This window comes from Colletotrichum gloeosporioides, assembly GCF_011800055.1.
Source record: "Colletotrichum gloeosporioides strain Lc1 chromosome Unknown consensus_50, whole genome shotgun sequence".
Lineage (NCBI taxonomy): Eukaryota > Fungi > Ascomycota > Sordariomycetes > Glomerellales > Glomerellaceae > Colletotrichum > Colletotrichum gloeosporioides.
In genome coordinates, this window is record NW_025544695.1 from 239,778 (window position 1) to 729,695 (window position 489,918).

The following is a 489,918-nucleotide window of genomic DNA, read 5'->3' on the forward strand; positions in this document are numbered from 1 at the left end:
ACTCACATCGCTGTCCGTTGCCGCGGCTGGATCCCAAGTCTTTGGGGTAGACATCAACCCCGAAGCCGTCAACGTCACACAGAGCAACTTTCAAATCAACCATCAAAAGGGCACATTTGTCGTCAGCAATATCTATCAGAACGTCAATGGCAAGTTTGACTTCATCTATTGGAACCATCCATGGCAGCATGATTCGAATATTCCACTGCAACTGAAATCGGAGAAAACTCTGGACTCTGAGTATCAGCTGTTGCGAAGGTTCGTTGGTGAGGCGTACGAGTATCTGACAGACAAGGGCGTGATTCTCCTTGGCACAAGCGCATATGCAAACCACGAAGCAATCGTTCAGATCGCTCGGCAGAATGGTTACTCGTGCCAGGAGTTAGTCAGGGGAAATGAATCCATTGGAAAGGGTGTTTTCGAGGAATATTATATCCTTGAGCTGAAGAGACAATGATTGCTTTGTTTATACGGAAAGCTCTTTGCAGCCAAGAAGGTTCAACACACCAGTAATGTTCTGTACTCACAACTTCAATCAAGCAAGTCCTTGTTTTCTGAAGAATCAAAGGTGGCTTTGGCCAAACAAAGGTGGCTGGGAGGGGAGATGAAGAATCATCAACCTAGGCCACATCAGCCCCGACCACCCCTTTCCGACTAGTACAACGTGATGGTGTCAAGCCACCAAAGCCGCGTGGTCAGCAGTTGGGACTCCTCTAGACTCAGACTATCAAATAATGGCAGATCCCTACCCACCTGGACAATCGTCATATTAAAGACCCTGACCACCTTAGTGCATTTGCACGACTTTGTTTTGCATTTTGCTGCTGCCACATTGGACCAGAAACACCAGCATCGTCTCGCATCCGATGACCCCCATCGTCGCATCAGGCCCGCCTGATAATACACCCAGGATGGCCGACAGCTGGGTTGTCGATCCGTCACGAACAACATCAGCAACTGAAAGTACAACATTTTCAGAGACAACATCGCCGATTTATCCCGTGGCGAATCTTGCCCAAAGCTCTCATCCGAACACCAGCCTCTCCAATGGCGCTCTTGGCGGAATTATCGCAGCTTCGATTATCGGCGCGTTTGTACTTATCGGGCTACTATGGTTTCTTTGGAGAAGGCAACGCCGGAGCAGAGCGGCGAAAGCAATCGATAAAGAAGGATCCGACGGGTCATTGCCAACGGGGGCGGGAGGGATGAGCAGGGAAGACACCTCGCGCAACATACCGATAGATGACGACATGGCAGAATCTGAGCCACGCGGTCGAGATCCTACACCGAAACCATTGACGATGAGCCTCCAGAATCAAGCTGAACAAACAGGAACAGCATGCCAGAAGTCACCCGAACCTGATGCACGGAAAAGTGGCCGGGAGCCCAGGTTTTCTGAAGAGTACGATGCCGCGATCTCACGAGGTGATTAGCATTTAGGTTAATTTTGGACGCAGATTCTAGACACATTCGCTTCGGGATGTTTTTCAAGTTTTTTTGGGTTTATTGTTTTTAGTAGTCTATCCTTGTGTTGTGATTAACCGCAGCATCATATAGCTGGGTGATGAGAAGCAAACCCGGACCAAACGCCTGAAAACAATTTGTACTTTTCTCACCTACTCCGCATCTCTTTTCCTTGTAGCCGTCGTCCCTGACTGCCGTCGTCCTTGACAACTGTCGTCACTGACCGCCGTCATGACTGACCGCTGTCATCCCTGACTGCCGTCATCCCTGACCACTATCTTCTCTGCCGTCTTCATCTCTGCCGTCTTCATCTCTGCCGTCTTCATCTCTACCGTCTTCGTCTCGACCATCTTCTTCTCTGATCATTAGTGTTTTTGGTGTTTTGTTTTCCTTTTCTTTTGGTTTTCAGTTTTCGTCCCCAACCGTCGTCAGTCGTTTCCGCCGTGCGTTTCACTCCCTCCCCCATGACAGATTAACCTTGGCCTCCTTGACCTTGGCCTCCTCGACCTTGGCCTCCTCGACCTTGGCCTCCATGACCTTGGCCTCCTCGACCTTGGCCTCCATGACCTTGGCCTCCCCGACCTTGGCCTCCTCGACCTTGGCCTCCTCGACCTTGGCCTCCATGACCTTGGCCTCCTCGACCTTGGCCTCCATGACCTTGGCCTCCTCGACCTTGGCCTCCTCGGCCTTGGCCTCCTCGACCTCCCCAATTTCCACCTCCTCGGGGCACCTTTGACGGCACGTTGGCTTCTCTCGGCACTTCCGTGGAAGCGTCTCTCTTGTCCTTGCGGACGGAAGAACCTGGAAGACGTGGGCCCCCACGACCGGAAGGATTGCCGCCACGACTGCCACCCCCTCGCCAGGAACCGGCACTGCCTTGTCTGCTGCCTCCGCTGTTGTCACCACGCGGACCTGGGCCGCCGCTGCTTCCACCACCGCCGCCACCGCTGCTGCTGCTGCTCTGTTGTCCTCCACGTGGTTCAGGCACGAACTCGGTTGGTGCTCCGCGGTCAAAGGTCAAGGCGAACGCTTGATCCTTATCTTTGGGAAAGGCCATCCATTGAAGACTTGGAATTGATCCACCGCTGGGACCTGTCTTGAGTAAGCGATCAGGGTACAGGATAGTTTCAAGTCGATCTACCAGGTCTGCGTGGATGCGTTTGTAGAGAATAAGGGCAACCGAGTGAGGGGTCCACGGTGGAATGGTGACTGGCCACCAATCAGAGTGATTGCCCGAATACAACAGCGAAGCAGCTGGTTTGTCCGGAGCGGTTGCTTTGTCCAGGCAGATTTCCAAGAGGTGGTGACAAACGGGACAACAGCGCTTGGAAACAGCGAGGATGACTGGAAGTATCTTGAAAAGGAAACAGAGCTCCTTGTCAGGCAACTCCAATTCTTTCGCATGCGTAGAAGCTCCGTCTGATTTGTCGACCATCGTGTCCCACAAGACCGTGACGCAGTGCATGATAAGAGGGATGAATTCTGCATGAAGATTTCCTTTCCGTGGTCTCTTCAGCTGCGGCTCAACCTCCAGATTTTGGATCTCCTCGAGGATCTTAAATTGCTCGTCCTTGGTGAAAAGAGTGCCATCTTTCTTCTTGAGGTCTTGGAGTAAGGTATCAAATGACAACACCTCATCTGAGTCGTTGAAAGACTTTGTCGTATCCAGGAAGTTCAGGGGAGCATCGCGAAATACACGGCCGTAGAAGCCATCAAGCTCAGTCCCTCTGACAGTCAATGCCCGCATCGCGTCCGCCTGACGACAGATGTTCCCAGCACACACATCTAAGGACTCAGCCCAGCTTCGGTGTCTGGGATTCGCGTCAATGCTTGTTTCCGCGGGGTCCGTAGGGTGCGTAGGGTCTTCGGGAACATCTTCGGGGGCTTCGGGGAACTTCGTGCGACCTTTGAGCGGCTCTTCTGACCTGAAATCACCTCGAGGCAAGGGTGATCCTGTATACTCGGCGGTCCGCATAGGGTTCGGGACCAGCGGGCCCATCGCGGGAGCTGGTGTGCCAGAGGCGCTGGGAGCTTGAGGAGAAGCAGCTCCACCCATTCCTCTCTGGGGCTGTCCTCCGAGCCGCACAAAAGGGTCATGGATTTGGAAGCGAGACCCGGGAGGCGGGGGATTGCTTGGATTTGTCGGACTTGGGAACACAGACCCTGATGCTATCTTGGAACCCACCACATGGGTAGGTGTGTGGGTACCTGGATTGAATGAGTTCGTCGAGCTCGACTTTGACCAGGGCCCTGAAGATCCACCCTTAGATCCTGGCATAGATGACTGTGTGTTCGCTGGACCGGGCAGATGTTGCTGTGATAGGGGAGACCCTTTGGGCGGGGGTCTCAGAGGGGTATGTCCTTGCGAGCCGGGAGGTGGAGCAACATGTCCTTGGCGAGCAGCGGGAGACGGGTCCTGGCTTACCGGGCGGGAGCTGTGATCGCTTCCGCTCAGGCGTTCAGTCAGAGATTGAGGTCTGTTGTCTGGTGTAGTTATCGGGCGACTCAAGTGATAGCCCTTCGGGCCCTTCTCGCCCTTTTTCTTGTAGGTAGCATGCGTCTCTTCATGCATAATTCTCATCAACCAATCAAGATGGGCATGCCAGAGATGACCCATCGTCGACCTGAACCGACTCAGCAGCATGCTCACCCACTGAAATCGACGAACAGCCTCAAACACATTCTGAGCTCGAACGTGGGGTGACTCCTCTAGCCGGCCTTGCTGGATTGCGTGGTTGAGAGCGTTGACACTTCTCTCGATACCCTCGAAAAGGGCCCTGCAGACATCATGAAAGTCTCTACGGCCTTGTTGGTTATACACGACCGACTCTCCACCTAGCTCATACGAACGGCCGACAACATTCGTGGGATTGAGTGACGAGGTTTTCCAAGTCGGTGCCGAGCCAAGGTTGGAAATCTCTTCAAGAAGCTTGAGCTGCTCGGGATCCGCTATGGTTCTATCTTTATCGGAAAGAATGTGAGTGCGCTTTTCCGGAGAGCCACCTCGAAAGTACGGAATATCGTCGATAGATGCGTAGTCGTGAGTGAAGGTCAAGGAGGACGAGGCATACTGAGCTTCGAGTTGGCCGAGGGTCATCTTCAAGATGTCTCCGAAGTTTCGGTCATCAAAGAGGTACTGCTTGCGCTTCCGGATTCTTCTGAATGACATTGCGACGACATAGTCGTGAAACACTTGTATTGCCGCCATTCTGGCTGGAAGATTATTGCCGAATGAGTGAACCCGTTTGAAGAGGCGAAACACATTGTGGCAGTGTTGACCGAGTGACATGGTCCACTCACCAGGGCCGACGTGACCGTACTGCGTGAAAATGAAATGGCCAATGCCATTGGGACTATTCAGGGTTTCCACCAGGTTCTCGGTCAGCTCCAGATCAGTGATGCTTTGGACGTGAACCGGAGACTGGCCAGGCTGCTTGTTGGACGGCCGCTCAGTGGGGTTTGCCGACACGGTCAGAGCCTTGAGAGGTCTCATACTGTTGCCCTCAAAAGTGCCTTCATCGCTCATCACCGGCCAGATGGAGACAACCTCGTGTTCTCGAACCATCAAATACGCAAGGTGATCCGAGCATTGGTAGAGCAGACGTACCTGCCCCCCTTGTGCATTGCTCAGGCCCTCATGCTGGCGAATCTTGCCGCGATTCGTGTTCACGCTCTCGAATAACTCCAACAGAGAAGTCGCCGTGCTTATTGCTTTGACCAAGTCGGGCCTCACGCACTTGAATTGGAAGCCGCGCGCCATTGTGGGGTCGGGCGAGGCCAGGCAAGACCAATACCAAAGGCAGAGGCAAGGACAGAGCTCTGAGGCAAGGACAGGGCCCAGAGGAGACAGGGTCGGGAGTAGACAGGGTCGGGAAGAAGCCAAGCCGCGCGATAGAAAGCCGAGAGAGAGAAATGCTAGAGGAAGGCGAAGCTAGCAGCGGGGAGGGTCGGGAGGGATTAGGGTCGGGAGGAAGCAAAGCCGGGCGAGAGCAGAGCCGGACGAGAGCAGAGCCGGACGAGAGCAGAGCCGGACGAGAGCAGAGCCGGACGAGAGCAGAGCCGGACGAGAGCAGAGCCGGGCGAAGGCAGAGCCAGAAAGGCTACCTCTGATAGGCGGTTGTTTCTTGGTGGTGCAGCCGCGGCCATGGCTGGGTCAAGTTAGCAAGTGGCAAACGCAGCGATGACTGATGTCGAACTCACGATGGCAGACGACCGCAAAGGTTGGCGCAGTTGAGCTTGATGAAGGAGCTCGTAAGGATTGGTGAAGATCGAAGTTGGTGATGAGATTTGGGAGGGCGAAGTTGGAAGATCCTGCAAAACTAGCAGGAGGGGAGGTGTGATGGAAAAGAAAGAAATTGCAAAGGGCACAACTATCGAAATTTTCTGGCAGCCAAAACCACCGCGTACTTTTACCGCCTGTCGGACTGGGTGCTCCAACGGCTGCCTGCATTGGTAGATTTTGCTCGTCTCTGCTTTCAACTGTCCGTGCTTGAGCGGAACAGGTGAATCATCGACCGTAATTGGTGCCTGTATCCGTTTGATGAAGGTGAATGTTCGACCTGTTACTGGACCCCTTTGTTTCCAATTCACCTGTGGCCTGACATCGCAGTCACCACTGTTGCCCGAAGAAACATTCGAAACTACATCAAGTTAGAATCATTGCAAATGTTTCTAATCAAAATCAATGTTTTAACTTCGTCTCAATATTCTTTTCTGTTTGTTAGGCCTAGGCTGGATGATGATGGAAGGCATCAATATAACCTTCCAAGGAACGACTGGAGGGATCCATGGCCACCAGCTACCTTCCCGTATATCCGAAAGTGAGTATGTATTTTTCTGTGGCGTTCCTATCCCACTTAGGCACCTAGCCTGCCTGTGAGCATGTAGGGTCCGAGTCTGTCCCAAATGGGACAATCTGCCCATCCTCGCCCCAAAATGCTGTGTAAATGCGCCGTTGATCCGCGTCGGAGATATGGCCTCCTTCATACAGCCTATTTGCATCCGCGTCAAACTCGGCCCCTCTCTCGATCAGAAGACAAGCCAAGTCAATGCCAGCTCTTCTGTACAGCGAGAGGTGGAGGGGTTTCTCCCCAGCGTGATTCGCCGCATCAATGTCCGCCCCCTTTCCTACCAAATACCAAAACATGGCATGCAGGTGTTCCCGTTCATGTTTGACTTTCTCCAGGTTCCAGTCGTCGAGGTTCATTGCCATGAAGTGCAACGGAGTGTTACCATCACTATCCCTGACGTTTGGGTCGACCCCAAGCTCTCCCACAAGGAATTCTGCCACATCCAAGTCCAGGTACGCACAAGCCTGGTGCAACGCATGAACATCTCCGCGGGTTCGTGTGATGAGCGACGCACCGGACTGAATGAGTTGCTTCGCCATTTGAAAACGGATACCACTCGTGTCGGGCTGTACAACATAGCGCTTCCTTGGCGACAGATATCGGCCTGCTTTCAAAGCAAAGAACAGGGCGTTTGCCCCGAAGGGAGGTGAAGTCTCGCCTTCATTGCAGATGACACCATACTCATCCGATGTATGGGCGAACATGTAAACTTGCTGATGAACAAACATTCGCTCAGGTCGAGCTTTGGGCCCTATGTGGGCTCTCCGTTGCACATCAGCGCCATTATTCAGCAAGAAGTCAACGACAACAGGATGCGCATGGTATGCAGCCAGATGCAGAGCGGTGAGAGTGGAAGTGACACCCTCTCTCCAACGATCCTCGACACCGTAGGAACGGCAGTCAATGTCCTCGTCCTCCACAAAGTCTGTATGGTCTTCCATGTTGAGATCGGCGTGTCCAAGGTCGATTGACTTGAGAATCCCGTCAAGATTTCCCTTCTTGGCCGAGAGCAGGAGTGCCGATGAATGGTTGAATTGGACATCTCGTCGGTATAGAATGGGGGTAATGATGTTGTAGAATGATTTGCAAGATGCTGCCATTCGAGCCAAGTCTTTCCAGTGGTCGAAGGCTCCGTAGGTCTGGTGTCGCCCTGTGTCGATGTATTCTCTCATATCATATCCGCTTTTATTCGTGATGTAGCCTTTGTAATCTTGGTAGAAGCTGTTCTCGAAGAGCTTGTCCACGATCGCATAGATGATGGATACTGGTAAGTCAAGGAGGGTGAGCCTACATGGCTGTAATGCCGCGGATGGGGCGTGGTCGTGCATGCTTCGTAGGAATACTGCTACTTGGAATGAGATGAAAATGAATGTGTGAACCTTCGTCGAGTGGAAGAAGTGCGATGTTTTTCAGCGAAAGAAAAAAAAAAATTGAGGCGGTTGTTATTACCGTTGATGAGCTTGGGCTGATCCGCGTCCCATCGGAGATCCTCACGTGGACCCAGCTGTACGACATGCTTTTGTGTACCGCCCCTAGTCTTAAGTAGGAAAGGTGGCAAGCATGGCAGGTAGCAAGGATGGAGATCTGCCGTCTCTCACCGCCCAGCCCAGATAGGCATCAAGGTCCTTTTCTCTTTTCATTCCCTCCCGCCCCCCCCNCCCCCGGCAGCAGCACAAAGTCGTGCTACATAACTATCTGCCCTGGAATGTGTTGGTGGACCAAATCAAGCGTCTCCGACAGAGCCCGAGCAGACTACCAGGCGCATTTCAAAGGAGAGATTTATGTAGGGCCCGATTCTCAGGGCACCTGGTACCTAGAAGACAATGATCCACAGGGGGTGGGGGCAAATTGCTTATCAGCTTATCAGTCCCTCGCACTTTTTGTCCGTTTCGGGATTAGCCTCAACTGGCGTATCAGGCAGTATCTTGCTCGGAATATGTGACCAGGTTTACGCGTTCCGAATTTCGTCTCGGGGGTCGCCCAGGTTTTGATAGCGAGCACAAGGCTTGACCAACAACATGCTGCCAAGTCAGTAGAGAGAATCATGATGACTGAGAAAATTACAAGCATGAGAAAAAATCAGAAAGGCAGAAGTGAGCGTAACGCAGTTCCGGATTTCAAGGGACAGTGCTAATCCAAAAACAGGTGGATGCTCAACATGCAAACAACGGGTACGTAAATTGAATGCTCTTTAACTACTTTGAAGTAAAAAAGCAACTTCTCACATTTTTGTTGTTCCATTAGCGTGTCAAGTGCGATGAGCAGCAGCCAAGCTGTCATCGCTGCGTAAAAATCGGAGTTTCTTGCCCTGGGTATGGACAACGCATCAAGTGGTCTACGAAGCACGAGAGACGTCCCCCTCAGTCATCAAGTGCCACGAAATCCTATATAGGTGTCTCGAATCCATCGCCATTGCAGCCTGGTGCTGATAACGCAGATTATGTGAGCACCTACACCTCGTCTATGCGGATTGCGAAGAAGGCTTGCGAGCGTTCGAGCCCGGTGGCCCACACGCGAGCAGTATCTCTTGGAGATACTTCTACACCTATGCGAAAATCAGTGGGCAACGAAACGTTCACGAACCTATACACTCCCACTGATAGGCAGTCTCTCATGCTGAATCATTACTTTGTGGTCATCTGTCAAGTCATTTCGAACTTCGACTCGGCTGCTAATCCTTTCCGAAATGAGGTTTCTAGCATGTTGGATACATCGCCTTTGCTTTATCATTGCATTTTGAGTTTATCAGCAGCGCACCTACATCAAAATGACACCGGCCAAGCCAACATCTCACTGCAATATCAAACGGAGGCAATCTCCAATCTGTCCAAACAACTGGCAGAAACGAGCGTTGTCAAATCGAAGGAGCCTGACACTACACGTGTTGAGTCGAGTAGTACCCAAATCTCCAAGAGCCTCACTGTAAAAGACGATGTTCTCTTGGGAGCGATTCTTCTTGGAATAACGTCGGTTAGTCTACAATGCAAGTGTGATGTTTATTCTCAAGCTCATCCTGTGATAGGCTTGGCATGATGCGTCGTCGACTGGACTACCCCATCTATACGGGACGAGACAGCTATTCAAAGGCTGGACATCTTCCAACAACTTGGACCATCCAGACAGGCGGTCTGACATGACGCCTGTTCAAACCTTCTTGTCATCATCCATGATGTATTGGGAAGCAATGAGCTCGTTCATTCACGATCAAAATTTGGACGTACTGGACTACCTGGAAATCTTCGACCAATCCAGTGAAGCGTCATCAGTAACGCCATGCCCATGGACAGGAGTAGGGTCATCAGTATTCCTACACCTCGCAAAAGCAGGAACACTGGTCAGAAACAAAAGAGCTTTGCGGAGTCTTGATTTCGTCAAGAACGGGGAGTTCCACCGACAGGCGTTGCATATCGACTTACTAAACGAGGCTTCATCCCTGGAACAGGCGATTCTGAGCTATGAACTCCCCGTCATGTACCGAGTACAGGATGTCGGCGATCCTCGCACGCCACCGGATCATCTGCTTGTTATTGCCCGGTGCTATCAGCTGTCAACCTTGCTGGAAATCTACCGTGCGTTTCCTGAACTTGCGACGTCAAACATCGTGGAAGATTCCGGACGTCTACGAAAGAGTGGTGTCGAAGGTAGCACACAGCCAGATGTGGTGCTACAACTCGCCCTTGGCATACTGAAAAGGTTGAGAGGGATACCAGCCAGCTCAGGCACCGTCTCAACGCAAACGCTGCCACTGCTCATCGCAGGCAGTGCGTTGAGGCAAAGCTTCGCATCTGGAGCGATTGGATCACAATTTCCCAACACAGATATGTTGCACTTCAGGGAATTTGTGCGCACACGTGTCCTTCATTTGTACCGCACTGTTGGCTTGCGCATTATCAAGCATGTTGCGATCATTTTGAACGAAGTGTGGTCACTTATGGATACCATGGACAGTGAAGGCGCATGTATTCAGAGGGAGATCCACTGGATTGATGTTATGTGTGAGATGAAGCTCGAAACTATGCTTGGCTAGTCGGCACATGTAATTCGATGCAGCTTATGCTATTGAGCACGCTACGATGTTGAAATTCAGGTATCTGTTTGATACATGTTATCGAATAGCTTACAACTTCGCCCTCTGGTCGCAGAAAAAAGCCAAGGCATAGGTGTCTGTTGAAAATGAAATTGTCGATCCCTTGGTGAAAAGCATCACATCGCCTGCTTTGGCGATTACTTTTGCGCCCGTCTCGTCCTCCACTTGGCATTGCCCCTCAGTGAAGTACTTCGCCTCGTCAAACTCATACGTGAAAACACATGGCTCTCCCTTTTCGATCCGGAAAAAGCCGGCGGATATCGGGTTTGATGAACCAACATCGCTGGTAGAAACAACATCTGAGCGGTGATCAGTAATTTAGCCGATGCTTCGGAGATTCAAAGCGACTTACCACCCCCGAAGGCATTCGTTGAGCCATCCATGGCTGGCTGCTTCTTGGAAGCTGCTTGAAGCTTATGAGTGAAAGGCATGTTTGAAAAGTAGTCGATGAGATATGAGATGCAATGTCTGCTGTGATCGGAACCGATCAATTGAGTCCTCCCAAAACGGCTATGTGGCAGCACTTAAATACACCCCACGGGACCTTTCAGCAACCCGACACACCAGAATCAAAACCAAATGGATTAGAAATTGAACTTGTGAGTCGGAGTTCCTTTAGTTCCGAGCCCTGCAGTGGAAGACGTCGGCTCAACGATCATGGCCCAGACAATCAACCTCGCACTTTTTCTCCCAAATAGGCAACCGGCGCCCCGCATACCCATACCCGGCATCGCCTTATATCTTGCTTCAACTTTCGTTCTCAACCATGATACTCACAATCCAAACCAGATATTTTCTGTTCGCCGAAATCATGTCTGCTACTCGTGAAGGCTACCTTTGGACTCCCGCGGGAGAGACAGTTGGCCTCCAGACCGACGCCGTTGTCAGCAGCACGCCCGATTCTTCTCTACTTTCAACCTACGATGTTATCGTCATTGGAGCTGGCTTCGCAGGACTAGTCGCAGCTAGAGATCTAAGCCGAAACTTGCATCTCAGGGTTCTTCTCTTGGAGGGCCGGGACCGTATTGGTGGAAGAACATGGACTGCCAAAGCCCTCGGTGAGGAATTCGAAATGGGAGGGACATGGGTTCATTGGTAACATCCTCACTCACCAATCACCTACCTATACTAACACATTTCAAGGAACCATCCGCATGTCTTCACGGAGATTCGCCGTTACGGCTTGCAGAAGAATTTGAAAACCTCTGCAGGGACCGCTGACGTGGAGACAACTCGCTACACGGCTGCCTTCTCTCCCTCTCAAGAGATCAATGGCGAAGAGATGAACGCAGCCGTTCAAAGAGCCGCCGATGCTTTCTTCTCAATTGACGGTTTATCCAGCCGCAAGCTGATGCCGTATCCTCACGATCCGCTTCGTGAGCCTGCTCTCTGGGCTAGGTACGACCATCTATCTGCCAAGGATCGACTTGACCAACTCGAGATTCCACAGGCCGAGAAGGACCTGTTTGACGCCATGATCAGCTCCTTTGGAGCCGTTCCTGGCGACCAATGTGCCTTTACCGAGGTGCTGCGGTGGTATGCTCTTGGTGGCCATTCCATGGCCGGCGTGTTTGAGCTCGCGGGAACGTACAAGCTCGGCAAAGGTGGCATGACCTCTCTGGCTCGAAGCATTATGGGCGATTATGGTGGACATCTGGTGCTGAATGCCGCCGTCGATCGGGTGGTGCAGAATGGGACGTCTGTTACTGTATCCACGAAGGCCGGGCATCGGATTGAAGCAAAGTACCTAATCTCGACGATCCCCTTGTAAGTTGTTGGCCACCTCTCTACCGGGAGGAAAACACAAGTACTCACCGCAACATAGAAACTGTCTTTCTGGAGTATCGTTCTCGCCCGCCCTATCTCCCCGCCGCCAGGAGGCCATCAAATCTGGCCACATCAACAAAGGAACAAAAATCCACTTTCAGCTGGCTCAGGAGCGGCCGGGATGGTTCTCCGTGGCCAGCGGATACGGGAGCTCTCCGTGGTGCTTCGCGTTCTCTGACCACAATGGCACTACCGCGAAGAAGGGCACGTTTTGCATTGGCTTCGGCTACGGCTCGCATCTCACAAACCGCCATGCCAACGACGAGATTATCTCGACTTTCAAAGAGCACATGAACCCTGGTGCTGAGGTTCTGGCGTACCTTACCCATGATTGGGTGACTGACGAGTTTTCCAAGGGTACTTGGAGTTGTTGGGGTCCGGGTAGTATGACCAAGTCTCTGCAAGAACTGCAGAAGATTGATGGGAGAATTCTTTTTGCAAGTGCTGATTGGGCTGATGGCTGGAGGGGATTCATTGATGGTGCGATTGAGAGGGGCATGCTTGCCTGTAAAGATGTTGAGCGACTTCTATCACAGGAGAAGATAGCCCCGAGGATGTAGGTGGCCAGGATTCTCAAAAGTAGACATCGATAGGTCTTGAAAAGCCCTATGGAGTCAATTCAAGCAAAAAAGAAATCATATTCACGACTTCTCATACGAGTTTTGAACCTAAATTATTAGTCAAATGTAAATCAAACCAATCTCAACTCTGAATATGCTTTCAGTATCTGTAGGTTAATTTGGTGTTTCTTCGTCAATAAAAAAAGACAGAATAGAATAGAACGCCCTAGGATATTGACAACACAGCACAGACCTGCCGCTGGGTGTAAATTGCTACGGTTAATGAATGATTGTCCAGTTGGCTTCGTTCCAATCTTTTGATACAAGGGAAAGATTGATTCGTCCGTCTATACACCGTCGCACGAGGTCCAGACATCTTCCCTGTATCCTCTCAATGACTTCAGGAATGCTAAAGCCAATGGTCTTAGGCAGCGTAAGGGAGCCCTCCCCACTGGGCCTGGGCCGTGGGAGTTGATGATCGCCATGGACACGGACGGGACGGCGCGGAGATCTTCAAAGATGGGGTGCGGTCCATGCGATGTGGCGACTCGGAGGGGCCTTCTCGAACCCCCTTCTATGTTCGATTTCGGGAACATACGAGATTTGGTTTCACTGCGCTTGCCGGACAGCCGGTGGCCAGGGAGACACGACGACGCAGGGTTAGGTGTGCCCGTTGTCATCACGAGGGAGTATCATGGTCAGGATAATTCTCGTTCGAGCGGGCCGGCCTGCGACAACTGTGAAGTATGACTGACGATGCTCAGGCAAGGGATGTTCTTTCGGACAAGCATTTATCATCGATTTAATTATGATCTTTGGTTGAGACTGAGGGAGCTGCGGCATCTAACTTCCGACCTCAGCCTGAGGCCTTTGCCCCGTGGTGGCGCGTGTGCATCGTCTTCCTACTGATGTAAGCTCCAGGAAATTCATCAGCTTCAAACTTCACGATGCCTTCAACCTGCCTGTTCCATCCAGTTTGTCTGACGGCAGGACCAACCAAAAAGACCACAGCCCGGGCTGCACGGTCTCCAACTGCCTATCTCCTCTTTCTGCACGACCGCAAGCGATGGGGACAGTCAGATAAGAATCAGCCATGCCACCCCAGCCGCCAAGATGGGGTGCAATAATGCGCGCTGACCATGCCCGCAGACAGCGTGCCTTGCGTCCGTCTTACAAGCATGACAGCCAATTGGCCTTGGCCCCCCATCCGGGCGCATTCCGCACGGGAGGGGGAGAACAGCGGCGGCAACGTAAGCAGAGAAGACTCAGTGGGAAAGGATGTGAGACAGCACCAGCACCAGCACGAGCGGCAGCCGGCAATAGGGGGAGACAGACAGACAGACAGACAGACAAGACAGCACTGCACGGGTGGTGGCCGCGCGGTCTGCACTGTCTCGGGTCCCCTGATGGGGCTTGCTACGTGCTGAGCTGTCGTGTCCTGTGTCAGTTAGTTGAGTCCTGCCATCTTAAACATGGGCGCCGGTCCCGATATTTTGGGACGACATGAGCATTGTGAGTGTTGGTGTTGGTTTCTTCTTCTTGGCCGTCTGTGCTGGATGCTTCATTTTGTTCGACGACTTTTCGCAGTTCAGTGTCTGTCGCGTGTGGCGTGCGCAGTGCTCGTGCTCGGTCGCCGTACCCGACTGGATGAAATTTACGAGGTTGCTTGCCGGGCTCCGTGCCGTCCGGGCCGCGTCGTCTTTCTGGTTTACCAAGGGAGGGGGGAAGGGGGGAGGAGGGACGCCTCTGCCGTTTTGCTCGTCATGGGCGGCGTTCACTTGGGAAGGAAACGGAAAGATCGTATCGCGCCATTGATGAGGTGCTCTTTTTTTGGGTGCGAGGGCGCCGGGTTAGAAAGATGGGAGACAAGTTCGAAATGGCCCGATTGAAGGGAATGAAACAGCCCGAGGAAGCCCTTTCCAAGATGACGGAACAAATTTGCACGGGAGGCGCAGGAACCGTCCGACGTGCTGAGGACGTAGGTGGTGTAGTGTGGTGTTGTGGTGGTTTAGTGGTTTAGTCTAGTACGGTGCGGCGCGTTGGTGTTGAGAACGGACATTCGGCGACCGGGGTGTTTCCTCTTCTTGCCTCGGGTGCTTGGCAAACTTGTGAATGGGATTCTTTTTTTCAATGGTTTGCTGCAGGTCAGGGATTGTCATGCGGTCTTCATGTCGGGCTGGGCTGGGCCTTTTACTGTGCCTGTTGGCCATGGGCGGAACTTGGCCGCAAGAGGGAAAAGGCGATAGAGATAGAGCCTATGGAGGAGAGCTGATATCCATGGATGGTCATGTTTGGCGCGTGGTCAATATTCAAGTAGTCTACAGTAGTGGCGAGAGAAACCGAAGGGCTGGAACCCAGAGATGGAGAATTAGAGAGCTGACATCGCCGGTCTGCCGCCACAGGGTCGCAAGCTGATGGGGGCCAGAGGGAGATAATGAAAGGGAGAGAGCGGGAGGGCGGGCGGAGATGGAACAAAAGATGGGGCGAATGTTGGGAAAAAAAAAGCATAAGAATTCAATGGTTTATGCATACTACGCAGTATCGACTGCATGGCAGCATGGAAACGGCGACGGAAGAGGAATCGTGATCAAGTCCAGGTCCCGGCGGTTCGATACGAGAGCCGCTAGCGAGCCGTCCTAGGCGGCTTCTGGTGCACCAGAGCTCCAGAGCTGGATGCACAGCGGGCCCAAAGGCAGTTGGATGGATGGTTGTGGCGCTTTTTAGTGAGCAGGAACCGCAAACCGCGTCCGAAGTTCGTGTTGTTCCTGGATGCCCGCTAGACACCATTGCCGTTGGTCTCCTTTTTGTTGTTCCTGCCCTGAAACTCTAGCTTCTAGGGGTCTTCAGCTCTTTGTGTGCCGTCGACAACAATGAGTGGGGAATATATTTCAGCTCCATCGACGGACCATTCTTTCCCTGTCTCTGATGACGAGGCCTGTCATGGTGGTGTTGATTGCAGGAGCTTTACCAAGACATTAGCAGGAGATCACTATCAGAGTGAGGCCGACACCTACAGAGAGAGAGATAGAGAGGAAGGGACCGCAGAAGAAGAGAAGAAAAGTGCGAAATGGTGTTGACACGCTAGAGCTGGACAGGCTAGAGGCGCCTGCAGGATGCTATTTACAGCTCCGCTCCGAACCAGCGGCTGGCTGACTGGCTGGCTGATTGGGCAGTTGCGGCTGCACTGCAAGCTGTGGTGTAGGTGACATGGCATCATGTATTGCTTCTTGGGGGAAACAGCTTGGCAATAGCCGTTGGTGATTCACCTGCTGGATGGATGGGACACTGTTATCAGAGTCAAGACAGCGGGGACCTTCTGTCATCTTCAGTCGAACCCTGCATCGATCGCAGTCATGTCTGGATTTCCGAAGACAATGAACCAGCCAAGGCCTCAACGGTCATGTCGGGTCAGCACATGGGAATAACAGGACGGGAATGTTTACTCCAGAGGGGCGGCCGGCGGGCGGGCCACTCGCGTATTTCGCCCGGACCACGTTTCCCCGATAACATTGTGGACTCTTTCGCAGGATGGGCGCAGGGAACAATAACTCTGTGTGATGGGGGATGGAGAACACGACGGGAACAGTGGACAAAGGGCCACTCGAGGCGAACCACCACATGGCAGGGCCCAGGGCTATCTCTTCCTCAGATGCTCAGTTGATCATCGCAGTCTCTGCTTCTGATTGGACATTTCACTTGATAGAGGCGTCAGGCTTCCTGGGAGCTGAAGCAGCGTGGAGCAGCCGGGTCGTCGGCGAATAAACCGAGCCAGTCTGGCGGCGGGAGGAGGACAAGGGAAGCTGGTGAAGTGTTTTCCTAGGCCAGCAACGCCAGCAAGCCCATCAAGCCCAGTGAAGGTCTTCACTCAGGTAAGGTATTCGCTGAGTGAGGGTGAGGAACGTACCGGGGTGGCGCTGAGTGGGGCATCTCATTTAACCGTATCTGCCCTGAACCCCACTGCGCTTTCTCAATCAGGCAAGTCGACTTTCCCACCATCATCGTTCTTTCTTTCATCCATCCCAATCCACGTCGTCAACTTTCGCCTCTCTCTGCGTCTGCCTCTCTCTGCAACGTGCCACACCAGTCGACCAAAACACCGGACGAGGTGGCGTTGGACACCCGCAGACGTGCGTCGATCCCCAATTACAATATCGCAGGAAAAAATACGTCGCTAATTGTCCATCAGGCAAAGGTGTCAGCCAGCCAACTGCAGCTGCAGCCCAGCACGTTGCGGTTGCATTGCATGCGGCATCTTCTTCGTGTTGCCCTTCTACGATGCAGTAGTGCTGATCTCGCCCGCCTGCCGTGCAGCAAGCAGTACATTGCCTACCTTGCCTGACCTTGCACCACCTAATGGCCGACCTTTGCCTGGTCACCAAATAATGGCATTTCGCAGCAAGGTCTGCCCAGCAGTGCCAATGCGTCCAGTCCAACCTGCGCGATCGTCAGGGGGTATGCCGGTCGAGTCGCCCTCGCCGGAGCACACGCAGGCAGACCATCATGGGAAAAAAAAGATTCATCGAGACTCGAGAGAATGAGCATCCAGCCAAGCCAATGGCAATGCCGCTGCGACGCTAGCCTCGACTCTGTCAAAGCCAAAACGGCCCATGTTGCCGCCCGTCTGCGCTTCTGATGGCAGCCATGTGCCAGAACCCAAAGCTCTTTGAACGTTGCCCGCCATCGTTGTGCCCGCTTGCTGTCTTTGTCGACAAGGACGCCGAGTCACTGGTCTGACGCACGCCGTTCTTCCGTCCCTCTCCACGACCAACTGTCTGGGGGGTCCTGTCACGGCCCTGGCTCGCTAGCTCGAGTAGCTAGGTTGCTCTCTTCCTCCTCTGGACTGGATCATGGACATGGCAAGGATATGGCTGATGCCATGCCATCCCATCCCATGGCAGGCAAGGCAAGCAAGGTCCCGGCCCTCGAGCTACCCTGGCCCTGCATCCACCACGATGGGTCCACGGTTCTTTCGCCCGCGTGGGCTGGCTTGGGCTGTGCCGACCGACGCGGCCGCGCCCACAAGCTGCTGCTTCAGCTACCTGCGCTAACACCGTCAACCGTCAACCCGTCACTCCAGCATGCCATTTGCAAAACTTGATATCTAGGAGCCGCCCTCCCGTCTCTGAGCACATGGATCCTCAGTCTCCTCATCCCCATCCGTCCGGGTTTCCTTCATTTCGAATCCAACGACAGCTCCACGGCCAGCCGCGTCCGTGAGCACCACAGCCCATTTCACCATGGCTCCTCTCACAACATGGCTGTTGACGGCCCTCGTCGGCCTCGCCAACGGCCTGGCCTCAACCGACACCATCACATGGGGAGGCGACAACTCCCGCGCCGGCTACCAAACGTAAGTTGCTCATTCTGGGGGAATCGCCTGCATGAATGGCACCTAACATGAATTGATATCAAGAAACCACAACATGGACCCCTCCGTGGTAGGGAGCTCCCAATTCGGCCAGTTGTTCCGGACACTACTCCCCGGCAACTACGGCGGTTCACCCGAGCAGATCTTCTCTCAGCCTCTCGTTTACACCCCCAGCGGTGGCGACGGCACACAATACGTCTACGTCGCAACGCAACAGAATAATGTCTACAAACTAAATGCAAAGACCGGCGCCATCATCGCCTCTCGCAATCTTCACATCCCCTTCCTGACCGCCGACTTGGAAGGCTGCGTCGACGTCAACCCCCACGTCGGCATCACCGCCACCGGTGTCATTGACCCGACCACCGACACTTTGTACTTGACCTCCAAGACATACTTTGACCAGACCAAGACAGGTGTCGCGCAGGGCCGCCCCAACGGCCGCTACTACATCCACGCACTGGATGTAAACACCCTCGCCGAACGACCCAACTTCCCCGTCAACCTCGAGGGCACTGTCGCCAGGAACAACCCGATCAGGTCCTTCAACGGTGGCATTCATCACCAACGCCCTGCTCTGCTGCACGTCGGCCAGTACGTCTACGCTGGTTTCGCCTCCCACTGCGTGCAGTACAACTTCACCGGCTGGATCATTGGTTGGGACAAGACGACTGGTAATATCGTCGAGCGATGGGCCACCCAGGGTCAAGGTGTTCCTGCCACCACCCCCGGCGCGGGTGTCTGGATGTCTGGCGGCGGTCTCGCATCCGACGATGCGGGCTCCATGTTCTTCGCCACCGGCAACGGTTACGCTTCCCAGCTCAGCACCATCCCTGTCAGCGGTCGCAGCCCTCCCACGGCCATGGAGGAGGCTGCTGTTCACATGAGTATCGGCAGTGACGGAAGCTTGACTGTGAACGACTTCTTCATGCCCTGGGAGAAGCAAGCGTTGGACGGCGCCGATAAGGACCTGGGAACTAGTCCGCTGCAGATCCTTCCCAGCGCTTTCGCCTGCGGTGATGTGAAGCGCATCGGAGTCGTGACCGGCAAGAGCGGCAAGACGTACTGGATCAACCTCGACAATATGGGCGGCTACCGCAACGGTCCAAACTCACTGGACGCCGTCATTCAAGTCTACCAGAACGACAACTCGGTGTATGCCGGAGCTGGTGTCTACCCCTTGGAGGGCGGCTACATGTACATCAACGTCATCGGCTACCCCACGAACGTCTTCAAGTTCTCCTGTACCGCCGGTGTCCCAGCCTTCACCAAGGTCACCACCAGTCCCACTGCCAACGCCGGCATCCTCGGTGTCAGTCACGGCACCGTCACATCCCTCAACGGCCAGGCAGGCACCGGTCTCGTCTGGACGCTCGATGTTCAAGGGTCTCAACTGAGAATCTATGACGCCGTGCCCAAGAATGGCGCGTTGAATCTCATCAAGTCTTTCAGTGTTCCGTACTCGACCAAGTTCGGCAGAGCCGTCTTTGGCAATGGCATCATGTATCAGGGCACCACTCAAGGCTACCTCTACGCCTTCGGCTCGCCCGTCAATGTGCCCGTCAACTGCACTTCCTCCAACGACTTCGGCACCGTCAACGTCGGTAACCAGAGTGTGGCCAAGACCATCACTTGTAAGGCTCTCATCGGCGTCACTGTTACAGACATTGGCCTGGACGAGGCCGACGATTTCGTCGTCACCAATGCTGGAACCTTGCCGCGCACCCTCACGGCTGGCCAGAGTTTCAACGTGTCGGTCGCCTTCAAGCCCACCACCGTCGGCCTGGTATCTTCCGATCTCCTTGTCAACACCACCAATGCTGTCGCTGGTTACAGTCAGAACACTCATGTCAGATTGACCGGTACTGGCGAGAGCTCCAGTCCTCTGCTGGCCGTCACGCCCCCAACTGTCACTTTCCAGGGCATCATCGCTGGATCCAACGGCACTCTCTCGGAGACCGTCATCATCTCTAACCAGGGCAACACTCCTCTGTCCATCACCAACGTCCAGTCTTCTACGACCAGCGCTCAGGGTCCCTTCACCACATGGAACCACGAGACTGCCGCTCTCACCGTCGGGAAGTTCACTCTGACAAACATTCCCACCACGATTGCACCCAACAGCGCCGTCACTGTGAACATCGCCTTCGACTCTTCAGTCGCTGGAAGCTTTGGTGCCTACCTCACGGTGAACTCCAACGGCGGCAGCAAGTCCTTCACCATCGCAGGCTCCGCCGGAGCTGCGCCGGTCGCACTCATCGAGTTCCAGACACCCGACGGCACCGGCTGGGTCCAATACGATGCCAACCAGAACTTTACGTTCGGCAACGTGACCGAGAACACGTCCAGGAACCTCAAGTTCCGCGTCACCAACAACGCCCCCACGGGAGGCGTCAAGCTCATTCTGACTGTCTCAAAGCCGCCTTTCGGTATTCCTGGTATCGTCTCGGCGGCTAACACCGTGGACCTGGCCGAGGGCACCCAGCTTGCGCCCGGTGAGAGCGCCACAGCCACCATGATCTGTTCTGTTCCGAAGTCCGCGTGGAACGTCGACACTTACGTTGGATCGGCGCCTTGGACCATGAACACCAATGACCCGAACTTCGACAAGCACTTCTTCACTTTTGTGTGCAATGCTGTCTCAGAGCAGGCGCCACCGCTTCTGCCCGGCGGCCAGGGCAAATACCGCTACCTCGGATGCTACAAGGAGAACAACCCCGGCCGTCAGCTCGCCCAACAGATCTACGGACAGAAGGCCGATGCCACGACTGCCACCTGCCTTGCGGCTTGCGCAGCCAACAATTACGTCTTCTGCGGCACGCAGTACCGCAACGAGTGCTGGGGTGGCCCCAAGATCCCCACACTGGAGGTTGATGAAAGCAACTGCAACTACGATTGCGCTGGTGACCTCAACCAGATCTGCGGTGGCAACGGAGTTGGCACCTACGCGGGCGGTTCGTTCATCTCTCTCTTCGCCGACTCTCTTCAGTTCGACGGCAACACCACTACGCCCACTGACCCAACCGACCCAACCAACCCGACCAACCCCACGAATCCTTCTAATCCTGTCGTCAACCCCGGTGTGGGCCAATATTCGAGCGTAGGATGCTACAGCGAGGGAACCAACAGCCGCGCCCTGCCTAACTTGGTCAACCTCGCGAACCCTACCATCGCCAACTGCATCACAGCTTGCGCCGCCCGCAAGTACACCTACATCGGAATGGAGTATGGTGGAGAGTGCTGGTGCGGTAACACTCTCGCCGCCGGCGCTGTCCCAGCCCTCGCCGCGGACTGCAGCATGCCGTGCAACGGTAACAGCAGCGAATACTGCGGCGGTTCCAACAGACTGAACATGTACCAGTTCAACAGCTCATTACCTGCACCCAGCGGCGCGAGCACGACCGCCGCCTCGACTGGTACCGGCACCGCTACCGCTACCTCAGCTGCTGCTACCACCACCGCCGCCAACAGCCGCATCGGCGACTGGCTCTTCCAGGGCTGCTGGACAGAGGGCAACGGCGTTCGCGCTCTCCCGGCGCGCACGTATGCCAACGACACCATGACTCTCCAGACCTGCGGTGGTTTCTGCGGGGGCCTCAAGTATTTCGGCGTTGAGTATGGCCGCGAGTGTTGGTGTGGCAATGTTCTGGACGCTACGTCAACCCAGGCGCCTCTGACGGACTGCTCGTTCCCCTGCCCCGGGGACAAAACGCAGAAATGCGGCGCTGGTAACCGACTCCAGCTCTACATGTACTCTCCCGTCGTGTCTTCGTCCACGACCGCGACGACATCTTCGCCCACCGCAGCATCCACCTCAGCCAGTAGTTCTACCGCTGTGACAGTGCAGGACAAGATCGCGTCTAACTCCACATCCGCGGCTCTTTCGGCGTCCAGCTCAACTGTCACCTCTTCCTCCAGCAACGCCACTCTCTCGACGAGCACGTCTTCCACTCCTGGACTCATCCCTGCGGCGGTCACATCGTCTACGTCGTCATCCTCACCTTCGACCCTGACGTCGTCTTCTAGCTCCTCAGCAACTCAGAGCACTACGTCGTCAGCCTCGTCTTCCTCTTCCACGTCGACCTCCGCCTCTATTTCGTCTTCGTCCAGCTCCACGGTAGTGTCTAGCTCTACATTGGCCTCTAGCTCCACGTCGAGTTCTGGCGTTACGGCAGCTTCTGTCTCTGCGACATCTTCCAGCTCTTCTACGGCTTCCAGCTCCTCGACCGCTTCGAGCTCATCTTCCGCCTCCAGCTCTGCAGCAAGCTCCAGCTCTTCGTCTTCTAGCTCCTCTACAGCTCCGAGCTCCTCAAGCTCCAGCTCCTCAAGCTCCAGCTCCTCAAGCTCCGGTTCCTCAAGCTCCAGCTCCTCTACGGTCTCTAGCTCTTCTTCATCCTCTAGCTCGTCCTCATCCTCCATCTTCTCTGCAGCTTCGGTTTCCTCCACAGCCTCTAGCTCCTCTTCGAGCTCAAGCTCTTCCTCTATCTCGAGCTCTTCTTCCGCCCCAAGCACCTTGACAAGCTCCACTTCGTCTACTTTTTCAAGCTCCACGGCGACTTCCACTCCCTTCATCTCTTCCTCGACCTCAACCTTGAAGTCCAGCTCCTCGAGCCCCTCATCAAGCACCTCCTCCGCGAAGCCGACTGCGACGGGCCCCGCCATCGTCCAAGGCGACCAGAACTTCACCTACTACGGCTGCTTCTCCGAGCCACAAGTCGGCCGTCTCCTCCCCACTCAGGTCCTGAACGACGTCAACATGACCATCAATAAGTGCCTCAGCGTCTGCTCCGACAAGCTCTACGCCGGCGTCGAGTACGGGCGCGAGTGCTGGTGCGGGAACGCCCTCAACTACGGCGGCAGCGGCGGCACCACCCAGGCTGCCAACGTGACCGGCACGCAGTGCAACAAACTGTGTCCAGGCGACAACACGCAATACTGCGGAGCGGGCCTGAGGCTCAACCTTTACATCCTGAGAACGGAGTACGCGAGGTTGCAGAACCTGGCCGGCACCTCCTCCTAGGAAAGAGAGAGCTGGTGAAACCGGCCGCCAGGTTTCCTTTAATGTGATAATGTACACACCTTAGATTTATAGACTACTCATACGGGCTTTGCGCGGGAAAACGGGAGCAGCCTGTTTCTACATAATCTTGATACCTTTCTTTTTTCTTCTTCAAAGTTGATCTCTCCTGGAACGTGACTCTCTGTGAATGATTATTTGATGTCCGCGGCACGAGCCTCCGCTGGAGGGTGCAAAAAGCCGAGTCACCACGACTCTTGTCATTGCTGTCTAAGCCTGCATAGCTTTCGCTGTCGCACCTAATGCTTTGGATGAACTGGAGTTCGGGCGTTGGACCACGTGTGCGGTTTCTTCGGCATGATCCGACCGTCGGTAACAAGAGGCTTTTTATGTTGTCGCAGACGGGAAGCTCTGGGCAGCTATAGAGATGAGGGCAAGGGGAAGGTTTGTGGTGAGATGGGAGATAAGTTGAAGATATGTTGACTCCCGAGTCAGCGCCTCTCACTATTCCGGCGAGATACACCCCGTTTTGGAATCTGCGAAACGACGTTGAACACTGCACTGCGACCGGCTCGATGAGTGAGCGAAGTTTACAAAACCCGGACGAATGGATATGTCTGGTAGTGTCGATCGTGAACCTGTCATCCCATCTCCTTCATCCGATCTCCCTCATCGCAGCGCAACGCAACTCAATCTCAACCACCCTCCATCAAGAACCTACATAATCCCAAAATATCAAAGAATGCATCTTACGTCCGTACTAGCGACCAGCTTAACCGCGGCGCTCGTCGCCGCCGACGACGCCAACCGCAACTGCACGCCGGACCAGATGAACGCGTGCTCCTTTGGGCGCACGCCGCGCTGCCTCGGCGTGCTCGACACGGCGAGCCGACAAAAGTACGTTTGCGTCGTCAGCTGTCCGGCGGCGAGCAGCTGTCCGTCGCAGTGTTCGAGGGCGGGCAAGGGAGGCGGGTGGTGCGGTGAGGATAACACGGGGAGTTCAGCGGGTATTGTATTTGTGAGAATGGGTATGATACGGCGCATTTTCAGGCTTGATGAGGGCGAGGGAGGATCGTGGACAAGGTCGCCGGGAAGGGATGTTGATGTTGGACTGCCACAGCTGGAAGGGCATTTCCACGCTAACAAGAATACCCCAATGCCTTTGCGGGGATGCTCGTGTCTCACTCATCTGCCTATGATGGAGAGATGCCATTGGAAGAGACGCATCGGAGGCGATTCCGGGCTGAACTACCGTGATCGAAGACGCCTTTGGGAGAAGCTCCAAGCTGCCGGGATGCCACAATTGCACATACTCAATGAATCGGTGTCAGCACATACGCCAATCATGACCCCATCAAAGCTCCATCCCCAAAGAGACCGGCGTCAAAGTTTCCCCGATGGAGAGTGTCCCGGCTTGGCATCAAGAAGGATGAGCGGCGCCACCTCGTCCTATGCTCTCCTCTAATGCTCCGAAGACCTCGCAAGCATCAGTCCACTTACACACATCCCAGCGCCGTGGTTCGCGCCGTCGCCAATGCCATTGTCCGCCTAGACCGGGTCTAGTCCTGTCCCTACGCCAAGTCCGCTGCGCCTAGCGTCACTCGGCAGGTCGTTGCCCAGTGCGGTCCCCGGTTCCCTCGTGGTCGAGGGTCTTGAAAGAGAAGCCAGAGCCTCTTAGTCGTTTGTTTCGTCAAGCTTTCTTTACGAAGTGAGACAAGCTCCGTTGAAGATTCCGAATCCGGGCTGTTCGTCCTCCCGGAAGCGGCGGTGTCTGGCAGGCGGGCTGCTTCTTGGTGTTGGTCATAGCACCAGCTCGGTGGGATAAGCGCGAATGTCTCGGATGTGTGTCTCTCGTGGCACAAAGAAGGCGATGGTCCGTTGTGGCGGTTGAATTATTGAATACCGGTGGCTCCGTTCCGTGAGAATGGGCGAGAATTACGGGGATTTCATATAAGAAGAGACGAGAGGGCCCTTGAAACACAGCATTCCAACAACCAAGAGCATCGACTCGCTTCATCACATTCCTTCCCCAAAAGGTCTTACCCAACCATATTCTCTCCATCGACCATGGGTTTCAACCAGCTCTCACTCCTTCTCTCATCCACCCTCTTTCTCCAAGCCCTCGCGGCCCCGGCTAACAACGCCCGAGCCGCAACCCCGTCGGTAACAATCGCCTCCGGCATCGTCGTCGGCGCCACCTCAGCTCCCGGCGCAAACACATACCTCGGAATCCCCTTCGCCAAGTCGCCCCCGGAGCGGTTCTCCCCTCCCCAGGCCCCGGCAAAATGGACCACCCCGCTCACCGCGACGGCCTTCAAGCCCGCCTGCATCCAGCAGTTCACCGACAGCGGCAACGCCCAGACCCTCCAAAAGGCCATCTTCGGTAACCCAACCGGGCCCCTGACGGTCGAGAGCGAGGACTGCCTCTACCTCAACGTCTTCACGCCGCCCACCGCCACCCCGACGTCCAAGAAGGCCGTCATGTTCTGGATCTTCCCTGGCAACCTCCAGTTCGGCACCGCAAGCCTGCCCATCTACGACGGCAGCACCCTCGCCGTCGCTCAGGACGTCGTTGTTGTGACCATCAACTACCGCACCAACATCTTCGGCTTCTCCAACTCCCCTGAGGTCGCCACGGGCTCCCAGAACGCCGGCTACCTCGACCAGCGCTTTGCTCTGCAGTGGGTCCAGGACAACATCGCCTCCTTCGGCGGCGATCCGAAGCGCGTCACCATCTTTGGCGAGTCCGCCGGCGGCGAGTCTGTGAAGCAGCTCCTCGCGAACCCGCCCTCCCCGTTGCCCTTCGCCGCGGCCATCATGGAGTCCCAGCAGAGCCTGCTCCTCGGCTCCGGACTGGACAGCTACAACAAGGTCCTCAAGCAGTTCAGCTGCGCTGATATCGCCTGCCTGCGCAAGGTGGATGCCACCGCGATCAAGGCCTACATCGAGTCCGCCGCGCTCGTCTTCCCGCCCGTCGCCGGCGACGGCACCGCGACCAAGGACGTGCGCCCCAGCATCTCCAGCAAGACGTGGCCCAAGATCCCGGTCATGATCGGCACCACCCTCAACGAGGCGCGCGCGTTCCTCGCCGTCGACGGGATGAACGACGGCAGCGGCGCGATGAGCGACGCGCTCTCCATGGTCGGCATCACCGACACCGCGACCAAGAACTCGATCCTCTCCAAATACGCCCTCCAGGGCTTCAACGACCCGTACATCCTCGCCGACCGCATCATCACCGACGCCGTCTTCACCTGCACGACCTCCACGCTCGCGTCGTACCTCGCCTCCAACGGCTACACGGCGTACCGCTACCGCTACGACCCGTCCTTCGCGTCGACGAGCATCTTCGCGAACGCGGGCTCGTACCACACGAGCGAGATCCCGTCGGTCTTCGGCACGTACGGGCAGTATGCCAAGTGGGGCGCCGCGTCGGCGCAGCAGACCAAGCTGAGCTCGTGGATGCAGGGCGTCTGGGGCGGGTTCGCGAAGAACCCGGCCGGCGGCGTGGGGTGGACCAAGGTGGGCGGTTCGCTGCTGGGCATGGATTTGGGGTTGATCGGGTCTGGGTCGTCGACGGGGGTGACGGCGGTGTCGTCGCTTTTGACGGCGGATTACATCTGTCCTTTGTACTATGGTCTAGAGGACGCGTTGGGCTTTTCGTGGTAGTTTTGCGTAGACTTGGGCGGGTGTGTTTCTTGTTCTCAGCGATTAAAAGTAAGGCCTTTCACTAGTATAATGTTTAACATCGAGTCGATATAATCATCCAATCCTTTCAATACTATAAACCGGAATATCCCGTCGATTCACGACACTTCTCCAGCAAGGGCACGATCCCCGAAGTGAGTTTCGGCTCCGGATGCACCGTAGTGGGGCCGGCGCGGCCGGCGCGGTCGTCCGGGTGGGTCCGCATCGATGCATTGGCGCTCGACATTGAAATAGAAGCCGGAGGGGAGGTTTGCTCGTCACGATCTATCTGATGGGAAACACAAAGTGATCGTTAGCTTCCACTTTGAAATTCATCAAAAAGGTTTACCTCTAAATTATGGAGAGAAATGACCACAGATCATCTTGCACGACAAGTTTCGAACGGTCCTTCTCCGTAGTGAATCTTCACGCCAGCATATCTAAAGACTTCACTCAGTCAGTTGCACCTTCTCCTCTCCACATCTTCTCATCACTTCAACATACATACCTGGAACTTCTTTACCTGCAACAGCACAGAATACGCTCAATCTACAATCGCATTCCAGGACATCACAACAGTACATTACCTCAACACCCATCACCATGCAATTCAGCACGACCATTCTCGCAGCGGCTGCAGCCAGCCTCACCAGTCCCCTCACACCTCCCTCGCCGAGCCCTGTTCCTTCCTCTACCGTTTTAACTAATGCGGCAGTCGAGGCAGTCGAGAGCTTCAACGTCTCTGCCAACGGCACCTTCTCCATCAATAACGCCCATGACAATCGTCTCCTCGCCAGCTACCACAACTTCTCCAAGACCTGCACCAACATCCACGGCGACTTGATTGACACCATAGTCTGGGCCTGTTGCAGCAATATGAACGGCGGATGGTCCCAGAACCGCTTCCGCCTCGGCCAGTGTCTCGAGAACCGCCGCGGCAAGCTCGTTGCCCGTCGCGACGGCCGCTTCTGGCGCACCTGCCAGGACTGCGGCTTCAAGGACCCGGACAGGGTCACGATGTACAGCTGCCGCTGCTGGCCGAGGCCGACTGCTGGGGTCGAGCCTAAGTTGGTGGACACTGAACTTGACTTGGTAGGCCCCCTTTCCATCTCCGACTTCTATCTGGCTGACGAATGTTCTAGGATACCTTCATGGGCAATGAGCGGGGTGAGCTGGTATGCTTTGGAGTCAAGGAGAGACACCGCCATGAGGAGTGCCAGCCCTGAAAGCATTCATTCGGTATGGAGTTTCCACGGGAATGGTTGCGAATATCATGCCAGTTGAGGCCAATTTCACGGGCGCATGGAGTATGACATTATTTCGGTAGCAGCAAACACAATCATAAATCAAGATCCATTAGTCCCTAATCAGAACTCTGTTTCCAGCCCAGTTTGCGATGTATCGATCGACTCAGATGCCTTGCGTCGGTTCAGCCTCCTTCACTGTGACAAATGCTTCGTAGAAGTCCGATGGATCCTGAGCGTCATCCAACCGGTGAACTCCTTGAATAAGAAAAAGTTGGAACACCCGAGCCGCCAGCTAGCTCACGGGTCTCTATCTCTTCCTCATTGGCTTCATCAAGTCCCGTTGTGGATTGGAGAAACCTTTTCACATCCACGCCACTCATACCAGCGCCAGTCGCAACATTTGAAGAATTTCGATGTCAGAAATGTCCTGTTCAAGCTCGTGACAGGCCGCAAAAAGGCCATCAATCAGTGAACTCTGCACACTGGCGTCTTTCGACCGGCTCAGACGCACAAGTCGATGCGCATCACGCGTGTCAGGCCCGATCTTGCCTCCCCACTTGAAATTGACGCTGAAAGAGCGGCCAATCTGCTCCATCCACTGCGTCAATGCAGCCTGCCTCTCTGGCGACATGTCGCTCAGCCTAACTTTTGCCACCTCGCTGTTATCGACGCTGTGAGGCTGTGTGTTGTAGTGCAGATAGTACAGCTTCCACGCGATGGAGAACGTGTCGTTTTTGCCGTCTGGGTAGGTCTTTTGGTAGAGAGAGATGGCGTGGTCTAGTTTGCGCTTGCCAATGTAGCACCACTGAGAGTCAGTCAGGAAAATGAGTTGGATGAATGTCTACATGTGGGGGTTGATCAGTTACCGCGCAGACAAAGTCGAAAATCACTTCAATTTCGATGATCGTCATGTTGGCCAAGGCAGTTCATGGCTGCACTCTTTTAGCTTGGGTGTTTATGAACCTGAAATGTTGGGGAATTCGGGTCATTTTATGGCTGCCTGTAAACATCTAAGCATTCCCCTACGCTCTTACTAAGCAGCACTTCAATCTGGATCAGTGAGGAAAAGGTTGTTGGTAAGTAGGTACTAAGGTAGGTAGTCAACATTGCTATTCAATTTGATTACACGAATCGCACATATCGAACGAAGTAACAAAAAAATCGGATTTCCAGAAACCCATCAGAGACACTCAGACGCCGTAATGCACATATGGAACCCACAGCAATCTGCGATCTTCGAACCGAGGGACTTTGATGTCCCGACGAGGAACCGTGGGATCCGTCTCACTAGCCACCCATCGATCACGTAGCGATCGCAGACCCCGGTGAAGGCCTAGGCTCACAGAAGTGTCTCTGAATCCATGCTCCTGGATCGCTTCGTAGGTGGCTCTTGCAACGTCCACACACACCGCGTCGTCGACGCTCCAGAGTGTACCAACAACGTGTCGAAACCCCGCAAGCTGAAAAGCACTGGTCAAGTGAATACTCTCATCAACAGAGTTCTTATCTTTGATCTGACCGGTGCCGCATGCCGAAAGGTAGGCGAGGAAAGGTCTCTTCGATTGAAGGTTCTTGTCAAGCAGACTTCCGACGGTCAGGGGAAGGCTGTCGTAGTCTTTGAGGAGAAGGAGACTTTTCAATGGGTCTGTAGGATGAGTACCTCCGTGCCCAGCGAAATGAAAGACCTTGCAGTTGTCTAGAGCTTCCAAAACATCTCGATTGTTGCTCTCTGGATGTTCAAACGGCAAGCCCATTGATGAGCAGATTTTGCTGACCTCTTCGATTTCCCTCTTTGCATGCTGAAGACTCGAGTGTCTTGGAGTCTCTGACATGGACACGAGGATAGCATTTGAACCTGACCCGGGGTCCCCATCAACAAGGAGCCGCTGTCGTCGAGCGTTTGTGATGGCTTTTACAGAAGAGCTGTACGACGATATCACCCTGTCCATGGCCGTCTCTGACTTGCGACGAAGGTGATAGCCGGCAGCATGAAGGGGAAACCGCACGAGCACGCCTGCTGGGATCCACCAAACCCGTGGCCACGGCATGCCCTCATCTGGCGTGCCAGTAAAACCAAGGAAGTCTAGAACTGGTCCGACAACGACATCCCACAGCCATTCAAGTGTCCTCACCGAGTCTAGAGTATTTGTGCGAGAGTGTATATCCTCAATACTTAGGCCTGAGAGCTCCAACGCACGAATGCCGCTTTGGTCGATGATCAAGGCGTCGCGCCTATGAGCACCCACGTTGATGATGATAATGGGACCTTCAGCAGCTGCCTCTCTCATTTGCGTCTCAGTCCCGGCGAGAAGAAATCTCTCGAATCCAGGAACGTCGCGGATCTCAGTCAATAAATCGCTCAATTGACCACTAGCCTCGTGGCGCTGGTCACCTTCGAAGGGAAAGGCTTCGACAATCCTACCATGACTTTTGATAGGAAGGTCTGCTTCCGTGGACGAGACAGTTATCGGAGCATCCAGCTTATTGCGGACTTCCACGAAACGTCTGGCCAGCTCTGGATCAAATCTTGCCAGGGTCGTGATATCAGCTCTCAGGTCTTGGAGAGTGCTCGCAATCACACCCCGACCAGTCTCCAACAGTTCGACAGCAAATGCTGGACGTTTGCCCACTGCGAGAACAATGGCTGCAGCATCAGAGGTATGTCCAACAACTTGTGAAAGAAAATGTTGCTTATCAGCGGGCGGCAGGCTCAAAGATGCCATCAAAGGAATGAGCGCTACAACGGTCTCAGCAGCAGAGAACGCCTCGTCGTGTTGGGCAGCTATGTCGCAGATAGACATAAACCGATGGCCTGCGTGTATGCGCACATTGACCCCGCTGTTAGTGGCGTACAGAGCTTCAAGGTGGAACCTTTTGGCTGTCTCGAGGTCATCTAGATCTCTGGAGTGTGCATATCGATGCTCAAGATCGAGCCCAAGGAAAAAAATCCTTCTGGCTCGTTCTGGATGGTCAAGCCCAGTGTTTTCAACAGCTTCCTTGCCGAAGCGGATTGCTTCATCCAGATCCTCCGATGCCATCGAAATGCGATGTTTCTCATCGAGAACAACTGCGAGGTTGCAAAGAAGCGCGGCCTGATTGGGGTTTTTGCGGTTCATAGTCAAAGCGGCTTCCCTGGAAAATTCAACCGCTTCAGTGAGGTCTTTTAGTTGCTTGCTGTGTTTGTATCTCCGTTGCAAAAGGCCGGATAGGTTATTCAAGCGAGAAGGCCTGTTTGCATGGTTGTACGGGATGGTTTGTCGTGCCAGTTTGATTGCTTCGTCAATGTCATGAAAGTTCAATGTTCTGACGAACCTTTCGGCCAAAAGACCGGCCAAGTTTGTTCGGAATACGATCTCGTCTTCCACGTCGCCGGGCCAAGTAGAAAGCAGCTCTTTCAGGAGTCTAATAGCCTCGTTGATGTCTATCATTTGTCCTGTTCGTTGGAATCTGGTAAGGAGCGCTGTTGCTACATTGCAAACTCCGAAAGGCTTCTGGCCGTCATCGGCGGGCGAAATATCCATTGACTCCCTGTTGAAACGAATGCTCTGGTTGAGATCGTCCATTGATCCGGTGGTTGAGTACCGAAGTTGGAAGCAAGACCCGAGACTGCTCAGAAAGATGCGCTTGTCGGAATTCTCAATGGCAGAATTTTCCAGTGTCTCTTCGGAGAGCTCAATGCACTCATCTGTGTCTTTCATAGCTCCTGTATGGGACGCCCTTGCGGACAAGCAGTTGGACAAAGTTCGTCGAATATCGATGCAGTCGCTAAGAGACGTCGCCACTGATAGAGCGTTGCGACAAGAATCGACCGCTGCGTCAAGATTGGATGTGTCTCCGGTTATCTTAAAGCTGGTAAAAAGCACCTTTGCCAATCTTTCGAGTCGACTCGCTTTCTCTGATTGACCTTCGGAGGTTGATGCAATTGTTTGTTTCCAGCCCTGGATGGCTTGTTTCAGATCCACCAAGGACTTCGTCTTCATGGCCTTCAGATGCAGATCAACCGCCATACTCTCCAGAAGCTCTTCGCGATCTAAACCGAAGTCGAAGTCCCCTTGAAGAACTTGTCTTCGTAAAGAGATAGCCTCCTCAATGTCCTGCACATCTCTCAACAGCTCAAATTTCGAACGTAGCGAATTGGCCACGTTCTGTAACCGTACCCCTCTTTCAGTGGATCCTTTCGGCTGTGCTGCAAGGGACATTTTCAAAATCTTGACAGATTCTTCGATGTCAGTACGTTGATGGGTCTGTTCAAATCGTTCCCCCAAAGAAACGCCTAAGAGACTTAGTCGTTTTGATCTCTCGATCGTCTGACTTATAATACCGCCAGTGTCCTCTGACACTTGTATCTCCCGAAAGTACCTCACAGCTTCATTCAAGTCTTGTATCGATCCTGTAGAGCGTGACCTGTCCCTGAGCCGTGAGGCTAAGTTAAAGATGATTCCATTGCGTGCCGGATGCTGGGGAGGGATGCTAGTCAAAGCATCTTGTGTCACCCGTATAGCTTCATCGAGATCATTCATATTCTTCGAGACAGAATACTGATGGTTGTGCGCGAGACCGAGGTTATTGAGCCAGAGAGCACGGTTAGGATCACTCGGACTTGCTTGCAAGACAGCGATTGCACACAGATTGATGCCTTCGTCAAGGTCCTCGTTTCGGCCTGTGACTGAAAATCTGTCGCATAATGACAGTACAAGATTGGCAGCAATCGATGTTTGAATGTTGCAGTATTGGGGGATGCGCTGTGTTTTCTCCATAGCCTCGCGGCCAAAGTCAATCGCCTCGTCAAGGTGCGATACTAGGCCACTATGTTTGAATCTCTCGCTCAATCGATTGCAGAGATTTATCAAGGCCGTGGCTTGTTCCAGATAGTTGCCATTGGTAGCAGAAACTGCTTCCTTGGTAACCCGAATGGCTTCTTCCAAATGTGCCGAGTCCTCTGTGCATACGAACAATCTTCCCAGAAGTGTTCCCAGCTGGTTCAGGAGCTTTTCGCGAGAAACGCCACAGAGACCAGATGCTCTCGTTGCTTCCACAGCTATTTTGAGATATTCGACGGATTCAATATGTGCTGATTTTTGGCTGAGAGAAAAGCCAATCTCTCCAAGTGTCGCACGCATGACTTCAACCTCCTTCCCGGCACCTGTAGTGTTGGCGATAGCGTGCTGAATTTCGCGGATGGCATGATTGATATCTTCAATGGTGCCGGTGCGCGAGAAGCTGAGATACAATTGACAACCCAAACGAAACTGCTGCATAGCTTGCTTCAGTCGCTCATCCAAGGAGCTCAGAGCACGTCCCAGCGGGTGTTGTGGTACAGGTTTCAGCCCGTCTGTAATCGTGATTATCTCTTGATCAACCATCCACCATTTTCGATGCTTGCCCACAACAACGCAATCACTGTACTGCGTCGGGCCGCGACTTCGTTCTTGGCCAGAGCTCCAGATGTTGGGCTGCTCCAGGCTTTTCCAGGGTACCCCCCCGCCTTGAACAACGATGATGCGTACAATGTCTCGGATAACTTGTTCCTCGTTGATCATCGCTGGCATCTTGAGTTCATCGGCCATGTTCATGGTGAATGGGAACGCGATGGTCTCATGCGCCCTAACCCTTGCCGAAAGACCGTCTTCAGGAAAGCCCTGTCGAATACCAAACCCGGGGCAAAAATTTATTATGGTGAGGAATAGATCTTGTTCGCATTTGTTGTGAAACCTGAATACGAATTTCTGGTTGTGGGGGAATGAACCCATGGCAGAGATGCCATGAACTGGCTGAATAAGTGCATCGAACGGCTTGGGCCCCTGCGATGTTTTGTCTCGAAGCTGGAGAGCCTGTTCGAAAAGAGAAACGCGCAATATGTGATCCGCGACCTTTTCTGCGGTATGATCGATTGTGTTGGCGCTGATGCTAGAGTCATAAGCTAGTCCCTCGTAGCCCATGAGATGTGTCGGCCTTTGGATGAGAAAGCCGCCACAAGGTTGCTGATTGATGTGCAAAGAGTCTGAATGACGCTTGTCAGAATGGCCAGTTACAGCAAATTCTACCGCACTGGAAATACGACGTTTCACGGCGTTCCGGATGTATTCCTGGAGCGTACTGTTGACAGTGGCGTCATAGGAAACACGTAGTTGTCGGCTTCCTAAGCTCCATCGGAAGGCGACGACTCGAAAATCATCTCTATTCAGAGCTTCGCAGACCTCGGGCTGAAGGCGAACCGCCGAGTAGAAGTCTTCGATATAGTCCATTCTAAAAGCAAATCTGCCAGGTGCCGAAATGGGGACGAATTCGGAAGAGCTGTGGACCCCGTGAGCTTTCCCAATGGGAAGATGAACTTTGCCATCCTGGAACCACGCGATGAGATGTGACAGTGGACGAAACCGTCCATCGCCCAAGAATGGTAGCCGGTCTCGGCCATGAACTACAGAATGCTGCGCTGGGAGCCTTCTCGCCAGACGTTCCTTTAGGTGACGATAGGTCAGGCTTTCCTCGTCAGCCTTGGATGATCGTAAGATGTCGGCAATCGTTTTCGTAAACACGCCAACCCAACTTCCTTCAACTAGCATCTCTGCAGTCTTTTCATCATCCTCACAAGCTGCTATCAACGTGAAAGTCTCTGGGAACATAGACCATGATGTTTGAGGGCTGGGCTGATTTTGACCGGCGCCATGGATGTCATGGACCGCTAGCCCATCTTGCGGGAGTAAATTGATCGCATCCCAATTGAGGGGGGCCCTGTACCGCTCACTAGACTCCTCTGAGCCACCCAGATGACAGCTATCAATGATGGCAAGGACTTGGACTTGTTTATAGCTGAGCTTCTGCAACCACTGGTTGAGGTGCCATCCACGGATAGCTGGCTCTCCTAGACAGAAGTCCATAGGTAGCAGGGAAGGATCGAAAGCTGCTCCAGTAGGCGATCCAGGTATCGGCCTTAGTCGTGCTCCATGTCCAGAGAAATAGAAGAAGAATATATCTCCGGACTCCGTGCAGTCATAAATGTGATCGAATGCTTTCTCAATGCCGGCGAAGGTTGGAAGCTCAGCCCCTTGTATTGAAGGAGGCGACGTCAGAACTGTTGGATTTGGTATCCCGAAATCGTTATTCAGAATTTCTTTCATGATATTGACATCATTTGCGCATCCTTCGAGGTCGTTTATCGAGACGCAGCGGCCACTGCTGAATCTTCTTGCGTCTCCCGCAAGATAGCAGTCGATCCCGACGAGCAGGGCAAACCGCCTCGGTTGCTTTTGGGTTGACATAGCTGCGCCTGCACGAGACTAGCACAAGCTCCGAATGGGCGTTTGCTGTTACCAATTCAGAGCTACATTATCAGACTTCCTGGGATCTGGCCGACATTTTTATTATTGGAAAAGTAGTTTGCCTCTTTGCGACCCATCAGAGCAGCCGCCCGAGTACCTTCGACATCCTGCGGTTGATTGGTTTAGACACTAGGCCCACCCATAACGGCGGGAGCATAAGGCGTCTTATCATGCGCGCTGACATGTTTCTTTTTCATCGTATCGTACACTGGTTGCCTCGCTATTATTTTGCAGGCCCCCTGTCGCTGGTTGCCTAACTTTGGGGCGGGCACCAATGATGTCCTCACTGCTCAATTATACATCTATCGGCGCTCACTGATTCGAGCTGTCGTCATCTGAAGGTGCAGATATCTCACTCTGGGACAATCTCTCGAGTTGAGGCTCTCAGAATAATCAGCAAAGTCTGATGATAGCAGAGAATCGAGCCGCTGTGGCTGGGTCCTTCCACACAAAATAGAGCAACGGATACCTCAGTAGGTGAAGAAACTAGACCTGGGAACTATACCACAGGAATGACTGAGACTTGCTATGTTTGATTGAGAAGAATGAATTGCAGTGCCATGCTACTACTGGAAGAACTCATTGTGTTGGTGAGAGGGAAATTAGACAAGAAAGCCACTCGATTCCCGCCAGCCGGAAGCGGTCACGCAAATCACGCTGCTTCCGGAACAGATGCGAACCTAAGAGGGTAGGCCTGAATGTGAGACCAAATCTAGATCAGCCCGGTGGCGCCGCACCGATTTATCAAGTGCCGCTAACGACATCGAATTTCTTTGATCCATGACGAACGGTCAAGCTGGTCTATGGTAACATATGTTGGCCACTGTCAATTGTGTTTCTTTATTCGGGCCTTCGACCCGAAATCGCGAGTTCCTCGTTCATCCATCGTCACACGAACGTCCAGTCGGTTCCATTCCGTCCCAATATTCTCTTTTTGGCTACGCAAATATTTTGTCGCTCCCAAGGACTGACATTTCGACTTTACCTGCACGAGGACCCATATTGAAATCAATCATCACTCCTTGATCAGTTCCATGTCCACCTTGGCCTGTGTGACTGCCTACTCTGCTGCGACTTCACCTCGCAGCTAATGTCTAGTCGCCATGAATGCAACAAGATCCACTATTGATGGCCAGGAGAGTGATGACAAGTCTGGCGTCATCATCGGGGTAGCTGCAGCAGTCATGACTATTTCGACTGCTGTGGTAGGGATGAGAATCTTGTCGAGAAGCTTGATCAAGCAACTCGGCTGGGATGATTGCGCGGCGGTTGCATCTTTAGTGAGCATGTCCGCCAACTTGAATTTCCTGAACTTGAATCTTACCGTTACTCAGTGCTGCATCATTGGATGTGCGATCACAATGATTTTAAGTAAGTTGGAAGTGATAATCATGTCTTTGCTATCTATGCTCATGGGAAACAGTGACTACATACGGTTTTGGGAGGCATGAGTGGACGCTATCAACCGAGCAACTTGTACTCTACGACAAGGTTTACTCCAATGCCCCACCTCAAATTGGATCAATGACTGATGCTGGGCAAAGGCTTTCTTCGTATCCTTGTCGCTGTATTTCGCCGCCATCATTTTCATCAAGATGACGTTTCTACTGCAATACTATCGTCTCTTGGAGGTATCACGCCTGCGGTATGTTCTAATAGGCTGCATGGTCGTGATTTTCTTGTGGGGCCTCTCTCAAACCTTTGTGGCCTTTTTGCAGTGCATACCCCTTGACGCAGTGTGGGATCATACGATTGAAAGCAAATGCATCAAAAACATCGCGATTATTTGGTACTTCAACGGCACCTTCAACATCTTCACAGATTTCATCATCATAACTCTGCCGATCCCCAAGATATTGCAGCTCCAAATGCCGCGCACACAAAAAGTGGTTGTTGTTGGTGTATTCATGTTGGGGTTCTTGTAGGTGATTTATTTCTATGGCAGAGCATTCGCTGACCTTCAACAGCACAATAGCGATTTCCATTCTGAGAATGCAGTGGCTCAATCTAATGCCGGATCGAACGTGGTGGAATGTAAAACCGGCAATGTGGTCACTTGCTGAAATCACGTGTGCTATTCTCTGCGCTTGTTTGCCTGTATTAAAGCCTTTGATAGTGCGAGCGAAGCCTCTCTTCAAACCACTCCGGAGTCGTTCTTCTCAGGATGGCACTCCATAGACTATGGTTGATGAGCAACAAGAATGTCCATATGATAATTGAATATTAGACTTCTCATCTTCGATCTTGTCTTGTCAACATGAGAATAGCTCTGTTCACAGCTGCTAACAGCGTGGTCGACACTACTGAGGCAGGCTGTGATCAACTTGATGGAGATCATACCAATCGCTGGGGACGACAAGGGTGCAAAGGGTGCAACTCCACTTTCAAAAAGTGGTGGAACGAACAACGCGCATTTTCTAGGTCCAGGTGTGGCCCTTTTCGACCGATGCAATCCCCTGTTGGCTCGCTTTCCCACTTGCAATCTAGATCTTTTGCAGACGGCTGCAGAAACAGTCGCTGAGTCCAGCCAACCAAAATTGCGGTGTATCTCTGCCAAGCGCCAAGATCTATTTGGGGAACCCCTCAGCTGTTGGATGAACACTCCCTAGCGAATGGCCTCCTCTGGCGGCCATGCAGAGTATGCTTCACGAAGTAACAGTCACGGATACAGTACCCCTTTTTGCACTCTTGTTCCTCTTACTCGTTTACCGGCCTGCTAAAAGTCCTGCCTTCAATCAACGAAAAGTTCTATCAATCTCGCCCAGCCTTGCCAAAAGCTGCAAGTGTCCCTTGAATGTGACAGGGATAACATGCAGTAAGACGCCGACTTAGGAAATGCTCTTACATATTGCGCGCAAAGCGAGCCAAACAGAAGCCCGCCAAGTTGTTTTTGATCCAACCGACCACCGTCAATTCACCTTGCCCCGTTTCTGCCGCACATTCAAATGACAGCTCAGAGTCAGTGCCGAGCATTTAATGCGGCTGGGCCCCGCCGAGCTTTTGGCAAGAAATCCAGCACCGCGCGGTTCGTCCGATTCCCGTTGGTTTTTGCCGCATTCCTGTGATCATGGCAATGCACGATGGACAGCCGTCCTCGCCAACCGAGCCTGACGTAACTGCCATTGAGGCAAATGGGTCGTTATTTTGGGACGTCAGTGAAGTGCCAGCAGAGAGTGAAGTCGACTTCCAAAGGTTCACCAATCGTAAGTCAACACCTAGATACGCGACAAGTAATTAGCATCTCACTCATTGACGCTAGGCAAGGTTAGCGATACTTTCAGTCCAAACGAAAGCCAAATCAGCACCTGGGTAGATGCACCGAACCAGGACAGTCATGCTTCCTTTGGAGATAATGGGGTTACTGCTACGGTCAATGCATGTGGAGATCTCATGCAATTCAGCAGTTACCTAGACGCCGGTAATTCAGGAATCTTTTGCGCAGACCACAGGACAACAAATGAGCCCTACTCCGTCCAAGAAAGAGCTGATGATCTCTTGTTCTTATCACGGGACAAATCCAGACAGAGATGCACCTACGGACTGCGGATTTCCGGTGTTAGTATGAAGAACTGTCGCCATTTGGGCTACGTCCATGATAGATGGCCCCGATACGAAGTCAAAGACAAGAACCTCAAGCTTACCATACAATGGATGGTTCACGAGAAGGTCGTTCTGCAGCAGTGTGTTATCACTAATACTGGGGAAACTGATGTGGATGTTTCAATGGAGTTTTGGAAAGAATTGCACATTCGGGATATGGACTACCTGAATCCTATGCACAGATTCAATGACGACTGGAGCGGACATGTCCCAGTTCAAGGCCCACACACCTATGGATGGATTTTAGCCCATCCTCTGAAGCAAAAAGGATCAACAGAAGACAAGCGGCCGGCCAAAGATCAATCTCCAATGCAGCTTCTGCGCCAGACCTCTCGGAAACCTACGAACGCCACCATTGACAGTAGCAAAGGAGGCATGATGGGATACTCGAAGGACTTCAAGGTCTCAAATGCAGAAACCGACGTCAACCAAGACACAGTTGCAGTTGTTATGTCGATGTTCGTGGATGGCAAAGCAATTAGCTTTGAGTCCCTTAATCACAAGCGCCCAGAGAAGGTCACTCAAAATATTAAACACGGGAGCGCGATTGAGGTAGTGAGCGCCTACAAAATGATTCAATGGACTGACTCTGAGGCTGAATGGAGAGAGTTCATGGTCCCGGCAAGTGTGACAGATGTCAGCAAGCATCTTGCACACGCATCGAAATTCTTTACGGCGTTCTCCCCTTGCAATCATGATTTCAAAGGCAATATTCATGGAGATAGCAAGGACAGCGCTGTCGAACAGGAAACTAGAGAATGGGCTCCATCACTGCCTTGGGGCCCGCCCAAAGGCTCATTGGAGAATGAAGACCTGGTGAAGCAGTCGGTCATTTACATCGACTTTGTAGCTCGCCGAAAGCTTGAGCATATCTTGTCAGTTTGCGCCATCCCGTTGCGAGAGCCTGGGGTAGAAGGAGGCATTGTTCCAATTGCGTTGACTTGTGGGGATATGTCAGGCCACCGTGTTTCTTCTCCCGCGAGTTTGTAAGTCATAGTCTGTCATCAAGCCTTTTTTCGTTGCCCGAGAGAACGTTTTACTAAGTAGCTGCAGTTTTGCATTCAGCTTCCTGCTCGAGATTTCGGAGCGATTGATGGCAACGAAGGGCAAAGACCAAATGAGTTCGTATAGTCTGTTGCAGAAGAGGGTCGACTTAGTTTGCCGTGGTCACTTAATGTGGCTTGACTCAGAAGTTGAGAGGACGGATTCAAAGTGCTTCTCAGCGAATTATTGGGTGAAAGGAAGCATTATGCCTCGTATCGAGGAAAGCGAGTCTTTCATGCCAAATGACTCCCTGACGGACACGCCGTTTCAAATAATCAAGGTTTTCGATTTTGCCAATCGATACCAGAGCGAAGAGGATTCTGAACTAGCGCGTAGCATCATCGAGGAAGTGGCGAAGCCCTGGATCGTGGCCCTTGACAGAGCCGACATGCGTGGTTCCCGTGCATGGCCACACTCGCAAGACGAAGGGTGTAATAAATACAGGCTCAGTGAGCACGTATGGGTTTGGAGGGCGTTGAAGCTGATCGAGGACGACCTTCGAGAGACTTCAGCAGAGAAAATATCACACGATGATGAGAAGGAACGTAGGGCTCTAAACACGAGCCTCACGTCTCGCACGGAGATTGAACTTGATCAGCTCTTGGCAGATGAGAAGCTGCTCAGACGATTCAATTCTCGTGATGTTCAACGGGATATTCTTCGGCGATTCACGGCTGAAAACGAAATGTCCAAGAAGCGCATGCTGGCAATGACTCGATCTCCGAGAGAGACGCGATTTCTCTTCCATGCCAGCGATACGGCACTTTTCTACGGCATCAACAGAGACTTTTTCTTAGAAAGGACTTCGTTCAATGAAGTCTGGGAGAACACCATTGAGGCTCAGGTTCATCACAATGAGAACTCAGAAACAGGATGGGACAACTCAATCCGCTATGCCCTGGCGATCATGCTTGGAACTCGTAACATGAGCATAAACAAGCGATCCCCACAAGAACTGATTAAGTCGTCACTGAAAGTCCTCTTTGGGTCTACGAGTCCGAACGGATTATTCTACGGGCTATTGGATAGCACAACAAAAGAATCAACACTATTCGGTAGAGAAAACGACCGGGACTTCTACTTTCACGCCAGCTTCGAAATACCATTCATCCTTCTTACTCATTGCTGGAAGATTTACGCGGAAGTTAAAGGATCTGAGAAACCGCCTGAACCTTCTTCCGTCCTGCAACCAAAGGCGCTTGCCACTCATGATCTCTTGGAAGAAGTCGCAGACTTGAACTTGATGCAGCCAAAGAGGCAGCCTGCACAGACAGATCGAAACACCAGACTGCCTATGCTATCAGCTCCCAGCCCCGATGTAGCAGAGGCCCAGCTCAGCTCGACAGCGCCTCAGAAAGGTGTCAAGGTCAAAGCATCCAAAGCAATTTCTATGAAGAAAAGCATCCCTTTCAACAGTCTCATTGATCAAAGCAGCATTGTTGACCTGGATGAAGAGTGGCTTTACAACTACCCCACATTCTTTGTCACAGAGATGCAGACCCCCGCTCAGTTCAATGCAGAGGCAGAGAAGCTCCTAGAGCATATCGAGATGGATACATCTGGAGCTCTCATAACTAGAGCGGCCGATGAGTACACTATGTTGTTGCGGACGGCGTCACGACGCAATCGGGATGATCCACCAGAGAGAAGTTCAGAGGACCCCTTAGAACTTCTGAGTAGAAGTTGGACAGATATACCACGCCCACATCCGATAAATGCTCTCGAGGATGACTCGAATAACATGGCATTTGTCGCAGATGTCTTGCGGCAAAAGAATCTCCAAAAGCACGAGCGGGAAAACAACATCACCTTCCGCGGGGTCAATAGTAACTACAAGCTCTGGTATCTGTTGTCTCTACCTCGGACAGCTTCCAAGGCCAAGAAACGATTCATTTGGCTTCCAGCAGCGAACGATGAGACGGCCCTTGTTTGTTACATCACGAGCAGTGCACCGGAAGAGAAACAAGCCATCTCTCTTTTCTTCGAACGCCATCATCAGTATGAGAAGCATTTCCTTGATGAAACTTCAATGGTTCTCAACACTTGGGAGAGTGAACTTCACCTCAGTTTCTACAAGCTTGTGGAGGAGAATTACAAGTCTATCGTTGGTATTCCAAAAGAAATCATCGATGAATTTCCCGCGAGCGTCCCAAAGAGACTTGTGAGAGCTTCTGTAGGGTTTCGATTTATCGGTGACTTCTTTGACAGACACTGGACATGTCATCTGATCGAGTATATTCCTGGCGGCAAGCCCATTCCGACTTACTGGGCCAGGGAAAAGAATGAAAGAGAGTTTCCATGGGGTGACCAAGGGCATCTCGTGCAGGATAACAATGCTTGGAGGCAGAGAAAGGTCCTGGAGCTGCATCTTTTTGACCGGATTCTGGAAGAGCTTGTCGACAGCACCAAGATGATCTTCAACACTATAAAGGAGGAGCTTGGAGTCGAGCATGGCGCAATTCCGTTCTCTGTTCTCAACAGCGAAGACTATTTCTCATCCAGCGAGCAATGGCAAAGATTTCAACAAATTCTCCAGGTTTTGGATGAAGATTTATCAGACATGCGGGTCACCATATCCAAATGGGAGACACGCGAAAAAGACCGAGGCCAAGAGAGGCCACGCTGGACACGCACGGATGAGAGAAAATATCGACGGTATATTGGAAAGCTTGAAGGAACCACACGCCGTCGAACCCGGGATCTGCATCGCCTACATGTTCAGATTCAGTCACTGAAGGAGACGTTGAGAAGGGGTCAGCAGCAAATTCGCGACGATTTAAACCTTCGTGGCTCTGAGAACATCCGATTTTTCACCTACGTCACAGTCGTATTTCTGCCGCTTGGCTTCGCATCCAGTATATTTGGGATGAGCGAAGAGCCACCCAGCAGTGTCATACCTCCAATGATTATCTGTTCCGTTGTGGCGCTGCTCGTCACTGTTGTTGCGTTGGCCAACGCTAAGCGACTAAATTCGGTTGTCGAAGTGGTTTCAGAAAGTATAAACCGTTACTCTTTGTCGAAAATGGAGGGGAGCCCTTTACTCAATCGCCATCGACGAAAGTTGGTGAAGACGCAGAACTTGACAAGGCAGGCCGAAGAGGCCGGGTCCGAGACTTCTGAGGGCCATTCTAAGGGCACTAATATGCAAGCAAGCCGTGGAATCCGGTCTCACGAAGACGAGCAATCTTGGCATTTTTGGTTCTGGGTAGGGTATCTTTTCGTTGAACTGCCAGCGCGGAGAGTCTTGACGGCATACTACGACCTGAAGCATCCAAAGTTCATCAATTGGGGCATGTACTTTCGTTTGGTTATGGGCATACTTCTTCTGCCAATCTTCCTCGTCTCTTTCTTTTTTCAATTGGTGTTGGTCAATACTTTCGATGTGGCACGGAGTATCCTGAGTGAGTACAACATCGTCTTTATGTTCCTTCATCCGATGTTACTAACACAGACTAGGGGGGTTGAAGAGGCTTCTTGAGTCTAGTCTAAAGGAAAACGACGAGAACGCAAAGTTCGTAGACAGCCACATGGGCAGGCTTGCCTATCCCATGAAACGTTACCGACCGTACAGAAGAACCAAGGGCGACACAACTGAGGAGCCGACGGACCCAAAGGACACGCAACAAAGTTCGTACGGAGATGTGACATCACACTACAGCGGGAAATAGAGTATCAACGAGCATCTTATGGAGCCATGACATTGTGTCATCTCCTTCGCATAAGTTGAAATAGGACACAAACTTATCACCGCTCCGCTCATTGTGAAGCTTTGGCCTATGCCGGAAGACCAGCTCTTGACATCACTACATCGCTCCCCCTTCCAAATAGCTTGAATGATCCTCTCAATTAGTGACGGCGTATTCACGTAGGTTTTAATTCAAGCATAGGTTAAGGAGACTCCACCGGCATGGCTTGATCAATTAAGGCTAGATCGCTAGCTTTCATGTATCGAGAAACGAAGATTATCGCAAAAGTTCATGAATCATGCCATGATCAAGACGAACACAGCGGGTGTATAAGCCCGCTGGAATGAGATAATGATTTCTAATTTGACGGCTTTCTGCCATATACCACATGACTGGTGATAGCATCACGTTAGACCATGATGTGAGGTTGATTTCAGGGAAGACGTTATACTCACAACTCCATGCGAGCGTGGAAGGTGTTAGACTTCAACTCGTTGCGGACCTTGGCAAGCATGACGATACACTCATCACGAGTCCATCCCAAGACGTCGCAGAAGATCCTGAAAGTGAATGCCTCTGCGCCGTCCATCAATTGGATTAGATTGATAATTCCAAGTTCCTTGTAATGAGGGTCCTTGGGCCATGGTCCAATTGGCAATTTGAACCGCTGATGCACGACGTCGATGAACCCAGCATCCTTGACCCATCCTTCCAGATGAGGCCCGGGGCATGCGTTGCGGCCTATTGTTTCGCAAGCCTTAATGAATCCCTGTACCCATTTCATGGTCTCATGCTCATCTGTGAGGCTGCCGTCGTCGGACACGAAGCTCAGGTCGTAATCCTGGAACTCGACCCATCCACCGTCCTTGGTGTTCCTAGGCGTAATTAGAAACAAACATTCACTATCTCAACCGCTCATACTTACTCGTAGACCCGTTCCATCAGCTTTGGCCAGTCTGCAATGGCCCCAAGCATGTACCTGCAGAAGATGAAGTCAAATCCGTTCAAGCCGAGCCAAGGACTTTCAACGTCATCGACCTCAAAATGGACATTAGGCGGAACCCTGTATCTATGATAAACCAATGATTTTGTTTGGGAAGGTGTGTAGGACAAAACCTACCAAGTGGGTTGAATGGCACTCAGATCGTTCCCAGTGATCTACCAGACTGGGGGGTCAGTTCATGTTGGAAAGAAGATCTTGGAACATAGATCTCGACTGAGAAATATGGAGTGCTTACCTTGGCATTGGGGAATATTTCTGCTGCTTCAATAGCCCCTAGGAAAACGTAAGGCATTCATTGCGCGTAGAAGTGGGTGATAAACTTACAGATGCCGGTGCCTGTCCCAATGTCGAGGACATTATGAACTTTTTCAGCATCGATCGGAGCCAGAAAGAGCTTATTTCCAATCGCTTTTGTCATGAGCATATGATTGAAGTCAAGCCGATCCATTTCTTGCTAGGGGAGGCCCATCAGCAAAATTCGCCACCCGATTCTCGAGCAAGTACCTCATCATTGGGGCCATAGTAAGCTACTGAAGTCAGCCAAGTATTCGTAAATCAAGGTGCTTTCGGTGGTCAAAACGACTTCTTCAAGATCAAGAACATACCTCCAGCTCGAAAAGCATGGTAACGTCTACCGTTCTCCGTAGGGTAGTCGACTACACTGGAAGTCAGGGAGGCGGTGTATGAAGAACTATCGTAAAATTAATTAAACTCCTCAGAAAAGACACTTGCATGTCCTTACATTCTATCTTCAATAGTAGAGTCGTTATCTGGGATCTGAATAAACATCAAGTCAATGGAGTGCGACAAATTGATGTGGATGAACAATTACCGCATCGTCGACTTCAATGGCAGCTGCGAGGACCTCTTCACGAGTAGAACCTGGAGAAAGTCCACCCGCTGGTGATGCAGTCTTAGACCTATTCGGGGAGGCGCTCTTTGATTTGTCTCCTGTAGACGCCGCCTTGGGACTGTTTTTTGCGTCCGCCATGTGCTCAACGAGGGTATTGATGTATTTGGGAAGATGTGGTAGCGAAATGGCCTCGAAGTTGCCATGCGGTCAGAACGAGGGGCAGGAGCCAACTTGTACCTCAGTAAGCGGCCCGGGAGTCTGACATTTTCGCCCGCTGCTTTTTCTTCTGCAGCTTTGTTGGTATGTATGGACAGGGGATACTGAAGACAGTCCACATCTCGTTACATTGAGTTTCGCTCATCCCCCGACGTGCAGACTTCAACCCGAGGTAGCCAATGAACAGTCTCTCCTGGCTCCAATTGCAGTTTCTCCAATTCGAGACCTTGCTTTGCTGCCCTTGTGAGACCAATGACCTCTACCCGCTTCCTGTCCCCGGGCCGTCCCTGGCCTGTCTCCAAGGGTGCAGAAAGACATGGGGTACGAGTCAGCTCGGTGAACATCTGATGCCCCAAGATAGGAACGGACACCGCGTCTGAGCACCAACCAGAGGTAAGGATATGGTGTCCCCTCCTACATTGTGACGTGAGCTGCAGAACCGAGATACCGCGTGTCTCCGTTGAAGAGCGGACAGCTGGTGCAGCGTGGACTTTGAACGATTTAATGCGATCGAGACACCGCACGGCTCTGAGCGCTCTACTGACACATTGAGACACCTTCTGAATTTATCTTTGTACCACTATTTTCTGCATGATTATCCCACGTTCTGAAAGACATGTTCATAATGTATAACTCCCAAGGTGACGTTTTCTCTCGCATACTTCGACTCTCATGCATGGGCATCGAAAACCAGGGCCCAGTCTTGATGATCGTCTCCAACAGGCAACTCGAAGCGACGAACTCCCGTTCCGGTGCACTGCTCGTAGTCAAACTTTGTATACTCACCAGACACAGGGCTGAACCAGCTCGCGGTCACATTACACCCTGTAAGACTGCCGGTGTCGATCGTGATGGTAGAGTTTGGAGAGTATACCATCAGCCACGATCCTTTGCTGTCACGGGTGGCAGCAATCCTGGCGTCAGATATCCCTGCAGAACATTTAGTAACCATCCCAACAGCCTTATCGCGAGGCTTTCTTGCGCTGTTGGGGTACTTCAGACGAACCAGGGTTTCCGACAATGATATCCTGAGCTGGAATCCTGTCGAAATATGTCTCCTCGCCACGGTCAAGAATAGCCTTCTTCACCCACTGAACCTCAGCTGAGCCAGGCTGCGCTATGCCTTCTGTCCAGTAGATCGGAGGTCCCCCGCCGCCGTTCGGGTAGAGTTCCGACGTCATCTGCCAGACCGAGTTCGATCCGTATGTCAGACCAGCCATGCCGGTGAAAGCCTACGCCGACTCATCGTCAGTCCAGATCGCGCAAATCGCGCGTCGTGCCTTCTTTGGAAATCAACCCACAGTCTGCCAATTTCCGATCCGGACGTCGCTGGCGTTCCAGACACTGAGGTGAGCCTTGGCATTGTTCCAGCGGCCCTCATAGTGCGGCTCATTCTCGATTGCGGGACGTTTCTTGCCAGAGGTAGTCTCGCCGACGGCGTACATAACCTCAGCTGGCTCCCATCCCCGGCGACAAGACCACCAAGGAATCGGGGCGTTGGGAGGATAGTCCGAATGGCCAGATTGGGACGTGTCGAAACCAAGCCACGAGCTGTTCCCGAAGAATGAACTTGATAGCGCCAGGGGACCGTCGGCGAACCATTGGTTCGTGGGGTGCATCGATACCATCGGCTGGTAAACAAGGCCTTTGTCAATAGGCTCGCCCCATTCATCCCCCAGAGCAGCCTTCTCACCGTCCACGATGCCCTCCGCAAAGGCCTCATATACATGCGTGAAGTCAATCACTTCATACTCACCAGACAGCTTCGTCCCCCGAACACCGCCGTAGGCGTAATCTCTCGCGATCGCAGTCTTGTTCTTCCACCACGGATTCGTATCCCCAAAGACAATCTTGGGCACGTACGGGTACCGCTCCCCCACAAACTCTCCAAACCCCCTCGCAGTGGCCACGTCAAAGAACCCAGGAACGCCGGCGTCGTTATGCACGTACTTGCCCCATGCTGGGTGAAGCACGATGCGAATGCCGTACTCCTCCCACGCGTGTTCCATCAGCTTGTCGACGAATGCCCAGTGATCAAGGTTTGGCCTCGTTACGTCGCCGTCGATCCAGGACGGGTTGCCGAGGCGGTCTGGCTCGGTGATGCTGTCTGGGTGCGCGCCGACGGCCTGGACGACGTTGAAGCCTTTGCTGTGGCGGTCTTTAAGGTATGTGTCGGCTTCTTCAAACGTAAGACGGTTGAAAAAGAACCATGCGGTGTCTGCCTGCCAGAAGAAGGGGTTCTGGTCGATGGTCTGGAAGTAGTGGCCATTTTCGGAGGCGAAGAGGGCGTACTCGGGTGGAGGGATCCATGCTGCTGCGATACGGAAAAACGTAGCGACACAGGCTGCCGATATGAGCTTTCTACTGAAGGATATCATCTTGACTGAACGTTTGGGAGAAAAATAATAAGTAGTCCAAGTTTCATGCGGTGCCTCGATTATCTCTGGTAAACGCTTGAGATTTTCACATTTATACTTTCTGAACGGATAAGTAGGCGCTACATCAGCTTCGCCGACGACAGCATGAGGTGCATCTGGAGGCGATACATCGTGGGTAAACATACCTTCTGTGGCATCTCGACGCAGGGTAGCCGCACGCGTGCGGCGCGGCTGCGGAGGCGGGATCGGTTCAGATCTGCCCAACCCGGCGACTGGTGGAAGAATGCCCCTCCGTCCCTTCACCGGCCTTCCACGGCATGGTGGGGTTGGCGGGGTCTCGGAAGGTCTTGAACGAACTGGTGGGAGAGTACGTCAACATATGCGGGGTACAGCGATACTCATTGGTGAAGACTAACGGCTTTTCAACGTCAATTAGGAAATTGGAAGCGTACTTGAGCTTCGAGGGGTATCTTCTCCTCATAAGGAATGTGCTCACCTTTCAACCTTCCAAGTACATGCTTTGGAACCAAATGTCAATAAAGCGGGAATCTGAAATTATCCTTCAGTCATACAATACAATGATCGATGTGGCTTCAACTTTCGAGAGACTTGGCGTGGGTGGGTGAGATTTGACGAAGCTGGCTGCTGACCATGTTTGCGTCATCCCGTTCGTAAGACTGGTGCGAGTGTGGCACGTAAGTCTGGCGAAAGTCAGATTGCTTAAGAGCTTTGCAAGGCCATCAGCTTGCTTAGTTGAATGTCACTAATCCGCACTCTCTTCCTCACTATCCCTACAATCGACTTTATCAACGAACCGGTTCTCTTCACTCTCGTCGCGATATCCTCAAGTAAGATGACCTTTTACGACACCATCGCAGACCTGTTTGCAAATCAGACAGTTCCGCCGTCGGTCCCGGAGCAGTTCTTGGCATCCTTGGGCATTCCTTCTGTCTCCATCGCCGTCCTAGACAAAGGCAGTATCGAGGCCAGATGTTTCTCTACTGTTGGTAATGACGAAGAAACCTGTTTTCAGGCGGCGAGCATCTCCAAGCCCACGGCTGCCACTGCAGTCATGAGGCTTGTGAGTCAGGGGAAGCTTTCACTGGACGACAAATTGCTACACCACCTTCCGGAAGAGCTCTTTCTGAACCTCGGGCCGCCCACGATTCTCAAACAAATAACTCTCCGCCATCTTCTCACCCACACGGCCGGGTTCCGCACTTCGGCCTATACGGGTTATGCGAACAACATGCCTTCGGCCCTAGACACGTTGCTCGACAGGAACGGTGGACATAACATTGCCGAAGGACTGACCCTGCTGCCGGGAATGAAGCACGCGTACTGCGGGGGAAACTTCGCCATGCTTCAACTTATACTGGAGAAGATGTTTGACAAGCCCTTCCCGGATCTGGTGAGAGAGCTCGTCTTTGAACCCCTCGAAATGTCTCACTCAAGCTATGACATGCCTGAGCATGACGACAAGGGGAACTATGCGCGTTCTTGGTGGACTGGCAACGAGCCGCATGATACCCCATGGCATCACCATCCTGAGTTCGCGTCAGGTGGAGTCTGGACGACGCCAACGGACCTTTTGAAGCTCATCAGAGGCATCCAGCAATCCTTGAGGGCAGATGTCCCCGAAAAGGACAAATTTCTGTCACAGACAGTTGCCAAGGAGATGTTGACCCAGGTACAACAGGGCATTGCCATCTCATGGTTCGTGTCAAGGAACAAGAGCAACGTCTTTGGCCACTTTGGTGGCAACTCGCCCTGCTTCAGATGCTACGTGGTTGGCTTTGCCAACACAACTGGAGACATCGACGAGAAAGACTTGGAAGAAGGTTGCGGTATCGCTGTTATGACCAACGGATGGGAAGGAACTGATGTATGCTGCCGAGTAGTTCACGCAGTATCCTATGCGAAAGAGTGGCCTTACATGGGCACGTTGGAGCATCTTCAGGAAGTATCCATTCCTTTCAGGGACATCAACAAAAAGATTGATACAAGATGGGAGGATTGGATTGGCGAGTGGTCATCTGGATGGAGGCTGGAGAAGGGAGACGACGAAGATCCGCGAGCGAGTTTCAGGGAGTTTTCTGGTTTGAAGCTGGTTGCCGCCGCAGTGCCTGCTGAGAGTGAGAAGCAGGGAGATTCTATTGACTTGCTTGTCGACGGACTGCGCATCATGCTGAGACTCCATTATGTGGACGCTGAGCCGGTCATCAGCCTCTGGAGCGGCCTCATCTTTCAAACCGAGACTCTTAGAAAGATATCGTCTATGTAGATAGTAATTGTAGTTCTTGTGGCGCTCTTGTGGCGTTGTCGTAACCTTCCTGTACTCGCCTAGGTTCTGGTGGCTGTGCTAACCTTCCCTTTTACTTCAACCTTGGCAGATTTAGGGTTACTAAAAGTGACTTTTACATATCAAGGTTTTGATGACCAAGTTGATTTCTGTCGGCCTGTAGAAAAAACTAAACAGTCTCGTCATTTTAGCAAATCAAACACACATCCGCCTACGGACTTTGATCAACTATCTTTGAGCAAACCTCTGCCTCCGCTATTACATTCAAAATGACGGCTGAGATTACCACGGCGAGCCATGCCAACAATTCCCTTACGCATTCAGTACTATGGTCACCTATTCTGCAGCTTCCACCCTGTCTGCCTGACGAAATCTTCGACCTCCTTCACTCCAAAGAGCCGTACCAGCCGCGAGATCTCTCAGCCTTCTGCAGAATGTGCAAAGTCGTTTACTATCTTGGCACGCCTTGGCTTTATCGCCGTTTCCAATACACTGGCAGCGGGAAGGAGTTCAGTAATTTGAAACGCTTCCGTTCCACCCTCAACCACCGAGCCAGTCTCCGTATACAGCTTAGATCTCGCGATGCTAAGCCCTTACAATTTTGATCAGAACGACTATAGACTACCATCAATTGTTATTCAAGATCTCCACCATCGTGGCTTCCTACAAGATACTAATGGCTGGAAGTTTTGTGAAATCTTAGCTGCGTGGTTCGATTTGGCCTACAGCCTTATACTGATCAAAACTCCCCTTTAAAAAAACTGTCACTACATTTTTCTGATGAGGCAAGCGATCTGGAGGACAAGATGAGAGCTAATGTGAAGAGGAAGACACTGCTACATCCTCACTCTCCTCGACTTCTATCTCACCTAGAGCAGGTCAACTTTACGCAGCCTTCGTCAGCCCGGCATGACAGCTTCAGTACCTCGTATTTGTTTTTCGAATCGATTTCTTTCATGGCACCAAGTCTGAAGCGGCTGTCATTCAACGTCGGTGTTTGGGACCCGAAGGATGAGCTGCCGCAACAAGAGCTTTCCTTCCAATCTCTAACGCATCTGAATCTTGGAAAGTCTCGCATCCCGCCTGAGCCTCTGAAGTTGGTTTTATCCTCATGCAAAGCGCTTGTGAGTTTCCACTTCATGCCGGTAGGATGCCGCTTGACAGACATTGACGACATTTGGTACGGTGACATACGCCCGGCGCAGCCTAATGACGTACTCAAAGCTTTGAGGTCGCAGCAAAAGACCCTTGAGTATCTGAACCTTGTCATGGTGGGTGCAAAGCTCCCACACGGCCCAAAGTCCATTCGAGAGAGAATGATTCCAATGGATGTGTTCGAGCGTCTGAGCCACCTGACTCTGGACACCTGTTACTATCATTCGACAGACTCTTTGTCAGAACTCCTCCCGCCAAATCTCGAATCCTTTCAGTTGATTGGCATGCACCGAACTATGCATGAAGAGCTGCAGGATACAGCCGACTCTCTTTCCGTGCTATGACTACCTCATCTTCAAAGTGTCACTCTTTTTCCGTGGCCTTGCGCTGCTCTGGGTTCTACAGATATCACGAAGCTGGGTCGCATCAAGGACTCTTTCCGTCGAAAAGGAGTAGTTTTCTCCTGCTCGCACATACATACTCAGTTGCAAGTTGGGGAGTTGTACAAATGGATTAGGCATGAGCTGGACCAATACCTTGCGTATCTCTCGAGTGAAGACTCAGATCGGGATTTAAACAATTGGCTACAAGATCACTGGGATGACTTCTGGAATGACAGGGGATGTTAGTTTGATTCTAATGATGGATAGAAGTTTTACAAATATAACTTAATGTTGAATAGGCAAGATGTTTGATTATTCGAATTCGAGCTTGATTGATATTCTGTGCATTAATATTAGGCGTTGACCAATTGCCAAGAAGGAGTCTGATGGTACAGTGCAACCCAATCTGTACTTATCAGCCTCTGAAAGCTGTATTACTTCACGTAACTAACGGGATATTGAACTCGCTAACGCTCTGACCGAAATCTTTCTCTTGTTGAAAGTTTTGAAGGTTTTCTGGCATACCATACCAAACGAACAGGAGCAAAGATGGTTGATCCATAAGCATTTAAGAAAATATTTTCCTCGTGTCTGCATTCAAGATTGGGAAAGATGAGGTCCTCAAAGTAGATGTTTGTCTTGTCTATATTATGACTCAACTGATCAGGCGAACATATGCTCTTTTTCAGGAGCCACCAAGACGTCAAGGTGTCTAAACCTATGAGGTTAGCTCCCCAACCTCTTCCGGTCTTTTCAGTTCTTGAAACTCTCCCATCTTCAACATTCGAATTTTCGCGAATGACTCAACCCTAGGCCCCCGTTACGTACTCCTGGGCGCCGCCAACGGGCCTTTTATCACATCCCATATCTCTCTTACACATATCGTACTTACTCAAGAATCACCGGTCCCTCAACCTTTCACATCGCAAATGGTTCCCGCGGGAGGTCGGCAGGGCCGAGGCAGAGTCCAGAAAGCAACGCAATACAAGGCCAAAAGCTCAGCTCAACGCAGGTCTGACAGAGGATCCCGAGGAAGTGGTCAAGGTAGAGCTGGAGGTCACAACTCCCAGCCTGAAGAAGGCGCAGACCGCCTCTCATGCTTGCCGACCGAACTTTTGTTCATGATCATGGGTGATCCTGGAGATTCGAAAAGGCTTTCAAAGGTCGCGGTCTCCCTCTGCCGTGTCAGCAAAAGATTCAACGACCTGATAACTCCCATCATGTACCGCAGGTTCAGCACGTTCGACATAACTGGACAAGACAATGAGGCAATCGTCAAGCCATTCCTTTTCCTTCGCACGATTATTTCACGACCAGACCTGTCGTACCACGTCAAAAGCATCGCGTTAAAGTGGGAATGGAACAACATAAGACGGCCCATCACGAAACCCGATCCCAACATGCTTTGGGAGGTGTACGTCCTGGCCGGGATGCCCGACTGCCAACTTCGCATCCCTTGGGGTGTGGCATCAACTACTGCATCTATTCTGACAGAATTGTTTCTCTTTGCACTGATGCACATCCTCTTGAGAACGGTAGAGCTAGAGAAACTTGCTATTTGTACGCCAGGTCACGTACACAAAGGCACTTATTCGAGCGACGCAAAGATTTTGGCTCGGACGGATTTGTGTGCTTATTTGCCAAAGTTACGCCAAGTCTCTTGCGCGGATGACAGCATTCTTCTCCCCTTCATATGTTCTTGGGCGCCAAACCTTCAAGAATTAGACTTTACTAGCGTACGGCTGGAACGAAGGACCGAACTAGGCAACTTTAGACTCAGACACCTACGTCTGAGAAACCTTCGACGGCTAGACTTGAACTCCATGAGCATAAACAACTGTTCTTTGAGAGAACTCCTATTGTTGTGTGGGCCTCTTCTGAGCTTCAAATACGAGCCCAAAACGGAAGCTCTGTCAGGTGAGTTCTTCCTCTTCAAAATGCGACATTTCACGTTTCAGTTCGAGGCGGAGCCGAGAACGACAGTGCCAGGAATTCAGGACGCTCTGGCAGCGCACAAGTCAACGTTAGAAGAGCTCACTGTACATATGGGATTTTCTTTGTCCCAGAGTAATAACCTTTCTAGTCTCACTCTCAACCTGACTGGATTCGAAAAGTTGAAGATGTTGAGTCTTGACACATCCTCATTTGAGCCAGTTGGATGGCTGACCGACATGTTGCCAAGAGGCATCGAGAGTTTCTGCCTCCTTAGAAGAATTTCCTGGTTTCTCGATGTCTCCACGCATGCTGTGAAAAGCATGCGAGATCAGCTTCTGAGATTCACGGAACGACATTCGGAAATCCCGTTGCTGAAGAAAGTGTCGTTCGGATCCAGACAAGGAGCAACGCATCACGGTGTGTCTGGGATTGAGGATGACTTTCGTGGGATTGGGGTCGAATACACAAGTTTTGAATTAGCTGAGTGACAGGATGCATGTGGCAAGACGTTGATCCAAATTGGGGGCAGTTATTGTTGTACCCAGGTTCTCCGATAGTCGCGATACAGTACGAATGGAATCTTTGCTGGTGAACGAATGTTCCATTCGCTCTGTACCGCCTGCCACCGATTGACATGCCACATAGGTTGAATACTTCAATTTCACTCTGCCCACCGAGTACTGAACTCCTGTATAAACGAACCGAAATGTCTGGCGTATGCAGCACTACATCACATGACTCTCCAAGATGCAACTGCAGCGTCCGGATTGGCTACTCCCGACGAGAAGGGTCTCAAATTCGATCATAACGCAGTGACATGGCCACGGAAAAGGCCCCTCTGGCTACATTATTGACTCTTACGCTCTTTTAAACAATAAAATACAAGAGTTAACGGTACTGTCTTCGAGCGCACCTAGTCCCACTGCTTGAGAAACTCTTGAGTCTCAACGTACTTCTCCCGTATAACCTCAGCATGCCTCTTACTCCGTGGGATAAAGCGAACTTTAAAATCTTTCGTCGCATGCACGAAGCCTTCTTCGTAGAACTCATAACTCGTATCCAGCACGCCATCCTTCTCAATCTTGAAAGCCCAGAGCATCTGAGCGACACTTCGCCACTGAGTCCGCTCGGCCATGTGGATACCGGGGCACATGCGCCGCCCAGCACCATAGGTGTAGTGGTCGCGCTCATCGTACGCCGGCGATGCGGCGAGCTCGGAAGCTAATTTCGAGGCCGAAGCAAGATAGCGGTCCGGGTTGTAGGCCTCAGGATCGTCAAAGTGTTTGCTGTCGTGATTGAGAGCGCTCGGCGGGATCATCACGACGCTGCCCTTTGGGATCAACATGCCCTTGTACCAGGCGTCTTGCTTGGCGAGATGGGGTACGCCAGTTGGAACACTTGGAGAATTTAGTCTAACGCAATGCTTACTTGGGCTTCAGGCGAACTTACACTGGTCTGATTCGTAGGGCCTCTTTGATGATGCAGTTGATATATGGCAGGTCATTGAAGTCTTCCCATTGAGGAAGACGATCGGTCCCGCACAACGCATCAAGCTCAACGCGGGCCTTTTCTTGAAATTCTGGATTCTTCGCCAGGAAGAGGATGTTCGTAAGAATTTGTGTAGCCGTCGTGTCAGCCGCGCCCATCTGTGTGCCTCCAACGAAGTTGTTGAACTGCGTATGTGAAAGCGGCGCATCGGACTTGATGTCTTCGTTGAGTAGTCTGTCAATCAGTGATTCACGCTTGTCGCCCTTTGCACGTCTGGCTTCCACGCGATCGTACGCTTCGGTCCAAATACCAGTGATTGTCTTGTAATACTCCATTCCCCGAAGCTTAGGCTTATTCCAGCGGTCGGGGACGAGGTTCAGGATGGGGAACTGATCAACTGGGAGGTAAGTTCCAGGCTCAACAGCCTTTGAGATTGCCAACATTGCAATATAGACAGCCTTGAAATATCAGCACCGGTCCAAATGGCTAGTGAACTTGACTTACATGAGCCCAGAAACTTTCAAAATTGTGCGCATGTTGCCCGTACAGAGTGACAGTGCCAATCGAGGCTGTCGTTCGCTGCACATGTGTTTTGAAACTCTCTGGCTTCTCAAGCAAATCATGCAACATTTGACAGACCCTTGGTTCTCCGTCAGTATAAACTTAAGTGTGGTTGAACTTTTTACCTACTCTGCCTCTTGAATGCTTTTTAATTCGCTGTCAAGATTCTTGGGCGAGTAGTACTGAGCGATGAGCTTCCTCTCAGCTCTCCACTCGGGGCCCTCATGCATGAGAGCAGGGTTCTCATCTCTTGTTGAGGCCAAAACCTGTTGGTCTCGAGGTCTATCATTGTAGAGCGCCCCCTGCTGATTCAACAGTTCGTGGATAGCCTGTCTATCATTAAGGACGATCATAGTCGTGCGTCCGACCTTTAGTGAGTAGACTGAGCCATATTCGTCGGCCCATTCTTTGAGTCTAAATCCAATTAGTCACCTAAAAACATGATTCGTTCGATTATTCCAACTTTGCATAGAAATTCTTCCGCGGCATCAAGTGTGCATTTCCGAGAATCGGGACGGTGGGCGGCCCGGGAGGCAAGAATTTATCTCGGCGACCAAAATTGCGGAGTCTGAACAAAATATAGATGGTCGGGATCACCCAAATTAGACGTGATGTCGCCAACCCGACGATCAATTCGATGAAAGCCATGGTTTTGACAGACCTCACACAACAGTTGTATCAATGGAATCGTATGGATGAGGTCTAGAAGAATGAAAATTTGGCTGGCTGTGGACGATCCAGAAAAAATGTACTGGCCAGTGAGGCAGGCCACGCTATTTACACCAGGAAGCTCCATGTGCCGAGGTAGCATCGCCTTGTGTACCCCCACCAACATAGTCATCGTTTGCCTGTTTAGTACAGCCGCCAGAGGCACGGCTTTCTCGTCCTGCATCATTGCCTAGCCACTGAGAATGGTGTCTTGGGTGCCTAATCAGCTTTCCGGGGTTCATCATGGTGCCATACCAGAAGTAGGCAAATGATGCGGTGCAAACGATCCACTTTTCAGCCAGCCACTGAATCACGCATGTTAGCGCAACATGTCAGTCAACATTTCTTCCCGTAGGGCTGATTACAACCTAGAATATCGTCACCTGTAATACGCCCTACACCGAAAGTAGATCTTCGGGGGATTTTCCGATCGATGTCCACCAGGCAGCAAACATGCTCAGCCTTCTTGGCCTCAGGGGCCAATGGAGGAAAGCCCATCTTGCACACAGCCGATTGGTTTGTTGGTTGCTGACATGAAGCCGTCTTATTGGGATCTTTATCGCCTGTGACGTTAAGTGCTTATCTGCACACCGAAGCCCCAAGGCAGTGCAATTGTGCCGCTTCCTCTGGGGGCCAATCCCCGCACAGGGATTACAATCAGCTCCTTCTGCCTAGTCCAAGGTATTTCACACGATGCGACTCAGCGAGCTCGGAGAAGGATGGCGCCGAATCTCGGCTCGATGAGATCTTCTCGCTGATGTCAGCCCGCCATATAAATCGTACCGTATCTCTATGGCTGTTATTACTTGCATGTCGCGGTGTTGAATCGCATACTGGAGATGGGTCCGGGATCAACTAAAGTGAATTTCCTGCGAGAGCAACGAGAGATCAGTAATCAATGCCTCAAATGTCTTGGCGCATGCCTGAGGGTTATTTTGAGACTTTCTGATGCGACTCTTCGCCAGGTCCATGTCAATTCCTATGAGAAGCTGGCGGCGGAGCATCCCGCTGGGCGGAATATCCCCTGAACTTGCCCACCAAGGCATTCAGATCGCGATTACACATGAGGTGTAATCGTGCCAGCTTTCGTCTCTTCAAGCACGGCTTCATCTATGATTAACATATGTGAAGAAGAAAACAATGCACGCGCGCCTGGAAATGCGTCCTCGGAATGAAAGGTTGATAACCAACTCTGAACTTGTGTTAGACTAGATTGATGGTCTAGAAAGTATTCACAGCGCCTTCTGGGTACTGGGTTCGTTAGAAGAACTCTGACTATCTCGTTCAGATGAGGGCTCGGAATTAGGGCCTCGGGGTTTTCAACGATTCATGGTCGCATATAGAACACGCGATGCCTGACATTTGGGACTTATGACATGACGGCACGAGTATTGCTCCATGTAAAAGCTTCTGGCAAGTTGCATTACCCTTGTCGTTCATATTGGCCTCGAAATTTCCGGTGCCGTCGGGGATGACGCGGGAACAAGCTTTTTGCAACTGGATTCTAATCAAAGCGGCAATTTTGTAAGTGCGGACGGAATTGCCCAAAACGCCGGTCTACCCGCGATGGACGGCAACGGCATCGCCAAGTTGCGCCGAAGTTGCCAGAAGTACTGAGCTTCATCACCCTGCATCTCACACTCGAACTGATGACGAGGTTGATAAACCCTTCACAACAACATTGCCAATTATTCGAGCTTTGGTAGCTCTTCGGTGTCAGCAACCTGACTCAGCGTCACGTTGAAGGAAGTAACTACAGTAACAGACAGAAAAGTAAAGGCCATCTGCAGCATCAAGCAGTTGAAATTCGAGCCTGCTCATCAACTTCCTTGGTTGGCTGATTCGCGTGGAGAACCACAGGTAAAATATTTGTTAAAGATCGTTAATGTTTTGAATTGAGAGAGTCGATGTCCAACCCTATTGCTCTCCTCCGGGTTGTAACTAATTGCGCTACTTCCTTCATGGTCATTCCACCGCAACCTTCTCCCACGTTCTGCACGCCAAATTGTCTTCCTCTGAGTGCCTTTGAGACGCGCTCTAGCTATTCGCGCCTTGTCCAAACTCCAACATCTCTCATAACCTCCCACTACAGTCGCCCGTAGTTGTCTTAGCCACCAACGATGACACCGCCACCGACAATGACCGTGCCGCCGCGGCCACCGCCACCGGTGCTACCACCACCACCTCCTGTGGTGCCGCAATCTTGGCGCTTTCCAAATCCACCGCTTTCGATTTCCAGTGGAAGGAGGATATTTTGGCGCTCGACGGGGTCGGAGCTGTCAAAGAGATCTACGTGCATAGGGTCGACGACGGTGCCAAGAGGAATGTTTTGGTCGTCACTGGCGAACATGAAGAATGTGCTTGCGGGTTGTTTGCCGTCGCAGTTCTTGTAGTCTACGACTTTGTTGTCCAGGTCGGCACAGTAGTTCTTGTAAGTCTCGGCGCCCTCGGCCATGCGGGCGAGGAAGAAGGCGGTCGCCATGACTCGCAAGCCAGGCAAAGGAATGTGTTCTCTCGTCATGATTGAGAGAAGGAATTCAAAAGAGTGTGGTTGGTAAAGACCGTGTTTGATACTTTAGAGAATGGGTGTTGGTCGTCCAAACAAAGACACCTGCAAGATATGTCGTGGGCAAAGTCCACATTTATGTTCTTGAAGTCCAATGCACCCTGGGGGCCTTGCGTTCCCGCCGCCTTGCGAGGCCCTCGGGAACGCCTGACTCGATGTGTTATTTCTCTGTCGATCACGCATATCCCTCATGTTAAGCACCAATTAAGCACCTATTAATAAGGTTCTGCAGATACCTCAATTATATTATTCACGCGACTCACGCACGGAACCTTCGGGGGCAGTGTTTAATAGAAGCGCAATTCCACGTTTCTTGGCATTCTAGATCTCAGTCGGAAGAAGCTCACTCGTTATTCTTCCCCATGGGACGAACTTTCGGTCTCTCCTGACATAAATACTTAGACTTAAAGTGACCCGGGCGGAGACCACATTTCTGGGCAACTTCCACGCTCTTTTTCAAACACTTCACCAACTCAACCACACTCGCTCCAACTGTCCTTACTGCGCTACAACCTCTCCAATGTGAGTCATCAGCCACCATTCCCACGTGAGCAAGAACCTTGATTGCTAACATGACGCCAGATGCACTTTTCCTCCTTCGTCTCTGCAGCGGCGCTATTCGTCTCGGCTCACGCCGGTGGCTTATGCGCAGACACGACTGTCACGGGAGACGCCATCACAGGATTCCGATTCTCAACTGGCTACTGCCCAGGCGCCTGGCAGTGGTACTCTCGTGACAAAGGCACCACCATCACACTCAACCCGGATTGCCAGATGCGCCAGGCGTGGCCCAACCCGCAGGCCGTCACGGCCGTGTGCATCCGCAACAAGGCCGGAGAGAACAAGTGCGTCAAGGCCCCGACGGAGGCCGACCAAAACTTCTGTGGAATCCCGACCGATTGGTGCAACAATATTGAGAACATGTGGGGGTGGTAAACTAGAATACATGGGACGATAGATTTTTCTAAATTAAGACCTTCTTTTTCTTCTACTATGCAGTGCCTCGGCTCGCCAAATCTTTCCAAAATCTATGCTTCTGTGACATGTTCCTGGAAGCTTAAAAAAGAAGCTTTAGATATATGAAGTCATCCTTGCTGTAGGGCAGGCCTTCTGCTCTCTGTGCAATGCGCCAAGACCCTAACGGTGTTACCGGCAGGCCTTCAAACTTCTCAGGCTGACCTTTGAACTCAAAATTGAGCGCCCAGAGATCGGCGGGGTCCGAAACCGAACTGCTATTCCCACTCTGCCCGTAAAAAGAGCGGGCGCGGTTCATCGCATGTGTAAGGATGATGCCGGTCGAGCCGGCTGCCATTTTGCGTTTGATCGCCATGTCACTGAGTCGTTGTCTCCTGATAAAGAGCAAAGCCACAAGTCAGGCGACTTCATCCCACTCTGCAACCAACATAAAAAGCTCTTGGCATCATTTAATAGCAGGCGATTCTCATGCTCGGTTACAACGAGTTTGAGAGAGAGTTTGCATTGAATGCAGCGCCACTGGATATCAAAGTCTACTCAATTCATTCTTGGCATGGACGGTAGTTTTCAGTCCAACTCTCCCCGCCGTTTCCTCTTCGAACCGACATCTTCCCAATTAGCTCATAGGTACCGGCAGCGTCAATCAGCTTCCACCAGAATCATCAACATCAACACAACCAACCATGCGTCGTGTACCTGTACAGAAGAGGCCGAACGCCACACGCCTCGTGCAAAGTCAAGGTCTCGTCTTCGCCGACCTTGTTACGCCCGGCGGAACAGAGCCATACTGGCCCGATGATCGCTACTATTCCTTCACCTCTGAGGAGGTGGCCTTGCTGGAGGCCGCATCCAAGGATGTCTTCGCGATGTGCTGCGAGGCGGTAGACTATCTCGTGGAGCACAAGGACATTATCACGGAGAAAATGGCAGTTCCCGCGTACACGCTCAAGCAAATCGTCGACTCGTGGGATCGAGAGCCTGCTTGGGGAAGCATCTACGGTCGCTTCGACGTGTGTTTCGGCGGTCTGGACCATCCTGATCCGCGGCTTCGAGTGCCAAAGTTTTACGAATTCAACGCGGATACGCCGACATCCTTGATCGAGGCAGCGTCAATCCAGTGGCTTTGGTTAGAGCAAACGGGTCACGGTAACGACCAGTTCAACCACATTACCGAGTCACTTATCGAAGGCTGGAAGCGCAATTTGAACCTCGTTGAGGAACAGCTGGGTTTCAAACCCATCGTGCACTTCGCCGTGGGAGAAGGCGAGCCAACCTGCGAAGACGCATCAAACACGATGCTTCTGATGGACACGTGTCAGCAAGCAGGATGGCAGACCAAAGCTATTACGGTAGAGGAAATCAGCCTGTCCAAAGTGGACGGCCGCTTCTATGACAAACAGGGAGAGCACATTGACGTTATTTTCAAGTTGTACCCGTGGGAGTACATGGTGGTGCAGAAGTTTGGAGAGGCGTGTTTCAAGGACATGGAGAACATTGGAAAACGCGACGCGACGGGGCAGTACATCGGCGGAACGATCTGGATCGAGGCGCCTTATAAGCTGGTGTGGAGCAACAAAGCACTCTTTGCTGTTCTTTGGGAGCTCTTCAAGGATGACCCGCGATCCAAGTGGTTGCTTCCTACCTACTTCGACAATGAGGTGCCTGCTACACTAACAAGGTATGCGCGGAAGCCGATTTTCTCCCGCGAAGGAGCGGACGTGGTGCTTAAAACCGACGGGGAGGTGCTTCAGGACGCGTCTATGGGCTACTACGGATACGAGGGTTACGTGGTGCAGGAGCTGGCGCTGCCTCCTGATTTCAAGGATGAGCAGGGCCAGTCCAACTTTCCTGTCTTGGGACTCTGGTTTGTCGATGGAGACTGCGTGGGCATGGGTGTCCGCGAAGACAGAACGCCCATTACGACGAATGCCTCGGTGTTCATCCCCCACTCCATCTCGGATGGGCCAGTCAATTACGAGCGACATCCGGTCCCAGATGCAGACGAGATCGAATCGCAGCTCAGGGTTGGTACATTTGAAGATGAATTCGGTCAGCACAAGGGAGATGAGCTAATAGATTACATAAAGAAGATCATCAACGTGTAGATAGTATATGAAGAAGGAAAGCATTGGGTGAGGATAGCGCATAGAGTTGAATGTCCCAGTCAGTCTGCTCATTTACCAACAGTTTAAATATCTCATGTCCCCAAGATTATAGCCCACTTTGATTGAATACACGTCACAGTAGCAATGGTTGAGCCACAATACAGACCCAGAACTCGAACCGACTGCGGGACACCTCGGGCCGGACCGGCCAGACTCCACAGTCGGCATCCCACACCGTAGTGCCGCCGATCTCCGCACTTTCATCTCAGTTTCTCGACCGCCTTTCTTCCAACACTACTCTCTCAACCCGCAAGTCTCCCGGTGTATGTCTCTGGAGGAGTTTCTCTGTTCCGGATTCTCAAGTGATCCGATCAACTCTGTGTATCTCAAGGGTTGAAGCCAAGCTACTCTCTGCTGGCAATGTCATCGCCAAGCGCCCAGAACAACTCCGACCTCGGAACGGCGCGCGAAGCTGCGTCTACCAGTTTCGAGCTGGAGAGCGGTCAACAAGCACCTCCTTCAGATGCTCCAAGTCTACGAAACACCAGGTCGGCAGACATTGAGAAGAGCATTTCATCTTGGATATGCGTTCTGGGAGCGTTTATATTCCTGCTACCATCATATGGTGAGTCTAATCCCTACCATCTTCGAAGAAACAGCCTCTTAAATACATCACTTTAGGATTTCCCCAGGCTATCGGCACAGTCCAAGCCTATCTCCAAGAACACCAGCTCTCAGAATACTCGGCTCGCGACATCGGCTGGGTGACGGGCCTCTACACCGCCCTGACACTTTTTCTCGGAATCCAAGCAGGGCCCATAGTTGACCGTTATGGGACCGAAGTGCTCGCACCCCTTTCTACAGCTCTTACATTTCCAACCTTCTTCCTCCTGGCCGAATGCAAGTATTACTGGCAGTTCATGCTCTGCCTCGGCATCTACGGCGGCATCGGCGGCGCGTTAGCATCGACGGTCGCCGTGTCGGTCGTAGGCAAGATATTCACGAGACTGCGCGGACTCGCCATAGGTCTAGCGCTCACCGGCTCTGCGCTCGGTGGCGTGGTCTTCCCATTTCTTCTGCGAGAGCTATTTCCCAAATGGGGCTGGGCCTGGTCGATGCGGTTCGTGGGCTTCACCATCGCAGGCGTCATGATTCCAGGGACGCTATGCTTCATCCCCTTTGCAAAGCTCTTACGAACCCACCATCCCACGCAACTCGTTGTCCCCTCACAACCGTCTACGGAGTCTGCTGCCTCCGCACCAAGACACCGCGCCGCAAGCGCGACCATTAACTTCGCCGCCTTTCGCGTCCCCGCTTTTTCACTCATCGCGGCGGCCTTCTTCCTCCTCGAGTTCGTCATCTTCGGCATCTCAGGCATCTTTCCCACACTGGCAAACTGGGCCGGGTATCCCGCGGACACAGGGTACAACATTGTAGCCATTGTCAACGGCTGTGGCTGTATCAGCAGAATCGGGGCCGGATTCCTGGGCGACAAGCTCGGGCACTACAACGTTCTGTTCACCAGCACATGCCTCACCATCGTGTGTGTTGCAGTCACGATACTCCCATTTGGCACCACGCATATCCAGGCCCTCTACGTGTTTGCGGTTCTGTGGGGCTTCAGCTCGGGGGTGTTCTCGTCCCTGATTCCCGCATGCATGGGCAAGACGTGCCAGACCAAGGACTACGGTCGATGTTTTAGGAGTATGAATTTCACTGTCAGCTTTGCTCTCTTGATTACAGTTCCAATCGGAGGTCAGATCTTGGAAAGCATCGGCGGCATGGCACTCGCTGGCTTATACGTCGGAGTTCTCTGCATGGCGGGCGGTTGCATCCTTGCTTCTAGATCTTTATTGGTCCAGTCATGGTTTGACTATAGGGTGAGAATTTGAGTATGCTCACAAGTGGCCACGAAACATGTAATTGGAAGGTTCTAATGTGTATGAATATTCTCTACAATCTTAAACACCCATTGCAAGATACAGACCACATTCTATGATATGAAGGGACGGTTTAGTCTAAGCCCACGCTACAAACAAAAGAGATGAGACCCATGATGAGAGAACATCAACGCTTCTACGTGTCTATGCTTATGCTGAATTACTCAAGGAAATGTGTCGCCTAGGCGAGAAATGACATGCTCGCGCCAGTAAAAGAAGCCAGAGAAGGCAGCTCCGGGGCCGAGCAAGACGTTGCCAGCAAGGTTAGCCAGACCCGCGGCTAGGGTTTGCTTGTTGGTCAGGTATCCCTGTGTCCTCAAGTCCCAGGTCAAGTAAGAGGACAAGGTGACAGAGGCCAGACCAAACAAAGCGCTGCTACCAGTGAGCAGACCTGCAGCTCCAACTGCGGAAGGGGTCTCGAAGTTAGTGTAGATGGCACCAACAACGTGAGCAACGGCACAGACACCCGCAGTGAAGGCATAGGTGGACTTGAGGGGCGCCACGTCCTTCTTCTGGTACATGTCGAGGAACTCCTCTGTCTCTTCCTCCTTGACCTCGACGTCAGACTTAGGCGGGTTGATGAGGTTCTTGACTGTCTTGATCGCGTTGGGGATTAGTTTAAGGAGAGCCGCGCTGAGAAGAGGGGCCGCGGTAGCGACGACGTTGGCAGCTTGACGAAGTTGGGGGTTCTGAATGGGCAGAGATGCCAGGACCATGGGGATACCGTAGCCTGTGACAACGGCGGGTAGGATTGACTTGGCGATGTTGGTGGGAACGTGGCGGCCGGGGATGTTGTTGGCGCCCAAGAGAAGCGTTGCCAAGCTGAACGCAGGCATGACGGCCTTGGGGCCGAGGATGGTGTACGCGGCGACAGCGGTTGCGGGCCTGCAGTCTTTGTTAGTAATATGATGGCTATATGCTGATGAAAAGTACATACCAAGACAGAACGGCAATCTTGTTACCAACGCGGCTACCTTCTACGAACCACATCGTGAGAGCAGAAAGGAGGTTGGCTCGGAGCTGGATAGTCTGCGCCGTGTTCTCAGTCACAGGTGCTGCGAAGGAGGCAACCAGACTAGAGTTGCTTGCTGCACCATTCAGTAGAGCTGGAAGGGCCTGGAATGAGCGAGCGACGTTGGCGAAGTGTGCCGGCGACGCTGTTTGGTACACCAAGGCACCCAGGACTCCCGCAGACAGAATGAAAGGCGCCCAGGTTGCCTTGCTCTCGATAGGTCTGGCAGGGAGCTCGTCGTTGTAAGGTATGAGACGGGGTCGCTTGGGAAGAGGGAGTCTCTCAATGTGGTGGCTGGCTGTGGCGATAGGGGTAATGGTCTTGAGGAAGCTTTCCTCACCGAGGATCGGCATGAGCACATTGACGACGATGGTGGAAAGGGGTGATCTGCCGGTCAGGATCATCTGGAGGTTGTGGGCGCTGGCGACTAAGGCCTTGGCTCTCGCATGGCGCTTCTCGTGGACGTAGGCGAAGGCGTTGCTGATGTCCTCCTCAGTGGGATTCTTGGGGTTCTTCTCGAGCATGTCGGTCAGGGCGTTGATGAGGAGGGCTGCGGCTTCGATGGCGCCGTTGCCGCCTTGACCGGAGATGGGGTCGATCTTGAACTCGTTAGTCTAGGTCTTGCTTGAATGGACAGGATTTCGAATGCCACCCACCTTGTGGCTTGCATCGCCGATGGTGATGATCCTCTTGTAATGCCACTTCTCAAACACGTACTCCTCGAGAGGTACCAGGGTCGACATGATGCGGTTCTTGTAGATGGCACCGAAGGTCAAGTCATCGTAGACCTTGTCGTCCTTGTGCTCACTCGCCAACTTCTCCTTGTCATCCTCAGAGTATCGAGGAATATCCTTGCCGTAAATAGTCTTGCCGGTGCCCTTGAACAAGAACCAATAGGTCCTGTTGCCGGGCGCGTGCACAATTAGGTAGCTTCGGCCTCCTTGGTGTACCATTTGTTGTGTGTACGGCGGCAGATCTGTGGGGCGCTTGGAAATGCCAAAGATGCACTTTGTGTCGACAGGAACTCCTGCAAACGAGTAAATAAGGGGAAATGCAAGCACTGCAACACTCTAGGTGACTTACTGGACTGCTCGTCTTCGGGAAAGTATCCTGGCGTCTCTTCCTTTCCAATGCGCCACATCTCCTCTCTTACGGCGCTGTGGATTCCATCTGCGCCAACAATAATGTCTCCCTCATAGACGGATCCGTCGTCGGTGTGAACTTGGACGCCGCCCTTGACGAGGTCGACCCGAGAGACCCTCTTCTTCGTGAGGACCTTCTCCTTGTGCTGCAGGTTGTCGTAGAGGACCTGGAGAAGGATCTGCCTATCAATGAAGATGGAGGGGTATCCGAGCCTGAAATGTTGTTAGTGCTGATCATGCTTTGTGCCGTGTTGTCGGATCAAACATACCGGTTTTCCAAGTGGTGAGTTGAGGCACGCGAGTTTTCTGATTTTACCCTGCCATCAGATCCGCGAATACTAGCCTTCAGGTAAAAGTCTCCCGCAATGTCGCGGATAGGCTCGTAACAGCCAAACTGGTCGAGGATACGGAAGCCGTTAGACAGCAATCCGATACTTGCACCGACCTGGGGCGCGATCTGGGGGTAAGCTTCGAGGAGGACGTAGTCAATGTTGAGCTTTTCCAGCATGTTCGCCAGAGACAGTCCAGAGACACTGCCTCCAGCGATGATGACCTTGAAGCCCATGTTGAATTTCTCGAATGATAATCGCTATGCAAAATAAGATGAAGATGAAATGGTGTAATGTCAAGTGATTGTTGTTTTCTAGAAAACTAATTCCTACCAACTCGAAAGCAAACAACTTCAGACGGTCACCTCTTTTAATACGATTCCCATCTTAACAGCGGCAGATCCCCTATGTCTGGAATCGGTTGGCGTGGGTTGTCCGTCCGTACGGTGGAATCGGGTCCTAAATGACACCCGAGCCGAAGCCTGGTCCCATGTACCGGCAGACGCCAGCATATGAGACGGTGCGGCATCCACCTCCGTCAAACAAACCAGACAAACAGCTGAATCCTACTGGAGTTGCCGTGTTCGTCGGGATTTACTCCAGCTGGGCCCGGTGACAGGGGCTCGGTAGTATGAGGATTCCCATCCTGGAAATCGGACCCGAGGTCGAGCCCACAGAAAATCCCGAAGCTAGGCCTGCGCCGTGGCCCCTTATTCGACCGTGTTTTTGGTGTGTGGCTTGGGCGTAGCACGGCGGGCTGGACTGCCGACCGCCGACCGTTCCCTTGGATTTTGACACGCCAAAGTCTGCCGATCACGGATTCTGTTGTGGCTTTGTTCGTCCGGTCGGTTGGTGTTCCCCGCGTATTCAGAGGGAACCGCTGCAAACTTTGGCATGATTCATTATCTGATAGCCGTTTCGATATGCCGCTCATGATATCCAAAGGACCGCATTTCCGCTGACTCATCTAATTTGACTGCACGCATGGACTATCGCCGTGTTCTTCCTTTATGATGTTGACTGGTTCGAATTCGGGAATTGTACTCCCGGTAAATGCTGCCCACCGAGCTATTGCCTTATCAGCGCAGTCCATAGCCAGCGAGATCGCAAGACGCGTCAGCGATACAGTTTGAACTCTGATATCTCGGGCATTATTTTGTCCCGAACAGTGGTGCATCTAGGTGTAAGAACACGCCTTGGTGGCTTTGCTGTTGGTGTCGACATGCTGACAAGCTGACGTGGGCAATGGTCAGATGTGTCCTTCTTATCCAATGGTTGATTTAAAGATGAAAAGAAGTAGTCAAGAGCGACAACTTGCTACATCACTTCAGAACGTAAAATAATATGTTGCCAGTTCTGGCTGCTTGTGGCTCGCCAGGTTCGGGCAGCTCAAAGGGTGGCTTCCATTTGACCCCACACCGAAACCCCACCGCCCCCAAGCGCACCCTCCAGATCACACACCTCGGTGAGCCAAGGTGAGGCCAAATCGCCGGCACGGAAAAACCAAGACGCCAGCTATCCCCCAAACCGCGGGCCTCACATTTTATCCTTCCACCACCAAACACCCGCGCGATCGCGACAAGCTGCCTAGCCGACCTCCCAATCCACCAACCCCCACAACAGCTTCACCCCTCTCCCGACCGCAACAATGACTTCCACAATCGGCATCCCCATCAAGCTCCTCAACGAGGCTCAGGTATATTGCTTCCCTTACCCCCACAGAAAGAGGGAACTGCATAGCTAACCCAGCGCGCGGAACAGGGCCACATCGTCACCCTCGAAATCACCTCGGGCCAGACCTACCGCGGCAAGCTCCTGGAAGGTAATTCCTCCCCCATCATACCATCCTCCATGTGCAGGACCCAAATGCTAACATCCCACCGCACTCCAGCCGAGGACAACATGAACGTCCAGCTCAAGGACATCACCGTCACCGCCCGCGACGGCCGCGTCTCCCATCTCGACCAGGTCTACATCCGCGGCTCCCACGTCCGCTTCTTCATCGTCCCCGACATGCTCCGCAACGCACCCATGTTCCGCTCCCGCAACGTCCGCGGCCGCGGTGTCGGCATGGCCCGTGGTCGCGCAACCGTCAGCAGGGCCCGCGCTAGTGGTCGTGGAGGCAGGTAAAAAGGAGAACCTTTTTGGGTTTGACGGACTTCCTGGTGGCTATATTGCAGGATTCTAGCGGTAGACATGTTCGAGGGATCCAGCGACGATCTGGCGCTGCCGATGGCGCTCCTACTCAACGCACATGAAAACACGCGTACCGAACCACGCTTGATTCGACAAGAGGCAAGGCGAGGCAGTCTGAGCTAAGGAAAAGCGGGCGGAACTCCAACACACCAATCTCGAAGAGAAAAAAGTCCACGGCGTTTTACGGTTTCTGGGTTCTGAATAAGGGGCTACGCAAGAGTGATTATATAGGGGATGACGTCAGGAGAAGTAACGATACCATTCAACCATATGCTTTCTAGAAGAGGGATACAGCGGTTTGCTAGGGTAGGCCTCACTCTCTTGAGCCGTTGTCGAAACTCCAAGCTACAAAATCCGCTGACAGACCAGCTAAGATGAGAGAGTCAATGCCGGAATATCAATGCCAAAAAGAGGTAACACTCTTGCCGATCCTCCAAAAGAGGCTCAATCCTAACCGTGTTGGAGCATAGTCGTGTCATGAAATTTGGATGAGCTTTTGTTGTGATTTGTCTATGGTGACTTTTGTGTTTTATACATTATACAGATGATGGTACAACGTGATCGCAAAACCAAGAGCCATTCCTTACTCGAGACGCTTCAGCGCGTCCTCGGCCTTCTCCACCAGCTCCTTGGCCTTGCGCAGCTCCTCCTCGCCCTCGATCGGCGTATCCCTCGGCGTGTCCAGCGACTCGACAACGCTCTGCTCGACCGCCCTAACCGCCTTGCGGCCCTCCTCGCGCACCTCGCCCTCCCAGTAGGTCCGCGCCGTCTCCCACTTCTTCTGGAGGTTGCGCAGGCTCCACATGATGCCGAGCGCCGCCACGGCGCCCGCCTCGTAGATCGACCCTGCATACTGCGACACGTAGAGCAGACCTGCGAGCGCGCCCGTCAGCGCCGAGGTGCTCGACGCCTGCAGCACGAGCTTCTGCGCGAGGGCCTGCAGTGCGGGAACGGTCTCCTCGTGGAGGTAGCGGCGGGTGAAGGAGATATGCGTTGGCCACTTTGGCGTGCGGCTTGTGATTTTCGTGATTGTCTTGGTTTCCGGCTGCGGTTGCAGTTCGGATGTTGGTTGGGTGTATGTGGGCGCCTCGAGGGCGGGCACGACGCCGGACTCGGCGATGCGGCCAGCGAGGAAGACGAGTTCGCGCTCGGCGCCAGGGAGGAAGCGCTGGTTGAGCATGTCGGAAGTGAGGACTCCGACGTCGTCTACCCGCCAGAAGAGCTTCCACCAGCCCAGCTTGCGCCACCTTGCCCCTGCGAACGCGAGGTCGAGCTGCTGCTGCAGCTCCTCGTGCGCGAATTGTGACCACTCTGCCAGACGCTCGTTCATAACCGCCAACTTGGGCGAAGCAACTTCTGCCGATAGCCGTCCAGACGTCAGGCGTGCCTGCTCGGCCTCGATCTCCGCCAGTGCATTGCGCAGTAGAGAGGCGATGTGCGTCTTGACAATGGGCTTCGTAGCCCCTCCCGCGTTGTTCTCTACCCCCGCCTTGAGCCACTCGACAATGGCGGGCACATTACTCTTGTACCACGCCCGCTCATACTCCATCGCGTGCGCAATGTTCTCACGGATACGATCGAGGCCCTTGCTGCCAACAGTCACGTCAATGGGCTGGAACGCAAGTTGTTCGCCCTCCTCGACCGGGTACTTTGGCAGGTTGACCGCCGCGAGGACGGAATCACGGTACTCCGCCAACGGCAACGCCGCCACCGCCGCAGCGCCCATGATCCCCTCCGATACGACAATAGCCTTGTGCACCGGCGTAGTCACAGGGGTATACCGCCCCGAGCTCGACTGGATATCAACAGTCGGCACCAAAACAGCCTGCTCCACATCCATCACCGCCGCCGCCTGCCCAGCCGCCGCCGCCGCCGCAGACAGGGGATTCACCTCCATCAGCAGCAGCTCCACCCCGCACCCATTCAGCGCAGGCGATGACACATCTAGCTCGTGCAGCAGATTCGTCTTGGATATCGTCAGCGTAGTGCCCTTCCCCTCGTCGCCCTTGGCCTCGGCGACCCGCACGACAAGCGGCTGCGTCGTGTCATGGCCCTTCACGGCCCTCTCCCACTCCGCCTCGTCGCCCAGCGGGTCCGCGAGCAGCACCCTCAAGAGCTCCCTTGCCGTCTTCCCCGGCTCAGCGCCGGCGCCGTCTGCCAGAGCGAGGATCGCGACGCGCACGTTCTCGTGCCCGGGTTCCTGGCGCAGGCCCTGCAGCGCGAGTTGCAGACGGGACAGGTTGACGTGGTTGACGGCGTGCTTCTGCAGCTCGAGCAGGACATCGATCAGCTCCGACCGCGCATTCTGTGCGGCGGCGCCGCTGCTGCTTGCCGAGGAGTGGATCGCGTGGGTGGAGGATTGGAAGTACCGGCGCTGCTTCGAGGGTCCTCGCCTAGTGTTACTGGTGGTGCGTCGTGAGGGTGTCGGAGGAGCTGTGGAGAGCGAGCAGAACAGGCATACTGCGGGCGCTGAGGGCTGCTGCTTGCCTGCGGCGAGGGAAGCCGCCCGGCCGGCGATTGGCCTCAGTGACACTCGTGGTGGCATTTCGTGGGAGGCATAGGGTAAAGGTATGTGAATGTGTCTTTACCCTGCCTGTGTGGTGCAACTTTTCCCTCAGAAAAGAGGTTGCGTTGGGAGGTTGCTGCCGGGATAAACGGGTGAGGTCGGCCCAGGGCAGAAAAAGGTGCAGTTGTGGTGGACAAAGCTCCAAAAATGCTTCGCAGCAGCGGCTCCCGACCCAAGCTCCGATTGCACGCGCATCGACGGGGGGCAAAACCTCGGGGAATTACGTGCCAACTGCTGCTGTTAGCACCGAACCTGGAGCCACGGGGGCCCACCCCCGCCAACCTCCCAGCTGCCGACGCACCGACAATCGCTCACTCCATGACAACAGCACCCATCCCGACGATTGTGTAAGTCGAACGGTGTCTTCAAACCCATAAAAGGCCCGGCATAATCTCCACGCAAACACACCTCTCTACACGACCAGACCCCTTCCTCAACGGCTCTTTCTCCCTTCATTCCTCGTTGCGACACCACACCACACCGCCGCCACCCTCCCCCGGCTCATCCGCGGACACAATGGCCCAATCAACCGCCCACCGCCGCCTCCTCCAGGAATACCGCGCCCTGACGAACAACCCGCCGGAGGGCATCACCGCTGGCCCCGTCTCCGAGGACGACCTCCTCCAGTGGGAGGCCCTGATCCAGGGCCCCGAGGGCACCCCCTTCGAGGGCGGCGTCTTCCCCGCCGAGCTCAAGTTCCCCAAGGACTACCCCCTCGCCCCGCCGACGATGAAGTTCCTCGTCGACATGTGGCACCCCAACAGTGAGTCGCATCACATCCTCGTCTACTTCCTCGTCCTTCCTTCTCCGGACCACGACGCAACACAATGATGGACGGCAGCTAACCTCGCAAAGTCTACCCCAGCGGCCTCGTCTGCATCTCCATCCTCCACCCGCCCGGCGACGACCCGAACCACTACGAGCACGCCTCCGAGCGCTGGTCCCCCATCCAGTCCGTCGAGAAGATCCTCATCTCCGTCATGAGCATGCTCGCCGAGCCCAACGACGAGAGCCCCGCCAACGTCGAGGCCGCCAAGATGTGGCGTGAGCGCCGCGGAGAGTACGAGCAAAAGGTCCGCGACGGCGTCAGGCGCTCTCTGGGTTTGTAATATTCAAAACCCGAGGTGCCGCTGTATCTATGGCGGGAGGCTACATAAGACTACGAGTGGATCCGCGGAAGAGGGGAAGGTGCTCAGCCGAGAAGAGGGGGTTTAATCTGGTCACAGAGGGCGTAGACATCTGGTAGAGGAAAGCTAGTACTACTTTGCATAGCACGGCGTTTGGGGAATCGAAATATTCGCTTTGTTCACTTCTATGTTTCATGCTTTAATTACGGCAGGGAGAAGGAGTCCACGCGTTCCTGTTGCCGTGGGCAGATGTCGCGCTAAAGATGACAGCTACGTGATGATGATGAATATGCTCCACGTTACAGCCCGTTCTCGGACTTGAACTTGTCCCAGCTCTCGTTCAGGGTCGCAAACACCGTCGCTGCGATGAGCCTGACCTCTGTGCTGGCGTCTTGGGGAAGCTGCGCACACGCAATTAGTATATCAACTCCTTAGCAAGCTCGAAACAGAATGCGGCATACCTTGTCGGGATGGCACTTGGCAATGGCCTTCATGTAGTTGATCTTGACCTTGTTTGCCATGACGAGCTCGTGCAATCCCACCTTCTTCCATCCACTGCCCTCCCAGAGCACCTGGTCCAAGCTGCCGATAAGCGCGCGCAAGTTATCCCTTTTGCCGTCCCTCCACGCCGCAATCTGAGCATCGACCTTCTCTGACAGCGCAAACTTCTCATCGTCCTCCGCAGCGGCCGCCTGGTTCTGCTTACGCAGCCGGTCAACCGCCTCAGAGCTCTTGGCCGGGGTAGCCGCCGGACGGGGCCGCGCAGGAGCAGCAGCGGGCCTGGGCTTCGGTTTCGGCTTCGGCGCCAGGGCGTTCTGGCAGCGTTGGCGGCCGGAGATGGCTGTGGCGCCGCCGACGCCGTTCTTGACGCAGGTCGACCACACGGCGTGCGCGTCGCCCCAGCGCTCCATCTGCTCGAGGGCCTCGGCCTTGCGGCTGAGCGCCTTGCCGTACAGGTCGCGCATGTCGCGCTTCTCGTCGCCGCCGTTATCGCCCACGACGGACACCTGTTCGCCCTGGCCGCCGCCGGGTCCGATGATCTTGAGCGCGGAGTCAGCGTCTTCGACAGCTTGTTTCGGCTCGCCCGTCTTGAGGGCCGTCAAGGCACGGTTGGTGAGGATGACGATCGCCAAGGGGTGAGATGCTGGTATGGCAGACAAGGACGACGAGTAAGAGGAATGAGCAGCGGCATAGTCACCACGCTTGAAGTGAGCTGTTCCATCGAGGCGGTGTTTCGTGGATTGCTGTATGGCTGCTGGAGTAATGGGAGGGATCTGGCGCGCAGGCCGGGGAGCTGGCTTGGGCGAAGGGGGGCGCCTGGGTGCCGGGGCAGGCTGCGAGGGTTGCGCGGGGCGCTGCTGCTGTGGCTTCGGCTGCGACTGAACGGGTCTTGATGCTGGGGCTTGGGAGTTGAACAGCAGATCCGCCTCCTCCTGCTTTGGCGGTGCTTCTTCAGGCTGGGGAGTAGCCTTCTTCCTCCTGTGAGGACTAACATACGAAGACGCACTGTCATCTGCCATAGCTAGCTTACTTGCGCGCGTTCTCGAATCAGGCACCGCTGGACCAGCCTGCTGCTGCCACTTCGGAACTGGAGTACCTCTGCCGCTCGACGGTGCCGAGGTTGCGGGGGAGAAGTCCCTTGGAGAAGCAGTTCGGTGAGGTGGCTCCGGTCTCGATGACTGCGACGACTGGCCAGCTTTCCTGGGTGGACGGCCACCGGACTCCAACATCATAGCCTCGTCCGTAGCTTCCACGCGTCGCTTCTCGGGAGCCTGAGTACGGTCTTGCTGCGCGGAGCGCATCCACTTGGGCTGGTTCGGGTCGCCTCCCTCCTGGTTGAACTCCGCGACAGCCTGCTGCATCTGTTTCTTGCCGGTTTTCCAGAGGGAGTTGGCAGTCTTGAACAGACTGCTGCCCACAGCAGCGGCAGTCTTGGAGAAGTCTGGTTCACCGCTGGCCGGCGACCGTGTGTCGGCTCTCCGCTGACTATCATGCCTTCCGTCCTCCCGTCCTCTTCTGGACGCTGCCGCGGGGTCTTTTCCCTGGGCTTTGGCCTTGGCCTGGCGATGGGCGTCATCCAGAAGCCAGTTGGCCGCCGCCTGCACATTCAACCCCGCGCCACTCTCCGTCAGACCCCGCCTTGCGTTCTCAGGGGTGAAGCCATAGTCCACAAGCTGGGCAACAGCCTGATCAAACTCGGCCATCTCGCCGCGCGGGGCGGGCTGCTCATCGTCGGAGCTGGAATCAGACTCCTCAATCGGCTTTCCGGGTTCGGGCTGCTTGGATTCGGGAGGCGGTGGCTGCTTGCGACGGACCTCCTCCACAGGCCGGCCCAGGTCACCGAGGAAATCGTCGTCGTCGGCAGGTTGGGGCGGAGCGGGCGAAGCAGCCTTGGGCTTCAGCTGGTTCAATCCGAACGGGTCATCATCGTCTCCGAAGCCACCATTGTTTGCAGGAGCAGCAGGCTTGTCCCACGCGCTCGGGTTGCTTAGATCCAGCGCAGGCGTTTGCGCCAGTGCGGGCGAGGGGCTCTTTTGAGGCGGCGGTGGGTAGTGACTGGCATTGTCAACCTTTGTATCCGCGTTGAACGCCGCAAAAAGGTCGTCGTCGTCGCTGGCCTTCTTGCCGGTAGACGAGCCAGGGGACAGGATGCCCGGTGACGTAGTCCGTGACACGGAGCCCGAGCCGAGAGTGTCTAGGAATCCTCCTCCGAACTGCGCCTGCGCCTGCTTCCTTCGCTCCTCCTCCTTCTTTCTCTTCTCGGCCTCGAGTCGCTGCTGCTGCTCGCGCAAGCTCAGGTTCGCGGTCGATTTTGGCGGGCCGCCGGCGAAGTTCATCAAGTTGCTGAAGCTGTCGCCAGCCAGCTTCGCGGCCGGGGGTTGAGCTGCGGCGGGGACAGCTCCGGAACCTTGGGCGGACAATGGCGTGTTGCGGCCGGAGGGGAACGGAGATGACGTCGAGGCCGTCGTCTGTCGCATGGGCATGGAGCCAAAGTAGTTGGCGCCTGAGGGGTTCATCGGCGGCGCCTTGTTGCCAGGCTTGCTGGCCGACGACGACGACCAGTCCAATCCCGAGAGATCATCCATCTTGACGTGCTGGAAGTGTTCGAGGTACAATCGTTCATGTCATCAATTTCGTGAGGTCGTGAGGGCGTCAAGGAGGGCTCAATGCATCGTTTTCGGATTGTTTCTAGACTTCGATTGTCTCGCCCTTGTCCCCTGGATCGGGCCTGGCTGATTGCGGTGTCGTGTGGACGTAGGTGGCATGTGGCACTGTGGCTGAAGCTTGGGGGTCTGTGGCTTACAGAGGCTTGAGTTTCGGCCTGAGATGTCGCAACATTTCTCAGGCACCAATCTTTCTCTCGGCGTTATCATCATCGGTGTTAAGACTCGATGCTGCCCTTCGCACGGCCCATGAGATTTTACGGCTGGCGCCGAAAGTAAAAAAGGGGTAAACAATTTCATCCGTGTGGGATCATCGCTGCTGTCACATCTCGATTCTCAAATTGCCTCGCTCATCCCGAGCACCTGTCTGGAGAATCTCTCGCGAGTCGCGGGGAAACCCTTCGCACTGAACGAGGTCGTCAGCCCCATCGCATGAAAGCATTATCCGCCCTCCGAACCACAGCCACTCCCAACACGGCGCAACGGGTCGTTTCTGTTTAGAGTCGAGTTCGCCATGGAGATCACACAATGCATGTCTGAGCTACGATGATCCCATGGAGTGGTAGCTCCGGGCACTAGCCACTTCACGTCAGGCTGGTCGCCTGAGACTGGCGGCGGTCAGAAAGGGTGATGATGCAGCTCAATCACTTCGAAACCCCGGGTCCTCAGGCTATTGCTGCCGTAAGACTGAAGTGCGGCGCAATCGGCCGAAAAGTGCCGCGCAAATTTGGGTATCTGTCGAGAAGCAATTCCTCCGCAAATGCCAAAGGCCACTTCCCTCCAGACGTTGAATCCCCTGAATGGACCTCGTTGATGAAGATTACCAAAAGTCATCTCGAATGCCAAGGGCATTGTGCAGGACAACTGGTGGGCACGATGTTGGGCGGATGTTGCTTGCCGGGTGGGAAGCCGGCCGGACTGTCATTCAAATGACGCGGGTCGCACTGGCTGTCAGACGGGGCGCGATGGAAGTGTTACGTGGTATGGCTTGACGAGCGACGTCGCACGCGGAATAAAGTCCGTTTCGTCATTAACAACGGCCAGTCAATATCACAGCACTTATTTGTCTGCGTGATGGCAAGCCGGTCTAAGATGAGCACCAAGCAGAGCAATCACTCCAGCGTTGGGCATTGGGCAAATGCCTCTTGCTTTCGCAATGTACGTGTGATATCAAGAGGGATCCGAGATATGTGTTGAAGGGCTCAAGACTCTTCTTGGCTTTCGTCTGATACATGACAGCAAACAACTGTTTCGATGTAAGAGAAACAAGCACTCTCTCTAAGGTTAATCTTTGACTCTCAGAGGCAAATGGTTTAAACGGAGCTGTTTGGCTGGCAGCGCAAACGGCGGGAATTCCTTGCAATGGGCCCTCTGGGGAATGCCAGATGCATTGAACATCAATGGGACGAAAGGCCTTGGCCGTTGTGATCGTTTTTGGAAGAGTTCGGATGATTGGCGCATTGCCCCCGTTAGCGAAGGGCTGAAACTCGTTTCGAATATCGAGTGCTGGGGTCATCCCTGAAGACGGACGATCAGGGGAAAGGGCTGAGCGCGAAGGTGACAGGCTGAATGCTGAATCGCGGGACGTTGCTAAAATTGCTGTGTCCACGTCAGTCTGGATATCCAAGAATGGCACCCCTGATAGTCCAGATAGTGATAATCCCGAACGCGACTCGCGGTTGATCGACGACGACGACATTACTGACGATGGAGAAGAGCTTCGCGGAGGACAATGTCTGTCGCACCTGTAAGACACGCTCTTCGTATAAGCAACGGCATCAGACCATCGACGATTGGACGGGCTGGCTGGTATGGCGGTATGGTGATCTGCCGAGACTGCCGGCCGTTGAAATGGAAGGCGAAGAAGCAAAGGTGGCGCCGCGGGAATTGTTGGAAGAAGCCGGTGGCATCGTGGCACGGCTGGAATGTTTGCTTCTCCTCGTGCGATTTTCCTCTTGGCTCTCCCAGCCACTGAGGGGCGCAAGGCACAGTCTCACGAAGGTGCCAAGTGACGACGACTGCCTCGAGTAAGATGAGAGGAGAGGTGTTTCCAGAAGGGGCTGCTGTGCGCAGGAGGACATGCTGAGTTTTCACGGTGCGATGCGATGGATCATGGGATTCTTGGTTATCGATTATCCATCCGCGCGCACAGCCAGCGGTTCGAAAGTCGTTCTCAGCTAAGCGCTGTCGTGCGAGGGCCAGCTGTTGCTGCCGTGCTTATGCATGCCGCGTCTCCCAATGACATGCGCAAAACGGGATACGACTTTTCAGCCGTTGGCACCCCGCGCCGTAAAGAATCCAAAAGGATGTTTCCTTCGGAATTGAAATGACGCTTGGCCTCGCTGCGGTCCCTCCTTGGTAGTTCCCTGGCTCGTCGGAATATTCATGGGGTTTGTCTCTCGTTCCTGGCAGACGAGAATGCACGGCGGGATGTTGATCTGATTTACGGCCAAGGCGTGTGTGTGTATCCATCCATTGACCCGTACCCGGCGGAGGAACACGAAGGGTTCTCGGTAGGACGACCGAATAGCAAGGAGAGACATGATCTCCCGCCTTGTCTTGCCCATTGTTTCTGCCCGGTGCAATTTTGTTCTGATTGCTTGTTGGAGGTGAGATGGAGGATTCAGATGAACCCATCTCCATGCACCAATGGCGATTGCCATGCCGTGGCTGCCGTGGATTGATTCGAACTCCATCTTAAAAGAGGGCCAAGAGGGCCGCCGAGGACATGATCCGGGGGTGGCTAATGTCCGTGAGAGGTCGAAGTGAAGCCGGAGTGGTGCCCCTGGTGCGAATGAAGTCACCGCCAGCAGGGGTTTGGCAGACCGCTGCCGCTGCCCAGCGCACCCCCGGCCATGTCCATATCTCTGGAGTTCGGAGCCGGCGCCTGCACCTGTCTGTCTGGCGTTGGTGCCGAAGCAGAGCTGCTGGAGGGACTTTCCGGTGTGCCAGCCAGCGCAAGTGCAAGTGCAGATGCCTGACATTACCTTAGCGCAGATCCCAGCCGCCTGCCCGGCCCCACCTGCTGGCCTGTCGAGTGGTGGCAGTATCCATTGGCTCCAAAGAGCAGGGACAGGGGCGTCCCTGATCATCAGATTTGGCAGCCAATCAGGGCGAAGTGGTAGTGCAAGATCTCCCCTCCCGCCCCTCTTAGGCCCGCGCCTTCGAAAGGGGCACAGGGGCACCCACCAACGTGCCTACATACCGTGGTTCCTGCGTCTTGGAAGGAGGGGACACTGGAGGGGGAAAGTGCGACTGGCCACTCAGAGACGGCCCTCGTGAGTTCTTGCCCCTCAAAGTCCCCTCCTGCCCTCTTTTTTTTCGCGCTCCTTTTCGCTCTTCCCACACCGGATGAATGCTTCCCACCGTGTCATTGGCCGCAGATCTTCGGATTGGAAAGAAAGAAGGGGCTTCCTCTTGGGAATCCCTCTTTCCTTCCTTCCCTCCTCTTGGCTTCGCATTGCTCCCTTCCCTTTTTCGTCCGTGTCCACCGAGTGCCGCCCTCGCCTCTCCCCCATCTTTAGTGGGCGTCGCAATGGAGTCGCAATGTGAAGTTGCATGCAGCCATGGAGGGACCCCCAACCAAATGACATTTCGTCCATTTAGCTGTGGATGCAGCGTCCGGTACCTGCATATCGCGTGTGTCACTCTGAAGCCACTCGCGGCACTTTCTCTGGTCTTCACTTCTCATTCGTGTGCATCGACCGGTACGCCCCGAAAAGACGGCTACGACGCCGGTCCGTCGCAACTCGCGCCAAACCGTTGGTGCTAGCTGCTTGAAGCCACGCACGAGGACGTTGCCGCAACCCAATCTTGGTGGCCAAACTTGCTAAAAGAACGTCTTCTTTGCTAAATCGCATCTTGAAGCAACGTGAGGCAGCTACCTTAGCTACGACAAACTGGCTCCAAACCAACCCTCCCCTGACGCTGTGGCCAGCAAACGGCGTGGGCTGCCGAACATATCGCAATCGTCGCAGCATTCAGCGTGTGTGTCCCCCGGCCAGCACATCATTCAACGGCACAGTCGATAAAAAAAACATACCGTCACTCGCAGCCTCACATCTCATCTCATTTCATCTCGCATTACGAATACCGGTAGCCGGCCTTACGGATACACTAGCACAGTGAGCAATCTGCAATGCCCGTAGCCTTTACGGTGAACCTGACGACGTACGCGTACTTTTGACGAATTTTCCCACTCTCGCTCGGCCGATGGGGACCATATGGGAGGAGCATGGGGATGGGGAACAATTGCGACTCCTGAATCCTCACATCCTCTGCGTCTTTTTCTGCATTAACCTTTTGCCTCTCGCTTCGTTCCTCGCCTGACCCCGCCTGTCACCTCCTCCACATTTCAGTTGGTTCTCGTGAGCGCCGTCGTTTGGAGTACAAGCACAGAAACGATGTTTGGCTCGCCTGGTGACATAAGGGGGCCAGCGGCAAGCCAGCCTGTGGGAAGAAGGACTGGACGGACTGGTCGCAACACTGAGTGAGCAGTAAACTGTAACTGCCACAGTCCTGGAAAGGTAAGGTACTTGAGGCTTGTACCAAGGCGGCCCCTGTGGCACAGCCAGCAGGATCCTGGTCGCGTCGCGCTCGCCCGGCCCCTTGAAGCAGTACCTTAATCTATTCCAGCCCACATGGAGAGCGATCCCTCCCACACGGTTCGCCCGACCGCTGCCCTGGGGCATATCGCCGTAAGATGCCGCGGCCAGATGGCAGGGTAGCGGCATTTTGCAGACTCTAGCGGCTGCATCTTGGGCCTTGGGGAGACAGGAGGCGGTTGTCGCCCGCTGTCAGCCAGAGTTTGGCGGCTGATCCTGCGTCGAGGACCCTCAAACGGAGGCGAGAGAAGCAAGTTGCATCAATGACAGTGGGCTTGTTTTTTTCAACGATCGCCAGGAAACACTCCGACAGATTAATTGAAGGCAGGGAACCGCGAATGGACAGTCGCTCGACACTGGCAGGCAGATCCAATTGTGGTCTCTAGATCCCCGTCACTCGCGAAGAAAAGGACGAGCATTGACAGTGAGATGCGCCATTTGTCTGCCTGTCCTTGTCACTTATTCACTCTCTCCTGGTCTGGTCTGTCCTGATGACCTGACCAGGCCAAACCAAACCAAACCAAATTGAATCAACCCCGTCTGGCCAAACTGGTCAACTCTGGGCTTCCGCCTGCCTCCCGTCGGTCGTTCCTCCTGGTGGCTTAAGGCAGGTGCCTTGTGTGTTAGGTACCTAGGTACCTGCTCCGTAGGTCAAATGGTGATCAATGGAGATGGCTCTTCAACATTTTGACCCAGCCACATCCAATACGATGAAGACTTCTGTTTATGCTTCGATAGATGCCTGCGAATCATCGCGATGCTGGTATGATGCCTTACCAGGAAAGCCTCGATCCAAGTTCGCCGAAATATTGTCAATGATGCAGATGGTCCACGAAGGCACCATGGCTACCTTAGCCACGAAACTCAGACTTCAGTGTCGCTCGTCGTCGAAGGAAGGAAGGGTGTGACTTGACTTGCAAGTGGTGCCTGCCTTCGTTCCCTTCCATCTACCCCCTGTCGCCTTTTTAGGAAGGGGGTAGGTAGGCAGGGAAGGGGCCGGGGGTGAGCACCGTGGTCCGTGGCTAACACACCCCCGGCACTCAAGGGGCGTGGAAGGCGGCACCCGACCGTGGGCCACCTTCCATCTCGTGGAGTCCACCTTGTCCACCTCCTCACACCGTGACCCTCACCACACCCAGCAGACCCAGCAGCAGCGCAGCGGCCCCCATTTACCCATCCCCCCAGCAGAATGCGAATTGCCCATATCCTCTAGCCATGTCTCTCCACCTGGGCCTTCGGCCGTCTGATTCCTACCTAAGACCCTCACTCCCGGTGCTCTTTCTGCATCACTTCCATTCCAGTCTCTCTTCTCCCCTCCTTCCCTCCCCCTCCATCCGTCACCTTCACGGGGTCTCTGACAGTCACTCTCTTACTCGCTCGCCGCCGCTCGCTCGCTCTCACTCTCATTTTTGATCTCGTGGCTTGCTCTCCAGCTCGTCGCCCTCAGCCATTCTTTTTTCCCTCCTCCCAAAAATACCGACTTGCGGATCCCGCTCCTTTCTTGGCTTCAAGTCCCTGCTGCCTTTTGCAGGTCTTGCACGTTCATTTCTCTTGGACCCCGTTTGTGTGTGTGTGTTGATCGCATTCGTTTCTTGACTCGACTTTTTGCAAAAAAAGACAGCCGTTGCTGATCGACTTCGAGACTACCCTCTTGTGGTATTATCGGTTTTTTCCCAGCCTCCGGTTCCTTGCGCGGCTTCGATCCCAGGTTCCATTCCCGCTCGGCCAGTGTCATCGCCAGACATCGTCTTACACGAACCCCCGGCAGCGTCATATCGCAAACCGCCTCACGCCAAGTCGCCCGACGTCAACCCCGAACTGCGTAAAACGGTCACTCGTATCAAGCGTAGATTGTAAAAGAGGAGGACTCGTCGAATTCGTAAACCCGCTCCGCTAGATTCTGCCGCCAAAACGACGCATCGCGCATCCCGTCTTAGACGTACTCCCGCACCGACCCGCCTCACCGAAAAGCGACGCCTTGCTCTCACCACCACTCAATTTAGGACTCTGACTGAGGTGCTGGGCATCAAACGCCGGAATTCCAAATTGGTTCCTGTGCCTGCAAGACAAGAACTCAAAAGTCGCATGTCCAAAGTGTAGGAGCCAATCGCCTCTTATTGGACAATATTGAGGTCCAGCCATCACCACCCTCACCGACGACACACCTTCCACCATCATCATCAACACAACAAACCCGCGTCACGTGCTAGGAAAAATCAGTCACTGGAAAAATCAGAATCACTTTCGCCTAGAAGGTTCTGATTCACTCTTAAAGGCGTGAAAGACGTAACAAAGTGTGTTGTCGACTTGTTGAGGAAGGTCCAAAAAGGAAGGCTCGGTGAACACCCACGACCTACCTCCTTCCATCAACAGCTTCATTCACCACCTCGACCGCCCTTTAGCGCCTCGCTTAGCCCCACACACCCGCCCTTCTTCGATCTCACGCCGACCTGGTGCCTCTCAAATCTCCCACCTCTCTCTCTCGTCAACAACTTTCTCCTCCGCCTTCACAAAAACAACCCACAACACCTCGACCGAAAGATCACCAATTATCGTTTGCGCGCCTCGACCTTTGCGAGGTTCGTTCTTTTCTGCACTCCAACTGGACTTTGGAACCAGGACTCTCATTCAATATTTTATTGTCTAAGAGATCTTTGGTTGCTCAGGTAGCGATTTCAGACTCTTCCCATCCGGCAAGTTTCCACATCGCGTACTCACTCTCCTTTTTCCTTTTGGAACCCAACGACCCTCTGTCGCATCGGCATACCTTACTTTGATACCCCATCTTTCGTATCATCATTTCTTGTTCCCCTTACTCTATCTCTGATACCCTCCATCGACCACTTCAAATCAGTCAAGATGAAGATCAACGCCATCAAGCTTTCCGTCTCCGTCGGCGCCTTCCTCGTCAGCTCCGTTGACGCCTTCTGGCGCATGGAGTGCCAGGGCCGTGTCGGTCTCGCTCGTGTTGACCCTCTCATGAACCCTGGCGAGGCTGCCACTCACGTCCACGCCATTCACGGCTCCAGCGGTATGATTCTCCTTTTGCCTTGCTTGGCGCATCCACTAACACAAAGACAGGCATCTCGCCCTCTGCTGACTTTGCTGCCCTCACCGGCGCTGACTGCACCTCGTGCCGTGTCACCCAGGACAAGTCTGCCTACTGGACTCCTGCTCTCTACTTCCAGGACTCTGCCACTGGCGAGTTCGAGATTGTCGAGCAAGTCGGTGGAATGCTTGCGTAAGTCCTGCAATCCTACAACTGTCAACTGAGCGTCTCATGCTAATATGCACAGGTATTATCTTCTTAATGGAAAGAATATCAAGGCATTCCCGCCTGGCTTCCGCATGGTTGCTGGCGACACTGACCGTCGCAACTACACCGCTGGTGACCCTTCCCAGCCCGACCCCCAGAAGTCTGAGTGGGCCGCGCTTGGCCAGACCAAGCAGTCCGTCCTCGAGCAGCGTGCTGTCGGCTTCAACTGCCTCAACTACGCTCGCGCTCCTGAGGGCACTCTCTACCGCCACTTCCTGCCCGACAAGGCCTACCTCGATGCCAACTGCGCCAACGGTGTGCGTTTCGAGATGATGTTCCCTTCTTGCTGGAACGGCAAGGATCTCGATTCCACTGACCACAAGTCCCACATGGCTTACCCTGACCTTGTCATTGACGGTACCTGCCCCGAGGGCTTCGAGACCTCCACCCCCAACCTGCTGTACGAGACCATCTGGAACACCTACGCCTTCAAGGACCGTGCCGGTCGCTTCGTCATTGCCAACGGTGACACCCAGGGCTACGGATACCACGGTGACTTCATGTCCGGCTGGGATGAGGACTTCCTCCAGGAGGCCGTTGACACCTGCACCAATGGCTCTGGTCGCATTGAGGACTGCGCCATCTTTGACCTTCAGACTGAGGCTCAGGTTAAGCAGTGCCACATGAGCATTCCCTCCATCCTCTCCTCTGAGAACGTCACTGGCCCCGACACTGCCCTTCCCGGCAATGTTCCCATCACCTTCGGTGACGGCTCCTCTGAGGGCGGCTCTGGCGGCTCTGCCAGCTCTTCTATCAAGCCCACGGCCATCATCACTCCCACCGTCCCTGTCCTCACTTACACTCCCGGCAAGACTGCTACCGCCAACCCTCTTCCCGGTCAGGTCTTCCACGAGAGCGGCAAGGCTGGCTACGGCACCGCCTCTGGAGTCGCTGCCGAGGCTGCTTCCTCGGAGGCTCCTGCTACCAGCGCCCCCGAGCAGACGCCCACTCCCATCTTCGAGTCCATCACCTCGGCTCCCACCTCGACCCCCAAGTTCGTGTCTACTCAGACCATCACGAACGGCCACACCGTGTCGATCATCTACTGGGAGGAGGAGATTGTCTACGTCACCGAGTACGACGACATCACGACCACTCAGACGGTCACGGCGACTCCCACGTCCCCTGCCATGCGTGCTCGTCACCTTCACCACCACCGTCGCCACCACTTCTAAGTGGCTTCGTTGCTTTCTCAATTTTCTGGGACTCTCGTCTCCATTTCGGTTATGGTTTGCGAAAAAATTAGGGTTTGGGATCGCGTTTGTGCAGGACAAGCATCAGGATGCAACGTCCGTTTCTCCTCAGCAAAAGGAACCCTTACCACGGAAATGATTTGGCTCCCCATTGGTTTTCCCGTATCTTGCTCATGGAAACCTTTTGTTGTTGTCTGGACATTATGAGCAGACGCATCTTTTTTTCTGGAGGTAGTTAGCAAGGTATGGGCATGGTATGGCCTGCGTCATGAGATATGGTGATCATTAGGCGGCAAATCATCAAGTTCAGGTTCTTGCATTTTCTGTTTTTCTTCTCGGTGGACGTTCGTGAGCTGCGCGTAGTCGGGGACCGTCGTCGTAGCCATTGATTGGCGGTGTTTGTGGTTTGCTTTTCGCTTTTGCTTTCGTAACGACTCAGTGCATCATCATCATCCTGTAGGCGTTTTATGTCTGAGAGATACCTCTTGTTCAATGTCGTTTGAAGATATTCCCATTCACGGCATCTACCTGACTATATACCCGTGTAGAGGCACTTAATCCCCTCGTGCCCGCTCTGTGATGATCCGACTTTTACATTGTCTTCCATGGTTCCCCGCACTCGATTTCCCTCTACCGCCCTTCCGACAAGCGACGTCGTCGAGCCAAGCATCAGGACGTTTACTCCGTCGCTTTTCCGCCATGGCCTAGACCGCTTCCGGATCGCTCAACGGCCATGCAGTTTGGCCTGCAGTAGTTGTTTTCTTTCAACCGAATCACACAACGCCATTCCCGACGCCATGGGAGCGGGCCGTTTTTTATCTTGTACGTCGTCGGCCGCGAACCCCGCTGCAGCCTTCTTGTTGTGAACGTATCCGACGGGCGATACTTTTTGGCTTTTAACTACATTGCGTGACGTGCAGGCTCCAACCCCGCATCCCATCCCCCCCATCTTTCCTCGGACGGCGATCCTCCGCGCATCTGGCTTGGGCCGCTGATGGCGTTGCATTTCTCCTGGCGTGCCCACCAACAATTGACGGTTGTTTCTTTTCCCCTCATCAGATGAACTGGAGCTGCCCGCGAGCTCGGTCGTCGATACAGAGTACCCCTCACCGTAACCCTTCTTGATCCCAGTACCCTGGTTCAGCACGCCGGGCGAGCAGCAATCAGACGAGACAATGGCACGAGAGGTGATGTCAAAGGTCGCGGGGGTGGTGGTGTTCTTGTTCATTGCGCGGATGGTGGCACGACAATGGGATTGGGACGGTTTTGGGGTAGGTTGCATTCTGTTCCCTTGGCATTGAAGCTATTCACGTAGGCCGCTTGATGAGGGGCCTCGCGATGGTGTATATGAAGAACCCATCCTCACCCTCCTCTCTACCTTCATCCCACCGGCGCAGTCCTCTCTCTTCTTCCCGACGAGGCCATTCTGTGTTCACCAGCACTTACAGACCACTACCACAGACCTGCCACGACACCTCCCCCCTAAGGATGCGCGCCCAAAAGGTCATCCTCCCCCTCGCCGCCACAGGCCCCGCCAGCGCGCTCGTCTCGCGCGACGGCGTGACGGGCCGCCTGCCGGCGCTGGGCTGGAGCTCGTGGAACGAGTTCGGGTGCGACATCAATGAGACGGTCTTTGTGGGCGTCGCGCAGCTGATGGTGGACCTCGGGCTGAAGGAGCTGGGGTACGAGTACGTCAACATCGACGACTGCTGGAGCGACAAGGAGCTCCGGCGGGACAACGTCACGAAGGAGATTGTGGTGGACGCGGAGAAGTTCCCGCTGGGGATGAAGCATATGGTTGATCGGATTCATGAGATGGGGCTGAAGGTTGGGATTTACAGCGATGCGGGTGAGTTCTTTTCCCTCTAGTTTACTTTCTTTTGGCCGACGGACGCGGTGAGGGGCAGTCTGGAGGGGTTGTCTCGACGCGCGACGCGGTGTGAGGACGGTGCAAGTGAGGCTCTGGGAACGAGGGAATGTTGCGAGGGCTAGTGTTTGGGGATGCGACGACGAGCTGATGGCTGACGACATACTCCTTGCAGGGACATCCACGTGTGGCGGGTATGAGGGATCGCTAGGCTACGAGGAAATCGACGCCGCGACCTTTGCGAAATGGGGCATCGACTGTAAGTTTCTTCCCCCTTCGTCATGTTCTAAAGACCCCTCTCTTCTCCCTCTCCCCACGATCAAACAAACCCCCCTTGCACCAGATTCTCCCTCCCCAGGACGTCTCACTCTGTCGCACTCTTCAGCCGCACACATCACCTCTAACACACCCCAGACCTCAAGTACGACAACTGCAACGTCCCCGAGTCCTGGTTCGACGACTGGAAATACGTGCCCGAGCTCTGGCTCGGCGGCCCGCCGAACGAGAACCAAGACAACGGCGACCCGGTCAACTCCAAGACGGGCCTGCCCGCGCCGGCCGGCTACGACTGGTCCACCTCCCAGACGGCAGAGCGCTACCGCCATATGCGAGACGCGCTGCTCGCGCAGGACCGCACGATCGAGTACTCCCTCTGCGCGTGGGGCCACGCGCACGTCGAGGCCTGGGGCAACGAGACGGGCCACAGCTGGCGCATGTGGGGGGACATCTACCCGGAGTGGCTGGGCCAGCACCAGTGGTCGTGGGGCTTGATGCCGATTTTGAATCATGCGGCGTTCTGGTCGTCGTCGCAGGTCAACGGGTTCTGGGGACACGGCGACTGGGACATGCTCGAGGTTGGGAACGGCAACCTGACGCTGGCGGAGAGCCGGAGCCACTTTGCGTTCTGGGCGGCGCTGAAGAGCCCGCTGATCATCGGCACGCGGCTGGACGGGATCGCGCCCGAGGTGCTCGAGATTCTGGTCAACAAGGAGCTGGTGGCGTTCAACCAGGACGGCGTGCATGGGCAGGCGGCGCAGCCGTACAAGTGGGGGGTGAACCCGGACGGGGCGTGGAACATCACGCACCCGGCGGAGTTCTGGGCCGGGGAGAGCGTGGAGGGGACGCATGTATTTGTGCTCAACACGCTGGAAGGGAAGGAGAAGAAGACGGTGGTGTTTGGCGAGGTGCCGGGGCTGGAGGCCGGGAAGAAGTACGCGGTGCACGACATGTGGACGGGCAAGGATCTGGGCGTATTCGAGGACGAGGTCACGGTTGAGATTGCGAGTCACGATACGGCGGCGCTGAGGATCAACGAGGTGCAGTGCAAGAAAAGGTCTGGGGGCCGGGCGATGAAGTGGTTGTAGAGCGGGAGGTCACATGCGAAGATGAAGATGGGCGGGAGCTGGATGCAAGGGGGAGCGGCAGGGCCAGATCGTAATAAATCTCCAAGAAACCCAACCATCAAAGCAAAAAGAACATTTGCAGCATCCAAAAAAGATGGCAAAACATAAATATTGAACGACGAATTATTGCCTTTATCCAAGAAAGGTCGTTGTTTACCGCCCCAAGCCAAGAGCAATGTCAGCTCATCTAACACAGATGACATCGAGCCGCGCCCGCATACCAGCACCCGGCGAGGCTATTCCCAAAACCAGTGACCGCCACCCAGCCCGGACCGCGAATTCATATTGCATCACGTTCTTGTCGGCCTTCCGCGGTTCCGAGCGTTCTAAGACTTTTCTAAGTTGTGGTAGCTGGTCTCGCGGGGGGCGGGCAGGCTGTTTTTTTTCTGCCCTCCTCCCCGTCCCCATCCCTCTATTGGAATGCATTCCCCAGGACAACTCACTGGAAACGCATTCCAGACAAGCCTGATTAGACTGAGACCACTACTTTCTCTCTCCTTTTGGGGATCCGATGTCAAAACATGGAAAGAAAGACCTACCATCAAACCAGCCAGAGTGTCACGGGTGCTGGAAGGCGTATTTTCTCTGGGAGAAATGCAAACCCAGCCATCTTTCATTTCATGAGGCGGCCTGGAAGGCGAACAACAACACAGCAGCATCTTGTGATTGCATCTTCTACTCTCTGCTGCCTGACCTTCTTGGAGGGTTAGCCCGTTTTGCCCATTCTTTTCACTCTGTTTACACACCATCAGTTGTCCGAAATTCTCCTTTCTGCATTTTTTCCCATCCTTTTCTAATTTGAACCCTCATCAAACACTGACCGAGAAACAACTTGTACGTGTAGGAAGGAGTAGGGGAACGCCAAACCAGCCCGTGCCAAATCATGAGAATCCTCCTCGCAGTCTCATCACCTCTTCACTAAATCTGACCCTCTCTGGATTCTCTCGCCAAGGGGCGTAAAAACCTCCAACACCACAAACCCTTTACGCCAGATACTCACGACTCACGAAACGGGGCTCACACAATGACATCCCTCCTCCCCCGCGAAGACGCCCCGGGCACGACAACCCAGCCGGCCGCCCCCTCCGCCTCCTCAACCGCAACAAGCGGCATGACCCTGCCCCTCCTCCTGGCGATAGCAATAGGCGGCGGCGTCCTCCTCTTCATCTGCCTCGCCTTCCTCCTCGTCGCCCTCGCAGGCCGCCGCCACCGCGCCGCCGCCGCCGCCCGCTCGAACAACACCAACAGCAACCCCAACTCGGCCTCGTGCTCGCCCCGTACCGACGCACAATGCGGCGCCTCCGAAGCCGGGGACAGGTCCCCGCGCACGCCGAGCCCGCGCCCGCGCCGCCTCACGAAAGCGAAGCCGGGAAGCCGCGACGGCAGAAGCCGGTCGTATATGGACATGGCCGAGATCCAGCACCAGCGGCGACAGCACCAGCACCGGTCCCTGGCGTCCATCATCGGCATCCCGCGGAGCAAGACGTTCAATGTGTTTGGGACGTCGGATGCCGAGGGGGGGCAGCAGCGAGGCGGGTATTTGCGGAGGAATAACAGCTGGATCGACGAGGACGCCATCCACGGGCCGAGGGTACAGAAGGACGACCGCAGGCTGAGTATTCGAGACAGTTTCATCCTGCGGACACCGACGCTGCCGGACTTTTCGACGTTCAAGGAGGAGGAGGCGTTCGCGAGCGAGCTGGGCGGTAGCGGTGGCGGCGGTGGTCCGTATGCTATCACGCAGCCGCGGCCGGTAAGTCTGCCTGCGCCACGGGGCAACCCGCCGCGGATCCCGCTGCCGAGGACTGCTTCGTACGAGCTCGCAGAGAGATTGGCTGCCGCCGCGAGGGGCGGTCCCCCTGTGCCGGCTCCGTCTCCTCAGGGCCCGCGGCCGGCGCCACTTCCAAGGCTGCGCCACAAGACGACTGAGTCTGATCTGGCGGAGATCCTGCGGTCGACGGAAGAGAGGCTGATGAATGGAACGCCGAGTAACAGTCGGCCTGCGACGCGGCAGAGGGCGAACTCAGCGTCGGCAGGGTCGAGCGTCAGGACGCCAAGGGGGTCGCCCACGAAAGGGGGTTCGCCCACAAAGTCGGGGTCGCCAATGAAGATGCTGGGGTCGACGTCAGGATCGCCTGTCAGGATGGTTCCGCGGTCGGCATCGGGATCGCCGGTCAGGATGGCATCGGGGTCTCCCGTCAGGATGGCATCAGGTTCGCCTGTCAGGATGGCGCCGCGCTCGGTATCGGGGTCGCCTGTGAGGATGGTTCCGCGGTCGCCGACGAAGCCCCCTTCGCCGATCAAGTTTGAGTCGTCGCCGGAGAGGAGCGTGGTCATCCATCACGTCGGACAGGCGTTGGATGCGAGTGCGCAGCAGCAACTTCAGTATCAACTGCAACAACAGCAAATCCAGCAGCAGCAATTCCGGCAGAGCTTGCATCAACAGCAAATGCAGCAACAACTACAACTGCAGCAACTGCAACGCCAGCAGCAGAGGACGCGTACCCCAAGCCCGCACAAGAGGATGGTTGCGCCGGTGTTGGTACAGACACCGGTCCATAACCACCGCCGCAACACGTCGCAGTCATCAGCGGTCTCGGACGCGGATAGCTTATTCGGAGAGACGACGCCGGAGGTTGAGCACGTGTTGCCAACGGGGTTGTCAAGTCCTAGTCGACGGTCGGATCACGAGTCTCCCGGGAACAAAGGGGACAAGCCGGAGGATCGGTGCATGTCGATGGCCTCCCTCGGAAGCAACGCGTCCTCGTCGCTGTCGACGCTGTACAGCGTCAACGAGCCGGAGGATGACAGCAAGACGGGCGGCCAAGGCGGCGGCATTATACGTGGCCGGAAGCCAAAGGGGCTGACGATTGACACGGCCATCTGCGATCCGTTCATCTCTCCGCCCATCGTGCCGCCGAGGAGCCCGAAGCGGCAGTCCTCGAGCCTGCCTCCCCTCCGGCGCATCTCGCCTCCAGAAGACAAGACGCTGATCGAGCCCTCTTTCAATTCCAGATCGGCGAGCAACTCGCCTGTGCCCAGGCCATTGGATGTCGTGAAGCGGAATAGCGTGGTGGATAGAGACGGCGGCCGGTTGTCGATGATGCTGCCCTCAGACGACTTCGCCCCGTCACCGGAGACGATCCGCCCCAAGAGCGTCGCGTCGATGAAGCCCGTCTTCCTGGTCTCCAGCACGAGCGTGGCCAGCATGAAGGCCAGCCCCGGAACCTCTCCCGAAGACAACCATCGCCGACCCGAGATGCCGAACAAGAGGGCCACCTTTGGCCAAAAGCCCGTCTTTCCGCCGCCTCTCAACCTGCGACCGGGCCATGGGTCGCCGAATCGCGACGCGCTGGCGATGGGCAGCGCCGGGGGCGGCTTCACAAATACTGGTACATCTCCTACCCTTCGCTCAACAGCGAGGGACTCTCTCGACAGCCGCGGCTCGCACTCGCCCACGCGCCGACCTATTCCCAGCCCAGAACTCCCCAGCGAGTCAAGACATGGCTCACCCACGCCAGGACGGTATAAGCGCCGCGGCATTGCCAGCAGCCCGATCCGCGAGCGCATGCTGTCACGCCAACCAGCAAATCCCAGGGACAACCGTACCGACAAGGTCGTCCCGAGCACCTCGTGCCCATCCATCGTGCTCAACAGCAACACCTCCTCAGCGAACAGCTCGCCGAAGCGTGGCTCCTTCCAACACCGGGACTTCGCCGTGATGGGGCTGCAGTCGACGGTAGCACAACTGCGGCGGATGAACAGCCAGATGAGCACCCTCAGCGCAGGCTCCTCTGTCTCGGACCCCGACAGCCCGACGCTGCCCAACTTCCGCGGGGGCGGCTTCAGCCCGGACCGCAGCAACAGCCGCATCAGCAAGATCGGGCGGCAGAACTACCTGTCTCTGGGCTTGAGCCAGAGCCAGAAGGCCAAGCGGAATCCACGAGGTGCCTCGATCAAGGGCGCGAGGAACTCCATTGCCGTGATCAGGAGCCGCCCTGGCGGCAGTGGGAGGCTGGATGAGCTGAAGGCGGCGGTGGAGGAGAAAGAGAACGAGAACGACGACGAGGAGGAGGAGGCGGCGCGGCCGAATAGTATCATCAGGGGGCCCAGGCCGCTTAACCCGACGCCGAGGAGCGCGGTGAGGGGAGCGGCGCGGGCGAGTACGGGGATGTTGGAGAGTCCCACGAGGAGGGCCTGGATCGACGCGGAGGAAAAGGTTGATAAGGGGAAGCAGAAGAATGAAGAAGACGGTGGAGGGTCGAGGCTGAAGGTGATGGAGGTGTCTCCGAGGAAGGTATCTGACGGATTAGCCGGGCCCAGCAGAGGCGGCTCGAATTTGAGGATTTGATGGCCTCGTTCTTTCTTTTCTATTTTTCTAACTGTAACCATCATTTTCAGGGACAGCGGGCGTGGTTTCTGGTGTTGAGATCGGACACATTATGGAACGAGATATACCTACACAGCTATTAGTATAATTTGAATGGCACAGGCATTCAATTGATTAACGAAACGAATGAGACCAAGCCTCGGTGGTTGAAAGTCTGACGTGGAATCGGCACAAATAGCCGGAACAAGAGAACTTTGAATATGAATTTCCTACCTCAAGCTGAGTCCAGGTCCCGATTATTGGTATCATACCGCCTCTAACCGCCTCCACTGCGCAAACACACTCCCTCTATAGCTCATCCACGCGCGGGCGCTTGTTCTCGGGGTCGTCGTGGCCGTTCACGCCGCTGCCGTTGACCTCATCGTGGCCCCTGACCCTTCCCGCGCCCTCTCCAAGCTCACCACCCTCGTCGCCATTCTGCCCGCCGATCCAGTTCCCGTCCGCGTCAAAATGCAAGTGCACATTCTCCGCCGTGATCCAGCCCCCGCTGCCCGGGAACGAAGGCGGCAGACCGCCGTCTGCCGCCCCGTGCAGCACGCCCGTGTACCCCTCTACGGGCTCGTGGTCACCCTCGAAGATGATGCGCCCGCCGGCGTCGTCGTCCATCTCCTCGTCCTCGTCGGCCGGGTCCGGGTGCAGATCCGAGCACGTCGAGATCGCTTCGTAGAACTTTTGCACGTCCGCTTGCGCGCCGTCCGTCAGGCCCGGGACGATGGTCAGGTCGACCGTGTCGTAGTCGTCGTCGCCGTCGCCGCCGTCCGCGAGCTGCAGCTGCATCCAGATGGCCTGGAGCGGCTTGTCGTCGGCGATGGTGCCGACCGCCTTGACGGCGTGTATCGAGATGGCGGGGTACGAGATGCCGACGCCTGCTCCTGCTGCTGACGAGAAGATGATGAATTGTCTGCCATCCACAAGTCAGCCTCAACTCTACCTCGACCTCAATTGAGCGTCTCAGGAAGTCAAATCGCTTACTCTGAGGTAACAAATACTGAAACAGTCTGCTCAACCAGCTCCTCTCCAGCATCCCTCAACGTTGCGCCTTCGGGGGCGCCCGCAGCAGTCGAGCCATCCGCCGGGAACACAACGGCCAGCCCGCCCTTTTGCGACGCAGGAACCCACGCTCTGGCAGCTTCAAGGTGGAAATGCAACACTGTCTTCTCGGGTGTGAAGGACTGCGGGGTCTGTGACTCCCACTCCTCGATCGGGGTGTAGTCCGCGACCGCGGGCGGTGTGCGGATGGTGACCGGCAGCATGTTGACGGCTTTCCGGATTTGTGCTAAATCGATGTTGGACCCTGTTAACGGCGACATGGTGGGGTTGGCGTTGAAGGGAAACAGCTTTCTGGCAGACGAAAGCTCTTATCGCTATCGGCACGTGATCACGTCGGAATCTTGATGCAGATGATGTACCTAATCTGGAGGGAGGAAAGAGGGAAGGCGGTGAAGTGCTTGTGCGGTCTGCTGAGGAATACGTACCGTTTCTCCATGCTCAGAGGGGCCTGAGCTCTCCACACCACACCGACCTCTCCGCCTTGTCGGTGCCGTCGCGGGGACGACAGTCACCACCAACACCACACAGACACTCCACGAATCTCTTGCAGGTCTCAGGCACAAGACGCCGCGACGCAAGACCACATGCTTCTCTCCCAAAGTTGACCCCGTCCCTCAAAACGGCTTCTTGCTCTCAAAGTTGGACTCTCGCTTCTACAACTGAACCACAAGGAAAGCTGCCTACCCATTGCCCATCATGTATAACAACCGTAAGTCACCCCTCCCCCTCCGTCGCCAACACCATCACCACTAACACAAACCTCCAGGCTCCCACCCGCTCCTCGAGCAGGTCCCCCTGACCGTCTCCCCCTTCATCTCCCTCCCGACCGCGACAACCCTCTCCTACAACTACAAGGCCATGCCCTCCGCCCTCCCCCCCTCCGCAACCGGCATCCCCGCCGCCGGCCCCGACGACTCCGGCAACCCGAACCCGCAACCCGCCGACGCCAGCAACAAGCCAAAATACGTCGTCTCGCAGTCCGGCCACGCCGCGCACCCAGACGACATCATCGCCTCCTGCCGCGCGCTGCAGGCGCACATCGAGAAGATGCAGGCAGACGCCGAGCGCGACCTGCGCGAACTCGAGGAGCGCATCCAGGCGCGCGAGCTCGCCGAGAAGAGGCGCGTGGCGCCGGGCTGGCTTGACAGCGACGCGCGGCTTCTCGAGCCGGAGCGTGCTGGTGGGGAAGAGCTGCAGGATGCGCAGACGATGGCGGCGGGACAAGCGGGCGCGAGCGAGATGCCTGTGAATGATCAGGGTGCGGAGCTGGACCGGGTCTTCGGGGGGCTGAGTATGAAGTGAAGCGGTTGTTTATTGCTTGGCACTGGGCAAGACCAGGTTCTCGCAGATGGTGATGCCATCGTGGCTTTTTGCTAGGCGTTAAAAGGGGTTTTGGGCAACTGAGCGATCGAGCGATCAAGCTCCAGGTCGTGGGCGACCTGTTTACTAATGTAGCATCATTTGACGCGGCGTGGACATCTAGACTTCTTGTTTTCTTGGCTGTGTTCACATGACAAAGTGCTTGGAGGCTTTTGTATTCTTTCCTTTTTGGCGGCGGCTTTTAAAGCTGCTCTGCCGGTTGTGTCAGTCTTTCCCCGTCTAGTGGTATTGACGTGATGCGCTAGTCGGCATGTATGACAGGTGACATTACGCCCCAACCTGGACCAGACTCCTCCACAGTCTTAAGACCACCATCCGGGGAAGCAAGCTTAACGATCCTCGGAGAGACACAGCCCCAAGCTGTCCTCTGTTAGGTGATGGCAAAAGCTGTCTGATGGGGACGGAGGTGTCAAAGCGATGCTGGTGGTCTACACAAGCATCTATTTGGGGGCTCGCAGTGGGATAGGGCCCATCACGACGCCGTCTGTGTACTGTGTATATGAAGGTGCATAGCTCCCAAATCCATACGTACAAAGCTGTGGTCTACTTTGCATTTTCGTTCCTGTCCACCCCACATCTCTCCTTGGTGGCCTATTCTACAGCTTCCTCTGCGTGACCTCACGGTTACAAGGAGCAAACATGGCCATCAAAGACTTCTTCCACTTGGACGAGGACAAATTTGCCGAGCTTGTCTCCAAAATGAGCGCTACCGAGCTCGCCAAAATAGAGGTCAGCAAAACACGTCAGCTCTTCGCCAGTTCCGTCGGCGTGGGCTCCTGCGTGGCCGCCGCGATCCCTAGCCACGGCGCGTCTCTGCTGATGGTGCCGTACCACATCCGCAGGTATGATGTTGCCCACAGGAAGCACAAAATAGTACAAGCCGAGCTCACCAAGCGCGAAATCGGATTTCAGGCGTCTCCGACGTGGTGGCTGAGGGTCTCAAGCTTCACACACCTTGTGCCGCCGCAACAGTCGACCAGATGATGCACCACTCGGCCGAGACCGTCCACGGCGCCTTGCATGGAGCCGCGGCGCAGGCCACAGAGACGGGTCATGCCATTCGCGACGTAGTTCACGATGCAGTCCACCCGGCTTATATCCCGGCTGGCCCACATGCTCCCCAAGTGCCGTGTAGCGACGTTCCCGGGTGGAACCGCGGTATTTGGCTCGCTAACCTGGCCGAGAAAAAGGTATCTAGTTCCCTCGGGGATCAGCTTGTTAACATGGGACTGGCATGGATATTGAGCCACGGCGTCGTGCGGGACTACAAAAAGCATTGCAGCAAATGCCATAACGGCATTGATCTCGGGAAATACTGGCGTTAGTAGACCTCATGACATTGCTGTTTTGTGTCACCTTCGCTAACAATATTGATCCAGACTGCAATGAGTGCAAGGAAGCCGAAGTCGCCTACGAAATTTGCTGCGCTTGCTACGATGAAGATGAGAAGCGTCATGGCCATCCCATGACACGAATGTGACTTTAGTTCGGCTGACAACGGAAGCTGACCCAGGTGTAATTTCTTTTCAGTTTTGGGACTGGCGCCTTTTGCAGTATAATATTTCACACTACGTTCGTTCATGTAGGTTTTAGATTCCGTTCATTAATTGCTGAAATAACAGGGTTCCAACTGGCACATCGGGATCTTGTAGGATTATTCATTAAGTTATGCTAGAAAGTATTTACAAAAGAATTTCATGACTCTTGACCCGCTCTGCAAAAGTCCATCTACTCCCGATCAAAGCCGAAGCTCGTCTCGGACTTCTTGGTCCACTGGTGCACCAACCGGTCGCCGGAGCGCTTCTTCTCACGGAACAACGCCTCCGTCATGTACTTGTACAGCCAGATGTTTGCACCGTTGTACGCAATACTATGGTCGCTGTCGGTGAAGGAGAGCCAGTTCATCTTGTCGTTAGGCACGCCGGCGCCGACCAGCAGGTCGATGAGCGCGGCCGCGTTCTGGTAGTGCACGTTGTCGTCGCCGGTGCCGTGGAGGATGGTGAACTCGCCGGCAATGTTCTTGAAGCCGGCAGGGTTGCGGACAGCCGTCTCATTGTAGCCCTCCTCGTTCTCGCCCAGGCTCTTCATGTAGCGCTCCGTGTAGACCGAGTCATAGAAGCGCCAGTCGCTAACGGGCGCGACGATGAGCGCATGGGAGAAGACACCCGAGTCTTGCTCGACCACCTTGGCCGAGAGGTATCCGCCGTAGGACCAGCCGAAGATGCCAATCTTGCCGGCGTCGACGAAGGAGTTCTTGGATGCCAGCTGCTCGGCGGCCCAGATCTGGTCGACAGGCTCGAGGCGGCCGAGGTGGCCGGCGACAAGGGACCGGTAGGCGCGGCCCTTGTAGCCTGTGCCGCGGTTGTCGACGGTGTAGGTGATGTACTCGAGCTCGGGGTCCGAGGAAATGAAGGCCGACCAGCTGATGGTCTGATACCGCTTCGTAACTTGCTGCGAGCCGGGGCCGCCGTAGGGGGTGAAGAGGACGGGGTACTTCTTGGAGGGGTCAAAGTTGGCGGGGAGACGCTGCATCACGTTCAGGCTGTATCCGTCGGGGTGGGTGAGTTCGAAGTAGGTGATATTGGGCAGCTTGTACTCCTTGAGGCGCGCGACGAGGGCGTCATTGCTGGTGATGGTGCGGATGGGCTCAGTGGAGTTGACAGCGTACAGCTCCTGGTAGGGGACGTTGGGGCCCTGGTAGCTGAGGATGTAGTAGCCGCCCGAGGCAGAGAAGGAAGCGCTCCACATGCCATCGACCTTGTCGTCAACCAGCGCCTTCTTGGTGCCCGCAGGATAGGACACGGAGTAGAGGTGACGCTCGGTGCTGTGGTGCTCGGTGGATTGGTAGTAGACGATTTGTCGCTCGGTATCGATCTTGACCACAGCCACGACCTCCCACTCGCCGCTGGTCAGGGGGATGGCGTCGCCGCCCTTGACGGGGTACAGGTACAAGTGATTCCAGCCAGTATGGTCGGACAGATCGAGGTAGTACGCGTCGGTAGTGTTCTGCAGGGGGCCGATGTATTCAATGGCCAGGTTGTTGTCCAGCCAGCCGTCGGAACCGTCGCGTTCACGGATAGTCTGGGATGCGTAGCCATCGACATCGACACGGACAACCTTCTCTTGCTCCTGAACGCGGTTGAAGGCACGGTAGACGAAGCTGGTGTGGTTCTTCGTAACCCACTTCAACTCACCGACAACAAGGTCGTCAGCGGGGAACGCGTCGATGGTGACGGGAGTAGACTTCTCGCTGCCGACCTCCAGCACAGTAAGCTGGACGGTCGGATTTGTGCTGCCGACCTTGGGGTAGCGCAGGTCCAGCTCCTTGGGGTACGGGGGAGCAATCTTCTGGTTGTCCATGTAGTAGGGGATAGTGAAGGTCTCGACGCCGGTCTCGTTGAAGCTCAGGTAGGCAACGTACTCTCCGTCAGGGGAAAACCACAGAGTGCTGCGACCACCGAAGATTTCCTCCTCGTAGACCCAGTCGGGGACGCCGTGGAACAAATCCGGGCCACCATCGTTGGTAATTTGAGAGACGGTGCCGTTTTTGCTGAGGTAGAGGTTGTTGCCACGAACAAATGCCTGCAATCGTGTAAGCTGGGAGGTTGCAAGACCGTGCTCAGTCGGCCAATACTTACAATGGCGTCGCCGACAGGTGCGAATTCAGCATATTGGACATCTCCGAGCGCCTCGGGCAGCAAGGGCTGGAGGGCGCCGGACTCGACGTCCAAAATGGAGTAGTCCGCAAAGTACGAGTAGCGGTACTGCTTGGTGTAGTTTGTGGCGAAGAGCACCTTCTTCAGGTCCGGGCGGATCCAGTACTCATGTACACCAGCGGGGAACTTGTCGGCAGACACAAAGGTTTTGTTATCGCCTGAGATGATGTCCACGATGACAAGGCCGGCGTCGTCCTGTTCAATGTAGCGGCCGTCGTCTGTGCCGGAGAGCCAGCTGACGGAGCGGGCGCTGGCACCGAAGCGGGGAGAGACGACGGTCTCATTCCAGGTGACAATCTTGTCGCCGCCGCCGGAGGGCTGGTGGGGCTCGCGGTCAATGGCGGTCGCGACGCCCACGAGAAGAGCGGTGGCTGCCGCGACGGCGTTGAAGAGACGCGCCATTGCTGTCTGCGGTGCTTCGTTCTGAGCGGAGGAGAAGCGGCGCGAATCGGGTCGAAGAGGTTGGCGGAGAAGGGGAGCGAGAAGCGGAGAGTTCGAAAGGAAGACGGGTCACGCCGAAAAGCAACCCTGGGGCTTTATAGCTTCCCGGACGATGGTTGACGAGAACCCCGGACGGCAGGTGCAGCGGTCGTGCGATTGAACGGGGGCAGTCGCGATGGTGCGCATCAGGCAGGTCGCATTGCCTGTTGCCGGTGCTGGTGCTGGTGCTCCACGAGGACGAGGATTAATGGAGTTTGGCGGTCCAACTGGCGGTCGCAGCAGCACAGGTTCATGGCGATGCATGTCGTGCTCGGAGTGCCAAGACGACTTAAGATTGGAGCTTCGCAGCTTCAATGACGGTCGTTGGTCTCGGCAGCGACTGTGAGTGGTTGCTTTGGCTCAGAAAAGGTTGGCTGGGGGCATGGAAGCAAGCTGCAAAAGAACCCGGCCCGGCGGACTACTCCCAGCGTCCATAACGACCTGCCAAAGTTGGTCTGATAATCCAGCTCCCAAGACTCTGTTGTAAATTGGATTCTGAAAGTGCCGCAGAGTAAACAGCGAGAGATTCAATCATTCGCTGCTGGGGATGCGGCATCGGGGCAAGAAGACGCAGAAAACACGAGCACGCGAAGAAGAGCCAAGTTGCCAAGACCAAACACCGCGAAGCTGCAGTGGGCAAAATGACCTAGTTTAATGCCGCTTCGGGAAGGTTGCACCTCGAACGGAGCGGACGGGCGGGGACCGCTGCATACCAAGATGGGTACGGACAAGTACTCTGTACTCACTCTGCAGTGGTGAGAGGAACTGACTGTGTGTTGTAGTATTGCTAGCGAAGGTGCACGCGTACATACATACGGGAGGAAAGGAATAAGAAATGCCAAAGGGCGGGCACTGGCATCACATTGGAATGCGGGCAGCCCGGTCTCCCCCACCGAGCGAGCGATCGAGTGTTGCACTGCCGGCGGCACTCTTCATTTAGTGTTCCATCTTGCCTACTTTCAGTACTTTCACTGCCCTAAGCAACCTTGGTGTGAGGGAGAGTTGCGGGTACTCAAAGTAAGGTATGTAGGTTGCTGATGCAAGGCACTGAGTTTATCGCGTGGTCGACGGGCATTTCAGATGGTGCAACCATTGATTGACTGGAGCCTGGACACTGGGGACATGCAAGCACTCACTCTCCAGTCACACCGAGTCTTTTCACTCACACTTTACTTACTACTAACTTACTAGGTGCTCTCATCAGATGAGGGGCATCTCATCTCACTCCATGATATGATGTGAGAGCTGATATGAGAGTGTGTGAGTAGGTAGGTACATGGTATGTACCCCCCAGCTTAGAAATCCAATGAACGAACCCCATGTTATCTCACCTTTCTTTAGAAATAAGTGGCCAGAATCAAGACATCGTTGGCTCGAGGCTTGCTTGCACGTTTGCTGGCACGGTCTGTCTTGGAATTCTCCCCGGCCGCCGAGGCTAAGCGTCTTCAGTCCCCCCTACCTTACTTTTGCCTTACCTTGAGGTACCTTGTGTAGGTAGGTAAGGTAGGTGAGCACGGTGGCCCCCGCCCAGCCGGAAGACCAACGGATGCTCCCCGGCCCGCCGCCAATGGAGCGTTTCCCCCGCTGGTATCGTGCCGTGCCACCTGCCCGCCGGACTTAGTGTCAGATCGGCGCGTCTTCGGCACCTCGGGGCTCTTTAAGCCGCCAGCATTGACTCTTGAAGTTTTGAAGGCAGCCCCCGTCATTGGCCGCCCACCTACCCGAACTCACTCACGCCTGCCCTACCCCGTACTGGCGCTTCTCACCTCTCACCTCTCACCTTCGGTGTGCGCGACATCAGACACACCACGCCATGCATCACTTCGCTTCCTCACAGCTGGCAGCCACGCTTTCCACCGCTCTCAATTGCCGTTCAACTTGATCATGCCACGCGGGTCAGAACGCCTTTGAACCGTCAGAATGCGAGCAATCCTCACTCGACCAACTGAGACACACTCAGCCACCCCTCAACGCTGTCAAATTCAATGCAGAGATGGGTGTTCAGCTAACCAGGGACCACCACCCAGAGACAAGGGACATTCCACAAAAGAAATACCGCCCTAGCGGCAGTAGGAATATCTCCCGCAGCTCACCACCTACCTTCATATCACCACACACACTTCAATAGTTGTCAACCCTGGCCGCGCATCCACAAATCGACAACAACATTCGCCTCTAATCCTCCCCGTACCCCCCGGCCGGCCCTGCGTGTCCCCGAGATGGGTCCCCGCCCAACAATAAATTAAATCAAGAAGAAGAGTAACATCAGAGATCGCCCGCGACTCACCGGAATTCCTCATAGGGCCCTGCCCCCCTCCCAGACACGACCAACACAACCTTACTCCGTACAGAAACCACAGAACGTCCACTGGTGATCCTCCAATCCCTCCCCCCTGGTAGAGCACTCCAGGCCCTGTTGTCTCATTCCCGTGTCTTACGTCACCCACTGAAAGGAAGAAAAGGCCCATCGATGAGATGTGACAACAATCCCACCCACGCTCTAAACCCGTCCGGGGGAATGAACAGCCATCGACAGCAACGACCCGATCTCCCGCCTGCATATTCCCCCAAGCCCATTCTCGATTGGATTCTCGATTGGATTCTCGATTGGGAGTGGAGCCCTTGCCTTGACCACATCTTGAGTGCTCACATATTTCCGGCGGGGATCAGGATCCAAGAGAAGACTACCGTGCCATCAGATGGGGCAAGCTCTGCGGACGGAGGAATTCTGCTGGCATCCCCTGCATATAGGGGTATTTTTGCAAAAGAACTCTGCATCGGGCCAGCCTTGCTAATCCAGGGTTCTGCCGAATGATACCCGATACGGGAAGATCTAGGCATGGCAAGGACAAGAAGGACGACGAGGAAGAAGAAAAGAACAAGTCCAAACAAAATGGCAACATCACACGGTGATCCCGCTAAGGGCCGTATCATCCCGCATCCTGTCAGATATCAGATGTGAGCAAAATCAGAACCAGCTGCGGGACGAGACGACGCGCCCTTGTGCCCATACCACCAATCACCTCCCGCCTAGTGTCATGCATCCTGCCCACCGACCGATTTGGTAGACACCTCGACACTGTCCATGGCGCTTCGTGATATCATCTTACGCCCGCCTCACTTTGCCAGCCAGCCAGCCAATTCCCCAAACGCCCCCCAAGAGCCAAAACCAACAGTCCACGGTCATATGATCGGTGTCAAGGCGACAGGGTGAGACAGTCGACGACATACCATCACAAGCCCAGGACCAAAGGAAAGAATTGCTGGAGGACTTAGCCCCGTGGGGGGTAGGGCAGGAAGGGTAGTAGCGTCGTTGGCGATATGCCATCACTGCGCCTTCTTGGGACTCTGTTGCGAGAGCGAAAAAGTCTCACACCCGGGACTCGGGGGGAGTTGAAAGGAACACGTTAGCCACCCCCTGGGCAGAGTTTCTTTCCATCACCCGAACCTGTTCCTCCTTTTCCATTATCAACCCTCGGGCCTGCATGCCAATGTCGCAGTTTCCGTCTGCCTGGTAAATTAAACCCTTCAAGCACCCGTCAAACCCCATCACGCAGCACATCTTGCCTGTCACAGAACAGTCAAATCGAAGGAAAAAGCATCTTGGATACTACCCCTCCTCAACAACGATGATCCCACCGGATGGGATGGAACATTACATTGTTTCCAATCACAGCTGACCACCGCCCAATGCCTCTCTATTCACCGAGTTGTCAAAGGTAAGGCGAGAACCAAAGAAGAGCCAAAGAAAAGAAAAAACAAAGTTCACTTCTTATTCCCGGAGTCTTTGATCCGGGTTACACTCGACTTGGTTCACCATACTGACTGAACTATTCGAAGCTCAGACTCTCTGTCCTGCAGTGAATCAACTACATTCGGGCCTCCTACGAAGAGCTTTCTTATTTGAGAAGAGTTGTGGAATGCTTGGGACGAGGGGGGGAGAACCAACCAATCTGTATCTCCATCCTTGCCTCGCCCCTGACCACTTCACCCCGTCTGCACGCCCCCAAAAGACGAAGAAGACAAAACCTAGAGAAAGTCCCAACTCGAGATATCCCAAAATCCGCCAGCTTACACGCAACCTTACTCACCTCTTTTTCCTCCCCCCCACGGTCATCATGACTGCGGAAAGCATGTCTCCTATTAGGGAGGACTACATCCGTCAGCTCACCCCTTACACCGCCTTCCTCGCCGCCCTCCACGCCGCCGGCTGCCCTGCCGCAGCCTTCGACCTCGTCCATTTCTCCGACCTCATCCACATCGGCCGCCTCCCGGGCAAAACCGGCGCCCGGACCGTGACCCACCCGTCCTTCGCCGCCCCCTTCGTCTTCAAGGGCGTCAACTTTGACGTCGCCCGGCACGACTTCCGCGAGCACGTCGAGAAGACCCTCCTCCACGAGATCCGCACCCTCTGCACGCTGCCGCCACACCCAAACATCATGCCGCGCCCGCAGATCCTCGTCATCGTCCCCGACGGGGACGCAGACCGCATCTGCGGCTTCCTGCAGCCCGTCATGGCGCGCGCCAGCGTCGACGAGCAGGTCCTCCGCGCCAACAAGGCCAACACCCGCCTCCCGCTCGGGCTGCGCGCCAAGTGGTGCTACCAGATGGCCCTCGCGATCCAGCACACGCACCAGGTCGCGGGGACCTACCACATGGACCTGAAGCCGGGCAACATGCTCGTCGACGGCGACGACAACGTGCGGCTGATCGACTGGGAGCAGAGCGGTGTGTCCATGTTCACGCACCCGCCCGAGGTGGCCATCGACCAGGAAGCCGAGGAGTCCGCCGTCCTCAAGAACACCACCAAGAACAAGCCGCGCATCATCTACACGCCGCACGAGGGCGCCCCGCGCAAGAACCAGAAGTGGGGGTTCCCGGACTGGAACGTGTTCCCCGAGTGGAAGCGGACGTGCCCGCGCGCGGCGGAGCTCGCGGAGGTGTTCAGCCTGGGGCGGACGATGTGGATGCTGCTGGAGCAGGTGGAGCAGTCGCCGGACGCGGCGGTGTGGACGGAGGCGTCCAAGGACGTGCCGGCGGCTTGGAAGGCGATGGTGATGCGCTGCATCGAGCGGGACCCGAACGACCGGCCGGAGCTAGACGAGGTTGTGGCGTTTTGGGAGAAGCAGGTTTTTCATGATTTGGACTAGCAGGGCGTCAACGGAGCGAGCGGGTATTCACTCGTTTTGGGGAGAGGACTGATTTCCTCCCCGTTGTATTATTATGGTTATGATGTTTTGTTTGGATACATATGACAAGCGTTTGATGTTTTTGAAACTAGAATGATTGATACCTTAATTGCTGGTGTCCCGGATTTCCCCACACTGTGCTTGAATATTCTAGCTAGAAAGAAAGTGCAAGTCACCATGAGTATCACGGATTAGGGTTTCCTCGGCTGCAAAAGCTGTGTAAGACAACGCCTAAAGAGTTTGAAAATATCACTGGTCAACAGTAGGAGCAATACAATACGTGGACGTCGCTCCCACCGATGCGTCATCTCATGGACAAGGGTTCTGGCGATAACACATGTTATTCCCCAACAGTGCTTATTCAAACCATTCTGTTGGAAACGTTGAAGGTAACAAGGACTTGACGGGGTCTCATGTAAAGTCTCACGAACTAATCCGAATTGCTCGTCTTCATGGTACTTGTGTCTGGCATTAAGCGAGGAGGCAGGAGTCGCCCTTCATAACCTTCGCGATCTTGCTTTTCCACGCCAGTTGCATGATACAAAGGTCTAGATCCACAAACAGTATCCATTCCATCCAGGTGATCGAAGAGAACCTCGCGCATTGTAATCCCACATCGACAAAAAGCCGTCGTCGCCAACACCCATTCGGCTGAGAGATACCCGTGTGATCCTCCCCTGAAGCGGGTTCATGATGCACATCCGCATTATCCGCAAACGACACACCCCTCGTGGACCCGACTAAGCCCCTTTCGCTATTCAGAATGCGCGCCGTGGGTATGATGGGGTGTGCGCCTTGGTACGCCGCGACTCTCTCTCCATGTTCTCGACGCGATCGTAATGTTGGTCCACATATGTCGGAATCAAGCTTCTCGCTAGGCCCCGTTGATGCTGCTTGCGCTGTCGGCCGAGAGCCCAGATTGTCTCCTTAAATGTTCGCCCAACTCTGACTGGGCGTCTCTGACCTATCAAGTATTGCGAATCCCGTCGAGGGAACATGGCGAAGTTACATGCGCTGGTCCAAATATGCCGTTCTTGGGCGTATTCTGGTAAGGACCCTTGTTATGCCCCGATCCCGACGATCGCTGGGCTCAACTCGCAGCGGCCTAACCAGCGCACAGGAGAGACTATCTAGATAAGGTACCGACAGTTAAAAGCTGCATCTATTGACATTGAACCCCACAAGAATCTGTTTCTACCCGATCTCTCGTACTTTTCGGGTATCCCAGATACGGAAACCAATTCGAAATCCCAGAATTAGGTCCAGCTTCTCTATGCCCCGGCGGTTGAACATTTCTCATAAGTTTCGTCGTCGTGGAAATAGGGCTTACACACGAACGTTTCTAATCGTTCATGAAGAGGAGAAAGTAAAACGAAAGTTGAACATTAAATTGGTACTCAAGGACGACTATCGGTGGTGGCTTTAGGCCGAGACAACGCCCAAGTTAGTGGTTCCTCCCTAGCTTCTCCGTGTGTTCAGACACAATCGTTTTTTCTATAAGGCTCAGTGTAACTTCGAGTCTTTAATTCACGGCAAAGTCGGTTGTGGGATGCAAGGGTATTGCATAAGATGGTCTTTGCAACCAATCACAGGTTTTCGCAATTGCGGTCCGTAAACCCTGAGGATGCCGAATCAGGCTGGCATATCACTCACAAACTGCCAGCCAGCCTCATGCCTTTTCCTGAAATCACAAAGAACACAGGCTGCTGTTTGTTTCGCATTCTATAACACGGCATTCTCCAGCACAGATATAGCCTCGCCTACAACAGGTGTTTGGGGTAAAAGTCCGGACATCGCCATGGACGCCACTGGCGACCATTCACGAGATCCGCTCTGCGCTCTCTGCCAGAGATTCACGGACGATCTCATAGCCTCAGACTTTGGCCGCCGTTATGAGCTTCCCAGGGATGGTATGTGGACAGAGAAAATGATCTCGGGGAAAACTCATGGCTTTTCCGAATATGGTCCTGGCTTCATTCACCACAAGACTGCCAGTGATCTCGAAAACAGCGCTCAAGGCTGTGCTATGTGCCGCGCCATCTGGGACGGCCATCGCTCGGAACATCGACCGCAGGTCACTCATCTCGCTCTTTTCGCTGGATATTATTCAGTGAAAACGGAACCAAAACGCTCGATCTTCGCGACGTCGTTGGACGATCGGAGACCAGGTATTCAGGGTTGCTTTTTCGACATAAGCACAATACGTCCTTACGAGGGAGAAATTTCCTCCTTTTGCCTTTCAGATCGAGAAAGCAGGACAACGCCTGATTTCGCGCGAGCCATACCGGACAGTTCCATGTCAGTGGACTCATTCGAGACTGCACGATTTTGGATGAAGGATTGTATCGAGAACCACTCGACTTGCTCGACACCAGCACGCGAACTGCCAACACGAGTTATTGATGTCGGGACCATCCCGGGAGCTCCAGCATCACTGCGCATCACAAACAGTCTTACTGGGCACTATGCAGCTCTGAGCCACTGTTGGGGCGGGAACATCCCCTGCAAGATGACAATGGGCAATCTCGAAGCATATCAAGTTGCTCTCCCGATGCACGCCCTACCGCAAAACTTCCTTGATGCTATAACGCTTACAAGAGAGCTTGGCCTGCGGTATTTGTGGATCGACGCCATGTGCATTATACAAGACTCGGCAGCTGATTGGGCCACAGAAGCAGCAAGAATGGCAACTGTCTACAGCAATGCAAGAGTTACAATCTCAGCGTTGGACTCCCCAGGCAGCACCCATGGCTTCCTCGTCCCGAGGTCCCACAAAAGGGTCAGGTTGGGTCAAGGATTTATTTTCTCCGAACATCCATTGGACTACCTCCAAGCAGTCGAAGGAGGCCTGCTGAACAGCCGCGGGTGGTGCATGCAAGAGTGGGCATTGTCAAAGTTCACACTGTACATTGGACGCGAACAGATGTATTGGGAGTGTCCGACCATCACGGCTCGAGAGGACGGGATTCCTCATGACGCATACTACTACGCCACACCCATGAGCTTTGAGGTAGCGCGTAAAAACTTATCCCTCGGAACTACGACGAGCTTGCAACATTGGTATACAATTGTGGAAGAGTTTAGCAAAAGAAGTCTGACTTTTGGCGAAGACAAGCTGCCAGCGCTGGCAGGTGTTGCTAGTCGTTTCGGATCAACCAAAATTGGCGGTTCGTATGTTGCTGGGCTTTGGGCAGAGGAAATCTTCCAAGGCATTTTGTGGCGAGCGCGTACGTCTGGTGCGTATGGTAAGGAATTTCCTCCGCACCTGCGGTTACCAGCGAAGCCGCGGGCTCCAAGTTGGAGTTGGGCTAGCATTGATGGGGAAATACTGTTCCCTATGAGGGTAGGAAAGGTACCCTGGCAGCCGCATGCCTCCATCCAAAGCCTGCGGATCGATATGAATGTTGCAATGAACGACTTCGCGGCCCCAAAGGTTGAAGGCGCTTTGAAGCTGGGTGGACTCATCGCTAAGATGCGATATGCTCCTGGTAATAGGTCCAAGCGTAGTGATGCAGTTCACGAAGGCAGTCTAGCCTTTGAAGGAGAGACGCGTTACGGAGGAAGTATTACCATGGACCGTGACCGCGAAGTGGCACGGGATTGCTGGGCACTCGTCGTGGGGCAACGGCATACTGATATTCTCACTCTCGAGGAAGTGGGCCACAATAAGTTTAAGCGAATAGGATGTGGTTCGAGGGACTTAAAGTTACATGGCGATGACAGCTTCTTTTTGACGGATATTTCATTGATTTGAATATATGGGTGTACTGGGAGGGACTACTTCGGAGGTGCGGGAGATGCAGTCAAGTCGTTCCGAATATACTGTCAATCTGAGCAAACGTCATACTAGTCCTTGGGAGCCGGAGCAGCTTCCGAATCGTTGGCTAGAAGTGCTTCAAGCTCTGCTCCTCGTTTCCGCCTTTCCTCAAGGGAGATTTCTTGCTCAGGCGATGTTGACCAGCCAAGACCTAGTTCGGGATACTGGAGCGGGATTTCACCGTCGCGGGGCAGACTATCTAGGTAAATAGGCCACGGATTCCCCATCCAGGCATTGCTGGACTCATGATCCCGGCGTTGTTTTGATGTCAAAGGGTGAACAAGGACACTGAGTACTGTGTTAGAGCTAGACTTGGGCATTGTGATGATTGGCACTTTTCTCTGGTTATCTACGCACCTTAAGTTGCCTCGATTTGATGCCAAATAGTAGAAGACATCTGAAAATGATGAGTCGGGAACCCAGACTAAGTACGACTGATTAGCCTGAACACAGATGCGCTGATGTAATTTCAGGTCTACAAACTTTCGTACGATCCGGCGGGGTGAGGTCCGATAGGATACTCATTCACTCGGAACAGCGGGACAGCGACGAACGCGCCTGTGCATCAACGTCAGTGGCTGTACATCAGCATTGTGGTAGACCAGTGTTACCATCGCGGCGAAGCCTCAGCACAGCATCACGAAGCGCAAGCGCCCGCGCAGTCTCCGTGGGCGACTGCAGCAGAAAATAGATATGAAAGTGCCACTCCCGAGTCCGACTCTCGACGACCGTCTTCAAATCGTCCTGTGGCGCGGGCAGCGTGGATTGAGTGACCATGGTCATTCTGAGAGAGTAAACAAAACACAAACGTTCAAACTTTGTTGTTGTTGCTTTTCCCCGGCTTCTTTACGGAGGTGGAGGCGCGTTCGGAATGAAGTTAAGATTCCGGTGTGGCTGAGACTCCTCTCGGAAGTTGAACATGCGGAGTAAACAGCTGTTGGAGCACGCCATTAACGTGGCTTTTGCGTGCGGCGGCCGCGGGATGAGAGACGGACTCGGCTACGACCGGTTAGAGCGGAGCCGATGGAATCCGAGTCATGATTACTTTCGATTGTTGCACTGGAAAAAAACAGTCTTACCACTTTTTTCTGCTGCCCGGTTGTGGCCAAAATTGCGGGGTTTGTTCGTGACGCTGGTAGGTAGCACTGGTGAGAATGTTACCTATACTAGTTGTGATGCTCGAGGAATGGTGCACAACTGATCACGTGTGATCGACTGCAGAATGTTGGTGTCATATTACGAGGCAGCCGGGAATAAGAACAGAAAGACCCAAGGACATGGAATGCCATCAGAAGTTCGGACAATCATCTACTATTTGGTCTCAGCAAGGGCACTCTTGAGAATTCTGTCAATGGAAGGGATACAGAGCTCGTTGTATTTCTTTCCAGTCCGAGTTCGGACTCGTATCCAGCATCAACATCAAATTGGTATCAACACGTAAGCTGCAGGTTGAGATGTGTACGATTGCCAGGCGGGAGTCCCCGAGACATCAAATCCGAGACACAAAGTCGCATCTTGTGCGATAAGGATGCCCAATGCAGATGATCGACTCCCCCTGTCACGCCTGCCTTATCAGCTTCTCACACTAGCAGTACCCCGAAGCGGCAGACCATTCCAGAAGAAATTCCATGCCAAGTTGTCAGCATCAAAATACAACAGCAGGCAGAAACATCGCAATGACTCTGCATATTTACCACGCTGTGTCCAAAGGCTGTGCCAGGCGCCACTGAGCTATCAGGGTAAGACTTTAGAAATGACACTGGCCGATCACCGAGTATCTGGTCTCACGTTTCACAAACTTTCTGCGCATACACGGCAATATTTTGCATGTGATTGAGAGACATCAACTCGAACTCAATTCTTGTTGCGCGTTGGAAGGAATTCTGCTTGCGGGGATCGGTGTCGAAAGGTCTCACGACAACGATACAAACAAGAAACTGCATGTGAAGAAGGAGCATATGCCAACGGCTCGTCGATGATATAAGCTGAGATTCTGCCACGAAGCTTAGTTGTGTTTGGACAGGCTCTCAATCTCACCTGGTTCAGTCTTTAGTTGTTTTCTCAGTGATCCGAGATCACGACAACATCACCATGGCCTCCCCCGCAGCACTGACGGACAGCGTCGAGGTCTACGAGACCGTGGAGACGAACATCACCGAGACCATCGAGGTCACCTCCGTCAACAAGGCTGGTAGAACGCAAGTTGAGAAGGTCGTGGTCGAGCTGCCGGCATACCACACAGCCCCGCCATGGCAGCTTCTGTGGGATGACCTGAAGCTCTTCGTCCTGAAGGCCTACAAGCTTCCCGTCGTCGTGTTCCCGTTGGCCTACCCCCACCGCGGCCACACCAGATCCCCGCCTCTGGACCAGGCCTGGGTCCCCCACATGATCCGATTTGGCGCCATCAACCGTGCCGTCACCTACTTCCAGGAGAGGTTCCAACAAATCATCGACCCTCATTACCCCTCTGGTGAGATGGACGAGCTCTACCCCTCCGTCGGAAACCTCATCTGCCTGGCTGCTCACACCGTCCTGATCGCCACTCAACTTGCCTTCCTTTTGTCCCTCCCTTTCATCGCGACCTTCCCGTTCACCGCGGTCCTGCCTTACGCCATCGCCTTCGTCGCCATCAACTACCTCGCCTGCATTCCTCTTAACTCCGGTGTCAAGGGAGGTGTTCTCGAGTCCCACCAGATCCCCGAATCTGAGAACTGGGTTAAGCACGAGAACGAGAAGTGGATTTTCCTCAACGGTGTCTCCGTTGGGTAAGTAGACTAGTTTCCGTCGATGTAATTGCTTCGATCCTGCTGACACAATAAAAGCTCCCACTGGCTGCAGGGCAACCTGAACAGATTGTCCAGAACCTTCCACCGTCCCATCACTGGTGTCCACAACAAGACGTGAGTAACTTCAATTATATTAATCATGAACGTACGGCCTAATACATCGGTGACAGGGCTGGCGTCGTTTTCGACACGATCCAGTGTCTCGTGGAGAGATGCTTCTACTTCGGCACAACCGACACTAGAGAGTGCTACGCTCTTATCGCTGGAGCTGTTGCCGACCCCGCCAAGGACAGGGTCGTTCTCATTCTTCACTCTCAGGGCGGCCTTGAGGGCAGCATCATTCTTGACTGGCTCCTCTCCCACTGCGCCCGCAAGGATCTCAAGAAGCTTGAGATCTACACCTTCGGAAACGCTGCCAACCACTTCAACAACCCCAAGATCGACGAGGGCGAGTACGTCGTCGGACACATTGAGCACTACGCCAACGATGGTGACTTTGTCGCCGAGTGGGGTGTCACTCACTTCAAGTCTCTGATTTCCGAGCAGACCAAGGAGGCCAAGAACCACTCCAAGAAGAGCCACCGCCACAAGCGCCAGTCGCATGAGTCTGCCATTGCCAACATTCTTGGTGTCACCCCCAGACAGAACAACTTCAACGGACTTCTCTTCAAGAACAAGGGCAAGTGGGGCCACCTGCTTAACCAGCACTACCTCGACAGAATCCTCCCCCTTAACAACACCTTGACTGGTGTCGTTGAGGGCAAGGAGGGCAGGGGCCACAAGTACTTCCTTGATGCCACCATGGTTCAGGGCAGAGGCCTCCGCAAGGGCGATAAGAACAAGGTGGCTAATGACAGCAGACTCTGGCAATACATCAACGGCAGAGAGCCTGGCATGGTCAACGGAAACTAAAGAAGGCTTTCGTGAAGAGAAGGAGGACCAGTAGAGAGGGTGCTTCGGATTTCCTCTACCATGTCGAGTACAGCTCGCGAGGTACGGATTAGTGTTTCAACACATCCCCCCTTGACTACTCATGTCTTCAACAACACAACTCTCATTTAAACCTATTGCATTAATCTCAAAATACAAATTTGGCTTACGCCCCCAACTGATTATGATACATGAAATTTCAGCGGCCACCTCAGTGAGTCACTACGAAATCTTGAATGAGAAATAATTACAATTGAAACATCATGTCCTACGTGTACCTAACACGCTGGGGTGCCTTTTTTACAAACGAACTAGACAAACGTTGTCCCGTATCCTGACTGCTCACCAGTGAGAACATCAACCTCAAGTGGAGCTTCATAAGCGGCGCCAGACGCGCTGAATGCGCCGTCCAGAGCCTCGAATGGGATGTTCCTCCAAGTATCCTGAATCTTACGTGCGCTCCTCAAGAACTCTGTACGGACACTAGAGTAGTTGGCAGCCACTAGCTCGCGGTCCTTCTTGACAAACTTTCCGTCAACAAGAACATGCTGGATGTCACCAACGCTGGCGTGGAGAATCACTGCAGCGACAGGGTCGATCCATCCGAGCAGCGCAGGGCTCTCGCCATCCCAAACGACAACATCGGCCTTGGCTCCCTTGGCGATGACGCCTAGGTCGGGACGGCGCAGGGCGAGGCCGCCGTTGCGGGTGGCCATGAGGAAGGCCTGGTTAGCGGTCATGGGAGTGGAGGTGGGGACCTTCCAGTGGGCCAGGACCTGCTGGTAGAGTAAGCGGCGGGTGCTCTGTAACCAGAGACGAGCCTGGGTGAGGATGTCGGTGGAGAAAGTGAAGTGGGTGTCGACGCCGATGGCGGCTTGGTCCTGAATCAGGTGGCTGTTGGGGTGGGTGTGGCCGTAGTGCATCTCGGATTCTGGGGTGATGGAGATGTACTGGTTTGTGGAGCGGAGGAGAGAGGCGCCGCGGTAGGTCAGGAATGAGGCGTGAGAGAAGACGACGGGGATGCTGGTGTTGAGGGCACCGACTGCATGCAGGTCCTCAGGGCTGTTGGTGACTAGGGGAGCTATCAGTGACTTGGACTTAATTGAAGAGGAGGTTCAACGAATGACTTACTGCCCCAAGGCCCTTGAAGACTGTGAGTTGTAATGACCGAGACGTTGAACTCCCTAAGTGAATGTTAGCAAATGCCTCGAGGTTTTAGTCTTATGTTGAGAAATTTTACTTGGCAAGGTCGACGACAGCATTGACCTGGTCAAGGACTGGGTCGGGACCGAAGAAGTCGCAGGCAACACCAAGGCTTGTGGCAGAGCCATCAAACTCGGCCTTAGTTGCGATGTCTCTGAAGTTCGCCAGCTGCTCAGACACGGTGTAGTTGGTGACGTTATGGAAGGCATAAGACCAGAAGACCCTTGCACCGCTGTCGATGCTGCCCTTCAATCCAGCTTCTGCAGTGGCGTTGGACCATGTGTGATGAGCGTGGTCGAGGGTGGTAGTGACACCAGCATTGAGAGCCTCATAAAGCCCTGTCAACTGGCCGATGTAGACATCGTCGGGACTGAGAAGGCCAGCAGCGGCATATTCTCCGTAGCGGGTGAAGTATTCAGCGAGAGACGTGTTCGAACCGATGGTCTTGAAGGCAGTCTGCCAGCCGTGGCGATGAGTGTCGACGAAGCCGGGAGTTATGATCTTGTTGGTCACGTCCACAACCTGTGTCTCATTACCACTGGCGGGCTGACTAGAAGCCTCCTCGGCGGTGTAGATAGCCGTGATACGGTCGTCGGTGATGAGAAGAGAGCCGTTGCGGACAACGTTGAGCGAGTTGGTCTGGTCATCGAAGCCGACGATAGTGCCACCCTGTAGGAGGACCGACGAAGCGCTGGCCAGACCGACAGAGGCCGCTAGAGACGTTACCAAGTTGAGGGTATGCATGTTGAGTGAAGCCTGTTGCCGGTTTTCCTTCAAAAATGCCTTCTCTCGCTGCAGTCGGACGATGGAATGTGACTGAGCATCAGCGGGGCCGTTGACTTGTTTAAATACTTTCTCGGAGTAGCGCCATCCCCACACCATTGTTTGCTGATGCTAGTATTATCAAGATTCAGAATCTGAATTGGTACTTTGGGCAGCCGTAGAGCGATGTGGATATCCGAGCGTGCCAATCCGGCGCCTTCCGGGATGCCTGAACTAGCGAACGCTCAGCATTGGGTGAGATTCCTTGAGAAAAGCCAATCACTCCCAAGCTCCATCATGTGCCCGGCGTTTTTTGCCATCAGGTGGGGATCTAGAGAGCTGCCATCGGATAGCATTGTTGTGGAAAGGCGGAAGATGCGGTCATGGAATCCCCGGGAGGACACCACCATGGCCCAGAAAGACGTTTAGGTGGGTACCTGACATCGTGACCGCCGATGCTCTAATGCTTCTTGGTAGCTCGGACGCAGGCTTTAGCTTGTAGCTCCACAAATGGAGATTTTAAATGCGACGAACGCACTTTATTCCTGGTTGCTTACAGGTTCCTCTAATCATTCGTATTTATCATTAGCGGCCAAAGCATAACTTGACCTCTAGGCACCCATTCGGATTTAGGATGACGCGCCGTCTTACTGCTCGAGAGAGTAAGCTTGTTGGATTCGACAGTCAGTTTTTTCATAATCCGACCAATCAAACAAAAGACCCTATTCCTGAAGCAGAGATCCGTATTACTTCTCCTCGGATGTAAGGCGGTTTGGTTTCTGTCACCACGCTCCTGGTTCGTCTTGTGATGTTTTCCGGCAGGCTCGGATCATGTTTACTCTTCCTTCTTGGCAGCTTGCAATTGTGGTTCGAAACATTCGAACGCCCCCACACTCGTCAGCGCTGACTGAAAGTGGTTCCTCGGTTGGTGGCTGGCCAAAATGCATCGTCATCATCCGGCGGGAGAAGCGTGGTATTGGCGTGGAGGCGGGTGGAATCAGGTCGGTAAAGACCCACTACGGCAGTTCGCCGGACCCGCCCTAGAGTACCGGACCGGGATGTTGTGTGGCGCGCGATTATCCCCGGTATTCCTGTCCGAACTGCCGTAATACCGTTCCCGTCGTGGATGTTCTAGAAGGGAGAAGACTCCAAGGGATTCGTAATATCCATCCCGACGACTGCTTCCAGATCGATCTGCATTTCGCAAAGACTGACGTTATGGCTCCTGGCACACGAGTTTGGTGCCTGCCAAGCAAAATGCATGTTACCTTTGATATGTCAATCAACAGAAGGTTAAACTATGTGATAGTGCCAAGAGGTGTTGGAGGTCAATTATCTTATCGCAAAGTCAATCTTTTGCAACATGAAAGACGCATGTTGAGCCGGGTCCACCGCGACAACGCTTTCTCTCACTTGCACCCAAATGCTGGGTCCGACATTCTGGCCCCTTAGAGTTGCCCTCAACGTTGACGACGCTTACCATGAGTGACATCAACGGCAAGGGTAAAGTAAGAGCAGTCATAGTGGATGAGATCTTGCAGGACGTGACCCGAACAGGGGCCTAGGGGTTTAACGGACTTACGGACTTACGGATATCCACGCGTTCACAGCTATCGCGTGACACGGAGAGAAACATCGCCCTAGATCCTCGGTTTTGATAGCATTTTATCAAAAGATGTATGTAGGCCTTGATGCTCTTTTTGTTGTTCCCCTCGTTCTCGTCAGATTTAGTAAGTGCATCAATGTTCAACTCGGGAAAGGGGGACTAAGCAAACCCGGTTTTGCAGCTCAGTTTTCACTGCATTTGAAAACACCAACTCAACTCGTCAATGGAACATTCAACAATAGTCGTAGTCATGCCCGCGCATCTGCACGTCAAATTTGAGGATGTATAATTTCACGCTTCGTGGCCTCGTTGCACGTTGTAGAGACGAAGAGAGAGTACCGCCATTAAGAGTGGACGAACAAGAATCCGGGTTTCAGGCTGCATAGGGGCTGATGATGCTTCTAAGGAGCTTCCAAGCTGTCCACATCGAGCACTTTTGACCACCTTAGCGGCTGAAACAGTGATATCACACAGTAGAAGGATCATAGGGGCAGTGGAAAAGCAGGCGCAAGGAAAGGAGTTGAATGACAATGCATGATGGCAGAGGTGACAGAAAGTAGACAGAAAATCGGAAAGGAAGATGGCATTGGTGTGTCCAGTTAGTGCAATCTGGAGAACTTTACTTCGAGCATGGAATAGAAATCATTCATTCGAGAAAACTATGCTGCCTTCGCGGTCAACACATCAAGTTTTAATGTACGAAAAGGACTGCGATTTTCTCGAATGTTTGATAAAAGGTATAACTTGGCAGACCCATAAAGTTGTGAGGCTGCACATGAGGCGTTCCGCTCGGCTCCATCATATCGGCGCCACGCGGACAGACCGAGAAATTAAGATTTAACTTAAGCAGTCTTAGGCATCCATTTATTCGACATCAGGGTATATGGTGGCTAATCCAAGCTTCAAACTCCTTTGGGCACCTGGAGAGCACATCAGAATGCATACAAAGTCCGCATCTCCGCCACCTCTCAGTCTCTGAGCTTTCGCCGTGCACTCAATACCTTGACTTCTTTACAACGCGTGGCCTCTCTCTCAACGGTAGACGTTTCACGTGTCTGGGTTCGATAGCAGCCATAACCTTCGCTTTTACGTCCCCACCGGTGCAAAACACTCAACAAAACGTGTCGGCAACATCTACATCACAAACATCACGGAGAACGGCTCAACTCTGAGGATGTTTCCTTCGAAGGACGCGCCGCACTCAGCTGGGGAGCGTCTTATGATCCTCTCTGGCGCAGCGACATCTTGGCTATGGGTTGCCGGCATGTATTACAACCCATGGGCCCAAGTAAACATGTTTGTTATTACCTTTGGGATTGTATTTCTCAGTATCAGCTACCTTCTGTGTCTCATGGCCCTACTTATGCCGTTAATTGGAAATGGCTCCCATGTGGCCAACGCAAAAGCAGCCGCCGCAATCCTGGGATTCGGAATTTCCGGTTGTCTCGTTCTAGTCACCTCGGGATGGAGCGAATGGGAGTCACTGCTTCTGGTGCTACCAAGCCCGTATCTGTGTGTACTGCTTGAAGCCAAGACCTCAGTCCTAGTGGGCGTTTCGCGTCTGTTGACGGTTCTGTATGAAGGCAGGCCATTGCCCACTGGAAACAGACAATCTTGACAGGAGCCAGCAAGACACGAGGTTTTTCGCCCTAATTAACGCGCCCAGTGCAAAGGGAAGGCAAACGAACAGAGCAGTGACAAATACAGGGTTAACAGGGAGAGAAGTTGAGATGGTATGGAAATTGGCAGGGGTTTCTTTTCAATCTCTATGTTGCGCAACTTGCTTGAAACAACACTCAACCACCTTCGTGAGGAATGTATGGTGTCTTCGGTTGACCAATCACAATGTTGGTGAATCTTTTCAGATTATTTGAAAACGCTATTACACTCCAACTTACCACCGAAATTGTTTTTCACTTCAAACAAACGTGACCACTAAAAGCAAATGCGTCGGAGATAGCAAACGAACAATGAATTACTCACCTATGTCTGCTTTTAAAAAGACCTAGATGTTTTCAACAATATGCCTCGCAGCCACGTCTCGGCCCTCTCCCAATTGTAATCTTTGCTTCGCAAGCTCATTTGATTTTAGTTGAACCTTTCTAGCATTATGGCCGATGACCACCTGTGTCAGCGCGTCTCCAAGTTCCTTGGCACGGTATCTCGGTGCCGTATTCGGGCTAACCCATTTTCCGATACCAAGATACTCAGCCCGTTGAGCAAAGTCGTAAGTATCCGCCCAGACAGGTAGTACAACCTGAGGAACACCAGTCCTTCATCGATACCAGTCAGCTTTACTCCCCCTTGCGAGAATTACACTTTTATGGTCTCTCACCAAAGTGCTTCCCAAAATGAGTTCGCTCCACCGTGGTTGACCGAGCAAATGATGTTTCCTGTCTGCAGAACTGCATACGGCCCTGCGTCCACCTATTTCACAACCCTTACAGTGTCGTTGTCAAACTCGCTCCCCAAGATGATCTCAAGCCGACAGCCTTTGTTGTAGACATCGTAGTCGACATGCCCGTCGGTGGTCTGCTTCAGCTTCCACAGGACCTGAAGCCTTCTGTCTCTATTCTTCTCCCGCCAACCAGTGATAAGCAAACGTATGGCCTGTGCCATTTCAACGGCCTGATCTTCCGTGGTCCACGACAATGTCCCCAAGTTAATGAACACCGTCGGTCCTCGAGCGAGCCAGGTATGCAGCTTAGGATCGACTTCCTCGACTGCTGGGACTGGTCGCATTATGGGGCCACAGTGGATGATATTTTCCGGCTTCAAGTCGACTGGGAAGTCGAACTCTGGGCTGATCGCCATAAGCATCTTCAAGGTTGGCTGCGGATTACTGAACTCTTGCTGATCAAAGACCATAGCCCCGGTCTTCTCGGTTACATAAGCCCGTGCCCTACGGGCATGACTGTTGAAGATCATGAAGAATATGAGAAAGAACACGTATAGCACGTTTATTGGGATGAGGTGCCATGGTATTGGGAACGGAAGAGCGGTTCCCACACTGTCCATAGTCAAAAACGCGTTTGTTGTTGGCTTGGGAAGTGTTGTCTCTTACCACGGATACTTCCAGAAGAAAGCTGCTCTAGGTTGCTGCGGCAATGCAAGGTCCTTAAGTGTGTTGGGTGACAGGATCATCCACTTGATGCGCATATGTCGAGCCATCGTCAACTCCGGTATAAACATGTCGTCCACCAGAGTCAGATCTGGCTCCACCTCTTCAATGATTCGCCGAATTTCATTGCAGTTCTCCACCATTTCCAACCCGGTGTACGGCATGGAGCCCGGGCGATGATTCGTAAGACAGTGGGCATTGTTCGGAAGCTCGGTGCAATCTCAAGTAATCGTCTGCCACCAACCTCAGGGGAGAGTAAGGCCTTGAAGTAATGCGTCCCGCGAGTCTCATGAAACTCGATCGAGCTGGCGTTCGGATGGGCTTTTATACCGGCTTCAGAGGCAGCAGTTACTGCAGTCCTGATCGGTGCGAAGGACGCCAGATGGATCTCGACGTCAGGGTCCGTGCCCATCAGCGCGTGGCATGTTGCCAGGAAGATGTTGGCTTGACCATACTCAGATTTGGTGAGCATGAGCATCTTACGCTTTGGAGACATCCTTGAAATTGGAGCCGACAATAAATCGTCATGGGAGCATGTGAGATGAAAATAATCCTGAATCACAACGTTGTGATGTCTACCGACACAGACACCAGAGCGCGTTCGATGTTGTCAAATCGACCCCACGTAAAGTCCCGCAAGTCACCTCATTGGCTGAAATAAGCTTTGAGAGATTTCGCTTTTGTCTATCAAGCCATCAAATACCGAGTCGGCTTAGGGATTACTATTGTTCTGACTTCCGAAATGATGAAAGATAATTCTGATCGGTGAGGAGTTTAAGGCGCCACATGTGGCTGAGCGGGCTGCAGGTGGACACCGCTCTAAGCTCTGCGTGTGTGGCAATCGAAAGATAAACATGAACTTGAGCTTTACGTACTATTTATGAGTCGAATATACGGACTTTGCAGACGGTATTAATGCCAAACAACGCTTGGCAGATCGAAAACTTCATCCCAACTGTGCGATGTCCAAACAGTTCTCTGTCAATGAAATGACGGACAATATTTGATTGCAAGGGGAGGCGTAGCACGTTTTACTCGTATCATTCAAGTCATATTTGTCTCACAATCCACTCCGATGGTAGAAGCGTATGTTGGACAAACATGAAACCCGACGAAGAAGATGTTGAAGACCCTGTATGCCATTGAGGACGAGGTGTCTCACAACCCACAGCAGGTGGGTCTGAAGATTTCGACTGATCTTCTTTGCAACAAACCTAACCACGATATTCATCCAAAGATTGAGCGGTACTTGGTCATTTGGAAAACATCCAAATTCTGCAGCAAACATCCGGGCCATCGAGCCCGTGTACTATCATCGACGTTGCCGTAGCCGTGTCGGACGACTGCCCCACAAAATCCCGGACCTCGGACTTCTTGGCAATGCCGAGGTGCGAGGTAGCGGCCGGACAGGAGCACGAAAACGGTAAGGAATTCGGGAGAGCGCCATTGAGTGGGATGCAACGAGCCGGAGACAGATGCCGTCGTCGTCATCCTTTTCACAAAGCGTTGGGTTCTTATCTAGAAAACTTTCGCGGTGCTCAAACCATCATTGCATCAGTGCCTCACTAGGACCCAACTTCCAATATGATATAAGAGGAATGCGACGGATGATAAACCGCAAGGACGTTGACAGGTATCGGCCGAGAACGGATTTCCTTCTGTGATCAGGTTGGAAGAGCCAGGGTTGCTGCATCTGTCACTTCCCAACATGGCATGGTCGCCCTCATGCAGGCATGTCAAAATAAGCGCAGAAGTGGCTTGAACTCGTCGAGACACGTGGAATGATGAATCATAGACTTCAGCCGTACGCATATCAGGGGCCATTGAATAACAGCTTCGTGCATGGATCTCGATGGGAAATATGACCGGCGCCCAATAACACTCGGGATATTGTTGTTGACATCCAGATTGGAGGTGTGGTCCGTATTAAGTTGCAGCTTCATTGGGCGTCTGAACGGCTGGGGGCTAGGTTTGATGGTGCATGCGAAGTGCCAGGCCAACGGTATCCACTCCCACGCGGATGAGGTGGCCCCCAAACTGTCAGTCCGTCCCGAACCCTGTTTCTCGATCTGCGTCTATGTATCCGCACCGGGAAGATCGTTTATCATTGACATGTCTGATGGTGTCGCAGACCCTAGCCTCTGGCCAGGAACCTGACCACGATATATACCAAAGCCTTCGTCCGCATCTTAACCACCTTCAAGCTCCATCCTTGCTCGCATCATCAACGCACCAGCGCTATTAGGCAGCTCCTGACAATCCAGTGACAATGAGCTCACAAAGAGGTAAGCAATCTTGAATGCTTCAACTAAATCCCATCTAACAGCTTCTCAGGATCCTTCGGGTACACCGACCCAAACTTCCCCCCGCCTACAGGCGAATGGGACACGCCCGTAATCATCTACGGCTACACCCCATCCATCGCTCTCGCCGGCCTGGCAGCCGCCCTCTTCTTCATCCTCCTCCTCGTCCACACGGCCCAGCTCGTCCGCCACCGCAGCTGGTACTTCGCCACCTTCCCCGTCGGCCTCCTCTTCGAAATCGTCGGCTACGTCGCGCGCTCGCTCTCCGCCAAGAAGAACCCCTACAACCTCATCTACTTCATCCTCAACTACTTCTTTATCGTCACCGCCCCCGTCTTCCTCGCCGCGGGCATCTACACCATCCTCTCGGCGCTCATCCACCGCCTCGGCCGCGGCTTCTCGCCGCTCCCGCCAAAGGTCGTGCTGTGGTTCTTCATCTCGTCGGATGTGATTGCGACGATCACGCAGATCTCGGGCGCGGCGCTGATTGGGGTGAAGCAGTCGCGCCGCGAGGACCCGACGACGGCGAATAATATTTTGTTGGGTGGTTTGGCGTATCAGGTGTTTTCGATCGGGTGCTTTGTGGTCACCACGGGCATTTTCCTCTTCAGGGCGAGGCATATGATCAGGGAGCATCGGCTGACGGTCTTTGTGGCGGCATTTTCGGCGGCGACGCTGCTTGTGTACCTGCGTACATGTTTTCGTCTCGCGGAGACTGCGGAGGGCTTGGGAGGGCACCTGTACTCGAACGAGGTCTTCTTCGGCGTGCTTGAGTTTGCGCCAGTGGTGTTGGCTGTGATACTCTTCGCGGTGTGGCACCCTGGCCGATGCGCTGCCACGAAGGTTTCGGGGGGTCTGGGGGATGTCGAGAAGGCGAGGATACCGAGTCACGAGTCTGCTCAGAAGTAGAAGGAATCGCTGAGGAATACACATTCATGTCTACTTGCAACCTCTAAACTCCAAAGTCCCCGGGCCACCTCACATGACCTATGTCTCCCATACGCCATAATCGTAATGCATGTTCATCATCGCGTTGCAGCCGCTTCCATCCTCAACCAGCATGCGATCTAGGCATGCCGATTCCTCTAGCATCAATCACTGCCCACAAACGCTTCTCCAGAGCCGTTCCTTCCTCGCTGCACATCTGACCAAATGCCCCAAAGCCAGGCACTATCTTGGGCTTCGTCTCGATGAAGCGCCAGCGTGCTTTGATGGTCCACTCGACCAGCTTGCGCATGTCGTACGGCTGACAGAGCCGCCGCTCCATAGCCCGGCGGACCTTGAGTGCCGAGTCGTACGCCAACCTGTTGATGGTCGTCTCCACGTCCTTCGCCATAGTTGTGAAGCCCAGCGGAACATCGTCCAGCTCCTTGCACATGGGATACCGCTCTAGCACCTTCGCCTTTGTCTCGAACGTCAGAAGAAGGAACTCTTCGAGCCAAATCTTGGCAGCGTCTTTGCCACCCTCTGCCATGAGATCCTCGATCCCAAGCGCTACGCGCTGTCTCTTATGGAACTTGATGGAGTCGAGCTCAGTGTCGAAGGTGAAGCCGGGCAAACTGTGGAGCACGGCTCGAAGTGGGTGCGGGTGGCGGTCCGCGGCTCTGGTTGGCGAAGATGCGCCGCTGTCGCCGACAAGGAGGCGATCGAGCTCCGATGAGAGCCTGGCATCGGTGGCCCTAGCTTTCCATTTGCCGCTGGATCTCTTCTTCTCGATACCTCCTGTCGATGCTCTCTTGGGCGCAACAGGGCTCTTGCTACGATTCGCCTTTTCGCGCTCAACCCATCTGGAGTCGCGGGCGTTCTGGCGCTCTCTCCGGGCTTTGGCTTGCTCGATGAGCTCTCGCGGGGTGAACTCGGGTGATGATGGATGCTCCTTGGATGTGTTTGGTGACGAGGTGCGGGTGATGGATATGACTGATTCAGGGAAGGGCGTGGTGAGACGATGGGTGCTGAGCTGGACCGTGGCGTCGTCGATGCGCATCTCCATGTCGCTCGGCTCCTCAACCAGCGCCATCTTCGGAGCTGGCTGCCGAGACCCGGAGGATGACCGAAGCCGTGGCGGGATGAGGGGAGCGGCCCGGCGTGAGGAGAAGTGAGGATGGCGAGTCAGACCACGGCTGATCTGCTGCGCCGCCGTTAGCGATCCCGTTCGTCGGAAGTGAGAGGCGATGGTCCAACCGCGATAAATGATGCCTGCCAAGAAAGAGCCAAGAAGCAACGACGCCGTCAACCGATGCGGATAGGAATCGTGTGGGGAAGCGAGTGACAGCGACGGACGACGTTGAGATGGACAAACTCGGAATGTTTCAGTTACATCGGGGAGAAAAAAGTCAGAATTAAGCTTGCGGGTAGGGCTGCCGATTTGTGGGGCCACCAACCGTTTGCCGGCGTCGAAGGTCAATTGGAAGGGACGCGGAAGCAGGGACCCAGGAAAGAGCCGTCCGCCTCTTCTTTCCCGAAAAGAAAGTTTTTCGATATTTATTTGTAGGTAATGTCAATCACTCATTGCCCTCCGATGCCAAATAAAGACCAACTATATCGTGTGTATTCGTTCTCATTATCATGCCGAAGTCTAAATCCATTCACTATGCTGTACCAACCCAAAAGACGCTGAGCCCGTAGAAATGTTGTGACTAGCCTAAAGCCCAGGTCTGATCCGGAGTCAAAGAAGCCTTTTAAATTCCCATTGTCAAGCCGACTGCCGGTTGAATGAAAAGTGCTGCACTTCAGGTACCTCGAGCAAGGTGTAGTTGCTGTCAATGTACCACCAGCCCTTGTACTTCTCGGGCTTCTCGGCTGCAGGCCTGATCTTGCTCTTCTTGGGAATGTCGAACTTCTTTGTCGTCTTGCTCTTTTTGACGTAGCTTTTGGCGACATCGGAGTCCGCAGTCTGGTTGTAGTTGATTTCATTCGAGTCGACTTGGCCATTGATCAACTCTTCCCAGGTGCGATGGCTGTCGATGAGAACATCCTGCATGAAGGTGACGTTCTGGTACCAGTCGCCGACGATATCGATGACTGGGTCGCCTCGGGCAACCTTGTAGTACTGCGACTAATGTTAGTGTTCTGAACAGTATATATAGACGCTTCGACATACAGTCCACCAGTCTCTGAAGGTCTTGATAGTTCCAGGGCGGTACTTTTCAACATCTTCCCAGGCTTCAAAGTGTTAGCTTATCCCAATCAAATCGACTCTAAAACACCTACAGTTGAGTTGCGGAGCAAGGGGATCCTTGATGTCGATGCCCATGATCTTCCAATCAGTCTCATTACCCTGAGAATTGTCAGCCATGTGATGAGACAGTGCTCGAGAGCGTGGCGACTTACATCAGCCAAGGCAAGACCGCCAAGAATCTTGACTTGCTTCACTTGGCCAATGTACCCAGGACTGCAGTCTGTCAGCAAGCTCAACCTCTACGGTTTTTTCTGTGTTCTCGTACTCTTGGCCAATGTCGAACAGGTCAACAGGATCGTTGTCGCCATTCAAGCCGGTGAACTCATGCTCAAAGTTGGGGCTTTCCCATGTCTGAGGGATAGAACCGTACAAAAAGGGGTACGACTTGTGAGGCCACACGTTCTCGACGTATCTAGGGCTTCCATTCCGAGAGTCGTGAAGAATGGGGTCTTGAAGGTGACAATAATTAGCGTGAGGTCAATGCAATATTCGTTGGGACTTACTCATTGGCTCATCCCTCGCCATCTCAATCTTGGCGTCTTGCCACCGAGGAACCTCAATGACGACGTTGATGATTTGTTTGTCATTCTCATCTGGCCATGTGGGAATGTCGTGCCAAAATGAGATCGGGTCCCCGTCTTTTGTGAGCCATATCCTCCAGTCCTGTATAGCATCAGGATTAGCATCGTGTGTGGTTTTCTTGAACTTTTGAGAATTTCGTACCTCAGTATTGCGTGCCCCAACCTCTCTTAGACTGAGCGACTTGTAGTCAAAGCTTCCCAGGCTCACCGCGTCGCTAACGGCAGCCAGAATCGCCGTGATGAATATGCTCGACTTGACAGCCATTGTGATCGCTTCAAACAATTTCCAATGAATATTAAAGAAATAGAGAACAAAACGCGGTGTGGCTGTTCAGGAGAATAATCGCAACGCGACGCCCGTTATTTGTGTAACTCGCCTGTGGCGAACACCCCGCCCAGCCAGCGCTGCCAAGTCTCCCGGGGCAGGCTTAGCCGACGACATTTTTGGAATTGGCAGGTTGTGGCGGGACCAGGAGACGTGGGGCGGGAGCAAGCGTGAAGGAAGGCGGCGAAAAGATTGGACGATGGGATTTTCTTGGGAGAACAACGCATAAAGTCCATTTCTTGCTCTTTGGCGGTTGATGAGTTGGTGCGGGGCTGTTGTCGGGGATGACAGGGTTTGAGACGCGGGACCAATGGCGATCGTTTGTCGCGGAACGTGCGAATAAAAAGAGGAGTGACGGGGATGGATAGGGGCAGATGCGTCATCGTTGAAGACAGCATGCAATTTGCTCGCTCAACCTTATTCTCTGCCAAATTTTTGCGAATGCTTGCCATCGTGATCGAATGCCCTTCTGGGACAGGGACATCCATGTATCGATGCGGCGACATCGCAACCTTGTTGGCCGTGATCAAATATCTACAATATTGAAGCTACAATCGTGGTGTCCACAACCCCGAATTTGCTGATCAGAATCCTGCCAGATCCTTTCGACCTGGTGATAGCTAAATGCAGTTCCCAAGATACACTGCTTCCAGCAATGGCAAAATTCCCAAACATTAGGTATGTCGAGTGCGAAGACTTGGCTGGAATGTATTCTTCAAGCCTCATAATTACATCCCAATGCACACTACATAATTGCTCATGCGAACAGACCTATTCTGGAATAGTCTTTAGATCCTTCTCAAACGATGACTCTGTCCCCCACATCTCCTCAATGAGAAGCCCAATGTTCTTTGAACTTTTGCGAGAGGCGGTCGCATCCTTCGTTGATCGCTCGACTACGAGCATGCTCTTTTCAATCAGCTCCAGAAAATCTGGAATAAAGTGGCAATCGATTGAATCTTGTTTTAATCTGCCGATGAACTGAAACTGCGTTAGAATGTATCTTGCGTTCTGGCAAGATCTCGTACCTTGATCACCGACTCTTTGGTGTGGGCGTCCCGTTTCCCCTCCTTGTCGATTGTTACGCCATAGAAAACATCGGTCCTGACTCTAGTATTTTCTCCGTCAAAGGGTGATGGAATCTGGCTTTTTTCTAGGCGCAAATTACCGAACTCAACAACACGCTTCCATCCGCCAAGGAACCACGTGATGAACTCCAAATAGACGCATCCAAGAGACCAGATGTCATATGATGGACTGACCAATTCGGTGTCAAGTACGCTTTCAGGCGGTGAATACGTGAGTGATTCGGCCACAAAACCACGCCGGCCCTTATCAACCATTTCTTTACTGCTGAATTCCGCGAACCCGAAGTCGGAAATTTTCAGGATACCATCTCCAGGCGTTCCTTCGCGACTGGAGGGTTTGGCGTCAGGAAACCAAAGAATGTTCTCGGGTTTTATATCGCCATGACGTCCAAAAAGACTCAGGAGCTTTTGAGGTGTGTTTGACGTAGAGGTCATGTTGTTGTCAGCCTGTTGGATAGGGAACGAAGTTGGGTGTCGCAAGGTCCTTCCTGAAGAGGTTTCGTAACGGTGAATGAATGCCAGTCCTTCTGCCAGGCCCAGACATTGTCGAGCAACCCAAGTTAGGGTCTCGTTTGAAGACTTTTGGTCACGAGGAGGAGCGGGATTATTTTGATTCTGCTTCCAGAAGTCAAAGAGATCAGCTTCCGCCCAAGGGAAAATGAGATGAAACGCGCCATCCTTTTCATAAGTTCCCAGAAGGGAGATGAGATGGTCATGGACGTTCCCACTCAGCCTTCGCAATGTTGCTACTTCTCTTTTGAAGTCGGCCTCGGATTGATTATTCTTCAACGTTTTGACGGCAAAGTACCAGTTATCAGGCTGTGAGCGAGTCAGCGTGGAAGCACGTTGAAATGTACAAATGATCGGCTAAATCGGAATGACCGAAATCATTGACTGTTTTTAGTTGGAGAGACCTACATCTTCGTTCTTGAATCTGCGATGGAGGTGATGAATAGCCACTTTGCGAACGGTCCCGAATCCTCCTGTCCTAGCCTTTTGTTTCGTTGCAAATCTGAAAGGTAAAACCGTGTCTGGGCCAAATTGTCGATGAGGAACAATCCTTTTTTGTGGAGACTCGAAGACAGGCGCAAGAAACGCCCATTGCCACTCTTCGAACCTGGCAATCGAAGTATCAGACCACTCTTCGAAGCATTTTAATGGGTCATCAAGGAGGTGTCTTCGACGGAGTGCAAAACGACCTTCAGGAGGCTGTTTGACGAGGGGAAGATCATCGTCTGATACACCCGCATCGACAAACAACTTGATCCTAGCCGGCCTCTCGATGAGAATCAGGATGGCGAGGATCTTTAGATAAGACTTTGGGGCTCCTTGGCGAGATACATTCAAATCATGATCCGTGGTTTCCTCGCGTCTGGGAGATGAAGGTGCTGGGAAGATGCCGTGAATTCTGCACGCCTGTTGGCGTATACCATCTCCTCGGTCTCCAGTATGGCTGTGGAAAGGAAATCTAAGACGCCCCAGTTTCTTGTGATTCCTCCCGAGGAAGGAGTCGCTTCTCTTCAGCTCATTGGCCACGACATCTGTGGACAAGAGTGTCACAAGCTGCTTCTGGGGAAGGAAACCGGTCTTGTTGTTGTCGAAACGATTGTTCCTGATCTCTCGGTAGAGCTTATGATGTAGTGGTGGACAATCGAAATCGTAGGCCGAAAGGTTCGTGTGGCATCTTCCTTCATGATCTTGAGAGAAAGCACCATCCCTCGGCACTGTCGAAACAATCGAATCTCTCCTGGCTCGGATCCTGTGACGTGTTTTGGCCACTGATGACTCGACCACATCCCGAATCTCGATAAACCGGTGTTTGAATGGAGAGGTTGGGGAGGAACATTCAGAGTCGCACTGCTGAAAACAATTTTAGCTTGTTGTTTGAACTCTTCTTTCATGGATTGTTTGGTGACTTACTGCCGTCCAGTTCCCGCCACGGTTTGACTTCACCCTAGAACGTTGGAATGACGCGAAGAACCCATCCTGGTTGTCAACGAGAACATGCCCGGAATAGGTATACCTTGGGTTTGATGAGCTTGAAAGTGTAACTCCAACTTTGTCACCTGGGCTTTGAGCTGTGTTCTCTGTCGCCGTAGGAATGCCGCTGACTATCCGGACCAGTTGTAAATAGCTCCATCTTGATAAGTTAGTCGATCTCGGATGAGCTGCATCATGTCTGGTAGTCCCCGTTGGCTCGGGTGCGACGTTTTGGGCTCTCTGAATGTCAGACATGACTGTCTGCTTGCGCTACGATGTGGCTTTCGTCGGCGTTGGAATGGCCGCATGCAGACGTCTGGTTGGCGGTGAAAGTAGAAAAAGGCTTGGGCAAGGGGGAGTATATCTGTAAATCCAGCTTGGGGGAAAAGTACTGTACAGAATTGCCGACGCATGCTAGGGCGTCAAGGGCTGACCTGACCATCGGGAGGCAATGCGAAACAATTTACTGCCTCATCTGGGACTTTTGAGGCCTCCAGAAAGTGTGGCATTCCGCGTACCCGCGGCACTGTATCTAATGGGAATGTACAGCCTGCCCTACACACCATCTCCAACCTAATCCCCTCACACCCTCAGAAATGCTGGAGGGCCTTCTGGCTGAAATTCCAATCCGCCCATGGCAGACCTGGCCAATAAAAAGCTGCAAGAGTCAATTTCTGTCGAGGGGGTGCATCAGTAAGATGTACACTTGTCAGCCCCATGTCTCAATTTCCGACCAGCCTGATCATGATCCTAATCGAGCGGGTGGGCAGATTTCAAAATAGAATGATTTTGGGGGTATCTATCGCAACATACAAGAAAGGCTTCGAAGACTCTTAGCTTTCAATTGAATATCGAGTTATGTTACCGTCTTTTCACCGTCATCGATCATTTGGGCTTGTCTGTGCCAGATTCTTCTTATGCTCTTCTGTTATCCATCAGATTTCATCACATCATGACACTGAGGAATCCTTTCTCGCGTGCTTCAAAGAAGTCTTTGCCTCCTCAAAATATATCTGTCAGTGATGTAGATCCTCAGAAACTCGCAAACATGTTAAAAGAAGCCTTCAAAACCGATCCTTTCGATGTTGACGTTAGTGATCTCAGTTTCCAGCCAGAAGTCATGCCTACTGACAAATCATAGTTAATACACAATACTTATAGCATCAGGGCCAAAAGACATCTTACAGATGTAAGTTAAAGACTTTCTTTCATTCTCGTTTCTCTGCTCTTCATCTTGAATACACGCTGAGACTTTGGGGCCCTCAGGTTGAAATAGCCAAATGCAGGTAGCATCTGGGCATGGAACACAAGCAGTTCATCCTGCCTACGTATGGTATGGTGCATCACATACTAGGAGTTCATGGCGCAATAATTATGTGGATTCTGTCGGATCGTCGATGGGTTGCAGCTGGCTCATGCATGTCACCTGAGGAGAAGGCTTGGCTTGGTATTCAGAGGAGGCTGCCGGTTGGCTAAGTCCGGTCTAGGCCGGCATGCAATTTACCAATAGACCCCTTCAGCTGATAGAAACGGGTCGTTGAAACCAACGCCACATGAATGATCTGCGGCATGATAACGAAGTTGATAGGAAAGGCGTAAATTCAAGCCGTAGCCTGCTTCCGAGTGCCTGCAGTGTGACATTCTACGTGCTCTGATCACCTAAGACTTACATGAAAAGGTGGTATCTTTGAATCAAGTCTGGTCACCAAATCGTTCGTATTCAAGAGGCTGTGATAGCATGGCGGCTGAGTGTGATGACAAAAGTGCGAGAATCGCCCACGGAACGATTCTGAGAATTCCAGAGCCTCACGCTGTGCTAATGTGTCCGTAACCCCCACAACAGCATCGCTCTCGACATTCTTTTTGAGACCCAAGAAGCTCATGATCTTTTCCTCGATTGCTTATGCTCTCTTCGCAGCCGTGGTGTTCAATCGTGTTCTACCACACCTGAAGACCGCGATATGTCTTTGCTTGGCCATCATGGCACCATCAAGCCCTAAGGCTGCGAGCCGCGACCGCCCGACTGAAACCCTTTCAGACAGGATTCTCGACACTTTCATAAACAGTGCATTTGACTCTCAACATCGCTTCTTGTCACAAGGGTCAATTGAAGAGCTCGTCACCAAGGACTCAATTCTCAACACCTTTCTGAGAGGACGGCAATGGAGGAACGAAGGCCCTAAGCTAATTTCAGACGACCAGCTCGCAGATTACATTCTCAAGCATGCCAAAATAATCTTCGCAATTGCTGTAATGCTTGCACTTCCTGGAAGTGAGCTGAGAGAGGGAATGCGACAAGGCCAGGAACGAGAGATGTCCGATCAGCATCTACCCATAAATACAACATACTGGTCCGGGGAGCACATCAATTCCGACAGAACGTCTTCCTGTATCGAAGACTACGAAGATGAAATATGGTCTCCTGCCAGGATAGACCTCTTCTGTCGCGCACAGTGGCAATATCTGGCCCCTGTCTTCTCCATCAGCAAGCTCAATCATGATCTGAGCCCTCACTGTGTCCTACCCTTCACAGACAAGATTCTGGAGTGTAGAGTCGGAGCGTTCGGACAAGTATCAGGATACGCACATCATCCATCGCATCTCATCGATTCGAATGATAAAGTACGTATATCGCCTGTCGCTATACAGAGCCATATTGAGCATTTGAAATAATTGAGTCGCATAGAATTTTCGCTGCCCCAAGTATGTCGCTGTGAAAAGAATCAATGACGAGGAAGCCGACCGGCAAAAGATGGTGCATAGCTGGGAGAGGGAAGCAGACATCCTGCAGAAGATGAATCAACTGAACCAACCCCACATTGTTCGGTTTCTCACGGCCTTCCGACGAGGACCCCCGGGACAAGAGGAGCACTTTCTGATGATGGAATGGGCAAACGGTGGGAATCTTCGGGACTTTTGGCGAAAGTTTGATCGTCCAACTTTGACAGGGGATTTGACAAAGGCAACACTGCGCCAGATTCTGGGACTAGCCGAAGCAATCAGCAAAGCACATTATCCTGTGTCTACCTCCGGCTTAAACTTTCGACATGGCGACTTGAAGCCAGAGAACATCCTTTGGTTCAAGGACGGCGGTGATGTTGATGGGATTGGCTTGCTCAAGATCGGGGACTGGGGTCTTGCAAAGCAACACCGATTCGTCACCGAGCTGCGAAGCAACAAGACCACCACTAGGTGGGGTACTCGCGCCTATGAGCCACCAGAGGAAGCTGCTAGCCAGGGAGCGAAACTGTTGGTACCGGGACAGTCCGGAAAGAAGAGGTCTCGACTTTACGACATTTGGGCCATGGGTTGTATCACGCTGGAGTTCTTGATCTGGCTGGTCTATGGCCTCGAACAATTGCAAGAGTTCAACGCCAGAATCTATCTCAGTAACCCCGATGCCCCGCGCTTCTACCAAGTCAAGCGTGATTCGAGCAACCAGCTCATAGCTACAGTCCACGATGTTGCTGTGCGATGGATGGATCACATGGCAAAAGATCCCATCTTCAAAGTGGGCCAAACTGCTCTGGGTAGCCTCCTCGAAGTTGTTCAGACTCGGCTCCTTGTTGTCAAGCTTCCCGAGCGACTCGGGACATCAGCAATCACTTCGGATGACACCATGGCACCGCAGCAGGACGTCGTTCGCGAGTCAATGGTCAACAAATTGGCTGATTCGCCAGCGAACGCGACGGAGGCCCAACACGTCGTTGCACTAGAACCCCCTGATATTGTCGTCAGTGGTCCAGAAGCCAAGGAGACTGGAAAAAAGCAGGAAATCGATCCGGGTACTAACAGAGCATTCTCCAAAGGTGGCAAGGAACGCGCACGCTCAAATCAGTTCTATGACTCTATGCTGGAAATAGACGGTGAGGATGAGGATGATAGCTACTGGTTTACAGGTCTCCCTAATCTTCCACGTGGCCCTTTCCTTGACGATATTGTCCGAATCGTTAAGCAAGGTGACACATATCGATCGGCGGACTCGGGAGCCAAAGTAAGAAAAGATGGACAATTTTCCCGAGCTGAACAGCGTACTGCAAGCTTGGTTGCACCGCGAGCAAAACAAGTAGGTCTAAGACCTCTCTCCTCCAGTATTGACGATCAAGGTTGTTCATTGACTAACAGCAAGTTCGATTCCTAGGTTGTACGTTCTTTGCCTCATGTTCATTTACATCCGGTTACATCATGCTGATTATCCCTCTCAGGACGTAAGTAGCTCGTGAACTCCAATCTGAACTTTGCAAACTGTTCACAGTATGTAGGTGTCGTCAATCCAGCTGTCCTTCCATGCTGCACTTCACTAAAAATACATCACACTCGTAATAGGGAGTAAGCATACTTCCCAAGGTCCACAGCGATAGCCAGAATCCATGCTGACTGCCATCTATGATAGCATGTAAGCAATCTGAATTCATGCGGGTTTCGTAAAATGCTCGCGAAGCAGATTGACACGTCATTGCTAAACTATGGTAGACTGTAAGTGGGAATAACACCAGGCCAGGTGCCAGTTTAGACGTGTTTCTTACGACATGCTTCTCCAATAGCAAGTACGTACTCACCTGTCAATCGAAATATCTCAATCGCTTCTAACGTTGGCTGCTAAAGCTTGGTACGGATTGGAATCTTGAAGTCGACAACAAATTTGCTGAGCTTGCTCTGAATTCTATTCGCTCCAAGGATTTGCTGAAGCTTCACGATCCACCTCTTTCAGACATTTGTGGAGACTGTCAAAAAGTATCCGAGAATCTCTGGCAGCCAGCATTCAGCGTTACCTACGAAGCCGATGAATTAGAGACATCAGCAAAGAACTCTTGCCATCTCTGTCAACTGTTTTGGAAAGCCTACCAACGAGCCACGGTTAAGCTGTCAACTGTAACATTTGAAAGGATCGGAACGTTCCTGAAGATGAATGGCATAGGGCCGCCAGTTCTTTCGATCTCCAGAAGCCTCGGTGAATCCGACTTATGTAGAGGGTTTTACCCTTTGGTGCAGAAAGAATGGGGTATCTAACGTTTTGAACTAGGCATGATGACAAGAATCGATGCCGATATTCAGATTGGATATCCAGATCTTTTTGAGGCTGGTAGCCAGGCATACTTTGAGATCATACGACACTGGCTGGATACGTGTGACGTCCAGCATAGAAACTGCCAACGGAATATCTCGAGAAACACATCCGATTGTGAGAACCCGAACGTTGCATTGCGACGGGACTACTTGCCCACACGAGTCATTGCTGTGGGAAAGCCAGGAGACAAAACTGTGCATCTTCTGGAGACTAGACAGTCAAAACCTCAAGATCGTGGGGAATGGATCGCACTTTCTCATCAATGGGGCAACGGGAGTCAATTCTGCACCACCACGGCTAATCTGAAGGCACACATTGACGGTATGGATTTCGAATTGCTACCTGCTACTTTCAAACACGCAGTCACGGTGACTCGTGCTCTTGGGCGGCCGTACCTTTGGATCGATTCGATTTGCATCATACAAGGCGAAGGTGGCGACTTTAACCAAGAGGCTAAGAACATGGAGCAAGTCTACAGTGGTGCGTATTGCGTCCTGGCGTCGAGCAGATCTCCAGGACACTACGCTGGATTTTTGCAGAAGAGAAACCAGAGACATACTGTTGTCATGCGACAACATGGGAAACCGGCGCCATTTCATATCTCCGAGATCATTGACAACTTTGGATCTCACGTTCTGGACGGGTCATTGAACAAAAGAGGATGGGTACTGCAGGAACATGCACTCGCGCGTCGAACGGTATATTTCACTGATCATCAGACATACTTTGAGTGTGGGGAAGGTGTTCGCTGCGAAACAATGACGAAGATGACCAAGTACGAACCCCCCGTCCCATACTACTACATTATTTCTCGGAGGGCCTCACTTACTAATAGTCTAACATTAGTGAACTGGCCACATTCCTCGGGGATCCAGACTTCCCAAAAGTAATAATGAAGGCTGACCAAGGAGAAAGAATTCTTCGATACCAGGATCTCTACAGCACATATTCTCGACTCGGTCTTTCGAAGGATCATGATCGAACGATGGCAATCGACGGCCTACAGGACAGGCTCCTTAATACACTCAGAGTTCAAGGGGGCTTTGGTATCTTCGACGAGGGAGACAAAGATGGCCAAAATCGGGGTTTACTTCGCCGAAGCTTACTATGGCGCCGTGGAGCTGGTACTCCTACTTTAGACCGCATCAAATTTCCCAAGGACCATCCCATCGCGAAGGTACCCTCATGGTCGTGGATGGCATGCAAAGGCGGGATCGACTACATAAGTCCGTCTTTTGGTGGCGTAGATTGGGAAAAGATGAGGTCGCCTTGGTCCAAAGCGACTGGAGGTTTCGAAAGCAAGATACAGACAGATGATCGCGGCGGAGACGTGGCTCTGGTTGCCGAAGCCAGAGACTACAACCTTCTCAACCTTCGCGATGGGCAAGGTGAAATCATTTTCGACCGCCCTGGTGATTCCCATCAGCCTTCAACAAAGTGCGTTGTCTTAGGAAAGCAGAAGGCGATCGCTCCGTTGGGAGACAACACGAACAACATGAGAGATCATTACCTCTTGATTGTGGCGTCAACGAACAAGAGAGACAAGGATGGGCACTTGATCTACGAACGTGTAGGGGCCGGTTATTTGCCTGGAAAGTTCATTGGATCAACTGGTGAAGAGGTCAGAATTCATTGAGGTATCTTTGCCGAATCAATCCGGCCTGAATTCAAAGTAAAGAAGAGAACATATTGCACAGCATTGGCTCATTCAACATGGTGTCAAATAAGAAGGTTTTAGTTTGGGGAGGCAATCTGCAGTACTAGAGGCTATTCGGCCTCAATCATACTCTCATTGATGATATTAATACACCAAACCAGATCTTTTATCCATCATGCTACTCAAGATAAGGTCGAAAAAGCCGTGGAATGTGTCTAGTGTGACGTTCGCCTCTTATTTCATTGGTACTTACTCATGATATGCTGCGAGAGATATGTTGTATAGATGATACTTCGTGCGAGAAATAGACATATACACGAACGAATTATATTTACTCTACGTTGGTAAATATCTGAAATGGCTTCATGGCGCCTCCAGCATTGGTGTTGGATTGAAGGTCTCACGAATGACGTCAAGGCGCCCAGAGCTAATGACGTCGTGGATCAGAGCCAAGCGTGATATAACAAAACGACTAACATTCCTCGCCGTTAATTCTAAATATTTCCGGCCTCAGTTGAATCCGCTTCCTAAATTCACCGGCAACGTTGGATCTCCTGATTGAATCCACAGTCTGAAGTCCTCATCATGGAAACCTCAACATCAGACGACCAATCCACCAACCATAATGAGGCTATCAATGACGGCCGCCCAGCCGGCCTCACCGTGACTGAGCGAAATGAGCGATACTTTCTCACTCAAGTCGTGCAGGCAGTCTTGAAACCTCTCAAACCCCGATTGATGAAGCCTAAGAAGGGATCAGATGAGAAGACGCGATTGACCGCGACAAAGAGGGCGCGAAGATACTGCGACGTCAGGGAGAGCGAAGTAGAAGGAGTCTGGACTTACGACATAACAACAAAAACCTCAACAGAAAGAAAGGGAGGTGCCAGGGCAGGTTACAAGCGACGAATTCTTTACTTCGGGGGTGGAGGATGGCAGATGCCCCCGAGCGAACACCACTGGGCCTTTTGCGCCGAGCTAGTTCGCCGCTTACCCGACACAAGGGTCACGATCATCTCATATCCCTTGGCGCCGAAGCACCCGGTATCAGTGGCCTTCCCTCAAATTGAGAGAGTCTACAAGAAGCTACTGATGGAGTCGACAAAGGCTGGCGAAAGGGTTATCGTGGCTGGGGACAGTTCAGGCGGGAATATCGCCCTCTGTGTGGTGACGTGGACGTTGAGGGTCCAGGAGAGAGATGTTGCCAATCCCCCAGTCGCCATCCTCGCAATGAGTCCAACTACAGATCTACGACATGAGATGAAAGAGATCAAGAAGGCAGACAGATTTGATCCCATACACACCCACGGGTGTATCCACGAGACCGCAAAGACGTGGTGCCCTGGTCCTGTCAACGACGGTGGCAGTTCGCAGGAAAAGCCATCATCAGGCCGATTAGACTGGAGCTTTGAGGATCCTCGAGTTTCTCCTATTCAGGCTGATCTCACGTACCTTGTTCGCCACGGGGTCAAGGTTCACGGGTTGACTGGTTCTTACGATGTGTTAGAACCTGAAGCTATAGCATTCAGAAACAAGTGTAAAGAGAATGGGGTGACGGGAGAGTGGCTATCATGGCATGGGCAGATGCATTGTTTCCCGTTGACATTTAGGTATGGGCTGAAAGCGAGTAAGGAGGCATTGGACTGGATTGTAGGTGTTTTAGAGAAGTGTTGAAAATGACCGCGTTCACGCAGGAGGTAATTCGGGTGTTTGCCTGAAGATCATCAATTTGCCGTGGCGGTGTCTGCTAGGGCCAAGCTCAGACCCGCACCAAGGAGGACGGATTGCCTCCAAATTCAAGTACACAATACAAGCGATGCCTCATGCTTTTCCAATTCCAACTTCCCCGCCACTCCTTCCAATCCTCAGAATCTCTGCCACTCGAGGTACCCGATCAAGCTCGAAAGACCTCCACCGACCTTGCGGTCGAACTGCTCCTTGGCACCGGGCTCGCCAGGTCGAAGAAACAGAGTGGACGGCCACCGCTTCACGACAGTGTGCTCCTTCTTCATTCTAGCTCCAGCTTCATGAGCCTTCTGGAAGATCCCAACATTCTTCAAGTATCTGTTCAAAAGTTAGTGTCTGGCACTCGACTGCTCCCAGGCGTTAGGGTCAAACATTTTGTTGGCTAGGACCTATACTGATGGGTACCTGGTGATTGGCATTCTGATAAAGAAGTCTAGATGTATGTTTTTGATGGCTGATACATGTAGCCCGTTGAAGTTTGGCTATTTAATCCACAGCTAGCTTTTACAGATAATTCCAAAGTTACTGGCTTTGTGAAAGAAGCAATTCATGCAGGTCATTGATTGACTCGGCAACCGCAAGCTCCCTCATTTTCCCTCAAAAAGATGTTGGCATGAGATGATGGTAAGACTTAAAGACTTCGAAGACCTTAGTGGGATTTCCCAAGAGCAAATTCACCTGTTTTCCCTCGCCAAATGCCGCTTGTAATTGACGGGAAAAAAACTACTATGTATGCTTCTAAATAAAATTCAGAACAGTGTGGCGCCGGGAGGAGTCTTGGTCATATACCAAGGTTAACGTTTTCGGAACACGCCACTCGGCACTCCCTAAGCCTCGCCCCCGACTGAAGGATGAAGAGGCTAATAGTTCATGTGGTTGCGGGGAGAACTGCCGACTGAAGTTGTGTCGCTGAAACCCTTTGCTTTGGTAGCTGCTTCCCACATCGCAACTCACTTCGCGTGGTGCCCAAGTCTTCAACCAAGCCCATCCAGGTACTTGGCCGACTTTCAATCAGTCACCTTCAACCAGTTCGACTGGGCCAAATGGTCCAGCTAGTAAAAGCGACGGCCAAACAAATTCTCCTCAATAGATGCTCTGGTGACTATGAAGGGGGCGGTCACACAAATCACAAAAGGGCCACGAAAAAGGTAGTTCCTTTCTTTTTTGTTTTTCTTTTTTCTTAACTTTAACCTTTGTCCGCCTTATGACCTCTCTGCTGTTTTTTGACATATATTCACGAACCTCTCTGTCCAGATGAAAACCTATCCATAGTTCTTCATCTAGGGGTACATGCCGTTCCCTCACTCCCAGGGATAAGTGTCATCGGTGTGTAGGAGTTCAAGCCTGGTTATTCTCAGAGGGATATTTCAAGTCAGGAGAAGTGTGTATTAGCCTGATATCATGAACTCGTGTAATATCCCTATGTGGTCGTCTTTCTTCTCCCCACTCTCCCCCCCTCTGGTTCCAATCATGTGTGTAAGCCAGGTGTGAAAGAAGTACTACCACCATTAGCTTAGACTATGGACAGAGGTTCATGCATTTTTCAATGTGTAAATACGCTATTTTAGATGCTGGTCAAGGTGCAGGTAGAGATCTATTTGATAATGAGGAAGTGAGGCAGAGCAGGAGCGGCCAGGAGAAGTGGGAAGCAGAGATGGCGAATGTGATGTGGGCGGGAACAGGGGCCAGCAACGTGAGCCAGAGATACAGACAGGAGCCAGAGACAGAAGCTAAATACAGGAGCTAGAGATAGCGATAGGAATATCAACAGTGATGATAGGCAGAGGCAAAGAGCAGAGTCGCATGGCTAACAGGATGGATACAGGTAGGGGACGAAGATATGGGCGGAGACGGGGAACAGAGACAGGAGGCAGAGATGGCAGGCAGAGACGAAGACCAGAAACGAGACGTAGGACGGGGAAGCAGGATGGGAAAGCAGGGTGACAACAGTCACAAACAGCCAGAGATCACACCCAGTCAGGGGAAGATTCACACATCACACATCACGGAAGGCACAGAAATAGTTTTGGGTTGGGAAGTATTCCCGCTGGTGATATATTGAGAAAAAAAAAAAAAAAGAAAAAAAAGCAAAACACCCCGCGAGGGGAAAACCCAAGTCCGCTTGTCGCTGATGTTGCTGAAAAAAAAAGAAAACTCGCTGGGTTAAAAAGAGTGTGAAAAAAAACGAGTGTGAAAAAAGAGTGAAGAAAAGCAACGCTAGGTAATGATATTCGCTGTAAAAAAGCACCGCTGGTGGTTATCGTCGTCCTCGTCATCGCTGTCCTCGTCGTCGTCCGTCGTCCTTGTCGCACTCTCGAGTGCTTATTCGATCCCTTGCTGAAGAATTAAAGGAAGGAAGGCAGGAAGGCGCCTCCCCTTATCTGGAGTAAGGCTTGGGCCTTCTCATGGGAAGGAGCATCGTGGGAGGCGCCTTCCTCTTCCTGATCACCGTGCCTACAGTAGAAGGAGCAGGGGGGCGGTGCTCCTGGGAAAGAGCAGGAGGAGGAGGAGAGAGCGAGGGAGAGGGGAGGAAGGGACGGCCGGGAGGAGAAGTTGGTGGCACTGCCATCTGCGCGATGGGCATGAAGCCCGCGCGGTCGCCATGGTTGGCGAGGATCTTCGGATCCTTGCGGGCCCTGCCCGACTTATTGCGAGGCAGGTTGCTCAAATTCTTGCGTCCCGCCTGGCCGACCCGCGCCTTCTTGTCGACGCGAGCCGGGGCGGGCTTGAGGGGAGGGCGGGAAGGAGCTGTTGAGCGCTTGCCCAGAGCACCATTCGTGCCTGCCGTCTTGAGGCGGGTCTCGACCCGAATGGCGCTCTTTACGTTGAGATTTCCCAATTTGAAGAAGGGGCGGGGGGCGGGAGTGGCGCGGGAAGGAGCAGTGGGAGACATCGTGACTTCTGTATGTGGTGATGTATTGGTAGCGGTGGTAGCGTGTATAAAAGCAAGAAAGCAAAAAAGCGGCGAAAAAGCGAAACAGCGAAGCGAAAATCTTTGATTGACAGCGGACGAAGAAAAAAAAGAAGAAGAAACAGGACGAACTTCTTGGCAGGCGTGGGGCTTTATACACTTGACGACGAGACATACGGGATAGAGCCATCTACGGTGCTACTCATGGCTGGGCAACCCGTTGGCTGGTGGCGCAAAATCCGAATACATTCAAAAGTAAGTTGCTGCTTTCAGGTCGTGGCGGGGATTGCGGGGGGGAAGCCATACATGTTCCTCCATTGAGGGAGGGCATGGACGGCCCAACATAATATCGGAGACGGCACCAACAACAGGCAACCAGAAATAAAGGGGAAATTCGGGACAGACATGGAAGTCAGAGAATAGAGGTTGCGGACCTGAACGACCAAACCCTGAGGAGTCCATGGGCAGCCCGTAAACGCAAAAGCACAGCAGGACGAAACTCCAAGTATGCAATAGCTTCTCGCCTTTCTTGATTCATGCCTGCAGTACACGTGCTCTCGTATCGTCTAGTCCGAGACCGCCTACCCACCCGAAAGGTATCATCCCATTGTCCTCCGCCCAACGCCATAATGATGCTACTTGACAGTTCCTATTGTCTCCCTTTGATTTCCATATACACAGTATTCGTACAATTTTTCCATTTCAGAGCTCACGCATCGAGCTCGCCTTCCTCAATCATCCTTCCGAGGATGAGGCTCTGGATGACCAGCTCGTCGCTCAAAGTTCTGATTCGCTTCGGGGCTCGGTCTGCCTCGTCCTTGACGGGGGCAGCTGGCCTCTTTCTCTTCTTTGAGGGCTTTGTGTTGGGGGCAGCGGAGCTGAAAAGCCCCTCTTCGGTTCCGGTATGCTCGTCGACGTAGACCCAGTCGAAAGGGTCGTCCAGCCCTTCTCGTTGCTTGAGCGTCTCCTTTGCTTCGTCGAGATTGTAGACTCGCGACAGCGTAGCACCCAAGACATGTGCTAGGAACACGTACGGCATCTTCTTATCCTCCGCCCTAGACTTCTTCATCACCAGGAGGATCTTGCTTCCCTCCAACATCTTTGGCCTGCGTTCGACGACATCGCCAAGTCGTGCCTCGGTGGCCGAGTAGGGTGCCAGGGAGCGAGAGCGGATGGCATCTCGAAGGAAGGTTGACTGTCCTGCACAAAGAAGGTATGGCAGCCAATCTACCACTGTTCCCTTCGCCACGCAGGTGGCTACCCATCGATCCGAAATGCAAGGTAGTCCCAGGGCAAGAGCTTGCATGTACTTAACCTTTCGAGAGTGGCCATCTGCAATCAAGGCTGTGAAGCCGAGCGACTGTGCCCAGGGTGTCAAGGTCAGAGGGGTTACTTCTGTTCCGTCTGACGCCGGACTGGTTGACCTGCTCTTCAACGCGTTTGCCTCGAACAGCTCGTCGAAGCCGTTGGTAAGCAGATGTCCACCGGCTTGTGCAATCATCTTTTCAATATCACGACTCTGTCCCAGGCGGTGCTCGTACTGATCAGGCTTCTCTCCATCCTTTTTCGACTGAAATGATACAGCAAAGGCCATGCCAGCGAAGATCTTGGCACCGCTGCCATCTTTGGAGGTATAAGACAACATGGAGAGACGGCTGCCGCGTGCGCTTTGCTTCAGGGGTTGGATGATACTATTCTCGAAGCCCGTAACAGAAGGTGACCGGGTCAGCTCGTCGGTCGAGGCACTATCAAGACGCGTGCTCCTGCGGCTCTGCCTTCGAGTGCTGGGCTTGGCCACGCGTGATCCAGTGGCGACTCTCGACAAGGACTTTGCGGGCTGGCGTCCACGTGTCGGCTTTTCGGGGGAAAGCGGCGGAAGCTCGACGGATTCTTGGGTAGCCGGAGACGTCTTGTCCGATGGTGCGGGTGTGGCTGTGAGATCGCTCAACGTCGAGGTTGACCCGGGAGGCTCAGCAGCAGTCGGTGATTGATGGGTATCTGGCGTTGCGGGAGTTTTCTCTGTTGGTTTGTTCTGGCTAATAATGGCTAGAGACGTCTTGTTCTTGGACCGAGTCTTGGGAATGGGAGGGGAAGACGGAAGGGCGGGTTGGTCCTCAACAGCGAGGGCATCTGCTGGGGCAGGTGCCTCCTCCTTAGTGACTGCGTCTTGCTCCATAATCAGCTCCTCGGCAGGAACTATTGCATGCTGAGCAGTGCCTTCTCCCGAGTTGCGACCCTCGCGACCCTCAGTGTTAGTAGACTCCACAGATGCACCTGCACGTGCTGTGCTCTTCAATGATTGAGCCTTTGGTGTTGGTCGGGGTTTGCGGCCAGACCTGCGCGAAGGTTGCACAGGCGCAGGCTCTGATAGCTCGGTGTCGGGCTCTTTGGCTGGCTCAACGTCTGCCACAACCTCTTCCGCGTTTCTCTCGACCTCTTCGGGCGCTCCTCTGTCTTGACTGTCGGTTTCCGCAGGGACTTCCGGTTCCTCGACAGGCTCAGCATGGCGTTTCGCCAAGGGCTGGTCAGATGATGCTACAACCACAGGCCCAGGATGCGACTGCGTGTTGGTAGGGCTCGTCTCGGGAATAACGTCCTTGGGGCGCGAGCTGTTGCCCGAACTCTCCGTCTCCGGGGCTGCGCCAGCAGTGTTTGACTTCTGGGTAGCGCCTGTACTGTCAGGGACTTTTTCGTTACTCGACACGATTGCCGCTTTGCCGTTCCCAAGATCAGGCGATGCCCGCGAACGCGGCCGCTGGGCCTCTTGTCCCTGAGAATCAGCAACAGTAAACTCGTCAACTTCGTCGTCTGATGTAGTCGCAACACGACGTGCACGATAACGTCCTGTCCGAGTGGTTCTTGGTCTCTTAGTCGTTGAAGGCACCTCGACGGAACGGCGCTCACTGCGACGTCCAACACTGATGTTGGCAAGCTGTTTCGACGCTGCCTCTTGCTTCTGTGCAACGAGTCTTCTGCGTCTCAAGGCATCGTCCAAATCATCTCCAAAATCATCCGTATCTTCCCCAGACATCACGTCCTTGGCTTCGGTGCTGAGCCTTCTTCTTTGCGGCTCCTTCACGCTCTCGTATTTTGTTAGGGGTTCCGGTCGCACTCGAGTGTTGGCGGGTGCGTACTGTGGTGATTCGGGTACCGTGCCATCATCGGGTTGACCAACACTTGGACTGCGTTCCTGACGACCCGGCGACTCAGTCCTAGTAATCTGCGGGCTCGACGGAGGAATAGAAGACGCTATGTTATACCGATTCTTAAGCGGTGACGTCTCAGCGACGTTTGGCGAGATGGAGTTATGAGCGTACACGTGCGGAGACGGTCTCGAAGAGGTAGGGCTAAATCGCTTGACGGCTGACGAAAACTGGGTTTGGCCAAACAATTGCGATCCTACCAAAGCAGGGTCGCCGAGCTTCTTAATGCCCGCGAAGGGGTTATTGGCCGGTGTCTGTGGCGGCTGTGCTGTGTTGGGCAGAGGAGAGTCGTTATCGGTTCGTTGGACGGAGGAGTGTTGTTGGGAGCTGGACCTGCGCCAGGCTCCTCGGCCCGTAGCCAGATTGACCTCGTCGGGTATCGATGAAGGTTCTTCCTCCGGCTGTGTCTCCTCCTGTATCAGGTGGCTGAGGTTGCCAAAGTTCACAGGGCCCGAGTCTTCGTCGTGGGGAGGACAACTCTGGGTCACGGCGTCTTGTGAGATGGGGCTCGTCTCGACGAAGGACGGGCCATCGTAGTAGTTCTGGTAATCTCGTTCGTCGTTATCTTGAGTCGGCGACTGCTGTGACACGTCCATCTTGGCTTTTTTGCGAGACACGGAGCGCGATGATCGAGGCGAGACATTGACTTTCTTCGGCTGCCGAGATGTTTCGTCGAGGGCGCATGGTGCGGGGGTGGGTTCGGCTTGAGGATCTATCGCATTGTCGTCGCGGATCGGGGCCAACGGCGGCTTGACAAAATTCGTCGCGTCGGGCGGCCCTGGCGGAGCTGAGGCAAAGGATGTTGTTTGGGGATCTGGGCCGCGATCTTGGCCTCCGGCATCCGTAGCGGCGGCAGCGGGAGGTGACGCGACCGATAGGCCCTCGCGAATAAAGTCCTGCTGGGGTAGCTGTCTTGGTCAGTGCCATCCCGGCAAGGAATCCCTGCTTCCCAGGTGGGGGAACAATCACCCACCACGTTTCCGGTTCCAGTCGCTGGAGGCGCGCAGTTCGGTACCGATTGGGAAATGGGCTGACCGGTCGCTCTGCTCGGAGGATCAGAATGGAAAGTCGAAGGCGAGTCGCGACACCTTCTGCTCTCTCGACTATTTTGTCGCGATAATGTTGATGGCCTCGGCGGCGAACTGCTTGTCTATGTTGGCGCCCGAATCAGTTAGCGCATGGTCGCAGCAATGCCTGCATCGTCGCAGTGCTAGCAAATGTTGCAATCAATCCAGTGGCAGCAATGCCCCAAAACACGTCCAGGGCAGGCAGAAAAGCGCCTCCACTTGGAGGAACGCCACAGGAAAAAGCAAAAATGGCCCTACGTACCACGCCGATCCCATACACGACCCTGTATTGGTCCAGGACATACTGGCTGTCTTGCGATTCGTTCTTGCCCTCGAGGGCCTTCTTCTCAGCGGCTGCGAGGGTTTTAGAGCGCGTCATTGTCGTTTCGCATCGTCGGTCAAGGCTGGCAGAGTGATTCTGACAAGAAAGAGGCGCGAGAAAGACTGGCGGGGGTGGGTGGAAAAGTGACAGGGGAGAGAACCCGACTGAGATGGCTGGACGCGAAACAGACACCAGGTCATGTGCTAAGAAAAGTGGCAGATCTTAGGTAAGCTGCACCAACTTGTGCACAGAGCTTCTTTATGCACAGCTCACCTGCATGTAGCTGCCTATTTTGTGCAACGCTAGCCGCTGAAGTGAATGATTTCTTTCTTTTGCTTTGCTGTATTACCTAGACTTTCTCCTTTGACATTGGGTAAGGGAGTTACATCAGACTAATGGACTTTCTCTTTTCCTTCTGTTATTCTCACTAATGGAAGACACCTTGAAAGGAGCCTTTTTGGTGACTTATCAATGTGCTTGTCCTTGGCCATGTCAGTACAGCATCTTTGTAGTAAGATTCCGCTGTCATTTTCAGCCACAGGACCACATGGGTCGAAAGAACTCAAACATTCACTCAGAGGTCTTCAAAGGTGAACATGCCATGAGTCCATGGAACACTCTATGAATCACAGCTGCAGTCTTCCATGACCAGCGTCAGGCCCAGCATCATAAACCACCCACAAATTCGGAAGTATCAGATATTGAAAGCAGAATTATCTCCAGACATCTCACCTTTTTCAAGGATATCAGTCGCAGCTATGGGAAAGGCACTCTATTGCGAGACATTCTGCCTGGAGTTCTCGGAAAGGTGGAAGACTAACCCTGAGGACTACGCTGACAAGGTTACAGAGATTCTAGATGCGGTTCGCCTGCAGGGTCCCCGAGAAGACTTGACAGTCAGCTGGGTGAGTGAGAAGGAAGACTTGTCGTCTGGGGCTGACCTTCACTTGAACAGAACCCCTTTCACGAGCAGTTCATCATCCTGACGCCAGTCGAGCATCCCCTAAGTATGGTATGTTGAACCTTTCCACACCTGATAACTAATCTTATCCGAGTGCTAGGAGCAGAAGACCATGCTTGCAGACATCCGTGACACGTGGAAGCGGGAGCTCCCTGCCGATAAGCGGCCCTCGAGGAAGGATCATGGCTGGGCGAGGAGAGCTCTCAAGAGGGACTCGAGTCAGTAGAGCGGGAGGCACATCAGGCAGGAACCAACTTCGAACTTTGAAGTCGAAATCTCTTTGATCATGCAATGCGCCGTGGCGCAGGGAGATATGTACGTGGGACGCGATGGCCCCGTATTCAAGTAAATACAGTGGGAATCCATATATGAACAATTCAAAACAACGCTCTCATGCCCGTATTTCGTCATATCACGGGTTGTAGCTGAGAACCTCGAGGTTCCGCACCTGGAACTCGGTGCCTACACGACTCGTTAGCATCGTCGCAATTTAAGTTGACAGAAAGCTTATTCCACTACTCACTTCCACTTGGGCCGGGCGAGCCGGAAGAGCCCTCCATTTGCAAGTTGATAATCCTTCATTTCAAGTCAGTAATCACCGTCAAACTTTCCCACCGGATATCCGGCATCAGGCATCAGACTCACAGGTACATCGGCTTTCCGAAATATCCAGCGCCGACTTGCGTCGTGATGAGGTTGCCGTCCATGTAGAATTTGGCCTGCACATCCTTGCCGTTGAGATCTCTCGTCTCAACCTTGATGCTGTGGAAGTTGCCGGGGCTCGGGTAGTTGACGTCCTTGGCCGTCACGATCGAGCTCGTGTTGAAGGTGTTGAAGCTGATCTTGCCGCTGCCCTTCCACTCGGCCATGTCAATCTCAGGCGGCCAGCCCTGCACGGCCGTCAGCCAGAACGCGGGCCATGTGCCCTTGGTCGTGGTCGCCTTGAGCTCGGCGCTGAAGTCGTAGCCGCCACCCTTGGAGACGTTGAAGTGCTCCTTGGCGTGGATCGCTCCGCTGAGGTAGTTGATGGCGATCTGCTGGCCGCCGTGCGTCGCCGGCTTCTGGCCGCTGACCTTGTTGGCGGTGAGGGTGAGCGTGCCGCCGCTGAACTTGACGTTGTCCTTGGTCATGCGCGCGCCGCCGTTGTGGTCGCTGCCCCAAGGGTAGAGGTAGTTCCAGTCGGCGTCGAAGTTGGACTGGGAGTCGAAGCTCGTCTTGGGGATGATGGTCCGCACGGCCCCGACGGGGAGCACGTCGGCCACGAGCAGCGCGCTGCTGAGGACGAGGGCTGCTTGATTGAACCAGACCATCTTGGCAAATGAAAGAAAGGAATGGAGGGTTGAGGTTGGAAGAAGCATCCAACAGACCAGACGAACACCCGGGACATTGCGCACTTCAAATACCCAAATAGCTCTCCGCGCTCTGTCTGGGCGTCGAGTTGATGGCAGTCTGCTGATGACCAGAGCTAGCTCGGCCTCACGACCCTGTCTGATGCCCCGCAAGACCCTCGAGATAGATGAACTGACCTCCACACCAGCAGGATTTCCACCAATGACAATTGGCTTGAAACATCAATTCTGGAAAGAGGCGAAACACTCCGACGCAGGGGCCCCCATGGCGATCCAGGGCGCTAAACTTAGAATGCCCTTCGTGTAAACGCCGTTGCTCCCTTATTGACGACATCGTCACACGCTGTCATCCTTAAAGGGGGCTGCAATGCTAAATGCGCCAGCGGCAAGCGAAGGTGCTCGAGGCAACCTCACCCCGGGATGGGAAGCGGTGGTCGTCCGAACTTAATGGAAGATCAGGCCGACGGGATGGTGCCACGCTCCCGCAACCCTGTCGCTGCGACATCGTATTCGAAGGGGTTGTCGGCACTTGCCCATTTGGCGGTAAACCTTGATCGGATTTCGCACCAGTCGCTGCGATACCAGTGGCTCCCTTTCGTTTGGCCAGACTCCCGTGATGCTCGGTTTGCTGAGGCACAAGTTGGGATCGACATGACAGCTCGGGTGATCGGCGCAAGAGACGTCCGGGCATTGGCGCGTGCTCCCGAGGTGTAAAGCGTGAATGAATCCGGCTGGTCGGCATGATATTGAATGCTATCATAGTGCAATATTCTTGCAATTAAGACATGCTTTTGGATCTCGTGGCTGATATTGATGACATCAGGAGAAGGTCGTTTCAAGAAGATTGAACGGGGTTAGAGTTGAGACAGACCCACTATTTCTACGCGAGGGTCTCGGTGAACAGTTTGACCGGACATACTTACCGAGAAAAGTCTCTCACCGAGTATTCGACTAGCGAATTAGCATGTCGACCGAGGCTTGTTCAGCAACAACGATACCTAGAAGTAAACACCAGAAGTTACATGTAACCAAGCTGGTCAGTTGTAATCTGTCATTCTTTGCATCTCCCAGTCGGCCGAGTCATCTAGATCAACATCATCGTCCAAATCCAGTGTGTTCTGAACGAAATACTTTGCAAACCCCATAGCTCGGATCCTACACGTTACCAGCAGCTTGAAAGCCGATCTGTTGTATCTTTGCTTTTCAGCGAGACTTGACAAGTACCACACAGCGTATTCCGTGTTCTCTCTCGACTCATACAAGTATATCTCGTCAAGAATACACAGAAGCATTCCCCCGGGCGGCAACTGCTTCGTCAGCTTCTTGAAAAGATTGCAAAGTGCTTTGACGTCAAATCTTTCAAGCCGTCGCCAATTCTTCTCTGACATAAATGAAAGCTCGACGGTCATCCCTTCATCTTTCATTTGGCTGACAAGCTGGCCTACCAGACTAGCCATCACCCCAGCAGCCGACGTCTCCAACGACGGAAACATGGGACTAGGACAATGCTCAGCGCAGAAGTAGTTGAGGACAAATACCGGAGCCTCCACTGCGCCTGCACTTTCAGACAGCCGCGACAACTCGGCAGCAACGAGACTGAGGGGGGAGATTCCATCCGCACGAGCAGTGTCTTCATTGCCGTTGACAAGCAGGCTTCTTGATGAATGTGCATCTTGCAGAAATGACTTGAACTTTTCGTTTCGAATCATCGCCGCAGCTCTCGACTTCTGTTCATCATTCATGATGTACCCAGACTGGGCACATCTCAGGATGTCTTGCTGGATAACTCCTGGATCGTATCGAATAACTTGCAGCAAGGCGTCCCTATCGGCGTGCGCCTTCTCCTGGCGGTCTTTCTCGGCTGTCTCGTCTACTAGCTGCTGCAGCTCAAAGTGTTTCAAGCTATCGTCTGAAAATGTGCGATGAACATTCGCCAGATCGTACTGGCTAATGGGCTCGAGGGCGGCCTTCATGGTGCCTGAAGTAGCACGCGGCATCAGCAAGGACAGAGTACTCGGCAAAGGGGTCATGGAGAAAGCCCCCGCAGCTATGCTTGGGCCATGACTTACGGAGCTCTGCAGTGTTCACCTGCAGCAGCGGATGTGTTTCGAGGAACCGCAGTATTCTGTTCACCACAAGCTCGGTTCGCTCTCCCATGAGAAAAGTGTCGTGGGTCTCTTCGGCATTGTAGAGTTGCCCCTCCTTTCCGATGTTCTCAGCACATTGCCGCATTTCTCTCAAGCTCATTGAAAGATCGATTTTGAAATCTTTTTGTTTGATAATGGCGCCGAAGACCTTGCCTAGTTATGGTCAGCACGAATGATGCTCTATGATAGAAGCAAGGGAGATGTGGGGGCTGCGAGGTCTTACTGAGTCTGCTGTCCGCGAAAAACTGCATGATTTGGCGCAATGACTTTAGTGTGGCGCGATAGAGATTGAAGACCAGTCGCTCAAAATGCTGGTTACGCTGCGTCCATATTGCAACGTATCGCCTCGTTGATTCCATCACATCTGGTATCTCCGAGAGCGCCTGGAAAATATCCTCCTCAACTTTACTGTAGTTTGCCGTAGCCTGCACAAATGTCTCTTTAGTGACTTCCTATTCACCGCAGTTTCTCTAAAGATGATGCCTTACCCCTATAATTAACTTGAACACTCCACAGATACTATTCCAGAGATGTGAGTAAAAATCATACCCCAACTCTGTTTGGATGTCACATCTTTCTTACCTAGATCCATAGTCGCCAGTTGGCAAAAGACCAAGCCATGCGGTCAGAGCCTCAGAGTGATTGCCAATCTTGTTGATGAATTCCATCGACTTCCCTATCTTGCCGGTTCTTTGTTTCCATCTCTGAGCTGTGGCTTGGATTTCCTCTACGACCTCATCCCAAGTACACCCGCGGAGGCTCAATGATCTCGTGATTGGCTGGCTTCCGCTTTCTTTCCGTGCCAGCTTTGACCTCACTTCCGACATCAGCTTGAAGAGTTGCGCTATCTCGTCATCGGCTTGCTTCCACAGCGCACTTCTGGAACCAATCGGATCAGAACTGTTGGTGTCAAATCGTATTGTGCTTCAAACCTTTGATCATCTCCACGCTCAGCCTCGGTGTGGGAGACTAGTCGTCCCGCCCATGGGCTGTGGACTGGCTCGGGCTCTCCTGGAATACATACATGGTTCTCTATGAATCTAATGGGTGAGCTGGAGGGCTGCCGCTCACTTGAGGCCAGAAATGTAGATCGGTCTAGGTTCGCCATTGAGGGACGGACGGATGTTTTCATAATAAGGTTTGAGGTCGCCTTCTACATCATAGGCGTGTTTCCGGTTGAAGTTCGGTGGCATTAAGCAAGTGTCCTGCTTCAAGTGAGGGGTTTACGTGATGAACAGGGCAGGCCATCTGCTTGTTGGGTCTAACAGTTCTGATCCGCCAGGATAAGGACTGCAGCTGCAGTGTAGCAACATCTGCATGTCAAGTGGACTTCAATACGGGCCAATCGCTGAAAATATCAAATTACGACGAACCATGTGTTGGCTGTTGGAAGGCCATCACTTGCTGGCCAGGGGGAATGGCCCCTCAGTAAGCACTGTTGGTACTCAAAGCGGATGTATGCCGCAGCAGACCATGCGCCAGAGTGGGTATTCACTGCAAAAATTGCTCACCAACATAGAAGCCGTGTACCTTAGTAGGCGGCGCATGTCCAGTTCCTGCGCATTTCGGGTGTTCTGTGCCATGGCGCAAAAGAAAATCATTGGTTATTTCAGACTTTGCCAAGTTTGGCGACCTCGGTTAAAACCAATCAGGCACCGTTTGCTCGCTTTCAAGTGCACACTTCGCACCATCTTCTGACTTCTGAATATCTCTCTGGCTACCCTGCCCAGCCCTCGGATTTTCTGCCCAAACAGTTCGGTCATAAATGTCACCATGCCACCTGAAGCCCCCCAATCTTTCAATCGCGGGGGAGATATTTTGTTGTGGCCCCCTCCAACTCCCTCAACAACCGCTAATACTGGCGAAACAGCCAGTCTGAGCCAGTTGGTTTCAAAAGATGGGGCAAAAGACGAGGCAAAAGACGAGAAAGATCGTGCTCCAGGTGCCGAGAAGATTGAGTCGGCGAGACCAAGCGAAGATTCTGCGACTGCTCAGTACCGTGGCCAGGCGAACAGATACAAGCCAGCGGATGGACCTACGGAGTCGAAGGCAGTCCTAAGTCAACATGTCGCTCATCTGCAGCACAAGACTCTCGGAAAGCAGCTGTTCGATAGAGAGAAACAGATGGGTCGCTTCGGAGTTCGAGCCCAACAAGCAGTGCTGGACCATACCTTCACACACATGCGGATCGAAGAGCTTGAAAAGCAAGTCAAAGACTTAAGAGCTATTATCAACGGCGCTGATACCGTGTGGGAGCCACCGACCCCAGACGAGATGTATCCTGTCCACCGCCATCAACTCCTGAGGGTGCCCTTCGACCAGTTTCGTCTTACGAAAAACAATGTCGCATTGCCCACAAACGAGAAAGCAGCTCTTGAGGTTCAGATTTCCGAGAACGTTTCCTCGGCGGGTGTGGAATACTCATCTTCCCCTGAGCGGCTGCGCATTCGATCTCGCGCTCTTCTTTCGCACCTCGATAAGCTGGTCGGGGCTTCTCTGATGATTCAGACGTCGCCCCCGCAGGTCGTGGGAAATATTGAGGTTTACAACAGCATTGTTTTCCTGCGTCCATTCAAATTCTTCGTCGGGCACATAGATGATATCAAAGGCAGCGTCCAAGCCGTGAAATCAGCTGCAGAAGCTGAGGAAGCAAAGAAGGCTATTCCCTCCCAAGTCCTTGAACAGCTTCCTAAACGGCACAAGGGGAAGAAGTTGCAGCAGATGTACTTGTACAAGGATCTATTACCAGATCTGGAGTGTCTAGTTGAATTCCTCGACACGGATCTCAAGCCCACGATGATCCTGCGACAGAAGATTGCAGAAGGAACAGCAACGGAAATTGAATACGCCGATCTCTGGCATCTTTTCAAACGGGGCGATCTTGTTGTTTCCCAAGAAGAGCGTCACCATGCCTACCGGATTTTCGGCATTGCTGGTGGCAGAGAGCCCCTAAGCTATCGCAAGTTCGGCAATGAGGAAAAGCCCATCCGTGTCGACGGATTCGTGCTGGACTGCATTAGCATGGCTAGTAATGGACACGTGTACGTGCCGAAGATCAAGAGAATATCCATCAAGAAGTTTTTCGGAAGGAAGTCGATTACTTCGCTGCCAGTCTATCCCATGAGATTCGACAAGAATTATGACACGCTACGAAAGCAGTTCATCGACGGAGGCAAACGATTTGTGGCCTTGACAAACCGCCCCTTTTGCCATAAGATGTTCAAAGGCAGGACATTGGATGATTTGTCACACGACTTGGAGGCGCAGGTCATCGTTGACATGGCCTTGGCCGTCGCACAAAATCCCGATTGGCTACTAAAGTCGTCCGTTTCAACGGACAGCTTAACACGGCCAGACCCACGAGAGACCCGTCAAGACTCATGGTGTAAGCATGGAACCACGCAAGGCTGTTGTGGAGGAGACGTTATTCACAGAGACGGAGATATCGATGAATTCAATTCTCAGATATTCTTGGGGGAGATGTCTCGGTATCTTGGACCACGACACGAAAAGGATTTGACTGAGGACGACCTCATGTTGATGCAACACTATGTCCATGCTTTCGTGCTACGGTCGCGGCAATGGGTTACTATACCGATCGATAAACTCAGCGATGTAGAGTTCTCTAACAGCTTCGACGACCTGGTTCTCCCCGACAATCACAGCAAAACAGTGCGTGCGCTGGTCGACACCCATGAATCCTTGCGAGCAACCCGGTCCTCGGAGTCCCGCACTGGCAATCCCCTCAGTATCGGATCTTGCCTGGACCTCGTCAAGGGAAAAGGAGCCGGACTCGTGATTCTACTCCATGGACCTCCTGGAGTCGGCAAAACCTCAACAGCGGAGTGCGTCGCTGACGACACGAAGCGCCCTCTCTTCCCAATAACCTGCGGCGACATCGGCGAGACAGCCCTCGAAGTGGATAAGAACTTGCAGTCCAACTTTCAGCTGGCTCATAAATGGGGCTGCGTGCTTCTTCTCGACGAAGCCGACGTATTTTTGGCCAAGCGGACGAGAAGCGACTTGCGCCACAATGCTGTTACAAGCGTCTTTCTCCGAACTCTCGAATACTACGCTGGCATCTTGTTTCTCACGACAAACCGTGTGGGTACAATGGATCCCGCATTCAAATCTCGCATCCAGGTGTCACTATTCTATCCCAAGCTGAACCTCAAAGTCACCAAGGAACTCTACCGAAAGTTCATCAAACGCGCCAAGGACGAGCAAAGATCTAGAGGCCACGTTGCATTTGAGATCAAGAAGTCTGAAATCATGGACTTTGCCAAAGAGCACTTCAGAGATCTCGAGAGGAACGGCCGAGATACATGGAATGGCAGGTAAGTATCTTGTTCCCAGCCGAGAAGACACTTCGAGTGATATTGCAATCAACTGACGGGAAATCATAGGCAAATCCGAAATGCCTTTCAGACAGCCATTGCTTTAGCGGAACATAAAGCCAAGAAACGGATCGACGGAGAACCAGTGCCTGTTCTCGGTGAAGAGCAATTCAAGATCGTGGCGGAAGGGTACGCGAAGTTTGACGAGTATCTCGTTAGTGCGATGGGTGCTTCAGAAGCCGAGTGGGCTAATAGGGATCGTTGGAGAGCCGACCCTTACACTACCATACCTGCATACACACAGATGCCGCCTCAAGTTGTTCCTCTGACTACCGAGCAGCGACCGGCCTATGTTCGTTCCTCTGCTAGAAAGGTGCCTGCCTCTGGCCAAGATAGCAGTACCGAGGAGTCAGAATCAGAGACGGAAAGTGAAGATGATGAGAAAGACCAAAGGCATGGTAACGCGAAGGGTCGACACGGCAAGGGTCAACAGTCACGCCCCCCTGGCCTTTCAGACGGAGAATGGGAAGCATACCAGAAGGTCTGTGGGATGTACAAACTGAAATAAGGCAGAGCCAGGGTAGAACAGGACTACGATTATCGGATAATGATGTTCTTAAGCAACTGAATTTTTTCGGCCTTGCGACAAATAAGTCTTTTTGACTATAGGACAGTGTGCTGAATATTTCTCTTACTGACAACGGAAAAGGGGTTGAACGCGACATTGTCAGCTTCACAAGTCGGGGTTTTCCTAAAACGAGTATGACATCTGTTGCGCGCGAGTTTGAAAACAGCCACGACTCAAAAGCAAGTGTTGATACATATATCTTGAATCCAAATCAAACTTCTAATAGGTATGAAAAGGAAAAAAGAAGATAAAAAACAATCGCGCAGCTCCTGGAGTTACGTAGGGTCACCAATTTCAATTTCCAGCCGAACCCAGGCTTACACGTTCCACCACCAGACCATGTTCACTTGGAGTGCTTGATTTGTTGAAAGGACTGGAAAGTACGATACCTATAAGGCTTTCCCCGGTGACTGGGAGCGCTTCGCTGCCTTTCAGTACTCGTTGAGCAGCTCACCTTCACCCCGACAAAACACCAGACGCGTAAACAACGCGTCCCAATTTTTGATTTCCTCTCTCTTTCCCTTTGTCGGAAACCTTGCTTCTGCATCTCACTCCAGACGACCTTTTTCTCGTTGCCCCCATCACCACACTCCTTAACCATCGACTTCATCCGCAAATTCCACCCACGATGGCTGCGCCCTTCAACATGAAGGAGGAACTTGAGCCTGCCTTGCCCGTCGTCGACCAAGATGATAACGTTCCAGCCAATCCCGCTGCCAGCGATCACAATGGCGCGGACGCACCCGCCACGAAGCGCAAAATTCGTAGCAGGTTGCTCAATGGCAAGTACCGCGCAGGTCACATCGCCTACAAAAAGGACTCAGAGCGACAGCGCAAGCGCAAGCGCATGCTGAGAGGAAGTACGTTTTGATTGTCCTCTCATTGGAAATATTGCAATGCAAGCATCTAACAAAGCCATAGCCAATGCCGCCCTTCCCGACAAACACTTCGGGCCCAAGCGCGATCCTAAGGCCTTCAAGGGCATGGCCAACCTTTTGCAAATCCTCCAGACCGGCTTCGAGAGTGGTTTCTGCTTCCCCATCGGCGACATCGGCGACTGGATCGAGTATCAAGAGGCCAAGGACCTGTGCAGCGTACTCCACCTTCATAACCATCCTCGCGACGCTGGCCGCATCATGGGCTTCATGCTTTCTCTCGTCAAGGCCGTCAAGGCGTGCCGCGGCAAGTACAAGCGTGGCTCCGGCGACAACTCCGAGTTCTTCGAGGCCATTGCCCGGGATGTGCGTATCAAGGGCCTTGTCGGCGGCCCCAAGAACTTGTCCACAAAGACTATTTCTACAAACACCTGCAAGGTGATGCTGGAGTGCTTTGTCAAAGCTCGCAAGGCCTATTTTCTGGCTTTCCCAGAGGACTCACAGGAGGGAACCTACACCGCGAAGACGAGGGACCTTCTCCGCATCCTTGATGCTTGGCTGGAGTTTTCGAAGGAGGACGATGACATGGAGAATGGCTTGGTTGAGATTATGAACGATGTCGGTATCTAGAGATTCCAAGACAGTGGTGTAAGCATCAAGATCGTGGTGCCGACAAGTGCAATGGATGTGAGCAGTTCCTTTGTTGAGCAGATAAAAGGTCACTTAGATGTAAATTTATTCCATGTTGCGTGTTTGAAGTGTAAAATGTTTCTCCGTTTGAAACTGTGGTGGTTAGCTACGGATTTGACGGAGAAAACTACGGGAGGGGCGGCGATTTGACCTTGCTGGGCCAAAATATCCTGCACCCAATTCAAGTTCAATATTTACTTTTCCTAACTCTCACCTTTGCCTGCCCACCATCTCGTCGCGCGACCCACGCTTCGGAGAAAGATTCATTTATTCCTACAGAACCATGGACTCTCCGACCTCCCAATCATCTCATCATTCTCTCAACTTCGTCATTGCAACAAGACCGAACAGTCTTTCAGACACACAACATGGCGTCCCTCTTCAATCTGAAGGCCGATCTCGAGGCGGCTCTTCCAGATATTGCAGAACCACAACATTACGTCTTCACCTCAAAGAACAGGGAAGCAAAGAAACTCAAGCCTCGGAGCTCCCCCAAGCCCAAGACGTACGGCGGCATTAAAAAGGCCCAGAAAAAGAAGCAGGACAAGCAAGTTCGAAGATGTATGTGTTTTTCATGCTCAAAATACGTTTTTGCTGACCTGTATATCGCAGTCAACCAACCACCCCAGAGACTCATGTCCCCAAGCACCTTGATTGAGACCCTTGAGGTCGCCTTGCCGGACGGGTTCACTCACCCTGACGACAACACTATCGCAAACATCATCACAGGCACGGTGGCCAGCACCCTCAGCCGCACGCTGCGCCTCCACGGCCAGCTCCTCATCGACGTCCCTCGCATCCACGCCTTTGCGCAAGCCCTCTTCGTCGCCATCGACTATCAGGCAGAAGTCTTCGACGCCATAGACTATCCAGGAGAAGACCCTCGCGTCAAATACTTTTCTGAGGTTGCACAGATCATCCGTCGGGATGGGATTACGGGCGGCGCCTTGGAAACCTTCTCGATGGCTCCTATCTCGGCTGACGCGTGCGACAAGATGCACCAGTACTTCGTCACTGCTCGGAGTCTGTACCTCAAGACCCATGGACCGGCATACAATGGATTTTCGGGGTCCACCTCCAAGACTAGGTTTCTCATCAAGTTGGTGGACCGCTATATGTCGCGTATGGCGTGTGAGAATTAGACGGCTATCGATGTAATTGAATTGTTGAGCACGGAGATAGGTATACCGGCGTGATTCATTCTTTGTTTGGTTGTTCTTTACTTGGGACAAGACATGAGGCATGATATTGTAAGCAGATTAGGGGGATAAGGGCATAATCAAGGCGAGTGGTGGTCATGGACTGAGCTACGAGATTTTCAGGTATCGGAACAATATATCTAAATGATAGGATAAGAGTTCACAAAGTAGCTCTCAAAGATTTGTGCAATGCAAGTACGCAGTCCCCTCACTTGAAGTCCACTTGCGAGAATCATCGTGGACCCGCAAATCCTGCCGTCAGATGTTTGCATTGCATCACTGGCTCTCATGCGCTTTGTGCGGATTCACGACTCATTCACTTCCAGGAGCATTTGATATTGGTTTCAATAAACTAGCATCGCAGTATGATAGAGAAACGTTTCTCAAAAGACAGCCGCAGCACTAGCGACAACGACGACGACGACCGGAGACGCGTGCGCAAGTGTCGAAAGCTTGGAGAGAGCTGCAGGTAGTTAGTATATCTGCAAAAACTTGTCTGCAAGCAACATCACTCCTGGCATCAAAAGTGGTGAGTCGAGGAGAATTCGAGAAACACCGCTGGAGTGCGGCAGGTGTAAGCAGGGAAGCGTCGCCATTCCCTTAGGTTCCTCGCAAAAGACAAGCTCAAGACTTTATGAGCAAGGTGATTCCTTTTTTGGGATTACATGATAGAGGCCGCTATGTAAAGCATTCTGGCGTTTTTCTATGCATGACAAAGGATACTGGGAGACTAGAGCAGCAAAGAATATTGTCGTCTTGTACGCGAGGATGTGATACCAACGACTTAAGCCAAAGAAAGGGCAAGCAAGGACTAAAAGTAGTAACCAGAGAGTATCAGCTTTCCACCAGTTTCATTGTGACATGGAGCTTTACGCTGTAGCTGATACTGCTCCTTTCTTCCTTCACCATCATTCCATTTAGCGCTCGCGCTCGATGTCAACATCATCCAATGCGTCGACAAGCTTCTCCTCCTCAATATCCGCATCCTCTGTCCACTTAATCCAGCCGTCGACAAGGTCAATCAGCTTACGCGTGTTGCTCGTGTAAACACCCTCCTGCTCCTCCATTCCATCAACAAGATCTCGGAGATAAGCCTTTCGGCCGTTGACGAAGAGTGCGAGCATAGCCTCGCAGGCGCTGGCAATGATAGCCTCCATCGAGTGAGTCTTGGGGTGAAGACCGCCGCCCATCACGCCTCTCTCGTGGATGATACCCTTGACGGCCTCGAAGAAGTCACCGTTCTCTCCCTTGGGGCCCTGGTAGTCGTCATAGCACTGGTTGCATGACTTCATGAGCATCAGGGCGAAACCCTGGATGCGCGCTGTGTCGAGGGCCTGCGAGCCCTGAAGCTGAAGAGCGCCGCAGAGACTCTCGGCCTCGGCGTCATGCATGAAGTCGCTGTCGCGGAAGGCGAAGCCGACGGTGAAGCCGTCCTTGATGGTGGTGGTGAGGAGGAGCATGGACTTGACCAGTTTGTAAGTGCTGCGGTTCTCCTTGGAAACGCGGGCCGGAAGAGCGGCGCGAGCTGTTGTAGGAAATCGTCAGTTATGAGATATTTGAGAACGCGGGTATGGGGGAGAACAATGACCTCCAGACAGGACGAACTCGCCGTTGCGCTTTCTAGAGGTGGTGCGCGCGCGCTGCCTCTTGAGATACTCGTCCTTGCGAGCACGGTTGCGCTTCTTACGGTATCCCATGTCGTTCTCGCTCGTCTTCACTTGGGTATTCTCGGCGACGTCGGGAAGGGCGGGCTCCAGCTCAGGGCGAAGGTTGAAGACGGAGGCGGAGGAAGCAGAAGCCATAGTGGGAGGATGGAAAGGGATGAGAAGCTGAGATGATGGGTTGGACGATGGTTGGAGGATGGGATGAGAAAGATCGCGATGGTTGGGAAGAGAGAAGGATCTCGTCGGGTAGAATGAAGAGAACTGCAATGGCAAAATAAAAACACTGGAAAAATAAAGGCAAGGCTGCGCGCATTCACCTCATCTCACCTTGGTCTGCTAGCAGAAGCAAGCGCTGCATCCTAAACTCCCAGACCCCCTGAGAAAGGTATATGCCCCGGTTTGCATCTGGAATATCTCCAACAATGAGCACGCTTGCTGTGAAGATCGTCTAAGGGTGGGTGGCCTGGGTTCGGTCGGATTTCAATTGGTGATGCTACATAATTCCTCGAGCTGCTCATTGTTCTTTTCATTTTTGCCTATACAATATAGTATGACAAGCGATGTCGAGCCAAAATATTCTCACCTTCGACTTGTACATGTACAAGCCCCACTTTTAAAGTCAACTTTTCCGGGAAGGTCGCCAGGTCGAGTCCAATCTTTTTGTGCTTTTTTTGCGTCGGACCATTTGTTCCTATCTTCTAGCAATCGACCTCAATCGAAAGAACATCGGTCCTCCGACGGTCGATTGAACAGACCAAGCTCGTCTTCTTCCATCTATATAAATCTAGTTGAGTTCGAAACTGAAAGTGGATGGAACAACCTGAACGCCCAAAAGTTCATGCCCCAATCGTCTTCGCGTGATTCTCAATTCGTCAATAGGGGCCATGCCTTTCCCTGCGAGGGCATTGTACTCCGAACTTTTCGCCCTGCCCAAGGATCCAAGACTGATTTCTTACCATGCCTGTCTTCGATCCGCTCAATCATCGTCGAGGTTGGTGTCTGAATAGTAGTCAAAGCTCGCTGGCAGCGGCGCATCCTTGCTGTTGGGCCCATCGGGATCGACCTCATCGACGAGCTCCTTCTTGACCACCTTGGCAATCTCACTTGTTTCCACCGGCAGAACTCCATGTGCCGGCCAAGATGAAGCCTTCTCCGATCGCAGCATTGTCGTCATCCACTGAGCCCATTCCCATGGCTTCTCCCTGCCGCCGGGCAAGCTATTGAAGTACTCCCAGCCCATAACACCTCCGAACCGCTCATAACGGCCTCGAAGCAGAAGGAGTACGGACCCCAGCATCTCCCACGGCACCCAGCCGCCGCCGTTCTCCGGGTTTGTCACTAGGCCGATGACGATCTTCTCTGGCGCCCAGCCCTTCGCCAGCAGCATCTCGTACATGACGGGGTTACTGCAGTCGCCCCAGCCGCAGTAGAACTGGGCATTGTACCACGCGATCTCCTTCCCGCGCATGACCTCCAGGGCCTCGTAGTCGAATCCGCTAAGGTTCTTGAATGGGTCGAGAAGTGCCATGGCCACTGGAGCCATGGTGATGATGAAGTCCTTCCCAAAGTCTTGCCGTATCCGGTCGATCAGGCGAATCACACCGCCCAAGCTCATCTCCTCCTCGACGTCCAAATCGATGCCGTCGAGGGCGTGTTTCCGTACCATATCGCGCAGCGGGATGTAGTACTCCTCAAACTTGGCCTCGTCGCCGTCCAGCCTCTCATACGAGCCTCGAGCAGCGCCTCCAAGCATGCCCAGCACCTTCACCCCGCTCGCCTGCAGCACACGCAGCTCTGCCCATAGCGTCAGGAAGCGCGGGTCGTCGGGTCTGTGGTCGTTGAGGGTGAGGGCGTGCGGGTCGTCGTTGATGTGTATCGCGGCGAGGATCACGTGAGTTACGCTGATGTCGGGTTGCGTGATGAGCGGGAGAATGGAGATCGGCTTGCCATCGTGGGTGTGGTGTGTCTGGTAGTAGGTGATGACGCGGGGGAGGGGCGTGGTTCGCGGTATGGGCGGCATTGGGAGGGGAGGATTCGGCGACCTCGAGAGGCGCGATGTGCGGGAGAAGGGTCGAGGATTGGAACGCGTCGCGTAAGTAGATCTGCCGAGGTCGTCCAAAGAGGTCGGGTCGTGGTTGCAGTGGTGGTTGTGCGCCGCGTGGGAGAGCTTAGCTGAGCTTAGTGCGGGGTGCAGTGAGAGGCGGTCGGAGCAGCTGGACCCCTCGGCGGGACGCGCTGCGTCATGCATGGGCCCGGGCTGGCTTATATAACCTGGAAGGCATGTGCCCCACTAAAGCTATCCAGAGCCCCTGAATCATGGAATTCACTTTCACTTTCACAGCAAGCTATTCACCCTTATCGCATCCAAATACCAAAGATGCTTTGTCACAATTATTCCACATTATTTAAGGCCGTGTTTAAACCGGAATCATGCTTTTCCACGTGCAAATATTCCTCCTGCCGTCCGTTTGTCCAAGGCTGCATCACCAAATCGGAGCTCCCTTTCCAGGCTTGCTCATGTCCGCCGTCTTGGCGGGATACTGCGCAACCACGAAATAGCACCCCATCGAGTAGACCGTGAGAATGCATCCAACCACGTAATACAGAGTGTTGTCGAACACCTCAGGAATCGTCAAGACGAAGAAACTGAATGGTGCAAACGTCCAAATGGTTCCGACAATGTTGACCAAACAGAACCCAAGCGAAAGCCCATGCCTCGACCCGTTTCTGAGGTACTGGTGGGTCGGTCCCAAGACAATGAGAACATTGGTGAAGCAGAACCACTGCATCACGCAGCCCTCTCCCATGAACGTGATGCCCAGCAGCACGACCGTGTACATGCCAAGCTGGAGTGCCAGCGCGTAGACCGCCGCCGAGAAGACGCTCGGATTACTCCCGAGCACCGAAGCGAAATTGGCTTCGCGCTCCTTGGTGACGGCCCTGTGGATGCACCACATCTCAAGCGTCGTCCACACGAAGAGTGCCGTCGATGTTCCTCTGAGGAACCAATGTTCGTTGTACTGGATTGCTGCTTTGCCGAGAATGTAGGACCATGTGGAGTCGTGGGCGAGGTAGAAAGAGTGCATCCAGAAGGGCATCGGACCCTTGCCTTCACGGAGAGTGAGGCGGATGACATACATGTACTGGAGGTAGCCGACGACATAGCTTACGGCGGAAGCAAGGAGCAGTGGTTTGTTGTCGAAGGTGTACACCTCTGTGAGGCGCTGGTAGTAGTTGGTGTCGGTCATGGTGAGCGTTGAAAACCGACGGAAGACGGATTGATGATGCCTGAATGAGATAACGATAACAACATATTAGGAGAAGCAATATGACCAGATGAACCTCAATGACTTAAATACGCAATACCTCGCCTTTTCATCATGGCCTTTCCCGAGGTTTCGTGGGGCGATGCTGAAGAAAGTTCGTGGGTTTCGGCGCCGAGATGCCCGACCAGGCAAGTCCAAGCTCCATTTCGTCCCATAGCGCAGTCCGAGCTGATGGAACCAACGCATTTCTTCAGCCAAGGAATCAGGAGAAATTCTACAGCTGAAATATTGTCCGACATACCGGTCAGGGACCATTTCTTGGCCCGTTTATTCAGCGGGGTAGCTTCACTCCATGTGCAGCGTCAAGAGAAGTAGTTGAGCGCCATTTCCCGGCTGCTGAATTGAGGCAGTCTATGCTGGGCGGCAACTAGAAAGTTCTCATGCAACCAAAGCTCTCCGGCATCGTCATTGCCATGTAAATTCAAACTGGGCCCTATCCTTGATTGTGTCGTTCCATATCCAAAAAGCTGCTTGGAACTATACAGTTACAACAGTCCAACTCCACCAGCCATGGTAACCTCGAAGACCGGTTGAATCCAAAAAAAACGATGTGGCAGGCTGCTCCGATTCCTAATACCATGGTCATGTCCAAGGGCCAAAGGCAGTAAAACCTTTCTCCGGCCATCTTTCATTACCCAAGAATCTCCATCAACTTCGCGGACGTACACATGGCAACAGACGCTGTTTTCTGGCGCAGGTGTGTCATCTTGCTCTGCAATATGTTTCAGTCGAAGCCAGCACTGAGGTTCAACGACGACTGGGCCAGCACCCATAAACGCAACTGAAAAGGACTTGGCGTGTTCTACACCCCACTCCTTGATTGGCTCTGAAAATACCAAACGGCCACGATCGTATATCACGATCGTGTATGCTGAAGACGAAAGCGCAAATGTCTCTTGCGTCTCCATTGTCGCGTTGGTCGTCGCCTTCATCATTTCGAAAGGCACAGTTATCGTCCGCCTCATCGTCCATCTCATCATCCATCTCATCATCCACCTTGTCATCCACCCGGCTTTTTCGAGTCATCCCTGGATTGTTTCCAGTACGTCTAGTTTGGACGGGCCTTCCACCAAGATTACGCGCTGTGCGTTGCCAAACTTCAAGCTGCGGAAATAGAGTTCACACGATGGGGTGAGGCTATGGGCGTTCTGGACGAGAATGCCGATGCAGCGTCCTCATTCCATGAGGGTTCCTGGAAGGAGAGCGAACTCACGAAAGCAAGAATATGGCTACAGACAATCCAAGATGCCTTTGAGACAGCTAAGAGAAAGTGTGAGCAGTTCAAGGGACTGAACATGGATAATGAGGACAAGAAACAGGATTTGGAGGTCCTAGATGCAACTCAGGAACTTGAGAACTCCGGCAGGCCCTTGAAAGGACTCATCGATAGGATGCGCACAATTACCACCAAGCGACGCAGAAGACTCCGTGAGATGGTCGCCCAAACGCGATGGGCGCTATACCGCAAGACCGACTTTAACAACCTCATCGGCTCAATTTGTGAGGCTGTGGATACCCTTGTCAAGCTGTTCCCATTGATCCAGCCGCAATACAATGCCTTGTGCAGAGGAGGCGGGCCATTTTAAGCCACAGGCGATGCAACAGCTTTTGGAAGTTCTCGGAAACCATGATCAGCTTCTACGCGATGCATTGCTGAACAGGGCAAGGGCAGAGGGCCATACCTTCACCGACGTGTCAGTAAGCGGTGGAATGGGTACCAGGCTTGGGGACGAGCACACGACCAACCTTGACGCCAAGTCCGCATCAATGACGTTTACTGGCCTTCGCATCGACAATTCGGAGAACAGGAGCGCAGACTATAAATACGCCTTCGACAAGGATGTCACATTAGCAATGCTGAAGAATCGCGGCTAGAATAAGCAGGTCGGTTAAGTTGTTGTGAGTGTCTATGATAAGAGAGCCCTGCCATCTCAACTATGTAATTTTGAATCATCTCTGCAGATTTATAAGAAAGTAGATAATATAAGAGAAAGCGTCGCTATGCTGGTGCTTGTCTTGCTAAGCTTCATAGCCGCATACCACGGTGAGCATCGTGACCCACATCAACCCTACCTATCCTCGAACTCCAACAGAGTGATTGATTGAAAACAAATCAATAGAGGGAAAAAGTCGTTAAAGATGCAGGGCATCAAATCTTTCATACGACATCTGCTACGGCATTCAAGCCGGGGTGGCCCCACAATCGTTGAGATCAGTGGAATGCAAGACGGACAACGGACCGATGCTTGTGCCCGTCATATCCCCAGGGCACGTTGTTTTCGTGATTTCAAGACTCCATAGCATTACATTCTTAATTGTCAGATCCTAATCTGTCCGTGGGCGTTGAGCCTCAATCGACGTTCAAAATCTGGGATGTTTAGACGGAGCCATCCGGCCAAGCGGACTACTCCGGCCACCGGAACCAACGCCGGTACCTGGAATGATCCGAATACAGAAGGAGACCCGGACAAGTCCATCCAATCCCAAGAAGCTTATTGTTTGAACAATGAACGCCTGCGGGTCTACCCCGTACTAGGAACGCGTTGCCCATGGGGTGTAAGCACGGTCACCGCCAGCGACGGATCATTCCCGCAACACTTCCCCAGCGAGTCTCAGCTTACACAACCTGTAGACAACACGAACCCTGAGTGATAGGTTCTTGTGATGATTCTTGAGTTTCATCGGTGTTTTCGTGGGATAGAAAATGAAGGACAAACTGTCTTGCTTGGTGCTCTTTCAACAAGCCATGCATGTGTAAGTCCACGCCACCACCAACAACGCCATCTTGAACCGGATCAGGCGGCTGTAGATCCAGTTTGGGGATGCTTCAGAGGTTCGAGTGGCTCGATCTCCACTTAGGAATTTGCGGAGTCCCCATGGCACGACCTAGACGGGGAACCCAGTCTTCCCGCCTCCCACGCCATGGTTCAAATCTGAGCCCGACCCTTTCCATCTTTCTCTGAAGTCTGGAGAAGTTTCAACTCTTGAGAGGAATCTGGTTTAACCTTTTGCAATGGCCATCATCGACAAGAAGATATACGAGCAAACTCCGAAAGAGGCGATTTCGTGGAAGATTCTCTGCTATGCAATCATCCTCTCCTTCTCCGGTTCAGCCCATGGTGCGTAGACAAGCTTTCACCAGTCGCATGCCAAGCATTGGCGTACTAACCATTGCTGTCGTCAACAGGCTTCAACACGGCCAACATATCGGGCGTCCTCGCCTTCTCGCCCTTCAAGAAGCACTTCGAGCTGAGCGGCATGTCGGAAGAGTCCCTCGCCGACTGGAAGGCTTGGATCACCTCCATATTGATCCTTGGCTCGTGTGTCGGGTCTCTCATCATTGCCCCTATCAACGATAAGTTGGGAAGGAAGTGGTCTCTTGGCCTCTCCGCCTTCGTTTACTCCATTTCGGCTATCTTGATGAGCGCCAACCCGGGAGGTGCTGGAGGCAGAGCTGAGCTCCTCGTCGGTCGGTTCCTGTCAGGTGCAGGATCCGGAGCAGCCAGCGTCGTCGGCACGAACTACATGGCGGAGATCGCACCTAGCGCTATCCGAGGCGGGTTGACCGCATCATACAACGCCAACACGATGCTCTCTGTCGGCCTCGCGTACTGGATCAACTACGGCGCGCTGCTAAACCTCGGCGGCTCCAACGCACAATGGCAAGTTCCCATGGGCGTCCAGGCATTGCCCGGCATCATTCTCATCGTCGGGCTATTCTTCGTGCCCGAGTCACCGAGATGGCTGCTGAGCAAGGGTAAGTCGGAGGCCGCCGAGGCAGCCCTCGAAAACTTGAGGTCCCTTCCTAGGGATCACGCGTATCTTCGACAGGAGTTGTACGAGATTCGTGCTGGAATCGAGCACGAGCTTGCTCTTTCCCCTGGCTTCAAGGGTTTCCTCAAGGAGATGGCTTCTTCGAATGTCCGAAAGCGCCTTGCTCTGGTCATGATGATGCAGATCGGGTTCCAGTTCTCTGGCGGTAATACGTTGACTTACTACATGACCTCCGTAAGTTAATATCCTACCCAGACACACAACGCTTTGTCATGCAGCAATGCTGACACTCGTATTCAGATCTTAGAGTCCATTGGCATCACCTCAAACTCCTTCAACTACCTCTTTGCAGGCATTTACGGAATGGTCAAGTTCTTTTCCGTCCTTCTCTACTGCCTTTTCATCATCGACAGACTCGGTCGCCGTACGGGGCTCTTTGTCGGCTCAGGTCTGATCCTAGTGTCCCTCACCTACATCACTGTCTTCCTCGCGGTCTCCGACAAGTCCGGAGAGATATCTAAGGCCGGCGGCCTGGTAGCCGTGGTATTCATCTACGTTTTCGCTGTCGGCTACAGCTTTTCATGGGCTGTTGCGCCATACATCATCAATGCTGAAGCCTTTCCAACCAAGATCCGCTCCACTTGTATGGCCATCTGCATCGCCTGGCAGTACCTAGTAAATTTTGCCTTGTCACGAGCACAGCCGAACATGGTCCTCGCTATGCACTCGTGGGGACCCTTTTGCCTCTTCACTTGCGTTACGCTGTGCATGACGGTCTATGCGTACTTCGCGTACCCTGAGACGAAGGGCTTGTCGATGGAGCATATGGAAGAGTTGTTCAACATGCCTTGGTACCGCGTCGGTAGGGCCAGCACCAAGGTTATCATTGCGGTTGGAGCTGAACCTACGTTGGATGAGAAGAAGGAAAGGAGCATCAACGTTGAGCAGACGGAGGACGCTGGAAAACCGCGTACTGCTTGAAAAGTAGATTACTCCCATTGCTGCCTTCCGGGACGGCGGACGAGGCAAGTCGAAGAACAAAACATATGGGCCCGTAAAAGGTGTCGATAGAGGAGACGATCAAGGTATTCAGGGAGGTGCTCAAGCTGAGTGATGTAGAGTGGAATCAGGCTCAAGTTCATAAAGTACCGCTCACGAATCGACGATCGCTAGCGTGCATCGCTTCATGAAAATGAGAAGATATGAGATCATGACTGCCCTCAACGAGGTCTACTTTGTTCATTTCATCATTTTGATATCGTTAGATAGCCTCCTCATACTGGTTAATCAGCCGCTGAGGCACAAGCCCCCTCAGCACAACAACGCCCGCATGCACGATCCCCCATCTAACCGTCGTCAGGATATCCGCCATAATCCACACCAGGCCATTGGTCCGCCTCTTCTCCCTCCTTAACGTAGCATCATTACGCTCCACCCGCTCTGACATACTCGAGATCAACGCGTCCATCTCGCCCTGCGGGTCCCAAATCATCTCGTCTTCCTCGCAGTCCTCATCCTCGTCAAACTCTCCCATCGCGTCAAAGTTTCTGCGCGAAGGTACGCCGTAGTTCCTGTTCGGCCGCGCATGATGGAACGCCCAGCACGTCAACGTCGCCAGATAAAGACACCATGGAACGTGGAAGAGGTTCATCGCCTCCGTGCCGCTCAGCGTCTTCTTGGTCTCTCGCAACATTTGCGCTGCATGCCATGCGGCCGCTGTGGCAGACTGCTTCTGCCCCACGCTCTGGTCTGACGGGGTTGCTGCAGAGGATTCTCCTGGTCTTGAGCCCTGCGCCTCACCTGGGCCATTATTCGTTGCGGAAGCCCATCTCTTGACGACCTGCGCGGACCGCATGTAATCCTTCTGTTGCACTGGTCTGCCGAGTATGTGTCTCGCACCTGCATAAATCTGCACATCCAAGAAGTCCATGTTCAGCAGCGCCTGGGCAGAGTGATACAGGGCCTTGTACGCCGCCGTAAAGGATTCAAACTCCATCTTCCGAACATCATCATCTGGTGACGGTGGCCCCCGTGGCATTTGGGCGAAGAAGTTATTGCAGTACCAGTCGAAGTCGCTCCTCCAAGCATCATAGCCCGAGCTCAGTGTCTTGCGCCATCCGGAACCTGGACCCGGACTCTCTCCGGAGATAACGCCGAGGGCAGTCTGATCACGACGCCCCATATCCCAGGCGACGGACATCAGGCCGTGGAGCACGAGAATGCGAGAGAAGCCACTGAGGCCGTGGGTTCTTGGACCAGATGGCATAAGATACGCCTTCAGAACAGGGAGGTAGAAAGTTCTCTGGTCACTGATGCTGGATCGCCATGCAGATACCCACTCCGTCGCATCTCTTGCCTCCCAAATGCTCTGGTTACAGGGAAGCTCGAGGCGAAGCTCAAAAGCTGACATACAGAGGCTCTGGCAGAAGAGCACTGCGTGCTGCGTATCCCACATGAAACAAAGTAAAGCAAGCCTGCTACTGAGTTAGTCACTTTCGCTGGCAAGGTGCTTTGAGTAAAACTGACCTCTTCTTCTGCTCGGCCTCGGCCCACTTCTTCCACAGCTTATCCAAAGACCCGGCACTCTCATCTCCACCAACAGGTGGTGGACCAGGCGGCCTCACAGATTGGCAGTCAGAACGTCTGATAAGATTGATCAAGAGACCATGGAACAGGTGGCTCATATCATGCTGCTTCTGTCCCGCACGAGACTTTCCGAAGCATTCCACCAGCAGAATAGTTTGCAATGTCCACAGCTCAGGCCTGGGAGAGAAGCCAGCATGCGCAAAGATGCTTGGTCTGATTACATCATGTATGCAGACGGCCAGTTGGTGGCAATCCTTGCTCGAGTAAGTCGCTCCCAGTAGAAGTATGGAGAGGAGAAGAAGCGGCTCGGTGTCTGCACAATTGAACGTTTCGAGGTGCATCAGAGGATAGGCCGTATTGAAGCGAGTAAAGAACAGGTGAAGATAGGAGTTGAGAGAGTCAACGGATAACAGGGGGTGCTCCCAGATGGTATAACGCTGATCGGGAAGACAGGGCTTGGCTGCATCGGCGGTATTTAGAAGTCTCTCTCGAATCTTCTCATCAATAGTCGGGGTATTGAGAGGCTTCCTGAGAGATGAGAGTGGTCGCTCTGGCTCCAAAATTGGAGCAGGTCGACTGACTGCTGTATACCGCTTTCGGGTCGGTCCTGACGCTTCGGCGGCGCGCCGTGCGGAGTTCATGTCCGAGTTTCTCTCCGCAGAGCTGCGTGGTGCAGGTCTCTTTGGAGGCTCCCTCGGCGGTAGCTCTTGTGGAGCAGATTGTATAACGGTATTATAACTTGGCGGGTTATCTTGGCCACTGTTGTCGGTTGGTGCGACGTCCATGGGGTCGTTCCAAAGCTGAGCGCTCTTCATAGACTCAGGCGTGATTGCAATGTTGGTCTGTGTCCGCGCAGTCGACGGGTTCTCTGGTAGTTGAGTATTGTACTCCTGGGTTGATGTTTTGGATGTAATCATGGGGCCAGCAGCCTCTTGCATGTTAAAAAGCCAGTTGTAGTCTAAGGCGGTGGTATAAGGCATATTAAACGAGCTGGCAGTATCCGGCTGGAAGATCTGGTCATAGTCCAGATGCTCGCTTGAGAATGGGTCGCCCCAGTTGATAGGCTGATTGGCATCCAGGTCGAACTGGTTGTCGGATGCTCCGAAATCGTGAAATTGCAGCGCTGGAGGGAAACCAGCAAAATCGTTGACGGTCTCTGACGTGGCGAATAGGTTGCCACGATCAAAGGGGTAAGAATGGTTTGAGTCAAAGCTCGCAGGTCGTAGATCAACCGTGTGACGCCTGTGGATATCCGGTGAAATACTCCCAACTGAGAAGTCTTGTTCTCCAGTTGCGTCAAAAGAAGAGACACTTTGGTCTCCGTCGGTAGGCTCCGGTTCCGGTGAAGGTACTTGGGTGGTTTGAGGGCGTGCGCGTCCTGAAGTCCTACCCCGGCCTGGAGGGTACGGACAGGGTCTTTTTTCAACAACAGAGCCGTCTGGTGCTTTCCAAGATCTTTTCCTGGTGTCCAAAACACCAAAACCTGGTCCACCTGCTTCGAGATCTTTTTGACGGTGACGGTCCATATGCCGTTCTACTCATGTTAGTTATCATCATGTCAGGAAACTCACTGAATCAAGCGGTGTACTTAGTGATTCAGGCGTTTACTACAACTTACTCAACAGATCAGGGCGCTTGAAGTGAGCGCTGCAAATATCGCAACTCAAACCACCAGGCTGATGATTGAGAGCATGGCGTTGCATATGCTCAGCCCGAGTGAACCGTTTGCTACAGCCCGGGTGAGAGCAGGTGAACGTCTTCTCTTCACCTGGGTAACCGTCCGAGCTCTCGCTGTTGTGACGATAGCTGGCGCTGCCCGCCATAGCGGTCTGGGAGTCGCTCATGGTTGTCCAATGGGGGTCATCCACTTCCGAGTACAGTGCAATTTCTTCACCCCTGACAGGATGTAGAGAAGTCTCAGCCAGGTTGCTGAAGGCTGGGAAAGAAAGCTGGATGTGCGCATAGGACGATCTGGGTTGTGAATTGGATCATATCGTCGGAGATGGGGGAATGGGGAGGGTCATAGGCCGTGCGACGCCGTAGGATCGGTTCCACTTCTCCGCATTCTGGCTCTCTCGGCGCTGCGCGGTTGCGGTATCTTGCATATTGTGTAGCGTCGCAACCCGTATCTGCTACGAGGATATTGATAGGAGTGCGAGATATTCGCAGGCTGACGGAGTGCGATGGCCGGCATGCCCCTCCCCCACTTACGCCACTCCTGATAAGACATTGGTTCTCCGCGATCCCACCCCAGGACAGCTCGCCCGAGAGATAAGAGTGGGGTAACGCGACTTCGGGGGCCACGCTTGTATGATAGACTCCAAATGCGGGCGCGTCTTATCTTATTGGAGCGGACGTCTGATAGTTTGGAGATACCAGTGACTCTACGAAAGACCAAGGAGAACTCGGAGATGGGTAGCCGGAGGGGGGTCAACTTGTGCACGGCGCAGACTCGGCATTCGTGACAAAGCTATGTGCGACCATCGGATTGAGTCGAGGTGGTGTCCATGATGCGGTCAATTCCACTCTTAGGATAATGATGTGTAGGGTAATGAGGCACATGAGCGTCCACATGTTCGCCGCTCTGCGTCTTTGCGGAGGAGGTTCTCCCGGGCCTTGATCATATTTATGCACGCAGACAAGCATTCGGTCATTGGGTCAACTCTTGGGCCCCCATACCAGCCGCATCGTCTCATCTGCTCAACTGCTGAGTAAACGAGAGCTCATCTTTTGAACTGCGCCTGAACTTATTTGGTGTTGTATTCAAGTCTAGTCAACATCATGGCATCAGCAAGGAGTTACATCATTCAAGAAAAGATCCAGCGAGATGCCAGTAGCAGGTTACATGTGAGTGACAATGCCCCCTTTCTCTTCTATGCCCAAGCATGATGGAATCCTAGCATCGTAGACAATAGCTAAGTACGCAAATAGGTCATCATCGTCGGCGCTGGTCTTGGCGGCCTAGGAGCGGCTATCGCAACGTTGCTGGCCGGGCATGAAGTGACAGTCCTCGAATCTGCGCCAGCCATCGGCGAGGTCGGCGCTGGTATCCAAGTCTTGCCTAATGCAGCCCGCGTACTGTTCTCCTGGGGCTTGGAAGAGAAGCTGGAGAAGTATGCGACCAAGCCCCAGAAGTGCAACTTCATCGGCTGGAAGGGCAACTTCTTGGGTGACATGGACTACCACAAGTACGCTGCGGCAGCAGGTGGCTTTCCCTTTTGGGACTTTCATCGATCCGATCTCCACCGATGCCTCCTTGAGCGCGCCGTTGAGTTGGGAGCCGAACTAGTCACAAACGCCAAGGTCGAAACATTTACTGTGTCTGAAGACCAGATGTCATCAACCGTGTTTTTGGCGGACGGAAGGACCATGACTGCCGACCTCATTGTTGGAGCAGACGGCATCGCTTCCAACCTTAGAGAGCAGTTCCTCGGCAAGTCCGACCCGCCCCAGCTTACCGGCGACTTGGCATATCGGCTTCTCCTGAATACTGCCGATATGCTCAAGGATCCCGAGCTGCGGCACTTCGTCGAGAACCCTCAGGTCAACTACTGGGTTGGCCCTGACAAGCACGCCGTCAACTACGTTCTTAAGGGTGGCAAGCTGTTCAACATGGTTCTTCTGGTCCCCGACGACATGCCCGTCGACGGAGGAAACACCCTCAAAGGCAACATCGAGGAGATGCGAGCGCACTACGACGGGTGGGACCCCCGCATTAGCAAAATGTTGCTGATGTGCGACGAGGTTCTCAAGTGGAGGCTTTGCATCAGGCCCGGTCTCGACCCAACGTGGTCGCACCCATCCGGTGCATTCACCATGCTCGGAGATGCCGTCCACGCTACTTTGCCGTACCTTGCTAGTGGTGCTGGCATGGCACTTGAGGACGGTGGTGTTCTCGGCCTGTGCCTTGCTCGCTTGACTGACAAGTCAGCCGCGGGAAAGAAGCAAGCTTTGAAGATCTATGAGGATTGCCGTCGGGAAAGGACGGAGAAGGTCGTGCGCCGCGGCACATACAACCAGTGGATGTATCACTTGCATGACGGAGAGGAACAGGTTGACCGCGACGCAAAGTTTACACAATTTGGTGAGATGGATGATAAGTGGTTGAGCGGAGAGTCGCCTGTTCTGCCCGAATCTCAGGAGACAGGGGAGGACCCGTTCCCTTGGAGGTACCACGGTGTCGGCAGATGGCTGCTGACCTATGACATGTGGAAGGACATTGAGTCAAAGTGGCCGTCCGCTCCAGTTGGAGCTGCACCACAGAGCGAGCATACACCTAGAGCGAGTCTGTAAGGTCTTGCACTTTTAGAATACAACGTAATTTCTCCGAACATTGATTCCCAACCCGTGCATGCATCGTCTTTTCGTTGAGAGTGGGGCTGCCTCTCAAAGTCAACGCCGTGCTCCATCACAATAAATACGTAGCGAACTGATCATTTACAGATGCTATCCAAATGGTCTTTCAGCTTCAGCTTCATCGCGCCTTAAGATGAGGAAGACCACCCAAAGTGTACGGTAATGATGGCATTCTTCCCTTCGTGTGAGTGCTCTTCAAGTTTCTTGACTACCGCAACTCATTTTGGCTCGATAACATTGAGGCCAATTACTAAGACGTTTGAGGAAAACATGCAAGTGCTGTTGACAAGGCAGTGTGGTTAAAAGTAACTTGAACTTTTCTGTATTTTCTCAATGCATATTCTATCATCATGATGCGTCGCTTTACGACTAATGGTGTGGTCTTTTTGACCCCCGTAAACTCTCAAACCGTTTATGCCTGCGCCGTGACCTCCGCATTATCGACCCTGTAAAACTCGTAATCATTGTAACCCTTCTCAGGGGGCTCCGCGCCGTAGAATGTGGTCCGATCGTAAGGGTTGAGGGCATAGCCGCTCTTCAACCGCTCCACAAGATCGGGGTTGGCAATGAAGTGTCTGCCAAAGACAATCGCGTCGGCCTCTCCGCTCTTCACCTTCGTCGGCGCGTTGTCTCTGTTGAAGTTGCCCGCAGTGAGGAAGTGGATACCGGCGGGCTTGAGGATGTCCCTGAACTGAGTCAGGTTGTTGCTCTGCTTGCCGAGAGAAGCCAGCTTCTGCTCCTCGTCGAGAACCTCGTCGAAGCGGGGCTCGATCCTGGACATGGTGTCAGCATCCGTTGGTTCATATGATTGACAATCGAGAAGCTTACATGTGGACGTAGGCAGGTCTTTGGCTCTCAGGAAGCCCAGCCAGGCGCTCTGAGATGTAGGCCCAGTGCTTGTTGGGGTCACTGTCCTTGGTGCCTTGGAAGTAGTTGTAAGGCGAGAGGCGAAGGCCAACCTTCTCAGGGCCGATAGCGGCGGCAACCGCCTCGACAACCTCGAGCAGGAATCTTGAACGGTTCTCGATGGAGCCGCCGTAGGCGTCCGTGCGGGTGTTGATGTTGTCGTGGAGGAACTGCTCAAGAAGGTAACCGTTCGCTCCTATTGCCCTCATTAGTACATCTTCAAGTTCTTACTAGACGCTGCATCATACCGTGGATCTCGACACCATCAAAGCCAGCCACCTCCACAGCACGCTTGGACGCAGCTGCCCACTCAGCAGTCAGAGCCTTGATCTCGTCCACAGTCATTGCCCTCGGGGGTCCATCCTTGCACTCAGTGCCGTCAAGGTACTTTCCATCCATGGGCTGGGTTCCCGATGAGATGGGAGTCTCGCCTCCGCGCATGCCAGCGGATGAGGCTCTGCCAGTGTGCCACAGCTGAACATAGATGAAGCCACCCTTAGCGTGGACTGCGTCCGTCACCTTCTTCCAGCCTTGCAGTTGAGAGTCTGTGAAGACACCCGCCACGCCAGGGTAAGCACTGGCATTGAGGCAGATGTCGGTGGCCTCGGTGATCTGGAGACCGCCGGCACTGGCGCGCGCACCGTAGTACTGGACCACTCGGGAACCCGGGACATGAACTCCGCGAGACTCAAACTCGCTGCGCATGCGGGTGCATGGTGCCTTTGAATACGTCAGTGAGATGGACAATAATCGCAGTTGATGATAGTCGACGTACCTGAACAATACGGTGCTGAAGGCTCAGGCCTCCAAGCTTCAAGGGGGTAAAGAGGGCCGTGTCCTTGAGGGCGGCATAGACCGGGGGAGGGGTGGTGGCTTTAGGCATATTGGTAGTTGATGACTAGGTATGAGTGAAAGATCGAACGATGGTTATCTCTACCAATCTCAGTTAGATGTCCTGAAATGGTTGTGCCGTATTAAGCCAGTCAAGACCGTCGGAGAAGCCGGGTTTTGAGCAGTTGAGCTGAGGCTTGAATCTGAGCTACAAAGCCACAACCACTCCACAAAAGGTTGAATCTGTTCGACATCTAGAGATCATTCCGTAGATCCATTCCGTGCTAGCTCACGATTCCCCATCCCCCGGGAGTGGAAGTGGAGGCTGGGAGCACCCGATGTTGGGGTAGCTGGTGGATCTATCTCGAGAGTGGGGGACAACAGCCCTTGACCTTGACCAGGCGATACCCCTATCTCGACTACCCCAGACTCCCAGTCCACTCCCGTGTCATTGACGAATGGGAATGTGACGAAAGCAGTAACCCACGCTTGATAAGCCTGGTCCAGGGGCTTGTCAGGAGGTGGAATATGCAGGATATTCTCCGACCCCGCGTTTCTGGCTCGGCTTGCACGGATGTGACGCAGCTTAAGCTAGGTGATGTTCTGGACTCTTCAACGGTACGAGATGGGAATTTCGGTTAGTCAACTGCTTGAGCCATATGACTAGTGTCCGCCGGCTTGGTACCGAGTACGCGGGAAGAGCCCACCAAACGCTGTTTCCCCTTACCTACCGCAAGGTTGATGCCGTTTCTATGCCAGTAGAACACTGCTTTAGCAGTTCGCTTGAATTGGATTCTTTTCTACGAAGTTCACGTCGCCATGATGGTGTCAAATACTCAACTTGTATCAAATTCTCATGGTGCCAACTTTAGAGACTGAGGAATCTATTCGAGAGTTTGGAACTCATGCGGCATGCCATTGAAAATTGATCCTCGAATTAACCTGGTGAAGACTGCATCCACCATAACAGACTTGAAAAGGCTCGACATGGGAGGCCGAGTATGCACGGATAATGCAGCTAGCTAGTTGCATGGGATTGTCATTTTAACTTCCACACTTGTAGGACTGAGTGATCATTGGCAAAGTTGACCGTGCCATCTTCATTTCTGGTCCAGTATATTCATCCAGGCGCGGTAACCGCGCGGAGAGCATCAACAAAGTAGCCAAGTGACATGTGGCTGAAATCAAGTCTAAAGATACATTCATCAAATCGAAGCATGCCCGTGGGTCTCATAGGGCAAGCCGAAGCAGAACACGCCAACCACAATCCACAACGCAGCACTGGCGTATATCGGCACAGTGGTGTATCCGGCGTAGGTTGAAATGAAAGAAGCCACCAGTCCACCAAGACGGAGTAGTGTCGAGGCGATGCCTGTTCCCGTTCCACGGACTGGACTGGGGAATGACTCAGGAGTGAACGCGTACATCACTGCGTATTCTATGCCGACAGTTAGCACACATTCCGGTTCCAGTAACACAAATTTGACTCACCAAAGTTTCCAAGAATAGCAGTAGCACATTGGAAACCGATATCCGCAGCCTCAGTGCCGACAGAAGTGTACGCGAAGAGGAAAACGCCAGTCAATACAGCAGACGCTGCCATCATCCACCGGCGCCCGAACCTCGTTTCTACGAGGAAGCCCGCAGCAAGGGGGCCGAGGACTCCGGCTGACGAAACAATGCAGTAGACCATGTACGTGTGATCGAGCGACGAGTTGGCGGAGTAGGTATCCTTGGTCGCCAGATACGACGGGATGAAGGCGAAATAAAGCGGGTACGCGACACCGACGGTCAGCCAAATCAGGAAGGTGACAGAAGTGTGCTGCGCCATCTTGCGACCGGCAAACAGCTTCTTGTAGTTGTCCGCGTTGTAGTCCTGGAAGCTCTCCTTCAGAATCTCCATGTAAGACAGCTTCGATGTGACGGGGACAGCATCAGGGTCGACCGGCGCGCTGGCCGTTTCGCTGACTTCGACGAAACGTCTGTCAATCGCTTGGAGCATGTCGAGTGTCATTGGCTCAGGGCGACCGTTGTAGCGCGCAATGTAGTTGACGGCTTCCACCGCCTCGGCATCGCGACCCTTGGAGATGAGGAATCGGGGCGACTCGGGGATCTTGAAGACCAAGATGCGGATCAAGGCGAAAGCAATCGCGATGCCGCCGAGAGTGATCATGAGATAGCGCCTGGAACATCACACTGTCAGAAAGCTGTCCCTTTGAAAGATTCGTAATTTCCACTCACCAGCCCATGTTATCCTGCATCCTGCAGGGAGCGTCGCTCGCAGGGCAGGCAAAGTTGGCCAAGAAGACCCAAGCCAAAAGTGAGACAATGACCTGGCCCAAGTTCCACCACGCCGACAGAGTGACAAGCATCCACTGATGGCTCTGGGGAACGAACTCCAGGAACACGACACTGTCAACGGGCACGTTGCCGCCGGCTGCGGTACCAATGATGGCCCAAAGAGCGCAGAAGGCCGTGAAGTTCGTGGTTCCCGCAACAGCACAGCCAAAGATGCCACCGTACAGAATGGTGGCATTGAAGGCGGGCTTGCGACCGATCAGATCAGCCGTCGTACCCCAGAATGAGGCGCCAACAATGAGGCCGACATAGTATGCGACCGAGCTGAAGCTGAGGCGGGCAATGTCGGTGAACTCATTGCCGATCGGGGGTCGAATGGCGGTGATGCCCTGCGACCAAAAGTTGTCGACGATCCAGCCAAAGCCGTTGACAACGAAGAGGATCCATTGGAATCTGTAGGAATGCGACCGGAGCCGCTGTGGTTAGCCAACGGCACTACTGCGAGTCTCAATTGAGCACGGCGATCCGCTCGCTCAGACGCTAGAAACTCACTTTCCCATGCCGATCTCTCCGAGGTGTTTCGCGACGAGCTCGGACTTCAAGCGGAACTGCTCGTTCACGGCGCCATTGTAGAAGTCGGCGACGGCCGCGTCCTCGAGCGACTCTGCGTCGCCGTGCTGGAGGGAGTTGGAGCGGGACTGTGTCAAGCCCTGCTCCGTGGCTCCCTTGCCGGTGCTCTTCTCGCTGACCGAAGCCATCTTGGGACAGGAGGGGAAGAGGTTGATGAGATGTGAAAGAGGGGGGAATGACTGAAGGATCCGACTCTGCTCTCTCAAACAAAGACGGGAAACTTGCAATCTGGGAGTTGGTGACACAAGCTAGGCCCCGAGGAGACGGACGAACCTCAGCTTTATTGAGGACGGGAAGACACAGGTCCAAGGGTGTACAGGACGCCAAGCTGAGAGTGGTACAGCAAGCCAAGGGTCTGGTTCGACAATCACTTGACAGCTGACATATCGACGGTGATTTTGACAGCCCTTTGTCTAGGGTAGGAAAACAATCGACAGGGGCATATGCCGTGGCGCCGTCTGGGGGATCTTCTTCACCGTTGGCTCACCGATGAGTACAGAGTAGCCTGAGTGTAGCAGTATGGCTGAGGTAGCAGAGGGAGGTACTTGGCTGCAGGGAGAGGCCGAGAGATACGGATAAAGGTGAGAGAGTTGTGTTATCGGTGTGTCTTGTCTGCCCTGTAGATATGATCAAAACCTCGTGGGCTCTATCGCAACCCCAGATTGGCCTTGTTCAATATCGCATCCAATCGAAGCTCTAGGATTACGCCTGAAAGATTACGGGTCTCCACCCCCACTTTAGGAGGCACCGTCTCTGCCAAAACTTGCTGTTCGCCCTCATCCATGTATCGCTGCTGGGATGGCTCAGCCCTCGACTCCAATCAACTCTGGCATTGCCCGAGTTTTGACTTTGGCAAACAGGGAAAGGTCCTGAAACAATGCGCCCATTTGCATGCACTGGTGATTCATGCCTGTCGGGCGCGCTGCATTCCGGGGGACGAGCTTGCAGAAAACAGGGGGAGTGTTGATGACGTAGGACACTAAGACATCGAAGACATGGAACTCTTGCAGCTTGCAGCCGTTCCCCGGACCCTCGTTGGCTGGAGGCGGGACATATGGAGGCATAACCGGGGCATCCACTTGCACAAAACGGGTCGCGTTCCATGTTTAATCAAATTACCTAAGGGACCATGCAGATATTGAGTCTCTGAGGCCCCCCATTGATCAATTCAGGGTCTTCTCAGGGTCCGAATGCCATCACAAAGAGTCAGTTGCGACCGAGATTCAAGCACGTGCTTTGGATCTACGAGAAATCTCTGTTTAAAAATGGGCACGCATTGTGGCGCCCGTGTCGTAATGCCTGTGAGACCCTGAGATTCCTACCGCCCTACCCGCGATGCGCTTTATTTTTTCTCGCTGTTCTTAGGTTGCTTTCTCGGAAAATTCAAATTAGTTAGCTGCGGGGACTTGCAGAAATCCTCCAAAATAGTCGTCGAGCCATTGGGCGGCGGACTGCCCACTGGTGGATTCCGTCGTGTCCCATCGGCCAATTGAACCGACGTAGCCATCGGGCCTGACAATCATGATGGCAGCTTCGTCTGCTGCGAGTCCCCCGAGCCACTTGTTGGTGCATGAGCGGCCTTGCGTGTCAAGCGGCGCGACGTCGTCGAGGTAGACGGTCCAACCACTCCTTGAGAAGACCGGCGGCAGAGACGAGATCTCAAAGTCGTTCTTATCCGTAGAAGCTGGAGATTAAGTTAGCACCGGCATTTGAATAGGAGGGGTTTGTTACGTACTGATCAGAGCAAAGGTGCTTAGTTCACTGACGGATGTGTACCGTTCAGGGCGCACATGCTGATCGTCAACTCTCCTCGCCCTTGGCTTGTCCTTGTACGATTGAGCGGCGGCCTTTGACAATTGTGTGAACAGGGAAGATTCCGAAGCTACAGAATCGTTGAAGCTGGTTAGGAACGACATGGCTGGGGCACTGGCGACCTTGTCCAGGACAGAGTAAATACGGAACTGTCCGAGGATGGGAATATCCAACTGAACATCAATAGGGCAGGCATCGATGTAGCGAGTTGCCTTTGCCGGTGGCAAGGTGGAACCGGGCTTCGCAGCACCTTTGACAGCGGTCGTGCGGTTGAGCTGGTTCTCACCGTACTCAACGCCGACGCCAGAGATGAACCGGGTATTTGTCTTGAAGTTCTCGGCAAGACGCTTCGCATCGCCCCGAGCGATCTCGTTGGCATGCTCAAAATCAAAGTTGATCAGATCGTGGGCGATCTTCTTTCGTTCCTCCTCGTACGAACCCAGCAGGATGCCGTCCTTGGCCAGACCGCGCAGGGTGAGGTTGAGCTTCCATCCGAGGTTCCAGGAGTCGTGGATACTTGTGTTCATTCCTTGGGCGGCCTTTGGGCTGTGCGTGTGGCTGGCGTCGCCGGCGATGAAGGCTCTTTGAGAGGGGTCGGTGAAGCGCGCGGCGACGCGTTGCGCAACTTGGTAATTACCAAACCATTCGACTGAGCGCCAGTTCACGCTGTACGGGGCGAGTATCAACTTGGCCTGCTCCATGACATATTCTTCGCCGAGGTTCTTTGATGTTGTGGAAGCCTTCATCTCGATGTAGAAGCGTGTCATGTTACGCTCACGGGGAATGATGAGGATAGAGCCGTGCTGTTCCGAGAAGACGACGGTCTTGCTCCAGATATCGGGAAAGTCGGTTTCCAGCTCGCCGTCGAGTACACCCCATACGGATGTGTGGGGTGTTCCTTGGGCGTAGGTGTCGGGGATGGATTGACGAACACGAGAGCGGGCGCCGTCGCAGCCCACGACATAGTCTGTAAGAATCTTGGTTGGGCCATGTTCGTGGTGGTCAGCCTCAATCTGCAGAGAGCCATCTTCCAGCGTCGTGTAAGTCTGGAAACTATGGCTACGCTTCACCTCGAAACCGCTCTTCCGGAAGTCATCGATGAAGACAGACTCGATCATGCCTTGATGGCACAGCAAAATGTACGGCTGAAGAAGGTCGACAACTGATGCTGGATAGTGGATAGAACGGCTGATGCGGTGAAGGTCCGCGTCGCTAGAGCTCTGCCACATGCAGATGTCGTGCACCTTGACTCCATCACGGAGGAGCCCGTCGCCTAGACGGAGCATCTGGAAGGTCTCAATGGACTTTGGTTGGATGCCATCGGCACGACCGACCGTTGTCTGATCGGGTCTCTCATCAATGAGCTCCACCTTTTGGCCGAATCTGGCCAGCAAAGAACTAGACGGAATGTGTCAGTTGCGCCCCGAGATTCCGGAGCTGGGTGGGGCACATACCCGAGCATCAGGCCCGCGGGGCCGGCTCCGACAACGCAAACATCGGATTTCCCACCGGCAGCAGAGTTGCCGTTTTGGGGATGTACCGAGTGACCGTTTGTGCCGCCATTGGTCTGCGGCGTTGCTGAGCTCGTTGTCATGTTTAATGTGTGGATGTGGTTACAGACGCCTTTGGAATTGCTTGGGCGCTTCTGCGAGACGCCTTAGATGTTGTCCAAGAGTTGTAGGATGGAGGGTCGTAATGATGGAGTGAGGTGTGTGAATGATCTGAATATTTGGAAGATAAACTCTGCCTTTCTTGCGGTGTTTAAGAGCTAAGATGAATGTCGCAGAATCCTCGGTATGCAAATCGTCCAAGAAAGCCCATCACCTCATTTCCTAGAAATGGTTCGATGTTGGGTCGATGGTAAGATGTTCAAAAACAGTTTCTTTTGCAACTGAGAGAATGCCCTGTCGTTCCAAACCTACACTCGCGAGTCGCGAAGCTGTCAGTCGAGCCTCCATGATGAGCTCCCACTTCTCCCACTCTACAAGCTCATCGCGAGCATCTGGGCCACCACCATCCCCCACTCTCGGAAGGGTGCGCTGCGCGACACCGTGCATGGCCAGGATGGGCTTGGAGAAGGCAACAAAACCCGCGGGGTTACTGAGCAGATAAGAGAGCTCCCCGGGATTGCTTGTCTCCACTGATAAGCCCTACTCGGGGCAGCTTGCCGATTCTTGTCCGATCTCGCCAACAACACAATTTCCCCGCCAGTGATTGGTCTGACTGGCCATCGTCGGCATCCCGACTTCCCTCGGGATACCGGATCTCTCCCGTAGAACGGCGCCGCGATAGAGTCACGTTGGCTTGTGTTGATTCTGCACAACTTTGATACCCTTAGTCTTGGAACGACATTTGGCTCTTTTTTTGTTGTGTCAATTGTACGCGATCGGCCGAAAAAGCACAATGACGCAAATTTCGACTTCTAAGCCGGCTCTAAACTGGCAGGAGGTGGTTGCCAAGAAAAGGCTTCAGAGACAGGAGGCGATCGCGGCAGCTGTTCTGAGAGCAACAACAGACACCGACAGCAGCAATGAAGGCATAACTGCCATTCCTGATGCCGAGGTTCTAGTTGAAAAGATCTCTCGAGGCGAAGTAAGCAGCGAGGGCGTGGTCAAGGCGTATATCCAAAAGTGCGTCTCTTCTCTTTTTGTTGTTTTCCTTAGACGCGTCTTCCAAACCATGAAGTTCTCAAATACTGATAATTGAAAACTGTAGAGCCGTAGAAACCCATGAAAAGGTGTGACATCCCGCCTACTGAGTCCACCATATGATATGCAGATCGTATGCTAACCTTATGCACCATGTTCACAGACCAACAGGTATGGTTCAGAAGTCTCCCATTAAGTTTTGCCCAACTAACCTTCATCCTAGCTTAACCGAAGTTCTATTTGAAGATGCGTTGGAGCAAGCCGAAGACTTGGATGCTTACTTGACGAAGAACGGAACATTAGTGGGCCCCTTACATGGTGTTCCTGTCACGTTAAAGGACCAGTTCAATGTCAAAGGCTTTGATTCTACACTGGGATATGTGGGCAGATCATTCTCGCCAGCATCCGATGACGCAGCTGTAGTCAAGATGCTGAAAAAGCTGGGCGCTGTCGTCATTGCGAAGACTAACTTGCCTCAGAGCATCATGGTGAGTCTTTCTTGATCCCAACAGAAGCTGCAGATGATCGCTGACTCTGTCCAATAGTGGTGTGAGACAGACAACCCTCTCTGGGGTCTGACCACGAACCCGCTCAGCAAGGACTACACCCCAGGTGGCTCCACTGGAGGCGAAGCGGCCCTGCTCGCAACCCAAGCATCCATGCTGGGATGGGGTACTGACATCGGAGGCAGCATTCGCATTCCGTCTCATATGAATGGGACCTATGGGTTCAAGCCAAGCGTAAGTCAAGAATTTCTGTTCTTAACGAGCCTCGTCGACCTTTCAATTTCACGTTACTGTGAGAGTCTCAGCTGACCAACGATTAAGAGCGCTCGACTGCCTTACCGTGGCGTCCCTGTCTCGACCGAGGGCCAGGAACATGTTCCGTCATCAATCGGACCGATGGCTCGTAGCTTGAGCACCATACAAATGACGATGAAACATCTGATCAATGAGAAGCCCTGGGAAATGGACTCGCGCTGTGTCCCAATTCCTTGGCGGGAAGATGTCTATCAAGAAACCTTGTCTCGCCCCTTGACGATCGGGGTGCTGTTTGATGACAACGTCGTCAGGCCTCATCCGCCCTTGACACGTGTCCTTCGATCTGCCGTTGAGTCCCTTCGGGCAGCTGGACATGAAGTGTTGGAATGGAACGCCGACTTGCATGAAGACTGCATTCGAGTCATGGTAAGCAGAAGTCTTCAGAGAACCTCTAGTTTGTGATGGATGCTAACTAGAATGAAGGACTTATACTACACCGCCGACGGCTGCGAGGACATTCGCAAAGACGTAATCGCCGGAGGCGAACCCTTCATCCCTCATGTCGAGCGTCTGATCAACCGCGGAAAGGCGATCTCCGTCTACGACTACTGGCAACTCAACAGGCGCAAGTGGGACATGCAACAGGCTTACATGGAAAAATGGAGGTCCATTCGGTCGCCTACGACTGGTCGCGCGGTCGACATTCTTCTGATGCCTCCGATGCCCCATAGCGCCGTGCCCCATGCCGGATGCCGCTGGGTTGGATATACCAAGGTTTGGAATTTCTTGGACTATCCGGCACTTGTGATTCGTGGGGGCAAGGTTTCTCAAGACGATCTAAGCGAGCCGTGGACGTATGAGACCAGGGGACCGGAGGATGAGTGGAACAAGAAGCTTTGGGAGGACAATGGCAAGGAAATGGCAACTCTGGGATTACCGGTTGGACTGCAGATAGTTGGTCGCAAATTGGAGGAGGAGACTGTCTTGGCTGCTGGCAAGATCATAGATGATTTGATACAAGCGGCTTAGAGTTTCGCTGCCTCGCGGTAAATAGATGCATGATTGTCAACCCTCCAGGTATAACTGAATGGCGGAACTATTAATATGCCTTGGGAAATGTGATTTTGGTATCCACATGAGACTAGTAACATTATGATGTATGGAATATCCAGGTATTCATCTATTGGATTGCAAGTCTTACCCGACAATCGTGCGAGACTCAGTGGACGGACGACTTGACCAAGACCATGAGATTCCTTAAAGCAGCAACACTAATCAGAACACTCTGCATATTTGGACACTCTGGATATGTATTTGATGTCATTCATTTCATTAGCTGCAGTTATATTTACTACTAGGTATTGTCAACAGGCCAAGGGCCAAGTCTACGCCTGTGTCTTCTTCCACTCCTCGTACTTCTTCATGACTTCTTCCCTGCTCGCCGGCATCAAACCACCTTCGGGTACTGGGTTCTTAGATTTGAACCAGTCGCTCATCTGAGGTGGTGTTAGATCCCCCGCTTACTATGATGTGGCTTGTGATGACAGGGGGCGACTTACCTCTCCCATTGTGACCCACTCAACACCCTCGTGCTTGTTGATGTGCTCGATAATGCGCTCGTGCATCAAGAGAACATGCGGCCTGCCTGAAACATCGGGGTGGATCGTCATCGGGAAGATGAACTCGTCTTTTGCCGCCAATCAGCATCAACATAGTCTTTCTTTAGTAGGAGTGGAGCCTACCATATTCTCTGTAGAAGTAGTCGAAATGGTCCCGCCAAATGTCTTCGACATCCCTACACAGCGTGGTCAGCCAAATAATTACGGACCTCCAGGAACTTCTCGGACTTACCTCGGGTTCACCCAACCGTGCGAGTTGGCCGAGTTCTTCATGAACATCATGGGGGGCAAATCGTCGATGTACCAAGAACCTGGGATCTCAACCAGGCCCGTCTCCTTACCCTTCACAAGAGGCTTCATCCACTCCTCGGCCTTCTTGGTATAATCAATCTTGGTCCAGGTGTCTCCCGTGCGCAACCAATACGCCTGACAGTCATGATGGGACATTGAGTGGTCATACTCAATACCGTAGCTGAGCAACAGCTCGGTTCCCTCCTCGCTGGTCTCCCACCAAGGGGCAACGCTGCCCTTGGGCGGCTTGCCACCGCAGAACTCAGTCAGCATCTTCCACGTCTTGTCAAGGACGTCTCGCTGCTGCTCAAGGGTCATGTCGACAGGGTTCTCGTGGCTGTACCCATGCAGACCAATCTCATGGCCTGCATCGCGCACCATGGCGCACTCCTCTGGGAACGTCTCCAGCGTGTGGCCGGGGATGAACCATGACGCCTTGATGTTGTACTTCTCGAAAAGGGAAAGCAGCCGGCGCGTGCCAATGGTTCCAGCCCATAATCCTACACGACCATTCGCAGTCAACATGTGTCCGCCAGGTGGAGAGACCGCCATGGCAAGAGTAATGAAGAGATGACCTACCTCTGCTGATGTCGCTGGTGCTGTCCTCGCCACCGTAAGAGCCTAGCCATCCGGCGACAGCATCAATATCCACACCATAACTAACAAGATCATGTCAGATGAATGAACCACTCCATGCGTTGCATTTTCCCTTACCATACGAGAACCTTCTTCTTGCCCATTGTGTCGAATTGTAAACGTGAAAGTGTTTGGAATGATGATTTGTAATGCAAATTCTGCTTCTGGAAGATAGGCTTTGGTGCAGTGGCTTGACTATCACATTTTATGCTGGTTCATTACATAGACTACATTCGGCAGCGGGAACCTCTTCTTCCTCCAAGCTGCGATAGGGAAATGATCCATCCATGAGGTGTTGGGGGCGAGAACCCACAGGAGCTTTCCCCGCGTTCAGGGGTCTTTACCCACAGCTTTCCGATGCACCTTATCTGCAGGACCCCTCCATTCCAGCACTGCCTCCTCTTGTTGTTCGCTCTAGTTTGAAGATTTGTGAGTGTCACAAAACGCTTAATAGAGCCTATCAGAAGCCACAAAATCATAAGCAGATCTGTGAAAGAGGGGGTTCCCATCTAACAGCTAGCGTTCATCCCACCTCCGGCGCACCGTCCCGGCCAGTGCCCCACCCCCATTCTCGGCTCGCCCACTTTCACTCTTGATAGACAAGGATCAGCCACCCCTCAGAAGCTCCCCACTCACCCCGCGATAGGCTTCACAGTCGCTACTTGTCCGCGGGCTGCCCTCCGTGGCTGAAACTTGTCGGTTATCATCTTCCACTGTTAAGCTATCCTTCCACTCTCATCGGGAGTTGGGGTGCGTGGATGTCGGGAATAACTTCTTGAATGCATCACTAAAGCATGAGAATGGGTAGCGCTCAGGTGTGTTTGGCGCCAAATGTTGCAATGGGCCAGTTTCGGAGATATGGCGTAGGTGGGATGGAGGTGGTGTTCGTTTCTAAGGAGATTCGAATCAGGCCCACAAGGTCATGATGTTAAGTAATTCTGCTGATAGCGTCTGTGTACATCGTGCACAATATTGGCAATCACTCTGCTGTCCCTTGTCTAGATTTTGAACAGGCGTTTGCATCTCGAACGATCCGTGAATCAGTTGCACCATCGAGATACCTCGTTGCCTCCCGCCAAACCTGACCAAGTCTCATAAGACGTAAAACATAATGTCAAAGGTTCGTGCGGCCACCCGTGCCGAGTTTGGATAGAGAATGCCACGGCAGGAAGCTAACCTACTCAGTTCTCGTTGAAGGGTCGCGTCGCCATCGTCACCGGCGCCGGTAGGGGCTGTGGCTTGGCCTTTGCTCAAGGCCTTGCAGAGGCGGGTGCGGACGTCGCCATCTTCGACGTGATCAACCCGGACCCTATTGCGTTTGAGCAGCTATCCTCCTCCAATGGGATCAAGGCAAAGGCGTATGTCGTTGATGTCACAGACATTACAAGTCTGGAGAAGGGGTTCGCTTCCGTCGCTGCCGACTTCGACGGCAAGCTCGACATCTTTGTTGCATGTGCTGGCGTCAACAAGAATGTGGAGTTCCTCGACACTACCGAAGAGGACTTTGACAGGCTACATGGAGTCAACGTCAAGGGTCTCTACTTCTCGGCCAAGCTTGCTGCCAAGGCCATGATAGCGAATGGCACCAAGTGTGGCAGTATCATATTCGTCGCTAGTATTGCGTCTCACATGGCGATCCGGTCACAGAGATCGACAGCTTACTGTGGCACCAAGGGCGCTGTCAGAGCGATGGTTGCACCTATTGCTGCAGAGCTCAACAAGTACGGCATCCGTGTGAACTCCATCAGCCCTGGATATGTAAGGACTGAGATGACGGCACCCTTCCCACACCTTTTGGAAAGTTGGAAGGACGAAATCATGAACGGTCGCGTTGCTGAGCCGGACGACATTAAAGGCGCATGCGTCTTCTTGGCCAGTGATGCTAGCAAGTCAGTTGACATCTTCCCAAAGAGGACAAGTGAGAAAATGACATGCTAACAGCTTTCCAGATATTGCCAGGGCAGTGATATTCTGGTAGATGGTGGTGTAACGAAGTGGTAGCGATAGTTGAGTTAGATTTATGCTGTCATGAATACATCAATGATTGAGCACGTTTAAATACTTATGACCCTCTTGGGGAATGTGACTTTTATGAAAAGCTTACCCATTCGTCTAGACTCAAGGAGAGTGAACAACGTTGAAACCTCTCACTCCAACCCCAAAGCCTAGTCTCCCCCCCAAGTGTGGGAACCCCTTGTCCTTAAGCTCTATCCAAAGTACCCTTTGCAATTTCTATACTATGTATATGCAGGCATTCTGTTTATTCGGGTATAACTCAAATGAAAAATCTCCATCTCGGGTCTTTCTCGCCATTCCTCAAGTCGCGAGTCTCCACATCCTGAGCCGTTAAAGTCATACCCTGCTCCTTGTTCTTCCTCGCATTCTCCCGTCTCATCCACATGCCGAGAAACAACACGAAAAGGATGCATACAACATTGCACCCGGCGGTGGCAATCAATGTCGGCGCATAGCGAGGAGCATAAGTGGTGCGAAATGTAGCTGCTGACAGAATGCCTCCCAAATTACCGAGACCCACGAGAAGGCCGGTTGTTGCAGCCCGGGAGTTCTCACTGAGATTATTGTTGTTATGCCAGCTATGCACTAGGGAGCTTGGGATGTAAGCACCACCAGCTAGCAGGAAGCACGCAAAGTACGCCACGCCAACGTGAGCCTGTGCATCGATAGCCGCCAACAAGATGAGACCTATCAAGCTCAGTGTCAAGCTTCCAATGATGTGGAAGGTTCTCTCTCGGTTGCGATCGGATGAGTAAGTGACTGCCAACAGGACCAAGAAGCCTACCACATTGGGAGGCACCGTAAGAAGGTTTGTGGTGACGGTGTTGTAGCCTAAGCGCCGGATGATGAGAGGGAGGAAGTTGGCTGTCGTTGCAAATGCGACGGGGTAGGTTAAGCTGATGATGCACCAGATGGGAAACTTCCAGTCGTTCCAAGTCCGAAAAGACTCCTTGAGGCTGAATTTCTCTTCAACCTCCCGGGTGCCATCACGAAGAGACCTCAAGCTTGCAACTTCTCTCTCGGCATCGTTCAAGAACCAGGCCGTTTGGGCGTTGGCCGGTAGCCACCAGAAAGCGACGATGCCGAATAAGACTGTCAAAGCGCCTGGGAAAGATTAGCAATATTCTCCTGCTGACGACAGTATTCAAAATCTCTCACCTTCAATGATGAAGAGCCACATCCATCCGTGAACGTGTGGGTCTTGAATGCGAAAGACTCCAAACGAGATCAATCCAGAGAATGCGGAGGCTAGGAGGGCACTGCCGAAGAAGATGGCAATGCGGAAACCCAATTCACCGCGGGTATAGAAGAGAGTCAAATAGAAAACAGCACCGGCAAAGAAACCAGCCTCAAAGGCCCTTTTTTGGGTCAGCATTGTGGATGATCAATCGGTCAGTGTGAAGCTTACCCTAGGATAAGGCGGATGGCTAACATGCCGCCAAAGTTCTTGCAAGCTGCTTGTAAAAGCGCCATTGCACCCCACCCTACCATCAGAGCTGGCAGGATGATGCGTCCAGAAAATCTTTTGGTCAAAAGATTTAGGGGAAGATCACAGAGACCATTAGGGATGTAGAAGAGCAGGATCAGAAGAGAGTACTGCTCTCCCACGAAGCCTAGGTCTTTGCTCATGCCATCGGTTTCCGCATTACCAAGGTTACTCTGATTTCTGGAATTAGAATACTTGCCGTGTATGCTGGGTTCAGACTGACTCACCCGGTCGACGGCATTGAAAAAGTACATAACACTCATGAAGGGCAAGAGCCAGTAATCCATCTTCCGAACTGCAGTGCATACATCGTAAGTAAAGTCACGAACATTGGCACATGTTGTTGTTTATGAGACGTACCATATGATCTCTCTACAGCGGCATCAATGACAACTTGTGACCCATATTCATGATCCCCCTGCTGGGAACCATCGGATGGCTTGTCGGCCCGAACATCTGTGGTGGACTTCATTCTGAATGACTTGAGAATTAGGTTTGCAGGGACCTTGAGCCTCATAGGAGAGAGTCATGCACATCCATGTTTACATTTATATCAGTCAAGTTCCAAGTGCAAGTTGGTTGGTGCAATCCCAGACTAGGGTGCGGCGCCTCGAACTGGGTATCCTGTGGTGCACTGAGCATGCCCAGCTACCTAGGAGATATGAGATAAACGCCGCTATCGCAAGTCCTTTTGACACATGCAATCAGTAGTCTGGGGTATACATCCTTACAGCTGCATGAAGGCCGTACATGACGAGTTCCGTACTATCGGGTCGTACCATTGATATCATGGGGCGCCCGCAGAACCTGGCAAGAGTGGGGGAGCGCGCAACCGAAGAATGGGAGTCTGGGACAGGGATTCCCCTCCATGGCCTCCAAACATCACTATCGACAGCTTCAAATGAGTGGCTTAAGGAATTTTACGATAGAAGACTCTTGAAATTGCTACAGATATTGAGTACATGTGTTACGCCACAGCAATTTGCGGCGGCTGGGCCTGCTGCTGTGACAGAAGCTTCTGCTTCTCAGCCAAGGCCTTCTCCAAGCCCTGCTTGTACAATTGGGCCCTTCCATATGATTCCGCATAGGCTGCCGACACTGCTTGCTCGACAGTGACAGGGCCGAACTTGGCTGGCTGTGTGGCGGACTTGCAGGTGGGGATGCACTCGACCAGGTAGTCTGGGTTTCCGGAAACGAAGACAGGGATAGAGTAGCGCTCCTGGCCAGACTTGTTGATGACCCTGTGGATGTTGCTCTTGTACTTCTCGTTGGTCCATCGGGCCATGAGGTTGCCCAGGTTGACGACAAATGCGCCCTCCGTAGGTGGGACCTGGAATTGATTAGTACCAAAAGTGGTGTGTGGGACATGCTGGCACTTACATCGATCCATGTCTCATTCTTCTGGTCCCAGACCTGGAGGCCATCGACCTTGTCCTGAAGCAGCATGGTGATGGCACCGAAATCCGTATGGGCTCCAATGCCGCGAGTGAGTTTCTCATCCGCATCTGCAGGCTGCGATGGGTAGTGGAGCATTCTCATTGTGGCGACCGCACCGTCCATGAACTTGCTGAAGTAGCTCTCCTCGAGATCGAGCGACAGAGCAAGTACTCTCATCAGGTCGGAGGCCAGAGATAGAGCTGACGAGTAGTACTCCATGGATGCAGACCTGAAGGTCTCGAGCTCGCTTCCGAGACCCTCGGGCCATTGGTTGGGTCCGCTGTTGAGCTTTTTGTTGACGAAATAGGGGTGGTCCTCGGGGATCTCAGCACCGATGTAGAATCCCTCTTTCAACTCGGGCTGCGTGCCCTCTTCGAGGATCTGCGATCTCAGCATCTCGTAGCCGCGGTTCCAGCTGTTGTTCTCCTTGGCAACCTTTTGCTTTTCCTCAAGGGGAAGCGAGAAAAGTTTCTTGGCGTTCTCCATCACGGCCTTCTGCTGTTGCAGGGGCACGGAGTGACCAATGATTTGGAAGAAGCCATTGTAAAGACAGCTGTCGCGGACCTGGTCCACAACCTTCTGCTTCTGCGCTGGATCTTCCGAGTAGAATGCTGCATGAAGAAACCGGTGTAAGAAGACATACCCGCTAGATGTGTAGGCTTGCGCTGCCGGGTGAACTCACCTGAGAAGTCGATGATGGGAATCTCGAGAGGCGCCATGATGTGTTCCAGTGAGATAGACTCTTCAATAAGGCTGGCGGGCTGTTGCGAAAAGTATTAAGCTAGTACTGTAGGTGGTGTGTCTTCAGATTCTCCAGCTTGAGTCTGTTTTTTCAAAGTAATTTCATATCTTCCATGCCATGAACGTCGGAAAATATAGTTCGAGATGTCAGACGAAACTGTTCATCAGCTTCGTGCATCCATCATCGTTCGCTCTACAACGCGACTATTCGGCTTTCCGAACAAAGCTCGCCCTCGCGTGAACATCAATGTTGAAGACTCGAAGAGTGGGGTGGCTCGTAGATAGCACCCATCCTAGACACTAGCATAGCGTCACCCGTCGCCCAGGAGAACGGCACATGGAAAGTATGTGTCAACAGAATGGCGGGGACGATAAGTGGCGTAGGGTGGCCGATGTTGTGCATGGATTCACTTCCGTTGTCGGTCCTCCCGTGTCACCCCCTGGCACCCACTTTCCCCTCACGCCGGGAAACGATAAGATCCGGCCCAAGATAACAACGGCATGTGCAACCCAGAATAGCTTCCAAGCCGCAGGTCTCGCATTTTGATGACATCCGTGTAAATACCGATATCAAAGACGAAGGTTTGTCACTTGCCAAGAGGGCATGGTCGGCAGCCGGACAGAGGTCGGTTGTCGCTTCGGCTCTCGGCACACTCGCGATATCCTGGAGATGCCATGACAACCTAAACTTCAAGGCTTTGTACAATCAAGACAACGAAAAAATCACCAAGGGAGAAACTTCGTTTCCAATATTTCCTGTTCAGTTAATTCCAAAACATAAGAGGACTTCCCATACATAGTTTGATAAGTAATGTCAACCTGTCGTTGTACAAATTCAAGGAATTCCAACGCTAGTTGCTACCGTCTATTACCGTATGATTACATACTGCTCACGACCCACCAACTCCATCACCAAGCCAGTTCCTGCCTTGCCCCGCAAGCTGCCTTCTCAAGCTCAGAACAGAAAGTCTCTTCTTCACTCAACTTGTTCGTGTTCATCTCCCCAAACAACTTTGGCGTTGCCGGCCAGATTTCCCTACCTCCTTGGTCCAACTCCTTCTTTCGGTGCGCCATGACCTCTTCTCGCAAGGTGTTCTGAAAGTGAATCGGGCCCTGCAATCATGTTAGAAGACCACACAAACAAAGAAAGATAATCGTCGCCATACCTTCTCCTTTTCGGGGTGTAGCTCGCCGTTGATGAACACCCCTGCACTGAGGTTTTCCTGAGCTCCAATGCAGAGTTGCTTGTCTTCTTCCAGCACCTGCTTGTAGAAAGCGTTGATAGCAGCAAACTCCTCGTCGCCAGCGTTATGGTGCCGGTAGACTTCATTTTCAATCCTTGTCTTTGTGGCGCTGACGGGAATCATTCGTTGGATGTAGAAGAAGTTCGAACTACGTCCAAGGTCAATATGGATTCTCATGCAGTCAAAGTCCAGGAAGTAAACTTACGTGATTGTTACTGATGTCGAAGGGAAGAAGAAGGTGATGGATCTCCTGAACTCGTCCACTTCCTCCTGCGCCTTCTTGTTGATGATTTCATGCTCCAAGCAGCCCCCGCTGGGCTCGACTTTGTACTTCGTCAGGTCTGAGACGCCGGCGATCAGGGGGTGTGATGTTGGACAGTGGTAGCATTCGTTGTAGTTCTCGATCACTGTCTTCCAGTTTGCGTCGAGTTCCATTTCCCATACGTGGTCGTAACTGTAGCCACCCGCAAAGTCAAAGTTCTGCATCCTTGGCTTCTGGTACACACCACCAAATTCATCCTCCCACTTGACATCAGGCTCTCCTGCTTGAAGATTCACCCAGATGAATCCGGCAGGATCAATCCGGACGTGTATAGGTAGAAGGCCATGCTGACTCTTGTCGAACCCTCTGACTGAGTCGAACCGCGGAGCTTTGGCCAGGTTGCCTTTGAAACCATAGGACCAGCCGTGATATTTGCAGCTCAAGATGCTAGCTTTCCCGGTCTTATTTTCAATGACAGGGTATGCACGGTGTCGGCAAACATTATGGAAGCCGTTGATGTTGCCTTCTCGGTCTTGGATGAGAAAGAAGGGGAAGTCGGCGTAGTTGAAAGACACATAGTCGCCCGCTTGCTTGAATCGCAAGGAGTGCGTGACCAAGATCCACTTTTTGGAGATGATGGCTCGTCTCTCAAGTTGATGCAGTTCAGGAGATCGGTACCAAGAAGCTGGGAGGCTTCGGGAAGGTTCAGGCTTGGCGTTTTCCGTTGCTGGTGAGAACCCTAGGTAGCGCCACATGTTGAAGGTTGAAGTTGGAATAAGTGGGTAAGGTTTTGGAGGCTCTGTAGGCCGTTGCAGATGCTTCGTTCGTGATTGGAACAAGAATTATGGATACGCAGCGTTCATCCTGTCTATTCACCAAGTCTTGGGATCTGAAGACCACTGTTTCTTTAAGTCCATAACCCAGGAACTGTAAGCCATCCCATGGCTGGATAGTTGCACCTATCGTGGGGTGGGGAAGAGGCTTCATGGCCACTGGATTAGTGCGTATGGTGTGAAAATGGGGGTGGGGGTGGAGGAGGCGGAAGGGCCAACTCTTAGTGTTTTGGGTGTCGATAAGCCGCAATCAGCAAAGATAGCACTGGATGACAGCAACATCCAGCTCATAATTTTTCCACCGCGGAGTTCATCTCGATTTGCTTCAAAATATGCGTGGCTGCCTGTCAGGCATAAAACGAAGGCATGTGCCAGAGGCAATACGTGGGGATGGCGATAGCCGTCGGAGACCATATTCGGAACGCCGGAGCGATCTCGGAGAAAGCCCACCATGCCGGGGAGAATCTAACCCAAACATTTTCTTTCCAGATAGGAGCATAGTCAGTGTCCATCGCAATTGTCTTGCCACTGGAATCCTAAACCAAAGAGTCTTGTAGTTAGTAATTTCAAGATCACTGTTTCAATTCCTGACCGGAGTTATGAAACTAGAATTTCCTGTTAATCATGGGCAACGAACAATACTTATGGAAAGACATAGTTCGAACTATGACTCAACAGCGCCGAGTAAACTTGATCTGCCTTCTAGTTGCCAGCCCATTTCACCTCGTAAAAGAAGTTGCCATTCTAGAGACACGAAAAAGCGGGACTCTTCGTGCCAACTAGAATGCTATCCTATCAGCTCTTTCTACACCCACTACTCACCTTCAGTGGCTGTAGACTAGTGTTTCTGTTTAAAGACCAACTTATAGGCAAAGTTTCACGCTTCAACTTTCCCTTATCCAGTCAAGCCCTTGATAGTATGTCAGGTTCCAAGCTTCACCCGGACGGGTCTGAACTACTCAGAGATGACACGCCCGGAGACCGCCCCTGAACTCCAAACACGTGCTCAAGATTTAATGCGGCTTCCGGCAATGAACGACCCTCGGTGCCTGGCAAGCTCAGATCTAATGTAAAATGCACAATTGTGGGTGTGACACAACTCTACAGTCAAGTCGCGGGTGTAGTAACCGATCAGCCAAAAAGACGTCCTTCATGCAGTCATGTCAGGCGACCGTTTGCATGCAGAATTGGGCAGCCAGGCGTCTGTAGTCCGCCATGGGGTAAGCATAGGCCCATTCGTTCGAAGGCCCGGCTTACCTCGGTGTAAGGCTCTAGACCGGGCCCAACTCTGGGCCGCAATAACTAGACGTTTCCATAAGCACAGCATCCGACTCGGCCCGGTGTCTTGCCATCTGTTCCTTCCGGTCATATGACGATTTGTGTTTAGGCTGAAATGAGTCGGAATGGCTGGTGCGAATGAAAGGTGATTCCAATGCACCAGCTATGCACGATCAGGCAGGCTGTGCCTGCGATGCCTATCCCAATGTGCAACTTCTTGTTCGCGGTTTCCTAGCCAAACGTACATTGGAAGTCTGGAATTGTTGAGATCAATACAGGGTCTGGGACAAACTAGGGTGATTTGCCAATGGCAGCGTCGATCTGGTCTAGCAAGGCAGTCTTGAATGCTGCCCATGGTTCGGGCATGGCTGCCTGACCGTTCAATAACGCGACCCTCCTTGGCCAACGAAGGGGTCTCGTGCATGGATCTCAATTCAAAAGTGACATTTTCCGATTCTTTGGCCCCCAATTCAGGCGTACCGACGCGGACAGTGTTGGCGTGGCTTACATTTAAGGATTCAGTTCCCGCGAACCACTGCATTTCATGAGCGTTTGAGAACTTTAGTCTTTCATGCGCCATTTCCCCTCGTAGCAGGACAACAAGTAGACTTCGATTCAACGGATCGAATATCCAGCCGGAAGACGTTTCAGCTCTTGCCACTGTCTTTGAGCAAATATGGCGCCACGTCACAGCCATCATCGAAAGCATGCAGTCAAAAAGGCTCAAGAAGATACTCCGTCACAGCCTCCTCCGCCGCTCGCGAATACCAAACCTGCCGCACCAGCAGCAACGCCGTACGTTGCCCTAGCTGTGGGGCCGTGGTCTGCCTGGACCCTTGATAGTGAAGATAGGGGGTTTTACTTCAGAAATCGCGTAACAGCAACAGGTGTGTCCTTAATTACATGCCGTGTTTATGGCACCAGCTGACAAGTGACTTTCAGGTCAAATGCAGTGGGAATATGCTACTTCTACACCGTTGCAAACATACGCCTATCCACAACTGACGGCGGAGCCGCCGTCCTTTTACTACCACCCCGTCGTAAATCCTCCCATGCAACCTGTGTACGACTATACGCCTCGATATCCAGTCAATGTGGCCGCGAGTGATATCAAGTCTAGCGATGCTTCTGACGCTACGTCCGAATCTGAAGACTTTGACGTCGCTGCTGCTAAGCTAGCAGGATTCTCGATTCCGGCAATCATCGATGTGGACTCGAAGAAGATTGAGATGCGACTTCCGAATCTTCGATCTGGCGATACCACCTTTGTCTGGGACCGAAAGCATGGGCATTCGTCGAAGACAAAGATCTACTCAGATACAGACTCGAGGGTTGAAGAGTGGTTGAGGAATGAGTTCAGTGTTTGATGATGGCAGTTAATCGCGAGTTGGAATGCTCCTCCATCCACTTAACGTTTCTTTGCTTGAATATAGTATATCCAGCTTTCAGCGCATTATGCATGTTCAAACGTTTTCAGTAGTAGATAATGTCAAACTCATTGCCTCTCGGGAACAATTCTAGTTACATTGCCTGGCAAAGGCCAGATAGGATTTTAATTATTTTCATGAAACTGTGAGAAAATGATATCAATCTGGAGACTTCCTCGGTCGCTGTCTGCATTACATTTGATTCTTATCCTGATCGAATGTTCATGAATTGCCATTATCCATCGACCCTTTTCTGCTATCCAGTATTACGCACCGGTAGTATCTGTTGTGGAAGGCTTTTCTCGTTGCGGCAGAGTTCTTTCGCCTAGGTCAGTCTTAGATTCTTCGGCATCCTTAAGTCCTTCGGCATCCTTGGGTCCTTCGGCGTCCTTGGATCCTTCGATGTCTTTGAACTTTTCGCTTTCCTTCGATTGTCCAATATCCTCGAGTCCTTCAGCGTCCTTGGGTTGTTCGATATTCTTTGGTTCTTCACTATTCTTCGGTCCTTCGTCATCCTTAGGCTGTTCAATGTCCTTGGATTGCCCGACACCCTTTGGCTTCTTCCTGCCTTTCGGTTTCTCGCTACCCTTCGGCTTTTCGCTGCCCTTAGACTGTTTAATGTCATTTGGTTGTTGGGTATCCTTTGGCTGTTCGCTGTCTTTTGGCTGTTCGCTGCTCTTAGATGGTTCGTCATTGTTTAGTTGTCCACTCTCCTCGGCCGTCCTCTCTTCATCCTTCTCGTCTCCGGACTCGCCGTCATTCCAACCAGGTATCAGCTCGTTATCGGCTTCTCCTTCCTCTTCAGGGTCCCAACCCTTCAGAACCCGTCTTGCCGCATCTCTCCCAACAACGGGTAGCCTCTGCACTCCGTTCTTGCGCGCCTCTTCGGGTACTAGGTTGGGATCCAGCAAGCCAATTTGCACCAGAACACTAGCCTGGTCCCAATATACATGCTCGTGGTAAAGCTTGCCTCCCCTCAATCCCACGATGCTGACCACGAGGACCTCGACCCTTTTGTTCGTAGCAGGGACACCGGGTAAGATCCAAGGCATCTCCTCGGTGTGCTTGAAGCGGACATGAACCTCGTCGACGACTCGGTCAGCCCCAATGGTTCGGGAAATCAAGGTCAATCTCATCGATGGAGGGTTGCTGAAAAACTGAGAGTAGAAGCGTTCGAGCTCTGATGACCCGATTCCTCCCGTCAAAGTGGGGATATGAGTAACGTGTGGGCTCTTGTGTGTAGTGTACGATGAAAGCGTCTGGTTCAGGTTTCGGGTGAAGAATTTACCTGCTCAAGTCAGCTTGTTTCACTCCTTCCATTTCACTTGGATACTGACCCTGTACGTTTTCCTCCAACACAAGTTCCAGGTCCACATAATTATTGAAGGCTTTTCTTGCCGCAGTCAAGCTCCGGCTCCACGCCAACTCGGCACAGATTTTGTCAAAATCGTCCAGGTCATGCTCGGCGAAACCAGGCGCGGCGTCGTAAGTGTAGGTTGGGTAAGCGAGTTTCAAAGTTCCTCCAGTGCCGATGCCACTTTCCACCTTCTTCCGCGTTGTTCGCCTTTTCCCTTGGATTCCAACCATCTGAGATCGCTTCGTGATGCCAATCTCCTCATCCGCTGCAAGATGAACGAGAGCTGAGATGCTGCTTGGGAAGTGCCCTTGGGGGTCTGGGATAGCAGTCGGATAATACGCGATCAGCAACCCGAGTTTAAACTCCGGGTTATTGTCCAGCACGTGGTAATGCTCTAGGCACACAGCAGCAGCATCACCGTACGCTGTCTAGTATTAGTATAGTTGTACCAGGTCATAATATGCGTCATCACTGTTGACTGACCGACGATTCCAAATGTCTGGCATGGATCCATCTTCTTTTTACTCAAAGATCGGAGCTTGCTCCGATACTTCTTCGGGTCCCCCATGGGCAGATATTCGACTTCGAATCCCTCATCGCGCCACTCAGCTAGTGTCAACTCATCGAACTCGTCACTCTCTGCAGTTATGTATAACTTTGGCCGCGAGCGAGGAAAACCTGATGACAGAAAGTTGACGTCTCTGTAGTTGGAGCGGGTCCAATTATCTGAGACGATGCGCGCATTGCGCCCTTCTGATTCCGGCACCGCTTTCTTGACCAGATCCGGTATATCGATGTTCATAATGAATTTTTCGTTACTGATTTTGATCGTGAGAATAAGTCAGCATGTCAAGTATTCAAACAGCACGGAATTGTTTTGCTGAGGGGGATTCCCGTTTCCTGTTAAGTACATGAGACGAGTGCTTGGTTCGCGTGATGATGACGTCACACTTCGAATGTGCTTGGTCTCTCCATGTATGATATCAGCGGGGTCACGCACAACGCTGCGTGGAGTGATTTCAGTCTGCACGATCCAAGTTTACTGTGGTGCTTGGATGAATCTGTCCTATTCTAACCAGCTTGTTCAAGAATGTTCTCTGCCATGAAAAGCCAACTTTAATAGCCGAATGTCCTGTAGCAAATGCCACTACCTCGTCTGCAGCATTTTATCAGCCGATTCTAGCCGCGGCCACGCTTCACGATCTTCCCCTCACGGAATTAATTGCTTGTTGACGCTCGTCACTTCTGTCCACCCCTGGGCCACCCCCGGCTTCGACAATCAGAGGTGCCAGGTCGCTTGATGCAAGATCCAATGGAGTAAAACCAAACTTCGATAAGTTTCCAGCGTCAGCACCCCAAGAGAGGAGCAATTGAGCCGCCTCATAGTGGCCACTCTCAACCGCTTCCATCAAAGGCGTCCATGTGTCCCATGTCTCTGCATCAACTTCACTGCCTGCGTTGTATAGCAACCTGATTGTCTTCGTGCACCCGCTCCGTGCAGCTCTGTAAAATGGTGTCGTGCCCGTATCACTGCGAGCGAACGGTGATGCCCCGTGTTCCAGCAGGAAACCAACCATTTTTTCTTTTCCCTCCTCGGCAGCAACATGCAGAGGCGTCAGAAGCCTCATCCTGTCGGGAACGTCGACTCTGGCCCCCATGCTCAGGAGACGACGCGCGAGTTCGACGTCGCCCACCATTGCCGCAACAATGAGACAAGTACTCCCGTCGGAGAGGTATCCGTTCATATCCTCCAACGTGGGAAGCAATACATCTACCAAGACGTGAAGATCATTCGCGATTGCATAAGTGATAGGATTGCCGCTGTAACGGGTGGCATTCATGCTTGGACTTTCTTCCAGAACATATTGCCATATTTTGTATTTGCGCGGGCTTTGGGCAGGGTCCAGAAACCATTGCATGTGCCGATAGAACCTCTCCATATTCGTCTTGCCAGAGGACGAGCTATACAGCCGCAAATGCGTTGCCCAGTTATTAGCAGCGTAGTACAGGAAGGAGTACTGATTGAGGAAAGCCTCAAATTCTTTGTAATTCTTGGGTATCTCGCGATCAAAATCAGAGAAAGCAAGATATTGAAGACATTTTTCCGCTGCGAACGCATGCGCATCAACTTCGCTGAAGTGAAACATCGATGCCGATGTATTCAGGATGTCAGATCCAGTAAGAAACTCTTTGACCGTTGCGTGATGCATCTGTACGATCGTTGCGGCATGCGAGCGATGTCGCGACGTCTGGTAATACGATACCAATTGTACGAGTGGCGCAACAACGTCATAAGGGTCGGTAACGATTGCTTCGAATTCGAGGGCAGTATCGTCTGATTCAATAGACGTGATTTCAGCTACATTCTCCACTGACAGTGGTATCAAACTAATGGCGAGCCATTGCAAGATATCCTTCAGCTCGGACTGCCGTCGTGGGTATCTTTGGAGAGCAAAACCAAGTATTTGCTCATACGTAGCATTGAGGCCATTAGGGAGGCTCTGAAGAGCCCGTCGAACCTCCCGATCAGTCCTCGTCGCCGTGATGTAGTCTAGCTGAAGGTTGGCTTGGAGGAAACTAGGGCACGGGGAAGGATGTTAGTTCTGTACGAGATGAGAATGCAGGATCATGGCATACATACGTTCCAGCTGTTCGAAGAACTTGATCTCGAATGATCGGTGCCAATTTCAGGTCTCTAAGACAAATCTTGTTTGACTTGATCCTAGCCTGCAGCTCAGCCGACACAAACTGCTCGAGGTCCGCCTGTAGGGGGTGATGCGAGTCTAGTTTCCATGATAGACACTTGCAGTCGTGTGCGAGACTCCTCCGGATATACGCATCCTCTCTGCTAGTTATCATGATTTTTCTGCCGACAACTTTCTGTCGGCCCAGTGATCTTCTCGGGTCGTCAGGGATGGTTGGTTCAGCTTGCCTTCCCATTAATTGACGTAAAACTGCAACGAAGGCTTCTTTCTCTTTGTGTTGCATCCCTTCAACCTCATCCAGAGCATCCACAACAATAATGACCTGGTCATAGCCGCTCATGAAAGACTCAACGAGATGCACATAGTCGCTTGTTGTTAGCGAAAAGCCTTTCTTACTCTTTTGTCTTTCCGAAGCGGCATTGAAACACCTTTGCGAGCGTGAAACAAACTGAGCGGCAATGCTCATGAGGAAATGAAGAGTAGCTTTCTCCTTTTCCTCGAAACTGCAGAAGAAGTAAACCATGATTCCATTAGGCGATGAGAGTATGGCTGGGAGGGCCTCAACGGCCGTGGCACTACCCGATGCATCAGTAAATGCAATCATCCATAGCCGTCACAACTGACCATAGAACGGATTTGCCAGCCCCCGCTTGTTAATATGTTATTTCCTTTAAACAATTCAAGGTATAATATGATGGAAAGCTTACGAAGGCCGGTGATCCATAGCAACTCCTCAGACTGGTCATTCACCCAGTTTCTGAACTCCTTAGATTCGACGAGCCAAGCCCCAGTCCCAGTGTGTCGTCGACTCAAAAGATCTTGCAAAGTGTCTTGTGTTTGCAAATGTGTCACTGGACAAACCCAAGAAAATACCTTCTGCCAATCCGTCTGGTTGACTTTGGTTTCGATTCTGTCGACGGCAAGTCTTAGAGTTCTACGGTTAGCATCATTCCTGACCCCTAGGAAGCATATCTCACGCGACATTGGTGTCCAGGGCAGTCGAAAGAGTTTCTTTCATTCGCCGGAGACGATCCAAAGACTCTTGTACTGCCTTCTGCACATGCAGCGGCCATGCCAATCTCTTGGCAATATTTCTCAGTCGTTCGCCGTCCTCTTTCCTCAGTGATGCTAGGGTCTGGTTGATCGAAGCTAGCAGATTATGGCATTCATCAAATACTCCAATCTCTTTCAATCGAAGCAGAGCATTCTCACGAGCCGAACCCGAGTTAGTCGATTGGCTTAGGTCCCGCAAGCGACTCAAAAGACAGTCCAAAGCTGCGGTTTCCGTAAGGAGCTGTCGGATTTCCGTCGGGGCGCCAATGGCCTTGTTAAGAAAAGCGTACCCCTCTGACAGAATTTTGACGGTCAGTTCTGTCAGTTGCACAGCAGCCGCAGCGATGCCGAGAATCTCAGCCATGGCAGTATCCGAGAGATCACTACGTGTTGGAGTATCGGCTCGGACCCCTTGCAGAGTTGACATTCACGATGAGATCAGAGGGAAGTGCATTTGTGCGGGGAATACGAGGTTAACTTCTTAAATCCGGGCCGTGATTGGGACGCCTGCGTTGGCATAGATACCTGACCAATCGCGTGGTCAGCCCATCTGCGCTTTACGTACATTTGTGGCCCAGGCTGCATTACCTTAGGGCAGATGATAATCTAGCAGAAATTGAGCAGCAGAGACATATTCCACCGTTCTATATATTGCACGTCAGATGAAGGTCATCCGCCCACCACAGGTGAGGTCCATTCTGGTCCCATTCTAGGCCCACGATTTCGAACATTCCAACAGCCACATGCAACCCAAGCCACCTTTTCTCACTTGTTGAACTCAAAGACCACGTGAGACAGCGGTGGCTGAAGTTCGCCCGAGACCTTAAACATGTTAATGCACCAAATGTGCTCAGATGATATCCATGCTTATGAAGCAATGCTAGATGGGATAAAGTGAGGAACTTTAGAGATGGAAACTAGAACTTATTCTCTGTCTAACAATTATCCATTTTCGCTCTTGCCTTGGGGAGTACTTACTCCCAAATCTTCAAGTCCCGGATTCCCTTTTGCCGTTGTAAGATAAGGACAAGAAGCTTAAATCTTACTCAGATTTTAGTTCTTCACTTGTGTTAGAAGGATTCTTACAAAGTTATTCCTGTCGTACTAGTCTGGTATTTTGGGATGGGCTCTATCCTTGATGAGGCTAGAGGTTAGATTGGCGCTTCCTTCCCGTCAGTCAACTGGACTTTGGAACGTTGTCCGGATGAACCAAAATAAGCTCATAAAGTCTTATAAACTCACTGGGGACTTTTCGCCGGCTCTTCGGGCATCTTTCTTCCAAACTTTCACAATCCATCTCAAAATTTTGTTAAGCTGGTCTAAGACGAACTAGATATGAACAGAAGTCGTTCCCCGTCGGGGTTCCGTCCCCTTTCAAAAGGCCAAACACGAACAACATCTCACGAGGAAATCCTATTCCCGAAACTGTACGAAGATGCTTGGGGTACCGGCGGACCCGGCGACAGCCGCACTGGTCTGGAAAGAGCCAAGATCTTTCTGCTTCGCTTCGCCAAGATGAACCCAGATCCGGTCTTCAGTTTCGAACTGCAAGCCATCGCGACAGACCAACAGTATCGCAACATCACAGCCCTAGCTCGCGCCGTTCAAACGAGGGTCTTCGGCAACCGTCATCCCAGCTTCGCCCCCTCGCCCCTGCTTCAATGTGTCCGATTTATGCTCATCAAAGCCAAGGTGCCGGACTTCATGTACTCCGACGAAACCAAAGTTGTGATGGACTTCTTCTTTGACCCGACAATTTTCAGAAATGTAGAGCCTCCGCCTGTCGATGCAGTCGTCTACAAGTACCCCACAGGACGTCTCAAGGTTGCTATAGTTGGTGGAGGTCCCACGGCTCTGGCATCAGCCATTTCGCTCGCCGAAAAGGGTGCTGGCAAGATACAAGTTCATGTATATGAAAGGCGCTGGGTGGTCATGACAGGCCTAAACGGTACTTATGTCGACTATCCGCCGACCAGCGCTACTAACCAATCAATTAAGTCAAATTGAGGGGTCTGATTTGGCTGTTTAGCCCAAAATTCACGGCAGATTTAGCTATTTAGTTTATTTAAACTTAAATTAATAGATTTAATCTAAAATTACCTATTTAGGAAGTTAGTGAGGCTATCGTAAAGTCTCTAGGGGTTAGATATATATATAATATAGTATTTTGAGGTTATCTTAATACTATTAGCCCCTATAGAGGTAGAGGTAGCTACTAATAGCGATATTACCGCCTTAAACCTAATTCTAGAAGTATTAGGTCTTTTTAAGTAGATTTAGTATTATTAATAGCCTCTATAATATTAGTATAAGCTTAATAAGGCTAAATACCTTCTTATAATCTATTATTATTACTAAAATAGTAAAAATATTAAGGGTAAACTTACTAAAAATTAAGAAGGTTTAGTAATATAAAATCTACTAAGTAATAAGGTTATTAATAGGTTAAGTAATTAATAGATAATAATAGTAATTTAGTTTAGAGGCCCTATTAATAATAATACTTTAAGATCTACTATTTAACTATTAGCTATATTTAGAGTCTTTAAGCTTAATAGAGGTTAAAATAGATATAAAAAAGCCCTCTAGAAGTATTAGTAAAGTAATATTATTAAGTAGGTTAGTATACTATAATTCCTAGTACTTATAAAGACCTCACTTAATATTAGGAAACTATATATCTATTTTAAGTATATCCTAATATTTTTTAAGCTATTATACGCCTCACCTAAGGTATAATATTATAGTTATAGTATATAGAGGTAACTTAGTAAGTTTAGTATAATACTTATTAAATATTAACTAGCTATTAATAATAGAGATATATAAGTAACTCTTTAAATTAAAATTAACGCTATAGTTAAGCTAATAATCCTAAGAAGTATATTTAGTATAAGTATATATAGGGATACTATTAATTAATAAGGTCTATAAGGATATTACTACTTAGTAAGAAGATTACTATAATAACCTTATATACTAACTTAACTATATTAACTAACTTTAAGCTAGTTATATAACTATAGTTTTAATCTTTTTATTTATAAGGATATTATATAGCTTTCACTAGTCCTCTAACTTATCTAAGAGATATTTTATACCTATAAGAACTTCCTAGAGTTAACTATACTTATTACCCTTACCTTAGCCCTTATAATACTTTATCTATAAATAGAGAGGCTTAAGAATATCTCTAAGTTTAGTAAGTATATACTAATCCTTATTAGTAAGGTTATCCTTATTAAATAGGTAATACTTTAGCTTTAGAATAGACTTATTATTAAGGATAAAGCTATTAATCTAGCTATATTTAAGTAGGGCCCTCTAAATTATTATATATATTAAGTTCTATTTTATTATATTATTTAGTATTAGTTTAAGCTCTTAAGTTAACTCTTCTTATAGAGTAAATATACTAAAGTTATCTTAAAGCTTATTACTAATCTCTAAGAACTTCTTAGTATATTATAGTAATAACCTAATATACTTAATAATATTATAGAGTTTACTAACTAGCCCCCTTAATCTCTAAAATACTAGATCCTCTTAGATATTATTAGTTTTAATATAATAATTAGACTCTTATTCTAAAGTTACTTAATTAATACTATAGATAATAGCTTAACCTATTAGATTAAGGATATAACTATAGTATTAAATATATTATTATTCTATATCTTTTTTAGTAAAATATAGTGAGATAAATAGATAAAGAGCCTTTAGATAGATATTATTATTACTAATATTATTATATACTATTACACTAACTTAGTTAAGTATCCTAAAATCACTAATAATTATATATATTATTAGAGTAATATTCTTACTAGTATAAGTACTAAGTTAATAGTAGAAAGCTAAGAGGTATTATATTTACTTATCTAACTTATTAATAAAGTAACTAAAAATAGTAATAATAGCGTAATAATTAAGTAATATCTATAGGTTAAACGATAAGTAGACCTAGCTAAAGGTATTAAGTATCTCCTTCTTAATCTATTCCTTCTTAGATATATATATATATAATTAAAATAAACCTTTATACTATCTCTTAACTAATAAATCTAATTACTAATATTATAATTAAATAGGTTAAAAATATACTAAATATATTAGTTACTAAAAGTTAAAAAAAGGTTACTAATATTAACTAGGAAGCTTATAGCTAGATCTTTAATCTAAGTAACTCTTAACTTAAGTATAGTAATAGGGGTAGAGTAGTAGCACTTTAGAGGTAAGCTTAGGTTATTAAGGTTATTAATAGGTATAAGATCAGCCTAAATAATATAATATAAAGTCTTAAGATAGTTAATAGTAGAACTTATAGCTAAGGTATTAAAAGGCTTATTAATATTACTAGCTTTATTATAGTAGTAGTAGACCTAATATGTACTACTTATATAGCTTATTAGTATAAAAAAGAGTAGATTAAATAGGCACTATACCTAGAGTATTATTAAGTAAGATCTTATATATAAAAAAGCCCTTATCTCTAATCTAAGAGGTATAGCCTCAAAACCCCTTCTTTAAGATTAGTTTAGTATTAATAAAGGACCTATTCTTCTATATAGTATAAGGTAGAGCCCTTAATAAGTCTCTCGTATTAAGGTTAGTACTTAATATATTACTAGCTATTAATATAGTATATAGTTAAGTAGTAATACTATAAGGTAATAGTAAAGGTATAAAGTTAATAAAGTGATTAAGATATTAGCTAGCATTTAGTAGAGGTATTATAAAGGTAGGTAAGCTATTAAAAAAGGTATTAAAAAAGCGTATAGATAGGTAGGGCTTTAAAGGATTATTAGTAGTAGTAGTAGTAGTAGTAGTAATAGTAGTAGTATTAGTAATAATATCAAAAAAGGGTTATTTTTAAGGGCTAATATAGAGGTTAAAAATAAGCTTTTTTTAACCCCTAGTAAGGAGGCTAAAAACGTATTAATTAAGCAGTATAGTAAAAAGTATATTTCTAGTACTTCTAGTACTTCTTAGTAGTAAGGCTAGTACTACTAGGAAGTACTTAGCCCTACTTTAGTACCTATTAGCCTAAGGGTATTACTAAACTAATATTTATAACTATTTACCCTTTTTTTTTTTAGAGATATATTATAATAAGACCTAATAGGCTAGTAATAAGTCTACTATATAGGGAATTATAGAGATATTAGTTTAAAACTAGCTTAGGTTATTAACTTTAGTATAAAAGTTATAAAGGTTATAACCTTAAGTAGCTAGAAAAAGTAATATTAAGTTAACTTTTTTATTTTTTTTAATTAAAAAAATAAATCTTTTAAAAATTATAATTAGTCTAGAGGCTAGATTTTATTTCTTCTAGTTAACCTCTAACTTAATTAAATCGTCTAAATCTATAGTAATAATAACTTAATTATTTGCTTTACTAAATAGCCTCAATTTGATTAGCTGATTAATTAATTTGTTTGATTCGACTTAGTTGGTTAGTAGCGCTGCCGCCGACCGCTAGAAGACGCGATCAGGTCGTTACATTGCAAGAGTCAGTCACGACCTTGATGAGCCAGGCAACGCAGCAGGCACTTTTTGAGGGACGTCCCGAATGCGTTTGGCCTGGTTCCGCCAACATTCAGATCCGGAAGGTCGAGGATCGGCTGCTTCGAAGATGCCAAGCGCCTGAATTTTATGACCTGATACACCTTCACGCGGAGGGCGTTACACGCGAAGACTTGCACAAGGTTGGTGACTTTCATGTGCTGCTTGGGGCGGACGGAGCAGCATCTTGGATCCGTAAGTCCTATTTTCATGGCTATGAGAATGAACGCGGGAGGAGCTATGCCCTCGGCTTGGCATTCAATCGACCAGCTGGACTTCCTTGGTCGCAACCCTTGAACGTGTTCCTGACCTTAGGCCAAACCCGTTATCTCCTCAACGCCAGTGACTTCGATGGTCGCGGGTACCTCAACATGCAGCTCACCGAGGAGGAATGGCACAAGATGTTGGCTATGGATGGTCAACCTGTCACTTTTGGATATCCAGGATGTCTTCGACGGCCGGATGGGACGATCCCGCCTGGCTTTAACGACAACCAAGTTTTCGCGCCGTCGGAGAATAGAGGAGGTTCACTGTGGAGGTCTATATCGGATGGATTGAAGCTTTTCGGCTTTAAGGAGAGCGAGGTCATCAACGTCGTGCGCATCCCGATTGTGGTGCAAGCTGTGCGCGAAGGCATCCAGTACCTCCCGCCATCAGATTCGGCTTCTATCAACCGGCCTCATGCCCTTGTCGCGGTCGCTGGGGACGCTGCTATGACGGTACACTTTTGGCCAGGGCGTGGTCTCAACAGTGGTGTTAAATCTGGCATCGCTCTCGGAGACGAAATCGTTCACGCCCTCAATGCTGGCAAATTCGTCGGTCTACCTCTGACGGCAATGCAGCAATACAACGACTTCATCATGAAACTTCAGGATCGTGAGCACGACAAACGCAGCATCCCCATCCTCAACCAGTCAGGAACGCCAGAAACGCTTGGATGGCTCTTGAGCAAGGCGAATACAGTTCCCGACAACGTTGCCATAGAATGGTTGGTCGGGGCCATGTCCCAGATTGCGGAACGTCTGGAGCAACGAGGAGATTGGGCATTTCAGCCAGTTGCCAATGTTGAGCCACAGCTTCGAATCGTTCTTCGACAACTTGACTCTGAGACATTGAGGGAGATGGCAGTCAGCTTCCCGTGGCCGACGAGGGAGATGGGCGGCGCTGAGGTCCTGCCCCTTCGTTCGATGAAGCCCGAAGAGAAGCAAAGGTGGCTCCAACAACTCTGGGGGCTGCTGCGGGATGAAGCTCCGAAGAAGCCTGCGTCGCGCGGCGATCAGGGTCGTGCTTCTCGATTCGAGGCACCTCGCGGGGCTGCCCTTCTTCCTCCGCGGGCAACCTCGCCGTCTCCGCAATTCCTTACCCCGGACTCGGGAAACCCCACTCCGAATCGGTCCGAGTCGACATTGCGCCGGAGCAATGCGAGCCGGGGTCTGTCTTCCCCTGGGCCATCGGAGAGGAACCTGGCAGTCCCCAACGAAGATCAAAACGTTCCACGGCCACGCTCGCCGTCTGTTGGTGGTGAAATGCCACTTGGGAGACTACTCAGTGTCAGTCAACGGCCGGGACGCGCTATCTTGGCTGATGCCATGTCCCTTGCTCTTTTCCGTGTTGACGGAGACCCCTCAATGTAGTGTTATGTCCACATGATACTTCACCAACCAATTAAATGCGAGATTATTGTGCACGGCCGGGAGCTTCAACCCCGCCCGATGATCACGGCGCTGATAAGGAACGCCGATTCCGCTCTCCCCTCGCCGTCCGTCCGCCGAAGACACATTCCTTAAGCGTTCGCAACTCCTTTTGACGTTACAGAGTCACTCAACAAGTCTTTGCTTGATTTTAATTCCTCAAAGTCGATTCCTTAGCTCCTGCAGCCATGTACTCACCGCGTATCGGCGATGGCCTCGACAGCCTGGACACTCCCTCCATGATCGTTAATCTCGATCTTATGGAATCCAACATCAAAAAGCTATTCGACAATTTTCTGCCTACCGGTCGCAAAGTACGGCCTCATCTGAAGACCACGAAAAGCGCTGTTCTTGCCCGCAAGCTGGTGGCCGCTGGCGCAACAGGCTGCTGTGTGGCGAAAGTTTCCGAGGCAGAGGCTATTACTGCGGCCGGTTTCGATGACATCCTCATCACTTGCGAAATCATCGGTGCTCCCAAAGTCAAGAGGCTTGTCGAGCTGTTCCGGAAACATAGGGACATCAGGATTGTCGTGGACAGCGAAGTTGGTGCAACCGCAATAAATGACGCCCTGGCCCAATCTGGCATCGATCAGCCGATAACTACTCTGATTGATCTCGACGTGGGACTGCACCGAACCGGAGTCGCCCCTGGAGAACCGGCTTTGGCTCTCGCGAAGCACATTGCGACGCTGCCGCATCTGCGGTTGATTGGTGTCCAGGGCTACGAGGGTCATCTTCAACACCTTCACGACCGTGAAGACCGCAAGAAACAGTGCCTTGAGTCGATGAAGACGCTGGTCGACACGGCAGAGCAACTGCGAAAAGAGGGTTTCACTATCGACGTTGTCACCACTGGAGGAACAGGAACTGGAGAGTTCTGTGCCCAGGTGCCCGGTGTAACCGAACTGCAGCCCGGCTCTTTCATTTTCATGGACACAGATTATCGAAACGCAGTTGGCACATTTTACTCGAACAGTCTTACCCTTTTGGCGACGGTAGTTAGCAAACAGGGCGAACGTCAGGTCACGATCGATACGGGCCTCAAATCCTTGACAACAGACAGCGGACTGGCAGAGTGCAAGGATCCCAGGTACAGACATGCGAACCTTGGTGATGAGCACGGCTCATTGACCTGGGACGAGGGAACGCCGGCGCTTAATGTGGGAGATCGGGTTGAGATGATTCCCAGCCACATCGATCCGACGATCAACCTTCACGATTTCTACTATGCGCATAGAAATGGGGTTATTGAAGAGATTTGGACTGTGGACTCAAGAGGAAAGGTCCAATAGAAACAGTAGGATGCATAATGTCAAGTTTATTTGAGATCCCACGACCAACACCAAGAACCCATTGAAAATGCAATCTCACATCAGCAGACTTCTCGACACCTTTGGTCTATTTTGCGCCTACTCATGCGCTCTCGTGATGCTGCGTAACTCCGGCTCTCTTGTCGTCCCCGGATACAAAGGTATCAGTAACCCTTGCTGAGTCTCCGTCGAAAATGACGGCCATCTCCTCCAGTGTGTGACCTCTAGTCTCGGGGTAGAAGAAGTAGATGATCACCGTTCCGATGACCAGAATGACAACGAAAATAAGGTAATATTTCCAACCCATTGCATCGAATGCGATGGGGTTAACGAAAACATTGAAGAAAATGCCGAAATATGCAGATATTTGTGTCAAGGCGGTGCCGCGAGCACGTAGCTGGTACGGCCAGATCTCGGCGGGGTATGATACGATGAGGGGTGTACTGTGTTTGCACAGTTAGTGTCGAACAAACAAACAACCTTCGAGTTCGTGGGAAGAAAAATACTTACAAGGCGATGTCGTAAAAGCTGTAGTAAATATACAGGAAGGGAACCACTGCGAGACCGACTGATGCTTTTCCTGTTGTGGCGAAGCCGCCATTCAAGCCTGAAAGGATGATGTAACTGGTAAGCATGCCCAAAACACTGGTAAGGAACAGGAAACGGCGGCCGACTCTGTCGACGGACACGGCAGCCGAGACTGCCATAACTAGGTTCCAGCTCTGCAAGCAGCCGTTGATAATGGTTTGGTCCGTGATCGACGTGATTCCGACTGCTTTGAGAACGTCTGCGAGGTAATAGCTGACCAAGTTATTACCGCCCTGAAACCGTCAGTACAGTCTTTTATGCTTGAGGCTTTCCTCTTACCCATTGACTCAGCAGACCAAGCGTAATCGAAATAAACGCCCTGTGTCTGTTTCCAGGGGTCTTAAACATCTCCATCCAAGAAGAAGTCTCACCCGCAGCCTTGTCGTCTTCAATCGCCCGCTCGATTTCGGCCATCTCGAAGTCGACCAGTAAGGAATGTTCGTCGCCATCGCCGTGGAGCTTGACAAGGATTCTGCGCGCTTCCGCAATCCGACCCTTTGAGACCAAGAAGCGGGGCGATTCGGGGACCAAAATGGCGGCTGGGAGAACGACGATAGGAACGGCGATTTGAAGAAGAGAAGGGATGCGCCAAGCCCATGTGCTGTCGTAGTTTCGGGTACCGTATGTTACCTTGATCCTGTGAGCGACTATCAAAAGAGCATGGTTATTATCAACTTACCCAAGCAGCAAACGAGCTACCGACAAACCAACCACAGTTGTAAAGCCTGTAGTCAAACCGCTTTAGTCATGCCATGGCAAAGCTTGAGCGATATGATACTTACGCTGTAAGAATTCCACGGTGGGTTGGATACGCCAGCTCAGTGATGAGAACCGGTGCAAGTCCACCCCACCAACCACTAGGTTGACCGATGAACAGTCGCCCAAGAATGAAACCCGTCTTATTAGGGGTGAAAGCTTGCAGCAGAGAGCCGAGGAACAAGAAGGCGTATCCCACGAACAGGCCTTTCTTGCGGCCCCATCGGTTGGCGAAATAGGCGACGGCAGGATAGGCAAGCATAGTCGATAAGGACTGGACGGCGTTGATGAAACCCAACCAGGCGCCTTTCGGTTGGCCCATGAAATCCATCCATTGAGGCAGAGCCAACAACCCGTTCATCATCGATCCATCGTATCCGTTCGCGGCGCAAAGAAGACCCAAGAAGACGCAGTAGTAGTTGAGCCATCTGAGATGAGACTTCTTGTACCACGGAAGGCCATCTTTGGGCAAGACAGCTTCAAGCTCGGGGCTGATGCCTCGGCTCTTCTTGGAAACACCCTTCGACTTTCGGAACATGACCTTAGAGTGTGAAGAGACGTGAGCCAATAACAGCCGGGATCATTGAGGACTGTGTAACTGCGAAAAGTCTGCTCGGGAAGAAAAGAAAGAGCCAAGAGAGTTGGTAGTGACAAGATGTACATAATTGCTTCCGACTCGGGACTTTTAAGTCCATGCACAGACACAACCGTCCCAATTCATGATGCGAACTCCATCAAGGACAGGGAATTGTAAGCGCCGCCCCGTGGGGAAACTACTCAGTCTGACATGGGGTAAGTCTGGGGCAGTTAACGTGAAGCGTGTCCGGGAAATATTCGGATTTGAACTTCAAGCTCTTGTTCAGAGTTCACCTCCTTGGCAAACGGGGCTGTTTTTAAATCCTCGACATTCCCGTGTCGAGGCTCCGCTTATCACGGTCTCACATGGCCAGATCCAGATAGAAACAACGTCATTCGCCCTCTAGTGATATCGGATTCCGTCTTTCTCATCTATGGATTGATGCTGAAGTCATGAACTCGTAGATAACTTCAGGTCGCGGGTCTCACGGGTGAGGACCGCCTAGGGAGAGCTACTAACTCTTCACCAAAGTATCGACTTCCAGTCTGAAAGGCTTTCAAACAGTTCTTCAATTGATGCGTTCACACGTGAATTCTAGGTAGAAACCACCAAGTCTGTCTTCCTTACGTGGGGTGACTGCCAAAAATCCAAAAGCGAGATGAACGACTTCCCCGCAAGATCTTACGACAAATAATCGGGATTTGAGGAGAGGTTGGGGGAAAGAGCGGGTCGTCGGACATTTCCGCCGCGTGGACAAGTTCCCAAGAAAGCAGCACCTTCAACTGGGTGGATTCTTAATGAACATAATGAGTCGCGAGGGGTCATAGCTTGCTGGTTGCTAGGCTGTCTGGAGTCTGGACTCGATTCGGTGAATGCTCACTGCAGGGGACAATACGACTCGCGGAGTGTCGGGCAAACTTCGCGCTCTACATCTTTCAGCTCCGACAAACTCCGCAACGCGTTCAAATAGTAGCATCGAAACGTCAGGAACGGGTAATCATCGGCATACCGTTGCCATCTACTACTACAGACCAGGATATCGTGGGTGTTCCCGGACTGAGCGGTCCGTCATACCGTCTGTGCTCCATCACTTGCGTCTTAGACGTCGCATACAATACGCGTTCAGCCAAACGTGCTCATGCGTGCGTGATACTACGCTCATCTTCCTTCATCGAGATTGTGCGGCTGCCCTTGCCTTTTTTATTAGAACATTCATCGATCTGGGAAGCACAGCCCCTAAGACAAGGGCTAACCTTCTGAGCGCTGGGAGCCTCACACAATGGGATTGTAGAACCTCATCCGGTTCTCTGGATCCCACTTCTTCTTCAAGGCCCTCAACTTCTCCAGTCTCCATTCTTCCCACCCATACACAGACTCCAAAGATTCGTCTCCATGCGCATAATTGACGTACGCCCGCAGCCGCTCCGGATCGTCGCTCGCTTCCAGTAGATGCCCCCGCAACCTCTCTCCGTAGCCTTGAGCTAGGGCATCCAGAGACGCGTTTGGCTTGTACACGACGTAAGGGGTAACCAAGAGATCATCATCGCGATGCGGGAAGGCAGAGCTCTTTTCATCGATAGCCTTGACCCCCTGCGTCGAATAGCCCTCCAACATGAAGAACGAGCCCCCAAGCTCGGGAACGGTGAGAGACATCTCGGTCATGTCGTCAAACACTTTTCGAATGGCGGGAAGATCGTATCTCTTTAGCCCGATAGGATACCTGAGGCCAGTGTTGCCTTTGGCACAACCGAGGCTGTCCTCACTCGTAAACACCTTCACGGCCAAGTCGGGCATCGGGGTAGAGCCACTTTCGACACTGACATGCTCGATATCGAAAAGAGGCTTGGCATACTCGACGGTATCATTTGCACTTCCATCGTTGATGATGGCGTACCAGATGATTGGCTAGCAACGTTAGCCATGAAAAGGAGGTGGATCTGCATTCAGAGAACGTACTCTCGACGGATCAATGTCGGGAAGGTTAATGAGGTATATCCAGTGGGCAATCTCAGGCGGTTGCGTCTGCATCATTTTGTTCGTCACTTCCATTACCTCTTCTAGATGCTCAGCTAGGAAGATGAAAATGCTGTAGCCCCAAGCATTGTTCTTGATATCGTAGACGCGGTACTCCCATTCGGTCACAATACCGAAGTTGTGTCCAGCTCCCTGCAAGGCCCAGAAGAGATCGGGGTTGGTCTCCTCTGATGCCGTCACCGCTTCGCCGCTGGGAAGCACAATCCGGGCTGAGATGACTTGGTCTGAGGCCAGTCCGTACTGTCCCTGTAGCCAACCATGGCCGCCTCCGAGAATTGGTGCTGAAAGACCGACGCATTCGCAAAGGCCGGTCGCTTGTGGAGGTAAGCATCTGATCCCTGTCAAACATACTGGGGAAATGGGCTCACTCGTCTGCTTGCCTGCCGCCCAGAGGGCATTGACAACCGTTTTCACGCTTGCGCCGCCGCCTAGAGTTGCCGTCTTTCCATCTTCTGCTATTTCGACTTGGTTCCAACCCCGCAGGTCAATCATGATCGCGTCTTTAGCAGCCTGCAATGCTTCGGTCGCGCCATGCCCACCAGACCTAGCGAGGAAGGGTATTTCATGTTCATTCGCGTACCGGATCTATGCAAGTCGTCATCAATCAATTTTACGGTTCCTTGAAAATCAGTCGACCAGAACTGGTTCTCGTCTCCGGGTAAGTTTAAACGTAAACTTACCGTAGCTGAGATATCACTCTCCGTGAAGACGTTCACGACAGCACCCACGCTAGGCGCATGCCACTCTCCCCATCTGCGTATAGACGAGTCGAATGATGGCTCATCGGGCAGCAAGATAGATGCTTGGGGCGAAAGTTGCGACGCAAGCTCCGTCCAAGACCCCGTCACGTTGTGGGCGAGCAGTGAAGCGAGACCGAGGCGGCCCAAGATCTTCTGCGCAGAGACTGTCTGGTCCAGCGCCCAGGATACGCCAGCGGCCAGTGCCTCCATGTCAAATTTGCAACAGTCAAGTTTCAGCTCAAGAGATGAGAAAGTTATCTGCAAATTATCCCGTCACCTACTAGTGAGTCGCAAAACATTGGAAATTTGACAAGAGAAGTGCGGGGCTTGTGCATGTTTTTTATCTTCGCAGTCAACAGAAGGGGCGGGCATTTCAAAAGCTGACTTATTAGCGAAAAATCTGACAGCAGATCCGCGGCTAACCACACTCGGTCACTGGCCAGTGGGATGAAGAAAACTGGGAGCATCGGTGTGATAGTATGGTTGCTTTTAAGACCAAAGTTCCTTCTGCTGCTCCAGCTTGTGGAGTAGAATGCAACTCTCGCCCTTGAACAAATGTTGTCAACAGACAGGTCAGCATGTCGGCTTGCAAAACAGAGTTTGAAGGCATTCTTGGCGATTTCATCATTTTCCATAGGCCGTATTCCCGGAGTTATCGTGAAGGCAAAGTAAAAATTAACATTATTACGTGGCATATCTTGGCGAAGCCCCGTGCTCTTACTCATAGCTTATTTCAACCCCGAACATCCTTCGCAGAGGCTTACTTTCCTAACCCTCAAGCTCTTAACAGCTGAGATCAAAAACGGGAGTCGAGCTGCCTGCCGGCGTCACGCCGAAGGAGATGTCGGTCTGCGCAGTGTTCGCATCAAGAAGGGTGTACCACCACACGTTGCGCTGACCAAACAGAGCACAGCCGACCTGAGACCAGTAGGTGTGAGCATTCTCGACAGAAGCGACGGCAGCGCCCTGCTGAGGACCGACTACGATAAACATGTTAGTCAAAGACATTTTGAGACGTGTAGCACCGTAACGGTGAGGCTGGGTCTGGGTCTGGTTCAACTTACTGTGCGGCCAGCCAGTCTCGGTAATGTACACAGGCTTTCCTCCTGCAACACTCTCGGTGTTACCCACGGCAGTCCAGAAGTTGTCGGCGGCCTGCTCGATGGCGTTGGGCTTGGTCGACTCGAAGTAGGGGAAGGAGTTGTGGCCGAGCCAGTCAACAGAGGCGGCGACACCGGCATTCTCGCCTCTCACCCACGCGGTCCAGGTGTCGACGTGGCCGATGGGCTTGCCCTCGAGCGCGGTGCCGCGGATCCAGTCCCTCAACCAGCCAATGTATCCCTCAATCTCGGCGCCGGTGGCTCCGACGCCGGCGTTGGCGGCAACGCCATCGGGGCTGCTGCGGTAGAGATCCTCGGATCCGACGCTGATGCCAACGACACGGTCAGTGAAGGCGGTGCCGTACTGCTCGGCGGCGCGCAGCAGAGAGTTGAGCTCGTTCTCGTAGATTCCGCGGCCGGCACTGGCCCACAGGCCCACCAAGATCTGAGTATCGGTGTCGATCGCGGCCTGGTAAGCCGAGATCGGGTCGTTTACCGTGCCGCACTGGATCGATGTGTAGAGACGGGCAGATGCGAAGCCCGATGTTCCGGCCAGGCTCTTTGCGGTGTTGAAGTAGCTCACGAAGTCATCATAGCCTCTGCAAGAGCCGTCTTCGTTGGTGGCTCCGTAGTTGAAGCCCTGCTGGGTCTGGGCCAAGACCGTGGTGGCCAAGGTGGCCGCGACAGCTCCTCTAAGATACATATTGAAGATATTAACCTAAAAATAATAATTGAGAATTAGGGATGGATGAGGGCTTCTGCAAGTCTGGTCGAAGCTGGGCATCTCAGGGTCCTTATTTGTTTACGTTGGGCCATCTTTAAGGTACTTAAAGTGCGCCACATGTTCGGTAGCATGTACAACAAAAATAGCTACCGACAGACACGAGAGAATTTTTGTGCATGACGTCGCTCGCGTGCCTTCGTGGAGCTCGTATTCTTGCCAGCCAAGACGCATCTCACTGCCGTCACCGACCGGTTTTCCATTGGGGTAAACATGGTGAAAGGTGAAAAAAGAATGGTATTGGACCTGGTCGTCAGCTAGTAGTGATCGGCAGACTCAGCCTACAATCTCCACTTGCACCGTCAGTCTAGGCCCCTCCTAACTCGTCATTCCCGTCCAGCTCATCGTCAATGGGGCAGTCTTGGCGATAATGTGCGCTGATTGAGCCCCATCAGTCCGCTGTCGGCTGGGTTGTGTTGTTCGGTCCCCCCTAGAGCACGATCCCCAGCTTGTGTGGTCTCAGACTCTCAGCCCCTCGCAGTCCCTGAGTATTGCTTCCTTTTGGTATTCTAGAGAGATTAACGATAGCCGGGGAAACGTTCCGCCAATTTGACATCCCCTTTCCGCGTGATTACTCCCGCTGTTTTGGTGTGTTCTAGACCTGAAGACTGGTCTCGGTAACTGGAACCCCAGCAGCGCATCAACTGAAAAATGGCGGTGGAGTGTCTCTGATTCAACATATTGTCTGGTTTTCACGTCGTGTTCCATGCAGAATCCCGAAGGATCTTATGCAAAATGGCTTACCATTCCATGCGATGAATCATGTTTTGCGCTACATGCAGCCAGCTGTATGCATCGCAACACAAGAATTACACATTTTTCTTGACTGCGAGGAAAGTTCAAGGTGCGATCCTGATGCCATGCAGGGACGACAGCACGAAGCGGGTCGGTACCTGAATTCCAGGCCCATATCCCCGGGTTCACGGCTTACTGCGGCGTACTTGTGTACCAATTCTTTTGGTGACATGAAATCCGCAGGCATACACACATGATCATTTAATTCATATACACAATCTCTAGAACAGTTCCGTGACTGTTATGAAAATTGAGGCTCTGCATGACCATGTGCACGTCTGGCTATGCTTCACTGGGGCCCCCTGAGTGAGCCTAAATCTGCCGCCTGGGCCCCGGCTTGGCCAAGATGCCGTCCGAAGGTTCCGGCTAGGGTCCAAGAAACTGGAGCAACAAGACGGCCGGTGAACGGGCCGAATGAGACAATACTGGCTGCATTCGGTGCTGATCTTTAACTGAAGCAGATGATCAGGGGATCGAACAATTTCTCTGCATGTGGTCGAGTTCGCCTTATCAGTTGCCAGAGAGAACGCCGAGCGTCCTTCCGGCGCTCATTGGTGTCTGTATTACTACACATTAACTATGTAATCCTCACTGTCACTTGTGTATCTGTACGTGACTGCGAAAATGACCCTGTTGTTACATCTGTCCTGGCATCATTTCATCGTCTTACTCCATCTCCCAGAGACAAGGGATCGGGCATCCCGATGCCCTTCCATCCTCACTCTCATCAGCTTGCGCAGGACGGACGATCCGTAGCATGTAGCGATCACGGCTAGAACTGCCGAGGTTCCGCATACGCCCGGGAATGCCCAGTTGTAGTCTACAATATAGTTAGATATATTCATGCCGTAGAAGGCAGAAAAGAAGGAGCCGGAAGCAAGGCCAAGCGTCCCCATGCGGTATTTGAGGTCGAGTAACATCAACGAGTTGCGGTTGGCATCGAGAATGGCGCTGGCACTAGAGGCAGGCCAAGACGGAAGAAACGGTCAGAGGGGGTTCTAGAAACTGAAGCAATGGTGTGTGACACAAACCTCTCTTGGGTGTTCCGAATGCTGGACACCAGACTCTGCGCCTCCTGCACGATCTCGTTGAGAGCGTTGTAGTACGACCCCAGCAATGACTCTGCCGCCGTGAGGTCGTCGTCCACAGTCTTTGCCAGGGCATTCGGGTCTGCCTTCTCTGTCAGATACAGAGCGGCAAGACTGTCGTCCCAATCGAGGACATCTTCGACAGCGCCGAGGACCAGCTCCGCTTGCGCCGCAATCCAGGTTGCCCTGCCGGACAGGCCGAACAGATTCAGCAACACGCGGCGATCCACATCATCTTCGAGAGATGCGAGAACACGATCAGCCGGGTGTCGCACAGCCGCAAGCTCTCCCTCGAGCTCCGTTACAACAGAGCTTAAGACAGCCTCTATGGCAAGGAACTCGAAGGTGGCTTGCGGCTGCGCGTATGTCTCGTCCTCCTTGCGCTCGCACGCTACCTCGGCCAACGCCGCATTCCTCTGTTTTATTGCTTCGCCGATGTCGCGCAGAAACGCTTCGCGGGAGGTAGGACTCGTCGCATCGTCAAAAATAAGGGCTCGATCGCGCTGCACTAACACCTTCAGGTGGAACAGGTGGATGAGAACGGTCGAAGGCCGGATGCCAATGTGGGAGAGTGTCGAAAGCTCAATCTTGCGAATGTCGCGAGGGACAAGGCCGTAGCGTGTGGTGAGCTCGGTTTTCTTCGCCGAGATATATCGCACTGTCACGTCGCCATTTTCGTCCACCTCGGTGCACCGAAGGCGCTTCGGCTGACACGGGATTGCGCTCGGGGTGCTGGCGGTCGGGGGAGCAGAAGCTTTGGTGGTGATCGATCGAACGGTCAATGGATGTGCTGTGAAGCAGATGCGGTAGGAATGTCGAATTAGGCGCATGGCCATCGAGGCAGGGCTCGACAGGTGTGTTGTAGATAACGCAGCTGGGATAGCTCTTGCGTCCGAGCATGGATCAAAATTAATTGATGATTATTTGCAAGCCACATTCTGCCGCCACAATCTTCAGCCACTCAATGTGCATAAATGGTGGATGCTTTTGTCTGATGCAATGTAGGGAGCTTAAAGACCAGCAAATCGTTGTAACCAGAATATACAGTACTTCAGTTGAGGAATAACATCGGACCACTTTTATTCTCTAGGCACCCTTTCCAACAGTTCCGGCGAGATATTAATCTCTTCCAGATGAATGAAGCTGAAAAGCAAAAGACGGACGACCAAACAAGATACGTTTCACAGCAGTAATGGACGATGCCGATTGCCAGTCTGCCGGATTCTCGGATCCGGTCCGGCGTTCAAGCGACCCCTTTCCCCTGTTCGATCTACCACTCGAATTGCGGGAACAAATATACTGCTATCTGGTCTACTACGGCGGAACCGTGAGCCTTTCGAGACGACCCTGGGGGATTTTGATTTACACAACAGAGGCTCGGTTCAAACCTGACACTGCCATCTTGAGAGTGAACAAGCAAACATACTCCGAGGCCATGCCGTTGCTCTACAGAAGCTGCATCTTCGACCTGGGATCAGATACAAACGAACAAACTGTCAATGAGTTCTTCGGCAGGTTCTCTAAACAAACGAGAAGAATCATCCTCCGCGTAACCATGTTTCCTCGGCGCTTCTTTGCAACCGTTCCACGCATCCCCTGGGAGCCGGCGTGTCTGGCTGTTGCTGCGCTGTTGCCTGCCCTTCAGGAGGTCACCGTCGTACTCAATCCCAATGACTACCCGTTTCTCTTGGGCGAAGATGGAGCGGCGGATTGGATTATGGGACCGCTCTCCAATATCCGTGGGGCGCAGAAAATATTGCAAGTGGTTGAGACAAGTCCGAACAGCAAGCGAGTTGTCGCACGATGGAACGAGTTGGCGAAAGCTGCGGACTCGGCACGGCGTAAGCGAGAAAGAGCTGGGCGACGCAAACTACCTGCCTACTAGTAGTTTCCTGGAGGTGCGCCGGCGGCTGAGTCTGGATAGCGAAGTTGATATTGACCGATCGTTGGTGAAAAGGCAAAGATGGCCCGTATCCCGTGCTATGACATCAGTAGTGCGACGTGGATATTCCTCTGCAAGACCATTGAAAGGTTTCATTTGTCTAATCAAACGGGGTACATTGGTAGCCTTTACACCACTACACCACTCTCTGCGTACCGGATAACGTATCCATAAACAGACTATATACCACTCTTTTCGAACGACAGAGCAGCTTAAGCTAAGAAAATTGTTTCCGGAGATGACTGCCCAAGAGCGGACTCCCACGCGTCAGCATGGATCTGCCCAACAGCAACCCGTTCCACCCACATACCCTTCCTTTCGACCAACATAATGTTTAGGGCCCACCATCTTCGGTACTTATACGCCGTCGTATCGAATATTTCTTCGTAGTACTCTTTGGCAGAGGGGTACTCCGGAGGCAAGTCGGTGCTCGGCGTAGCGTCAATGTTAGCTTGCAGGACCTCGTCTTGATCGCTGCGCGACAGCAAAATTATTTCCCATTTCTCTTGGTCATGATATTTCGAGAAATTGATGCCACGAAGTGTTCCGCAGTGTCGTCCATTGCTGTCATACACCCAGCCTGCGCGGGTCAAATTTCCCCGAAAGTAACGACTGCAAGCCGGGTCGAAGTTCGGGAGTTTAATCTCGAAAGGTTTGGCAACGATGCCATGTGCTTTGAACATGAGAGTGTTTGGCGGGACATCAATCTCCAGATGATCAGAATCCGGCATATTTGGCTGCTTCTCAGACGGTGATGACGCAAGAATTTGGCCGTTGGGGCTTCCTGGTTCGCCAATCTTCTTAAACCCGGTTCTCTCGCTGATCCAGTAACCTCCGACCTCAGACTTTGTAGTCACTGCTTTCCCTATGAATTTGTCTTGTCTCCAGGGATCCCAGAACACATACCCGTCCCACGCCGTCCAACAACAGGTAGGCGAGCGGCAGAGCTGGACATCCGGGTCATGCTTCGCTCTTTCTCTTGGTCGAAGCACACCGCCGAAAGGCATCCCCCAGAAAGGAAAGACTCGAAGTTACTTTCCGGGATAGCACTGACAAACGACCAGCCATACATCTCTCCCATTTTCGAAAGCAGCCCGGCAAAAGCGCTCAGCGAATCGGAATGATAAGAGAGATTTCTGTTTGAAACTTCTTTGACAAGACTCTCATAAAAGTCTCTCCGAGACATGTCGACAGAGCGTGAAAGAAGACTGGTGGAGCTGTTGTCCCAAAGTCTCACGTTTCGGTGGGAGTACGCAGTGCCGCTTTCCGAAGCCCGACGAGAAGAGCAAACCCAGTACACTTGGTAATCGGTGAGGTAGATCCGGTTCCTGGAAAAGACAGCTTCTTGGAAAGTCCAAGCTCTCGTCTTCCACTTCGAGTTCCACATGAGTGGCAAGAGAGCGGGAGACTTGGCTTCCAGCAGTCGAGCGCCAATCTTGATTGGGGTGTTTGGTTTCTCACGAGGATAAGAGACGCCCGGCAGACCTTTGTTGGCATCCTTTCCTGTTGTAGCGATGATTGTTGCCACGGCTGATTGGTATATCAGGTGCATTCGAGGGATGTATCGTTCTTTGAACGCGTCATCATCTTGTACAATGCACAAGGAGTCTACCCAAAGATAGCGTTGCTTGATCTTGGCGGTGAATACAATGGCGTCCTGGATGACTTGTGGTATTTCTCCCATAAAGCCGTTCAAAGAGGCAGGAAGTTGTAGACTGTGAAAATTGGCCTTCTGGCTCCGAAATGTTATGAGGCTTCCCCAGACGTAGCTGAGGGCAACGTAGCGACAATTCCAGGGCTGATGGACGAGGCACATATCTTGGACATCAACCAGCCAGATGCCTGTGTTTCCCTCGAAATATGGGCTTATCCCCACGTTGCACTTGTCATGTAATCGACACTCCTCAACCCAGGAGCTGATCAGATCGTAGCTCAACTCTCTAGTCGTCAAGTTCTGGGTGCTGTCGTTGGTCCCGTCTTGCAAAGGCAGGCCGATGAATCCTAGTAATTTGTAGCTTCCAAAGATTCCCCCTGGCATAGACTCAGACGTGATATCGCAGTAGACGTTGATCAGTGACGAAGATGATGCAGCCTTTTGCTCGTCAACGAGTAGATAACACATTTGATTGGGATACTCTCCTGGTTGCCAGTGTGGGTCTAGGTGAACATAGAATGCTTGAACAACTAGTTGGCAGAATGAGCAATCCTCGCTTTTGGCAACAATGTCGTAAAAAAGGCCGAGCTCCAATTCTATAGCCTTAGGTATGATGTCGAAAAAGGCGTCCAGGGGAAGGGTGCTGCAACGACTGCAGAGGTGGCTTGGCTGATCCTGGAGATCCGGCATGGTTGCGTGCGTGGAGCATGAGTGCTCCCTCCAAAGGGGACCCTAGCGATGACTGTTTACCTCCGTTTGGAGACGCCGGTGGTGAGACCGAGTCATCCAGATGAAAATATGCAGCAGTACAGCTGGATAAGGTCGAGGAGCGTGATGTGTTGTGTGAGGGGGATCGGCAATAATGCAGGCTACTCAACGTGGGACCAGCGCCGTATCCAATGGTCTTGCTGCCTGCTGATTGCGGGTACCGCATCTTGCATACCTACCCTCACTAAGTATTTCTGCGGTCGTCTACGGATTAGGTGTGCCCCAAGGGTGAGAAGCACAGGCGCAAAAGCTCTAAAAGATTGAAAGTACGGTGAATTCGTATTCACAAACTGGATGTATCAATATGTGCAGTTGAACTTTTACCATTCTTGATGAATTATTGGACAGTCTAAGTACATTTTGCCAGGAAACCCCTCCTCAGAATCGTTTCCACGCAAGCTGGTTCTCGTACATGAACACGAGCGGCCTCTGCGGCGTACCCTCAGCAGGCTAACGGTCTTTCCCTCTAGCCCTATTTCTATCCGCCTGGCCTGTCTAGCTTATGCCTTGCCTTTCCATTGTTTGAGCCTCCGGATGTCGAGGTCTGGACTGGGGCTTGGAAGAACAAATATGGCGGCAAACAGTACGATCAAGAGCTTCAATCCTCGCCCATCTCATCATCCTCTTCGTCGATGTTGCGGAAAGCGTGGTCGTGGGCAATCATGCTCAGGGCGCAGTAGTTGGGCTGGATCTTCTTCTTCTTCTTCTGGTCCTCATCGCTCTTGACAAAGCTCCTGGCCTCATTTCCAATCGAGATGATGAATGACTCCAACACGTTGCGGGTGATGTATGTGCCAGGTGTACCCCAATAGCGAGTGCCCACACGAATCTCCTTGGTGATGGCATTGGCCACGCCGGGGCTTTGTGTCTTCGTCCGCCAGCCAGCGACAGTGACGGAAACTAGGAACACCCACCAGATGTATCGAGGACGAGGACGAAAGTTGGTCAGGAACTTGAGCCTACGTCCATGAAGCTCAAGAAGAGTGTGAATACCTTGACTGAAGCTGAGTGTCTTCTCTTCAGTGAGGGTCGGATGGGAAGGATCGATGATGATAATTTTGTACTCCTTCACTTCCAATTTCTCCCACGCGCGCAGGCGTTGCTTGCGCTCCTCGGTGTCTTTCAAGGGAAAATCGAGATCAGCAGGCTCCAGACCAATATCCGGCACGATAGCCAGCACGCCGTCATCCAGGGCTTGTTCAATGTCTTTATGAAGGAAGAGACCGTTCTGCGCTTTGAACAGCTCCTTGACGGTACCCGCGCCGAAAATTGTGTCCATCGAGTCCCTGAAACGATGTGGAAAGAGATGTACAGTATGAAATATCTCGCTCCGATTCCATTCCGCGAGTACAGGATCCCAGCAGCAATTTTTGTAGGGACGATCAGGACAGTACTTCTTCAGCATGTGATCTGTGAATGCGAGCTGGTCCTTATCATCACGTTTGTTGACCGCGATGTTGATCTCCATGGACTGCTTATGAGCGAGGTACTTGGTGGACCACCTGTGGTTATTGTCTTTTGCTAGCCAGTCCTCGAGAGTCTTGACTTCACCTTTGTCCTTGGCCTCAAGGAAGTTGACGTGTGCCTCCAATGCGACCTCGTCCATGTGCATTTGCTCGATGTCAGCGCTGTCGGACCAGAAGCGGGAACCGGACGACTTCAAGGGTTGGACCTTGACTCGCTTCTCCTTTAACTTATACGTGAGAAGCTGGCGCTGGTAGTCGAGTTCCTTCTGCGTCCCGTTGTTGAGGATGTGAAGTCTGTCGGACCAAGGGACACTGGGCGCAGGGCCCTTGCCCTTGAATGCTTCTGCCATGGCGCCAGAAAAGGAAGAAAGCGATGCTGGACGAAGACAGCAAAAAGAATGTCTACCGACGGCGAAGGAGGACAGAGACGACGGACGAAAACGGCGATAATGGTTGCCGTTTGAGAATGGAAGAGTGCTGTAATCTAGTGAATGGGTAAGGCGTCAGGCGAAGGTGAAAAGTCTGCGGCCAATTTTAAGTCTGGAAAGCAGGCAGGTACGTGGTGGGCGGACGAAATCACCCAAGGAACCTACCTTCCTTCCTTGATAGAGTTTATTTGACACGTCTCCGATACACCTGAGAGGCAATTCTCAGGTTCTTGAGCTCTTTGAGTTCACAGACGCTCTTTGAAAGGCCTTCAGCTGGATCTTCACCCTGAGACATAGCTAGGAGAAAGCCTGTTCTTCCTGAGAGCTGCTGCGACCTTCCGCGCCTCCTTTGTTCGCCGCATGGTGATCGCGTTGGTCAAAACCATGGTCGATGTCTCGCGGCTGAAAATGCGAGACAGAAGCCGAGTGCCGTCGCTGGAATCTTCTCGAGCCAAAGGCCAATGAAATATATTAAACAGACGCCAAAATTCTGGTATTGCCATATTAATGCAAGCTCCAGGTACTCCGGACGTTTGACTAAAAGACCTTAATGTGCCTCGGCGGTGCTGGAAGAGTGGGATGCTGATGCGAATAACCATTTTGTCCTCGTGTTTTGGGGGGCTATGTATTCTGGGCAGGGCTTAGAATCTGTCGAGATCTAGCCATATTGGTAATTTCAACAACCTTTCGCGTTATCCCAGCCACCCATGATCCAGGTTTTACACTTGTCCAGCAATTTTGGGGTGCGTATGACTACTTAGAGCCCAGTGAGGTACCCAACTCGGGCAACCCTTGCCGCCCCTCGTTTTCTCGCGACCACAAGATACCTTTCTTCCCTCAAATAACGGCCTGGCCAATAGCCTCGGCCAAATCAAGCACCTCGGGCAGGGGTTTCGTCGCGCCAGATTGAACAGTCGAAATCCACTCGTCCACGGCCTTAATAAGGCTCGTCGCCTTCCTCGTGTAAGTGCCTTCCGCGCTTCCAGACGTTCCCCCGTCGTCTTTGATATCCATGCGAAGGTAGGCGAGTCTTGCCTGAATCAGCGCCTCCAGCATCACGTCGCAAGTCGAGGCATGAATCGGGTTCTTCCTAATGTTCTTCTGCAAGGTTCCGCCGCCGATGACTCTGGTAACCAAGGTCTTCGAGAGCTTGACGAAGAAGTCCTTGCGCCGTCCGTCGAGATTTTGACTATGTCTGCTGTAGCTGTACTTGAGGTTATTGGCCTCGCTCATCAGAGTGCGAGCAAATTTCGCGAGGCTGACTCGGTCGCTCTGCAAGCCATCCAGGCCGAGGCTGCGGCAGAGGTTGTCGGAAACACCTGCTTGAAGGGGTCTGGCGTTCTCGAAAGAGAAGCCGGCGCTGAAAGCGTCTTTGAACGTCTGGCTCAGATGGGCGAGCGCCTTCTCCAGCTTTTCGTGTGCGTTCATTTCGGGGCGAGGAGTGCGGATGGCGGCGGCGCCTGGCATCGGTCATCATATCGAAAATCGAGCAGAAGTGATGATCCGCTGGCTTTGCTTGAGGTGAACATACCGATTTTTTTCTCGCGGTTCTGAATCATCTTCGCAAGGCCACGACGTCCCCTCGCTTTGCGCACCGCGCGTTCCGAGATGGGTTCGGTGCTCTGGATGGTATGGCCGACGGCAGGAAGAGCTGGGGAGGGTGCAGAGGTTGGATTCTCGTGATCGATTTCCATCTCGTTGAAGGAGGATGTCATCTCGGCGATAGGCTTTGGGTCTGCCGTTTTAGAGACTTGCCAAGGGAAGCGTGCTAGCAAATGTTGTTGGAGGTGAGAGCAATTTTCGAGGTTGCGGGAGGATTGGAATGCCCAAGTTAGTGTGGTGTAGTCAGCGCCTGAAGAGTTTTCCTGGGAGCAAGTTTTTGATGTATTAGGTGATTTTATGAATACTATGAATAGCCGATGTGGAATCGGGGTGAGTCAAGGCTTTGTGAAGCAAAGTGAATAGCGTGCTGAGCCATGATGTTTGTGGGGAGTGTGCACCTGGACGACTACGGCCTTAGCAAAGGAAGATTAGTTGTAAAGTCCAGAAAGTTCACAACTATGTTGGGACAGGAATTTTAGCATACAGCTCTACTCCAGGAATGGAAAGACAGAAGATATGATATGCATCATCCTATGCTATGGATTTCAAGTCTCTACATGTCCCTTTCACATCCAGTAACATGCAATGGATGTTTTGTTTTCATGAGACACAAGGAATGTGTTTTTTGCTACGCTACGCTGTGGATCCTACCGTCGCTTTCGCACAATCGCTAAGTCCCTCCAAAAATATCATGTCAATATCTCAAACCGATTCGTGTTCTTGGTCGTCCCCAGGTTGCTGCCTAATAAGGAAATTCATTGGATAGGCACGCTCGATTGCGACGATTGCGACACCGAGGTCGTCGCGTTCATCCCCCTCTCGCTCGGGACACCCCATAGCAAGGAAGAACCCGTTTCCAACCTTCTCATCTAATAGCCCTACTGCGCTTTTCCCCCAGTAACACACGGCCTTAATCACCTGTTTCTTGGTGTTCGCAGCGTGAGTTGTGTGCTCATAGTTTTGTAGGCATCGCCATGACGCAACCAAGGCCGCAGACAGGAATGACCACCAGACAAAAGAAGCTCGGGGTCGCCCGGACGTCATGAACCTCAGCTTGTGGCTGTGAAGCGAACCAAGTTCGCGTTCAGCAACCCCATATTTCGTTGTGATCTTACACGTGTCCTGGGCCAGCGGGTGCGCTACATTAATGACAATCAACTGATAGTCCTGGACGTTCTGGTCAAGCCAGTCGTTGAAGCGCTTTTCAAAGAGTTCGGTCTGAGTTTGGTCGATGTCTGACGGGGGTTCCATGCCGAGGTCAGGGACGATCGCCAGAACGCCCTCTTTAATCGCCCTTGAGACGGAAGGAGGGAGGAAGAGTCCGTTGTCGGCCATGTTTACATGGTTGGATGGGCAGTCGAATATCCTAAGCATATTATCTCTGGACCTGTAAGGGAACAGAAGGGTAGAATCGCGGTAGCTCAGACCCGCGTTCGTTCCACCGAGCACAGGATCCCAAACAGAGTTATTCTCCAGACCGGAACAGTACAGCTCGGCCATAGTCAGACGCATTCGTTGATGGTCAACCCGAATACCATCGTCTAAGTACTCTCTCCCAAAGTTCGAATAGTTGAATTGTAGTTTCGCTTGTAGAATGGCCGAGGGAGCGGAGGTTTCTGAAAATGCACAGCGTCTGGCGATGTGCTCAAGCTCCACGAGCGCCAGAAACCTGGTTGGATAATACTTGTGGGGTTTCAGGTCCGTCGCCCAGTCCTCAAAGTTAACGATTTGACGGTGGGCTTCACTTGCCGCAGCTTCCAAGGCATCAACATGGGCCATGAATACGGTGACTCTCTGCAGCAATTCTAAGCGTTGTGTGTACAGGATCCAGAAGTCTGGCCCCTGGTTGGGACCGAGGGAAGATTTCATGGCGTCTGTGTTTGCCTCCACGGCTTTCGTGTATTCTTCAACTTGATGGACTAATCTTTGCAGAGTCCATGAGCTGTATTCATCGGCGTTCGTCCAAGGGACCGTACGTCTGACAGCTGCAGCCTCTGAGAAGAGTGGGCGACCCATTGTGATCGAAATCGGTGAGACGTATTGGGCAGAGAGGTATGAGATAGAGAAATATTAGACGGTGAAGTATCGGACAAAGAAGTATTAGACAGGGGAGAGGATGGGAGAGGATGAGAAACTGACACGATGAATTCAGTCGTGGGTGTCCATGGAATATATCCTATACGATTATGACTGACCTTCAGTTTTCTATTTTGATGGTTCCTTAGACGGCTGCCAAGGCAGTCAGGGCTTCCATGATACCTTTTGGACCATTCGCTCAGCGAACTTCGGTGTCGCAGGGATTTTCTAAACGACGATTGGAGTTGTTGACCTTAAGGGCATGGAAAGTTCATGCAAAGCTGTGAAAGTAGCTCCACAGATCATTACCGGGTTTTAATTCGAACCATGATCCGTAGTGGTGTTGGAAACCCTCCTCCTTTATGTCTCCAACTCGCAAGGGTTCCCACTCCAAGTTGCGCTGTCGGGAGGATATGAAATGCAATAATACAACACGCTACATTGAACATCTCCAGTCTGGTCTGTGTAGATGAATGTAAATTTTGCAACAAATCCTCGCAATTCATCTAGTGAAACTTCTTGGTACTTTGCACTACTCTACGGTCTTCCACAATTTGCGCTGTTGCAGCGTTGAAATCTTTCGATTGGCCGATGTTATTCTTCGACCTATCTTGATACCACAATTGGACGCAAACTAAACTTCCATCACATAATCTGTCTGGTAGAACTTCGAGCATGAGTCAAAAGAGTGATCGAGCAGATCCAAGAGGTGTTGAAATGCGGTAACGACTGCTTGTTCAGAGTGATCGAAATGCAAAAACTCAACGAATGTGACACGCCGTGCTCCTCCCTCCATCCTGCGCGTCGCATTTCCCAGATAGTGCCGAATGCACTGCTACTCCCTCCCGAATGACAGTCTTAATTCCGTGTCATTCCAAAGACCTTACCCCACGATTTGGAGAATCAGCTAATGGCTGACTGATTATCTTAATGAGGTCTCAGAACAAGTATCGGTGCCTTCAAGCTAGAGAAGCTACTTGTAGTTGCACTTGGTAGTCCGCTTGTAGCTGTCCCATGTGCACTTACTGCCATTCCGAGGGCACTAGAGAACAAGGTCAAAACGTTAGGGCGATTCAACTTGAAGACCTGCGTACTACAAGGAGTCGAAACTCACCCTCTGGTTGGCAAACCTTGGGCACCGCACAATGGTGGTCTTGCCCTTTTGCCCCTTGAATTTGCACGTGTCCTCCTTATAGTTTCTGCCTCTGCTGCATTTCTGCGAAGAAGACAAAATTGAATCAGCATCAAGTCATACCGGGATGAAGGATTGTGTAGGATGGGAACGTCTGCTAACCCCAGTGTACGTTATGAACGTGTTCATGTCCTCTCCGCCGGAGACTCCGACGTCTAAGCCGCTGCCATCAACATCAACGGGATTCGCCGCCGCGCCGATGGCAGCGAAAAGGAAGAGCGCAACTTTAGCAATCTGCATGGTGAACGGTGTCGGATGAGGATATTGCAAAGACAGATGGGATGGATAATTAATATGGGTAAAAGTGTCTCCAAAGCGTCTGAGAAAGCGATGGTGTCGACAAATTTCAACATCAGATAGTCGTTTAGCCTCCTTTTATGGGAGTTCCGCGATCTTTGAATCCAGTGGCCAGCAAGTCACTAGCCTCTGTGCCCAGCGTTGCAACAGTAATATCCTCTCTTCCCCGTTGTTGCCTTTGACTTGCACGCGATGATATACATCGTTGTTAGCTTCATCCGCAGTTAACTGTGATCATCTGCATAATGATAGACAAGATGATAGTGATAATCATTGAGCCACTGCCATGTATTAGACACGGTAAAGGTAGCACTGGATCAGCCCGTAGCCCGTGTCATGTGTTGGACCATGCTGACATTTGGTGTTAGCATAAGCAGCGGCGTTGGACATGATAAGACTCGCGTAACAGATTATCGTGTATCGACACCTTATGAACTTTAGTCTCGAGAAAATTCACAGTCTCGTCGCTGGATGTGATCTTCTTGGGCGTCGTTATCCACTCATGAGTTCACAATGACTGCAGTGTCGCCTGGTCCTATGTCACAAGTTTCGTGACGCTTCCACGTCCACAACAGCATTCCTATGTCCAACCTGGGCATCACAATAGAAGGCCATCCCACCGCAGCTCAAGATTGATTTGTTCTGTTGCCGAAGAGGAAGTATTCGTGTCGCCTCTACCTTGAAAACTTCGTGATTTTGTTGTGTCATAGAAAAGTCTACAGCGCATCGAATCTAATTACTCCGATAAGCCGCTACTTGAGCTTACGCATATCATGTATCTATCTGCCAGCAAATTTGTGAGTCTCGAATGCATATTTCGGATCCAACAGTGTAGGTTTCTTGGACTGGGCTGGCCCTCACCGGCTTGCTCGGTGACACTCGGTCATCTCGGTGAACAAACGCCGACCAGGACCCACACTAGCACAATCGCAGCACCAAAGTCCAAGCTTCCTTCCACAGCTCCCAATCCCGTTTTCTGCGAAGCTCAACATCACACCCTCCCTTGCACACCTCAACCTACCGCTCCCAAATCCAACGCAATGCTCGCCTCCCGCGCCCTCGCCCGGGCGCGCCTATCCCTGCTCCGACCCCTCCGCACCCCACCACGCACCACCACAACCCCCCTCCGCAACACCTCAACCTCGTCAACCTCCCGCGCCGCCGAACGCCTGCTCGACCGCGTCCCCTCGCGCTTCCAGCGCTACACCACCGGCCTCCGCAAAGCGCCCCTCTCGCACATCGTCGCCTTCCTCATCCTCCACGAGATCACCGCCATCGTCCCGCTGCTCGGCCTCTTCGGCCTCTTCCACTACACGGACACCCTCCCGCTGGAGTACGTCACAGGGCACTGGGCCGACTACGTGCGCGACGGCGTCGGCAAGGCGGAGCGCTACTTCAGTCGCAAGGGCTGGTTCGGGTTTGGGGCGGAGGATCGGGGCACGATGACGGGGGAGCTGGACGCGAGCGCGGGGCGGCTCGAGACGCGCGAGGTGGAGAAGAGGTGGGCGAAGGAGGAGGGAGCGGTCACGGGGAGCTTCGAGTACAGGACCACGCGGCCGACGGAGGAGAGCGCGAGGAGCACGCAGGATGTGCTGCAGAAGTGGAAGGAGGATGGGAAGTACAAGGTTGTGGTGGAGGTTGCGATTGCGTGGGGCATCACGAAGGCGCTTCTGCCGGCGAGGATACTGGTTAGTGTGTGGGCGACACCGTGGTTCGCTGGTGTGATGGGCAGGGCGAGAGGGTTATTTAGGTCCAGCAAGTAGAAACAAAACATCACGATCAATCAAGAAATCGAGAGCATTATGTTGGGTGTGGCTTTTTATTGCCTTTTTGTTTATATTTTTGAAGACTTTTCTGTATCAACCTATCGACGTGACGGCATGTGTCCTACGCATCCTCCGTGTAGGAGAGCGTTTGGGACATCTAGAGCTTGTTCGGAGGTAGATGAGAAATCTAAGGCTTCTCGTAGATCCAGTCGAACTGGGCAGTCTTCCACTGAACGGCCTCGCCGTCCTTGAACCAGAGGGCAATCTCCTTCTTGGCGTTCTCGACGGAGTCGGAGCCGTGGCAGACGTTGCGGCCGACATCAATGGCGAAGTCGCCACGGATGGTGCCGGGGGCAGAGGCAAGGGGGTTGGTGGCACCGAGGATGGCTGGAGGAGAGAGCGATTAGCAGGAGGTTGCAGGAGCAGGAGAGTGATGCAGGACTTACTGCGGCCGGTCTTGACGGCGTCACGGCCCTCCCAGATCATGGCGCAGATGGGGCCAGAGAGCATGTAGTTGATCAGACCGGGGAAGAAGGGCTTCTCCTTGAGGTCAGCGTCTAATGGCGGTTAGCTATGTGTGGTGACGGCGGAAAGCGGCAGGTACGAACAGTGAGCCTCGAGGTGCTCCTTGCCGGGAGTGACAAGCTTGATGGCGACAAGCTTGAAGCTGTAGGAAGCGAGTCAGAATTGGTTGCCACGTATGAGGTTGTAGGGCGTTGATGGGCTGACTTACCCACGGCTCTCGAAGCGAGAGACGATGGGGCCGATGAGGCCGCGCTGATGGACAGTTAGCTTTCTGCCGCGATCAATTGGCAGCGTGCCGGGGTGGTAAAGCGTACCTGAACGCCGTCAGGCTTGATGGCAATGAAGCTATCTCGAGGTCAGCTCAAATTCTTCAAGTTTGGTTGTGTGCCCCTCTTTGTCCGCCCGAAACCTCCCACGATGGCGGGGTAATTTTCAGGGTAGCGGCAGGGCTTCGAGACAAAGACAGGCAGCATCGCGGTGCAGCTGGCCGTCGGGAAGGCATCATCAGGGAGAAAAAAAAAAGCACTTACGTCTGCTCGGTAGACATCTTGGGCGAGTGATCAACGACGACTTCGGGTATAGAAGAGGGTTGTTGTTGGTAGATTGTGGTTGTGACAACGGAGGGGACAACGGGAGAAGAAAGGTCTGCTGCTGACCGCTGGTTTTGTTGGCTGGAGGAAAAAATTATGTACAAGCCGAAGAGGGCAGCGAGAATTATGAAAGTTGGTGGGGGCAGCTGTTCGATGCTCCTACGGATGTCTGCCCACTCAGGGAAGGGACTGCCGCCAGTTGTGCGTGCATTACCGCCGCCGGGATGTGCATCTGGGCCTGCATTGTTGTGCTGTTGCTTCTTGTGCTTCGAGGCGGGGTCTTCATCCTGCGGCATGTGGTGGGGTCCGGGTTGGGCCATGGCGGCTGCGTGGCTGCGATTGGTGCTTGACGCGCTAAGCTAGCTGAGGCGCACAGTGAATCAAGCTTGTGACACGGCAGCGGTGCACTGTTGCTGGGCACTGTGGCAGACCGCCTAAATTGGACAGCTCAGCAAAGCAACCTTCCAGAGCTGTGGGTGGAGGGCGTGGAGGAGCCATTGGAGGAACATACCGGAGGGATGGCGAGGATGGAGATGATTCGAATCAAGAGCGGGAGTTCTCGTTAGAGGAATGCTTGGATGTTCGAATTGACAAGCAATTGATGGCGTCTACGCCGGACCGGAGAGTTGTTTTCTGTTTGTTTACCTCGCTTTACCCTCCCGGCCGACTGATACTCTAGGTGATGCGACCTGATGCAAGGCACCCGACACCGAGACAGTGCGCTGAGTTCCAAGCTCAGGCACACACGGTGCTTGGTCACTCTTAGCTGCATCAGCCGTCTATCTCGATATCTGGAGACCCCTCACCGCCTGACTAGCATATCAAGCCGTATCCAATTGAACACATGAACAACACCAAAATCGACAGATATTAGATCCATCGTGAAACAGATACGACGATTGTCCCGTTGAAAAACACACGTGTCAGGCGGATTGAACCCTGATGGACTGCAGCATCTCCCCGTCCTCGACACCCATGGCGGGGTAGGTGACATCAGAAAGAAATATGCAACAAAGGAGAACTGTACCTCCATATTCGAGTATGCGGAGTTTCCGACCAACCCCTGTTCCCACTCCGTTGCAGCTCCAGGAACAGCGCTAAACCTGAAAGAGAGCTACCAAGGGGACAGCTGTTGAACTTCGGCCGTCTCACAATTGGCAAGTGGCCGCCCATCAACGACATTCCGTCCCATCACCCCCAAGTACTCGAATCCATCCACGAGAGAGCGCAACAAAGAAGGCCTGGCTTCTTCTGCTCTCATGTTCTACTCGTGATTTTTCTACCTTCTCCCTATACTTACTTTCCCCTACGTCTTTCATACGAACAACCAGACACAGATCCCCTCGCCATGGGGTCGACAGGCAAGCTGTCCTGCAAATGGACAACTTACCTTGGTCTGCTGGCCGCGTTCAGCTGCATGATCCAGCCTGCCGGTAAGGAATTCGGTGACGCCATGATTTTGTGACGCCATGACCCTCTTCCTACTTCAACTTCTTTGTTGATGAAACCATTTGCTGATGGACAACCGCAGTCATGGTCAAGGAAAACGATTTCAAAAAGTGCTACCAGTCTGGCTTCTGCAAGCGCAACCGCGAGTACGCTGACAATGCCGACGCCCTGGGTCCCAACTGGGCGACTCCTTACAACGTCGCTCCCGAGTCTGCCAAGTTCGCCGATGGCCAGCTGCAGGCCGTCATCGTCAAGACGATCAACGATGCGAAGGACACCGTCAACCTCCCTATCACCGTCTCTTTCCACGAGTCGGGTACCGCTCGCGTGAGCGTCGACGAAGAGAAGCGCCAGAAGGGCGAGATCGAGCTGCGACACAACAGCATCGTCAAGAAGGAGCGTTACAATGAGGCCGAGAAGCACGTCATTGTAGGCGGCTTGAACCTGGACAAGGAGTCCAAGGTTGCCTACCAAGACAAGGAGCAGATCACCATTCAGTACGGCCCCGACGCCAAGTTCGAGGCCGTCATCAAGTTCTCGCCATTCGGTGTCGACTTCAAGCGCGATGGCTCGTCCCACATCAAGTTCAACGACCAAGGTCTGTTCAACATGGAGCACTGGCGTCCCAAGGTCGACAAGCCCGCCGAGGAAAAGAAGGAGGGCGAGGAGACCGTCACCACCGACGTCAAGACTGAAGACGAGAGCACCTGGTGGGATGAGACTTTCGGAGGCAACACCGACTCCAAGCCCCGTGGCCCTGAGAGTGTCGCCCTCGACATCACCTTCCACGGATACGACCACGTCTACGGTATCCCCGAGCACACTGGTCCCCTGTCGCTGAAGCAGACCCGTGGCGGCGAGGGCAACCACAACGAGCCCTACAGACTGTACAACTCCGATGTCTTCGAATACGTCCTGGACAGCCCGATGACACTCTACGGCGCCATCCCTCTCATGCAGGCGCACCGCAAGGACTCCACCGTTGGTGTCTTCTGGCTCAACGGTGCCGAGACCTGGATTGACATCACCAAGGGCGAGACCAAGGCTAACCCCCAGGCCCTGGGAGCCGGTCCCAAGACCGACACCCGCACCCATTGGATCTCCGAGTCCGGCATCCTGGACGTCTTTGTCTTCCTTGGACCTACCCCCAAGGATATCTCCAGGACCTACGGCGAGTTGACCGGCACCACTGCCATGCCTCAGGAGTTCGCCATCGGTTACCACCAGTGTCGCTGGAACTATATCTCCGATGACGATGTCAAGGATGTCGACCGCAAGTTTGATAAGTTCAAGATTCCCTACGACGTCATCTGGCTCGACATTGAGTACACCGACGGCAAAAAGTACTTCACCTGGGACCCCGACATGTTCAAGAACCCCATCGACATGGGCAAGGCTCTCGATGAGCACGGACGCAAGCTCGTTGTCATTATCGATCCTCACATCAAGAACGAGGGTGGCTACAACATCAACAAGGAGATGAACGACAAGGGTCTTACCGTCAAGAACAAGGACGGCAACACTTTCGAGGGCTGGTGCTGGCCTGGATCTTCCAACTGGGTCGACTGCTTTAACCCCAAGGCCCTCGAGTGGTGGAGCCAGCTCTACAACTACGACAAGTTCCCCGGCACCATGGAGAACACCTTCATCTGGAACGACATGAACGAGCCTTCTGTCTTCAATGGCCCCGAGGTTACCATGCCCAAGGACAACATTCACTATGGCAACTGGGAGCACCGTGACGTCCACAACATCAACGGCATGACTTTCCACAACGCCACCTTCGAGGCCCTCATCACTCGCAAGAAGGGTGAGCTCCGCCGTCCTTTCGTCTTGACGCGTTCCTTCTACGCCGGCTCTCAGAGACTCGGCGCCATGTGGACAGGTGACAACCAGGCCTCGTGGGATCACCTCGCCGCTTCCGTTCCCATGATCCTCAACCAGGGTATCTCCGGCTTCCCCTTCGCCGGTGCTGATGTCGGCGGTTTCTTCGGCAACCCCGAGCCCGAACTGATGGCCCGTTGGTACCAGGCCGGCGCCTTTTACCCCTTCTTCCGTGGCCACGCCCATATTGACGCCCGTCGTCGTGAGCCCTACATGCTCGCGGAGCCTTTCAGGAGCATCCTCACTTCTGCCCTACGCCTCCGCTACACTCTTATGCCCTCTTGGTACACTGCGTTCTTCCACGCCAACCGCGACGGCAGCCCCATCGTTCGCCCGATGTTCTGGACCCACCCCGACGTTGAGGCCGGCTTCGCCATTGATGACCAGGTCTTCGTTGGCAGCACCGGTCTTCTTCACAAGCCTGTTGTCGAGAAGGACCAAGAGGTTGTCAGCATCTTCATCCCTGACGACGAGGTCTACTACGACTACTTCAACTATGAGAAGCTCGACACCAAGAAGGGCGAGTACATCACCAAGTCTGTCGCCATCGACCAGGTAGCCGTACTGATGCGCGGAGGCCACATCTTTCCCCGCCGCGACCGTCCCCGTCGCTCCACCCAGCTGATGCGCTTCGATGACTACACTCTTGTCATCAGCGTCGGCAAGAACGGTGACGCCGAGGGCGAGCTCTACGTCGACGATGGTGACTCGTTCGAGTTCGAGAAGGGACAGTACATCTACCGCAAGTTCAAGCTCTCCGGCAGCACGCTCACCTCCGTCGACGCCGAGGGCCGTGACGCCAAGTCTGTCAAGCCCGGCAACTGGCTCAAGGCGATGAAGGAGGTCTACGTTGACAAGATTGTCATCGTCGGAGCTCCGGCTGGCTGGAACGTCAAGGAGGTCAACGTGGAGTCCGAGGGCAAGACCTGGTCCGTCCCCGTGCAGTACCACGCCGCCGAGGAGGGCCGCGCCGCGTATGCCTTTGTCGGCAGGGTTGCCGCCCGTATCGGCGCTGACTGGAGCATCAACCTGTCCTAGAAGGTTTGGGTTGAGAAGAAGCTTTGGGTCGAGAAGGTGCGATGGGTAGAGTCTATGGCACGGCCGATGGTCATGAAGCTTGGTGGCAAAACCATTGCGCCTGCAAGCAAGACCTGGGTCAAAAAGACAGATCTCCAGGAGGTTACTGTGACCGAGACCTTTGGCTCTTTCGAGGATCGGTTCTAGATTTTGCTTTCATCGTACCATTGTAGATGACCATGGCAAAGGGCGGTGTAAGGTGTTCATCACAGGAAAGGACCAAAAAGGCCCCAAGAATTGTAGACATGGGGTTATTTGCGCGGATCGCTGCCAGGATGGAAGAACAGCAGATAAACAACGGCCCATCCAATAGACAGACCAGAATTTACAAAAAAGCTTTGTTAAAGAGAAACCCCCGTATATCCCGTGAACTTGTTTACACTCTACTATTCGCCATGGTCGTCGTCTTCAACTTTGGTGTTGTTGCGGCTCCTATCGCCATTGCTGTGAAAAGTTCAAATTCATTAGCAACACGAAATGCAGCCGCGCAGACCGAAGTCAAATTTGGGTGGTCTCTGGTTGAAGGAAATGAAGACGACACTGCCCTTTCTCCAGTGTGATCTCGGTAAATAGAGGGCAAGGAGGGATCTGGAACCGGGTTTCGAGAATTGCGTGTTGGGCATCCCTGGTCACTTACGGTCGGTGGGCTCGCTCGTTTGCTCGTTTGCACGCAGCGCAGCGCCGCAGCGGAGGACGCTGGAGATCGGAAGTGGGCTGGCTCACCCCGTGGAACCTCATTCACGACCAGACAGCGATTCCACCACCGCTGGCTGGGCCCCGGCCGGAGACTTGTTGAGCCCCGAGAGGAGCGAGAGAGGCGGCTCAGCCTCGCTCGTCTGCGACGTCGTGCGGACAATGAAGTTGGCTACGAGGAGGTCCAATCATCATGTCCACCAAACATGTTTGTCTTGCTACTCCTAACCCCTGGGATGCTGGCTGAATTTCGGAATCAGAATTATCTCCCTCTCGGACTCTCGAAATGTGCATTTCGTTTTCCCGAGTCATGGTGCAAATATGCCTTGCATCTGCACGTGAAAGTTGCATTGCAAATCTGGCAACAACTACCATCTCGCCAAGAGCAGCTTGTCGTTGTGGTGAAAAGTATCACAAAGTGTCCGTATGGCGCAAGCTTAGTTTCCTCACCTAGAGTAGATCCAAGGGGGCATGGACCCGAGACAGCATGATGCATAGCGTGCTCTGTTGCGGGCAGACACAGAGATAAGGAAACTCTCTTCATTGGATCCCCCTTTTTTTTTTTTCTTTCGCTTCCCCTTTCTCATTCCCGTTATCGCGCACACGGTCGTACGTGGGCTTCTTGGTTTAGGGGTTTTAGGTGACCCTGCGCATGTGAAGAAACGTCGCGCGGCTCTCGATTGGGCTTGTTTAGCCACTTGCGCTAGACGGGCGGCTGCTTGTTCCCCGGCGGCTTCACAGAACGACAGGGAGCTTTGGTAGGGCAAGGAACGCCGGGGATGCAGGCGTGATGTTGGGATTGCAAGACACCACGGGCCCTGGGCCGCGTCTTCTCATTCGCCCGGGGAGCTCAGCGAGTAGAACAGGGCTTAGGCGGTCTGGTTCAGTTCTCTCATCTTATTTTGAGAATTAAACCATGGGTGTCAGGTCAAGGTTGCGAGAGCTTGAAGATCGGCTGTGAAAAAAGCACTGTAAAAAGAAGCGGGCGGGAATGTGGCGGTTGCCGACGATTGATTCCCTGCCTGACGCCCGCTTGGGCCAGGGAAGCTGCTTGCTGTTGAGTTGTCAAGTTGGGATTCACGCCGATCAGCGCTACGCTGGGAGTTGAAGGCGGGCGTGGGATGACTATTTGGGAGATGTGCGCAGTTCGCGCCTGGGGTCACAAAGCTTGACATGAGAGCTGGAATGCCTCTGGTGCATCTGAGTTGTTTCGCGCGCTTCTTTGCAGCTCGGCCATGACGACATTTGCTGATGTGTCGTCGTCTCCGCAGGTTGGTGACCTGAATTGGAGACTCTTGGCCTGTGTTCGTTGCCAAGATGCCTTGCTGCATCGCCACGGTTGAGTTGCGATGAACTGAGGCTCACGTGTTGGCCGAGTTGCCTTTCTATCCCATCGAAACCAATTTCAATTGTCAAGCACACCTCTTGGGAGCTATTTTAGGAATTCGGGCGAGAGAAAAATTCGTCGGCGCAGAAGGCAAAGTCAGGTTTGGTACCTGCATCCAGCATGCCTCCCACGCCTGGCGGTGGTGGTACGGTGCCTTACCGCCGGAATGTCACTCGCGACAGTGGTGGCAAAAGATCTCAAAGTAGCCGGCCGACGGACGAGCGGGACGCCCAAGATGGTAAGCCGTCGGTGACGTGGTGGTTTTGGGGTGTGAGGGTCGGAATATCTCACGCGCTAAGGCAGCTAGAGGTGCACGAAAAGAAAGATTTTCAGGAGGGTCGGATTCTGGAGGCGCTAGAAGGCGTTTCTTGGAAATGGATGGGTGGTGAGGCGTGATAAGGTCTTGTTTCACGGACTGATTGATGTTGGTCTTGAAAATGGTGGTGGTTGAAACGGCCGAGAATGCGACTGCAGACGGCTTGCGTCGTGCAACATTGGCATCGAGCATGAATCAGCAGTTCATGAGACCCTTGGGCTCCCTGCATCTGATCGCTGCTGTCATCTTGGTCGTCGTCCATCTGTGAGTGATACACTTGCATTCACAATGGATCTGGTTCTCCAAGATTCGCGTTGGACCCGCGGAGAAGAGAGTCCAGGCCCAGAGAATCTGGGGGAGCGTCGAAGAGTCGGACAGACTGCGACTCCGTGCCTGAAGATGTCGTCGGACTGTTGTGGACGCGCCAAAAGCAGGGACGGAGGACAGTGACGGCATCGGAGCATCGAAACAGTGGACGAGAAGGTTCGGGGGACGGTGGGCCGAACATGATTAGGGGCTCAGCGCCGGGTCCTTGGAGTCTTGGCAGGGGAAGAAAAACGGGCAAAGGACCAGTTTTACCGTCCTCGAATGCGGAACATGGGAGGACCAAGTGACGTCAGCCGTGGCGGGTGGGTCGACTGGGAGTGGGGGTTCCCAGCCCGCGCCGATGAATTCCCTCAGAGCTTGGGTGCGTCGCTGATTCTGAAGGAGGAAACGCTGGGTCGGGCTGCTGCCAGTGGACGGGATCGATCAATGTTCCGTGGGCAATTGTCTGCGATTGGAGAGCATGGAGCAGCAGTCGTCGAGCAGTGTCGCGCACCACCCGACGGCGGATGCTGCTGCCAAGACACGCCGGTTCTGCGAAGGGTGCTGCTCCAGGAATGGATTGGCGGCGGTTCTCGTATTTGGGCCCGTTTGGTCTTTGATTAGTGCTGCTCGACAGTTGTTTTCGCGCCTCGGACTCTTGTAGTTTCCCATCCTCGGAAAGGTATTCTGTTTCTTTGGACTGGTTGTGAAATACATCTGTCGTCACTGGCTGGTCACGCGGCTTGCAAAAAAAAGTGCACACTTTAGCGCCCGCACCTACCCCTCCACCCTATAACCCCCCTTTCGAACCTAATAAATACGGCATTAAAAAAAACGATTTAGCTATACTATTAATTCTTTCAAAATGATTATAATATATATATCAAAATTATATCATTTTGCCCTCTCACGCGATAGTCTCTTTAAGTCTCTAGGGTATTAAATCTACCTATCTATTAATCGTAAGTTTCTTTAGCTTATCCCTCTAAGCTTCTTTAACTAATTTATAAACTTTACCCTCACTTTAGTATAAGTATTACCTTATAGTCTCTTTTAGGATAGACTAGTAGTTCTCTATAGAGCTTTAATCTAAACTATTATAATAGTTAAAGTAGAACTTTAGCTTATAGGTAGTTTTCTAGTCCTATACTTTATTCCTTTTTAAAAGACTATAGCCTAAATTACTATCTTCCTTAAGTATAAAGTTATCACTATAGTTAATCTAATATTTAATATAAAGCTTAAGAATCTAATTAATATAGTACTTATAGGATATCTTACTATTATAGTTACCTACATTATAGAACACTAAGTTACTCTTAAACTTATAGCTAATAGTAGCTTATATATAGATATATTTATAGTACTTATCCTAAGGGGTATTAACCTCCTAGTAGTAGTTATTATAGTACCTCTCACTAGATTTCTAAATAATATAAATCCTACCCTCTAGCTCTAAGCTAAAGTAGTATTTATTAGAGAAATAAACCTAGTACTAGTATAATACACTAGAGAAGTATTCTAATAACTTATAGGCCTTAGCTATATAATCTTCCACAGTATAGAGGCTCACCTAGTTCTTATAGTAAGCTATATACTTATAATAACTAAAAGTACTTATTACTTATTAGACTATTTACTAGTAGTAGTTAATTTCTAGGCTAGCTTTAATAAGTAGACTCTACTAAGTAAGAGTTTAAGTATCCTATCTACTATCCTATAGTAATCGCTCTATCTTATTAATATCGTTATCTAATAGGAGCCTCTTATACCCTCACGTTTCATCAGTATATATATTATTATAGAAGTAGCGTAAGTTATTAGCTAAGATATTATAGCTAGCGCGATAGCTAACGCTATAGTGGTCAAAAATCCACTACTTAGGGTATAAGGGGTCAATATGCTGCAGATAATTAACTACACCCTATATTTTAGCCTTATGAGGCGTATCAAAGTGCACGCAGCCCATAGTAACGCCGTATATAAAAAGAGGTTGACGATAGCATCAAAAAGAGGGTAAAAAAGTGTGTAGGAGTGAGGGTTGGAGGGGGGGGGGGCTGGGGTGGTGGTGACGTATAGTGTGCACTTTTTTTTGCAAGCCGCGTGCTGGTGTTGTCGGTGGTTATGCTCGGCCTCTTCGGTGGTTTTCCGCCGTGATTAAAGCACCCACGCCGCCGCCATCGCGCTAGGGTTTCTGTTGAGGTGGCTTGCAATGGCACCGGGAGGCAGTGGCGGCCATGTGTAGTTCGACTGCTTCTGGCACGCCTTCATATGCTCTGGCTGCCTCTGTTCGGGAGGAAGACCGGCGGCAGTTGTACTGATCGGCGAGTGTCTGTTCGCGGGAGGGACGGTTCAGTGCAACGCGGCCGAGAGCCTCAGTGTCTCAATGTCTGGGTGTGCCAGGGATAAAGTGTGCGGGTGTTGCGTGGGATGGCGGACAGGATCGCGATCATGGTAGATCATGGGTTCATTCCCAGTGGGACTGTTTTTCAGCTTTGCTGTCGGCCGCCAGGTGACCGTGGGTCGCCAGCCTTGTGCATTGTTGCTGGCGTTCCGGAATCCAATAATGCAGAGTTCTGTCTGGATCTGTGGATGTGACTGACGATGGTCTCCGCAGAGTGCATGTGCAATGATGGTGTTGTTGGTGTTGGTGATGGCGAAGATGACGACGGGTGGGTGCTCTGGGTGTGTGGTTGACGGCCATTGAGGCGCTAGAGAGTTTGCAGGTTAGGCCTGCCGTGGACCGAGGAAAGCGCGAGGAAACAGTGAGGCGACATGGCGGAAGGCGCGACGGGATGGCAGATGGCCAAGGAAGGTGTCGACCTGCCTTAGTCTGAGGGAAGGTGCGCCGCACCTGCTCTCCGTTGGAGGGAGGCAGGCAGTTGGCAGTCACGGCAGTCGATCGACGGCAGGAAGCACACAATGCATCAAATGCATGCAACTCCAGCTAGCCAGCCTATGCACCTCCCTCAATGCGCGTCTGCAAGCCTCAGGGTGCATGTCTGTTGCGGCTGCTGCACATGCTGCAGAATGCGAGCTTGCCTCCCTCCCTCAAACTTTCGGTGTAGATGTCGGGATCCAGGAATGAAGAGAATGGAACCCATACAAACTCGCTTCAGTTAATTGCAATGTTGCAACGCGGCTCCCAGCCATCGCCTTATCGCCCACTGCGGTGCCCCCGAGCAATCAACCTGACGGGGACAAGAGATATTTCCATCTGGATTCAGGGTCCCCCCCCTTTTGCAGAATTGCAGAATCAACTGAAAAATTCCCAAGCTCCTCCCTCCCCTGAGCTCCAGCTCCCTCCCTGGCTGTCGACTTCCGCGGGCTGTGGCCTGTGGATGGGCAGAAGGATGGGTTATGGTTCTGGAACGATGGAAGCAACATCCCAGTGCCATGTTGGTGGGGGTTATGGGCATGAAGAGAGAAGAAAACATCAAGCATCGTCCAACCCGGTCGCTGTCCGCGCAGTCGTTTCTGTCAAATGGAAGGGCCCGGACCGTCTCACGTCGGATGGGAGATCGGATGAGCAGCTGCCGCAGATGTCGTGGTCGTCGTAAGTCGTCGTTGTCGTTATCATACGTACCTACGGATACCTTAGCTACTGTTCATGATCCATTGCCTGCCGCCGCCGCAGTCACAGCCATCGCAATCGGCCCAAGCTCCCTGATGCAATGGAAGCGAACTCGGTTCTCTGCTCGGTTCCATTTAACATTTGGCAGTGCTTCTAAAAAAGAGGGCCCGCTTTAATTTTTTTAATGTTATGACGAGCCACCAGCGAGCCACGGACCCCAAGCAGAGATCAGCATCCTGTCACCCAATTTTATCTGGGCACCGCCGTCAAGGAGGGTGCAGATGTAGAGGCAAGGCGAGTCGATAGGACGACCGTCGACGACAAGAGTCAGAGAGATGCAGGCGTGGAATAAACTGGATCCCCCCATCCACGTCCCAGCGCGCGCGCTCTTGGTTCATTGAGCTCAAACACGGGATTGCTGGGGTCGTAGGTTCACACCACGGCCAGACTCCATGAGGTCTCCATAATTCCCTCGTAGAGTCCCTGTTTCTTAAATGACCGAGAAGGCCAGGGACTTGCAGAGACTGGAGATGCTGGAGCTTTTTCTGCCTCTGCTGCCACCGCACCGCGCCCTTGATGCTAAGATTTCCGCTCCGCGCTGGGTTTCCCATTGTCCCATTCCCAGTCCCAGTCCCAGTCCCAGTCCCAGTCCAGGTTCCACTGTCCTGTGCTCCTTCCCGCGACTGATTGCCATTTGCTGGTGGTTACCCTTTTTGGTGCCATCCCGGTCGCGCCTACCCAAGATATTTCATCAACACGTCCCTTCCCTCTCAGAGCTTCAGAGCTTCCTTCCCCAGTCTTGTCCCTCCTCTTCCTTCCCCATCGGCACCTTCTCCCAGGTATTCACCCACGGGGAAAGAGGACTGCTCCTGCCGAATACCCGACCGACAACTTCACCTCTTCTTGGCCGAAAAGGTCAGATCTAAGCTCAGATCTCGGTGTTATTGGCACACCGAGAAATACAGCGACCGCAACGGTTCCAGACCAAACAGACGCCTCCTACTCATCCAGGTAGTTGGATTTCGTCATTCACCCTTTCCACTGGTTTCTCCAGAGAACCTATTAATCCTACGTCAATTGGGCTTTATCACAACTTTTATTACCATTCCGCCCCCAATACAACCCTCATCTCTGGTACCGTCTTCGTCTTCGTCCTCCATCTCTGCTGTCGTCCGTTGTCGTCCCCGGTCTTCATTTTGACACGGCCAACGCGGCCAAACCGCCCAGTATGGCAACAAATCGTGAGCGCTCCGACTCGGAGGTGCACGACGAGAAGGGCTCCGCCCACACGTCCGACTCCTTACAAACGGCGACGGAGCCTTCACAACCGCCCCCGCAGGGCGAAAAGATGTCGAGGCTTAACACGGATCAGCTGTTGCCCTTGCCGGGTGACGACGATATGCGCCCCCAGACGATGTCCCCCTCCGGCACGAGGGAGCAGGCGTCTCGTTTAAACGACGACCTGGAATTACTGCGCGCCGAACGATTTGTGTCAAATCAGGAGCACGAGGGTCGCTCTCACAAGGGAAGAACCCACCAGGGCGAACCCGAAGACGTATTCGCGGGCGACTTGAACCCAAATCAACAGGAAGAGAAACCAGCACCAGAGAAGAAGGCCGGCGCCTTTGCCTTCGCCATTTGGAAGTGGCTTCGAAAGTTTCCCCGATGCTTCAGATACACGGTTTACATGATCCCCGGAGCAGCCCTCCTGCTCATCCCCGTTCTCATGGGTGCTCTTGTTGTCAACCCCGATAGCGCCACCGTCGGAGGTGCAACTGGTGTCTATCTGACTTGGTTCGGTATCTGGCTCGAGGTTCTCTGGTGCTCTCTGTGGACTTCCCGCATGATTACGAGTTTCATCCCCCTCATATTCGGCGGCATTGCCATTGTAATGGGGTCGTCTAACCACAAGAAGTGGAAGGATGTCGGACAGGGTCTCGAGCTTCACACTGCCCTTTTCATGTGGATGCTCGCCATCCTCTGCTCATTCTCCCCAATTATCGAGGACCACCGCGTGGTGCCGGACGGCTTCGATGGCGATTCGTCCGACCTCCCCAAACTTCAGTGGATCGACATCGTCCGCAAGATTATCATCGCACTGCTGGTGTTGGCTGCCCTCAACTGGGTCGAGAAGATTTGCATTCAATGGATCGCCACGTCTTTCCACCAGCGTACCTACGTTCAGAGAATCGAGACCAACAAGAGCGATATCGACCACTTGGTCCACCTTTACGAACACTCCAAGATGCGTATCGCCCGCGAGGATTCCATCTGGCAGACGACCGAAACCGGAGGTCCTTCAGGATCCCGTACCCCCATGGGCGTCGTTGGAAAGAACGTCCGTTACGCCTTTAACAAGGCTGGAGGCGTGGCAGCCCGTGTAGGCAACGATTTCATAGGACGAAAGGTTGCCTTCAACCATGCCCGCAAGATCGTCTATGAGATGTTGCGTAACACAGGTTCTGCCCACGCACTGGCCCGTCTCATCTTTCGCAGTCTGGTCAAGGAAGGCCAAGACACTATTTACCTCGAGGACATGCAGGTTGCTTTCAAGACCGCGGAGGAGGCTGAGCACGCTTTCGGCATCTTTGACAAGGATTTGAATGGTGATATTTCCATGGACGAGATGGAGGGAACCTGCAACGAAATTCACCTGGAACGCAAGGCCATTGCTGCCTCCCTGAAGGATCTCGACTCCGTTATCAAGAAGCTTGACAAGGTCTTCCTCTTTATGATTGTCATCATTGCCATCATCGTCTTTATCTCTATCCTCTCTGGTTCTGCCGCCGCCGGCCTTGCCTCTGCTGGCTCTAGTTTCCTTGGTCTCGCTTGGATGCTTCAGGCTACTGCTCAGGAGTTCCTCCAGTCCATCATCTTCGTCTTCGTCAAGCACCCCTTCGATGTAGGTGACCGTGTCACTATCTACGGCAACACGGGCACTCTCGGAACTGGCGACGACTACTACGTTACTGAGATTTCTCTCCTGTACACCGAATTCAAGAAGATGGAGGGTCACATTGTTCAAGCTCCCAACAGCGTGCTCAACACCCTCTTCATTCTCAACCAACGTCGTTCTGCTGGTCTCGCCGATCCCATTGAGTTGAAGCTTGGTTTCGGCACTGATCCGGCTCTTATCGAGGATCTCAAGTCCCGCATGCTCAACTTCTGTCTCGACAACAAGCGCGATTACCAGCCTCGTATCATTACCGAAGTCAAAACCCTCAACGAAGTGCAGTCTTTCACGATGAACCTCATCTTCTTCCACAAGACCAACTTCCAGAACGAACTGCTCCGTCTCCAGAGACACAACAAGTTTGCAGCCCAGCTCATGGCCGAGATCCGCGACCTTGGCATGCAGGGCCCTTGGCAGGTGCAGCCTGGTGGTTCCCGCGAGTACCCCTTGTTCTGGACTGGCAGTGCCCCTCCTCCATCCTACAACTCCGCCAGCAATGCAGGCCCCAGCGATGGCCCGCCTGCGACTCCCGACGGAGGCCACTCTCAAAGGTCTGTTCCGCACCGCGCCGTGGCTACTCGTTCGCGTGCCGACTCGCGCGGCAACGTTCCTTTTGTCGACGAGAACTGGAGCGACTTCCAGGACGTCTTCGAATCTCGTAGGGAGGCACAGCAACCCCACGTTTCTCGTCTGCAGAGTATTCGAGAGCGTGTCGATCTCGAGCCTGTTGCGAGCAGTAGTTCGGTCGCGCACCCCGGAAGACAAAGCATCGATTCCGGTACCGGATCCCAACGGCGTAAATTCTGGGGCAGGCCGCGTAGTTCCAGCAGGGCGAGGACAGGTGATATCGTGTAAACGACACCAGAACGTTATGACCTTCTCCATTCCACATTCATTCCTTTCAGCCTTGTTCCACACGTGTGGCAAGGCTCGATACCATCTTACTGGTTTATTCTTAATGCGGTATTCATAATCCGAACATTCATAGCGAAGCGAAACAACAGCAACAACAAGGACGACGACGACAGGGATGACGGGGGACGATGGGGGCCGACGGAGAACGATTGGGACGGTCCGCAGGAGTTACCCAGGACCCGGTCTCCCGGGTTGTCGTTGGAATAGAAATTGATTAAAAGTGTGATACGCAGTTACGAAAGAGGCGAGAGACGACCCTTTCCTTAAGAGCATAGAAGAAATCGGGGTAGAATACCCAATAGAGATCTCGATTCGTAATTCACCGTCAGACTTCCTGGTGCCACCGAATGCCCGCCTCACACGTTCTCCATACTGAGCCTTCGTCGCTGTACTAACGATGAACAAGCCATCCACAACAAGAGCCAGCACCACCGTCTGGCCTCACCTAACGTTCCGTCAGCAACGGATCCTCTCCCAAGAACTAGTAGACAAAAGCTTTACTTATGTTCCCATCACTGCATTTGTAGTTACTCCCCAATCCTTCCCGGGCATCGACATCCCGTTAACCTAGTGTTGTTCTCGGTCAGACATGGCACGTATTGAGGTTTATGGAATGGAAGGTTTACTTACACCATGATGGAACTGTGTCGTTAGAGGCTTGTGGGAGTGGGTCAGGACGTTTGGAGGCCCCAACGAGAGCGATTGCGGATAGGAGCAGGATCAATTTCATCGTGGAGGGTTTGGTTGAGGTAGTTGCGTTTGGTGATTACGGGTGGTATTTGCTATAGAATGAGGAAGTAAGTATCAAAGGGGTTTAAATAATCCCTCTACGTCGAGATTCAAAGTTGACGACATAGATGTTCCTTGCAATCACGCGCAAAATTACACTTTCGATGTGACGAGAGTCCGGACTACGCCGTTCCCAAGGGGCAGATTGTTACACTGCAACTTGCAGCATTTCCAGCGGGACTGCGCTCACATGACCGTGTTCATACACAGGAATAACGCCTCTTTGTGGTTGATGCGCGGTCAGCTGATTTGGGTTTGTAGGATGCAAGCGGATCGCAACCCATGGGGCTTGACGGGGGAGTGAGTGTGGCGTTGGTGGTAGCGGTTGGAATTATAAAGGTGTCGGGGATGCCGAAGTGGCTGATTGAGTTGACGACTGTCCAGCAGAACTCCGAGCTAGATTCCTTATGCCGTGCGGCAGCCCCAGAGCTTCATCATCTGGTGCCGAAAAAGGTCTTGCGGGATTGCTTAGAGATTTGGTGTGTCGTTAGACATCAAACCAGCGCTATATGTACATTCTTTGCTTCTCCAGCTGTCCCAAACCCGAGCTTGCTTCCTTGTCCCCGTCCTTGCCTTCTCCCGCGGAGGCTACTAGAGGCACTGCACTCAACGCAATGTAGCCGTGACTTTCTCCGGGCTGGACGTCTACAAGTTGAACCCGCATGTTTCTGAGTGATCTTGCCCGGTCTGCACCGCCTTGGAATGAACCGCCCGATACTGGCACAAATGCGTTGTCTCGAGTGAGAGAGCTGGCGAAGCCGAGGATGTCTGGACCGCGGATCAAACATTTCAGGACAAGACCACAAATGGCGAGAACTTGCAGAAAGATTGTCGTAAGAATTAGGATGACTGCCCACAGTTTATTCACGTAGTATGCTGGTTCAGTCGTAGTGATTGTTGCCTCTGTTTGATTGGTCCAGAAATCGGCGGGGTTTTCAGGTAAGGCTGAGGACGACTTCGTAAGATTGTATTCGTCTGATCCTGCCTCCCAAACAGTATTGAAAGCTGCAGTGAGCCGTCTGGAAAACATTTCATCGTCAACTCCCGTCCAATTTTGGGCATACTGAGGGCCGTAGGCGTTCTCGTCATTAGCAATGTAGTTGTCTGTTGCCGATGCACTGCCTGTTACCACGGCTGTCATTTGTGGCCACTCCCGAACGGCATTTTGGAAAGCAGTCAGTCGGCGGTCAAGATCGCCCTCGCTCATCTGCAGTGCTCGTATTCGACGCTGTCGCTGTGGCCTGCATCCCTGAGGTGTACAAATCAAGCTGGTTCGGAGGTTGATTGTGGCAGTAGTGCAATTGAAGACGGCGTGTTTATTTCGCTCTTCTGAGACTTGTTGAGTTGCATATAGAAGATACGGATTGTCGAAGAGGCTGGCTGGGCTGACGGTAACAGCATTGAAACTTGGTTCCTTTTTCTGGGTTTCCCAGTACACCGACCAATCTTTCCAAAGGTTACCGCCTGTCCAGTTTCCATCTATGGGATATGTCATCTTCTTAAGATCATCTAGTGATGCTTGATTTGTGATCATAAAACAGTTGAAATCGATGTATCCGGACTCGAAGTCGAACTCGTATTGTGTTGAGTTGTCGCTGAAGCTCAAGCCTTGCATGTTGATCCCTATTAGTGACGTGTAATAGTCCCTGCCGGCTTCCAAGGCACTACCATTGACCTCGCGACTGGTCTCTTCCGCTTTTTTAATATCTTGCGCCGGGTTCCATGGCCACTGTGGGATCTTCGGTCTTCCCCATGTATCCATAGGCGCTTGCTGTTGTTTCCTAGGTGATAGAAGGCTGGTAGAATACAGAGCCGGGATAACGTCTGACGGTCCATAGGTCCACTTGTCCATATCAAAGTAAAGAGGTCGCTGATAGGCCCTATTGTCGTAATATACCGTACCATTGGCCTTGGAAACCTTTCCGTCGATATAAAGTAGCCTCAGCAAGCTTTGACCGCCCAAAGGCGACATTGCCCAGCTCAATAGAATAAGAGCTCCTAATAATAGCTGCGCCCGGACAATGATCAAACGTTCCAAAGCGCTGGCAAAGCTTTGGCTGCCGACAATTTGCTCCAGTGATGAAACTGTGATACCGCCTGGTCGTTCAAGATGCCAGCGAGCAACGTTCCTATAGAATCTGGCTACCACCATGGCGAACAGAATGGGATAGATGGTTGGGCCGAGGCGTGTTATCTCTTCGAGCCTCACACCATACTCCGAGGATGACTTGACCTTTTGGTCAAGTTGGAGGGCAAGGATAGAAACAGCTTCGCACAATGTTAGATCGACAGCCGAGAAATGGGGCCTAAAAGACCGTACCGATGAAGAAGAGCGGTAAGGCTGTCAAGACAATCTCCCATGTCCATGAGAGAAGTTTGATTACCCATGATTCTTGATCGATGAAGCCAGGACTAAGACGAAAGCCTTTGGTATGCTCCTCATCTTTGGGATCTGAGGCCCTGATATTACTTCCTTCGATATTGGGGCTCCGTCCGCACTCGGCCTCGGAATTGTTGTCGAATTCATCATCAATTTGTGGCCGTTGTGCAGTTGACTGGTGTTGAAGGTCTGGAGTACCTTCGGTCTCCACGTTGCTCACTGAATGATAGTATGCTGTTGAAGACATGTTGTTAAACGCTCAGTCACAGCTAGTGAAGAAGTAATGGTGCATATAATGTCGAGGAATCAAGTTTTGTTTGAGATCGCATGCGAGGGTCTACATACGTAGATCACGTATCATGAAATCAGCAACGTCGATTCATTACAGGCGCTCTCGTTGGATAACATGCGCATCGCTTCACATACTAGTCTGGAGCACTACCGTGAAACCACACTGAATCATGATATGAGGTCGGTAATTGTGCAGCGTTTCACACGGGAGATCACCACATCTTGTCTCCAACCCAATACTCATGTTTCTAACGCAAAAGAACCCGACATACACCGAAGGATTGGATCACGTATTGACTATCCGAACAAGATTCTCTAAGCAATCTATGATACCAAGATGTTGAAGCCATAGGCAACCTTCTCAGTAGCATCTGATTTGACCACGCCACAGTACAGCGAAAGTCTGCTTCTTGCTTCGATTTTGCAGAAGACCTACCCAAGTTCAAATCCATTCGGGGCCCCCTTTTGCAACCGATAGCAGCTTGTACCATGAGGCTGTAGATGCAGAGACCTAGTGCTGACACCTTGTGTGGTACGGAGATTCAAGCAGTCATCCTTGGCAAATGAAGGCTGAGAGCTCAAGACAAGCATAGCATATCCTTACACAGGCACAACGGATAGGATCTTCTCCCCGCTTCTCGAACTTTCAGCTGGTACCCTGGTGACCTCCTCATTTATCTGGTGCTTTGATGTGTTAATCTCCAGAGACATGCTCACTAATCTTGGCTGCTGAAGACTTTTCGTCCTTTCTGTTGTGGTATTCTGATCCGGTTTGGTTGTGACACTCGGCTGACGGCCAAGCCGCTCGCAGTGGCTGAGGACTCCGCAAACTCCAGCCCGTTGTGCTACTGTACTCCCCGAGTCCTAGTGCATGATGCATAAGGTTTGATGGCGAGGGCGGAAAAACCTTTCAATGGTATTCCAAAGATCGAGTTAGTGCGCTCGGGGGTGGTACAAGAAATTGTGATCCTGGTCAAATGCACGAAACGATAAGGGCAGAGTACACTGTACAAATTCATGGATCAAAGACAGTCAAAAAAGGAGCTTTATTTGACACGTTTCAGTGGATGCCGAATATCACGCACGAAAGGTGTATTAGAGCATATCAGAAAAAGTATTAGAAGCGTGATTTGTTCACGCGGGGGAGGATGCAAGTGGAATCGTGTACAAAATTGTTGTCAAGACATTCAGATCGGTCGATCTTGTGTATTACATCGGAAAAGCTGTAATCATAAGCTAGCTCTATGATATCCATGGATACCTAAGCTTGCGAAACATCGACGACGGACGCGTCAGAATCCTCCAGTTTGTTCTTAGCCCGAAGAATCTCGCGAAGCGTCTTGTGAGTCGAAAGCAGAGTTTCGTCCCCCGTAGTTGAGATGTAGGGCGAGTTGGTGGGCTTGTCTGACGATACCCTCGTGACGAAGTTCTTGGGCTGGTCGTCCACCACGAGACGGAGCAGGTCCGGCCGCGAGTAATGACCCACGCAGTCGGTCAGTGTTTTGGCGTAGTCGATCTTGTCAAGGTCAATGTCGCTGTAAATGAGGCCGTCGTAGGTGGGCTTCGTGGGCTCGGTAAGCTGTCGGCCGTCCGGGCCAAAGACGGCGGCCCGGCCTCCGCCACCACTCAGCATGAAGCTGTCCATGTCGGCGCTCCCCTGACCCTCGCTGTTGAGCCGCGCGCCCTCGGCAGACAGCGGCTGGTTGGTGCAGAGGACGTAGACGGCACCCTCGAGAGCGTACATGCGGCTCGCAGTAAGTTCGTTGGCCTCGCCGAACAGCGACCATGGCTCGATGCCGCCGTTGAACTCGCCGTTGAAAGGCCATGCGGCGATGTGCACCTGCTCGCCCTGGGAGTAGGTGTGGTACTTGAGAAGAGGCTGCAGATGCTCTAGATATGGGGTCAGCGGGATGGCATTTAGAAGAAGAAACCCGGCGAAAGAACCTACCCCAACAATTCAGCATTCCAATCTTGCCCAGAGGCGTGTCGACGACAGTGGTCAGGGAGTCTCCCGTGGCGTCACCAAAAATGGTCCGCTCGACATGGGTCGGCTTTGTCTTTCTCCGATGAAGCAAGATATTGCCTTCGGAGTTTATAAGCACCTGTGCCAGGTACAAGCTAGCACCTACACGCTCGCTGAAGCCAAAGGCGACATAGATCTTGTTCTCAGCGGCGGCCTGGCGGATCCGTAGCATCTCGTCCCCGTACGCCGTGATGCTGTTCTGCATGTACTTCTGGACGAGCGGAATGTTCTCCTTGTAGTTTCCCGACCAGAGAAAGTTGGGGTACCCGGGGACCCAGACCTCTGAGAATGCGATGAGGGAGGCGCCGTTGCTGCGGGCTTCCCTGATGAGCTTGAGCGACTTCTCGATAGTGGCGTCCTTGTCGAACCAGCAGGGCTCCGACTGACAGACGGCGGCTTTCCATTGACGAATAGACATGTTGAAGGTGGTTTCAAAGGGCTACAATAAAATGAGAAAGACAGGCTGGAGGATAGCGGAAAAGCTGAGTGTAGAATTCCAGGTGAGAGTTCAAACGGCTGGAAAAGACGATCTTTTATGTTGCTGGATCTTTTCGCAGTTGTCGCACCGTGATTGATTAGATATTATCTTTGCAAGTAATACTATCTCATCTTCCTCCCCTATCAGAGTACTTTAGTTCTTGTACCGATAAAACCCTTGTGAGAATAGAAACATTGGGCGCGGGGAAGAGATGTCACCTCTTCTTGCAGGCATTAAAGATAGGGAGAGATATCATGCACGGTTGAATCTGGGTGTTGCTGATCCGGATAACCGCTCGGGTAATGCATGCCCGGATAGCGTTTGTGGGGTATGGCATACAGTCCGTTGCGTTGACGGCGTCCGCCCCCGACTTTGACCCGGAAGGAAAATTTTCCACTAGCCTAAAAACCACCAAATCGCCCTAAACTTCACACCTTAATAGCTCTATACGTACGCAGTACGTACGAATAAAAGGTATATCAATTAATAGCCCTCGATTAGGTGATTATAATGATATCTTTTTTATTCGTACGCATTGCGTACGCATAGAGCTATTAAGGTGTGAAGTTTAGGGTGATTTAGGGGGTTTTTGGGCTAGCGGACACTAAACGCAACGCTGAAAAGAAAAAACGAAACCCCTGGCGCGTTGCGTTGAACTGTCCGCTTAAAAACCCCCTTAAAATCGCCCTAAACTTCATACCTTCATAGCTCTATACGTACACAATACGTACGAATAAAAAGTATATCAATTAATAGCCCTCGATTAGGTGATTATAACGATATCTTTTTTATTCGTACGCATTGCGTACGCATAGAGCTATGAAGGTGTGAAGTTTGGGGCGATTTGGTGGTTTTTTAGCAAAAAGCCCCTTTTTTTGCCTTTTTCGGGCCACAAAGTCAGGGGCGGACGCTGTCAACGCAACGGACTGTATGCAGGGCCCACTGCGGGGAAGCTTCAGAGAATCTGGGGTAGAAGTATGTCGGCTCGGCATGGGATCGGGTTCCTAGTTCTTCCCGGTCACTGTGGACTGGGGTTTCCTCTTGCCTTAGGTGGTAGGATGATAACCCGTTCATGACTACTAGGTACGGACACGAAGCCAGCTGCTTGAACATATTGCACACATAAGTCAGTAACAACAAGGAGATCAGTCAACCTTGCCAGAGAGCAAGGTACAGCAACCCATCCATTGCCATACTACGACCAGTGAAACAAAGCTAGTTCGCAATGCTGAGTCTGCAGAGTTACCCACTTCGTGATACTCAAGCCATATAGAATGAGGGCCAATTCACTCTGCGGGGTGATCCAAGTAAGTACCCAGGTCCAGCCAACTGTCCGCCGATTGCTGAGCCGTCGCTTCCGATAGAAGGCGGGAAAAACAGTCTTCGCCATCCCCACCGATTTGATAGGTGGCTGTCTCATCCAAAACACAAGTTCCGTCTGTGCTAGTGATCTCGACGTCCCACCGTCTAGCGATCTGTTGCAACGCAGATATGGCACGCTTGCTCCAGCCCCATGCGATACTCATACTCTGCAAGCTCTCGAAGCAAGTCTCAAGGTCCTTCAGAGACTCTTTTCGAAGATCATTGTCCCCCGACGTGGCATCTGCGAGGAATATCACAGCAGCCGTAAAAGCGCAGTGTACCGCAGAGATTGGTATTGTGCGCTTGGTCATCTCATCAGCGACAACGGAAGTTCAGTAAGAGACCGCATACTTACGAGAGAAAAGTTTTTCATATATATCCGAAAGATCCTGGCTATCCATTGAGCGGCCTTGCGGCACGCCACCGTGTGAACATCTGATTGGCTTGCTGCGGACAAGGCGAACTCCCGGGACGAATCAGTCGATTTGAGGAAGGGGCGATGAAGTAGGATCATGATGACGTGATATTGAAGAATGCGTTGTGTTAGTCAAACAGACAAAACATGGCATGGTATGAAGTTTAGCTTACTGAAGTTGATATACGTGCGGGGGCGAGGGGTGACGTGAGGATTTGGAAATCTTTAGACACGGCGGCAAATCGTCTAAAAACTTGAGAAGCTTGAAATGACCTCCCGACACCACACTTTCGGTTTGAACCCTGGTTCTCTTGTCTAACGGAGTGTAGCTACATAGAAATGTGTGTTAGCGTATGATGTTGACACATGTCTACAGAAAGTGTACTAGGTTGAGATTTGAGGCTTACATAGCGTCGAGAATGTCGCCCATGGCTCCCAAGAGTCTGCAGGTATAGATAGCATTCGTGATACTGTGAGATGCAGCGGTCGAAATGGGATTGACTAGGCTGGAGGTCCCTTGCCATGGTTCCAGCTCCTCCACGCAGCAGGTGTTCGGCAGCTCAGCTGTGACGTCCCGCGCCTGGATCATGGACGGCCTCCCCAGACCAATGTTGAAGAGCCTACTTCCAGGTCAGCCAGTTATAGCTAAATCGCTGAGAAATAAACGGGAGCAAATACTTATCAAGCACGTAGCATCCCCACCATGCCACGTTTCTCACTTCAGCCTCTTCGGCGCTGAGTGTTCCCTCCGAGAGGCACAGCGAACAGTTCAGGTGCATCCCCAAGTTCATAGCCATGCGTACACACATACCGCAGTACATCCACCCGAGGGCCTCCTTGTCGACGGCCATCTCGCGCAAGCACGTCAAGGCTAAAGCCTGAACGGTGGTTGGGTTTGGCGCTTCACACTCATAGTGAAGCATCACCCGGGCCTGGGCTGCAAACGCATCTCCCGCGGTGTTTGGATCGTTCGGATCAGTCCTGACACGTACATCGTCGGTATACCTCGAAGCAAGTGCCAAGATGGCGTAGAACAAGGCAGGTGAACAGAATCGCCCGAAGGGGCTGCCGGGGTGGCTGCTTAGATCTTGCAGAAACGGCGTTTTGCAAACAATATACTGCCAGGAGTTCTGCCACTTCCAAAATAAATCTAGAAGATGCGTCTGAAGGTCCTGGGACACTACAACGAGTCCCACCTGGGCCTTGGCCGCCTCGTAGCCTCTGCGCTGCATCTCACTGTTCGATGTTGATCGGATCGTCGCGCTCCTCAAGAGGTTCAAATTGCTCCGGGACCCAAAGTAACAAAGCTCCCCCCCGTCCCCAATAGCAAAGCGCCCGAGGATATCAGTGACTTCTTCCATCGCCACTGACAATGTTCCAGATGTGCCATGGCTGGTGGTGGACTCCGGCGACATCCGTTCATCTTCGTCGCCGGCTTCCCGGGGTTCGGTATCGGCAACGGAGGCAAAGTCACCACCCTCACCGGAGCCCCGCATTCGGGCGAGTTCGGCCTCAAGGCTCTTCACACGAGCCTGCAGCGCAGCAACGAATTCCTTCTTCGGGGGTCTGCACACGACCTTATCAGCCCCTCCTCCACCTAACAACAAGCCAGGTCCGCCCAAGCCGGGGAAAGGACTTACTTGCGATTATTCGGGGCATGTACGTATTCACAATCAGACTCCCGGTACTTGCATGCTGAGCATTGTATAGGGTTGCCGTCGCACTGAAAGCATGTTCATTAGAGTGGTGGGGAATATGGCGCTCATGGCACTTGCTCTACCTTGGTTCTTTTCGCCCGGCAGGCCAAGCAGGCTGTCAGGACCCGTTTTCTCTGATTATTCTGGGTGCTCATTGGAAATTGTCCTGCGCGAGAACGATTTTTGGTGTTCGAAGCTGGTCCAGAATGATGTTTATGGCCGTGTCGATATAGGCTGTCAATCAAATAGAGATGCAATCGTATCCGGGTATTTAATATCCGGATGCCGGTCTGCAACGAAATTGGGCACGTGACCAAACGCCGGAGCGGGTTTCATTCATCAAAGCTGATAACATAGAAGCTGCATATAACATTCGTTTAAGAATTATTTTCAAGATTTACGGTATTCAACTGCATAGGAAGCTTCACATGTATGGCCAGTCGTGCGCACTATTGAGTTCTGCCTATTCCCCCCGATCACCGTCGACAGTCGAAACGCTCGTCTCGTTTCCTGCTTGTCCGTGTTGATTTGTGTAGGCTTTAAGTATGTGCGCTAGACTCCGCAACACCATCTCTGGGACGAAACCTGCCCAGATTAAGGTAAAGAAAGGGACATGCTCCCATACTCGTTACCGCCGAGGCACTCGCCTTAATTCTTTAGCTGGTATCCTACAGAATTTGCCAAACCCTCCTAAAAGCCAGCTTAGCTCGAAAATGGGTGATCTTTTCACCCTCCTTCCCCCGCTTTCATCCCCAGCACTTCAGAACCCGTTTCCCACCACCCGATCCTTTCAAAAGAAATAGCTACCCACTTGCCTCGTCTGCCGTAGCCACCGTAGCCGCCCGGCGCTCCACCTCCCTCATGAACTTCCTCACCTCGGGGTCCAGCGGCAGCGTCCTCCTCATCTTGGCCTTGTTCCCGATGACCTTGAGACCGCCGAGCGACCGCGCGCGGCTCAGGGCCACGTACGTCTGCCTTCCGTCCCAGACGTCCTCCAGGTTGACGATGACGCGGTCGAGCGACAGGCTCTGGCTCTTGTGGATGGTCATGGCCCAGCCCGGGACAAGTGGGATCTGCGTGCGCGCCGAGTACCCCGTCAGGACCTTCCTGGACCCGTGGGGGGTTTGCTCCATCGCTGTTTCGATGTCGTGCATATTGCAGTAGGGCACGATGACGCGTCGTTGGCCGTTTGCGAATATGACTTCGGGGACTGTGGGGATGAGGATCAGCGGTTCGTGGCTACAGCTTTCTGGGGAATTCAAGACATGGGGAGGACTCACAACCCTCGACGCCTGATGCGCCATTGATGTAGTCGGTCATTTGGTCGTATCTAGCGCAAGCGAGCTCGTAGGCGTAGTGATCTCCCTTGTAACTCTTCTCTTCGGGCATTTTGGGTTTGTTGTGTTCGTGCAGCGTCCGCACGAAGCGGAGGAGCTTGCCCTGGCTGCCGTTGCAGAGACCATTCTCGACGTCGAGCTGCCAGCTGTCGGTTAGTGCCTTGCTCTAGCTTACCTTGGGACGAGGCGCGCGATGGCGCGGAGAAGGGGGGGAACTCACGTTAGCCAGCAGCACAACCGGCATGCCGGCCTTGAGGGTCAATTGTTTGTCGAAACGGTGCTTGTCGTTGTTGTCGCCAAGGTCTCTAGGGTAGTCCACGGCAAGTAGTTTCTCTGGCCGGCTGGGAAGCTTGTTAAGCTCCCGGTTGTTGTGATCCTTAGCTTTCTGCTTATGGCTGAACAGGGCTATGCCATCCCTGACTTGGCGAGGTTCCAGCAGAACGTTGAGATCGGCGTCACTTGTGTGGCCCAGGCGGATGTTCTGGAGCATTGTGATGAATCGCTCATCGGTTTGTCGATGGATCTTGGTTAGATGGATGTATCTATTTGCCGAGTATGTCAGGTCGGCGTCCTCTGTCTGTACGGATCATGATACTCACTGGAAGTTGCACTGTTCCCAGGTCCGCGAATTGAAAGCCCATTTTTCGGCATCCCGAAAGCTGGGGTGCTCCCTGTTTCGAGGACAGAAGTGCAGGTTGCCTTTCTTGTCGAAATCCATCTTCCCACACGGCGTCGAAGTACCGCCAAACTGGTCATACGCCACCTCCTCAGTGCAGTAGCTGAACGGCAGTACTGGGGGCAGCTGGCAAAAGTCGCCGACTGCGATGACCTGGATGCCGCCGAATGGTCGCTCCACCGATTCCGCGGTCTGGGTTTCGACGACAGTGGGGTAGCTGCGGAGGAACGCTTCCCGTCGGAGCGCAATGAGGACGTCGGAGAGGCGGTTGAAGAACTCGCTCTCGACCATGCTGATCTCGTCGATGATAAGGACGCCGGTGCTCATGATGCGCTCCCACACGCTCCTGCGACGGGCCTCTTGGATGAGGGTCCTGAGTGTCTCCGCCGGGGCGGTGGTGCTCCATCCGGCGTAGGAATATGTTGTCCTGCCGTTGATGTTTGTGGCGGCCTGGCCCGTGGGCGCAACAAGGTAGACGGTCTTCTCCTGGGCGTCGAAGGCCTTGTTGAGGGCCTTAACCAGGACCGATTTGCCGCAGCCGCCGGATCTGAGAGGGTCAGTAACGACCTGATTTTACTGATCCTTAGTGATGGACCTACCCAGTGATGAAGAGATTGTGGCCCTGCATGGCCAGATCCAGGGCGTGCTGCTGTTCAGGACAGAGGGGAAGCTCTGGGGCCTCCTCTACAACTGGCGGGTCTTCCCCGCCTACCCGGCGATCATTTTCACGTTTGATATACTCGTTCGTTTGACTGGAGTAGCCACTGAGAGGTATAAACCCCTCAGCTTCCCTCATTGCTTCTTCCTCGTCATCAAACCCCTCCGCCTCCCTCATTGCTTCTCCCTCGTCATCAAAATCCCGCCCCTCTTTGGTGACTTCTTGATCGGAATCATCCTCCACCATGATTGGTGACTGAGGTGTACCAGACTGGTGATTGTCCTCGTGTCTGATGATTTTATGTGGACGAACGTCAACAAAAAAGGGGTCGGGTTCGTCCTCCTCCTCCCGGGGCCGCTTGACCGGGGCAGGCGGCGCAGGAGCGGGCACGGTAGGCTGACTTGGATGTGCCAAGGGATAATTCAACAAGGAGCCATCGTCGATCTCGAGGGCGAGCCCCTCTACCAGAAGATTCATCTAATGTGTGTAAGTCTCCTAGCTCACGAATATGGAGGTATTCACTCACAGCCTGGTCGAAAGTCGATGCAGTAGTGTCTGGGTTTATTACCGCGTGTTAGCATGGTGGGGCTGACGGACCACACAGCCAGTCCCTGCACGTACTTTTGTTTTTGCAGCCTTCAGTCTGGACCTTGGCATTGTTCCAGTTCGTAAAGATGCCGTAGTTCCTTCCGTACGCATCGGGCCCTCGCAGGTTGTAGACCACGTAGTATTTGGGGGCGTACCCATTATCGAGCACAACGGGACTGCGCTCGTCGTTGATGTAGTTCATCGCGGCCTGCCTCGCCTGCTGGGATGCAGGGCGCGGGTTTCCGACCAGCGCATCCCGGGCCGGCTTAAACTTGGCCATGGCTGTGAGTGTAGGCGGTGCGATGGTCGTCGTCGAATCTCACCATGAGAACGCGATAAAGGGGGCCGCGACAGAAGGTTTCACTGACTCCACATCACGTATTATGTAAGCAAACTCTGCTCTCGTATTGGCCCGTGGGCTTCTCCAAACCATCTCCCCCATAACATGTGCTTTTTCTAGGTTGCCCATTTTCGGAGGCATTTGTCATTCTTGGCCGTCTCATCAACAATGGAACAATGGGTAGGCCGGGTCTCTGGGGATTGTTCGAGTCCAAATGGCAGCAGTCGGTGCTCTGATTACCTCGATTCTTCTTCTTTTTGATCGTGGTACACCCAATCCCAAGCTGCTGGCAGTCCTTCGAAAGTAACCTCAAACGAATTGCCAGATGCTCGGTGACTTTAACGCCAGCCATTTTCGGTTCTTTACCGCTCCTTATGGCAATCGCGATTCAACATCTTGATGAATTTAATTGTACGCGAGCCTCACTCAGAAAGATTCACAGATGGTCTTTCCGGTCACCAAGACCAGCTCTTGCTGAGCTTCAAGCCACTCACCCACTCTACCTGCCTGCAGGTCAAGTTGGTCTAAGCTCTGTTTATGCCTTGGGAATATTGAATGGATCCGGCTATGAGCTATTGCGGGGACTTGTTCTCGAGTTTCTCCATCACAGCGTGCGCCTCTCGAGCGACACGGCGAGACTCCGCGTCCACACCGTCAGCATCTCTAAAGACTGCAAACCTCCCTTTCCATAGCTGCCACCGCTCGGGGCTCAACCCATCCGTTCCCTTGAGCATCCGCCCTTGCTTCCATAAAGTCCCTGCAGTAGCCCCGGAGATCTGCTCATCCCGTCCGTACAGGAGGTGTCCGACATGAATCATCCAAACCGCAGCACTTATGAGTTTGTGAGCTCTAGCTTTCCCTTCTACCTGATTTTCTAGAGCAGGGCCTGTATTATCGGCGGTTGTGTCCTCCAATGAATCCGCCAAAGCCCAGATGGCGTAGACTTCGAAGGGCAGATGGCAAAGCCCTGCAATCCGTGCTGCGTAAACATCGAGATTGATGCGTCTACTCATCTTGAGATCTTCCGAGGATGCTGCAGAGTCATCTATGGAGTGGCCACCGTCAGCAAACTGGCACTTAATATTGATCGATAGTGTCGCATACCATCATCAAGCTTTTCGCGGAATGTGTTGCCAAACATGGGTAGATTAGTCCACAGTTCAACAGTACTCGCATCACCACTGCCCCATTCTTCGCCTAAATTGACCTTCCTGGGCGGCAGATCAGTGAGACTCCTGATCACTGCCGCCAATCGGTCTTGCTCTTCGCTGTCATAGGGAATCTGGCGTGAGAGATCGTGGATCAGATCCCAGAACCACCATAGGAACCCGCCTGCTGAGCCAGCTGTATTGCATTCCCGCTTGCAGAGTGCGTCGATCGCCGCCGCGGCCTCATTTTTGGATGAGGGGTCGTCAGAGGCAATAGCAGGATTGAGGATGTCGATGACCTCACTGGCGTAGTCGGGGGCACCAGGGTCTTCCAGCTGTAGTTTCACTGGCGACATTGTCACGTCTCAGGGTTGAAAGATCGGAAAGTTCAGCTGCTTGCTTAGATGAAAAGAACTGAAAAATAGCGATGATAGTTCCTGATGTCAAAGACGTTTGAAATATGTGCTGAAGAGGGTATTTGTCGCCGAGGAAGTGATCAGTAAAGTCAGCATCTATTAATACCAGGCGGCTCCATTTGGGGGCCTTGGCTCAGGCCACTAGTCGTGATGAGCAAGATACGCCGAGTGAGTCAATGACATTCTCACATCTCGAAAGCGCCAGCCCAGAAACATCGAGACAACAGGGAAACGGCCAGTCAACGAGAAATATAGCGAGATCGGACGAGGCCTCGAGCCCCAGGCCGTCAATATGAAATCGAGCAGGGATCACGTTTTCTGGCATTTGACTTCGGATGATGCGGATCATTCATCAGCCCCCAAGAAACAGCGCTCGACAACCTCTCAGCCTCAATTTAAGGTTTCGGCTCTCATTCGTCGGTCTGACCGGTAGATACGTCCGGGGCATCGCACAGCCGCTTTTCAGGCCCACGACATCGTCCAAATGTTCAAATACTGGGGACCTTTGACAGACTTGGCGCCAAACCTTAAGAGCTCAGCTTTCACCCGGAGCCGCTGCCGCGATCCGTGGCGGGCCATCTTTCTGAAACGCACTTACATGATTGGCGAAGGACACCACGACATTGTCCTGGAATAATGGGAGCGGCCCGAGAGAGGGGTTCGCGAGAATTTGCCCGTCGCTCAATTCAAGTGGGTTTGTGGAGAACTACGGAGGAACCGATCAGCGTTCAACATAAATGTCACCATTGAGGATCATTGCGTTGCATCTCGTCAACTCTGTCTCCAGTCTGCTCACTTAATTACTCCAGTCGTATGGAATACAAACACTCCTCGTCAAGAGATGTCTGGAATCGAACTGCCTGTCCACTGTTCAGCGAATCGTGTGAATGCAGGGACTAAATAGAGCATGAAATTGTCCGAACTGTGAAACGCTGCGCTCGATTTCGGGGCAAAATACGCATACAAATCAGACAACTTTTGTGCTTCCCCGAATGTGTACGGTTAACACGGCGAGAAAACAAAACGATAGCGATGTGACACAACCTAATGGAATATTCTGCCCGACAGGCCCACCAGTTCGTGCCAAGGCCCAGGAGTAATGCCCGCTGATTTATGCTAGCACTTGAACTTCTTTCACATCGACTTACAAGGGTAGTTTCATCTGAAAATAGTTTGACAATGGACTCAACATGGGCTGTGAACCAAGACCAGAGCTCAGCTATGTGGCTTGGCATGGCATGAGGAGATGTACTGGCGGTCTCTGGCATCACGAAGGTATCATCGAAGAAGATAAATAGGCCTCCAAGTCACTCGTTTAGTGCACCCACCCAGCTCATCATTCACTCACAACTCAGACAGCTCCTTCACACTCCTTTTCTTCACTCAATACACTCTCTAACGACAATATCACCACACTCTTTCGTCTCCAACGGCACCAACACTCCTTCCAACAGTCAAAATGGTTTCTTTCACTCAGCTTCTTACTCTCCTCGCCGCTTCCGTGGCTGTTGCCTCCCCGGTGTCCTTCTCTGATAACGGAGAAGGCATCATCGAGATCCGTGCCGGCGATGTAAGTTGAACCCAGCGCCTTCGCCCATCATTCATCCCTGAGATTGCTAACCTCGCCACTCCAGGACGTCTATGTCTGCAAGGCCGGCTCCAGCAACAGCGGCGCCTTGTACGGCGAGATCAAGCTCGCCGACGCCATGCGCGACGTCGCCGCCGCCAAGACCACCAAGGGCTCCAGCGGCTACCCCAAGCCCTTTGGCAACCTGGGCAACGTCATGAATTTCGCTTCAGGCTGCTCCAGTGAAGTCTGGGAACTCCCCGTCCTGCCTGGCGGCAAGGCCTACAACTACAACGCCAAGAAGGGCGGCAACTCTCCCGGTCCCATTCGCGTCTTCTACAACAAGAACCTCCAGTTCTGCGGCATCGGCGCCAAGGAGAAGGCTGACGGCAGCGGCAACCCCCACAACTGCGCTCTCAAGCCCAAGGCCGAGGACAAGGGAAAGGGTAAGGGCAAGGACAAGGGCAAGGGAAAGGGAAAGGCCTCTGCCTAGACGCATACTTGACTTTGGATACTCGACGGGGTGTTCACACTAGACTTAGTACCGCTTCATTGATTGCTGATAGATTTGGTTTTGGTTTTGTTTCGGCTTATAGACTGGGATAGATAAAAGTGCTCTGCTTAAAATAAGAATCCGGATTTCTTACAGTGCGCAAGTAGATTGTGAAAACCGTTAAATGCAAGCAACGCACGAACCTCTTTACACCTTTAACATAATAACCCGAGGACGACTCGTACTATGAGTGCACAATTCCGAAGGCCAGTTCCATTGAAAGACAGAACATGATGTTCATGGAAGACTCGGCGGGAGGAAGTAGCGCAATGGCTGCGTGCATGCGGGCCTGGGTCGGATTGGACAATGATGACACAAATGGGTTAGCCTAGCCTCTCTCTCATATCATAAGAAGAATGAATGAAAATCGGACATTATTTAAGCCCTTCAAATTCTTCTCATTACCATTGAAACTGTACTACCATACAGTACTTCCTTGCGTGCATCATCTAGACGTACTCAAAACACATGAGATCGTTCCTGATATCCATTGCATCTCTTATTGTGATGTTCTCAGCCAGACCAGGCATCCACATGACGTGATCCAATGTCGTAATGTTGCCACCGTCTCCAAAGTACGGCACGAAAGCCTCGATAGGGAGGATGGCGGGCTGAGCATCAATAAAGATTTGACCGTTTGCCACATTCGGACCACCCATAGCATACAGACGGGACGTCAAATTGGCTGCTTGCCAGTTCCACCACAAGCGGTCGAAGTTTGTGTGATGCAGCCAAAAGATTGGGTCGGCCGGGGATCTGGCGTGGTCTCTCATCTAGAGCTTGGTTAACTAAGACATCTGCTGTTGTCTGAAAGCGTCAACTTACAATACCGCCCACACCGAGGTGCCCACCGCTATGCGGCGTGTTTCCCAAGCAATTCATCATCTCGGCATAGTCGTCAGACTCCACTGCCATGCATGGCTCTACGACATTCTTCTGTGATACGGTATCGAAGGCAGTCTGGTTCAGACCGCGAGTGAGGCAGCTTCCGGTCTCATTGCGCGTCAGTTGCGTTGAAATTTCGAGTCGGTATCCCGCAAAGGCACCATCGAGAATGCAGTTGTCCTGGTCGGTCCGTCCAGTGCCAAAGCCGGCGACGGCTGAAGTGTTTGACGCAGGACGGTCCCAGACGCTCGCATTCTGAATAGGGTTGATGGCCTGATCTGCTTGCTCGTCCCAATAACTACGAGTTGATGTCAGCAGGGCAGTTCGTATATCCGAGGATGCCAGGAGCAAGATCCTTACGGGTAGGGGCCGGTGTAGCCGCATTCGTTTCGAAGCAAATCTTCATGGATCTTAGTGTACCAGCGATGCCATGGAAACAATGCGCCCTGTGTAAGAAGCCGTCATCAGTGCGACTCCCTCATGCAACTCATTTTGACCCACTTACAACTGTGTGGATGTATCTGACTTGGGCAATATGCGCAACAAGTAGCTCTTCCCACCGGCTTTTGGCCCCCCAGCTTCCCACCTGTGCCGGAGCCTGGGCCGGGTCCATGAGACATAACGTCGAATTAATGTAAGACGCTCTCTCATCTTCAGTCAGTGATGTCCTACGCAAGTCGCTAGTCAGCTCATTGACCACGGCGCAAAAATGGATCCATGATAACTTACCAAGGCTTACGCACGCTTGGCTGAGTGCAGGCTGCCGCGGCAGCCTGCAACACCGCAAGGAATATTGACAAAGTTGCTAGTAGCTTCGCCATGATCGTGAAGTCTGGTCCTCTGTGTCTGGAAACGACAGGGACTCTGATAATCAATAGACCGACAGGTGAGAATGAGCGCAAGAATCGCCAGCAATGAAGAAGCCTTCTGTCCTCTAACCTTTTTTTCACAGTTTGCCGCCTATGGGCGCACTATTTTGACTGCCGTTTGAGTCTGTTTTGTACTCAGTCCTTCGTGGCGCCATCGTGAACAACCCCGAAGAATTAGGCCTAGAAGTGCCCCCTTGAATAATTGAAAGCGCTACAAACAGGTACAGCTCCGAGACTTGGCACTTTGGACTAATGAGCTACAGATAATTAAGGTTTCCGAATCTTGCCCTTTCACGCAAATTTAGTCAAGTAAACCCAGCACTCCGAGCACTTCATTGGCTGCCCCCGGTGTACCTTGATTAACACGGTCTTGGCGACATGCTTCAGACCCAGACCTCTCTTTTGTGAAGCTCAATTAATATTACCATTAAACAAGCATGGCCCACTTCGAAAGCTGCGCTGCAGCGATGCCACACTGTCGTGTGCATCAAGTTGATGATAACCGTGCGATTCCAGAAGACCAGCCATTGACGCCGCATGCTTTTCAGATCTATTCAATGTCGTCTCTTCGGATTGTCAGAAGACAGTCAAAACTTACGGTTGATCTCACATTTTTCGTACGTTCAAAGTCAAGCTGCGCTAGCTTACATAAAGCGGGAGCCTCTGCAAACACCACTTCTGCTTCTCAATGACAGGGAAAAAACTGTTCAAGTCTTTCCAGGTCTTCAGAGAAAGGGTGCCCTAGCAATACTCCCGGAAAACCCCTGGGCGGTGGTGTCTTCACCGGATTATCCGACGCCAAGCTGGATGGTGGAGACGCGACAGAGCACAGAACCTAGTCAACTCCTGTTTGCCCCTCGAACACTCGATGGTTAAGTGAAGGGTGCGCATTGCCCATGGGAGGTTGACGATAAATTCTGTTGTCTAAAAGGAATGCATCAAGTCATAAAGATGGGACTAAATGAGCACCCGTAATCTAGGTATTAAGTCATCGAGTTTCTCAAATACCAGTGATCACAGCTTTTCCAAAGTGCTCCCTCTTCCAAACTCGCTCATATACCCGCTTAAGCTCTTTCAGTGAAAACTCGACGCTGTCCAGCACAGGCTTGACATCCTGACACTCAATGGCCTTGATCATGTCTTCAAGCTGCTGTCGGCTTCCAACTTCTACGCCGCGGACCACACAAGCCCGAACCAAGGGTTCGAGGAATGTCGGATCCTCCGGCCCCTGAGTCTGTCCAGCAAGGAACCCGATAACATTTATGACACCGCCACGGGCAACGCACTGGAAAGACTGACGGATTGTCGCAGGCCCGCCGACTTCAATGACGTGGTCACAACCAAGGCCTCCAGGAGTGAGTTTGCGGGCCGTCTCCCCCCACTCCTGATCTTCTTTGTAGTTAATGATGTGCTTGACTCCCATTTTGCGAAGGAGCGTCGCCTTCGCTTCTGAGGACGTCGTGGCAATCACCGAGGCCCCGGCAGCAACGGCGAATTGAATGGCGAACATCGACACGCCACCTGTGCCTTGCACGAGAACCCAGGATCCAGGCCTGATCGGGTTGTACCCGTACAACGCGTTCCACGCAGCCAGCGCCGAACACGGAAAAGTTGCTGCTTCCTTGTACGAAAGGTTCTTCGGCATCTTTGACAAAGCGCGTTGATCAAAAATAGCGTACTCGCAGAAGACGCCCGGGGCATCCAGACCACAGACTCCTCGCCCGGTCTCTACAGTGGGGGCTGATCCAAAGTCGAAGTTTGGGTAGTAGATGGGGAAGACACGATCCCCAACAGTAAGGTTCTTGACACCGCTGCCCACATAGACGACTTCTCCTGCTGCATCAGAACCCGGAATGCCAGTTGGGTCGTCTTGTTTCCAGGGGTAAATTCCAGTGGCGACTTGAACGGCAGTCAGCTTATGGATGTGATTGGTCACGCGGCTTGACAGGGCTAGAACTCACTTGCAATCTCAGGGTAGTTCAGAGACCACGCGTGGAATTGAACGAGAACATCATGCTCGGAGAGCTTCGGTAAGTCCAGATTGTGTTTCCAGACAAGAGCTGCCGAGCCATCGTTAGGTGCGGTGCCCTGAATTATCCATCCTGAAGTATGTTCGGGCAGCGTCATGTTGTAAATGGAGCTTGATGGTTGATCCTGAGAGGAAGTGTGGTGAGGCAAAGAGTGAGAGTTCCTTTGCTCAACGATTCGTATTATAGTCAATCGACGAAGAGGACCCTTTCATAACCAGAGGCATTCCCTGCAGTCATACTACAACCCTCACAGCACATTCTACGTGCAGCGATGATGAAACTAATTTGTCAGATGACGTCTGAGGTGGGCGTTATCCAACAATAACATGCGTTGCCGCCACCAAAGTTTTCTTGTTTGTTCTCAAAATTGTTCCAAAAGCCCTTGGCATAAAGCTTGCTTTAGCCGTGGGACTGGGGGTGTCATTGGGCTCACGATCAATTTGTCAGGTACCTCATTCATCAAGAGGACGTCTGCGCCAAGCAGCGAGTCAATTGGATGAGCATTATGTTATATGTCATGTGGAGTTTGTATCTGCGGTCCGAAACGTGTCTTCTTGCACGTCTCCAACTCGCAATTGTAGACTCCAAGTCTCCAAGTCATGGGTCCTGATGGTGGGGTTAGGGTCTCCAACACTTGGTTTTTTGGGTCCACGAAGTGGAGGGATCTACGTAATGAAGCATTCAAGACCCAGTCGCCCAGTGCCATATGGCTCTCTGGGGGTATCGGATATCTCAAGTCCCTGTGTATAAAACAGCAGGTTGGATCTCCCTGATGTGCAGTGATAGACACATAACAACAGCCTAGGAGTATGCGAGGAGGATAGGCGTGAACAGCCGAATATCGGCCAAAACGGAACGCTTTTCTTGTTCATGTTCACTCTATCACTTACGTAGGCCTAAACCTGTCAACATTTCTTCTTCAGCAAATTGGATAACAAGGAAATGAAAGCATGTGCATTTAGATGACATGGAACCACGGAAGCCGTTCACACATAAAGCTTGAAACTCTCAATCAGTCCGGACTTCGAACATTGCGAGAAAGAAAAACAAGACAAAAAAAGGGGAAAAGCGAAAGGGTGTCTTTGAGGACCTTGCCATCTCCCAAGTCATAGCGTAAAGTGTGGGAATGAGTTGGTCAGTCATCCAGGTTGGCCACAAATGTGACCAAATATTGGGCCTGAAGGCAGCCTGCCAGGAACCAGGAGGCACATTCCCCGTCTGGAACAATCGGTGTTATATCCCCCCTCGCTTCTCATGCCCAGATACAGTTTCCATCAGCAAAAGCATTGAAATCACGGACGACATACACACTCAACAAGCACAAAATTCAACGAAGACGAGCAAAAATGGATGACCGTGGCCCGTCACCATCTCTGAGTTATTCACTCTGTGATGCCGAATCTGTGTCCAGTTGGCAGACATGCTTCAGAACCGAGACATCGGATCTCCAGAAGGAGGATGACGTACCAATACAACCATCAACAGCATCGGAAACTCCTTGGAACATGTCCAAACTCCTGTCAATGTCGCTGAAAGGGATTCAAACAGAACACGGCCGCATCCTGCGCAGAAGTAAAGGCCTAGAGAAGAAACTAGAGCCTTTATTTTACGACTTGGATTTCTGGTCCTCCTACGCGCAGATCGAACAGCTTCAGGTTCAAGGCATCGCACTCGAAGCCCATGAACAATTCGTCAAGGATTCCAGGAAAAGATAATTTGAGGACATGGACGTCACGCGCTTTGGAGCCTGGTTGAGTGAGACAGAAACACAGTACAGGTGGCAAGCTCGCCACTTAGCACACCAAAAAGCCGTTGACATTTGCAACCACCAAGTTAACAAGTCTGACCCCGACCAGGGGCAACTAAAGGAAAATTTCATGAACTTCTTCCGAGGCTCAAGTCATCGGCCAAACTACCAAGATGAGAAAATATCGCCGTAGCCAGCTGGCGAAAGATGGACCAGCAAAAGAGATGCTGACGAGTGACCGATAAACAGATTCAACGCGCATGCCGACGCTGGGGAACCTGGGGTTATGAGATATTCGAAAATTTTGTACGAAACTGGCTCTTCGACTATTACTTTTTGGAGGCCATGATTGCATGCGAACGAGCATATCCTGGAGAGCATGAGGTTGAGAAGGCTGAAGCTAAAGAGGCATTCAAAATTTTCAACTGAACTTGATAGCCCCCAGAAGCTATACCAGCAGTACGTCTAGGCAATTCATTTCTACCTGTATACACGTCTAGTCCTTGTCTAAAGAGTCTTGATTTCATTGTGCGATGTGATAATATTGAAGCGTCCCCAGATTTGAGTCCATTATCGGCTCTGTCTACATGTATCCACTAGGGCGTGAAAATGTCTTGTTGTCCTCAGGACGGGTTGAAAGATTAAGTGAAATGAGGCGAGCCATCCAGTTAAACCTTGATGAAATACCTTTTTGCTTTTGGGTTTTAAAAAAAGGGTAAACAAAAGACCTGTGTGGTAGGAAGTAAAGTGGTCGATATGGCGACTACAGGGTAATCACTACCCCTACGACCACACGTTCCTCCGATATCTAAATGGTGTTGATATATAGACACGAAATTCTCCCTTGAAACTGGAAAAGTGTTTTCTAACCGCTTCATTGACTTCAATATCGATCAGTTCGTGTCATTTTCTTTTAGACCCGTCACAGTCATGGAGCAGTCAACTGAGAGCATTCTGTCGCAAGAGACCGTCAGATACCGCCACCAATCTGAAGATAGTCACCAGTTTTCCTTTTACAACACGGGATTTTGTACTTCTTTTCTATCTCGGCGCGCCCAGAACCAGGAGAACAGCCCGATTTTCCGACTTTCCGATCACGTACTCCTCGACATAGTCCGTTATCTTGGTCCTGTCGAGCTTTACTGCGTTCGACAGGTTTCCTCGCGGTTTGCATCCATCTTCACGAGCCATAATCGGCTGTTCGCAACTGCAAGCCCCCAAAAGGCAGGGAAGCACAATCTTGGCCGCCCGAGATACCAGCGAGCGCAGCAGACTGTCGAGCCGCATGGTCACGACAGCGCCAGTCTCACCGGCGCACATGAGCCTATCGTTAAGTTCAATCAGAGTATTATCTCGGCCCATCACAAGGGTATTATCAAGGATCTTCTTCACCTTGATGTCTGCCGCGAGTGTCTTCCCAGTGCACATTTCCGACCTTATGGGGGGAACGGCTACCCGCACCCGACACCCTGCACCGGCTGCAAGATCAACCATCGATGCACATTATTTTCGAATACTCAGTATACATCGCCACGCCCTGTGTGCATTGCTTGGGAGGGAAAATTCAGGCTTTGTCGCCACAAATTCCTGTCTCTCTCGGAACCCATCAACCACAAGAGGCGGCAGAACGGAGAAAACACAACATTCGAATGTACAGATTGCAAGAAGTCACTTGTAAATGTCGGCGATGTGCCACCAAGACTTCTGCGAACGCCAAAAAAATAGAGTCATGGCGACCTGGAAGCTAACGGTCTGTACTTTGAAATCGGACCAAGTTGTCACCAAGGACCTCTTGAAACAGGGTCTATCCCAATTACAGCCACATAACGATTACCTATGTCCACATACGGATTTCGAAGACAGCTTTCTGTTGCGTCCATTCGATACCAACCGCTGTCTTTGCTTTCGGACAATCGCGGCTTCAAATGCATGCCCGGAACATTCACCGCCCATGGCAGATAGGTGCTGCATATGCCGCGGCAATTTTGACAATCTTGCGGGAAAGTTCATGGCAGGCTGTGAACTTGATAGTCAACACACTGCGAGCTGCGTCAAGTGCGTGGCGATCTATCGTTGGACGTTGGAAGGAAAGAAGGTGATGCTATCGGGCACAAGAGTTGTCTCAGATATGGAAGTGGTCCAAGATGCGAAGGGAAAGTCGGAGGCGTGGCTGACGCCCAAGGTTGAGGACTTGCCACTGTGGCTCAAATCTCTGGATCCAAGCTCTTACGAGGGTAATAAAGACACATGGGACTACCACATGTGGAACAAGGATAGTTGCCATCGCTCAAGAAGAAAAGGGCTAGCTTGGTACGTCTGAGCATTTGTAGCTTGGTTTTATTCAAGAGCTCAGTAGCTGGCTTTGGAAGTTGACTCGCGCTGCATAGAGGAACGCCATATCATCAGGATAAAACATCCAGAGGAAGTTTCCATTGAGACAATTATTATGCATTTTCTGAGTTTCACGACAGAGTGATCGGCCTCGACGTTAGCAGCCGTACGTGTAGCCTGAGTAGCGAAATTGGTTCCGACAACATGCACATACGGGTCTTTGTGTAACATTGAATGTTTGCTCGTACAATCAACCAATAGCAACTGCGCTGACGGTACAATATGCAGTTGATTGGGTCCCATCTTCAGTACACGCTCTCATTGGGGCAATAAAAGTACTGTGCTGTGGTGATTTAACAAAATTCGATCAGGCTGCCGCGACGGCATTCCTTTCTTTCTTCATGATACATCTCCGGGCCATCTGGAAGTCTCCTTGACGCCTTTAGCCTAGGGCTTGCCTCTAGGATCACAAAGGTCCCGATTTCTCTTATATGATCTCCCGCGGGAACCACGTCTTGTCATTGTCGATCATGGAAGCTCTTCGCGCTGCAATTGAGGCAGCGCAAAGTGCCGGAGAGCTACTCTTGGCCCAGCTCAGACCATACTGTGGGGAAGGGTTTGTTTGGGAGCGCCTGAGTGAGCTGAAAGACGTCACCAAGATATGCGACCGAATTGAACTCGATCCCGTTCTCGGGCGCGACCGTGACACCGAGGCCAGTCTGAAACAGTGTGCCGACAACGTCTCAGATATCAAAGTCCTTCTAGAGGAGGCCAATTCCTTCAGGAAGAATCAGCGCTTCAGACAGCCATGGAAGTCTCTTGTCCGAGAAGATATAGAAGAAGAGTCTGTGCGTCTCTTCAATAGGCTCCAGAGGGAGAGGGCGGCGTTGGAGTTACACATAGCGACTGCCACTTCGTATGTATCGTCCCATGCATCTCTCTTGAATACCTAAGTGACTGACCTTTCCGCAGGGATGCTGAGTATCAAATGGGCGTAGCTGCCACAGGAGCCCGGAGACGCTTTGCTGCCTTCAGCCCCGCCGATGTAAATTTCCTTCGTGACGAAATCTTCATCACCGACCCACGTGATGACAGATCCTCTCTCATCTCTGCCAAAGGGGAAAGAGCCGACGGAACTTGCATGTGGGTGCTCGAAACGGATGCCTACAACGCATGGATGAATACCCCATGTCCAGGACTGTGGATCACGGGTGGCCCAGGGACGGGCAAAACCATGATGTCAATTTTCTTGACCGAACAGCTTGAGCTCAAGGCCGCAAGGTCGGAGGCAGAGAATGTTATCTACTACTTTTGCGACAATCAAAACGACTCAAGAAACGATGCCCTGGGAATACTCCGAGGTCTTATTTGGCAACTTGGTAGCATGAAGCCCAGCCTGATGAAACATGGGCTATCTGACGTGCGTCTAGTTGACGCGAATCCCCTTTTTTATTTGCGGATGTTTGATTTGCGAATGGAGATCCTCTGTCGAATTTTCAACAACATGGTTGAAGACTTGGATGCTGGGTGCGTCTTTTGTGTCATTGATGGCCTGGACGAATGCGATAGCACATCCAGCGATTTAGTCAACTGTCTTCTGGGTGTGAGCACGTCCAAATTCAAGCCACTAGTTCTCAGCCGACCCCTGAATCAGCCACTCACGAGGTCACTCTCTAATTATTTGCGCCTCCGTCTTGACACCGACTTGCAAAAGGAGATAAAGGCAGATCTCAAGGCCTTCATCCAACAACGAGTGCAGCAACTGTCAGACGATGGTGGCTATCCGCCAGCACTTCAACAAGTCATTCATGATACCTTCATACAGAGATCAGAAGGGACATTCCTCTGGGTTAAGCTCGCGGCGCAGGAGCTCGAAAAGAGGCCATTGGCCGAAGTCGAAACCTGCCTCAGCAGCCTGCCTTCTGGTCTAGATGGCATCTACAGCCGGATTCTGAGGAGCATAGACCATGCATGCGCTGGATCTGTGTCCCGCCTTCTCACTGTGATCACGACGGCTTACCGTCCCCTGAGCATCGAAGACGCGGAAACCCTACTGGGCATTCAGCCTGTTGGTCAATTAACGGCCTCCGAGGTAATGGAATCAGTCGTCGCTCAATGCAGCAGCCTTCTGGTCCTTGTGTGTAAGCCGAGGAGTGAGAAGAAGGTCATACGATTGCTGCACCAGTCGGTTAAAGACTACCTCTTCCGCTCATCAAAGTACGGCGACCGCGGCCTGGAGGCGTTTTATTTTCAACATAACAAGGCGCATCTGCAGCTCGCAAGCCTTTGTCTAGGCATATTGGAATCCCACTACCCGGAGAATTTCCGAACCACCCGAGACAGGAGTTTCACGGGAAAGTATGCAGTAGACTGTTTCAAGCATCATGCCAAAGACAGTGGCAGCGAGTTTTCGTCACTGGTGCCAAGGTTCTTATTCTTCTTAGTACCATTGATGGATGCCGCAGAAGATATGGTCGACTGGCGCAGTTCTATTCACAACGCATCACATTTTGGCGTCTTGCCTATTGTGAGGCATGTTCTTGACAAGCCCCTGGGCCTTTACAAAAGTATTCGAGGATATACCCAAGGAATGACACCGCTGCACATTGCCGCATTTTGGGAAAACGATGAAGTGGTTCGCGTCCTGCTCGAGAAGCAGAGACGCCTACCACGAAAGTGGTCAGCGTCTTCAACGAACTCGGCTGGAGAAACCCCTCTTCATATCGCTGCGGGACGAAGACCAGTATCTTCTGTACAAGCTCTTCTTGACTACAAATCGGACCCCAATATACGAAATAACCAAGGCCATACGCCGCTGCATAAGGCGATATATATGGACCATGCGGAGTCCGTACGATTATTGTTAGCAGCAGGAGCCCAAGCTTCAGCTCAGGATTTCTGTGGTCGTACTCCACTGTACTTGGCAGCCGCATTTGATCTCAAGCACGGCGCCCACAGCGGTCGCTTCTGTCACCCCAGCACTGATTCAGTCATGAAACAGTTGCTCGAAGCAGGTTCAGACGTAGACCGAGGAGACGAATACGGCATTTTGCCGCTGCATATCGCAGTTCTCAGGAGCTGCGCCAGGCACACTCGCCTCCTACTGCATTGGAGTGCGAACCCTGCTATTGCAAATTATTGGGGATTCAAACCACTACACTACATAGTAGGCGACTCGGAAATCCTTGCCTCTATTGATGAATATAGAGCAAACGATCGGTACTCAAACTCGCGGAAAGGAAACATTTTCAGCCAAAGCTCTGGCAACCGAAACGTATCAACCGCGAACTTCCCGCACGGAAACTATAGCATCTATGTAAGTTTGCAAGCGTGACATAAGTTGTATCTTAAGACTGGCCTGCATTAGCGACCGCAAAGATTTCAATACTTGCGTCTTTTCAGAGCTAACATGTCCATTCTTACTTAGGAAGGATGGGGCGACGCCAGAGGTCGGCTTGCCGTCTCAGAGCACAGGACGTACGTCTTCATGCATGAGGAGCAACATAACGCAGGCGTCAAAGAGATTCTAGAGTGTTTCAAGTCCAGCGGAGCGGATCTCAATGTCCAGGCCGCAGATGGCACCACACCCCTGATGTGCTGCGCGTATCGAAACAAACCGACGTGTTTGGTGGCAGCGAAGTGGTTGATAGCAGCTGGAGTGGACGTTAACACGCAGGATGATCACGGTGACTCATGTCTACATATAGCGGTGGTGCAGCGTAAACGAAGTCTCGTGGCTGCGCTCATCGATGCCGGTGCCAACCAAGAGTTGCAGAATGAAAAGGGCATGACTCCTGCAGACCTCATACAACTTCGCCCTGAGTTCTGGGAGGTGCTGGAGACAGAGGTCAAAGTTGAAGAGGTCGAATAGTATGATACGCCTTTCTTACGTCAACCTTTACAGATAAGAATCAAATGAGAATGCGCGCTTTTTCTTCACAATTCTCGCCCCTCTGCAGTGTGTCCCCCTTCTTGAACGGTTTCCTTCTGCCGCCTTGCAGCCTTGGCAGCCTTCCACCGGTAATACCGCTCATCATACTTCTGGGTGCTTTTCTTAAGCTCTATGGTCACCGGCAGTGTCTCCTCTAGACTTTCCAAATCTTGGGGATATCCGGTTAAACAGCACTCGAAGAGGATGACGTCGCCTTCATCTACTCTCTCCAGAAGCTCCTCCCAAAGTTGTAGAGTCTCCTCCTTGTGTTCATTAAGAAACGGATGTATCTGTGTCACGAAATCCTTGAACGTGATCGCCCCGCCGTCGTCCCGTTTGACCACCATCTTAGGGTCCTTGTATTCTTCATTGTCAAGGGTGTGACATTCTTTGCCCTCTTGCATGCCGATTCTGATCAGGAGCTCGGTCAGGCCGTAGTTGGTGACGGGTTCTTCGGCCAAGGGATGTCCGAAGAAAGGGCGTTTGGGCGAGTCCTGCTCGTCCTCTTCTGGGTCGTCGAAGACTTGGATCTCCGAGATGTCTTCATACACTGGCCAGTACAGCCGGCGAAAGGCGTCCATGCGGAGGATGGGCGGGACATCCTCGGGGTAGTCCGGGTATGCCATGCGTGCATCTGAGGCGGGCCATCGACCTATCCACCACTCCGACTCTGGCTCCAGTGGTTGAGGCATCAAAGATTTCAGGAAAATAGTCAGATGGCTTTGAGCATTGTGGTAGGGGCCTCTTAAAACACACCCCCCCTAGAGTAGTGCCCACCCTCTCGCGCCATAAGAGGAGGCGTAGACAGGCCGTAGGGGCTAGCACTAGCAGCCTACCCACTAAGTAATAAACTTTTAGCTACTAGCCCACCTAAACAATTATTTTGCTACTAAGAAGGCCTCTAGAACCTAGTCACTTAGATTCAGCTAATTAGAGGCTAAGGATTAACTTTATATAACTTTTATAATTTAGATTTTTTATTATAGTAATTAATATAACTTAATAAAGCTAAATTTTTTATAATTTTAATTAAAAAGGTTAATAGAAATAGGAATAACTATTAATTTAAGCCTTCTAAAGCTTCTAGAGGGCTTAATCTAATAACTTAATAATATTAATATTACTAGTAGCTACCTTTACTATTACTATAGTTTATTACTACTTAACTTTATATAACTTTACTTTATACTATAATACTATAGAATACTAGCTATCCTAGTAGTCCTAGTTAGTATTACTACCCTATATCTTAATAGCTTTAACTTTAACTATAAGCCCCTTATTACTATTAAGCTAGATATCTACTTCTTTATAAATCTTATTCTTATCTTTAGGCATAGTGCTATTATATTACTAATAAGCTTATAGGGCCTTTATACTAAGTTTATAGGGGTTAATACCTAATATTTTAAGGTGTTATAAGCTGAGGTCTATAGTTAAAGTAATTAGTAACAGAAGGTCTGCTACTAATACTACTAGCGTAGTTAATATTAGTAGTAAAGCTAGTAGTAATAATAGTGATATCTTAATTATTAGAGTGACTATAAGCTTAAGCTTAGTATTAGTAGTAGTAGTAGCTTAAGTAGTAGCTTAAGTAGTAGTTAGGCTGATAATATCTCTATAATTAATATACTTACTAACTTCTGCTACTATAGGGATTTAATAAGTGCTATTAACGCTATAGCCCTTCTTATAGTTAGGCGCACTATAAGGGCAGCCCTTACCCTTAATAACTTCTAGCTTAAGAAGAGGTAGGTTATTAACTAAAGCCTCAGCCTTAAGGTCTATATAGCGTTAAAGCTACTAATAGTAGTAAACTTAAGTAATCTTAAAGGTGTTACTACCCTATATTAAGCAGTAGAGTATATACTAATAAGGCAGGCTATAAGTCTTCTATATAGCATAAAGTAGGTAAGGCATAGCGTTAACTAGTAGGGGGGGCAGCTAGCTAACCTACCTATTATAATAGTTAAGTATAAGTCTTCAGAGGTTATTAGCTATATATTTAAAGGTAGTTAGTAAAATAAAGCTCTTAATATAGCTAAAAAGCATTACTTCCTTACTAGTAAAGTTAAGTTATCTATTCTTCTTTACTACCTACTCTTATAATATCTAAATTATAATACTAGCCTATATATCTTTTAGATTAAGGAAGATCTTATTAAGAGATAAGTTACCCTTATATAAATATAGCTTAAGGATGCTATTCTAGCCTTCTATAGTAGAGGTGATAGTATAACTGAAGTAGGGGTATTAATTAACCTAAAAAGCAATAATTTTTTACTTCTAAGGCATAATCTAAGTATTAATAGCATATATAATAAGGTAAGTAGGCTAATAACTATCTTAGAAGGTAGTAAGCCTCTTATTAAAGATCTATTAGGTTAATAAAGTGTAAAGCTCTTACTAAATAGCTATAAAAGCCTTTAGTTAGTCGTCTATTTTATACTTATTACTATCTTTAGTTAGGCGAGGGAAGTATATCTTAGCCTTAAGTTAAATGTTCTTAATGATATACTATATATAAAATATATATAGCACTTCACTAAACTAACTTATATTAAAAGCTTAAAATAAGGTAAGCTCCTAATCAGTAGTAATATAGCTAAGTAACAGAATATCTTATTTAGTGAGAGCCTCTATAAGGTAGTTAAAAGCCTACTAATAATTAGCCTCTTTTTCACTACTTAAAAAGGTAAAGCTAGTATTAAACGTAGAGTTATAAGAGGTAATATTAATAAAGTTAAAAAGTAATATATTAAAGTAATTAGTCTTATATATATAGTCTATAACTAAAAGGTCTAAATAAGCGTAGAGAAGTTCAGTATAAAATTAAAGTTAAATAAAAAGATAAGTAATATACCCCTGCAGACCCTACTTATAGCAGAAGAAGTAGTTAAGCCCCTATAGTTTAAAGAAGAGCTACTTAAGAGAGGTCTTCTCACTAAAGAGGGTAGTATAATAATAAATTAGAGTATTATTAATATTATAGTAAGAGACTATAAAGTTCTCATTACTATTAGTATACTAAAGGTATAATATAATCTAAGAGGGTTAAATACCTATAGCGTATAGTAAAATAATCTCTTCTTCTATATCTTTAAGTATAGCATACCTAGTAGAGGTGAACCTAGTAGTATTAACCTATAGGTAGTTATAAATAGCAGCTGTAGGGTTATTAATTAGTATAATAATATAAGAGCTATTAGGATTTTTAGTAACACTAAAGTAGAAGGGGTACCTAGTTAGCTATAAAGAGGTCTCTTAGTAGTAGTCTTCCTAAGTAGTAGTATAACTTATATATATATACACCTTACTATACTTAAAGACCACCCTAGAGTGGTAAGTAAGGGTCTTATTAAGCCTGTAATACTTAGTAACCTTTATAGTGTAACTATTAGTATAAGTATAAGCATATAAGGCCTTAGAGAGAGCTTTAAAGTTATTATACCTAATGTTAGAGGTAGGAGGAGGGCTATAGGTATAGTTAGTAGTAGCAGTAAGATTAATACGATCTATTATAGGTAAGTAGGCGAATAGGTAGGTAAAAAGTGTGTTTTTTTTATAAGGCTTAGATAAGTTATTAATAAGGCAGCTAGGTAGGCGCTACTACTACTACTGTAGTATATATACTTAACGTATTACCTAGCTAGTAGTATTACGTACGTCGTGAGATACCTTAAATATTCTTATAATAACTAGTAGTATACATTACTATAGTAATATTAGCTGAGGTAATCACTAATATTAGGTTTCTAGGCTCCTCATAGAGTTTGCGCTACATCTAGGGTGGGCAGTAATTAAGGGGGGGTGTGTTTTAAGAGGCCCCTTGTGGTATCAATCTGTAATTCTCAAGGGGTGGATTAAGCTATGAACTCACCTGGAAGTCTGAACATTCCAGGCGAGTGGTTCCTTTATGGAAGCAAGGGGGGGAAGCTAGCTAGTCTGGATAGAGTAAGCGTGATTTCAGCAAGAAACAAAACAAAAAGGAAGTCAACATTGAAGAGCTTTTAGTGCTTGCTCAGATGTCCAACACGTCCAGTTCGTAAGTCAAATGGTTTTCTCAAATGTCCCATGAAATTGATCAGAAGACGGTATTTCAGTCCCAAAAACAATAAATAACAGTCACTGTAACACCTGATGTCATATCACACTCCAAGACATCTCAAATGTGGCTCCACGCTAACACAAGTCCGTCAGCGGCACCACCCTCCCCCGCCAAAAGATTCAGCCTCAATATCTTGTCCGCCGATCATCTTTCCTCGTCCCGGAAGCAACAACCTCCAGAATCTATCTTGGCAGTGCATTCGGGGAGACGAGCCAGACACAACGTCGTCTTGGCGGGATGGCTTTCTCTTAGCGTCTGCGATGTCTCTGATCCATTTCCGACGACGTCAGTCCAGTTCAAGCACTCGAAAATGGAGACATCAAGACGTATATAATACGGACCGCATTTCAGCTGCTGAGTGGGAAGAATCCCAATATCCCCAGGTTTACCTCAACTCCATCCCTCAACAACACGACGCCATGAAGCCCCAAACCACGAACCTCCTCCCGCTTCTCGCGGCATCCCTCTCCTCAGCCTCGCCCCTAAGCATCCTCCTGCCCCCGATATGCCCAACAGTAGGCCTCCCCGCAACCCGCGCCGCCCAGGTCCGCGCTGCGTTCCAGTCCTCCGGCATAGTCGCCGACGTCCTCACCTCCATCAACCCAACAACCGAGCTCCAGGTGCTCTACGGTAACATCCCAGAGAACCTCGGCAACACCTTCTCTGCTCTTCGTACGCCCCTCCTCCATCCATTTCCCTTCCCCCTCTACCTAAACCAAACCATGCGGCTAATGACAAACGCAACAGAAACCCTCCAAGAACCAACAATCTCCTTCCCCCCCGAACCCCTCCACCCCCCCTCCACAAAATACACCTACATCCAAATCGACCCCGACGCCCCGGGCCCCTCCCTGCCGCTCCTGCGCTCCTACCTCCACCACATAATCTACAACCTCCAGCCCTCCTGCGTCTTCGCCCAATCGCCCGTGACCCAAGCGCGCTACATGCCGCTGACCCCGCTCTCCGTCGCCCCGCACCGTTACGTCTCGCTGCTCTTCCGGCAGCCCGCCGGTTCGGGAGAGTACAAGCCGCCGGCGCTGAACCTGGTAGAAGACGTCGCCCGCGCGCCGTTCGATTTGGCGGCGTACGTGCAGCAGGCGGGGCTGGTGCTGGTGGGCGGGAACTTCATGAGGGAGGGGCTGGGGAGTAGTGTGTGTGCTTTGGTGCCGGGGTGTACGAGCTCTGGGGTCGGGTATGTCGGGGCACAGAACGGGACGGCGTTGAGGACGGATTTGTTGAGTGGGATTTTGAATTTGTTGCCGGTGAAGGAGTAGTGGCAGAGCTGATGGTCCGCTACTTCGAGTTAATGTAGTTAATGAGTTTCCCATATCCTTGATGAACACGATTGTTGGAAAGGGACTGGGGTAATTTGGCAAAGGTTTCTTCAATTTGTTTGGGTATGGATCTCAAAGGTAGATACTATGGAAAATAGGGATGATGTCGTGCATTGCTTGCCTACGCGTAATCCCATGGGTCATCGCCCCAATCGTCACCAGAATAGTCAACCGCAGGCTTCTTAGCCCACTTGTCGTTAGCGGCAGGAGCCGGAGGCACAATGGGCACTGGCGGGGCGACGGCAACGCTCTTTCTCTTCGAGAACAGAGGCTCAACAGTGAGCCCGCTTTCCACAGAAGGTTGGGAGCTGATCGCTGAATCCGCAGTCTTGGGTGTTGACTGAGATAACGAGCCGGAAGCTGCCGCAACCCGCGAAGGTAGCTGTTGTTTATCAGGCAAAGAGGGAGCCTTCTCAACCGTGACAAGTTGGGGCTTCAACACAGGCTGCGCCTGAGCCTCGGATACGTCCATTGTAGAGACAGAGATGGCAGATACGGATGCGGCATCGGACATGTTGTCTGCTGTGTGTTCACTCGGTGCCACAGTTGCCTGTGACAGCCCACGAGGGGGCAAACTAGAGACTGTTTTCTCCACGCTTTGTGTAGCATCAGCTCGTTGCGATTGACCGACTTGTAGCGTTGGAGCTACCTGGGGTGCCTCGACTGCCGGAACCTGTTGCATCTTCACCATGGACTCTGGGCCACCGGTAGGCGGCGCCAGAATGGGCCCGGCCGGGGGTGGAACGAAGTTCTGAGATCTAGACACTGGCTCAGACGTAACATGCTGCTGTATTTGCTGAAATGCAGCTGGGGCTTGCTGATTGTAGGTTGCTTGGTTGGGTTGCTGCGTTACGACTCGTCCTGTGTTATGACCTTGTGCCGGTCGAGTAGTATTTGGCGAGTGAGGCAACGCTGGGCCATTATTCAGGGACGGTGGTGGCTTTTGCAGCACGTTTGGCTTACCGGAACCCTTCATTATCTTGGAAAGCCAGCCTCCTTTCTCCTTGTCCTTGCCATGTGGCATGACCTGTGGTGTGGATCCCGGGCGCATCACTTGAGCCGGTGGCTGCATTCTCGTAGTGATTGGGGAAATTTGGAACGGATTGGACTGCACAGGAGAGTACGTCTGACCCATAGTCGCGACCGCTGGTGACATCGCTTGAGGCATGGTCGTGACATTTCCTCGGCCGAACATGTTGCCCTGCCCGCCGGGTGACTCCGCTGATGACGGATACTGGGATGATCCTGTTGACAGTTGACGGACACTTGCAGGGGATGCTCGAGGGGCAGAATCTGTGTTCTGGAACGCAGCGGTGCCCGAGGCATTTTGGTTTATCGCGCCAGAGTCATGGTGCTCTTGAATTGGATGAAGAATATGCCCAGGTGTTCGAGGACTAGCAGGTCCAAGGAACTGCTGTGTTGGTGGCGTGACAGTTGGGCGCTGTGGACGGTTACCCGGTGTCGGCATGTTCTGGCCCTCTTCGAGTGGATACGGCATATGTGTTCCTGGCTGATTGCCACCACCTGAGGTGGATGGGACTGGCTGGGCAGAGTGAGGCCTTGGGATCTCTTGGCCTTGCTGATGTGGTTGTTGCTGTTGAGGTCCATACTTAGACGACCCATTTGACGCCGGTTGCACAGGTAGTGGTTGTGAACCCATCACCGCAAATCCCTCGGCAGGCACAGAGTGCCGACGATCTGTAGGCGACTGAGAAGAACCAATGTTGTTCTGGGCCGCGCGTCCACTAGGCGTCCCTGACGCATGCTGCGAGACACCAGGTGAAGGCTTTGACGAGACCATGGCCGAAACCTCAGGAGTGCCCGCTGTGGTGTCAAAGCCCGCGGATCCAGGTGTCGTGGGCTGTGTCGAGGTAGGAGAGGGGCCGGAAAGAGATGCTGGCCTTGATGCCGGGGATCGAAGAGGAGCAGTCTGTATCTCAAACGGGTTTTGTCTTTGAGGCACGGGGGTTGTGGCAGATTCCATGGGGCTTGCGTTCGCATCCGCGGTTCTGAAGAAGCCTGAAGACGGCCGTCTTCCGTTACTCTCTAAAGGCGAGGGTGTCTGGAATGGTAGCCCTGACGATTGACTTCCCGACGGGGGCCCTAATGACGACACCTCGCTAGAGGCATATGAGGTCTGTCTTGGTCTATCTGGAGGCGGAGTTGGCGTCGTCTGGTTGATCACTCTGTCTATCCTAGGATCAGGCCGGCCCTGCATAAAGTCCATAGCCGATTGTGGGCGAGTAGCAATGCTAGTCTTAGGCGGGGATTCAGCCCTAGGAATCGCCGCCGAGCCAGGTCTTGGTGGAGGTTGAACTTGGCCGATCGTAGATACAGGTGTATCATGAGCATTGTGAAGAGGTTGGGGAAGATCAGACCTCGATCTTGCTCGTGCACTGAACGATGAAGCGTGTTGTTGTGATCGGCTTGCGGGTTGACGAGCAGAGTCGGCTTGGCCCGTAGGCCGCTGCAAAAACGCAGGTAAAGTCGGCACTGCAGAAGGTCGAGTCCCAAATTGGGTGGTAGGTGCATGATCTCCAGCCGTATGATGATCTGCGGGCGCAGTCTCGACACGCTGGACACACGGCCGAGGACCCGAGAAAGACTGCGGAACGTGGGTCGGAGCGAGGGGGTGGGGGATTTGCCCCGGCGCCGGCGTTGCGGCGTGGACTCCGGGTCGGAAGGCTGCGAATTGGGTAGATCCCGAAAGTACTTGTTTCGTGCTAGGTGGTGGGGGTAGAGTTGTCGGTGCCTCCTGCGGCCGACCTCTCGCAGGCTTTAGCACGGATGGTACATATTGTAAGGGACCCTTGGAGGGCCCCGACGAATGCATCATACCGGTGAGAACCCCAGACGGTTCGGTTTGCGTTCGTGTTGCATCGGGCCTCGCAGGATTCACGGGGTGTTGATAGAGCGTTTGGGTGGATTCCAACGGTTGCTTCGGGGGTATCTGCGGAGGCTGCAAAACCGAAGGCATGTTTGATGTCTCGTAGCTCTGGCGGGGCCCCAACATCAACGATGCCTCTCGTGCCAAAGAATTTCGGTGGTCGCGGCGCACAAACTCAGGTTCTTTGGGTTGCGACTTGTCGGGAATGGGGTTCGGCGTAGATCCAGGGACGTATGGCTTAAAAGTGCCCTGTTTGGCTCCCGTCTTTGAAGGTTTCCGTTTGATACTGAATGGTTGGGTAGTCGGCGTGGACGTAGAGCTTTGGGTCTGGTGTGGAACGACCTCCGGTAGGGAGTCATCAAGAGGAAGCTTTGGCGGTACAGCGAGAGGCCGCGTACTGGTCCTCGCCTTTCCAGAATTCGTTGGTGAGGAGTTCTGGGGTCTTGAACCTGTACCAAAGGTAGCTCCGTAAAGGGCATGATCACTCATGCTCGTCTGATGTAAAAGGTCGTGAGTTGATGAGGCAGGTGGTTTAGCATCTGATGGACTGGTTCTTTCGGGAAGCTCAGCAATGTCAGGGTCCATGATCCGCGTCTCTATCGGTGCGAGGACAGCGTTGTCGCCCATCTCGACTGGGTCTGGGTGCGTCTCAATGTGCGCAGGCGCGGTATGTTCTGTTGCCATCTCTGCCACGAATCCGACAGGGCCCCAAGGTTGTGACTGGACGGGTGGCGCAGCTGTTGGACGGGGCTTCTCGACGGAGTCGAGCAGTGGTACTCCGGGAGACGGGATCGTTGGTTGACTTGGCCCGGGAAGTTCTTGGGTGTTGATGATCAGCACAGCCTCCTCTGCCACTGACTCTGGTACGATGGCAGATTCTCGAACGGGAACGCTGTTCTTTATGGATGGTGTGTTTGTCTCGCTTTGCAGAGGCGAAACTCCCGTTTTGTCGCTTCCAGCCAGCTCCAGCGTCGTCCTCTCCTTCTTGGGGCTGGCGCTGTCCCTGCTTTTGCGCCTATCCCTCGGGATCTCGTCCCGCTCATCCTCGTCAGCCAGAGGACTCATATCGTTGTATGCGCCAGGTCCGAGATACATCAAGTTCTCGGGTTGGTAAAAGAATCCTGACCCATCGTCGTCGTCAAGCGGCCCCCCGAAACCGCTCCTGCTCATCCCAAAGTCGGCCAGGGGCCCTCCAGTCGCATGCATCTTGGACTTCGGGTCCGGGTCACTACCGGTCCGTCTCTTCATCTGCTGCTGACTCTCGAGCTTCTCTTCGGGTGAGAGATCGGGAATTGGGGACATGGCGTCGAAAAAGTCGGGAAACTCGTCGCCCTCCTTGGGGAAGTGGAATTGGACGTGGCCATTTGGCTTGTAGCGGTAGAACCAGCGGGTGCCATCATAATCCCATTCCCAGTTGGGAGGAAGAGCCGCCATGGCTGCTGAATGTTGTCTGCTGGAGTATTGGGAGGGCTGCTGGCATCAAGCTTTCGTCGAGATTGGGGTTATCGTCGTCGAGGTACTGACTGTGCGAGGTCGAGCTCTTAGGCTTGCTCGGGAACTGGTGATCCGGAGCTCCTACGCAGCTCGTATCGTCACACCGCAGAGACTAAGTGCGAATAAAGAGATCTGCCCGCTGGCTGCGTCAAGATGGCAGTCGTCAGTCGCACTCTCGAGAAGACATGGTCGCGTCGTCGCGAGAGAAGGTCGAGGATTGACAGCGCTGCCGTCCGCGTCGCGACAACGAGGAGAAGGGCGACGGAGTCAACGTGGCGCAGGGCGTTTTTGGCGACATGGTTTCAACCGATAGTCACAGGAGTGAAGGAATTGGTGGTGTCAGCTAGTCTCGATTGAGGCCGAGTGCGGCTGAGGTGCGTCAAGCTGTCTCTCGTTGGTCCCGTTCTCGAGGAAGGAAGCCTTTCAGATCCGGGCGTGGTCGCAGTGGTGCGCCGTGAATAAGCAGCGCCCCACTCCCCCATGCGGGCTGGCTCTTATTTTTAGGGGTCTTGGGGGCACCGCCGGCTGCTTCACCGACGTCTGTGCCCTGGAGAAGCGCTGATTTGCAGTGTTCCCGGCAATCTGCCCCGCCTTCGCTGCTGGAGCTGAGCTTGAGGTCCACTTTGGTTCTGCATCACAGCGGACCTTCATAGCGGAATTTCAGATGGCAGCCCAACTCCTTTTTCATGACATGGCCAAACTTTCATGAAAAGAAAACTCACCGTTTGATATGGTAAGATGCGTTGGTCTTACCTTTTGTCAACTACCGGCAACTGGATGCAGGTTACGCTGAACTCTGCGCTCTGAATAAGCTCATAATCACCAAGGCTTGTCCTTGTCGAGACCATACGGAAATAGTATCAACCACGTCGCCGATGCTTGCGAGGACCAGCCCAGTCCGCCACGTGTAGAAGTGAATTGCAAACTCCAATGCCTCGTACACTGAATATATCTGGTTTGTAGGTGGAAAGCATGCTGGTTTTCTTAGCATCAGGCGAATCGGATTGCATGCGACGAGCAGGCATCCGCGTGCACTGCCCCGCCATCAGAGACAACGGCGGCTAGAACCAACCAGCCAACCGTCCAAGGAAAACGACGTCCAAAAAAAAAAGCTTGAAATTCGACAACATTAGAGCAATCAGTTGAAATTCATCCACAAGCACAATGACAACCGAGAACACAGACCCATCGCGGTCGGCAACGACTTCTAGCGATTCGTCTACTGCACCTCCTACGACAATCTACACGGAATTAAGCTTCTTCAAAGAGCATCCCGGGCTACACTTCCCACCCCAGCCGAAGTCAGAGCCATCAACGTTGCAACGGGCGATCCCTGCTCAGATGAGTTCGACTGTCCACCGCCCGTCATCATTCGTGATCTTGGTCTTTTCATCAAATACGGGCGCTTTGTGACCATTGTCGAGGCATCGACTCAAATCATGGTTCGTGAGAAGCTCCAAGGCGAAGTGGCGGTCCCTGAAGTGTTTGGCTGGGCAGAGGATGGACGTCAGGTGAAATATACATGTCCTTGGTTGAGGGAGATACTCTGGAGGAAAGATGGAGTGACATGGCCGAAGACGCACGACTGGCTGTCTGTAAGGAGCTGAGGGTCATGGGGCATGCATGGAGAGCTTGGAAGCAAGATGAGAGTGAAAGGTACATCGGTGAGCTCGATTTGCTTCTTTTTAGGAAACACAATGTACCAAGTCTGACCTTGCCTTCAACCATAAAGGCAGCCACTTGAAGCAGCCTTTGAACGAGGTCATGCTTCGGGATTATCCCGAAAATACTGGGCCATTCGAAGACCCAAATGCCGTCGAGAAATTCCACGATACTTGCCGCATCGGGATTCGCAGCGAGATGCTCATCGTATTCACGCATGCTGCTCTTCTCCCTCCAAATATCATGCTGACACCAGGGCCACGTCCGAGAATCGCGGCCATCATTGACTGGGAACAGTCGGGATGGTACCCGGCATACTGGGATACTGCAAAGTCAGGCGAATGAATAAGTTCCCTGAGCCTGTACACACAGAATGGGTTGAGACATATGTTCCCATGCTGTTGACACCGGTGGATGAATACACAGTCTACCGAGGGTTCGTAGCTTACGCGCTTGCCCGTGCTTTCTATCGATCTGGGCTATATGGATGTGATATGGAATTCCACTGCAATACGAGCCATATTCCACTCACGATCGCAGTCATACTTATCACATGGATATAAGATGACGCTTCTCATTAGATATGGACTCGTCTTTGTGTGCCTGCAATTCGACTTCCTGTGTACTAAAGTAAACTCGATCCACACTGGTGGAAGGCCAAGCGCGATCCAATAATGGTGATACATGCGGCCACCGTAATATTTCAATCCACAAGAAGTAGCACAGGAAGATAAATGACCCCTTTCCTGCCTCATAGATGAGTCAAAACCACAATGACCGTGACCATTCAGCAAACCGCAGATGGCATGGTGACACCTGCCCTTCGCCGCCGCGACTCTCGATCATGCGCCTGCCAGGCGGGTGCAACAAAACATCGGGACGTTGCTGTGTTTCTTCCGCGCCGTGATACAGCAAGGTCGCCGGGGCAAGACCTGCCGGAGTGGCTTCCGTCTGTAGGTTGCACATACAAGATTGACATGGCTATCGACGTCACTTCCTTCTCTGCCCTCAACCACATGGCTTCCTCATTGGGATTCGGAATTCCCGCCAAGGGGGCGTGATTTGGTATGAAACACAGCCTCGACTCGGAAGAGAAGCTGCAAACAAGAACGGGAAGGACTGGTATCCGACGGCTGGTTTGCCTCTGGGTTTCTTGACTTCTCTTCTCCCCATTTCCTCCGACCTCCATCTTCTTTCAACCTCGACAACGTCAATCCTTCAACCTCTCGTTCTTGGACCACGTCACCTATCACCTCAATTTTGGACCTTTTGGACTCCCAATACTCTCGTTTCAACCTCAGCTCCCGTTGAACTCCTTCGAAATGGCTCTCATCAACACTCTCCACGCCGCCTCAGCTATGTCTTCCATCATCCAGCCATCCTTCGCCATGACCAACCCCAATCAGAATCTCGTTCTGGCTGACTGTGGCATTGGTACCAACCCACTCAACGAATCTTGGTCCACCTCCCGCCAGATGAACTGGTACAAGGGCCCCATCTGGCCTTCTTCTGATGAGACTGGATTCTTCTCCCCAGACATGATGGTCGAGATGCCTTACGGCAATGGCGAGTACCCCTGGAACTTCAAAGGTGCATCTGCGACCTTCTCCAACGGCGAGACATGGTCTGCCTGGATCGAGGACGGCACACCCGAGCCCCTCCGTGCCGGCAAAGCCATGAGCACCAAGGATGGTAGCACCACTCTCTGGTGCTACACCTACCGTGGGCGACCTGTCGGAACTAGTGCAACCGGCTCCACAAGCTGCCAATCTGCCTTCGTCTGCAACCACCGCGAGGATGGCCCGACGCCTTGGTCTGTGGGCACCACTCCCGACAACGGCACTGTGTTCACCATACCTCCTGCTCCTCCTGCCAATGTGTCCTTCGGCGGCATCTTGGGCGTCAAGGTCGACGTCAGCCCCCGTCCTGCGGTCTGGTACGGCACCATCAATCACTTCCTCAGCAGCATCATCTTCACCACGGAGGGAATCTGCAGCCCCAACCCCTTCGCCAATCGCATGAACTCGTCGGTTATAGCTCGATGCAAGGGTTCTTATGGCACTCCTCTCAACATCCTGCCGGTCCTCTTCAACGTCTTTAAGAACCTTGGCTCTCTTCCTGCCTCCGATGGTCTCTTCTTCCACAACCACGGAGCAGCCCCTTTTGCCAACGACACTTCTGATGATACCGTCGTCCTCCCTACAACTTTCAATCTGACCGTCACCGACACCATCAGTGGCGAGGTCAAAGGATATATGGGTTACGAGATGATGTGGCCGGAGCCCAGTCTCGGAATTCACTGCAACGAGTGCAACAATACCAAGTTCAACGAAGCTTACAACTCAGCTATTGCATCTGCCTTCCAGGCTCTCCACCCTATCTACTCCGAGGTTATCGTCGAGAGCCAATGCACACACGACGTTCTTTGCTGGTAATTGCGCTTGTACCTATGGGGGAATTGTGAACAGTCATTTTATGTTCCGGTCTTGTATGTGTATTCCGAGCGCATACTTCTTGGTTGGAATGAAACCGTGGAGACATCATCGATAGAGATTGGGTGTGTCATTACTTTGCTCACCTCGAGCTGTTTAGTTAGGAATTACAATGAGACTATACTTTGATATCGCCCTACGGAGCTCATGTGTTTGATACTCGCCTTCTACTGTCGTTGTCGTCTCTGCTTTCGTCATTGCCAAGTGAGAGCCGACAGCGTCGTGTGTTGAAAGATAGGACGCGGTCCGTAGCCGCGGCGGATGGCCCGAAAGTCGGACTTTTGTCCGACACCCTATCAACCAACCATACAGTGACGTAGTCGCCTGCATGAGAAGCACCCCTGCCACTCCCAACACACTCAAGAGAATCCGGGGTAAAGGGTCTGATAAGTTGTCCTTACCCGCTCCGTCGACCCATGCTGGCGCATCCGTCTGACGACAATCGGCGACAAAATGGACCGATGGGATGTTCATATTGATACCATCCCCTGCCTTTGAAGATAAGCTCCATCGGCCGCCGAGATAGAGCACCAGGCAGCCAATTGGCTCAGAAGCGGCTTCTTGGTGGCTGTATTAAACCACCGTCGATATTGTGTGGAACATTTAGAGCACCTCTCAAGTCAACTTCGCGGTAAACTGTGGCAGCAAGATGCCACCCACAGACGGCAAGATGGTCGAGAAAGACACGACACAAGACGCGACGGACGTCTCCCAGGGAGACTCCAAGACGATCCGGCACCGCTCCCACAACGGCGGGAGCAGGGATATTGCAGCCCACCTGGCGGATCAATTCGCTGACGAGCCCGACTATGATCGCCAGGAAGAGGTCAAGCTTCGCTGGAAGCTTGACTTTCGGCTCATTCCGTTCCTGTGGCTTAATATTACGTTGCCTGCGATGGATAAGATTACGCCGTCGACGGGGGCGCTGTATGGGATGAGGGAGGACTTGGGGTTGAAGGGGGATCAATATGCCTGGGTTGGGTCGGCGTTCTACGTAAGCATCCTTTTTTGTCTTATTAACATTGAGATTTCAGAGTCTGGAGAGGGATTATTGCTGACATGATGCGTCGTCATGGTGCAGTTTGGGTATTTGTTGTGGTGTTTCCCATCCTCGCAGATCCTCCAACGACTCCCGATTGCAAAGTCCATGTGCGCGGTTATGATCATATGGGGCTTCGTGCTCATTGGCGCTGGGTTTTGTCGAAGCTTTATCCCGATGGTCATCACCCGCGTGCTGTTAGGTGCCCTTGAGGCTCCCGTCGCTCCAGGGAACTTCATCATCATGACGATGTGGTACACCCGCGAGGAGCAACCCATCCGCGCCGGGCTGTTCTACACCGGTACGTCTTATCCCAAGTTTCATACACCCTTTCCCGTCTTCATCCTAGTATTGACACCACATCCTCCCCAGGTCTCGCGACAATCATAACCGGCACCCTCGGCTGGGCCGTCGGCTTCCTCCCCACCCACGCCTGGCCCTCCTTCTTCTACATCACCGGCGCCATCTCCATCCTCTACGGCGTCCTCGTCGGCGTCTTCCTCCCGGACAACCCGGTGCGCGCCAAGTTCATCACCCCGCGCGAGCGCTTCGTCGCGATCGAGCGCCTGCGCGCGGACCAGCTCGGCATCGAGAACAAGACCTTCTCCGCGCCGCAGCTGCGCGAGACGCTGCGCGACCCCAAGACCTGGCTCATGTTCCTGTTCAATATCTGGGTGAGCATCCCGAACGGCGGGCTGACCAACTTTGCGCCGCTGATCGTCAACGGGCTGGGGTACTCGCCGCAGCGGAGCACGTTGCTGATGATGCCGACGGGGGTGGTGCAGACGCTCAGTAGCTATGTGTGTAACTTTGGGGTGTATGTGTGTGTGAGGAGGTTTAAGGGGTGCCAGTTGAGGGGGGCGTTTGTTATTGGGGGGCTTGTGGTTGGGATGGTTGCCACGGTGTTGTTGTATACTCTTCCGCTGGATAATTACACAGGGAGGTTGTGGGCTTTGTATTGGTCGTATTTCTACCTCGGGCCATACATCGGTGCGTATAACCCATCCCTTCTCGTGGAGGATCGCAGCTTACCACGAATGATAGTTGCTCTCGGCATCAACAGCGCCAACACCGCCGGACACACGAAGAAGGTCACGACGAACGCGATCGTCTTTGCGTCATACTGCATCAGCAACATCATCGGCCCGCAGTTCTTCAAGTCGTCGCAGGCGCCGCTGTATCCGCTTGGCATGGGCGCCATGCTCGTCTCGTACGCGCTCAGCATCTTTACCATGATTCTGTACATGTTGTACTGTTGGAACGAGAACAGACGGAGGGAGAAGCTGGACCACGACAGCGGGCAGAGGGTCCATCTGGATACGGACTTCCAGGACTTGACTGACAGAGAGAATATTCACTTCCGATACGTGTGGTGAAGGAGGACGTTGGGTTGAGCTTATCACCGTCAGTGCTTCTGTATGGGCAACTTACTTGACAAGCTATTCGACCAACTTAAGCAAGGGACGCTATTGTCACCACCTTAGTAGTCAACTCAACACCCCTTAATTGAATTGAATATTGTCATGCCTCATTCTATGTATAATTAGTTAATTGGAGTGCGTAGATCGGCCACGGCCTTATTTATCTAGGCGGGCTAGCCATACAGGCACAGCACCACACGAACCGTTAAGCCCGTCGGCAATCTGGAACAGAGCCACAAACGGCATCACCTCGCCCACCACCCGCGACGTCCCCTCGAGGCCCCCTGTCTCCTAGGGATGAGAGGGATCTAAGGGCTCTATAGGGGCCCTATAAGAGGGGCCCTGTGTGGGGGGCTTATGAGGGTATGCGTGAAGTTCTAGATGACCCCAAAGTTCACGGATTAAGTAGTCAGGTACGAGTTATGCTATCCGGGCGGGTAGTAAGCATTGACAACAACAGAAACAATACGGACGACGGGACGACGGGGACGACATAGATAATAGGGACGATAAAGACGATTGGGATAATCGATAATTAATATATATGGACTATTAGATCTTATATAACAGTCATTCGCCTGGCTAGCTAGAAGTATCCGTCTGGAGACTCTCAGGTATCGCGCAGTTTTGTACAGCAATTGAATTGTTACACTTACAATTATGCCAATCAGTTAAGGCCTCGAAAAGGGACCTCATCAACAGCAGATTTGGGGTTCATCCCCTGTTACCCTTGCCCCGGCGTTCATCACCATTAGATAGCACGAAATTGGTATCCAAGAACATAATCCAAATCCAAGCGCTTAAGATTTCATGAGCCATCTACATCAAGTACTTGTGAACATTCCACGTCTGTGCAACAGAAAACATGCCCCATCCAGCCATACCCCACGTCATCCACCTAAAGAGCACATTACACAGCTGCATGAAGTTGCGCCTTCTCGTGCGCCCGATAAAGGAGTCACCCTCGTTCACGTATGGGAACGGCGTGTCCGGCACGGGACACCCCAAAAACTTGCACAGTGGCTCCCACCCGTCGCTCATCCTGAACTCGAGCAGGTTCTCCTCGGGCACGATACTGCGGATGTGCTCGTTGTGCTCGAGGAACACCTGCTTACCGTGCTTCTCAAAGTCCCCCTTAAAGATAGTGCTCCAGTACTTGTGCAGCATCGGGTAGTACATTGAGGACGCCCAGTCGACGTAGGATAGCGCCCACAGGAAGGGGTCGTTGGCGCGGTAGTTGACGGTGCCGAGGGCGGACTGGTGCCAACGGTCGACGTCGCGCGTGGTGAGGAGCACTTTCGCGTCCGGGTACGCGGCGATGAGCTCCTCCGCGAAGGAGGCGGCAGGCCAGTCGCAAACGGCCTGGCAGTGCCCGAGCAGCGCGTCCCACTTGTCCTTGCCGAAAGACCCGACGCCGTCGAACTTGGCGGCGAGAGCCTCGCTCCAGAGGAGGCAGTCGGGCGGGTTCTCGGCGCTGGCGTTGAGCATGTGGTAGGTGTCGACGTAGCCCAGCTGTTTAAGGGCTGCGCGAAGAGCTGAGGTTGGGAATTAGGATGGGTTCTTTGGAGTGGAGAGGGAAGGCGGTGCGTACATGCTGTTCCTGTGCGTCCGAGACCTAGACATAGGACCTTCATGGGCACCACGCGCGTCAGTTTGCGGCGGTCGATGTCGGTGTCGTTTGTGAAGACGTCGGTGATTGGCCTTGAGGCGCCCCCTGCTGTTAGGCCCATGATGCCGGCGTGTATCTTGAGATGCTTCTGTGGGTTTGGTATCAAGTATACTGTATACGGGCTAGAAGCAGGAGAAAGGTCGATAGAGCAAAAGCAACACAGAAATGATGCTTTCAAGCAAGTTCTGTTCATCCAGTCAATCCTGCGATTCTTCATGTTTTATGGAGTCTATTTATCTTCAGCGCAGATCTCTGAATGCTTCTCGGAGCTGACCCGAGACCGGAGAGGAGCCACACCAGTGGAGTTGTGTTTCTGCGCTGCAGCAAACTCTGCAATTTCCGATCCATGCCGCACTTTTACGAATTCACGTATGAGACTGAGGAGATCCCTTCTGGAGTCGGAGGCAACCTCGATTCCCGAGATAGAGTTGGGCATTTGTGACCGGGGGGCTGTAGCCAATGTTGGACGAGCACCACGGTCCACAGTACTACTTTCCTCTCCTGGGTCGGGAGGGTAACTTCAATGATTGGTACGTGATGCTGCAAAGTTATCAGATCAAAATGCCAAAAGGTGCTCCTGGTCTGTTACGTAGTTAACTGGGGCTCGGAGGAGTCCGCGACCCTCCTTCGGGTTCAACTGTAAATATCAAGCCCCCGTCGCGGCTCTCGGTAGTTGTAGTTACGACCCACCCAGCGGCCCGGTTCGTGATTTTGAATGTGGACAGCTGAATACCACTTGGCCTGCATGTCGATCAGCCACCAGTGATGTTGGATTGTGAGCTTGTAAGCGCTATGGATACGATGAATTCTCGCAACTCCCCCACTACCCGATGCCAAGCTTTAAAGCCAAGGGTGAAAGCCGTTCCTTGGCTCTGGGGTGTCTCTTGGGCATTAGATCGGCCTCAAATGGGTCCTTATGTCGATTTACATCTGCAAGAATAACCTGACTTGGACGGTTACGTTCCATCGCATGCTGGTCTGCTGAATATACCTATCGTGTAGGAACGAGTTGGTGAAAGCAATGAGCATCACATGTTCGCTTTCCTGTACAGTTACTGGCTCAGAGATGGTTGGCATCAAGACACTTTCCTCCCTCAAAGCAAGAACACCTTAACCTTTATCAGACATCGAACAGTGCTGTACCATTACAACTGGAAGTATTGTGTCACCATTCGCGGTGGGCTATTCGGTGTGGTTGGCCTAGATAGGCAGGAACCTTCCGAATAACGAACTGCCGATGAGGCTTTTGGTCCATGTTATGGGGCAAGAAAAATTTTCAATGTGATGGATCTCCACGCGCGTGTCTCAACCGCCGTGGTCCTGATGAAACACGCGAGAAACCGGGCCGCCTGGCGTGAAAGAATCGATTGAGATTGATTGATTAGATTGATAAGATTGATTTGATGGGCTGCTCGCCCACATCGCGAGAGAAAGAGGGGGCAGCGGAATGTTTATGTTGCAATCGATCGACATTAAGACAGGGGGGGTCGGAGTTCCGAGTCCACAATGATCCATCCAGTGCGGAACAAAATCTGTAAAGATCCACACCGAGTGCCAGAATAGCCAGCGGATAGCGGTCCGAGATCCTGCTGCGGTACCGATAACCTATGACAACCGTCCGATCGTGAGGGCGTCGTGCCTGAGGGTGATTCAGGTTGGGGTTCGTCCTCAGTTGAAGTGTTTGTAGTCCTGGAAATGACGTTCATTGGTAAGTGAGTGACCATCATGGCTCATTGCGTAGCTCGGACCTTGAGCGCTTTACTAACCAATCAACTTATTATGATTGGACAGTTTGACCGAGGAAGGAGTCCCTCCTGTTCCAAGATTCGAATATAAGCAAGTAGTCGAGATACAGGACTGATCGGAAGCTGGGAATAGATGCATGATATTGGTCTGGGGAAGGGGACCCTTTGTCCTACTCTATGCAACCTTATTCTATGGATTCCCTCGCATCTCTTTGAATGCGGCGGCTAGCCTCATGATGCCATCCTGGATCTCAATCACGTCATGCCATGCCCAGCATAACCTAAATCCCACTCCAAAGCTGGCCTTTGCCCGCTCCAAACTGCCAGGGTCACCTGCCACAGTCATCATTCCACCGTGTGCTACTCGGACATTGTGGCGTTCCAGAGCGAGCTCTGCAAACTGTTTACCCGAGATGGAGTCATGAGGTAAGTCAAGATAGACAAAGAATCCTCCAACTATGCCGGGTTCACCTTCGTAAGACTCAGATTGCCTTGGCGCAACAGTGATGCCCAAAGGAGACAGATATTCCAAAATAGCTTTCATCATAGCATGGTACCGCTCTTGATACGTCGGAATCAGTTTCCCGTGGATATGCTCATCCAATGCCCCACTACTCAGAAGATGGCCCATGAACATGGACGACAGATGTCCCTGGCAGCCTCCCGATCTGACGGAACCCAGCTTACACAACTCCTTCGCCATCTCAGGAGACCCCTCGACCCACCCGACTCTCACCCCTGGAGCGACGATCTTGGAGAAGGAACCATTGCTCGCCGTGTTGCCCCAGGGGTCGCCGCCTGGTAAGGCGCGGTCCACATCGACGAGTCTCGGGGGAGGTGGGGGAAGCTCAAATGATCCGGATGCTCCTTGGTCTGCGGGCCAGCGGAGCCAGTCGTACACGTCGTCTGCGATGATCAGGGCGTCGAACTGCCGGGCCAACTCGACCAGTTGCTCCCGGCGGCAGAGAGACATGACCTTTGCGCTGGGATTGCTGAAGGTTGGCACGACGTAGATGACATGCCGATAGACCTTTGGAGACGCCACGGTGCTAATGAAAGCGGGGTTGGGTGGTTCTCTTGTTTCCATCTCCAACAGTCCCTTTCTAAGGTAGTCGATGTCAATGCCCTCGTCGTCCTCAGGGACTCCCCTCATCCGGCTCTCGAAGCCAGCTTCTTGGAACGATGGACATGCTAGGAAATAGGTCGGCTCGATCATCCAGATACACCTAGTGAACTCTGGGTCGGTGAATCTTGTGAGAAGCATGGAGAGCGTTGCCGAAGCTCCGTTGGTGATGAACAAGCGCTGCGGGGATGTTGAGCCAGCTGAAGGTTGGTAGAAATCACTGAGCCATTTGGCGAGCGCTTCTCTGAGGGAGTCTTGGCCCTGATCAGGGCCGTAGACTAAAGCCTTGGCCGCAATGTCATCATTGAGAAGGATTGCCTGGGCAGCATCGGCTAATTGCTTTTTAGGGAATAAGGATGTTGAAGGCCAGCTGCTTATGGTGTTAGCCGTTGAGTACTGGAATAATCCAACTATCTTGTTTCATCCTACCCCAGCTGGAGATTGATGTATGACTTAGGCTCCCGTGAAGAAGTCATCGTAATTTTTACTTTGGTATCCCAATATTGACTGTCGAGTAGCTATGACTTTAGATTACTATGGCACACGACTCTCTATTCTGATTGTATTCTTGTCATGAAATAGCAGCCTATGTCGCTGCCAATGATTGCAGCTTTCAATATTGTCGGACAAAAGTCCGACAGCATTCAGCCTGGCCCGCCACGCCCGCCATCTTGGCGGAGGCCAGCGGTACCAACAGACGTCAGCGACGTGGATCAACGGCCATGGAGCTGCGGGGGCTCAGAGTGCGGGGGAGGTGCATGGAGATATCGATCACGCGATGTGTCAAAAATGAGTGGGCGTATTCACGGTGACATCCTACTGAGAGTTACTAACAGGCTACTGTTGTTAGAACTGCGTGTGATGTTTCGTGACTAGTTCGCTCATCGCAAAATCCTATCTCGACGCGGTCATTGTCCGCCGGTTCCCCCGCAGTTCGTCCGGTCTATTCCCAACGACCGTGAGCTCCAGCGAATACTGGGGCATTGATTGGCGATTCCAGCACGACATTACAAGGGTGTCTGATACGCCTGCATGTCGTTTGATAGGCACTATCTCCTCTCAACAGAGTGTTGAGCTTATCGTTGCCGCATGTCGGACTGAGACGCCGATATCTGAGAGCCGATCACTCTCGCGGCTCTTCCTCAGATGCACTGTCAGACTTCCAATTCATGCTCGCAATCTAACAACACGCCATGATTCGACATTCGAAAATGCATCCAGCAAGCAAGAACCCGCGGAGGATCGCTTGTATTCGTTGTCGGACACGGAAGAAACGTTGCGACCACGCCGTGCCAACATGCGGCGAATGCAGAAGGAGCGGATCGGAGTGCGTCCCGTATGGCGCAAGAAAGTCCGGCTCATTTGCGACAATTCCGGTGGCATATCTCCGCCAGCTGGAGGCGCACGCGGCGGAAGCGCAAAGATCTCCACCTCCTACCGACAGGATGGCCCGCGGTGTTGGCACCCGTGAAGATGCGGAGGACTCCGACCGAGAGAATGATTATGCTTCTCCATTCGATGGTGGTGGATACATGTCTGACACCTCGCGAGGTGCACGTCTGGCTCTACAATCAGAACAACGTCAAGTCGAGATGGAGGGCCCGGAGATCATCAACCCGGATGCTGGGTCGCCGCGTCGGTTCTCATGCAACTCGCTTGCCGGCAGCTACATGGCCACGGCCCAAACTGTCATGTCTATGATTGGCAAAGATTGGCTGGACCACTATGCAAACATCTACTTCCGGCATGTGCAGCCTCAATGGACGTTCATTGACGAAGTAGCTTGGCGAGACGCGTATGCGACTCACTCGTCCAATTTGTCTGAGACTGCAACATGTCACCATTTTGTCATTCAAATGGTGTTAGCCATAGGTGCTCTAGTGAGCAGCTCCTTCCGCGCAGACTGTCCGCACCTTGTACATGCATCCAGTCTTCATGACGAGGCTATGAAGAAGAACCTGGGCAATGTTACTGGTCATTCGTCACCGCTGATCAGAACTCAGGCTTCCTTGTTGATGCTTCTGTATGCATTTCATGGACCATCACCAGACCCTGTATCTGGAAATGTCATATTGGTTCTCATGAATTGTGCAAATCTGATGGATGACAAACAGGAGGTCGATCTTCACGCTGGAAATCTTTGCGTGGACTTTGAGCATACACGTAACATGACTATTATGAGCTCCCATATCTTGAACGAGGTCGTGGCGTCAGCTTGGACATATCCCCAGCCATTCATGTTCGAGATTCTGGATGAAAAGGTGACCTTTAATCTCCGTTTCATTGCATATACGTCAAACCTAACAGACTTCAGATCTTTCAACATGCCTCCCAAATGCCTGCCGGTGAAACGGAGACGGGATTCTACAGCCACATATTCCAACTCAGGTGTATTCAATCAAAGATTCGTCACTTCAACAAGAAGCTTCAGAAGCTTGATCCCTCAGATCCATTCAGAGAAACTAGCCGACTGCGCTTGAAAGATGAACTTCAAGTATGGAAAGAGAAAATCGAGGCGGTCACGAATTCAAGCCCGAAAGACGACTTGGTATACCATGAACCTAGTTCACTGTCAAAACTGTACGACTACAGCTTATCAATTCTGGTTCAAGAACGTCCGTGCATGATGGGCCACGAAGAGGTTGGTCAATTAGTGGAATGCTGCAGCGAGGCGTGTCGTACCTTTCTGTCATCTCAGGAGAATGACTCGGTCATATACCGGACTTGGACAGCCGTAAGTCTAAACTTTCCCATGGGCCATCTTACTCTGCTGACTTAATGACAGTTGATGTATCAATTCAGACTCGGCATCATTTTACTTTACTGTTACGCAATGACGCCACCACTCCTTAGGACGGCAAACTTCAGTCTTCCTGATACCATCTCCGGCTTTGAATGCTGCCACAGAACTCTGGAAAGGTTCTCGATTAGGTGGCCTCGGGCTCTAGTATTCATGCAGTCCTTTCAGCTCCTGGCGGAGTCGGTATTCGATGGCCCTGCCTTCGGTGGCCAAGCATGTAATTCGAACATGCTTGACTCGCCGTCATCCCAGTCATTGTGTTCGCCATATGCCTTAGAGGGAGAGAGAAAATCTCGCATGCAGAGCTACATCGTCGAACTACGCGTACAGCATGTCCATCAGGCGGTAATTACCTTGATGGAGGAGATGCTTGATCGACCTCAGCACCAGGACCTGAATTACGAGAGATTGGACCTTTTGCCAAATATGTCAATCGCTGGCTTTGATTTGTTCAATTTCTGACTTGAGCTTATCTAATAAATAGCCGGGCTATTCCTCTACCTGTGTAATGGACGCATTTGACGTCTTTAATAGAGCATGTTCTGAATGAGTGTTAGACAACAAGCAATATTCATGTCATGGCGCTAAACGTACGAAGTTGATCTTGTACTGGGAGATCTTCTTCCATCCATCCTCATCGACATAGCTCTGCTCTGCCGTCCACTCACCTTGCTGCTCCTTTCCCCCGGATCTCTGATACGTGGTGACCCCCTCAATTTTGAGAGTAAGTGGTGACTCGTTCATGATCGAGACCTTCTTAACATCATGCACTCGAGAGTCGGTGTTGTTCCAGCTCTCTTCGAGGTACTTCTGAAGCTCTGGCGTAAGACTGGTGTCAGTCCATTAAATCAATGACGTGAAGAAGTGGAAGTCTCACCAGGAACTCCAGTAGGCCCATAGTCACCCTTAATGAGCTTGGCATTCTTGCTGAAGCAACCCGCCCAAGCAGCGCACGCCTCCTTTCTGTCTGCTGCCTCGTAGAGAAAGTCAATTCCTCGCTTGACTTCTGGTGCCAAGGCGTTGGAGTCGTACTCGTAGTCCAGGATAGCCATAATGAAGGAGATTTTGAATCGACTGGGGTATTGTTTGTGCTGGTACTGTATGATAAGAGGGTGAAAGTAAGTCTGTAATCAAGGAATTTTATATCTGAAGGACAAAAAAGTGATTTAGTTGGCATCATTGCCAGCCGCAAGAGTTGGGTAAGCCGCAATCCGCCTCCCGCAATGGCTCGCAAACCCCGCGCACAACGTCGGACAAAACTCCGACAGACGAATGTACGCCGCCGTTGTCGTAACACCTCTTCCTGATCGGTGTAACGCCCGCAGAGGACGGATTATCTCGACATTATGTGCCGAAGATAAGGAATGGGAAATGAGAGCTGCTAGTAGCTTGGGACGGTTCACGCTATCTGAAGCTAGTTATGAGATCTTCCCTCCAGGCAAATCTTTCATTCCCACTTCATGGAGTGCGAGAAGACCAACTGTTCTTAGGGAGACATCGTTAAACTCTTCGGGGCTTCGCATGAAATCTACAGGAACTGAGATTGCATCAAACCGCGCATCGCAAATACCATGTCCACCAAGAAGGCGGGATCTGGCATCGAGCCATGCCAGGAAGAGCCCACAGCTGGCTCAGTTCACGACATCAAAGATGCGAACGACTTGGACGATCAAGCAGCTATTTTTCTTCGAGAACATGAAGTTGAATGGGCCGGCTATGAAGCCTCTGAGGCCAAACGAGTTCTACGAAAGATAGATTGGCGGTTGATGCCTCTCATTGTGGGAACCACCATCATCGCCGCAGTTGATGTTCGTTGCAATCTCAGCTTGCATTTTGAGCCCTCTAGGAGACACACCTGCTGACTTCGGAGTCCAGAAAATCCTGATTTCGAACGCGGCACTCTACGGCATGAACCAAGACACCCATTTGGTGGGACAACAATATAGCTGGGGTAGGTTATTGCGTCCGTCATAAAATCGGCTTGCTCATTCTTCAACAGTGGGATCAATTTTCTACTTCGGATGGTTGATCGCCGAGTACCCTGCGAATGCCGTTCTTCAGAAGCTTCCAGTCGGCAAGACAGTTGGCACAGCGGTTGTCGCGTGGGGCGGCTGCGTCATGTGTCTTGCAGCCGCTCAGAACGCAGCTGGCCTGATGGTTCTTCGGTTCCTGATGGGTATTCTTGAATCCCCACTGTTTCCTGCCGTTACGATTCTGAATACCATGTGGTACAAGAAATCAGAGCAGCCCGTCCGCATGGCTATTACGTTCACGGGGTTCTCTAGCGTCTGTTAACCCGGTATCACCAAAGAAGCGTACCGCTAACATCCTTGTAGCTTGTGACAGGTATTGTCTCATACGGCATAGGGCATGCGAAGACTGGTATTGCGTCGTGGCGGCTTTTGTTTCTCGTCATCGGAGGGTTTACTGTATTTTGGGGAGCCATTCTATTAGTCTGGCTTCCTGACTCGCCACTTGCCGACAACTTCCTGACGGGCAAAGACAAGTACATCGCACTAGACCGAGTCAAGGATAATATGACTGGTATTGAGAACAGGGCAAGTTGACTCCTTAGTGCGTTTTAATGTGAGAACTGACTTGGTACATTACAGAAGTTAAAGTGGTACCAAGTTCGTGAAGCCTTTACCGATTACAAGACCTATATACTCTTCATATTCTTCTTGAGTATGAACGTACCGACAGGTGGCCTGGTGACCTTCGCAGCCCAGATTGTCTCGGGACTCGGGTACGGAAAGTTGGAAACTACCCTGCTCGGCATGCCGACGGGGGTGATGCAAAGCCTGGCTGGATTCATGGTAGCCATACCGCAAAGATGGTTGACAAACAAGAGGTGCCTGTCGGCAGGACTTTGCTGTCTCGTTCCCCTGGTCTGCTCGATTGTTATCAAAGGTACCATACCCGCTCCATTGACTGAAAGCCGTCACTGACAGCCTGCAGAGCTACCTCATGACAACAAAGTAGGCCGTTTGATGGCATACTACTTCTTCTACTTTTTCTGGGGTCCATACGCTACAGGTGAGCAATGCAACCCACACTCGGGGCACGCTTTCTGACAGAATATGCAGCGCTATCTCTCCCAATGGCAAACGTGTCAGGCCATACCAAGAAGCTTACCATTAATGCCACGGTGTTTTTGGGTTACTGCATTGCCAACATTGTTGGGCCTCAAATCTTTATCGAGAGAGAAGCTCCCAATTACACGACGGGATACAGCGCCATCATGGCCTTTGAGGTGGTGGCCATCGCGTGCATGGTAGCGTATGCAGTTGGATGCATGATTGAGAATAGAATCAGGGACAGAAAGGAGGGCACAGAAGTAGACGTCACTGTTGTCGATCAGCTCGGGGATCTGACAGATTACGAGAAGAGGGGGTTCCGATATGTTTACTGATAGATGCGGTAAATGACCTGCTGCAGTGGACAATTCTGATGTTGAGACCACGCATTATTGCGTAAACTCCCTCGTTCAATGTTCAAAACATGCGTCTAGTCTCCTCATTCATGTGGCAATTTTAGTCACTGGCTCATACGGGAAGTAAATAGCAAAATCGTGGATGCAGGTAGGGAACAAATTACAAACCTACCATTCACAATGGTCCTTATCTCGGCCTACTGGCTGCCTAAGGTGACGCATTTGAGAATTGTCAGTGGCTGGCTGGCATTGGATGCTAAAGCAAGCCCGCACAACTAACAAGCATCCGCAAGGCTTATCTCTGATTCAATTGCCACCAACACCGTTTGTAAAATTGGCGGGCTCGGCAAAAAGGGTGAGACTGAAAGACGAACAAGCGAGGCCGAAGCCCTTCAACGCTTACCTTAGGATTGAGGTCCTTTCTTCCAATGTCTTGCCTGCTGCCTGCATGTCTTACTTATCACACGCCGTTCGGGACCGAAGGGGACCAGGTGAATTCTCGATCATTCGATTCCAAGACAACCTTGGGCAGTCGATTGCAGGAAGTGTACCCGAAACCTGCTCATCGGGCCTGGAAAGATATATCAGAAGACAGGGACACCAGACCCAATCAATAATGTCCATCAGAAAGTCATGTGTGTAAGCTGCAAAGCGCCTCGTTGGAAGCGATGCTTGTTACCTGATTTCAAAGTACCGTGTTTGGCTTATTAAGAATGATCCAGGGTCTTTGACTGGATTAAGGCTGGATAATTGGTCATTGTTGTCAGAAATTCCTGGTTTTGCAGCGTCACACCATCTCTTTTCAGCCAATGCAGACAACATGTTATATCCTCATCACCTCCCGTTGTCAATGGTATATATCTCGGACCCGGAGTGATCAACCGTGGGGGGCCGGCACTGACAACCGGCTTGCCCCTTGCTCCTCATCCAAACTGTGGCTTTATTGGATGGTGGAGATCAGGAACCGAGTGTCATCCCATCTCTCTCCCACACCATTGACCAAGTAGAGTTTCAGAACAACGACGTGGGAAAAGACGTTGGTTGTGTGGGAGGGTGGCTTGACCGGTTTTAACGCCACCATCTGTTGAACCAGTATGGAAGCTTATTCCGTAAGACGCTTGTGCAAATCCGGTGTCGGCCCCACCCATCCGGACTTCCCCACCGATCTGTCCGGAGCCGGGGTCACAGACCGAGAGGATGCCCTTACGTATTTCAACTGGTATTTGGTTCCCCGCATTCATCCCTAGGCTTTCAGGTGTGGAAGCTAAGTGCGGTCCGTGGCACCGCGCCCGATGTCATATTCAGCGAGTAGCCCTCCGATTCGTTTTGCCTGCATCTGTCACCCCATCTCAGGACAACGCATTCACCTGGCTCAACTTACCAACTAGCCCCAAAAATCAGCATCTAATCTCAGTTATGGCGAGCCGTATTTCGTAGAGGCGTAGAGGTACCATCAAGCCACTAGCTCGTACGAGCACCGTTGGAACGACCCACTTGCGGCGAAAGGGATGCATGTAAGCTCGCCATCCATCCTCGGATTCGATGCTTGAAGGCCCTGTCTATGTACAAGTTCCGGAGGCTCCCTGCAGAAAGGTGTCTCTCTCACTGACTGAATTATGTCTAGTCTGAGGCAGGCATCTGCAAGGTCGTACACCACAAGTCTTCGAATGAGCAGGCACCTTTTTCCGCATGCATGGTCTCGTAAGCGAAATAAACACTTTTTTCACAATTTGATAGCAAACCTTGGTTACAATCACTTACCAAAAGCTTACAATCTTTTTCCATTAGGGCAGTGAAGCTGATATACCGGAAGATAACCAAAATGTTTCTCTGCCCTCGCGGGCTCATGCAACATGTTTCCTGATGTGGAAAAATGTTGACAGATCGTCATTCTAAAATCGACAGTATTACTGTATTGGCTCAGGCGCATGTTATTCTGGATGGCCATCCCTGCGCACCATCCTTCGGATCAGTCGCCAAATGTCTTCCGCTGTGCTTTTGAGACATGCACCATCTTGTCGACTCAGCTAGTGGGGGTTTGTAAGGCTTTTGTTTTTATGATGCTCGCATTAACTCAGGCCAAGGTATTATCCCCTTCGCAGAATCTGGCCATCCAGAGGATGCACCATTGGGACGAGCGGTTCCCCGGCATTCCTAGCTCTTGAACAATGGAGGGTGGTATTGCTGGACATGTGGATCTGAGAAACGGGTCCAGAACAGATATGCCCGGTACAGGCAAGATCAGCGACTCCATACCACACCACCCGTCGTGTATACAATGTTCAGTGGATGCCACTTACGAAACTAGATGCGGCACAGAAATTCAGCAGTCAGCTTTGCATCGGAAGAGAGACAGGGTAGGTGACATTGTGTAAACGCGCGCGAGTGGAGGCTCCATAGCCCACCCAGCTCCTTGGAAACGGTCTCGCCCTGCGGATGACGATCCTCCAGCTTCTATATCTAGGTTCAAGACCGCGCCCTCACTGTCTCGCAAAGTCGCTCCTAACCTCTTCATATTGTAGCTAGCAACCCCGACTGCATTCACAAGACTGCTCTTTAGAGAGATGGACAGTTTTGCTCTGGTCATATTCTACCTCGGCATCCTCGTGGTGCCAGGCTTCCTCTTTTCCTCTCTGCGCCGACTATCTGGACGGTCTAGCAAGGCGTCCACACACGATGCCCAAGGCCCCCAGAAGCCTGCCAGGTTTCCTGGTCCAAAACAATATCCCATCGTCGGTCGCGTTCATGACTTGCCCAGATTTGCTATGTGGTTGAAGCTGAAAGAATGGGCTGATGAGTTCGGTCCAATCTACCAAACCAGCATGCTTGGCCAGAAGTTTGTTATCATCTCTGACGAAGAGATGGCTCAAGAGCTTCTCGTCAAGAATGGTAACAACTTCGCCGGCAGACCACAGATCCGGGCTCTGATCGACCACAAACTGGGACCTGCCTATTCTGCATTGATGGATCGTCACGGTAGGTGACGGGCTTCCATTAATCGCAACACTTTCAAGTAGTAAGATTGGAAGCTAACTGAGCTCCACCTGACCAGACACTTGGAAATTCCAACGCAAATGGGTCCATGCCGCAATGGCTGCAGCACACCAGCAGCACTTCTACGGCCACATCGAAAATGAAGTCAAGCGCTGGCTTGTCACTCTGCTGCTGGACCCTGAGAAGTTCCACGGTAACACCCGCGAGCTTACGGGGCGGATCATCAGCCGCCTTGCTTGGGACGACGCCTCCCTTGGCAAGGCGTACGGTGACAGCGCCATCGCAACGCTGACGCAGATGTCAGTGTCTGGCCCTGTTGTCAACACCATGACTCCGCTGTGGCACCTTGGCGACCTCATCCGGTACAACCCCTGGCGCAACCACGAGGTGGCGCGGGAGAAGAACCAGCGCGCATGGTGGCTGCGATCGTTCCGCCTTGCCAAGGCTAGATACCGCAGAAGCGAGTTGCCAAGCGATACCTGGACGTACCGATACTTTGAGCAGTTGCAGAAGGCAGGCAATGAGACCCTAATGCAAAGTGAAAAGGACGAAGACTTTGCGGCCTGCATGCTTGGCTTCCAATGCCTTGTAGGGGTGGTGACAATCTCTGGGCCCATGCAATTCTTCTTGATGTGCATGGCGCTTCATCCCGAATGGCTGAAGAGGTGCCAAGATGAGATCGACAGGGTTTGCGGTGATCGGATGCCGACCAGGGACGATTTCGCAGAGCTTCCGACGGTGAGGGCTTGCTTGAAGGAGACACTCCGCTGGAGATCTGGCGTTCCTCTTGGTAAGGCTGTCCTTCCCACTATGACGTTTAGTTCACTGAACATGACTGCTAACAAATTCGAAGGTGTTCCGCATCAATGCGAACAAGAGTCAGACTTCAACGGTGTCAAAATTGAGAAGGGCACCATTATTCTAGCATGCGAGTGGTAAGTCAGTATCCATCCGATCTAATGAGCTATGTTGATGATTGTACTTCAGGAATATCAACCGTGTCCGCGAAAAGTACCCTGACCCTGACCACTACCGACCCGATCGATACCTAGAGCCTGGCTTCCCGACGTATCAAGAACCCCTCAGCCGTTATCCCAATTTCAGGGATGGCGTGGGCATGCACACATTTGGCTGGGGACGGAGAACTTGCCTCGGCCAGAACCTCGTGGACGATGAGATTTTCGTCGCGGGAGCTGCTGTCTGCTGGGCCTTCGACATGGGTCTGAAGAAATGCCCTGCGACCGGTAAAGACGTGACCTTTGACACGGAGGCTACGAACTCGAACGTCATCTTAGAACCACTGCCATTTCCAATGCAGTTCAAGGTTAGAAGCTCTGAAAGAGCACAAATTCTGTTGGAAGGCTACAATGCCATCAGAGATGAGCTGAAGGTTTAGGGTGTTCATCAATCATATTCAGGGACATGTGTTAGAGCAGCAAGTTTCTCATTTATATAAGGTCATCATAATGGACGTCTCCCCCACGTAGAATGATAAACTTTGGGTAATTACAGTTATGAACCTAACACTTCTTATCGTTTTTTAGGATTCGTTGGTATGAATATGTCATAAGTTTACCTCTTCTTGTACACGTCCCCAGTTCTCTCGATCTCAAAGTTCGCATCCTTTCCCCGACCTTCCTTCTCATACTGTCTTACCAATGGGACAACGTCTCTCCCGAACTGTTCAATCTCTTCGTCGTAATGGAGGAACGCAGTGAGCACCAAGTTGATTCCGAGACTCTTCAACAACACCAGACGCTCTGCAACCTGTTCCTTCGTTCCAATGAGCTTCGTCTTGAAGCCGTCATTGTACTGGACCAAGTCATCAAACTTGCTGTTGGCCCACATTCCCGTCATGTTCGAAGTGCTAGCTCCAGCCTGCTGAACAGCATCGCGGAAGGCATTGACGGCCTCCTTGTCAGCCTTGCCCTGGATCTCTTGCAGCACCCGAACGGCCTCCTCCTCCGTCTCGCGAACAATGACGAAGCCATTAACAGCGAATCGCACCTCGTTCTCACGCCCAACCTTGGCCGCCCGAGCCTTCACGTCTGCAATCTGGTCACGGAAACCGTCTAGGTCATTGCCGTTCATGAAGTACCAGTCGCTGACCTCGGCGCCGTTGTTACGAGCATCGTCGCTGTTGCCACCTTGGAAGATCTCCGGGTGAGGCTTCTGTACCGGCTTCGGGCTGAGCCTGTAGTCCCTGTAGCGGTAGAAGTCGCCTGCGAATGTGAATCCTGTGTCCTCGGGCGCGGTCCAAATACCCTTCAGGCAGCGGATGAACTCATTGGTGCGGCGGTATCGCTCTGCGTGCTCAAGCCACCACTCGCCCACAGCCGTGAACTCGCCCTGCGAAGGCTTTAGTGTCGATCATTCCCATTTGCAGTTGTAGGAAACCTACCTTGAACCAACCTGATACCAGATTCACGGCAATTCTGCCGTTACTATAGTGGTCAATACTGGCGATTTGCTTAGCAGCAACGGTGGGATTCCATGGGCCCGGGAGGATGGCAGCGATGAGTTTGATGGTGTCTGTGCCTTGGAGAATGGCCTGGGAAAATGAGACAGACTCATGTTGATTCGCGGCTCCGTAAGACGCCGTGAAGCGAATTTGAGTGAGACCGTACTCGATGCCTGCATTCTCCGCAGCTTTGGCGTACTTGATGTTGCTGGCGAGGTCCCAGTTTGTCCTTTGAGGGATCTTGCTGATGATCAAGCCGCCTGAGACGTTTGGTACCCAATACCTACGAGAATAGTCAGCTAAGGTATCTTGAGCCCGTGAAATGCAGTACATACGCGAACTTCAGACGGTCAGGATCGGTGTTGAGAGGATGCGGCTGGGCCATTTTGTATGGTTGAGTGAGTTGAACGTCGCAATGTGCGTGATGAGAACGGAGATATTCAGAAAAAGAGGCGTGAGACGTCTCGAAGCTGCAGCTGAAAGGTGTACCCGATGTCTTGGAGCTTAAGTGTCCCGGCCAGATGGAATCAAAGAATCAAGAATATGTGTTGCATAAGCGACAAAGGTGGGTGCGCCCTTGCAGCTTTGAAGGCAATGGGATGTGGGCATTGGGGGCCGATCTGTTGACCCCGATAATTGGGACGAGAGATCTGCCATTCTATTCTGCCGAAATCAACCCAAGGGTCTGGGAGAGTTTGCTCAACTTGATTAATTGGCCGAAGTCCGCGTAATCTTGGAAGGTCCAGTCGAATGTCAACATCATAGCAGCTCTGTCGTGATCTACAGTGCAACCAGACGATGCACGTCAAAGCTCAGATAACCCCGGCTTGGACGGACTACGACGAATCGCAGCACCTTTGATCGTAACACATGTGATGCATATCTAATTACTCCATATTCTGAGGCAATTGCATCATTGTTGACAGAATGACGAGACTGGCAGATCCCAGCCCATTGGAGCTTTCCCCACGTTTCAAAGACCCCATTTCTCCAACGGATTGCGCGAGGTGTGATTCTCCTTAGATCTGCGAACTTTATTTTAGTTCAACTGCCGAAGATGCGTTCAATCGGCAAGGTTGCATTCAAGAGACAGGGATAGGTAGATAAACTCAATTTCATTTTTTCGGGCGCCGCGCTGTCGGGCTTTAGTTCAAGTATTCCTTCAAGTTGCACTTTGTATGAGTGATCCAATAAACTGGAGTCTTCGTCCCTTTCAAGACTTCAACTCAGCTTAATCAACGTTCTGCTTTCTGCTTTCTGCTATTTCTCTCAAGCAATATGTCTATCCATTCATCGGTTCAGAATGGGACGAGCGAGAAAGCAATCGAGACCGTGAGGCCCGAGCCAGCTCTGGAGAGATCGCAGACGGTCCATTTGAGCTATCCAAGATTTTCGGCACCGCGACCTCTGCCTACCGCTGCTGTAAGTCTACATATTCGAATCAATGGAGGCTTCGGTGCTAACGCTGCGTTGTTCAGACTTCACTGCCAATCGGAGCCTTTTCGACGACTCTGACGACTCTTTCTCTGAGTTTGATGGAGTGGAGAGGAGTCACAACTACGAACGTCTACATCGCAAACTTCTTCTTCCTTGCTGCCTTTGGACTCTTCATTTCGGCTCAGTGGGAACTCACGGGAGGTAATGGCTTTGGCTACAGTGTTTTCAGTGCTTTTGGTAGGTCTACCGTCCATTCGGAATCGACAGAAACATGCGATTCGCTGTGAGGGCTTTTGACGAATCATCTAACACAAGTTGAAGGCCTTTTTTATGCGGGATACGGTGCAATCCTGACTCCCTCGTTTGGAGTTGCTGCAGCCTACGGCGATGACACAAAACAGCTCAACAATGCTCTTGGTCTTTTCATGATCAGTAGGTGCTAATCCGGTTTTGGGAAGGAAAAAATCTGACATCTGTCTTTCTCTAGTCTGGTCAGTCTTCGTCTTGGCGTACTTGGTCGCGACTCTCCCGACGAACGTAGTTTACATCCTCATCTTCATCTTCGTTGAGTTGTGCTTCGTCCTGGTTGCTGCAAGCTACTTCGCCTTAGCGGACGGCCACGCCACTGCCGCTGTCGGTCTGAAGAAGTCCGGAGGAGTATTCGCATTTCTCGCTGGCCTTGTCGGATGGTAAGACTTCTGTTCTGCCTGCACAACTCCCACTAATGATGCTGCCGCTTCTAGGTACTTGACATTCCACCTGCTGCTGAAGGATTCTCTCGTTGAACTTCCATTGGGAGACACGTCGCAGTACTTCCCTAAGACTAGAAAGAAGGTTGAATAGTCGTGGTTTCTAAGACGTGTCAAGCCTCAGGGAAACACGGTGGGCAAATACGTAGATTAAACCTGGGGCAGTGCATGGTAGGGAACTGTTTTCCCCCAGCTGAAAGGTGGACACATTGACAGTGGGGTTGCATGCCATGTGTCTTGTAGATGATAATAACTGTCAAACTGTAATAAAATTCGGTCGGTCGCATCGTTCGTTGGTCACTCGGATATCTTGTGGATGACGACATATTCATCTTGATCCAATTAGCCTACCAGATTCCAAGGATAGCATGATGCCCACCATCGGTTGCGAAATGAGCTCACATCCATTTAGCCGGAGCTTGAGGACATGGGCCCTAAAAGCTCTCCCGGACGCAGTAACTCTGTCCCTGCATGAAGCGTTATCGCTGACGTGGGGTGTCTCCGAGCTAGTGTGGGGAGCTATGGGTAGCTCGGCTTTGGGTTCGATGGCGACATATCACAACATAGGTGTGGAGCGTTGCGCGAGGGCGTCAGTCGGAGCCGGCATCTCATTATCCTGTTGCATTCAATGAAGAGATGAGGGGTTTGATATGCACTCAGGAAATGATAAGAGACGCGTTCTCGAATCTCACCGTGCATATCAATGAAGCAGCTTGCGTTGCATTGGGACAACATTGACACTTCGTGAGATCTTACTACGGATTTTGCCATACGATCGCTTCGTTATTCATCCGTCCGAACCTGCATTCTTCCACTCCCAAAATGACAAGCAACGCTCGTTCCGTCCCGTCGACGGACCCTAGCGTCTATGATGAGTTCAAGGCGAAGTGGTCGAGCCTCCCAACAGACGAGAGCAGCTGGTTGCAGCGAGCCAAAGACGTCGCATCAGTCTTGGCTCAAGATGCAGCCGCTCGAGAGAAGGAGAACAAGTCACCTCGCGCTGAGATCGCCCTTTTGAAGCACTCGGGCTTGTTGAAAGTTCTCGGCTGGAAGAAGTATGGTGGTGGGGAGCAACCATGGAGCGTGGGATACAAGGTGATTCGAGAGGTTGCCAAGGGCGATGGGTAAGTGCCATGGCTCGGGAAGTCGACATCTAAGCGGCTAATCAACCGGATTTAGCTCCATCGGAATGCTTCTTGGCTACCACCTGCTTTGGTCGACGACCGCAAATGTAATCGGAAGTCCAGAGCAGGCAGACCGTACTCAAGACCTCATCATCTCGAACAACTATTTCGTGGGGGGTGCTGTCAATCCTCGCGACAGCGACCATAAGATTACTTCAGATCGCGACAGCGTCGTCTTCAACGGCTTCAAGAACTTCAACACCGGCGGTGTCATCTCTGACTTGACGGTGCTCGAGGGTGTGTTGGAGGGAACTGAGGATCATCTTTACGCCATTGTGAAGACAGACCAGCCAGGCATCATCTTCTCGCACAATTGGGACAACGTCGGTCTGCGGCTCAGCGAGTCTGGCAGCGTCAAGATCGAAAACGTCAAAGCCCCTTGGGCGGATGCTCTGGGATGGAATGCCGCCGAGAAGAAGCCTGATCCCGCCATTCTCAAGATTCCATTTGCCTCTTTGCTTCTACCAACGTGAGATAGTCTAAGCCGTCGGATACCATTCAGCTGCTGACAATTTCTGTAGCATTCAGCTTGTCTTCAGTAACTTTTATATCGGCATCGCATGGGGTGCACTAGATTTTGCTTCGGCATATACCAGAAAGAACACTCGGGCTTGGCCGTTTGGTGGAGACGTAAGTCCATGAGTCCTGCTGATGAAATACGGTTGCTGACGCTATTTCGATCCAGAACAAGGACAAGGCGGAAGATGAATTCTACATCCTGTCTACATATGGCAATTTCCTGGCTCATCTTCGCGCTGCCACGGCGTTGGCCGATAAGGCCGGCGAAGAGATTGACAATGTGTACAAGTACTCTGGAGATCCTACATCCAGAGCAAAGCTCACCGCACAAGAGAGAGGAGAGGCTGCTGAGTGGGTTGCAAGTGTCAAGGTCACGGCGACTGACACCGGTCTGAGAGTCACATCGGGTATCTTCGAGGTCACTGGCGCCAAGGCCACCGGGTCCAAGGTTGGTTTGGACAGATTCTGGAGAGACATTCGAACGCACTCCTTGCATGACCCAGTTGCGTACAAGAACCGTGAGCTTGGAAGATATCAGCTGTTGGGCGAGATTCCTGAGCCTACTTGGTACACATGAGTGGTCTTTTAGATAGATTTGATCAAAGAATTCACGCAGATAAGGAACGCTTCGTCGCAAGAAAAAGCAGCTTGTTCATTCGCTGTAAAGAAGTCCTACTAATGAACAACGCCTTTGCGCCGGAAGGTAGTTTTTACAGCTTAAAATGTTTTCCATGACCAGTAACTTTCAAATCTATGCAAGCTGGCAATTGCAAGACATCCAGTTACATATTGTCTGAGACTCTTCATATTACATGAAGGTCGGAGGGAGTCCAGGCAACTAGTCGATCACTAATTTCTATGCCGAGAACGAGGCATTTGGTGATAGGGATCAACATAGGCCCCATGCCTCTGAGTAGCACTGTTCAGGGCCTTGTTGCACTACACAATATCCTGGTCTACTCCTAAGAGCTAGTCTTTTTCTCCCAACTACAACACATCAGTAAATGCATATAAGTCAATACATATTGTGGAAAGCAACTCACAGGTCAAGGAAGAGCTTCCAGAGAATTGAGAACAGGACGCCCTGCAAGCCATTGGCCAGGATGCGGGTCTTGAGGCCACGGCCGAGGAAGCCGAGCACGCCGTCTCTCTCGATGACATTCTTTGCTGCTTTCGCTGTTGTGGAGTCTTCTGTTAGTGGAAGTTCCTCATGGTCCTGCGAAGACACATGAGAGGGAGCTTACTGTAAGAGATCTTGGTGTCATTGACCTGTCGATAGGTCTTCACAACTCTCAACGAGTTTGACACAGTGTCAGACACAATAGAAGCGCAGAAGCCGATGAAGGCGAGACGAAGAAGCCAAACGAAGATATCGCTCTTGTCAGGCTCGGGAATATTGGCGGTGAGGTAGTTGTACTGCAAAGGTCAGCAAGGTACGCAGGTACTGACAACAGTGAAATTCACGGTTCCAAACCACGGGTAGTGTCCAACGAAGGTAGCCGCAGCAGTTGCGAATGCTCCCCACCACAGACTTCCGATACCATTGGTTTTGACACGCTGGCGAAGAATGGCAGTGCCTTTCGCTCCCTGTGCTTGGAGTGTAGTCTTGAGAGTGTCGATAGGAGTCAGAATCATGCGGAAAGCGGCGGCGCTTCAATAATGAGTCAGTACACTTTTATGATAACATTATCAAGAATCCAATGCTGAGCGGGAGTTGCATACCAAAGCGAAGCAAAGACGGTCTTGATGAGCGTTGGGAGCTGATTCAAGAATGAGTTTGACTCAAGAAGAGCCAAAATACCGGCATTAGCTGCCGTGTCACCGAAACGGGAGACGGGGCCTGGTATCTGTCAGTCACAGTGATTGCATGGAAAGCTTCGATCTGGAGACATACCCTGAATGAGGGCAGCGCCAAGTCCCTGGTAATAACGACCGAAGCCTCCGTCATGGTAAAGAGTGGCCGTAGCAGTTCGGAATCCAGTGCCAAAGCGATATTGGTAGTTCATAATCGTACGAAGAGGCTTTGAAGATGTCAGGGCGTATCCTCAGAACCTTTGAACAGAGGGCATACCATAAGCGTCAAAACTTGCAGAACCATGGCAGCAGCGCCGCTCAAGCCACCGCCCAGGGCTCTCTTGAGTGCCTTCCCAAGATCAAACTAGTTCTCACTGTCAGCTGGCCTAGTTTCATCGCGATCTGAGCTGTTAGTTTCACTCACGTTCGTGTCCTTCGCGTCAACCCATCCTTTAATGAAAACAGCGAAGACGAAGATGGCTAGAACAGCCCAAAATCCTCTCCATAGCCACCACCCAGTCGTACGCTTAGGCTTTTCTTCCTCATCAGGACTCGGCGCAATGAGGTAGACCTGCTCTGGTTCCTGGTTTTCGTCGTGTTCGTTATCGCCGGTCCTCCGATCCTGGTATGCCGGAGGTGGGCGAGTCGCCTCCTCATCCTCGGCCGAGGCCCCGAGAAGCGGCGTGCGCTCGTCGGTCGCCTTTCTTTGGCTTTCGAGATCAGTTTGAGATGCCATTGTTATCGGTATGAAAGTCCACCGAAAACCGTCAAGCTGTGGTTTATCGGAGTAAAGGTGAACTTTTGGTTGATGTTGAAAGTTGGATTTGTCATAGACTCTCGGACCCGCGGTCGGCGGTATCGCGTGCATGCGGGGTGCTATCGCGTGCTTTGACACTGTGCAGGCCCAACTAACTGCGCCACTCCTGGAGATACCAGCCACATGGTAACCCCTGTAAGGATGTTGGGATGACTTTCAGGACTCTTGACATCATTTCATTTTGGAGAGGTTGTAGTAGAGAGCAAGAGATGTCGGGTAATTGAATGAAAAACCTGTATAGGTTTCTATAAGCAATACAGCATAAGTCCAATGCATCACCTTGAATCCATCCTCAGAGTCCATAGAAGTCTGTACCCTCTTCGCCGACGTTCAGGTTTGATACCTGGGGCGTCTGATTGATCATCCCCTCTCAAGAACAGTAGCAGAAGTGCAACGTGATCTATTGGAATTGTTTGAATGATGGCGGGTAACAATTTGTTTCGCAGTCTCAGCCGTAAATGAAATCGCTGTCGTAGGTGTGGTTGGTGGCTGGTATTTGGTTTCAATCAGGCAGGTGTTTGCGGTGTCCCAGGCGCTCAACCTCCCAGGCACTCAACCACCATCAGCAAGGATTAGTGACAGCGCTTGATAGGCCGATAACATCATCAAGTGAGCTTGGCAATCCAATGTCGCTGTCATAGTGGGGTTATCATCCTGCCAGTCAATGCTTCTTCAACTAGTTGGATCGTGACTTCGCACGTCAACGAATTGACCGACATCTGTATTGTGGACTTTGAGGACATTCTCTTAGGTGATTCCAAATGGTATGCAATATGTCTCCACCGTGGCGGACACTCTTCTTTCTGTCTCTTGAATACTAACCACAGACTAAAGGCGCATGAGAACTCCGACGCTTATCCGATGCGCCTGCGCATGGAGGCCTTTATCCGACGGAAGCAGACAGAAATAATCTCAGCCCTGGAGGCACTTGACGGAGCCACATTTCGAACAGATGAATGGGAACGACCCAATGGCGGCGGTGGCGGCCGTACATGCGTTCTACAAGATGGTCACGTCCTTGAGAAGGCTGGGGTGAACATCAGCATCGTCCATGGCAAGCTCAATCGCAGCGCTGTCGAGGAGATGCGACAGAACCACAAAAATATCGCTACCGATGCAGATGAGCTGGACTTCTACGCGCTAGGGCTGAGCATGGTCGTTCATCCAAAGAATCCAATGGCACCCACGGTGCACATGAACGGGCGCTACTTCGAGACTGTTCGCGATGGCTCTGTGCAGACCTCTTGGTTCGGCGGCGGCAGTGACCTTACCCCAAGCTATCTTTTTGAGGAAGATGCGAAACATTTCCATGCAACACTCAAGTCGGCGTGCGATGAACACGATGTTGGTTATTATCCCAAGTTCAAGAAGTGGTGCGACGAGTACTTCAATATCAAACATCGTGGAGAAAGGCGAGGAGTGGGGGGTATTTTCTTCGACGATCTTGATGAGAACTTTGGGAACCTTGAACAAATCTTCGCATTCGTGCAGGCGACTATGAATGCGTTGGTACCAGCTTACATACCGATTGTGGAAAAGCGGAAAGCTCTTCCGTTCAATGACCACGAGAAGGAGTGGCAGCAAATCCGCAGGGGAAGATACGTCGAGTTCAACCTCGTTCATGATCGCGGAACGGCTTTCGGTTTGAATGTGCCTGGTTCAAGGATTGAGAGCATTCTCATCAGTCTTCCAGTCACAGCTCAGTGGCACTACATGTATGAGGAGCCGGAACCCGATAGTCGGGAGGGCAAGCTCCTTGAGGTGCTACGGAGTCCTCGGGAGTGGGTTTGAGGTGCCTCAGACGTAGAAAAGAGACGAAATTAGTGCCTTCATCGTCATTTACCCTCACAATTGGGCATGGGTCGCAACTGGCGACTTGCGGGATTTCGCAATTGCATTCGCCGGAGTTTTCGCTTTCACACGGCCTGCGAACAATGAGTCGCGCAATCCTCCTGCACAATACTCCCAGGTATCCAGGTTTTGGAGCAATTTGATGATGGTCGGCAACTGATTGAAATTCTGGGAGAAAATCCACGTGGCTTAGAAGATCCATTCCATGTGTTTGGCTGCATGATGGACGCGCATTTTCCTCTGTGGCTTTCTAGAATTCTCTTGCTAGTAAGGTAATCTCAATAATGCCGGTATCATCACATGAAGTCAACACCTTACTCAAGCCCCTTCGTATTTCAACCAACCGGTCAAATTTCCTTGACATTCTCCACCTCCCACACTGCGCCTTTGCACTGAGGCTCTCTGAATCTTCCCGTTTCGCCTGCGGAGCAGTGATAAAGGAAGCCGTACCCGTTACACGCGACTAAGACCGTTGAGTCAACCTTCCCAGCACGGAGGACAAGCTGACTTTGCTTATGAACGACGGAGGTTCCCGAATCACCGCAGAAGTAGACGTTGTTCTGTTTCAGTCCGCAGTTTGACACTCTTGTGTATGAGTTCGGCTTGCCGTTGAAGGCGCCCTCGCCGCAAGCCGCAAGGGCCTGGCCATACAGCAGGGCCGTGGCCAGGATGGGGAAGTAGGAAATTTGCCTCTTGGCTGAGTGTAACCGGGGTAAAAGAAGGTGACTGTGCGTCATGTTCTGTCAACATGTAGTCCAAATTTACTTAAGATCTGTTAGAATGCATGCTTACCTACTTTGCTTGAAGAGAAGCCGAAACTGGAGTGCGTGGTGATTGGGAGAAATCAACTGCTGCCTTGCACACTTGGGTACTTATTCTTTCCACCTTTGCTCTTCTTAGTAAGAGTGCTTCTCGGCATCGTCGGTAGAATAATTTGGTCATTGATGAAGTCTCATCTCGCCAAACGCCATCAAAACTTTAATCGGTGCCAACCGCAAGGGAACCTGAGTAATGAAGCGCATTTTCCAAATACTAACGGAACACTCCAAGTGCCTCACTTGGTCTTCTGATCAAACAAAGCATTCAAGGCCCAGGTCTTACTAGTAGCATTCATTGGTGCAAAGATAGATCAACCATACCACCAAGTCTCTCAAGTCAGAGGCTCAACAACAAAAGACTCATTGACTGCCCAAGTGCTAATAGGGGGCGCGCAACTTTAGTCAAGGCATGCTTCAGCAAGTCACTTGTGAGCCGATGTTAAAGTCTTGGACGCGAGTACCTAGGGATCGCAGCTGAGGATAGATGATTCAACAACTTGTAACTGAGCACGCTCGTGACTAACATGCACTGGCGACATATTGTTAGCGTGACATGCATAGAGATTCCGATCGTGTTACTCAGCTGCCACATTTGTAAACACCTATTACCAAAACCCCTCCATCATGGACAGGAAGGGCTGTGCGCCAAATCACTTTCACTCAAGTTTTCCAGGCATTCTGCGTGCTGGATCCACGCTATGCAACCCGGCATCGGACCCGCACTTATTTTATCAACCCCTTGGTGAAAGTTCAACATCATGAGATTGAGGAAAGTGAAAGTCCTGAACGTACGACCATCTCAGCGTCGAATACTGCTTCTGTAAGGGCTTGCTCAAATGACTCTTCACAAGGTTTGACTATATCGTTGTTATGCGTTTAAACGAGACACGCGAGTTTTAGGGCCTCGTGACCCCAATTGCCACTTAATTCCGATTGGATTGGCCGGTGGTTCCTAATATCGCTCATGTCATCATTGTGCTTCGTCACACCAGAATCACGCATGCCCTCCTCATTTTCGAGATGCGTTGTCTATCCACGACCGCAGCCGCTTCAGCATATCACTGATACCATGGATACCGAGTCTCCGTCTGTCATTTGCATCTGTCAAGATCAGGAGGGAGAGGCACTTGCGGCGGCTGTTCTCGGAAGCGATGACGAAGGATTTCCCGTCACCGAGACGAAAACAACAAGCTCGGACAGGGGAACAGCGAAAATTCTCATTTTGGGCCCTTCCAATGATGTGTTCAGCACGGGCGACCTACAGTACAAATTTACAAATCTTTCGTCGACCCAATCCATTATTGTGACAGTCATCCACACTCAGCCGCTGCTAGACGCGAACTCCATAGACTTATTCCTAAGCCCATGCCTTGGGAACGAGACAGGCGCTCTGTCACCGCTACAACACGCTGTCAGTGTTCTCCATGCGGAGGTCGGGGACTTCGGGGGTTGGCTTTCGCATCATCCTTTCGCCTCTTCTTCTGATTCAATTTCCTCGGGTTTGGGCAGCCCACTTGGAGACCAACCAAAGCTACATTATGACATCACTTTGGAATCTCTTTCTGCTACCCCAGCACTTCCATCGGCTGCACTACGTGAGCCTTCTGGGTGCCTGTGTATTGGACTTAGCTGAATAGTGATTAGAAGTTCTTCAGACCTATCATCATGGGATAGTCGTAGGCGTATTCGCGGTACAGACCAATGACACCAATATCGATTCACGATCATTCCAGAATGCGGTTCTACTCGCAAAGGAACTTCGATTTCTGGCAGTTGACCCCGACTCTTCGCTATTGACGATAGAGTCTCTTTCAGCCACAGAGCATATTGTGCCGGCAAGGCCAACACCGCAGCCGAAGCCGTTACCTACATACCATTTCCCCACCTGTGGAAAGAATGTTCTTCTAGTCATACCAACTGAAAATGCCAACAAGAAGGAGGTCCTTGAAAAGGACATCATGCGAAGAGCGCCTGCTGGCACTCAAATACATATCATAACATTCCCAGTTGAGTCGGGAGTTGGAGAGCAGCCCTACAATATTGCAGGCTCAGAAGGCGCTCGCAATCGTATTATGAATGCCCTTGCTAGGCTTCAGTCACCAAAATATGCCGAAACATTTGCCAAAGAAAATATCGGATCGGTCATCGCGGCCTCTATTGAAAACTATGTTCAAACGGAGGACATTGATCGCCCGGCTGACTTTGCGATTGCAATTGTTCATAACGCCTCCACAGGCCAGACGCGATCAAGTTCATCGCGCGGTGTAACTATCGCGCCTCGGTACGTCGATCGCGCTCGAAGGTTTGGGACGAACAGAGATGCCAATTATGGCAATGTTACGGTGGGCAAGATCATGGCTGCTCGTGTTGCTCAGCTTGATCATGCAGATTGGCACGGCGTGGTGGCTGGTATTTCCAGATATGATTTGCTAGCTGAGGCAGTTGCCAAAATCCAGATACCATGGTAGCAACCAACAAGGACGTCATTCGTCGAACCACAAGAGCTAATGCTATCGACAAGATTAATGGTCACTGTCGCTTTCAATGATGAGACACACTGGTCTTTGCCTTCTTGTCTTGCTGCCATCAGACTTCCGTGAAATAAATTTACTGCCATTGTGAACCTGGTCGATGACATTGTTCAAGTGAAGTATGATGAAGTTGTTTTGCTGATCTCAATAAGTACTAGTCATCCAACTCTGGGTACTGCAGGAAAGCCGCCAAAACGTTGCCCTTCGAAATTTTAGTGAGTTCCTGTACTCTGTTCTCTTGTAAATCAGTGCGAAGTTACTGGAATTTATGCTGTCTTATTCTTCGAAGATCCCCCGAGAATCTTTTCTCTGATTGTCCTGGCAGAACCCCCGATCCATACCCGCCATACCGCCACCACAAAAAGGGTCAGTGGTACCGTTACTACCCAGTATATCCAGAATCGAGTAGAAAAGTTCCATCCATACTCGTGAAACTCGAAGAATGTGGTGCTGAACAAAGCCTTAAAAATGATTAGGTGGGGTGGTTTACATTCTGAGTGGCATTCAGCTTGCTTACCGATATGAAAGTGGCAGGCAAAAATATCATCGTCAGTAGGGTAATGGATTTCATGATCAGACTGTCCGTGTTTGCGATGACGTTGTACGCCTAAGGGTCTACTTTAGCAGCCTAGACGCGATGAGATACTTGTGGTAATCAGTGGACCTACCAAGTTCATTTCTCCATCCAATCTTTCGGAGTTAGCTTGGGAACGTCGCCTGAGGCTCTTCATTATCTGCAGCTGAAACCGCAAGTACTCAATTGCTTCTGACTGGTAGTCTTCCTCCAATCCAAGCTGCTTAAAGTTGTCTTCTTGCCTAGAGGCCAGCCGTTCCAGGGTCTCGACACTAACTTCTTGTACTTCTTCGAGATGCCGCGCATGTCTACGAAGATCATTCAGGTCATCGAACGAAGGTCTCTTTGAGCGAGTCTGCATGTAGTCAGTACAGCTCAATGCAGGCATCATAACGCAAGGCCGAATGTAATGGATCACAGCCTGGGTGCGGTTTATGTGCCTTACCGTCTCGTGTTTTCGAATCTCTTTGGACATTCGCCAGGTGTACTGGTCACTGATCTTGAGGACCTCGTCTAAAAGTGGACGAAGCATTGCAAAAGGATCCTGAAATTCGACAGGACCTGAAAGCCTCAATGATTCGAGCATGCGTTCCTCCAATTCTGCCGGTGTGTCGATGCACAAAACCTGGTTGGTACCATTTGAAGTCCATCGCGTGAAGAACGCCATTTCATACCACTCGTACTTCTTAGCACTTCCGTGTCTACATACCTCACCAGGCATGAAAATCTTTTTGGTCAGGATACGAGTCCAGGTGGCTAGCAAAGTGCCAAGTATTAGCGGCTTCCAACCTGTTCATATCAAAATCAGAGGGAGAAGGGGTGCTTTTCCCTGTGTCCTCAGAGTGTGCGGTCTCTCTTACTTAGTGATTTGAACTTTCCGTGCGATGGATCTTTGCCGGAACTCTTGCATCCGAAGTAGCCGTTCAGTTCAGCACAAGTCTTATTGGTGACGAAGTCCGGGACTTTGAAACATTTCAAGACCTTGCGGCGGTGCTCGTCTGATTGGTCTCTCTTTCCAATTCGTTGGTCTGCCTTTCCTTTGAACGAAAGTTCATCTTGGAGAAATCTTGCATGGGTCTGTCAGTTACTTTCCGATCTATTCTAGCGGTATTTGCATTACAAGTAGCATTTCTCCTCAAGTTTAGGTTTGTCCTCAAGTAGGTCGATAGTTGCAGGAGACCATTGCCACTTTTCTTTTGAATTTAGCACACATTCAATTTCAAGACGAAAATTACCTATGTTATTGGAGTCCACGAACCATCATAAAATAGAACCGTCGCCGTCATGTTTGCGAACTACTAGATAATAGATTCCGCGTTTGTAGTTATCTTCCCCGTGGCATAACTACTTTGAACTAAGACACCGCTCGAGATATGTTTACCAAGGAATGTTGCGAGCACGAGTAGGGACGCTCAGTTCTCAACCATTGATTCGGAGGAATTGGATACTGTACTGAAATGAAGGATCCCGACTTTAAATGTGCCTCGCGGGGGCATAATGACAAGAAATACCGCACCTGTACACGGCTGCATTGGGTCGCTCTGCATCGATGTAAAATGCGGGGCAGGGTGTATTATCCTTGTTGCACCACAACATCTAGCCAACTAAATGAAAGTACGTGGTCTGGTGATTGCCCTGGCGCTGACGGGGTCTGTTGGCGAGCTTTGTGGCAGAGAAGGCGACCAGTAGCAAAACCGCATGCTTTTCGTGACCAAGGATATATGCCTCGCAACACGCGACTTTCCTGCAGCTCCATTACTGTCGCCTGTCTTACTGTCTCAGCCTGCCTAATCACCGAATATGTGTACGTGAGTAGACCCGAAAAGACGCGAGCTTCGAACAGAGCTGCTTGAGCCATAGGGCATTTAGTTGTGCTCCACTGAATCACACGCGGAGTGATAGTGCATCTCTGTTGATGAAATACCAGGCTGACGGTACTACGAAATGACATGAGCGATCAACTTCAACACAGTTGATTCCTTGAACATCCATGGCATGGATATGAGCCAAGTCTCGCTCAAAATGACTTACTTAATCGAACAAAGACATTGCGGATACACTTACAACGACATGCTGCATGTTTCTATGTCCATTGGCTAATTAATAAGTTGACAAAAGGCCAGATCGGAGATCGAAGATCATACAAGGTATGAAACTTAAGATCATTACCACCGGCAATGTACGAACGTCTCAAAGTACGAACGTGTCCAAGTCAGGGATCGAGGCCCTGAGCATGTATTTGGGCTCCCCTCTTGAGCATCGTGGCTATTCTTGTTTTGGTCTGGAGATTTTGCCAGGAATATTCATCGTGATTCTATCTCGCGTTCGCCCCATATGTGTATGTGGCACTGACCTCAGTTAGCATTATGTATGTCAGCGACGAAGGAGACGATTTTAGCCAGGGGTCACCTAAAAGTTGGGCCTTTCGGGTCGTCAACTCCACCAGCGAGAATGAAAAGATCTTTGGCATCCCGAACACTGGCTTGCTTTAGCGAACATCTGCCCTGCCCGGAAAAGGCTCTGCTGAGCTAACTCTCGACATGGAAGGTCCTCGAAATGCGAGTCGTCCTTCGGACGAGCAGCCGAATGCAGGTTACATTGGGGACCCGCTGGAGCACTGGGAACGCCGATGGTGAACGGCTCAAAGCTGCCAGGCCAGGCTTTAGTGGGTTGAATGGGCGGGAACATCGGGGTTTAACTCTAGGCTGCCGCCAACGAACGCCCCACGATGGCACACCGCATATACGCGATGAACCGTTGGTACTTGACTTCTTGCCTGCCCATGCATTCTATCACTTCTAAGCCGTCAATTGATTAGAGAATGGATCGGCAACGGAGTCCTGATATTCCAATACGCCCTGTTGGCAAGCGTGGTAAGACTATTATTGCAGTCAAGCGAACGTCAACCGAGGGTTCAACTCGGCGAGCCAGGTGCTGATCCGCACTGGTATCCTCGCGGCAGGGGGGTCCCTGAGGTGGCTTTCAGGTCAGACCGGCAACAAACAACACGATCATGCTTAGGCGACGGCATGCCGCGGGCCGTCCAGTGGGTACTGACCTTCACTTGTGGATAAGATACCTTCAAGCGAGTGAAGCTTTTCCCTTTCCATTACAGACCGTTATGTCCAGCTTACATGCAGCGCTGAATCGGCTCAGGCGGATAGCTTAACTGAGCCTTACCGACCCTGGTAACTTCTTTCTACGTTGTAAATGAAGCTGACATCGATACGGGGCATCAAAAAGATCTTTTGTACGAAATATCGAAGAAGAGTAGTTCCACAGATACCAGGCAGGCAACCTTTTGGCAAACTGAGCAAGACAAGGCATCTCAAGAACTTGACCAAAGAAATGGATATTTAAACGAATAAATTTTGCTGCGAATCTTTCCCTCTTCTTCCTGTCTGTCCACCAGCAGCTCCCACCACAACCAGCGATTTGCTCCAATTTATTCAAGATGGTCTCCTTCACCCTTCCCGTCCTCGCCACTCTGGCCCTGGCAGCCCTTACCACGGCCGCCCCGACAACTCAGACCGACTCCGTCGAGGTCTTCTCCTTCTCCAAGTGGGTCGACGGTATCATTGCCAACCCGGACGGCGACAACCTCACCCCCGAGGAGGCCGTCGAGGCGTGGCACGCGTCCCTCAACGAGACCAGCGCCGCCGCCGAGAACGGCCTGCTCCAGAAGAGGTACTACTGCAACACAATCCCCAACACCGAGGCCTATGTAAGTAAACATCAAGCAGTGAGAATCTAAGCGCGTCGTATCTAACCTATATGACCAGGTCCCCGACGCCGTCACGTGCATCAACGAACTCGCCCGCAAGGGCGGCCAAGCCTGCCAAGTGGACCGCTCCAGCGTCTTCTGCGTTGCCGGACGGGCTCAGATTACCGGTGTCGCCGGCGGTGGCGCTACTACCACTTCTTCGTCTTGGTGAGTCCACTTACTGTCTGCGTCTTTGTTGTTGCTCGAGCAATCAGCTGACCCAATGTTTCAGCAACGACGTCGCTCGTGGTGCTGGGTTCGTGATGGACTACTGCACGCGTGCGGATAACACCGTCCAGGGAGCCGAGTATGCGTACGGCAACGGAAACTTGCTTGTCTGGATCCGCAAGCCTGGCAACTAAGCTTCGTTCCGGTATATGTACACGAGGCTTTGGTCACCAGGCTCGTAGTATATAACGGCCAAGATGTATTGTCTCGATATATGCTTCATCATGTACATAAAGTTATCTACGATCACGATCATGATTAAATGTTAATATCTGTTGTTGCATTTGCCATCTTAGTCTCTATATCATCTTCTATTCCGTTTCTTAGTTGCTCTTGGATGATAAGTCCTGTGAAAGGCTTTGGCCATATACTTCCTGTCGACTGCTATAAGGTAGCGACTGTATGCTGTTGCTCCTATGATCGATCCATTCAGACCTCCTTGTCTTAGAAGTCCTCGACTTTCATATTATCATTTTGATCACGTCTGCTCGCTTCAACACCCTCCCGGAAAGGAACGGCACATGCAACCTATAGGCGGCTTAGAATAAATCGATGACACTCGAAATGCAGCATCATCGACAAGTTGATTGGTTCCGGTCCGACTCACCAAAACCGGGACCAATCCTATGCTGTCAGCTCAAGCCTCACATGTGCAACCGTTAGTGCCGCGTCTCTATCAACGCAACAAACAACATGAACCCAGCTCCACGCTTCTCCCCGTAGCGCAAACCCATCATCATGGCTGCCTGCGAAGCTAACCCCGACGCACCTAAATCTCTCTTCCTCCAAACTCCTCAGCGCCAGTACCCCTCGCAACACGTCCTCATCTCCTGCGGCACCGTCCCCGTCGACCCGGCCTCTCGTAAAATCGCCGTCCTGCGCGACATCGCAGACAACACCGTCTGGCTTCCCAAGGGCCGCAAAGAAATCGGCGAAGACCTTCTTGCCACGGCTTTGCGCGAGACGCGCGAGGAAACCGGATTGCAGGTCGAGGCGCTCCCTCTCAAGGTAGCCACGCGGGCCACGCCTGATCCTAAGCTTCAGGGGACCTTTCCTGTTGGCGAGAATGCTGATGTGACGGACGGCCTAGAGAATTGTGAGGCGTCGTCGGTTTGTGTGTACCCGTGCGTCTTCACTCGTGCGTTGAAGATCGTGTTCTGGTTTGCGGCGAGGGTTGATGTAGAGGATGTTCCTCGGGATGTGGAGAGGGTGCCTTGGGATGAAAATATGAGACTGGAGTGGGTTGAGGCGAGGGAGGCGGCCGGGATGATGGCGTTTAAGGCGGACGGGCAGGTAGTTGAGAAGGTTTTGGATGACATGCAAAAGTCTGGGTACGACATTTAACGATCGAAAGGGAATGAAGACTTGGGTTGGCACGAGTGATGAACAGTGAAGTTCGATATCGAAGTGGCTATGCCGGATTTAACATTAGGTAGGGGTATTGTCTATCATCGCGCGTCTAATCTAAACGGTCTTTACTTGAACGCTGGCTGCTTCCTGATGAGCCCGTCTGCGCCTCATCAACCTCAACAACACTCATGTCGGTGCGGACGTTGAAGGTCCGACCTCTCCAATTCACAGTGGATCCGCAAAAAACCGCCCAGGTCCAGATGGGAAGAGCAAGGAATTCTCTGCCAAGCCAAGCAGGCAGCCATTCGAAGAAGGATCTGGCAGGGGCGCCTCCGGGAGTTGCGGTGCCTCTGGCGAACCTCGGGGTGTTCTCATCGATTTCGATCGTGTGTCCTGCGTGAAGGCGGTTGTAGGTGAACCAGTCGAAGGTCATCCAGATGAATTCAAAAGCCAGCCAGTAAAGACCGAAGGCACCCCAAGTCTGGGAAGTGCCAAATGTCTTGCCGAACCAGGGTAGAGTGGTCACGGCGAAGGCAAAATAACCACAGCAGAGCAGGGACTCGACACCAGGTTCGACCAAGGTCGCCGCGAGAACAGTATACTTGCGCGCCCGGAGCCACCTGGCACGGCGATTGAAGTATGCTCGAACAGACATGCCAGCCATGGGCTGCACAGCAATATCACCGACGACGAGGCCATGGTTCCTGAAGCCAGGCAGGTTTGATTTCCATAGGAGGTCGCCGATGAGATGGTCTTCGCAGATGTACTCAGAAAAGTAGTCGATGCCTTTGGGGAGGTTCTTGTTCGCGAGGAGAGTTGGGTTTTGGGCGGGATCCGTCACCTGATCCAGGTGTGACTTGCGGAACATGTTGCTCTTGCCCACAGCACAAGGGGCGACACCAACGGTATTGATTGCGCCATAAAACTTGGCATGTGTCGTAGCCATAAACATCTCGTCGAGACGTCCACCGCCCTGGGTTCGTGCATAGTCCAACACGGATCCGTTATGGCTTTGGTAGGAGTCAGGTTCGGGCCCTGACGAAAGCAGGGTCTGTGTGTCCCGGCTATGAGCATCGCGAGGAGAAACAGTGTCGACGACGATGGGCAGCAGGTGGACAAACTTGTAGGGCTTGACTTGTTTGCCGTCAGCCTCATAACCAAGAAGCTTGTCCACCATGCGCCCGGCGACTCCCTTGCTGATCCAGATATTGCAGTCCATGACCCAGATGATGTCGCCCTTTGCCTCACGGTAGGCACGACTAATGTTCCTGACCTTAGGGTTCGGTCCGAGGTTGTCGATGTGGCCTGACTGGCCGTGCAGCAAAGGGTCTTCATCTTCCACGAGCACGTGGGCATCGAAGCCGGGGAAGTCCTCCACGACCTTCTTCAGCACAGGGTATGCGGGGTCACTCTTCTCGGCTACACAGAGGTAGATGGTCATCTTGTCGGCGGGGTAGTTTTGTCGGAATGAGGAAGCAATGCAGTCGTAGAGGCCATGCTCGAGGCCCTTGACGGGACGAATAACGGTGATGTGCGGGACATCTTCTTTCTTGAGGGAAGACGACACGGCGGGTCTCGGGGGGTAGGAGTAGGATTTGAAGCTATCGCCATGGTTAGCAATGGCGCAACAGCATCAGTGAGCTCAGCTTACATTCTGAAGATGCCAATGGATTGTACAATGTAAACAAACGTGCTCCAGACAACACATACGCCAGCAATCGCCTGGGGCGCCATTGAGAGGTTGATCATGGCGCAAGATGATGCCGTCAAGGCGGAGGACGTAGAGGTTGACTATTAGAGTGGTGCGATCAAGACAAGACAGAACCAAACGCCATGAAGCAAAAAATGTAGCGTGCCCCGTGTCAGAAGGTCATTGCAAAGTCTGGCGATCCAAAGAAGAGTCTGAAGTTGACGGGAGGAAAAGCAAAGGGCCGTCAGCAAAAGCCGGGAAGCGGGTTGCAAGGTTGCAGTGTCCCAAAGTCCCAAAGGATCGGCATTGTCGGAGAGCAGCTTCCACGTCGCGTGGTATCGAAATTCGACGAGCCCCACCAAAATCTCCAAATGCTAAGATTGGGGAGGAAAGCACGGGCCACAGGTTAAAGCCTTGCGCCTGGGGCAGGAACTCAGCTGGGGCTGGTGAGCTGTGGCACAAACCTGTGTGGCTCAAGCTCTACTGCGTATCCCATTGCAGCTGAGGACAGCCCTGACGGCTTATGTCAGCGAGCCACACCTCAATGCCGAGTTTTTCCGGAGGACAAAAAAGAGTCAGACGGTGGGGACGGAAACAAGCGACAATGGATACGGCGGAGTCCTTTTTCTACTCAGAAATTTTCTGCGCAACGCTTGCGACCTGCTGCTTTCTTCCCAACCTACCACACGTCTGCCGAACAGGATCGAGCTGCCTCCGGGAAGTGAGGTGATTTTTCGGCTTGAATGGCCCAATTGACGGGTGATCTGTCGGCAGGACGGGTGGCATACCTCCAACAAGTAAGTTGCAAGCTTTTTCCCTCTCAATGTTCTTCCCTTCGTCCACGGTGGCGGCAGCAGGGCTGGGCATCGCCTTCTTTTTCTCGTCGCGATCCCCCTCGCACAGGAAAGGGTCAGGGTCCTCCTCTCTGCCTTCTTCGCTACCTCGTTTGCTATGATGACACCATTTCCCATTTGTGCTAAGAGGCGTCTTCATTGAACCTCGATGAATGCTTCAAATATAGACTACAACGGTATCTGATCGCAAACTACTCGATTTCTCTTTGATCTTGCAAGCTCTTCGTCGTGTGGACATCCAGCTAACCAGGCCAAAGACAGACATGACTTGCTAGAACAATGTCCCAAACCACAGATACAGCTTCCCAGCCCTCGCCGGCTGGGACGCCGGGCCAGCAGGGCACCCCAGTCTCGACGCCGCGGCCGAGAGGTCCGCCGTTGCACAAGATCTACGAGCTGCCCGCGCCCATACGAACCTTTCCGCTTCCTAGCTTCTATCCGAGTAATCCAATCTCCCTTTTCCACGTTTTGTACGCATGGACGAAACAGACTTTCTTTCCACCGCCTGCTGAGCCGTCCGTGGTGTACGAAGGCATCTGGTCCCCCGAGTCCAAGTCCGTCAACGTCTTCGACGCGAAGTCCATGCGCGCGCTCTGGGAGCAGGGATTCTATGGCAAGGGCAACCTGAGTCGAAGCGAGCCCAACTGGCTGAAGCGCGAGCAGGTCCGCCGTGGCTTGGTTCCTGGTCAGGTCAGCGAGCTCGTGACGGCCAATCGTCGCGAAGAGCGCAGGCAGATGAAGTGGGAGCGCGCCAAGTCCGAGCAAGAAGCTATCCGTCAAACGCGTCTCCAGGAAGCGCAGGAAGCCACGTCAAAGACCACCGATGCCACTGTTAGTTCCGTCAACGGCCATGAACCCGCCTTGACTGATGCGATCTCGTTACCTGAACCAATTGTCCCTGCCGACCCGGCCACCGAACCAGAATCCCTCTCCCAAGATGTGACCAAGGATGCGTCCATAAATACGCCTACCAAGCTTAAGCCTGGTGTTGTGCCTTCTGCGTCTCTCGACTCTCTGTCTGCCGTCGAAACAGGAATAGTCAACGGTGCCTCTTCGCCCATTGAGCCCTTGACGGCCAACCTTGGATCGGCCACGATCATCGAGCCTGAGGATGCTCTTCGAGCAACCGAGATTGCCAAGGCCCTCGGCGAACCCTTGTCTCCTCTTCTTACTGCCTCATCCTCTCCTACCGGCCCTCTCGAACTCCTCCGTCTGCCTAATTCGCACGCGTCGTTCGCCGCAGCTGATTACGTCCACGCCTCGACGAACGGTATTCACAGTCCGGAGTCGACTCTGGTGAATAGCGACTCAGAGTCTGTCACCCTGAACGATGTGAACGGATCCGGCTTCTCGGTCAACGGCCACTCGTCACCTGTCTCGATCTTCGCAGCGCCTGTCGGTCCACTGGAGCTGTTGTCACTCCCGAATGCACACGTCGCTGTCATTCACGAGTCGAACGACACAACGAACGGCATCAGCAAGGCCAAGGTTATCGCGCCAAAGCTGTCGACGATACCCGAAGATGTCAAGCATGATGGGTCTACCAAGCCGTCCACTGGTCATCTGATCAACGATCTGCTGGATCACGACAGAATTATCAACGGCACCGACACCGAGAGTACCAAGGCACTGAGCACAACGTCAACGGATATTCCTTCAACCCCTACCAAACCTATGAAACGCCGGAAGAGCGTGCGATTCTCTCCCAAGGTTGAGTCGGCCACCTACCTGTCGTCCGACCCTCCTAGCCCTAGCTTTGCTTTGCTGAATGGCAAGTCGATACCATCCCTCAATGGGGGATCTCTGGGGCCTAGTGTCGTGGAGTCGGATCAAGAGCCGCAGACAAATGGCACACATGCTACACAGGCGGAGGCTACACCAACTGAGATCGTCAACAAGGAACACCTTCAACTCACCTCGGAGGAAGCGTTCTTCCTCACCTTCGGTCTCGGCGCTCTTCGCGTCGTCAACCCAATCAATAAGCAACCCATCCCTACCCCCGAGCTCCTAAACCTCTTCCGCCAGTACTCCTACTTCCCCTCTCGCGCGAGCACCGATCTGCACCCCGACGACAGTTTCCTCGTCAACTACGCAGTCTACCACCACTTCCGCTCTCTTGGCTGGGTGCCCCGCGCCGGTATCAAGTTCGGCGTCGACTGGATGCTGTATGCCAAGGGCCCTGTCTTCGATCACGCCGAGTTCGGCGCCATCATCCTGCCCTCGTACTCAGATCAGTGGTGGAAGGATAGCGATCGCGAGCTTCCTCGCAAGACCTGGCACTGGCTCCACGGCGTCGTCCGTGTACTGTCTCACGTGCAGAAGAGTCTGGTGCTTGTCTATGTCGACATCCCACCTCCACCTCAGTTCGACGAGGCCCTCCAGAAGGGCGGCCCGGCGGAGGTCTTCAAGTTGTACAAGATCCGCGAAGTCATGGTCAAGCGGTGGTCCAGTAACCGAAACCGATGACCTAAAATCGATTGTATGTGTTTATGAGTTGTGTGGGCGTTGGACGGATTGGACGGAAGAAAAAAACTAGAGTGGCTTTCTACTGGCAACAAAAGTTTCCAAGCAATAAGCTTGAGTTCTTTGGTATGGACGGAATTTTCATGGATACATGATGTAACACGAATATTAAGGGACATTCATGCCCTCATCTGGAACTTGGGACGACGAGACGAGAGGGCATTGTTGTAAGAGTATGAGTATGCAATTCGGGACACCCGGGAAGGACGGCATCTTCGGTGCAACAGCACGCCCATTTCGAAGTTTCCTACTAGAATACCCCCTTCAAAACACAACATCGTACCCGTTTGCGGTATAGAGCTGTATGATGATAATGAGGCAATCTGCAAAACATATTGTGTCGTCCCACAATTTCCACGAGTCACGACTGTCAAACTTCAATCACGGCCATCCCACGGGCTACGGCGTGATCGTGGCCGGCTCACCGACCAAGGCATCCCAGCTCCGGAGCTCCCCCTTCACTTTGCTTCTTTTAGGATGCCCCTCGGGCGACTCTCAGTTCTACGATCCAGTTCTAGTCCAACCTCGCGCCCGAATCAGACGAACTGCGACGGTGAAATATGTTCCAAGGGCCGAACGAACTCCACTCCTCGTGTACTTGCCCCTGCTCGCGTTCCCAATCTACGTTCAATCTATACGCACTGGAAGGATTTCCCCGCGATCTCTCTCGCTCACTTCTCAGATTCGCGCGCGAGAAGCTACAAACTGCCGTCCGTTCGTCCGGCATGCAGCGCTTCCTTTCCCAAGCGGGAGAAGACTGCCGCTGCAGCGTCCTGCATCCTGCAAGTTTACGTAGCTAGCGCAGATCCGAAATCAGAATGGTCCCCCAGCTTTTTCCGTCGGAACAAAGCGTCGCATTTCGCCCATCCCATGTCGGGGCCCCTCACTGAACCCCCTCGAAAGCTTAGCTCCAATTGGAGATGTGCCAAGTACACAGCTTGTCATGGGCCACATTACAAGCTCTCCATTCCCATTGACGGAGAAACTCTAAAAAGTGCAGCTGCAGCCTGCGAATGCCCGTCCTGGCAAGCCTGGGTCCCCCGCACACCTCCGTGATTCCCAGCATCATCCCCGGCGCGTCAGGGGTCTAACTTTTTGCTTCGCTGAATTTCACGCCGCTGTACTATGTATGTGTCGAGACCAGCTGGCCACAGCTTGCATTGCACCATTTTGTTTACAATGGCAACCCTGGCTCAACCGCACATCGGATCAAACGAACCAGAAGCAGAAAGGAGCGTCCGAACATCTGGTTGGTCGCATGGCTTGGCAATGCTGTTGACGAGGGTTAGGTTTGTAAGGGTCATGCAGCTCTGGGGGAAAGCTACGAGTGTCTCTTTCCTTGAGTCTTGAAACCGGATTCGTATAAGAGGCCGAGATGGCTGCTCCTCGTTCCTCGTATCTGTGTGTGCTGTTTTGTGTACCTTGAAGCTATTCGACTCTCAGCCCGGACAACTCCCCGTGTAGACTATTACAACATGAAGGCCCAAACCATCCTTTCCGCCCTGTTGCCGGCCATGGCCATGGCTGCGCCCCCAGCCGAGAAGCGGGCTGCGAAGCCTCCTGCCTTCTACCTCGCCGGTGACTCGACGACGGCGAAGCAGTCTGAGGGTGGCGGCGGCTGGGGCAACGGATTCCTCGGCTTCCTCAAGAGCCCGGCCAAGGGAACCAACTACGGCGTCAACGGCCGTACGACGGTGGACTACGTCAGCGGAGGCTACTGGGCGACTGTCAAGAAGGCCGTCACCGACAGCGTGAAGGACTTTGACGTCTACGTGACCATTCAGGTAAGCCAGTCCTCTTCTGTCTGCTTGTACTCAGCAGAATATATCGCGTGAGAAAACAACATGTTGATGAAGACCGCCCCTTAGTTCGGCCACAACGACCAAAAGCCCGAAAAGAACATCTCCCTCGACCAGTACCAGACGAACCTCGGCAATCTGGCCAAGGAGATCAAGGCCCTCGGCGCGACGCCCATCCTCGTCACCCCCCTCACGCGCCGCAGCTTCTCCAACGGCGTCGTGACGAACAACCTCGCCAACGAGCGCGAGCGCACCATCGCGGCGGCCACCGAGACCAAGACGACGTACATCGACCTCAACCTCAACAGCCGCAAGTTCGTGCAGGCGATCGGCGAGGACAAGGCGCACTCGTACAACCTCAAGGCGGACGACAACACGCACCTGAACGCCGAGGGCAGCGTCGTCTTCGGGCGGCTCGTGGCGGACCTTGTGCTGCAGAAGGAGACGCAGCTGGCGTCGTACTTCAACGCGAACAAGACGCTGAGCGATGAGATTTGGAAGGCGATTAACAGCTCGACTGTTTGAGGCGGAGCGTTTAGAGTTGGGGTAATTGGTGTGGTTAGATGTATATATTGTTAGACACAATGTACAAAATTTGAACGTATACTCTGGAGGTATCTTATTGAGTACATAGGCCAAAGCGCGAAACTTCTCGCCGCTGATTGCAAAACCCGGGCTTGATTATTCACTTGGTTTTCCATATCGCTGCGAATTACTGGTCATCCTGCATGAGCCACCGAGTGGCAAGAGAAGGTTTGCTTCACTTCTATTCGCATAAGTGGTCTTATTCATGTCCCAAAGCCAAGGGACTTTTGTTATCCAGGCGGATGCATTAATTACTCGGACAGAGAGATACCTTTACTCGGTCTAGTACTCGTTGAAAACTATCTCTAGGTGTCCGGTTTGGCGGTGAGCACAGACGACGACCACCATGGGCACAGTGACAACAATGAGGATAACAAGGAGAAGAGTTTCTACGCTGATCGAAATCTGAAACCAAAGCTAAATAGGCCTATCATCTTGGTCTTGCAATGTATTTCCATTCTGATAAATTCTCAACTCAACATGTCATACAAGATGAACTTTGATAGACCTCAAACCAATTTGTGTCTGCAAAAGAATCCCCACCCCGACTCGCTCGTAGACAGTGGTTGCCACGACAGATGATCTCTTGCGTATCAGCAAAACGTATTGGTTCTTGTCGCCGTCCTCGTTGGCGACCTTGCTCTCCCCTACAACCACGCACTTCCAGCTTCTTGGCTCGAATTTGTAAAGACTCAGATCGACCTTGCATCTCTCTGCAAATTCACCATCGTCGATTGCAAGCCTCTTTGCCTTAGCAACCAGTCGCCCATTCCACTCAGTATCATCAAAGCCTGGCTTGAATGGGTTTTCAAGATCGCCCGTCCATGTTACTTCGCCGAACGGAATGTCCATGTATCGAATTCTTCCCATGACTGCCATCCACGACCATGAAGGAACTGTCTGGCTTGATTCATAGTGTATCTGTGATAGAGAACCTGGGACGTCCGCTTGCCAAAGGAAAGTTCTCTCAAAATACTTTGAGATGACACCATACATGGCTTTAGATTTAAACGTGGAGCCTAGGCGTTTTTGCAGTCCGAGAATCGCCTTTGAGCGGTCATGAGACTTCGTGAGGCTAAGTCCACTGTAGACTTGATAGAGATACTGTACGAGTCGGATGCGCTCGTCTCTGTAATACTCGAGCCCGTACGTTGGGAAGTTCGAGTCCCCGAGGAACATCGATTGTCGGCTTACTGGTTAGTAGGTTGTTTGCGCACTCGACCTTCTCCAAGGGTAACTCACTTTCCAAGCTCCGCGAGCGTCTCACAATGAACACCCTCTCCACATTCCCAGTACATTTGGGTGGAAGTAAAGTGTACGGTTCGTCTTGACAGAGCTCGTTCCTGGAGTACCCAGCCACGGGTGTTCAGAACACCCTTCTCGACGTGTGTCTCGAAGTCATCGATTGCCTCAGCCAAGTAGAGGGTGCCTTGAGAAGTCCGGATGCCTACTGCTGCCCTTTGGGCCCGTTTGGCGATGAACCCATCTAGGGATGATGTAGAGGAGCTAGCCGCGATAGTGCAGTACGCTGAACTGAAAACATCCTCCATTCTAGCCGCCTCGGATCTCCAGTCTTCATCATCCTCCTGTATGATACAAAGGGAGTCGATCCAGAGATATGAAACTCCTAGTGCGCGCGTGACTGTGACTGCATCCCGAAAAGTGTGCGGCAAAGTTTGGGAAGGGATTGTTTTCTTGAACATCTCGATGTTGTCGGCATACGTGCAGACCCTCTGTTCCTTGTTTAGAACTCCCCAGCAGTGGCTTAGAGCCACATAATGGCCGTTCACTTTGCCATCGTTTGTCTCGATGAGGCGCAGAGAGGGGTCACAACCAGTTCCCACGTAAAGCAGCCTTGTCGGCATTTGCCCCGATGGTCTCTCCTTAGTCTGCAAACACTGATGCCGTGTGTTGCAAAGCTCAACCCATTGCTTGAGAAGGTTGAACTGCTGTGGACTGCCAGGTTCTGGAAGTAGAGGCAGTCCCAGTTGCGCGCGGGCTGGGATTTGGCCGTGAGACTCTGTGCAGCATTAGCCACTGGCCCAACGCCAACACTTAGCCACATACCGGGATCAAAGTAGAGTGATATAGCTGGTGCACCGTTGATAGATGATAAAAATGTGTGTTCATCATTGCTCGAGGATAGCTTCACCATTTCATCCCAATTCAGTGACCGTTTCGAAATACAGTGGAAAAGGAAACAGCACATAGGGCATTCATCAGATGCGCGACTCAAATCACCAAGACTCCGATCCAACTCCAGGCGAAAATTTAGGAAATTGGTGTTTCTGCAAGGACTGCAAAGTCTTGAAGATTCAACTGCTGGCCTCAGCGGGCCCCAGTCAAGACGTTGAGTCAAGATACGTCCCCAGCTGTTGTCTGGTATGTTTCGCCACATGTCATCAAGTTTTGTTGTGCGCTTTGAATGTAAGCTTTGGATTCAATGGCAGAGATTGAAGAACTATGTAGACTCACCGGCTACATCCAGTCAGGCTACTTCTCATCCATTGGTCGAGATTGACTTACATTCTGAGTGCACATTGTCGTCGTCAGTAACTTCAAAAGCACCAAAACTTCCTCAACCGATCTTTACTCACGTACTAGCCCGATTCAGTCAGAAAATCTCAGATTCGTCTGGGTATGTTCCATATGACTCACTTGTTCAGAACGCAGCGCGACCCCCTGGTCGGTTGCAATGTTCAAGTTAGGGTCTGGTCGTTGCTCGGCTATCGTTTTCATATCAGAATCGAAGTAGTACGAACCATTTTTCGAGCCTATGTTACGAATACCTCTAAGCTCTTCGACAAGCTCAAGGGCAGTTGCACGTCCTGTGTACTTGGTAGGCTGCCCAGCCATGCGGCGATCTTCATCGATCCCGACAAGAAGCCACGAGGATACGAGCTCCGCCAATCTCCAAAGAGCGGTGTTCTGCTTGACATCGTTCTTGATCCGTTTTATCAGCGATCCCACGACGGGATGAAGTATTGGGCCTCTTGGACTTCCTATCCAGAACCTATATGTCTTCGAAGCTGTGAGGTTTCCGTAGAATTGATCAAGTCCAGCCTTCCCATAGAGCAGCCAGGTAGTGAACTCGAGGAAAACGCAACCCAAACTCCATACGTCGTACCTGCGGGAAATTGTTGTAGTCTTAACGGCGAAATTCTCCATTTCAGGCGGTTCGTACATGGTGGTTCCATGTTTGGTGGTTGTCCCTTCCCGAAGGTCGGTGTAGTCTTTGTGGAGTTTTGCAAGCCCAACGTCAGCGACCACCAGAGTTCCCCAGGAGGATCCGTCTCGAGATTTAGGGAAGTGAAGGATGTTTAGGGGCTTGATGTCTCCATGGCGAATACCTTCTTCGCCTGATCCGTGAAGCTTTTCAATAGCACTCGAAATTCCGTACATTTGCGCAATAGCCCACGTAACCAGCTCCTTACTGAGTTTGGTTCGATCTCTCTTCCAAAGGTCCTGGAGGCTGCCTCCATGAGCCCAGGGAAAGACGAAGCATTTCTGCTTGCCTTTCTTGTACACGGCAATGGCTCGAATCAGATGATCGTCTTTCAGTCTCCTCATCACCTTGAGTGTTTCCATTTCTTTTCGGTAGAACTTCTTCACGTCTACGGCAGGCGTAGAAGTTAGAACCTTCACAGCGACTTCAACATATGGCTTTGCACTTTTGTCTGTCTGTAGAAACGGTAAGTTCATGCGCTATCCGCCAAGAAGATCCACATTCAAGGTACCTTGTCGAAAGTCAGAAAGTCCGTGTATTCGATTTGCAAGCCGAGTCTGCGAACTGCGCCAAATGCGCCTTTATGTGGATATTCGTCTTGCAGATCAACGAATGGCAGTGAACAGTGATGATCGAATTTGTACTCGAATTGAGCCTTTCGAAAAGTCGGGGCTAAGAAAATCCATTGGCGTTGGAAGAAAGTCTCTATAGTCGCGTCGGACCAGTTATCGAAAAGGTCCAGAGATTGTCCATTCGGATCTTTCGGCTTGCCGTCTAACCCTACACTGCATATTCCGTCACCGTTGTCGCCGTTCAATCCAATCGGTAGGTCCGCGTCAGTGAAGCCATGCGATTGGAAGAGTTCCAAGTGTCCCGGGACGGCTTCTGAGCGGACAAGTGTCAAGAATACCTTACTTGCTTTGTCCATGACATAATTGGTCAACTTCTTAAGGTCGCTGTGGGTGAGGGTGGGTATTTTAGCCCTCAATGTTGACTCAACACGGTCTCTTTGAACCAGTGTATGCACCCTGCTTTCGGGCAAGAAAGGATCGCAGTGGTCCTTTGGGGGTTTGCCAAATTTTGGTGGGTTTTTCAGCTCCCGTGTAATGGAACGATAGGAGACCGGATTGGGTGCATTTTGGTTTGTCATTGCGATGTGGTACCAATGACATTGATGATAGAACTTTCAAACTTGCTCAGACAGAGCTAGGAGATATCCACGATGAGCTGTCATCATTTGATATCGACGATTGGCGCCATATGTCTATTTAAGCTTGCAGTCACAAGCGGTTTACCGAAGGATGGGAAGCGAACGATGCGGCGTGCACAGAAGGTGGGTGGGCCGGTCCGTCGCAATTCCAATTGACAAGGCGAGGGAGGTGGATATGAGGCAACGACTACAGACGACCTAGTCATCGGCGGTTCTCTCGGCGCTCAGCTGAGCCTGTATGCACGTAAGCACACATGCAGAGTGTGTGGGCATGGAGAAAAGATGGGACCGAGAAAAGGGAATTCTCAACATCGATCTCGCCAGGTGGGCGCCTCTTGTGCAAGCATAGGTATCTTCATTCAATACATATTTCATGGTCATGACATATAGCACGTGTGTTTCATAGGTAGATATGCGAATGAAATGGGATAGGCATGGCTGGTTTTCCATTCCCTCTGAGGCTGGTGGAAGAGCCTGAGGCGACATGACTGGCGGCAAAGACCAACAAGTCCAACGACTCTTCACTATTACACATTCACAATCCACACCACCATGTCTCACCACCATTTCTCCAAAGGTAATCAGGCGTAATGGTAAGTCATGAGTCGAAATTTATAAATTAAAGGCTTCAAAAGCAAAGCTTTTTCGTATACCAGCCAGCCCACTTTAGGGTGTCATGGAGCACCAAAGCTCTATCGATGTTCAATTAGAGCCGTCACATTTTCTAACCATTACCGAAGGAACAGCCCAACAAAAATAAGGGCACCACCGAAAGCTTCCAGTATGAGAGCCGATAAAGCTGAAAACGAGGTCAGTGGCTGGGCAAATTTGGAACTTGACGCTCGCCTCTCACTTGCGCTAGCAAACGACCGTGGCCACGGCTTGTTTCAGTGGTAGCGGTTTCATAGATATTATGTAGACATCATTCCGCAGTTCCAAGCTTTCCATCTGAAAACCTTTACTTTTGCAAAATGTTTGAAGATTTGCGACGAGATGTTGAGGCTTCTTAATGGAACTCGACTGAATGCGACGCTCGATGGTACATGAAGTGACCATCTCAATGATGTTGGTTTGAAAAGCAGAAAGATAACAGCAGAGGGCAGTCCTGTGCGAGTGCAAATTTGGTTGAGAACAGGACAGAAAGCAAAACTTGACAGAATGTGCCTTATATTGATCCCGCGAGGGGAGCAGCGGGGTGCCCAAGTCTGCCTCCTGAGAACGTGCCATTATGTCGCAGGATAGCGGAGCTCATTGGAGGAGGCTGTTTGCCTGAACTCCGCCGCCATCTCACCCTGCAGCATTGCGATGCACTTCGCCACCCACACCTTCGTGATAAGCGTCATCTGCCATCCCTCCAGCCGCCTATCCCTACCTATATGTAGGTCTCCAGGCCCCATTCTCAAGACACATACATCCATTCAAACGCAATCAGGCTGTGACACCCTCCACGTCAGAAATGCGTTGCCTCGACCAGGCAATATCTTCGTGGGGGTTGCATTCAAAGACTGCACATCAAGGACTGTACGTCCCACAGCCTGCCCGTTTGATCACAGATTGACACCTCCAATCCAGAAGTTCTAAGACAATTAACACAAGGCTGACAAATGGAAAATCTGAAGATGGTCACCCCATCGCACGACCATGTCCATCATGTCATGATAGGGTGTATGTGCCAAGAGAAAACCTAGCCAGTAATATCGCTTTCGTTGTATCTGCGGAGCGTACTGCCACCCAGCGCAGGCGTCTACCACAAAAGGACTTTGCACATGAGGCAACCCGTTTCTTGTCATCAACGCTGCAGAGTGCTTTTCGTTGAATCGAGAAAATATTGCAGAAGCACCGCTGCCAAATTTGTGTTGGAGAAAGGGTACCGCCGATGGAAACCATCACCGTAGCCTTGTGTGGCTGGGTCTTATCACGCGCCTATGGACTCCGGGCCTCCGCAAGATTGGAAAGTCGGCCTGCATCTTTCAAAGAACAGCTTCTTCTGCAGGTCATGAATACGGCTGAGATGGCCTGTTGCTCTTGGCCAGGCTCGTGCCTTTAAAAGCGTGTCGGCATCTTCGTAGACCGGCAGCCTTGCTACAGACCTTTGTGAGCCTCTTGCCGCAGGACTATCTTGATTCCCCCTTTTACCTATCTTGCGTTAAAGTTGATGCATTGTCTATGTTAGTACGGGAACGTCACATCGTAGTCTCCCTGTTCCCGTCCTCAGATAGTACCCCAACAACGTGAACAACTGTTTGCAGCAGGTCCAAACAGCAGTACCGACACATATGGATCCTCAACCAACCCCACGGCACACCAGCGCACATACAAGTTGGCCGACCAGGGGATCAAATGAAAGCTCAGTCAGACCGCGCAGCCCCCGCAGCCCGGCGGGAATAAAGTTAAGAGCAAGACTACTACCAAAAACCGCTAATCCCTATGCCCTTCACCGCCAAAGATTCCTACCAGAATGCGACTTGGACACTGTATTGACAGTCGACACTGTGAGAGAGATAATGAAGAAGGGTTGTATAAACGCCAAGCTTGAACAAGAGCTGTCCGATCCTGAGCAACAAATATGGGGAGCAAATCATAACTTGAAGCGCCTCAAGATACTCGCCACTCTTGTACTCATTGAGGAACCTGCTTACATTATCGATTTCGTCTACAATGACATTTGGGATGACAAGTTGCCCTTGGATCCAGCCAGTCATCCAATGGTTTTCAGCGGTTGGCTAGATGGACACATCGAAAGTTTCTGCCACCGACAGTACTCGGTACTTGCGCCTGTCCTGGACTTTACCACCACAAAACACCGTGTATACGATGAGAGATTTCCCATGCCGTTTGAAGAGGTTCTGGATTGGTCACAAGCGAAAGGAGGCGCAAATGGGCTTGTGTTGAAGGTCAAAATACATGGGAAATACCAAAGATGGGCACCAAATTCGGTAAGGAATCCTCGAATTTGAAGAGCTCACGTTGACTGATATTTTCCTAAACAGAAACTCCCTTCAGTTTACGCCATTAAACGTTTCGATATAAGCCAAAAGGATCATTTTCTCAACGAGAAACAGGCATTGCTGCGGTTCAGCCAGCCAAATGACACGCACAGCAATCTCATCCGACTACTTTTTTCCTACGAAATAGGATCACACATGTTCATGATATTTCCAGGGGCAAAGTGGGATCTGGAAGGGTTTTGGAAGCACAACAAGAACAACCCGTCTTCGTCAGAGAATCTAATCTGGCTCATCCGTCAATGTAGAGGACTCGCCGATGGACTATGCAGGGTCCATGACTGCGGCGGTCGTCATGGGGACATCAAATCCAAAAACTTACTCTTTTTTGCGGACACGGAAGATCCCCCCGGTCGACTTGTCGTTGCGGACTTCACGCTGATGCGATTTCACTCTCCCGACTCTGACGTAACCAAAGCTTCAAGAGTCGACAAAACCACAACCTATCGTCCTCCTGAGGCAGATGGTTTATACAGTACCTTTGCAAGCCCTAAATTTGATATCTGGACACTGGGCTGCGTCTATCTGGAGTTCGTCACATGGCATCTACTCGGTGGTGATGCTATCACCGAGGGTTCTTTTCAAACGGGAGACGGTGAAGTGTACGAGAGCTTCAGTACTGCAAGGCAAAGTGATGATGATGGGCTTGCGTACCGCGAAGACAAGTTTTTCAACCTAAGGCGGTTTCCGAGGAATGCCGCAAAAGTCAAAGCCTCGGTCAAAACAGTGAGTTGAGACTATTGTATTCGCTAATTGATAGGTAATTTGCGCATTTGTACTGATATGTCATAGTGGATAAACTGTCTGCGTGGCAACCCGCATGCATCTCCAGCTCTCGGAGATCTTCTGGCCTTAGTTGAAGATCATATGCTTGTGGTAGTTCCCGACAATCGATGCGATATGCGTGTGGTATATCAAAAGCTTGATATCATTTTCCGCCAGTGCGGCAAGCATGCTGGATATTCCAGGCCTGACTTACAAATATCTACAAGAGGCGCGATTATTGCCCCGCGTTGGACGGAGAAGAGCACAACTTACAGGAGGGTTGCTATCGGAACATCTTCGATACGTCCTAAGTCGAGAGACAGTGAGACAAATCTTGATCTGGAGACCATCAACCAGGTTTTCAGCGACGCCATCCTTTTACCAATGGATCAGCCTGTCCTCCAACCTGCAGGGCCGTCGAACGGGCTTCTTTCTCCTCCAGCGATGGGGCTTACTTTTGGAAGGAATACGCCAAGTGTGCGCAGTTTGAGAAATCTTTCTTCTGGAGTATCCCGCATATCTCTGCCGAGAGATGGTATTGATGTCGATTTTGAATTACACGAACAGCCACCGGGAATAGTGCTGGATAGCCCGCTCACAACGTCAAGTCAGTCTACCAGACGAGTTGAGGGAGCCGAGCAGGGTGATGCTGGCGTCAGTGCCAACGTGAACAACAGGCAGAGGCTTGAAAATCACACGCCAACCTTAAGCGAAGGATGTAGGAGCCAAATAAACGACAGGAAAAATAGCGATGCTGTAGGACAGCTGTCGACCTGGAGAGGACGACTGATTTTACCCGCCAGAAGACGGTACCGGGCGTTGAAGGATAGATGCATGCGACTTTTCAAAGGGTATCTGATAGATTAGTTATGTAACAAGTTTTGCTGGCCGGGCACTGCCCCATACGAGTTTGATATTTGGGCGCTCATCATTTTGATGGATCCGATGATAGACGACAACGACGACAACAATGACGGCGATAGAAATAACGATAGGGACAACAAAAGCAAGCATAAGATATTTAGTCGCTTTAGTCAAAATCATGGGGTCTTAGTAGGACATTCAGACCAAACGCATGTGTAGCGGACACTACCCGGACAGCTTACTGACACCGGCCGATGATAGAGCGAGTAGAAAGTATTGCAAATAAGAAGTATCGCAAATAAGCGTCTCTCATGACTTTGTCCACGTGACAAAGCCTATGTCAAGCAACCGTGACAACTACACGCCCGTGTGCGCGACGGTTTTGAGGCGAAAGTACGGTCAATGGCAGAGGGATGGACATCTTGAGCGAAAAGGAAGGACATTGAACCTAGCTCAGAGTGTGATTCTATTCGCGAAAGCCATGTGAAGGAGACTAGGCCGCGCCGCACAATGTTCCCGTCGTCCGGCTGGGACGCTTAAAGATACAGCGGAGGTCATGAGGCCGCCAAGCTGGGTTGATTGCATTGGCATGTGAAGATTTGCGCAAAAGACTGTTCAAGCTCGTGGCGGAATCACCTCCATGTGGTTTGATTAATCTCGAACTAGAGAAGTACTGTCAGGGAACGAATTGATGGTAGATCTTGAGGAAAAAACCAAACGTTCATCTGAAGTTGCTGTGATGATGAAAAAGATAAGATTAGATCTTGACCTGGAAGGATTCATGTGAAAAACAGTGCGATTCGCTCTCTGATGTGGCACAGTGCCTCATTCCCCGCCTCTTTGTTTCCCCAGAAATGCCCTCCGACCGAGGTTCGTCCCCTCCTTACGGCAACTAGCTTCCCTGGCAAGGCCCGTAGCTCCCCTGAGGTCTCACTTGCTCCCGTCGCGGGGCAGCTTTTCGGCAAGATATTGGGCGAGTCGGCGCGAACCCCTGCCCAGTGCCCGCTCCTAGCTCTCCAGATCGTGCCACCGTCCACTTATTTCTTCTTCCCGTCGCCCATTCACCCCGCCTCGGTTCTCGACACAGCAGACCATGGAATCTCCCTCCAGCTAGAGCGCAAGCGTCTTCCGTTCTCGCATTCTTCAAGAGATACAGCGTCGTGCTCGCTTCTCGCCTCGTCTATCCCCTCCTCCATCCTCCCTCGAACGCACCAGTGACGACAGCCCGCCATGAGGTCCTCAATCTCCTCTGCAGCGCGCGCATCGCGAGCCCTCAATGCGACGAGGCCGGCATCTGCGCTGTCCTTCAGCTCACGCAGTAGATCTCACATCTACGCACCCGCCGCGCGCATTCACACAACCTCCCCGAGACCTCAGGGTGCAGAGGGCGCAGTCGCCTCTCTTCGCCAGGTCTTCGGTCGTCAAAAGCCAGAAACCCCCGCCTCCGAAGCTTCAGGGTCTCCCAAGACCTCTGCCTTGTCCGAAACCACCGCCTCCTCCGAATCCGACCTCTTCGAGCCCTACGAACCACTCACAACGTCCTCCACCCTCGCCGACCTCGACCGCTCCGTCCGCACATACCTCCGCAACGCCAACACCCTCACGACAGCAATCCGCCGCGAGCGCAGCCGCCTCGCCCAGCGATGGACCTACGAACTCATGTCCGACGACCTCATGCAGATCCAACGCCCCTTTGACTACGACAACAAGCCCAGGCTCCTCAGCGCAATCTACCTGCGCGACCGCTGCCCCTGCCCGCAGTGCGTCAGCCCCTCCTCGGGCAACAAGTCCTTCTCCTCCGCCGAGATCCCCGACGCCCTCAAGTTCGACACCGTCACCAAACACCCCGACGGCTCCCTCCACATCACCTGGCAGCACGACATCCCCCGCGCCGCCGCCGCCAACCACGTCTCCGTCTTCCCCGCCGCCGGCCCGCAGAGCATGTCCCGCATCGCCACCGAGCAGTCCCTCCCCTTCGCCCCGACGCGCGTCTACTTCACCAAGGACCCCGTCAAGCGCCTCCTCTGGGACAACGCGATCCTCGCCCCGCGCCTGCAGACCATCCCCTACGCCGACTGGATGGCCGGCGGCGACGCCTTCCGCGCCGGCGCCCAGGAGCTCGCCGCCACGGGCCTCGTCTTCCTCACCGGCGTGCCGCACTCGGAAACCGCCGTCGCGGACATCGGCCTCACCTTCGGCGCCCTCAAGGAGACCTTCTACGGCCGCACCTGGGACGTCATCTCCAAGCCCGACGCCGAGAACGTCGCCTACACCTCCTCCTACCTCGGCCTGCACTCCGACATGCTCTACCTCGAGTCCCCGCCCCGCATCCAGCTGCTCCACTGCCTCGAGAACTCGTGCTCCGGCGGCGAGTCCATCTTCAGCGACGCCTTCTTCGCCGCCCGCGTGATGCGCAAGCGCCAAGCCACGCAGCTCAAGGCCCTCGGCGAGGTCAAGGTCCCCTACCACTACTCCAAGAACGGCTTCTTCTACCGCCAGACGCGCCCCGTCTTCAAGTTGACCGGCAATGGCAAGCACATCGAGGACGTCTGGTGGTCCCCGCCTTTCCAGGCGCCCTTCCACATCCCCAACAGCGACAAGGAGCGCGCGCGCTTCCGCGAATGGCACAGCGGCGCGCGCATGTTCCAGAAGATCCTCGAGGACGAGGCGCACATGTTCCAGCGCAAGCTCCAACCCGGCGAGTGCGTCCTGTTCGACAACCAGAGGGTGCTGCACGGGCGTCGTGAGTTTGACGCGGGCAGTGGTCGTCGTTGGTTGAAGGGCACATACGTCGCCAACGAGGATTTCTTGAGCACGTTGAACAAGTTGCACGAGTTTCGCTATACAGACAGCCGAACGTAGTCGCATACTAGGAGCATATCACGACATACACAGATACCATATTCAAGTAGACTAACGACAGATCATATTCTGTCTCTTGCATGTTAAAACACTCCCAATTGAAGAGAAGCTACTTTTTGACTGCCCGATGATACCAACGCCACGCCTTGAGCTTGGAGCTCTGATGCCTTGATAGATAACGTCCCGTGATCCCTTTCATGAATGATAACCCGAAAAACGACGAACACTCAATGCACTGCCATCCTCTAAGCTTCCCACTTCTTGGCCTCGACGCCCTCGGGGGGCTGCGTCTCGACTGTGCGGTCCTTCACGTCGTTCCAGTCGGTGCTCAGAGCGGTGCCGTTGCTCTCGGTGAAGCTCTTCATCATAGCGCGCTGCTGCTCCGGGGTCGCGCCCTTGTACAGGCTCTTGAAGAACAGGTTGATGTCCTTGTCCTCATCATCGTCCTTCTCGTCAGCCAGCACCGTGTCCCAGTTCTTGGCGCCGGACTTGGATGAGGTCGGGTAGGATGGGCCCGCAGCGGGAGCAGGGGCCGGCTCGACAGGCTTCGCGGGAGCGGCAGGGGCCGGCGTCGTGGTTGTGGTGTTCACATCGGAGGGGTCGGCTTTGAGCTTGGGCCACTTAAGGACGGCAGCTTTCTTCAGCTGGAACTCGACCTTGACAGACTTGACGCTGTGCTTGCTGCCGGCGGGGTCGATAGTGCCGTAGAGAGGGATGGTGTACCAAGGGTCGTGGCCTGGGATGTGGCTCATACGAATCTGCGAAACGTTAGTTCTCGTTTGGATGCTGTTGCCAGAGTGTCTGCTCACCTCCTTCTCTCCATACTCAACCTTGAACTCGTCCTTAGGGACATTCTTGACATAGACGGACGCCATGACGTCGGTGTTGGTCTGGTAGAAGTCCGTACGCACGTCAGTCTGGACGGCAGGCTTTCTGACCGACTCAGCCGCAGCGGCCTTGATCTCGTCCTTATCCTCCTTTGCGGCCTCCGTCTCCGCAGCCTTGTCAGTCTTGGCGGTCGCAGCCGCCGCCTCCTCCTTCTCAAAATCATCGATCGAAACGTTAGGCGCGAAAGAGGCAGTCACCTTCCTCCTCTCATCGTCCGCAGGGAGCTTGTCCATCTGCCCCAGAATCTGCATACGCAACGCAACCGCCGCATTGAGGCCGGCAGGCGCCGTATCCGCGAGGTAGCTGTTCCCCTGGGCCAGCTTCTTTTGCTCTAAAGCCGTTCTGTAATCCAAAATGGTCTGCTTTGTGGCGGTGGAGAAGCCCCTCTCGTCGGTCTCGGGCCTCCTAAGGGCCGGGTCGGACAGCGAGACGCCAGCCTGCTCGGCCATGCGCTGCACCCACATCGCGCAGGCGTCGGCATCGGCGAGGCGGCCGAGGCGCATGTAGGCAACGGCACGGCGGTGTTGAGCATCGCGCATGAGGTCGCGCTTGCCTCGAGCGGCGGCGGCGGCGTAGGAGAAGTCTGCGTCGCGGAGGGCGCGGGCGAAGTCGCCTTTGCCAATGTGGGCCTTGGATCGGGCGGCGAGCCAGAGAGGGGAGCGGGAGGTCTTGAGGGCGTCTGTGAGCTTGGTGATGGCGAGATCGTAGTCGCGCTTTTCGAGGGCGGCCATGCCCGCGCTGGCGGCTGTGCTTCCAGACATGCTTGGCGGGGTTCGGGTTGGTTGCTTCGTGGATGCGGATGTGGATGGATGATGTGTGGTGGAAAAAACAGAGATTGGAAGCGGCTCGTGGTGGATTTAAAGGCCTACGACCCCCTTGATAAACGGCAAAAATTGTGTACAAAGAAGGTTCAATGGAAGTGTGGTAAAGCAAACGGGTACGGGCCCAATAGGGTGCTGGATGAAGCAAACGGTGAGGTTGCCTTACGGAGGGGTCAGACTGTTCTGGAAGCTGTGGTGGGGCCGACTGTGCGATTCTGCCGGCAAGCTTGGGCCACCCCGCATTCTGGGCTGTGACCGCCTTTTTGTGACCGAGACCGTTGGTGGCTTGCTCACCGAAGCCGTTGCCCCTCACCGAGTGCTCCTTCACTGAATCACGACCACTGTGACATCACAACTGGCAAACATCTCACCTAATTTCAGGAAAGCTTCCAAGATGTCCAACCACAGCCTTAAGTCATCATATATATCATTAAGATTAAAAATACTCTAAAATAGGTATGCTTGAAATGGCGATATGCTTTATGCCCTTATTCCTTGCCGCTGATGCCAGGCGTAATCTTCTCGTCGGGATACTTGCGCGCAAACATGCCGAGCGCTTTGATGGAGAAGCTAAACTTGTAGTTAGGGTAGATGATGGTGCAGCTCTTGTTGAAGACGCCCTCCATGGACTCTTGCAGCCATTCGCCATTGGCTTGCTGACGGTCCATGAGGAATTGCATGCCCTTGCGAAGGGGCTCGATGTTGGGATACTCGGCCTCCATGAGTCCGATCAAGGCCCAGGCGGTCTGCACAACCAAAGAGCCGCTGGGGTGCTCGTGGTACTCCGAGGTCTCGCAGGCCTAGTCATGTCAGTTGAAAATTTTGGTTCACATGAAGATGCAATCCTTACCTTGTAGCTCTCGGACCATCCGCCGTCCTCTCTCTGCTTCGATACGAGGAAGTCGCAGCCCCTCCTCGATACCTTGCTCGTCTCGTAGATATCGCCCACACTAGCCAGACTCTCTAGCGCAAACATGCCGGCATACGTGAAGCAGATACCCCAGCTGCCGTACCATGAACCGTCGAACTTCTGGTGGGACCGAATCCAGTTAACAGCACGGTGAATGAAGACTCTAATATCCTCCTTACGGTAATCGGGCCAGTACTTTTGGAAGAGCGAGAGCGCAGTGACGCAGGCAGTCGTGCATTCGGGATAGTCATACTCAATCATGATACGGCCGAAAACCTCGGCGGCGTTGAGCATCTCCATGTACTCACCGCCACGACGCTGCTCGTACGAGCCTACACCACCGGTCTCGTTCTGGTACACCAGGATGCAGTCAATCGCGTCAAAGATGCGCTGGTCGTCGAGGAGCTGAGGAAAGCCCTCAGTCTTCTGCAGCATAATAACAGACTTCAGCGCTTCCGAGATACAGTCGCTCACGGCGTAGCCCTGCTCACGGTTGCTGAAGGGCCAACCGCCCTTGCGCTGCTGACGGTAGCACTTGTCCGAGTCCTTGCAGTTCTCGCGGATTTGCTGACGGTCAAGGAAGCCGAGTGCCTTCTCCAGCATGGGGCGCCACCTAGCCTCTTTCTCGAGACCAGCCGCGACAACGCCCTGGATCATAAATGCGGTGTCCCAGCATTGCACACCGTTGGTGCCGTTGCCAAGCATACCCTCGGCGTTGACCCAGAGAGAGTCCTCGAGTCTCTCGGTGTGTCGGCGAACAGTGTAAGCACCAGGGCCGTCGCGGATGTAGCAGACGACGTGGTTCATGGGGCCGTTGACAGGCGCCAGGCCGAGGTAGTCGGTGTTGGCGTCCTCCATGTCGACCAAGTCGCTGGTCCACGCCTCGGCCCGCTCCTTGATGTAGTTGGTGCGCAGGTAGGGGTTCCAGACCTTGACCAGCAGCCAGTTGACTGTGTTGAGGAGCCAAGACTTGGGGTGGTAGTTATCCACAGGGGCGATATCGTTTCGGTGAGTCTTCCAGTTGATCGCTGCCCAGGGCTCCACAAACAGCTCCTTCTTCAGAGAGCGGATGACGTCCGTCTCCTCGACACTCCAGCGACGAGAGTAGATGTACGACATGGGCAGGAAGACCTGACGGATGTGGACCCACCACCTCCAGGGGTGAATGGGCACCCAGTTGGGCAACAGCCAGATCTCAGGGGGCACGGGATTGACAATCTCCCAGTCGACGACGCCGAGAACGGCAAGCCACCACTTGGACCAGTGAGGCCCTTGGGTTGCGCCGCCGAGCTCGTGGAGTCTCGCTCTAGCCTTCACCATGACGGGCTCCTCCGCGTCAACTCCAAGCAGGCGCAAAGTGGTGTAGTTCAGCGAAGTGCCGAAGACGGTGCTGATGCCTTCAGTGTGAAGACCCCATCCGCCCAGCTCAGGGTGCGCGCGCGCAAACAGGTAGTTCTTGATCTCGGTCGCCTTTGCGGAAGAGATGGGCGACTTGGTGACGTAGAGCGCAATGACGGTACTTGGCAGCAAGAACATGGGGCCACCGTATTCACAACCCCAGTCGCCAAAGGGCAGTTGGAGCTTTTCGACGTATTCGAGACCATTGAGGGTAGCTTCGAGGGGATTCTTGGGTTCGGGAAGGATTGGGAGGTCCTATACAAGTGCAACAGGTTAGTGATGCACTCGGCGCATGTCGCGTGAGGGGCTCTACTGACTGTGGGGAGACCCAAGAAGTACTTGTCGGCGGCGGTCTGGGGCCACTCCTTGGAGGCATCGTCGTCCTCGAGATACTTCCAGATATGGCGACCGTCCTCGTCCTTCATGCGCCACTTTGTGCGATCCGTCTTGGCCTCGATGCGGGGTCTCTTGGGCCATTCTTGCTCTGCGATGGCCTCCGCGACACGCTTGCGGGACTGGATTGGCTTGAGGCTGTTGCCGTTGCTCGAGGCCACAGAGGGCGCTTTCTTCTCGACGACCATTTTCGCGGTGGTTCGAACCTTGGGGAAATCAGTCTGAAGGTCCGAGGGTCGAGAGAAAGGTGTCGTGAGCACGGAAGGGGGGCGAAAGGCGAGAGGCACCTTGGTGACGGTGGGCGTTCATGCACTTATTAAACGACGGCCCAGTCAGCACACAGAGCGCGGTCCCCTGCGTGTCTCTCTGAGGCGGTGTCCAGAAAAAAAGTGACCAGACGATAAGATGCATGTGCTCGGCGATAACCCACCACATCCTCGTACGACACCCCTGCTCCAATCATTTTAATCAGCACAGGGGGCCCAACCAGAGCGCTCAGGGGTCTTCCCCCCATTGGATCACTGGCAAAGCAGGTCAGCACTCAATCAACCGCTTCTAGGGGGACGCCAAAGCAATATCCAATTCAAAAAATTCGATCCGTTCGTCTCTGCAATTGACTTTTGATCATGTACAGCACCAATTTGCCGATCATGGACACCCGCAACTCCAACCTAACGTAAATGGATACGCTTAAGCGTTTTTGACAGGTGCCATGTTGCGGGCGGCACCAGGGGGCTCTTTGGGATAAGCTTCAGCGGCTTCGGGTGCCTGAAGCCTCTATGGGCACGAACCAGCCCACGGTCCCGTCCAGTGTCGTTTTTTTGTTTCGTCGGGGCGATCTGCCGGTTGACTTCACACCACCAGGGAATGAAGCCACCGATGCTCAGGCCCTGCGGTGTGCGGTGCCTTCCTTCTCAGACAGTGAGGGTGCCGGCGGGCGTCATCCCATTGGCCAATGGCTGACGAGGTGGGGCGGGTTTCGTCGTCTCCCAGCTGCGATGGTCCAGTGTCTCCCCGCCATTTTGGGGAATTCGGATCATGATGCACCAACATCCATGACTGTCTGTCGTCCGCCTCCAAAGTTACGGGAGAGTCATTGAGGCACTGCTCAAGTCAGGCAGTGGTCATTGACAAATGGACAATGCTACACCCGACATGCTAGGCCGTCGTGGCCGACTTACCCCACAGCCTGCTCATCAGTCTAGCCCCATCGTTGACATACAGGATCCAGATCCGGACAACAATGCTGTCGGCTTAGCCATCGCAAAGTTGCAGGAGATCCTCGTCTCTGTCTACGAATCACTCGAGAATAAAGAAGTTCTCCGTGTACCATACAAATTCCGTCCAGCGTCTCGAAGGAACCGTCCCAGCGCAGCCCGCCCAACCCGCTCTCGACCCGCGCCATCCGTCCTCCAATTCCCTGGTCGGACTGAGAATGAGAGCATTAAATTTAGTACGCGCATGTTGATCTATGCTGTTGAGTTCTGCGGCTGACGAAACTACTAGCTCAGGTGCTGAAGATTATTCACCTCTCCCACAGCTCCCTCCTGTCTGGTAATCCGGTCACCAAGAGGTCAGTACTTATCAAGGCTTATTTCCCTTAAGGCCTGTTTGCTGAAGGCAGGAGAGCGTAGAAATTTGTTCTACCAATGTCCCGATCTCTTCAAGAGTCAGGCCATTGTTGACGGCCTGGTCGACGACATTAGCTACACCCTTGGAATAGGGCGGGATGACCTGAATATTGTCAGTATTCCTGCACCTCATACCTGACAAAGTCTTACCCCTTCTCAGGTTGCCAGCGCCAAAGGACTTTTGGCAGGACCAATTATTCTGCATATGAGAGACTCGTCCAGTGTCAGCGCATCTGCAAGCGATACTGTAAGACTCATCCCCGTCAAGGGCCATGGTCCGACTAACGCAAGCTAGGGGGTCACAATCCCGACAACGAGAAACATCTCTCAAATCGACTTCCAGCATGCTAAGTGGGTGCTTGTAATCGAGAAAGATGTAAGTTCTTACGAGTCCCTGATCAAGATGGCATGCTGATCAGCGCAGGCCACCTTCCGAACTCTCGCTGCTGCACGCTACTAGGATACGTCATCTGCCGGGCAAGGTATTCTAATTACGGTATGTTCGCTCTGACACGTGGTCTTTGATGCCATTCTAACATCAGTATTAGGGCAAGGGTGTTCCCGATCTACATACAAAGCAGTTCCTTCATCTACTTCATTCAGCCAAGCCAGAACTCCCCATCTACGGCCTTGTCGACTTTGACCCATACGGAGTCAACATCATGCGTTGCTACAGCCATGGATCCCGAGGACATGCTCATGAAGTCGGAGTCACCGTTCCGACCATGCAGTGGCTTGGAATCAAGAGCGATAACCTCGTCGGTCGCCGAGATGTGGAGGTCGACGATGACGACCTTGCCGAAGTCCCCAATCCTACCTTTTCCAGGCGGCAAGAATCTAAAAGCAACTTCGAAGCCACAGGTGCGCTCAAAGAGAGGGACCGAAAGATTGCGAAGACCTTGCTGGGAAACATACCCGACGACTTGGACGAGTACAACATCGAGTGTCGAAGGGAGCTGCAGATCATGCTATTTTTGAACGTCAAGGCAGAGATACAAGCGGTGGATGATGCCGGTGACATTTCGAACTGGCTGGATGCACATCTGACGAGAGTTTGATTTTGGCAGCGCGACGTCTGGTTTGCTGGGAGTTTTGCTTTTGTTATTCACTGTTGATGGTCGTTATTTGGACTGGCGCATGGTTCATCCCGCCGCGAAGGAAGAGGCGACGGCAACGCACAGTGTAGAGTACGTATTACTATCTACGCACCGTGTTTCCACCCACCATCACTCAAAAATTTCTACTTCACCTCTCAAGACTCACTTCGCGACGCCAGAAGCCCAGACCCCGGACAATCTCAATCAAACATGGCGCCAAAACTCTCAGAAGAGGAGATCGACGACCTAATCTACTTCTCTCGCGCGGGCGAGCTCGCCGACCTGCAGGAGACCCTCAAGGCCCTGTCGGAGCGCGAGGCCGCGTCCATCGGCGAGGTCATCACAGCCGCCAAGGATGAGGGCAAGAACACCTGCCTACACATGGCCGCGGGCAACGGCCACATCGGTACCTAATCCCCTTCCAAACCCCTGCGCTCGTCGTTTTCGACGCCGGAAGTTTCGATGCGGATGCTAATATGTTTCGCAGACGTCGTCAAGGCGCTAATCGAGGCCTTCGAGCCCCGCCCTGCTGACGAGAAGAAGGCGTACGTCGACGCCGCCAACGAGTTTGGCAACACGGGCCTGCACTGGGCGTGTCTGGGCGGCCACCTCGATGTCGTCAAGCTGCTTGTGGAGAACGGCGCGTCGCCTGCGATTGCCAACGACAAGGACCAGATCCCGCTCGACTCGGCGCTTTTCAACGGCAAGAGGGAGGTTGCGGATTGGTTCCTGGCGCAGTCTGGAGGCTTGGAGAGCGGAAACCAGGAGGGTTTGGAGGGTGCGGCGGCGACGGTTGAGATTGAGGATGATGGAGAGGAGGAGAAGGTCAAGGATGGTGAGAAGGGCGAGAGTAGCAAGGCTTCATAAGGTTTGCTGAATTGAATGAGTTAACGACAGGACCCCGGTGCTCCGTGCCAAATGATGGTGAAAGCTTTATTGTGTAAGGAATACTATCTTCATGATGCGTAGCCAGACAAGAGAGCCAAACAGCTTGCTTTTTAACCAGTTGCCAGGTTGACGCAGCATCCATGCCGGCTTATAGTATGCGTCCTTTAAGTTCACTTCGGCCCCTTCATGCCACAGGTCCCCGCGTCTTACGACACTGTCTGGGACGATGGATGCCTTCCAAAAGAACTCACAGCTACAGCCCGAGGCAACTCGCCTTACCAGCTGCTAGCATCTCATAGAGAGTTTTCTTATCTCCCCCTAGAATGCTCAACGACGGCAAGGAACTGTTCCTAATTCGCGCCGGCGCGCCAGAGCATTCGTGGACTCCCAAGACACGGCTTCGACAAGGCAGCGAATCGAGCACGCCACAAGTCCTGGCGTAATTTCCAGGACGGTATCGAAGGACTGAATTAAGCGCTTCACGGTCGATATCTCTCTATAGAACGGCAGCTAACTGTATGTCGGTCCACAACTTTATTACAGTTGGTAGTACGGCAGGTGATTTAGCGCACGAGTAAGCCATTTCTAATCAGTAATATCAACGCTAAGAAGATCTCTTTACTGGTGGAAATATTTGATTCTGAATGTATCTTTATGTTGACTGGTCGGCTGAATTGAGGAAAATCTACTGTTATAAGTGGTAAACTAGACACGTCTGTCACGATCTGTTTGAGATTTGTATATCAATCTCTTCCAGCACTTCGTCGTTATAACTATCACTATTCAAATCTACAGATATCGTCTTTCATGGGCATGATTTGTTAACTTATTCTTTTCAACTAATCATTCTGACTTTAGGTGGGCAATCCCACCATTCGCTCATATTAAGATTTTCTTATTTCAGCCGATTGAAAACATCTGTCCCTCTTAAACCTTTCATTAATTAACTTTCATTACTCTTTGGTATCTGTGAGACCAATCCTCTTGTAAATGCCGTCAGATATACTTGTCTTCAGCATGCTTTCGCTTGTTGCGTTGCAATTCGTCTATTCTCTTTCTAAGACCAACTTACCTTCAGCCACGTGCCCCTTCCGCCTTGGGAATCCATTCAAGGGCCGTTTTGGATAGAATGCCCACCTCGTATTAGTAGGGGCCCCAGCCTGGCGTAGCAATCTAGCCATTTCTGAGCGTAACTCATTATTTGCCAAATCAAGGGCAGTCCAGCCACCTGCATCGTCGAAAAACCCCGTATCAGCTCCTCTGTCCAACAACAACTGCACCATTTCCACATTATGCACAATCACAGCTATCATCAGCGGCGTATAGCTTAAATGACACTGGGCGTTGATGTCTGCTTTGTTGTCCAAAAGCAATGTGGCCATTTTCTCAAAGCCAAGCGCCGAGGCTATGTACAGAGGCGATGTGTAATGGGGCGAGGCTTGGCGATTCACGTCGCAGCCAGCCTCAATCAAACTTTCACCTGCTTCCACCAGGTCAAAGAATGCCGCCGCGTGTAAACCTGTCCAGTCCTCCTCCTGTGGACTGGGTAGCCTCATCGTCCCCACTTTAGCTGCCAGTTTGTACGCAAAGCTCACGCTCGTCTCATCAGCAATAAACGCAATGACTGATTTAGGCAATTTGAGTGCTCTTCGTGCATGATGACCCCAATTTTCAGCAGCGTAGTGTATGAAGGGTGGATGGTTCTCGCTCAACTCTTGTTCGTCTTTCTCAATCGCCGGATGTGCTAAGTTTCCAAAGGTATAGAATCTTAGATATGTGACGCAGCTGGTTGCAATTTCGTCGTGAACATTTGGAAATAATTGCGTTTGCAGGGACACAAGATATTCCTGGGTGGTGAAATGTGCCAACCGAATGACGTTACTTTTTTCGTCAACTGTGACCAACCCCGCACAAACTGACATGATAACTTCAATTTGTCGAAGGTTGTCTATGTCAAGGCGGTTATCGCCTAATTTCACTGCCAAGGCGTGGCGAAGGTCGTCAGTAGACAGTGGCCTTTCGGCAAATACTATCCAGGCGAGTGTTTTGATCCCCAAATCACAGAACCTTGGGGGCTGGCATCGGATTCTCTCTATGGCTTGATCGTACGCTCGATTCAACAATTTTACCCGATCCGTTGAATTGGCAGATGCCTCAATTGTTGCCAACACCTGGCGAACCTCAAACGCTGATGTTTGATCACTGATGACGTTAAGATAGAGTTGCGCCAGAAGAAACCTATGTCAAGTCTTAGCCGAGCGAACATTCGGAAAGAGAATGATAGCTCAAGGTGTCAAAGGATGGGAGGTTTGACAAAAGGGAGATCTTACATGCCGTCTACGAGCCCCATGATCTTGGATTGCACTGCACAGTGTAGATCAGGTGTCTGTGAGATACTTCGCAATACCTTCGGCAGCCTGGCAACCGTATAACTGTACACGTCCTGGTCGCTTGCTCTAATATCCTGTCTGAGGCAGCCATCGAACTCCACATCCAACTGCGTGGTATGTCGTGATGTGAACATTATGCTCGCATTTGTCTTCTCCTGGAGCCTGCGAAGATATGCAATCAAAGATGACTGACACTCATCCTTTCGGCTGCACTCGTCGAGAGCATCAACAACGATGTATGTTCGATGGCTCGAGGCAACAAGCTTTGTTGTTATATCCATCAGCTCATGGACTGACGGTCTCGTGGGCTCGTGCTTTTCTGTATGCTTTTGGTGTAGCTTCTTCACACTTTCTGGAAGGACACCTTGTGAATGAGAGACCTGTTTCAGGATGCCAGCGAGCAGCTGAGGTAATTTCTGCTCGCTGTGTCTCTTATAGCTGCAATAGATGAATGAAAGCACACTTTTCTCGTCCTTTATGCAATGTTGTCCAATGTAGTCAATCGCGAGAGCGGCCATGATTGTTTTTCCAGATCCGGGAATTCCAGGGCAAAATAGTGTTTTGCCTTGCTCTGCTACCCAATCCTGAAAAGGTTTAGAGTCCAGAAACCATTTGCCCGTTCCAGGGTGATGCCGAGAAAGGAAGTCGCTTTGTTGTGACCCGGAACTGAATGGTGTAAGCCATTCAAGGATTTCCAGGTCCTCCTTGTTGGATAGACGGCTTTGCATATTTTCAAAGCTGGACTTAGTTATTGCTACTAAATCATGGACTGGTTTGTTTTCAATCAGCTTAATGTTCGAAGGTATACCAATACAATCAACGGTTACCACTTACTATCTCTGAGGAGATTCATTGCAGGTGCCTCCTTTTCTATGATTTGAGGCTCTATGTGGACCAAAAGCTCCTTGGCCAGAGCGGCAGCTACCGCTGCCGCGTGCTCTTGCCAGTCTTTGTTCTTGTGAGAGTCTGCATAATCACATATTCCTCTAATAACAAGACAAGGAAAGGTCGCCATGAGTCCTGCTGCCTCCATTTCGACACACAGCACATTACCGCCGAGGTCCTGGTTCAGTTTGTCTCGAAATACAGCGTCCTTGATGACCTGATTTCCAGAGGCAATTAACCCGCAATGTACACGGGTATCCCTCAACCTCCTCTCTTTGGCTTTCGTCTTATCGCAAAATCGACAAGCATCGGGTTCGTCGTCCTCGTCGTCGTCGGAGGAGGAGGAGGAGTCATCCTTGTCCACATGAGCGCAGTCTGCCTTGAATAGAACGTCTCGGAGAGCCTCAGAGCGCAGGTACTTTGAAACTAATTTTGGGAACTTCCTCCCGAGCTCTTCTAAGTATTTGTCGATCTTGGATCCTTCCATTTCGTGGGTAGTTTCCAGCTTTGTCAATGCCGTCAACAGGAAAGTGGGTGGGTTATTGAGAGATCCTGTCCGTTCGAAATTTCCGCCCTCTTTCGCCTTCCCAAGATCCCATTGCACTACGCCGGGATGCGTTCCTATTGGACTGCTGACCACAATATCGCCCAATCTGACCTTGTTCGACGGCACGCCGCCACCAATTCCCACCATGAGTCCAATCTTGATGGTGGGGAAAGTCGATACCATGTTCGTGGCTACGGTCGCTGCAGAGACGACACCGATTTGGCCTCTGGGCAAACAGGCGATCACGATGTTGTGGCCGCCTATCGATCCAAGGGTGTACGCATTCGTGTCGGTCGGCGGCTGCATGTTGGGGATATTGGGATGGCGTTGGTCGAGCATTGCGATCGCGGCAGTTTGCTCCTTGGGTAGGGCGCAAACCCAGCCTACAGTGTAGGCCTCGTGCGATAGTGCAGCTTCCTTCGCCTCGTTTTCGTTGGCCGGTTCATCTTGGTCTCGGTTTCGCCTTTCAGAACTCATTACAGTACGGGGGTATTCTCGCGGCAATCCCAAACGCTAAAGGTAGTTTGGTCGTGCAAATCTCGTGGTTCGTGATATGAGAGTGGAGTCGGAGATAGGGCGTTGTAACCAGCAGATGGGATGAGCCCAAAGACAAAGGATGATTGGAAAAAAGAAGGGATTTGTGTGGGAGGGGAATCAGGATGTACTCGCGAGCCCAATTGCCAAGAGAGATGTAAGCGCCAGCGCAGCGACTGCTAGCGACGGCAAGGTAGACTTGTGACCCTCCGTAGTGCATACGGCCAATCATCTCAGGATTATGGCAGGGGCATTCGCTTGCCTTGCCAATTTTATCACCGACCACCAACAATCCATAGTTTGCTGATTTGAACGTGGCTTTTCTGGTTTGATGTGTTTCGGTCAGACTTTACATTTACCTACCTAGTCAAGACAAATGAAATGACAGATCTTCGAACCAGATATCTTGAAAACAAACGGCTTAGCAGACTGGGTTAAAGTTTCTCCAGAATTCTTACCCTGCTACCATTCCCACACGATCACCCACGCCTTTCACGTTGGCACTCCTGCCTTATTTTGACATTGAATTTGCACCTCTGTCGTCATCACCAAAAGTCACTAAGCCCGATTTTGCCTCTTCAGGCTTTAGAGCATGAGCATGCAATTGGGAAGCAAAGTACAGACCATCTTACCTACGCACAACACGAGTTTTACTATTTAGGCGGATCCATAAATTCTTCGTCAATTGCTCCGATCAGCTGGTAGTAATTAGAGTCATGAGCCCAGTCGAATTGAAACATTGAAGAACCCTACTTGGCAAGCTTGGCAATGTCGGAGCTGGTTCCCAGGAGAATTACAACAAATATTTCTGCCACCAAGCCTCCTCTTCGCTCAGCCAGATTTGCGGACTTCCAGGTTTGCCAAACATATGGCCCTCTCCAGGCACCTCCCGGATGCGAACATCTCCACCCTTGTCCTTGACTGCCTGATAGATAAGACGTGCTTGCTCAATGGGCACCACTGTATCCTCGATACCATGCAATAGAAACAAAGGCGACTCAATCTTGTCTGCGTGAAACAGAGGACTTCGCTCCTTGCATCTCTCTTCCTTTTGCTCATCGGTCATGCCAGGATCGAGGACTAGAGCGCCCATGTACTCTGATTCCAGCTTATGAGTAGATTCGCCAAGTTTCTTGACATCGCTGACACCACATACACAAAATCCCGCATCGAAGGTGCGTGGATGTCGCACAAGAGCCTGTAGGACGTTGTAGCCTCCCGCACTTGCGCCGACGATACCCACTTTACCAACTCTGCCTGCGGCAACGAGATGGTCGGCAACCTCACCAGCATCGTCTGCGTCAACGATGCCCCAGTTGTGGAATAGTGCCTCACGGTAGTCCCGTCCGTGCCCAGTCGAGCCGGTGTAGTTCAGAGCAAGCAGTGCATAGCCTCGAGCCGTGAAGTATTGGGTGCGCAGTTTCAGCCCAGAGCCCGTATATCCGGTCGGACCGCCGTGGGACGAAATGATCAGCGGGGGGAGGGTATCACCTGGGGCCGTGAACTTTGGGTTACGCGGCATCCACAGAGCGCTGTAGATCATCCGAGAAGGTGAGCCTTTCGAACGGAACTGGACAAGCTCGGGCTTTGAGAAAAGCTTCTCGTCCAGATCGGCTTCGGAGGTCCGTCTCACGGTAGTAACCTCTCCACTCAATACACCGATCTTGTAGAGAGCCGAAGGGAAGGCTTTCTGTTCTGCAATGACCAGCACCGTGGTATCGTTCAATCTTGCGACTGAGTCGAACGCAATAGCACATAGGTCGGATGGGCCGACAGGCTTCCAGTCATTCGTTTCCAGATCAATGAGAATGAGCTTTGCCTCGCCAAACAAAATACCTGCTGCTACTACATGTCGATTGGACAGTGGGGCATATGTGTGACTAAACGCTGGTCAGAAGGAGAACCGATTTCTCATGGATAATCCTTTGAAACGAACCTTCCTTGAAACCATCGAATCTCACCGAATTCGGCATTCTCGAGGTCTTTAAGCTTGATTTGCGAGGGTTGTACTTGGCCAGGAGCGATGCGGTGAAGTTGACGGAATCCGTCAGTCTCGATGCACACAAACAAGCTCCCATCAAAACCCCATCTAGGCTCAGCAGCGCCCTCGTGGTTCTTGCCTGCAACTTGGGTCACATTCTCGACTGTAGCAGACGAGCTCCAGTCGGCTACAAAGACTTCACTTGCAGAAAATGGGAGGTTGGGTTGGTTCCACTCCAACCAGACCAGTCTCGCACCGTCCTCACTAAACTGCGGTGTGTAGTAGAAGTCGGCGCCTTGCACGACTCTCTTTGTTTCCCCGGTGTCTGCATTGATGGCGACGATGTAATTCTTCACTTCTCGTGGCGTACTTATCGTGTGGTCTTCCTCAATGGCCACCACCCAAGGGCTCGTCGGGCTCGCGCTGAAGTTGGAATATCGGAGGTTAGGACCCGCCGTGACTGGCTTCACTTCCCCAGAATCCGGATCCAGCACGTTGACACCGGCCGTATCACCACCATTATTTGAGAAGATGATACGTCCGTCAAAGAGTACATCGTATGGAGAGCCACCGTACTCGTAGACGGAGTTGTGGGCGCTCCAGGGTGCCGGCAGCACGTCCTTGGGTCCGTCGCTGGTGATTTCGACGACGCCATTGCGACCGTCTTCCTTGGACTCGTTGAAGTACGCGCGACCGGATGCACGCTACAGATATCGTCAGAAAGGATGATAGCAATTGGATCACGAGACTCACATGAACACGGGGCGAGGTGACGGACCAGCTTTTGGAGGTGACTGTGTCAGCCGTGATGGGGCTGTCCCAATCACCGTATCGCGCCACTCTTTTGGTCACCATTTCCGAGAACCGTACGCAATGGCGGTGCTTGAACGCTTGGAAAGATGGGTTGGAGATATTTCCGCGACTTGAAATGACTGTGACTCACTTTGGCGTGAGACAAGTGAGGGGGACTAGATGACGTTGGACGAAGTCGGACTGACTGATAAGGAAGGAGAATAGGAACTTTGGTTCACCGTAAGCGGGTCCGAGACCCCGCACTTCGCTCCGGGTTTGCCGTCCGAGCCCCGCTAAATCCCATAGAGCCGGAGCCGTCGGCTCCGAAAGCTGCTCCGCCGACTGGCGTGAAGATGGGGTTTCTTCCGTTCTTATCAGTCGCAATCGTCATCGTGTTGATTCTGGGCCAAAAATACAGTCTGGCTGTGATGTCAAGGAAGATCGTGGCATGAACGTTGAAAAGCCTCACAGGTCAATGCGGAAAGGGCGTGCTTTCCGCCCTTGTGGTCAGGGTACAAGCCTGTTCAGATAGCCGGAGGTTTGCTGCTGAGGATTTCGCCGAATGTGAGGGGCGAGTCAAACTGGGCTGATTGCCAAGGCGAACGCAATGCCGCCGACCATCGTCGAGGTCATGATTCATGACATAAATTTTGCAACTGCGACACGGAAACTTGAGTCGCCACCGGATCGCTGAGCAAGGCACAGACAGGGCTCTCAATCACTTGAGTTGGAAGTAAACCTCTTGTTGCTGTGTGATACTCATTGCAGACGAGGGAAATGAAGTCCAAACCCCTGCGTGAATCAACTACGGGGTTAGCTCGGCTGCTCATGACGATGTGGTCCGTGTTTCAGCAAAGAGAAGGTTGAACCGACAGATGTTGTCCAGAACGACCCCCGAACGGAGCAGCTGGTCGCATGCTCACGGCCCATCACCTTGGGTAGGCTTGTGGGGATGGTGACTGGGGTTTGGAGTACAGGGATTACCTGAGTGCTGATTTGACAGACTGAGGAACCACGTTTGAGAGTCTAAGTTTAGCCTACGACAGCTGTCATCTGAGACTCACAGGAGGGTTCGGATTCCCCTTCTCAAGTTCAACCGAAATTGGGGGCTGGTTCGCGGGGAAAAGTGCTCCAAGGAGGTGCAGCCGCTGGCTGAATGAGCGAATTGCGACCCGCGACACCACTGATGACAGATGACGGATAGCATTAAGCTTAAATCTCTATGGTGCCTCCGCTGCCCGCGATTGCAACATAGGTAGTTAGCGAAATGGGAAGACAACAATCTTGAATGACATCGTCGCCGCGCTCGACTGCATACGGATGCGAGTTGACAGGAAAAACATTCATATCTACCAATGCCTGTGACAAGCTTCTCCGCATGATGAGCCGCGTCCGGAAATGTCAAGTAGAGACGAGTTGCCATACCGCCAAGCTGTGCCAATGCCGGATCTCGAGTAAAACTGACCTGACCAGCCGCCTCCTGCAGTCAACTCAAGCCCCGAATTTCCCCATTAGGCGCTCGATGAGGCTCCCGAAGCGCTTGTTCTCTCCTCAGTGGTCCTTGGCGCGCTTGGCGCTACGGGTGGTGGGGGAAAGGGCCTCATCCTTGTGGTCCCATGTGGGTTTCATGATGCTGTTGCTCTTGCCGGGCTGTTCCCTCCCAGTTGCGCTTACACAAAATTGCCCACGCGGACTTTGACTGGAAAAGCGTTCTTCTGGCCATATAACCAATTTGAGTTCCGCGCTGCATCCTCTCAGTCACATCTTGTTTTTGCCCATTCCATCCTTACTTTGTACGACTCCTCAATAATTGAAGAAGCTTTGCGTGCTTTCGGTCAACCAACAGTGTTGGTGTTCCGCATACTGAACTTTTCACCTTCAGCAAGCGCATCTAATATTTCAACATGAAGCTATCACGGGCATTTCTATTCTCAACCCAACTTCTCGCCGCCACATCATTGCCAATCTCAACGACGTCGACCACCAGTGTTCTATCCCGAGGCGAAGCCACAACAGAAGGAAACCTTTTCAGAAGGATACCTGCAGCAGGCTCAGCGGAAACGCCTAAAGGGGCTGCAGAGAACGGAAGTGCAGCGGGTGGGGAAGCCGCGGCTGGAGGCGAGGGAGAGAAAAAGGAAAATGAGAAGGAAATCGAAGGGGCTTTCAATGTCCCGGTTCGATTGGGCGGCGCAGGCGTGAAGCAAGACGTCCTCTTCCCGCCAGGGGTGAGTTGCGCCTGAACATGGGAATGTTAACACACAAGCTAACACTCAATTTAGAAAAACGGTCGCTTCGAAGTCGAGTTTCAAAATGCCATCGGACGAACCCTCACAGTCACCGAAAACCGAGCGCCTGCACCACCTCCAGCAGGGTTCACGGCAGTCGAAGCAGTGTCATTCAAAGTGAACCTGGCAGAGGGTGCGCAAGGCATGACATTGTCCAAGATTGATTATATTCTGAATCCTGGGAGTAAGTTATGGAAGACTTTTGGTACTGCAAGCGAAGCTAACACGGCGTTAGATAAGCTGGACATCAGCAAGGGTCAGATCGGCCGCCTATTCCCTGAAGCGAACGCGTTTATCATCAACCCAGCGCTCGGAGAGCTAGAATTCGAGGCCGAAGAGAATGAGTTGACACTCAAGGTGGCGAATATGAATGGGGAGTTCGCAGTGTTCCTTCCTCAAGCAAATGGCGGCGCCGCTGGACGTGCATAGATACCTTGGCTCTGGAGCGTTGGTGGGATGAGGGGAAGACGGCAGAGGAACTCATAATCATCATTTTTGGTCCATGGAAGGCAATATCTGTAATGACAGCAGGACTGCCAAATAACTTATGAAGAACGACTCGGACTCGGATGAGAAGCGAGTGTGTTCGATTTGTGCTGATTATTCATTTCGAAAGTTGAATTTTATTGGTGATATTCGTTTGCCGGAAAAGCATATCTGGCTAAACATGATCGTGAGGGGGAATGATTAGCTAGACGACAATACAGACGAGGAAACACCTGGCGAGTGGATTTCGGAGACTGTGTGAACCTTATGCAATTCTTCACTCAACTTAGGATTGCTAGGAGTACTGTTCAAGCGATGTACTCCTACTTAATTTTTATTCGGTGTGGTACTGTTTTCCACATACTTGTAAATTCGTGTGATGCGAGTACCAATGTTTGGTAAATTGATGTCAATTGCTGTCCAGAGTTCGAGTTCAATTTGGCTGCGATTGATACGTGACGCTGAAGATGCTGACCTGCAAGCTCTCAATTACCATCCAAGAGGACCACCACGAAGGGCAAGTCTTCCTGCACATGATTCAAATTCACTATTGCGTTCATATGCCTATTGGGAAAACTGCATTAGAGTCAAGTGTTCAAAATATGTGTAGTATATTAATAGAAGATATCATGTCAAGGGTATATATCAACACGATCAGAAGAAAAGAAAGGCTTTCAGCATCCTCTAGCACAACCAAACAACTTAGTCGCAGTTGCGGTTGGCACCGTCGCTGAGCTGACCACGAACAGCACCCGGGACAGCCAGGCTCGAGTGAACATCAGTGAAGAACTTGGACGGGTCCTCCTCGATCTGGCGGACCTCAAATCCTTCACCGTTGTCGGTTTGGGTGCCGGTGGCGTTGACGCCAGTGCGGAAGGGCCCGGACAAGCATCCGATGCTGCGGCGGACGTTCTCGGTGCCCTCAACAGGCTGGGGGTTGGGGAATGCGATGCTGGAAAATCCTCGTTAGTCAAGAACTCCTACGGCCTAAGGTCCTGGCATCAGGCTTACCGAGGAGGACCGGCACGGCCCTTTTGCCCCTCGTGGATGTGGGTGGCGGTCAGGGCAGGTGATTGGTACTCGCCCTGGAAGTTCACCAGGGTGATGTTGTAGCAGATGACATCCTCCTGGGAGTTGATGCCGTAGTTGAAGTAGCCGAAGGCACCGGCCAGGCCGCCGGTGGCGGTGTTGTTGTTGTCGACGACCTGGTCAGGTGTCGCGACCACGTGGTAGGTTGAGGTGAAGTGGAAGGGACCGGAAGAACCCCAGCCCTGCTTGTTTCCGGAGCCCTTCTTGTGCCAGCCGATGATGTGGGTAACATCCTCAATGATCTTGATCGGGGTGGCGGCAACGGCGGCAGCCAGGACCACGGGGACAAGGGCGAACTTCATTTTGTTGATATTTGTAAGGAAGGAAGTCTTAGAGAGTGACGAGGTGAGGGTTGAATATTCGGCGGGAAGTATAAATAAAGGATAATTGGTCAGATTAAGGTACAATGAGATATTAGAGTGTGGTACTGTGTGATTCCAATTGAAACCTGATTCAATGATGGACACATTGCACTCTATATACTCGGTTTCGACGTTGGTGAAGTCCGCAACAACCGACTCTCGAAATCCCACACCTGCGCCAAATTCCAAGATCTTCACAAGCTAGACATGCCGCCTCTGGTTATGTGTTGGTTGAGCCAAGGGGCTATGGAACGGGTCGACATCACCCAGGAGTGAACTCCGGTGCTGTGGCCTTCAGAAACCGTCGTGATGAATGGGCCAAGAGGCTTGCGAAGTTCCTACCCTGCTTGCAAATATGACCGGCAATGGTTCGGGGCCCCTTGGCAACATTGCTGGTCCCCCGATCCGGGGACGCGCGCGTCGGCGTGCTGGGGTTACGGTCATGACACCGCCGATCACTTGGGGTTCGGCAGCGGAAGCGACTTTTACCGAGAAAAATTGGGAGTTGTTGTGTCTTGTCTAGGTTTGTCCGGTAGCGCCAAATATTGGACAAGCTCCTTGGCGATTGCTTGGCCCTCAATCCAACAGTGATGTGCCGAAGCCAGATTCACAATATTGGGCACCCAGAGTATGGTCAATTGGATGCAGAAAAACGAACAAACGTTAAGCTAGGTAGACGATCATGTCTGCTTTTCTCCGGACTATGAGGCTGCAAGCTGCAAATACTTTCGCTGGCGTACTGGGCAAATAACGGAGGCCTTCGCATCCGAAGTAGTTCCTGGGAGAGCCAAGAGACAGCTACGGACTAGCTTATCTCCCTACCAAGAGAAAATTAGACAGACGGCTGCTGGGCATTCGTGAATGACATGTTGGCGCAGTCTTTTGGAAGAGATTTTGTCTTGGCGATGAGGCAGAGCAATTAGGTGAGACCTGTCTAGCATTGCTCGGAGACGGACGTTGCTGTTAAGAATGGCCCCCAATCTCTCCAAGTTCAGATATGTTTGGAATCAAAACAAAGAGCCAATGGGATTGCATAGCGCTGAAAATCCCGAAAAGGCAGATGGGTCTTGAAAGGCATTTCATCGCCCAATGCAAGAACAATCGCCACCGGAGAAGGCAATTTTTACATCAAGTAGCCTTGAGCATGGGCGAGACCTGTAAGTCAGATGCACACATCTCATTCATAAAGCATGCAGATACATGTTGAGCGCATTACTCCTCAAATTTCGATTGTTCGAAGGGTATCTACTAATAGTTGGTGTGGCAGCCTTGCTCTACACTCAATACATCATGAAAAGTTCCATCCGAACGTTAAAATTGGCCCAATTTCTTCCACCACGGATTACTAGTAGTCGGCCTCACGGAAAGCATTTCGTGATTGATGATCAACAAGCCCTTCCTGTTCCATATAGCGCACCCAAATCATTTCTTCTGCATTCACTGGGCGTTGTTCTTTACTGGCCCTCTTCTTCTTATTCCCTGCGAAGCCAACCTCGTCCCCATCCATGTTGTACCGTGTCATTTTGTGTCTGTGGCACCAAGGGGGCGTTTCCAGAGCTATTGCTGGATCCTTGGGATATCTCTTCACCAGTTGTTATTCCCAGCCCCTGTCCCTGCATTGTGCTCGAATCTGGAGAGAGCGGCGATACAGCCGTGTCTAGGGTGTTTCTGTTGGAGCTGTCGGGCATTGGAGAGACATATGCTGGCGGAGGCGAATGGTTCGCTGTCGGGTCGTAGTTATCGGCCGGTAGCTCGCTCAGCTGAGTTGGTGGCTCCGGATCGAGCTCAGCGATGTGCTGGGGCGGGTCGTACGGCCTAGCAGCCACGGCAGCCGCGGGGTCAAGTTCGGAGATCGGTCGGGAGTCGCCGCTCAGCTCCGACTTGAAAGCATATACTGAGTTTTCCGGAGGTGCCAATTTCGTCCTGGCTGCCGCCGCAGCCATAGCGGCGCCGGCCCCGGCCCCGGCGACGCCAGCCGTGCCAATAGCTGCGGCCGAATGCATCTGTGGTTCGACGTCCCCTTTCATTGAGTGTTCCTCGGCTCCATCTAACCTGCTTGATCGGTATCTCTGGAAGAACTTCCAGCAGATGAACAGTATGAGTACGACAGCTAGGACGATGCCAATGGCAAGACCAGCCTTCGCGCCAGGATCTAGACCTCCCCCATCATCCGGCGTTGAGGTTGATGTCGCACTCGTTGTTGATGTGTTTGTAGTTCCCGTTGAGGTCCTGCTAGCCGTCGACGATCCTGCTGTGGTGGTTGCCGCCGTTGCCGTTGCGGATGCGGATATTGTTGACGAGGACTCTGTTGGGTAGGGTCCCGTCACGTAACAGTATCGGATGGATTCGAATACTGATACGTATTGCGTGCAGCTACCCTCAAGCTTGGTAATGTCATCCAAATCATTGCTGTACCACGAAGCCATCTTACTCCTGTAAGATGCATAGGTGGTTGTGAGCTCGGCCCCTGAGAGGGTCGATGTGAAGTCGCAGGCTGTCGCAGGCCATAGCGTTGTTGTCGGCGCGTCATCCAAGATATCCTCCAAATCCTCCAGACAATCTGCAGCATTCTGTCGTCGAATCTGTTCATACCGGGCGCGGACATCGGGGCGGGCGGCGGCAGTGGTCATGAGACCGGCCAAAAGGCCGAGAGCGGAAGCGGTGTCGGAACGCATCGAGATGGGCAGCGGACGTCCGAATTGGGTTTCCTCTTGCTAGGATCAAAATCTCACGCGCCGGAACGGACTGGAGAAGAGCAGGATCGCTCACATTTGTGGTCGAGAAACGGAGAAGATCACGCGGGGAAGACAAGAGCCGCCGCGGAGGAGACCACGCGGCCCTGCCGATCTATTCAACGAAATACCTACGTCAACAACAATTCCCGCCATGTCCCGTGTCAATCAGTTCAGTCCTACTCGTCTGCAAAATTCTGCGCCATCGCAACTCCACCTTATCGCTCGAAATCCACCAGTTGATGGGTCTATCATTGCTGGGCAGGGCTAATTATATAGAGCTGCATCTGCCAAGCCAGGGCGGATCAGGGAACGAGCCAACAGCGATGGTTCGTCCCAACGGCCAAGCAACCCCGGCCCGGGATCTCAGCCACGGTGATTGCGCTGAGCAGGGCTGTGTTGAAATGATCACCACCCGACCTGTGGGGAGATGCGTTTCTTTCCAATTCGCCCAGTCCGCAGAAGTCTGCTCAACTTGAAACAAGCCGCCAATCCGCGTTCGGTTTATCGGCTGTTGGGGATTGGCTCAGTGGTGTGTGATGGGGGGAACACCGGCTTACACGCACGCGCAAGCTTTTAGACTTATCTGCTGCCGGCCGGGTTGATAGCTCTTCGACACGGGCGGGGTTCGCTGGTGTTACGAAGCTCAACCCTGCCGTGGAAGCCCGGCCGACGAACGGCAGATTGGGAGAAGAAGGTTGGGCCGGAGACAGTTGCGCGGATTCACACCATCATGACGTTACGAGGGGTGGAGTGGTGTGACTGGGGCTGGGCAAAAAGGAAGAAATGAGACTGTGGTCTTGGCATCCAAGAAGGTTCACGACGAGATGAATTGTCGGGGTCGCCGCGACTCATGACCGGCAGTGATCTTCTCGCTCTTTCGGGGTCAGCCTCAGCTCCGGGCTCGAGGGAGCGGCCGAGGTGGACACCGTCCAGGGGAAGGGCGATTCCGCCTGTGTCCGCTAAGGTAGTGGAGAAGTTTTAGCATCTGGAGGAGAAATTAAGCTCAAATTGACCGCACGCCAATACCGACAGTCTGTTTTGAAACATCTTTCTGTGGTCAACTTGAGATAGGAGATCTAGGTGGTATCTGATGCTAGCGGAGATAATGAGAGAACACAAGAAAAAATCGTCGATCATCACGACAGGCGAGACATCGCGACCGACTGCAGCTTTTCATCCACCCCTGTCGTCGCCTGCTCCATTTGCGCCGCCTTCATTGCCACACTCTGGTTGCCTCAGCCCCAGGCACACCCAATCATTCTCTCTAATCGTTGATGCGATGCTGCCAGACTTCCTGCTCAGCTCTTGCGCTGTACGTGCTTGCGCCCAGAATATCCCGCATTTGCTCAACGCCAGTGAACATGACCTGACGAGACACAAACCAGCGGATCCCCTCGTGGCAAGGCGGGCTCGTCAGGCTGCCTTGATAGGTCCAGAACTCGTTGAAGAGAAGGACGCTTTCAAGAGCGGGCATGTGGTTGATTTCAGTCTCCTGCTGCATGCCCACATCGTTGAACCCAATCATCTTGGGAAGCTGGTTGAAGAAGGTGCTGTTGGCGTTGCCCGGATCGAGGCGGATAGCCAGCACAGCCTTCTCATGGCCCTCCTCGTCCACGTGTACGAGGTGCAACTCAGCCTTGGACCGCATGCCGTTTACGGTGTGGTCTGCTGGTGAGTGGATATGCCAGCCTTTCAGGTAGAGCGTCATGTCGTCGTAAGTAAACGATGGGTTATTCGTGTAGACGCCTTCAGGGTGCGTGACGGTGAACGCTGGCCCATAGTTCCAGTTGTAGAAGTTGCCAGCGGTCTTGTTTGGGTAGTTGAACTTTAAGACGTGGCTTAGAGCAAGGCCGAGACCGAATGAAAGCGCGATTGGTGACTGTTGAGTGCCTGTCTGGCAAAGACTGTAGTCTGAGGCTGGTTAGAGTGAGGCTCAGAAATGAGATGAGTCTTGCTCGCTTACTCGGGTTGATGCGGCCCCAATTGAATGAAGCCTCATAGGCCCAGTCTGCCGGTTTTGGAGGCACAGGAGCAGTTTGTCTTCTTCTCCCCATGGCATGGTAATTCTCGTGGCTCGCGCAGGCCAATGTCCCAGACGCCCACAGCAAGGCGCTGAGGAAAGACGACAAGATTAACATGGTCGCAAACTGCGTAGACAATATTCGCCTCTCAATCACGACAGCGCAACAGATGGTAGATGAGGTTGGATTGGTGAATAATTCCACTTCTTGAGGGTTCGCAGCAGGCTTATAAACTTCTTCCATGCGCTTCCGGGGTCCATGGATAGTTGCACCTCACGAAAGTTCATTTCTCCGTAGTGGGTGGCTTGCAGCCTCCAAAACTGTCGGCGAGATCCCGACGCATGGCTGGCAAAAAGCTGCAGTCGGCCGGCCAAGACGTGCTAACGAAGTAAGGAAGGAAACAGAGCATAGCCATCGTCAGATTCTGAACCCTTGACACCGCGTTTTTATTCCCATGATGCTTGGCGCAGGAATTGGGGTGCTGGACCGGCGGATGGGGACAGCACTCGCTGTTGGAACACCGGATGGCAGTACAGCAGACGCTGAGCAATATCCTGGCAGGAAACTCTGTGTTGAATTTTGCCGCCACTCGAGGTGAACCCCTCATTATCACCTGAATTATAAAGCTAAATCTTGCCGTTGGAAGCGGAAGTGAACTTTCTTTCGCGAAATCATGAGCCACAGATTCGGTGCAAAGACGAGATGGACAGGCATGAATTGACAGGATACGACGGGCACTAGCCAATAGAATGCCTCGCGCTAGCGTCCCTTCGCCGACCGCCGGACGCTTGTTCTGCTGTGTTCTGTCTTGGCGGTTGAAATGGCGAGCAGCGTGGTGTGGCTTGGCTGACGCCTTGTCGAACGGCCTTAAGTTTTCCCAAGACTTTTGCGCGGGGAAGTACATCCCATTGGTCGTGTTGGTAGAACGAATACCGGCCGGGCACTCCCGGATTGTGCTCAGACGGCCTTCTAGTCTGTGTGTCATTTCCTGGCCACGGACGTTTGAGAGGCTTGCTTGTATGCAGGAACCCCGCGATGATCTGAGCACGTGGCTGAGGTCTCAGTGCCTCATCCTGGAGGAGCTACTGGTTCGTTGAGGTCTGGACTTTGCCGAGCCGCAGACCGCCTTGCAGTTAGCACAGTCCGTACTACGGACAAGCTCTGGGTTAATATCTGGTCGTGTGTTTATTCGTGGAGTTGAGCGAGTCCAAGAGCCTCCTGCGTTGAGAGGGGGCGGGATGCAAGACACGAGTAATCTGAGACTGAGACAATAGGGTAAACCCGCTTCGGGGGAGGCCGGATGTGAGAAATCTCTTTCCCTTGGAGCGTGTAACCGAGGATAATTCGTTGTTAAGGCACTTCGACACGCCATGCTGCTTACGTTTCTTTTTATCTCGGGGTCGCTCATTGTCAGTTCTTCCGTTTTTCATCATTTGCAACCTGCTGCCTTGTGCGTGGAACAAATAGCAGGGACGGAAAAGCGTCTAGAGAAGCACTGAGAAGGATTCATGGTTTGCAATTGAATGGGAAGTTTTATGACATTCTCTTGAGTCCGCAACAACATGGTGGGCAGTCGGCAAAGTTTCAACGTGATTGAAGTTAGGGCCTTGAAGCATGCCTGATCATATAATAATGGATGTTTGTTGATGAACTGGAAGACAATCCGCTAGACTATACTTCAAGCCTGTTAATAGTGTTTTCATACTCAACGGATGTGCGACTTCAATTGGTTGGCCTAGAATGATTTCGTGATATGGGCCTTGTTGGCCGAAGTCGTTGCATTCATCGCGGAGTGGAGCCAGTCATGTGTAATTCGAGCGAATCCGGCAGGCATCAGTAGTACTATGGGACTTTTGTTCCAATCATTGGCTGTGATAAATCAGATCAATCACAATCACGGGAATTTACCCCGCTCATTTTCATTCTTACTCCATCTCACACCGCGAAGTCTGGTGGGATTGTGACACCGTCCAACCAAGCAGCCGCCAAGCTAGTCGACGATGGTTTCCAACGTACCTCCGACACTTTGTCCAAGATGTGATAGTCTCGATCTGGACAAGATATTTGCTGGAAAATATGACACTCCACAGATTGTCACACAATTGGGCGACGTTCCGCATGATATGCTATCGAGCGAATGCCCGTTGTGTCGTTTGTTGGCGGAGGCAGTTCACAGACCTTTCTCAGACGAATCACTCACATCCTACCATGATACATGCTACTTTTGCAACAATGTCGATACCGATGCGCCCTTTGTTCAAGGTTACTTCTTATTTGCGGATCGGATCAGCAGTACCAGGTGGGAAGGTATTGGCCACTCGAAGGTGACGAGCTACCTCGGCACCATCTTGGGAACCGCGATTGCCAATGAAGGGCTGTTTATCAAGTCGGATGTCAAGAATGCCGACTCCGCAACCACCGCAGCCAACAAGTTGTGCCCACCGGCGACTGCCGATATGGATATACCTAACGAAGGATTTGTTGCTCTGAAGGTTGGCAGATTGAAAGAAGGAAAGAGTATTGCAAGTTATCTGGGAAGTATTTACCCAGCTTCAAGCTCTGAATCGAAGGCGGCGGCAGGTCGTCTCGTGCCCTCCACAATCAACTGGAAGTTGCTGCGATCCTTCGTGCAAACATGTGAAGACTCTCACGAGGCATGCCGGTCAACTAAACAAGAACTCAGCATAACTGGGTTTTGCTTGATAAACTGCAACACTGAGAGTCTTCAGCCCGCAGCACCTGATGCGTCATACGTGGCTCTGAGCTATGTATGGGGCCAGCCGGATAAGTCGAACGACTTTCGGTCATCACTGGACTTAGCCAGAATGCCGTTGGTCATCCAAGATGCCATGACTGCAGTGAGAGAAATGGGTCTTGTTTATCTCTGGGTTGATAGGTAAGCCAAAGGGTCAATGCCGATGGCATACAAGACTAGGGACTGACAACTTAGATACTGCATCAAGCAAGACGACCGCGAAACCCTTAGCGACCATCTGTCCAAGATGCATGTCATTTATCGACACGCTGTTTTCACCATAGTTGCAGCCGCAGGTAATGATTCAGCCTATGGACTACCGGGTGTCTCGATAAGACGACGGCAGCCACAGGCGCATGCAAATATTGGAGGACGTCTGCTGGTATCGGCTCTTGAGCCCTACACGAGCGACTCGAAGAGCATCAAGTGGAATACTAGAGCGTGGACGTAAGTTGTGCAGCCCAAGGTTTGTAAGCTGAAATGCCACGCGAATCCGAATCTAACTATCTTCCAACCGCAGATATCAGGAGGATGTATTCTCTGTCAGACAACTCATGTTCGGCACCCATCAGGTCACATTCAGATGCGCCGAGAGTCAGAACTGCGAAGGCCTTACCGATCCGTCTGAAGCTAACACATCTTCGCTGCGTCTTTTCGGTGTTCGCAGTCGTTCTGCGTGGGAGCACATCACGCACTACTCAAAGCGACGTCTCACGTTCGAAAGTGACGCCCTCGACGCCATCACCGCCACGCTTAATGATTATAATGACAAGACGAAGGACGCCGCTTTCCATGCGTGGGGCATGCCATTTGCGGCCAACCTGAATGTGTTGGATGGCTCGCCTCCTGGGCCTCTGAGAGGCGCCGTGTTTGCTTCCGAGCAGGCTATTTTTGGGTACAGCTTGGCATGGTATCCGGCGAGCAACAATATTCGAAAACGTCATGGGTTTCCTACCTGGACTTGGGCTTCGTGTGGAGCCAATGTTGGGTTCCTGAACTTGCCTTACGGGACGCCGGACAATGCGTTGATGCCGGACCCAGAACTCGACGTTCGGTTGGAATGTTGTAACGGTCGAATTATATCTTTGTCCGAGTACATGTCGCAAGACTCTCCTGTTCAACTCTCCCGTTACCTCCACCTAGAAGCGTGGTCAGTTCGCAGTAGCTTGACCTTCCATCCCGACGAAGGGACGGCTACGATCGATGTCAGTGACGAAAAGTACCACTTGGCGGGAAACATTGGCCTAGAAATCCTGCCGGACGACGATGACCACAAGCCGATTCATAATCTCATGATGGGAAGAGACGGATGGGAGGCCATCGTTGTGTTCTTCTCGCCTGAAAACAATGAAGGCGCGGTACAGCCATTCATCATTACGCTCATGAGGGTTGACGACGCCGAACAGCCAGATGAAGTGGTCTATGAACGATTTGGTCACATCAGTGGCCTCAGACTGGAAATGAAGCCCCAAAGACGGGACAGGAATGGCCAAGCTGCTAGGAAAGATGCCTTGGGTAGAGGAGACATCCAAAGTAAGGACATGAATCACCTTCGTCGTACTGTTGGATGGGCAGCCAAGGCCTTTGACGATCAAGCAAGAGAGACACAGGAAGCGGAAGAGAAGTTCAGGAAGTTTCGAGAAAGTCTTCAACAGGTTGGCCACATACCGCAACCCTCTGGCGTGACGACCGCAGAGTCGGATGATTCTGAACGTTGCCAATTGGACAGAGAACCCGATACAGAAGGAGTGGCCTATTTCTCTTCGCCCCAGATATCTAGAAGCAAGGTAGCTTTTGAAGAGCTTGGTAGAGAAGCCGTGGCCTCAAAGGACCCCACGTGGAGTACAGCAAACGCGCCCCCAACGTTGGAAGACGTGGGGACTGCCTCGAAAGCTTTGGATTCCGTCACAACGACCAGCGGTCAAGAAGTGGAATTAGAGACACCACAAAACGAAGAGACTGATGATTTGGACGGCGGAAGCCACTCGACAGACACGGCAAGCTCCTCAGAAGCTGATTCGGATGACTACGGGGATTACACCATCAACATGGCTGTACGTCGGGGACACATCAAGCGCTTATTCCCTCGGATTCCACTGGTTAGGAAAAGGCTCGTAATAAGATAGCTGCAAACTCCCGAGACAGTAGTAAGTCTACTCACTGGGGCCCCTCAGAACCCGGACGAGTTTGATGCCTTTGGTGGAGTTACGTCAGTCTCTCGTCAAGACTCAAAGAAGCATGCGTGTGTGTGGAACACGGCACACGGCAAGACATGCATGCCACGCGTGTAGCTAGGTGCTCTTCCGACGCCCGCTTTCCTTGGCCGAGACATAGCCGATGAAGTTAGGCGTCAATGATGACTGGGACAAAAGGAGAGAGAGTGGGCAGGCTTCTTACCGGTCCTTCCAGACCTGGCCTAGACTTTTACCCCTGGGGCCCCGGAGTATCTTCCAGCCAATGAAGGGAGACAGTGCCCCAACTTGGGATGCATCTGAACTGAAGAATGCTCAAGGTGCCCAACGTGATTTTGACCAGACACATGCGTCCACATGATGGGCTCTTGTTTTCTGATTATTCTCTGAGCAGATCGTGGACTTGCACGTCGCTGTCCGGCCCCAACTTGGGCATCCCCTGTCCCATTTACTTTTAGGTGCCCTTGCCCTGGCGGCGGGCGGCAGAGGGGCGTCACAAGAGCGCAGGAGCGTGCTCCGACGGCCTCCTATTGGTCGGAGCCAGCGCCGCAGCCAATGGGAGCATCGCTCCGACGGACCCACCCGTAGCGGTTTCCAGCGTCCCAGGGGGCAGTCCCACTGATCAGTGATCGAGATTCAGCGCTGTCCAGTTACTGAACAGCAAGGTAAACTCGAACGACCACCGGGCTCGGGCTCACTTTGCGAACCTTGGAAGCCAATTTTCCCCCTTCGTTCGGTTCAGGCTCACGTCCCCGTCACTTCTCACCCGCCATCACGCTCGTTAAGTCCTGATTCATTCGACACGGAAGAAACAGCGAGGCTTTGCGCGACGAAAGCCCCTCTCGCGGTTGTAATGTCGCTCCCTTCAAAACGTCGCCGTGTGATCCTGCCCGCTCCAGGTGCAACGACCACGCAGGCCGGAATCGTGCCGGCGCCGCAAACAACGGCAACGGCAACGACAGCAACACACTCACACTCCGCCCACGGCCCAGACGGCTTCCCGATCGAGCCTCCGAGGAAGGGGTCCGATAGCAGTGAGGCAAGGAGCCCGAGTACCGAGTCATCCGGCGAAGCCAAGCCTCGGTCGGCTACCTCGGGGTCAAAGAGGCAGGTCATTGCCGTCGCCTGCGACAACTGTCGGCGCAGGAAAGCAAAGGTGAGAGCGCCTCATCCACCACCACCCAAGACTCAAATACTGACACTTCATCCCAGTGCGACGGCAGCAGGCCAAAATGCCAGCACTGCACCAAACGCAACGTCGAGTGCCACTATGAGGCCAACCAGGGCGAGACCGTCAGTCTTGCCCTCAAGCGCAAGGCCAACGTCCTCGAGAACGAGAACGCCCAGTACCGCGATCTCTTCCGCATGGTCTGCAGCAAGACCGAGGACGAGGCCCAGGAGATCTTCCGCCGCATCCGCGTCTCCGGGGACCCGCTCAAGGTCCTCGAGTCCATCCGCCAGGCCGAGATCCTGCTGCCCTCGCCCGCCGCCAACGAGCGCGTGAGCGATTCAAGGTTAGCCAAGCTCAACGACAAGGCCATGGAAAATAGTCTGATCCGCGTCCCCGCGAAACCCTGGACAGCCATCGCAGACGACGGGCTCGTATCTGAGCTCATTACCGACTTCTTCAGCTGGGAGAACGCCAGCGCCTTCCCCGCCGTCGACCGCGACTTATTTGTGGCGGACATGAGGGCCGGCAACGTCAAGAAGGCAAAGTACTGCTCCCCCATCCTCGTCAACGCCATATGCGCCCTGCGAAGTGTAAGTGTGCCCACTGCTCGAAATCCAGTGCCGCGGTAATTATGGCGGGACTGACGATGTGCTTTTTTAAGCCGTTTGTAGAACGAGCCAAGCAGTTTGGCGCCATTACGGGGCAAGACTTGGCCAGGCGGTTCAGAGATGAAGTCATGCAGCTAGTCGAGAAGAGCCAAGGCCGCGCGACGCTGCCGACCATTATCGCGCTTGTGCTCATTGACTGGTCAGCCAGCATTGCTGGCGATGAGCCGACGGCGAAGATGTATCGCTACATGGCGTGGGAGCGATATAAGCGCTTCAGGCCAGAGAGGAGGTTTTCTCAGCTGAAAGAGGACGATCCCCAGGAAAGGAGCGAGAGACTTGCTATATCAAAGGCAGCCTGGGCGATTTTCTTCATGGAAAGGTAGGTCGACTTTTGTCTCCCACTCTCTTGTTGGTGATCCATCTGACAATGACGAATAGCCGCATTTCGTATTTTTACCACCAAGTCTCATATATACCGCCTCCACCAATACCCAAACTATTCGACAACAATGGAGCGGATGCGCTCGAGAACAGAGGCAATCTTGACGTGCTGGGACGGCCATATTTAGGATCAACAACACAGATCCCCCTTGTTCCCGGAATAGCCACCATCAACAGCAATCTTGCGTGTCTTCAGTATGAAATCATGCAATACGTAACATCAGGAGACAACATCAAAGGCAGTGCAGAAGATCTGAAACGGAGGAAAAGTCTGTATTGCAAGCTGCAACAGTTCAGGGCGGATCTTCCGAAGCGGTTTCGCATGGAGTTCAACTTCACTCCCTCAACCGCCTTCCTCAGGTGAGCCCCTCCTGTGCCTGTCATGTTATTCAGAGCTGACCACGCACCCAGGATGCACGAGAACGAAATCGCCTACGTCCTCCTCACCTCCCTCCACCCCTCCACCAAATTCGACACCCCGTTCACAGACACGGCCACCACCGTGAAATCCCTCACACTCCAGCACTGCCTCTCCGACACCACCCTCGCCGAAGCCTACCTCCAGAAATACACCGTCAGCTCCTACACGACACGCCAGCTCTTCGTCACGATGCAGGCCCTCATCCCCTTCCTCAACGACGGCCACGCCGCCACCAACGACCTCTTCACCCGCCTCTGCATGATGGGCGGCCTCACCGCGCGCGTCGTCCGCATGACCGTCCACCTGCTGCAGGCCGCGCAGGCCATGGCGTGGGCGATGAAGCAGGACATCCCCGAGGCCGCGAAGCCGTACCTCGAGCCGTGGGTCAAGCTCGCGATCCAGGAGAGCGAGACGACGAAGCCGCCGAGCTACTCGGTGCCCGACAGGAAGGAGATTAAAGAGCTGTTGGCCGAGAGCGATAGGGCCGTCGCTGGGCCGAACGAGGGCAGCGGCGCCGAGCTCTGGGCGTTGGTGGAGAAGTGGGTTTTGAGTGGTGGCTCAAAGTGAGGCCTGGGCGCTGCACAGCGATCGCCTCGGCTGTTTTTGTTTTTGTACAGATGGCATTGGGCCCTTTTGATACAGATGTACGACCTGTGTTTTTTGTTTCTGCATTTGAGAGCCGACGAAGCATGTCAGGCATACATTGTCATTTTAGCCCGGTTTGTTCTAGCCATGTTGATTTAGTCTGCATAGCTCGGCGTTTCCATGTGGTAGAGTACAAGTACTATCACCAACTATTTATCTGCACGAATCGCGATATTGTCCTCCACTTGCATTATCACTCTGTGACCGCAGGAATAATGGATAACATGCACCGTCTGCTGATTGCGTGCCCGTCTCATCACATGACGTCACATGATAAGATGGGGAACCTCGAGCGGCCCCGCGGGCAACAGCATTCACGACGTTATCTCATCGTATACCAAACACTAACCTCAGAAAACTCACCTTGTTTATAGACAACTGATCCGTTGGGACTCGGGAACACTAACATTCTTTGCTTCTTTCCAAATCCTCACAACAATGGCCGAGTCGTCAGACTACCTCATCCTCGGCGCAGGCGTCTTCGGCGCCTCGGCCGCACTCCACCTCATCCGCGCCGAGCCCCGCGCGCGCATCACCCTCGTCGACCGCAACGCCGCCGCCGCGCCCATCCGCGTCGCCGCCTCGTGGGACTGGAACAAGGTCGTGCGCGCCGACTACGCGGACATCGAGTACATGCGGCTCGCGCTCGAGGCCAAGGAGCGCTGGGCTGCCGACCCGCTGTGGGCGCCGTTCTACCACGAGAGCGGCGCGAGCTGGGTTTCGCCGTCGGACTTTTCGCAGGTCGTAAGGGAGAATTACAAGGCGCTGGGCGTGGAGTCAGGCTTGGAGGCGCTCAGTGTGGAGCAGGCGAGGAAGGAGTTTGGAGGCGTGTTTGAGGGCGGGGATTTCACGGGGGTGAGGGAGGTGTTTGTGAATCGGAAGAGTGGATGGGGGGAGGCGAAGGAGGCGCTTGAGGCGACGATTGCGGAGGCGGTGAGGTTGGGGGTTAGGTATGTGACAGCGGAGGTTGCGAGGCTGGAGTTTGATGGCGAGGGGGCGACGACGGGGGTTGTCACGACCGAGGGGGAGAGGATCGCGGCGGGCAAGGTGGTGTTGAGCACGGGGGCGTATACGGCGCAGTTGCTGGCTGATAGCGGGAGGGCGGAGGTGCTGGCTGGGGAGAGGTTTGTGGCCGCGGCTGTGACGGAGGGGTTTGCGCCTGTGGAGGATGAGAAGCTTTACGGGGGCCCGGTTGGGATTTCGATGGTGCCGCCTGATCGGGGTGAGTAGGATATCGTGTGGGAGATGTATGTGTGACTGACGATGGTTCACGATAGGTGCGAGCAACGGCAGCGTTCCTCACTCGGGCGACAAGACGCTCAAGTTCTGGGGGCAGACCATCTTCAGGAACACGCAGCCGCACGCGAATGGGTCGCAGATTTCGCGCCCGCCGTCTGGGCCTGACTACGCCCAGCTCAACGTCCCGACGTCTCTGAGAGAGGATGTGGACTTTGCCGGAAAGAGCATCTACGGCAAGCTGAGCGACGACTGGAAGGTGGAGAACTACCGCATTTGCTGGTAATGCTTTGCTCTCCAAGCGTGATGCTGCTGAAGATTAAGATTCTAACTTTGTGTTTGTAACCAGGGAGGCCGTCTCGCCCAGCGAGGACTTCATCATCTCGCCGCACTCCGGGAGCAAGAACCTCTACGTGGCCACGATCGGCTCGTTCCACGGGTGGAAGTTTCTGCCCGTGCTCGGCAAGTATGTGGTGCAGATGCTCCAGGGGACTCTGGAGGAGAAGCTGGCCAAGAAGTGGGCGTGGGATAAGACTCTTGTTCCGCCGACTCATAGCGCGTGGCCGAGGAAGGAGCTGAGTGAGTTGAAGTAGTGGGCCTTTTTCGAACGAAGCTTGTTAGCGGTATTGTGTGAATGCTGGGTTGTTGTTGCCATTTGTGAAACTTCGGCAATTTTTGCGTGGAGACATGCTGAGAGAAACATGTGGATTTTCAACATGCTGTAGTTCTCCTCAATGGGGATTCTAGGCTGGAAGGAGACGATGCTCCGAGCCGGCAAACCCGTCCACGAGGAAGTCCTTTTGTTGGCTAGGACCTTCTCATGTGTTGTTGGGCTTCAAAACAACAACTTCACCGCGATTCAAGATACGAAGCGCCTAGAATTTAGTGCAGAGCTGTTTGACTTGCATTTCTACACGTTGGAATTCACACAAAGTCTAAACCCTCTTAGCAAAGGGTGTCTCTTATGCGAAGCAAAGTACACAAAATATCCTCCGAAAGACACTCTTCTCCCGAGTTGATATCCCAAGTCGGGCGACTTGAGTCCAGACAACACCAAATCGGGCGAAACACTCGTGGGAATTTTTGATACCCCGGCACTCAGCCCGCCACCGAAGCCAGCTAGTCGGAGACTAACGGCATAGCGCCCACACTATTACACAGCTGCACGAGTGACCTAGTGCCGGAGAAGCTAGCTACCGGGCGCCACGCCTGTCAAAAACATGCGGGCCGCTCTGCCTCAACCGTTCGAATGGCGGCCAGACCGTCCCCGGGCTCCCGTCCGCCCCGGTGGTACACATGGCAGAGTGGGTTTGGACAGAGCCTGGAATGCGGAGGAAGTGAGGTACCCCGGTCTGCTGAACTACCCATGCAATTCAGCTCCGGGATTCAGTCTCGGAGCGTGCTTTTCTCATTGCCATATCCAGTCATGAGTGTGTCCTAATTGGGTACAGCCATTACCTGTATTGGAAGACGATTCAGAGGAAGTCGGGCTTGGCGAGACCTCTGCAGCTCAGCAACTCCACTTCACAATGACTATGTGTTCTTTGCATGCTTCTGGAACCGCCGAATCGAGAATTTCACGAGAATGGATGTAAGCGAGGCATGGGGTTGAGCGAAGCGAGGTGATGGGGCTTCCTTAGCTTTCACGATGCTCAGCTGGGAGACCCTGTGTCCAAGACGGTCAGGCTTGGTGAACCTCTCTTCCTGTCAGCTGGACCATTTCCGTCCGCTTCTGGTGATATCGTATTCAAATTGGGCCCTGCTGCTTAAAGTTCATACCCGATGACAGTCTATAAAGTCAGCCCATCCCGAGGAGGATGATATTGGTCCTCACTCTCTCGACAGTCAGAACAAATAGGACCTTCCCAAGACACCAGAGACTCTACCCTTCTCCTGTCTCTCACCATAAAAAGTCTTCATCACAATGAAGTCCATTCTCCTCAACGCTCTTGTCAGCGGCATCATCGTCAGCCATGTAGCCGCCTCCCCCATGGACGAGCTTCTCGGCCGCCAGGCAACCTGCGCCCGCGACAACTGCTTCCGCGCACTCGTCGGCTCGAAGCCCGGCCCGGCCTCCGCCTCCGCAGACTGCTCCTCCTTCATGCAAGTCACCCAGACGCCCTGCCCCTCCACCGTCACCGAGACCGCGACCATCACCTCCTTCACCACCACCCTGAGCAACCCCTACCCCGGCCTCCGCAAGCTCAAGCGGGAGGAGATCGAAGCTCGCCAGGCCGTCACCACCTCCGCCTCGTCCTGCACGCCCTCGCAGAACAAGCCGAGCAGCATGCCGTCCTACATCCAGACCGCCTGCCAGTCCACCATCGGCACCCTCGTCCCAACGGCGCGCTACTCCTCCGCCTGCTCCTGCAACGGCATTACCGCCGCAACTACCACGCTCCCCGCCTCCACCGCGACCGTGACGACCACCAGCACCGTCCTCGCCGCTTACACGCCCACGAACACGCCCACACCCTTCATCCTGCAGGGCAGTGGCGACAGAAGTCTCTACGTTACCACCGACAGCGACGGCGCCCTGCGCTTAGTCCGCGACGCCTCGGTCGCCACGCCCTTCTACGTCGACAACGCCGGCCTTCTGCGCAACTACAACAGCCCGTCCAAGCTGCTCATGGACTTCTACCTCCCGGACCCCGCGACGGCCAACGATAGGGTGCTCAGCGCCGAGCAGGGCGCCGGAGGGTACCCCATCACATGCACCTACACCGGCCGCACGAACGGTGCTTACTACGGCAACTGCCAGTCGAGTGGTTCGCCTAGCGGAAACCCCGTCACCTACGGCTTTGGGTACTGCCCGAACCAGGGCGGGTTTGTGTACATGATCCCGAACAACTCCAATGTGCGCTGCGCTGGGGGTTATGCTTTCCTTGGATTTTGGTTGCAGACGTACGGTGGTAACTGAGCGGGTATTGAAGCATGGATGATGCCATTGATAGTTAAGCTTGATGTCAGCTTTTACCACACGTTTTGTTCTTATGTTTGTTGCCTAGCTTTAATCAGTAATATGATTTGAATTTATTGTAATGCAATGATAGGCCATTTCGCAGAATAAATACATGCACCCTATTGCAAAGGTTGAGCCGGCTTCTGGCCATAAACAACATGACTATATCAAAATCAGCAACGTCCTCAAGAATCATCACCAAAACAACTTACATATCAAACATCGCATGGAACGAGTTACTCTTCAGCTCCTTGCGCACAAGCGCCAGCTGCACCGCAATCTCCGTCTGCGTCTTGCCCAGCATCTCCGAGAACAGCTTCACGGACAGCGCCTCCAGCCCGTTGAGCGTCAGGATCAGGTTCATCATGCCGAGCTCGCTGTACCACTTGTCCTTGGGCCACGGGCCGAGCGGCGCGCGGATGCGGTCCGCGACGACGTTGGCGAACTGCGCGTCGCGCACCCAGCCCTCGAGCTTCGGCCCGACGCTGGGGTCGCGCCCCGTCGCGGAGCAGGCCTCCATGAAGCCGTTCATCCACTTGGCCGTCGCGGTTTCCGAGGAGTAGGTGTCGTCTTGGGAGTAGAAGGTGGTGTTGACGTCTTGGAACTCAGCCCATCCGCCCGGGGCAAGGTTGCTGATGTTGTTATTAGTTTTTTGTTCCCGCTGTTATGAGATGGATAGGTGGGAGTGTTACTCACTCGTAAATGTTCTTCATTAAATTGGGCCAGTCTTTGATCGAGGCGCCCATGTACCGGCAGAAGATGAAGTCGTACTTCTTGTGGCCGACCCAGGACTCCTCGATGTCGTCGATCTCGAACTTGACATTTGGGGGGTGCCATTCAGGCGTTATAGCGCTCAAATCAATGCCAAGAACCTGCCATTTCTTGAGTCTCGTGTTCTCGTCGGTGGGTGAGGAACGGGTGTGAATTACCTCGGCATTCTCGAAAATGTCTCCCATCTCAACAGCCCCTGACGGATTGCACGATGAGCGTATGTACCCTCTCAGGCGGAGACGAGTGTGCACTTAGACTTACAGATTCCAGTGCCGGTTCCGATGTCGAGGATACGATGAACCTTTTCCTTCTTGAGCGGGGCGCGGAAGAGAACGCTGCCCATCGCCTTGACCATCATCGCGTGCGCGAGATCAAGTCTGTCCATTTCGAACTACAGGCTCAGAAATCAGCGACATATCCGCACCATTTCCCTCTTTGGTGAAAGTCATACCTCATCGTTAGGGAATTTGTAAGCTAACCACATGAAATGTCAGCAAACTCCCATCTGTACGGTGCTTCAACTAGCAGCGAAGCAACAGACATAAGTGTACATACATCCGGGACGATACGCATGGTAGCGGCGACCATACTCAATGGGATAGTCGACGACGCTGGACGTGAGCGAAGCAGTATAGGATGAGCTGACAGATTTAGCATCATGGGAAGGCGATCGGGAGTGAGGAAAAAGGTTTCGCACATTCTCTCGTCCATTGACGATGTATCATCCGTGGCCTGGTGTTGTCAGCAATGTACTATTCCCAAAGCGCCGGTAACGACGGAGTCGTAGCGGGACTGACGTATGCCTCGTCGGCGATCTCGACCGCTTCCGCCGGCTCTGGTCGCGGCGCCGGCGGGGCTGCGGCGGCTGCAGGCGCAGGCGCAGGTGCAGGTGCGGCGACCTGTCCCGTCTCAGACTCCTCAGCCATTTTTCACAAAAAAAGATCAAATGTAACTATCACGATGATTCTCCAAATCGTGTCGTCTGTGCCGGGCGCGCGGGTTGTCGGAGTTGAGTGTCCTTTCTCGACAGATTAGCGGCGGGGTGGGATTCGTAGCAAACACCACCCCATTCTTTTTTTCTCGCGCCTCAGCAAGGATCCTCGCTGAAGACTCTGGTTCTGCAACGTCCGGAACCCATGGAGGACCTCGAGTTCTGGATTCGCTCTTTTGTCGCTAGCAGCGTCGTATTCTCCGTCCCTACATGTCGTGAACCAATCGTCTCTGCGCGCTTCGTCGCTCCGGCCGAGGGAAGTGGGGTTCCAGAGGAGCCATCGCGCGTTATCATTCAAGTCTCCCGGGTACCGTCGTGCTCCGCCTTCCCTAGATGGGCAGGCCCCGAGGTAACCCTTGATGTTGCAGTGTTGGAGAATTTAGTTGTGGTGAGGTCTTGAATTTCGCTGGCAATGCATAGATATCCATAGAGTCAAAGTTTCTGCACACTTTTGGTCCTTAAAACGGCTACAATGAACGACTAGTAAGCGGAATCCAGTGGCGAATAAATGCAATTGGTGGCGTTCTTCTATCAACTGAGATACCAGAAGAAAGTAATAAAACCAGAATAATTGGCATCCAGGACGTTCTTTCATCAAACGTCCCAACTCAACTAACGCAATGAGCCTCACGGGCACGAATGCCATGGAGCGGATGTTACTTGCAGCGTTGCAGCATGCTTATGAGTGGATCTCGCAACCTATTGCTGGTCGACTGTGTTCAAATCCAGTTCATAAGAAGAGTTTGCAGTAGATGTGTCCCCTGTTTCTGAGTGGACCACTTGGGCGAATTCCGGTGCAGCCTGTCGTTGGGGGAAGATCGAATGTGTACTCAAGGCGATGCTATTGCGACGCGAGAGGCTTGCTGACATTGCCGGCGTGTGTAAAGACGTCCCTGACCGTGGTGTTGCTGCTTTAGACGCCGCCTTGGATGCCGCCTTCAAAAGTCGGTTTTTCTGTCGCTTCGCCTTATCACCCTTTTTGTCAAATTCGATCACTTGCTCGTTGCTCGCTCCATCTTGCACCGCTTGATTCTTGACGTCTTGCACGCTCTCTGCGTCCCAGAGGTTGTCAGCAATGCCGTGCTATGAGCATGTGTGGACACTTGGATAGCGACCAACCTCGACTGATGATATGTCTCATGATAGGAAGAGAAGCTTCCGAGAAGTGCTGCTGCGCCATTTCGCCAAATACCCACTTGCTCCCCAGGACAACATCAAATGGCAACGAGCCGTCGTGAACAAGAAAGCTTGTAGTTGAGGTTTTGGCCTGGTTTTCAGAGAACCAAGTGACTGAGGCGCGGCCGACAGGCTTGAATGGTAAGGGATCCTTGCTTGCACCGATGAAGTAGCCAAGATCGCCAGCTAACTCTAATTTGACACCAGCTTTCTCCAGAATAACCAGGCTGATCCAGTTAGGTCGACTCCCAGTGTCGATTTTGACCTGTGATACCACGGCTCCGGAATCCTGGACTGGAATGACAAAGGGGAATGTCATGTGATCTTTGTTAAACCTGGCACGGCTTCCCAGAGATATACGCAGGAGCCTTCGTAATTCTTCGAGTTTTCGCTCTTTCTGTTCTGATGACCACTCTGGGTGGTCCTCAGAAATCCTCTTCTCCGCCTCCGAGAGTTCTTCCTCTGCGCTTCTACCCTCACCGATTCTTTGCTCCATGGATCGAATAATTTCCAACATTTTATTATTCTCCGTGGCAGACTGGCCTGATAGCTCAAAGAGTGCTCGCAGCTGATCATCCATTTGTCTTAGAGTCATCCTGTCTGATAGTTAGCATCCTTATCAAATTTCCCTCTTCGATCTCTCCATGCACTCACTTTTGGTCCAAATTATGTAAACGTTGCTCTAATATCTCAAGCGTATGCGCAATCTCGCGAAGTGCCGCCACATCTTTGGATTCACTCGTAATGACCCAGAATTTGTCATCCTCGAGTTTCTGTTGAAACTGGGTGATGATAGGGATGATGTCGGTGATGTTTTGGAACTCTTTGATGATAAAATTTCCGATCTCATCATCAAGACGCTCCCTTAGAGGGCTACTCCTGTGATAAAAAGACTGGAGCATACCCATGGACGATTCAATTCTTCGCAAGACAGCTCCTGTCGGCGAACTTGATAGCTTGCGATGTTTGTCCACTTTCCGGATCGACGCTGTCGCCTGTGTGACCGTGCTTATGACACCTACTAGAAGGCCGGTGACGGAAACTGGATCCATAGTTCTGACTGCGTGATCTAACTTTCTGACGGTTTGTTTTTTGCCGCGTCAGCAGATGTTGTCGACCGCAGCAGCCTCGCCAGCGAAGTGAACATCATACGCCCGCATTTCAGGTACGCATGCATTAAGACCTAAAGGCACGTGATGCCTCTGCTCATCTGCTGTGTAACATGACCCATGTACCAACAAAACATTGTTCCTTCGAAGTCGCGCCCAGTGTCCCTCGACACCTTCCATCTATGAATGCGGTTCCATTCAACGAGCGTTGTGCAGCTGCAATGCAGAATTCGACGAAATATTCCAAAGGTCTACTCCATACCACCATTTGCGATCACTGAAACACTGCTGAGACTGCCATGCAGACATTATTTTAACTCGTTGAAGAGTGACAACTATGGCGTATTCGGCGGGAAACTCAGACGATGGATATGGAAGACTGGCTCAGCTCCTTGCGCAGTCTCACGAATATGCCATATTTCGCAAGTTTGAGTGGCTTAACATGATGAATCTTCTCCGACTTCAGGCGGAACTCCAGCATATGGAACAGCAGCTAGTGGAGGTGAGAGCAGAAGATAAGGACCCTGATGACGACTCAGAAGTTCGGAGGTCCTACGGCATTAATTTCAAGGCCATGAGGGACAATGCCGAGGACGGAGATTCGGAACAATATGACTTGCTTTTGGAAATCAGTCCAAAGTTAGACGAATACAGTAAGACAGTCGTCGTTCTCGTCCCTCCAGTGATACTGTCAATGTTTGTTGCTGATTTCGTCCAGACAAAGCACTGCAAAACATCGCATTCTTGCACAAGACTGTTCAACCGTCTGAGGCTGAAGTAGAATTCCTCAAACTCTGGCTCCAGCGAGATAAGATGGGAGAGGGGTTTCTTCGACGTTCTGGCATTGAAGCAAAGGTTTGGGATGATCAGAACGCGGAAGATCTTCTGTCTGTTGGGGGTTCCCCATCAGATAGATTCACGAACTTCATGCACGGTCCAGTCATTGATTTCTACCATTTCGTCATCGGGAGATTTACCAAGGGAAGACTCTAGCTTCCACGATTCAGTGCCATCAGGCTAACATTCAAATAGTCTCAGACCAAGGTTGTACAAGATGGCATCAGGACATATGACCAAAGAAAGCTCAAGAGAGCTGGCGACATTCTTGTAGCAGCTCTATCGGCGGCTCTCCCAACACTTGTGATATTGGTTCTGTATTTTGTAAAGAATATGGTATATCGCATGGGGCTTGTGATCGTTTTTACCACCATATTTTCGGTGGCGTTTGCGATGTTCACAGGAGCGAAGAAAGCGGAAGTGTTTGCTGCAACTGCAACGTTTGCAGCTGTCGAGGTGGTCTACATTGGAAGTGTTTCCTCCAGCGACCCAGTCTGTGTCTGTTCTTCTGGTTGATGGATTGTTGTCATGGCACCAATGTCTTCATTTGACGCGTCCTTCATCTTCACTGCCCAGTTTCCTTCCGTTGCGAACTCACAAAATGTAATTTCCCTACCGAATGCAGCGGCTTTGGCAATATTCCCAGTCATTATCGTTTCAGCGCCACGACACTAATCTGGGTAATAATAAGCACATTTTACTACATACGTCAAGTCTGTCTAAATGAATTCGACAAATGTAGCTCGGCAGAGACCACCGCGCTAGACATGGTGGATAACCCCAATCGTAAGATAGACTCGTAAGAGATACATCAATGATCTGCTTGAACATATGTGGTGGCCTCACTGAGTAGACGTCAATCGAAGGGACAGGCCGTGACCAGCAATTGTGGTTCTTAGCTGAGTGTGTAGGGTTATTGGTGTGACTTTTGTCAACAAGAGGATGAAACTAACGTAAATATATTACTGTTACGAAGAATATTGGATGTCTTGAGGCGGATTGATCGTTGAGGCTGTTAGTCACTAACGACAAGGCCTCAACCCAGGGGCGTACCCAATTCTGAAATCTCTACACTCTTGTCCTTCCAACACTCCTTGCTAGGGATTAAGACAATCCCATCATACGGCTCAGGGTCCGCCAAAGAAAAAAATCCAGTCGTGGACGTCACGAAGCGCCCTCCAGCACACAGAACTCCAATAACGCCCTGAGCACAGCATGGCGGGAAACCACTCGACAGGTCCCTTCACTCTCAGAAGGACATCACCCTCATCCAAAGTCCAGTCATAATGAATGTTGCAGCTGGCACACCGAACACCATGCGACGCCGTGCTAGCCATGAACATTCCAACAGCAGCCTCGTCCTTGGACAGCACCTGCAGGCAAGCGCAGCAGTCGGTTCTTTGACGTGGGCGCGGGTGCCCGTAGCACCGCTGCACTGCACCCGTCGACTCGCGGAAGCACACGCAACGTCGTCTGCAGAACGGCTTCATCAGGATCTCCTGTGGCGACCGAGTGTGCGGACACAGCAAGCTGTCGATCCTCCTCAGGCCCTGTCGGAGCAGGTCCATGGTTACGACTTGTCCCTCTGTCAAAGTCGCGACCTTGATCGTCCAATCGTTGTTGATCGTCCAATCGCTGTTCACCGGCGGCCATCTCTGATACATCTTCGGCGGTTCCTCTCCTCCTCTGATCCCCAAGACGTCCCAGCACTCGTCGCTTCGAAAGACGACCTGACGCGCATCGCCACGGTGGGAAATGCCTGGCAGGCGACAGGCCTCGGAGACTATCGATACGTGGCGGTGCGGACAGGTCTGGTCAGATCGCAAAAGTTTGATGATATTCGATCTGTGTCCAAGGAGCGCATGATGATGGAAACCAAGGGGGGCTCCAGGTACGATGTTATCTTGCTTGTCTCTGAGCACGTAATGAAAATATCTGAAGGAGAAGTCGTTGAAAAAAGACCGCGTCAGAGAACATGCCTGCCGTGCCATATACATGCTAGGCGCATCCAGGCATTTCATGACATAGAGAAGAATCTCGGGTGGTAGTTGATAGATGATGGAGTTTTCCTTGTTTTCGTCCCATTTAGCCTTGTAGATTGTGCTGTATCCGGTGCAGAAACACCCCTCTTCCGGAGACGGAGTGTGTTTGCGGTATCTGACAATCGCGTGTCCAGGTTCAGACGGCGCCATGGTGGGATAATGATAGAAGTTGACAGGGAATATTGACAAGAAATAATGAGGCAACGAGTGTGAATGGGAATGAAGTGGGTATTGAATATTAGCTCGAACTCAGAGAGGTGTCTGAAAACTCTACGGGCGGATAGGGACAACGACGACGGGGCACGACAACGAGGACAACGAGGACGACGACAAGGACGACGACGAGGACGACGACGAGGATAACGACAGCGAAAACAACAGTAGTAACAATAACAATACTAATGGCGACGATGACAGAGGTAATTAAAGAAATAGAAGTAGAGATTTTAGAAGATACGACTGTTAGAATGATTAGTCGATAGGTACCGAGTGCCCGCCCAGATAGCAACACTCAACTTTGCATCCAGTCTACAGTGACACTCAGCCATTGAATTGAACCATGAAATCCACGGAATTGATTGGCATTTTTCATGATGCAGGTCCCGAGATGGTGGATAAATCGCGCCTTGGCATAGTATAATTAGATGAGCGAGTTTGGGGACTTAGTCGATGATCTGGCCTGGCTGTAAAAGGCTGTAGGCGTCTCTTGTCATTATCAGATGCTCTCCACTTGTTGTACAAGAGAGGTGCTCAAGGAAGCCTTTGTCGAATTATTTTGAACTAGGTGGGGTATTATTGATAAAGCTAACTCCCGAATTTGAATGCACTTTTATAGCCCACCGGTCCGAAGATATGAGCGACCAGTGAGGTTCTCAGGTATCGGTAAGCCTGCCGGCGACCTCCTGAGCCTCCCCGCAGAAACCATAAGGTTAGCTCCGCAAGGTCCCCCAAAACGAAAAGGTTTGTCGCCGTCATGCGAATAAGAAACTATGATCAAGAAACACATGTCCACGATTCCCTGTGCATAAGTAACTTGTTGGCTTGAGCTACCGCAGCATTTCTCGGCAGAGCTTCAGTCGGTCGCTAGCTTCCCGCAGCAACTCCGAATGGGACTGCTCGAGGCTCGTCTTCAACAAGTCGAGGAGTTCTGGCAGTCTCTCATTCAGGTCCATCGCTGATTCATCGTTCAACTCGTCCAGGGTGGCAAAGTGGGCTAGGTACCTGGCGATCTCGCTGTACCGTCCAGGTGGGGCATTCTTATTTGGGATGCCAAGTGCTTGAACAAACGACCAGATGGTCAGCGCTGCGTAGTACATGATCCACGGCCGATGTGGATCGGGTTCTGTGCGGCATGAATAGAACACTGAAACCGGCTCAGGAAGTGAACCGAAACTACTTGTTCGTCGTTTGGGTCCTCTTTGGTCCACAAGGACGCGATAGAGAAGTTTGAAAGAATGGAGAACGGCCTGTCGTGTTGAGGCTGCGTTGGACCAGGTCCTCATCCGCGCAACGGCATTGGAGTGATCCCGTGTGGAAACCTTACGTCCAACCAAACGCTTGGCGCCGGCATATACCTGGCAGTCGACAATGTCAACGTGAAGGCTGATGTATGCTAAGTGATAGAGTGCAGCGGCTGAGTGAATCGGACCATTGGGGCTCGATGGTTGACCTGGTGCATCAGGTGTGTCGTTCGCACCGACGGCCTTGTCGAAGCTCTCCTTCCATTCGTCAAAAGCCCGCAGCAAGATCTTCTTCCAGCCGTCGTGCGTCTCAGTGCTCGGTGTGCGCAGGTCAAGCCACTTGAGGTGAGATTCTCGATGGGACAGATGCCACCCAACACTCAGCAGGCCTGACATGATGATCATCCGTCCGAAGGTGTGTGTTTTTACCTCTTGGCCGTGGAGAGCGCTCTTCAGTCCGTCAAGAAAGGAAACCTGCTTAATGCCGTACATGCGGTAGTTGCCATCGAGCTGGCGGAAGACGTCAGGAGTGGCAGCTGTCCAAAGAGCATCGTCACAAGGCAGCGGAAGTCGGATCTCATGAGGCGCCATGTCCGCTGTATGCCCAAACATGGCTGCGTGGATGATGTCCAGCATGAAGGCAGCAAATACGACGCGATGCATCGCTTCCGACTCAGCCCATCGTACCCACCACGTCCTAGAGTCCAATGATGCTGTATCATTCGAGGTGGGGGCTTGTTCTTCTGGCGGGGATTCACTCCCCGCTCTTCCAATAAGAGGGCTACCTCTTCTCAAGAGGGTCAAGGTGGCGGAGTGATAGATGTGGGCTCGCTCATGGAATCGCCTTGACGAGAACATCTTCTCGTAGAACTCCAGGAGTAGTAGTGACTGTGCAATTGCCAGACCGACCGGCGGTGATGCCTCTTCAGCTGTGAGGATCTCCCAACGAACACTGGAGATAACGACATCAGCAAAGCCGCCGTATTGCTCCAGGTTTCCTGTCGAGTCTCTGCTGCTCAAAGACGCCGCTCCTAGCGCAATCATGACCATTAGTAGGAAGATGGAACATCGATTTGCTGCGAATGTCGGTTGATGGACAATGGGTAGCCTTGGTGAAACGTTCTTCCAGTACTCCTGTAAACAGTCGCGCATCATGTCGAGGTTCAGTGCGGGCAGATCTCCACCACTTTCTTGCACCAAGTTGATGATGCGATGCTCGTATTTCGGTTGTTTCTGACGAAAGACCTGCAGCCATCTCAAGACTTCCTGGCGTCGGTGTTCACCAATGAGTTCATCGCTGACATCGACTTGCCTTGGCGGTGTCGGGTCTAGTTGTGAACGGCTGGTCAAAGACTCATAGTCATAGTGAATATTGTTGTTGAAGGTCGATTCCAAGCCTCCCTCGAGGAAAGGGAGGTTTGCGACGCCATTGAAATCGCTGAAACTTGCTTGAGGGTCGAACAACCAGACGGCAAAGTTCTCTCGGGATAGTGCTTCATCCGATTGAAAGTCCATTGCATTGAAAGACGGCATTATCGATGATTCTGCGGGTATCGGCGGCTGGTCCCGGCCGAATAGATCGGATTTCGGGCGCATCATGTTGACGGAGATATCGTCTATTGAGGGCCATGTTGATGGTTGGCCAACTCTGGCTGTTAATGATGCATTAGGTGCGCCCGTTGTAGGCGTTGGGGTGGCGTTAGAGTCGGGAGTCAGCAGGATGGCCGCATCGTGCGGACCGGCCGACGACGATGGCTGTACTGGCTGAGGGAATACCGGTCGGGCGGGAACAGCAGCCGTTGGCGACGACACAGCGACGCCAGGCAGGCCGTTAGAGGCGGCGGAAGTGCTGAAACTTGGTGCACGATTACGGGGGATATATGAAGATGAATGTCGCTTCTTGTGTCGGCTCAACAAGTCAGCTCGAACGAACTTTTGGTCGCATCCCGGCACGTCGCAAATGAAGATCTCTTTAGGGTTGTCTGCGAGTCGCGTCAATTGACTTGTCCTTGGCACATCTAAGACGCGCAGGGTGAGACCGCGCATCGAGTTCAAAGCTTCTTACGGTTCAGTTGATGTCTCTGCAGATGCTCCGCCCTTGAGTACAACTTCTCGCACCCCGGATGGTCGCACACGAATCGTCGAGGTGCGCCCTTTCGGCTGGCGCGTTTGTAGTTGCCAGCAACGCCATGCTGGGTTGGAGAAGGGTGGCTCGCCATGAACGGTGGCTATGGGGACATGGTCGGTTGCAGGGGATTGCTCGTCGTGGCTGAGGCAGCCTTCGCTTGGGAATTGTCGTCGTATCAATGCGCAAGCAACGTCGGACACGGTGGAGTCGGCATCGGTGAGGACACGGTGAGGTGCGCCGCCAGTTGAAGTTGTGTCGATGGAAATCGTAGAAATTGGGGACGAGGTGAGATGAGATTGGCAAAGTTCCGCCTCAGGCGGCTGGGTCAACGCGGGGAATGGGCGAGCTCCCCCAAAGAGTGCCCCCCCTTCCCCACACATCTCGGCCGTCCTTTCCCTGAAAGAATGATGGGGGAGACACGAAATCGGCCAACTGGAACGAGGAAAGTGGACCCCCACGCGTCGCTCCTGCAGCAAAAATGACAGTGCCGCACGGTCCATTGGCGTTTTCAACTGTGCGGGGGATTCTTCTGTCACTCACTATTCTCCCATCTCACTCACTCACTCACTCTCACTCCCACTCCAGATGCAACTCATCCGTTTAACCGCCAAAGCCATACTGTTACAGTTTGACGCAGCTCTTTCATAATGTGACAGACTCGATGAAGCCCAAAACCCCAATTCCGTTTAGCTATAATAACAGTATATTTACACATTCCTCAGTCGACCAGCGATCCTCTTCAACGCAGTATCCTCCTTTTCGGCTTTTTGGAAATCACGCCGATGAGCCTCGGCGGTAGGCCCGACAATTTCCAACAACCGAATATACGGCATCCCAAGCCGTCCACCCGACACTCCGGTCTTGCGATCATACCGCCCGTTTCGCACCGCAATGTTGTCGTCCGTGTACGCCGCCAACTCCTCCGGCACCCCGTCATCCCTAGTCTGATGTTCCAACACCTTGATCAAGTCGACCAGTACGGCTTTCGCCGGCAGTTTCATATCAAAAATCTCCAGCGCCCTCGTCGTGTGCCGGATGTCATGCGTCACAACACACATGGCCGCATAATCCGCCGACAGCTCATCAATAATCCCCTGCGCCTTCTTCATCGCATCGTCGCTATACAGCTCAAAGGTCTGGTTCGAGTCCACCCGCATATACCACGGCTCTGGTCGCAATTTCTTGTTGCACTTGGTCCCTTCCAGCATCCGGATTGTTCGTCGACAGTGTTGTCGCATAGGCTTCTTGTCATCACCGACCGATGATGGCCAGGTGGGCTTGTCGGCTGGTGACATAGTATCCAGCTGGAGTGATGGCATGAGCGTGTATTGACGACATTTGTATTCTTCCGAAAAGTTAAAGGTAAGAAACACCACCTGTTCGCCGCTCCAGCAGTCGGCCATTTTGGCATTTTCGACGGCACACTCTTCGTGACGCCGTAACTGAGGCTCCGAGAGAAAACGGGGTTTGAAATTCGCCATGGCTCCAAACTAAGTAATTAATCTCTGTAATTCGTTGATGCACAAGGCAAACAGAGAGAAACTGTCATTAGACTTTTGTACAAATCCGGGCATTAATGATGTCCCGCCATCTCACCAAGCAAGCTGCCTTGCGAGGAGGTTCAAGCCCGTGCCCGGTGACTCACACCGAGCCGTCGGGTGTGTGCATCGAATCGCCACGTTCAGCTATCCAAAGAGAAGCAGCTTTATGAGCATACTTTAAGCTTACCATTTAATTCGTTTAGCGGTACTCCGTCATTTAAAGTTTGGGGTTCGGGATTCCGCATGTCGTAGTCAGCGGCACCTCCGCCACAAATGACGCTAGGATCAATTGGAACGATGACAGATACAAGAGGGACGTGTTATTGATCGGGACGGCAAAAGGGAAAAACAGACATAGCCCGGCGACGTGCGTAGAAACACATGCTCGAATAGTGCGAGTGTGGAGTTTTGAAGAGCACACCGTACACGTCAGCATAGGTTGCGCGGCACAATGTCTCTGAAATAGTCGATTGTTCTAAGTTCTAAATACTGCGACGAGGTATTGCTTCCAGCCTCAATGCGGCAGTCCTGAGCACGAGCTTAAGTCAGTTCAAGTAAGGCAAACAGGAAGCACAACACTTACCATAGGAAATGATATGCTCTCAAGGCAAAAGACATGTGCAACCGCTGGAAATGTTGATGCAGCTAGGTTCTCCGGGCTGCTTCCTGCAGTTAACGCTGCCGCAGAAGTCTCCGCTGCACGACGCCGCGTACGCTGCGGCGGCGTAAGCCAGAAGGGTAATAGCGATGGATTTGACGTGCATGTTGATCTTCGTGAAACGGAAGAAGGTTAACGATAGTTTTTAAATAATCAAACTTTGGGTGGAAAGCGATAGAATAATGAGATGAAAATGAGATGAAAAATTTGAGTCACTGAGGTTCTTTTGCTTTGCCTTTTATCGTCGCCTCCAAATGCTCTGATGTGCCCTTGACGGAGCTGTCCGCAGTCTTCCGGCGGGCCATTGTACCAACCCACCGGCGACTTTACGATGGTCCGAAACTAGGTAGATCTACAACTTAATAGCAACCTGAAACTGTTCATCCGGAGTCCAGACGGACTCCAGACGGCTTAAAAGCTTATTACACCAATCAGCCTTCGCCGTACGACCCTAGGCCGGGTAAATTACAAAACGACCCAGGCTTGGAGCATGAGTCGCAACACATAGACGTACCTATGGTCAGTAAGAGGCGGGTCAGAAACTACGAGTCACGATACGTTGCACTAGTGAGAGACATGCACTAAATAGCGTACGAAGCCACGTGAAACTCAGTCGCACTGTCAGTTGATACAAATGATTTAAGCTAGTTCGGTATGAAATTACCAGATCCGTTCAAAGGAGCCCGCTCGCGGTTACTTCGGGCCTCTCGGAAAGACCCAAATGACTCTCGTCTACATCTAGGCGTTCACTTGAATTCGATTGATTAATTGTCCTCTGATTCGTCTCCTGACGACGAATAACTGTCTTCTGATTTGTCTCCTGACCACGGATAATTGTCGTCTTCTTCCCATCTATGAGACTGGTCACCGCCCCAGATTTCATACTCATATCTATACTCAAATCGATGTTCGTATGATATTTCAAACTTTTGCTTCTGAGAGCGATCTGCAGCGTAAGAACGTTCGCTGAAGAAAGCCGCCTCCTCTCGAGCCGGTGGCAGAGCTTGTATTACATCGCCAGGGGCAAGGTCTGTACTGCGGAACTCTGTTGTGAGACCTCGCGACGTGTGTTGTCTGGCCGTGATGTCCCATTCGTTCTCGATAATCTCCGATATATCAAACTCCCGGTTCATACTCCACGCAGCATGAGCTTTCTTGTTGTCGACGGTGTAGCAAAAGTGGCCCGCATTCCGTGCTCCTGCATCTTGTCCTCTAAACCAAAGTTCAAATTGCTTGATCTCGGGCATTCCTCGAGCGACTTTAGCCAGATTCATCATCATGTCGGCATGATCTTCCACGGCTAGTCCTAGACCAAAGAAGGTCATCGACAGATGTTGAAGAAATGGCCACCTTAACAAGACCAATCGTGGACCTTTGAGAAGACTTGCGTCTATAGCTTTTGAGCAACGAAAGGTCCTGAGTTGATGCCTGGCGCTGAGAAGAGATGTTCTGAAAACTGTCGACGGACGATACCAGTATCCTTGCTCGTCCATGTCACGAACGGTGAGTGATTCTACGGCAGGCGGCAGGAAGTCCCAGCGCTCGTATTGTATCGAGCGGTTGCGACCAATCCGCTCTTGGTACCCGTACGATATCTCTTTCAAGTGATCTGATCCTTTCATGGCCGAGCATAGATATGACAAGAGTCCTCGATAGGAACAACACCGACATCTGTCGCAGTTGAATTCCAGATGTCGGATAGAACGGACGCAGTGAACTGTCTGTGGGTTGCCCTGAGCGAGTTTACTTCCCAGATGATTCAGATGATGGCCGCATGACTGCTCCTCGTGGATGTCCAGGTCGAACGATGCGTCGCGCCCCCAACCGGCCATTGTGTCGAAGAAACCGTCCATCACATCGGCGAAGTCAGCCCCCAGTCTCATCCGCCGCCGTGGGTAATCGACAATAGTCGTGAAGCTCGATAGATCCACGTCTATCACAAGGCGTAGCTTCTTCAAACATAGCAGTCGCGAGCCTCGAATGTTGTTGGCCAGGGTGTCAGGGGTGATGGCGCCGGACAGAATGCTGGCGTTCGTCAGACGGAAGGTCACCTCGGCAAACATATAGGGCTCGAGAATCTGGTTCCATAGTTTGCAGACTGCCGCAAGTGGAGCTAACGGGGAGCCATCCTTCTGGACTACCACATACTCAAGAATCTGCGTGGCTAACTCGCGGGGTAGGTCGTCCCCTGTTACCCTGGTTTCTGATAGCTGCCTAGAATCCTTTGAGTTTTGCGGTTCGGAATGAGCCAAACCTGCCGTATGAGGGCTATGGCTTCCGCTAAGAGACATGCCGACTTCAGCATCATGCTTCTGGGCGGTGACAGTGGGGTTGGAAAGGTTTGTGATGTAGCTCAGTGACGATGATAGGCACATCTTGGTGTTAAAGTAACGGAATGATTGGTTGTCATGGTATAGAAAAACTCCAAAGGCAGCTGGCAGCCCTTTATATCCTCCATAGCATAGCTATAGAGGTTTCTACGTGCTCCATCCTGGTCCTCGTGTATGTCTCCGCCAGCTTCATACAGGTTAAAGTGACAGAATACACGCACAGACCCAAAGAGCACAAATGTCCGCCAGATTTCAAAACTTTGTTATCGAGAAAAAATGGTCCACAGAGGTGATCTCTTTATCCATTTCGAAGAAAGAAAACGAACCCGAACGCTGCTCGATGACTTCGGTTCTTCTTCCTTTTCTCAACACCGTGCAAGTTGATCAAATCTCGTTTCGGACAATCTTTATCCCAACCAGCAATGGCGCACACCGAAACCAACACAGGCCTGCGCCAGGCTCGCTACCAAATAACAAACAGAACAAGCAACGATAACTCAGCCATTCTACAACTACCCGTGGAGCTCGTGCTGCAGATAATCGAACACCTCGGGATAATCGATAAGGCGGTTCTGTCAAGAACTTGCGCTTCGTTCCGGAACTTTCTCGATACGGACTGGGCACCTATATCCCGCGAATGGTGGGAATACGAGAAGGTCTGGTTAAGAATCGTCCACGATATGCCAAACCACTGGTTCTGCTACTCTTGCCACAAGATAGAACCCATCAACCGAAGATATGTGCCACATAAACAATGGACACCATCTTGTCAAAGAAACAATCGTAGGGCTAGCCTCAGGGCACTCGATCCGTATCAGATGCGCTCGGAGCATGCGCACATGGCCTTGAAGCTTTCTCGCCTCGGAAACATCAACGATGGATACCTCAAGAAGATTATGGCATCGTTCAGCATATATCGCCGCGCCCTGAAGGGCAATTGTCTCCGGCACTACCGCGCCGTGCCAAAGATCGTCGATGGAAATTTTCTTCTGCAGAAGCAATGGACATTCCAGAGCATCTTCGATAGCCGCGGTTGCAAGTATTCCTGGAACGAGGAAATGTTTGCCATCAACAAGCAACTGGAGGGAATTCCGCTCGTCTGCCCACACTTGGGCATTGCGCACAGTTTGAATGAGAAACATTATCTCGACTGGGAAAGACCAAACAAATTATGGGAGCCCGAATTTGAGGCCGACTTCCGGTCTGCTATCGAATATGTCGGGCACGGCTTCAGCAACAGTTGCTATAAGTGCGCAGTGGAGTACACAATATGGTGTCCTGATCAGTATACGGTAGTTATTCGCTCTTGGTACGTTGAGGATAACCTGTGGTTAGAAGACCGGAATCATTGCAGATATGGGAAGCCCTCCATCAGGAGTATATACAGCAAATAACGTGGATCTTCCACTTCAAAATATGAAACTACGTACTATAACGTTGATAACGATGCTCTGTTGGGCCTGGATGTAAACTCACCTTACTCGATTGTCACATCCAGTTTAAGTGTCTCGTGAGGAATTTTGATATTTTGAGGACTGTTGCCATACTTTGTCCAACCGTAGGAGGAAACAGCAAAACTTAGGCTGCGCGTCTACTGCGACTAATCAAATGAGCACAGAAGATGCATTACCAACACATTGCAGTCTCAATGAGGACAAGATAGCTACCTGCGCTAATCACTGAATCTCTGAAAGCTTACCGCCGATCTCGAATTCGTCAACCTGAATCCCAAGGCCAACCACTCTAGGCTCTGCTCGGCTGTGATGTTCACAACCAGAACAATTGCCTGTGGGTCTATTCAACCTGGAGCGTATACATCAAAGTTTCCGCCACATTATCCAACCAAAGACGCATAGGTGGATAGCCTATTGGTTCTCAAGGTTGGTGCTGTCTCACACAAATGCTTCCAACTTTTGCACTGTAGGCCTGCAAATATGTAATAAACTCTATTCCGCAATCGGAGATTGATCGCAGAGATTGCTCTATATGTGTGATAGATTCCATTTTCTTTACGAATCCTAGTTGAAGCAGGTTGACAAGTTACCAAACACCAGCTGAGATCCACGCCCATCATGGTAAATATCGACGACACGACAGCCCCCAGTGGGTTCGATCTCAGCAACACTCGTTCTCTTCAGACAGTCGCACGAGCTCATCTCCTTCGACTACCCTCAGAGCTCCTTCTGGACATCATCGGCTACCTTGATATTGTCACTGTGGTGATCCTCTCAAGGACCTGCGCCCGCTTTCGAGCTCTCGCTCACAGGGACTGGAAACAATTCCTTCGCCAACTTCTTTTCGTAAAAAAGCTCGTATTCTGGGGCAAGATTGCATTCGACTCGCCCAACCATTCAGTGTGCCAAAATTGCCATAGGATGCATCGAATCAACCACGCGGACCTGCCACAGACATGCAGTGTTGTGCCTCCCTGTGTTTTAACGCCGCAGAACCGGTGGCTAGCTATAAGCCTTAATCCGTATCAAGTACGTCCTCAACACGTCCAAACAGCTTTGAAGTTATCTCGGCTCGGGAACATCCACCAGGGGTATCTCGAGAAGCTCATGACTCCATTCACCCGGAACCGTCAACCCAACGATCGTGGCCACCTTCAGTACTACGCGGCCATACCAAAGATCATCTCTGGCGGGTATCTTTTGAGGAAAGAATGGATATTCAAAAGTGGCGGCGAGTGCCACTTTGAAGACGTACATGAGCAAATCAGACGGGCGGCGCTAGTTTGTTATCACATGATCATAGCTTTCACCCACAGCTCTTTGAGAGAGTGGTATATCGCGCAGAAATATTGTTTCCCCGGCATCTCATATCCCCAAACACCCTTCGACAAGAGCTTCTGGTACGCGGTTTGTAATGTTGGTAAAGAGTTCAGAGAAAAGTGTGGGAACTGTTCCGACAGAACAGAGTACTCAATCTTGTGCCCAAATAAGTACACGATAGTCATCCGTGCCTGGTACGACTATGGAACTGAGACGCATGACGACTGGGCATCAATCACGGGATTTCTGGAAAAAATGCCTCGGAGAGAATCTTCGTCACAGTCAATCCGGGAGAATTTTGACGAATGAAACACCCATCCAATTTCATGGGTCGACTGGATATTAATAATGCACGTCAAAGGCGGACGGTCGATCTGAGCTTATTTGTTCAGCTAGGGTAATGACAAAAGAGATTGGTCTAAAATTGTAATATGAAGAGCCATATCAGAATGTTTTACATCACTTGGTGATAGTACCGATGTGTTTCCCTGTGTTTGAGAATCGGTGAGAATACTCATAAGGGGCTTTTTTCTCTCTCTTTTTTCTTTTTTTCCTCTCTCTCTCTCTAATTTAGCAGGCTTTCGGCTGGCACCTGGACAATCTCAATGCGTTCCCTACATGGACTTACCGAAATCACTACCTACTATGACCGTAAATCTCAAAATCCCATGTTTATCGACGCACGCTTAATCAATAGTCGGTTTCTTATCTCTTCTCGCGCGCTCATTATCCCGCTACAAGTGCAGCGCAATGTATCGCCGTTAGCCAGGCAAAGCTACCATTATGAAGGCAAATGGTGTAAATGTCCGGGTGTGGTGAATACTGCCCAGACATCTCATCTCAAAAGCATCCTTTCCGCTTCCATGCGCTCTTTCATAACACTAGAATTTTCACAGATGAAAATCAACAAGCTTCGTGTCTACAAAATACCGCATCGCTTCCACGGAAGCTTCGAAGAGCACCGTGAGAGCTACCAGAGTGCACCGGAGAGAACGGAACAGCAAGCTTTAACCTCCGCTGCGGACCGGCTGCTTAAAAGTGTCGGTCCGGCGCGTTCAGCGAGCCCGGCAGCACGGTAGGCCCCTGCTAGGGAGCTGACCAGTGCTAAAATAAGCTGTCATTGCTTAGGCGAATACGCGCGAATTTGGGGGATCAGCGGAGCTTGCAGATTGGCTTGTGGAAGTTTGTGTTAGCGTGATACTCTCATATCGTCCGATTCCACACTACGGCGGAGGTATCGTCATATTGCGACTCAGGGGTCGCCGACCAACATCCTGGAGATGACCCAGATCGCTGTGCGAGGCCTGCTCCGGCAAGCTTCGGGGCCAAAGCTGGCACCCGCGCGCCGCGGGCGCAGCTGAAACTGGAGAGAGAGCTTGGCGATGGAATTTGAATCTCCAGATGCGTCGTCAGCTTGCACTCGCTCCCCCTTTCCTCACATCCGCTCCCTTTGACATTTTTCCTTTGTACACTGAAGATCATCACTTTCTCTTTCCCCTTTCTTCTATATTCTTATTCTAATCCCAGTGGCTCAGGGTTTGCTACTCCAGCAACCCGGCCTTCTCAAAAGTGAGAATGCCACGTTTGTCAGACGAAGTGGAGGCCGCACACCTCATGGGTGCCGAGTTCGCCGACCTCGAAGGCCTGCCCACCGACGCCGCGCCGGTCCGGGCCTTTGACCAAACGCGGTCGAAATGGAGCAGGTCGCCCCCGGGGCTCGGCGGCTGGGCCGGCGGCGGCAACAGCAGCAGCGCCATGGGGAGCGCGCTCTGGGCCGTCGGGGTGCGCATCAACGACGCGCTGCTGCGGTTCCAGGTGCGCTCGCCGCGCGCCGTCATCCTCATGCTGGCGCTGCTCAAGTTCTCCATCACGACCAGCGGGACGCTGCTCATGATCCCGATGCTGCGGCTCATCGAGGACGACATCTGCCACAAGCACTACCGGCTGCCGCACTCGGAGACGATCCCCGAGATGAAGTGCAAGGTGGACGCGGTGCAGAAGGACATGGCGTGGCTGTTTGGGTGGCAGTCGCTGCTTGGCGCCATCATTAACATGCTCGTCGCCTTTCCCTATGGCATCCTATCCGACAGGTGAGTACTTAACATCATGTGTGAAAGATCGCAACCATGCCAACATGATTCCCAGAATCGGACGCAAAGCAGTGCTCCTGCTCGCCTACTTCGGCACCGTCCTCACCTTCAGCTGGGCGCCCCTGATGCTCTCCTTCTTCCCAGAGGCCAACATCTACTTCCTCTTCGTCGGCATGGTCTTCGGCGTCATCGGCGGCGGCATCGTCGTCATGTTCAACAACGTGTACGCCATCGCCGCCGACATCAGCACCGAGAAGGACCGCGCCTCCAACTTTGTCTACCTCTCCGTCGGCGCCGTGCTCGGCGGCCTCATCGGCCCCGTCACCGCCGGCTACCTCATGGAGCAGTACGGCCCCTGGCTGCCGATCAAGCTCGTCTTCCTCTTCACCCCGCCCATCTTCCTCATCTGCGCCCTCCTCCCCGAGACACTCCGCGTCAAGGCCGACAGCCCCCAAAAGCCCCAGGTCCCCCTCGCCCATGCCGTCCGCGAGTCCTTCGCCAACGGCCTGCGCGAGCTGCAGCAGTCCATGAGCATCCTCCGCAACCGCAACATTCTCCTCTGCCTCGTGCCTTCCCTGCTCGCCAGCGCGCTGCACGCCTCGCACTCCTCCACGCTCTCGCAGTACGTCAGCAAGCACTTCAACTGGACACTCGCGCAGACGTCCTTCCTGCTGTCGCCGCTCAGCTTCCTCCACCTCGGCATCCTGTTCATTCTCCCCTGGCTGTCCAAGGTGCTGACGAACCCGCGCGGCCGCTTCCGCTGCACGGGCTTCGGCAAGGACGCGCTGCTCGCCAAGGGGTCCTACCTGATGATCGCGCTCGGCGGCTTCATCGAGGGCTGCAGCTGGGAGATTGTCGTGTTCCTGGTGGGCTTGTCGGTCACGACGTTCGGCTCGGCGAGCTGGCCGCTGGTGCGCGCCATGATCACCGAGTTCGTCGACCAGGAGCACACGTCGCGGCTGTACGCGCTCATCAGCATGGTGGACACGCTGGGCTCCCCGCTCGGCGGCCCGGCCCTGGCATGGACGTTCACCATCGGGCTGGAGAAGAAGGGGGCCTGGAGGGGGTTGCCGTGGTTCTATGTCTCGCTGCTTGCTGGTCTGACGTGGGCTGCGCTGTCACTAGTCAATGAGCCGAGGAAGAAGGGGGCGATCCAGCTGGAGAGCCACGATGAGGACGTGAGTGGGCGCAACCAAGTCCCCGACGCGGAAGAAGGGCGGTGAAAAAGTCCTGTTTTGGTTCTTCTGGTCACTGTATTAGTAGGTAATTGGCGTTTTTGTTATAGACGAGGAATTGGCCGCAGGCTGGGTTGGCTTAGCATTAGTAGACAGAAATTAAAGGTATCGCAAGCCGGCAACGGCGCGAGTGTTTTTCTCGCATGATTCTTGGCACCGCCAGAACAGTTCCCCGCCCGCGATGGCCTCAATTTAACACGTCCGATGAGCCAATGCCTCTGGTCGCCATTGTTTCGTTATCAAGGTGTGTTGGGCAGGGCCAACATTCATGATTGGCGCATATGGCATGATGAAACCAACGAGGTTGACCCTTGTGAGACTTCAGGGATGGTGGATATCGTGAGCCTCGCTGGCATCGCCAGCGCCAGCTGTCATTCGCCCACGTGGCGGCGACGTGTGCACTATTGGCGGGCCAACGAGGCTGACCTGAAGCGTTGCCGTCCACTTTGACTGTCTGAGGTCTTTAGGAGAGTGAAATAAGGCGGTCGCGGTGGGCTCCCATGGTGTTGTTGACTGTTCAAGCGCGCATGAAATTGGGCACTTTGGGCTCGAAAATGGGGATGCGTTGGTTGTATCTAAGCGCGGAAGAAAAAAAACAATGAAATGCCTCACTTGGCCAATGTTACGATAATGCTATTGTCCATCGGCATTTCTAAGTGAACTCAGTCAGCTTACAGAATCACGAAGGCATCTTTGCCTCAATGGTTAAAAAAGAAAAATCCGATGTAGCTGCAAAAGCCACGATGCCCTCACTTCCAGGCCGAACCCCTGGCACTATGCCGTGTCTGCTTCACCGTCAGGAGCGAAGATCCCTGCTCGCCCCCGATCGCCTCACCAGCCACAAGCCCTTTCATCATGATCCGCGATATCGAAGAAACTAGGCTTCCTTAGCAAGCTTACCCGGGCGAATCCTTCAGCCTTGGCAGTCCAGTCTCCCCGTACCGAGCCACTCATAAACCTCCGCGATGATGCAGATTACACGGAGATCATCCGCATCTGCCTGTGAGCAAAGTGGACAAACAGGCAGAAATAAGGCGAGCTTGTATCCGTAATGATTTGCTGCTCAGTCAGTCAGTCCACAGCGTCCGGGCGCCTAAGTGTCTTGTCCCGCCGTCTCGGTCCGTGGCGCAGCCCTACAAGCACCGATGATCCCCGTCAATCAGGGAGAAAGTCCAGCGTCCGGTCCATGCCTTACAGTGAAAAAAAGGTGTAGGCTCCCCGCATTTGGGTGTGGTGTTCCGTGTGCCGCGCCGCAGAGGCAGCCGGACCCTTGGCGCGGGTGGTGTCTGATGTCATGGTCCGACCTTGTGTTCTCATGCTATACACTCTTGATGTTTTGCTCCAATCCTTCGTGCCGTTGATTTGATCTTGGCACGCCATTTGGATATGCGCCACCCAGGATTGCTGGGCGACGGGCGACGGTCGTCTTCCTGGGTTCTCGTGGTTCTCATAAGGACGCCATCCCCCCTCTTCACGATGGAAGAGTCATTCGTGTTTAGCATCTCACCATAAAGAATTACGACGAGGCAAAACCCTCATTCAACATCTCGAAGATACCCTCAATTGCCGTTGTGTTTTTCTTGTCAAATTTAACGATACCCCTGACTTAGATCTAATACTTCCACAATTAACTCACAAACGTCCGCATTTGCTCTAGAGGTACTAAACACAACACTCAATCCCATCACGGCATCATAATCAATCAAATTCATCACCCAGCACGTTTCCATCAGGATGGCCACCGGCATGATGTCCACCGCCGACCTCGAATCCAAAATCCGCCAAGCGGCCGTCAAAAACCGCGAGCTCCTGTCCACCCTCTCCTCCACCAACCACGCCGTGCCGGACCTGGCCCAGCAGCGCCGCCTCATCGCCGACCTCGAGCACCAGCTCGCGGCCTCCGACAAGCACGTCAAAGAGCTCGACACGCGGCGGCGCAAGGAGCTCAAGGACCACGAAAAGTACCGCGACAGCGTGATGCGGCGCTTCGTGCACAAGGCCGTCGGCAAGCGCGACAAGTTCGACGAGAAGGCCGCGCGCGAGGAGCGCGAGTACTTTGACGTGCTGCAGGAGGAGCACCGCGAGAAGGAGATCAACAAGAACCTGCGCACGCAGCTCGACGAGGCGACGCGCGCGCGCGCGCCGCTGGAGGAGGTCGCAAAGACGCACGAGGAGGCACAGCGGGAGCTGGATAGTCTGTACGAGGCCATCTTCGCGGGCCCGACGAGCGGGTATCCTGAGGAGGACGCCAGGGAGCAGGAGGCCTCGCGGGCGATGCGGGCGTACCAGGACACGAGGAGCAAGGCAGAGGCGGAGCAGCATGCGATCAAGCTGTTGATGGACGCGATGAAGAGGATGGGGGACGCGTTGCGGAATATAGACGATGCGCTGAGCCATTCGCGGATGGATATGTTTGGAGGCGGGACGATGTCGGATATGATGGAGCGGAGCGCGCTGCAGCGTGCTGAGTCGGCGACGCAGGAGGTGAGGATGCTGGTCATGCAGGCGCAGCGGATGACGCCTTACATCGGGGATCTGCCGCCTGTTAATATCAATCATGGGAATCTTATGGGCGATGTGTTGTTTGACAACATCTTCACGGACATGGCGTTCCACGACGAGATCAAGAAGTCGAGGATGTCGGTGGAAAGGTGTACGCAGGCGCTGAGCCGGTTCTTGCATGAGACGAGGGACCGGCACGAGAGGTTGATGCGGGACGGCAGGGAGCGGGAGAGGAGGCTTGACGAGACGAGGGAGGCGCTCCAGAAGGAGCGCGAGAGGCTCTTTGAGATTATTGCTGGCAATGCGGCTGAAGGGAAGGGCTCGTATGGTGGAATAGCCACGGCTTCGGGATCAATGTCGAAACCGTGGGATAACTGAGCGTTGGAATGTGTAACTGTACACCTGTGTTTTTAGCTTCTTGATACCTATTTGCATGTCTGAACAGGCTGAACAAACTGTGTTTTTTCATATTGGATCAATGATGAGTTCGGCATCTCCATGGCTCCTGCATCCATTTCTGGTATCTATGTTGCTGAGGTGAAGTTGACATCTTCTCGATGATAACATCGCAAGTCGCAATCTGTCAGGAGCAGGTAGAATTGTTCGTGCGAAAAGCCTCCCCGGGCTCTTTATGTCTACGCCATTGCGCGATACACTCATATACACTTCGTAGGGTTAGAAAGTGACTTAAGAAGTGACCACGTGTGTGGTACATTAGCGCAATAGTGACAAAGCACTCATCACAATGGTATGGTCTTCGTTTGTTCCAATACTTTCATTTCGTCATGCTATATATCCCATCCGGCCGTTACATCATGATTCTTAGTACTCCATGTGCTGGTGACGTCCGCGGCGCTCACTGCCAACTCGTCAGTATTCCGTATCATAAACGCTTTGTGACTCTACTCACGGGTTGTACTCGTCCATGTCGCCGTACTGCTCCTGGTACAGGTGCTCGGCCTGCTTCTCAGCGTGCCTCTTGGCCTTCTCGCGGTCGAGGTAGTCGAGGCCCTTGGTCTCGAAGAGCTTGTCGACCTCGGCGCCGGCAATGCCGGCGAGCATCTCCTTGGCGAACTGGTGCTTGACGGGCTCGCCTGTAAACACATCCGACGTCAGCATATTGATCATGGCTAAGGGGAGAAAGTCCTGAGAAGAACGTACCGTTCTTGCGCTGGCGGTCCTCGAACAGCTTCATGGCCTCAAATGCAGCGCCACCGGCGACGACCTCGTGGGAGAGCTTCGCCTCGTGCTCGCCGTAGACGGCATCACGGTGTTCCTTAGCCTCGCCGAATCCGAACATTTTGAGTAAGTTGAAGTGGTGGTTGGTGGTGTGTGGGAAATAGAGTGAAGTTGTTCAAGTCAATTGAGTTGCGTTGAGAGTTACTTCTTACAATTGATGGGAAGGAAGGGGCAGCTCGAGGGTTCTTATCCCCTCTCAATCTTCTCATGTGATCGTCATGGGTATGAGGAGGGGTCCCAGCTGCAAGCTATGGGGTGCTCTATTTCGAGCAGAGCGAGAGAGCGAGAGAGAGCCTAAACCCAAAAGCCTCTGATCTTCAACATCCCACCCTATCCCGTTGCCCACGCCTCAATGACATGTACGTAGCAGGGGGGTGGAGGGTCCAATCTTTCTCGACGTAGACAACAAGGTAGCTAGCAGCTCTCCACCGTCTCAAAGGTCACCGCAAGTGTACAATGTGCCCATGGAACCCCCCGCCCCCGTCTGGTCTAGCTCCCCCGTCGTCCATGCAAAATGGCATATCCCACGCCCGGCCCGCGTCCCTGGGGAGAAACAGACGGGAGGCCTGAACTAAACGCCGTCGGCCACTAAGCCCTTGCGGGGAGGGACGACGTCAAAGGAGGCAGTGTCTTGTCTTGCTTGTCACTGGTGCTGTCTAGCCCGATTGGAGCTTTACTCGATACCTACTGACGTCGAGTTCCGTTGCGGGCTGACGAAGAGTGCAGCTTGCCCAAACATGGCCTGACGCAAAAGCCCGTTCAGCTTGGATATTTGGCGGGGTCGCTCGGGATATCGGCAGCTGTTGATGTGGAGAGGAGAGGGCGGCGCATTACATGGACGAACGAACGAACGAACCCGAGCTCCCAAGTGGGCTTTCTCGCCTTTGACACTTGTCCTCGGACGAGGATCCGTGATTCGTAAAGTAATCCGACATGAAGCTGGGAAGATCAAACTCACCTGCCAGAGGAGAAGCAAGCAAGCGAGCGAAACCATCAATGCGATGAGCATGACACCCCTCACACCCGGATTTCAGATCGAAAACAAGCAGAGGCTACGGCTGTTGAAACGGCGCGATTGGCGAGACAGTCGTGTTTACGTACCTCACTGGACGAACACAGCTGAAAGCCTGGAGGTAATACCTACCAAAAGTTGGCTCGACAGGAATTTGAGATGTTCGGGAGAAGCGAAGCTTGTCGCCATCCGGTTAAGCCGCCAGCAGCTAAGCAGCACGAAGCCCCGCCTTTCCCGGGGAATTCGGCATCTTCAATGCGTCAGCGACCCTGTCTAACTTGCTAACCCCCTGCCGGGCTGAACCAAAGAAAAGACCCACGCAAAGAGCTGCGAAGAAAGCTTGTTGCGGACGCGGCAAACCGGCACATCGGCAAACAAAGCTCCATGCCGTGTAACACAGAAACAAAAAACCCCTTTTCCCAGGCATCTGATCTGGGGCCAGTTACCGCCGTCCAGACAGACTCGGGCCAGTCAATTGGACCGTAGTCATAGCCCACATCCAGGTCCCCTCCAATCGATCGATGGCATTCGATGAGATACAGAAGCTTGTTCGATACCCTGCATTTGAGACGACGGCGGTGACCAAGCTCCAGCTCCAGCTCCATCCCCATCCCCTTCTCCTTCGTACCCGTTATTCTGTTCGCCAACATGACGTGTCAAAGATGGCTCGTGCAGCGGGTGTCTCAAAAACCATCCGACGAGTTTCTTTGATGCGATGAAAAAAAAAGTGAAGAACCTAACCGGGGGTGGCGTCATCGTGAGGGGTAGCTAGATCCCTCCCATCTCTCTTCCTGGCTCTCTGTGTGTGTCTCTCGGGAGGTGGGTGGTGTTTGTGCTTGATTATGCCGTACTATTGGAACGCGGCCCTTTCTCTAGTCTTTCCAATCCCCTCACCACGACGACGGCGATTCCAGACTTCGGGGACCGTGGGATCCAGACCGCCCCAGTGAAGGAGGGGACCGAACCTTGACGGCTCCATCCGAGGCATGTTCTCCCTCCCGCCTCCTTTTCGTCTGCCTTTGCCTTGGAACTTGCATGTATCTTCGGCAGTAGAGAAGCTCAGCCATGCCGCGCGCAGGTTCCCTCCCTCCTCCCTCAATCCCCGCCTTTCCTTTTGACCGCTTGTCTAGCTTATCCTCTTGCTCAATGCTTTCTCTGCTGATCTTACGAATACTGCTCCATAAGCTGGACCTCATGACATGACGAGAAGCGTTCCAAAGGACCCATGTCTGAACAGCAAGCAAAACAGCAAGCAATGAGGTCTATTCAAGATTCCGATCGCCCTGCGTGGTGGCCGAGACCTGTCAGGCTGATCGTCTGTCTTGGCGATGGGCGGGATCGTGCATCATCGGAAGCCCCCCGTCTTGGCAGGGTCCAGACGGTCAGGGGTCCCGGTGTCCACTCACACTCACACACTCCAACAGCCACCACCACCACCACCATTACAGGTAGCGCAGCTCATCTACCACGCCGGCTCACGGTGGCTTGGTCACACTCAAATCATCTCACCTTGCCCACGGTCAATGGCTCCAACACCAGGATAACGGCGTGTCAATGGTATGCATCCTCTTTTCCATCTGCAGAAGAGTAAGACTGTGATAATCTCATGGTGCGCCTATTCGCAAACTCTACTTTGTCATGTGCATTTCTTCTGCCCCGTCCGCTTTAAACATGTTCCCCCAGGTGTATCGTCAACTGCAGTCTGGCTAAAGATGCAACACGATCGCAGTAACACCGCCAATCCGTCTATGCTTTTGCTGCGCCAAACTTGGCCTGCCACTCCTCGTGGCTCTTCTTCTGCCTCTGCCACTCCTTCTGCAGCTTCTTCAGCTGGCTCTTGGGCACGTCACTGCCGTCCTTGAGCTTGGTGGGAAGCCCCTCGGCGTCCCACTCCGAGTACTTCTCATCTCCCTTAAACATCTCCGTGTGGGGGAGCTTGGCTTTCTCCCACTTCTCCTTCTCCGCTTGCTCGCGCGCGCGCTTGGCCTCCTCCTTGGCCCGTGCCTTCTCGGCCTCCCGGGCCAGCTTCTCGTTCCTCGCAGCAATCAACTCGCTGGCATCGATGAACTTGATCAGAGACGACTTGCCGTCCGGCCTGTCGTCCAGTGAGACACCCAGCACGGTCAGATCCTCGTCACGAATACGATCCGTCAGGGAGAGAATCGCCTTCTTGATGTCGGGCGAGACCGACGATACGATCCGGCGCAGCTCGTCACGCAACCTTGAGACAGCACGCAGGTATGGGAGCGCGAGCTGTTCGGGGTCGCGAACGCCCTTCTGTGAAATGGACGCGAATTCGGCATCAGGGTCCTGGCTGAGCAGGCTGGAAACGGAGTCTGACGACACCTTCAATGCTTCGATGTCCGCCTTGACCTTCTTCCAGACAGCGGCATACGGCTGCACCGCAGCTTCGGGGTCAACGTTCTTTTTCGCGGAAGGAGCCCATCCAAGGCCGTCATAAGGCGCCTTGGCGTTCTCGTCCAGACCAAAGATGCCCAGGATCTTGGTGATCCACTGGCCAATAGCCACAAGCTCGGGCAGCTTCGCCTCGGCGTCCTGGGCAACAATGACCTTGTTTGCCTCGCTGACCAATTCCTGGATGACGCGCATCGCCTGGGGGGTATCAAAAGAGTTTGTGAGGGCGGTGTGCAGATCGGTCTTGGCCTTCTCGAGCTCGGCCAGCAACCCGTCGGTAGGCTTCTCGGCAATGGAAAGGGACTCGACGCCCTCGGTCGAAGCGTTGACATCGGCAACGAGCGCCTTGACGTTGGAGAAGAAGTTCTGCCAATAGTTAGTACCACTTGGGTGCTGATTAGAGAAAGATACTCACGTTCACGGTGGCCTCCCAACTTGATGCCTGCGCTCTCATGTCGGGAGAAATTTCGACGCCGTCGTTCCACTTGCCCATGAGGAACACAATGCGCATTCCTCGGGCTGAGTACGTTGTCGCAAGTGCGTCTTGAATGGTCTGGAAGTTCTTCAAGGACTTGGACATCTTGGATCCAGAGATGGAAAGGTGGCCCATATGCAGGAAGTTGTTGACCCAGGTGTGCTCGCCCTTCTCCTTCTCGCAGTAGAAAGCCTCGGACTGAGCCAACTCGTTGTCGTGGTGGGGGAAGGCCAGATCGATACCACCAGAGTGGATATCCATCTGCGCGCCGAGGATGTCAGAGGCCATCACGGAGCACTCAATGTGCCAGCCGGGACGACCCTGACCCCACCTGCTGGGCCAGTATGGCTCTCCTTTCTTCGACTTCTTCCAGAGCGCAAAGTCGCCCTCGTTGCGCTTCTCGCCCAGATTCTTTGACAGCGCTCCCTCTCCGTCCTCCTGCAATGACTTATCGTTCCGGTTTCCAGGGCGCAACCTCGCGTAGGTGTTGCCTGCCTTCTCGAAAGCCGTGATATCGAAGTAGACGGAACCGTCAGACTCGTAGGCGAAGCCCTTGTCCGCAATGCGCTCGACAAAGGCTGCAATCTGGGGTACGTACTCGGTGACTCTCGTGATAACGTCGGGGCGCAAGCAGTTGAGCGCATCCATGTCGTCGAAGAAGAGCTTCTCCATGCTCTGCGTCAGGTCGGTGAAGATGGTCTGATCACTGGTGTCGATTGTCTCCTTGTACAGCGAGTCAAGGTACGGCAGCAGGATTTCGTCAATGCCCGGGTAGAACTTCTTGTCTTTGATTGCGAACGCCGCAGCATCCATGTTGCTGATGTGCATCTTCGTCTTGGCCTCGTCGTCGCCAGGCTTGCCCTCCCCAGTGAGTGTGCCGCCCGCCAAAACCTTGCCGTATGCGGTATCTCTTCGCTCGAGGTAGTTGTTCTCGTCGAGGGGTTGGCCGTCGGATGTGGCAAGGAGAGGCAAGCTCTTCTCCGCGTAGGCACGGAAGGCAGTCAGGGCCAGGTTGTAGAGCTCCTTCTCCGTGTACTTCTTTTGCTTCTCGAGCTCGAGCAGGCGTTGTCTGCGGGCCTTGATGATAATCTGCATGCGGAATTGTTAGCAAACATGTACAATAGTAGGGATGAATGCATGTGGAGAGCTTGCCTTGTCGTCGACATCGGTGATGTTCATGACAAACTGCACATCAGCACCGAAATAGTGCATCATGATGCGCCGGATAATGTCAGTGGAGACATAGTTCCGGGCATGGCCCAAATGGCTCTTGTCGTAAACTGTAGGACCGCAAGCGTACCAGGAAACCTTTCCTGGCTTGATCGGGACGAAAGGCACCGGCTGGCCGGGCCTCAGAGAGTTGTGCAACTTCAACGCCTCCATTGTCGCGATGGTTGCGCAGGACCTGGAGAATCGAAATCTGGGTATATGAGTGGAGAGTCGAAAAGAAAGTCTGGTGAGTCTAAGGAAGCGATTCATCCAGGACTAAACGCAGAGCCGGGGGGGTTAAAGAAGAAGGAGGGTCATGTGAAGGGACACCAGCTGAGGTGCAGTCGAGGGTGCGGTTCGGGATGCGGGATGGGAGGGTGGAGGGCTGGGGTTGAGTCACTTAGAAAAGGGAAGGGATGGTCGCAGGGCGGGGTGTAAGAAAGCCAAGTCGCCTATTGGGAAAAAAAGAGTGTGACACCATCCTCAGCCTTGCAGGACCCCGGGCGGTGAGTCACTGTCTGACTGGCTGAAGACAGCATTAGCCACATTTGCCCCGCGTCAAGCCACACTTTTCGTTCTCCAATTGATTTTTCCTTTTTTTTTTTTTTTTAATCGAGCTTATCAGCCTCGCGTGAAGTTTTTCTTTGGTACGGTCTCCCTGCACCAACGTTGGCCTGCTTTCCCCATCCCAACCGCCGCAATCCAAGGCTAGGCCATCCAAATTCAACAAGCTTCGCGGCGCTTACCAGTCGCAATGGCAAAGCCATCACCATTTCTCGAGCCTGGCGCGCGGACATCGGCCAATTCCATCGCCATCGTCCAGCTTTCCCGCGACAACCTCGTTCCCTTGATCCTCCAGGACTCCACCGGCGCCGTCGATGGCTACGCTGAGGGCGCAGTCCTCAACACGCGATTCGGCTCCTTTCCTCATTCGACCCTGATCAATGTCCCCTGGGGCTCCCAGATCCGCGCTTCGAATGTCGACACCGGCTCGCGCGGTCGCAAGCGCAAGAGAAAGGAAGACGAGACCGATGGCGCATCGACGCCTGCTGCTGATGCGGCCGACGAGGACTCCGCCGCGCCCGTGAAGAAGGCTGTCGCCGCAGCAAGTGGCTTCGTTCACATACTTCAACCCACCGCCGAGCTCTGGACCGCAGGCTTGCCGCACCGCACGCAGGTCGTCTACACCCCCGACTACAGCTACATCCTCCAGCGCATACGTGCCCGTCCCGGCAGCCGATTGATCGAAGCTGGCGCGGGAAGCGGTTCCTTCTCGCACGCCTCAGCTCGCGCCGTCTACAGCGGCTACCCCGAGAACGAGACCCAGCGCAAGGGCAAGGTTTACAGCTTCGAGTTCAACAAGGACCGGTACGAGAAGATGCAGGAGGAGATTGTCCAGCACGGCTTGGAGGGTATTGTGCAACTTACACATCGCGACGTATACAACGGTGGGTTCCTGGTCGATGGACAGAGTCCCGAGGCCGACGCCGTCTTCCTCGACTTGCCTGCACCCTGGGAGGCACTCCCCCACCTGTCGCGGAGGAAACCGGCGCCAACGAAGGAGGGCGACGCAGACACAGCCGAGTGGGTGTCGCCATTGAACCCCAAAAAGTCCGTCTACATCTGCACATTCTCCCCATGCATCGAGCAAGTCACGAAGACGGTCACCACCATGCGAACCCTCGGCTGGGTGGACATCGACATGATTGAAATCTCTAACAAGAAATTCAACGTCATCCGAGACCGCGCCGGCCTTGGCCAGCCCGAGCGAGGCATCCCCCCACAAGCGCGCGACGTCACCGAGGCAGTGGGCAAGCTGCGCGAGATCGAGAAGCGCACGAGAGAATTCCACAACCCGGCGGACCCCAACTCGGCCGAAGACTCGCCAGCGATGGATGTCGACCCGTCGGCAAACACCACGAACGGAAATGCCACACCCGAGGAGGCGAGCAACGTCAAGCCGTGGCTCCAAGGCCGCGTCATCCACCGCGCGGAACCCGAGCTGAAGACGCACACTTCATACCTTGTCTTTGCCGTCTTGCCCCGTGAGTGGAGCGAAGAAGACGAGGCTGCTGCGCTCGCGAAGTGGCCCTGCGGCTCGGAGAAGGGCGTCATCGGAACGAAGGACAAGGAGACGCGCAAGCAGGAGAAACGCGAGTTGTTGCAGGGCAAGGGCAGGAGAAGAAAGAACAAGGCTTGAGTGGGGATCGGCGTGGAAAGTTCAGGGGCATGATAATCGCGGAAGAATCATACGATGGAAGTGGTAGATACCCCAGCATCATCAGTATCAGGATTTCAATTGAGCCTATGTAAGCTCTTCATGGCTGTCACTGCTTTTTAGGGGTTGATTCGCTGTGCCGCAACCCACATTGCATTACACGTTGATCACAACGCGTCTCCAAGTACTTTGACTGGCAATTTTTCTTCTGTGCCTTGCAGCTCCTAGTCTCTCACAACCATGGCATCTGGCTGTCTTCCCTTGCCCTTAGCCAGAACACCAGCCTTCCGCAAGATGTCCACGCAGTTATTCACAACCTCAGGCTTAACCCCCTCAACCCCGTCCGTGAACTTGACCGTCTTCAGCCACTCCCTCGCATCCTCCTCAGAATAATCCAGATGCGTGCTGATATACTTGACCGCCTCGTCCTGGTTCTCGTTGAAGTGCTTGACACCCTTGTCGAGCTTCGCAAACAAATCCTTAACCCGGGGGTCCAGCTTCCCGCCCTCCTTCGCCAGCGCCGTCGACGCGACAATCTTCCAGCTGCTCCACGGCGTGTAGATCTCGCCGACGCGGCGGATCTCGCCCGAGTCGTAGTACCGCTTGGACGTGAAGTGCTCCCACATGAAGAAGTCTGCGGCGCCCGAGTTGACGGCGTTGCGCAGGTTCTCAAAGTTGTTGAGGATCACCGTGTCTGAGAAGGGCTGCGGCGTGGCCGGCGTCAGCCAGCCGTGCTGGTCCGCGAGCACGAAGCCCATGATCTGGCTGCCGGAGCCGATGCGCGAGACGCCGATCTTGCCGCCCTTGAGGGAGGCGACGGAGGTGATCTCGGGACGTTTGGCGCCGGTTGAAATGGCCCAGCCTGGGTGTTGTGTCAGTGAGCGCATGCATATTTGTGTGAGAGGGGGTGACTTACAGAGAGGCGTGTCGACGTAGGTGCCCACGAGGCGGTAGCCTCCGTCACCGGGAGCATCCTCCTTGCCCAGACCAGCGATCCAGCCCTCGGTCAGACCGATGCCGATGTCAATCTCGCCTCCGCGGAGAGCGGTGATCATGTGGCCTGTACCGGAGGGGAACGGGACTAGGGTGGCGTTGAGACCAAAGTGCTCTTTGGCGAAGTAGAGGGGCGTAGAGAAGTGCTCCGGCACGAAGCCGATTCTAAGACCTTCGGATGCCATCTTGTTGCGTGAGAGCGGTCTTCGGTTTGAGAAACAGCTGAACTATGACGCGGCTTCGAGATGAGGTCGCAGCTATTATACGCAAGTCCCGCAGGAGCTAAGTAGAGCTTGGTGAAGGTGCTGAAGAAAGTGGACGCGGGTGATGACGGGATGCGGGGTATTTTCAGCGAGTGTCAGTGCGGCAGCTCTGCCGCGGGGCGCGTGGGTCTTCCGGGGCTGTCCGCCGGTTGCAGGCCGCCGCATCGGGGGTTTCCTTGCACCGAAGACCGCCCGAACACTTAAACTATGGTTTACAATTTTCGGGGCTCTTCTTAAACGGGAACATAACTCCCGCAGTACGACTCGTTACCAGTGTTCCAGTCTCCAATCACTTGAAGCCACGTTCCACTGGGTGACTACGCAATAAGATAGAATTCGTCTGGGCATAACCTTCTTTGCTAGGCTGATGTTCTTTTCTAGTCTGTAGAAACGTGAGTTTGAGGTTAGTATACATCAACAGGATAAGTAATTCATGCAGACACATCTTCGTCTTAAGAAAGATACCTTATATACAAAAGTACATCGATGCTACGTGAGAAACAAATTCAAACATACGTTTGCGCAAGACATCGGCTGGTAGTTGAGCTTTGATACGCAAGACCTGAGCCCACGTCCATACACCGCGACTCTTCAGATCAGTGCTAGTCAGAATCAGAATCAGAATCAGAAAGCTCAGGATCCTCAATGACGCTCTCTTCAGTCGGATGGTCAAATGCATATTTGATCTTCCAGGGATCAATATACCTCCTCAACCTCACGCTTTGTGTAGTGTGAGCAGCCCAGAACCGATTCACTGGGTGCTCCTGGGCACCGAAGTCGTAGTAAGCACGCACACGGGCCGCGTCGCCTTCGGTTTGAATCGTGTAGTACGTTGGACACTTCCTACAGTAGCCTTGGACCTCTTCTGTCGACTCGTCAGCCTTATTAATATCCTCCCAAAATAAATCGCCCCATGCGCGCGCTTCTTTGACGAACAAATGGGGACAGATGCCTCTCGGGCTAAATTCGTCCGCGACGTTGCAAGCTACTCGGGCGCGGTACTTGTGACGCCAGAAATACCATTCCGTCTTCAACAGGAACCGTCCAGAGACGACTTTTGGCGTGGCTTGGTAGTAAAACAAAGACCGGTTGGGTAGCGCAGCCTGGCCCAACGTGAAGGGAGCCATAATCTTCCTGAGGTACTCCTGGTTCCCATCCCCTCGCCGAGAGAGCTTGAGGGCAAGCTGCACATGAGTCTGTCGGAGCTTGTACATCCTATCAAACTCTCGGACTTGGCCTTTTTGACAGGGAGGTATTAACCCATGCCGAGGCACGTCCCGTGGATCTGTCTTGTGCAGCTTACAACACACTTTGCAGACCCAGTAGCCGGAGAGACTGCGCGCAACCTGGGTCCAGAAGGTGAGGCGTGGCCCTCGGTGAAGCCGTTTTATTGCCTGCTTACAGCCTCTGGCGCCCCAAGCCCGTAGCGCGGAGCAGGTTTGTGACAACAGAAATCTGTCGTGCAACGGTAATTCATCTGCAATCATCGTGACCAACTCCAGGGAAAGCTCTAGAAACTCTATTGGTTGGTCAACATCATTCTTTGTTGCTTCTTCGCTGGGTCGGTTCATGCTGTTCCTTTGAGCCAAGTCTTTCTGGGACAAGCCGTGATGAAGTACTGATTTCGGGAACGATATCGCTCAATATGAGAGGTCAGAGTCCAAATTGTTGGTACTGTGTAAGTAAGAAAACTGGAAAACTGAGTCGAGGTGAGGAGATAGGAAGCGGTGGTGCTTTACAAGTAAGAAAATTGAAAAGGAAACTTTAGGGATTTTTAAAGTTGAGATTTTAAACGGCGTAACCTATGTGGTTGGCATCTTGACTACTTGAACCCTTATGGACGACCGTGATTGAGCACAGGACCTAGTATTGGAGCCTTCCCAAAACAACGAATCGCATGTTCAGCTGCTATCGGCCACAGAGGAAAATTACATTTTATTCATAGCCTACAGAGGCTCTTGCAGCTAGCAAGCCTTAGAGAGAGCTTAGATGCACTTTCACGAGGTTTAGGTTCATCTTCATGATCTCGGGAAGCTATTGCAGGAAGTTTCTAGCCCACCCAGCATAGGGGCTTCACAGTAGGGAAGACAGCCAGTAAAAGCACATCGGTCTGTCCAGTAGCATCGCAGCACGTACCTAGGGGGGCTGAATGAATGGTTTGGAAAGGCTATCCATACGAAGAGCTCCATGTTGAAAAGTTTCATCAAGTGCTGGACCGGCACACCTTCTGTGTGTTTTTGCGTGCGTGAAGTATTGTGTGGCGCAACGTTTGACACATGTGCGGTCGATCCAGGTCGGACAGGTCCACCTGCCACATTGGTGTTGCGAATCAATCGCATACCCTAAGAGGTAATATTTTAATGGTTTTGAGGAGGCTGGCCTCCGGACTCAAAGAGGAAAGAGATGAGCGCCGCTTCCTTGCCAAGAAGCGGGCAGGTCAGCGGGGCTTACTGCGGCGAAATAATTACGTATGGGCTGCTGTAATGATACTCCGAGGATGCTTCGATGAGGTTATTCAGTGGGAAAATGTCCTCTGCAGATATATAATATAGTAGAAGCTATTGGTGCGATATGCCACATCTGCCTCTTTGCCGGGTGCCTCCAGTTTTAGTTGACACAATATTATCGCTCATCCGCGTCGCATTATGAATTCAGTTCCGCCAGTAGTTGCTTGTTTCCTGCTAGCTTTGGCTGGGCTATCTGGGGCCTCATCGGAAGCATCGCACATACTATGGTACAGCCAACCTGCCCTTCGAGACTTCTACGAGGCTCTTCCCATTGGTAATGGCCGCCTGGGAGCCATGATTCATGGCTACACCGACAAGGAGCTCATCCGTCTCAATGAAGAGTCCATCTGGAGCGGAGGACCGATGAACAAGATACCATCAACTGCCCTCGATGCACTTGAGCCTCTTCGAGAGCAAATACTTGATGGACATCTGACAGAAGCTGACCAGAACTGGGTCGCCAACTTTACGCCTGAATACGATGACATGCGACGTTACCAGCCCGCGGGAGAACTGAGACTTGACTTCAATCATACTCTGAACGAGACATCAGGTTACAGACATTCACTGGACGTTTCGAGCGGACTTTCGTCTCTGAGCTACGTCTTCGGCGGAGTGGAGTATACCAGGGAGGCGTTTGGAAATGCCCCAAAGAATATTTTGGCTTTTAGGTTATCTTGCAACAGTTCCGGGTCTCTTAGCCTCGACGTCTCTCTGTCAAGAGATAGAAACGTTACTGAGCTGACGGCGGATGCTGCCGGAAGTATTCTCAGACTACATGGGACTGGGGAGGAAGACGACACTTACCGCTTTGTGTCTCAGGCTCAGGTATTGGTACCTGACGGTAAGCTTTGATGATATTAAGAACATGTTTTGAGCGTGACTGATCTCTTTTGACAGGAGTTGGCGATGTCATCAGCAATGGAACTGCTTTGCGCATCAGGAATGCCACGGACGTCTTCATTATTTACACAGCAGAGACGGCCTTCAGACACCCCGACGCAACGATGGAGCAGTTGGAGACTATAGTCATCGGCCGACTGAAAACAGCCCAGGAGGCTGGCTACGAAGCAATCCAACAAGAAGCCGTAGAGGATTACAAGGAATACTACGACCGTACCTCCATCGACTTCGGCACATCACATGAGATTGGCACCAAAGACACAATTGCCCGACTTGAGAACTGGAAGCGGGGAAGTAACATTACGACTGACCCCGAACTCATGGCGCTTCAGTTCAATGTTGGAAAATACCTCCTGATCCAATCATCGCAGCCTGGATCTCTCCCGGCCAACCTTCAAGGCATCTGGAACAGGGACTTTGGGCCACCCTGGGACAGCAAGTTCACCATCAACGTCAACCTCGAGATGAACTACTGGCCTGCGCAGCCCCTGAACTTACCAGAGATTGCGGACCCGGTTGTTGACTTCCTCGATCGGCTAGCTGTAACTGGTAGTGAAGTTGCAAAAGGTATGTATGGAGCCGACGGGTGGTGCTGTCATCACAACACTGATATCACGGGCGACTGCACGCCGTTCCATGCCATCACAATCGCAGCACCTTACCCGCTTGGTGGTGCCTGGCTCGCATTTGAAGCTATTGAACACTTCAGATTTACTGGAGACAAGACATACGCGCGTGAACGCATCTTGCCGATCTTGAAGGGCGCAATGGACTTCATCTATAGCTGGGCGACGGAGCGAGACGGCTGGTGGATCACGAATCCCAGCTGCTCCCCTGAGAACTCTTACTACATACCTGAGAATATGACTGTGGCTGGAGAGACTACGGGGATTGATGCAGGGGCCATGAACGATCGAGCAATCATGTGGGAAGTCATGTCCGGCTTTCTCGAGATATCTGAAGCTCTTGGCTCTGATGAAGGAGTTGATCGCGCCAGATCATTTCGGGACAAGATCCAACCTCCTGTCGCGGGCTCGTTTGGCCAACTGCTCGAGTACTCCCGGGAGTACCGGGAGAATCAACCAGGTCATCGTCACTTCTCACCCCTTGTCTGCGCCCATCCGGGAACGTGGGTCACACCACTCACGACACCAGAGTATTCAGACATGGCGTACAAGCTGCTGCGTCATCGGATGGACAATGGCGGAGGAGGGAACAGCTGGGCGGTGACTTGGGCAAGCTTGCTTCACGCACGTCTTTTTGATGCAACGAATGCGCTGAAATATGCCGTGGAACTCATATCACGATGGGTTCACAACAACTTATTCAGTCGAAACGGCAGCTATTTCCAGATCGATGGCAATTCTGGCTTCACGGCAGCCATCGTGGAGATATTTCTACAGAGCCATGCTGGCGTTGTCCACCTCGGACCGGCCATCCCTCCCTCAGACCTGGGTCTGTCTAGCGGAAGCTTCAAGGGATGGATTACACGGGGTGGGTTCAAAGTCGATATGAGCTGGGATGACGGGACTGTCACCAGAGCAGAGATCACTTCAATGCTGGGCAATCCTTTGAAGCTGCGAGTGGGTAATGGGGCTTCTTTCAAGGTCAACGGAGCTAGTGGGGACATCCCAGATGATGGCATTCAAACTGAAGCTGGTGAGATGATTGTCATATCTGTCGATTAAACGTCTTGTAAGAGAATCTGGTCAAGATGAGGATGTGAAAATCTGCTCATTAAATGCCCCAGAACTATCTCTCAGTTACTATTCTCGGGCTTCTGGCCGTAAACCACATGACTATCGCTGGGTTAGTACATGTTTGTGTTCCGTGTGTGTAGAGGCTATGGGGTCTTACTGGTCAAAGATTGCATGCATGGACGGGTCCTTCAGCTCCTCCCGAACCTTCTTTAGCCTGGCGAGAACTTCCTCTCTCGACTGCCCCAGGACATCACAGCAGAGTTTGAGGGAGAAACCTTCCAGTCCATCCAGCAGCTGGATCAAGTTGAGCATGCCCACTTCCTTATAATGAGGGTCTTTTGGCCAGGGGCCCATTGGGCACTTGAACCTCTGGTGGGTGACCTGCTGGAATCCGGCATCTGTGATCCAGCCCTTGAGCTGTGGTCCAGGTCGACCGGTTCTGCCGATCATCTCGCAGGCACGGACAAGATCCTTATTCCACTTTCGCGTCTGATGGTCTTCAGTATAAGTGCCATCATCCGAGTAGTACTGGACATCCATGTCCTGGAATTCTGCCCAGCCTCCGGGTTTGAGATGACTAGAAAAGTTTAATTAGCTTCGTAGGAGGGTAGGTAGTATCAGCCACTTGCAAGGAAGTGAAACAGTGTATGTACTCACTCAAAGACATTCTTCACCAATCTCGGCCAATCCGCAATGGAAATAAGCATGTGCCGAACGAAGATGTAGTCATATTTCTTGTCCTCAATCCACGGGCTCTCTACATCATCAATCTCAAATTTGACGTTCGGAGGTACCCTGTCCACCAATTAGCCTGTAAGTCTTGCCTTTGGTTAGCTTTGAAAATACCATGAGGGTTGAATGGCGCTCAAGTCAGTTCCGAGAATCTGCTGCGTTTTAGCGACTGAGGAATCAGTTTGTAAGTTAGCGAAGGGGCTGACCTCTGCATCTGGAAATACGTCTGACATCTCCATCGACCCTGTTCAGTCCAAAAGGCGATCAGCGATGCAGTTCTTGATGCGAGGCTGGTAGTATCGGAGATACACGTACAGATCCCGGTTCCGGTACCGACGTCGAGAATTTTGTGTACTTTCTCCTTCTCAAGAGGCGCCAGATAAAGTCGGTTCCCAATGGCTCGGACCACCATGGCGTGGGCGACGTCAAGGCGTCCTATTTCAAGCTGTGCATCTCAAACTTAGTTCAAGCCTTTGAAGAAGGTGGAAGACGTGACCGTACATCATCATTGGGCATCATGTAGGCTAATGAGCAAGTCAGTCAGAATCTCACACGAGCCAGTAGGCTGACTTACTGCCTCGCCGGAAGGCATGGAATCGTCGGCCATATTCAACAGGATAATCTACAACACTGCTTGCGATGGATGCGGTGTATGAAGTACTTCAATTTGTGTGTCAAAACGTGTCGTGTTCGAAGTTTGAGGATGGCACGCACATTCTCTCGTCAATGGACGCTCCATCGTCGGCCTTGTAACAGCATGTTAGTCAAGTCGTGCCTACGGTCTGACCCAGGATTAAACGGACAGTTGCAATGACATCCGCCTCAACGGGCAAAGGTTCGATTGTAGCGGCCATGTTGATGGATGCCGTGCTTGTCGTAGACTTCTGGTGCCCTTACTCGGACTATTTGTCTGTTGTAGCCACCTTTCGTGGAGAGTCAAGATTTGTTGGGAGGGTGAAAAACAACAAAGAGAACCAACACAGTGGAAGAGCGAGCTTTCGTTATTTTGACGGATGAGAACAGTGCAAGGGTGTTAGATGCGACCCAAGCGAATCCCCGTCCCTTCTTTCGGGGGACATGGGTGGCCCGCTCCGTCAGTGGAACTGTTGGTGTTGCTGAAAGGGACTCTGCAACGGGGATTCGTCGCCAACGGTCCAAACCGCCCGGTATTGCCCCATGAGACCAACTGGGCTCAACGGCTCGGTCCATTTTCCGGATTCGTTGGTAGAAGTGGGCAAACAAGACGCATGCTCGTGCCGGTGGGTAGTTGGCAAGTTACCCCTCTTCGCCAAGATCATGAGCACACACATTGCGCAAACGAAATGCCAGAGAGAGTGTCCGATGAATTGAGACCGTCTTGGCCGTTGAGATTACAGTCGTGCAGTTGGAGAGTCCGGGGGCCTTTGAAGATAGCTGTGCTAATCGGCTTCAGCCAACTGCCGTATGATGTCTTGTTAAGCTGTTTACATGTTGCATTGAATAATTTCTTGAGCATCCTAACATCACGCGATGGGACTCTTGGTCCGCAAACCAACTAGACAAGCAGAGACGTTAGGTTTGTGTCATACTACAGCCAACGGAATATCATGGCGCTTAGTGCAGCTCCTTCGATGCATATCCAGCTACGGCGATAAAAAAGGCGCCAGCGGTATACGCTGTCCCCCAGTCCCCGCCATGAATTAGACCCCAGCACAAAACCACGGTGCAGAAGAACATGAATGTCTTCGTGCGTCTGGATATCACCAGCTTGATGTGTTCGCCGAAATCTAGTGTATCATTCATCCAATATCCGCCAAACTTGGTTTCGCCCACGCTATGAAGTTCGGGGAACAAATCATAGTTGGTTTCTATTGTGTTCCTGGCTCGAGGCATTATGTCCCTAAACAATAGCTTGAGAACATTTCAGATCCAATGTGATGGGTTTGGAGTTATCATACTTTGTAGAATAGATGGTACCTTCTATGAGGCAGTCGTTCGCTACAGCCAGTTCCGGATTATCCAGTAGCTTGGGCCAAAGGTTCGCCAACTCGAACTGAGAAAGCTTCTTACGTTTTCTGTCGGCGACGTTACCAGTCGCGTACTCACGATCCCAACTCTTGGCAGGCAACTTATGAGCGCTGTAGAAATTACTAAGGTCTTGCTTCAAACCGGCATACATAATGTGCGCATTCACTGGAGTCAAACTTCCGACAAGCGACCTTTTATGTGATGGATGGCGACCGACTATTCGAATCTTTAGACCAAGAATCTAATCAGCATTGAGATCACTTTTCTGGTACAAAGCACTTACTATTGCAAATTGAAGCCTGGGACGTCTCAGGTAACGCTTCCAACGAGGTTGTCGTTGCCGCACAGCTTGTTGAATCGCTCTCCAGTGACTGACTGCGTCATCCGGCTCTCCAACGCTGATCGGGTCAATCTTACAATCTTCTTCCTTTCCAGTGCAAAGCAGGACGCAGGGTGCTGACGAGAAGATCGGATCAAGAACCTCCTTGATTAACTCCCGCCGGGCAGCCATCGGGTCCAAAAAGGGAGGCTCAGAGGGCTTGTTTGACCCATCAGGTGGTGCTCGTCGTTGCCGGAGTCCCGCATGTTCCCGGTTTTCGTACTCAATCTCAGCTGCGCTAGGAAGCGAAGGCGATTGGAGTTCGTCGTCGCCCGCTGATGAAGGACTATCCGCAGATTGGTCTGACACCGTTGGATCTGGGACAGCACGCGCCTCAGCCCGCTCAAAGTTGTCGCGATGGTCAATCAACCTCCTGGTAAAAGTCTCTGAGCTTAACGTCTCAGATACTGGGAGCTCAAGTCTTGCGCTCGGCTGAAGAAGCAAACCAGGCACCCAGGCGAGCACTGCGGGCACCAGCCTCGCGAAGGCCCTGCGCCCGGTCTGTCCTTCCTCAAGCTCTTCCCCTTGGGGATTCAATAGCAGACCACCATTTGGAGCCCATTGATAACGACGATTTTGTAGATGAACAGCTGGTAGATTCGCGATTTCCATGGCCGAATGAGTCATGACTGGAAGTGCGCACAAAAGGCCGAAGTTGTAGGCCGAGAAAAGTTTGGGCCTGCGAGAAGAGAGCAAAGTGAATTGGAGTGGATAGGCGGCTCGAATGCGCAGCAGTACGGTCCCTGCGATTTGCTGAAATAAATATGTCAATTGTCTTTAACCGCCAAGTTGGTTCATGGAAGGATTATGCCTTGTGGTGCGCCTGCATGCAGGCTGGTCTGGTCGCATGCATTGCGACCCGAAGCGCGCTGGATGTTGAGCAGGCTATTCATTCAAACGAGGGGAGCTCATACAGCACCGTGATTCGTGGCCATCAGGTAGCATGTTCATTGCCGTCGTGGAGAATCACTACCGCGTCTTTCAATCCAGCATGATGACGAGGAATCAGCCCTGCCAGATCACGGGATTAAGCTACCAACGAGCACTCTACATACACACTTTGGGCCCTCAATTGATATTTAGACTGAGATTTCACATTGGAAAGTCAAACTCGAGACCTTCTCAGTCTTGAATTAGGGCACGAGCATGGCCTTCTAGTTTCCTTTTGAATCTATGACACAGTGTTCTCAGCCCAAAGAATGAGCTATGATCAACCGACTTCACAACATGTTCACCATAAACGACAATCAATTCGTCATTTTCTTGAAGATATCAATAAATCCTTGGCGTCCAAACCAGGCCAGAGCAATCCCTGCCAACGCCACGTAATACGCGCCAGCTGTGTACGCTGTCCCCCAATCTCCATAGGCGACGCGGAACCCGAGGACTCCTAGGCAGGAAAGCAAAACGCCTCCGCAGCATGTTATGGCGAAGACAAAACCTGGCTCATCTTCAGGCCACACGACACGAAAGCCTGTAAACTTGATCTGAGCAAGACCGCGAATGTGGCCCGAGTCCCGAGCTGTTGAAATCTCTTCGCGGATTTCACTTAAACCAAATAATGAGCACCTAGACTAAAGGACGCCAGGGGCACGGAGAGGAATAGATTTGCGACGAACCTGGAAGATTTGACCACACCCGAAGGGAAAAGGGAGTTCCCAGCTGCCAGGAGTGGGTTGTCTAAAGTAGCAGACCACAGTGGAGCGGCCTTAAGCTTAGAAACCTCCTCCAAACGTTCTAGTTGCTCCTTAATGCCACAATAATAAGCTCTGTCGGAGTCAATATATTCGTCGTCCCTCCACCCAGCGTGGCCGTGACAGTACTCGTTATGACTGGGAAGCCTGTGTCTTGCACTGTAGAAACATCTCTCTACAATATCGTGACCTGGGGTGTAATCCACAGACCCGTAGTTGACGACTTTCTTTTCCAACTCTCTGATCATCTCCTCGAGGCTCACGAGTTGGTAAAGTCCGCAAAGGTCTCCGACGTGGGAGGGATGAGGCGCAAGTGCTCGGATCTACTCAGGAGGTTCAATATTCAAGCTCGAGCTGACCTTCAATGCGTCATTCTGGATCTTTTCGAGTAAACCTACCTCTACTAAATCAAGTCGCGGTTTCCCACGCAAAAGCGGCCAATTCCATCTGCCGCGACGGGCGTATGCAGCCTGCCGTATCGAGTTCCACTGCTCAACCGGTCGTTTATCGTTACCTAGAGATACCAGAGAAATCCTGCAAAAGTCCGAACTCCCGGAGCTGAGAAAGAGGTAACGATAGTCCTCGTCGAGGCTGTCAAGCATGGGCTCAAGTGACGCATTAATTTCGTCCCAAATCAGCGCGTCAGGATCTGGCTTCTTTTCAACGGCAATCTTTCTGATGCGCTTGGTAAAACCTCTCTTGTTCGTGGCTGTCGTTTCCGCCGAATCGTCAGCCACATCTGAGGCTCCTCCGTTCCTACGTCTTATCCCGGTCGCTTGCTGTTGACTCCCTGAGTCACCCATCTCAACCCCTGGATCATCCGTTCCAATCGTCTCTGCTCGAGAAGGTGTCTCGGCCCGTGGAGGAGGAGGCAGCAAGCCCGGACCCAAACGGTCCGCAGACCGGTTGTCATGTCTTATTTCACGAAGCCCACGAGACGGATCGCGCATGTAGGTTGGTAGCTCCGGAGTGATATTCGCAATCTGCAGAAGGTCGAGAAGTGACTTGATGAGCAGTTGAGCATCACTCTGGTGTCGTCGGTCGCGGCGACCCGTGGTCTCAAGAGCCCAGCGACTGCTAGTGTTATCCAGAGTCTGCTCCCAGTCACGCTCGTTCAGACTGTGATGTTGTCTCCGCTGATGGGTGCGGGCAGGAGGGCGCGGACTTTGCCGCAGTTGTGTAAATTCGGCCATGTCTTGGGTGCGTCGAGTTTGATTCTACGATGGCCGACAAGGACACACGGTAACCTGATATTTGAGAGTGGAAGGTTGACTACCTGTAGGCATAGCCAGGCTGTGGAAGCCCAACGGTATGCCTAGGCGGCAAAGCTCGCCGTGTTGGTAGGGCCGCGACTTTCGGACCCTCGCCCTGATTGGGCGATTCCTATGCGATGGCATTGGGGAAATCGAATGCTGCAGAAGAGAAAGCAGGGCTTGACAAGTATACACGCTTTTTGATTGACGACGCTGGCCCCGACACGACGGCCGACTCAGCGAAGCTATTTACATTACATCATTATTTTCTTTTTGATAGTACAATTGCGCAACGCATGATGAGCCCATTGCATTCGATGCACGACGTGGCCATGGATCGGCTAAGCAGTTGCGAATGGCCACGCCAGCGAGGTTAAACGAAGCATTGCACAGCAGCGATCCATGACGGTACCCATGAGATCCATCCATCTCCAATGCGACGACGTGGCGAGACACAATTCTCTTTGGTCATTTCTGACCTCTCTCGAGCTGTGTGGGCGAGCAACATTGGAGCTTCACAAAGTCCATGATGCCTTCCAACGAATGTCGATGAAGACAAAAGCCGGATCCTTCCAGGGTGTGGGCGGGGCTGTTCATCGCCGATTCGGTGGACACGGTCACCGGCATCCCTGCCCCCGGCGCCGTGCGCTGCTCGGGGGTGTCATGATTGCCGCGGGCGGCTCCGGACGGGATTAGTGAGCCGGCATCCGCGGAGTGGAGAGAGCTGAAGTGATCCCGGTCAAATCGGCTCGACATTTTTGATCAATCCCGCATCGAAAAAAGCGGATCACGATTGTAGGAAATCGCGTCACCGATGGTCGAGGGCGCGAAAGACGGCCGTGTTCTTGACGAAGCACTCGTCCTCCTGGGAGCGGCATCCCAGAGCTATACGGGCGGTGCGCTGGTCGCTGTAGCCCTGCATGTCGGCGATGATTTGCGCTGCGGCATTGCATGACATCTCATGTGGAGATGCCTGCGGGGGGTGATGTGATTCTGATGGACGGGGAGGCGTCTGGCTTCTCCTGTCGTAGTAATGGGGACTCCTTGCAGGTTCTTGAAATTTTTGCTTCGGGGCCAGCTGCGTGACCCTGTTGAGGCTCGCGTTAGCAAGCATGGTCAGCTTGTCGAGCGGGGAGCTTTGCTGCACGTCCGGGGTGGGCGTCAGGGTAAGAACCGGTGGCATCAAAGCCTCGCCGTATTTCCTCTTGGTGCCGTTCGTCTCAGGCTCAGGTTCGGGCGGGAACCTCGCCTTGCTGAAATGTTCCTGCAGAGGCGGGAGTTGCGTCGACGGTTCGAGCGTGACGGGGTTGCTGAGGATGGGTGGCAGCGTCGCTGGCAGGGGTGCAGCAGGCGATGCTTTGGTATCGTCGTCGAAATTCCTCATGAAAGCGTCCGCCTGCTCGCCCTGGATGCCCGTCGGGAGAGGAACTCCGGGTGGTGCCGCTGGTGAGCCTTTGTTGTCGTCGTCAAAGGACCTCAAGTACGCCTCCACCTGTTCGCCCGAGACACCTCTGCTGGCCAGCAAAGATTTTAAGCGCGCGTTCTCGATGGACACGTCGCGGGCGGCCTTCTGCATCTGCACCGAAGCCTCGATCCCCCGCTTCTCGTATTCCTGGACCTTTCGCTGCAGCTCGTCGACAAACTCTTTGTGCCGGGCGCGTGACCGTCGCTGGTTGTCGCGGATCCGGATGGCATTGGCCGATTTGTCGGTCTGGAGCTGTTCCTCGAAGGAAACGTCAGCTGATGGCGCGAGAGACGGCTGAATCGTGGCGATGTTTAGATGTTATCGGACGGCAAAGACGAGTTGGAGATGGAACCAACGACAAGGAACAGAAAAGATGGTGGTGACATGACTTACCCGTCCCCGTTTCGCCTTTTTGGCCTGCGGACCAAAGAGGTCCTGGTAATCCTGCTCCGACGACATTGGCACCTCGTGTGTCGACCTATCCAGTTGGTGGGTGGCTTCCTAGACCGTCCGAGATTCCCGGGAGACGATGAAGATGGTGACGAACATCCGCAGGGCGGTGTGAGGGAAGAACCTGGCGATGGGCGAGGAAGCAACAGCAGCTACAAGGAAGAAAAAAAAGAAAAAAAACAGGGCCTGCTGAATTTTTGCTGGTGGTTGGTGGTGACAAACAAGAGAAAAAGCAAGCGTGAACCTGGACCGATGACTAATCTCGTTAATCGGCCAATCCACCGGGGCCAGTCTGAATTTTTTTCATTCTCGCGCTAGCAGCTCAGATTGCCGAATCAGACACCACGGAGCTGTGTCCGCAGTGGGTCCAAAGCTCCATCTTTCAAAACATGGCATTTTCAGCTTTGTTCAGGGACGACTCGCTCCGCCGCCTGTCACTGTCACTCGCTGCTGTTTGTCACTGCTGTGAGCTGTCACTGGGTTTGGCATCCTACAGTGACATGCCCTGCTGGCGACTGAATAATTCTCGGGCATTCATGGCAGCATTCATATAATTTCATGTTGCACAATTCTCTCCTTGTCCCTTTTTATGCACGGTCACGAACCATCCTCATCGCCCACCCATCATTAATCAACTCAACCGTCCTCGTGTCCTCCCCTGAGCTGGTTCCGACAATGTGTCACTGAGGCTGCTGGTTGGACTCACTAAAATGCCATGGCCCACAGAATATCCATCTTGGTGTGGCTACCTACGGGTGTGGTATCCACGCGGCATGCAAGCCAAGTTGCAGGGATTTGTCGCGGGGAATTCAGGGTCTCGCCATTTCGATGTGGGACTGACTCCTCATATGAGCTCACGTCCTCCATACCATGTGGCTTAAAACATGATTCAAACCCTTCAATTTCATTCAAGACAATTTCTCATGAAGACTACAGATGCTTTCGAGCGACCTTAGACCCTTGGTGCCAATTCTTTATGACGTTCCTCCTCCAGCTGCCTCGCCAAATCCTGAGCAAATCCACACATCGTCAGGGTCGGGTTCCAGCTTCCTGCGGTCGGGAACAGAGCACCGCCAGTGACATACACGTTTGGAACACCATGAACGTTGTACTTTGGTCCAACGGAGCTGCCATCTGATGGGTTTGAACCCATGAAGGCGGTGCTCGTCTCGTGGACAATGCCTGGGATACGAATCTCTGATTGCTTCGGATGGGCCGATTTCCACGATCCTTTGTTGGGCTCAGTTTCGTTGATATGCCAGTACTCGAGACCCTCAGAGGGCGACTCAGCATCATCCGGGGTGGCCATCTGCTCAATGGTTTGGTAGGTCGCTTCATCCATAGTATCCCAAAGCTGTCGGTCGGACTTGGTGAGGGTGTATTGCAGCTTCATGTTTGTGGTCACATCCGGGTTGCTAGGGTCCATCTTAAACCAGTTCTCCTGGTTGAGCTCAGAAGATTCGCCGAGGGTGGCACATACAAAGACGACATGCTCTGTTGAGTGTTCCAGCTGCTCATAAGTCGCGGCAGCGGCGTAGTCCGGACATTCGCGAGCCGCATCCTCTGCATCCTCCTTCGGGTGCGGGCTCTGGATGGCTGTAATCTGAACATGATACTGCTGTCCGCTGGTCGAATCCTTGCCGGCCAGATAGTGGGCGGCGATCTCCAGTCTGCGATCCTTAGGTTCGCTGCCCACAGGATGCCATTTGAATGCAGATAACGGTGCTCGCGCAACAATGTGCGTCAAGAAATGGCCCGATACGCGTTTGCCGACGGTTTTGCGACATTCCGAGAAGCTGTTGAGAAGTATGGTGGCAGCAGGGAAAGCCTTTGAACAAGTGTTAGCTCAGAACGCGGACCAGCATCATCTTGAGCTGCTTACACCTGCACAAAGAATCACATTCGTATTGTCGCCTTGCCACGTAATCGTTCCTCGAGTCGTTTCGATTGCATGAACGTGGCCTCCATCATCGTCAACCGCGCCAAGCGTTTTGACAGTGCAATTCAGGAGAATATCGAGAGAAGCTGCATTCTTGGACTTTTGCTCCTCGTAGATTTTCAACAACGGCGCTGGCGTAGAAAACTTGTTGAATCGGAGGTTGGAGGTGACCGAGGCTCGGCCGACTGCAAGCTGAGCAGGCTCGCTGTATTCAGCGGTCTTGACCTCTTGTAGGCGGTCCTTCAATCTCTGGTCAATATCTCGCTGAAGACCCGAATACACGGAATCTCCAATCTTGTCAGCGCCTGTAACGTGAAGGAGGTCCCTGGCACGGTCCCAGAACTCTGGCTTCTCGGTTGAATCGATCATCACCTTTGGAAAGTCTCGCATGTCCTCTACCCTAGGCTGAGGAGACCAAGCCGACCAGAACAACGATCGTCCCCCGAAGAAGGGGCAAGATCCATGGCAGTATTTGAGCAGTGGATCACTGAATGTCTTCTTCGACAGAGTCCATGGGAAGGTCTCCGATGGCCCACCCAGCACGGTTTTGAATGGGAGCGGAAGATTTTGGAAATGAGCGGGAAGCCAGAATTCTACCATTTTTCAGCATGAGAACTTGCAAAGTTGCTGGGGGAGATCACAGACCTCCTCGCTCCAGGCAAAGGATACGTGCGTGCGGGTTAATCGTGAGCGTTTCCTGGATGAAAGCCAGAGCAGTGCAGCCCGAGCCGACGACGACGTAGTCGTATTCACCGTCGTCTAGGATCCCGTCGAACTTATTGTTGCTAAGACATTATCTATAAGCACTCCATGTCACAGTTTCTACCAGTCTCTACGTACTCTATGAAATAGTCCTTGGTCATGACCATAGCCGGCGTTGGAGATTGTACGCCTGGAGTTGGATACCCCCATGACTTCGTTGGCTTTGGCGGCAGAGGCGGTTTCCCCACCCGGCAGTGGAAGCTCGACCCCCCATAAGAAGGGTTCGTATGCACGTTGTTGGAGGTATTCGTGATGACGAGAAGCAGTTGACAGAAGAATTGACCGAGTGTGAAATGAACCTCTGGCCAAACGTGGACATAATTTAGTCGTTCTCGACAGGTTTATATGGGTGAATTATACCACGTCGAGCTTTTGCGGGGGACCGTTCCCCATGTCTCATGCCGGTAGAATCATGGATGCATTTGAGCCAGCCACGAAATTCAGCTCCGTGGAACATGAGGTTCAGCTCCGCAGCACACATCCTAAAGCGAACCTTGGCACGGGTCTGGATCCGCCTGTCTCACATAACGTACGACCGTCCGATCCTTTTCATCGAGCTAGAAGTTCTCAAGTCTCGCACATTTTGGTTTCGTTGCCGCCAAGACATGGGGATTATCGGGCATCGAAATCATGAGCAACATAAATGTTGATTGTAAGGTCTTCAGTGCTAACGAGCTCTTTCATCGAGTAGGCAGAGCAATCGAGGCTTGAAAAGTGGATATGTCGAATGAATATCCTCTCATAATGGGTAGACACAGAGTCCAGGTATCGTTTGTTCCTGTAGACTGCTATTTAAGTCACTCCTGGCGTTGCACGTAGATCTTAATTCACCGACTCTTTGGCGAGATGCCATGTCGAATGTCGAACGGCAGACGGGAAGCTCCCGCAGGTAAGAGAGTTTCTGAAGTGAACCAATGGGTAGGTTCCGTGACAGCCACCTGAGAGGAGATCTTACCATGTCTCACAATAACGAGAATCATGGTCTGTCGTCAACAGTTGCCAGCTAACACAAAAGCGACTTTGATCGTTCTCCATACTTTCCAAAGCTAGATAGACTATCACACCGAACCGTTTGTCACTGACACCATATCTATTGCAGAGAAGGCGTCCCAGTATGTTATTGCTTTACGTCAGGGCCTCTGGCTTGCGCCGTTCTCTTGAATAATTAATTCGAACTCTGTTCACCAAGTCTTGTGATGTATGGAAAATCGGGCCTCTCTTCTGTTCTAACATTAAACACTCAAACACTCAAGCAGCCGGTTCCGTGATATGAAGGATTACTACTAGGGACATACGTCCAGATTTTTTATTATTACTTAATTGTCGTTGGAAAAGTGTGAGATTGTCTTCACAACGTTTACTTCCAGTTCGAATTCAAACATTTGACTGCCTTGGGCAGGATGGAAACCACATAGTCACATTGTTTCATATACCATTGAGTATTCATCACTGGCACTTTTCTTCAAGTGAGACAACTCCCTGGCACGATTCGTCCTATTCATGAGTTCGCAAGGGTATGATGAGTGTCTATGGGTTATTCGAACTTCATCTGAAGACTTCAACCCACATAAACCACAAAATGATACCTTTCATTTGGCGAGAACCGTGAACCGTTCGTGAGAAAGGATCTCTTACATTATTTACTGTGATGGATTCAAAGGCATGGCTATGTATATCGTACCTAGTCTTGCCTGCAGGAGTTGCTTGATGATGCATGACAGCTGCAGTAGCGCCATCAATAGTCTCCATCTCCGCACCCAATCTGGAAGCCCAGGATACCCAGCCCCAGCCCATTACCGGGGCAGGATTCCTTGAGTACTTTAAAAGAACGACTTTGCCACCTAAACGCTATCAAACGATCGTGCATGGGCGTTCCTTGTCTCGAATAGCCGCGCAGTCTGGTCCCAGCGCACACGGCAACCATGTCTTCCGTGCCGTCTTTTCCGGAGCCGCATGCCCCTGTCCCTTTCACCTACAACGACGACCGGGCGATCCTGCCGTCGGCATCGACACACATCAGACTTCTCGAACTCTATCCCTCCTCAGGAATAAGACCTGAACCTGCATCTGCTGCTGCAATCCGAACAGACGAAGGCGACAGCGACGCCCACTTCTCGAGCCCGCTCGTGTGCGAAATCTCCAGCACCCCGGTTGCCACGCCGCGGCTATTCAAGGCCCTCTCGTACACCTGGGGGCTCCCAGACGAGACGCACAGCATCGAAATCTCAGGGTCGCGCCTCGGCATCACGGCCTCGCTCGATGCGGCTCTGCGACACCTTCGAAGTAGAGACGAGAAGGTCACGCTTTGGATCGATCAGATATGCATCAACCAAGACGATGCCGCGGAGAAGACTGACCAGGTTCCGCTGATGACGCAGATCTACAGCAAAGCGCAACAGGTCCTCGTGTGGCTCGGGCCAGCACAGGACGAGTCTGATGCCCTCATGGATTGTTGGGAGGAGATTGGGCGAGGTGCGCGCGAGTTGGATATTGAGAGTTACTTCAACAGAGAGCGCTTGCCACTACTAAGACCTCTGCTGGAGAATCGTAATCCGGGGGATGAATTGACGAGGAGATTCCAGGATCTGATTGCCAAAGCTCTGCCCATGGCCACTAAGCTTCTTCAGGCCGTCATAGCCTGGAACGAGAGGCCTTGGTTTGGCCGAGTATGGATCATTCAGGAGCAGGCCTTATGCCCCGACACAGTGTTTGTGTGCGGCTCAAAGGTGGTGGATGTTGACCTATTCTTTCTGGCTGGAATGATATTCGACAACTGCTTCGGCAGAGTGGCTGAGCAGAACGAACTTCCTGGTCAACAGCACCGACTCCTTCTCACTGCTCAAGACCGCCGTGTTGGCCCCCTATTAGCCATTCGCCGTAGACAGCGCAACTACGTGAAAGGCGTGGGGCCTGGAGATGATCTCTTCAACCTCCTGAGAAAAACATACATCGACGGCAACGCCCAGGCAACCCTCCCCAGAGACAGGATCTATGGTCTCCTGAGCATCGCTGTGGACGCAGATCGCCTTGGCATTACCCCGGACTACAAACGCCCAGACTGCCATCCCACCTTCGTCGAGACAGCCCGCGCTCTCATCCAGGCAGGTCGCGTCGATATCCTCTCCTTCTCGCAGTTGCCAAAGGACATTGACGGCCTGCCCTCCTGGGTCCCGGATTGGCGACCCGGACTGACTCGCTCCTTCACGGCCATCTACGACGATGCGGAGAAGTTCCTCACGGCTGCGGCGGGAGACAGCACGGTCGAGATCGTGCACACGGACGACTCATCTATGCTCGGGATATGCGGTTATGCAGTCGACATAATCGAAGAGACAGGTGAGGTATGGGAGTGGGAAGCAGGCCACGCGGCTCGCGCGGCGCATCTCCAGACGATCAAGGCCTTTTGCGAGAAATCAGCCGCAAAGAGCCTGCAGCATGGCGTATACGAAAGTCCCGAAAGGCAAAGTCAAGCAGCGTGGCGAGTGCCAATTGGTGACCTGTACTGGACCCCAACAAGAACCTACCACATAGCCAACTTGACCGACAAAAGCGACTATGAAGACTGCATAAGCGTCTTGACAACACTGACCGAGTACGAGACGCTCACGCCAGAAGACCGGCAGGAGCGCCTCAAGGATTTTTTCGCACGAAGCCCTGGCCAGGCCATGTACGGCGAAAATATGGACAAGATGACGGGGAAACGTCCCTTCACGACACGGCGGCAGGGTTACGTGGGCATGGGCCCGGCCGACGCACGTCCGGGCGATGTGGTGGTGATACTGCTCGGTTCTCGGATCCCGTATGTCCTGAGACCGTCCGGAGATGGGACGACTACGAGGCAGGAGAACACGTATCGTTTCGTCGGGGAAGCGTACTGCGATGGTGTGATGTATGGCGAGGTGTTAGTTACTAAGCGGGTGCCAAAGACCACCTTCTTCGTGGTCTGATTCTGGCTTACAATTTCACAAAACACAAAACAGACACACACACTGAGAGGGGGACAAAAGGGGGTCAGAGCGAAGTGTTTTAGCGGGGATGACTTGCATTCTTGTTCGTCAAGTGTTTCCTCTAAAGGTGTCCTGTTCAGCCGTCTAATCTGGCCCAGCCCTAAACCTCTCGCTGCCCCAGTCTATGTGTGCCCAAAGTCTATCAAAGAAGCCCCAAAATTGGTATGAATGATGATGATCCAATGCTTCGTGCGTAAAAGTTACAAAAATGAGTATCGAACAAACGGGAGTAAAGACCGTACAGGGTATTCAAGGAAAAGAGAATCCATTCTTTGAAAAAAATGAGACTACGCTTGATATGAGCGCGCGCGCTATATTGTTGTTCGTTCCACGCTGGAATATGCCCCCAAAAAAACCAAAGATAAACACACACATGATTAAAAATGACGCCGCCTCTCGCTCGTTTTTGGCCAGAGCGGAAATAATTTGCAAAACCTCCCAGAGTCAGTTCTGGCGCTATGAACATTTGAAGCATGAACAGTGAGCCACCCTGGCCCACGACTGCGCAGGCACACATCCGTAGATCCGTGCCGCGATTATCCTGGTAACCTTTTATTCGTTCCAAACCTCGTGTTTTTCTCTTCTCCTCGGTAAACGCTCGGTGAGCTGTTCAGCCAAACAAACCGCTTCCCACCGCTGTTTCCTCCTTTCCCTGTGACGGGAAAGATGTGATGAAGAATGCAACGTGAATTTAGTGGTCGTTGAAGTCCTCGTCTCTCATCGTGTACATGATGTCTTGAATGACGACGGCTCTGATGTTGTGGTACAGGACGAAGAAGTAGGTGCCGAGGAGGACAAGGGACATGGCGGTGGCGAACCATAGAACGGCTTCGTTGCCCAGCTGGTTGCCGATGGTGATTGTCGCGAGCGTGAAGCCGGTGTTGGGGAAGACCATGGCCCACCATCCCAAGTGGAAGTAGACAGGAGGGGACGAGACGACCGCGATGATGGCGATGCCAAACCACCAGGCGGCGAGGGCCCAGAGGAAGATGGCGCTCATGAGGGCGATGGTCCTGATGATGCCGACATCGATGAGGATGCCGTCGCGGTCGGGGTCGAGGTTGTTGGGGAGGCCGTTGGCCATGCCGATGAGGGCGAGAGCGGTGAAAGCCGGCGGCCCCACGTTCATGAACAGACCGGGGCGGTGCTCGCGGTTGGGCAGGCCGGCGGACATGAGGCGGCCGACCATGTGGGCGTACATGAGGACGGCGACGGACAGACCCAGGCCCTGGCAGGTGAGACCGGCGACGACAATGGGGACGGCCGCGATCTCGGGTTGAGTGTCGGCGATGACGGAGGCGATGGTGCCTGAAAGCATAATGGGGAAGATGGGAAGAATCCACGTGGGCATCATGGTCTGCAGGCCGAAGTTGTGCCTGGCGAAGACGAAGCTGTACTGGCCGATGGCCAACATGAGGGTGACGATGACATAGCCCCAGAAGGCGACCTGGATGGCCCAGACGAGGGTCTCGTCGTTCTCGGGGATCGCGTATCGGTTTGTACTCGTGATGAGCGTCGCGATGGAGAGGAAGAACGTGGGGAAGAAGAAGCCCTCACGCTCATGAGTCAACGACTTCTTCATATCGCCGGGGTACAGGAAGAATCTTGCCAGCATGGCCGAGCAGACGATGACGAAGAGGATGATGTTGATAACGTAGACGACGGTGCCGATTTGCCTCAGGCCGGGGAACTGGTGAGGCTGGGCGAAGATGAGCAGCGAGAGACCGCCCGTGCTCATCGTGAGGGTGTACCATGCCCAGGTGAAGTGGTGCAGGCGAGCCTTGAAAGCCATCCGTGGTCTGTTGGGGTCGTTGATGTCGATGTGACCATGCTCACCATGGCCGTGGCCGTGGGAGGCGCCCTTCTCGACTACCGGTGTGATGGAGTTGCTGTAGCCCTCATCCTTCTCCTTACCGTGGCCGCGCTTCTCGTCGTTGAATGTCAGGTCCAGTGGTGCCAACTTGGGGGAGTTTGGCCTTGATGTTTGCCATTCCGCTGAGTTCTTGCGCGTCGACACCTCTGATTCGGTCCAGGCCGAGTGTTGGCCCGGGTGGACTGGATCCCTTCGATCCATTGTGTGTGAGTATGTGATGATGTTTTTAAGGGTGTTGTTTTTTTGTTGTTGTTTTTTTTGGTTGGTGGATGCTCGCTCGCAGTGTGATTTCAAATCGGACCGGTCGAAGCAGGAAACAGGTTGAAAGACGCACGCCGAATCTCGCAGAGAATAAGTCGTTCGCTCGAGAGTGAGTGTCGAGAGTTGGTTGAGATGTAAGGAAACCGGGTAGAGGTGATGAAAAGAGAAGCTGACGATGGTGGTGACGGGGGAGGCAGATAAATGCAAACAGAAATACAACGGGAGAAAAGAACTTGATGTCGCTGACAAGGGGATTCCAGCTCCGGTGGGTTGTCTGTGAAATTAGGTCTTGGACGGGATGATATATCTCGGTGGCTCGAGAGGTCCCAAGTCTTGGAGGAAATCAGACTAAGCAAGGGCTTCTTAGAATAGCTACACTTGACTTGGTTAGCAAAACGGGGTATCAGTCCGGTGGAGCCAGTCCGTCTGTGAGTTGAATGTGAGAGACGTAGAGGGAAAACAAAAATACACCAAAGTGTGTGCGTATGAGACGAGACAGGTCCGGTAGATGGAGATGTGTGGTTCTGGGCACCCTTGTTTGAGGGGGTGGAGAGCCCGACTGGAGCCGACTGGAGCCTTGTCTCTTTTCCTCTCAACTCTGTTCTTCCTACTGCTTGCGTGGATGGGTGATGTGGGTGCGTGAGGTGTGTACTCCCTGCCCTCCCCTCCCCAGGCGTTTGCACGAATGTAGGGCCCTCTGTTGCGTCAGCCAGCTTCTGTGCGTACGAGGCAGCAGCAACCCTCAGCGCCTCTTCAGATACCAAATTTGGGCTTGAGGCAAAAGTTAAGACGGGAGACCCGCTTCACGACACCATAGACACACACCAAGGGTTGTAGAGTTTTGGATAGCCGCGTAGTGTGAGAGGGATGGGCGGACGGGATCCACTGATATGAAGATCCAATGCGGCGGCGATACCGCGCACAGCGGGTAACACATGGTTACGTCGACTCTCTGGCGGCAGGCCGTGAGTTGGCTGTGGGCAGAAATACATGCTGTAGGAATACCAAGACTGCCATGCCTTGCCCAGCGCTACGTACCTGTTGAGGCTCTTTGGGAAGAAGGAAGAACGTGGGCGGGCTGGCGTTTGGGTGGCGGCCCAAGGAAGATACCCCCACGGCCCTGCACGGGGTGACCCAGTTGGGCGACGACGGTTCGCCAGAAGAGGAAGGGGGTTTTGGATACTCGTGCCAGGGGGTCGGCCTGTCTCTGGGTCCCGGCAGACGGCGGCGCGATGGCAGGCAAGATGCAGCAAGATGGCGGTTGAGGAGCAGGTCGAGGGCGTCTACCGTCTCAGCCCACCGGGGCTTGCTGCTGAGTGTAGACGCATCTGCAGGCCAGAAGGTCGCGATAGTGACGGTTCCGGCAATGATTGTACACGGCCGCGGGCGAGAGACCTCACGGCGGTGTCAAGGGGCAGTCCCATCAGTGTGATGTGATACAAGCCGCGAGGTATTTTGGGGCCCGAGGGGTACTCCTGGATCACGACCGTCACGGCCTTGGGCGAAGACAGCAGTTCGGGCGCAGCCGTGCCAAGAAGCCAAGAAGTGAATATGTGCCAAGGAGGAAGAAAGGCAAGGAAAGTTGAAGACTTCAAGACAGGAGACGGTCCAAAAGGCCAATCGGGGGGCCGCCAGGGACACCAGGGCCGCGCATCCCTCGCGGTCTCGAGAGGGCCGTGCTGGGAAGAGATTTTCCTTCCTTCATTCATTCTTTTGGGCTTCCTTATCTGAACAATGGTCCATGGGGGCCATCTCGACGTCGATCACCCACGCACGGTAGGCCGGAGCACCGCATGGATTTGAGAATCGGTCATGGTGATGGGGGTGACGCTGCTGCTGCTGCTGGATGCTCAGTGTTCGGGGCTTCAGGGGTGCAGGGGCAGGCAGGGCCCTGTCATTGTTACGAATCGGGAAATATTAATAGCCCGCCCATGCATATGCCTGTTCAAAGCTTGCTTCAGGCGGCTGGCTGGAACACTCTGCGCGCCTGGTTCTGTTCTGCATCGCTGCGACTGATCGAATCGTCGAGATACGACAGAAGGGTCGAAGCCTGCTGCAGGATCTCCCAAGCCAGTGTAAGGTGAAGAAGATGAAGCAGGTCTAGGAACATCAAAGACTTCGGATCCTGGCGGAAAGGCGCCTGCGCGCGCGTGTCTTGTCTCTTAGCCTCGACTAACGCACGCTGCGGACCGCTGCCTCCCTCCCGTGTGTGTGATGTATGCCTGTGTCAACGCCACACACTACTGCTAAGTACTGCAAGCCTGTGTGAAGAACAGCCAGACCGACGCACTCTGTATGGAAAGGCGAGAGCCAAAAGGGCACGGGGAACGACCGGCTGTCCGAGTCGGGACATTCGTTTCACGATCGGAGCTCTGGCCGCCAAGAGATGGGAGGACCCGCCTTGGACCTCGAAACACGCTGGTGAGAATGAGGCAATGAATGGCATTTTCTCTGGATCGCTGACTCTGACTCTCTGTTGCTGCTCTGTTCCTGCACACGCCCCCCGGTATCGTGGCAGGTCGTGCAGAGGATAGACAAGAGCCAAGCCGCGCCTCAACAATATTGGATATCTGCCAGCTCGTGTTCCTGGCCTTGGCTTCACGTCTTTTGCATATATTCGTAATGAACTGCGCACGCCGCCAAGACCGCGCTCAGCCAGTCGTTCGTTCGTGTTCCCGTGGATCTTCAGTCTTTGCGCTGTGTGCTGTCACTATGTCGTCTATACATTCATCCGGGCTGTCGATTCAGACTGTCCGCCTCGTCCTGCCACGACGACGCGCACGCACGCACGCTTCGACATTGCAGCCGCGAGACAGACAGGCAGTTTGCAGCTGAGAAGACGTCAAAGACGCACATCATGTATCCATTGATAGGCGCAGCCGCAGCAGCAGTAGCAGCAGCAGCATGCCAGCAAAACACACAACCAAACACTGGCCTTGATCCACTTGCGCTGGGCACGATAATGTGTCGGAAAACAGAAAAAGATACAGTACAGACAGCTACTGCGCCAGAGTGCCGCCGGAGCGTAGCATTCAGCCCGTAGAAGGCCTCTCTTCGGTGGTAACGATCTCTTGCGTGCGCCGTCGATGGACGGTTCAGGGGACCGGTGCCCACCGGGACGAAACACCGCTCTGGCCGGACATGTGAAGAAAACGACCAGGTACCGCGATAAGGAACCAGGGACGCCGCCACTTGAGTAAGAGTCCCACTCCCTGTTTCTTACCGTCTACATCCCGACTTTCACACACATCTAGACACATCCTTCGCTTCCCGCTGACGGCTCGGCTGTCCCACCCGTCGAAATTGAAATAGAAGTCAAAAAAGAGGGTCCCGTGCATCCCGTTGTTCCCCCTAATTGCCTCTTCAGGTAGCCTCCCGGTCGCTGATGGCTTGGGTTGGGCTGTCTCGCAGGCCCTGTGGTCGCTTTGCCGAGCCGCTGGTTCCAGTCTTCCCAGTTGCATTGTGGTGGACAGCAGCAGCTTCTTCGGCTTTGTTGATAAGGACTAGAACAAAGCCGGGTTCACTTTGTCTCGCTGCAGTCTGTCGTCACAGGTCTTGGTCTGATGTCCCTCCCTCGTCCACTGATCGACGCCTGGAATCTCCAAAAACCCGTGCCGTTCGAGCCTATTTCAATGAATTGTCATCAACTCGTCGACCACATCGCTGACGACTGAGTAAGATGGTCGATGCTGACAAGTCGCAATCACACACACAGACGGCCGCCACAAAACGTGGTCTGGCTGTCTTGGCCCTTGGCTCTTGGACCGTCCATCCGTCCTTCCGTTAAGCCACCCGCCATCAGATCTTCGCTTTGCGTATGTGTGTATGTGTGTGTGTGTGTGTGTGTGTGTGTGTGTACGTGCGACCGCAAATCATATCTGACCCTTTAGAAACAGAAGGCGGTAGCTTTCCTATGCATTCAGTGTGAGAGGCTAGACTAGAATACCACCACACGATGCCGGGAGCACCGCCAGCCAGTTGACCAACAACACAGCAGCGTATTTGGGACGAAAAGGCTCACTGCCGCTCTGTGTTGGACCTGCAGACGCTACGTCGAGAATGCTAAACGTACAAAATCCCACCACCGCCCGTTTCTATTCTCGTGAACTCTTGGCTTTTTTGTCTCTTATCCAAAGAACGTGCCCACAGTCCTATCGCGAACGAAGCCTCAATGATGATGCAACCGTCCCCTCTGTTTGAACCCATCTCTCCCCGCCTCGAACAACTTGGCGTTCTACATGTCCTACTGGATACTCCCCCACCAAACTAATTGCGCGGCGTTTCCGCGTTTCTACTAAGCCTCCCATCACGACCCAATCAAAGAGATTCCTCTTCAGGAAAGCCAAGATGATGCGTCACAGCTTTCCATGTTGTTTAGCTCAACACTAGCCTGGAAATTCACGTTCAAAACGCCCAGCCGGGAGAGGCCAAAGGGGAGACACAAGAAAGTGACCATGCTACGCTACAGCAACATGTCGATTTGCATCGCTTGCTGACTTGGCTTTCAATAGGGCGCCGGTGAGAGCAACCCGCATCATCCCGGACCCGGTGGGAACTCTGCTCTACGGGCGAGTCTTGGCCAGATTGGGTGACATGATCTACCGCCGAGGGAAAATCCCCATCAAAAATCTGCGGCCTACCGGACGGATACCGCCTTTGCAAGATGAGATCCGGTTCCTGGCATCTGCGCCGCAATCGCCAAGCGTCCCTCGAAACGCGCGAGCAGCATGACAAAAGCCCGTCGACGATAAGCGTCTTGCTGCTATGGGTCCTGTCCATCCGGCTGCATCCACTGCCGTGCAATGCACCGCCGCCGGCCATCACCCATAACGATGTCCGTCCGTCTGCATCTACACCGGTGATAGGCAAACCACACTCATCACATACATCACACACATCACACAGCTATTACCTGCCCGTCGCGGCCGCGGACACCACCTCTTGGCGAGACCCTCTCTTTCGTTCCCATCCAGTGAGGGAAGGTTTCTCTTTGGAAATGAGTGCGCACACGTGTGAGCGCATACAACCAGAGTATTGAACTATCGACCAGGCCCAAGAGCCAGAGAGCACCGCCCCCTGTTGATCGTGATGGCGATGGGCATTATCGCCAAGACATCGCCATGTCCACCGCCGCGACCTCATTTGACGACAACGTGGACGGTTGGCTGGTCGATTCGTCAAACCTGCCTTGTCATTCTCCCCTACAGGCTACACCTCCCCCGGCGATGTCTTTCTTGATTCATCACCGCCCACCCCTAAACGCTGTGACGCCTGCTGTGTCTACACCGTGGCATCCCCAGTGGAGAAACCTCTAGTACGGGATAGTGGTATTGCTATGGACCAGCGCATGACATGCACAGTTGCAGATCAGCCGTCCAAGTGACATTTGCCCAGAATTCGATTTTCCCTACCTTCCCTTTTCCCATTCCCGTTCATCGTCACTCGTTTTCGTGAGAGAGATAGCTAGAAGGTCTTGGCCGTAGGGCGTCCCGCGGGATACCGGGACAAGACGCTAAGTGATCGTGTTTGACGCCGTCTCTCCCGACTTACTCGTACAATGCCGCTGTTCAACGCATGGAGCCTCTAAAGCATCGACAACGACATTCCCGGCAGGCTAGCTGCGTTGAACGTTTGGTTGAGAAGAAAAGAGGGTATCCGCTATTTCAAAAACATGCAGTGCTCGAGACAGCGAACGTTGGACCGAAAGACAGCCCGAAAACCTCCGACACGGCCACAAACCGGGTTGTTGCTACCTGTCGCGACACCTTGTCAGTGGCCCTTGGAAAAAGCACATGTCGCAATCCACACAACCTTGATGCCCGACACAAGCCCATGAGTCAACATCAGCGTAAATCCATGGATTTCCCAACGGCGCACGCACCAAAAGGCACCGGGGCGCTGGTCCGGTTGGCACCTCCGTCGTCCCAAGAACAGCGGCCCGCTGTCTACGGACCGCCGGGGCCCTCAGATAAATCACGAACAGGACGAAAAGACTTTTGGGTTTGGTTGGGTTCATCGTGGCCGCCGCCCCTGAATAAACGCAAAATTTTCCCTTCTTCTAGGCTCAATCTGGTCTCTTCTTCTGCGAACAATCTATCGCGACATGGGAATCTATCATGATGCAACCGCTGAGAGCCTCAATGTGTCCAATCGACGGGAGGCCTGCAGTGTAACCAATTTCGGCAGGCCCGGTACCTGGCAGCCAAGAGTGTTAGATGCACACCGATAAGAATTTGGCAAGTGCTTGTCTCTGGCGAATGCACCGCAGCCATTTGGAAGATGCCCAACGACCCATGGAATCACGGTCTTGTAATATCAAAAAACTTGATGTAAAAAATTTTCTTCACGAGGGTGTCGTGGTCATAGCTATCATTCCCGTAGCCCTGGAGTTGTGATATTGGGTGTGCCATGATTGAGCCTCACCGCCAAAAAAAATGCGCTTGATGCAGCATTGACTCAGTCAAAAATAGCGACATGTGAAAATCCATAACCACAAAATCTGCCCGGCCGCATCACCGCCCGTTCTATTTTCCCCGACCGCGGACTCGACTCGTCTCAGAAGACATTCCGGGGAACTCCAGACTCCGGACCCATTGGACAGAGTACAAACGCCGGGCGCTAGTTCATCACAAACCGGCCGGGACCCCACGATGGACTAGAACACACCAAAACACCGTCACAAAAAGGAAGGAGAGCGAAAAACAGGAGGCAAAGATACGAAAGATTGAAAAAATTCTTCGCGATAAGCTAGAATAGAAACAAAACCGCAACGGTGGGAACAAGAAGCGAACCCCCCACCGTCCGCGCCCCGACAATCCGAAACGGCAGACCCCGGGCCGGCCTGTCTCAAGGAGTTGACAACTCAGATCCGCGGTATCCACTATCCAACGACCTGTCTGCAGAGGTTACAGACGTTTCAAACTTATTATTGGCTCAGTACGCAGCGAGAGAGAGGCCTACCGTTCCTTTTGGTTCGTGTACATGTAAGCAGCGTTGCTTTTTGGTGGTATCCAATGATATCTCGTAATTTCGATGTCCAGTTGTGACTTTGTAAGTCGCAGCTATTTCAAGATATCTAGATAGCACGGTGGTTGGAGGACACCGGTGTGTCTTTTTTGGCCTGGCTGTGAACATCACGAAAATTTCTCGGGTCCATTGGAATACATCTACAGATTATAGTTTACTTCGCCATCAACTATCCAGGTGGACTTCTGTATAAGCTTCTCTGATTTGGTCGCGGTTAGAGTGAAATGTACACGCCTTAGGAGATGGACTTGGCGATCCATTTAATCATTCAGCTCCGAATATATTGTTCTCGAGGGTAAAGTCTGGTACCGATGAAGCTTCTGTGCAATACAGTATTAAACCTACCCCTGAATCACTTTGCCCATCTTTTTTAGGCTCTCGATCTCGTTGTGGCTCTGATTGTACGCCTCACATTTTTCGTCCCCTTTGTTGAACTTCTTGGCATTCGACGGCCTAGCCGCCTGCCAGTAGCATCCGCACTGGCTGATACACCAACGCCTCTTTCTTTAGATCCATCTGTAAGAGGAGTGTGATAGAACGCCTCTGATACCTGAGCCCCTAGTCCGGGGGGCCGATGAGGTCGTGAGCAAGCCGTTGAGACTGGAGAATAAGCAATAGTACCGACGATCTCTACAGCTCGGCACTCAGGGGACGGCGTTCACGTTGCGCAATCAAGCCTCTCTGGGCTCTCGGCCTGCGTCACGGTCCGGTGCGTTCCGAAGGCCGAATATCTCTCCGTACCCTGACACTTGTGCCTTACCCGGCATCACTTATCCACATCACAGTATCACAAAGTGAAGATAAAGGGGCCCAAGCAACGATTCCCATTCTGTGATATACCTACTATACAGCCTAACTAATAAACCTCACACCGTTCATACACAGCGGCCCTCCTGGACATATTACCATAATTCACAAGTGGGCTTCTTGCTCTTGCACTGGAAGCTGTCCCTGAACTCGCGACTGTTGGCCATAGTGCCAAGAATACGGGCCCACTTGGGCGCGTGAGGGTCGGTGTAAATGCGGTTGATGGCGGTGTCCTTGCGAGACTTTCCGCACCACCAGTTGGAGTAGGTGACAAAGAACAGCTGGTCTTGAGTGAAGTGCTCGAGACCAGGGAGGTTCTTATTGGGCTTCTCGTGAGCACGGCGCTTCCAGGCCTGGAAAGAGGCGGAGAGGCCGCCGGCGTCGGCAATGTTCTCACCAAGGGTGAGACGTCCGTTGACGTGGAGGGGCTCGTCGTCGGGGCCCGGGACGGTGAAGTTGGAGTACTGCTCGATGAAGCACTCGGCACGCTCCTGGAAAGCCTTGACAGTGTCGTCGGTCCACCAGTCAGTGTAGTTGCCATTCTGGTCGTAGTGACGACCAGTGGAGTCGAAGGCATGAGAAAGCTCGTGACCAGCGACAGAGCCAAAGGCGCCGTAGGACATATAGGCGGGGACCTCGACGTCGAAGACGGGGAACTGCATGATGCCAGCGGGGAATACAATCTCGTTACCCGGAGGGTTGTAGTAGGCATTGACGGTCGGAACTGTCATGCCCCATGACTCCCTGTCGACGGGCTTGCCGAGGGCAGACCACTCGTCGCTAACGGCAAAGCTGCGAACCTCCAGAGCGTTCTGGAAGAAAGTGTCCGGGTTGACGTTGACTGATTCGTAGAACTTGTTCAGGCTGGGAGGGTCCATGATATCGGGGCTCTTGGTTGGGTAGCCAATCTTCTGGATGATGTTATGGACCTTGTTGATAGCCTTCTTGGTGGTCTCCTTGTCCATCCACTTGGTAGCCTTGAGCTTCTTGGCGAACTCGGTCTTGATGTCGGTGATGATGGTGTCACCAAACTTCTTGGCCTTCTCGGAGAATGCCTTCTCGACGAAGAAGCGGCTGAGAATCCAGCCAACGCCATCATCGACCTGGCCAACGCAGGTGCGCCATCTCTCAGGTGCAGACTCGGGGTCCTTTCCGGCAAGCTCATTGACGAAGCGGCGGTAAGGCTTGACGGCGTCAGCGTCCACGTAGCGGGAGAGGGACTGGACAGCCTTCCAGACAAAGTAGTTCTGGATAACCTCCTTGTCGGTCTCAGCGAGAATGGTGGCGAGCTCGGTCATGTATTTGGGTGCCATCACAATGACACGCTCAACAACGAAACCTTCGGGAGCCAGGCCAGCGATGAGAGCCGTGAGTTCAATCTCGGGAGTGAGGGCAGCAGCCTCGTCAATCAGCATGGGGTTGTAGTATTTCTATTCATGTTAGCCAGCATGTTCGTCCTATGAGCCGTGGAGTACTCACTGTGACATCTTCCCTCTCTTCGGTGCTTGGCGAGGCAGCAGCCAGCAACTTCTCAAGGTCAATGACTTTGGCGAAGTTGTCCTTGTTGTTGTCGGGGTACAGGTTTCCGAGAACCTCGACGGCAACGCTGCGGTACTTCTCGACAAGCTTCTCGTCCTCGTAGCGCTCCTTGGACGGGAGACCAAGGCTGCCTGGCGCCGCGATGGAAACCACAACCGTGTCAGGGTCTCTGTCATCAGCACCAGTGCCACTTGCAATGAACGCATCGACACCGTACTTGGCGAGGAGCAGGATGGCGTCCTTCGTCGGTTTGGGTTCGTCGTCCTTGGCGCTCGCGAGAGGGTAGGCCTGCTTGATCTGGTCCAGGATCTGGGTGAGAGGCTCCAAGCCAACTTCCTTAATCTTGTCCTCGTTGATGCAGGCGTCGTAGACGGCCTTCATCTTGTCGAAGTTCTCCTCATCGGCATCCTTGTCGCTGGAAAACAATCGCATCGGAGAGAACGAGGAGTGCTATTCGCATTGTTAACATCGCCGCCCTGCTTGAACTTGTTTTCTCCCTTACCTTGGAGTCCTTGGGGTACGGCGCCTCAAGGATGTGGCGGAGGAGAAGCTCCGAGTTCTCCGACATGATGGTGCCGGTGAAGGCATCGCCCTGATCGGAGCGGAGGTCGTGGCGGTCGCGCCATCCGCCGCAAACAAGCTCCTCAAAGTCGTTGCACGGGTCGAGCTCCTTGTAGTCGGGAGACAGGTTGTATAAGATCTCGGACGCTGCGTGAACACAGGCGGGTGTCATGCACATCTTGTCCGCCTTGTCGGCGGCGAAGTGCTGCTGGGCTACGGAGATTCTGTCAGCACGCCATGTCAAACAACGCCGTGGAAAATACCCACCATGCGGAACGCCATAGTAAAGAAGACCGGCAACGGCGCCGAGAACGAGGACCTTCACGGCGCGTTTGCCGGCTGAGCAGCGCCCGGCATACGGGCAGCGCTGCTTCGGCCTCACGGGCTCGTGGGAGACGAGAGGCGCCTTCTCCGACATGATGGCGCTATCGGAAGACGGGGCCTTTGTTCGATTGTAGATAAGCTAGTAGAGCGATAAGACGATGGACGAACCCAGCCAGCTGAGCATCGAGATATGATGGAGGAGGGAGATTGGTTCAGTGGGCTGGCTCGCATGCGGGTGGATGGAGGAAGGGAGAAGTGGGAGTGGGCCGATGCAGCTGACGGAGCTCGGAGCTTGGAGCTTTGCTTTGGGGGAGCTTGAGCTCGGAAAGCTGGGGGAGAGGGCCCAAGACTGTGACTCTGCGGAGGCGATGACGCTTTGATGCGGAGAAGCAGCTGCCTGTTTGTGCTGTGCTGTGCAGTGCAGCGTTGGAGCTGCGGGTTGGCGGGGGGACTTTCGTATCCGAGACTTTGTGCCGTGCACATCTTGTGCTATGATGCTTGTACTGTGACTTGCACAACTTCATAGCTCTGACGGGCTTGTGCACCGGGGAAATCCCGCCCAAGTGCCGCTGCTCCGCCGAACCTTCGTCTTGGGGCTCGAGTCTGGTCCGAGTTGTTTGACGTTTGAAGGCATTTGAAGTCAAATTTGTGAAGGAATCACTCGTTGACAATGCCCAACAAATTGTTATTTGATTCCAGTGTCCAAAGTGAAAAGACTTTACCAAGTGAGAAGGTTCCATCATATCGACATGATGTCTCGCAATGAAACAGGAAAATAATGAACCTCTAAAATCATTATAACAAGTCATCCCCACGTACCTTGCTGAAAGTCACACGTTTCTAATACCAAGGTTGAGTCTGTTCCTGCGATAGCCTTTTCGTGCGTGGGTGAAGATGTCTGGTTCGCAACTTTGAGTAGAGAAGACACTCGTAATCGTCTCTATGTAGGCTTACTGCCTCACTCGGATACTAACTTGACATAGGTAATATGAAGCGGCCAAAGTACAACCTGTTGGTTGGGTCTGATATAGACATGTCAGAGTTTCTAAAAATTGAAAAACCCAGTTAACGCTCCAGCATCTCTGGGTCTTTCTCAGGCCGGGTGTTTCCGTTGTGATCTATGACATTGTCTGGACGTCTGCGATCTCGGAGTCAGTTTAAAAGCCGATGGTCCGCAGATCGGCGACTCCGATAACGGCACAATCATCATGTGTTCTTCTGGGTCTGAATCTTTGTGAATATCTGGTAACATATCCTGTCTTGATGACGGACGAATGTCGCTTTGGTGCGTGAAGACGTACGCCAAGCTTTACCCCACGCTGGAATGACTACGACCGGAATACCCCTCACTTACGACCAATCCTTCGACAATATCATCTGCGGTTAGTACAACAGAGACTGGGACGATTCTCCGCTATTTCTCGTTACATTACATGAACGCTATACAAGATAGGAAGCTGAAAGCACGTCACGCAAGCGTGATAAGCCGGAAAAGCTGTCATCTTTTGACTCCCGCCCGGAAAGCCCATTTCCTAACACTCAACGACCTTCGGTTGAGTTCTGCCCGGATTTTGACCCTGGAAAAGATTCGTTGAAGGCCAAGATGAGGGGTTCATGGTTGCAATCGAGGCTAGTAAGCAATTGACACATAAAATCTCCGGGGGGGTAGCACACTTCTTGAAGTTCCGAGATTTTGGAACCACCCGTTTCTTCAATTAAGTGAAACCATAGCCTCTTCATTATGCGAAGAACTTTCTTGGCAGCCGGTGCCGTGTTGACTGGTGTTTATGCTTGCCAGCGTGACTGGGCAGCCCTGCACAAGCGCATCAACGATCATAAGCACCACGACCATGGACACAAGAAGCGGGATCTGGCAGTCGAGTACCCGCCATCTTTGACTGAACATGAAAGTATCCTGGTGAACTCCTTCGACAGTAAAGCTCTGGATGACTGGTCGTACTACTACACTCATGGAGACCATCTCGGAGGTCACAACCGCACGATGGCTGAGTGGACGCAGGAGCAGTGGACGAATGCTGGATGGGATGCCCACATCGAGGAGTATTGGATCTGGTACACAGCGCCTCTCGAAACAACATTGAAGTTGAATAGACCAGACGGCAGTGTTCATGAGGTTAGCTTGATCGAGGACATGCTTGAAGAAGACTCAACCACGAGTTATCCCAACCGTATTCCAGCTTACCATGCAATGAGTGGCAGTGGCAACATCAGCGCGGAATATGTCTACGTTGGGTGGGTTCCTACGTGGTTCTACCAGTTTTTCACAGAATACCACTAACCAGATTTCCAGTCGCGGCCAACGGGCCGACTTCGAAGCTCTCAAGGATCAGGGTATCGAGCTGGAGGGGAAGATTGCCCTTTCCATGTATGGCGCAATTTACAGAGGCACCAAAGTCAAGAATGCACAAGATAATGGCATGATTGGCGCTGTTTTGTTCACGGACCCCCTCGACGACGGCGAGATCACTGTCGCAAATGGTTACGCGGCCTACCCGGGTAAGTCAGTTTTCTCGATAGGAGCTCATGATCAGAGCTAACTACCACGCCAAGATGGGCCTGCCCGCAACCCGTCAATGATACAAAGAGGCAGCGTTCGATTCTCGTCGCTTTATTCGGGTGATCCTTCGACTGTCGGCTACGCCTCAGAGAAAGACGGTCCACGAAATGATGTCACTCCGTACAACCCATCCATTCCATCCGTCCCCATCAGCATGAAGGATGCCGCGCCCCTTCTTGCAGCTCTCGATGGAAATGGTCTGTCTGCCGAACAGGTCAACCGCAGCAGCTGGGTTGGTGCTTTGCCAGACATCACTTACAGCAGTGGGCCGACGACTGGCGCGACGTTGGACATGGTTCACTTCATGAATCAGACAGTTGCACCCACCTGGGATGTAATTGGTGTTATTAACGGGACCAAAGAAGACGAGGTTCTGATCATCGGCAATCATCGTGATGCATGGGTCATCGGAGGCGCGGCTGACCCGAACTCGGGATCGGCTGTTCTGATCGAGCTGGCGAAGGCTTTTGGGAAACTCGTTGACAACGGGTGGAAGCCTCGACGGACGATGTAAGTGGTCTCAAAATCCGATTCAGGCCGCGTAATGTACTGACGAGTGTTTCCTGAAGAATCCTTGGATCTTGGGACGCCGAGGAGTTTGGTCTTCAGGGGTCAACTGAATGGGTTGAGACTCACTTGCCCTGGCTCGTCACCAACGCTGTGGCTTACCTGAACCTGGACGTTGCGGTATCTGGGCCACGAACAGCTCTGTCTGGATCTGGGGAGATTCAAACCTTGGCAATCGATATGATGAAGAAGGTTCTCTTCCCTGAAGATTGGGATGTTGGCCCGACATTGTATGACATGTGGTTCAACACTACCGAGGGCGAGATTCCTCCTCTCGGTAGCGGCAGTGACTACGCAGCTTTCTACCACAACGGCATCAGCGCAGTAAGTTTCGTTGCCATGTGACGACTAGAACAGTCGCTAACAGAGATTTAGATCGACATTGGCTCAGATGGCGGCAAGACTGACCCAGTGTATCACTACCACGGGTATGTAACAATTATGGACTTCTCTCTCTGCTCTCTCGCAGCTAACACACTCAGGCACTATGATTCCTATGCCTGGATGGCCAAGTTTGGAGATCCCGGCTTTAAAATTCACCGGGTCATGGGACAGTGGCTCACTCTCATTGCCTATCATATTGCCGACGATGTGATCATCCCTTGGGACCTCCCAAACGCAGGGAGAGTCCTCCGCACTTACTACGAAGACCTCAATGACACCATCGCTGAGACCTACCCCGACCTAGACCTGGACCTGTCTCCTATCGACGATGCGATCGTAGAGTTTGAGACAGCAGCGGAGCGGATCGCTACGGTCGCCAAACAAGCACTGGCCTTCAACGACACCGTCCTTATCGACGTGGTCAACAGCAAATACCGCGACTTCTCCCGCGGGTTCGCAAGCGCAGGAGGGCTCCCCGGGCGCCCGACATTCCACAACGTGGTCAGCGCGCCGGGCCTGGACAACGGCTACGGTGCCGACGTTTTCCCTGCTGTTCAAGACAGTCTCAGTTCCGACAACGAAGAGCAGGCACGTGAATGGGTTGAGAAGAGTGCATCGGCAGTGTCTCGCGCAGCAGAGATCTTAGGTATCTAAGAAACCGAGGTATTGATTAAACATAGTGGATATTATTACAGAGATTGAGAACAACAGTTGCTTCGAACAGGCACGCTAATGGTAATCTAATCAATCTTGCGTTACAAAGGGGGTATTTATGTCAGTCACTTTTGCACACCGCTCATATTCCCGCTTTGCATTAATCCCAGGGATCACTCAGTTTGCCGCCTCCTTTCTGTGAATCGCTGTAAAACGACGTACCTCGCTCACTGGGCGAGATGTCCATCAAGCTGTCGCTGGTGGTCAGGCGTTTAAGCGGTACTCTATCTGGCGTCAAGGTAGCCAGCGAGTCTTTCTTCGATGCGTTTGAAGGGGAAGACATAGTCGAACTCTCGGGTACATCGTCTGTCGCGATGGTCCCGATGTCTTGAGAAACAATCTTGACGTTCCCGGATGCTCTCGTGGACTGCCGGGCGGTGCTGACTTTGGTGACGTAAAGAAGTTCAGGGAACAGGCGTCGGGCAAGGGATCGAGCAGCGGGCATGCATGCCACGATCAGGCCGACGCAAAGCTCAGTGTGAGACCACATCGCAAGACCGTAGAAGTCATCTGGAACTCTGGTCAGTAAGAGAAGAAAGCAGTGAAAACAAATGCAACATACACGTTGGGTTCCAGGAGTGGCTGAAGGTGGCGAAACTCTTCAGCCGAACAGCGCTGACGATCGTGATGAAGATTCCAACACCGAACATCGACATGATTCCTGCCTTCTGCCTCTTTTGAAGGTTGAGTCTGTAGATTTGAGTCGCTGGAAGCACGAGCATCCACACATCAATGGCGATATTCAGAGCGGCATGCGATAGCGCCATGGCTGACAGGTCGATGCAGTATCCGGGATGTCTGCCGTCCCACCCGTACCAGAAGTAGCTCAGAGGCTTGCATTGGTTCAGATTGACAATGACGAAGGTGATGCAGACCGCGACGTTGAAAATCTGAGTGCCCCACAAGATCTGACGGAACGTTTCGGTGATCGATCCGAAAATGCGAAGATAAAGAAACAGGATCGATGCTTTGATCGAGGCGAGGGTAACCGAGTAGACAATCTCAAATGCGAAGAAGCCCTGTGTTCTCGTCAATACTACTGATGACCAATATGAAAATATGAGCAACCTTACCCGAATGAATGCTGTAATTTGATCCACGGTCAGGGTCCAAATATCTCGACCAATTCCCGCTTGCTTCGCGAGAGTCGTTGCAACCAAGAACGCAACCATCATAACCTGCAAAAAAAGCCGTCAGCCAAGCCAATCGTCCCTAGAATCAGCTGTCATGACTTACATATGCGAATGATATTGTCCAGTCATCCCATCCCCAGGTGCCCATCCGCAACCACTTCGTCAACAGTCTCATTGCAAAGAATATTGTAACGGTTCCGAACAGGAAAGGCGGAACCCATGAGATAGTGCCTCCTTCGTCGTGATATGTGAAGTTGCAATCTGACCAGGTCTGGTTTTTCGTGACTGATTCCCCCGTTAGTTCTTAACTTCTTCCTTTCTTAACTCAGATTCTGAACGGTAGCCTACTGAGCGCCTGCTGTACACTGCATTGAATCCTAACACAGTGGATGACAGCCATATTGTAGTTCATGTCTCCGCAGAGACATGTCGAATTCGTGAATTCGCATGGTGTATAATCGAGGGGTTCGAATACGCAGGGTAGCTGTGACGTGATGTTAGCAGCAAACCCCTACAAACACTATCTTCGATAATGAACCACAGAGAAAAAGACCTACAGCGCAGTCGGGAACGTTATCGTAAAGGCCATACACGAGTGGTAGGCAAGCGAGAACGGGCAGGGCCCAGAGCGAGGCCTTCATTGCAGCGATAGTAGAGGCGTGTCGTTCGGTGATGTCGATCAAAGCATGACGATAGGGCAGGGTGTTATGGCTCGAAGGTGCTCTGGCTAACACCAAATTTGCTGTGAGATCGCGGGGCAAGAAGAGAGAAGAGGAGGGCACATTGCAGACAAGGGCGGGACGGGGTATGTACACCACATATGTGGATAGCAGACAAGGTCCGGATCAGCCGTGGCGTACGGGGCGACGTCGTGTAAGCCACGGGAGCGATGGCGAGGTGGCTGACCGGGTGCGGAAGACCCGGCCCAGACCACTGGGGCTGTCAAAGTCATTCAAGTTCAAGCTAACGTTCATGACAACCCTAGTGTGAGCGATGCCAGCTGGGCAGTCCGGACGTGCATGTGGGATTTCTTGACTACAGAGGAAAGGTCGCAAGTCCACGTTATCCGCGAGCACCAGGAGACTGGTTACGCGACCGAGACCCTGGAAGATCCTTTGGGCAACAGGGACGGGTCTCAGATGACAGCGGTCACGACACCAGCATGTTCATCAGAGAGGGTGTGTTCGGCGATGAGCCCTCTCGGCGAACCTCGCTCCGACCCGCCGAAACATGTTTTCGCCCTTGAATTGGCTGGAAGTCTTGCCTCCAGCTGGTGAAATCCAAATGCGGGACAGGGATTGGTCGGGAGTTCTGCTTTTGAGTTACGGGCCTCTTTCGACAGTCGGCAGTGTCCATACAATCTGGGCAGGACCTCCGAGTTAGAGGACTGGCTCGACACCGTATGGGAGTGCCGGACAAGATGTTTTAACTGAATGCGTCACCGGAATACAGCGTGCCTCTTTTACCGCAAGCCGCCTTCAAGGCCGCTTGAGGCGCCGGGGACACAGCCAGGGCTTAGTCGCGGGGCTAGCTTCGATGTGGGCTTTGGTGGCGTACATATTTGATCTAAGCGTGGAGAGATGGTCTTAAGTGTTCCTGAAAGGAATGCGTTGGGGTCGGGAGCATTTTTCGTTTTAAGACATGGTTTCACTTATCCTTGGTAACTCAGCCATTCGCAATCGTGATGCTCGGGAGTTTTCCTTTGCTTTACGAACTTCGCGAGGACGGCGGTGCACCTTGGCGAAGACGGCGTCGAAATAGGAGTCGAACTCCCGTTGAGAACCAAGATGCTGGGACACCAGGCACGCCCTAGATGAATATCGATCATAATGGGATCGGGCAAATACGTAAATCGCGAAATGCGGAGCACTTCGACCTCGCCAGGGTCCGAATCACTTCACAGACACGGCGTATCTCCAAAACAAAAAAACGTCTTGTTTACCAGACTCGAGCATTTTGGACCCTGACAATCGTCCAAGGTATCATGTTGTTTCAACGCCGGAGCAACACCATACATCCGACTCTGCCATTCCACCGGAATTGGAAGCAATCTCGGCAGAGACACGCCAATCTTCGACGAAACAGTAGCAACTGCTGGCAGTGTCTCGAAGTGCCCACCGGCTATTTTCAACGAACACGGCTGATTCCAATCACTGCCTCGCACGAAAACGTGAGAGGTCTCTTGGCGGATTATCCGAGCGGTACCGTACCCTCGGCAATGCCTCGTTGACCATTCTTTGGAACGGTTGGAGCAGCAAGGTAGACCGGTTTCGTGTAACGTCAATGACTTGCAGAATCTCGCCAAGAGTCAAAAGCTGGCCGTCATCCCTCCGATTCTTCAATGGAGTGCCAAGGCAGGCAAGTTCTGGGCACTGTCAGCACAACGTTTTCCCACGTTATTCACCCTTTGCATTCGGCACCAGGAGGCCCAGACTTCTTGAAGCGCTTGCGATGGAATTTGCCGCCCCTTCTGACCTGGACCACGCAAAAACGTGGGTATTAGCATTCACACAACGCTGTACCGACGCACTCATAATACACAGGCGAAGCCTTGGGGGACCCTAGTACGTTTTCCGGACACATCGAGACGGGAGTTTCCATGGAAAAGACCGGGTTCCGGGATTTTGGCCGAGATGGTAAAAAGCTGCAGGCAAATTGCTGATGATAGTGTAGTAGCACGTCTGCTACGACATAAGGAACAGAGTTGGAGCTCTAAAGGTACCTTGTCGTATTTTGGTGGTCTTACATCTTGAAAACTACCTCTAGAGATATTGTTCAACATGCGGTTGAACTGTTGATAGATTATTCTAGGCCAATCGTTCTGAGCAGTGTCATGCGTGGGAGCACAGCATGTGTAATATGATTCAGCCGCCGTGTGTTTTGCCGGAGGACATCGAGATGCATCGTCTTGGTCTAGATTTGCAGCATGGGCGACGGTAATGACTCGGCTATTGGGCTAAACGTATGATTACTAACCTCGTGGCAATAATCCCCGGATCCGGACATTGGAGCGGTCGTATTCTTTGACGACCTTGCAGGCTTACCCCATGATCTTTGTAGTCATACCGGCAAATCTCTGGACTCACTAGAGCGGAATTAGATTGAGGGATGAGCTCAATATTCCGCAGTGATCATTAAGTATGCATTATTCTGCCCCAGATCTCGGTTCAACCTTATCTGGGTGACGAGACGCTTCAGGCTCCTCCACCGAACGGAAGCCGATACATGGGCTCAAGGAAACAGTACATTGGGCTATGTGGAAAGAGAAACGTTACGACGTTTTTGTTAGTCTGCGCACGTTTATTTATCGTCGATCTAATCAGGCATAAAGCCAAAATCTGAAAGTTATCGCTGGTTCTCACATGTAGGATTTTTAATTGCGGAACACTTTATTTATCTGGACCACTTAGAGGCCGCACGAAGTTTGACTGCAGTTTTCGCCATCAGTTCAACAACCACTAGCCTAGGTCGAGGCTCTGGCCAATATTCGAAACTTTTCAACAGAATGCTATTCCCACATACTGCTAAACAAGATTGCAGCTTACATGGCAAACCGTGTTCTTGCAATTTTGAAAGCTCGAAGTACTTGCAAACCCTAATTTGCTCCACTCCCTATACCAGCTTTTAAAAGTCGCCCATGAGTTGGTGTCGCCGATCGCGCCAGATAGATCAAGGCGATGGTGGCGGTGGTGGCGGAGGTAATCTTTCCAGCCGGTCCTTCTCCCTTTCGTTCTCTGCATCCCGTTTCTGAGTGTTTCTAACCCCGTAAAAGGTCAGGTACTCAGGCACACCGGATCCGCCATCAACAAATTCAGGCCTTCCCCTGTCTCCCAGGAATTTACGGTGGCCCCCTTCCCTCTCGGGTAAGATCCATTGATATCTGCGGATGATGCTCATCGGAATCTCGACCTCGATATAGTCTATGCTGTGAAACGTGACCCTCAGGTCGTGGTACGACTTCATTGGAACTGCCATCTTCCCATCTTCACTGGGGCCGAGGAAGGGCTGGTCACCCGTACCAGACATCACTCTGTTGCCAAGCGTCAAATGAGCATCCAGATGTGTCCGTGTATACCCCCTGATGTGACATTTCTCCAGGCTGAGCGTACTGCCGAACATGGTCATAGCCAGATGTTCTTTCGCATGTGGGGTGATGGAGATGAGGTTATACTCCTTTTCCCTGAGGTCTTGGACGGATGGCATCTTGTGGGGTTGGACCGATGAATTCTTGCGGATGTTCGCGATGGCGGCCTCCATCTTGGAAAGTTTCTTCAGGCGGATCTCATAGTATTTCCGTTCGTATACTGTCTCGCGTTTCTGGGTCCTCTCGGCAAATTTCTTCTCGAAGCGCACCTCTCGTTTGTAGCGCTCTCGCACTTTATTCGCAAACTTGTAGTTATTCGCCATTGAGTACTGGCCACTGCGAGATGTAGGCGCCGGGTGGACAGGTGGGGGCAAGCATTGGATTTCGCAGTCGGAATCGTCGCTGTCACAGCCGCAATCCCAGTCGGACGGAGAAAGCTCCGAGAGGTCGTCGTCGAAGAGGTCGGGGAAATCGTAGGAAGTGTTTGTCCCTTGGTCTGCATTCCAATCGAGCCAGCGGAAAAACCAGTCAGGATAGTCCTTACGAGGCGGCATATTCTCTCAATCTGACTGTAAAGCTTGCCGGCAATTTCTCGGTATTTTGTGTCGATGCTGTGTCGTTTCTTACCAAAGAGGCTCTCTTCAGTATGCGGTGGGAAAACTTCATAGGAGCGTGAATGTTTTCTTTCCCACCCCTGCATATTGCGTCAAATATCAGCTTTCGCATCGGGTAAACAATTGATTTCGACCAATGGGTAGGAATACAGAGTGTACTAAAGTGGCACCAGCAGGTGTACTCAGTGGGGTAGCAAGCGGTGAAAGCCCTCCACCTCATCGATGCAAGAGAAGATATGCTAGCATCACATTATTACAGCGTGGCGGGGGCTATGAGACGGGTCAGCGGTGACTTGGTGACGCAGAAGTTAAGCGCATCGCTAGTAGTAGGTGCAGGTTTCAATCCAATTTCTGAACTTTCATTGTAGGACCTGATAGGTAACATTACATATAAGACCAGGGCTATTGATTAAGCAGGAAATCTTTTCTAAGATCTCCCGACTTTTGCGCCCGAATCACGCTATTCAAACTGACAGTCTTTAAAGCTTCATAGTGAGCTATTCAACTGTTCACCAGGGGAACCTCTCCAAATCTCAGTCTGATATATAGGCTGGCAGCAACTAGCAACGAATGTTAAAGTGATCAAAGTTGATCTGTTTCACGGCACCGATGTTGTGACAAGACAACTGCCCAACTGAAGTCCTATTGCAGTCGCCGCCAGAGAAGAAGTTGATCGTGCAATTGCAGCCCCCCTCCTGGTCTGCAACGATTCCACAAGCCCCATTCATTGCTGGAAAACAGCGGCTCGTTCCAGGTCGTGTCTGGTTCGCCCTACTTAAATGTTGACCAGTGCATCTGCCAACTTGACCTGTGCCAAGGTACGCCGATGCTTCGCAGTAAACAGCCAACGATGTATGCGCGAGCGAGGTGACTGAGATCAGCAAGGAGGACCTCATGATGTTGAAGCAATGGGGTTTGTCTTGGTTGCGTCTCACTGCGAATGATTAGCTAGTAGACCAAACCAGAGCCTCTGTACAACACTTGCATGAAGTCAAATAGTTTGAATAGGTTGTGGGACTATGATTTCAACAGTCAAACTGCTTCAAACTCAAGTGGATAATCGAAATGTTGGATGTAAACTTTAGTCCGAACGATTCATAAGGTGCCTTTATGAACGAGAGCGTGCTCGGAGGCTTCTCTGTAGGTTCGCCTCTCGTATTGTGTGCGACGGGCGGGATGCCCGATCTCAAGTTACAATCCGTCCGACATAGTCTGCAAGCCGCCTACAACAGTCTTTTGAGAAGGCCACATGATCTGGAAAGCTGGGTCCGTGGTAGCACTTACACATGGCTGCACCCTCAAGCTTCGAAGGGGGTGAAATCCTGCCCCACGAGCTTGTCGGCTTCAGCCAAAGGAAGAAATCCTCGCCAACAATAGCTATAGATACGTAGAGTCATATCTAGTCCACCTAATGCTGCCGTACCTTCTGTCATAAAACGTCACACTTTCCCTCCTCACATCAGGCCACGGTGCATAGGGCTGGAGGGTTCGAGTCTAGATGCTTGATTTGCTTCGTCCACTGGACCACGGCACGAATGCAAGGAACTGTGTAACTGCATACGTGATACCATGTGTTGTTTGCATGAAGAGTTTCGTGTGGAAATCCATATCACGATGCACAAGGACACAAGGGCCCTTGATCGACGTATGATGTCACCACCACGTTTGTCTGTACAACTACCACAGTTTCTACGTGGCTTCGGAAGATACGAGCTCCTATCAAAGTCCGTCTGTTCTCATTCACCGGCTGGACCTGGTTCCGGTAGCACCGGCCATCCCGAAGGAGGCGTCTTCATCCTCTGAAATACTTGCGGGTCCATCGCGTTATCATTCACCCAGTCCAACAAGGCATCGAAGTTCCGGCAGACTTTGCGGTTCATGAAATCTGGAAATGGCTGGTCCCAGTTTTCCACCCAGTTGAACGTGATCATGTCGACACTACCCGTGCACTTGATTGCCTGGGCAAGTATGTCGAAGCAGTGGCCAATGTGCGCTTGATGCTGCGCTCCTCCTGGCTTCGGCCCTTCCTTTTCCTCATAGTAGTGCTCGTAAGAGACCTCCCTCCTCAGCATATCGAGACAGTGCAGATGATGGAAAACCTCTGTCTGGGCAATGTAGGCGTCCGAGCCGTAGCCGAGGTCATCTGGGATCTTTACCGCAACGCCCGGGTCTTTCCCCAAGCGCCGGACGTCTTCCGCCCCAATGACCATCGGCCATACATGATCACCGATCCGGTGCCATTCGTCGTCCGCTTCCTTTCCAATACGTTGGCGAAGGATAGACGGCGGCCTTTTGTCGTATAGAGTGCCGTTGGTGACTCGTGTGATTTTTGGGATTTCGAATCTTTCCAATATGGGCGCTTTTCACTCATTAACAAGATAAGATCTCAAGTTTGAGGCTGATGGTAAGAATGAGCTTACAATAGAACGATGTTGCTTTCCACAAGTCCTGGTCTTTGAGGGTTTGCTTTGATGATGTCTTTGTCCATACGACACATGACGCAACAAATATCCCAATGTTGAAAAATGTCAACCATGTTGTTGGTCGCAGCAGAGGCGGAAGTCGGTTCTGGTTGATCTCTCTCTTTGAGCGCTGTATAGTATCCTGATTGACTGGAAGAAGAGCCTTTTCCAAATTGACGGAGTCGTCATGGCTGCTAGAGGAAGTCTCTTCATCGTCCATGATCCCTTGAAAATCCGTCGACTGTCTGCCGTTATGCTTCACCATGACTCAAAGGCGGTATATGTGAAATTGGAAGTCTAAGAAGAACGGAGGTAAGGAGGTGCATGGGAGTCATGGAGAGTGGCCAAGTGTTCATCAAAAAACGCATGCTCCTACGAATGCGCGTGAAGCTGGAAAGACAGGTCACCTTCCCCTCTTTTACAAGCCAGGCAAAGGGTGCGGCCCCGAAACTGGTATGCCGCCCTCGATCATGCTTAACTGCGAGAACCCAGATCCTACTGCCCCGCCATCATCCTTCGCGTATTCGCTCCCTAGCAGGCAAATCCAGTAGGGGTTGTTCTCGCCATCAGGTCCCACGAAGCCGCATGTTGCCGTTGCAACCTTCCACTTCTGGTATGTATGCGGAGTCTGGCGGAATTGAAGGCCTTCCTGACATGACTGTTGGGGCAAATGGTGGCTAGTCCTGTTACGCCGCAATTCTGCAGGAATCCTTCCTGGCGTTTAGATAACTGATAGCGATTGGCTACGGTAAGATAGCGACGTATGTCACCATCGAGACTATTTCAAAGATGGTGATGTAAGTCTACGTCTCGAATTCATTATTTATCAGGATAATGCCTCTGCTCCAAATTTTGGATCTTTGTCCTTCTTCTTTACGCAATCAGAATCCGCAAGCTTTGCTCTTGGTCATTTATCATATCCAGATCAACACTCACGGGCAACCAGAAACCTTCATTATGCGCGCTCAGTATCTGATTCTTGCTGCTATTGGGTTTGCCGCCGCTGCCCCTCTTGGTATGGTCTTACTGCCACTACATGAGAATATGTGCATCTTACACAGGATAGGCGCTGACAATTACTACGTTCGCAGATGTAAGAGGAGCTGATGCCGAGGCCGAAGCAATCCCCTTCTACCCCAAGAGAGGTGCTGATGCCGAAGCTGAGGCTATCCCTTTCTACCCGAAGCGTGGTGCAAATGCTGAAGCAGAGGCAATTCCCTTCTACCCCAAGAGAGATGCTGTTGCGGAAGCTGAGGCCATCCCATTCTATCCCAAGAGGGGTGCCGACGCTGAGGCTGAGGCCATCCCGTTCTACCCGAAGCGTGGCGCTGATGCTGAGGCTGAGGCTATCCCCTTCTATCCTAAAAGGGAGGCCCATGTCAAGGCTTAAGCCATTTCATTCTGGTCGGAGACGTTACATGTTTGATCAAGAGTGGAAATCTGGTCTGGTACAAGGTTGACGACAATGAACACTATCCATAGGACCAAAGTGGTGGATAGGTTCAACGTAGTATCAAGCAACACCTTAGTATTTAGTTGAGGATGTTGATATTCCTTTCGGGGGGATTCACATGCCGCTGGTACTGTAAGACGCTCATTAAGTAACGCTCGATTCCAATTCATGAAATAACACGTAACCTTCGTAACTGAATTATGATAGAAAGAAGCGCTGGTTGTCGCTGCAATACTTCTACTAACTGTGTCATTGGATAATGTGGACAAGTGCATGCTGCTGATCTAATTAGTTGCTGATGCCCATGTAACCTCGCCCAAACGAGATAGCTGGAGTGGCAAAACCGGCACCACTGGTGCTCCCGTACTACAGGAAGTTGGGCAGGCTACCGGCCGCCTTGTCATACCAAGCATCAGACCATATCCAACTATGACACAGTATGCTCTCGAACCAAACAGGCAGCAACGCTTTCTTGCATGCAGATGGATGAATGACAAAAGTGCGCGTGCAACCATGCCGCGTCATATCAGCCCGCCATCGGCAGCACTGCGTACTAGATCCGATCCGCGAGGCGGGCCGAAGTCTGGTAGATTTTGCAATGCGAGCTTCTTCCTTTGGTTTAGGGCGCGGGGGTCCGCCTTGCGCTCAGGATGAGAGGTTGTCAGAGTTGAGCAATTGGCAAGTTCCGCCGAATCCTTCAACCCGAACCGGCGTCTTGGCGGAATCCTGGCATTAGGCGAGGTGCTTATCTCGAAGCGAATAACACGAACGGGAACAGTCGGAGGAAGCTTACATGGGTTACGAAGGCGGAGATGATGGATGGTTATGTTAGCACCCTCGATGACGACTAAAGCTTTCGTTTCTTTGGCGGTTCGAAAGAAAACGCATTCTTCGACGCATTTGCTCGCACCCACCAAAGGAGCCGAGCAAAGATAGAGAAAATTTAGCGAGGCGCCAACATGTCGAAATTGTGAGTTCAATAGTGACGAAGATACTGGATGTGGGCTCTAATCATTCCTGTTTACAGTTTCCGAGACATCATCCTGCCTTGGACAAAACCAAGAGGCGTCACATACACCCAATTATCCGCAAATGAAGAGGGAAAGCCAGATTCCAACGGAGGAGACTCAGGATCTCTACCCACAACCTCCATTGTAAAAACACTTTCGATCATCGCAGTACGCGTCATAATCACGATTCTTGCTGGATATGGGCTCTTCTCCCTACTGGTACCTCACCTTTCTCTAACCCAAAAGCAACATCCTGTATCATGCAACTGCGGCGAGACCATCGAAGAAGCGCGCGCCAACAGCTGTGTATATGATTCCCTCGCCGCAGCATGGCTTCCACCACATTGCCGCTCCGCCAAACTCACCGCAGAGTTCGAGTCTCTGGGCCCGAATGAGCCCGACATGACAGGCAACACCTGGGGATACTGGCACGACCAGAACCAGACGCACCCCATGACGCTCGAGGAAGTCAGCCAGCTACCCGAGGCGGCGAGACGCGGCCAGCATGCACGATTCTTCACTACCCACGAATGGCACCTTGTACACTGCGTCTTTTACTGGCGCAAGATGTGGGAAGCGGCGCGGTGTGCGAGGGGGGTGGATGGGGCTTCGTGTGGGGATGATGGGATACTGGTGATTGAGAAGCGTTACGACACGTTGATGCATATTAATCACTGCATGACGATGATGTTAATGCGGGATCCATTGGATAGTATCGCGGCCGAGGCTGGTGTTGCGCTGCATTCTGATGAGCTGCATGTTGCCAAGCCACACAAGCATGAGGAGAGTGGGCATCACGGAGGCGGTGGGCAGAAGCCGGGTGATCCATATGACAAGATGGGAAAAGAGCATCAGCATGGGAAGGGTGATCCGTATGATGAAAGAAGTCTCGAAGTCAAGTAGCCTGCTTGAGAATGTCTCCAATGCTTGATTTAATTCAGTTGTCGATTGATGCCGTCTAAGTGCGCCGGTCTCGCAGCGGCTTGCGTCGGGAAAGTGAAGCGCGCCCTTCGTTTACCACTAGCGTGTTGTGAGGGGCTCCCCGTGAAGAGTCATCGCCATGATCCAACCTTCAATCATCGCACGACTTTGTAGTTCTCATCTTTTGATCAACCCTCAGACATCTATGCTGAAGCCAAACACCCGCCAAAAGCCATGACAAACCATCTAGCAAAGGAGCTGAAGGAACTCCATGCCCCCTCGAAGCCACTCGTCCTCTCCAATGTATGGGATCTCGCATCCCTCAATGCCGTTCTTTCTCTCAATACCAGCGAGTCGAAGCCCGTGAAGGCGATAGCGACAGCCTCGTGGGCCATTGCTGCAATTTTGGGAATCAAAGACGAGGACCTCACGTTGGAGCAAAACCTAGCCGCCATCGCGCAGATCGCCCCCGCCGTCAAGACTGCAGGGCTTCCGCTCACCGTCGACATCCAAGACGGCTACGGCGAAAGCATCGAAGGCGTTGTGAAGAGGGTCATTGAGCTTGGAGCCGTGGGCGCGAATATCGAAGACAGCATCCCGTCGGCTGGGTTTGGACAAGGCATTGAGGGGTCGTTGTACGGCGCCGACACTCAGGTCAAGCGTCTCAACAGGGCTCTTGCAGCAGCAAGGGAGGCCGGGTGCCCTGACTTTGTCATCAATGCGAGATGCGATATCTTCCGTTTAGAACCGTACTACTCCAATCATGATGAGAGAGCGCTGAAGGAAGCTGTTGAGAGGGGCAGGAAGTACCTTGAAGCGGGAGCGACGACGGTCTTCTACTGGGGTGGTACGGGCCGGGGCTTGCGGATGTCGGAGGTTGAACTTCTTGTGCGGGAGCTATCGGGCCGGGTTGCAGTGAAGCTGGGCGATCGACCTGATTCATTGTCAACGGACGAACTTGGCAAGATTGGGGTAGCTAGAATCAGTGTCGGCCCTAGTTTGTATCTTGTTGCGATGAATGCGATGAAGGATACGGCGAGAAGGATACTATCAGGAGGCAAGCTAGCGGCATGAGGTCGGGTGCTTAAATAGAATTGATTGTAACACAAGCACGCCATGCTTTTGATAAGGAAACGTTTCAATACAATTTCTCAATATGTTTTGGCTGGACTCATAATAGTCTGAAGCCTGAAGTATATACATCAAGTTTCTGAGATTTGAACACGCCGGCTTAGTTGATCGCGGCAGGGGGCTCCTGGCCAGGAAGAGGGATGCTCTGAGGATGAGCAGTGAACATGCCCTCAGGGTCATAGACGGTCTTCAACTGCTGCAGTTTGGCGTAGTTCTTGCCGTACAGACGCTCGCTCCACTGGTCAACAGACAAGGCGGTGTCGCGGTAGTTGACGAAACCGCGCAGAGGCACTCCCTCGGTGGTCAACTGCTGGCGGAAGGGCTCGAGGCCGTTCTGCATGTAAGTCAGGCCGTCGGCGGGGAAGTCGGTGAGGCCGGTGGCGAGACGGCCCTCCCAGCGGATGAGCCAGAGGCTGTTGGCGTGGGCGAAGGAGGTGTCCTCGTCCTTGAGGGCGCGGGCGGGCTTGCCGCCCCACAGGTCGATGAAGCCGAACTTGGTCAGGTCGGTGCGGTTGAAGGCGAGGGTGGTGTGCTCGTAGAGCGCGCTGGCGGACTCCTTGGTGAAGGGCTGGTCGGCGCGGAGGACGAGGGCCTGGAGGTAGAAGCTGCGGGGCGGGTAGGTGTCGACGGGGATGTCGATAGAGGGAGTGGCGACGTTCTCGGTGGCCCAGAAGTCGTTGATGTTGCGGGTGAGGTTGGTGCCAGCAGGGAGCTTGGCCATGAGGGGCGCCATCAGCGCGTCGAAGTCATCGGGGTTGCCCCAGTAGAAGCCGGAGCCGGTGAAGGGCGGCGCAGTGAGGGACCAGCGGAGGGTCAGCTCATCGGGCCACTCGCCGATGATGACGTGTTCCTGGATGGCGAGGAGGGCGTCAACGCCGGCGGTGAGCGAGGTGTCGTTGAGAGTGATGGTGTAGTCGATAGCCTTCTCGAAAGTAGGCTTCCAGGTCTTGGTGGTCAGGTCAAGGATGATGCCGTAGGAGCTGCCGGCACCCTGGAGAGCCCAGAAGAGGTCGGGGTTCTTGGTGCGAGAGCACTCGGCGATGGTGCCGTTGTACAGCATGTACGTGGCACCCTCGAGGTAGTCCATGGGAGTTCCGAGCATGCGGGAGAGGGAGCCGAAGCCACCTCCGATGGAGGAGCCGGCAAGACCGACCATGTTGGCGCGGACGTGAGGGAAACGGGCGCCGTGCTCCTTCCAGAGCCAGCTGACCACGGGGCTCACCAAACCACCGCCGCCATAGGTAAGCAGGCCAGTGGTATCGTCATAGCTGACGTTCTGGAAATGGGTCATGTTGATGGTGAGGCCGGCAGTGGGCAAGCTGTAAGAGCCGTAGCAGTGGCCACCATCACGAGCGGCGACGAGGACCTTGGCCTCCCGGGCACAGGCAAGGGCGGCGGCCACCTCAGGTGTGGTGCGCGGCCAGGCGACACCGGCCGGGGTGGGGGTGATACGGCGCTGCCATGAACGGATGTCGTTAGGGAACGAGGCGTTGGTCTCGGGGAACGAGGTGATGAGACCCGCCGTCTCAAGACATGTCTCCAGGTCTTGGGCCTGGGTGAACGGGGCGAGGGATGCCGCGGCGAAGGCGACGAAGCTGGAAAGACGGACCATGATGTCGGAGGTCAGACGAAAGAGAGACTGGAGTTGGAATTCCGTGCTTGGAAAGCTTCGACGAGCACTTGGTGATGCCAGAGCGTCATGCTACTCTTTATACGCATCTCATATAGCCCCCCTAATTCCAATGGTGATTTCTTGGCATCGTCCACAATCATCACTCCCACCGGGTAAATCGCACCATGCGGAGGCATTCGCCGGTCGGTCTCGTCAACCGGGACTGCCGGACTCTGGATGAACCATCAGTAAGGTTGTAATGGAAAGGGGCAGCTTGGCCGTAGCAATTCCCCCATCGTCCCAACTTCAATCAAGATGCAGAAAGTTTCTTAGATTGTTTCCTCACCCTATTGAGATAGAGTTTGGCCCCCGCCAGGGATGTACCAAGCGGGCGGGCATGTCAAAAGTCCGCCCACAGGCGCTCGAGTCATTGTTCCCCCGAGATTTCTGGGGAGTTGTGTTCATAATGCGCCGTAAAGCGCCTTAGAGACCTCTGCAGGACCATTGAAAGTCGGCGCACTGCCACTCTGGAGCATCGTGCTGCCAAGACATACCATCTCCTGAGAGATATTGCGGATGGCATTGTAGGTTCTGGACGGGGAGAATTCGCACCAAACAGATGACGAAGGGCGCATTTCAGGCGTGTCCCGGCTGCTTGGTTTCAGGGCGCAGCATGTCTTGAGAATATTCCAGTGCCCCGTCAAGGTGAGTGCCAAGACAACTCTGCGAGATGAGGTTGCAGTGTTCGCGATCGCGGGCCCCAAGAGCCTCAACATGAATTGAGGGAGTTGTGGAGAGTGATTTTCCTTGAGCAGATTTTCGGCGAGGTTTCTGCCGCTGACAAGGAGAGGCGTGTCGATCACGTCGGCTTTACGCCGGTCGCAAGGCTTCATCAGTTGCTCTGTCCTCCGGCCAATCACGGAACAGGGACTCCGCCTGTTCAGCAGCAATCCTCGGTTGTGTAGTGTAGTGGTTATCACTCCGGATTTTGATCGTATCAAAACTTCCGGCAACCCCGGTTCGAACCCGGGCTCGACCTCATCTTTTGCCTTCTTGTCTGTGTAGTTCAAAGGACTTGTTGCTCCACGATAGTGTTGTGCATTGATTCAGGCCAGTTGGTGGCAGCTGCATGCTGCTTTCCCTTTCTTTTTCTTTTTCTTTTTTGCCTTTGTTAACGTGCAGCACCTAAGAATGGGCGCTTACCCCGCGCTCAACACGAACCAAAGTCTAATTTTTGGTTGCGGGCCGTTGAGTTCATCCCGCATCTTCCATTTCCTTTTCTGCCCGTTCAAGTTTTCCAAGCGCCTTGCTTGGCATGTACTTGGTTTGCAAGCTATATTGGCGCTCTATTAACCACCTCACTTAATGTTGTAGCGTATATTTGAGACTATTGGCGTCTCCGAAACCGAGCGAACACCGACTCAGTCGGATTGCCTCTTCCAGCACCTATGTGATAAACGAGCGCACTCTCACAATTGTCATCATGTTGGTCCCGTCTCCCATCACAGCGCGCAATCACCAAGCTCGCCGTATCAGAGTTTCGCTTGCCATGGATATCAAGACCCGTCGCGTAGGATCGGTGCAAGCATCTCGAGCTTCGCCGTACGCTCTGCGACGCCATCTGCCAGAGAACCCCTGCAACCTCACCCACGCACGTCCTCCCAACACCCCCTTTTCGACGAACAGTTCCCACCTGCCATTCATGCATCACGATGTTTGTCGATAAGGTGCGGCGGGATTCACGGACCAACAACTCAAATTGACCAATACCTGCCCCGACACTCTGGAGCCGACTGTAGCAGCTCCATGTCGTCGTTGAGTCTAATACGGCAAGGCAGACTTGACGAGAGCGCGCCATTCGTTGCGTCTTTGTGATGCGGGGAGACCCGTTTTGAAGCATGCATGTTTGCTTGATTCAAGACAGCGTGGTGGGACGGGAACGAGCTCCCCCGCGTAGGTGACGAGGGTGCGGCTTGTCGAGTTTGATTATGCTTATGTATATCCATGGCCGTCCTCTGAGCGTTGGAAATGATGGCAGCTGTCTGTTGCCTGGTGTCATCTGAGCTCCATCCAATCTTCGCATGTGCACAGCTTTGAGCATGCGTTAGAAGGATGGGGTACTCGTTCTTCCCCCAGACTGAGGCGTCTGTCCAGCCTGCTCAGAAGGTGACATTTGCGAAGTCTCCAAAAGCAACATTCAAATCAGAAATCGACGAGACGAAAGATGAGTCCAGAAGCTACCTGCACCGGCTGCAGTATGGATTGGGGCAATACGGCATGATAATTATCGGCGGTGGAACGACGCTCATACTGGGAATTCTCGGCTTTCTTCTCTTCCTGTGGTCCGGCGAAGGCTTCGAAGATGGGAGGACTGCCTCCGTCGCCTGGAGGCGGATCATGCTCGACCAATACATCACACAAGCAATCACCCTGTCAACGGTCCTTCTTCGAAGCGCAGTCACTGCACAATCAGCAATCTACACAAGCCTCGTCGCCGGCATCATATTGGAAAGACACGGGGTACCTCTGTACAGGGTTGCCGAAATCTCCATGATTCGCTGCGCGAACGATGGCCCTCTGAGACTGGCATGGCTGCTTGTATCCTCTGCCCGCAAGTCTATCTTACAGGCGGCGCTCGTGATCATCCTGCTCCTGACTACTCTTGCGGTCCAGTTCTCTTCGACACTCCTGGTCTCAGATCTGCGGCTAGCATCTTTGGTCGGAGATGCCCGCGATAGTACTTTGAGACTACACATGAGTCAGGATGTGATTTCACTCAATCGACAAACGAATGACTGGATTTTGCGGCCCAGAGCGTATGTTCCCTTTGGTGAGGTGCCGTCATCAGGGAACTCCACGCCAAACAACCTGGGGGTTAGCGACACGGGGGTCTTGAACAGAGTCTTTCTGCCTGTTTCTTCGGAGAGAATGTCATCATTGCGCGCTTACGAAGGCAAAGGCTACGGATTTGACTCCCGGTTCGTTTGCATGCGTCCCTCAGTCTCCGCCGCCCTATCCATGACAGTGCCCCCTTCCTCAACCAGTCTGCTGTCTTTCTACCTCGCACTTGTTGGCAACATATCAATCCAGGCAACGTTTAGCGAGGCGGGGCTGCAATTACCACCAGGTTGCGAGGACGGGACGTGCTTCCCTTCGTCCTTCAATTGCTCCCTCCCACAATTCCAATATACCGAAGCACAAGCCAAGCAGGGTCTGACGAACGGTCTATGCCTGCCAGACGGCAGCAACGCCAGAGCAAGCGCCCAAAACTTCACGATTTCAGGTGAGCCTGTGACAGCTTGGTCGGAGGCTTTCTTGTTCTTTCGCACGAACGGAACACATGAGTTGTGGAGGAGCTCTGATGGACGCTTCTTGAGCGTCAACCTCGCCTTGCCAAACGTCTCATACACTGACGGGGAGTGGATCACATACGAACGCCCTATCTCCGAACTCACCCCCGAGGGCAGACGGATCGACAAGGGCGTTCTGAGGCTGGACATGACGATCTGCTTTCAACAAGTCGCTATCAATTTTGCCGACGTCAAGGTCTCGAGTGAAAAGGACTTGACAGAACCTAAAGTGACCTGGGACGCCGACGGAAAGGTATGGGATACTCGCAAAGTCCAACGGCAACTGGGTATTGGGCCTCGATCCAACACCACAACCCGGCGTGGCATCTACAGCGTCGACTTCGTTCAAAATCGACAACATCTCAACGCCACGCAGTATCTCACTAACAAAATCATCAACGATCTCTACAACTCGCCGCGCGATAACATCTCGATCTTCATGGATCCGCTCGGAAGCGGAATCTCCCACGTAAAGCCTAATGTCGAATACCAAGCCATCTTCTCCGACATTCTCAACGCGACCAACAGACCTGGTGTGGCGATGCAGTCCACTTTGACAGCTTTGTCAGGCTCGATCATCAACGATGCGCTCCCGCAGTTCGACGTCAAGGGAAACGCAGTGTTGACTTCGTCTCTTAACGTGCTGACGCCGCAGAGCTTTCGTGGTCTTATGGTTGTGTTTGGTGTGGTTGCATTGAATATGGCAGTCGGCCTGACTTTGATCCTCATCTTCATGGTGCAGTGCAGGTACTCTAGCCAAGGTAATTACTGGCAGGGAATTGCTCAAATTGTGTCGGATGAAACTGCGTGGGTATTGGAGGGTGCGACGCAGTCGTCTGACTCCCATGTTGAAAGTCAATTGTGCGATCAAGATGCTCATGTGCGAGTTGTCAGATCAAGTCGGAGTGGACGGGTCAGAGCAGTGACTGTTGAGTCTATAAGCTAAATATAGTAATGACTACCCTTGCGTTTGTTCACACAAACTAGCAAACCATCCTTACGTTCGACGGTTGAGGTCTTCTTTCGAGTCAACACATAGCGTCTCTTAGAAGTATCTCTCATATGCCTTTGCTGCATCCAGTAACGTCTTCTCAAACGGTATCCAGTTCTGGCCTGTTGTCTTCACCGCCTTGCTCGCATCCACCTTCCTAGATTCAGGGGGCTCGCTATAGTCTTCAAGATAACCTTTCCCTGGTTCGCCTTCAACAATGATATCCCGCCTGTTAGGATAAGCCTTGCGAAGAACATCGCTGTACGCTTGAACGTTGGCGAAGTTGCCATTACCGCCCGCAATGTACCGCTGGCCATCAGTAATGTCCGGGTGATCCACCGCAAACGTGATCAGCCGAGCAACATCCCGGACGTCGACGTGAGTTCCATTGCCAGGTCCCGCCGGCGGTACAGTCTGGCCGTCCATGATCTGGTAGGCGACAATCGCGGTATCGCTCAGCTTGTTCGGGTCTTCGGGCAAAATCAGAGGCGGCCCCGCAACCCAGACTGGGTTGATTGCCGTCATGGTGAACTTGATCTTATCTGCGTTCTTGGTCTGGAAGTCCCAGAATGCGCGCTCGGCTCTGATTTTGCTGACGACGTAGAGGTTGTGGCCGGTGGCGGCGTCGCCGAGCCTCGCGAGCGTGTCTTCTGCCTCGTCGTTCCAGTCTTCCTCTGTAACGCTACGGCCTTGGTACTTTTCTCCCTGGCCGCGCACTGCCACGATCGATGACATGTAGACGAACGACTTCAAACTTGGTTCTCGTAGAGCGGAGTCCAAGATGCCGGTTGTGCCTTTGACGGCTGAGGTGATGATGAGATCCGCGTCTGTGATCTTGAAGTTGACGGGGCTTGCGAGGTGGGCGATGGCTGTGACTCCCTTGACAGCCTCGTTGAAGGCACCTGGGACGGTGATATCGGGCACGAGAGATATTGATAGCTGACCAGACTCGGAAAACGTTGGGAGTGCGTCGAGCAAACCAGAAGCCGACGATTGCGAACGAGTTGCTGCCCTGACGGAATATCCAGCATTCAGGAATGCCTCAACAGTTCGAGCGCCGATGAATCCATTCGAGCCCGTGACAAGGACGAGACCTTTCGTTGGTGACATCTTGAAATCGCTGCGTGCAGTCTTTTCTGTTGGTGTTTCAGCAGGTGTTATTCTAACAAGCTTAATAAGGTGGAATTGTCGCGATTGTGGTCTTGGCTTGATTCTCGAGTTGGAAGATCCAGGTCCTCTTATCAACGCCTGCGTCTTCGCAAATCCGCCATTACATCAACGGAGCGGCGGAACTAAGCTGTATCAAACACGGTCTTAACCCGTGGTACGTACATTGAGTCCGGGTTAACACCATTTTATCGCCGGGCCTTTGAGATTGCCACGGTACGCGACCTGCAATGCTAAGCGCGAATCGGCAGTTCGGCAAGCCATAATAAGCACTAAAGGATTCGACGTTCCGCATCAAAGCTCCCTGTAGCTTGCATTCAGGGTCCTGATATGACATCACCATCATTGCAATCGAACGACCCGAGTTGGGGTTGCACATGACTAAGGTACCGAATATCTTCCAGCAATCTTGAAGGAATACCTTCTTGCTCGCCATCCCTGTAGCGGTGCAGTCTTGATGCGCGCCCGTCTTTTTCAATCCTGAGCTCCCGGGTCCGGAGTCCGACGGTCTTTGGGCGCTAGTCCTCTGGATAGGGCTCTCGTGAAATCCACCTCGCCATACCCCACAACACCAATGTCGAAATTTCTGCAGGTCCCATCAAAATCCCCGGAATACTGCCGGGACACCATCACCGGTTCAAGGACCATCACACGGAAGGGTGGCCGAGTTGGTTATGGCGCCAGGTTAAGGTCAGCTTAACATCTGTTTCCTGGTGGGGCAACCCGCGCGAGTTCGAGTCTCGTCCCTTTCATTTTTCGTTTTTGCTTTCGTTGTCGAAAGACGATGCACTCAATTTTTACTCAGATTGGCCCTCGGTCTGCTCGCAACCCTCCTGTCTCTATTAGGAAGATTCTCTAGTAGCCTGTAGAAGTCTTCCCTAAGCGTGAGTTAACCTAACGGAGATCGTGAAGAGAAGGACTCTCGAGGCAGAAATTCATCATGTGGTGCCTCGGAAGTCGGATTTCTTGGGGTCATTAAGATGTGCTCAATACGGATATTTAAAAGCCAAGCTCCCAAGATCGAAACTTGGTCACCCTTGAAATTGACAGCGGCAGTGCGCTGATGGGTCTGGATAAAACTTCCCGAACAAGCTAGTGGATGGCTGGGCGTTACTCATCCCAACTACCATGATCAGTGAAGAGGCGATTATTGGCTCAATTGAACCAGACAATACTGATAGAACATATGCTTGTTGTTCTGCTGTATTTTTTGCATTCCCTTTTTCCGCTCTGAAATGCCCCGCGGCCGCCGTATTTCATGTCATCCCATCCGTATTTGGATGTTGAAAGGCTCGGCGGGAACGTCGGTGGGAGCAGCAGTAGATACTTGTCACAATGTCGATATTTTCGTCCGTGAGGAGAGTGAACACCTGGAAAACCAATGGCTGTTATGAATCGAATCTTTGTCGAATAAGAAGCAGATTTGCTGGGCGTAGGGATCGTGTAAAAAGCTTGTTGCCAATTAGCTCCCGTCGGATGCAATTTGAGTCCGTAGGGCTGAACAACCAGCTCACCAAGTTTTCTCCTATCCTACATCCCTAAGCACGAGTCAACTTTGCACTGCCGTAACCGGCTACACCCATGATTGCGGGTTCTCGTTCTCCCTGTTAGGAACCATTGTAGCATTACGAGAAATGAGATTGACGCGCATGTCTACGTCGGGAATTTGTAAGTGGCCTCTCATTTGTAAGTAGACAGGAAAGAACCGGCAGTCTTCGCACCCGGGACTTGTGGTAAGTACATAAGTTGCGCGATGTCCTCGCTTGTAGATCCATGAATAATAGGTTAATCAAACCACAATCATCGGAGATTCATATTGTCTTTTATCCACATCATCGCGTTCAAGATGGCCGCTTTTCTCACGTATCTACTGCCCCTACTGGCATTGCCAGCAGTCCAAGCATGCCCAACAAAACATCTCAATACGACATGTGGCTCGGTGTCAGGAAACAAGACAGTCAACGCGTTTCAGCTCTACCCCGAGAACGCTGACTTTGACGAGAAACGTTGCCTAGCTTACTTCAGGTAAGATTTCTTCTGCTGGCTCCAAACAACCACCGGTTTCTCATCTACTTTACCTAGCGTCCTCTACAACGCAAGCGTCGCAACTTGGAATCCGTACACCTCCGAGATCAAGACCATCGAGCTGCCCGGACTCAGCTTTGACAGCGAGCTTCACTCCAGCGGCGTCCGCGTTGATCCTCTTGGCCGGCTGTCCATCATCGTTGACGCCGGCTCCGCTTTCGATACGGCAGGACAGAACATCACCGGCGACAACATCCTCGTAAAGTACGATCTCACGGAGGAGAAGGTCCTCTGGCAGCGCAATTTGACCGAAGTAACTGGCGGCGTTTATGGCGGCTTCCAAGATACAGCTCACGGCCCCGATGGCACCACGTATGCTCTCGGCACCTTCCCCAGCAGCATCATCCACGTCAGCCCCGATGGGTCCGAGGCGACTGCGTGGTACCTCAAGACACCTGCGGACCACACCATCCACGGCTTTTCTGGCCTCGTAGCTGCGCCTGACGGCAAGTCAATCCTCATCGCAGACAGCTCCGATGGGCAGCTTTACCGATTCAACCTCGACACCACTCCTAACGCCACTGCTCCGACACCGGCCCGGGTCCCACTGACGTTGGCGAGCACCATCGGCTCGGCGCTTGACGGCGTTTCGATCCCGTCCCGGTACAAGGGCACCGTCATACTTGTCTCCGATAACGTTGATGGCACGGTCGTGCTTCACTCGGCGGATGCGAAGTGGGAGTCGGCTGCGGTCGTCGGTACCGTCCCTAACACATACCTGGCTGAGGATGGCTCAACTACGGCGACGGTACAGATCGGTGGCAGTGTCTACGCGGTTACCGAGTGGTTTGGCGACGACAAGATTCCGGGCACGCTGGCCGGAAACCGTACGGAGTGGCCACTGGTTGACATCACCACCAACATTGACGCGTTCCTCGCAGCCCAGTGAGTGAAACCTCACCGTTGTAGTTCCACGTCTAGTTTGAGGCAAACTCTGTAGATGATGTAATCATCGAAAAAGAGGGCATCTTGTATTCAATGTAAATATTATCCATAGATCTTACTATTCTCTTAGATGTTGTCCGTCAAGATTGTGATCTTTGCCGCGAGCCTTTCACAGAACGCCGTGGCGCATGTCCTTGCCGTGGCATTGACCCGAAATTCGCGACAAGAAAGCGGACTTTTCCCGACGGGCTGAAGCACGCCATCGTGAATATGGCCCGGTGGTTGGAACAATCTCGCGTCATCTTCCCGGCCGCAGATTGCCCTTGCCCAAAACCACCCTCACTGATAACCGACGATCGCTAATGTTGTCAGGTACGGCATAGACGATAAAATGTGGTTGTAAATGTCAGCAATGATTGATTCTGAATGACTAGCAGACATGCCTGACCATGAGCTGACGATGCCCCAGATTGAAGTCTGGCCACTCATCGCTCGATGTCGCCATGAGACCCGCTGAAGGCGACACTGAATTCGAACCCCAACCTACCTGTCCCTAGAGTAGGAGGCCTTGAGGGTGGCTATTGGCCTGATAGATAAGATCAATGCTCAGTCTCGATCAAAAGACAAATGCCCCCTTCAGGCGCAGTGCGTACACGTCCAAGGCTGTTACGACCATGTCACTACCTCAAGAGAAAGACGTGAAGAACGTTTCCGTCGTCCGGCATAGCAATGAAGAATCGCCAGCTCGTTCCAAAGAGTCCGATCATGGAGCCACCAATGGCGCAAACTACACGGAGTCCAAGAGGACGTGGAAGTCCTTCTTCTGGTCAAGTACGTTTCTCAACCAGATATCCTTTCATATATAATGTGCTGATCATTGAAGCCCTGGATGTTCCTAAGGAGGAGGCCAGATTTCTCACCAAGCTCGATTTGACTCTCATCTCTTCCTCTGCTTTAGGAGTGATGTGTCGCTACTTGGACCAAGTCAATATCACCAACGCATTCAGTATGTGCAACAGTCAGAACTAACCATGCGACAATAAGCTAAGACGCCTTTCAGATAGCGGCATGAAGGAAGACCTCGCACTTTACGGAAAAGAGCTTAACTACGCCAATGCTATCTGGAGTGCAGCCTACGTGTTTGGGCAGATCCCATCCAACTTGCTTCTCACCCGTGTAATAATCCTGAGAGCCCCCGTGTAGGACCCCAAAGACTGACTGAAAGTTTTCAGGTCAATGCGCCTCTTTATATCGCTTTCCTCGAGTTATCATGGACCATTTTCACTTTTGCTACTGCTGGTGTCAAAGATGTCAACCAGCTCTACGTCTTCCGCTTCTTGTAAGCTGAATTTCTCATTTCTCATTCGGATCGTTTGTAAAACTCACAATTCACAGCGTTGGTCTGTTTGAAGCGGGCCATTTTCCTGCGGTTATGTATGTCTGCTCAAGCTACTACAAACCTCATGAGCTTGCTCGACGAAACACCTTGATTCAAGTTTTCACGTCCGTGGGGCCCCTCTTCTCGGGATTCCTCATGGCGGCTGTCTATGCGGGATTGGATGGAGTCAGCGGTCTGCCTGGTTGGAGATGGATGTACATGTTAGTTCTCCAACTAAACCGATGTTGCGGGCCCACGAATGTGGCGAAGCTGACGACCTCTCAGCGTATGCGGTTGCATTTCCTTTCCTTGTGCCGTCTGGACAGCCTTTGCGATGCCTCAGCTACCAGCCCGTGCAAAGGCAAATTGGTTCGTATCTACGTCTTCCCCAACCATAAAGAAAAGGTTCTCACAACTTCTAGGATCTTCACCGAGAAGGAGGTCGAGTTGGCTCGTGCCAGAATGCCTAGCGAGGTTCGGCCGATGACTGGACTTTTCAAATGGACGGACGTCAAACGATGGCACACCACCTGGCACGTTTATCTATGTAGGAGCACTCATCGATCGAGGAAAGTCCCACTCGCTGACACCAAAAGTCCCCATATTCTTCGCGTTCCTCGCACAACTTGGTCAATCCGGGGGATCCAGTAAGAGTCGAAGCCATTGACCCTCCCTAGATCCTGGACTAACAGAAGCTAGTGATCTTTTGGGTGAAGAGCTACAACGTTATCGGAAAACCTCCAGTCTTTTCAGTCGCTGAAATCAACATCATCCCTCTCGGCGTGAGTCCGTCCATAACTTTTTGGGATGTCGTGCTTGGCTGAAACATGATTCAGATAAACATCATCTCAATCGTGTGCACACTCATCAATTCTTGGGTTTCCGACAGTCTTCCCGGATCCGCGCGCTGGCCGGGCATGGTGTTTGCCAGCGTCATGGCCATCATCTTTCCCATCGCCCTTGCCGCGACTCCCGTGCATCCCTCGAATATTGGAAGTCGCTGGGCTCTTTACTGTAAGGCTTCGCCACTTGGAATTACTACTGCGCCAGCGTCGTTGCTAACTATGACATACTCCATTAGATTTGACCGCCCTCTCAGGCACCTGCGCCGGAATCACCTGGACCTGGGTGAACGAGACCAGCAGGCATGATCCAGAAAAGCGAGCGTACACCTCTGCCTTGGTGAGTCATTCTATCCGACATTTCTCCTTCCCCCTCCAAGTCGGCAGAATCTAAGACTTGGGTGTTAATTGTCAGATGAACGCTTTCGCCTATATCTTTACGGCATGGGTCCCGATCTTCACCTTCCCAGCAAACCTTCAGCCTTACATCGTGACCGGAAACTACATTACTGCTGGCTTCGGGGCCTGCGCGGCCCTGACGGCGCTCCTGATTCGGCATTTCTACAACCGCGATCTCGCTAGGCAAAAGTCTGATGGCGGAGTGTAGACACTTGGTGCTGCATTTCGCGATGATTATGAGCGGGCGCCAGCCAACAGATATGTTTGAGGATTGATGAGTACCTGATCATCGAATGGATGGGTCAATCGCCTGGTCAGCTATCAGTAGTCTTCAAGACTTCAAATCATTTGGTTCAATGAGTTCCAGATCAGGGTTAGTTCTGAGAAAGCGCACTGGTCTAGGTATTCTCAACCTAGACAGACACCACAAAGTGAAATCCCTGAGAAACCTTTTGTTCAATTGAGCTCAATTGCCCACGTGTAACCGTCATTGTAGTTCTTGGTATGAGACTTGGGAGTCGCTGTGTTCTGACCGCAATGTGTCCCCTGTAACTAGGCCCTGCAACGCGAACTTTAGCTGTGCGCTGCGCTAGCCCCAATCCATCGCAGCACATCGCTGTAGGTATCTCATAACTTGACGGCGGAACACAACACCGTAGCTAGCAGCGCACGTCTTGTCAGCTGGATTGGATATACTTCCATTTGAGGCGCCCAACAAAAGCCTCTGAACTTCACTAACCAACGGAAATTTAGCCGCTGCTCTGGTGGAGACGACCAATTGGTTTTATTACCCAATGAGGAAATTCGGCCAGCTGTCCCCTCCAGACATCATCACCACCACCGTTTGCTCCCTTCCCATCCATTCGATTTAAAGAGGCCCATCGCTCATCGCATTTCATCCCGATTTACTGTTTATTCATATTTCTCCTTCTTGACAACTTCTACACAGCCACCATGGTTCCCCCAGTTCGCACAGAGAAGAATGAAAAGGCGGTGGCCTATGCCAAATCCCTGACCCACGTCCCCTGGTGCGATGACTACGAAAAGATGATCTCCGGGATGCTCTACAGCTGCATGGCTCCCGAGCTGGTTCACGCCCGGAACCGAGCACGTCGCATGGCTCAGAAGTTCAACACCTACGTCCCCGAAGAGGAGGCAACGGCAGAACAAGTCGCCGACAAGAGGGTCGCCATGATCAAGGAGCTGTTCGGCAAGGTGGGCGAGGACATTTACCTTGAGCCGAGCTTGCAAGTAGACTACGGCTGCAACATCACCATTGGAGACCGGTTCTATGCCAACTTCAAGTAAGATGCCTCGTTCTTCTGCGATTGTTCCAAGTGTTCTTTCCTAACATTGTTTAGCACCGTCATCCTGGACTGCGCACACGTCACCATTGGTGATCGCGTCATGTTCGCTACTGGTGTGAGCCTAATCACGGCGACGCATGAGACTAGCCTGCAGTCCCGGAGAGACAACATTGAGTATGCGGAGCCGATCACGATTGAGGATGACTGCTGGCTGGGAGCCAATGTTACGGTGCTTCCTGGAGTCACGATTGGCAAGGGCTGTACCATCGGCGCCGGAGCGGTTGTGAATAAGGATGTTCCTCCCTATTCAGTTGCTGTCGGAGTTCCAGCCAAGGTTGTCGGTAAAGTAGATCCGATAGATTAATTCTTCATTAGAGAGATGTCCATGACAAAAGCGTTGGTTTATTCACAAACCCATGTGACCTGGTGATCACATACTCTCTGCCGAATTCCTGTGAAGTAACAACAATAATGACGGACTCTTTGAAAACCCAAATAGACACTACTCAAGGCTTCGTACTATCATCACATCACCTGTCAGATTGAGGATGCGTCTTCAGCGGCTTAGCTACAATATTTCAGACCAAAATTTATTTCGGTCACTACTTATGCGGCAGCAGCGATTCCCACCTCTCGTGTTTTCTCACGCACTCACGCATCCTGCTCGCCCTCAGTTTTACGAGGCTTTTGTCCAGTCCATGAGTAGTAAGTCCCGTACGCATGAACCTCAGGATCCCTGATCGCTTTTCGGACCAAGGCAAGAAAGACCTCAATTTCCGTCCGTTCCATGCCCAAAGCCGCCAGCGGCTTACTCGCCGCCGCACCCAGGAAGTCCTCAGTCACGGTTCGCATGTACATGCCCACCAAGCGCAAGGTCTTGTCCTTGGGCCAAGTTCCGACAGGTACCTTATACGACTTCTTCTGAACGTTGACGAACCCTGCCTCCTCCATGATTTTACCGATGCGAGGTCCCACCTGTATATCGATATTGAGCTTCGACATGGCCTGGCGGATCTTCTCCCAGAACTGCAAGAGATACCAGTCGTCTGGCATGGTGCCGTCATTGCAGGCGACGTTGGCGCTGAAATCCTGAGTTTCAACCCACGCACCAGGCTTGAGATTGCTATGAGCGAGCAGTTAGCGTCATAGAAAGGCGTAGGGGCTGCGACTTTTGCACGCTTACGCATAGACACGTTCAATCAACTTAGGTAGATCATGAACTAGAGATGCGAGATTCCGCATGTGGATGAAGTCAAAGTTGTCGCCAGACTGCGTACAATTAGCAACAGAAACTTGCACAGTTTGTAGAAGAATCTTACAAGCCATTCGTCTTCAACGTCATCGACGATGAAGTGAACATTTGGGGGCACCCTTGAGACGGTTAGAGGGAGGGCTGACGCAGAGACTGAATTCATGTACATACCAGTCCGATTGAATGGGAGACAAGTCTAAGCCAGTCACTTCTGCAGAGGGATAGAGATCCCCAACTAGCAGAGAGCTTGTCAGTTGATATCTGTCTTATGGCTTTGTGGCATTTTATGTGACAGAGTTGCCCACAAGCAAGAATCAGACACACCTTCTATCGCCCAGGTACCTGTAAGTCTGTAAACACATGTTCGCTTTTCTCAAGATCAGTCTTGTGACTTCGGACTCACCAACTCCGGTTCCCAGATCCAGAATCTTCTCAGGTGTTTCGCCAATCGGTGCATGGAAGAGTTTCCCGTCGGTTAATTCCATGACCATGGCGTGCTTCATGTCTTCGCGGTTCTGTTCAACATCGTCGTTTGGGATGGGATACTTTCCGTCCCGATAATAGTGGTACCTAAACTTTGTGAACACAGCTACGAATGTAGTTGCCCGTAATCATTTCTTACCGTCTTCCGTTGGCGTAAGCATGCTGCAAGATGGATGACGTAACAGAGGCCGACCCAGAGGAGGACGATTCCCATTCTTGGGGCTCGAACTCGTCCTCGCTCTGGCCAGCGACACCTGCCTCAATAGATTCCGGTGGAGCTTGTTCGGTGGTATCTGCCATTTTCTAAATTTAATACTGTGATATCAGAGCTGCTTGAATTGATCAGCTGCGTCATGCATTCTGCTGGAGCCGCCACGCGTGGATCTTGGGTGGGAGTAACGCTAGCAATGGGGGCGGGGAAGTTGAGAACGTCCAGTCCGTCGATCACGATGGGTCTCGCTCTGTGATTGGTGGACGCTCGAATAATATGGCTCAAAGAGTAGCATCGAATCAAATCTCGTGACGATAAGACTCTAGACTTTTATCCCTATCTTAGTGCCTTCGATCCAGAGAGAGGCCAGTGATAGTCTCCCTTGCGCAACCGCCCGCAGTACTACCCTTGATCCATACCTAGATGACCCGTAACGATGATTCGAGTCGTCTAATAAGATCAAGAGGGAATCGTTGAGTTGACTTAATGCATCTATTTGCGCTTTTGAGACAATACGCGAACACGGTCGAGGAGAATTAACTGGGTAGATAGGATTGGTAATTGGTGATGATCGCCTCCAGTCTAATGCCAAAAAATACACCCAGGGACAAACCGCCTGGTCATGAAGCGCTCCACTATGCTGTCCGGTTCCTTGTACACAAAAGTTTTAATTGCCCAAGAACTCATGCTCATTCCTTGCCAAGTGCCCGCAGACGAACGTAACAATCTTTGGGCTTGAACGTGAGACCCTCCTTTGCAGCATACCCAGACAGTTCCTCCGGGCATTGCAGCAGCTCAAAGTTCCACACAATCAGCGTCACGATAATCCTTAGCTCCAAGTATGCGAGTCTACGACCGAAACACCCGCGCGTGCCGAGGCCGAAAGCAAGTTGAGGGCCGGCCTGCTGGTCAAACTCGCCGTCGACAAGCCAGCGGTCAGGCTTGAACTGGTCGACGTCGTCGTCGTCCCAGACGCGAGCCTTCGCGGCGAGACTGGACTTGCTGCGCTTGGAGTCGTCGACCGGGATCGCGGGCTTCATCATGCTGGGTCCCTTGCCGAGCATCATCACGACGGTGCCTTTCGGGATGTGGTGCCCCAGGAGCTCGGTGTCGCAGATAGCTTCGCGGTCGATTAGCGGGGCGGCGCCGCCGCAGCGGAGAATCTCTTCCATTGTGGCGTCCAGGTAGTGGATCTTGGTGTTCGTGATCTCCTTGATGCTGGGGCTGCGGCCCTCAGCTGCGGCGTCGGGGAAGCCGGCCCGGAGAGCATCGCGCAGCTTCGTCTGCCTGTCGGGGTTGTCTGCTAGGAGCTTGACGCCCCAGCACATGGTGGTGCTAGTTGTATCATGACCTGCGATAACTACACCGAAGACCTGGGAGAGGTTAGCAAGTGAACGTAGTCGTGGTGGAAGAAGGGAGTGCTCACCTCATCAATCATTATAGGGCTGAAGTAGTCGGGCTGTCTGCCCTCGTTCTCTGCCATCTTCTTTTCTCTGAGCACAACCAGCTCAACGGCGGACAGGACTTTCGTCTCCTCCACGTTGCCACTCTCCTTGAGGCGTTGCAGCGCTTTGGCAATCTCCTCTTTGACGTACGCCTGCTTGATAGCCATACCCTTGACAATCTCAGGTCTCCTCTTGACAAACCACCACTTGATCCTGGGAATCGGTGATCCCAACAGATGCTCGATAGCGCCGGCCAAATCCAAAGTTCCCGTAATCTTCTCGTCGCAGTCCCCGTAAGGGAAGTCCATGGGCTTGTTGCCCGAGGTGGAAGCGTTTCGAAGCCGCTCAACATCTTCGGGCTTGAGACTCTCCACAGCTTCCAGCGAGGGTCGGATGGCGCTGATAGGGAAGTTGCCTCCAAATGTGAAGGCATTCACGGCGTCCAGGGCTCCATAGTAGATGTCTAGCTCAGCGGGGAAGGGCCGTCCGTCAGCCATCCGAGTCTTGTCGTTCCAGAGGTCGATGAGTCTCTGAACGCCCGCGTACACAGCAGGGCCAGCGACCTCGTTGAGGAAACCCGGGGACATGAGGTCCTGCAAAAGCCTTCGGTGCCGCTTCCACTCGCTATCCGTCTTCAGGTGGATGTGGTGGTTTGGCGCGCTGCTCTCCAAGAGATCGGCCGTCGCGCGCGATCTGTCGAATTCCTTGCGCCGCATGAGGATATCCTGCGCCTCTCGGAAGTCGCACAGGATTAACGTGGGCCGGTCAAGAGGACGGATGAAGACCTGGAAGAGAGGCGAGCCGAATTTTGCCGCCTGTTCCTGCAGCCAGAGGTTGAACTCTCCGGTGCGCTTGATGCCTTCCATCAGGGACGGGATGTCTCCCAGAACGCTCTTTGTGGCGCTCACATTGTGCGGGATATTAGATATCGGCTTCGGTAGGGCCCATCGGTAAAAGGCGTAGAGGAGCACTACGGCTGCGATAGAAAGAAGGGCATATGGTTTTGCGAAAAGACTCGCGTCGGTTGAGCCGGAAGGCACGCTGATGCCTGGCATCGTGATGTCTGTGAGAGGTCGAAATTCCCGCGACGCGTGACGTCAAAGAGGGTTTCGAACTCTGCCAGCGAGCGGCACGGCGCTTTTTAAATCACCAAACACGCGTGAGGGTTTGGAGGGTAGTCGGACATCCAAACGGAGCATCGGGCTGGACCATTCGTCCGTTTTCTAGATGAAGTTTAAGGGTCCGGTGGGAGAAGCATGGGGCAGTTCGCAGCTCGTCAGGCTCTCCGCGGGCGGGCAACCGGCAGAAACCCACAAGAGTTTGGTGACGCCGCCACGGGAGCAGAGTGGGACACGAACGTCTTACCAGACGCGGCAATTCACTCGTCGCAGAAAATTGATGTGAGTAGGGATGACCCCCGTATGTGAGCCGTGTGGCCCCCGCGAGGCCCCGCCTGTCTCTACCAGGCTTTATTGTGCCATATTCACGGGGGAGAAAACTCTCCAAGAGTGGACGAATGATATCGACCGAAACGGGAGGTTCCAGATTGTGTGTTCCCTCTGCCATGAGCGGGCGTCCGCCGGACTGATGTTTGGTCTCGGTTCCGTTTGTACGGGAAAGCGGCTGAACACTGGACTCTTCCTGGTTCATCCTGTTAGATTGGGAACGGGCCAATCAGAGTCAGTGGAAATGCGTAACTAGTCAGTTCTTTGAAGCGCGATGAATGGGGTGGGTTTGTTCCGACCGGATTTGTGTCTCTGCCACTGTGGTGGCTGACAGTGATTATCGCGGTTTCGTCAAGAGGCCCAGGCCCCATGTGCCTGATGTCACCTAGTCCACTCCCGGCTGAAGGCCCTTGCTTTTTGTGAGATGCCAGGCGATAAAAAAGCAAACAAGCGGTCAGCCCAGCGCCAAAGAAACGTGGCGACGACGTTGATGCGTATCCAGTTTGAGATGCATTCGCGATGCAAAACCGGACGCTTATGCAGGCCTCACGCGATGTCATCTCTGGGATCTTGAGCTAAGTGAGATCCGCAGATAGACACGATGTTAAGCGATCGGCAACATGGAGTGAGACGCCGGAGACATTTGTTCATATTTGGTTAGTCTTGGGCTGGCTAGCAGGGGCCACGGCAGATTTGAATTGCGGCAAAAAATGAGACGAGTCACGGTGCACAGCTTGCGGCAAGCGACATCAGATGAAATAAACAAAAACATAAAAAGATAGAACCCATAGTGGATTTTAACCACTTTTTCTCCCCGAGGTGGGCTCGAACCACCAACCTCCAGATTAACAGTCTGACGCGCTAGCCAATTGTGCCATCGGGGATGAGCTCGGAATGAGCTGGACAGGTCGTTGACGTCGCAGTGACAGGAACCGCTTTATCAATCTTCAGGATCCATTTGGGCGGCTGTGTGGCAAGTTTGAACCCTAGGGTGCGGGCCGCAGACGTCGGTAGTGAATGTGGATGTGACTGTTTCTGACCAAAGAACGCGAGTAATTCGTCACCAAACTCCTGACAGGTGGACACCACAGGGGCCTTCGCTCCGCTGTATTTCGAATCGAGGACTCGACCCCTTCTGCAATCTCGATTGCTTCCTGCTGGCGGATGTGCACTGGAAAATGGTTAAAGTCTTCACCATGGCCGTTCACGATGCATGGTCTCAACCGAATCATTCAAGAACCTAGATACATAGTCATTATGATCACGTTTCGGAGACAAGTGCTGATAGATCAATGAATACGATTGCTCGGATTTGGGAGTAATGATTCCACAAGCACTTCCACCGGCACAGCAACAACCGATGATCATCAGCGAGTTAAAACTTCTCGCCGCCCAGTCCCTTCAAGTCATCTTCAGCGTTCTGAACCTGCGGTACAACAGTCTTTGCAAAAGCAGAAGACTTGATCCTTGATTCAAAGAGAAAGTCAAGATCGGCGTGGGTCCTTCCCTTGGTCTCAGGAATCTCTAGCCATGAAACAAAGAGAACCAAGATGCTGGTACCCGCGAAGAAGAACCCAATCTTACCTCCCCAATTCGCCTCGTCGGGGTTGTAAAGATAGGGCGTAAAGAAGCTGAAGATCCAGGCTGCGATAGATTGGGCAGCGAGGCCAATGCCGGCTGACTTGGACCGCAGCCGGACGCAGGAGACCTCGGAAGCGATGACCGGAACCGCGCTGGCCACACCGAAGCTGTTGAAGAACCCGAAAAGAAGAAGGGCGACTCCAACGAACCTGCAAATGGTATTAGTATTGAGTTAACGTCAAGAGAACATCCTTCAAAACTCACCATCCAGCCGCGGGGGTGTTGAAACAGGCGGCGATGCCCATAGCAGCCCAAGAAAAGATATCGAGAACGATGCTGATGAGAATCATTGTTCTTCTGCCAAACCTCGGCACTGTGTACCACGAGATCATGTTCGCAACCATATTCGAGGCGACGCCGATGAGGTTGACCATGAGTGAGTACTTGGCGGACATGCCGGCCATGGTAAGGAAATAGGCCCCGTTCTGCAACAGCGCCATGCCGACGAACTGCTGAAGGATGTTGAGGAAGATTATGATACGCGTACGACGCAGATTGACGCCCTGGAAGCATTCACGATAAGTTGGGGGACCTCTGCACCGGGCCGTGTCATCGTCCTCGTGCGCTAGTGTGGCCTGAATTCTCTGGAGCATATTCTGGCCGCCGCCGGTTCCAAGCTTTTGCAATGACTTTTCTGCTTTCTCTATGTGGTCCTTGGAAATCAGCCAGACTGGGCTTTCCGGCAGCAACAGAGCGGCGATGACGGCTACTCCGCCGAATGCCCATTGCGTAGCGAATGGTATCTGATAAGACTCAGAACTCAGGTTGCCGACTTCGTTGTAAACGATCGTGATTGCGAGGAGGTGCCCAAAAGACTGTTGGACAAACCCGTTAGCATCTCGCTTTACGAAATCATCTCGGAGACGCGTCTACTCACAACGTTGAAGGCATAAAAACCCAGGACAACACCGCGAAGATTCTTGGGTGCAATCTCAGAGATGTATGTCTGACAAGCAGACATGAGAACGCCACAACCCATTCCAATAATGATCTTGGCGAATAGGAACAAGACCCTTCTGTCAGTTGTCCCGGATGGCATGCCGGACGTGAAAGCTGCAGCTGTCCCAGCTAGTCCCAAGATGCCCCCGAGGAAGAACGTTGCCCGCCGACCGAAGCGGTCTTGGAACCAACCAGCGATTATGGAACCGCCCGCAGCGCCGGCTTGGACAAGACCGTTCCACAAGCCGAGCCACAGAGCTGGGAGGATTGATGTTCTGCCGTACCCATCCCCAAAGTCTTCACTATTTCAAGATATCAGCTATATGTGATTACAAAAAAGTTAGAAATGAAAACTAGTCGCATCGGGCTGTACCGAAATTTTGGGAGAGCTGAGATAGCCCCAACAACCACAAGATCGTATCCGAACATCAGCGGCCCTATGTTGGCGAGAATCGCGAACAAGACCACCTTGCGGTGGCGGAGAATGGCTCCCCATGGACGTTCAATAGGTGCCGACTCTTGCTGAACTTCGCTTTGGCCTGGCCTTTCGACCATTTCGACATTAGCCTTGGGGTCTGTGTCGCCAGCCATGATTATCAAAGAGCAGCTCGAAGAAAATGGAAGCAGGGTTTGGCTCGCTCGACTTCAGCTGAATTCTGCCCGCTTATGTGAACCTTGCCTTTATAGTGCGTTCAAGCTATCAAACTCAATCTTGGAGAGACCCGGCCACCTAGCATGCACCCCAGAGTTTTCGATTTGTTCCCCAGACTATCCCCCACGCTTTCATAATCCTCCCCGAATCCATCCCCCACTCCCCGCAGGAACCCCGGAAATGCGAGTCGCGTGTCCCGTGAACTGGGTCGCGCTATGGGTGATATTCTAGCGGACTAATCCGCACTCATTTGCGTTTGCCTTACCTGAAACCCCTATCAGTATACGATTTATTACCCCTCCACACCACTTTTTACTATTAATAATGACACTACTAATATTAATTAACGCGCTTTTTAATATAATTTAGGCTTTTTAATACTATTTAGAGCGTAATATAAGTATAATATTATAATACTAGAGTAGGATAATAATAATCCTACTTTTATATAACTAGTATAGTTATTAAAGCTAGTAATATTATATAAAAGTAAGAATATCTCCTCTAAACTAGGATTTATACTAATAAGATTAGTAATATAAAAATCCTTTCTACTTATTTTAGTTCTCTAAGAAGAAGATTATAAAAGAGAGTTTATACTATATTAACTTTAATTTAATTTAAAATATATTACTTTTAATAAAATAGCTATAATAAGAAACCTCTAATTAACTATAAAAAGAATAGTAAAATCCTCTACTAGCCTTAAGAGAAATAAAACTAACTTAATTAATAAGAAGTATAATAGTAATTAGAACTCTTAAAATAAAATAAATATAAGAGGAAGAAGGTTTTATATTAGTAGTAGTATATATAAACCTATAATTATAGTTATTACTTAATAACCTTAGCTATAAATAAACTTTATAAATAAGTAATATAACTTATTAGTACTAGAAGTAATAGAGGATAATATTAATAAAGTTAAGGAGATACCTATAGAATAGCTAAAAGTTAATAATATTAAGGCTATTACTAAGCTTATAATTAAGACTTCTATTAAACTACTAATTAATCTTATTACTAAAGAGGATAACCTATTTAATAAGTATTTTTTACTACCTCTATTATAACTATTATTACTACTACTACTTCTTATAGAGGTTTAAGTTTATATAAAGATTAAGATTATTAGGAATAAAGTTAAGATATAACTAAACCTTAAGTTTAAAGAGTTAAACTTAAGTGATTTCTACTTAGTAGTTAACTATATTATATATAATATAATTTAAGACTTTAACTATAAGTATAAGTTATAATATAATAACTACTTCTTTAAGTTTCTCTCTACTTAAGTCTTTTTTACTTCTAAATTAAACTATTAAATAGTATTCTTAAAGGAGATATTCTATATAAACTTAGAAAATATTAGAGTATTATAATTATAGTTATTTAATTATTAGTAATAGCTTATTAATACTATCTCTAATAATAATAAGAAGAATAAGCTATTATAAATTAAGATTCTTATTAATACTATAATAAAAGAACTTAATTAATATATACTAATCTCTATAAGTTACTATTATAAGTCTTAATAGTTATCTCTAATACTATTTAGTATAGGTTCTATTTATAAGAGACTAGATACCTAGCTGGAGGGCTTAGGGATAGCTTAGCTAGTAGAGGCTAAATAGATAGGAAGGTCTATAGGTCTAAGGTATAAAACCCTCTATAATAAGGACTTAGTAAGTACTTACTAAAGACTAAAAAGGAAAGAACTTAGAAGAAGTAAGTAAAAGTAATATAGTAATACTATATTTACTTTTTAAGTATTTCTTCTATTAATTTAACCTAATTATAGCTTATAGCCCCTAAATACCTTTATAATTTTTTTATTTCTACCCTACTTTAAGAAGATTAGTAATAATAATAATACTATATATCTAAGTAATACTTACTAATTAGGTTAAAGAAGTTATACTTAGTATTTACTAAGTATTAAGTGAAATAGCTTATATAAGCCTATATAGGGAAGATAACTTTAGTAAATAATTAGAGGATAATATAAGTTAATAAGGGGAGGTAAGAAGCTATACTTTAAGTAAAACTAGAAACCTTAAAGAGGATAGGTTATTTATACTAAATACTTACTAACTAGGCGATAAGTATATATAAGAGAATAGAAAATAAGAGACCCCTCCCTATAGATTAAATAGGCTATAAAGCTAGACGTCTATAGCTATAACTAATAGGCTAGTTTAAGCTAAAAAGCTAGATAAAATAACTAACTAAGGACTAATATAATAGATTATAACTATAATAGCTAACTAGAATAAGTTAATTACTACTATATTAAGTAACTAAGTACTTACTAAATAATTACCTAAAGTTTATAAGAAACCTTTAAACTATAATATAGTTTACTTTACTAGTAAATCTATTAGTATAAAAAGGGAAGATTAGCTTATTATAGTAGAAGAGGTTTATAGGTATTACTCTAATTACTCTAATAGCTAATATATCTAGTAAGTCTTAAGTATAATAAAGTATACCTTATAAATAGAATAGTAAACTTATTAATAAATACTTATAAATATATTAAGAAAGTAAATTAACTTTATATAGGATAACTTTAAGATCTTTATAAGAAGGTAGTATATAGTACTTAAATTCTAAGAATAAAACTACTATAATACTTTAAGATAGTATTATTAAAAAGATAATAAGAAACTTATTATATATTAAGTTTATTAGGAGTTTATTAACTAAGTCCTTAATAAGTTAAATATAAGTAATATAAAAGCTTATATATTTTTTTAAAGCTTTATTAAGACCCTAAAGGATAAACTCTTTAAATAAGATATTAATTACACTAATATATATATAATTACTTTATATATATAGAGATTATAAGAGATTATAGAAGGGAGGTATATAGGAAGACTTACTAGTTACTCTAAATTATATAAGTAACTATACTTAAGTTCCTTAGATTACCTTTATAAGAGTAACTTATAACCTCTTTAATTAATAGATCTAAAGGAGTACTATCTAAAAACCTTATCTTAGAATAACTATCTAATAAACCTCTATATAATACTTAGCTTTAATAGTAGGTTACTTAACCTCTAGGGAACCTAATATTATAATTATAAGAAATATAGATATATTTCCTCTAATTATACTAAACCCTATATATAGTTTATAAGTAGTAACTAGAACTTAAACTTAAGAAGGGGTAGGATTAATATTATTATAGTTTTTTATATAATTAATACTAAAGATTTAGGAAATAAATAAGTATAGAAATAACTTTAAGGAGTATTATATTAAAAATCACTTTAATCCTTATAAACTAAACTATTAAGGGTTAAGTAATTATACTTTAAGTATATAATAAGCTTAAGTTAGTAGTTAATATAGATATTTATATTATAGTTAACTTTATATAAGAAGACCTTATTAAGAAACTCTTATTAAAAGAAGCTATTAGTATTATAGCTTTAGAGCTAATAGACTTTTAAAGGAGACTTATATTTATTAATAAGGTTTACTAACTTATATTCTTCTTAATTAATAGCTAAAGTTACTTATAAAAGATTCACTAAGCGTTTATAACTAACCTATACCTTAAAGGGGTAGGAGATATCTTTTTATCTAATAACTTAATAAGTAGAGAAGGTATCTATATAGATACCTATACTTATACTTAGTTATATAACTATATCTTATTTACTAAACTAGAAGTAATAATATAAGAAATTATTAAGAATAGCTAGAAAGTTTATATAATATACTTAATAGAAGCTTTAGTCTTAGATAAAAAGGATATTAATACCTTAAGTGAACACTTATTAGAGAATAAGTATAAAAAGAAAATCCTTAAAGAACTTTAAATCTTTATAGATATTTTTAATAAAGAGAATATAAAAAAAGTCCTTAAACTAAAAGGAGTAATATATTATATTAAGCTTAAGTTTAATAAAAAGCTCCTATATAAGCTAATATACTTTATATTAGTAGAATAATTATAAACTCTTACTAAATATATTTAGGAAATAGAGGTAGCTAGATATATCTACTATTTAACTAGCTTTATAGGAGTATTAGTTTTATTTATATCTAAGAAGGATAGTAGTTTATAACTATATATAGATTATAGAGGATTAAATAAAATTATAGTGAAGAACTAATACTCTCTACTACTAATTAGTAAGCTTTTAGATAGGCTTACTAGTATAAAGTTTATTTTAAAAATTAATTTAAGTAAAGCTTATTATAGAATTATAATTAATAAA

The 489,918-nt window shown here is 52.2% G+C and overlaps 163 protein-coding genes and 2 pseudogenes across 165 annotated transcripts in view; 75 read left to right on the forward strand and 90 right to left on the reverse strand.

Annotated features, from left to right (window-relative positions):
- The window catches only part of GCG54_00000555 (uncharacterized protein), a gene marked incomplete at both ends in the record, with an annotated part of 708 nt that extends 251 nt beyond the window's left edge, over positions 1 to 457 (forward strand). Inside the window, one exon of the mRNA XM_045400691.1 lies at positions 1 to 457. This exon is cut by the window's left edge and continues 251 nt beyond it. Coding sequence (XP_045263364.1) covers positions 1 to 457 — 457 coding nt within the window.
- Positions 458 to 6,328: 5,871 nt separating this feature from the next.
- On the reverse strand, positions 6,329 to 7,642 carry GCG54_00000556 (uncharacterized protein; the record flags this gene model as incomplete). The annotated part of the gene is made up of 1 exon (XM_045400692.1): positions 6,329 to 7,642. One exon carries the CDS (start codon positions 7,640 to 7,642, stop codon positions 6,329 to 6,331), a length of 1,314 nt encoding a protein of 437 aa, XP_045263365.1.
- Positions 7,643 to 8,558: 916 nt separating this feature from the next.
- GCG54_00000557 (Beauvericin cluster-specific repressor BEA4) lies at positions 8,559 to 10,341 on the forward strand (the record flags this gene model as incomplete). The annotated part of the gene is made up of 2 exons (XM_045400693.1): positions 8,559 to 9,284; positions 9,337 to 10,341. Coding segments are annotated over 2 exons (1,731 nt in total), but the record flags the coding sequence as incomplete, so codon positions are not given.
- Positions 10,342 to 10,431: 90 nt separating this feature from the next.
- On the reverse strand, positions 10,432 to 10,832 carry GCG54_00000558 (uncharacterized protein; the record flags this gene model as incomplete). Its single annotated transcript, XM_045400694.1, has 2 exons — positions 10,432 to 10,700; positions 10,754 to 10,832. 2 exons carry the CDS (start codon positions 10,830 to 10,832, stop codon positions 10,432 to 10,434), a joined length of 348 nt encoding a protein of 115 aa, XP_045263367.1.
- A 380-nt stretch (positions 10,833 to 11,212) lies between these two features.
- On the forward strand, positions 11,213 to 12,788 carry GCG54_00000559 (Monoamine oxidase N; the record flags this gene model as incomplete). Its single annotated transcript, XM_045400695.1, has 3 exons — positions 11,213 to 11,496; positions 11,545 to 12,168; positions 12,227 to 12,788. 3 exons carry the CDS (start codon positions 11,213 to 11,215, stop codon positions 12,786 to 12,788), a joined length of 1,470 nt encoding a protein of 489 aa, XP_045263368.1.
- A 5,237-nt stretch (positions 12,789 to 18,025) lies between these two features.
- On the forward strand, positions 18,026 to 23,176 carry GCG54_00000560 (WSC domain-containing protein; the record flags this gene model as incomplete). The annotated part of the gene is made up of 5 exons (XM_045400696.1): positions 18,026 to 18,138; positions 18,202 to 22,276; positions 22,303 to 22,434; positions 22,612 to 22,686; positions 22,754 to 23,176. The coding sequence occupies 5 exons, from the start codon at positions 18,026 to 18,028 to the stop codon at positions 23,174 to 23,176; spliced, it is 4,818 nt and encodes a 1,605-aa protein (XP_045263369.1).
- On the reverse strand, positions 21,901 to 22,818 carry GCG54_00000561 (uncharacterized protein; the record flags this gene model as incomplete). The annotated part of the gene is made up of 2 exons (XM_045400697.1): positions 21,901 to 22,185; positions 22,240 to 22,818. 2 exons carry the CDS (start codon positions 22,816 to 22,818, stop codon positions 21,901 to 21,903), a joined length of 864 nt encoding a protein of 287 aa, XP_045263370.1.
- Positions 23,177 to 25,240: 2,064 nt separating the features above from the next.
- On the forward strand, positions 25,241 to 26,842 carry GCG54_00000562 (Liver carboxylesterase 2; the record flags this gene model as incomplete). Its single annotated transcript, XM_045400698.1, has 1 exon — positions 25,241 to 26,842. One exon carries the CDS (start codon positions 25,241 to 25,243, stop codon positions 26,840 to 26,842), a length of 1,602 nt encoding a protein of 533 aa, XP_045263371.1.
- A 621-nt stretch (positions 26,843 to 27,463) lies between these two features.
- On the forward strand, positions 27,464 to 28,086 carry GCG54_00000563 (uncharacterized protein; the record flags this gene model as incomplete). The annotated part of the gene is made up of 2 exons (XM_045400699.1): positions 27,464 to 27,952; positions 28,003 to 28,086. 2 exons carry the CDS (start codon positions 27,464 to 27,466, stop codon positions 28,084 to 28,086), a joined length of 573 nt encoding a protein of 190 aa, XP_045263372.1.
- A 184-nt stretch (positions 28,087 to 28,270) lies between these two features.
- On the reverse strand, positions 28,271 to 29,018 carry GCG54_00000564 (uncharacterized protein; the record flags this gene model as incomplete). The annotated part of the gene is made up of 3 exons (XM_045400700.1): positions 28,271 to 28,399; positions 28,490 to 28,912; positions 28,974 to 29,018. The coding sequence occupies 3 exons, from the start codon at positions 29,016 to 29,018 to the stop codon at positions 28,271 to 28,273; spliced, it is 597 nt and encodes a 198-aa protein (XP_045263373.1).
- Positions 29,019 to 29,033: 15 nt separating this feature from the next.
- On the reverse strand, positions 29,034 to 35,366 carry GCG54_00000565 (uncharacterized protein; the record flags this gene model as incomplete). The annotated part of the gene is made up of 2 exons (XM_045400701.1): positions 29,034 to 29,039; positions 29,304 to 35,366. 2 exons carry the CDS (start codon positions 35,364 to 35,366, stop codon positions 29,034 to 29,036), a joined length of 6,069 nt encoding a protein of 2,022 aa, XP_045263374.1.
- Positions 35,367 to 36,529: 1,163 nt separating this feature from the next.
- Positions 36,530 to 37,653, forward strand: GCG54_00000566 (uncharacterized protein; the record flags this gene model as incomplete). Its single annotated transcript, XM_045400702.1, is given in 4 exon segments — positions 36,530 to 36,706; positions 36,971 to 37,347; positions 37,394 to 37,523; positions 37,543 to 37,653. 4 exon segments carry the CDS (start codon positions 36,530 to 36,532, stop codon positions 37,651 to 37,653), a joined length of 795 nt encoding a protein of 264 aa, XP_045263375.1.
- Positions 37,654 to 38,493: 840 nt separating this feature from the next.
- Positions 38,494 to 43,738, forward strand: GCG54_00000567 (uncharacterized protein; the record flags this gene model as incomplete). The annotated part of the gene is made up of 4 exons (XM_045400703.1): positions 38,494 to 38,629; positions 38,686 to 40,012; positions 40,080 to 43,471; positions 43,527 to 43,738. 4 exons carry the CDS (start codon positions 38,494 to 38,496, stop codon positions 43,736 to 43,738), a joined length of 5,067 nt encoding a protein of 1,688 aa, XP_045263376.1.
- A 469-nt stretch (positions 43,739 to 44,207) lies between these two features.
- Positions 44,208 to 45,750, reverse strand: GCG54_00000568 (uncharacterized protein; the record flags this gene model as incomplete). Its single annotated transcript, XM_045400704.1, has 9 exons — positions 44,208 to 44,631; positions 44,682 to 44,819; positions 44,877 to 44,914; positions 44,995 to 45,032; positions 45,084 to 45,213; positions 45,264 to 45,286; positions 45,365 to 45,450; positions 45,502 to 45,536; positions 45,592 to 45,750. 9 exons carry the CDS (start codon positions 45,748 to 45,750, stop codon positions 44,208 to 44,210), a joined length of 1,071 nt encoding a protein of 356 aa, XP_045263377.1.
- A 748-nt stretch (positions 45,751 to 46,498) lies between these two features.
- GCG54_00000569 (uncharacterized protein) lies at positions 46,499 to 48,206 on the reverse strand (the record flags this gene model as incomplete). The annotated part of the gene is made up of 3 exons (XM_045400705.1): positions 46,499 to 46,758; positions 46,835 to 47,060; positions 47,130 to 48,206. The coding sequence occupies 3 exons, from the start codon at positions 48,204 to 48,206 to the stop codon at positions 46,499 to 46,501; spliced, it is 1,563 nt and encodes a 520-aa protein (XP_045263378.1).
- A 757-nt stretch (positions 48,207 to 48,963) lies between these two features.
- Positions 48,964 to 50,490, forward strand: GCG54_00000570 (uncharacterized protein; the record flags this gene model as incomplete). The annotated part of the gene is made up of 1 exon (XM_045400706.1): positions 48,964 to 50,490. One exon carries the CDS (start codon positions 48,964 to 48,966, stop codon positions 50,488 to 50,490), a length of 1,527 nt encoding a protein of 508 aa, XP_045263379.1.
- Positions 50,491 to 54,894: 4,404 nt separating this feature from the next.
- GCG54_00000571 (Cytochrome P450 monooxygenase patI) lies at positions 54,895 to 56,678 on the reverse strand (the record flags this gene model as incomplete). The annotated part of the gene is made up of 6 exons (XM_045400707.1): positions 54,895 to 55,378; positions 55,431 to 55,927; positions 55,974 to 56,109; positions 56,160 to 56,444; positions 56,494 to 56,598; positions 56,653 to 56,678. 6 exons carry the CDS (start codon positions 56,676 to 56,678, stop codon positions 54,895 to 54,897), a joined length of 1,533 nt encoding a protein of 510 aa, XP_045263380.1.
- A 2,167-nt stretch (positions 56,679 to 58,845) lies between these two features.
- Positions 58,846 to 59,259, reverse strand: GCG54_00000572 (uncharacterized protein; the record flags this gene model as incomplete). The annotated part of the gene is made up of 1 exon (XM_045400708.1): positions 58,846 to 59,259. The coding sequence occupies one exon, from the start codon at positions 59,257 to 59,259 to the stop codon at positions 58,846 to 58,848; it is 414 nt and encodes a 137-aa protein (XP_045263381.1).
- A 627-nt stretch (positions 59,260 to 59,886) lies between these two features.
- On the forward strand, positions 59,887 to 60,240 carry GCG54_00000573 (uncharacterized protein; the record flags this gene model as incomplete). Its single annotated transcript, XM_045400709.1, has 1 exon — positions 59,887 to 60,240. One exon carries the CDS (start codon positions 59,887 to 59,889, stop codon positions 60,238 to 60,240), a length of 354 nt encoding a protein of 117 aa, XP_045263382.1.
- A 722-nt stretch (positions 60,241 to 60,962) lies between these two features.
- GCG54_00000574 (putative acid--amine ligase YgiC) lies at positions 60,963 to 62,384 on the forward strand (the record flags this gene model as incomplete). Its single annotated transcript, XM_045400710.1, has 1 exon — positions 60,963 to 62,384. The coding sequence occupies one exon, from the start codon at positions 60,963 to 60,965 to the stop codon at positions 62,382 to 62,384; it is 1,422 nt and encodes a 473-aa protein (XP_045263383.1).
- A 420-nt stretch (positions 62,385 to 62,804) lies between these two features.
- Positions 62,805 to 64,276, forward strand: GCG54_00000575 (uncharacterized protein; the record flags this gene model as incomplete). Its single annotated transcript, XM_045400711.1, has 2 exons — positions 62,805 to 63,009; positions 63,066 to 64,276. The coding sequence occupies 2 exons, from the start codon at positions 62,805 to 62,807 to the stop codon at positions 64,274 to 64,276; spliced, it is 1,416 nt and encodes a 471-aa protein (XP_045263384.1).
- Positions 64,277 to 64,488: 212 nt separating this feature from the next.
- On the reverse strand, positions 64,489 to 67,193 carry GCG54_00000576 (FAD-dependent monooxygenase asqG; the record flags this gene model as incomplete). Its single annotated transcript, XM_045400712.1, has 6 exons — positions 64,489 to 65,209; positions 65,262 to 65,935; positions 65,993 to 66,363; positions 66,420 to 66,691; positions 66,748 to 67,067; positions 67,173 to 67,193. The coding sequence occupies 6 exons, from the start codon at positions 67,191 to 67,193 to the stop codon at positions 64,489 to 64,491; spliced, it is 2,379 nt and encodes a 792-aa protein (XP_045263385.1).
- A 1,262-nt stretch (positions 67,194 to 68,455) lies between these two features.
- Positions 68,456 to 68,937, forward strand: GCG54_00000577 (Small nuclear ribonucleoprotein Sm D3; the record flags this gene model as incomplete). The annotated part of the gene is made up of 3 exons (XM_045400713.1): positions 68,456 to 68,503; positions 68,569 to 68,629; positions 68,699 to 68,937. 3 exons carry the CDS (start codon positions 68,456 to 68,458, stop codon positions 68,935 to 68,937), a joined length of 348 nt encoding a protein of 115 aa, XP_045263386.1.
- Positions 68,938 to 69,586: 649 nt separating this feature from the next.
- On the reverse strand, positions 69,587 to 71,548 carry GCG54_00000578 (uncharacterized protein; the record flags this gene model as incomplete). Its single annotated transcript, XM_045400714.1, has 1 exon — positions 69,587 to 71,548. The coding sequence occupies one exon, from the start codon at positions 71,546 to 71,548 to the stop codon at positions 69,587 to 69,589; it is 1,962 nt and encodes a 653-aa protein (XP_045263387.1).
- A 447-nt stretch (positions 71,549 to 71,995) lies between these two features.
- GCG54_00000579 (Ubiquitin-conjugating enzyme E2-18 kDa) lies at positions 71,996 to 72,678 on the forward strand (the record flags this gene model as incomplete). The annotated part of the gene is made up of 2 exons (XM_045400715.1): positions 71,996 to 72,332; positions 72,425 to 72,678. Coding segments are annotated over 2 exons (591 nt in total), but the record flags the coding sequence as incomplete, so codon positions are not given.
- A 317-nt stretch (positions 72,679 to 72,995) lies between these two features.
- GCG54_00000580 (UBA domain-containing protein 7) lies at positions 72,996 to 75,782 on the reverse strand (the record flags this gene model as incomplete). The annotated part of the gene is made up of 2 exons (XM_045400716.1): positions 72,996 to 73,097; positions 73,158 to 75,782. The coding sequence occupies 2 exons, from the start codon at positions 75,780 to 75,782 to the stop codon at positions 72,996 to 72,998; spliced, it is 2,727 nt and encodes a 908-aa protein (XP_045263389.1).
- Positions 75,783 to 83,323: 7,541 nt separating this feature from the next.
- Positions 83,324 to 84,955, forward strand: GCG54_00000581 (uncharacterized protein; the record flags this gene model as incomplete). The annotated part of the gene is made up of 3 exons (XM_045400717.1): positions 83,324 to 83,495; positions 83,546 to 83,705; positions 83,761 to 84,955. The coding sequence occupies 3 exons, from the start codon at positions 83,324 to 83,326 to the stop codon at positions 84,953 to 84,955; spliced, it is 1,527 nt and encodes a 508-aa protein (XP_045263390.1).
- A 1,467-nt stretch (positions 84,956 to 86,422) lies between these two features.
- On the forward strand, positions 86,423 to 88,204 carry GCG54_00000582 (putative alpha-galactosidase B; the record flags this gene model as incomplete). Its single annotated transcript, XM_045400718.1, has 3 exons — positions 86,423 to 86,822; positions 87,016 to 87,099; positions 87,255 to 88,204. Coding segments are annotated over 3 exons (1,434 nt in total), but the record flags the coding sequence as incomplete, so codon positions are not given.
- A 1,063-nt stretch (positions 88,205 to 89,267) lies between these two features.
- GCG54_00000583 (uncharacterized protein) lies at positions 89,268 to 92,594 on the forward strand (the record flags this gene model as incomplete). Its single annotated transcript, XM_045400719.1, has 1 exon — positions 89,268 to 92,594. The coding sequence occupies one exon, from the start codon at positions 89,268 to 89,270 to the stop codon at positions 92,592 to 92,594; it is 3,327 nt and encodes a 1,108-aa protein (XP_045263392.1).
- Positions 92,595 to 92,921: 327 nt separating this feature from the next.
- GCG54_00000584 (uncharacterized protein) lies at positions 92,922 to 94,119 on the reverse strand (the record flags this gene model as incomplete). Its single annotated transcript, XM_045400720.1, has 3 exons — positions 92,922 to 93,534; positions 93,606 to 93,974; positions 94,109 to 94,119. 3 exons carry the CDS (start codon positions 94,117 to 94,119, stop codon positions 92,922 to 92,924), a joined length of 993 nt encoding a protein of 330 aa, XP_045263393.1.
- A 260-nt stretch (positions 94,120 to 94,379) lies between these two features.
- On the forward strand, positions 94,380 to 94,985 carry GCG54_00000585 (uncharacterized protein; the record flags this gene model as incomplete). Its single annotated transcript, XM_045400721.1, has 2 exons — positions 94,380 to 94,392; positions 94,450 to 94,985. 2 exons carry the CDS (start codon positions 94,380 to 94,382, stop codon positions 94,983 to 94,985), a joined length of 549 nt encoding a protein of 182 aa, XP_045263394.1.
- A 1,806-nt stretch (positions 94,986 to 96,791) lies between these two features.
- GCG54_00000586 (putative dipeptidyl peptidase 4) lies at positions 96,792 to 99,181 on the reverse strand (the record flags this gene model as incomplete). Its single annotated transcript, XM_045400722.1, has 2 exons — positions 96,792 to 98,645; positions 98,702 to 99,181. The coding sequence occupies 2 exons, from the start codon at positions 99,179 to 99,181 to the stop codon at positions 96,792 to 96,794; spliced, it is 2,334 nt and encodes a 777-aa protein (XP_045263395.1).
- Positions 99,182 to 103,377: 4,196 nt separating this feature from the next.
- On the forward strand, positions 103,378 to 104,409 carry GCG54_00000587 (uncharacterized protein; the record flags this gene model as incomplete). Its single annotated transcript, XM_045400723.1, has 1 exon — positions 103,378 to 104,409. One exon carries the CDS (start codon positions 103,378 to 103,380, stop codon positions 104,407 to 104,409), a length of 1,032 nt encoding a protein of 343 aa, XP_045263396.1.
- Positions 104,410 to 106,246: 1,837 nt separating this feature from the next.
- GCG54_00000588 (uncharacterized protein) lies at positions 106,247 to 108,202 on the forward strand (the record flags this gene model as incomplete). The annotated part of the gene is made up of 1 exon (XM_045400724.1): positions 106,247 to 108,202. The coding sequence occupies one exon, from the start codon at positions 106,247 to 106,249 to the stop codon at positions 108,200 to 108,202; it is 1,956 nt and encodes a 651-aa protein (XP_045263397.1).
- Positions 108,203 to 108,294: 92 nt separating this feature from the next.
- Positions 108,295 to 109,048, reverse strand: GCG54_00000589 (DOPA 4 5-dioxygenase; the record flags this gene model as incomplete). The annotated part of the gene is made up of 4 exons (XM_045400725.1): positions 108,295 to 108,553; positions 108,623 to 108,689; positions 108,749 to 108,823; positions 108,877 to 109,048. 4 exons carry the CDS (start codon positions 109,046 to 109,048, stop codon positions 108,295 to 108,297), a joined length of 573 nt encoding a protein of 190 aa, XP_045263398.1.
- Positions 109,049 to 110,356: 1,308 nt separating this feature from the next.
- GCG54_00000590 (uncharacterized protein) lies at positions 110,357 to 111,963 on the forward strand (the record flags this gene model as incomplete). The annotated part of the gene is made up of 3 exons (XM_045400726.1): positions 110,357 to 111,030; positions 111,088 to 111,165; positions 111,222 to 111,963. 3 exons carry the CDS (start codon positions 110,357 to 110,359, stop codon positions 111,961 to 111,963), a joined length of 1,494 nt encoding a protein of 497 aa, XP_045263399.1.
- A 329-nt stretch (positions 111,964 to 112,292) lies between these two features.
- On the reverse strand, positions 112,293 to 114,066 carry GCG54_00000591 (5-methylthioadenosine/S-adenosylhomocysteine deaminase; the record flags this gene model as incomplete). Its single annotated transcript, XM_045400727.1, has 3 exons — positions 112,293 to 113,053; positions 113,113 to 113,165; positions 113,222 to 114,066. 3 exons carry the CDS (start codon positions 114,064 to 114,066, stop codon positions 112,293 to 112,295), a joined length of 1,659 nt encoding a protein of 552 aa, XP_045263400.1.
- A 3,491-nt stretch (positions 114,067 to 117,557) lies between these two features.
- Positions 117,558 to 119,169, reverse strand: GCG54_00000592 (Glycosyltransferase sdnJ; the record flags this gene model as incomplete). The annotated part of the gene is made up of 5 exons (XM_045400728.1): positions 117,558 to 117,825; positions 117,888 to 117,949; positions 117,998 to 118,562; positions 118,617 to 118,882; positions 118,918 to 119,169. The coding sequence occupies 5 exons, from the start codon at positions 119,167 to 119,169 to the stop codon at positions 117,558 to 117,560; spliced, it is 1,413 nt and encodes a 470-aa protein (XP_045263401.1).
- Positions 119,170 to 120,942: 1,773 nt separating this feature from the next.
- On the forward strand, positions 120,943 to 121,885 carry GCG54_00000593 (uncharacterized protein; the record flags this gene model as incomplete). The annotated part of the gene is made up of 2 exons (XM_045400729.1): positions 120,943 to 120,958; positions 121,008 to 121,885. The coding sequence occupies 2 exons, from the start codon at positions 120,943 to 120,945 to the stop codon at positions 121,883 to 121,885; spliced, it is 894 nt and encodes a 297-aa protein (XP_045263402.1).
- A 142-nt stretch (positions 121,886 to 122,027) lies between these two features.
- On the reverse strand, positions 122,028 to 122,993 carry GCG54_00000594 (uncharacterized protein; the record flags this gene model as incomplete). Its single annotated transcript, XM_045400730.1, has 1 exon — positions 122,028 to 122,993. The coding sequence occupies one exon, from the start codon at positions 122,991 to 122,993 to the stop codon at positions 122,028 to 122,030; it is 966 nt and encodes a 321-aa protein (XP_045263403.1).
- Positions 122,994 to 123,668: 675 nt separating this feature from the next.
- GCG54_00000595 (Inorganic pyrophosphatase) lies at positions 123,669 to 125,000 on the reverse strand (the record flags this gene model as incomplete). The annotated part of the gene is made up of 7 exons (XM_045400731.1): positions 123,669 to 124,025; positions 124,077 to 124,138; positions 124,187 to 124,253; positions 124,307 to 124,367; positions 124,420 to 124,603; positions 124,658 to 124,817; positions 124,878 to 125,000. 7 exons carry the CDS (start codon positions 124,998 to 125,000, stop codon positions 123,669 to 123,671), a joined length of 1,014 nt encoding a protein of 337 aa, XP_045263404.1.
- Positions 125,001 to 130,108: 5,108 nt separating this feature from the next.
- Positions 130,109 to 133,138, forward strand: GCG54_00000596 (uncharacterized protein; the record flags this gene model as incomplete). The annotated part of the gene is made up of 3 exons (XM_045400732.1): positions 130,109 to 130,750; positions 130,815 to 132,194; positions 132,734 to 133,138. 3 exons carry the CDS (start codon positions 130,109 to 130,111, stop codon positions 133,136 to 133,138), a joined length of 2,427 nt encoding a protein of 808 aa, XP_045263405.1.
- Positions 133,139 to 133,156: 18 nt separating this feature from the next.
- GCG54_00000597 (uncharacterized protein) lies at positions 133,157 to 134,832 on the forward strand (the record flags this gene model as incomplete). The annotated part of the gene is made up of 2 exons (XM_045400733.1): positions 133,157 to 133,971; positions 134,043 to 134,832. 2 exons carry the CDS (start codon positions 133,157 to 133,159, stop codon positions 134,830 to 134,832), a joined length of 1,605 nt encoding a protein of 534 aa, XP_045263406.1.
- Positions 134,833 to 135,438: 606 nt separating this feature from the next.
- On the forward strand, positions 135,439 to 136,527 carry GCG54_00000598 (uncharacterized protein; the record flags this gene model as incomplete). The annotated part of the gene is made up of 2 exons (XM_045400734.1): positions 135,439 to 136,198; positions 136,253 to 136,527. 2 exons carry the CDS (start codon positions 135,439 to 135,441, stop codon positions 136,525 to 136,527), a joined length of 1,035 nt encoding a protein of 344 aa, XP_045263407.1.
- Positions 136,528 to 138,976: 2,449 nt separating this feature from the next.
- Positions 138,977 to 139,492, reverse strand: GCG54_00000599 (uncharacterized protein; the record flags this gene model as incomplete). Its single annotated transcript, XM_045400735.1, has 1 exon — positions 138,977 to 139,492. One exon carries the CDS (start codon positions 139,490 to 139,492, stop codon positions 138,977 to 138,979), a length of 516 nt encoding a protein of 171 aa, XP_045263408.1.
- Positions 139,493 to 140,219: 727 nt separating this feature from the next.
- GCG54_00000600 (uncharacterized protein) lies at positions 140,220 to 144,159 on the reverse strand (the record flags this gene model as incomplete). Its single annotated transcript, XM_045400736.1, has 2 exons — positions 140,220 to 143,621; positions 144,043 to 144,159. 2 exons carry the CDS (start codon positions 144,157 to 144,159, stop codon positions 140,220 to 140,222), a joined length of 3,519 nt encoding a protein of 1,172 aa, XP_045263409.1.
- A 701-nt stretch (positions 144,160 to 144,860) lies between these two features.
- Positions 144,861 to 145,289, forward strand: GCG54_00000601 (uncharacterized protein; the record flags this gene model as incomplete). Its single annotated transcript, XM_045400737.1, has 3 exons — positions 144,861 to 145,007; positions 145,058 to 145,114; positions 145,164 to 145,289. 3 exons carry the CDS (start codon positions 144,861 to 144,863, stop codon positions 145,287 to 145,289), a joined length of 330 nt encoding a protein of 109 aa, XP_045263410.1.
- Positions 145,290 to 145,475: 186 nt separating this feature from the next.
- GCG54_00000602 (Galactan endo-beta-1 3-galactanase) lies at positions 145,476 to 146,373 on the reverse strand (the record flags this gene model as incomplete). Its single annotated transcript, XM_045400738.1, has 3 exons — positions 145,476 to 145,525; positions 145,587 to 145,639; positions 145,709 to 146,373. The coding sequence occupies 3 exons, from the start codon at positions 146,371 to 146,373 to the stop codon at positions 145,476 to 145,478; spliced, it is 768 nt and encodes a 255-aa protein (XP_045263411.1).
- Positions 146,374 to 147,452: 1,079 nt separating this feature from the next.
- On the reverse strand, positions 147,453 to 149,459 carry GCG54_00000603 (annotated as a pseudogene). The gene is made up of 4 exons: positions 149,048 to 149,459; positions 148,783 to 149,011; positions 148,482 to 148,712; positions 147,453 to 148,390 (listed from the first exon to the last, which is right to left on the reverse strand). Coding segments are annotated over exons 1-4 (1,737 nt in total).
- Positions 149,460 to 150,332: 873 nt separating this feature from the next.
- Positions 150,333 to 153,464, forward strand: GCG54_00000604 (ATPase family AAA domain-containing protein 3A-like; the record flags this gene model as incomplete). The annotated part of the gene is made up of 2 exons (XM_045400739.1): positions 150,333 to 152,896; positions 152,966 to 153,464. The coding sequence occupies 2 exons, from the start codon at positions 150,333 to 150,335 to the stop codon at positions 153,462 to 153,464; spliced, it is 3,063 nt and encodes a 1,020-aa protein (XP_045263412.1).
- A 688-nt stretch (positions 153,465 to 154,152) lies between these two features.
- Positions 154,153 to 155,029, forward strand: GCG54_00000605 (uncharacterized protein; the record flags this gene model as incomplete). The annotated part of the gene is made up of 2 exons (XM_045400740.1): positions 154,153 to 154,384; positions 154,446 to 155,029. The coding sequence occupies 2 exons, from the start codon at positions 154,153 to 154,155 to the stop codon at positions 155,027 to 155,029; spliced, it is 816 nt and encodes a 271-aa protein (XP_045263413.1).
- A 428-nt stretch (positions 155,030 to 155,457) lies between these two features.
- Positions 155,458 to 156,231, forward strand: GCG54_00000606 (uncharacterized protein; the record flags this gene model as incomplete). Its single annotated transcript, XM_045400741.1, has 2 exons — positions 155,458 to 155,650; positions 155,702 to 156,231. 2 exons carry the CDS (start codon positions 155,458 to 155,460, stop codon positions 156,229 to 156,231), a joined length of 723 nt encoding a protein of 240 aa, XP_045263414.1.
- A 2,697-nt stretch (positions 156,232 to 158,928) lies between these two features.
- GCG54_00000607 (uncharacterized protein) lies at positions 158,929 to 159,972 on the reverse strand (the record flags this gene model as incomplete). Its single annotated transcript, XM_045400742.1, has 1 exon — positions 158,929 to 159,972. One exon carries the CDS (start codon positions 159,970 to 159,972, stop codon positions 158,929 to 158,931), a length of 1,044 nt encoding a protein of 347 aa, XP_045263415.1.
- A 463-nt stretch (positions 159,973 to 160,435) lies between these two features.
- On the reverse strand, positions 160,436 to 161,200 carry GCG54_00000608 (uncharacterized protein; the record flags this gene model as incomplete). Its single annotated transcript, XM_045400743.1, has 1 exon — positions 160,436 to 161,200. The coding sequence occupies one exon, from the start codon at positions 161,198 to 161,200 to the stop codon at positions 160,436 to 160,438; it is 765 nt and encodes a 254-aa protein (XP_045263416.1).
- A 1,217-nt stretch (positions 161,201 to 162,417) lies between these two features.
- GCG54_00000609 (uncharacterized protein) lies at positions 162,418 to 162,864 on the forward strand (the record flags this gene model as incomplete). Its single annotated transcript, XM_045400744.1, has 1 exon — positions 162,418 to 162,864. One exon carries the CDS (start codon positions 162,418 to 162,420, stop codon positions 162,862 to 162,864), a length of 447 nt encoding a protein of 148 aa, XP_045263417.1.
- Positions 162,865 to 164,291: 1,427 nt separating this feature from the next.
- Positions 164,292 to 166,033, forward strand: GCG54_00000610 (putative quinate permease; the record flags this gene model as incomplete). The annotated part of the gene is made up of 3 exons (XM_045400745.1): positions 164,292 to 164,397; positions 164,466 to 165,286; positions 165,353 to 166,033. The coding sequence occupies 3 exons, from the start codon at positions 164,292 to 164,294 to the stop codon at positions 166,031 to 166,033; spliced, it is 1,608 nt and encodes a 535-aa protein (XP_045263418.1).
- Positions 166,034 to 166,313: 280 nt separating this feature from the next.
- Positions 166,314 to 169,482, reverse strand: GCG54_00000611 (uncharacterized protein; the record flags this gene model as incomplete). Its single annotated transcript, XM_045400746.1, has 3 exons — positions 166,314 to 167,526; positions 167,579 to 169,172; positions 169,257 to 169,482. The coding sequence occupies 3 exons, from the start codon at positions 169,480 to 169,482 to the stop codon at positions 166,314 to 166,316; spliced, it is 3,033 nt and encodes a 1,010-aa protein (XP_045263419.1).
- Positions 169,483 to 170,419: 937 nt separating this feature from the next.
- Positions 170,420 to 171,931, forward strand: GCG54_00000612 (FAD-dependent monooxygenase OpS4; the record flags this gene model as incomplete). Its single annotated transcript, XM_045400747.1, has 2 exons — positions 170,420 to 170,485; positions 170,570 to 171,931. 2 exons carry the CDS (start codon positions 170,420 to 170,422, stop codon positions 171,929 to 171,931), a joined length of 1,428 nt encoding a protein of 475 aa, XP_045263420.1.
- Positions 171,932 to 172,406: 475 nt separating this feature from the next.
- On the reverse strand, positions 172,407 to 173,783 carry GCG54_00000613 (12-oxophytodienoate reductase 2; the record flags this gene model as incomplete). The annotated part of the gene is made up of 4 exons (XM_045400748.1): positions 172,407 to 172,767; positions 172,823 to 173,096; positions 173,149 to 173,620; positions 173,676 to 173,783. The coding sequence occupies 4 exons, from the start codon at positions 173,781 to 173,783 to the stop codon at positions 172,407 to 172,409; spliced, it is 1,215 nt and encodes a 404-aa protein (XP_045263421.1).
- Positions 173,784 to 174,936: 1,153 nt separating this feature from the next.
- On the reverse strand, positions 174,937 to 176,787 carry GCG54_00000614 (putative MFS-type transporter PB1E7.08c; the record flags this gene model as incomplete). The annotated part of the gene is made up of 4 exons (XM_045400749.1): positions 174,937 to 175,169; positions 175,223 to 175,914; positions 175,973 to 176,482; positions 176,582 to 176,787. 4 exons carry the CDS (start codon positions 176,785 to 176,787, stop codon positions 174,937 to 174,939), a joined length of 1,641 nt encoding a protein of 546 aa, XP_045263422.1.
- Positions 176,788 to 178,047: 1,260 nt separating this feature from the next.
- Positions 178,048 to 180,065, reverse strand: GCG54_00000615 (Phenol hydroxylase; the record flags this gene model as incomplete). The annotated part of the gene is made up of 3 exons (XM_045400750.1): positions 178,048 to 178,343; positions 178,395 to 179,869; positions 179,926 to 180,065. 3 exons carry the CDS (start codon positions 180,063 to 180,065, stop codon positions 178,048 to 178,050), a joined length of 1,911 nt encoding a protein of 636 aa, XP_045263423.1.
- Positions 180,066 to 180,874: 809 nt separating this feature from the next.
- Positions 180,875 to 182,909, forward strand: GCG54_00000616 (Acetamidase; the record flags this gene model as incomplete). Its single annotated transcript, XM_045400751.1, has 5 exons — positions 180,875 to 181,101; positions 181,343 to 181,607; positions 181,665 to 181,859; positions 181,947 to 182,306; positions 182,364 to 182,909. 5 exons carry the CDS (start codon positions 180,875 to 180,877, stop codon positions 182,907 to 182,909), a joined length of 1,593 nt encoding a protein of 530 aa, XP_045263424.1.
- Positions 182,910 to 183,265: 356 nt separating this feature from the next.
- On the reverse strand, positions 183,266 to 184,530 carry GCG54_00000617 (Peptidoglycan deacetylase; the record flags this gene model as incomplete). Its single annotated transcript, XM_045400752.1, has 6 exons — positions 183,266 to 183,376; positions 183,440 to 183,567; positions 183,623 to 183,675; positions 183,732 to 184,290; positions 184,370 to 184,449; positions 184,505 to 184,530. 6 exons carry the CDS (start codon positions 184,528 to 184,530, stop codon positions 183,266 to 183,268), a joined length of 957 nt encoding a protein of 318 aa, XP_045263425.1.
- A 1,007-nt stretch (positions 184,531 to 185,537) lies between these two features.
- GCG54_00000618 (putative NADP-dependent mannitol dehydrogenase) lies at positions 185,538 to 186,427 on the forward strand (the record flags this gene model as incomplete). The annotated part of the gene is made up of 3 exons (XM_045400753.1): positions 185,538 to 185,546; positions 185,612 to 186,315; positions 186,376 to 186,427. The coding sequence occupies 3 exons, from the start codon at positions 185,538 to 185,540 to the stop codon at positions 186,425 to 186,427; spliced, it is 765 nt and encodes a 254-aa protein (XP_045263426.1).
- A 274-nt stretch (positions 186,428 to 186,701) lies between these two features.
- On the reverse strand, positions 186,702 to 188,400 carry GCG54_00000619 (putative transporter; the record flags this gene model as incomplete). Its single annotated transcript, XM_045400754.1, has 5 exons — positions 186,702 to 187,546; positions 187,601 to 187,800; positions 187,851 to 188,101; positions 188,156 to 188,223; positions 188,289 to 188,400. 5 exons carry the CDS (start codon positions 188,398 to 188,400, stop codon positions 186,702 to 186,704), a joined length of 1,476 nt encoding a protein of 491 aa, XP_045263427.1.
- A 495-nt stretch (positions 188,401 to 188,895) lies between these two features.
- Positions 188,896 to 190,084, reverse strand: GCG54_00000620 (2-oxoglutarate-Fe(II) type oxidoreductase; the record flags this gene model as incomplete). Its single annotated transcript, XM_045400755.1, has 3 exons — positions 188,896 to 189,258; positions 189,309 to 189,976; positions 190,048 to 190,084. 3 exons carry the CDS (start codon positions 190,082 to 190,084, stop codon positions 188,896 to 188,898), a joined length of 1,068 nt encoding a protein of 355 aa, XP_045263428.1.
- Positions 190,085 to 191,015: 931 nt separating this feature from the next.
- Positions 191,016 to 192,367, reverse strand: GCG54_00000621 (putative dioxygenase subunit alpha YeaW; the record flags this gene model as incomplete). Its single annotated transcript, XM_045400756.1, has 3 exons — positions 191,016 to 191,219; positions 191,273 to 191,498; positions 191,556 to 192,367. 3 exons carry the CDS (start codon positions 192,365 to 192,367, stop codon positions 191,016 to 191,018), a joined length of 1,242 nt encoding a protein of 413 aa, XP_045263429.1.
- Positions 192,368 to 194,399: 2,032 nt separating this feature from the next.
- On the forward strand, positions 194,400 to 195,090 carry GCG54_00000622 (uncharacterized protein; the record flags this gene model as incomplete). The annotated part of the gene is made up of 2 exons (XM_045400757.1): positions 194,400 to 194,610; positions 194,666 to 195,090. 2 exons carry the CDS (start codon positions 194,400 to 194,402, stop codon positions 195,088 to 195,090), a joined length of 636 nt encoding a protein of 211 aa, XP_045263430.1.
- A 326-nt stretch (positions 195,091 to 195,416) lies between these two features.
- On the reverse strand, positions 195,417 to 197,309 carry GCG54_00000623 (uncharacterized protein; the record flags this gene model as incomplete). Its single annotated transcript, XM_045400758.1, has 3 exons — positions 195,417 to 196,438; positions 196,488 to 196,931; positions 196,991 to 197,309. The coding sequence occupies 3 exons, from the start codon at positions 197,307 to 197,309 to the stop codon at positions 195,417 to 195,419; spliced, it is 1,785 nt and encodes a 594-aa protein (XP_045263431.1).
- Positions 197,310 to 197,703: 394 nt separating this feature from the next.
- GCG54_00000624 (uncharacterized protein) lies at positions 197,704 to 200,629 on the reverse strand (the record flags this gene model as incomplete). Its single annotated transcript, XM_045400759.1, has 5 exons — positions 197,704 to 199,084; positions 199,149 to 199,787; positions 199,837 to 199,861; positions 199,920 to 200,122; positions 200,190 to 200,629. The coding sequence occupies 5 exons, from the start codon at positions 200,627 to 200,629 to the stop codon at positions 197,704 to 197,706; spliced, it is 2,688 nt and encodes an 895-aa protein (XP_045263432.1).
- A 1,151-nt stretch (positions 200,630 to 201,780) lies between these two features.
- On the forward strand, positions 201,781 to 208,813 carry GCG54_00000625 (D-threonine aldolase; the record flags this gene model as incomplete). The annotated part of the gene is made up of 3 exons (XM_045400760.1): positions 201,781 to 202,213; positions 206,146 to 207,261; positions 207,708 to 208,813. The coding sequence occupies 3 exons, from the start codon at positions 201,781 to 201,783 to the stop codon at positions 208,811 to 208,813; spliced, it is 2,655 nt and encodes an 884-aa protein (XP_045263433.1).
- Positions 208,814 to 208,934: 121 nt separating this feature from the next.
- Positions 208,935 to 210,713, reverse strand: GCG54_00000626 (Lactose permease; the record flags this gene model as incomplete). Its single annotated transcript, XM_045400761.1, has 5 exons — positions 208,935 to 209,274; positions 209,342 to 209,652; positions 209,699 to 210,056; positions 210,099 to 210,158; positions 210,202 to 210,713. 5 exons carry the CDS (start codon positions 210,711 to 210,713, stop codon positions 208,935 to 208,937), a joined length of 1,581 nt encoding a protein of 526 aa, XP_045263434.1.
- Positions 210,714 to 212,024: 1,311 nt separating this feature from the next.
- GCG54_00000627 (FAD-linked oxidoreductase azaL) lies at positions 212,025 to 213,736 on the reverse strand (the record flags this gene model as incomplete). The annotated part of the gene is made up of 4 exons (XM_045400762.1): positions 212,025 to 212,657; positions 212,709 to 213,100; positions 213,155 to 213,371; positions 213,467 to 213,736. 4 exons carry the CDS (start codon positions 213,734 to 213,736, stop codon positions 212,025 to 212,027), a joined length of 1,512 nt encoding a protein of 503 aa, XP_045263435.1.
- Positions 213,737 to 214,309: 573 nt separating this feature from the next.
- Positions 214,310 to 215,329, reverse strand: GCG54_00000628 (putative glucan endo-1 3-beta-glucosidase eglC; the record flags this gene model as incomplete). The annotated part of the gene is made up of 1 exon (XM_045400763.1): positions 214,310 to 215,329. One exon carries the CDS (start codon positions 215,327 to 215,329, stop codon positions 214,310 to 214,312), a length of 1,020 nt encoding a protein of 339 aa, XP_045263436.1.
- Positions 215,330 to 216,855: 1,526 nt separating this feature from the next.
- On the reverse strand, positions 216,856 to 218,126 carry GCG54_00000629 (Mitochondrial inner membrane magnesium transporter mrs2; the record flags this gene model as incomplete). The annotated part of the gene is made up of 2 exons (XM_045400764.1): positions 216,856 to 217,159; positions 217,234 to 218,126. The coding sequence occupies 2 exons, from the start codon at positions 218,124 to 218,126 to the stop codon at positions 216,856 to 216,858; spliced, it is 1,197 nt and encodes a 398-aa protein (XP_045263437.1).
- Positions 218,127 to 219,444: 1,318 nt separating this feature from the next.
- Positions 219,445 to 221,576, reverse strand: GCG54_00000630 (uncharacterized protein; the record flags this gene model as incomplete). Its single annotated transcript, XM_045400765.1, has 2 exons — positions 219,445 to 220,097; positions 220,139 to 221,576. The coding sequence occupies 2 exons, from the start codon at positions 221,574 to 221,576 to the stop codon at positions 219,445 to 219,447; spliced, it is 2,091 nt and encodes a 696-aa protein (XP_045263438.1).
- Positions 221,577 to 222,252: 676 nt separating this feature from the next.
- Positions 222,253 to 223,470, reverse strand: GCG54_00000631 (uncharacterized protein; the record flags this gene model as incomplete). Its single annotated transcript, XM_045400766.1, has 1 exon — positions 222,253 to 223,470. One exon carries the CDS (start codon positions 223,468 to 223,470, stop codon positions 222,253 to 222,255), a length of 1,218 nt encoding a protein of 405 aa, XP_045263439.1.
- A 915-nt stretch (positions 223,471 to 224,385) lies between these two features.
- On the reverse strand, positions 224,386 to 227,019 carry GCG54_00000632 (uncharacterized protein; the record flags this gene model as incomplete). Its single annotated transcript, XM_045400767.1, has 3 exons — positions 224,386 to 225,008; positions 225,080 to 225,283; positions 226,266 to 227,019. The coding sequence occupies 3 exons, from the start codon at positions 227,017 to 227,019 to the stop codon at positions 224,386 to 224,388; spliced, it is 1,581 nt and encodes a 526-aa protein (XP_045263440.1).
- Positions 227,020 to 228,199: 1,180 nt separating this feature from the next.
- On the reverse strand, positions 228,200 to 228,658 carry GCG54_00000633 (uncharacterized protein; the record flags this gene model as incomplete). The annotated part of the gene is made up of 3 exons (XM_045400768.1): positions 228,200 to 228,247; positions 228,341 to 228,442; positions 228,521 to 228,658. The coding sequence occupies 3 exons, from the start codon at positions 228,656 to 228,658 to the stop codon at positions 228,200 to 228,202; spliced, it is 288 nt and encodes a 95-aa protein (XP_045263441.1).
- A 1,097-nt stretch (positions 228,659 to 229,755) lies between these two features.
- On the forward strand, positions 229,756 to 230,478 carry GCG54_00000634 (uncharacterized protein; the record flags this gene model as incomplete). Its single annotated transcript, XM_045400769.1, has 1 exon — positions 229,756 to 230,478. One exon carries the CDS (start codon positions 229,756 to 229,758, stop codon positions 230,476 to 230,478), a length of 723 nt encoding a protein of 240 aa, XP_045263442.1.
- A 190-nt stretch (positions 230,479 to 230,668) lies between these two features.
- GCG54_00000635 (Nucleoside diphosphate kinase) lies at positions 230,669 to 231,916 on the reverse strand (the record flags this gene model as incomplete). Its single annotated transcript, XM_045400770.1, has 6 exons — positions 230,669 to 230,868; positions 230,928 to 231,038; positions 231,090 to 231,148; positions 231,215 to 231,258; positions 231,321 to 231,351; positions 231,537 to 231,916. The coding sequence occupies 6 exons, from the start codon at positions 231,914 to 231,916 to the stop codon at positions 230,669 to 230,671; spliced, it is 825 nt and encodes a 274-aa protein (XP_045263443.1).
- A 1,028-nt stretch (positions 231,917 to 232,944) lies between these two features.
- GCG54_00000636 (Glucosidase 2 subunit alpha) lies at positions 232,945 to 236,153 on the forward strand (the record flags this gene model as incomplete). Its single annotated transcript, XM_045400771.1, has 3 exons — positions 232,945 to 233,029; positions 233,128 to 235,913; positions 235,968 to 236,153. 3 exons carry the CDS (start codon positions 232,945 to 232,947, stop codon positions 236,151 to 236,153), a joined length of 3,057 nt encoding a protein of 1,018 aa, XP_045263444.1.
- A 7,357-nt stretch (positions 236,154 to 243,510) lies between these two features.
- Positions 243,511 to 246,090, forward strand: GCG54_00000637 (putative MscS family protein; the record flags this gene model as incomplete). The annotated part of the gene is made up of 1 exon (XM_045400772.1): positions 243,511 to 246,090. One exon carries the CDS (start codon positions 243,511 to 243,513, stop codon positions 246,088 to 246,090), a length of 2,580 nt encoding a protein of 859 aa, XP_045263445.1.
- Positions 246,091 to 247,444: 1,354 nt separating this feature from the next.
- On the reverse strand, positions 247,445 to 248,911 carry GCG54_00000638 (uncharacterized protein; the record flags this gene model as incomplete). Its single annotated transcript, XM_045400773.1, has 1 exon — positions 247,445 to 248,911. One exon carries the CDS (start codon positions 248,909 to 248,911, stop codon positions 247,445 to 247,447), a length of 1,467 nt encoding a protein of 488 aa, XP_045263446.1.
- A 1,960-nt stretch (positions 248,912 to 250,871) lies between these two features.
- GCG54_00000639 (Cyanide hydratase) lies at positions 250,872 to 252,051 on the reverse strand (the record flags this gene model as incomplete). Its single annotated transcript, XM_045400774.1, has 2 exons — positions 250,872 to 251,500; positions 251,559 to 252,051. The coding sequence occupies 2 exons, from the start codon at positions 252,049 to 252,051 to the stop codon at positions 250,872 to 250,874; spliced, it is 1,122 nt and encodes a 373-aa protein (XP_045263447.1).
- A 2,240-nt stretch (positions 252,052 to 254,291) lies between these two features.
- GCG54_00000640 (ATP-dependent DNA helicase PIF1) lies at positions 254,292 to 259,124 on the reverse strand (the record flags this gene model as incomplete). Its single annotated transcript, XM_045400775.1, has 9 exons — positions 254,292 to 254,508; positions 254,567 to 255,454; positions 256,393 to 256,795; positions 256,866 to 257,061; positions 257,143 to 257,464; positions 257,522 to 258,145; positions 258,198 to 258,733; positions 258,783 to 258,811; positions 258,878 to 259,124. The coding sequence occupies 9 exons, from the start codon at positions 259,122 to 259,124 to the stop codon at positions 254,292 to 254,294; spliced, it is 3,462 nt and encodes a 1,153-aa protein (XP_045263448.1).
- Positions 259,125 to 259,756: 632 nt separating this feature from the next.
- On the reverse strand, positions 259,757 to 260,688 carry GCG54_00000641 (uncharacterized protein; the record flags this gene model as incomplete). Its single annotated transcript, XM_045400776.1, has 2 exons — positions 259,757 to 260,229; positions 260,289 to 260,688. The coding sequence occupies 2 exons, from the start codon at positions 260,686 to 260,688 to the stop codon at positions 259,757 to 259,759; spliced, it is 873 nt and encodes a 290-aa protein (XP_045263449.1).
- Positions 260,689 to 262,207: 1,519 nt separating this feature from the next.
- GCG54_00000642 (uncharacterized protein) lies at positions 262,208 to 262,808 on the forward strand (the record flags this gene model as incomplete). Its single annotated transcript, XM_045400777.1, has 2 exons — positions 262,208 to 262,318; positions 262,383 to 262,808. The coding sequence occupies 2 exons, from the start codon at positions 262,208 to 262,210 to the stop codon at positions 262,806 to 262,808; spliced, it is 537 nt and encodes a 178-aa protein (XP_045263450.1).
- Positions 262,809 to 263,317: 509 nt separating this feature from the next.
- On the reverse strand, positions 263,318 to 264,574 carry GCG54_00000643 (Hemocyanin 2-c chain; the record flags this gene model as incomplete). The annotated part of the gene is made up of 5 exons (XM_045400778.1): positions 263,318 to 263,641; positions 263,694 to 264,051; positions 264,114 to 264,199; positions 264,259 to 264,421; positions 264,483 to 264,574. The coding sequence occupies 5 exons, from the start codon at positions 264,572 to 264,574 to the stop codon at positions 263,318 to 263,320; spliced, it is 1,023 nt and encodes a 340-aa protein (XP_045263451.1).
- A 1,048-nt stretch (positions 264,575 to 265,622) lies between these two features.
- Positions 265,623 to 266,749, reverse strand: GCG54_00000644 (Zinc-type alcohol dehydrogenase-like protein; the record flags this gene model as incomplete). The annotated part of the gene is given in 2 exon segments (XM_045400779.1): positions 265,623 to 266,572; positions 266,584 to 266,749. The coding sequence occupies 2 exon segments, from the start codon at positions 266,747 to 266,749 to the stop codon at positions 265,623 to 265,625; spliced, it is 1,116 nt and encodes a 371-aa protein (XP_045263452.1).
- Positions 266,750 to 271,260: 4,511 nt separating this feature from the next.
- GCG54_00000645 (uncharacterized protein) lies at positions 271,261 to 274,601 on the forward strand (the record flags this gene model as incomplete). Its single annotated transcript, XM_045400780.1, has 3 exons — positions 271,261 to 271,646; positions 271,703 to 274,046; positions 274,158 to 274,601. 3 exons carry the CDS (start codon positions 271,261 to 271,263, stop codon positions 274,599 to 274,601), a joined length of 3,174 nt encoding a protein of 1,057 aa, XP_045263453.1.
- A 65-nt stretch (positions 274,602 to 274,666) lies between these two features.
- Positions 274,667 to 275,287, reverse strand: GCG54_00000646 (uncharacterized protein; the record flags this gene model as incomplete). The annotated part of the gene is made up of 1 exon (XM_045400781.1): positions 274,667 to 275,287. The coding sequence occupies one exon, from the start codon at positions 275,285 to 275,287 to the stop codon at positions 274,667 to 274,669; it is 621 nt and encodes a 206-aa protein (XP_045263454.1).
- A 3,901-nt stretch (positions 275,288 to 279,188) lies between these two features.
- GCG54_00000647 (Protein MOTHER of FT and TFL1-like 1) lies at positions 279,189 to 280,043 on the forward strand (the record flags this gene model as incomplete). The annotated part of the gene is made up of 2 exons (XM_045400782.1): positions 279,189 to 279,441; positions 279,517 to 280,043. 2 exons carry the CDS (start codon positions 279,189 to 279,191, stop codon positions 280,041 to 280,043), a joined length of 780 nt encoding a protein of 259 aa, XP_045263455.1.
- Positions 280,044 to 280,224: 181 nt separating this feature from the next.
- Positions 280,225 to 284,424, reverse strand: GCG54_00000648 (uncharacterized protein; the record flags this gene model as incomplete). The annotated part of the gene is made up of 3 exons (XM_045400783.1): positions 280,225 to 282,379; positions 282,439 to 282,826; positions 282,942 to 284,424. 3 exons carry the CDS (start codon positions 284,422 to 284,424, stop codon positions 280,225 to 280,227), a joined length of 4,026 nt encoding a protein of 1,341 aa, XP_045263456.1.
- Positions 284,425 to 285,648: 1,224 nt separating this feature from the next.
- Positions 285,649 to 286,491, forward strand: GCG54_00000649 (annotated as a pseudogene). Its single transcript has 2 exons — positions 285,649 to 286,148; positions 286,217 to 286,491. Coding segments are annotated over exons 1-2 (775 nt in total).
- A 977-nt stretch (positions 286,492 to 287,468) lies between these two features.
- GCG54_00000650 (uncharacterized protein) lies at positions 287,469 to 288,581 on the forward strand (the record flags this gene model as incomplete). The annotated part of the gene is made up of 1 exon (XM_045400784.1): positions 287,469 to 288,581. One exon carries the CDS (start codon positions 287,469 to 287,471, stop codon positions 288,579 to 288,581), a length of 1,113 nt encoding a protein of 370 aa, XP_045263457.1.
- Positions 288,582 to 289,710: 1,129 nt separating this feature from the next.
- Positions 289,711 to 301,847, forward strand: GCG54_00000651 (putative transporter; the record flags this gene model as incomplete). The annotated part of the gene is made up of 10 exons (XM_045400785.1): positions 289,711 to 289,978; positions 290,050 to 290,667; positions 290,722 to 291,044; positions 300,019 to 300,243; positions 300,311 to 300,386; positions 300,435 to 300,721; positions 300,772 to 300,997; positions 301,067 to 301,345; positions 301,394 to 301,471; positions 301,522 to 301,847. The coding sequence occupies 10 exons, from the start codon at positions 289,711 to 289,713 to the stop codon at positions 301,845 to 301,847; spliced, it is 2,706 nt and encodes a 901-aa protein (XP_045263458.1).
- GCG54_00000652 (uncharacterized protein) lies at positions 291,918 to 292,828 on the reverse strand (the record flags this gene model as incomplete). Its single annotated transcript, XM_045400786.1, has 2 exons — positions 291,918 to 292,633; positions 292,690 to 292,828. The coding sequence occupies 2 exons, from the start codon at positions 292,826 to 292,828 to the stop codon at positions 291,918 to 291,920; spliced, it is 855 nt and encodes a 284-aa protein (XP_045263459.1).
- On the reverse strand, positions 294,703 to 296,111 carry GCG54_00000653 (uncharacterized protein; the record flags this gene model as incomplete). Its single annotated transcript, XM_045400787.1, has 2 exons — positions 294,703 to 296,005; positions 296,065 to 296,111. 2 exons carry the CDS (start codon positions 296,109 to 296,111, stop codon positions 294,703 to 294,705), a joined length of 1,350 nt encoding a protein of 449 aa, XP_045263460.1.
- On the reverse strand, positions 298,925 to 299,487 carry GCG54_00000654 (uncharacterized protein; the record flags this gene model as incomplete). Its single annotated transcript, XM_045400788.1, has 3 exons — positions 298,925 to 298,936; positions 299,030 to 299,253; positions 299,313 to 299,487. 3 exons carry the CDS (start codon positions 299,485 to 299,487, stop codon positions 298,925 to 298,927), a joined length of 411 nt encoding a protein of 136 aa, XP_045263461.1.
- A 2,582-nt stretch (positions 301,848 to 304,429) lies between the features above and the next one.
- GCG54_00000655 (Cytochrome P450 monooxygenase psoD) lies at positions 304,430 to 306,258 on the forward strand (the record flags this gene model as incomplete). Its single annotated transcript, XM_045400789.1, has 3 exons — positions 304,430 to 304,844; positions 304,921 to 305,797; positions 305,850 to 306,258. Coding segments are annotated over 3 exons (1,701 nt in total), but the record flags the coding sequence as incomplete, so codon positions are not given.
- A 176-nt stretch (positions 306,259 to 306,434) lies between these two features.
- On the reverse strand, positions 306,435 to 307,708 carry GCG54_00000656 (Alkanesulfonate monooxygenase; the record flags this gene model as incomplete). Its single annotated transcript, XM_045400790.1, has 3 exons — positions 306,435 to 307,211; positions 307,264 to 307,606; positions 307,659 to 307,708. The coding sequence occupies 3 exons, from the start codon at positions 307,706 to 307,708 to the stop codon at positions 306,435 to 306,437; spliced, it is 1,170 nt and encodes a 389-aa protein (XP_045263463.1).
- Positions 307,709 to 308,601: 893 nt separating this feature from the next.
- Positions 308,602 to 309,603, forward strand: GCG54_00000657 (Acetate transporter protein patA; the record flags this gene model as incomplete). Its single annotated transcript, XM_045400791.1, has 5 exons — positions 308,602 to 308,745; positions 308,802 to 308,997; positions 309,082 to 309,192; positions 309,248 to 309,449; positions 309,504 to 309,603. 5 exons carry the CDS (start codon positions 308,602 to 308,604, stop codon positions 309,601 to 309,603), a joined length of 753 nt encoding a protein of 250 aa, XP_045263464.1.
- Positions 309,604 to 310,331: 728 nt separating this feature from the next.
- GCG54_00000658 (Dibenzothiophene desulfurization enzyme C) lies at positions 310,332 to 311,789 on the forward strand (the record flags this gene model as incomplete). The annotated part of the gene is made up of 4 exons (XM_045400792.1): positions 310,332 to 310,633; positions 310,689 to 311,162; positions 311,215 to 311,323; positions 311,379 to 311,789. The coding sequence occupies 4 exons, from the start codon at positions 310,332 to 310,334 to the stop codon at positions 311,787 to 311,789; spliced, it is 1,296 nt and encodes a 431-aa protein (XP_045263465.1).
- A 385-nt stretch (positions 311,790 to 312,174) lies between these two features.
- GCG54_00000659 (uncharacterized protein) lies at positions 312,175 to 313,742 on the reverse strand (the record flags this gene model as incomplete). Its single annotated transcript, XM_045400793.1, has 8 exons — positions 312,175 to 312,199; positions 312,256 to 312,403; positions 312,457 to 312,628; positions 312,677 to 312,863; positions 312,935 to 313,052; positions 313,107 to 313,233; positions 313,284 to 313,370; positions 313,431 to 313,742. The coding sequence occupies 8 exons, from the start codon at positions 313,740 to 313,742 to the stop codon at positions 312,175 to 312,177; spliced, it is 1,176 nt and encodes a 391-aa protein (XP_045263466.1).
- An 842-nt stretch (positions 313,743 to 314,584) lies between these two features.
- GCG54_00000660 (Oxygen-dependent coproporphyrinogen-III oxidase) lies at positions 314,585 to 315,614 on the forward strand (the record flags this gene model as incomplete). The annotated part of the gene is made up of 2 exons (XM_045400794.1): positions 314,585 to 314,587; positions 314,658 to 315,614. The coding sequence occupies 2 exons, from the start codon at positions 314,585 to 314,587 to the stop codon at positions 315,612 to 315,614; spliced, it is 960 nt and encodes a 319-aa protein (XP_045263467.1).
- Positions 315,615 to 316,021: 407 nt separating this feature from the next.
- Positions 316,022 to 316,411, reverse strand: GCG54_00000661 (uncharacterized protein; the record flags this gene model as incomplete). Its single annotated transcript, XM_045400795.1, has 1 exon — positions 316,022 to 316,411. The coding sequence occupies one exon, from the start codon at positions 316,409 to 316,411 to the stop codon at positions 316,022 to 316,024; it is 390 nt and encodes a 129-aa protein (XP_045263468.1).
- Positions 316,412 to 319,289: 2,878 nt separating this feature from the next.
- GCG54_00000662 (uncharacterized protein) lies at positions 319,290 to 320,264 on the reverse strand (the record flags this gene model as incomplete). The annotated part of the gene is made up of 4 exons (XM_045400796.1): positions 319,290 to 319,484; positions 319,541 to 319,630; positions 319,692 to 319,952; positions 320,043 to 320,264. 4 exons carry the CDS (start codon positions 320,262 to 320,264, stop codon positions 319,290 to 319,292), a joined length of 768 nt encoding a protein of 255 aa, XP_045263469.1.
- A 2,787-nt stretch (positions 320,265 to 323,051) lies between these two features.
- Positions 323,052 to 323,722, forward strand: GCG54_00000663 (uncharacterized protein; the record flags this gene model as incomplete). Its single annotated transcript, XM_045400797.1, has 3 exons — positions 323,052 to 323,321; positions 323,380 to 323,528; positions 323,593 to 323,722. The coding sequence occupies 3 exons, from the start codon at positions 323,052 to 323,054 to the stop codon at positions 323,720 to 323,722; spliced, it is 549 nt and encodes a 182-aa protein (XP_045263470.1).
- A 604-nt stretch (positions 323,723 to 324,326) lies between these two features.
- Positions 324,327 to 324,932, forward strand: GCG54_00000664 (uncharacterized protein; the record flags this gene model as incomplete). The annotated part of the gene is made up of 1 exon (XM_045400798.1): positions 324,327 to 324,932. One exon carries the CDS (start codon positions 324,327 to 324,329, stop codon positions 324,930 to 324,932), a length of 606 nt encoding a protein of 201 aa, XP_045263471.1.
- A 115-nt stretch (positions 324,933 to 325,047) lies between these two features.
- GCG54_00000665 (Ceramide glucosyltransferase) lies at positions 325,048 to 326,687 on the reverse strand (the record flags this gene model as incomplete). Its single annotated transcript, XM_045400799.1, has 2 exons — positions 325,048 to 326,539; positions 326,590 to 326,687. 2 exons carry the CDS (start codon positions 326,685 to 326,687, stop codon positions 325,048 to 325,050), a joined length of 1,590 nt encoding a protein of 529 aa, XP_045263472.1.
- Positions 326,688 to 327,761: 1,074 nt separating this feature from the next.
- GCG54_00000666 (putative tRNA-splicing endonuclease subunit tsp-2) lies at positions 327,762 to 329,948 on the forward strand (the record flags this gene model as incomplete). Its single annotated transcript, XM_045400800.1, has 1 exon — positions 327,762 to 329,948. The coding sequence occupies one exon, from the start codon at positions 327,762 to 327,764 to the stop codon at positions 329,946 to 329,948; it is 2,187 nt and encodes a 728-aa protein (XP_045263473.1).
- A 1,532-nt stretch (positions 329,949 to 331,480) lies between these two features.
- GCG54_00000667 (putative rhamnogalacturonan acetylesterase YesY) lies at positions 331,481 to 332,329 on the forward strand (the record flags this gene model as incomplete). The annotated part of the gene is made up of 2 exons (XM_045400801.1): positions 331,481 to 331,789; positions 331,874 to 332,329. The coding sequence occupies 2 exons, from the start codon at positions 331,481 to 331,483 to the stop codon at positions 332,327 to 332,329; spliced, it is 765 nt and encodes a 254-aa protein (XP_045263474.1).
- Positions 332,330 to 332,872: 543 nt separating this feature from the next.
- On the reverse strand, positions 332,873 to 336,765 carry GCG54_00000668 (uncharacterized protein; the record flags this gene model as incomplete). Its single annotated transcript, XM_045400802.1, has 5 exons — positions 332,873 to 333,578; positions 333,632 to 334,409; positions 334,457 to 334,808; positions 335,048 to 336,070; positions 336,127 to 336,765. 5 exons carry the CDS (start codon positions 336,763 to 336,765, stop codon positions 332,873 to 332,875), a joined length of 3,498 nt encoding a protein of 1,165 aa, XP_045263475.1.
- A 5,924-nt stretch (positions 336,766 to 342,689) lies between these two features.
- GCG54_00000669 (Gamma-butyrobetaine dioxygenase) lies at positions 342,690 to 344,321 on the forward strand (the record flags this gene model as incomplete). The annotated part of the gene is made up of 1 exon (XM_045400803.1): positions 342,690 to 344,321. The coding sequence occupies one exon, from the start codon at positions 342,690 to 342,692 to the stop codon at positions 344,319 to 344,321; it is 1,632 nt and encodes a 543-aa protein (XP_045263476.1).
- Positions 344,322 to 344,566: 245 nt separating this feature from the next.
- Positions 344,567 to 345,970, reverse strand: GCG54_00000670 (Protein SGT1-like; the record flags this gene model as incomplete). Its single annotated transcript, XM_045400804.1, has 2 exons — positions 344,567 to 345,079; positions 345,131 to 345,970. 2 exons carry the CDS (start codon positions 345,968 to 345,970, stop codon positions 344,567 to 344,569), a joined length of 1,353 nt encoding a protein of 450 aa, XP_045263477.1.
- Positions 345,971 to 346,518: 548 nt separating this feature from the next.
- GCG54_00000671 (Lanosterol synthase) lies at positions 346,519 to 348,919 on the reverse strand (the record flags this gene model as incomplete). The annotated part of the gene is made up of 3 exons (XM_045400805.1): positions 346,519 to 346,830; positions 346,881 to 348,593; positions 348,656 to 348,919. The coding sequence occupies 3 exons, from the start codon at positions 348,917 to 348,919 to the stop codon at positions 346,519 to 346,521; spliced, it is 2,289 nt and encodes a 762-aa protein (XP_045263478.1).
- A 946-nt stretch (positions 348,920 to 349,865) lies between these two features.
- On the forward strand, positions 349,866 to 351,420 carry GCG54_00000672 (Meiotic recombination protein rec12; the record flags this gene model as incomplete). The annotated part of the gene is made up of 7 exons (XM_045400806.1): positions 349,866 to 350,184; positions 350,238 to 350,304; positions 350,366 to 350,474; positions 350,523 to 350,609; positions 350,658 to 350,738; positions 350,823 to 350,858; positions 350,911 to 351,420. 7 exons carry the CDS (start codon positions 349,866 to 349,868, stop codon positions 351,418 to 351,420), a joined length of 1,209 nt encoding a protein of 402 aa, XP_045263479.1.
- A 249-nt stretch (positions 351,421 to 351,669) lies between these two features.
- Positions 351,670 to 352,326, forward strand: GCG54_00000673 (uncharacterized protein; the record flags this gene model as incomplete). The annotated part of the gene is made up of 2 exons (XM_045400807.1): positions 351,670 to 351,865; positions 351,947 to 352,326. 2 exons carry the CDS (start codon positions 351,670 to 351,672, stop codon positions 352,324 to 352,326), a joined length of 576 nt encoding a protein of 191 aa, XP_045263480.1.
- A 1,017-nt stretch (positions 352,327 to 353,343) lies between these two features.
- On the reverse strand, positions 353,344 to 356,646 carry GCG54_00000674 (uncharacterized protein; the record flags this gene model as incomplete). Its single annotated transcript, XM_045400808.1, has 4 exons — positions 353,344 to 353,393; positions 353,420 to 354,585; positions 354,678 to 355,491; positions 355,572 to 356,646. 4 exons carry the CDS (start codon positions 356,644 to 356,646, stop codon positions 353,344 to 353,346), a joined length of 3,105 nt encoding a protein of 1,034 aa, XP_045263481.1.
- An 850-nt stretch (positions 356,647 to 357,496) lies between these two features.
- Positions 357,497 to 359,539, reverse strand: GCG54_00000675 (Dipeptidyl aminopeptidase BIII; the record flags this gene model as incomplete). Its single annotated transcript, XM_045400809.1, has 3 exons — positions 357,497 to 358,583; positions 358,640 to 359,388; positions 359,438 to 359,539. 3 exons carry the CDS (start codon positions 359,537 to 359,539, stop codon positions 357,497 to 357,499), a joined length of 1,938 nt encoding a protein of 645 aa, XP_045263482.1.
- Positions 359,540 to 361,380: 1,841 nt separating this feature from the next.
- Positions 361,381 to 362,190, forward strand: GCG54_00000676 (uncharacterized protein; the record flags this gene model as incomplete). The annotated part of the gene is made up of 3 exons (XM_045400810.1): positions 361,381 to 361,701; positions 361,756 to 361,945; positions 361,997 to 362,190. The coding sequence occupies 3 exons, from the start codon at positions 361,381 to 361,383 to the stop codon at positions 362,188 to 362,190; spliced, it is 705 nt and encodes a 234-aa protein (XP_045263483.1).
- A 759-nt stretch (positions 362,191 to 362,949) lies between these two features.
- Positions 362,950 to 363,638, reverse strand: GCG54_00000677 (uncharacterized protein; the record flags this gene model as incomplete). Its single annotated transcript, XM_045400811.1, has 2 exons — positions 362,950 to 363,199; positions 363,259 to 363,638. The coding sequence occupies 2 exons, from the start codon at positions 363,636 to 363,638 to the stop codon at positions 362,950 to 362,952; spliced, it is 630 nt and encodes a 209-aa protein (XP_045263484.1).
- Positions 363,639 to 365,170: 1,532 nt separating this feature from the next.
- On the reverse strand, positions 365,171 to 366,373 carry GCG54_00000678 (uncharacterized protein; the record flags this gene model as incomplete). Its single annotated transcript, XM_045400812.1, has 1 exon — positions 365,171 to 366,373. The coding sequence occupies one exon, from the start codon at positions 366,371 to 366,373 to the stop codon at positions 365,171 to 365,173; it is 1,203 nt and encodes a 400-aa protein (XP_045263485.1).
- A 1,324-nt stretch (positions 366,374 to 367,697) lies between these two features.
- Positions 367,698 to 368,571, reverse strand: GCG54_00000679 (Carbonic anhydrase; the record flags this gene model as incomplete). The annotated part of the gene is made up of 2 exons (XM_045400813.1): positions 367,698 to 368,344; positions 368,397 to 368,571. 2 exons carry the CDS (start codon positions 368,569 to 368,571, stop codon positions 367,698 to 367,700), a joined length of 822 nt encoding a protein of 273 aa, XP_045263486.1.
- A 1,883-nt stretch (positions 368,572 to 370,454) lies between these two features.
- Positions 370,455 to 376,609, forward strand: GCG54_00000680 (uncharacterized protein; the record flags this gene model as incomplete). Its single annotated transcript, XM_045400814.1, has 8 exons — positions 370,455 to 371,350; positions 371,405 to 371,656; positions 371,730 to 372,742; positions 374,301 to 374,557; positions 374,614 to 375,162; positions 375,234 to 375,559; positions 375,619 to 375,981; positions 376,033 to 376,609. The coding sequence occupies 8 exons, from the start codon at positions 370,455 to 370,457 to the stop codon at positions 376,607 to 376,609; spliced, it is 4,233 nt and encodes a 1,410-aa protein (XP_045263487.1).
- A 516-nt stretch (positions 376,610 to 377,125) lies between these two features.
- On the forward strand, positions 377,126 to 378,516 carry GCG54_00000681 (L-saccharopine oxidase; the record flags this gene model as incomplete). Its single annotated transcript, XM_045400815.1, has 3 exons — positions 377,126 to 377,909; positions 377,965 to 378,205; positions 378,273 to 378,516. 3 exons carry the CDS (start codon positions 377,126 to 377,128, stop codon positions 378,514 to 378,516), a joined length of 1,269 nt encoding a protein of 422 aa, XP_045263488.1.
- A 1,331-nt stretch (positions 378,517 to 379,847) lies between these two features.
- On the forward strand, positions 379,848 to 380,843 carry GCG54_00000682 (uncharacterized protein; the record flags this gene model as incomplete). Its single annotated transcript, XM_045400816.1, has 1 exon — positions 379,848 to 380,843. One exon carries the CDS (start codon positions 379,848 to 379,850, stop codon positions 380,841 to 380,843), a length of 996 nt encoding a protein of 331 aa, XP_045263489.1.
- A 161-nt stretch (positions 380,844 to 381,004) lies between these two features.
- GCG54_00000683 (uncharacterized protein) lies at positions 381,005 to 382,582 on the reverse strand (the record flags this gene model as incomplete). The annotated part of the gene is made up of 8 exons (XM_045400817.1): positions 381,005 to 381,047; positions 381,098 to 381,517; positions 381,582 to 381,852; positions 381,918 to 382,047; positions 382,108 to 382,130; positions 382,212 to 382,297; positions 382,354 to 382,388; positions 382,454 to 382,582. 8 exons carry the CDS (start codon positions 382,580 to 382,582, stop codon positions 381,005 to 381,007), a joined length of 1,137 nt encoding a protein of 378 aa, XP_045263490.1.
- Positions 382,583 to 385,269: 2,687 nt separating this feature from the next.
- Positions 385,270 to 386,285, forward strand: GCG54_00000684 (uncharacterized protein; the record flags this gene model as incomplete). The annotated part of the gene is made up of 3 exons (XM_045400818.1): positions 385,270 to 385,585; positions 385,651 to 385,892; positions 385,965 to 386,285. The coding sequence occupies 3 exons, from the start codon at positions 385,270 to 385,272 to the stop codon at positions 386,283 to 386,285; spliced, it is 879 nt and encodes a 292-aa protein (XP_045263491.1).
- A 2,572-nt stretch (positions 386,286 to 388,857) lies between these two features.
- On the reverse strand, positions 388,858 to 391,490 carry GCG54_00000685 (uncharacterized protein; the record flags this gene model as incomplete). Its single annotated transcript, XM_045400819.1, has 2 exons — positions 388,858 to 391,253; positions 391,337 to 391,490. 2 exons carry the CDS (start codon positions 391,488 to 391,490, stop codon positions 388,858 to 388,860), a joined length of 2,550 nt encoding a protein of 849 aa, XP_045263492.1.
- Positions 391,491 to 392,106: 616 nt separating this feature from the next.
- GCG54_00000686 (uncharacterized protein) lies at positions 392,107 to 392,802 on the reverse strand (the record flags this gene model as incomplete). Its single annotated transcript, XM_045400820.1, has 1 exon — positions 392,107 to 392,802. The coding sequence occupies one exon, from the start codon at positions 392,800 to 392,802 to the stop codon at positions 392,107 to 392,109; it is 696 nt and encodes a 231-aa protein (XP_045263493.1).
- Positions 392,803 to 394,988: 2,186 nt separating this feature from the next.
- On the reverse strand, positions 394,989 to 395,973 carry GCG54_00000687 (uncharacterized protein; the record flags this gene model as incomplete). The annotated part of the gene is made up of 2 exons (XM_045400821.1): positions 394,989 to 395,032; positions 395,067 to 395,973. The coding sequence occupies 2 exons, from the start codon at positions 395,971 to 395,973 to the stop codon at positions 394,989 to 394,991; spliced, it is 951 nt and encodes a 316-aa protein (XP_045263494.1).
- A 377-nt stretch (positions 395,974 to 396,350) lies between these two features.
- On the forward strand, positions 396,351 to 397,322 carry GCG54_00000688 (uncharacterized protein; the record flags this gene model as incomplete). The annotated part of the gene is made up of 1 exon (XM_045400822.1): positions 396,351 to 397,322. The coding sequence occupies one exon, from the start codon at positions 396,351 to 396,353 to the stop codon at positions 397,320 to 397,322; it is 972 nt and encodes a 323-aa protein (XP_045263495.1).
- Positions 397,323 to 398,000: 678 nt separating this feature from the next.
- Positions 398,001 to 399,011, forward strand: GCG54_00000689 (uncharacterized protein; the record flags this gene model as incomplete). The annotated part of the gene is made up of 1 exon (XM_045400823.1): positions 398,001 to 399,011. One exon carries the CDS (start codon positions 398,001 to 398,003, stop codon positions 399,009 to 399,011), a length of 1,011 nt encoding a protein of 336 aa, XP_045263496.1.
- Positions 399,012 to 400,277: 1,266 nt separating this feature from the next.
- Positions 400,278 to 402,015, forward strand: GCG54_00000690 (uncharacterized protein; the record flags this gene model as incomplete). The annotated part of the gene is made up of 2 exons (XM_045400824.1): positions 400,278 to 400,792; positions 400,848 to 402,015. 2 exons carry the CDS (start codon positions 400,278 to 400,280, stop codon positions 402,013 to 402,015), a joined length of 1,683 nt encoding a protein of 560 aa, XP_045263497.1.
- Positions 402,016 to 403,761: 1,746 nt separating this feature from the next.
- GCG54_00000691 (uncharacterized protein) lies at positions 403,762 to 404,907 on the forward strand (the record flags this gene model as incomplete). The annotated part of the gene is made up of 1 exon (XM_045400825.1): positions 403,762 to 404,907. One exon carries the CDS (start codon positions 403,762 to 403,764, stop codon positions 404,905 to 404,907), a length of 1,146 nt encoding a protein of 381 aa, XP_045263498.1.
- Positions 404,908 to 405,351: 444 nt separating this feature from the next.
- GCG54_00000692 (uncharacterized protein) lies at positions 405,352 to 405,829 on the reverse strand (the record flags this gene model as incomplete). Its single annotated transcript, XM_045400826.1, has 3 exons — positions 405,352 to 405,388; positions 405,440 to 405,623; positions 405,691 to 405,829. 3 exons carry the CDS (start codon positions 405,827 to 405,829, stop codon positions 405,352 to 405,354), a joined length of 360 nt encoding a protein of 119 aa, XP_045263499.1.
- A 2,697-nt stretch (positions 405,830 to 408,526) lies between these two features.
- On the reverse strand, positions 408,527 to 411,053 carry GCG54_00000693 (putative cysteine--tRNA ligase; the record flags this gene model as incomplete). The annotated part of the gene is made up of 3 exons (XM_045400827.1): positions 408,527 to 409,561; positions 409,611 to 410,759; positions 410,790 to 411,053. 3 exons carry the CDS (start codon positions 411,051 to 411,053, stop codon positions 408,527 to 408,529), a joined length of 2,448 nt encoding a protein of 815 aa, XP_045263500.1.
- A 580-nt stretch (positions 411,054 to 411,633) lies between these two features.
- GCG54_00000694 (tRNA (adenine(58)-N(1))-methyltransferase catalytic subunit trm61) lies at positions 411,634 to 413,079 on the forward strand (the record flags this gene model as incomplete). The annotated part of the gene is made up of 1 exon (XM_045400828.1): positions 411,634 to 413,079. One exon carries the CDS (start codon positions 411,634 to 411,636, stop codon positions 413,077 to 413,079), a length of 1,446 nt encoding a protein of 481 aa, XP_045263501.1.
- Positions 413,080 to 413,321: 242 nt separating this feature from the next.
- GCG54_00000695 (uncharacterized protein) lies at positions 413,322 to 414,275 on the reverse strand (the record flags this gene model as incomplete). Its single annotated transcript, XM_045400829.1, has 2 exons — positions 413,322 to 413,959; positions 414,014 to 414,275. 2 exons carry the CDS (start codon positions 414,273 to 414,275, stop codon positions 413,322 to 413,324), a joined length of 900 nt encoding a protein of 299 aa, XP_045263502.1.
- A 2,723-nt stretch (positions 414,276 to 416,998) lies between these two features.
- Positions 416,999 to 419,451, forward strand: GCG54_00000696 (Alpha-L-fucosidase 2; the record flags this gene model as incomplete). Its single annotated transcript, XM_045400830.1, has 2 exons — positions 416,999 to 417,704; positions 417,761 to 419,451. The coding sequence occupies 2 exons, from the start codon at positions 416,999 to 417,001 to the stop codon at positions 419,449 to 419,451; spliced, it is 2,397 nt and encodes a 798-aa protein (XP_045263503.1).
- Positions 419,452 to 419,522: 71 nt separating this feature from the next.
- GCG54_00000697 (putative methyltransferase tdiE) lies at positions 419,523 to 421,049 on the reverse strand (the record flags this gene model as incomplete). Its single annotated transcript, XM_045400831.1, has 9 exons — positions 419,523 to 419,562; positions 419,621 to 420,040; positions 420,121 to 420,258; positions 420,310 to 420,364; positions 420,511 to 420,640; positions 420,697 to 420,719; positions 420,770 to 420,855; positions 420,910 to 420,941; positions 420,999 to 421,049. 9 exons carry the CDS (start codon positions 421,047 to 421,049, stop codon positions 419,523 to 419,525), a joined length of 975 nt encoding a protein of 324 aa, XP_045263504.1.
- A 5,287-nt stretch (positions 421,050 to 426,336) lies between these two features.
- Positions 426,337 to 427,452, reverse strand: GCG54_00000698 (uncharacterized protein; the record flags this gene model as incomplete). Its single annotated transcript, XM_045400832.1, has 2 exons — positions 426,337 to 427,287; positions 427,387 to 427,452. 2 exons carry the CDS (start codon positions 427,450 to 427,452, stop codon positions 426,337 to 426,339), a joined length of 1,017 nt encoding a protein of 338 aa, XP_045263505.1.
- A 943-nt stretch (positions 427,453 to 428,395) lies between these two features.
- Positions 428,396 to 430,443, reverse strand: GCG54_00000699 (uncharacterized protein; the record flags this gene model as incomplete). Its single annotated transcript, XM_045400833.1, has 4 exons — positions 428,396 to 429,271; positions 429,326 to 429,975; positions 430,028 to 430,167; positions 430,223 to 430,443. Coding segments are annotated over 4 exons (1,887 nt in total), but the record flags the coding sequence as incomplete, so codon positions are not given.
- Positions 430,444 to 432,066: 1,623 nt separating this feature from the next.
- GCG54_00000700 (Heterokaryon incompatibility protein 6) lies at positions 432,067 to 434,091 on the forward strand (the record flags this gene model as incomplete). Its single annotated transcript, XM_045400834.1, has 1 exon — positions 432,067 to 434,091. One exon carries the CDS (start codon positions 432,067 to 432,069, stop codon positions 434,089 to 434,091), a length of 2,025 nt encoding a protein of 674 aa, XP_045263507.1.
- A 751-nt stretch (positions 434,092 to 434,842) lies between these two features.
- GCG54_00000701 (Malic acid transport protein) lies at positions 434,843 to 436,225 on the reverse strand (the record flags this gene model as incomplete). Its single annotated transcript, XM_045400835.1, has 1 exon — positions 434,843 to 436,225. The coding sequence occupies one exon, from the start codon at positions 436,223 to 436,225 to the stop codon at positions 434,843 to 434,845; it is 1,383 nt and encodes a 460-aa protein (XP_045263508.1).
- Positions 436,226 to 444,213: 7,988 nt separating this feature from the next.
- Positions 444,214 to 446,773, reverse strand: GCG54_00000702 (Endothelin-converting enzyme-like; the record flags this gene model as incomplete). The annotated part of the gene is made up of 5 exons (XM_045400836.1): positions 444,214 to 445,548; positions 445,598 to 446,107; positions 446,160 to 446,431; positions 446,486 to 446,660; positions 446,711 to 446,773. 5 exons carry the CDS (start codon positions 446,771 to 446,773, stop codon positions 444,214 to 444,216), a joined length of 2,355 nt encoding a protein of 784 aa, XP_045263509.1.
- Positions 446,774 to 448,283: 1,510 nt separating this feature from the next.
- GCG54_00000703 (putative glutamate carboxypeptidase) lies at positions 448,284 to 450,725 on the forward strand (the record flags this gene model as incomplete). Its single annotated transcript, XM_045400837.1, has 6 exons — positions 448,284 to 448,795; positions 448,854 to 449,059; positions 449,114 to 449,630; positions 449,690 to 450,011; positions 450,063 to 450,115; positions 450,170 to 450,725. 6 exons carry the CDS (start codon positions 448,284 to 448,286, stop codon positions 450,723 to 450,725), a joined length of 2,166 nt encoding a protein of 721 aa, XP_045263510.1.
- Positions 450,726 to 450,885: 160 nt separating this feature from the next.
- GCG54_00000704 (uncharacterized protein) lies at positions 450,886 to 452,870 on the reverse strand (the record flags this gene model as incomplete). The annotated part of the gene is made up of 7 exons (XM_045400838.1): positions 450,886 to 451,295; positions 451,348 to 451,804; positions 451,859 to 451,963; positions 452,022 to 452,203; positions 452,313 to 452,402; positions 452,457 to 452,645; positions 452,732 to 452,870. The coding sequence occupies 7 exons, from the start codon at positions 452,868 to 452,870 to the stop codon at positions 450,886 to 450,888; spliced, it is 1,572 nt and encodes a 523-aa protein (XP_045263511.1).
- Positions 452,871 to 455,943: 3,073 nt separating this feature from the next.
- GCG54_00000705 (uncharacterized protein) lies at positions 455,944 to 456,556 on the reverse strand (the record flags this gene model as incomplete). The annotated part of the gene is made up of 2 exons (XM_045400839.1): positions 455,944 to 455,948; positions 456,028 to 456,556. 2 exons carry the CDS (start codon positions 456,554 to 456,556, stop codon positions 455,944 to 455,946), a joined length of 534 nt encoding a protein of 177 aa, XP_045263512.1.
- A 620-nt stretch (positions 456,557 to 457,176) lies between these two features.
- Positions 457,177 to 457,512, reverse strand: GCG54_00000706 (uncharacterized protein; the record flags this gene model as incomplete). The annotated part of the gene is made up of 1 exon (XM_045400840.1): positions 457,177 to 457,512. The coding sequence occupies one exon, from the start codon at positions 457,510 to 457,512 to the stop codon at positions 457,177 to 457,179; it is 336 nt and encodes a 111-aa protein (XP_045263513.1).
- An 840-nt stretch (positions 457,513 to 458,352) lies between these two features.
- Positions 458,353 to 459,343, reverse strand: GCG54_00000707 (uncharacterized protein; the record flags this gene model as incomplete). The annotated part of the gene is made up of 2 exons (XM_045400841.1): positions 458,353 to 458,975; positions 459,037 to 459,343. The coding sequence occupies 2 exons, from the start codon at positions 459,341 to 459,343 to the stop codon at positions 458,353 to 458,355; spliced, it is 930 nt and encodes a 309-aa protein (XP_045263514.1).
- Positions 459,344 to 460,035: 692 nt separating this feature from the next.
- GCG54_00000708 (uncharacterized protein) lies at positions 460,036 to 462,444 on the forward strand (the record flags this gene model as incomplete). The annotated part of the gene is made up of 3 exons (XM_045400842.1): positions 460,036 to 460,093; positions 460,170 to 460,456; positions 461,632 to 462,444. 3 exons carry the CDS (start codon positions 460,036 to 460,038, stop codon positions 462,442 to 462,444), a joined length of 1,158 nt encoding a protein of 385 aa, XP_045263515.1.
- A 252-nt stretch (positions 462,445 to 462,696) lies between these two features.
- On the forward strand, positions 462,697 to 463,536 carry GCG54_00000709 (uncharacterized protein; the record flags this gene model as incomplete). Its single annotated transcript, XM_045400843.1, has 1 exon — positions 462,697 to 463,536. One exon carries the CDS (start codon positions 462,697 to 462,699, stop codon positions 463,534 to 463,536), a length of 840 nt encoding a protein of 279 aa, XP_045263516.1.
- A 157-nt stretch (positions 463,537 to 463,693) lies between these two features.
- GCG54_00000710 (Berberine bridge enzyme-like 6) lies at positions 463,694 to 465,205 on the reverse strand (the record flags this gene model as incomplete). The annotated part of the gene is made up of 1 exon (XM_045400844.1): positions 463,694 to 465,205. One exon carries the CDS (start codon positions 465,203 to 465,205, stop codon positions 463,694 to 463,696), a length of 1,512 nt encoding a protein of 503 aa, XP_045263517.1.
- A 2,112-nt stretch (positions 465,206 to 467,317) lies between these two features.
- On the forward strand, positions 467,318 to 469,481 carry GCG54_00000711 (uncharacterized protein; the record flags this gene model as incomplete). Its single annotated transcript, XM_045400845.1, has 2 exons — positions 467,318 to 469,316; positions 469,411 to 469,481. 2 exons carry the CDS (start codon positions 467,318 to 467,320, stop codon positions 469,479 to 469,481), a joined length of 2,070 nt encoding a protein of 689 aa, XP_045263518.1.
- Positions 469,482 to 469,600: 119 nt separating this feature from the next.
- GCG54_00000712 (uncharacterized protein) lies at positions 469,601 to 470,656 on the reverse strand (the record flags this gene model as incomplete). The annotated part of the gene is made up of 1 exon (XM_045400846.1): positions 469,601 to 470,656. The coding sequence occupies one exon, from the start codon at positions 470,654 to 470,656 to the stop codon at positions 469,601 to 469,603; it is 1,056 nt and encodes a 351-aa protein (XP_045263519.1).
- Positions 470,657 to 472,559: 1,903 nt separating this feature from the next.
- On the forward strand, positions 472,560 to 473,687 carry GCG54_00000713 (uncharacterized protein; the record flags this gene model as incomplete). Its single annotated transcript, XM_045400847.1, has 2 exons — positions 472,560 to 472,738; positions 472,796 to 473,687. The coding sequence occupies 2 exons, from the start codon at positions 472,560 to 472,562 to the stop codon at positions 473,685 to 473,687; spliced, it is 1,071 nt and encodes a 356-aa protein (XP_045263520.1).
- A 670-nt stretch (positions 473,688 to 474,357) lies between these two features.
- GCG54_00000714 (putative transporter SEO1) lies at positions 474,358 to 476,510 on the forward strand (the record flags this gene model as incomplete). Its single annotated transcript, XM_045400848.1, has 12 exons — positions 474,358 to 474,514; positions 474,567 to 474,689; positions 474,744 to 474,859; positions 474,916 to 475,022; positions 475,079 to 475,282; positions 475,347 to 475,430; positions 475,484 to 475,608; positions 475,658 to 475,708; positions 475,761 to 475,843; positions 475,898 to 476,075; positions 476,143 to 476,243; positions 476,319 to 476,510. The coding sequence occupies 12 exons, from the start codon at positions 474,358 to 474,360 to the stop codon at positions 476,508 to 476,510; spliced, it is 1,521 nt and encodes a 506-aa protein (XP_045263521.1).
- A 746-nt stretch (positions 476,511 to 477,256) lies between these two features.
- Positions 477,257 to 477,973, forward strand: GCG54_00000715 (putative acetyltransferase; the record flags this gene model as incomplete). Its single annotated transcript, XM_045400849.1, has 2 exons — positions 477,257 to 477,606; positions 477,664 to 477,973. The coding sequence occupies 2 exons, from the start codon at positions 477,257 to 477,259 to the stop codon at positions 477,971 to 477,973; spliced, it is 660 nt and encodes a 219-aa protein (XP_045263522.1).
- Positions 477,974 to 478,260: 287 nt separating this feature from the next.
- GCG54_00000716 (Secondary metabolism regulator laeA) lies at positions 478,261 to 479,644 on the reverse strand (the record flags this gene model as incomplete). The annotated part of the gene is made up of 6 exons (XM_045400850.1): positions 478,261 to 478,732; positions 478,793 to 478,878; positions 478,929 to 478,980; positions 479,033 to 479,122; positions 479,186 to 479,431; positions 479,484 to 479,644. The coding sequence occupies 6 exons, from the start codon at positions 479,642 to 479,644 to the stop codon at positions 478,261 to 478,263; spliced, it is 1,107 nt and encodes a 368-aa protein (XP_045263523.1).
- A 233-nt stretch (positions 479,645 to 479,877) lies between these two features.
- Positions 479,878 to 480,242, reverse strand: GCG54_00000717 (uncharacterized protein; the record flags this gene model as incomplete). The annotated part of the gene is given in 2 exon segments (XM_045400851.1): positions 479,878 to 480,137; positions 480,155 to 480,242. The coding sequence occupies 2 exon segments, from the start codon at positions 480,240 to 480,242 to the stop codon at positions 479,878 to 479,880; spliced, it is 348 nt and encodes a 115-aa protein (XP_045263524.1).
- Positions 480,243 to 480,244: 2 nt separating this feature from the next.
- On the reverse strand, positions 480,245 to 482,055 carry GCG54_00000718 (Cytochrome P450 27C1; the record flags this gene model as incomplete). Its single annotated transcript, XM_045400852.1, has 2 exons — positions 480,245 to 480,928; positions 480,982 to 482,055. The coding sequence occupies 2 exons, from the start codon at positions 482,053 to 482,055 to the stop codon at positions 480,245 to 480,247; spliced, it is 1,758 nt and encodes a 585-aa protein (XP_045263525.1).
- A 1,765-nt stretch (positions 482,056 to 483,820) lies between these two features.
- GCG54_00000719 (General alpha-glucoside permease) lies at positions 483,821 to 485,616 on the reverse strand (the record flags this gene model as incomplete). The annotated part of the gene is made up of 4 exons (XM_045400853.1): positions 483,821 to 484,235; positions 484,291 to 484,901; positions 484,964 to 485,327; positions 485,399 to 485,616. 4 exons carry the CDS (start codon positions 485,614 to 485,616, stop codon positions 483,821 to 483,823), a joined length of 1,608 nt encoding a protein of 535 aa, XP_045263526.1.
- Positions 485,617 to 489,918: the final 4,302 nt, after the last annotated feature.